The 473,803-nt window shown below is 42.2% G+C and overlaps 8 protein-coding genes, 1 long non-coding RNA gene and 7 other non-coding genes across 25 annotated transcripts; 5 read left to right on the top strand and 11 right to left on the bottom strand.

Moving 5' to 3' along the window:
* Window positions 1-7,826: 7,826 nt before the first annotated feature.
* Window positions 7,827-7,898, bottom strand: TRNAQ-CUG (transfer RNA glutamine (anticodon CUG)). Its single transcript has one exon. It is a non-coding gene; the product is annotated as a tRNA-Gln (tRNA).
* Window positions 7,899-8,132: 234 nt separating this feature from the next.
* RAB11A (RAB11A, member RAS oncogene family) lies at window positions 8,133-24,232 on the top strand. Its single transcript, XM_052672480.1, has 5 exons — window positions 8,133-8,275; window positions 15,007-15,202; window positions 16,121-16,314; window positions 17,268-17,348; window positions 22,519-24,232. The coding sequence occupies exons 1-5, from the start codon at window positions 8,236-8,238 to the stop codon at window positions 22,656-22,658; spliced, it is 651 nt and encodes a 216-aa protein (XP_052528440.1). The 5' UTR covers window positions 8,133-8,235; the 3' UTR covers window positions 22,659-24,232.
* A 1,585-nt stretch (window positions 24,233-25,817) lies between these two features.
* MEGF11 (multiple EGF like domains 11) lies at window positions 25,818-289,509 on the bottom strand. Of its 8 annotated transcripts, none has more exons than XM_052672468.1 (26): window positions 289,411-289,509; window positions 219,637-219,749; window positions 215,740-215,863; window positions 213,191-213,292; window positions 212,194-212,294; window positions 193,366-193,458; window positions 115,745-115,991; window positions 114,304-114,424; window positions 109,757-109,893; window positions 104,014-104,226; window positions 97,123-97,297; window positions 77,677-77,797; window positions 76,076-76,239; window positions 75,568-75,670; window positions 62,327-62,473; window positions 59,649-59,783; window positions 56,340-56,468; window positions 53,958-54,086; window positions 53,124-53,252; window positions 50,637-50,765; window positions 50,260-50,493; window positions 44,275-44,393; window positions 38,577-38,643; window positions 33,720-33,776; window positions 29,009-29,215; window positions 25,818-28,917 (listed from the first exon to the last, which is right to left on the bottom strand). In XM_052672468.1, exons 3-26 carry the CDS (start codon window positions 215,853-215,855, stop codon window positions 28,757-28,759), a joined length of 3,336 nt encoding a protein of 1,111 aa, XP_052528428.1. In that variant the 5' UTR covers window positions 215,856-215,863; window positions 219,637-219,749; window positions 289,411-289,509; the 3' UTR covers window positions 25,818-28,756. The 8 variants fall into 8 exon arrangements, 7 of the variants coding, with proteins under 7 accessions (XP_052528428.1, XP_052528427.1, XP_052528429.1 ...); XM_052672467.1 differs by lacking the exon at window positions 289,411-289,509 and adding an exon at window positions 280,532-280,660; XM_052672470.1 differs by lacking the exons at window positions 25,818-28,917; window positions 29,009-29,215; window positions 289,411-289,509 and adding exons at window positions 29,327-30,253; window positions 280,532-280,660.
* A 7,747-nt stretch (window positions 289,510-297,256) lies between these two features.
* Window positions 297,257-312,004, top strand: DIS3L (DIS3 like exosome 3'-5' exoribonuclease). Of its 3 annotated transcripts, XM_052671776.1 has the most exons (17): window positions 297,257-297,463; window positions 299,508-299,661; window positions 300,365-300,493; window positions 301,407-301,542; window positions 302,379-302,555; window positions 303,205-303,283; window positions 304,169-304,348; window positions 305,133-305,302; window positions 306,055-306,216; window positions 306,899-307,146; window positions 307,650-307,742; window positions 308,588-309,121; window positions 309,778-309,932; window positions 310,031-310,206; window positions 310,439-310,584; window positions 311,278-311,452; window positions 311,526-312,004. In XM_052671776.1, the coding sequence occupies exons 1-17, from the start codon at window positions 297,334-297,336 to the stop codon at window positions 311,844-311,846; spliced, it is 3,165 nt and encodes a 1,054-aa protein (XP_052527736.1). In that variant the 5' UTR covers window positions 297,257-297,333; the 3' UTR covers window positions 311,847-312,004. The 3 variants fall into 3 exon arrangements, with proteins under 3 accessions (XP_052527736.1, XP_052527738.1, XP_052527737.1); XM_052671778.1 differs by lacking the exon at window positions 299,508-299,661 and having other exon boundaries at window positions 297,348-297,463; XM_052671777.1 differs by lacking the exon at window positions 297,257-297,463 and having other exon boundaries at window positions 299,508-299,606.
* Window positions 312,005-312,619: 615 nt separating this feature from the next.
* Window positions 312,620-320,633, bottom strand: TIPIN (TIMELESS interacting protein). Its single transcript, XM_052671779.1, has 8 exons — window positions 320,477-320,633; window positions 319,345-319,497; window positions 318,429-318,522; window positions 317,070-317,145; window positions 316,536-316,658; window positions 315,983-316,046; window positions 313,603-313,800; window positions 312,620-313,263 (listed from the first exon to the last, which is right to left on the bottom strand). The coding sequence occupies exons 2-8, from the start codon at window positions 319,478-319,480 to the stop codon at window positions 313,106-313,108; spliced, it is 849 nt and encodes a 282-aa protein (XP_052527739.1). The 5' UTR covers window positions 319,481-319,497; window positions 320,477-320,633; the 3' UTR covers window positions 312,620-313,105.
* Window positions 315,141-315,276, bottom strand: LOC128075680 (small Cajal body-specific RNA 14). Its single transcript, XR_008203957.1, has one exon. It is a non-coding gene; the product is annotated as a small Cajal body-specific RNA 14 (non-coding RNA).
* Window positions 320,634-323,675: 3,042 nt separating the features above from the next.
* MAP2K1 (mitogen-activated protein kinase kinase 1) lies at window positions 323,676-355,106 on the top strand. Its single transcript, XM_052671833.1, has 11 exons — window positions 323,676-324,055; window positions 337,639-337,849; window positions 340,083-340,229; window positions 343,083-343,160; window positions 343,702-343,753; window positions 348,999-349,123; window positions 351,084-351,291; window positions 351,893-351,957; window positions 352,284-352,345; window positions 353,211-353,256; window positions 354,189-355,106. The coding sequence occupies exons 1-11, from the start codon at window positions 323,976-323,978 to the stop codon at window positions 354,300-354,302; spliced, it is 1,188 nt and encodes a 395-aa protein (XP_052527793.1). The 5' UTR covers window positions 323,676-323,975; the 3' UTR covers window positions 354,303-355,106.
* Window positions 355,107-355,750: 644 nt separating this feature from the next.
* SNAPC5 (small nuclear RNA activating complex polypeptide 5) lies at window positions 355,751-358,015 on the bottom strand. The gene is made up of 3 exons (XM_052671834.1): window positions 357,911-358,015; window positions 357,636-357,719; window positions 355,751-357,338 (listed from the first exon to the last, which is right to left on the bottom strand). The coding sequence occupies exons 1-3, from the start codon at window positions 357,998-358,000 to the stop codon at window positions 357,231-357,233; spliced, it is 282 nt and encodes a 93-aa protein (XP_052527794.1). The 5' UTR covers window positions 358,001-358,015; the 3' UTR covers window positions 355,751-357,230.
* A 625-nt stretch (window positions 358,016-358,640) lies between these two features.
* On the bottom strand, window positions 358,641-364,154 carry RPL4 (ribosomal protein L4). The gene is made up of 10 exons (XM_052671757.1): window positions 364,048-364,154; window positions 362,728-362,899; window positions 361,933-362,039; window positions 361,395-361,533; window positions 360,750-360,874; window positions 360,249-360,378; window positions 359,663-359,819; window positions 359,396-359,479; window positions 359,049-359,169; window positions 358,641-358,960 (listed from the first exon to the last, which is right to left on the bottom strand). Exons 1-10 carry the CDS (start codon window positions 364,048-364,050, stop codon window positions 358,721-358,723), a joined length of 1,278 nt encoding a protein of 425 aa, XP_052527717.1. The 5' UTR covers window positions 364,051-364,154; the 3' UTR covers window positions 358,641-358,720.
* Window positions 360,125-360,195, bottom strand: LOC128075681 (small nucleolar RNA SNORD18). The gene has a single exon (XR_008203958.1). It is a non-coding gene; the product is annotated as a small nucleolar RNA SNORD18 (small nucleolar RNA).
* Window positions 360,448-360,515, bottom strand: LOC128075683 (small nucleolar RNA SNORD18). Its single transcript, XR_008203960.1, has one exon. It is a non-coding gene; the product is annotated as a small nucleolar RNA SNORD18 (small nucleolar RNA).
* LOC128075684 (small nucleolar RNA SNORD16) lies at window positions 361,598-361,697 on the bottom strand. Its single transcript, XR_008203961.1, has one exon. It is a non-coding gene; the product is annotated as a small nucleolar RNA SNORD16 (small nucleolar RNA).
* Window positions 362,122-362,193, bottom strand: LOC128075682 (small nucleolar RNA SNORD18). Its single transcript, XR_008203959.1, has one exon. It is a non-coding gene; the product is annotated as a small nucleolar RNA SNORD18 (small nucleolar RNA).
* LOC128075678 (small nucleolar RNA SNORD16) lies at window positions 362,970-363,071 on the bottom strand. The gene has a single exon (XR_008203955.1). It is a non-coding gene; the product is annotated as a small nucleolar RNA SNORD16 (small nucleolar RNA).
* Window positions 364,155-364,527: 373 nt separating the features above from the next.
* On the top strand, window positions 364,528-374,415 carry ZWILCH (zwilch kinetochore protein). The gene is made up of 18 exons (XM_052671756.1): window positions 364,528-364,616; window positions 364,784-364,835; window positions 365,167-365,262; window positions 365,352-365,470; window positions 366,485-366,681; window positions 367,064-367,143; window positions 367,415-367,570; window positions 367,801-367,872; window positions 368,203-368,296; window positions 369,161-369,216; window positions 369,613-369,715; window positions 370,928-371,007; window positions 371,219-371,375; window positions 372,365-372,393; window positions 372,731-372,867; window positions 373,051-373,146; window positions 373,244-373,362; window positions 374,018-374,415. The coding sequence occupies exons 1-18, from the start codon at window positions 364,561-364,563 to the stop codon at window positions 374,107-374,109; spliced, it is 1,791 nt and encodes a 596-aa protein (XP_052527716.1). The 5' UTR covers window positions 364,528-364,560; the 3' UTR covers window positions 374,110-374,415.
* A 6,526-nt stretch (window positions 374,416-380,941) lies between these two features.
* LOC128075223 (uncharacterized) lies at window positions 380,942-425,724 on the top strand. The gene is made up of 5 exons (XR_008203699.1): window positions 380,942-381,149; window positions 384,325-384,417; window positions 423,269-423,417; window positions 424,528-424,657; window positions 425,464-425,724. It is a non-coding gene; the product is annotated as an uncharacterized LOC128075223 (long non-coding RNA).
* Window positions 425,725-473,803: the final 48,079 nt, after the last annotated feature.

The following is a 473,803-nucleotide window of genomic DNA, read 5'->3' as shown; positions in this document are numbered from 1 at the left end:
TGATGAAATCGCTTTCATCCGTATATGGCAGAAGCTTTGGGTCTGACACGAGGAAATGAGAATGAATAATGAGTAACAACCAGAAAGATGAAGACACTACTCCAGAGTTCCGTAAGTGTGACCAGGAGGAAAATTTTGCCCAGAAACTCTACGTTCTGTGCTTTGGATTTATATGCAGTTTTAACATGCTCTATTCTTAAACTGCAGATGGATGCTGCTTTGCCAGAAAATAAATGATGTACTGGGATGGCTTCAACCATTTTCAGGAACCATGCTGACACTCACAATAAAGAAACATCAAGTAACTTTCCTAGTGAGATCATAAAAGCTGTGACACTGATCAAAGCACCAGAATGCAAGGCAGTTACTTCATCCCCAGCACAAGATGCTGCCTCATATCTGGGACCAGGAGCTCACTTAGCAGAGATATTCAAACAGTCTGCAAGTAGAGCATATCACGTAGCGTATTTAAATAGTTAAACATGGAAAAATCCACAAAGAGAGTCAATTTAAACCCTTGAGGCTGGTAAATGACTGGGTTATTATTGCTTAACAGTAATAGTGGTAGCTTGTTTTATTACAGCCCTACCATAATCCTATCCACTCCACGCACAGAACAACAGATTGCTCTTCTTCTGAAAAGTGTACCCTCGAATTAATAGGAAAAAAACAAAATGAAAACTACACAATTACTTGGTACTAGTGGCAAATATCTTCATAACTGTGATTTTGGAGGGGTTGGTTGGTTGTATTAAAACAGCAACAAAAAACGTAGCTGGACATGGAATATAAAAAAGGAATGGCTATTCTATTTGCCTGATCATAATGCTACAGTTTTCTATATTTCACAGAGCACAGTTTTTTCAACTGTATTCCTATCAGAATAATTACATATCTGTCTTGAGCTGTGTGCACATTGCAGCTAACCAGCTTGGAAACATGCCAAACTGTGGAGTAATCTTTAGAAGAATTGCAGAATCAATACATCAATTCCCATTAATTCAGTGTCAGAGGAAACAAATGTGTACCTCTCTGAAGCGTGTGTGTTCCCCACAGAGGCTTTCTAAAATAGGCATCTTCTGTCTGCCTGCCTTCCCTGTGCCCTCCAAACATCAGAAAGCAGAGTCACAAGGGGGGGAAAATTGGTCTGGCTCCAAAATCCAATTAAGGCAGTTTTAGTAACCCTGTCTCCTGACCAAGTTGTGCACAAACTCTTGCCCAAATCCAAGTCATCCCAAACTACCCCTCCACTGCTCTGGGTTCCCTGTTGCACCCCACGGCTGAGAACATCTAGGCCAGCTGTGAAGGACTTCCTGTCAAAGCCATAAGGCATAATTTTGCACAGTGATGAGAATAGTCATATTAATGAATAATCATAATTGATAGTGCATTTTAAACCAGTTCCATAAAACTTGCTGTGCTCTGAACAATCATTTTGCACAGTTTGCTTTCTGCACAGCTGGCTAGTGAGAAAAATTTTGTCCCAGAAGGTTTGCAGAAGCACATGAAACACATTGTCAGGATCCCAAAGGTGCATGTACTCACAGAGCTGAGAGTGCAACTGTCTGACAGCAGCTCTCCAAAGAACAGAGCAGGAAAGAGGCAGTGGGTGATGAGATCAGCCCCTGCGGAAGGAGACTCCTGCTTGGAATATCAACACATCTTTTCAGTCTCTCTTATTTTGTCTATTTGTGCTTTTATCAAATTTTCAGTTTGCTTCTTAAGCTACGGGACCAGATGGCTTCCATGCATAATGCACTGAATCATGGCAAGGCTTGAGGTATTTGTTATGTATAACAGCAAACACACGCACTGGGCCAGGTTACTCTCTTTCACAGTCAGCATATGGTGCAGGCTGCCTATGGATGGCATTGCAGCAGGTAGCTATATATACAGGCAGTCAGAAGACTGGAGTATCTCTTCTTCTTGCAGGTTGTCAGGAAAATGACTGTCAGACCTTCAAAACAAATAGCAAGAAATAGAGGCGGTCATGCAGCACATGGCATAGGACAGATGCTCAGCACTTCCCGTGATGTGCAATGCCTGATGGCAAGGAATCCTGACGGGCCAAGGACACGAGGCTGTTCCTCCCCTCTGATTTCCCCTTGCAGCCTGTGATTAAGCTGCTGCTGACACTTGTCTGGTGCCTATTTGCAAAGCCAATCGCTGTGGGCAGTATTTCTGTAAAGAAGATTAAACTCATTGTTTGAGAACGTCTTTGTCTCTGGCATTTTTTGAATGGAAAACAAACCTGATTTTCTCTTCACATACCTCATGTAGATTTGAAGTAAATTGAAGATGTGGCACCACTCTGAACCTAGAGTGAATTAGAGGGGAATTTGCAAATATGGCAAGCAGTGGTTGGCAGACAGCAAGCCTATGGGGTTTACACAGCCAGTGTGTGATCTGTGCTTCAGTGACAAGTCAGAGAAAATCAGCTTGTAGTCATCCCTCACTGATAACATTGCAAATACCCATTTCTGAGGACTGAAAGTGCAATGAATGATGCTTTCTACATAGCTACAGAGATGACTGCTTCAGAGAAGTCGAGATTGCTGTGCTGAGGTGAGGTGCGAGCACCAGATCTCAAGGTGGCTGAGGGAAGTCCCAAACAGCACAACCTGGTACACTGCGTGTGCTGCAGGTTGCACAACAGAGAAACAGCTTTACAATGCGCTCCACCCCAAGTATTTTTGGGATGAGAAAACTATCCTTTGGCTGCCTTACAGCTTGCTTTTCTTGGTATATATCTGCCATGCCCTCTGTGTTGGAAGCGCCAGGACACCTCGTGAGCGGGTGCTGTGCTGGCCTTCACAGCCAGGCGCGAGCGCTGGCAGGCAGCAGGACTCATCAGGGACTGGAACGGTGACCAGGAATGTCAAAATTGCAGCCTGTGCAGAGCGGCTCTGATTAAGGACACATTTTGCCATCACCTTTAAGGTCAGAGTTGGGCTCACTTTAGCAATCCTATAAATAGCAGCCCAAGGTTGATCTAGGAGAAGCTCGGATAGATCTTGGTTAGCATTCCCAGGAGAGGAAGGTAGATTCTTTTCCTATTTCTTTGCAGCCTATAACCTTGAGCTGGTCTCTGTGGGAAACATCGGCAGCATTTGCCAGAAGTGCTACTGCTGCGTGCCAGATGCCCTGCTGTCACACGACCCATACGTGTGCATTGCTTCAACCTGGAAACCCAGACCTAATTTCACTAAAGACTCAAACTAATTTCTCGCTGGCAAAATCAGGACAAAAATAAATAAATAAATAGACAGATAGCTAGATAAATAAATAAATAGAAGTTGAGCCTAATTACTTGTAAGCAGTAGGACACCTAGTGGATCTGTAGGGAATATCTCTGGGATTCTGTGCAGCGCTTTGTCATTTTCTTGGCAAAATCAGTTATGAACATATTTATGGAGGAATCACTGAAATATTCAGACTTCTATTTAATAAATTAATCTATCTAGCTTTATGGTCTTCAGTTTGCTCGCAGAACTTATTGCACCCTATGAAAAAACAATGAGTGTTGTGTGAATGGCTTAAAAAAAAAATAATTATGGGGAACTGGATGGTTCCCAAGATAGGGGAGCAGGAGGACGGGTGTTTTGCCAGATCAAAGCCATCCCAGTTGTTCCATCTGACAGCTCTCTAATGATCTCAATGAGCAAAGTTTTAGAGCCGCAGCCTGGCTCCTTGGATAATTGCAGAGCTTCACAACAAACATTGCCATGCTGAGCACAGCCAGCCTGCTCTGCTGGTGCTTTCAGCAGTGAATGGACCAGTCACAGAAGTCAAGCTGCCTCCTTCCTTCTCTGGGGCTGACTGTTTGAATCAGAATTAGAAAATGATGAGCAATGTGATGATGACACTGTGTTTATCTGGTAGCGATGCGCCTGTTAAATATACCATCAGCAAGAAGATTTTGGCCTTTGATAAGGAATAAAATCCTGTGCAGGTCTAGTAAGAGTAAGATTTTGAGCATGTCTCAGAAATTATATCTTGGCTAGCAGTTATCCTGGGGCTGCCAGTACTATCTTGCTAATTTGTCTCTGGAGACAGACATAGACTAGGAGATGTGTGCTGAGTCCAAAATGAATGCAGGAAACTGATGACTTCATTTTCAAAGTCATCATAAGAAACACCAAGTCATCGAGTCTGTTGCGCCCAATTTCTCTTCCCAAAGGCTGCAGGAGATATTCTGCTCTGCTTATTGTAATATTGGCTTAACAAAAATGCTGCCAGAAGATAGTTAATTTTTCTAGAAGTGCTCCATTCCCACTCTTTTTTCAGTGCGATGCAGATCTCTGGAACCAGGATGAGGTTTGACTCTGGATATGTCCATGCTTAGCTCAAGATCCTTTGTTATTCCATCTCCAGGGCTAGGAAAAAAAAAAAAGACTGATACAGAGGTTTTCGATTGGGCCCATTTCTTCTTATTCAAGCCGTAGAACTACAAAAAAGAATAGAATATATGCTGGAATTCAAGTGAACAATCATCAGAAAAATCGACTCCATGCATTTTTGTTGTTACTTCATCTATCATGCAATTACCTGAGAAACTGAACTCCTTGCACACCATAAACTGCTTAATTTGGTTGAGGGTCTTAAAAAGAGGGGCATTTTTATTATTACTTCTGTTGATCTGTTTTATACTTGAAGCTTTTTCTTCTGACATGTCAAAGCTAAGGGCAGTGAGTGCTAAGAGTTTGCTTTCCTCTAATTCAGCAGCTGGATTGGAAAGCTTGAATTATCTTTGCATAATTGCAATGATTTGTGGCTTGTTAGAAAATGGCAAAGTATTGATTGGATTTTCCCCTCAGGAAATATTTCTCCTCTGATAGAACAGAGGAGGTTGTGGGGCTTCGCTTTTGTCCTTCCTGTGTTCTGCCCAGGGAAACTGGGGCTCCTTCCATCTGGAAAATGGGAATTTTGGTAAAAACAGCCCTTCAAGGACAAGCTTGAGATCTTTCACTGCACTCTACAAAGCGATGGACTTTGCAAACTGCACGTGGGAAAGAACGAGGCAGAAGAGCTGCGACCACATTACGTCCATCCCTTTTTCCTTCTCCTTTCACGTCAAATCCAACTGCAGAAAGACCTTGACTTTGTGGGAACGCTACAAACATTGAATATAGTGGTAAAATTTCTCTTGATTTTTTTCACCCAGGATTTCTCTTGGGGTCTGATGAACTGATGACAGGCAAGAAAAGGGAGGACGAAGGGAGGGTGTGAGGAAAGAATCAGATGCATGGTGCCTGGAGCTCAGCCACTGTGAGCTGAGAGCCCAACATACATTGGTACTGCCAAGGCAAGATCTGGGGCCTTTTTTGGCAGCTGCTCCATGAATTTCCAGAATAGAGCCATAAATACGCAGTTATGAGCATGACCTCTGCTTCTTTGCTATATTGAACATCCAAGGGCCAGCTGAGTATCATTCCTTGTCTCTGCTCCAGTTGCTTGGAACGTGCTGCCTCCACAAATGGTTGCATCCAAGCACAAACTGAAGAATTATGAAAGAGCATTAATTCAAGGTTAGCAATGAATTTAGTGTTCCCGCAAGGATGACACTAATGGCAATTAATGCAGCAGAAATGTGAGAAAAGTCATTCAGCACCGACATTAAAAGCTGTCAGGCCCAGAGCACACAGTCCACTGTTATTTCAGGCCTGACCTCTGCCTTTGGCCATGTTTCAGTGGTGCAGGAGGTATCCCAGGCCATCCCATAGCTGCAGCAGCATGTTCTGGGAGGGGGCACAAGGGAGAAGTAGAGCAGCCAAGACTGTCTTCACTGACAGTGACGTTTCCTGAGGGTTTGTAGAGTCTCATCCTCAGCTTGCCTAAACAGGAACAAAATTAACCCAGGACTGAAAAGAATATAAGACTTAAATCCTCATACATTGCTGTCAGCTGACTCCTGTTTAGATCCGTAGCTCTTTCTGCTGTTTCAGTTTTGCCTCTCAGCACCACGAAGAATGCATTTAATCAAAACAATCAAATGCATTTAAACTGGCTTAGCTGGAAACAACCCCTACTCATGCTCATATACATGTCAATCCGTGGGAATTTGTGTTACATGATGGGAAAAAATGCCTTTTGCTTCTTAATGTCTCCTTGAAGTCCAACAAGTAATAACAGTGCAGTGGTGTAAGGATGGTGATTTTTGGCCCAGCAGAAGGGGTGTTGTCCTCGCCTTCTGCCCCATTATCTTACACAGGGTGAGCTGGATCCAGCAGAGGAGCATCTGCAATTTGGGGCAAGAGGAAGTAACACACGTATGAAAAACATAAGTAAAGGCTGTTCCCAAGCTGCTAGCTGACAAACAAAACCCAAAACACAGAAACGAGAACAGCTCTTACAGAGGGATAACTAAAAATACTTAACCTGTGTTATTTTTAATTTTTTGAAGCCAGTAGCATTTCTGGGGTGTGAAACTAGGCCTGAGGAACATTGTGTCAAAATTAACATTTTTTTTAATGACAAGGTTCAAAGGACTGCAAATAGGATGTGAAATAGAAGCCTTAACAACGCAGCTATAAATACACCCAAGCCCCCACGTGTAGAGTATTCATTATTAATCTTAATGCACTACTCAGCACGGTAGATCAGCTTCTGAAAGGGGCAGAAGAGAGAGCAGCACTTACAGACTCCACATCTTGGGTGTTTTGAGTTCATCTGCAGACAAAAAGGGTCAGTCCAGAAGTGCATGCTGAGCCCAGACCCTGATGCTCCAGCCTACCTTGTCCACTGTGCTGGTGCGGATTCGGTTCCACCCCACGGCCCTTTGTTATTAGCATTTTGTTTTCTTCTCTTGGAAGCTCTGAGGCAGCAGGAAGCATTTGAAAGCGGAAAGGATCAGGTTATGGCTCATTTTCCTCCCAGCAGACAGTCACTGATGCTGTGGGTGCCCGGGGGTTTCTCTCCTCACACAGAAATCATCGCATGGCTGCCTGAGTACTGAGATGGCCAACATACTGAGAGCAGAGCGAGGCTTAAGGGCCTTGGATTGAGCATCTGGGCACCAGGGCTATTTTTATGCTTTTCAAGCTAGGTCTGCAGCCCTGGTGCAGGAGAAAGGAGAAGGCCTGGGGCCTGAGGGTGGCAGCAGGGCCGTGGTGGGTGAGGCCTGCGGAGCCCTGCTGTTGTCCTGTACAAACCCTGAGGGCACAAACCCTCCTGGGGCTGCACTCGTCTGCTTCACAGCTTTAAGTTCTCCTTTGGCAGGTCTCATTTCCCTCCAGATGACCTCATCTAAATGCAAATACGTACAGATGCATGTTTTTAGCTGCTTCTGCTTCCATACCCCTCATTCTGAGGGTAGCTTTGCTTTTTCCATACTCTCCTTTGACTCTACTGCAGACAAATACTCCAGTCTTTGTCCTTCCCCTCAGCTGTTACAGCTTTGCACCTGATGGTCCTAGAGGCCATTTTGCGCCTCATGAGCTCAAATATTTTGCTGCTATCTCCTGCAAGAGCAGTGCCATTCCACCATGCTGACCATTACAGAATCTCACAGAATCATAGGCTCGAATACTGCTCATGTCCTGGGTTGTGGGCAGATCTGTGGGACCTGGGTGGCGTTCTATAACCCACTCCAAACTGAGATCACCCTGTGGAAGCAATCCCTTGTTTTGCACCATTGTGAGAAGGATGCCCATGGGAAAAAATGCAGCCAAGAGAATACAAGAGGCATTACACTGTGTACGCGAGGGAACCTCAGAAGGGAAGGGAGACAGGAGTACTTTGAGCCACAGTTAGAATAACTATAAAGTATACAATTACGTATAGAAGGAAAAAAGAAAAAAAAAGCGGAAAGGAAAAACAAAAATCTTAGGTTCCACCGAGATTTGAACTCGGATCGCTGGATTCAGAGTCCAGAGTGCTAACCATTACACCATGGAACCGCGGTAGCAGAAGTTTTACCCGGCCGCCCCTAGTCCTTACTCCGCAGCACTTCGCGCTCCCCCCGCAGCTGGTCCTGGAGCTGTGACCACTCGGTGGGACCAGCGGTGCCCGGGACTACTCGGCTGTACCGGGCCGAGCTCGCAGCCCGTCCTACCGGCAGCACCGTCCCTTTAAGGCCGGGCGGGGCGGGAGGACGGAAGCAGCTCCGCGGCGCTGCCCCGGAAGGACCCGGCCGTGGGCGGGCAGAGTGCGGAAGCGTTGAGGCGGCTGTAGGGAGGGGTCCGGCACCCGCTCCCGTCCCCGGCCCCGTCCTCGGCCTCCGCCGCGCCTCGCACCATGGGCAACCGCGACGACGAGTACGATTATCTCTTCAAAGGTAATGCCCGCGTCCCCGCGCTGCTCGCGAGTCACCTTTGTGGCTCTGGACCTCACGGCCTCCGAACGGCGGGTGGGGAGCGCGGCGCGGGCTGACGGCCCCGGGCGGGCTGAGGGCCGCGGCCTTCTTCGGGATCCGAGCGGGCGGCGCCGCGCCCCACTGGGTGCTGTGGAGCCCGGAGCCGGGGGCTGAGCTGTCCGGCCGTCTCGCGTCGGGGGATGATGCAGCTAATTTAACGCGGGGCGCGGGTTGCCTCCCGCTGCGTTACAGCCCCGCGGTGCTGAAGCTGCGGGCAGCGGCCGGGCGCCGCGAGGCTGCGGTGCTGCTTTTGTGGTGAAGTTCAGGAATTGGGTCTTTGAGGCACAGTGGAGATAGTCGCTTATGGCAGGGAAGCGGGGTGTCGGGTTTGGAACGTCGCTCGCTATCTTATAATGGTGAGAGACTGTAAGCTTGCCGTGGTGAAGCTTGGGTGTCTTGAAGGAAAGCTGTATTCCAGTCTGTACCCTTAAGCTCCCGTAATAACTTCGAGGAATTACAGTTTCCGTTGTCTGTTTTGTCCAGATTTCATTAGAAGACCTTGACCTGTAAGTCAGTTGCTTGCACTGTTAAAGGTGAAGCCAGGAAGCATGAAGTAGTGCCTGTTTGCCCAGCTCACCGCCAGCGTCATCACGTCAGCAGTTTGTTTTGGAGCCTGAGGTGTACAGGTTATCGATTGCATTTTGTTACCTGTACTGGCAGAACTGTGTAAATAAACTTATAATTAATGCTTTGATTGTGATGGGAGTATCTGCGACACAGAGCTTCTTGGGAGAGGTGTTGCCTTTCCTTAAGCCTGCTTCTTGATAACTGTGAAATAATACAGTCGGGATTCATTTGCGTAGCGGGGGAAAAAAATCAAAGCTAAGTTAATTGATGGCCATTCCTAAAGCTTTTCCTGTTAGACTAACGTGTGGAAGCTGCTGCAGGGAATGCTAGGAAAACGGTCTTGTGGAGATGGGTGATTCAAGTCCTCCAAAAGTAAAGCAGATCACAAGAACTCCATGCAGAGTCGCATAGCTGGGATTAATGTGGCAGCTGAAACAACGTATCCAAAAATGTAGAATAACAAAAATTGTGGAAACAGTTCTGAGGACCCAGAGGAGGAGGTGTTGCCGAGCAGTTACTGCTCTGGAATGAGCTTGGAATTACTGAGCGGTTGTCGGAAATCGCTGTCTTGTTACCAGGCACTGCCCCAAAAGGCAAATAGTAAAAGTCCTTGGAAGAGGAAATGAGAACGTGGGTATCATTCCATCAGTGAGCATGAGACATGAGTCCTCTGGGGACTGCAGGCACGTGTGGGCAGCACAGGTGTACCGGTTTGGAAAGGAATATTGTAGAACTAAAAAAAATGCAGGACATCAAAACAATCAGTAGAGTGACCCAAACTGAAGTGATGCTTAACTTTATCAAAACTAAAAGCAAAGAGCGACGTTGGCAAATAGGGAAAGAATATCTATTGTTTGTCATAATGTCTGAATATTTTTACTGCTGCTTTTATTGAGCAGAGGCCTAAAATAAAAGGATATAAAGTCTCCCAGTCTGCCTGCGAACTTCAGAGTGGTTCGTTGCTGTAGGCAAAAAGCATGCATGGATTTGAAAGACTGCAAAAACTCCCAGAGGAAGAACATGTTGTGTACCTGGTGAGCTGCTTACACTGTTGTGTCTGGGGTCACTGCTGCTTGAAGATGGGGGCTTGCTACACAGAGGTTGGCCTGTTTGTTCTTTTACTCCCTGCTTCTCAGACATCTCTTCTTGCTGTCAGACTGGTCTATCAGGATGCTCAATCCAGGCAGGCAGTTCTTTGAGGTTCATAGGCGTGAAGGAATATTGTTGCTGGGACTAACTTCAGGTTTTGATGTGCTATGAAAGAATCCAGGCATATTCTCTAGTCTAGCTGTCTCTTACTGCTCTTGAATTAAACTGCTGCTAGTGTGTTTGTGTGAGGCCTGTTCTTGTGTTCTCTGTTCTTGTGCTGTCATCCACTGACAGCAGCTCCATGGCGAGATCCAGCTGCTGGTGGTGTTAATGGGAGCCCAAACCTGTGCAGCTGCAGTTTAATCCCAGTAGCTGTCATGCTGCCCCTTGCCTGGCTCCACTGCAGCAGCACTTCAGTGTGTGCCCAAACCTAGTAGGTCTGGCTTAAGTCAATTTTTGGTAACTTCTTTGTGTCCAGCTGTACACGTCTGTGTGTCTTTCTGTGCTAAACCAGTTGGTTTCATGGAGAGCTGTGTCTGCTAGCACCACGTTTTAGAAAACCCAGGTCTGTGAAGCTGACTCCATAAAATTCTTGCTCCGATTTTAACGGGAAGAAAAAATAGTGTTGACAGGAGGCTTAAATTATTGAGTAATATCCTTACTGAAGTGCTGCAACTTTTAACTCTTTTTGATTAATGTATTTACAGTTAATGAGTAGATACCAAAGCAACCCTCGCTCCTGGAATATGTCTTCTGTGTTTTTCACAGACAAAGCTCAGGAGGATTAGATTTGTACCCTGACCATCTGGAACTTTGGATTTGAGGTCAGCCTTCTTGTTTCCGAATGCAGACCTGGCTTGCAGTGGCATTCAGCTGATTGGTGGAAAAACTCCTGTTTCAGCTATCTGCTTCCTTGTTTGCGTCATGTTTATTACTCCAGCCTTTTCCTTTGCTGAAGGAAACTAAATCAGTATAGAGTTGTTGTTTTAGACTTCGGACAATGCGTTTTTTTTCTTGAGTGTTTTTGTCTGCAGGGAAGCGCAGTTGCATGGCAGATAGTGATTTTTCCAATGGTAGTGAACCCTGTACCTTCACTCTTAGATGTGGAGGCATTTTGGGGCTGAACAGACCTTGCGTTGCTGTTATGCTGTGCTTGTGTTTTGGGTGGTGTGTAGTATGTGGGTAATAGATGACCCCTACCCTAAGGTGCCCTTGAAGCATATGACATTTCTCTTTGAGACAGGAGCTGGATGAATACAGGTGAGGGGGAGACTGATGTAAGATACAGTCACATTAGCATTGTCACCAGCTGGCTAGAAGATGTAGAATCGGGTCATCTAATTCTCATTCCCTTTAAACCTCAATTTAAGCAGGCTGGAAGAGCTGTTCAGCAGGGTCTTGTGGGTGTCATAACATGTGTTCAGGCTCTTTGTTTATCTGCCTCTTAGTAGCAGAGCTTGGTGCAGACAGAAGTGTTTTCAGACATTGTAATCCCTGACGTCTTTGAAATGGTGTAATATGCCACTTGTGTAATAACCTTACTGCATCCAGAAGAAGCTAGCAGTGCTGGACTTTCTATTTTCAACCTGATTAGGTTGTCAATAGTGTATTTTATGAGCTAGTTGAAATTCTTAGAAAATAAGCTTCAATTAGAGGTTTAACAGAAATAAAAATTGAGAGTTGGAATGTTGGTGAAAAATTAATACTTCTCTAAATGGCTTTTCAAGCAAGGAAATTGAATTCTTATTTTGGTCTTCTACAGAAATAAAACTGGAATTACAGGATGAAATTCCTACATTTGCATGGACTACCTCATTCTTTTTGTCCACCAAATACTTTGTCTTAAACAGTTGCAGTGCTAAGTGCTGTAGGTAGTAAATGCATCATTTCCAAAAGCTCGTGGTTGCTCACAGTGAGCTGCCACATCACTAAAGCAGCAACAAGGAGCTGCCTGGCAGTAGTCAGCCGGGGTGGGGGATCCCTTCTGCTGCCTCTTGGGTTATTCCCAGGCTGTGCCAGTACTGGTGCAAAGCAGGTTGTGATGGAGTTTCTCAAGGCTGAACTTGTTTAAATGTTTCCCATAAACTTCAGTCCTTCCAGTGCCGAGGGAGTTGAGGAATTTGCAGACGGTGTGAAGGTGAGTGGTGCAGAAGATCTTCCAGTATTACTCTCTGACTTCCTGTGTGGTGATGAGGATGACAGCTCTCTGAATGAAGCAGGATTTGGAATGCCAGGCTTGGGGGCTTGCAGGAATTGACTGAAGTAAGAGCTGACAGACAGAAAGTTCGGGCATTCAGTCTGATGGGCAGAGCCACCGTGATGGTGTGGTCAGGAACAGACCATTTCAGCACAGGCCATTTCTAGTAGAGATGGCAGGATTAAAATCCCTGTGCACGTCACCGCTGAGGTCTCACCTGGAACGATGCATGTGGTTGCTCTCACTGCTTGGAAGAGCAATGAAGAACTTGTAGGGAAGATGTTTGGGGAAATGCACCATCTGTATATAAGGATATATTTGATAAGTCAGCTTATTTAGGTGGTAGAATGAAGCTGAGAAGATGCAGCTGCTTTTTGTAAATATGTGAAACAGCATAAACACCACTGGGAGAAGAAACTAATAAGCTAATGGGCAGTGCTGGCACACAAACACTGCTACCAGCTGACCGCTAATTTCTTCTGAAAATTAGAAGGCAATTTCTAACCATTAAGAGTGAATTTCTGGAAGAGAAGCCCAGTAAAAGTGTGTGTGCAGGAACAATTAGCTTTGATGTGGAATTAGATATCATCATTTCTTTCTCGAACTGTTCGCCTGTGATAGGCTCAGGCATTCAGGGTCATTCCTGCTGCATTTCTGTGCTGAGAATGTAATATATGGGAACGTTGAGGTGGTTTGATAAGGAAAGCAAAATAAAAATTAATGTAGTCTGAGTGATGGTTAACGCTGTTTCAGTTCATCGTTGCATTCAAAGAATGATAGCTCAGGCTGGTGGAAATGCAGAACGTGTGAGGAACCTTAGGTACCACTGACACTGCAAGCTGTTCCTGTGGCTGTGCTCAGTGCAAGCTGCAGTGGCCCAATTAAGTAGAGGAAATAGCTGGCTTCAAGGAGGAAAGTCAAATATTTCCCCTTTTAATTGAGACATGTTAATCTGGCACTGGAGAGCACTCAGGCATAAGCAGTGTGATACCTAGACAAGGTGAGGAAAAAACCTGGCAGGGGGAACTGCCCGAGCTGTCTTTGGAAATGTGCACTGACCAAGAGAAGCATTTGTGAGGGCAGGAGGTAACAGGGATGGGATACTTCTGCAACACAGTGATGTGTGTGGACTGCTTTCCTCATCTGGGGAAGTTTTCAGCCCAGTTGTCCCAGTGTACACAAACATGATGTCATTCAAAACTCTGGTCTAAACCTGCTGAAAGAGTATTGAAGATCTCATTTGCCAATGGAGAAGGAAACCTGTGGCAATTTGCCTGGTGGTGATGATGTAATTGGTGCCCTGACCTCTGCACTAACTTTATTACCCTTTGGCATCCTCTGTGCCGGGAAAGCTGCTCAGCTGTGTCAGGGCAGCTGACACTGAACCCTGCTGACCTGTCATGTGGGAAAACAGATCCTGTTTGCATTCAGTGTACGTGCATGCCACTTGCATGCACTGTGGGTCCTCCTAAGAGAAGTGTTAAAGCTGCTCTGTGCTTTCTGCAGCCTCAGAAGCATGGCAGGCTGCTCGCTGAGTCAGCTGCCAGAGGGGGCTGCAACGTAAGACTACTGGAAGCTGGTGTTTGCTGCAATGCTCACTCTATGGAGAGAACTTAGTAGCTGCTTCTCAGCTCATACAGTCAGGGAAAACCCCGTTTGTCAGAACTATGTGTTATGTAAATAGGGAACAGTGTCCAGAACTCTGCTGTGTGATGCAGCAAACGGTGGGAGGTTTTATGCTGCTAGACTGTCTCACTTCAGAGCTCAGTGGACTCATTTGTCTTTTGTACCACACAGCATATTTAACGCTGTGTTGCAACCTCTTAAAGCTGAAATGATGTCTATTACTGTGCAAACACTTGCCATGCTTTCTTTGTCACCCATGGCTCTTCTGCTTGTATAGGCTTTGAAGTGCAGCCTTTCTTCTCAAGGTTCTTATTCCTCTTCTTCCTCCTCCTTTTCCTTCTGTTATCTGTTCTTATGATCAGGGCAGAGGAGCATCCCAAGGGGCTGCTGTGTGACGTGACTCAGGTGGCCTTGCGTTACACCCAGCAACTGAACTTCCTGCACCTTTGCAGCCAGTTCTCTCTGCACTGGTGTGGCAGTGGGATGGGCTGGGAAGGGCAGATGGTGCCTGTAGTCCTGAGCCACAGCCATACCCCAGAGCAGCACTGTGGAGCAGCGTTGATCTGAGCCTCAGCAGCAATGAGCGACTGCTGAGGTGTGTGCTGTGCCCAGGCAGCCTTTCAAGCTGTCCATCATGGTGACAGTGGTCTTGTGACTTCTGTATGTTCTGATTTTTTTTTTTTTTTTTTTTTTTTTCTTTTTTTGTGCTAGTGGGGAACCTTCTTCCTGCAAGGGTGTGAGGGGTGTAGAGTGAAGGCAGCCTGCTGCCTGCCCTGTGTGCTGGAGTTATGCTTCAGCAAAACACTTGCGTGGTTTTTCATTTGTTTTAGTTGTAGCATTGTCGCAAGGATGTGAAATCCAAATTGTCTCTGACTTTTGTGCTTTGCCATGTGTGTTTTTTCCTGGGGGAGGAATGTGATTCAGTGCAAAGCAAAGGAGACTGAATTGTAACTGCTAAAAACCAAGTCTGAAGTCTGTTTGAAATGCTGGTGAGTGTGACAGCTCTGGTCCTCTGGAAATCTCAAGACTTGGAAATAGACCCCTGACATGAGGGGTGGTTTTGCTATTCTTTTTCTCTGGTTTTATTCCGGAAATCAAATATATTCATTGCAGGTGATTGTCAGTAGATAATCTATATCTGGGATGTGATTCCAATGTCATTTCTGTCTTCTAGTTGTCCTTATTGGAGACTCTGGAGTAGGCAAGAGTAACCTCCTGTCTCGATTCACTCGCAATGAGTTTAACTTGGAAAGCAAAAGCACCATTGGAGTAGAATTTGCAACAAGAAGCATTCAAGTTGATGGGAAGACAATAAAGGCTCAGATATGGGACACAGCAGGGCAGGAGCGATACCGAGCTATAACATCAGCGTAAGTGGCAGCTTATATGGCTGGAGAGAAGCTTTGGCTGAGGAGGGTGAGCTTGGGGCCCTTCTGATTCCTCAAACTGCAAACAGGATGGATTTTCTCTTATAATATCCACATACAGTATAGGGGAAGGAAGCTCAAATGTTATTCTGTCCTGAAGCTTGACACAGTATGAACAGATCTACTTCTCAGTGCTCTCATGATATGTAACTGGAGGCGTTTCTGAGCTGTGAGAGACTTATTTAAATGCAAGCCATTGATGAAATAACAACTGTACTGATGGAGGTTTTATCAGTGGTAACCTACGACCAGAATGCCTCCTGTATCAGTAGGGAGGCACTGCTCACTTTGTGTGTTTGTTTAATTGAAAAAGCAGCACAGCAAAAGCTAGATTTGAGTAAAACTGGAGGTAGTTGTGGGGTGGGAAAGCACAACTGAATATTTTTGTCTTTTTGAATATGTAACCGTGCCTCTCCCTGGTCTGACAGTAAACCAATTAGGGCATTTCACAAAGAGAACAGATCAAGTTAATTTTTTTAAAATGATCCAATGAGTCATTGCAAAGTCTTCCTGCTGCTCTGGGCTGTGCCCGTGCTGCACCCACAGTGGTGGGTGGGGAGTCTTTCAGGAGTGGGTCATAGGCTGAAGGTGACAGAAGCTTCCCATAGACTACAGTGCTTCATTTTTGAGGTGCAGGGTGACCCACCAGACCCTGGCTGCTGTTGTTGTCATGGATTAACCCTGGTCTGGATGCTGTATTTCAGCTGCTTCAAGTCCCATGTATCATGCTTTGTATTATTATTATTATTATTATTTTCAATATAACTGTCTTTGCAGTAGTGGGAAACAGCTATTACTCAGTATCTTGTCACTTTCAATTGTGTTTCTTGCTGGTTCTCTAACACATCTCTTCACCCACAGGTACTATCGAGGTGCTGTAGGGGCATTGCTGGTGTATGACATTGCTAAGCACCTTACTTATGAGAATGTAGAGAGATGGTTGAAAGAGCTGAGAGACCACGCAGACAGCAATATTGTAATCATGCTTGTGGGAAACAAGAGTGACTTGCGCCACCTGAGAGCAGTCCCTACAGATGAGGCCAGAGCTTTTGCAGGTTGGTGAACTCAAAATTAATTGCCTAATGCAAACTGTCCAGTCTTTGCCTACCTGATGTGAAATACATGAGTGTACAGGTAGGAGGGAAAAGACTTAGTGCCACGTACTGCTTTATGCCTTTCTTCATTCAGTTAAAAATGAAGTTCTGCAGAACCTGCATGCTGATAGACTCTCAAGAATCTGCCAGGGGCACTTGAAGACAGTTTTAAACCAGATTTAGTTCCATGCCTATGCATTGCTTTTCTTGTAGAAGCTGTGCTGGTGGGTTTAAGTTTCATGCATGGTGGCAGCCTTGTGTCTGTGTAATATCTGAACTATATCAGCTGAGCTGGAGCCCCATACAGATGTTGGTATCTGAACATAAGCCACCTTTTTGGCTCTTAATACATAATTAAGATACGTGAAAAGTAATTCTAGAGATTATTCTGTTTGTGTATATCTTGCCTTGTTTTAGGACAGCTTTCTTTAATTGTGGAGGGAAGCTGGGTTTTGTTCTTTAAGGCTTGCTGTAGCTGCTTGTGCAGAGTGAGGATACTTGCCTGCAAGTAAAGGACTGCTGTTCCCTCATAAGGCTTGCCCTGTTAGATAAGCTGCCATGACCTATTGGGAGGTGGAAAAACTTGACAAGGTTAAAAAAAAAAAAGTCCAGGAAGTTTCCTTGCACATTTTTTGAGAGTGCAAGAAATTCTCACTTTCAGTGATGCTCAGTGTAACACAGGTAACACAGCACTGTTCTGATCCCTGTGATAATAACTCTAAATTGCATTGCTGCTGTTAGCTGGCCTTGCTTTCAGATCATAAAGGGAAAAATCCTACAACTTCTAATGTGTTTTCTTAGCACTAATGCATCTATCTCATCAGCAGCACCACATACATTGTCTGGTACAAAAGTTCTTCTGGATGGGAGATAAGCTTTATACACCTCTAATTATGGTATTTCTGTCCATGCAGAGAAGAATGGTTTGTCATTTATCGAGACATCTGCTTTAGACTCTACAAATGTGGAAGCAGCTTTCCAGACTATTCTGACAGGTGAGTCACCTAATACTTGGTTTGGAGGAGGAAGGGCAGAATGCTGCTCTGATACACAGCGAATAGGCATTTATTTGCCTATAAAGTGTGTAAAAGTTAGCAGTTTAATCATTCCTCACAGCTGTAGTACTCAGACACTGCTTTTGAAGTGTCATAGTTGATAGACCAGCATAGGAGTCAGGAATGAGTCTTACTCGCTTTGCTCTACCCCGGGTTTCCAGTCTGCCTGGTTTATGTGCTTCACTTTCCCATTTGTGGAACTGGGAGTGCCTGTGAGAGAGAATTGTCCCATGCCCACCTCCAGACAAAATGGCTGTTGTCAGATGAGAAGGCAATCTAGCTTGTTTCCATCAGTAATGGTGAGCATAACACTGCCAAGAGAGAAGTGCCAAAAGAATGAAGCAGTGCTGGCAGTCTGAGAGACAGCGACTCCTGAGTGCAGGTTGGTTGCTGTCAGTGCATGTAATAGCCATGGCTGGACTTCTGGCCTTTGTAGCACGTGACAGCAGTGACTGCTGCAGTTTTTATGCTCAGTTGATGAGGAACTTCCTTTTTGTTTAACTCCTTTGTCTGATAGATGTAACTTCTCACTTGTGACACTGGCAACTAGTTAGATTTTTTTCTTTTTGGCAAGTAATGGATACTTTCTTTCACAAACACATAAAGGACACCTTAGCCATATTGAGGTGGAGGAGGTAGCTAGGAAACCATTACTGTAATAAATAAAACTTCTGGAGTGTTTTCTTCAGTTGTTTTGAAATGTGTTATGAATACCCTTGCAGTAGGGGGTGGGGAGAGAGATCTAACTGCCCTCAGCCCCTTCTTGGACCACTGTGTGCCTTAGCAGCAATGGCTGGTGTGCTGCATGCTGTGGGCTGCTGCCTTATTTCTGCAGGTCTGTGTCGTGCTCAGATACAAAAAAATGCTGTTGCCATGGGGAAGCAGTTTACCTGTTGGGCACACACTAGGCTGTTTCCTTCTCTCTCTGCTTGCATGCTTTCAACAGCACTTTTTATTCCAGAAGTTATCTTGGATTCTAATTAGTGGAGGTTTGATTTTTCTGGTTTTATTTCTCTGCTAAGGAGAGCAGTCTGTAATGGCAGAACAAGTGATTAAGATTAACCCTCAGTGGACTCTGACAGATTGTTGGGGCTGTTGCTTTCTCACAAACATCAGAGCACCCTGTGTTGCTGTGACAGTGTTTTGGGTAAAGAACTCTTGGGTGTGTGGACAGAATTCTTGCTGAGGAATGGCTGGTTCAGCTGAGCTAGAAGAAACACTTCTGATTAGTGGGCACATGGCTTTCTCCAGACGTAGACTCCTGTTTCAGGGAGATAAAGATGAAGTAAATAATGCATTAGCAGCAGGTTACCTCCATCTCTGCAGTAACTGGCATGCAAAGGATCAATGTTCTGCTGATAAACTTCTTGATAACACTTCACAGCTGGCTATTTGTGTTAATGATTTGCTTTTAAAGGAAGAGGTGAGCAGCCATTTGAGGAATGTGGTTTTCAGAGTGACCCTGCAGAATCATGGATAGTCTGTATGTGTGTGGCTAGGTTGCTTCCAAACGTAATACTAGAGGGAGTAATACTGGCTGTCATTTGAAGAAGAAGGTTGATAAAGCCAACAGGCTTTGCCACAGGCTGTGTGTGGAGGAGGCTGTCAGAAGGGGCAGGGCATGCTGCTGCACCAGCTCAGCTAGTATTTTCCACGCTGGGAGGAATCCTGCAAAGCCATCTCAGGCTGCTCTCAGTGGCTCTCAGCTGCTTAAATCTTTCCTGGACAGGGAACTGTCTTGACTGAGATCTGGAGCAAAACTCCTTTCTCAGCCTTTCTCAGTGCTGCTGAAGGTAATCTGGTTGGGACAGTGATGGAAACTCCGAAGAGTGCTTTCAGTTGGAGTTATACCAGGTTGATGTTAAGCTTATTCACACCTAGATTCTCAGATGAAGCCACCTTGAGCAGATGGCTTTGGGTGTAGGAAATATGAATCTGTTATAGTTAGCACAGTGTTAAGTGAGTGCCTGGTCTGCTGTTACAGGTGGTAGCAGAGAGAGAGAGCTTTCCTTTTGTCTTGCCATATTATAATTATCTCGAGAAGGGCAGTGGGAGGGAGGAATTAAATCTTAAATCTAATAGGCTTCCTCTCCTGTTGTCTGTACCAGGTAAGTTTTGGGGAGCTTTTCCTTCTGTGGCTTAGAATAATGCTCCTTATCCAAGCTCCTCAGTTGTAAGATGTCTAGACTTCAAGGGCTAATTCCTGTGCACACAAAGCTGCTTTGTATTATTTGGCAAATATGAGAGACTGGTGTTTTAATCCTATCCCCTGTGAGCATTCACAGCAGGATAAAGCATCCTTAAAGTAAACTGGAGTCAGCCTCCGCTCCCTGCCTCATTCAGTGCTGTCTCTGTTCCTGTTCTGCATTCTTCTGTGGTTTCATCTCTAAGGAATCCCATCTCCAAGGCAACAACATCACAGAGTACAGACATTAAGAACATTTCATGAGAAGAGGGATTTCCTCTTTTTGTTAGTTTTGTACACCTGGAAGTGAATGAAACACTAGCCCTGGTTGAGCAGACAAGGACTGGGCAAATAGACAGCAGTTGTTTTTTTTTTTTTCTTTTTTTTTTTTCCCCCAGCTCTTATAGCACAAGGCCAGTCTCACATGGTTACCAATTATGCAGAGAAGCATTGTGCTGAATGTGCTCTTAGTAAGGTCTCATTCAGTTACTGAGCAGAGCATGAAGTGTAGCATCTTCATTAAAAAGTACACATCTTCATTAGCTGGGCATTCCTCAGTACAGACCAGTTTCAGTGTAGGCTTTGCCTCTGGGCATTTTGCTGCAGGAAGAGCAGGTTTAAGCTGTTCCCACCTCCTCCATCACACCAACACAACTATGTGTGGTGAAGGAGTGCAGCTGTAGTGTAGGGCAAAGTAGTTTTTAACCATTTAGGCTTTGATCTAGAGCAGTATCCTGTGTCTGTACAAAGGTTTGCATAGCAGAGGAGGAAGAAGTGGCAATGAGCAGAAGTGGAGCTGCTACAAGTTGACTGAGCAGCACTGCTGCTAGATGTTCTAGCAGGGCAGGGAGTGAGGATCAGTTGGAAATGCACTCCCCACAGCCAGAAGAGAGAGACCCTTATCAGCAAAAAAAATCAGCAATGTTGTTTTTAAGACTGTTAAACAACCCTGAAGATCTTTGAGTGCTTTGAGATGAGGGTGTTATGCAGAGGACGCTGCATGTGGGGTAGGGGTGGAGGAATTGTGTGACAGCTCATGTTAGACAACGGTATGAACTTATTCAGGAGCTTCCATGGAAAACAATTGCTGCTTCTAAGTGTATGAGCAGGTATGTGGAGCAGAGAACTCGTCCTGAAGAATGCAGTGCAGATCTCTTCCAGCTGTGCTCCCTCCACCTCTGCACATGTGCCCTGTGCTGAGCATTGCTGCCCGGCCTGCCATGGGGCAAAGCTGGTCTTTATTTACAGATCTCCATGTGAGCCCTCAGGTAGCTTTAAAGGTCTGTTGTACATTTTCCTCAAACTTGTGGAATTGTTCATATGTCATGGAAAGAATAGGGAACTTCACAACTGGTGAAATCAGAAAATCCTGCTTTGTGTCTACAGTTTGTTTGGCTGCATCAGTGACCTGATCCTAACTGAATGCATATGTAAGGTCCAGCTTTCTGAGCAGTCTATCCCTATCTGAGTTTGAGCCCTCTCTTTAAGGCCCAAGAAATAGATTCTTTTACAGTGCAGCTTGCAAAGGGTGAAGTTCCTTCTACAGACAATAGATACAGCACAGTATCTGTGAGAAATTACCACTTGGTCAGCAGTTACATGGATGTGTGCAGCCCTGCTCTCACTCCTTCTGGGGAGCACTCAGGCATTTGTGTTGGCAGCTTAAATCAACCCAAGCTTGTTGCATCAAGGGCAAGATTTGCAGGCCTTGTTTATCAGGAACCCTTTTTAGCTCCTCAGTGCCATCAGTTCTCATCATAAAAGCAGGCACAGAGCTGTGTGACCAGCCCTTGGCAGCAAATAGGACTTCTCTACACGAGGTTACTCAGTTTCCAGTACTGAAATGATGTCAGGATGTGCACCCAGCAGCAACTCATTAAATTCTGAACAAAGGCTACTCAGTAACGATGAATCTCTGGTGGGAAAGATGCATCTTGTTCTGGGGTCAGACGAGGTGCTTGGACCATCGTTTTCCAGGGACTTTAGACCTACAAAAGACTTTGAACCTTTGTTGTGTTTCACCCAAGTGATTTGTGAGCAGCCTTCTGCTCTGCTCTGCTCTGCAGACACCCTCTTCTCGTGTGACCTGAGCTTATCTGGAGTGCCCCAGCAGGCCGTGCTGCAGCATGCAAATGGTGTGGGTAGTGCTGCGTGCTTGGTGCCAGCACACCATTCTGTTGTGTAAAGCAGATGTGATGTTGTCATTTCAGGGTAGGCTTTTTGCTGAAGCTGGAACGCTTTTAATTGTTTTGTTAATGAGGCTTAGCAGGTATTTATTATTATTTTCAGTGGTTTATAACTTGAATTTGCAAGTGAGTTCCCAGTGTTCTATTTTTGGTGCCCTTTATTTCCTTCCTGGGTGAAGTGCTGCACGTCACACTTCTGTGCGCATGCTGAAGGGAGTGGCTTTGTACCTGCTCTCAGTGTGTGCACAGCAGGTACTGTTGGCCACAAATCCCAGGAACCTGGCAGAGCTTTCAGTGCAGGTGTGCACCTGGCGGTGGTAGGAAAGGCAGAGCAGTTTATCCTGTGCTCTCTGATTTCTGCTGGGTTCTTTGTAATCAGTCTTCTCTGAAGTCCTGAAGCTGATCTGCACTAACACACTGTTCTGAGAGCCACGAGAACAATCAGAGGGGATTGATGGCATACATGGTAGATCCTGCATCTTTACTGAGAGTCAGGAACTATTTTTTTTTTTTATTGCTTTTGGTAAAGCAGTTGTGAAAGAAATGTGTTTTGTGAAGATGGTTCATATTTTAGTTTATAAATACAGAAGATCTCATTGAACTTCTTGTGAAAGCTGCTGTGCTTATCATTGCAGAAGTATGGGAAATCTTTGCTTTCTGCAGTTTTTGGCTTCCCCAGTGTTTGCTTTCTGATGATGCTGTGCATGCACGTAACGATGGGCTCTTTCTCATCTTCCAGAGATCTATCGTATTGTTTCCCAGAAGCAAATGTCCGACAGACGTGAGAATGATATGTCTCCAAGCAACAACGTGGTTCCCATTCATGTCCCTCCAACCACTGAAAACAAACCAAAGATGCAGTGCTGTCAGAATATATAAGAATTGTTCATTCTTTCCTAAAAGGCTGTGTATATTCCCCAGGTCCAAGATTTAAATATATTTGTAATTCTTGTGGTTACTTTCTTGTGTTCAGTTATTGCTTATTCCTTCTGAATTTCTCCATGTCTTAAACATCTTGATTTCTGTGTTTATAATCTATTGCTTCTCTGTGGCTGCAGTATTTTCCCAATGCTGACTTGTCAGTTTTGGTTCAGTAAATTGTTTGGAGCTGAACTGATCTCTTTGCAGCGTGATGCCCGCTAGTCAGAACACAGACACATTTAGTGAGCACTTGAAGATATAATTCTGCTCCTTGCAAAACAATTATTGTTGGGTTAACTAGGAGAATATCTCTGGGCAGGATAATCTGTCTTAAGGTGTTGTATACTGCATCTAAAGCTTGATAGAATGCCTGTTGCTCTGAAGTGCAATTTTAATGTAAAGTTAAATGTCTTTGGCTACATCTTCAGATTGCCAAGAGGAGATCTTGCTATAGAATATTCTGGGGGAGGTGGGGGTGAGAATTTCTCACAAACAAGCAGCAGGGTTCTTGCTACCGGTGAATGAGCTTCTGTGGTTTGGCACCTGCTGCAGGGGGCTGCGGTGCAGGCAGGGCTGCTGCAGGTGCTGGTGGGACTCGCGTGAGCTGCCTTTGTGAAGGAGGGAGAAGGAGAAGCAGCGTGTGTCACGGAGGGTCACTGGAACATGCAGTGTGTTTTTGTGCTGCCCGAGGCTCAGCCTCCACAGTGCCAGTGCTGTCAGGGCTTGAGGATGCCTTTTTTCTTTCATGATGCACAGACTTGAAGGATGTTGTCACACATTGCCTATCACATACCAATACATGCCACGCATGCTAAGATACTCAGATGCTCAAGTTGATCAGCAACTGCTACAACCTGGTCTTAGTCTTCAGTTCTATTTCATCCAGTATTTTTAAACGATTCCAGTGGTTTGGTACATGTTCTGTAACAAAAACATCTGGAGTAGTTACTGGATGTAATCATTCAGTAGTTGTCACTCAGCACAACTCATCAGTTCAATTAGTTAGTTCAGGGATACATGAACTGTGCCTTCTGTCGCTGTACTCTGAAACCACTGCATATCACACAGCATGTGCTATCCCCAGCCATGCCATTAATGTTGAGATGTGGGGGCTATCAGCACTGAATTTCTACTGGATTTAAAAGAACTGTTTGTATAAATGCCAGCGGTTATCTGTACAATTAGAGGAAGTAATTGTCTGTAGGGGACATTTCTCAAACTCTGATATGACCCACCTAGAACATCTGGATTTGGGTAGGCACTACCAGCTGCATTTCTTACCCAACCTTTCTGTCTTGCGGTGCTCATGATGTGTAAGGCACACGGAAGGCATTGCTGTAGTTGGTCACTTTTTTTTTTTTTCTTAAATCCATTTTCTCCTCCTAATATTAGTTCTGAAGATGCTATTTTGATCTGTTTGTAAATTACTTTGTATTTTATGCATGTACTGTAACTTGATTCATTATTTTTTTAGATTGATTTAAAATATATTCATCCATGATTCTAATAAAGAATTACAGGGGACAACTCAATATGGTGTTGGGTGCACTTTTTGGGAGAAGCGGGATTTGACTTTAATGTTTTTACTTGCTAGTAAATTCCTTGGAACTGAGAGGAGACACCAAAGTGGAAGTACTTCCAGAAGAGGAACTGAAAGGGCCACATACTGGGACCAGGTCTGCAGCTTGTAGGGGCTGATGCAGTTCGTGGCAATTTGTGCGCTTTGGAAAGCTTTTATGGTGTGAAAAATGAGGACTCTTTCTTGTCAAATCCCTGAATAGCTTTTACAAACCTCATTTTTTCCACATTACAACCAGTAAGAAGATCCTGTGGAATGACAGACTGCTGCCACCTACAGCAAATTACTTCAGCTGTTTGATCCCACCTTGTTGCCTTCTGCTGAAAGAGTGGTGCCGTAGGAGCCAGGCTGCTGAGCACTGTGAGTTCTGGAAGTCATGCCAAGAGCACGTGGCAGCACTGAATCCTTCTGTCTGAAGCAGCCTTTAAGGCCTTGGCATTGCCAGAGTCAGGAGAAGGTGTAAAATGGGGACCATCCTCTCTTTTCTGGTCTCAGAGCACTGTGGCCAGGCACCGGTGTATTTTACAATTGCATTCATTACTGTGGCAGCCAAGCCATAAATCTGCCAGCTGGAAATGCAGGGTGAGTTTCGCTTTGCTTCCTTTTCTGATTCACTTAGCCTGACTCAGCTGTCACGTCAAGCTTGGATTTCTTATGGCTTTATGCAAGAAGCTTCCTTCTGCAGTAAATCTGAATGCAGCAGAGTCTGCTGGAATGCAAGCCCCAGCTCTGCCCCATGCAAAGTCAGTGTGGGCACGCACTTCCTCCTCCACTGTGTAACTAGCAGCATTGCGTTGTGGTCCTGGGCAGCTGTGCAATGGCTGTGTGCTCTTAGGCAATGTAAAAACTCTTATTTTCATCAGGACTTTACAAGCAGTAATCACGAAACAGGCCTTAGACAGAAATGCCTTGCAAAAACTGATTTTGTAATTATGAACTGCTGCAATAGGGAATCCAGAATTTTCATGCAATAGTTTGTAATGGCTTTGCAAGCTATACTGCCTTCTACAGCAAAATCACATGGTATGTGTACAGGGCTGTAACTTCTTAGCCACTACAGCCTTTGCCTGCTGTCCTGTGCTTTGGTAAACTTTTTCCTAATGGCTGCAGGGCTGTGGCTGGTCCTGAGCTGTGAGACATGGCTGGGCTCAGGGGAAAGCTCACAGGGAACTTCTGGAGAGACAGCACAAGGCGTTGGTCTGGATGCTGACCTAATGGTATTGTTCTCACTCAGCTGCTGGTTAATCATCTCTGCTGTAATTGGTGTTCCTTCTGTGCTGAAGTGTCTCTTCTCTGCTAATAGGAGGTGACTGATCATAATAGATACAGCTTTTGAGCCCTGAGATGAGCTGTCTGAGTTGAGTTTATGGGATCTCCTGCATAATGCTGCAAAATTGGATTTTCTCACCAAGAGCTTTTGCTCTCATTTACATATCTGAAAGTCCTGACCTTAACAATTCTGAAGCTTGGTGAGAATCTGTGGTTCCTGTGTGATGGCAGTCGAAATTCTGACACGAGCAGAAAGTACGTGGCAGTGCTCTGATGTAAAGACATTTTTATTAAGCTGGAATTACTCATTCCATCAGTTCAAACCTGATGAGTTTCCAGACTTAAATAGCTTATTGAGTGTGGTTTGTCAAATAAGAGGATTACATGCTGGGCTTTAGTTAACAGGATCTTTAGAAGTATGAAGCACAAATATTGAAAAAGCTTCAATAAATATGTAGCTGTCTGCTGCATTGCCCCAGCGTCATCAATTCCAAAGGTGTTTCTGCTGCAAATTTGTGCTTGTGATTTATTGATTGGCTCCTCGGGAACAGTCGGATGCTGAGATGGCTGTGGTTTGCCTGGTCCTGGGGTCACTGCTGCCTTGTGTCCTCCTGTGCCCACCAAAAGCACTGCAACCTGCTGGCGTCACCGCGTGCCATTGGGACACGGCTGAGAGGCACTGCGTCAACAGCAGAGAGACGTGGAGCTGTCATCGCCTTGTTTCTGCCTCACTGAGGTCTTGCTCAGACCTGCAAAGGTTCAGCTGCTGCAGACAGGAGCTACGGAAAGAGTTGTACAAAAGATGCATACCGTGCCTGCTGCATTTGTTTTAAAGCTGGGCTTTACTCGAGCTCAAAATTTCAGTCTGAATTTTGTCATTACGTTTTTTGAGAAGTCCTGCAACAGAAAAACAGCTTCTGGCTTGCAAGGTGCCTGTGAGGTTTTCCAAGACATGGTGAGCCCCTCTGTAACCAGCAGTGTCGCATGGAGCGCTCAACCTGAGCGTGGGCTGGGAGTTTTGGTCTGCCAGTGAGTAAGTCTGAGAAAGACACACTGAGAGAAATTGGATTTATTTTGTACAAGGTGGAATACCTTTGCACAGTGAACAAATATATTACAAATCTGTCTTGCCTTAAAAAAGTATTGCCATTTTGATGCCTATTTCCTAAGCTAATGCTAATAATATACAGAAGGTACTTCCTTTGTTGTTTTTTTCTTTTTTTTCTTTTTTTTCCTGTTAAGCTCTATGCACATCGTTGCATTTGGATTGAAAATCCAGCTTTGAAAAAAAAAAAAAACAAAAACAAAATTCTGAGCCTCATCTCTGCTCTCTCATCTCAATGTTGACAGCAACACACAGACCCTGGTCAGGCTGGCAGCTGAGACTGCTTGTGCTAGATGGCAAGATAGGTCTCTAACCAGAGGATTCCTCATCAATCTGCATTTCTCTTGGTATTTTTGAGGTAAGTCTTTCCACTCGTGTATGCAAAATATACCCCTCCTGGCCCTACAAAATAAGTGCCTATTACATCTCATATAAGGCTTTCCTGGAAAATAAAACTACTATTGCTCATCAGTCATTGCCCCCATGCACACATGCAGCATTCATGTAAATACTTTGGAGTTATCCTGAAACATGAAAATCTGCTTTTCTGCAAGCCTGGGGGGGGGATCTCTGGGCTCAGCTCAGCTGTCTGGATCTCTTAAATTGCACGTAGGGGTTCAGAGCTGGCCCTGCCATCCTGGCTGCTGCTGGGGTGCTGTGGGGTACGGTGCTGCCCTACTCGAGGTGCTCCGATGCCTCTGTCACACGGAGCTGGCTCTGAGCTGCTGGCTCCATGGCAGCAGGGTCCTCATACCAATCCCCTAGGTCAGCAGTTTCCACTGGTGGTCAGATGTAGAGCAAACAGCTTGGTGTTGGCTTGGTTCTCTTCTGCTTCCATCAGACTGGTGAATGTGCAACAGAATTTTTTTAATCTTTAAAAGGCAACTTGCTACTTCCACGTTTGCCTAGTAAAATTACATACTTAGAATCAATACTACTTCATGCTCAAAATCTACAAGGAACTGCTTAACGGCAAGTATTCTACTTTCTAGGTCAATAAAGATTACAAAAAAAAAAATCATGGTGGCTCAGTCCAAAGCTTTACCATAGGTCAACCCCTTGATAACTGTTTTACAAACAGCTGCTGAAAAAAAGAAACCCATTTTCAGCTCAATGTAATGGCATGTCAGGTAAAATCATCAACAGATAAAGTTGCACTACATGGTAATGCACATCAAATTAAAGGGTGTCATGGAGGGCGTGCTGCCAGGTGCATCGTGGTGACGTGGTTTGCCAGTGATGAAGCCAATGCGTCCTACTGTTAGGAAACTGAACCAGGGCTGGTCTGTGCAAACCTGCAGTGTCCCAGGATGCAGGTGAAGGTGTGTCTGTTTCCACCACCCAAAAAAGCTGTGCATTTATCTAATGAAAAAGAAGGTGTACAAGGAAAATTAAAGCATAGCTGTACCGAAACATTTCGCGCTTGTTCCAAGTGCAGTAAGCTGGGTATGGGACTCATTGCTTAAACTTCAGTCGTTGACAAAGATCACTGGGCATTGGCCAAAGTGTTACATTTTAAAAATGCGTTGGTATTCCTGTACTCCAGGACCCTGGTACTGAATGAAAGGTGAACAGAGCATTAATTACCAAGCATGATCTTCACAGGATGGCGATGGCAATAAATGAGGTTTCCAGATAGTGAAACAAGCAGCTTTCCTACTCTCATTCAGAAAAATGTCCATTTCTATGACAGAGATATAAACTGTATTCCAGCGTTCCTAACGTTACAAGGTTTTCTGATGCAATTGGTAGAGATGTATGCATGTCTCTAGGTCCTCCTACTCAGTGTGTTGTGTTTTATTTTACAGCAAAGCCAGGGTTAGAATACACATGGCAGAGAGCTTTTGCCTGGAGCAAGTGGACACCTTCCAGGGGCGATGCACTCCAGTGACATCTGGAGAAGGTTCTCATTAGTTCTTGTGATCCATATAAAAAAAAGTCTTTTTAAATAACATCATGCAGCAGCAGCTGGCCCAAGCTGATGTTTAGCTACGTTAGGTCCTTGCAGCCTAAAGTCACGTCAGCATCCTGCAGTGCAGAAAAGGATTGTCTTCTCTTTGCTTTCTCAGAGTTTGTGTTTGCAGCACAGTGAAGTCCATCCCTTTAAGACTGCTTGTCCCAAGATGGCCCGTGCGTTGGGCTGTGCCTTACAGGGAGGAGGTCGTAGTGACTAGGAATGTGACTGTTCCTAGGCAGGTCGTATGGACTTTGGAGGTAACTGGCACTCCGGGCACGGACATCTTGGACCACGCTGATGGTGGGCTCTGGGAAAGCAAGGGAAAGTGGTTGCAGTACCCAGCAGCACTGAGGTAAACCCCAACTGTTAACAGATGAGAGGCGGCACTTCCCACTTACCAACTTCGTAGATGTTTTTGTTGGCTGTCGATGAAGTGGGCATTTCTGAGTATGGGGAGTCCCTGTGACCAGGTGATTTCATTTCCACGTAGCTGCTCTCGGAGTGTTTGCATGTTAAGATGGGGGGATCTTTAATGGTGGCATATGGGTTTTCACTGCTGTTCAGAGAACAAGTGCTGGAACTGCACACAGATTCCTTCATATAATCTGCAAAACAAGATTGGGGTGGGACTGTTAACTTCCTTGGGTGGGCTGCAGCTCGACCTCTGGAGGAGGGGCAGGGCGGGCAGAAGGGGGCATGGGGAAGGAAGATCCTCGAAGCATCCAGCACAGACACCCAATGCTTGTGCTCTGGGTGCGTCCAAACCATTGCATCCACAATTCCCTTAGCAGGAAAGAAAAACCTGCTCGAAACCAAAGTTTTTGCTGTGAAAGGTCCTAGTTGTCATTTACTGCAGTAGTTAATTTTTGGTGGCAATCTTTTCCTCCCTCTCCCATTCCTAAGGAGTCCTGCTGTAACCTGCAGCCCATGCATGCAGCTGTGGGTCGGATCCATCAGCATCTGTGTCCCAGGGGCTTTGAGTACGTCAAATGCCATCTGTTTGAAAGCAAGACATTTCCAGCAGGCGTAGAACTGCATCAGCGCAGCGTATGCACTGTGTCCCCTGAGAGCTCTGTTCCTGGGGCTTCCCAGCACTAGGAGAACCTGGTTTGTTTGTATTCTCTTCTGCCATTAAACTGGAAGGAGGCAGCTCCTGCTAGTGGGGAACACTTGGGTTTCCACAGGGGGATAAGCCTCCGTCTGAACCTCCCTTTTGCCTTTTTTTTCCCCACTGCTGTAGTAATCTACTGGTTCTCTCCCTGGGCTGGAAGAAGGAGATGGGGATGGAGGAGCAGGGAGAGCAAGGCCGGTGCACAGTGGCACCACTGGTGTCCCCCTGTTGGTGACCCTGGCTGGGTGTGCCAGCCTGCTGCAAGGTACAGTGCCAGTCTTGCTTCACATAATAAAAAGAAACAGAACAGAGAATAAATAGGTCTTAACATTGACATTTAAGAACGTGCCATTGCTGCTGTGTGCATCCTGCTGGGCAGTGCCATTAATTTAGAATTAGAGCGATGCAATGAAAGATGAGGCATTTTCTTGTGCTGGGTTACAGTACAAAGGCAGATCCTGGTATATATGAAATACTCCCGGTGAAATAGCGGGACTTGCAAAATAGCTGCAATCCCAGTTGCCCCCGCTGTCTAGTATGGGAGACAAAAAGAGAAATTCAGGTTAAGAAATAGACAGACAACAAGATATCGCTTCTCCTATAAAAACCTCATCTCTGTGCTTCTCCTCCCCATCCTGTTAACTCACTTGCCAGTTTGCATCACCAGTGTGACCTGGAGCTGTGTCTGTACGTGTCCCTCAGCCCCGTGGGGGCTGGTGCTGAGCAGGTTCCCTTAAGCCAGGGCTCAGGTCATGCCCTGCAGTGAGCCTCTGCATTTCTCTCCTCTGACTTCAGCAATACAAACCAATCTCTGGGCTCCTCAGCTCTCAGGGGCAGGGAAGCAGCTCGGTTGGACTCATATGTGAGGGCTGGCAGAGGCCCCGACACCAGTGCAATGTTTATGGAGTAATTAAAATTTAGAAGCTTGTTGTCTGACGTCAGCCTGGATGAGATCTAACAATGCCTTCACAGTAAAGCAAGCCTGGTGCATCCCAGCGACCAGCAGCCGCTGGCACAAGGCTTGGCCAGCAACATGATCCCAGTAAGGGCCGTTTGGTGAAAGCCTCACCTCTCCTTTTAGCAATGAAGCAACCCTGCAAGACCAAAGGCTTTTGTGCATGAATGATCTCAGGATTACTAGCTTTTGATACATATATGACTTAAATCAAGATGCCATGCAGTCTAGGACCCACTAGTGTTCAAAAGTGGGGAGACAGCAAAGACTAACAAATTCTATAATGAAATGAAAATCTTTAGGCTAAAAATACCTATACTATACACTATATGTTCTGGTCCCCACGAGCTCCTCGAGGCATTGGTGCAGGCACCACCAGGACTCAGCCTGGATATGTGATCTGGTTCCATCCAGCTAGCTACTTTTACCTTCCTGAGCCAGTACTGACACCACGGCTACATCCCACGCAGATGGGACCAGCAAAACAGCACATGGGCTTGCTGCAATCACTTGGGCAGTCCTGAAATCTGCCTTTTCCCATAGGCAGCGCTGCCACGAACCGATGCCCACTGACGTAAGTGGGAGTTTTGTGTCTGTCCAGGGATTAGGCCCTTTGCTCAGATATGGTATAATTTACAGAGCACCAGAGCACATTGGGTAACACGCTGTACACCAGGGAGCCATTAGCCTACAGGACATTATGCACAGGATCGCAAGGAATTTAACTCTGAAGGATATGGCAGCCTCTGACTTACTTTGTTATTGAGGTAATTTGGGGATAATTAAAAAGTCTGGCATCACTTGTCAGATTTCATTTCACAAATTAATGTAACTCGTCTCAAACGTACTGAGCCATCCCTAGTCCAGCCGCCCTGGGGCTGTGCGTGGGCGCTGGGCTCTGCTGTGCCCACACCATCCCCAGCTCAGCACCCTGCCTGCTGCAGGAGAAAGGGTTCCTTTGGTTTTGAGGTCCCATCTTTGGGTTGCCTGCACACCCATCACACACCTTTCAAGGAGATCTTATTCTGGTTATTCAGCATCTACATGTCCCTCCCATAGACCGGTTTACTCTGTTCTGCTCTGAATATCCTCTGGCATGCTAATGACAAGCCTCATACCTACTTTCATGTTCAAAGTGCTAAGGACATATGATGTACACAGGTAAAACATGCTCTCCTACTATTCAATCACATTTATGGCTGTTTCCATTTCCCTGGCTAACCTCACTGCTGCCAGGACAGCAACGCAGAGAGAGCTCCGCTCTGCTTCAGGCAAGCATGACACAGTTGTGTTCCCATACAACAAGCAAACAACCCGCACTAAGTGATGCCCCGAGCCTCTGCATGCATCAGTGATCCAAACTGCTGGGGTTTCACTGGGAATCGCGCAAAGGGAACTTACTTCCTTAAAATGCCAGTGCCTGAGGTCACATTATCCCACCAGTGCATCAGCATTCATGATAAAATAAATAAATAAATGATTGAAAAGGAGTCGGCTGTAAAGAACAGCTGGAAATGGCAGCACTGGGCACCACACACAGGGAAGAAACTGCTCTCAAAATGCAGCGACAGCTCAGCTGCTGTCACACCACAGCACCAGGCATGGGGTGGCACGGTGGCTCCCAGAGCCCTTCGCTACCCCGAGGGGTCCCTGCATCCCGCCGTGCCTGCCCTGCTGCCCTAGGAGCCCACCAGCCTTTCTGATGTGGCTTCTGGTCCTGAGTTCTGAATTCATGAAGGAGACAGACATGGAAAGAAAACTGCTCAGATCCTGGATAATAAACACAGTATGTCACAGTAGAAATTGCATTTCACAGCTCTCTCCTGCTGTACTTTCCTCTGTCACATGGATACATCCTCTGCATCATTATGCCCTAGGTGGGATGTCTGACTGTTCAAAGCAGCTTTATAACCTTCTAAATGCAGTAATGTAGTTTAAACTAATCTCGAAATTAATAGCTCCATGTAAAGAGAACAACTAACTAGGCAATAAAAATTTTCCTTTTTTCAGAAGTAGTGAAATGAATGGACTGAGCTGGATAGACATGTATAACCCTCTTAATATTTCAAATTCGGCTTTGTCAAGAAGGACCTGCCCATGGAGCACTGGTTGCCTTCAGTGTATTGTAAAGCTCCGTTCTACCAAATATTACATCGCCTTATTTTATAGAGAGCAGCCACAAGGCGCTCAGTGCTCCCAGGCCTGGCTGTCAGCATCCATCACTGCCCTTACCAGCTTTGTATTCAGCAGCATTGCTGTCAGTGCAGGTACAGGCTTCGCCCTGTGGCAGCTCAGCCCCTCGGAGCAGTGAGCTGGGCCTGGCTGAGCCCAACTGGCAGCACTGGAATCAGGCAGCCAGGCCAGGACCCAACCTGAGGCGCAGGGCAGGAGCAGAGGTGCTTGCAGCCCATGCTGTGCCAAGAGTTGTAGTTCATGCACAGCCGAATATTTTGAATGTCCAAGTCTGAAGGACAACCAAAATCTAAAGTCACTGGGCCTTTCTACATGACTCACACACGATCCCTTTTTAGAACAGCCCTAGAGTCAGAGCCCATTAATTGCTTCGTGCCAGTGTGACTGGTTAATGCACTGAGCGAGGTCTTTTCTCAGGCTCTGCTATAAATCTCTGCAAAGGCCGTATAGCAGGGTCAGCTGTTTCTCTAGGCAGCTGAGAGCCTTATGGAGCTGCAACCTACAGACCAACACACCAGTCCATCAGCAGCAACCGCCACCAGGAAGCCCTGTAGGATGGCTGCTTGGTCCTACAAGAGCTTCCCCTCCACTGGCACATCCTGTTCCCGCAGCAAACCCGCCTTGTTTCCTAAGATGCTTTGCCAGGGCAGGAGTCCCCAACCTGGGAAAGACTCACATCCATGACTCAGATCCCAGACAGCCACGTGGGTGCATGCTGTGGGTAATTGCTCTGTCCCTCTCTGCCTCTGCAGAGCCGTTCACCTGGGCGCCCAGGTCTCCTATCTCACCTCTTCTACGACACCCTTCTCAAACTCTTTGCCAGGGTGGCTGCAGGCACTGGATACCATACCTTTGAAGCTTTTTTCCATTATGTATGTGTTCTGACGTCTATCCATCCCACAAGCACCTGCATAAAAATGATATATAATGGAAAAGAAATAAATATTTATGTAAATTGGATTGCTTTGACTACTGAGCAGCATATAGTCTTTCTTCTAAATTGTACATCAAGGCCCTTGTCTAGGGAGGCTCTTAAGCACATCCTCGGCAGTAAGCACGCACTCAGCTTCAGTGGGGATTCTGTGCATGCCTAAAATTATGCATATGCTTAAGAGCTTCTCTGGAGACAGGGTACTGCTCATTACCAAGAACTGCTATCCATCAGGAGAACAGGAAAAAAACCCATATATTCATTACTGAAACACTAGGTTAGATGGATAAAGGGAGCCTAAAAGAAAGTCTTTCAAACCTGAGCCTGCAAGTCATGTTGCATTACTCTCTAATTTTTGGCTTACTTTTACTGGTACAATACATTATTTAATTCACAGTCTAAGACTCTAAGCTGTGTACCATCTTTCTAAATTATTCTATATGACTTTGTTATAAGTTTGCAAGGTTTAGCATCAGCTGTGACAACAGTTCCTAAGTGACAAGAGCAGCCTGAAAGTGCAGAACTGAGTAGAGAGCTGAAAGCAAAGACTTCTGCCTTACGTGATTCCACAAGAACTTGTTAGTGCTTGCAGAGGTAGAAAGGGTAGGAACCTTCTCTGTTTTTGCTACTGACATTTATCCTGAACATCCATCAGTTCAAAAGGAAAAGCTAACATAAGCCCTTTAATTCTTTTTAACTAGAGTCCAGTATTCCTCTCTGATTTGCAAAATCAACACAAATTTGGTTGCCTTTGTGGCTGACAGAATCCCAGTCAAGCAGTGCAGTTACGCTGGTAAAAGCGTGTCCCAGAGGTCTCCCAGCTGGCTGTCCTTGGGGGATTAATGGGAAGATTCCCATGGTTAGAGCAAGGACTGTGCAGGCTGTGACTTGTCCACTCCATGTATGAGAACCACCTGATCCAAGCATCCTTGTCAGATCTTTACAGACACTTTTCCTTTGTGATCATCAAGATGCTGATGGATGGAGCCTCGGGGCAGCGAGGAAGCAGCAGTACGGTGAGGACCTGAAGGCTCAGAGAGGAAGAACTCCACCGTTAGCACATATTTCACCAACTCTGATCCACTCTGAGTCGTGCTGGAAATGGCAGGCACTGGCTGGACATCTGCAGCAGCAGAGGTCACTGTGCTGCACACACAGATGTGAGACCCCATGAGAAGGAGGGCTGCTGCAGCAACACCGGGCTGATCTGAGCGCAGCTGGCTTCTGGTTCAGAGCTGGGGAACAGCAGTACTTGTCTGCAGCAAGCAGCACAATCCCACACTGCTACGCTTTTGCTCAGCTCTCATTTGCTCCAGTGAAGCAGTAGAAAATAAGCACACACTTGCTGGGAAAGGTGCACGCAGAATTGGTGCTGTGCTGCGTTGGCTGCAGGACCCTGCCAGCCCTTCTTGGCTTCTTCCCTTTACATCTGCCTGTAATCATTGCTTGTGCTTCTTGTAACCCATCTCTGTGTATTCACTGCATTCTCCCAGTGAACGATGGATATGTTATTTTGTAAACTGCAAAAGTAAGGAACGAGGAAAAGACCTAAATAAACAAGGAACCTGGAACGCAGGAAGGTTTAGAATTAAGTCTGAAGCTAAACTGTGTGCTGGGCTGAAATCAGAGTCCTGTCTGGAAATATTCTTCCACACCTCACAGCTTAGAGAAAACGCAGAGTCAGCTCTGAATCACATTGAGGCTTTGGTCCTTGGAATACATGCAGCTTGAGTCACTTCAGATGTGCAGCAAATCGCACATTCAGTGTCTGCACTGAGGGCTACTGTTAAAAACCACCACAAAAACCATTTCTGTCTGCAGCCCACTGCATCCAACACATGAGCTAATGGGCATAACAACCTTTCCTAAGCCCAGTAGATGTTTTAAGATTTTTGACTTGCTTAGAATAGGAGCTGGAAGCCTCAGTTGCTTAATGCAGACTGGACTCTGGCAAGAGGAGATTTAACCGTGGGGCAAATAATTCCAGTTCTGCAACAAGAGACAGCAAAGAGAAAATGCAGACAAGCCATTCCTTGAAACTAGTAGGACTGGACTGCATTAAACAGCAGCAACACAAAGCAGAGGTGACAGAGCTGCCTCTCCTTGGCACCACTGAGTCTCCCAGCACTGAGCTCTAAGCACACAGCCACGAGAGCTGCAGGCACACAGCGAGTTAGGTCAGAAATGTGCTCATCACAAGACTCTGGCTCCACTTAACCGATAAAATTATCTCACTGAAAAAGCCTGACAAGCTGATATTTGAAGCTCATTAGCAAATGTGCCAGCAGTAAAAATACAGACTTTGGTCTGCTCCTCACATCTCCTGGCTGTAAAGGATGCAAGCCTGGTGAATGAAGCTCTGCAGAACTGAGACAGAACTCTTGCAGACTGATAAGGTCCACTGATAGGGATGCAGAGAGGATATATCTGTGCATACATACACTTATATATAGCATATATGCATAGGCATACATGAGGCTCCTGTTTTCCTACACAATTTCTGCCTGTTGTGCTCCGTTGCTATCACAGGGAACACAGGATGACTTAGACAGGAGCAGCACTGGATCCTCAGTTGTTCCTTTGGCCCCAAGCCCACTCACTACTATCTCTCTTTTTCTCTGCAATTAAAATCTCAGGGAACGACCCCTGGCTCAGCAAAGGCCAATGATGCAAACTGAACAATCAGAAGGTGTTTTCCAAAGCTGTAAAACTACAGCCTATGAGAGGGAAGAGAGCAGAGAGGGGTTAATTAAAGCACCCCTGTCTCCTTTATCTGTCTGATCGCCCTTACACGGGCAAATGAACAGCACACAGCATTTCCAGAGGGCATTCCTTTGGTCTTCTTACACAGAGATATAGAAGCATTACTTGGAAATGAGGCATTACAGTGCACAGCATGCAGAAAAGAGCACAACAGCACCTCTCAGCTGGTCGGTAGCTGCCTGCTGCTGTTGCACCAAATGGGATCCTGGCTTCTCCTGAACAAGGTAGTGATTTCTCCTTGGGAGCAGCAATTCCTCCGGCTCTCCCTGAGCTGCAAGATCAAAGGGAAGCCCAAGCCCGGATCCAGCGTGGTATTGAGAAGCAAAGTTTTCCCCATCAGCACAGTTCCTGCATCCTTATGTGCAGCATGAGCACAGCCACGTCCTTTGGAAAGTGGTCGTACAAGGGTGCCCAAAATACAGGTGGTGTCATTCTGGGCAGGACGGGGCTGCACCCAGCCCTGAGCAGTGTTTGATCAGAAATGCATTTCAGAGGTAAAAAAAAAAAACAAAAAAACAAAAAACCAAACCACCTATTTTACCCAAATTTAGCAATGCACAATGCCTGCTATTCCAAATGGAATCTGGAGCATCTGTGCAGTACAAGCTGATGGTGGGATGAGTTTTTGGTACAACCGCACAAGATGTGGCTTAAAGCTGCCAAGATCTCCTATTTGACTTCATTAGGCTTCACTTACATTTGGAATTATAAACATAGAATATAAGTTTTTCCACTTTCATCTGAAAATTGCACACAAATGGAATCTGCCATTTCTACTGCACAGAAGCAACAGCACAAGATGAAAATGCATTATTTTACAGTTTCGTGCAAAAATGGTTTTGCTCTAAAGAAGAACTCAATGCTATGAAATGTAGCATAAGCAAACAAATTCTGATACTGAAAGGGAAAAAAATTCTCGTTTTTATCAGTTAATGGAAAACAGACACTTTTGTGAAAAAAAATGGAAGAAAGCATATCAAAATAACATATCTGGGTTGCAAAATGCTATGGAAAAAGTTGTGACTGTTGTTTGCTGTAGATCACTTCACTATTTATCACCTCTATGTTGTTCTTAGTGCAAGAGCATTTAGCATCACATCAGCTATTGAGAAAGCACAGGGATGGAGGACAAACGCAGCACTCCGAGTGCAGGATACAGCTAGATAAAGATAAATAAAGCCAGTGAGAAAAGCAGGAAGGTGGCAAAAGAAAAACCGACTGGAGGAACATGTGGAAGTCCTCACCACCCCCAGCTCTCCATGCTACAAACAGATAAGCATAGCAGCAGTTCTGCAGACTATTAGAAAGAAGAAAACAGAAACGAATGATAGCAATGGAAAAGGTTTTGCACTGAAGCTCGACAGCTTTGTGATTTTCCTGATGCAGGGAAAAGCTGCTCTTTGGGCAGGGCACGGCGCGTGGCCACGGCGCCCCGACACGATGTGATGAACTGATGTGAGTGCCTCTGCCTCGTGAGCTGAGATAGCTGGCCTTAAAAACCCCATGATACCACTTAACCCTGCGTTTTCCCCTCACACTGTGCATTCCCAGTAAGATATTAGCAATCAGTAAAGGAGAGGGCAAGTGCTTTTTGCCAAAGACAAACTAAAATTTCAAGGGCTCAGACAGGAAAACAAACAGCATCCAAAGCACTAATTTTACCTAGTTTTGGGGTAAGACCTGCTGAAATCCCTGTTTGAAAGGGAGGGTAGGGAAAGCAAACTCAGGGCAATTGAACTTCACTCCTTAAAAACACATTTACAGAGCAGACAGACAGCAATTCAACCTGGGAAGGGAGATGAGAGCGAATATCGACTCTGCTTTCCCAATCCATGGTTTGTGGTAAAGAAAACAATGTTCAAATCTCAATTTTTCAATACTGGCAATTCTGGTATTGAAATAAAGACAACACCAGTATTTTTCATTATTGTCAACGTCCTCACAAACGGCTGATTGGGTTTGGTGTTGCTCTGAAGCCAACTACAATGATTAAATTGTTTAAAAATTACTGACCTAGTTCATTCAGATAGCTGTAGGGTCTCCAGTCTGCAGTTTCTCTGTCAAGGATTTTGTTACTCAGCTGTTCAAAAAGTATGATAATGAGTTAATGCTGAAATCAATACACAGTTCCCACCCAAGACTTCAGTGCACTGATGTCACAAATCTAAAAGGGAGATGGACGTTGCCCTGGCCTCACCATTTCAGATCCTCATCTGTATGAAGTCTGGTAGTTGTTCACTAGCATTAGGGAAAATCACAAAGGAAAGTCACTTCACCAGGCAATGAACACAGCATGCTGGAAAACACGGGGCTTCCTTGGGGAGCCACAAATCACACAGGTACCCGTGCACATAGAGTGACATGTGGGCAGCCCCAGAACGACAGATGGAGATGGATGCACCAAACCACCAACACAGCATGCAGACAGGTGCTGGGACTGTAATACATCTGTGTACTCAGTTACAAGAGAAACAACAGCTAGCAGATTCCTCTCAATTCAAGGAAAATAACGGCGGCACAACGTGTGCCCAGCTGGCAGGATGGGCACGGCGAGGCGGCGCTGGCTGCAGGAGCTGCTGCAGGGCTCGGGATGTGCCAGCACGGCCTCGATTTTCCTGTAGGAAAATCCTCACTTGAGGTCATGCTTAAACACAACGCTGAGGGCACACAGTGCCTGCCTGAGGGATGGGGATTCTGCACAGCCATTAAGGCAGTCAGTGCTCCTGTGGGATCTCTGCAAGAGTACAGTGCTTCGGGTCAGCAAATCCCAGCAACGAGGGGCTGTGAATCCTTGCAGCTGAGGAAGCTGCTGCGTTCCACCTTGAAATCTTTCCCTTGAAAGCCACCCCTGTGAAACTACAGCTCAGGAAGTGTCAATTCAAGGGCAGATCCCAGCCCTCTTCTGAAGAGCTGAAGTCACAAAGCCCTCATTGCTCTCCACAGCATTTCATTTTTCCTGATCTCTCATTAATTTCTGCTTAGCTTTTATACTGAGCTTTAAGACCTGGGACAAAAAAAATACCGCTGATGTTTTGACATCTACTGCGAGACGAAATCCCAGCTGGCACCCAGCACCCACTGCCCCCAGAGCAAGCATCACCCACCTGCACAGCCCTGCTTGCAGCCACCCCAGTGCAGGGCAATGTGCTGCAATGCACGAGGAGAAACGGCTGCTGTCAGCCCTGGGATTCAGGCAGTGATGTGCTGAGGACCTCCCAGTGAGTTCCTCTATCAATGCTGAGGGGCACGAGGACCAGCAGGCCCTGCTCAGCCCAACATCCATCTGTGAGGTTCTGCTGAGGATGAGCCTGCAAAGCCCTGCAGCCTCTTTTATCACCAGGGAAAGCATCTGCAAATGCTGCGCTCCACGAGGAGTGCCCCATTTAGGACAGCAACACTTTTATGTGTGTTATATATATATATATATATATATATATATATATATATTACAAGCTGCATACTGACATTTTGCAGCTTTTATCCCATCTCAGAAACTGGATTTCATCAGCAGAAAGATTTGTAGCAATCAGAGGCGAAAGCCTGACCTCGCTGACTGAATTCTGGATGCAGAAAGCAGCCTGGTGCGTGTTCACACCACGTGTAATGCACAGCGAGTTGTGCAGGCATGGCAGAAACCACTGTACAGACACAGGAGGCAGCACAGACAGATGGTGTGAATGCACACACACACACACATACACACACACACAGTGTTGGGTCTCTCTACAAGCAACTGCACAGTGTGCTGGGAGCTACTCAGCTGAAACTTTTGCAAAACTCAGTTATATCATTTGGAAAGCACGTAGCTGTTATTTGGGAAGCACGTAGCTGTGTTCCAGGTGGGCTGCCCTGCAGCCAGGACAAAGGTTCAGGACACACAATGGGGTGAATACTCCAACCACACACACATGTATTTACACACACAAAGATGGATTCCTACCAGCCCATGGGGTCTGAACAGTGCAGTGCCACCCAAAGGCTCTGGCCGGCAGAGATACAGCTACTGAGCCCCTGGGTGCTGCGTGGGACTGGAGGCACACAGTCACAGCAGGACCCTCTGAGCCCACACTCAAACCCCACTACAGTAACCTGCAGCACTGCTGGTGCAATCACTGCCTGCGAGCAGCAGCAGCTCAACCTTGCTCCTGGTGCTCCCCAGCAAAGACAAGGGAACACAGACAGGAAGGCACAGACAGCAGCAGAGCACAGGGCAGGGAGCAGCACTGCCAGCCCCGTGTTTGTGTGGTGTGAAGCCCTCAGCCACAGAGCCCACGGCTGCTCCTCTTTGTTTTGTAACTTGCAGCAATCACATGAATGCCAACTTTCATTCCAGCTGCACCACTTAAATCACATTTATTAAAGTCTTCAAGTTTCTATTAAAAGCCTTGTTTGCACAGGGTTTATAAATCAGCTCGCAAACCCAGAATTTGGCATGAAGAGCTATGGGCTAGAATTGATTTTTTTTAATGAAATGATCTGGGGACACTTCTAAGTTTTTCAGAATGCGGTAATTATGAAGAAATGTGATTATAGCTGTCTCTTTGTGCTCCTATCAGTTCTTAGCACGCTATAATTTGCTAACATTTTTTCCCCAAGATGGAAGAGACTTCAATTTGTGAACCAAAATTACTTTCCTAGAGGAAAAAAAACATTTCATAGTAAATTTGCTCACTAAAAATCCAAGCATGTAACTTTAGCAACTTGGTTAAAACTACCTCATACCTTGCAAATCTTCCTTTAGATCAATGAGATACTTACAGGAATAAAGCAGGGCTGTTATCTGTGCCTCAGAGCTGGCTGGATAGATCACAGAAAGGAGCTGAGCACCGTTGGTCCACGCTCAGCTTTTCTAAGGAATCTACAGTAATCAAGCAACTAAATGTGGGTACCAACTCCACGGTATCCTCCCAAAAAACAGCTGGTAAGTGCTTTCCATCAGCTGCCAATGATTGGCTGCAGGTGTCTGTGTTTCTCAGCTTTAGAGGACCTTCCCCCGCACTGTGTTTGCAGTCTTCTTTCCCTGGATGGGCTTCAGTCAGAGCTACTTTACAATGTTTCTGGTGGTGGCTGAGTTTGTTACCAGTTGGGTGATAACCAGTAAGTCCATTTCCAGCGACCTCTGTTTTGCTATTTGTAAGTTTAGAACTTCCTTTAATAGAAGCGAATCTGCTGGCTTTAAAAATTTGCTCAGGACACCTAACAGCAATTGATTTTTATGATGTCTGCAGAAGCCAGCAACACGTGGGCTCTGGCTGCAATGTTCTTCTCATTGGGTAGGGTGGAATTAAGAGCTCTGTGAAACACTGAGGTGAGCACACCCCATCTGCTCTTGGCACAGCTGTGCAGCAGCTTCCCTGCCCCGTCTGCACTGGGATGCAGGAGCCTCTCCTCCTCCTCAAGCCATGACACAGCCCAGACCCTGACTATGTGTTAGGGAACAGCTTTGATCACTGGGCACCTGAGTCTGGCTGCCTTTCACTGGAGACATCCTGGCACATAATTACTTAGATAACACATCAAGCTCCGTTTTTAACAGGTTTCTTTGTCCCCTTAGCTTTACTGGGAAGCTGTTCCAAAATCTCACTGATCTGATGTTAGAAATCTCACTCCCAGCCTCGATGCATTCATGGCCAGTTGATCCTCATTTGTTCTTGTGCCAACTCTGCTATCTAACTTAAATAGCTCTTCTCCCTCCTACTGTTTACCCCGATGCATTTATAGATGGCAATCACACTCCCTCTCAGCATTCATTTTGCTAGATAAAAGAAGTCTCTCTTCATACACTCCCCCTTATCCTCCCACCTGCTTTTGCCTGCATGTGTTCCAGCACCAGCACTCCCCTGCACACACTCCAACACCTCTGCTCCTTCTTGTCTCAGCAGCTTTAAGTTTTACTGTAAGGACACGGGCAGCATCCCAAGCAGTGGCCAACTGCCTGGCAGAGGGGAAATGGAGGTGAGACCCTTCCAGCCTGGAGGGGTTGTGCAGGGTGCCCTGCTGAGCAGGGTTGGGCAGCAGGATGGAAAGCAGAAAGGTGGCCCTCCAAGCATAGGGAGGAGAGCACACCCAGGGCTCTGCCTCAGCACTTCAGAGGATTCCTCTGACATTTTTTTTCATTTTGCATCTGCACCGCTTCCCGTGTGACCCCAGCTGGCACAGGAAAGAAATGAATCCTCCAAGCACAACTTGTGCACATTTTCCTGCAGAAAGTGGAAATGGCACCAGACAAACTGATTAGGAAATGAAACTCGTTATTGCAGCCATTAGGGGCTTTATATGCTCTTTTGTCTTACTTGGCTGGAGAACAGCAAGACAGGAGCTGCATATTTTTGGCAATCCTCAGCTACTCAGCACTGCAAAGCTTTCTAATGAATAAGTTAGATGCTGAGGGATGTAAAGGAGTAGTCAGGGCATACATTTTGATAAGTGCCCTAAAAATACCAGATCCATTTTTTTCCTTCTTTTCCAATGCCAGGACAACCTGCTGATCAACTACGAGAGGCAGCAGTGCCGCAAGGCGGGCAGCTTTCACACTTGTCCAGATGTACCGCTGGGTTTCATAGCTCTTTGGCAGCTAAATATTTGAAATTGCTGTGTGATCTGATAGCGCTGCAGGCTGGGAAATCAAGAGAGGTGCTTGCTTTGACCTTTTCCAACTTCACTGAAATTAGTACAGTAGGATTAGTGGTCCAACTCCACACTCACGGTGTTCATCCTGAATCTGACATTATGAGCATTTGCACTTCCAACCTGGGGAGCAACGCTGCACGATGCAAGGGGACCATCCACCTCAGAAAACATGTTTACACATCTGTCTAAACTTTTCTCTGTGAAATCTCTAGAGCCAGCTTTGTTATTACAGTTTAATGAGATTGGTTTTTTTAGAACCAAGAAATGTCCAACAAGAGTACAAATGGAAATATTTTTGCATGCCCTGTTTCATTACATGGTGTCTTTTTGGCACCAGTTTTGTTCCCGTGGCTTCCCAGTGACCACAGCTACATTTGGATGAAGCTGATGCAGCCAGCAAGCACCATCATTTTTAAAGCTGCAGCCCTAAGGAAATCAACTGCATTTCTTTTTTCTTCTGCTCCCTATCCTTCGCCTCACCTTGGCTTATTAAGTGCCCAATGGAAGAGCTGCCTTACTATTAACCACATCTCAGTCTATTGCTGAAGCGGTGAATTCAGTGTAGTCCATGAGTGGCCCCAGGGAATCAATCGCACACTCAGGGATGTCCTCCTAGATGCCTGAGATTTCCAATCTGAAGAGCTCTGCTGAGAGCACGAAGGGACAGCACAACTCTGAGCACCCCGGGTGAAAACTGTGCTCACCCCCAGCACCTTCCTGCATCTCTCTTGGTGCCAACAGCAAATCTGTGTGTCTGCTGATTTGGGAAATGACGATTTAGCCAATTTAACTCCTGACTTAATGCTTCATTGATTTGCTTTCATTATATTAATGAAGAATCACAATTATCTGGTTCTTTATCTTTCCTGAGATGCAAACATAGCCTATAGTTGCTTAGGAAGCAAGGCTTATTGACCACGGGCTGCCATCAGAGTGCACAGAGATTACATAGACACAGACAGGGAAGGCAGACCCTGCTGTGTCCATCAGAGGCACCGTGCCAGCATCCAGCAGGCATTGCTTCGCTTTATTTCCTTGAACTGATAAGAACAGTGCTGCAGCGGGGTGGGATCATATCTACCTTACTGGAGCTGCTCCCATCCAGATTATGGGGAAAGAAGTGCGAAGTCACACCGCATGAGAGAGTGTGGTAGCTTGGGTTGGAAAAGCAGTGCACACTGCTGCTACCTTGAGATACATCTGGGAAGAAAACAATCATCACAAATACTTTGGAAGCTGTAACGATTCTTCAGAAACTGAAAACACATGAGAGACAGTGAAGTTGAGAAACCCGATGAGCGCTGTGTCAGCGCTGTGTGCTATGCGGCATCTCCAGGTGAAACGTATTCTGCACATCATGGGGTGAAGCGTTGCAGTATTAGCATCAAGTATCAGATAAAAAAGCAACATAATTATCTGGCACAGCGCTGTCCTTTTGAAGAACTTAAGAGAAAGAAATAAAAATTCCTGACAATCCACCTGTGCTGTGCAGAAGGGAAGAAATGCAAAGCTCAGCGAATGGATGTTTAGTTTACAGCAGCTTCTTCCCTGGTTTAAGCACATGCAGAGCCACTGGTGATAATAATCCCTTTAGCTATGAAGCAGAACTTTTTGTTCCAGGGTGTTATAAATCAATGTGCTACAGCTGTACCATGAAGTCAAAAGCACTTCCTATAGCTTGTTGTGCAAAGGCACAGAGAAAAAGCAGAGAAAAAGTCGGGCAGTTACACCGTTACACACAGACCTCCTCAGCTATTTCCTTTCTTCAACTCAGCAACACGTTTACCAAACGAAACAGTTTACCAGGAAACACATCATATCTCCACAGGTGGTTCTAAGGAAAGCATCACTGCCAGGCTGGCTTCAGCGTGACAACAGACAGACACATATTTCAAAGCTGCGCCAGAAGAAAGAGTGAAAAATCCAAACAACTCAAAACCACATCAATCACCACGCCCTGTAAGAAGTAAATACGTGGATTAGTTTTAATGAGCAGGGCTTCAATGGCAGAAGGGAGGTCAGCCCCAGAAAGGCATGCAGACGCAGAGGGCAGCTGCCCATAGAGCTGGTGGGGAAGGGCACTGCCTGCAGGAGCCGCCTCCTCTGCCCCTCTCATTCTATACCTGCATTCCTGTGGCCGTGCACTTCGCTTTGCTGACATCTGGTGGAGATCTCGATTTAGCTTAATTTACTGAGAAATATCCCATTATCCCAAACCAAATAAGAGATTTTAGCTGCAGGGTGTCTATTACGTAAGTGCTGGGGGAGGGACCTGCACGTGTGTGTGCAAATCTGACCCAGCATCTTTCTGCTGGAACATGCAGTGTGATTTTTGAGGTCACTGCAAAACCTTTTCGTCCTGGTTGTGTTCTGAGGATATTGCCAGCAAAGGCTCTCAGATCAGCACATGCTTCCAGGACTCAAGCATTTTCATGCAGCTTCTTTTGGCTTGCCACCAATAACTTTCTGCCCAGCGCAGCAGCTGGGGAGATGAGACAACCTGCCAGGGATCTGCCACCTCCTCCCCCTTAACTCCACGATACGTGCAATAGTTACATGCAAACAGCTGCTGCTGGGGGTCTGCAAATGAAGGTTGGGTCTTGGACCCAAAGACAGCTGCTCACACAGCTTTCAGCCTGCCCACGAAGTGCTGTCTGCTCACTGGGGAGCACAGCTCCAACCCATGTTTTTCTGCTCTGCAGGTGAGTGTTTGAGCCTGAGCTCTCACCGCTGCCTTCCCCTTTCCTTATCTGCTGTGCCCTCTCTCAGCTGCAAGGATCAGCCTGAAGAGAAGGAGGTCTGGCTCGCTGCTCTGCTGCCAGATAAGAGGTGCACACTGATGCTGCTGAGGCAGCTGACGCCTTACAAGTTCACACCCAGCTTATCTGGCCATAGCGCTTGTGCACCCGAAATGAGCTGAAGGAAAAGTCTCCCAGACTGCCCTGATATTTAGCACTGTGCTGAATTAATGAATCTGAGCTCGTACACAAGTCTGCATCGCCAGAAATCTTGTCTTCCTTCATTGCATGCAGCCCCATATACTCAGAATTACTCCTTCTACACAGTTCCATTTGGCTGATACTTAAGTACCCACACAGGTTGATTTACCTTGATAGCACAGTCCATTTTCTACACATTTATTCATGAAGCTCTTACAGCCACTGCCTGAAAATACATCAAATTCAAATCTAATGCTATCCCAGTACAAAAAAAAAAAAGAAAAAAAAAAAAAAAAGAAAAACCTCTTCCCAAAGATGAGAATTTCATTCTACCCTGAATAGTGCACTGACTTAAATGGCTAAAAAGACAAAAAAAAAAGAATTAAAAAAAAAAAGAACAATTTAAATTAAAACAAAATAAAAACAGCCCCAAAGGTTATGTCAATGTTAGCATGGAGAGATCCATGCTGTGCAGGGCCCCATGAAGGCACAGTCCCACTGTGAGCCCCGGCTGCGCAGTGCTGGAAGGCACAGAGATCTGGATGGGAGCCAGAATGCTCCATCCCTTGAAGGACTGTGAGCCACGGCTGTGCGGTGACACAGAGAGCAATGATCCACATCCTGCAGTGGGAGGACAGGGGGGCATGGAAACGGGGAGTGAGCACTGCAGTAAATAGAACAGAGAGCTCGAGCTGCAAACTGGCATTGCTTTCTTCTTCCTCTCAGTTGTTTTTTTTGTGCGGATCTTCTCCACTCACTGAGTGTCAGTGGGGCAGCTGAAGGCTCAGGATGCTGTACTCGCATTGAGCTTTGCTCAGTTTTTGGCTCTCAGCATAGGCATCGCCCCTATCATAAAGTCTGTTATGACTCTGAGAAGACCTCCATCATCACTTCAGCCCATAACCACACCTCTGTGCAAGTCCTGAGAAGAAATCTCTGCTGCTCTCCAGCACTACTGCATCATTTTCCCTTCTGTCCCTATGTCCTTGAGTTAACGATCCATGCTTTAAAATCCTCTATTGGATGCAATATATCATTCCCATGCTGGGAGCACTGTTCTGCTTTCAGGTTTATTGGGGACAGCCTGCTCTTAGATCCATGCGCAGTGGGTCAGCTTCCCAACATGGGTGGTTCTCCTTCCCACCTGTTAAGTGTGTTCTGCTGCCACATCCTTCATCCCCAGATACTGAATGGTCAGAGGGCTGCCCAGGAGCTTTCCTTTTCTATAATCTCCTTCACATATATGCATACATTATCAGCATCTGCAGAGCTAACGACACACAGACCCAAAACATCCTGCAGACACAGGTTATCGATTACAGCCTCCAGGAGCTACTGATCTGCATGTATACTCTATGACAGTGACACCACCACCCACACAACAGCAATGGTGGGTCAGGTTAACCACAGACCCATGTGGGGCTGGATTCTGCAATCACTGCTCAGGAGGAATTCCTGCCAAAGTCCATAGGTTTGCAAAAGATTGTATTCACTGCATGAGTGCATCTGCAGAGTATTCATTCTGTCCTTAATCCACATACGAGACTCCGGGCAAAAATCTCTGATGTATTCCTTTAATGCTGCTACTCTCCTTCAGTGTCCAGCAATGCACAAATGCACGTCCATGCCCACACGTGTTGTTCTTGCCATCCAGTCATGCTACATTCTCCATTTTTTATCTGTGATCTTTTCTCAGTTTTCATCCAGTTTTCTGATCAATGGAAGTGAAAGGCTGAAAACAGCACTGGCAAGGCCAAAGCTGGGAAGGTGCCCAATGGGTAGGAATTTTTGTAGAGCCACTGGAGCAGCGTCAGAATTTGGCAAGGAGTTTGTTATAATGAGATGAAGATGCAGCATGGCTTCTAACTTCTCAGACTTCCTCTGCAAGAAGCAGCAGTTTGTCATGGGGGAGGCAGGAATGGATGGCTGACTCCTCAGCTGCAGCTTCTTGAGAGACAAAGTTTCTATTGCATGTAGCAATAGATTGCAAAAGACAAACCGAAAGGCCCAGCCTCAGCACACCCATCATTGAATGAGATGAACATGATGGAAACAGGACCAGTAGAGAACCTGGCACTTTAGCACTTTTACAAACTGAGCTGATACAGAGCAGCAATGCCAGCAAGAATTAACTGCAGTGCCATGCCCAGAGCCCAGAAGAGGATCCCAGGTTCAGTGGAGCTGCAGGATGTGATCCCTCAGACATTTGTGATGTATCCAGGAACTCATCCGTCCCAAAGTGTTCTTTGCTTAAGTGTTGTGTGACAGCAGGAACACCTGAAAGGAATGTGAAGGGCATCATACAGGAGGTTCTGTGCCTACAGAGGCATAACCAGCAGGACTGTGCTGGGCTACCAGCATCTTCAAATGTAAAGACTTTGTAGCTGAGGAGGAAAGTCATCTGTCTATCTTCCATCTGAAGGGTGAGAATTTCCTTTCACAGCATTGCCTTTCTTCAGACTTCTTGCAGAGCGTGAGACTGGGATGCCATCAGATTGACTGGGAAATCTCCATTCATGGTAAAGCATGGAGAAAAAACAACACTGTCTGGAAGGAGAAGCTCAGTGACTGCAGTCAGGAACTCCCAGCCTCAGCAGTATGCCTTATTTGCAAATTTCTAAGTTGCGCCTCTTCAACACGCCGGGTTACACATCCATTGACTAGAAGAGCTCACAAATAAATTATGTGGAACAGGCTTTGTAAATAAAAGGATAAAGTGTCAATGTGAACGAAACGGATGGCTGAAAAGTTCAGAACAATTTCCCGCGCCAACAGCTGTGATTTGCTCTCTTGGAACTCGGAGCCCTGCTGTTGCTGAGATGTGCCACAGTTCTCTTTTGCAAGTTCATGGTCTGGCTCTTCAAATGATGTAGAAATGACAAATTTCAGGCCAAATCATGCTGGCAACCAGCTAAGGATCAGATGAGCCCTCTTTGGCACCGTTTTCATAAATTTCTTACCCAAATCAGCAGCTTAAGCAAGAGCCTGCAAAGCTAACATTCAAAAATAAGGCAATGAGAGGAGGTCCAAGGTTGATTTTTTTTTCTCCTCTCATACTGTAGCTGTGAGAAGAAGGAATGTTCCAGCACAAACCCGAGTGATCTAAAGATGAGTTTAGGCAGCAGTGTTTGGCAGACAGTAACATCTGCTTGGTGGGAGAGCCTCCTTCCAGGTGCACCCAGGGCAGAGAGGCGCAGAATGCAGCCATGCCACTCCAGGACAGCACAGAGAGCAAACCAGGGGCAAGAGGCTGGGCCTTGTGCATCCTGACTATAAAGCAGGAAGAAAAAGGCAATGCAGAGCTGAGAAAGCAGAGATGCTGGGTCAACTTCTGCCTGTTTCAGGAGCTGGTATTTACTAGGACTTAAAATTCCAGCCTTACAGCCATCCAAAGGGAAATGCAGCAAAGAGCAGACAGAGAACAGCAAGTGCTGAGCAGATCCTCACTGGAGACAGGTTGGAGGAAACAAGAAGGAAGCAAAACCACCTCCCACCTGGCTTCCTACCTGAGATCGGCCACTGAGGAATGAAGAATAACAGCAATGAAGTTTAGCCAATCTGTTAAGATAAACTGATCTCCAGACCAGAAACAGAAGTGAGAAATCAATCAGTGCAACTTTTTTTTTTTTTTTTTTTTTTAACTTAAATAACCTCCCCCTTCCTCGCTCCTGCTTTTATCAGCTCCTGGGAAGAAAATTGACACCAGCTGTCTCAACAGCAGGGGTTGGTCTGCACCCAGAAGGGACAACAGACAGCAGGGCTCAAATCAGAAACAGCAACACAGACAAAAGCAAAACCTTAATACTAATCCAGTCACCTCCATTCCTCACCAAAAGTCATCTTAAGGTTTCACAGAGGAAAAATAGGACTTTATATATTCCATGCAGCATATTTCACATCTAGGTCTATCCACTGTCTTGTAAGTAATGTTTCATACATGAAGCAGCTTCAGTCAATTTATGTTGTATTTGCTTTCCTGTCTCTGCTAAGTGATCATGGTATTCGGAGCAAGAATAGAAGCATCATTATTTTTGACACTCAGTAGCATGTTATACATCACAGGAGCTTGATTTCCTCAACATACAGGAATACGAGTCAGTATTCGATTAACATAAAAAGACCCTTACCAGAAAGTGAGTAATCTGTATTAGTCATCCTCATGGCTGGAGTGTAAGATACACTTGGCATGTCATGGCCCTTCTCCTTCTGTTTCCGTCGATACCACACAAACAGTGCCAGCAAGACCATAATAATTAGAAGGAGAATAATAATTCCAATGATTGCTCCCACTGAGTGCCTCTCTGATCCAAGAGCTGGACTAATTTTAGTATAGGGGTTTAATTCTTCCATCATAAGAGCCGCTGTTAAAAGTAATTCATAACACACTGTAAATTGAATCGCGCAATTCATTTCTGAGATTTTTAAGTACATCATTGTTAACAAAAACAAAACAAAGAGGGACAGAGGGAGAGAGAGAGATTTTACAGATAGAATTGCACTGTACCTTGATCACATCTGATTCCTTTGAAGCCCGGACTGCAGTAGCAAGTACCTGTGACATGGTCACATGTAGCATTATTCATGCACTCACAGAGTTGTTTGCAACCATAACCAAATGTTCCTGGTGAGCACTCTGGGAAGCCAAAGAAAAGATTGGAAAGAATCCTGACTTTCTGGAGGAAGAAGGTGAGATCCTCGCCATGGAAATTCAGCAGAAAATCACCCTTGTCTCACTAGGATAACTCCCCAAGGTTGCATTGCTACTTGAAGCAAGAGACAAATGTATGTGGTGTACAATTTGTGGTACAACATATTAAGCTGTAACTTTCCTTCAGGAAAAGCCACACAAGACTTCTCAAGGATGAAACCAACAGCACACGCACACTTGAAAAGCCTTGATATATATTACAGGTGTATGGAATTTAACAGGGCATGATCTCAGAAGCTATAGAAAATATCTTGAAAGAGCATAGCATATGCACATTCTTTTCCTGGGGGGACTGCAAATAGAAGTTTTAATGTACTTTCACATGAACACAGCAGACTTTTACCAAACAAATTCTGCATACTTTCATATTTATCCCCAATAGTGCTAGAAGACTAATATCGCATTGGAGATGGACTTACAGAACTGAGCATCTGAATGATTCGATTTGCTCCGTTTCTGCATTAGGATTCCTAACATGGAAGGAATTTCTATCCTGTTTCTGTCAGAGACAAAATGATTGAATGTCCAACTGAGAAATTTATTCATACAATTACTATGATGGGCTATTATGATAACTCTGTAGACAGCTTACTAAATTTCTCGAGGCAACATTCAATAACAAATTGAAAGAAGCAACTTCTGTCATATCCTTGTTATTTCTGGAGGGAGGGCATTAGGAATGCATGCACACTTGCTATGATCTGGGAGAACATGTGGCTTCTTGAGCACCACCACATTTTGCACAGGGTGACAATACCTTCCCAGTGCCAGTCTGTAAGCAAATTCCAGTTACCAAACGTTAATATGAAGTGATGAACATTAGCCTGTATCTTTTTAAGGAGTATAGCCTAAATTTTTGGACTGCACTGCAGAAACGATGTTTGCACTTTGGCATTTCATCTGTAGCGTGGTGCAACTGCCTATCCAGGGATTCTGAGAAGGAAGGAGTCTTAATACAGACATATTAGACCTAATACTTTTAAATAGTAGAAAAGCAAATAACTGAATGCATTAGTAGTTTGGAGAGAAAATAAAATCTCAAGCTTTGTAGAAAGGTCAAATTAGCAACGTTGTTTCTTGCATAAAACCTTGTGTTGTGATTCAGTTCTACTATGAAACTTCACACTTCCCTACTTATTCGTGGGTAAAGGTGCACACGAATTCACAGTAAGTTGGCTGCTCACAGAATTACAGCGGTGCCGTCCGCAATCCCCACGAGCATGCAGATTTGATCCTGAGACACACACTTGGATGAATGTTAAGTATGTGCAAATGGAAAAGATGTTCATGAATTGAGTTATATGTCCTAATGCACTCATAAAGATCTGTGCAGTAAGCTGCAGGGAAGCTCTGAGGTAGGCCTTTGACTTGCAAAGTTAGCAGGAATGTTTAATTGCATTACCTACTGCCAAAAAAAGAAGAAAAAAATATATCTGTGGAATTAATGCCCTGGTAAGGTGAGATAGATTTCATCCTGTATTTAGAATCCAAGTTAATGCGTGAAAATTTTCTTTTGATTTACTATACTGGACAAACAAGTAATTTTTCAACTGCAGCATATACAGTTTCCACAGCCCTAAATCTTTATCCTTAAAAGAAAGCATTTGGCACAGTGTGCTAAATACGCCAGCAAGACGCTGACAACAATTACTATAAGATATGCAAGCACTCTTGCAAGGTAATTGAAGTTCATTGTTAAACACTTGCTCACTACTCAAGTTAACTACAATCCTTCCAAAAATGACAAGCAGCTTTTGTTTCCTTGATCTGTTTTCAATGTACAGATGAATTTTTATTTGGTCCCCATCTACAGTGTAACAACTTTGTCAAGGAAACCTCAACATTCCTTGGAAGTCAGAGAGTGGAATGACTCTTTTTGAACTCTTCTGTCTTCCTTCATGCCTGGGGAAACCCAATGCTGTTGCGCTCAATAGTGTTAGTAAGGCATGATGCAGTTTGGGGTTCCTATCAATCAGGTACAAGTAAAGTGGTTTGGGAAGGCTGCCTCCACTCAGTGCTGGCTGTGAGACAGGCTTTGATCCCACCTAATTTCATGCTGTGAAAGGAAAGGCCCAATCTGCAGTGATTCACCGTACTTTACTGCCCTAAAACAGACCAGCTGGCTTTTCAGAGATCCTTCCTTTCCCTAAGGGATCCCTAGGAATGCAAGGTGCCTGATTGAGGCTGACAGACACGCACACCTCTGTCCACAGCCCATTTTTGCAAAGGATTCTGAACTCTTCCCCACAAGAAATGGCAAAATGAAGTCATGCTGCTACTTACTTTGCTCACACTGTTTGCCTGTGAATCCAGTCCTGCACGTGCACTGCCCAGTGACGTGGTCACAGTCTGCTCCGTTCTGACACTGACACACGTTGGCACAGTTTTTTCCATAGAAAGCAGCTGGGCAACCTTTCAGGAAGAAGAGTAAGGAAAGATGAAGAAATGAACTGAAACACAAACTCGAATGTGTTAACAGCATGAAATAAATGAGCCTATAAATCTATGGATTTTCAGCCTCTGTATATCTAACAACATGTATTTGATGATCTAAATGCAGAGCTACCACAGCAGCCGATGTTCTCGCAGTAGCGTTTCTCCTGTCTTACAGAACTGCCTTTTAAGCACTTAAGAAGAATAAAAACTTCACTCATCCACACAAACTACATTTTCAAGGAGTGACAGAAGACAGCTGGAAAGAAACTCTGTAAGAGGCCAGAGATCAGTTGGTTACTTGCAAGTGGAAGAGCCCTCTCAGAAGGCTCACTGGAACGTGATCTCCCCTTTTGTGCTGATAATTTTGCAATGGTGAGATGAGAAATCTCAAACATTTTCCTAAAGCTGACAAATGTTTTCCAGGGCTTTACAAAACACGGAAAAGGTACAGATTCTGACAATGAATCAATAACCTAAATGGTCAGACCCTCATTTTTTCGCATGCCAAGGGCATAAAAAACCTTGAGAAGCTTCAGGACACTTTCCTTGGAGTGACAAAAGTTATCCACTAGCATGAAGCAGGTGGTACAGCAGCAAGAGTGCAATACTTGAAAGAGACACGAGGTAGCAGCACACACTTTGACAGATTCCTTGACAAAATAGCACATCTGAAAGGCTTACGCTGTGTGCAGTAGAGCCCAGTCCAGCCATGAGTACATCTGCATTCTCCATCATAAGGGCTGCACATTGCTCCATTGTGGCAGTTGCATGAATGAAAGCAATCCATGCCCCAAAAACCTGGGGGGCAAGCTATGAAAATAAGAAACATTTATCAGCAGTGATATGGCTTTAGTGCTGTGGGGAACAACGGTAAGGAGAGCCTGCAGGACAGCAGCAAAGGCAGATCATCGTTATCGTGGTATTTGGCATCACTGCAGCTATTCCCTCATCACAACCAGTTCTCCCATGCCAACAACTGTTCTGCAAACCCAGAATGCAAGCCTACAACCTCACCCACGCTGCCAAACCTGCATTTCTTCTCCATGTAGGTCTGCTCTGTGAGCACAGAGTAACCCTGCAATGGGGCTGAGTGCTCCAGCAGTGCTCCCTGCCTCACTGGCACTATTTTTGAAGACAATTCAGACAGGGTTTATAAGATATGGAGGTAATTTAATTTTCTTTTTGATATTCAGAAATTCTTGCATAATAAAGCACAGCTATTCGTGGTTTACTTGTGCTATGCAATCAACTGCTAAAATTACCACATTCATTTGAAGCGCAGAGCACTGCTCAAATTATGTAAAAATGTAAAGAAAACTTCTTTCAGTATGAATTCCCATCCACAAAATCAGATTGCTTTTGTTGATGGGGCCAATATTAAATTAAAACCTCCAGGTCTGTTATATATTTCTGCAAGTACAATATTAATACATTTTCAAAGGTTATTGTAAGCCTCCCTCCAAAACCGAATGCAGTAAGTTACAGTCATTAGTGCCAGACTAAAAGATCCAAAATGATGATAACCCTTCAATATAACAACTATATTTTTGCTTTAAAAAGCACTTTCCATTGCTGCCTATTAAAGGCATGAATTAATAAGGCATGGTTCCCAGGAAACCTGAAAGTAGAGAAACGGTGCCTATTTCCACGCTTGCCACTGGCTGCAATTCTGACGATAAATGCAAGTTTCTGGCACAGGACACACACAGCCAAAGCCAGAATGAATAGCAAAAAACCTGCCGTGACGTAAATCAAACAAAAGGTCCCTGAACTCACACAATGTACAGCTGAGCAGGATTTGGCCTAAAGCGTTCGTGCTACAAGCAACCAGCAATACTTTTGAAAAGGCTTTGTAAGTTAGAGCCGCGGGTCTGCGCGCGTCTCCAGAACTGGCTCTGGAGCCAGAGCTAAAATTATCTCCTTTGTGGCTCCGTCTCTCGGTCATCCCAGGTTAGCTGCTGCGAGGGAGGATCACTGACAGCTCAGCGCCAGGCTCCGGAGCTGCAGGCCAGGACCCCAGGAGCCGGGTGTGAGGCCAGCTCTGCGCCAGGAGGTTTGCCCTTTCTTTGCAGGAAGGTAACTGAGAAAAGCACCAGGCTCCTGCTCTGCCAGCCCAGAACACCAAGCAGCCATCACCACATCCTCCTGACTCCAAACTGGCAGTTGTTGCTACTCAACTGACCTGCCTCCCTAAGGGAGAAATCTCATCCTTTCTCAAGGTTAACAGAAACTAACAGTCATTTCTCAATTACATGGCTAAACATAATGAGGAATCTGTGAAGCTTTCTGTCTTTTTTTCCTTTTTTTTTTTTTTTTTTTTTTCTTTTGAGTGACAGCAATATTCTGCTCGTGGAAGACACACAATAAAAGTAAAATTACAGCCGTCTGTTTTTATCCAAATCCCACTTTATCACTTGAAGTTTAATATATTTTACTCTGGAATGCTGTCTAATATGCTAGTTGTATCCTGAATATGAAGTAACATTTCTGAATGACATGATATTGCTTCCCTCTGTGATCTATCTTCAATTAAGGGATGCTCTCAGGAAATGACACTTTGGGATCAACAAATGCCAATCTTCCACCTGGGCAATTTTTGAGAATAAAACCCTCCATCCCACCAAGCCCACTTTGACTTTTACAATTAAATTACATTCCAGTTGCCTAACTTCTCCGTTCTGTGGGCTTGATACATGAAAACATTTACTGGTTAATAATTTCTAATCTAATAAGTGAAAGAAAGTGATTTCAAAAAATAAATAAAAGGGAATCCAGATAGAAATTAAAAGGGAGCGTGGAGCTTTCTTTTCTGATAAGAGCTTGTGACCTCTCTTTCCTGTAATAGAAGCCAGTGACTGCTTCTGCAAATTCCAAATGCATATAAACTAATTCAAGCCAAAGCTAACTTAGATTAATTAAAAGAAATAAGCTATAAAGAGAGTAAGGCAGTGGCTGCTGTAATACTTCAGGGATTTCCCTAGAAACTGCCTTTAACTTTCCGAAAACACTAAACAGGAAAACATGTTATTCAGAGCAGAGATGGAGAATTAACACTTTGCTCACTCTGGGAGCAGTCCTTCCCTATCCAGCCTGGAAAACACTGGCACGATCCATCGATGGGGTTGCATGTCCCGTTCTCGGTGCACTGGCAGAGCTCAGCACAGTTCTTCCCATATTTTCCACTGGGACACACTGGAAATACAGAAGAGTTTAATGAAGGCTTCATAGTGAGTATTAGGAAGTCACAGGATTCATCATTTAGCAATTAGAGAGAAAAGTAATTATGACATTTTTATTTGCTGCAGACAAGAGGGCAAATTTTTTATGGAAATAAGGAAAAGGCAGAAGAAAGCATTCACATCCACTGTGTTTGCTTATTTCCCAGGCATAAAAGCAGTGTGAAAAAGTCATCTTGAAATCCATTTGCCTGCCAGAAAATGAATCTAATACAGCCAGAAGATTATCATTATGGAAGGACGCTGAAAGGAGCAGGTACTGGGGAGGAAGAGGAGAAAAAAGCTGTCGGTCCCCACAGCTAATTGCTGAAGTTGGAAGAAAAGAAACTCTGCTTTTCTTCCAGAATCGTCATGTTGCAGCCCGTGCACAGTGACATAAAACTAACAGACAGGTATATCTTCAGCCTCCCACCGAATTATTGGAAATCTTTACCATTAAAGTTGATGGAAAGCTCTGCTCAGCAATGAATGAAATGTTTAATTTCACTGCTCTCATTGGCTGCGTTCCCTGACAAAAACAGATGTATTTTCAAAACAAGATAAAACACGCCGTCCATCTCTGCAAAGAGTGTAACAAATGGAACTGGACTTCCATCCTTACAAATAACAGTGATGTCAAAAAAGTGATTAAGACACTCCCTAAATTATGCAACCAGTTTACCACTTCAGCCTCTCTCTCTTGCTCATATGCAGTCTCTGCAGGTGACCTCAATCTACCCTGATTGCAAATCAGCTGCAGATTGAAATCCTGAGCTGTGACTCATTTGCCTTTTTACAATAGGCCACCTTCCACTCTTACTATGGCAGAACCCTAGGAGTGGTGCAAAAACAACAGTGCGTGGTCCAGCTGCAGACTTATCTGTAGGAATGGATAAAATTGGCTTTCGAATGATGTGCTAAACAGAACAGTTCTCTACCTGAAAAGAGATAAAACTAAATACAATATGAAGACACAATGAACAATACACAGACACAAAGAGAAGGAAGGAAAGAAAAGGCCTCATACCACAGAAAGAGCAGAAACTAAAAAGATCTGTCAGGTTTTCATATGTGCTATACAATTATTCACTTCCAGTGCTCTATACAGAGCAGTTCAATGCAATATTTTTATTGCATCTTTAAGATGGAGATAGATAACATCACTTATAGGAAGCCTGGATTTTTTATACATACAAAAAATAGTTCTCAAAAGACTTAAAATAGGAGCTGATTTACACTGCAGTGCAGAATGCTAATGAATCAGGAAAAGATTTGTGATCCAAACACTGACGCTGACAAAGCCAACAGGTCACACTTGATAAAGAAATGCTTCAGTCTGGCACAGCGAGAGCCAGCAGAGGGGTTCCTACCACGTGAGCACCCCTTGTCCTATGAAATAGCATGCAGCCCTCCAGGGTGGCAGCACAGAGGGATTACAAAGCCCATCCTGCCCCAGGGGCTGCTCTCATTAGGTGAAGCATCCCAGCCCTGGACTGACACAGGGACTCCCTTGTCAAGTTGTGAGACCCAAATACAAGCACTTCTCAAAATGCTTCAAACATTTCAAACTAAGCTGCAGAGTAAGGTCTAACACTGCCTTCCTCAGGACCAATCTGATTGTACGACACAGCCAGAGATGTTAATTAGCAATAAAAGCTCTGAAGTGGGACTGCAATTCCCCATAGGATGTCAGCTGTGCTCTAGCAGCGATAACATTGTTCTAGCAGCGATAACGTTTTTATCAATCCATCTTGCTACATGATTGGGAAATATATTCATAAAACAGCTGCTTAGTTGTGTGCTGCTTTGAATCTGTAGTACAACCATGTTACCCTGTGCAGTTTCAGAGGTTACAAAGCTCCGTGCACGCACGTGCTGCTGCTTCTGGAGTCGCATCCCTGCTGCCAGAAAAGGGACAGCAGGAGGGGATGGAAATTCAGAAGTGAAATCTTTGTTTCACGTTTTTCTAATGGAAAACATTAATTAGCATTTTTCTTTCGACAAAATAAAGTTACATGCTAATTCATTATGACAAACTGCAACACAAATTGATTTTAATTAGGACATGAATATTTTAAAATTAATTTGCCGGGTAGATCAACATTTCAAAGTAAAACCAGAAGTGCTGAACATCTGAACAAAAATAAAATAGAATTTTCTTAAGAGGATAATTAGCCCTGCTTACGCTTTGAAATCTGGTTAACTTTTCATATAAAATGGACAAATTCACTGAAATATGTTCATTTTAATAAATTAATTGGTATAATGTTTAGTTGACTATATGGCATTGGGAAAAGAAAACATGGCTACATTTAATCTGTTTAATGACTTTGCCTAAGTACTGTCTGCAACTTCTAACTTCCCCAAAAGCAGGTCATTAGAAAGTGTCAGTTCAATTTTTACAGGGATGGTGACTTCACAGGGGCAGCGGCCATTAGGAATTATCTCTTTTAAATCTGCAGGCAGAAAATACCCCCAGAGGTATGCAGCAACTCAGGCTCTGCAGAACACTGGAAAGATTTTAGGATAAGACTCAACACGGAGCTTTTGGGTAGAAGTGGACTGCCTTCTAGAGGCAAAGAGTGCAGTGATGGGCACAGGGAGAGCAGCGGTTACCCTTAACCTGTGAACATGAGATCTTTTCCACTGCCCTTTGATGTTTCTGTCTCCTTGCTCCTGTGTTTGGGTGTTGTGATTTCAGCTGTTCCCACAGTCACGCTCTAGGTGTTGTTAATATTGCTGAGGCATTAACCCAGTCCTTGGGTTGGTGTACCTGAGTTGGCCTCCACCTCAAGAAACAGAGCTCCTGCTGAAAGAGCATGTGAAAGTGTCATCAACATTTAGGCTGTGACGGGCTTAGCAGAAAGGAAAATGAAACCACTGGATGGCTGATGTATTTACAGCAGGTGTCTCATTCCATATTCATCGCAATACGGAGCGGCAGACCTGTTTTATTTATGAAAGCAGGATCACATCAGATTTACAAAAGGGTGACTAAGTACCTATTTGCATTTTGCCTCTGAAATAAAGAATTTCTTGTGATCCGAACTGCTGAAACAAGAGAAAAAAGGCAGACGCATTGTGATCAGTCTTGCTACAGAGTCACAGACACAGAGACTTAGGAAAGGTGGGGGTGTGGGGGTCCCAGGCTCCATACCTTGGTTGCAGAGCGCGCCGAAGAATCCTGGCAAGCAGTCGCAGTGCCCGGACACGTGGTGACAGGGACCACTGCTGTGCACGCACTGAGGGCACGGCTGGCTGCAGTGGTGTCCATAGAAGCCGGGGGGGCAAACTGAAGATAAAAACAAAACAGGCTGTCTCAGGTTTTCAGAAGGTTTCTCACTGCTGAGAGCTTTAGAATTCTCTCTGTCTTGATCTCAAGTGAATAACATTTCTTCATTTCTAAAAACACAGAGTTCCATGAACAGCATAAAATAGGAAGCCTGTTGGATTATCTCATGCTGAGTCTCCCTGGCCATCTCCAGCTAAGGATGTTCACAACACGTGGCAATGTAAGACATCTGATGCCCCATATCCCACTGATAGACATGGTTAATACCCAGAAACATCTTCCAAAGCTTTTAACATAGGCAGGAAGAGAAACATTCACACATACACAAAGCATAGGAATCCACCTTACCATTTCCTTAGGAAATTAAGCTAAGAAATCAAAGGAGTATTGGGAAAATCTCAATATTCTTTCTTCTAAGTAACTATGTGAAAAGCTGATTGCTCATTTCTAAACAGATTAGGTGCAAGACCTGTGCTTGTGTAGGACATTCAGTTTATACATGCCATTGCAGGAGCATCTGTCAGTGATGAACAGAATCTAAAATAGTAATTATGGGAACAGCATACAAGAGCACCTAATTTGCATCAGTAATCACACTGGTTAGCTGAGCAAACTTGTCATGAACTATGTGCTTAGAACTTGGATTGAAATTACTGTAGAAGCTGTCCATAAGACAGGGCCCCCAGCAAGACTGGGGCCCAACGTCTCTTACAAACACGCACTGTTCCATGTAAGCACATGCAGACTGAAAAAGCCCTCCATTGTCCAAATGTTCACTGCTACAGATAAGAACAAAAACCTCCATGGAGTTTCATTAGCAGTACAAGTGACTTCATGTGTTTTTCACTCCCACGATTCTCCATCACGGAGCTCTGTCGCAGTGGTTACTGTATCACGTCTGCTCTATTTTTTCACCAAATGAGAATTTCCCTCTCGGTCCGTATGCTCACAGCAGGTGTCAGGTTCTTACACCGCTGCACATTTCCAGCTGGAACTCAGCTGACAGGTTTGTTGACGATGCACTTGCTATAAAACAACCTGGATCATTCCTGGAGACATTTCTGCAGGCCTAAGACCGATAAAGCATCCCGGTGTCTCCTGCAATGCTGATTGCACAGACAGAACTACCCGGAGGGGTATTGTCTACAGTGCTGCCATGTACTAAATTCTGCTTCTAAATCACTTTCCAAGAGGGAAATGGGAATGATTCTGAAAGCAAACTTAGCTGAGATGCAGGTAGTCTTGAACTCGAATCCTGCAGAAAAGCAAGCTGTGCATCTACAGAGGGGCATTTCAGCAATACGAGCACAAGCATCCAGAGAAGCCCTCTGCTGTCACCCCCGAGGGATGGAGAATTTCTGCCCATTAGTTTTTCAGCAAATGTCTTCAGAGAGCAGCCTGATTATGGGAGTTTCAAGCTGGGGACATGGTTTGCCTCTTGTAGCCTGTGTGCCATGAGCTGATAAAACTAAGCAGGCTTTTTTTTCATCTCAGAAAGGCCAGAAACTATTAACTTCTGGACGTTTTGCACTCTTAGGGTTTCAAATTTGTAAAACAATTTCTTCCCCAATTCCCAGAAGCTCTGGGCACCACATTTCAGCCTTAGAGAGAGGTTTTACAGTTATATAGACGTGCTGAAGCACCTGGAAATTGGGGTTTATAATGGAAATGCTTATAGGCTATTAACTACAGCAGTGCTAGAGGTCATTGTTATAATGGCTTTAAATAAAAACTGTCAGCTACAAATTATTTTTAGAGATGAGTGTGCGCTAGTGTCAAGTGTAACCAGTGAAATCAGGAGGGATATATGAAGTGGGCATGGAGCATATCTTACGGGATGAACAAGGGCTGATGGAAAAAGGGAGAGAGACCCTTTTCTTGTTTACATAGGAAGAAGGTTGCATCAGTTTGGATCAGTGAACACGGGTCCCTCAGGGGCAAATACAGCTTTCCAGGTAAAGTAAATGAGAGGATTTTTATCTCCTTGACACATTTTAATATGTAGCAGCAGAGCATCAGACGAGAGATATTTCTGGCTGCCGTGTTTCTTTTTCTGGCATGCAAGAAAACGTCGCCTTGTTATTTTGATAGCCAACACTCATCTACTTGTCATTATGTGATGGGCTGTAGCTGACTCTGCTTAGCAGGTATCCTACAGCTTCTAGTGCATATCTAGAAGCTTGATTCTACCCACGTCTTGCCAAGTTTGTCATGCGAAATTGTCGCTCCTTTTTGAAGGACATGGCTTAGTGATGGTGGTGATGGGCTGGACTGGCTGATCTTACTGGTCTTTTCCAACCTCAGTGATTCTACAGTTCTACGGTTCTGTGATACTCTTAGGCCACGTGTCCTCTCGGTACTGTGGAAGGCCAGAAGAAACAGAAGGCAACACTCTACCCAGCAGAGCCTTGTCTTCTTGGCCAAAAAGCATTTTTGGGCTAAGCCATCAGCTCACGCCACTCAGAAACCCATGGCTTTATCTGGTACCATAGATAACATTCTATCTGCTTTGCTTCTGTCAGCACATCCAGGGGAAATCTTACTTCTTTGGCACAGGGGTCCTCTATAGCCAGGTGCACAGTCACAGGTACCATCCTCCGGAGAGCAGGATCCACCATTCTCACAGCTACAGGAGATGGAGCAGTTCGGTCCCCAGCGGCCCTGGGTGCACATATTGTCACAGTGGATGCCTGAAGAACACAACGGCACTCATTAGGTTTCACACAGCTTGCTCTGCTCAAGGAAACATTTGGGTGGATTGACACCTCGCAGTACATCACAGAGCAAACAAGCGAGTCTGGAAAAAGAAATCGCTATTCTTTTATCTGCTTCATAAAGTGAGAAGTAAGAAAATGCCAAAGAGGTGAGTTCTGTAGGTGTCAGTGAGCTCCTGTGCAATCCTTAGCATCGTTTAAGGAAGCTCTGCATGTCGTCTGAGAGATGAAGGTCAGGAACTGCTTTAAAGTCACAAAGAATCTCAAATAATTGGCCTGGAAATATGCAGTTGATTGAAATCTGATTACTTAACTGTTGTGAACTGGAAGACTGGGAAGAAAAATTCGAGGTTCTGAAAAAAAAAGAAAAAAGAAAAAAAAAAAGTCTAGTATTTGGTTTCTTGAACATGTGCAAATTCAGTTCTGTGCTGCACATTGCTCACTTCCTGGCTCACGGCACAGTGCTCAGGGTTATTATGCACTTACTCCACATCTACCCAGAGCTCTCTGAGTTCTGTGTTAATGAACCGAGCTCTGATCTAGCAAGCGGCCATATGTGCCATAGACTGATCATCTGCATGTTAAAAGGAGGCTGAGACCTGCCAATCTAGCTCCCAGTGACTCCCAGGGTTGTTGTTTGATATTTATCATTATGAAAAGCAAAGCTTGGAAACACTGAAGGAAGCAAACAGCCAGAAAGCTTAACATAAGGCTCTTGGCGTCGTTTCAGCTGGTTTTTGTTTAAACGGGTGACTTTTAAAAACAGCCCTACGCCGTGGCTTGTCACATGGATGTAAGCTCAGGATTTGATCCAGCGCACTGCCACTTGCTCAAGAGACTCTTACTCCTCTGGGATAAGGCATCACCAAACCTGCAATTAGCAGCGCTATCTGCATCATCAAGGGCTCCTTGGATAGAAAAAATTTTGGAGGATCGTGAGCTAAAAGAGACATTAAGCAGTGCAGCTGCAGGGAGTGGCGTTAGCAGCAGCACACTGAGTTACTGATAACGACAGAAAAAATGAATCACAGACTGGCTTGAAAATGTTCCTAACAACATTAGCACACCGGGTGCTTTACGACTGCTCCACCAAGATTTGATGGCATACACATGCCCTGGCTCGACTTGCAACATGAAGATGTTCTTTATCATCCATGCACATGTCCCTGCTGCATAATGGGATAAATGCAGGCAAGGACCCTGAGAGCCCCAGCCAGAGGCTGGATTAGTGCATGGCTAAGGAGAAACACAATCCCAAGTCATTTCCTACACCTCTGATAACTTCATCTGGATGCTACAGGTAATGGACTGCGTTTGTGAAGCTGCGATCTGTATGGTCACCAAACTTTGAGGATTATTAAATCAGCTAAAAGTCATTATAAACACACTTACAGTGCAGTTTCAAGTTGGTTTTATAAATCTCTGAAGTTAATACAGTAAGAAATACTGCAGAGCCAAAATTTCCCCTTTCTGAAGATTAATCACACAATTATAATGTTCCTTCCTAGAAAATCTAACCAAGTCTGGCAAAAATGCAATTGGAAATGGGGTTTCTAATAATACATGGTCATAGTTTTATTTATAAAGAAGCATGGTCTGTGTTATAAAGCTTAATAAAAACCACATTAAAAGACAATAAAAACATAATACAAGCTCAATCACTTAATATTTAAGAAAAGATAACTGAAAAAAAGGAGAGCAAAAAGAGAGGAAGAACATCTGTATTAGTAAAACCAAGAAAACCAGCAGCTTTAGCACAGCCCTCCCTACTCCCCAGGAAATCCCTGCATTATGTGAACAGTAAATGCTGTGTAATACGTAATACATCTGCAGTGCTCTGTAATTAAAAATTAATTGTAAATTGTAAGTAAATAAATGCATTTCATACTTGTGCATCTTTGTATGATCATTCATAGCTTCTAAAGGCTGATCGCAAGCTCCCAGAAACGAAATTCAGATGCAAAGTGGGAAAATGTGCCTCTTTTCCTCCTGACTGCAGTATTAAAAATGCAGCTCTCTTATTGTGAATGAGCTATTTATAAATGGAGACAATTAAGCAGCATTATTTCCTGTCTCTTTCAGCAAAGTTTGGGGAAGAATGACATTGACTCCTTTCTCTGGTAAGGTAGCTGCATTAGGATGCCGTGGCTGTCCCTTGCAGCAGCAAAGTCCTTCCTTTAGTAATGAATAATGAGGGATGTCTTCCCGCTCCTAACGAAGGCAATGAGTCATTGTGGAGCTGATTGTTGTAACAAAATGTAAAGGGAGGGGAAAGGAAACCTTCTAGAAGATGCTGATACCCATTACAGATTGTATTTGTTTAATAATTTTCAGAAGACAACCGAGAAGGGGCCGCAATCAATTTTATTACTTTATATTACTCCAAGTTAATTCTCGTGGAAGACTTCATTTTTGGAGGCTCCTACACGCATTGAATTGCAAATGTAAATGAGAAGTTAAAATTGCATCTGGACATGCGTGTCTTACGGAGCTGTGCTAAAAAAAAGCCCCTTAATTTTACAATTCCCAGACTTGGCAGCAGATGAAGGAGGAGCCTGTTCCTCCCTAACTACTGAACAATCGGAGGCAGCGAAGCAGCAAGCTTTCTGAACATAAAACTTTCACCTTTGCTTGGGAACTTGCTGATGAACATTTCTGATAAGCAATTAGTTTTCAATTTCCAGAAATATAAAAAATGCTGAAGTTGACACATCTCGTCTTTATCTCACGTCACATATGCAGATTCCTAACTTACGAACACATTCCTTGTTTCAAAAGCATGATGTAGAGATTAGAAAGACAACTAGCAGAAGAATAAGCCCCCAAAGCTGCAAGAAGCAGTTCTATACATAAACTCTATTGCCTAGATACCAAGAAATTCTCTCACCGCCTGAGGCTGTGGTTCACAATTGCAGACACTAGCATGAAATTATGCTTCCAAGACCTTCTTAAACAATGTTCTGGGAGTGAAATGTAAGTGAAAATCACTTAACTTACATAAAAATCATAGTTATTCACCCTACATGGGAGCAATGGGCACCATGCAGTAAGCCAGAGCCAAGGCAAGAGCTGGATCCGCTGAGGCTTTGAATCCAGCCTGGAAACAGCAGCCACGATCCCCCCACCCCAGGGTGGACTTGGGGTGCTGCAGACACTCTCAAGCAGGATTTCCAGGTCTATCCTTTCAACTGCTCTATTCACAGAATTTACTCCCACCTGCCCACACCTTCTAACTTTGCACACAATGGGCAAGAAAATTGTACTAAGTGCCTGAATTGCTCTTGTGTATGCTGTGAAAAACACAACCTTCACCCACCACAGCAATCACAACTGCACTCTGTTAAGGAATAACCACACGGGAGAGCAGTTCCACACTGTCTGTGCCTAAAGCTATTTCAGGATAATTTGTTACCAAATAAATTGGCCAGCAGTGGCCAAACCACTGCTGCCTCGGATTGGGAATATCTTTGGTGCAGGGACGGGCACCACAGGTGGCTTGTGCGGTGATCACAGAATCAATGAGGTTGGAGAAGAGATCCCCAAGTCCAACCCCAGCCCATCCCCACCATGCCCACCCACCATGTCCCTCAGTGTCACATCTCCATGGCCCTTGGACAACTCCAAGGGACAGTGACTCCACCACTTTCCCTGTTCCAATGCCACTCTTACCACAATTACCACTCTGAAAATAATTTTTTCCTAATATTCCACCTCAAGTGCAAAGAGGAAGATGGCATCCTGACTGGCTCTCTGTATTAAAACATACTTATGAAAGCATCAAAGCCAGCATCCACACAACCACCACGAAGAAAAGTGAGAACAAGAAAAAGGAAAAAAAAAAAGCCCACAGCCAAACCACTGGGATATACGGCATCTGCTGTAGAGAGGCTTAGTATACTGCTTCCATTAATAATCCTCAATGGCTTCAATGAAAGTTTGTCAAAGTAATGCAGATTTAGTACTGCCTGTAACTATATCACACTGAAGGACTTCAGAAGGTGAATTTTTGGAAAGGCAGACAGAGCAGAATTCCCTTTCTTCCCCCTCCAGCTTACGCGTGCAATTGCTCTCAGGCTTGGGGATTACCTCCCTGGCTCTTAATAAAGCCTGCTATTGTTTGTCTGCCTCGTCTCTGGATAGTTGGAAACTAATGCTCCAAACACAACAGAAGAACAAAATTGGAAGGAATAAATGAGAACCTGTGCCCCACGTTTGACCACAGCAATTCCCATGGCAGCAGTTCCTGCAGCAGGACTGCTGCACTGCCCAGCATCACAGAGTTTTTCAGGGATGGAGGAACGTGATAAATTACAGAATGTCGGTCCCATCCCCCCATGTACTTTCTATCTACCAGTGTACAACTGTAATTACTTCTCTGAATAAGATCTTCTGCTTTTTTTTTTCTTTCCTCTCCCCAGTAATCGCAATCTAAAGACAGATGCAGCATCAATTAGCATGACAGGAATGATCTCAGCAGACATTTGAATCCAACACAAACATTGTGCTCTCCTCCACCTGTCTTTCAACATGACATGAAGTCATAATAATCTCTTATCTCTGGCATTTGAATAGCTCTGGAAAGAGTGGATTTTATGCACAAACAGGCACTGGATTTTGGCAGTGCTGTGAGGCCTGAAGTTTGGTTTATCACACTGGCTTTGATTGGGAATGCTGAACTTACTGGTGGTCAACACAGCAATTAGGGGCACAACCTCAACTGCAGCAACACTGCTTCAATAACAGAAAATAGCTTGGCAATTAGAAAGGTGAAAATGATGGCAAGGCTATTTTAATGAGGCTGGAAGCAGGGCAGCAAGCACCCGATGGCACTGAAAGGGGTATGGAAATATATCCTGACTGGGATCTCCAGAATGGGCTGCTCCTTCATGCAGTCCCTCCTCTGTCCATCAGAAAGGTCTGTCCCTTCTGCAGACATCCTTTGGTGGCTGTGCCACACAGAGGTCCCCTGGATGTCTTGCTTTGGTCTCCTAATTTGTACATTTATTTCTGATAGTGATTTCTGTATTTGTATGTTCACCTTTTGTTTAACCTCATTCTCTTCTCCTTCCACAGTACTTACTGCTGTTACGTTTATGTTTCATCTATAAATTCTACTTAAATCAGCATTGTGTTTGAGATTGGATCAGCATGCTTTCCTAAGTGAATACTTTGCTGCTTCAGTCTATAAAAGGTAAAAGAAAATTCAATAAGAACATAAGAATAAAGCTGTCTTATTAGCTCTGGATCAGTTGTTAAGGAGGTGTTATGATAGCATCCGAACACGAGCTCGTAAAGAATCCTTGATGCTCTTCTATCATCTTTTGCATTATAATGTTTATTCCTACCTGAGGCAAACCTCGCAGCACAATTCTTGATAACTCAGCGTTTAAGGATGACGAAGAACTAGAAAATCGGTTTGGGGAGGGCAGCAGATAGAAGAAAACATAACGGGATCTCCCATAAAATTAAATGGAAACATTAAGAATTGATGGCTGCTCATCCAGTCAGCAAATAAGCTATTTTTGTTTTTTATAGCAAAACTATTCCAACAGCAGTAACAGCAGCCGCATTATCTACAAAGTTCTGTGCTGTTTCCAAAATACTCTTCTAACTGTAAAAGTTCTTCCAGGCCTGTGCTGCAGAAACCTTTCAGCCATACTAAGCATTGCTCACCAGTGGGCTTCAATGGGGCAGCTCCTATGTGAGACACCCATCAGTCTAAATGAAAGCTCCACAATCTGGCCCTAAATAATGAAGAATAAGCCCTTCCCTGCAGCCAGTGAAATATTCTGAATTGTCTCTTTTCTCATCATTGCATAGGCGATTTATGCACCCATTAATGTAAGTGTTTTTCTGAAAGTAATATACTTGCAGTCTAATGCACCTCTGTGGAGCACTAATCCTACCCCTGTTTTTAATTATCTAGAGAAAACTCCAGATATGAATCACCTAACTCAGGGAATTTATGCAATAAAAGCTTTTGAGGCAAGAACCTACCTCATAAGAAATGGAGTAAGTCAAAATGTTTGCTAAAATTAAGGATCATCCAGTTCCCTTTGCTACAAGATACTCTCCTGAGTGCACTGCTGCAGGAAGAAGAGCTGCCAGGAACAGAAAGGATACTGGAGGAAAAGCACTGACAGGAGGCAACCCCCACCCTGGCTGCCTTCACCTCTAGCACACGTCCTTCCTAATTCTTGCTTCTCAAACTCTGGCCATGATATCAGGCCAGGGAGGAGCAGGAACCTGGGGAAGATGCAAGCAGGCCAAGAGCAGGCGATCAGGAGGGAGCAATCTGGAAGTGGGAAGAAAATGTATTTCCTGCCTTGTAAAAGGTTCAATCCCCAGGCCAGGAGGTGGGAACACAGTTTAGCAAGAGCTGTTGTATAACTGGATGTGTGCAAGGCTTCTGTGCTGAACATCATTGCATGAAAGTCCACTTTTTCCCCCTTGTGTAGGAGAAGGAAGAGATTCACTTTTATCACTGCAAACACTTTTCACCGGGAGCATCTGTACACAGCATTTCAGCTTCTTGGCTGTTTATTGAATGATCTCTCCTTTTTCTTCCTTCGCAGACTGCATGCCAGCATCCACTATTTAGTCTGCTGAAATACTCGCAAATAATTTTTTCTCTGCTTCTCGCCCACATTTATTTATAGGTGAATGCATTGTACACACAGCCAAGCTTATATATAGAATGCCTCCATATTAGCATGGAAAACAGCCGAATATCTCCAGCATCAAACTTCATTTTTCAGAACCTGTTAAATTAGTTCAACCCCAGATGACACCCAAGCTCTATCTTCTCGTATAAATTTAAAAGCTGTCCTTTCAGAAGTGAAAATAAAACCAAAAATAAACACAAAGCTAAATGAACTTGCATCTCTTCTGTATTTCTAAGACTAATGCTGCTTATCATTTGCATGCATGCTTATGTTTAGCAGTAGGCCTGCTGCAGGTTCTAATTATAGCGTAAGGGTCTGATCCAACTCCCACTGAATGAGTGGCAAAAATCCAACTGATTTCATGGAAGGTGAAATATGTACTAAAACTGGCGCAGGACAAACACAACCAGACCCCCCTTAGATGAGAATCTGGAGCCTCCTAGATGCCTGCCAAGGAAGGCGCTGACATAATTTATGTCAGGGCATCCACGATGTCTTTGATAGAACTTCATAATTCATATTTTTGAAAATTAGCCCTCTATCAGCAGGAGCCATACTTAAAGGTTCCTGTCAAAGAGAGAATTTTTAAGCACAGCCTGACATTAAAATCTTATCAACTCACTTGAAATTAAGTCAATGAAAAATTAAAGCTAATTTCTAATAAGCTTATGTTACATTCATAGGCTAAAGGACACTTGTCGAACCCAGAGAGTAAGCATACCTTTTCATATGGAAAAGATTTTCACTTTTCAAAGCTGAGGCCAGAGAAGAGACTAAGCTGCCAGATGAGAGACTAAACTGCATCATTTTAGACTGACTCTTAACATTTCTAGCTTTTTCTGCCTGTTTAAAGCTAATGTAAGGATACAGAATAATCACAGAAATAAATTATTAATTTAAAAATCTGGGATAAGACTGCCAAAAGTGATAAGTGCAAAATATGGTTTAGATAATGGGATTAGACATCTAGAAAATGCATGTTTAATAGGAAATTACTATTGCTCCATTCTGGTATTTTAGGCTTGGTATTACAAACCAAGGGAGCGTGAGAGAGCACGACTGAAAAGCACGACAGAGCCAACCCCCAGCATTATGGATTGGAACACACTGCAGATCTGCTCTGCTGTGAACCCGTAGGTACATCAAAATCGGTCCTCAATTTTCTCTGGTTTTAAAGGCGTGCAGAAAACTCAGCTACCAATTATAGGAGTGTGTGCTTGGAGATCTATTAATGGCAACGGAATTATTTTGGCTTCAAACTAGTTCAGCTGGGGACAGGATCCGGCTTTAAAACTGTACACTAAATACTGCTGGAAAAGTCAAATCAATATAAACAAAATGTATTTTATGGGAAACTACATAGAAGGTTTTTTTTTTTTTTGGTCTTGAAAGATCACCTTCATGCAGAGAACTCAGAAAAAGTGAAGTTAAAAATACTTTAGAGCTCACCGTCAAAGTGGTCACTGTTCCTTTAAAATTCAAAAAGGCCTTCCCTTGAGTAAAGCCTTATCAGTTTTACTGAATTAATGTGTCCACAGGAGGGAAGAAACATGTTTCTGTGTTTGAGTGACAGCGCAGATGTCACTTGCAGCCTGCAAATGCAGAGGCTCATTCCTCAGAGCTCCCCTTATCTGTGACCAGCTGACGCTCCTGACCCCATAAGCCCCCACATACAATCGTAGGTGCAAATCCCTACAACCTGAGCTTACCACAGCCACTGTGCAGTGCTCCTGGACACGATAACAAACAATTAGGGTTTATGTTGTTGGCAAAGTATGGAAGTTATTGAAGATGTAAAGGACAGCGAAAGATATATTCCCCTTTTGTGTATGTTGCAGCTGCTCTTAGGAGACAAGAGCGAAGCCTGAAGGGGAAAATACCGACATGGTAACGCGATGGATCTTCCTCTGCCACCATATTTAATGTTCATACCATCCAGATCAATTAAGGGAAACCGATGAGGAGTTCCTTTATAATTTACAGTGGGATGCACACTCCTTTACCTTCCGTCCCACATCTACACCATCACCACATTTCCCCACGCATTCTGGGGATGCTGACCCCTCCTGAATAAACTTAGGTGTTGGGTGATCTGAAAAGCATCAGCTCAGCAGTTCAGTGGGATAACTGTGATAGCATCAGGATGACAGCTCTCCACAGAAAGCCAGACAGCGATACGAAACAGGAAAGACACAACCCAGGCTCAGATAAGACAGCATCACAGATTAAAGGAATTGAGATAAACAGGTTTTTAAGTGACCCCAACATTTACGGGAGCAGAACATATCCCCCCGCAGACTGCTTCCGACTTAATCCCACTCTAATATCTCAAAGGTTAACAAAACACACGCTGCCACAATTAACTTGAAGCACATCGACTTGTTTCAGGGAAGAAATGAGCTTGCTGTGAGCATTAGCCAGGCCTGAGGCTTTCCCTTCTGTAACGTGTGATGGATTGAGACGTGGGAGGTGGTACTGCGTGAACCAGCACAAAGCTACACAGTGTGAATTGGTTTTGGAATCCATCAGAATGCCATTTGTGGTAAGGATCAGATCAGATGTCATGGGAAAGTCTTCACTCAGAGGTGGTCAGATGCTGGCACCGCTGCCCAGAGCTGTGGGTGTCCCATCCCTGTGGTGCCTGAGGCCATGGATGGGCCCTGGGCAGCCTGAGCTGGGGGGTGAGGGGTCTCTTCCAACCCAATCATGCTGTGATCCTATGATCCTATGATCAATCCACTGCCAGCCACTAGCTGTTTAAGTAAGAGGAGCCTGGTTGAGATTTATGACCCTACTGCTGCTACTGAGCACTCTGGAAAGCAGTGAGACCAGACTCACGCCTGCCTCCCTGCTACCTGTTTGCTTCAAAGGACTCCCAGGAAATGCTCTGCCATGCAGCTTTTCTGCACTTCCACCCTCTCTGAGGATTCAGAGTGTGTGAGATCTCTAATTAACCAAATGCAATTAGCACTGAAGCACTCCGTTTTCAAGCATCTTCATTTTAACCTGAATGTACACAAAATAGCACCTCTCCTGCAAATGACTGGTAGCTTTAAGGTATGTGTGCACACATACACACAGCTGCAAGCACAAAAGGAGTATCTATCTAAAATGCATGGCAGATCTGGAGTGGAGAGACCCTTATTAATCTTTAGAAAGCAATCACTCCCATCAGTCAAGACTTGATCCTGCTGGGGGCTACACTTCTCCTCTTTAACCTAGTGATAGACACGTACAAATCTTCTTTTGATTTCAAGGGAAGTATTTATATTCACTATGTTAAGCATGTGAAAGCTGGAAATCTCCCTCACTGCAAGGCTACAGCATCTGACATCCTCTTCCTGGGCAGCAAAAGTCAGCTCTGCACTGTACCAGCAGCTGCAGATCTGAATTTGGCCAACTCTTGAACAAGTTTCACTTCACCTGCACCACACAAGAGCATCTTCCCATGAGTGTGGTTTCGGTGCTGTTAGTACAGGTGCTACACTTTCCATGCTGTCTACAAGGCTCTCTGTGATACAGTGTGCCTGTGTGCCTGGCTGGGGGTTTTCAGCAATACCGACACGGTGCAAGCAGCTTCAGGCCTGATCCATCTCAGAGTCTAACTTCTGCCTTCAGCTGTGCACGTGCAATTAATTCCCCACTGAATTTAATGGCCAATCTACATGCATGTGTAAGCAGCTTACTGCCAGTGTGCTTATTTTGGTGCTGAGCTGATCTGCACAGCTTTGTAACATCCTGGATGGGACATGGCAATCTCTTCATCATCTTCCACTCTGCCAGGTGTTCTCTGCTCCCAAAACTAGCTTTACTGGGCTGTTAAAACACAGAAGAGTAGGAGAGCAATGCCCTGAATAATAGACTCTGGATGAGTGGCAGTCATAACAGCAGACAAGGGTGGCAGACTGCTATTAATTTATATTGTATGTTACTCTTTTTATTCCTTTTTTTTTCTTCTTTTTCCAGACTTCCTCTATGCTCCAACCATCTATCAGTCTCCCAAGGTTTCTACCAGCAACATCTTGAAAACTACTTTAAAGAAAATGGGCTCAATCTTCTCCTTGATCTACACGCAGAACACCGACATCAAGGCAGGGAGTCCCACATGTGGGATGAACATACAGAATATGCTGTTTCAGATGAAGTTTTGTGGCCATTAGGATCAGAAAGCCATGTGAATTCTCTGTCTGTGTGAGTGGGTAGGAAAACCTTCAGATGTTCCATGATGCTGAACTTTTCTGATCTTTTTCAGGCCATGCCTAATTAGTACCAAACTCCGAAAGCACAAATTTAAGCCTGAATTATTTATCACATCATATTTATAAAATATACTGCAAAACACATCATGGGCCAGTTCACAACAACTAGAAATAAGATTAATCTTTTACCAATGCCACACTCCTTAATATGAAAATATAATTATCTAGCTGAAGAGTTTCTGAAATTACATACTTTCAAAGTAGCACGAGCAGAATTTATCCTTGTGTCTCGTGCTAAGCCAAGTGGAAAAAACATTGAATGCAGAATTGGCAAAACACATGTAGGCTCTGTCTGTCTATCAGCATTTCCAGTGCACACCTTACACGATTCTGTCAACATCTCAGCTCCAACCTGGTCTCAAATGCTAATGTAATATTTTCCTCACAGAAACGTGATGCTGAAGAAGGGAGCTCCAGAACTGCAGGGACACACTGAAGGTTAAAGTGTTTCATTTGCAGCAAGTGGCCAGCGAGTTAATACACAGTCACCTCACCCAGGACAGAAACCAAAAGAGGGGCCCGTCACAGAACTCATTCTTACCTTTAGTTGGAGTAATTAGTAACTGCACTTGAAGTACAATTACAGATATGCAAGTGCTGTGAGTGTGGAGTATATGTTCCAAATGCCTTGAGAAAAAGCCACAACTTCAGTCTGCAAAGTGTATCTGCACTTTCCTCTGAAATGCTACATACATAAAGATGTGCAATAAACCCATACACTAAATAAATAAATATATATTAATTCTCTGTACTTTTCAAAACCATTTTTGCCCCTCTAAGAAACTCACAGTGACTACAGGAAAACCTATCAACTGTTTTTCTGGTGGTTATAAATAAAGCACAGTACAGTTTTAAAGCCTGACAGATGGATGTGATGGCAAAGAGGCTCAAGGAATGATGAATGCAGTTCATGAGTGAAGAACACAAGCTGGGGTGGGCTGTAGTGAGCTTACAGAACGCATTTTGCAGTGGGCAGAAAGCCCTTTCCAGGGATGCATGCTCACCATCTTTGAAAAGTAACTCTGTCGTAAAAGAAATTCATATTTTTGCATTTAATTTAATTCTAAAAGGATGTTTTTCATTGTAAAGTAAAAGCTTAATTTCGTCCCTTTTGCCTCATGCTTCTAAGAGCTGGGCTGTACAGTGAGTGATGATCTGTCCATCAGAAATGGAGGACGTGAATTAGTCTAAGGCATAACTGAAGATGTGAGGTAACAGCATTCCTGCTGCTGGCTGCCTGAGCCTGCCTTGCTCCATACATTCTTCCAACTTGTGTTTGTTTGAAAAACAATTGAATTTTCCAAATGAATGCTGTTAATTCCAATGCATTTTTGACTAGCAGTGCTGCCGGTGGCTCTGCAGATATAGGCAAGAATATAAGCTTATTTCCCTCTAGGGACTCTCCAGAGAGCTAGGGGGAGATTAACTCGTATTTTAGGCAGCTAAGTGTGAAATATTGGTTGGATCAATAACTTGTCCCCCTCTGCTGTTTATGTCAGCTGTCAAAAGCTAGCAAAGATCAGGATGGAGTCAAGTGCAGGGCTGCTCGTACTGAGCTCTCCTACCTGGACTTTCAGACTTCACTCAAGATTTCTCTCTGCCTCTGTGTAATCAAGAGAACTCTTTATCAAACCAGCTTTAATCCGCTCTCCATCGCTACCATTCTGTGCAACAGGAAGCATGGGAAAAGGGCATAAAGACAACAGTTTGTGACAAACTGGTTTGTATGATGGAGCAGCTGTAGTGACTCTCAGCATCCAGACGGCACCTATCTGCATCTCGCGTACAACGGCCACAGGATTCATTATGGCACCGAAACCCCTGTGGAAAAGGTCATTCAAGGAGAAAAACACTGCAGGATTTCCATACAATCTGCATCCCTCCCGAGCATTCTCGTTACAGAAGGCTAACATCTGGCTCCAGGTTTGGAGCCATCTTCAACTAATTTGAATACAAATTTAATAAATGCCGATTTCTGTCACCATCACGAGTGATTTAAATACGGGTAAATTCAGCTGAGCTTGTCTCAGCCTATTACCTAAGAGTTTGCAGTCAGAAATTCAGCGCTATGACTGATGCATTAGCAATAAACAAAGAAACAAACAAACAGAAATATTCCCAAGTTTTATAGAGTTGCTCATTTTACCTGTCCAGCCAGCAAGGCAGCAGCAGTAACCGGTGACGGGATCGCATCCATCTGCGTGGTTACAGTCACAACGTTCACTGCAATTAAGACCATATGTTCCATCCTTCCAAAAATATAAATAAAAAAAAGTCTCTCAGTAATCAGGTTTTTTGCTGTAAAATGTGCAAAATCATCTATCATGTCCCTCTTAATGCTGAGTCGCATCTTTTAAATTAACATACAGAGAAAATAGAAACAACTCAGTGCCTAAAATTTCTACAGAGAACCAAATGAGGAATCACTTTAAAAAATGATGCTCCAGAAAATGCAGATAACGCTGCAATAGCTCTGATAAAATATAGTGCAAAAGGTAATACATCGACTCGATTGCTCAAACCACAATCTGTCATTTATACATGATTTCCTACAGATATCCACAGACAAAATGAGATACTGAGCCTGTGTGATTAGCAGAGCTATGTGGACTATGGTTTAAAAGGGGAAGTGAGACCATCCTGGTTACACTTACAGGGCATGGCTGGTCACAGTAGTCCCCCTGCCAGCCAGGGGAGCACAGACAGAAGCCATCAGCTGGCCTGCAGGCTGCTCCATTTGTGCAGTAACATGTCTGGTTACAGTTAAAACCCCAACTTCCACTTGAACATGGAATAGAGCAATCCACTCCTTGCCATCCTGCAGAAAGTTTGGAGAGAGAAAGATTTAGGCATGTTAGCACAGAAGAAGTAATATTTCTTTAAATTACAAGATTTAAAACTCCCTGCAAAGGTGTCATGCATGTTTTCCAGGGCAGATTTAGTGCCTTTTTCCTGCACAGTACAGAAAAAAGAGACAAGAAAGGCACCTTGTGAACTGCAGTTCTTTGATTCTAGGGCCGGTTTCCTCCTGATCTTAGGGTAAATTAAGACACCAACCACGGGGTCAAAGATTGGCCCTTTGGTTATGATCTCCCAGCTTCCTCTGCCAACATCCATAGGTGGAGAAGGGCAGTGCAGACATCTGTGTGTGGCTGTTTGCCAGGTGGCTGTGTCTGATATCTCTTCAGGAACTGCTCAGGCAGCAAGAGAGCACAGCAACGTCTGCGGGAAACTTGCTGAATGCAAGTCACTTGCCATTCAATGCTGTTTGTTTCTTTCTTACCTTGTATTTTTTTTGAGAAGGCTCTTTAATATAAAGAGGCTATTACACACACACACACACACACACACACACACAAAAAGACCAAGACCATCATTTCTAACCATTAAGACTCAAGTCTTAATGACCAACCCCACAATGGCTTTCATTACACTGCAGCTGCATGTAATGGAGTTGAGCAGTAACTCATGGTTTATACGCCCTCATTAAATGGGGCTCTACAGTGATTCATTAATTCATGTTTGAAATGCCAGATTTTACTGCTGTTTGCCTCACTTCTGTTTTAGGGCTTATGCGTGCTATACAGGATAGTTCATGTCGGTGTGCTGGGGGAAGACACCACTGCACATGGAACATCAGAGATACCACGTTCCGGAGCGTGCAAGATCTCCTAAGTGGAAATATGGGTCACTACCAAGCACGTATAGGAATTATGGACGTATACGTGGTACAAAAATTGGTGATTCTTGCAATCTCCAGAACAGACAAGACTTCATGTTTTCCCAGACAAAGGACAGCCATGTCCTCAGCCCCATGCTGGGCAGAGGTCACCTGCACATGGGTGAGCTGTCACCATGACCAGAAGATGGCAACCAGCCGGGTGCAGCCCACTGACAGTTCACCGGGCTGAAGGAAGGGCAGGCAGGAGGCTGTTCCTTCTCAAAAAAATCACACTGCAAAACCCCTGTTTGGTGATTGCTTCACATTTCCTTTAGAAAGAAGCTGTGTCCTTGCAGGCACACTTCATTGCGGGGTCTGCTCCTGCAGCACTGCAGTTAAGCCTGGCCCTCGTTCAGGGCAGAGACAAAACATACAGTCAGGCCCTTGTTGAGTTTTGTTCCTGGGGCAGGGCTCTGAATTACCAACAGGCACAAATAAATAGCGGAGTTACTGACTGCACAGCTGTGCCACGTTAGAAGGGGAGAAGCACTGATGCCAAATTGTAGGAGACTGTTAAATGTGAATTTTGTTTACCTTCTTTGCAAATGCACAGACCATCGACGGGGGAACAGGCACCATCATTTTTGCAATTACAAACTGATGAGCAATTGGTACCATAGGTTCCTGCCATGCAGGTAATGGTGCAGTCATCTCCCTGCAAACCAGAAAAAACAGAGTCAGCTAAAGAAATCTGAATTCAGGAAATTCCCATCTCTGCACAGGGAGGCTTTCTCTTCCGAAACAGTGAGCAGAGTGTTATGAGTTGATTGCTGAATCTTCAGCACTTTCAGCAGTCACTGCGGCTTCCCGTGATTATGATGCAATTAGTGCTTTGATTGACTTGGAGGAAAGGGACAAGTTTCTGGCGTTCATTCAGCAGGAGGTGTGTAAGTTACAAAAACAAACCTCCTAGAACAGATGTTGGATCATTAAGCAAAACATCACTTATGAAACACTAATCACAAAATATACAGTCTGAAACCATGCAAGGATTGTTCTGCATTTCCTGGAAAATATATTCTAAGAACATGGCTGTTTAAAAGCTAAAGGATCTGCTGCGTGCTCATCTTCCACAGCCTGGCAGAGAGGAAAACTTACATGGCATGTGGATGAGACCTTTGTGGTGCATAGCTGGTATGTACATCTGCTTTTGGCTAATTTGCATGCGATGGTGACACTGGGAAGAATGCTGAACAAGGTGTGATGCACATGTCAGAGAGAGGAAGCATGCAGAGCAAAAGATAAAATCAGTCTCTGTCCCATTTCTGCTCTAGGTGTGAGGCAAGGAAGGAAAAGGAGGATAAAAACTTACATGTTACAGAAATACAGAAAATGTCATCAGTAAATTACGGCTGTATGTACTGATTACCTCCTGCGGCTGAAAGCAGAAGTGCATCTTTACCAATGTCATTCATCTGATGGAACAAGGGAGTTAAAATGTGATACGACCCCTTCAGCCCTGAATATATATACAGACAATATACACTGAGTCCCATCGTCTGGCCAACAAATGTTAGCATATGTAAGGTATTTTTACTCCACTTTCTTCAGTTTGTAGTCTTGACTTCCACAGCACAAATGAGCTCCTATATTTATTTCTCCAGTGAGTTAAAGTGTAATAATTTAGTCTTATGTCAGAGAGAGCTACTCTGCTCCAAAGTTAAATAGTAACTACATTGCAGAGTGTGACCTATATCATAGCTCAAGGGAAAAAATACTGGTCAAAATGTATTTTTTGCAGGTGAGAGTCTTCGCTGTGTGATAGGAACATCCATTTTTCAGGAGATAAAAGCGCAAAATGTCAGCTTCCCTATGCCATGGCAAGTACCTCCAGCACCCGTACATCACAGCACCAGACACTGAGATGTTAACAGGAAATAGCAGCAGATTTCTGAGCATCACAAATCCATGTGCTTGTTGCAGCAGCTCTGTGTGGCACCAGTAGACTCTTCCTATTTTATACTAAAAACTTCGGTTTAGGGAGAAGTAAATGAAATGGTTAATATATGGACTGCTCAGAAGTAAATCCTGCGAGCCCCTGATTTTTGAGTGAAAGCAATGTTTGTAAAAGATGCTGTCTTTGACCTTGATGGAGTAAAACAAGTTCCCCTGGAAAGGACTGGCTCTAAAAGGTGCCGTCTTGACAGCCAGAAAATCTGAAGCACGCTGCCCCTCATTACCCTGCCAGCATGCCTACAGAATGAGCTACAGGAACCCAGCGCGAGCGGGATGGCAGAGGGGCATTCAGCCTCCACGCCTAATCAATCCTAAGCCTTTCTCCTATGTGTGACAATTAGACAGCCAATTAGTGCCACTTAGAAAGCTGTATCTTGTGCGAATGGAACTCCCAACTCATTTCATGTACAGCACAGGACTGCTGGCACTGCTGTAATTTCTATGACAACTGACCCTACCTGGATTTGAACTAGTGATCTAGGAGTAAAAGAAAATGTCTTTGAAAAGGAAAGCAGCTCAGAGTGGTGTGGAATGAACACATTCCCTTGGGAGCCAGATTGACTGAGACAGCAGATCCGAGCCATGGGAGGCACAGAACCAGGGCTTCCAGCTGGCCAGTGGGTTCTGTGGGTGTCCCAGCATGGTGCAGGCAGGAACATCCTGGCCATGGGCACGGCAGGTTCCCCTGTTTCTGTACGCTTACTCTGCACAGAGGACACGCAGACAGGTGAGACAAGTCATCCATGCAGAAGGAGCAGTTCCGTATACAGGATAAGCATCGAGATGTTTCTTCCCAACTCAAAACACATCTGAGTTTTGGCACCTACTTTAATGCACTGTACTTTATGAACTACCCGAGGCTGGTCATTCTGGCTGTCCACCCCATGCCCTCAGCTTGCAAACAAACCTTAACGGACAACATAACTGGCTTAATGACATTGCTGTCTCTGGGCTCGACAAGTGAGACCTTCAGAACTGTCTGAGTGACAACTGCCAAACATACTTAACTTCTTAATTACATAAGAGGAAAATGCACTTGAACTATAGCACTGGCTCTAAGATTTTATTAATTATAAATGCACACCCTGTTATTAACATTTTGAACTTGATTTGGGAGAATGACCTATGAAATTAAATGCATTCAGGTACCGTTAAAGATATGTAAATTCCACCTCCCTCTCACCACCTGCCCAAGTGAATAATGCTGCAGTATCTGTCTATCCAGCTGTTAATGAGTTATATATTCCATTAAAGTGATTTTAAACGTTGTGCACTGAATCTTCAATCTTGCAATATGGTACTTTATATTTCTATCCTATTTAGTAAAATTAATCAACAGCTGTGCTTCTTAAGTTGATTATTTGTTTTTTTCTATTAAGATTGGGAGGTTAATGAAATGTCTGGATGTGGTATACATGATAGCGAGGAGAAGCTAATTCAATCAAACATATACCCCTGAAAATGTTAAGGCTATATTAAGAAATCCAGCTATAAATAACTTGATATTTCACATCTCTATTTTCCAAGTCAGAATGATCCATATGGACATCACAGACTTTCAACAGTGCTTCATTTCTTTCAGCATTTTTCCTTCTCACGTCCAGTTTATCAAAATATATCCCTGATATATATGTATACATCTCCAGTATATTACCTCCTGATTTCAGTGGCCAAATAAGACTCAATTTGAGGAAAAATTCCCATTTACTGGGAGCTGCATCAGGGCCATTTCTAGGAAATGCCCCCCTCCTTGTGTAGAGCAGCATACTCCTGCCCTCTTCTTAGCATCCAAACCCATTGGATGGCATCTCAGCTCAACCAAAGACAAAGTATCCCTTACCAACACACAATTGCTCAGAAGTTAATAGGAGTGAGCCTTTCCCTGTTGGAAATCCATATCTGATGGGGGTACCCTAACCTGGCAAAGATACAAGTGGGGATCCATGGCCCCAGGGATCTTAAAAACACAGCTTTAAATCAAAATGAATGGCACCAATAATGTAACTAATGCCACCTCTGTGACCTTTCATAGCTTTAAGTACTTCAGAAATATTAACAAATTGATGCTGAAACTAAAAGACAAACTTTTGTGGTATCAGGAGAGGTTTGGGCATACAATTCTTGTTATTGTTAATTCTCCCCTATGCATTGAGGGTTAGGTCCAAGGAACCAAACTCCATTAATAACACAGTCTGCCAGCTCACATCCATCAGCATCAAATATTAATAGACTCATGAGGCCCAGAGCATACATCTTTCCAGATGGCAGTCAATAATATGTCTTGTTTCTGTTCAGGCAGAGGTGAAGATTTTCTTCCTCAGAAATTATTATTGTACAGTATTAGTGGAGCTTAAAGACACACTGCTGCCTTAGGTGTTGGCTGTGTTAACAAGCCCTGGCCACTTCAGAAAGTGTTTCCACTGGATTAATGTTGCCCTAACAACATTACCAGTAAGGATCAGATTGCTTGTTTCTGTTAGACACTCCTGCTGCAAACAATGGCCAATTATCTTTAGAATTCTTTTCTGTTCCTCAATAACAAGGCTTGTATGTACTCCTGTACATTTTGGATCGGGCCTTTAAAGCCTTGAAATGCATTATAACAGGAAAAGGATGGAATTTCAGACTGTAAGAGGAGTTAATAATCCAGCAGTGGTCAACAGCACCCAGCAAAGCCTGCAGCCATGCCTGGTCCCTCTGAAAGTCTGACTCTCTAAGGACATTAAATTAAGAATTTCAGAAGTACTGCAATCTACAGGAATAAATTTGCCTTGGAGGGCTAAAAGCTGGTTCCACTGAAGTCAGAGGCAAAACAGAAAATCAATTTTTCAAGGCCTCTGCAATGCAGAAGACTAACAGGACTGCTATTGAACTTGGCGTCAAGTTTGCATGATAAAGACCTCTGCGACAGGTTGGGCTGAGTGCTCTTAAAGTTTAATCTATGGAAGTGCTGCAAACTCTCGGCACCTCTGCAGAATATTAGAGGGGGCTGGCAACAGCAAAAGGCAACACTGGAACTTCTGGTAAACTGGAAAGGGACTCCACCTGGTCCGAGGTTTTAATGTGGTATCTGACCTGCTCTTCCCTTGCCTTGCTCTGTGCCAGGTGAATTAGCACTGCCACCTGCAGCAGGGCGAGCTCAGCGCTTGCAGCTTGCAGTGATGGAGTGGAATGGGGACGGGCACAGCTGTATGTATGTGCCCGTAAACAGATCAGAGAGAAAAACAAGGCAGGTGCTGTTTGTACCCGATGTCTGTGTGTCCTGATAAGCTGATCTGTATGGACTTAGTACCTGAAAGCACATATTTGTATGTACACATGGAACGTGGCACACCGGTGTGCTGGTACAGCGTCTGTGCACCGGTGTAGGTCACAGATACACTTCTGTATATTTACTTATTTAATAGTGACATTTACCATTAACCCAACATAACTCCACAAACATTCCCTCAAGGTAAACATATGGTATCCAGCAGCACAAACTGGCAGAACAAACTAATTTCCCTAATGGTGTTCCAGTGCAAATTAAACGTGTTCGTCATAAGTGTACCAGCAGCAGTAGGAAACTTTGTACTTTTACTGGTCTTCTCCTCTACCCTCAGCTCAAGCAATTTATTCGTGACCTTACTACAGAGCATCTTTGGTTTTCAGACATAATGATGTCCTCTGGCAGAATTCCTTTCCCCTGTGGGTGTCACTAATTACTCCCTGCAGATGCTATTATTGGTGGTAACGATATAATGCAGCAAAAAGTTTGGGGAGGGATCTTGTGCCCAGAACAAGTCAGGCTTTCAGTTTGCAGGTACTCAGTGTTACTAAGAACTGACAAATGTTCCTTTGCCCATTTCATAACATTATATGATGTAGCAGCTCTAGAATCTGATACACATCTAAAATGGCACAGTGAAACCACTGATGACCTTATTCAGTCTCCTTTTCCATTCTCCCCTTTCGTGGAAGAAGACAGAGTAAAGCAGAAAGGGATGGAGCTTTTCTTGTGTTTAAAAAGTGACATTTTAAGTCCCAAGCTCACGACTCACCCAAAGACCCTCTGCAGTCCCGAATGCTGAAGTCCTAAATTAAGTCATTAAATATTTCCAATAGTCAACAGCAAAACTTTTCCCAATCTGCACTTTGGTGGCATCTCAGCCCTCTCTGGATTCCACAGTACTTGGGACACATCAGGAGGGCGAAGCACAGCTACTTTTGGCTGTGCGAAGAACTTATGGGTTCTCTTCCCAAAATCTTCCAGTGATTTACAAACATTTCTACACATGGATGTCAGCATTTTATTTCACCTCGGAATTTGTGCTAATATAGTAATGAACACAGTAAATTTCACAGTAAATGCCAAGTTTAAAATCAGTCATACCGATAATAATTCTTAAATTTGGTGTTTGATCAGAAGTATCCAGTGAAACATGCACACGAGAAATGCTGGTCATATAGATTAGTGACTAAGAGTATTGTAAACGTTTTATTTGACAGTATTAAAAAGATAAATAAAATAAAATGCATTTTCAATCTTGCTAAAAAGTATACAAAGAGCTGACATGCACATGTGCACAAATCCAGCAGATCTGAATCTGAGGTGCCAACTTCATTTCACTGCTTGTGGCCAAAGCCTTTGTTATGCAGCAGGGGCTGTGGGGGAAGCACAGATTATCTCAAAGGCACTTGTGATTTGTTACTTTCCAATTTTTTTGTACAAAATACGGCTGAATTTGGTGGATTCCTATTTTGCAAACCCATGTGTGTGTGCCATGGGTTCGATTCTGCCACAGGCTGCTACTGGCATAATACATATTACTGCCTCAGTAAAAAAAACCTGAGCCAGATTCTCTTTTCCAGGCTCCTAAGCCTGGTGTTCCTCCATTGTGGTTCCTATGTTTTCCATTGCACAGCCCCAAAATTGAGCCAAGGTACAATAACAGTATACTTGGGTTATTTCTGCTTCAAAAATAAAGATTACCCAACCTAGTCTTCCCAGCTGTGTGGGTTTCTGTGCAACAGCTGCTATCCCACTGCCCAGAAGGAACCTCCCACCACACAGAACAGGACCTGGGAAGCCTTGGGACACAGCTTAGAAAAGGCTTTGAGTGGGATTTGGCCACCTGAGGAATAATTTGTACCTATCGAGACTGGAGAACTTGTGCAGCCTTTCAGCACGGGCACCATGTCTGCTTGTGCAGAACTGCAAAGCATCACGGAGTCACAGAATCACTCAGGTTGGAAAAGAACACTAAGAACACCAAGTCCAACCACTGACCATCCCCATCGCACCCTTCCAGGCGTAAGAGAGCTTTTTCCTGCATGATCCACATGCAGCAAACCCCCACGAAAAAACTATCAGGCTGTGTGTGGGCTGGGTCTCATCTTTTGAGGTGGAGGGTGTGCAGAACTCTACTGCCCACCTCCTCCAGCATCTCAGCTCCCCAAGCTTGTAAAGCTTGTATATCCAAAAGGAACCATGCCCTGCACAGCAAAACTGCTGTAACACAGCAGTACTCTGTAAGAACAAAGGCAGCAAATCCCACTTTCATGAGGGTTTGGGCTTTTTTTTTTTTTTTTTTTTTTGGTTCCATGAAATGAAGTAAAAACAAACAGAAATAAAGCTTTCATTAAAAAAAAAGGATTTTTTCATACTAAACAGCAAGCCTGAGCTGGATTTCTGTCAGTGAGCACTGTAATCCCCCTCAGCACAAGGGAACAGTTTTCTAGTTTGCATTAAATATATGCCCAATATCAGCCAGTTATCTGCAATTAAAATAATCCATTCCTGCTATTCAAGCCACCTAAACATGGGCATTAAAATAAGAAAAAGACTTCAATAAAGAAGCAGGAAGACCCCCACTCTGTAAATCAATGTAACACTTGCTGGCAAAAAGAAATGGAGACTAACTTTACAGCCCTTGAGTATCTGCCTGGTTCAGTACTTAGACCTTAACTGCAGAGCACTTCAGTGGCAGGGAGGCAATGAATGCAGCCTCATATAATTAAATGTATTCACAAGGAAAGTAGTGTGGAGAGTAAAAAAGATGATCATCAACCTCTGAACAAGATTTTTTAATACAGTCAGCACTTTTCACCTAATAAAATATCACAAAACACATTTATCCGTGAGGGACCTCTCCAAAAATAGAAGATTGGATTTAGACTGGGTGAAACAACTCCTACATCATTTCCTTGGGACATTTCGCCTGGTGAGGCGGTGATACACCTGAGAGGACAGCCTCCCCCAGGCAGTCAGTAATGGAGTACAAGCAATAGAGCCACGCAGAGGACAAAAAACACAGCAGAGGCTAAATCAGATGGGTGCACAGAGCTCGGGCAGCCCCAGCAGCTGGCTGCGTGAGGGCAAGGTGCTAAAACAACTCCTAATTCTGTTCACAGAAGAGCTGTGGAGATTGTTTATGGAAGAGATATTTCAGGGAGAAATGAAAACATCTATAATACATGGGTTTAGATTGAGTTAATAGGAAGATATATTATCAAGGCAGGTCAGTCATGTCTGTATCGGGAGGATTACTACTATACATTATGGGGCCAGCTGGATAACCAGGTCCTGCGATAGTTAAAGCAATTTAAATCTGGAATAGGTCCATTTTAGATTTATTCAGGTGAGGCAGGATATTTTAAACTCAGCTCTGGGGAAGTCATATGGAATCAAACATCTGCAGGGCTCATTGCTGCTACCATAATCAACTTTAATCAGCTGCATCATCTAAAATGCTCCAAAAAACATGGGCATATCATCAAATGTCCCAAAAGGTAAAATGACCCAGGAATAATGTGGATTATTTCAAGTTGGTGGAAAATATTTAAATGCATGAGAAACATATACTAGATGTGCTCTTCAAGATGTACTCCACAAACTACTTGTGTCCAAGCCGTGGGACAGAACCAGACCTTCAACACTACAGCTAAAGACAGAAAAAAAGCTGTTTTCTTCTGCTTTTTCAGATGGAGAAACTTGGAGTTAGCATTATGGAAAAGGAAAAGAGACAACCCTGACCTGATGCTGCCCCTGCTCGTGCCAGAACCACTCTGGGGGCACAGAGACCCTTGAGCTATGACCATCCTTCACCAGATGTGGCTGCATAGTTACAAATTATGTGGGAGTAAGAAAAAGGAAACTGCTCTGGCTGTTCCGTTTTCTGTCTCTCTACCTGTTTAGGACAGATCCTGCTAGAGAACGACAACAGCTCATTTGGCCCTGTTCAGCAAAGAAGCCACAACAAGGTAGCTCAGATCCCATCTTATCACCAGTTAAGGCCAACCATCTGTCAAGATTCTGACATGCTAAGTGCAGTTCCACCATTTTCTTTCCCACATGTGGGCAGAATAGATCAGTTTGGAGGCTGATCTGACCATACAGTGGGCAACTTAGCCATTTCAAAATACGGAGAAGCACTTCAGAGCAGTTCAGAACTGGCTAATTCTGCACCAGTTGTTTTCTGGGAGTACCCTTGTCTGGAAATCAGAGATGGTTCCTGATCTGCCTGAGCGGCATTGTCCAAGATCTGTCCTGTACAATGACTGTGGCCTCCTGGCATTTTTGCAATAGTCAGTTTGGCTCTGGCTGACAAGTCTGAACAACTCTGCAGAAAGGACATTAGCAAAAACAGGGAATAAAAGGTATCATTTATACTTTCAGCTTATATGACATCCTCTGGCAAGAAGATCCACAGTTTAATTATAAATACAAAGGAGAAAAATTATGTTTATTTGTTTGCTTCAAACCACTGCCTGGTTTTAATTGGGAAGTTTCTTATATTGTTATAAATGGCAAACAGGCATTCCTTCTTCCTCCTCCCTGTGATGTAAGGGACCTCTCACATAGCTACCCTTGGTGACCCCTTTTCTAAGCAAAATCATCCCACTCTCTTATTCTCATTTTATGGGAGCCATTTCACAATTTAATTACACATTCTGTGAAAAGCACTATCTTTGTCTTTAAACCTGCTGTGCAATCATTTAATTGCTTGCCCCTTGTTCCCGTGTTATTAGAAATAGTAAATAATCATTCCTTGTTCGTGTTCTATGCACCGTCACAGTTCCATAGATCTCTATCACATCGCTCCTCAGCCATCTGTTTTCTGAGCCCAGCTCTAGTTTATCGAGTCACTCTTTGTATAGAAGCTATTCCATATAAAAGATGATCTTTGTCACCATTTGCTCCTTCCATTATATCCTCCATAAGCAGCAATCAGACAAGCTGTAAGCAGTAATTTGACATTTAGATACATTATAGATTTATACAATAGCACAAAAATGTTTTTTTTCTCCTGTTTTGTTCTCTTCCCGGTCATTCTAACTGTTCTGTCTGGTGCTCTGGGTTGGTTGGTTTGTTGACTGGTGATGAGCACTCATTTGAGTTTTTCAGAAAACCATCCGCTGTGGTTACCTGATCTTTTTCCATGAGTGGTAGTAATTAAATTAGATTTTCACTTTTTGGGTACTTATTTAAAGTTATTTCCCCCTTGTCTATTACTTTGTCTTTTTGAACACCAACTTTCACCTAACCCAGTCGTTCAATAGCATGCATCTATTCTGCAAATCTGCCATTAGTGTTTGGCTATGCCAACAATTCAGCACTACATACAAACTTTCTTTTAGCATTCTTCTATAGCTGTACTATAATAATGTCCAAGCACAGTCTTACATCTAAACTCCCCTCCCATGCTGCCTGCACCGATCACTGTGGCCACTAGCTGAGACCTGCATCTTTCTGCAGCAGAAACTGCCAAAGTTCAGCACATCAGTGCATGCCCGAGCTCCTGTCCATGCAGACTGAATGGATCGAATCCAGGAGGTGTTAAATGTGCTGCGTGCAGCAGCTATCCTCAGCTGCTCTCTTGCTAAGGGCACTGAACTGACAGAAGCAGTGCTGTGGGTGGTGAACATGGGCTGATGATGCTGACACCCACAGCTGACATGGGCTCTGAGCTGCATCATCCACATGTGGAAGGACTAAAGCAAAAAAAGGAAACCATCTACATAGGTGGAAAAGATGCTTTATGGCATGAAATGAATAACGCTTCATGTCAGCTTTAAGCTAATTAGGTTTGTGATACAGCTTTTGAAAAGCTGGTAAATAACCTGGCAATCACAGACAAGCAGATGAACAGATGTCCTCTTCACATTTTCACACATTTCCTAAAAACAAAAACCAAAAGCAAGAGGCCAGTATCTGTTAGAAGTTCAGTTGCTCTTTGGCATAAAAAGCACACCCGGATTTCCCACTTAGACATGTCTGATCTTAAAGGATAAAACTTCACTCATTCTTTTGCAGTGTAGATAGACAGAAAATAAAATGCAAAGCAAACCAGTGACTTAAATCCTATACTTAGGTGGCTTTAATAAAGTTCGTTTGCAATTTGAACTACCAAGAGAATCAGCTACCAGCATTTCTATGCATAGATCCACAGATAGTGTGGATAAGGCTATACACATTTATAAGCTTAATAGATGGATAGAGACACTGCTATTGGCAGGCAGTTTATTCCTCTGCAAAATTCAGATCAAATGACTCAGTCTGAACAGGATACTGAGCTCCAGTGACAATGAATGAGGCTACAGAAACAGAAATGCAATTTGACACAGACACATTGCCAATTAAGGATAAAATACAGGAAATATGTCAGCTAATAACAAAGACAGAGACATTTCAAGTTTCTACGTGAAGCTGCTTCCTTTGGACCCACTTATGAAAACTTTGGAATTATTCAGGTAAATAAAACTGCAGAAGAGAGCAGAAGTAAAAGTAAATATAAGAAGAAAGTGGAAGAGACCTGGGACTTGTTTACAGTTCTTATCAAATTATACATACGGTGTGTAACTGAATCAGTTCTCATTAGCAGAGGCAGTCACTGAGACAAATTCCACTCTTGTATATCTGGGACAATCCTATTGGAACTAGCAGTGTTATTCAGGTAAACCTGGGCTGACAAAGGAGAATTTGAGCTTTCACAGACAATTTCTGGAGCTTACACACTGATAAGAGAGAGTAAGCAAAATGAAATAGAAGTAGTTCATAAAATGATCTCAAAAGAATCCACTGATTTCAAAGAAAGGGATGCAGTTTCCACAACTGAGGGAGACCCACTGTGCCTTGTGCACCCTGTGACCTTGCTAAATACACCAGTACAATAGGTCAGCACACAACAGATGCCCTGAAGTGCAAGAAGACCCCTCCCTATGGCTCATGCAGCCAGCTGCTCACATGAGTGCTGTTAGAGTTTAGGAAAACAGGCTCCTGAACGCTGTGGCTGCCACTGCTCCAGCAGAAATGTCTAATTGGTCAATAGGAGCTCCGGGGGGAGAGCGCCAACAAGCCTAATAGACAGCAAGCACCTGGTTCATTGATACAAAAATCAATAGGGGAGCGGCTTATTCTGAAAGCCTGGGAATACACAGGAGGTCTCCCCATAATGACCTTCCCTGTTGGGTTCTGAATGTAGGATATCTTCTCCTACAGCAGAGCCAGAAGAATCCATTTGTGAGCTGCTATTGAAATACTGGGTTTAGCCCACCAGTTCCATCGCACTGCGGTGCTGCTCATTGTTTCCTAGCCTACATGAAGCAGGGCCATCTTAGAGGCAGACTGACTTTCCAGAAAGGCACCTGCCATTGCACAAAGAAGCAGTACAATCTGGGTTGAATGCAGTGCTTATGAAGGGTGCCACTGTGAAATCTCAAAGTACCCGCATTTTGCCCCTTAGAAAAAGTCCTGTGGGGGATTTTGAAATGGATCACGCAGTCATGCCACCAAGCCTGACCTGAAGCAGTGGTTTGTGAAGGTAAAATGGTAAAATGGCTCAGAGTGCCAGCAAATTTGCCAGTCACTGCTGATAGAAATGGGGTTTGTGATGTACATACTTATCCACAGGGAGCTGGATTGAGACCAAAGTCATTTCATGCAAGCCGCTGCACAGCCAAGAGAAGATAATTTTCAATCTGTACTGACCTGGCCTGGATCAGACCTTGTACCCTAGGGATGCAAAACTCTATAGCCTGAATTTATTCCCTGTGATCTACAAAAATAAAAGTACAGCTGTTTTATGGACATAAATATATACTGCTGTATGCATAAACAGGTGGGACAGTTCAGTTGTCATCAGTGAAAAGGGGTACACAACAACTCACATAGGTGAGTGCAAGTGATCCCTGACCATCTCTATTTATGTGAGAATGAACCAAAACACAGGGCACGTGATGTTTTGATGTATGCTAATAAACTCAGAGCTTCCAGCTGCAGCACAGCTGATAGAGAAAAACCTTCCATTCAACTAGATCGTGAGAGTTCTTCCATTTCAAGAAAAAAATTTCCAGCTCACCCTTAATTAGGCTGAATGAAGCAGAAGTGTTTTTTTGCTGCCTGCTTTAGATCTGCTACTTGTTCCACATCCACTTGTGAAGTTTTTCGTAAGCTTAAAATTTATCACATGAGTTTTCAGACTTATCTTCATCTAGAAGCCACCAAGGAAATGCACTTTGCAAGGAGAATACATTCCAAAAGACCAGAACCAAGAAAGGGAGTTCCAGCACGCAGCCATAGTCAGTGCAGGGGATTTGACTGTTATTGTGACTTATATTTCCACAGTTAATAGCGTTTTTGTCTTTAGCCACTTTTCAAGCACCACATAAATATCATTTTTAACTCGATCCAACACAGTTTTCCAGAGCACAGTTACATCCTCCATTTTATAACAGAAATTGATGTTTTACCCTGCCTTAATATTCAGTCTTTGCTCAGGCAAATTCCATTCCTTCTTAGGGAATATGATGCATGGTACCTTTATGCAGGGAGGGGATTGTGTTGATTTGGTGTCCATGAGCTCACCTGAGCAGTCTTTGCTAGCTAATGTGTCATAGGGGACCTGACAGAGACAGGTTACTGCAGCGGGATAGGAAAAGCCAGAGGCCTAAGCACATACATCTATGGAAAATAAGGCTTTTTTTAGTTCTGCTTCATGTAGGAAAACTTGTGTTGTTTTCATTATTGATTACTAATTATCTCACTCCAAATTACCACCCACGCTCAAACCCACCTGCACAGTATGGATGCCTTCTCCTATACCCACTGCCACTACAACTAGCTATTCTCAATGGCATTGAAACATTGGATTATGAATAAAATAGGAAACCAGAAGAAGAAAATGCATCTTCCTTGTACGAATAGGTAATTCATGAAATGAGACTGGGCAAACTGTTTTTGTTGCCTGTGATACTCCAGCTAATTGGACAACTGCTGTGCCACAAAACCTTTTCCCCTCCTACAGCAAGTAAAATTTATACTGGTGATTGGTAACAAGAACATCTTGATAAAATGGCTGGATTTATTTTATACCTATAAATGAAAAGGGCTCTTAACAAAGGGGGGTAACTGATATGCTCAGTAAATCAAGGATAAAAGGATGCAGGCTCCATTGAAGATTTTTTCCCCTCGTCTTTTCTTTTGAAACCTTTTTGATGAGGTGCCCTGTTGCTCAGCAATGAGCTTCCACTGAAGCACATTTGGAATTATCTCAAAGAGAAACAGATCATTTAAATGAGTTAAAGCCCCCAAAACAGATTCGCTATCTCCAACCTTAGGTTCACTTCTTTATGTTAAGAATTTAGTGAAATTTATAAAATAACTTTATTATTGAACCAGTGACTTGCAAGAGAAAGAAGCCTCATTCATTTTTCCTGCTTCTTTCTGAAGTGGTGAAGGATGATACATTTAAAATAAAGATGAAAGCAAATATGTAGAAGAGAGGGAATATTCTGATAAAGTTGTTTTTATCACCTTGAGTGTTTAGAAAACAGCCACAGCCATTGATTCTTTAAATTCCTTCAGACCTACCTGAGATTTTGGTCCTTCAGGGAAAATTCAGCTGAAGATAAGATAAGGTGCTCCATTCTATGTATTCTTTATTCTTTTTTTTATTATTATTCTTTTAGGCAACAGAGAGAATTTTAAAGGTGTAGGACCAGAGAGCAGGTTAATTTTTTTTTTCTTAATATAGAAGGACAGACTGTTTCTTCTCTCCTGTATGCTTTTTTCAAGGAACAAGAGATGTCCCAGAAGGAAACCAGTCATGGCTGGAATACTCAACAGACTGTACCTTTAAGCTCCCTATGACCTCCATAGGTAAAACAAAATTATAATCTTCCTCATGTCTACAGCAAGGTAAATTGGTCAGTTTACTCACTGGGCAGGCATGGGGCAAAATTAGACTGCTCTGATACTGCATGTATTTGTACTGACGGAGAGATTACCTCTTAGAAAGTTGGCCATGCATTTGAATGGGTTTGTAGCAATACAATATACACTTATTTTTACTGAATATTTGAGCAATTGTTCATGATTAAGTTACAGAAGACAACTCAGTCCAATATGCAGGCGTGCACGTGGGAAGTAATTTGTACTCCTGTGGCAGAGAAAATATTACACTGAGGAACTCTGGCACATAGGCAAAGTTTGTATTTATAGACTCAAATTAAGCCTGTGTTTCAGTCTTTGAGTGTACAGATTCTCACTGAGCTCAGCGAGGATATATATACATTAGCACTTACATAAGGATACATTTGAAAGGCAATTTTGATGCAATGTCAACAAAAGATGCAAATGACAAGAGATGTACAGAGCTGGGATTCATCTTGGGAAGTTTTAAGAATCCAAGTGACATTCCAAAAGCTGAAAAATCTAGTAAGAGTTTCTCTCTCCTGCAGTTTCCACCCCTTCCTGCACTGTGAGATACAGGAATCAGCTTTCATGGGATCTACCAGTATAGTCAAGGAATAGAAAAATGTCAGAATGAATTCTTTCATTTTGGTGATGAAGTGCTAGTAGCTTTGCTTGCCAGCATGTGGGGTTCAATAAAGCAGACAGGTCTTCAAAAACTAGCAGCATAAATAGATGAACTGTTTAAAGTAATACAAGTTCTGTCACCTAGGTGTGAAATATAGACCTAAGTGCCCATCAAAGTAAAGCTGACCACACATTCCACAGATAAGTGTTAAAGTTTTCTTAGTATCCCAAGCTGAGAAATTTTTTTACTACATATCTTCTTGCTACAATAGACAGAATGAAAGCATCTGAAGTGAAACACATTTTTCAAAGGAAGAAAACAAAGCATCCATAAAGAAACAAAGGCATATCATGGAACGAGGTCTCTAGATAGCTCCTGTTCTCAAGAAAGCTGCAATTAGCTGTGCAATGGAGAGGGTGAATCCAGATGTATTTCAATAGCACCTATAATGATTTCAGAAGCTAGAAAGCTGATAGGTGCAGGGGGTTGGTTGTGCAGGGGGTTGGTTGTGAGACAGGAGGTCAGGATTCCTGTGGTCTCCTGTCATTCTTAATTCATACTCTCTGGCCTTCTTCAACACATTTATTGAATTACGGGAATAAAATTCAATGAATCAAAAACAAAAGAAGAGAGGACAGGCCAAATCCTGATTTCTTTTGCATTCTTACAGTACAACAGAACTCAGCGGACTTGTAAAAGAGCATCTGAGATCGGAATTTGGAAGGAGGGGGATGTGCAAGTTAGCGTTACTCCTCTCACCGCCCCCATAATTGCATCCCAGGAATTTATTGCAAGGAGTGACTGTTTGCATGTGGGAGAGAGGATCCAATTTCCACCTGTCCAGAATTTCCCTCTCTGCTTTTTAAGGGTAATCTTTGAGTTGTCCCTGTGCGTGCTTCATCAGATTCCTTTTTGCCACAACTGAGACGGCAGCAGAATGGCTTTTCAAAACCACTTTTCAGAAAAGCATTACTGGCAATTCATCACACGAGTACTAAGAGGAAATCCTCAAATGTTTAAAAAATACAAGTTTCAGGGAAGTGCTCTATTGGCCCTATTGGTATTCTTGGCATGATGATTCCCTGCAATCATATTAATTAAACAGACACAACCCCTTAACCTCCTGGTACAAGTGAGATGCAGTAAGCACAGTCTTTACAGCAGCATGGGCTCTTTTGCCAGGGCATAAGGGGAGTAGCTCCGGGTGTGCTCTAGGATTTTGGGAAAGATTTTGTTGCATCTCCTTTGTTCCTGTTATCTTAGTTTCATTGTCATGTAGGCTGCCTCCAAGAACTATGTTTTTTTGGCTGAAATAGTGGAAATCACTCTAATTTCTCAGTTTCTTCTTCAGACAAAACTACATGTGGTGTCTGAAGTTAAAATACTGCACTTCCCCAGTGTGATAGTACACCCAGTTCCACAGTTACAACAGTACGATTCCCTCATTTGAGCATAGTCTCATACAAATAACCTGTACAGACACCCAGTAACACCTTTACACCAGTGTAGTTTGTTTCTGGAGCTAGGTATGTACAAGTTTGGATGGCGAGTCTGACCCAACATATTCATTCTAAAAAAAAAAGAAGACATAAAAGGTTTTGAGATTCTATCCAAAACTGCAAGCTCACCAATACTTAGCTTTGGCATTTGAATTTTTGGAAATGTCAAAGCTAATAAATAATGTATTATTTTCTGAGCTACAATGTACTTTTTCATTTTAAAACTTGAATCTGCTTAGCTTCCAAAAAATTAGGTGCTCAGCACACGTACATTTCAACCTATGGGATGGCTGCCTTTTCACTTAATACATTTAATAAAGGTGACCAGATGCTTTGTGTTTTTCATGGCTTGTTCTGCATCCCAACAAAATGTCCCTGTTTTGGCTGTGATCGCAGATGATTCATTCTGAAACCCAGCCCAGCTGCCCTGACACAACGGAGGCAGGGCACTGTTAAAAGACAAGCCATCTGTGCAAGACAAGTGGGCTGGAGGAGTGCTTTGTCAGGAGGCGACTGTAATTTCTTGGTCACTGTCTTTTCTAGCCATCCAGTAACCCCGAAGTCCTATGGGTCCAATCCCTATGCCTTTGCAATTCTATTTTGCAGTTGCATCCTACATTCCATTATGCCCTCTTCTTTCTCTCTTAGTAAAAAACACATCACCCTGCTCGACTATATAAGCTCCCGTGTTTCTATGAAATGTAAGATGCTGATCTCACTATATGCTTTCCAAACATATGTCAAGATTTCTGACCCTGTAGCTGCATCGGCCAAGCTTCCTGCTTTAAAAAGCAAGAGGGACTCATTTAGGGCTTTTCTGAATAATTAGCTCGGCCCAGTTCTGCATTAGCATCACTCTATTGTCAGTGCTGCCAGAAGAGACATCCTGCATTCAAGAACAGACACTGCATTTGCTTGCAGGCTAGCTGAATTCAAGGGCAAAATTCTACCCGCAGGCAGAGCTCCCCACTGCCTCAGCAAGAGGCAGGGATACATACTTGAAGGCAAAGCCCAGTCTTGAGCATGGTACTTCAAGCTGGAGTGGGTGCTGACCCACGGCACCTTTCTCACCCTCCCTGTGCCAGTCAGCAGTGCTGATGCCTTTCCCTGCCCACGCAGCACAGCAGTGCAGCACAACATGGCCGTTGCAGGGCAGGAAGGAAAGGTTCCTGTCAACTCTTCTTTACAGCCTGTGTTCCCTAGCATTTGAAAGAACTATTGCAACTCAAGTCATCTGGCATGCATACAAATGACAAATATGCTTCAGAGGCAATAAATTAGCAATTTCAAGGCTTTACTTCCCCTCATGGACTAATTGCCAGAGATTATAGTATATTACGAGAGAGCAATGATACTAATGCCTAAATATGCTTCAGTGATTATAGAGCTATCCTCAATAACCAAGCTGTTTAAATGTCAATGCAAGAAAGCTCTTTATTATGAGATTAAATATTATTTTGAAGCAATGCAATAGGAATCTCCTTCCCAGGCTTCACAGCTGCAATAACACTGTCTTGGAACTATATATATTGGACAAACAGTGGGTTTTTTAACATGCATACAGTAAAGGGTCCCAAAATATTCTTGTGCTGCATACTTGAACAGCATTCCTGATAAGAAAGAGGATATTGGTACCATTTGATTTTACATTTGTTACTTACATGCTTCTGCCTTCATCCATTTCTCTATATTAATACCTGTGTGTACCACTGGTGTGCAGACAAGATAAATTCTTGTTTCTATCAGTATAAACAAGTGGGGAATTAAACCTCAAAGCTCTTTTATTCCTCTTTTTTTTTTTTTTTTTTTTTTTTTGTATTTAAACAGTACTGCTGTCTTGCACACTTTTTACAGTCCTAGCCCTCATGTCTAAATAAGTCTATTTATACCCAACCTGAGAGAACCCCTGGAAACTGGATGGAATCTCCAATATTCAGATTCAGATTTTGACATGGAGCAAAGAACAAAAGTGACTCTAAGCCATAACTCATATAAAAGTAAGGACATAAAATAGAGAAAGACAGCTTCTAGCAAAGCTGTGGCAGAATATCTCCTGAAAATAACTTTTTCCTTTTGGAAGCGTTGCTTCTTAAAGATAACCAGCAGATCTGCTCCATGGCCTGTTCCTGAAGTAAAGTGAAAGAAGTACTTTGCATGTGAACTTAGAGTTGAGTTTCCTTCTGTTGTTTCATCGTGGCTGATTTCTTCAGCCATTTTATATCTCATCTATAAAATATAATGGTTGTTTACCACAGAGTGTCTGAGGTTCGTTCTGATGCTCAGGTAAAAGACACCTGCCATATATATTCAGAAAAGACATAAATTGCTCTATCATTTGTAACATAAAAAAAATCTTCATCTATTAAAATCACAGTGTGACTGACAAGGAACATGCTGAAAGGCCAAGAGAATTCTTTTTCTGCTCTTCTAAGCAGACAATAATCTGACATCTTTTTTGTTACATCTTGACTTAGAATGTAAGATAGGAAATGATGTATTTATGCTTACAACAGTAACGAACTTACAATGCTGATGTTAAATAAATAACCAGCAGTAGAATGTTGACACTGCTCAAAGGAGAATTGTGTGGACTTACAACGGAAAGGGGAAAAGCAACCTGTGTTTTGCTGCTTTTTGAGAAAATATTATTTGAAATGAGATTAAAATCTTCTTTACTTTTCTGCGGCGCCTTACGCCATGCCCCATGACCCCCAGCTCCCACTCACCATGTATCCTGGTGCACACGTGCACTTCCCAGTGATGCTGTCGCAATCTGCACCATTCTCACATGAGCAGGCCAGCTGGCAGCCTTCGCCATGGTACCCAGGGGGACAGGTCTCATTGCAGTACAGTCCAGCCCAGCCAGCTTTGCAGCTACATTCTCCAGACAATGGGTGGCAACTAATGAAGACAAGCAGACATTAGTGAGATGTGAATGCGGAAGAAAAAAATAAAGTCTATGAACTGTAGGGACATCTCAGTAGAACATTTCAGGTGCAACGCCAGCAAGAGTTTCACCAAGAGCAGAACAAACCTGAGAACTGCTCAGGATGGTAAACACAAGCAGCCATACAAATCAGGCAATGCAGCCACGGAATATGGAGCCAAGTACCAGTCTGCTGGGTCACCTCCAAACACCTGGGACCTGTCCCTGCACCCATTACATTTATGTTTTTGTTCTCAGATCAGCGTGACTTGGGTTACTGACATGAACCACATCACAATTAAGCCCTGTGTATGCCATGCTATTTGCGTGAAATACGCTCAGTTAAAGATGTTCACAAAACTTTACAGGAGGGAGAAGTAGAAAGGAAAGTGCTTGGAAGGGAAACGTGTCCTTTGGAAAAATACTTTTGCAGGGAATATTCAGCTATAGTGAACTGAACTGATCACTAACTGAGCCTGAGCAAGAATTTATTCAGGGCAGGAGTCAACAGGAGCCCTGAGACTAAACTTCAGCTGTGCAGGGAAAAGAGTCAGGTTCCTTTGTACGGTGAATAATGAGCATTGCTGCCCACCATGAATCCTCTGGCTTTCATTTCTATTCAGACAATTCCACACTTGTGACAGCTCATAGAGAGAGAAGTAGAAACAAAATTCACGACCATAAGACCAAGCAATGCTTGGTCCCAGTGAAGACATCTTTGGAGGTGAAATCTTGGAATAATTATTCCTTCTGCTACGAAACACTACTCACAATTTTCTCTTCTGCAAACAAAAAGAGCATCTCCCAGGTTCACTTAGGGTACTAACTTTCCCCTGCAGCAGGAAGGGGAGGCTGGAGAAGTGCTGGTGTGGGGATGTGGCTGTGTCTGGGCTGTGGGAAGGGGGAGCAGGGGCTGGGGAGGTGAGGCAGTTGATGAGAAGGTGGGAAAAAAGAGGAGAGGATAGAGAGGGATCTGATCTTTGGCAAAGCAACACATATTGTGGGAGTGCAAGGCTTCACTGAGAGCTCAGAATGCCCCAGGGGTTGCTGCACTTCAAGACTGCACTTCAATAGTGCTGTCTGGCCCTCGGTGTGAGATGAGAAATAATACTGCCACAAGCCAGGTTTTTTTCTATCGTTCTAAGAACAAGAAAGGAGAGAGTTCTGCAAAGTGGTACCTCTCTATGGACCTACCTCCTGCTTTTCTGCTTCACAGAACCTGTTTATTTTCCTTTATGATTATTTATTGCTATAGTTTAGTATTGCGAACATGACTAAATAGGTTTCTTTACACCTATAAAATTAATATCCTTTATGTTAATTTTCAAGGCAGCCTCATCAAATGTAATTTTCAAGAATGTTTCTGGCTATTACTGGTACGAGAGGTTAGTCACATACTGTTGCAGCTAAGAATGATCAAATTTTGTGAGTGTCATGTGTTCCATCATAAATGGTGTTTGACTGAGTAATTAAAACAATTCATCAGCTTAACAAACTACTATCCATGAAATTCTTCTGACAAAGCAGTCCCTGAAATTATGGTTGTTCACACAGCACCTCTTAACATTTAGATGAAAATAATAAAAGCTCTTCTTTTCCCCTCTGTGTCTATTAATCATCACCTAGTAGGAGGAGAAGCTGAACATTAAAGAAATGTTTTAGGGTGAATTTTTTTTCTTTGTTTTCACTACTATTGCATGTATCATATGGTTCCACGAGAACTGCAGCTGTTTGCTAAATTAAATCTTTCAAATGTAATATATGACCGTGGCAGTTTGAATCAGTCTATAACAATTCAATTGAAAATGCTATGCTCAGTAAGAATTTCTACTCCCAGCCTGCTTTCTTCATCCAAATGGACAGCTTTTTTTGCATGGGATGCAGGCTATTTATTAAGAACTAACAATCATCCAAACATGCACTAGAATAATCAGCGTGAACCAAAGAGACTTTGCAGAAGAATCTGTGGGAAAAACGGGCATGGACTCCATAACAAGCTCCAGTAGAAGATCACGTTGTGCCCTTTCCATGCCACCTTCTATTTCCTCATTAGGTGATGAGCTAGGAAAACCCCACTGTGTTTGTGCGTTCCTGCACTCGTGTAATCTTCCCCTCAAAGAAAGGACGGTTTTACCATCTGACAATTAAAGTGCCCAGATGCAGTGCTAACTTGAAGATAGCTGCAATTTAGTTGCTTAACCAAAATTCAGAAGACAGCTGTTCTATTCCTGACTCTGCCAGTGAATCTTGGCCATGTAATTCTGTATTTCATCTTTTCCATCTGTAAAATGACGCCTTTCTTCCTTTGGAAATCCTTTTAAGATCTGCAGTTGAAGTCACTAGATAGTAAGTTTTTATTACTGTTTTTAATATTCTGGTACGTGTGAATTATTCCATTAGTTAAAGTTAGCAGAGTTATGCACCAAATATGATGCAAAATAGTGTATGAACATATATATGCATGAGTTAGGAATGTTTCTCTCCTACCATATGGGTATTCTGTAAACTTACATTCTGTGTTGTAACTACGTACCCAAACACATAACCATAGGTAGGAAATTGATCTGTTATCCATCCAAACATCTATACATCCAGCCTAGCCAGTGAACTAAAAGTTAGCTGCACTGAAATCAATGTTAATGGTAAAGTAGTGTAAGCAAAGAATAGGACATAGAATTAGAAATGTGATTTGTGTAATTCCTCCCTTCCTGTTCTGACCGTACCTCTCCAGGTCCACAAAACATTTTGTCAGGACAGAAGGTGGCATATGTAAGGTCCATGCCACCAATGAACTGACATTAAAATACACACCTCTTAATGGATGGGCTGGGGCTTTTGGAAGGACCCCAAAAAGCAAACATACTAACATCTGCTTTCCAACTGCTGTGAGCAGAAAAGAAACCTTAATCTTGAAAGAGCCTGGCAATATTACACATTAGTATTTTGCATTGAATCTTAACAATTTTTATTTCTTCAAATCTCTTGGATAACAGTAAGGAGTAGTGTAGAAAGCCTAGAATGAGTGCAAGCAGCCAAGTGTTTCTCTGGCAGTGGGCCAAGCAGAGGTGGAAACTGGAAGCTGTCCACAACACACAACATGAGAAGGAAGTTGTTCCATGGCTGTTGCTGCAGATCAGAAGCTAACCATACGTTCCCTGGCTTTTGAGTCGCATTTGCAGTAACAAAAGATTATTATTTTTTATATTCACTAGCTGAACTGAAAAGCAGAAAGTCATTTTTGACCTTTGAATTTTTTTAAACATCTAATTTTGAGGAAACCAGTTTCCTTTCACTCCAGGGAATTTAACTTTCTTAAGGCAAATTGGGAAAAGAAACACTTCAGACAGTACAGTCTGTTCCAAATCCTGCATTTGCTTTCCACACATCTCTCAGTCAAAACAACTTCTTCCCAGTGAATTTCTCAATTTTTAGTTTACACACTAGCAGAAGTAATTTCATCTAAATAAATAGCTGTAATAACCCTTACTTAAGAGCATTTTCTCTCTTTTGGTGTCTACACTGCATTCTGTCTCCCTTACAAACTCCCTCTTGCTTTTAAAGAAGCCAGAGTGAGTCTCTCAATTCAGCACATTTACAGAGCCAACCTCATTCCAGTGCGTTCTTACTTTGGGGGCAGAACTTGTTACTTCCAAATTTTCCAATATTTAGATAATAATCAGACTGGATGATCAGGTTGGTCTCTTCAGATATTAAAATAGATAGATCTGTGAAAATAGGAAAGCTGATAATGTCCTTCTTAACATTCCTCTCCAACCTGCTCCTCAAAGGCCCCAGAACTTACTGTTCCAGCTCTGCAATAACCACATCAGCTGAGTCAAAACCACTGACAGACAAAAAGCAAGTTTCCCTCACCTTTCAAAGGTTTATAAAATCATCCCACACTCTTAGGTATCTCAACAAGCAGCATTTAAACAACAGTTTAAATGGATAAATAGATGGCTGTCAGGAAATGAATCACTTTGGAACACAAAAATTCAGGGGAGGAGGAGGCTGGGAAGAAAAGTGTTCTGTATGGGACAGGTTAAGCAATCAGTAAAAGATGCGTTCAGAATATGAAGTGCCTTTAGAGAAGGTCATACTCCATCAACTCTGACACTCCTCAGCTCAGAAATTGACAGTGCTCTGAGGAGCTCACTGAAAAGTGGAAAGCTGAAGTACCACGAATGAATGAAAGAACATTTAGAGATCTACAGATTCCTGATATCTCTTTGTTCCATAACAGCAGTGATAAGATGCAGGAAAAAGGGAGATTTTATCAATGGAGAGACTAGACTCATTTATTAAGGGAATAGAGATAAAATCTTAGCAGAGGATGCTGCAAGTGAAGCTGATGAACACATGATGGGACAGAAAGCATAAAAAGTATCTAACAGACAGCAGCCAGGCACAGATCAGGCACGTGGCATGTAGGAATAATCATATATTGAGAAAAGAGCTGGGAAAGGACTCAATGTCCCACCTGCCTGAATCCTCTTATCCTTCTGATCTCACCTTCCTTCACAGCCAGATGGTGCCAGACTGCTCCTTCAAGGAGACCTTCTGGCAAACCCCCAGAGCAGCTCCCAGGCACTCCTCTGGTCAACCCAGGATGAACCTCAAACCCACAGCCTTCCCTGCTTAAGAGACTCTTAACGAATTGAGCAGTTAGCTGAGAAACAGACACCAAGGTCATCCTTGGCCATGGCCTGCAGTCCTTCACTCTGGGAAAAGAGGCACACACACAGGCTTCTGCAGGCTATGAGAGGAGGGGTGAAGACACACAGTGTCAGCTATCATCTGGAAGCATATTCTTACCCTACAGTACACAAGTAAAAGCTTTCAGTGAGGAGGGTTTGCAGTGTAATTACTGCAGGTCAATGTGGTGCACGCTGGCAGAGCAGTGTAACATACAGGAGTTTAGAACTTAGCTCTCTTTTCTGGAGTCATCTCCTACCCTCAGCACAACATAACACTAACCTTTTGTGTCTAATGCTCAGCTCGTGCCTCAGGGATATTATTTTTTGCAATGGTATCATGATGCACAGAATGCTCTGATGTGATAGAAGCCTGTTGTCTAGAGCTCCCTTTGAGGTGTCAAACACTTTGCATCCTTGCTGTCAAACCCAATAGAGCTGGCAGCTATCTTTCTGTAGAGGACTTGTATGATCAGAATCACAAGGCTTTTAAGCAATCCATTGTGAGCTCCAACATTCAGTGAAGCAAAGCCTCCCTGCTCACAGTCGAAGTTGAATTCACAAGAAAGATCACCTGTTTATTTCTAAGACAGAGTCAAACAGAGTCTATCTCAAGCACACAAACAGATTTACCTGAAGTGTTTGTGTGTGAGTGTGTGTGTGTGTGCACACAAATTAGGCAGTTTTTCTTGCATACATAATTGAGGAGGGTGTTTATACTTTAGTAAGCTACAAGATTGCAAAGTAGGTTTGTTATCATCAGCAAGTCAGTCAGGTCTCCAGCCAGCAGGTTTAAAATTGAAGAATGTCCATATCAAGGGCGTATTTGCTTGGGCATCACTTATCCCATCCTGCTCCAAAACCAACACAAGCCTGGATTGGCTGTGAATGCTTAACAGTACTGGAATGTAACAAGAGGAAATCAGGTGGGAGCTGAGGGGCCCAGCATCCTGCTGACATGGGAAGGACAGGTGGGCCCTCCAGGCCATCAGAAAAGCTCATGGCAGCTGCTGTTTGTGTCCAGGCTCCCTTTGCTGTACGTGAGAAACCTCCAAATGGCAATTCCAACAGTCAGTAAGCAAGGGGATACAAAAGGTAGCAAACAGGATAACAAAGAAAAGCCTTAAATTCTTCCTTTTTCAAGGTTCAGAAGTTATTGAAGCCTGCAAAGGGAACATAAATTCAATCTATCTCATGTTAGGTGCTCGAGTCTCTTTGTGGCTCTTAATAATGAGAACCTCAAGAATCACATCCTACAAAACAAACAAATAAAAAAACCAACAACTACAGAGGGAATAAAACACTGAGACTTGACCTTCTAAGTGAGGCTTACTCCATTTTAGGTACATTTCACTGATATTTTTCTTTCTGAACATTTCACACGTACACAAAGTGAATGAGGAACAAAACCAGGCACCCATGAGGAGAGAGGAGATGTCTATTTTGACAATCTCAGCTTCGTTACAGTTCCACAGACTGACTTGGTGATACTGATTTCAGTCTATTTATACATTGTCCTCAAGTGTTTTCAACAAGGTAATTTGCCACAAGACATGAAATGAAGCAAATCAGGCTTCATTTTGAAAGTCCTCTTGCTGTCTATAGATTTAACATGAAAAAAGAGATGGATTTGAGTGGATTTATGTATTTATATATTGATGGATTTGAGCATATTTATATATTTTGAACTTCAGGGGGACATTATCCATATTATTCTTCAATGCTCCAAAGACCGCAGCTACAGGATAAATCCACATTTCCCACTGTCTCAGATTTTGTAAAACCTTTTTAAATAGTTAATGCTCAATAGCTGGCTGGACTGAAGCTTATGGTTCCAAACCTGAGGTCATTTAAATCAGAAGTTGTAAAGCAGAGAAATTGTATATGTTCTTAATTAAATCTACAGAGAAAAGGCTGTGGGTATAGAGGGATGATTTTTTTCCCTAGTGCTTTTATTTGAGCAGTCTTTGTACCAGTATATAATATGATGTGCTTACCTGAGGGTGTTGGTAATATTGCAAGGGCATCTCTTGTTGCACTTGAGGCCATAAAACCCTTCTGGACACATTCTTTCTTGACAGTGAATCCCTTTAAATCCTGGGTCACACATACATGCTCCATTCACATGGTAACACTTTGCACCGTTTTGGCAGTCACATCTTTGTGTGCACTGAAAACCAAATGTCCCAATTGGACACTCTTCTTGACACCTGCAATGAAACACATGAGACAGGACGTAAACAAACGCTGAAGTCTACTCTGCTTACGACATTTACATGAGAATGTTTTTGTTAGTGAATTAAATATAAAACCACTGCTCTTTTATTTAAGTAATACACTGTAAACTGGAATCACTGGGTGGTATGATATCTTGAGCACGTAAAGAGCTATTAACAGAAAGTGGGTTCATCTCTGTCCAATTACATACTGCAAAATTTGCATTTGTTAATATTACCTGAGTTAACAAAGTGCATTCTTGTTTCTTGGACCTCAGTATTTTCCATGCCTAGACCATAACAAATTCATAGAATCATAGAATCATAGAATCACCAAGGTTGGAAAAGACCTAAAAGATCATCCAGTCCAACCGTTCACCTATTCCCAATAGCTCCCACTAAACCATGTCCCTCAACACAACATCCAGCCTTTCCTTGAACACCCCCAGGGTCGGTGACTCCACCACCTCCCTGGGCATCCATTCCAGTGCCTGACCACCCTTTCTGAAAAGTAATACTTCCTCATGTCCAGCCTGAATCTCCTCTGCCATAGCTTGAAATTCATATAGACTAAGACACTTTCTGAAAGAAAACATGACTTAATCCTTTCTGTTCACCAGAGAAGATTTTAAAATCTGTCATTCCTCCTAGAGTGGCAATGAAGTCCAAAAGGAAATGTGGTCTATTGAGCAATATTAACAAAATGTAGTCCAAGCAAAGGAGTGCTTTGCTTTCCTCTTCTGTGCTGCCATTGCACCTGCTTAACAGTAACCAGGAGAAAACATACTCCTTCGTCTTTTGTCTGTATACTGAGCAACTCCAAATTTGCTTTTCATCTCTTACTCCAGGGACACTCAGTATAAAATCTCCAGACAAATCACTTTCACACTCCTTAGCATCGCAGCTCCTCCAAAATTGCCATCATTTTAAAAATCTGATAGAGAAGAAATCTGCAAATACACAGATTGTTTTAAATTACACCTTCCATGTACTGTTTTCTGCTGTTTCCCAACTGGAGACATTGTGAATTCTGCAAGAAAATCTCTTTCATTGTTCTACAGTTTAAGCGATCATAATATTTCATCCTTTAAAAAGCTCAGCTGAAGTCCTAAAGGAAGCTACTGATTCTCTGCTTGACATAATTCAGAGGTTTCAGAAACTTGCAATGAGTCAGGACTACCGTTTACATGATCCACCGTGAAATACAGATACGCCTTTTCAGTTAATAAAAAAAGAAAAAGAAGTCCAGAAAAGCCCAATTCCCTTATCGCGTGGATGCCAGGTATTGGAAATTGCCTATCAGCATTAATTTAATCCTAAGCATTGATTAAAGTGTGTACAGCAAACTCAGTGGATAGAGGCAATTGTTAAATGCCTTTCTGCAGGTCATTTCACAGCTGGCAGGTGAGAGTTAATATAATGATCAGTAATAAAAGATTAATGCATGATGCAAGCCAGGCAAAACTGCAATAAACACAGTCAGTATATAAGGAGAGAATTACTACTGCAGCTTCAGATTACTACATTTTGCTAAAAATAAATGAACAAAGCCAAAGGCTGAGCTGGTGATTTAATTGCAGCAAGCATCAACACAGTTGCTGGTTACACAATCCAGGTTCAGGAGTTCATCTGAGACCCACAGAGAGGAGCCTGTGGCAAACAGGAAGGGAGAGAGCCCAGTGCTGGCTGCTGGCCCTGCTGCTCTCAGGGCAGTTCAGCTGCAAAGGAAACAACCAGCAAAGAATGGGTAACCTCAGGACTGGAACACTTACAGCAAGTGAAATGCAATGAAGAACGTATTAACATGCCTTATGCCTCCATTGCTGTGCACAGCTCTACCAGTTAGCAGGAGAGCACTGTACTCAACGGGATGAATACGTAGTCAATAGTGCACTATATCATTCTATATTTATAGCAGATGAAGCATTACCTAGCAGGGAGAAAAGCATCTGGAAATGAAATATTGACAACCTAATCCATTTACATAATTAGCCTTTTTCTACTAGCAATTTAACCAACTTATTTATTTGGAGATCAAGCAGCTACTGCTAATGAATTTTATACAAAGAATACTAATAACATCTCCTCTGGAACATAAGAATAATCACAGCAGGAATTAGCTTTCTACTTGAACATCCTTCCTTTGCAACATATCAATCTAATGTGTCCATAGCACCATTAACAACCAGATACATTGTTCAATTAAATTACAAAATGAGCTGCTAAGCTCTAGTTATGTTTCTTGTTTAATTTACGTTGGTTTCTGGCTATCTGGGGAGATTTGTATTATAATATCCACTGAACTTTAATACGTACTATAATTATTTGGGTTTGGATAGGATAATATGGCTGTCACCTGTAGAATTAATGGAAGCAATTTTACAAAATATTAAACATAAGACAGCTTGCTAACAGATGAACTTAGTATATGTACCTACATTTTTTTTAGATAATTCCTTTTTGCTGAATAATGCTGTTAAATTTTTAAGGTTCTGTTTGTTTTCATAACAGTGATCACATTTACGTAGCACAGACAAAGATTAAAAGCAATCCAAAAAACACTAGCCTGCAAACCACTGTTCTGTTTATAAAAGACACAGATACAAACACAACAACAAAAGAATAAGTTTGCTCATGCTGTTGTAACAAATGTGGCATTCATTCTGTTAAGACTCACTCTTTAAGCTCTATGGCAGTTCACAAAACAAAGCTAAAACAGTATGTTCACTTTTCCAGTCAGCCATTCAATTCCCCATCCCCAGCTTCTAACTGTGCTTTGCTATTATCCCTTTCCAGTTTGCAAAGCACACATTTGCATGACACGTTCTGTCATTTCAGCACAGAGCTGCCTGCAGTTATTAATAGTGATGGCAATTTATAAGATATTTAGTGTGTTGCCTCTTCCTGGAAAATAGGTGGGGAATAAAGTGTTGCAATTACACTTACACAGACCTTTATGACCATTGCATCGCCACAAATATTTATCCAACTACAAGTTATTATCTCCTGCACAAGACGAACCACGATTTTGTACAGTACTCACTGCCAATTAGAGAGGATAATAGTAGATAGAGTGTTTACCTTTTTATTGTGGTTATTCACAAAATCTGTTATTACTAAGAAATATTTTTCCAGGGCCACGCAGAATTTCAAAGAAAACATTATTTTGTTGTGCAGTGGCATTCTCCTGCTGCACTTGCAATTATGCTGTGACACTGCAATGGTTACATGAGACCCAGAAAATAAAAGAGACTGTAAACTCAAATGCTGCTGACTAATCCATCCCATTGTCCGTGCCGTGCAAGCACACAACTCAGGAAAGCAATCTAGATTTCTTTAAGACTGTGCCTGATCCTGCCTCTCTGAAATCAATGGGCAATCTCCCATCTGCAGGCTGCAGCTGCCAGCAAGGCATGTGCACACACACCTGCTCACAACAGCCCTTACAGGCAATGGGCTGTCACAACCCAAGTGATTGCAATGGGCCCAACGTTCACTTCCCTGAATAAAGGCTGAGACAAACATGCCTCAGGCTCCCAAGAACCCAATGGTGGTGATTTCTAGGTTAATGTCAGCTTCACCAGCTCTCAGGACTGTCTTTGCTTTACTTCCCTCTGCTCTCACTTGTTTTTCCATATGGAAAGATAGCAGCAGAAATGGAACCTGCATTTCTGCACTCTGACTTCTCCCTTCACTCCATCTTTTACTCTCCTGCTCCAGAAGAGGGCAGGTGAGCTACTTCTAAAGGTTTTGCTTGGGTACAGGTTCCCTGGGACAGCTTCTTGCCTTGGCTTCAGCTGGTCATGCTTTATTTTCTGCCTCCCTGCTTTGCTCTGTTTTACCAAGGCACACCTCTCCAGAGTCCTAACATCTACCACTATTCTCCAAGCCCAGATCTGAAGAGCCCACTCGCCCTTTGCTCAAAATGGTTCCTGGCAGTTCTGCCCTGTAGTGCCTCCTCTACCCCTTCGCTTCCTGAGACTCCTCCTCCAGGCCCTCTCTAAGAAAGATGTACTATAAGAACTTCTGCTTTTGGCAAGAGACAGAACTGTGTCTTCTGCTGTCTTTTTGCCATCTCTTTCCCCAGTGGTCCTTTGTCTGCTCTTTTTGCTGGAGTACATCTAAGTGTTGCAGAAAGTATGGCAATTCCATCACTGCTGTTTCCCCATGCCACACTCCTGTAACAGAGCCAGCTCTTCTGCTGCATGTCCTCCCTCGTGGCTGGAGGCTATATTGGCAGCTGAGCAAAGAAGCTGGCTCAGCTACAGGCTGCTGGCTGGAGGCTCCTGACAGCTCTAATGCTGTCGATTCACCTATGGCCAAAAATCAATCTAGGTCTGCAGCAACCAGATGAGGAGACCTCCAGCCAGAGAGCCAGAACTGAGGAACTGAGGATGGCTTGTGACTGAAGTGTGATCAGCAGTGGAAGTGTTCAGGCTGTACAGCTGCTTCTTCAAGTGGAATTATCTCCAAAAGTTGAGAAAGCTTTGGTTAGTCATACACAGTGCTCTCACAGTATATCCCAGGGATCTTGAAATCACTTCACTCTCCAGAGCCCCTTACCAATTCCCATTGTCAATAAAATGGATACAAGGAGCATCCACATTTGCTGGGACAGAATGTGGCCTTCTGAACCACAGAGCATATTGAAGGCTGGTCTGTTTGTTTGCTGTAAAGACCTGCTGATTATGCAGTGAGGCAAGAAATAAGAAATTCCTGTTCTTTGCTGCATAGAAGTATCATTTTAGCAAATATCAGCATAGCAGTACTAGCTCATTCTAGCTAGTAACAGAAAGGAAGATACAGGACAAAGGGCTTTAGCATAGGAAACATTAGTGGGCTGTGCCCAGGGTCTCTGTCACCCCAGTGACACAGTTCAATCCCAAGTGAAAGCTGCATGTGAAAGCTTGCTCAGCTACAATTTCCTCACTACCATTAGCCCTACTGGCAGGATTAGCTGGAGGGCTAAGCCAATGCATGTCAAGATCCCACCTTGACTTTGCTGTGTAGTCATTTTGCTAAACCTGTGACACCTCTGAAAAGCAACATTATCATCTTAGACTGATTTGTGGGTGAAGCCATTCGTTTTTAAATGTTGAGGATTTATCACCCTTTGTTGGTGCCTGAGATGGATCAGTGCTGCAGCAGCGTAGAGGGGCTGATGGAAACATTAAACTGCTGCATTGCTTACTCTTGAGGATATTAATTTGTATAAATATAGTTCATTTACATATCTTGTAAACATGTAAAGCTCTCTATTAAATTTATCACTGTAAATATCTAAATTAAATTTAATCCATTAAATTTTAAAAGTTACATTAAAAAAACAGTGAATGGAAAGCATTGCCAATAAAAGGTAATAACATTGCCACATTTATAATACTTGAATTGCTGCAGAAGGATGAACCTAATAGCAGCAACAGGAACATAACACTGTTTTTTCAAGAGTAAGATTGCTCTAGCAGAGATACAAATATTGCCAATTCTTGGTTAAAAGTAAAGGCTTTGAGGGTTTGATTCTTACCTGTCTCCAATATAGCCAGGTGTACAAATGCATTTTCCTGTCACGGGATCACAGTGTCCTCCGTTGTGGCAGGGACAGTCCTGGCTGCAATTAATTCCAAATGTCCCAGGAGGACATGGCTGTGCACACACCAACCCCTGGTAAGTTTGCAGAAAGAGCAGTATTTTTAGTCAACAGTCACAGTGTAATGAACTCCAATACAAAGGGTGGATATTTATTGTTCTTCTTGCTACATCTAAGTGCACTGAAGATATTTTTTTCTGTTTAAGACGGCCTAAGACAGTCTCAGCTGCTGAAATAACTGTCTGTCTGCCCTACTTCCAGAGGGATTCTCCTCCCCACTGTACAGTCACTGACAGTCCCCCTCCTTGGATTTCCACTGCACACTGTGCTTGGGGCATCAGGATATACCATGCCCTTTGAATAAAGACAGGGCTTCTTAGGAAAGGCCAAAGACAACCAGAGAAGGCTACAAAGCTGCATATGGGCTGGTGATTTTAGGTGAAATAGAGTCTGAGAAGATGCTGGACCTGCTCTGGGTGTCTCAAAGTGACTGTTTGGGAGGAGGGGGATTGCTGGAGAGGCTGCACCGAAAGTAAAGACAAGACAGTCAGTCACTCTTTGTGCACTCTGGCACTGCTCATCAGGAAAAGCAATCAGGGCAGGCCTTTCTCCAGCTGGTTGTTCCCAACACAAAGAATGCTTTCCATGGGTATTGCCTTTGTAGCCCTTGTCTGCCAAATTCAGCCGGTTTTCCCCCAGGTATCACACAACACCCCCTGCCAAGTGTCAAGGTCTCGCAAGGATTTCCTTATAGACTTTCTTAGAAGTTGAATGAATTTTTTTGTTTGTTTGTTTTTTTGCTTTTTTTTTTTTTTTTTTTGTACTTTAATGCAAGCAAACATAAAATCTGAGGCTGGCATCCAGCTAAGTAATTTCAGCCAAAACAATTCTGGCAGTGCAGGATCTGAGGACTGGGCCCTCTAATGGAAAACTTTTGGCCACTGTAGCAAATAGAGTTGCTGCCAGTGCTGTGCACAGTGCAAAGCATTGGACAGAAATGTTTTTTCTCCCCCTGTTATTCTGTTTTAATCTCCCAGAAGTCTTATTTCCCTAACCAAGCCTCAGGGGCTCTGAGTTTTGAAAAGAAACTCATATTAGACAAAACCCATACAAAATATAATACAGGAGCATTAATGGCTGCTGTCAGTCCTTGGGCTCTCCCTCAGCACAGTCTGGAAAGTTTAGCAATATCAACAGCCCCAAAGTGGATAGGCTACTCTTCAGTGCAGTCATTAAGTAGATGCTTCAAGCCTTTCTCAGCCAGTGATAGGTGGCTACTTGGCTGTAAAACAGACAGGTTGGCCTCAGTTCAAGAACACTCAGATTACAGTGTTAAAAACTTGGTGTCTCCGGGCTTAAGTAATACACACCACTATATATCTGAAAATGTAAGCATCCATTTATCTTGATAATAAATACTTTCCCTCTTCACATCTCAAACGGAACAGGATTTCTATCAACAAATGATGAGAAAGCAATACTCTTTGATGCATTCCCTTGGAGCCCAGAGAATCTTTAGGCATACTTTTTGCATTAATATGTACTAAGGGAATCCAAAGCATCCCTCTCTGGAGGATCAAATGTCAGACCAATATTTCCTGCTGCTTATACATCTAATCCACAAACTTCACCCCATCAGCAGCTTTTTTTAAGGCCCCGATCACATCAACTTTTGCTTTTGACATTGCATGCTGTATTATTACAATTTTTGCAGCACAGGTAAGAATTTTTCAGATCTCCTGTCTCTTCTTCACCCCTCTGCTCCATGTTAAAAATCCATGACAGAAAGAAAACAGGCATAGTCACTTCATTAAGTACAGTTGTGAATGGGAAAGAAGCAATTAGCAGAATATGTTATACATGGCAACACGATGCAGAGCTTTGAGAATGGGACCTGGGATCAAACAGGGTGTGTTGCTGGTGATAAATGTTTTGTCATGCAAGGAAAGATTGCTGCCTCCCTGAGCGTGGAAATCTAGTCCTTCAAAAGTGCTTCCAAGAAGCATTGTAAAAACCTGTATTTTATTTCCCTCCCCACTTCCTGAGAGTGCTTGCAGGATTTAATACTGCAAATGAGAAACACGTATAGAATTAAGGTTGTAAATAGTTGATGAGGCCCTAAAGCAGCCACTCACTAACTCCTAGCCCCCAAAATATGCATAAGTGGAAAAACTCCATCGTTGTAGTGTGCAAGAAGCCACATTTCGTTGACTCATTCACCACCACTCTCTTGGTAAGAAACCCATGAGACAACGAAATCTTGTGGGACACAGTTGGCATAACTTGCTATGCTTCTAGGAGAGTCTGCACTGGGTGGGAGAAATCAGGAGGAAAGGAATATTACCAGTAATGAAAGAACCAGGCTTTGAAGATGGCAGACCCGAGGAAGAACCTAAGAGCCCCAGAACTTCATCCTGTTCACTGCCTACCTTTCCATATCCCATAGCCAACCAAGTCCCTAAGGGAACTGAGCTGCTGTTAATAAATCTACCTGAGGAAAGGATAATAGCCACAGCTCTTCCAGCAGCAATAAAATCCAAGTGGATTTGCACTTCTATAAATCCAGAGAGAATTCTCTACTTCCAATATGATGGTATATTCAATACATACATGCATTCTCAAGCCTGAAAATCAGCAAGTAAAATTCCGGATGTCAAAGACTATCGATGGTGTGAAGTAAAGTGAATGTTCCCATCTCTCGCTCATTTACAGCCCACTTGTGTCTCACTTCACAAATCGTTCCAACCAACAAGAGTTAAAACTGTAGCATGAAAAAATATTTTTCTCTCTCTGCGTACTGAATTACCAACTTTTCATTAAAACCCTGGAGAGACACTTTATACTTAAAATCTCAACATTTACAAGCTGAGTGCTTTTACTTATAATTTCAGCTTCTTCCCCCAGAATACTTGATCTCTCTTTTCAATTTTCAGTTAGACTTGTTTCAGACATCAATTGTTAACTCTGGGGTTTCTCTGGGGACCGAGCAGCCAACAAAACAGTTTTCAGGAAAGTCTCTCTTGGACACTAAAAATGCAGAGGAGAAACTCCAAGCTGCAAGGAACGGGTAAAAACTGGCCCAGAATACACGACCACTTTTGTTGTACAGCCCCAGTGCTGTGGTTCTTCTTTAGGATCTATGTTGCATAGACATCTAAAAACTTCCTGCTCTATTCTGACATTCTCTAATCTCTTCAGTGATTTTGTAAATTTGCAAAAGTCTAAAAATAAAAAGAGAGAGATAATTCCTGATAAAATACAAGTGAGGAAGAGTACAGAAAAATAGCTCTGATCCTCAAAAATATTGGCATGCAGCTGACAAGGGAGGCAGAAAAATTTACCCTAAAATGACATTTTAATGTAAATCACTTTAGTAATTAGTCCTTAGACAAACAGCTAGAGTGGGCTGACTGGCCCCCAAAATATTTGGTTTGCTTACCTACTGCATTAGCTCCAATACCCTAGGAAAGAAACTCCACCAAATGCCAATTCAGGGCAAGGTGCCATTGTCTTTATTTAGTTTCTGAAAAGTTCTAACTATTTTGTTATTTGAAATGCTTCTTGAGAAGCTAAATGGAGGCACGTTTGCTGTACTAATCTAAAGGAACATAAACATCTCTCAGTCCACAGACATTTTAATGGGTATAAGGCCCATAACAGAAGCTACAGTTATATGATGACATCAGGATCTTCCTTGTATTAAAATAAAAAGCCACAGTACTTGCATGCATTAAAATCCAGCAAGATTGCCAAGAAACTAATTGTCCGGTATGGGAAAAATGCCAGGAGACTTAGCACAGCTAAATGGTATGTAGGCCTGTGAGACTTGGCAAACCCCGAGAGAGTTAATTATCACATTATTGATAAAGTTAAGGACTTTTAAAATGTTTGGCCTTGCTTTCTTGACATGGAGGATTAAAGGTTAGGGTAATTTGCTCTCTCCAGGGTAACCTCTGATGCAAGCAAATCTACTGCAATCAAAGGAAATTTTGCCTGAGTAAGGACTGGATGCTGAACTGGTCTTTGTCTCCCTGCGTACATTCCTTCTGCTTTAAAGACACCCTGAGCCACTGCATTCTCCTTGACTTCTCTCTCTCCCTTTCTCCTGAAAGGGAAACCATACGGTGCTTTTGACAATGCTGAGATGGGCTTTGAGCCTTCTGTTCCATGTGACCCATGTGAGGGCAGTGTCTAACAGTGCAGGGATAATTCAAAGAACTGCAGAGGCCATTTTTTCTCTCTTCTTCTCCCACGCAGAAGAATAGTTTTAATTTGGTTGTTTAACTCTTTTGAAGTAGCTACTAAACAAAGGCTGGTGGCCTAAATGCTGTGCACACAGAACAAAGGAGGCTCCAGTTTCAGAACTGTGGGATCCTCGTGGCAAGAAATAGAATATATATACCATAAGCACGAAGGGTGGGCATCTGCTGAGACAGGAAGCAATTTACTCCCCGTTCCAAGCTCTAAGTGAAGAACTGCCATACCGTCCATCCAGCAGGACAGGAGCACTCCCCAGTGATGTGGTGGCAGACCCCTCCGTTCTGGCATGGGCAGCGCAACTCACACTGAGCTCCGTGGCTCCCGGGGGGACAGCGCTCTTCACAGCTTTGTGAGAGAGGAGAAACAAGAACCAAAGGGGTGATGTGAGAACACACAGTTACATTTGGGAAGAAGAGGAAAATCCACAACACGGGTCATAATGAGAGTGAAACTTGAGTAAGCCTCAGCTAGCACTGCCAATTAGCCATTATTCCCATTATTTCTGCTGGGGTTGTTTATGTGCCATGGATCCAGTGCTGTAAGGCTGATGCATGTGTGCAATCTTTATGCATACACCAAATTCCACCTATTTCAAAAAGACAACTCTCATATCTCTGACAGTACTCTACGTTTTTCTAATATGTGGCTGTTCTCTGATGAGGATGTTCATGCAAGTACTTACTGCTGAGAACGGACATACTAATGTCAATGGGACCAGTCCTAATAGTACGTGTAACATTTAGCAGTGAGTGCTTCCAGGACTGAGGTCATAAGGCTATGATGAAATCAGGTACTAAATAAAATATTCAAAAAGTATATAACTTATTTATGAGGTTTAATATTGCCTTTATTTTTTACTTCCTTCACGCAGGCCAACAACTGTTATTAGACTGCAGAAATATTAAGTCACCTGTAATAGATCTCCAGTCAAATTCAGCGAGTAAATCATCTTTTCCCTTTAAATAATTTTGAAAAGCGTAATTACTTCTGAAACTACTCAAAGATCTCTAATGAGTACTGATGTTACACTGTGGGCAATTTTAAACAAGGAACTATTTCTTGCTGTCCTAAAATTAATATGCAGATTTTGTGAATCCTACTGGTAAACTTTGTGTGGTATTTGGGGATTTAGCTACATGATTCTCGTTAAAGTTAATAGGAATCACACCGCTAAATCCCTCCTCACTACACTAAAAATTTACCCCCTAGATAGTAAGCTCATATAGTTACCAGTAGTGCTTCCTCTGCTAGATAGAAAGCCAAATAAACTGGGGATGGTAAGTCCCATTTGATACTGCTCTGGATTGCTAACAAGTAGAAAAGCTCAAATGCTTAAAAAAACTGAACTGTAATTTGGGTTGTACTCACACACTGAAATTAGGAGCAACTACTGCTGTTGTACCTACAGTTGCTGGGAAATGTCATGGCGTTTTAAGTTCATTTTAGCAGTAAGTTTTATTTTGGTATGCAGACAGGTATAATTAGCAGCAAATAACACATATTTCCTTTATTTAGCCTCTCTGAAATTCTGTTATCTGACTTCTGCAAAGGAAAGTGCATAATATAAAGACCGTGCAAATTCTGCTATTTGCTCATTGCATTCATAGCAGCCAAAGCAAAGCCATTAAACAACGCAGGGTAAAGCAGACCCTTCACTGAACTTACAACACCCCCGTGTATCCAGGAGCGCAGTGACATTCTCCCGTCTCGTGGTCGCAGGTCGCTCCGTTGTGACACTGGCACTGGAACTGGCAGCCCTTGCCGTAGCTCCCGGGCTCGCAGAGCTCCTCGCAGCGCCAGCCCTGGTACCCATCTGCACAGACACAGGCACCTGTGATGGGGTTGCAGAGGGCCTCGTTCTGGCACTGGCACCGGTTGCTGCAGTGGGGTCCCCAGTGATCGCTATCGCAACCTGTAAAACATGGAGCAGGACGGTAGGTGTGTGGCACAACCACCCCGCTGCAGCCGAGCGCCCTTGGCAAGTGGGCAAAGAGACGTTAACAGAAAGCAACATCTTTCTAAAGAGCCCTCAAACCTTCTAAACCCAACCCCTGAACCAGCAATGCACTTCAGCATGCAAGGAGACAGCAGCATCAGTTATACACCTAGATTTGAGGACTTGTTTAACACCTTTATAGGATCAGAACTTAAATCTTTTAATATCCTGTTTCTTAGTGCCCTTAGATAGCTGGAAGGAATGAATTTATAGTGGAATTAGATGCAGAGGATCACATCCTGACTACAGTGCAGTCAACGGCAGGTAGAACTGCCAAGCAAAACCTGTAGATTTAATAATGTCATCAAATATTGTTTCTTTGCTCTGTTCCCTTGAGATAATAAATATCATCTAAAGAAGGATATCTCCTTTGATGGTGTTGGGTTTCGTTTTCTCCTGGAGTAAAGAGATAGCAGGGCAGAAAACAACACTGGAGTCAGAATTTCTTAACCCAGACTAAGGGATGAAGATATGGAGTGTGTACACCAGGTAATTCGGGTGCCATTAACAGCGTGTACCAGCACTACAGAAGGGCTCCCAAGGCTATAGCAATTGACATGGAGGGCAGATTCTCTACAGAGCGCATTAAGGCACAGTGAGAACCATTCACACAGCAATCCTGCCTGATCATATCCAAGATGAGAGGGAAATCAGAGTACAGAAGCAGCTTGATCTTGATTTGCTATAGAAACAGTAATCAGCACCTGCAAAAAACGTGTAATATTTATGCATATATAGCTCTAACCAAACAGCCAGGGGTTAAAGCTTCCTCCATAAGTGGTCAGGAAAAAAACAAGGTTTTCTTTTCGAGTCTTACAGTGGTGCCTGCTGCTCAGAATGCAGCTACTGGCAGAACTGCTTCTAAAGACTCAGTTACAGACCACGCTCCCAGTACAGCTGGGAACCAGAGCTGGCTTCAATTATATTGGCAGAAACTCTTCTGCCAGTGTAAAATCCTCTGCCATGCAGGAAATGAGTGTGTAATCCCATCGACATAGCTGTCTTCACAAACTCTTTTACTTGCAAACATGTAAACTAATCCCCAGGTGACACACTGCTTCTTGGAGCTGGATGGCCATTTCTGGACTTAGCAATGCAAATACAAACACCATACAGGCCAGAAGCTCATGTCTGAGAAATTTCAGAGCCCCTTTCTTCCACAGCATGTACTTATAAACCCACAGTGGACAACGGTATTTCTCAGTTAATTCTGGCAAGCTTTTTGTCCTTATTCTTCTTGAGAAGTCAGCCATTGGTCAGTCTGAAGATACTTAGCAGAAAAGGAATAGGAGATTCCACTCAACTAGCACTGCTGATCATCAATTCACAAGTTTGTGCTTCCTGAGCAACAACGTCAAAGACCAAAGTAAACCCACGAAGAGACAATCGCAGAGCTTCCAGGAGGACCCGCGGGGGTTTGTAGATGCATGTGGCTTTGTGTCCTGCTGAAAGCAGTGTGTGCAGCATGCTTCTGTACACAGCCCTGCGAGGCAGTTCACTCCTTTGCCTCATTTCTCCCACTGCCAGGGATGATAGTTTCTCCCTAACACCACTGGGAGCCAAGCAAACAAAATCTTACTCTTTAAAAGTCTTAAATTATTACCGTGAATCTGTGAAAGAGGCGATCTGTCTTTATTTCCCACAGACACTTGGTAAGACTCTGTAAGCCCTCTGGGGCAGGAAGCAAATCTGCTGGAGCTGATGGGGTTTCCCTGCAATTTCCACTCCAGAAATACAGATCTGTTTTCTGCAGAACTTGAAAATCAAGGGATGCAGCTCTGCACCTCCACAAAGGGCAAGCACCTGGGGCTTACAAGCGTGGGCAGCTTCCCTTAGACTGGGGAAGCGAAGTGCAGGAATCAAAGCTGACCCTTCCTGATCCAGGGACGTGATGCTCCCCTCACCTCAGCCAGCCATAGAGCCCTGACAGGCAGCTGCTCTGGGCTGACATAACTCCAAGGGCAATTAACTGGCATAACACAAACAATAACTCTCATTAGAAGACGTGTGCTATTTCTTTGTCTTCCATACTGCAGATAAATACTCCAACAATCAGACTTGTCTGCTTGGTTTGTGTTTTTCACTTTGAAAGGAAGTGAAATGGTTTGTAAGATGGGAAAAATATTTCCCAGCATCAGCTCAAGCATCTCATTTAGCTTTTACAGTGTCTGCCACAAACACAACTCCATTTTTAAGCCATTTCTTTGAACACTTATTTACTATTTATTTTGGTCACATGCTTGCTTTCTTCCTGCACCAAATTTCATTCCATGATCTAAGCAAGAGGAAGAACAAAATGTTCCAAGAAAGAGCAGAAGTTCCTCTAACTGGTTGTAAAATCTTAAAAAAAAATCAAAAACAAACTAACACACAAACAAACAAACAAAAAAACCAACAAATCTGGATAACAGAAGAAGCCTGCAATGACCAGAAAACTAGCTGACAAACAGCATTTCCAAAGGCTTCTAAGTACAAGGCATCAGTGAGCACACGTTGCACCATTCAGTATGTTTAGCCCAAAGTAGCTAGCCAAAATGTTTTAATTATCTGTGAAATAAAACAGCTTGGCATACCAGATAGCTTCTAAGAATGTGAATTTCATGGGGATTTATTAGTGAGAGAACATAAAATGAGGATTAAAGTACTTCTGAGTGCTCATGGAAGACACAGAAAAAAACAGAACTAAAAGAAGGGGCTTTTACTGTGTCACATTTACAATGCCTGATACTGCTAGACTCCTTTTTATGTTCCTAAAACTGCAAGCACACTTTGACTGCAGCTCTCTGAACAGTTAAAAACCCAAACCATAGCACTGGTGTACAACCAGGGCTAACATCCCATTTTCTCTCTAGTGATGGGATCATATCAACGCAGTGATGGGTTGCCCCTTCTAGATTTAAGTCTTTACCTCAGATGATAAAGATTTTCTGCTTTAGCTGTCAGTTCAAGCCCTGTGCAGGTCACAATGAGCAAGGCTATTTCATGCAGTATCACTTAATCTACTGCTGATTAATTGCAAAAGGAAATGAGTGAATTTCATTGGCACAGTACTAATGTAAAATTTGTGATAATGAAATATCACGTACACTTGACTTTACACTGCACTATCCTAACATGAAAATAAGATCTTTGTTGTTCAAAGTTTATTAATTCTTGTTTGTTTTTGCGCTTTTCCTTCCCTCAAGCCTCATTCTGCTGTGACAGAATGTGGGATTGCAAGTAAGTTTTTTACCTGTGGGATTTCACTGGGGCATTATGTGATATTTTTTCTGTGCTAACACATAGATCTGCACCGTGGTAAATAACCTTTGAACCATTCCAAAGATACAGACACAGAGCTGATCAGCTCAATCTGAGTACTTCTTCTTAGGAGTAGTTCCACTGAGCTCAAGAGGACCATGAGACTACTCAAGTGTGTAACTAGCCGTGGGACTGAGGTCTAGTGGTTCCATCTAGAAAATCTAAAAACAAAAGAAACCAAAGACTTCAGTACTTGGGACATATTTTTGCAATGTACATCAATATGGTAAATCCTAGCTGGAGTGGGATGATGATTCCAGCTCCTGAGATACTGGGCCAAGTATTCGCAGTGCCATGGCAGCCATCGTCAGCACCATCTCTCCTGTGCACGCATACAAGCCAAGCCCAGCACAGTGTAATCATACCCTTGTTGATAGCCTCTCTGTGCTACCATAATAGAGATAAATAATAATAGCAACAACATGAGAACAGAACACTGATTAAAGCTTACACAAGAGCTACGCTGTAAATGCATACGCCATTAAAAACGTCAAAATGATACAGAGACTTTAACTATACCATCAATAAGAAAAGCAACCTGAGAGTGGTGATGCCAGGAAGGTACAAATGCTCCCTTTAGACCCCATGTGTGTTTGTCAATACCAAGAGAGATGAATCTGGAATAGCCAGCGCTCTCCTGGGAAGCGCTGCATTAAAGGAAGCTGCCACATTTCAGGTCACGTGCTAACAGTGCCTGGCAAACGTGCCAACTTATTCACTTATTCTCCTCCAAAAATATGACTGGAGATTAATTGCCACCAATAAAAATGAAAATAACTCTGTAAAGGATGATGCTCGATGCCTAAGCGTAATTACTGCTGTCTGCATTAGGCAGTGTGACAGGTGAAAGATTCATCCCTCCAAGGAAAGGTTGCTCAATACAGCACAAAGTGTTTTCCTCCTCTCCACATCTCTGCCCCCACCCCAGAGCCTCAGTGTGTGCTGGAGCGAGGGCTCATTGCAGGAGGTGCTGCATGTGTGCTGCTGCAATTGTGCACGTCGTCCAGTCACCAGCTTGGTCCTGTAAAATACACAGGGAGGACACACTGGATGTGCTGCGCCCCTCCTAACTGACTGCACTCCCCTCCGGGAATGATTAGTGAATTAATTGCTGCACTCTGGGTCTGTCTGGTCTGTCTGCTGCATGACATTTAGGGCAGCAATGGAAGTTGGACATAGATGAAGCAAACACATGAGTTTGGAAACTTAGCAGATAAATAAAATGACTTCCAAGGAAGGCATACTGAGTATTAAGGGACTAAACCCAACAAGAGAATCAGATGTGCTCTTCCAACACTTTTCCATCACAGCATCTTGTTTCTCAGCAGCAGCACAGCCTGTGGTCTTACAGCCTACCTTATTTTGTTTTCACTGGCACAAACTTGTATGTGTACATTCAATAGCTAGTGACCAGAGCTGTACTCCTGGTGTGCACATACAGTGGGATGCTCATCAGAATTCACAGCTGAAAACTTTCAGCAGTTGTTTTTCTCAGTCTGGGAACTCAGGACCATATTGCCTGATGGCCATTTTTGGTGAATCCACTCTGTAAAAGGAACTTTTTGCACATCTGCAATGAATTAAGCGCATACTGTGGCTCATAGTCACCAATCAATGTTCTGGAATGTTTCCAAATTCAGTTTAATATGTTTAAATGCTACCCTTCAAAAAGGCAAACAATAAACAAAATAAACTTACTAAACCCAGGAAGATATACTTCAAAATGGATTCCGTTAGAATTTTTTTTGAAATTAGGGATAGAATTTCTGTTTGGTATAACTGTAATCCTGTACAACGACTCTGTGAGTACAAATTAAGGTGAAATACAACCCAAACTCTATTTTTTCACCTCTAACTCAGTTTTGGAATCCGACTGAGTTTAAAATGGTTGGCCTAGCAAATGAAAACCAGGAAAGGAAACAGCAAAAGCTAAAGCATACGCCTGGATGTACTGAATAAATAATTAAAATAATCAATTAGCTTTTTATTCTCCGTACTTAGCCCAATAGGAAAATCACAGCCCCTGTATCGAGCTGATATCTATTCATGGTACAACCATGATTCATTCTGGCACAGTTCAACACCTTTAGAAACGGAAGCCAAGGCTGCCATAGGTTTGAAACAAGGCTTGTGAGAAGGGAATCCTCTCGCAGTGACAGATCACGGGGTTTGGCTCTGAGCCACAATGCATCCCTTGTGCTGGCACTGCACATAATACCCACACACTGCGAAAGGAATCTGCCAGTATATTGTAAAGTTACTTGCTGATCTGCTTGATTCTAAACCAAAAAAATGTTTATCTTGTAAGACTGTTTATCCTCAGACTTTCAGCACATGTTTACGGACCGTGGCTGTCCTCAAAATAACCCAGATTTACAGAAATTCCATTCAGAAGTGTTTTTGCAAATACTTAAGAGACCAACATTCAAAGACTGGGATTTTGGAAGGAGAAAACATCCTCTATACAACAGACACACCAGTGACTGCAGATGGATTAGGCCACACTGCATATGCTGCAGCTGATTTTCTGTTTTGTAACGGCATGGAGATACCAATAACCCACCGTGCAGCAAGTTGCCTTCCTCAGGTCTTACAAACAAGACAGGTTCCATAACTGCCACAATAGTAAGTTGGATTCCAGTAAATAAATACTGTATTGAGTGACAATGAGGTTAGAAAAAGTTTTTAATACAGAACCTTGCTGCAAATACCATTTAGATTCTGCGTGTGGCTCCTGACAAATCCTGTTACGCAGAATTTACCATCTCCAGTTTTGGCTGAAGGGGAAAGGGATATGGGTTTAAATCAGTAAACTAAACTAGCAGGTTTTTTGCTGGCTACAATTCATTTTTTTTATCCTTTCACCAACAATTTGGGATCCTCTCCATACACAAAGCAACACCCTGGCACTCGGCAGAGCACTGTCCCACACTTAGGGAAGCGCTCATATGCCTCAGTAAGAATCCATCTGTATCTGATCCAGCAATAAAAAATGCAACTTGCAGACACTTGGTGCCATCTCCAGATAATTCTTTAGCTTTAATCCTCAAAGATTTGATCTATATTAAAAGCCATCCATAATTAAAGTCTTTGGGTACTGAGCTGGGCTTCCCTTATGATTGTTCCTAGCAGCAGCCATGGGCCACTGGCTGTTTAATCTCCGCAATAAGCAAGTAGTCCACAGAGAGGATGACAGACATCTCCTGTGAGCCCATTACCCACATGTCAGAGGTTTGTTCTGGTCCATGCTGATGAACCACGTGTCTAGCAGCCTCGTGACACTCTTGATGGAATTTTTTGCGTTTTCCATTTGCTTTCTAAGGGAAAGCAAACAAACTACGGAACACCATATATAAATAAAACATTTGACTTATGAAGTTGGTGTCATAAAAAAAAACAGAAAATGTCAGATTAAAGGTTGGAAGGGCAGCAGTAATTCAGTGTTTGTGTCTATGAATCACGATATTGTCTTTCCCAGTGTGAGCACAGGCTATTGTCTACAAGCCCTGGCATTTTCTGTTTTCTGAGCTCGTATCTTTGCAGCCCTAAGGTTCCTGCACATGGCTTTCTGTGTGATGGTGTATGCTCTGAACTCACTGGCATTTTTATCTCCAGTGCCAGACTTTCAGTCACAGCATACTCTCCTACAACAAAGGAAATACCGGTCTCGATGTTTACATCTCTCAGACCTCCCAGAGAATTTATTTTGCATGTGTAAATAGGCATTTGCAAAACTATCAGCCCAAGTAGAAAAACCCGGAGGTTAATCTGAGGCTGACAGAACTTGCAGACAACCCAGTTTTCCAAGTTTATATATCAGTCTTCATCAGAATGAAAGGAAAAGATGGGAAGGGAACATCAGCTGATTTTCCCCCAAATGGGTAGATTATTACCTTCAGGAGGAAATTAATCTGCTTTTTTTTCTTTCTTTCTTTTTCCCTTAGGGACAGGAGGACAGTTTCTCATCCTTCAAGAAAGACGGTACAGATTCTCTCTGAAGTTCATTGTCTGAATCAGATAAGAACCATGTGGCTGATTTAGGTCATGATTTAATCTCCGATGATGATCACATTAGTCAATGACTCTCCAACATGTGGTACCTAATTCAATCACACCGCTTTCGAGACCCCGCAGTTTATTCAGCATCCTCTCAGGGACCATTTTCTTGTGAAAGTGATCCTTCTTCTCAGAACACCCCCCCTGCACTCTGCAGAACAGTCAGCACCCTTACCGGGAGATGCATTTTCTTTCTGGACAAATGAAAACCAAATCACTCCAAGTCAAGGAAAAGTTGAATTATCTGGACATCTGCCTCATCAAATCCCATAATGAACTCAATGTATTTTAGAAGAAACAGCATCTTCTCCTGATAGATAGCAAAGTGTTGTTTTCATAACTTCCAGCATGAGCTATTTTGACAGAGGCTTCAAAAGAAGTGAAAATTGGAACAAAAAAAAAAAACAACCTCTGAGAAGATTTCCTGTTTTTTGCAGAAATTACTGCTCAGCTTAATGAGCCTTTAACTCCACTGACAGTCTCGATGTTACAAGGAATTTAGAATCATGAAACGCTTCATAAGGGAGCGACAACATTCTGTACAACACTGGCTGCTTTTCATTATAATTTTCTAGAGAGGATGCTGCATTCTTTAAAAAGTATTGGGTTTTTTTAGTGTCATATTAATGAGAGGCAAAGTCTGTTCTTTAATTAGAATTTTACTGTGGTGAATTAAAAAATACATGGGCAGAGTATCAGGAGCCCAATAAAACTAAATGAAGATAGTATCTTTCCTCCGTCTGAAACCCAGCAGTCTTTGCTCTGGCAAAACTTCCATCAATACTTATTATTGTCTAGGCTGGGCTCGTAATAATAGAATCTGCAAGGAGCTTATTTCCAAATTCTGCCTTCCAACCAGCTAAAACCTCCTCTCTCTCTTTTAATATCTACAATGGATTTGACATTTTCATTGACCATACCATGAAATTTCCCTGTAATGCCTCTGCACAGGAGTGCTATCAGTTTTGCCTGCATGAAGGGGTAGAAACACATCTGGAAATGCCTAAAGCACTGCAGAACAGGTGCAGGGAAAGAGCTCAGGCATCCTTTAGCAGCCAAGTGTTGCAGGGGCAATCAGAGAGGCTGCAAAGTATTGCTCTGAAGTGATTCAAAGCAAACAGCACAGAAATAGAGGGAGGAAATTAGGATCTGTGTCCGGTATGCAACAGTCAAAAGGTTATAAAATGCTCCATGCAAGTATTAAGATACTTGCCCTCTCTGTATGGTCTTTAGCTGAGTGCTTAGCAAAGCAGAGATGGGTTCAGAAACAAACCCATTCACTATCTCCATTTATTAGCACAGTTGGCTCTGCTAAAGCTTAGCACAGATCTATGGGGCCATGCCGGTGGCTGCTGTGCTGGATGCCCACCTGCATGGTGCAGGGGAACAGCGTTCAGCACACGAGGAGCCTGCACTGCTCTGACCACTGACATCCCCTTCCCAACTTCTGTGACTGCAGCATGGAGCTGCTCACATGCGACCAAGTGGGACCAACTCCATTTAGCAAAACTTTCAGGGAGAAGTGCTGAGGAGAAGCTCCTTCCCCCTCCCCCGCCCCCCCCCCGCCCTCCACAGTGCATAAACTGAACAGCAGAAGGTCACCCTGCTTATCTGCAGGGTATGCAATATACCTTTATTCACAGTTAAAGTAGTGCTTAAAGAAGAATATCTTTTTGCCACTAGATTAGCCAGAGTATGTTCCTTGTCATTCCCATCCCCACACAGGGATGCATGCGGCTCTTCGCCTTTGACTGTGCAGGTCAACATGCAAATTGACACGAGCAATAAGGCTTGGCCGATGGGTGGATAAAATGGTGCCATCAAGATAAGCATAAGGGAGAATTGCGACAGCAACCTACCCGGCTTCAAATCATACCATACAGATTCACCTTCAAGGGGACGCGTAAGCACATCTCTCATGCATAGCATAACGCAGCACTGCCTCACCAGCCATTCTTAAGGTGGTCAATAAGCATTTAACTTCATTGCATCGATACTGAAACCCAAAGTAAACACTGTGGATTGTGATACTTGCTTTTATTTCCAGCAGTGCAGCTGGAAAGGAAAAACTGCTTCTTTCCCTGTCCCACAGCCCCATCCCATCCGTACCGCCTGCACAATGCTTTCCAGACAAATAACATCAGCTTAAAGGCTGTTCTGCCCCAGTAAATGAACCTAGGTAAAATCTTGTCTTCCCTAGTGAGAATTCTGTTACCTAAGGACTTCAGGAAAGAATTAGAGCAGCAGAAGGCCTGGTGGCCTTTGAAATGTGGGTGTCTTTTATATCTGAAACAGTTCAAAGGCTCACAAAAAGCTATGCGCAGGTACCAACGCAAGCTGTTCTCTTTTCTTCTAGGCATACTTGAATCTTCACATGGCTCTTTAATGTTACCTAATGTCTTCAAGATATCTTAAATGCATGGCTGTCTTTCTTTTACAATAAACCATTAATAGTAATGTCCCTTTAAGGCACATGAAAAGCAGGAGTTTTTTTTAAAGAAGTGCTGCCCTATGTAACCCAGTAAAAACTAGAATGTTCACTCATCAGAATCACACTGTGAAGATTGGCACAGCCTCTAAAAAATCTATTTAATATATTTATCAACAGAAAATAACAAATCTTAAACTACTATGAGAAGGGACTGGTAACTGAAATACTGGAACGCAGCCTGTCTTTTCTGTCTTTACTGTCCTGCGGCACCACGATTTTGAACGTTCTGCTAAGAGGTACTCAGAAAGGCAGAAAAATACTGCATAGCTTCAATACCAGGAGTCAAAGCACAGACGGCTCCCAGTGGGCATGGATGGCAAACGACAAACACCAGAGGACCAAAGCAGCACTGGAGGAACGTGCAGTAAAATCCCAGTGTCCTACACAGCACTACAGGCTGCACCACTTGCTCAGGATGCTAATGCTGAGCACAGAGCAGCCACGGGTCTCATAACTAGAGCCAGCAGTCTGCACTCACCGCAGAGCTAGGATGCCCCAAAGTGCAGAGCAGAAAATAAAGACTCAGTGCTGACTGCCCTCCTGTAGCTTCCCCTACATACTGTCCTATGGCAATGCTTCAGTTTCTTACTGGAAAGCCAAGGAAGAAGATACAGACTTATCTCATAAATTATTGAGATCAGATATCTAAAGCTTGATATTTTGTCTTCTGAACATGTTCAAATGCTGTTCACAGAAGCATAAATTAATGCCAGTTTCCAAACCAGAACTTGCTCTAAACTGGGAAATGAAACTTTTTGTTATGATGTTAAACACAGACAATTCTTAAACTGTTTTACATTTTGAAAAACAGGATAATCAAAACTGTTCATCCTCACAATCAGCTCTGGGTTTGCTGAACTGAAATGTTTTGACAAAATCAAAACCATATGGAAGCCAGTGCTCCAGGAACAGTTTCACCATTGCGGATTAGTGCATTAAGCAATCAAATGTCAGGCAGTCAGAAAACAGTAAATCATCATGCTGCATGTGTTTACAAACAATGTGCTCGTGCCTGGAGCACAATCAGCGGGTCAGCTCCCAAGAAACCTGGAAAATCCTGCAGAGGCTCCAGTGCTGCCTCTGCTGTGCTGTGCTCAGGGCTTCAGTCTTGCTTTTAGCAGTCCGAGGAAGTGCCCACGTGAAACAGCTTTATCTCCGGATTAATTTAATCTCTTTCTTAGTGACAACTGTCACTGAAAAGTAAAAAGCAAAACAGACATACGTGCCTTCCTGGCTGGATGGCAGCAGGCAAGCAAACGGGATTTTGCTGGAGAAGAAGACAGCATCTGTGCATTAAGATTTTTAATTGCCAGATTTCCTACAATGTTCAGCTCTCTCCACTTTCCTACTGGCAGCAGAGCTATATTTTAAAAAGGAAAAAGAAGGATTTCAGATGAAGCAATCATCAAAATTACCCACTGACCATGCTGTACAATGCCCATCACAAGCATCACAGGCCCATCCAGTGCCCTCTGCAGTCAAGGAACTTCTTCCTGTTGCCTACAATGGTCTTTGATAGAGGTTGGCCGCAGCCAGTCAAGTTAGTGCCATCTGCAAAATCACATTGATGCCTAACCTTCCTATTTCTTTTGCTAAGCAAGGTTCTCTGCTCACCGGTGAATAACTGAGCAGAACAAACAGCTCACGCACACACCAAATATTAAATAATCAATGAGAAAGACATGACCCCAAAGCAGACCGTTTTGCTTGCTGATAAACAGGAATCACCCAGGGAAATGTCGAACGCTGCCTGGTGCTGTGTGCGTGGTGGTTGTGGGGTAGGTGGTGGTTTAGGAATGCTGCTGACATCCACACACAAATCTGATGACACAGGAAATTAGCATCCGTTCTTCTCCCCTTCGGAAGAATTTACTAAATATAGCTCACCCTTTTAATATTTAAGGATATCTGCAGAATGTTGTTGTGTTTGAAAGGGTTCTTTCCTGACTGGATTTTCATCATCAGGCTTAGTAATCAAGTTGTTTTATTCAGAAAGGATAATTATTAGTTGAATAATTAATTATTCTGAGTGCATTACTAGATAAAATTCAAAGTATGGTGGTGTATGAAAAAGAATATGCAACAATTTCAGTTTTAAGTTGTGCAATAAGATCAAAATGTGCAGGGTTTTTTGGACGTATAATAGAACTGCCTCTATTGACAAAGCCCCATGCAAACACTGCCTAAATCCTCATGGTGCACTTATGAGCTAGAAAATATATTTTATCACCTTCCTATAGATTGGTCTTTTATAGAGTCAGTCAAATTACACTAAACTATAGAGCTATCCAGAAAGTGGCAGCATAGAGATAGAATAGCTCCAATTTCTAAAGTCTAAACTTATGTCCAGTTTTGAAAGTCTAAATTTATGTTACACTTCATATTTTTTCTCTACATTCATAATTCTACACTGAATTAAAGATATGAAAAACTATTTTTTATGTATAGAGAGATTAATTTGTAAAGTATTTTTCTCTCTCTCATCAATAACACCAGTTAACAAGGTGAACACCGGTACAGGTAACATCGCTGTGTGCAGACTGAAGGTGATGCTGGTGCAGGACTCAGACCTCCTGAGGAAGGAGCACCTGCAGCCTGGCCAGCATCGTTTCAGCCAGCCCTAGGAGGTGACAGCAAGTGACATTCAGGAGACACCTACACAGCACTGTGACTGCGGCACACACGAGGAGATCCAGCTGGCTGGAGCCCAGCTCAGCACAAACAATGCCAGCCCCTTCTGCTGCCACCACCCTCTGATTGCAACGGTGGATACAACCCCAATGATTGCTTATTCAGTATAATTAGACTCTAATTAAAGGTGGCTAAAGCAGTAATCACTTGTTCACTTGCTCTAAGTGCCATTCCCCAAGCTTCCCGAGCGGAGACAAACTGAGGCAGGCGGCACAGAGCAAAGGGATGCTGCTGATCTGGGGGACAGCCCCAGCTTGCGCTAGAAAACCACACAACAGAAACTGAGGAAAACCTCAAAGTCCTTTATAAGTGCAGCTGATAAACAGTAATCCAGCAAAAACGTTCCAGTTTATACTATCCCCACTCCTGGCATTTCAGTTCCCAGTTCTACCACGCTCTTTATGGTACCATGGGACACTCAGACCACATCTTTTTTCTCTGTGCTTACTTCCATTGCCACAAACACTGCCATGGGGTTTTACAGACCTGTGCTGATTTCCTCACTCACCTGGGCTCCAGCAAAACAAAACCCAGCTAAGTGACAGAGTATTTGCTGCAAGACTTTCCGCAGGCTGCAATGGCACCTGATGTGTTTTGATGACTGCCATGATCTAGAAATTTCTGCAAATCAAGGGATTCAAAAGGCAGTAAAACCACACACAGAGATACTACTGGAGTTCCTGCAAACATTCACTAATGGAAATTGCTAAGTGTAAAATTAATTAAGTTCATAATGTACCAGAAGGACTCATCCTTACAGAGACTTGTAGCTAGAAAAGTTTGAATGCTTTATTGTTCTGTAACTCGCATATATGCAGACTCTTCTATTTGGCACATTCTTAATTTCTGTCAAACTAACAGAATTCTAACATTTTCTGTCAGGGAGCTGTAAATCTTGAAAAAAAAGCTTTAAAAAAAACTTCACTGTTGACTCATTTCTCTCATTCCTAGCAGATCAGAAATAAGGAAGACTTGAAAGCAACATCATGAGCCCAAGAATTATCCCTGCCTCTTGAAAGGCAGACAAAATTAAACTGGGGGATCTGTGCTAAGGTGGTGGAAATTACTAGGTCTGTGCACTTGAAAGATTAAGAAGGTGACTTCCCACTGAGACTTGAGAACACAGGTGCACATCATTTTTAAAAATATGCATTTTTAACCTTTTAAATTTGCTAGCAAAGCAAGGAAGTTCTTGAGGAACTGCAGTAAACACGGCAATTCAATCAGCTTCTTCCAGACTACATTTCACAACTTCCCAGTTCTTTAACCCAAGAGGTCAATCTACTGTGGAAGACACTTTGGCAGACAGCAGTACAGGAGCTAAAAGGAGTTGAAAGCAACACAGAAACTCTTTGTTAGGTAGTGCATAACCAAATCTCTTAATTCACTGCAGAGATGGCTCTGGGGCTAACGTTGATGGTCGTTGCTGAAAGCAGTGTCCTGTCCTCTGCTCTTCCTTTTAGGATTTGCAAGAGGGATGTGCATAAAAAATTATTTCATTTGAAGATGTTTGGATATCAAGAAAAGGTTCTGCACCAGAGGTTGTGCATGGAACCAGCTGCTGGGGCACTGATCACAGCCTAAAGCTGCCAGGGCTCAAAGAGCATCTGGACAATGCTCTCAGTACGGTCTGAGGTTTGGGTGGTCCTGTGTGGAGCCAGGAGTCTCACTCAATGATCCTTACGGGTCTCTTCCAACTCAGGACATTCTAAGACTCTGAGATTAAAATGCCTTGTATCATTTTTTCAGTCAAGGCTCTACAATCAACACACTAACAGGAGAGAATGTTATTTTTCAGAAGATTCTAAAACATGCCAACTGAATATAGATTTCAAGGGTTTTGTTTTTTATGCTTTCTCCACTCAAGCGACTTCAGCCTGCTAGACCTGCAGACTCTTAAAAGAGTTATAAGCTCATAATGCAAATACTCTGAATTTCACTGAAAATCCAAACACCATTTGACTGCCGAGCAATAACAAGCACGCCTCATGCATAAACCAACTAATTCTCTTTTCTAAGTCTCTGGAAAAATAGCAATTGTCTTTCATCTACACCTCAGAAATAAACTTACCGTTAATTTGTTCCTGCCCTCCAATTACAGGCAGACCCTTGTGCTGCCTGTTTGCATCTCACTTATGGAAAGAGGCCCCAGCTGAGGAGCAGGACAGACAAGCTGATGGTCATTCATTGCACAGGATAAATACTACAGCAAAGACTTCAAAAGAAGGGATGCTAATGAAAATCCTGATCCACAGCCCATGGAAATGAAAGCAAATACACCACTTGCTTTGCAAATGTAGCCCTATAACTTGTTTTGTTCTCAGATTTGTTCTGGCACCAGAACTTCTAGTTCCCACCCAAAATACTGCCAGGTTGAATCTTAGTGTAAAAGATTTGAAACTGTCAATCCAAGTTCTTGTTTTCACAACTCCCAGTTATTGTAACATTTTCAATGTGGGAGATCTTTGATCCACCCCACCCAGAGCACAGCTCTGCCCACGCAGCTGCCAGCATCCCCGCTTCTGCTCCAGTACCTCTGCCTGAGCTCACTACTTACACCACCTCTGTAAAATGCTTTATTGATGCCAAGCTTCTACAGCTAAGTTTTAAGGCACTCTACAGTGATGCTCGAACATATCCGAAAGATCCTCCGTGGTATCCATATGTTCTCAATTGTCAGTGAGGTCAAAGCTGACAGCTTGCTCAGCCCGCCGAGATAGAACTGTAAGTCTTTGGATTAGGACTTTTAACAACTCTGCTTTTCCTGATGCTTGTGCAAACCCCTCAATCTGTCTTGGCATTTAAACTAAAGACATTTTTATTTGCTGTTGCTTTTGACTGTTCTTAGAAATACACTTCAATAAAATTCTGTTATTGTAAAAAATCCCTTAAAAACCAGCTCAAGGTCTAGAAAAATGACACGAATTCAATCATAGTAACCTTTTTCACTAGCACATTTGGCAACCATACATTGCTAATTAGTCGTGATTTAAATATTATTGCTGTTAAATCCACAGGCCAGTTAATTTTAACTTCATGGCCCAGGAATGCTTAGCACTGTTTACCTATCAGCATTTCACCACCCTATTAAAGAAGAAAATACTTCCTCCTTGTTTTACTAAGGACTTAGCCAAATCTAATTTATAGCAATCATAATCAAATAGCTGAGGGCTTTTTCTCCTCCTAAATATTTTAAGTTAGATGTAGTGGAGCAGTTAAGATTTTTACTAGGTTTTGATCTTGTATTTTGTGAAGATTGGAGGAATTATTTCTTACTCTCATGAATTTCTCAGGTTATCCAGTACTTCCTGCACTCTGAAGCAGGGAAAGGTATTCTGGAGAAAAATAAAGCAATTAAAAATGCAATACCAAATGTGCCAGGGCCCATGGAACGATGTCCCAGTGCAGTTCACGGCAGGCTATTGAAAAGCCCCTCTGCAACATCTCCAAAGAGCCTGATGATAGAAGACAGTAGCAAAGTGTTTCTCACACAACCATCTCTTTTAGCAACTAGATCATACAAGTTTGATATTATCTGGAAGTTGGTTTACCAGTGGTTGGCAAAGGTCCATTACGTTCTCCAGCGCCACCATCATGAGCCACCCCTCACCTAAACCAGGTCATCCTTCTGCAATCAGATCTTTCACAAGTGTGAAAATGCAGTGAGGAAACATGGCAGCTGGTTGAGCAAAGCACAGGAATGCGTGGGCCTAAAGTATTTCTGCGCTTTGATTCTCCTGTTACGAATGTGTGCAAACAGAACAGGAGGAAGAAAGCAAAGGATGGAGAGTATTAGATGGAGAAAAGAAAACACAGCAGGAGGAAAGGAAGAGAAAATACATAGCAGGAAAAAACAAAGAGGGAAATACATTAAAAGGCACAGAAGAAAAATAATACACAAATTCCAGAAATAACAGAGACAAACAACTGAAAGAAGGCTTTACATTCCTGCTGTCCTTGCAAAGAGGATCACCAAGGACTCTCTGCATTAGTGCCCCACATAATATGCCCATGAAGATAATGAAGGTCACTGGTTCGTAGGGGGAAGTAGGCAGCAATGGGCAGCCCATTAAAACTACCACAGAAATGATCAATTTGTTCATCCTTGTTAACCGAAAGCAGAAAGGGGATGGGCCTGCTTGCGCTCCCCAAGGCCTCCATTCCCAGCCCGCTCTGCTCGTGGTGCCAAGCACAGGCTTCTTGCCTTTCACTCTTTGATAGGCAGGGAATAATGACTGCAGTAAAACAAATATCTGCTTCTTGCACACACACACACATCTAATGTCTGATTTCCTGGGAGCTGTATTAGCAGGGTTATACCAGTCAATTTTTAAAACTTAGGATAGCATTAAAAAACTGACAAATGCCACTCGGTCACGTCCACGTTGTCACTGTTATTGAAGCCTCTGGAGAGAGTGTCAAAGAAATAAAGCAAATTTCTTTTTTGCTTAATTTGTGTCAATTGATTTCCTATTTTTAATTAATAATTCTAATTATGATGCAGCAAAATTACCCAACAGACACAACTAGTTTAATCAGCATGTATTGATTGTAACAGTAGAATTATCCCAATGTTCCTGACACCATCGATTTTCTGTTGAGCGAGTATAAGAAAACACAGGCTGGACGGACTCTGCTGTCAGCTAACGGCACTGATGATCCCTGAGCTATGAATTGGTGCTCCTGACCTCACAAATAAAAACACAGACATTATCTACTGCTTCAGCACTTCAGAGAAGCAATCTGGTGATTAAGTTATGATACAAATAAGAGGGTTTTGGCCATAGCGACAGCAGCAAGAAAATCAAGCTAGCGCAGACTGACTTGAAGCAAAAAGTAAACGGTGAGGCAGCTGTCAGGAAAGAGTTTGTAAAACTTAGCTCTCTAACTCATTTGCTTTAAATTCCTAATTTATCTTCATTTTGGACAGCTCCAAAACACATATTTAACTGCAAACACATGCTTAGATGTGTGTGGTAAGCACTTCCCTGTTCTTTGCAAATAGCTCATCTGCTAAGATGCTCGCAGGGCCAGCAGGATGTACAGGCATTGACACCTTCCTGCATATAGCTAATGCTCACCCTAATGACACTGTTCCCATCAGCATCTCACAGTTGCTTCCTCCACAAGCATTGCTCTAGGGATGAGAAATAATAGAGAAATTACAGAGGAAGCATGCCATGATCCAAGCCATTATTCAGCCCTTTTTCTAAGTCACTGGGAATTCAGCAATTCTCTGTTCATTAAGTTCCAACTTCTGCAGAAACAATGGAAAAAGCCACCTGGAATGGCACAGAAAAAAATTAACCACTTTCAGTTTGAATGTTACAACTTTGAAAACACAGAAAAACTTTGCAGCAGATCTCTGTGGTGTGCTTTGCACAGCCCTCTGGGGACGGCTGCCTTACTGCAAAGGTACAGCACCTAAACCAGCTGCCATGAAATGGGGCCTTCCTACATGGGTGTGGAGCAACCAAGGGCTCTCCTCTGTGATTGCCTCAATAACAGTGAAGAAACCAAATCCCAAAGAAAACAGAACTTCTCATAGAAGCCTGGAGTATCTGTGTGCAATGACAGTGATTGTAACAGAGATGAGTTTGAACCAAGCCTCTGGAACCAAGCTGTTCCCAGCTTTGTAGGCACATGTGCAATGAGAGCTGAATGCTGGGCCAAATAGCATTACAGAGTGGACAGGAAAGAACAGTGCAGATGCTGCTGCATAAAGGCAATGGAAAGACGGAGATGTGTCACAGATTTGACAACAGGAAATATAGCTTACAGGATATTCTCTTACCTGAAGCGCAGGGAGGAACAGCTTGGGACTGGGACCAGTTTTTGGAAAGCAGGGTTTTTAAGCTGTTTGGCTCACTGCAGAGTGAAGTACTGTCTGTCAGAAGCTAATCTACCAAGTTTTCCCTTATTTGTTGTTTTTTTTTCCATGATAGTTGACAATGCAAGCAGATTTAGCAAAAAAGCAACTGTGTTAGAAGTGAATCACAGTAACACAAAAAGTACTATTATTCCTTTAGCCTGTAAATTAATCTTAAACATTTTCTGCTTACTCAAACTATAATGTGTCAGTAACAAACATGATTACACTAGTTAGCTTTTTGGCTAAAATATTTGGAGCAGTAAATTTGATAGATAATTACAGTAACAGTTGTTTGTTCTTTGCCAAACCTGCAGCAAGGCATGCCTGCCTGCAGACTTATGTCTTTTTAAGCACAAAAAGATAAGCAGTACACATCATACACTTTGAATAATGAGAAAGATTTCCTATGGCCAGCATTTCAGAAGTGGAAACAGACTGTGGTTTGATACAAACCATATCTATTTATGTAAAATGGTATTTTAATTGGAGTTACTTATCCCTGTGATATAAACGAGGCAATGAAAAATGATGGATGCACTCTGGTAATTATTGTTATACCACCTTGCAAGCTACAACAAAAAAAATCTTTCATGTACATAATGGTTGTTTAAATTTTAATAAGAGACAGAACTGCACTTCAGCAGGCAAAATATTAATGCTACATTTTGGGCAATATTTATATTTAAATATAAACAATATTTAACTGAACAATATGTGAAATGCTGGGTGGATTTATTTAAGTGATAAATCAATCTATTTTTGAAACACACAAAAGAAAGTGAAAAATGTATTAATGAGTTACTTGTCACAGCAGGAAAGTAAAGCATGACACAGCATAAACTCATTGCGTCCCCAAGTATAAAACGTAGTACTATGTATGATGGCATGGATGCAAATGCTCTTATAGCAGTCACTGCTTGTTGCTCCTTCATCTCTGCTGAACAGCAAAGGTTAAGAGTGCAAAAACAGTTTCTGTTCATTATCACACAGAATGAATAGCAATATAAATTCTTAATAATTGTTATACCTATGGGGGAAGCGAAGCAATTCTGCTCATTTAAATGAAATGAAAGCTGGGCACCAAAGTCATCCTTCACTTCTTCTCCAGCTACAGAACAATGCCCCCCAGAACGTAAAAAGGCCCCAGTGCTCTCCATCACAGCTATTACAGACTTTCCGGAAAACAGAACAGCCAATAAGGCTCAGAGAGACTATTAACAGAGCACAAGTCTTGGACAGTGCAGAGATATCAAATGCAGTAGTCCTATTACAGATAAATCTTCTAAAGATAGGAAAAAAAACGCAGAACAGTGACTGTCTGTACAATCAACCAATGCATCATTTGTCAGAAAATAAATGTCCAGCTTATCTTGAAAAGAAATGCCAAGAAGTTGCTTGTAAGAGAGGAGTGTATTGAATAAAAGACTAAAGCAATCAAGACTTTCTGTGGTTATAATCTCATTTGTGCATTGACAGTATTTCAGTCAATAGGCCGTCATACACTAGCTAGGAGTTGTATTGTAAAAAGGTTTGGACCATCATACCCAATTTCATAGCTGAGGCCATACAAGGTCAGAGAGTGGAATCATTATTCTTAATATGGTGATTGATCAAGCCATAAATCCAGCAAAATTACATTTTACTTTGGTGTCTCCCACAGAGATTTTTTTTTTCCCCATGCAATTCATATGTATTATTATTCCTAGCAACCAGATCACAGCATCAGGATAATCAGTGCATATAAAGCATGATCTTGGTTTTATTCAAATGAATTGCAAGTCCTCTCTCTGTTAGGGCAGCAGGGGAAAAGAAGGGGCAGCTGTGAGTTTTCTCGGGGGCTAGTTCATAATCCTCTGTGGTTCTGGATGCAGATCAGCACATCCCAAACATTACCACTAAATAAAGCAAAAGGAGAAGAGGGCCTCTTAGTGAACCTGAATCAAATGTAAGAAACCAAATGAAACCCTCAAATTATCTCATTTGCTTTCGATTTGTATTAGGAAACAACTGCACTGTGGAACAAAGAGAACAGTGCTGCTGACTGGGGAACAGTAGCAGTTGGCCCTAAGTCACAAGAGGAACTTGCTGCACTGCACAGTTCTGCATTGCATTGCAGGCTGCAGGATATAATTGAACTGTTTGGCTTTGGAGTCCCTCTCCATTGTGAATGCAATACTAACGTGCCATACTGAGCTTCCCCAAACAATAACAGGGGTAGGAATAAAAAAACCTGACTGTCCTAGTTCTGCACAAACCTCTCTAACCCAGCTTCATTTAGTCACCTGAAAAGAGGGAAAATACTGCAAGCAGAAGACATCAGCAAATTGTGCAACACAGATGAAGGGCATTTTTCTCAAATCCCTGATTTGATCAGCTCAAGATACGTCTCCCATATATCAGTAATCACCCAGATAGAGGGTTTAGCAACTAACTCTCATTATAGAGATGTTAAGCAGTGATTTTTTAAAAGTGAGAGTTAAGCTGAGAAGAGCTTTTTGACTAGGAGCCAGTGTGCTCAATCAATTAAATCATCATAAGAGAAGAAGAATCAGACCAAGGGGAAAATGTGTGTGCGAGGCTGATCATTAGTACAACTGAACTGTCACCTGAGTGTAGGCTGGACTGTGGCCCCAGAAGTAGATTGATGGATGACTTCTGCTCAGCAGAGAGCAGCCCACAGTGAATTCTGATAAGATCTCAAAATAAATCTTGCAGTATTACAACCTAAGGTGCAGCTGCAGCCTCTGCAGCCTCGCTGTAGCATATAAGCAATGAAGGTCCTCCTGTGCCTCGTTCCTGGGAGATGTTTGCAGAGTGCTGGTGAAAAGCTAGAAGTGAAACAAGCTTAAGAAGTCCAGAAAGATGATGTTCTGTGGCTCAGAGATGCCCATCCGCTTGTATTTCTAGATGACAACTTCATGCCCACAAGTTAGAGAAAGAAAGACTTCTAGAGAACTTTTGCAATCCAAAGCAAGAAGGCAGTGGTAGGATGTAACAAATGTAGGGATTAAGCTGTCGGCCAGCTGCTTTCTGGGTGCATAGAGACTGCTACCTATTGACCTGCAGAGTACCTGTAAGGAGGAGCTGATGTCAGACAACTTGCTGTGAACAGTTTCTGTAGCATGAGGAGCTCATTGCATCTTCAGTACTGCGTGCACTTTGGTTTAGGCTCCCTCAGTAGTAGAGAGACAAAGAAACAATTGATCCTCTTAGCAAACAGAGCCAAATCCTAAGCATTTAGTAGGAACACTCCTACTGAATTCAAGTGCCCACAAAGGCCTAAGGCAGTGGAGACCTCTGGCTCTCAAGCTACAGTGATGTGACTCTGGAATCAGACCTCAGTGTATAATTCATTAGAAGACATGTGAACTTCCACCATTCCTCATTTAGGAAGGAAGTTTGTGCTGTAAGACATGCTGGGTTCATTCCTGACTATTACAAAGCCAAGGGAATAGCCTTACAAATGAATCTAAAAATCATCGTTTAGCTCCTCTGGGATCTCAAAGACTCACAGATCTGCACTGTTCTGAAAAGGTTTGAGCTGTGAGAGTTTAAAGCTGCCTTTTTGTTACTTTACTGCAAACACAGACATTTATTGGAATAAAAAATTCAAACAGAGCCATTTTTCCTCCAAACTGTGCCCTAGATAAAATTTATACAAGAGTGATTTCTGTCCGGTGTGGACAAGAGCTCCCGTGCTCTCCTTAGTAGTACAGTGCACTCCAAGACCTTGGATAGTGAGTTGGCTTTTTATAGCATGTAAAATCCATAACCCCAAACCATTTATCCAGCTGCCTACTAAACCTCACACTCCTTTAAGATGGGGTGAGAACTAAAAACTTCCTCAAACCATTATAATATTTCTGTTCCAACTCTTAATATTGGTGATGGCTAATGTAAGAACAGAAAGAACAGATCTTATACAAGAAGCTTGTGCTAGTAGTAGTAGCAGAAGGAGAAGCATGAACTCTCAGAGCCCTGTGTCTCCCTTAAGGGCAACAGTGCACATACATCAGCATCCTTAGGCTGCAAGGAGAAAGAATGGTTTGTGCTATGGCAGTGTTCAGGGCAGCAAAGCCTCACGTGAATCTTATCGTGAACAGATAACAATTCAGAGAATTCATATGCACAAAACCAATAGGAATGAGGTTCCTGCTCTTTTCCTCAAAATCATTCTGGATGCTCTTCTGAGGTCTTAGAGCATTTGTGGCTCCCCTCATGCTGCAATCTCACTTCTGAGGGACATCAGCAGCAGACAAGGGATCATATTTGTTCTTCAACACTTCTTCCCTTAGATAGTCTCCCATGCTGCAGCAGATGAGAAAGTTGGCAGCAGGAAGGCAGCAGGTGTGCAGAATGCTGCTCTCATCATCCCTCATGCTGACTACTGCACCTCATTAGTTATAATAACATTGGTAAACCAGCCAGGGTGGGAGCCCAATACCAGCACATGGCTGCCCAGAACACTCCATTTCTGTCAGTGCTGTAAGAAACAGTGTTTCCACAAGCAATGCCTGGGTGCCACATAGTGACTAAACCGGGTGGAAGTCTGAGTGCAGCAGGTGCATTAGACTTAAGATCAGGTTGAAGTTTCTGGGACGTGACCGATGCTGTGCCATCTAACCTCAGGCTCACAGAACCGTTTGCCCTGACGATGTGCCAATACTTTCCCCAGCTCCTTCCATTCACCAGCCCTAGCTGTTTTCTCCTGCCTTACCCAGACCTTGCAGTTCTCGGAGCCCAGATTAGCCAAGTGCCTACAAACAGAAGCAGAACCCTCTGCAGTAACGACGGCGGTTTGTTCCATTCACTCCAGAAACGTTCAAACAATCTGTCAGGTGGCTCAGATCACTCTGTATGAACGCTGCATCCCTAACAATACTTGCCCTTGTGCCAGTTTTTCTGTTACTCACAAAATTTAACTGCCGTTATTTCATATTTACTTGTAGATCACACGTGTAAATATTGACAGGAGGGAGCCCAATACCAGAAGCCCACCAAAAATACATTTGATGATTGCTCCACACTGACAGCTGCTTTTTGAAATCTGTCATTTAGCTCAAGTTCAGTTTTCAATGCATGCTGTTGACAGTAGTATAGTGCTAATTTTTAACCAGACTATCTTCAGAACTGAATCAAACATGTTATACAAATGTATTACACCTGCACAGCTAGCTAAATTAAACCAGGAACAAAACCTGTGATCACATCAAAGAATTAAGTCTGCTTCGTGAAGAATAACCAATTTCTTGTGAAAACCTGAGCTTCACCTTAATTCTTATATTTTAATGTTTCATCAACTGAGTCCAATTAGTATCATAATTGTATTGTTTTTCCTCCAGGAGTCAGAAACATCTTTTACAATTGTAAAAAAAAATACAAGATTATTATCTTATTTATTTATTTATTATTATAAAGACATTTTAAAAAATTAGAGGATACTGTGGAAGGATAAAGATTGAGAACTTGCAACAGAGGCATCCAGAATAGCAGCTCAGTTGCTGGGCTGGCATATCAAGAGAGCCCAGGGGAAAGAAGGAACATCTGAGTCATCCTCACAACCTCCCCTTTCCCAGGTCTCAAGCACAAATCAAAGAGCTACAGGGAGTTGTTCACATGCTGCTTCCACACAGGCAGAGATTGATTTCAAGCTGCACAGTGTTACACTTGCAGCACGGCTGGTTGGGAGGGACAGGCAGACCTCTGCTCCGAGGGCAAGTCAGAGAATTAATAGCAATGGTTACCGATGCGTGCATTAGCAGCAAAGCAGTGACTGCTTTATTCCCCAGCTTACTTTCACTCCAACTTCTTTTTGCAAACGAAGAAGATTAAGATGTAAGCCATTTAGATTTATTTTTAATATTTCTTGATTAAAAGCAGAAGTTTAAATAGCACATAAACAGTGACTTTGATGGTAAGCACAGATAAAGGAGAATAAATAGTTTAATTTGCTTCCCATCTTTCTCGGCTTAGGATTTTGAAGCAGATGTTCATATGCAACCATACCAAAAAAGCCATCTTCAGTCCAAGTCTGAGCATACATCACAAGATTTGCAGAGAAGATGTACAGTGCCCACTACAGCAGCATGCTTCCTGCCTGCAGCATCACCAGCGTGGCACAATGACCAACACAAAGTGCCAGTAAAAAGGGAGAGAATACTTGAAATAACCTATATTCATAAAAACATGTAAAAATGGCATTTCACACATAGATCTAAAAAAATGAGAAAAATGAAGAAGTCTTCATTGTGCTATTGTAACAACAGTCTTCAGAGACAAGAAAGCAAGCAATGTTCTAGATGGGCTGATTTCTGGATCAAGTGAGGAGGCCAAGGAGTAGCACATGCAAAGCTGCTGATAACATATAAGTGGGGGAAACAGATTTCTCATGCTTCCCAAATTTTAAAGGGCTGAAAAGTAAGATTTGCAAGAGAGTTGTGATTCTTTTCAGTCTGCGTACATATTGAGGAAGGAGAAAGAGCTGAATTGTGGAAACCAAAGCCAGACACGAGGGAGATACCCCAGTAACAAGGAATCAAACAGGAGGAGGTGTGATATTTAAACATTCCCTTTAATGTACAACCTGAGAGAACTGATCCACTGCAGCCAGCACTACCAAGCCTTCAGCTCTCCCAGGAAGAGGCAACCACTGGCCAGCAGCACCTCCTGTACTCCCAGATGGAGCCCAGTGCTGGCAGGGAGCTCCGTGGTTAGGAAAGAGCAAAGCACCAGACTCACTGCTGCCCAGGAGCAGAGCTGGCAGGCATGCAGGCTGACGCAGAGGTGCTTTCAGAGAGTAATTCCTTCTCATCTCATCCACAGAGTCAACACAGGAGGACAGTATCACTGATCCTAACACTTCCTATGGGCTTATGATTTTAAAATGCTTTTTTATACATTTAATCTCACCTTCTTCTACAAGAACCTCAGGGAGACCGACCCCCCCCAAAAAAGCTTGCCTACTGTTTGTGATGAGGATGAAGGAGGAAGGGGAAGCAGACTGTGGATATTAACAAGTCAAAACATTCCAAGTTGGTATATGAGTCTGGTATGCTTGATGCCAAAGCAAGGCAAGTCCTGAGTTCCTGCCATTTAAACATCTGCTTGCCTAAGTATGACTTACATGCACACATACACATCCTAATGGATTCCATGAGGACACTGACTAACAGTTCTCTCTCTAACTAAAAGTGCTAACGAGTGCCAGAGGAACTTTTCTGTCTCACAGACCCCAAATACACTTCATGATTCCATGTCTTTAGACACAAAAGAGTCCTATTCACAGCAATAGCATTCATCATCATTGCACGTTATAGGCCAAATGCCTCTTCCATGCTTGCCTCTCAATACATTCAGGTTTAATATGACAAGTGACAATATTCTAAAACCTCCAAGCTTAGATTTGTATCAGTGGGTCAGCATTTGCCATGCAATAACTGAACATAAGCTGCATGCAAAATATGGTCCTTTGTGCAATAGGGTATTTTTCTCATAGGGCCCAAATCAGAACAAAAAAACAATTGCCTGAATTTAATCAGTTGGTGTTAGCTGTCAGTGCAAAAAGTCTTTATGCAGGTATTTATCCAAGCTACAACAAGGATATTGGAATTTATATCCAGGAGACAAGAGAGCACCTTGTCACTCAAGCACAGCTAACAAGGGAATCACTATTTGGTGCAGACATGTAAATGCCAAATCCTTACTCTGCTCATTATTATAAATTCCATTTTCACAACCTCTTATTTTTAGAATGGTATCTTAATTGATTTTTAATTATAAATCCAACAACACTTAGCTACATGTTCTTTATAAATATACCCTCATATATGATGCTGAAGGCATAAATACCGATAGTGGAGGTACTACTTTCACACGCTGGAGTTGAAAAGAAACTCTGGTGCTCTTATTACCTTGTTTGCATAAAGAAGCAAGACCAAATTCATTCTGGCTATAAGTCGGTGCTGTTCTACCATGGGTGGCTGATGCCAGCTGAATTCATCCTGAGAGTACTAACAGTGCACATCACCAACCCATCAATGCTGAGCTACGCCACTCCTTCCCAGCTGGCACTCAAATGCAGTGGGAAGGTTCAGCAAACACAACAGTCACTGGTCACCAGCCACAGGATGAGCCAAAACCAGCTGCTAACACATCTCAGCTCCAGGTTGCTAGGCTGGAACTCAATGCTGAAAATAACATACAGTAATTTCACTTATCACAGAATGGCCATGGTTGGAAGGGACCTCAAGGATCATGAATCTCCAACCCCCCTGCCACATGCAGGGCCACCAACCTCCATGTTTAATGCTAAACCAGGCTGCCCAGAGCCCCATCCAACCTGGCCTTGCACACCTCCAAGGACGGGACATCCACAACCTCTCTGGGCAGTCTGTTCCAGCACCTCACCACTCTCTGGGTAAAGAATTTCCTCCTGATGTCCGACCTAAATCTCCCCTCCCTCAACTTAAAACCATTTCCCCTCGTCCTACACATATCAACCCTTTCAGAGTTGATTCCCCTCCTGTTTGTAGGCTCCCTTTAGGTACTGCAGGCTACAACGAGGTCACCCTGCAGCCTTCTTTTCTCCAGGCTGAACAAGCCCAGCTCCCTCAGCCTGTCTTCATAGGGGAGCTGCTCCAGTCCCCTGATCATCCTAGTGGCCCTCCTCTAGACCCTCTCCAACAGCTCCCTGTCTTTTTTGTACTGCGGGCTCCACACTTGGATGCAGTACTCCAGATGGGGCCTCACAAGAGCAGAGTAGAGGGGGACAATCACCTCCCTGTCCCTGCTGGCCACCCCTCTTTTGATGGGCCCCAGGATACCATTTGCAACTTATACAGTGCTTATTATACACATAAGCACTTATACAGTGCTTATTATTTATTATAAAGGACAGAATACAGCACCAAAGTATTACTGAACCTAGCACAAAGAACACAGAGATCCTTTAACAAAGGAGATGTGACTAACATGCAGATCAACAGGGGGGTTCAAAGGATGATGGCTGCTCAGCAGAAACCAGGCACTGGAAAACCTGAGAGCAGCACCCTCAGATCCCACCCCAAGGCTCTCTGCAGCAGTTATCAGAGGTTTCAAAGCCACTCACTGTTTCAGTGCTCTCTCCAGCACCTCTGCCAGCACAGCACTGTGCTCCCACAGCCCTCCAAAAGCAGCCATTTCTGACACAGGTGAGGACAACAATGGAGGAGGCAAAAATGGAAGCAGGGAGAGGAGTGGGCATGGGGAACAAAGCACAGCAAAAGAAAGGGAAGAGCAGATCTGTACCTGAGCCTCTCCAACAGGTGTGTCATACATACATGGAGCACACCTGGCCGCCCTGCATTGCTCTCACCTGGCCAGGCCCTGAGCAGCCATCTCAGACCACAGCAGAAGGTGCTTCAGCAGCTTCTTATGCTGTCCTTTAACAGCATTTACAGGCACTTGGAAATATCAACAAACCTACTCTACAATAATTATTTCCCTCTTTCATTTTCAACTGAAGATGCCAGCCTTCACTAAAAGAAAAACCTGCAGCTTTTCAGTGGAAATTTTTATTTCTTTTTTTTAACAATGTCAATATTTTTCAGCCAAAACTGTTGTGGTTTTTTTTTGTTTTTTTTTTTTCCTGAAAATTCAATTTCCACATAAAAAGAACATTATGACAGAATTTGTAAATGACTGCTATGGATGTACACTACGGAAAACAAAAATTGTAACTTGAAAAATGCCACTTTCTGTGCATTTTTAAAAACACTGTATAGGCTTGTTGGAGCTATCAAGTGAACAACAGGTGAAGGCCTGCACATTTCTCACACAGACTTGTGTTTGCTTACAGAGCACACACAGCTTTAATACGGCCAGGATGTCATACTGTTATTAGCAAGACTGTAATTTCACTAATAGCTGCAGAAGCAGTGGAAAACATTGGAAAAAAAATAGTTTAGTATTCGTCCAATTTCCATCCTTAACAGCTATGGCAGAGGCACAGGGCTTCTGTTGTGGAAGGATCTGATTTCTTTATGTTGTGGAACTCATAAAAACTACAGGACTGGGGAATGACTGTATCGATCCGGGATAAGATTCACTTCCGTGCAGAAATCCAGCACAAGCCTGTATATCACATAAATTTTGTCTGAGCCTATACTGGGGAATAAAGTGACACCCAAATCACGCGTTATTGTTATAATAATCCTTTTTCTTAAATATTGCTACTAGTGAGTGCACTTCCTTAAGAGATTTGCAGAATAACACCCATTCTGTAAGCAAGGAGACCGAGACAACGAAGGAGATGTGATTTGCCCAAGGTCACCCAGCAGGGAAGCAGAAGAGCTGGGATGCATCCAGATGCCAGAGCAGAGATCTATCGCCTGTCCATTGCCCTTATACGCACTACAAACACACAGTCGATGACAGCTTCTGCCCCACAAAATATCTGATCTAAAATCTCTCTTGTACAAGCTGCTCCCACGATGGGAAATTTCATCCTAGCTGATGATAGAATGTATTCATTAAATCATGCCTTTTATTTTAATTTCAATGAAACCTGATTTAATTAAGTGCTGTATACGTTCTACACAGACGACTGGCACTCTTTTTATTATTTGCCTACGGTTACGTATTTTACATGCTCTTTTTTCTTTTGGCAGCAGTTTTTGCTCACCCCTACATGCTCCTGTGACAACTGAGGACAAACCTAATCCCACTCCTGCTCTGCAGAGACAGAACTGCTACTGATCGTATCAGGCCATCAGTTCCCATCGCTTAATGAAGCTGGGGTTCAAATTACTGTCATAATGTGAAGTCTGCTAACATATCTTTGCTGACGGTTTAAAACTTCCAGAACAAAGAAATTAAGCAAAACTGAATTGGAAATCTCAGAAGCAGATTTCAGCACACAGCAATGCACACTCAATTCATTGACTTACTAAGAAAAAAATGCAAGTGCTACATTTCATATGTGTCACAAATCCTTAAGTACAAAGTAAGAATTTCTGAGCAGTTTTCTGGGGAAGAATAGCTACATTGAGCTGCAGTATGTGCTGCACTTCTTTGTCTCAGCAAAAGCTGCCTGCAAAATAACATAAGTGGTGGATATGTTTCAGGGAACTACAAGTATGCTTTAAGATCAATCCATTCCTGAGCATGTACTGACGCTCAAAACAGTAATGGGAAAGCAATCCTGCTACGGCTTCTTGCAGCAAGGATAAAAATCCTTTATCATCAGCTAGCTCTCTTGTTTTCTGGGGAAATGAGTATATCACTGCACTGGGGACCCAACTTTCACAGCACAGTAAGTTGATCTTTGCCATGTTGTGACAGCCAGCTTAACTCGCTGCAGCAGCAGAAGGCTCCTGCTCCACTGCTTTTTAAAAAGCTTCTCAGCTGTTACTGAAGAAGAGAACTTGCAACCTAGCTTTGGAATATTGCTATGGCTCTCAGCAGTTATATTATGAGTGCAGAAGTTGCTAGGAATCTGGATTCTGCTCAATGCATACACTTCTCAGCATTGCATAACGTCTGTTCTTGGAGCATCTTTCTGTCACCGAAGAAAAGTGCTATAATGCTTTCTATGACAGGTGCTATGCAAATTTCATTTGATTGTAAATATATATAGAAATGCTCTGGTTTAGCACTCAGGCAGAAATCGGTGTGCTCAGCACAGCTGTGGACTGTTTTCTGCGTATGTCCAGTCCCAAGTCTTGTAAAGAATGCTGAGAGCAAACTTCTTAGTGATTCTGTAGGTATTAAAATTGCTTTTTTAAAGTGTAAGTGCTTTCCTCAACTCAGTTCAGTTGCCTCAGTACCCTTCTGGTGCCCTTTATTATGGATCTTCTCTAGGGGTCAGGCAAAGCCAGTTCTTTGGTCTTCATGACTAACAGTGATTAAGCTTCAAGGTTAAATCTGTACTTGCTTTGTCTCCTGGATTTTTAGGTCCCTTTTTTTAGCAGTTAGTAATACAACAAAACACAAACTCATAAACCAAGATGAATTTGAATGGATTCATTTCACTGCAGCTATGAAAAGGAGAACATATTTTAAAAAGAAAACAACAGACCTCCATCGTTTCTTTTTAAGTGAAGATAAGCTCACCTGTAGACCTGGCTGGTTATTTTTTTAATCCGGCCATAGAGTACTCAGGTGGCCATTTAACACATAATTACCCACTTAATTGCATAACCACGATAATTAATATACATGTTGTAATTACAAGTACACATCCATTTGCACATAGAATGCAATGTGCAGCTGATTTTTACCATTCTTAACTGTCAAAACAAAAAGGTTTGCAAATACACGTGAACTGTTGGACTTGATTTCACAGACTATCTGCTCAAAAGCTGAACACTAGTAAAGATCCTTGCCCAGGGAAAGGTGCAATTAGCTTGGTGCTGTGAACAGCTAATGCAAGCAAATCCAGGCCCAGAGTTGCTCTGCGTGTGTACAGAATCCTATTGGATCCCATTGTATTGTGTTCAAGACAGATGTAACTACAAAGCTTTGGAAGGATTTTGGAATTCAGGTTGACCTAACAGCAGGCAACAGTGAGAAATCCACTTCTCTCAGCTGGACGAAGTAACAGAAATGCAAGGTATACCAAAATGAACCTATTTGTTATGAAAAGTAAAAGAGATTTGAAGCTGATGTTTTATTTCCAATACCTAAACTGGCAAAGCATTTCAAAAGCTGACATTTATTGATCATGGAGCCTCACAACAATGCTGGTGAAGTTCCTAAAATTGTTTTTGATAGTAGAAAGATATAATCCATTTACAGACTTGGCTTGTGCAGTGTAACAGCAAGAAAGTGGGATTTTGCTACTACACGACTTTTTCTTACATGTCAGATCACCATATCGAGATGCAGAGTGAATGCTGTGCCTGTTAATGTCAGGCAATCCTTAATCAAGCAGAAATGCCCGCAGCTTTGCCCACATAAGAGTTACAGAATCAGTTAGAGGTCTTCTGGCGCAGATTTGACCCCTGCTTCCTCCCTGCTGCAGTAAAAATCTTGAGCCCTTTTGGCTCATTACTTCCACAACTTGCCAGAGGGCATGTGAGAGCAGCGTTATGGGGCTGCCTTCTTCTCCAGCCAAGAGCTGAGGCTTCATCCAATGGCTGTACTACCCAACATACAGCAAGAGAAATAATCTGCACCAGTTTCAGGCAAGGATTCCTAGTCCCAGAATGAATTGCTCCCTTTGCCCCCATGTGAAACACCAATTTGAAAGTCCTTGCTCAGCCGTTGTCATCATGATTTTTTTTTAATAACGAAAAATAGGTTTCCCTAATGGTGTAAATAGACTGTTTGGACTTTTTTTTCTAAACTCTAAAATATGTATTCAATTCTTAATTTGCTTACGCGTCTTTTAATCACATCAACATTGGTGTTCTGTCTTTGTAATGGTAATTGGAAGCACTGATACAAAATCAAGACAAATTAGAAAACATTCAGCAGCGCAGTGACTGGAGTTGTTTTTCACAGCATTTATCATCTCAGTGCTTGTTTTTCAGAATTAAATACCCAACACAATTCTCTTTTTAACGTACAGTATTAGGTGAAAATATTAAACATGTTCCCTGGCAGATGAGGTCTATTTATCAGAGACAACCATGATAAAAGCCACATCCCGCTAAGTTCTCTCCCTGCAATTCACTAAACTACATTATTCAGCATCAGAAGGGAAGGAACAGACATCTGGGGGATTCTCTGCCGGAAGAATCTCAAAAAACCTGGTCACCACCTAGATGTGAACAGACAGAAGACCAAAGCAAAGCAGAGCAGATCGTGCGGAGGAGGCACACAGCATGGCGGTGCTGTCCTCCAACCCGGCGGAGCAGCAGGCAGGGCCCAGCGAGCGAGGAGGGGAGGATGTAAACACTTCTGGTCTGAACGTGGATACAGTGAGCTATCCAGACAGACAGACGAGCTGAATTTGTTTCTCGAAATGAGATTATGTGTAGGCTGACACATACATAAATAAGATTATTTGTAGGTGGAAAAGGGAAGGAGACCAAGACTGGTTTTAAGGAGGAGACAGCCATCGCTGTCAAGCACAGGCAATGAGGAGGGTGGGGGCATTCTGGGGGGGTTTCACCAACGGAGAAGCACTGAGCCAGCCTGAAATTGTGCTGGAGAGACAGCGCATGTAATTCTGTGCCGTGACCAGAAGGCAGCTCTCACATTCATGTTTGTGAAGAGGCCCAAATGTTACCAGAAATCAGAAACCTTTTCTGGAGAGAAGGAAGAGGAGCAATCCAGCAAAAGCAGAAGAAGCCAGTGAATGGCAATATGGGCTTCCAATTTAGGAAATGCCTCAAAGGAAAAATGTGTAAATAAGACAAAAATCTCTAGCCATCTCTCTCTGCACATATTTTCATAACCATAGGTAAGTAAGGATGCACAACTGTGAGTACTGTCAACACAAATCTATATGCACATGGGCAAGTGCATGCGTATGCAAATACACACAAATATACACAATATAAAAAATTACATTACATATATGTATGTATTTAGAATTAGTAAAGTTGACAAATGAAGCATAAAATATATGTTCACCATATTAATATATGGCAAATGTATATGGTTTGGTCTGAACTGAAATGCAGTCAGACATGAGATATCTTCTGGATGAAATAAAAAACTTCCTGAAGCCAGTGCAAACATTCCTTCTATGTCAGTGGCTGTTGGATCAGATCCTCTGGGAAATTCAGCAAAGGAGTTCAAAGCACAGTTCCTCTTTTTGATCAGAATTAATAGCTTCCTTTGCATTAAGGGAACTTCAGCAGCAGTTAGGTCGAGTTAAACATGGGCACCTCTGAGTGGGATCTGCTTGTGTACAAAGGCCGTGGGTTAGGCTGAATTTAAAATTCCCGTGAAATCAACAACAGGTTTTCAGAAAAAGAGGAAGCAAATGTTTAATGTTACATCTAGAAACAGTCATTACCAGCTGATCTAAATGCAGCATCATCCCCTAGCCATTTGGCTTCGCCCTGAAGCAGTGACTGCTGAAATGTGCTCCTGGCCCCAGCCAGAGGCCTCTTCCCGGATGGGGCTTCAGCCTCCCAGCAGCACTGCATATCAAAGCCAACCCAAAAAAACTAAAATCATCCTTCACTGACATACATGTTAACATTTTTGTAATGACAAATGCCACACATTGCTGAGGTTTTTTGATTTCACGTACACTTCATGCTTTATTTATCACAATTTAACAGGCAATAACAATGGGATAATAAATGGGGAAAAATGTTTTTTGTTGTTGTTGTTCAAACTTCTCAGTGTGAGAGAGCAACATGTGTCTAATTTCTGGTATATCCTTGAACAGCCTGAAATGACAGATTGCCCATAATCTGTTATAAAATCTCAGTGCCAGCACATGACAATAGACAGCACCATGGTGTGTCTTGGTTATCTCAAAGGGAATCATTTAATGCTAACCAATAGCAAGAACGTGACCCAGTTCGGAGGGGCCTGGAGAGAGATACATTGCTGGTGGCTGCAGCCATGTGTGGCTTCATGCAGGCACAGTTAAAAGGCAGATTAATAGGCAGTCAGGTGTGAGGAAAAAAGCCAAGGAGCCCTACTGTGGAACACACGGCATTTATCCTATTTTGCAAAGCACTTTACGAATTAACCTAGACTGGTCTTTTTTAAATAGCAAGCTTCCAAAGATTCATACCAGTGTTTCTCCAACCTGATCTGTATTCCAAAACAGTGCTGCTCACATAAATCTCAGTGTTGTTTTTTACTAGAGAGTGAAAGGGAAAAAAGGAAAGCAGCCGTTAAATCAATAAGCTGCATTGCACAGTGCAGTATATGAAAGTAATAGTGCTGTGCTTATCATTTGTGCTGCCACCAACTAATTGCTGTAACTTGCCCTTCATTATCCTCTGTAATATGGTTACAGTAATGGAGAATGACAAATAAAAACAGGTATCCTTCAACTGGCCAGTACTGGCTAGCAGAGCCAGCTCTCATTCAAGCAAATATATCTGGATGAATAAGACTTAGCAGATTACACACTGATTTAAAACACTTCATACAAGCAGTGACAGAGAGCTGCCTTAGGAAATATTTTTACATTTGGGATCTAGCACAAAAAAGGCTTTATGCTGCTTTTGTACCCACCATGGCCTCCCTTAGCTCTCCCTGCATTTAAGTCATCAGTGCTGGCACACAGAAAACCTGATGCCTATGAAACACTTAACACGCCTTATGCCTTCCCTGAATCAGGTCTTCCATGCATTCACACAGCGGAGAGGTGGTCTGATTCTTTTTATGATAAATTAGGTACCCTAACCAATAAAACTGCCTGCACTGATTATCAAGTAGAAACAGGAAAAGAATATTGTGAGTAGGCAAAAAGACTTTGGGCTCTAGAAAGAAAGGATGAAAGTATCTGATCATTAATGTGTGCCCTATTAAAAAAAAGCCTCTTTTGTTACAGAAAAAAAAGAGGAGCTGTAGAAAATGAATCATCCAATAACCACATTATGGCCACTTGGTGTCTGCTGGTGTTGAGAAGGAGAAGAGGAGCCTCTGAGTCCTCATCTGGCGCTTCTAAATTCTCTGAAAGAGATCAGTTTCCTTCACTGGATATAAAGGATGTGCATAATATCAGAAGGAAGGAGAGCATGGGGAAACCATGATTACAAAGTCTCTGTGTATGCTGAAGATCCTGAAAAATGTCCATGTTCCTATGCTATGGCATATGGACTTTATGAAACGCTGCAATGAAATCTCAGATAACTGCACTTATAAATGAGACTTTCAGAATCACGTGGCAGCCTCACATAGAGACGTGTCAGAAGCCAGCACTGATCCCAGCATTCACAAACATCACTAATGTCTGCAACAAAAGACATGCTTGCATGGAGGCATATATATGCATATTCATAGACATCCACAGGTGAAGAAGCATATAAAAAGCATAAAAAAGAACCACTTGTTTTCCAAACTTTTCCAAAGCAAATTTGAGCTGTGCAATACAGACCAGCATGACAGCTGTTCTAAACTAATGGCTGTACGGTGGTTTCCATTCTTGCCCTATGCTGAGCCCTCCTTTAAAATTCTGTATTTCTTTTCTAGCTCCTTCTGCAGATTTTGTTTCTTCCTTTGCTTGTTTTAGGGATGCAGGATGCCCCTTTTATTTTCTGCTTGGGTACAAACAAAGAATCTTCCCATTTACTACAGAATAGTTAATCTACAGAAACTATTTCTAATAACTAAGGACCACAATAGTACATAAACCAAGGTAAATCTAGCAACAACCACAAATCAATGTCTCATTTGTATGAGTTCAAGTGCTCTGCTAGTTAGTGATGTTTTGAATTGTTTTATGATTATTATAACCTATCTGATAGCTAAATCAATCAAATAATTATTGCTGTAGTCCATCAAATATACATCTCTAGATAGATTGTACTTCTGTTGCACTCTACTAAGGAGAAACATTTACTCCATACAAGATTAGTTAGTCTTAATATTCTAGAAACATAGTCAAATGATGCCTTGGAGGCAATAGATAAATATTTTGCATATATTTGAAGAGTTCCTATTTTCCTTAGAAAGAAAGCAATATGAATGATCTGCACACAGTTACGCAGTCAATGGATGTATTGACTGCAGTGTAGTACTCCACGCTGCCTCATACCAGGCATTTACTTCTAGAAAGTCATCCAGAACTTCTTTTGTTTACAACTATGTTGTATCATGCTGAACTTGTTTCTACATTGTAATAAGCTTGTCTTTCAGCAGCTTCTCTGTGTCGATGTTTGTAATTGTCTAAATAGTCACACATTAGCACTGGATACCAGCTTTTCTGCAAGTAGTATTAAAAGTAACAACTTGCTTTAGTTTTGCATTAACATTATCAGAAGAGACTGCTTTAAAATACCACTTACAGCTGTAATATTAGCACAGTAGAATGATTTAAATTTGTCTGCTTTTGTCTCAGAAATTGTCCTGATGCTGAATTACGTCTAACAGTACATTAACAATAATTCCAGTAATTATCAGGAGCAACGATACGTATTTTCTTCTTCTAAATGAAGGGGTAACATCACAACTGCAGCTCCAAGGACAAAGGCTGTTCATTAAATTCATCACTCCTGGCTTTCAGGGAAGTTATGTGGATGACTTCTACCTATATATCAATTACAAGTTTATTGTACTAATGGCTTGTAGGATTAGAGAATCTGCAAGCTGCACTTTTACGCAGAGCTCACGACCAAGGCTTCCCTTGCAGTGATTCCCATTACTGCATAATAAAGATGAATGCAACCCAGTGTTGCTCAGAAAGACCGTTAACTAAATGAAGAAAGCAGTTCAGTGAATGTGGAATCTGTACAGGAGCCAAATCGAACTCCCTCTTGTAACTCAGAGATGCAACATTTGGGCAGCTGCCTAAGGAAGGAGAAAGAAGAAAAAGCTTCATTTTCCTGTATGTCATGGTTCCAACATCTAACTAAATTCTTTGTGTGCACTGTTCCAGACATTTTAGCCCAAGTACTCTTGATTATAGGTATGTAGCTGATAAGCAGGATCTGTTAAACTCATTGTGATTACTTCACAGTTAGGGATATAACACATTCCTACCAAATTCCAGTACGACACAGTGAAAACAAGATAAGAAGAATCCAGAAAAGAACTCATTGGGGTGTCATAACCCTCAGCATGTGTGCATTGAGAGGCACAGATCCAAATGACCTGTACAGACCTACCCAAAGTTTTTCAGGAAACTTAAATTAATTCCTGAAGCAATCAATCCATCAACACATGGGACTGCGTCTCCAGCTCTCCCACTCTTCACTTCTGCTTGCAAAAGATGACTTGCATAATAAGTAGAAACTGCACTTGCAATGAACTATTTTTTGAGCCTTTAGGATGAATGCAACTTGGCTACCTGGTGGTTATATTCAATAATGTATCAAAAACGTATGTGCTCTGACTCTGAGAAACGTGGATTGCTACTCTCTAAACATGAGTTTGTTACACAACTATCAAAAATATACAGGGCAAACGTAGCCTCTGCATTGTACAATCAAACAAAAAATCTGGCATTCATGGTTTGTTCCAAATTTGACCCATCTCTCTAGGGAGGGTTGCCAAAGGATGCTGGCATGGGGCAGATGAAATGTCAAATCTGAGAAGCTGTTACATTTGGTAACCAGAAGTGAAATGTGGGTCCATACACAGACTCCTGACCACACCACATGAGTGCTGCCATGTTCCCACCCCTGGGCCCTCAGTCCCTGAGGCCTGAGCTGTGCTAGAGATGCATCTGTCCCCAGGGCTCTGCCTGCTCATAAGCCCTCTTGTCCCCAAGCCATGGACAAACGTCCCAGACTGACCTCAGACACACCTTGTCATCATGGGTAGAAAGGTCTCCTCAAACAGACTCTCATGAGGAGGAAAGAAAGAAGTGTACAAGAAGATGACAGGCATTGTACATATATCCATAGGAGACTCAAACACTTTGACTGAGCATCTTTTGTATGTTCAGACATGAATGAGATGTAAATATTGCTCAGCACAGGAATAAAACAAGTTTTACATAACAGAGCTTAATAAAGTGTGGCATGGATAAATATCCCAATGTTTAATGCAAATCGATTTATTACAGAGAACTCTTCTATCAGTGGGGACAACACCACTCACTGGATTGGAACGAGGATAAGTAATTGCAGATTTGAGTGTATGTTTGCCTGACAGGAGAGAAGGCAGCAAATGTAAACTCATACAGGCCTAGCTGTGTTGTAAGCAGCAAATCAGAAAAGAAAATTGGAAAGAAAGCTGCCAAGCAGTTCTTCAGAACCGTATTATTATACTGGAGAAATATTTTATGTACCTTAGTTTTCCAGTATAATAATCCCATACTTTAATCAGTTGATAATACTTTTCACTTATAACAGGGCTAAACTTGCAACTTTATGAAATATATATATTTTTAAATCATAGGTCTTTAATTCATGATAATTAGTCTGTGACATCACTCATATTAACATCAAACACATGCTCTAATGCAATACTGCATTGCTTATTGCTACGCTGTGTAATGTAATTCAAGTGCAAAACAAACAAAAAGTCAAGTTGAAGCCTGTCCTTAGATACACTAATTCTCTCCAGTGCGATGGTTATCTCATTGCAGCTCTTACAGGCAAATCTTTTCTGCATCTCAACTGCTGCTTGGCAGTGCAGTTAAGAAAGATGTGGGTGCTCCATTCCTGTAGCTGAGATCACACCCTGCCTGCAAGTGCCTCACCAGATGGTCAGCATATTGCATTTTCCCCTTGGTAACATCCTTTTTTCTCTCTGCATCTGGAACACAAGTAGGAAAATACTTATGTTGTTTCCTATAGTGCTGAGAGGAGGGATGTATCCTCAGCTACTGCGCAGAGCAGCTTACTGTGTCTGTGTAGCATTGTGTCTGAAGCTGAGATATATACCTGAATTTCAGATCTGATGTCACCCTCTTGCAGTCTGTTGATTCACCAGTCAGGTAACTACTGTCCCTTTGATCAAGAATTGCTGCGAAACAATTGCTTATTTGATCTCAGGCTCTTGAAGTGTTGATTATTCTGTTCCAATGCTGCTTTGAAATGGGCTTTTAACATTCATGACTTCCACCTTAAGATGTTTCTATTAGTTGATCAAAAGGATATCACGACCCTGTTTAAAGCTTCTAGAGCTGTTCCTGCCTATTGTCCCTTAATTAGAGTCACGGTACCCCTGAAGTCCCAAGCAGACACTGCATTCCAGAGAGGCTCGTGTCAGAACAGAAACCCTGAGTCTTACGTAGCTTATTGACGGCTCTACAGCAACTCCTGTGAAGTACCAGCGCTCCACACGAGGTCACAAGTGTGAGCTGATGAGATTGAATTCACTTTATTGCTTCCTTGTTCTAAGAAGCAAAGAAAGTAATAGCTTTTAAAAAATCCTGCTTGCATTAACTGACAATATGTTCTGGATGGAATGGCTTTTTGATTGTAAAATTTTAGCAACAGCTTGAGAGCTTCAAAAAAGCATCATTTTGATATGCACCAAGGATGTGCTTCTTCTAAACACTTTTCAAAAATATTATAAATGGTCCTTGCAGTAATTTAGGAGATCTTTTGTAAGTGCTTTCTATTCCTTTAGAAAACATCATGGGATCACCTGACGTTCTGGAAAGTATGCTATGAGGAAAGCTTGGTGAGTAGCGACTTCAGATGTTACCAGTTTTTAAGCACGAGTGAAACAGAAGAGCCTCCCAACTCAGAGAAACAGAAATCTTGATGTGGAGAGGACTGTGCAACTGCTTCATCTCCGTGGCAAAAATAAGTTGCAGAAGAAAACCTTCTAGAGTTCTTAAAATGATATCAGGAACTTCAATCTTATTTTCAGAAGTGAAGCTAAGATTAAAAGCTGTACTATCGCTGGCTTTCAACACGTGAAATGTCTGTGCTGCAACTCACTGGATGTATCTGTGCTGGTGCAGCAGAGGCAGTGGTGGGACTGCATATGAGGCACCAGCAAACTCAGCATTGTCTGCCAGAGCAACCTGGCAGAATCAACCAATAACCACATTATGGCCTCTCCAGGAGCAACCTGCAGAAAGCTGTGTCCTGTTTCATCTATACCACTAACCATGGTATAGCTAAGGAGGTTAAATCTGCTTTGTTTATGTTGGTTCGTATGGTGACCACATGTAGAGATAGAGATTCGTAATGGAATTCAAGACTTTTCAGTTTCTTCCCTGTTTTCTTTTGTTCACGTCTCTAGATGAGGTCAGATTCCCCTTCCACTTTTACAAATTTGTAATACTCTCTTTTCTCTCCAGACCAATGTTATACTGTCTATAAGCCATTAGCTTCAAGGTGTTACTCCAGAGTAATACTGAAGTGTGATCAGAATACAAACCAGAGGGAACTGCCTGTGAGCACTGTTCTCATCTGTACCATTCTACCACTCCTTCCTTTCCCCTTTTTTCCTCTCTATCTCGTCTAGTTATCCCTCCCAGGCATCTTCCAAATCCCTTTACAGGGTTTAGTATTTAACAAAGAAGCAATGAACCCACAGAATTCTCCTTTCATTACTAGAGGAACTTAATAGCATTTTGCTCTACTCATAAATACGACTTTATCACAGCAACAAAATTGTTCCTGGGGAGGAGTAGAGTGTGTATATTTTATTTATAAGTAACAGAGAATCATTTGTAATGAATGTAACTTTAAGGATGTTAACACCAGCATCTCTATGTAACTAGCATGCACATATATTTTGAGAATGGAAAGGAATGCAACTCCATGCAATAAAATAAAAATTAAAATAGAAAAACAGCGATGGCCTGTTCACTGACCCACCTCCACAGTACTGCTCCAAACCTTGCAGTTTAGAAGTGCTGCCATACCTGAGGTCATCCCACAATGCTACCTTTGCCCTCCAAGCAGCCTGCAGACATTCCTGCCTTCATCTCTTCAAAACTGCACCTCCACATGTGTTGGGAGAATTGGCCTTTGACCAGCAATGTCATTTCCATGTGCACTGGGAATTAGAAATGTGAACTTCCTGCACTGTGGAAAGAGGAATTCTTGATTCTCAATGGCCTGAACAACACACGAGCTCAGAGAACAGTAAACTCTTGGCTAAAAGCCCTTACATTCACGATATTTTGCATATTCAAAGTACAACAACACCTGGAGAGCTTGATTTGCTTTGGGGTGTTTAAAACTCCTCTGATCTTTATTCAAAAGGACCCTCAGCACACTTAAATAAAATTTACATTTGCATTTGCCAGGATACGGAAAATTGTCTCAAGAACATGAATTTTAGCTCTGCAAAACTGAAGTAAAATAATTCTTTTCTGTAAATCTGTCTGAATGAGACAATTTGGTGGTACAAGGTGAAGGGTTTACGTGCACGCATTGCACACGACCTACTTAATTCATATCTGGCTTTTCTACACCATTCTTGCTTTCATCTCAGAACCACTTCACATAAAACCTTCAGATCACCTACTTTATCTCGTAGGGCAGCTAAAGCCTCTTAAGGAACAATGATAAAGGTGCCATATTCCACTATCGTGCTTCAAATGAATTCCTGCTGAAGTCAATGGGATCACACGCAAAAAGTCAGTGGTGGATGTGTCCCCAAGCAATAACTTCTCGTCAACCATAGGTTACATTTTGGGTGATGGACATGATTTCTCACTACTGTTGACAATTTTTACATATGTAATTAATTCCCTGAGCTCCCTATTAAAACTTCCTGTGGAGTCTGGCCACAGCCTAGAGGTGGCATTTTTGCTGGAAAAAATTCAACCTATTTGATATGCGTTCTTATCACTTTTTAATAAAATGGGAACTAATCTTGACATCTGAATCAACACACATTTCATCCAAGAAGGACAGAATTGACAGGTTTTGATGGAATGTACTGTTTTTCTATACAGTACATGGAGTGCTTGCATGCCAAGACAGTGTCAGTGTATAAAAGCAAAGCAAAACTCGCTTCGTGCTAATAAAGCAGGCAGGACTCCTGAAAGCTAAATGGACACGTAAGATACGGTGACAGAGTTCTCTGCTACTGATGATGGTTTAGGTTGTGGATAAAACCAGAGAGCCTACTGTCTATGTCACCAGGATCTGCTGCTCCCAAAAAGCAGTGCACAACTGAAAGGCTTCTCCAAAGTTGATCATAACGACTGCACTTATTCCAGGCAGACACTTACCCATATGCTTAGACTTAAACATGCTTAAGACTATTTCTATTCAGCAGAGCATACGATTAACTTTAATCACGTGTTTGCAAGCTTTCTTGAACTGGGTTTAAGCAATTAGACACAGTGAGCATGGAGAACGGACATAAAAGCAACCATGGAGTTTGAGCCAGCCAAAACTAAGAGTCAGGTCTTCAGGGCCAGGAGGAATGGAATGCCAGCCTAGTGCAGACACTAACAACACAGACTCAGTTTTCCACAAATGGCACAACGGTAATGAAATGTTACAATCTGTTAGTTTAATGCTCTGACTTAATATGACCAGCTGCTTCTCAGGCGGCAGCTCCGTACTATAAACAGCCTCTCACGGTCAGGTCCGAAGGAGTAATAAACATGTTTTAAAGAGGGTTCAATATGTAAGTCTTGCTGGTTGGTGTGAATCATTCCCTGGCCCCTGCCTGTCCCTCATCCCACCTCCACACGTCTGCTTGCTTATGAACAGCTAATCTCTGACTTCACAGAAGTATTTGTCAGCTGAAACACTAACTGAGGGTTTATGTGCTTTCTCCACATCCAAGGAAGACCCTTTTTAATGCATGCTCATGATAATCTTTGGCAACACATCTCCTGGGGAGTCCAGGTGACACAGGGCTGAGTGCTGCTGAACACTCCATGCTGAACGTGTTCAGTGAGTTGCTTTGTCAGCCTGGCCTAAGGATGGAGAGGGGCCAAACCCCCAGAAGTACCAGTACCAAAAGCTGCTGCAGGATGTGAGAGCCTCTGCTCTCTGCATTCCCAGGGAACAAAGAAGAAAGGCATAAAATTTGTCACTCCATTGCTGGAGTTTTCACTGTTGCAAAAATGAAATAGCTGGATATAAGCTGGAGTCATTTAGCAATTAACTGACATTTTAAAAAACAATTCTTTTGCAACATTCAGGCAATTCTTTTTATTATCTAGTTAATGGTAGCACTTACTGAAGCTAATTTTATGTGTAATAAAACTTCTTTACTATCCTCTCTTCTAAGAGAAGGGGTGCAGAGGACAATTAAAATAAGAAACAGTTTCTTACTCTTTATCATTCATTCATGTGTATATGACACATCACAGGTACCCAAATCATTCTGCTTTCTCTTTCTTGTTTTCTCTTTCTTCCTTTTCTGGCTGTACCTTGCTGTGCTCCCTCATGTCACAGGTTGCCTATCAAATTCTGCTCATTTTTTTCCCGATCACAAATCAATGACGAGGACAACACAGGGTAAGATCCTTGCAAAAAACAGCACTGATGTCGTGCTTGCTGATTCAAGCTCTGCCAGGTCTCCCTTAGGCAGAGCTTGAATGCAGCATGCTCCAAAGCAGCAGAGCTGGGGGCTTTGCTGACCCCTCACACTGAAGGTGAACTGTTGGCCCAAATCACCCTGCTCCTGCCCCTGGGTTCTTGCTGGCTTCTGCCAAGGAGTGGTTGGTTTTTAAGATGAAAGGAAAACGAAGGAGAAGAGGGAGCACTGTGACAGCTAAAGGTGACAAGATGACATGGCTTTAAACTTTTTCAATCAACTGAGTTTTTCAGCTAGGCCAATTCAATTCAAGTGGGTCTGGTTTTCTATCAGTCATTGTTATTAGCTTGGCAATTGTTACATTCAGAGAGAAATAAGCAGACAGATTGATATTTTATATGGCATAGATTTAAAAGCATAAAATTGAGATTTTATAAATCACAGATTTGCAGAGCACACACATTATTGTCTAACATAAATACTGAAGAGCACAACAAACCTGAGCTAGTGCTGTAAAATAACCTTTAAAGCAAGTACAAGGACTTCCCCAGTGGAAAAATTTCAGCCTGTATTAGAGCACTACACTTTTCAGGTGCTTCTCACGGCAGTTCTGCTAGTCTCACCTCCTAGTAAGCAATGCTGCATTCTACAGGAGAGGAGCTACAGGTGGAGAGCTACAGGTTTATGGTTTAAAAAGGCATCCATTGACATCCATTGAGGGTCTGTTTGTATCACTTCCCTGTGAGGCTCAAAAGTAGTTGGACTGAGTGGAAATGGCACTTAATAAAACAAACACTTCTATCACTACAAAAGATTATCTGTACAGTGATGGTGAAGAATACTTTGTTCTCTCCTTTTTGTATTTGTTCTAGCAGGACAAGCCAAACTCAGCTGTCACTTGCAATGCTGCAAATAAAACAAGCAGGTGTAAATTGACAAAACTCCACACGGGATTGAAAGTGCTAATTTACACCACTTAGGGATCTGAGCCACTGACTAATTTTACTGCTGTTGCTCAGCCACAATCCAAAGCAGGGTTTTTCTCTGTATCTTGCATTTCTGTTTAAATTGAAGCAATTTTATGAATATGTTTAACAATGAGCACCCCAGGGGCAGCTTGGTAAACCAAGTAAGAAAGAGAAGAAAGAATTTATAGATCTGTTTTTCAGACATTACAGTGTATGCTCAATACAGCGATCATGTCTTTATGCATACTATATCCTCACAGTGACAGGGGAACAGGCGCCTACATTACTACAGAAGTCAAAGGCTCTGAATGGAGCAGTCATTTAAAAAATCCTGAGAGTTGGGCCCAATTGTTTCCCACTCTTTGTAATTACTTTAACTTTCAACATCTGCTTTTCCTGTGAGTAATTCACTAAGCAAATCAATTTTCTCTTTTCCTAGGAGAGATTCTGTCCAACTTCAGAAAAAATATGAATGTGATGGGATATTTCAGATATGTGTTGCTCACCTCAAAACAATGTATTCATTATTTCAGCTGCGTGTACAGACTATATTTACTCCCACCTAATTTTGCATGGATATATATATCCACTTCACCATATATGTGGTGGTGATATCCTTGAAAACTACAGGATGGAACTGGAGAGTCCCAGCCTTTCATATGATACGCAGTACTTCCTCCTTTTCGTGCAAAGCCTTAAGATAGCAAATCTTACGTAGAAAACATTGGAAAGCAACTGCAAACTATTTCAGGCAGGAATTCATTACCATCTCAGAGATCCACTGGTGGATTCATGACAACACCAATATCCATCGCACTTCCAGTAACATTGGTACTGTGAGTCTTTGGGACATCTGTGGGAGACACAGCGTGGAATACAAAGCCACGGGGCAGATGGGAGCGTGGAGGCCTGCAGCTGGGGCAGCCAGAGGACTGCTGTTCATTCCAAGCTCACCCTGTTGAAGTCTTTTAGATCACGTCTGGACTGGATGTTCCCTCATGCTAATTCATGGCGGCCTTACAAAGCATTTGCTTCACTTTAATCACATGCATACGTGTATGTACACTTGGCCTAGGATGTGCTAAACACTCTTCTAAATATGGATGAACTTCTGAGTTGCAGCTTTATCATAGCCATATTCCCACCTTTGTGAAACGCAAGAAGCAGTGGGAGGTGGTTTTTGCTTTGCAGTATCATAAAAATACAATGTTCAATCTGGCTTTGTGCCTATTGTACAGGAAATGATCTGAGAGCCTAGCATTTAAAGAGAAGTGGCTGACCTGCTGTGAAAAGTGAATAATGCCCCACATTTTATGCCCTGGTCTGCCTATCAGAGGCCTGCTCTGCGATCTAAGTATTGTTTTTATATTTCTTCTGTATCTTCAGATGAAAGGTGCTAATGTGCCAAACATCATTACTAACTGAAATTCACTGCATAATTGGAATACCTAAGAGCCTGATGTTATCTGAGACACATTGAGAACTGTATTAGGTACACTTTACAAAGAACCTCAACATTTATGTAGCTGAAGGGATACTATAAAAAAATAATCTTTAATTTAAAATTAGAAATGTTAATCAAACTGTTTGACTGTTGCAGCTATATCAAACCTAAACGTGTGACTTGGCTCTTGGTGAGGATGTTCTTCCATTAGCTGAGCACAGTTTCAGGCTGAAAAACATCCTTACAATTACACATACTTTCTAGTAGTGCAAACTTAGGAAAACTAAAACTAAACTAAAACTAAACTAAAACTAAACTAAAACTAAAACAAAAACTCTTAGGAATGAGAGTTTAAAGTATATGCTTTCCATCAAGTGATGATTTTTTGTTTCCTTACTTAGTCCTGTGTGTTCTGGACATTTAGAATACTTCTTGTGAGTGTGTTTACCCTTTATTCATTACTCTTTGGGTTTTCTTACTCACGGAGGGGTCATTAAATGTTTTTTTTTTCTGTATATGATTTCGGTTTTACTTCCAACTGTGAAAATAGTAGAAGGTTGGAGGTCTTGTTCACCCTTGGCGATTCCATACAATTTCACATAGCTACAGACTATGCACTGGCTTATAAATTCAGGCCTTAAAACCTCACGGGAAACCTTGTTTGTGTAAGAGCAAACTCTTGCCATGCTAAGTATCTACAGGCATGAGCATATGCTTAGTTCTACAGCTCAGCTTTGTGGCAGGTGTAGCAAAATAAGGAGCAACATAAGCAGACCAATGTTGAACCTCGCTGGTTTTGATGCAATCCAGTGCTTTTGGAAGTTAACAGAAACCCTGCAATAAGTTGATATAAAAAGAGATATAGAAAAAAAAATCCATAATAAAGAATGAGCTTTTCTATCCCAAAAATGTGGTACACATGGCATTACCTGCCTAGCATATTTTCTATTGGCCAACCATTACATACTTTGTGACAGAGCGCAGAATTAACCCGTCCATGAGACACAGAGTCCCCTCAACACAAGACATGCAGAGGTTTCAATGTTCCCAGCACCAGACTGTATTCTTCATCCGCCTTTCTGCTTCTTCCTGACTAGTTCATTTTCTTTCTTCTTTCCACTGTGTGATCAAACATTTGCCAGCATGCACCAAAAAGAAATTATTGAGCTGCTACTCTAAAATGCCAGGGCTAAGGAGCATGTACTCTGTTCTACAATGTATCTTTTTAACTCACAGTGCTGCTCTGATGATTAGTTAGTTAATGCTATGAAGTGGAACATGAAGGCTTATAGTTATACAAATGCAAGTATCCACTGATTATTATACAATGTCAAGCAGAGGGGCAGCTAATAGCACCAAAGCTCCATTATGTACTCCCAAACATGGAGCAGATTCACCAAAGAAAAAACAGAATTCCTACTAAATATCTTCACTAAATCCAGTTAAAATTTATCTATGCTGGGAAACTGTAGAGGACAGTTTCACAACTGGATCACTCTTTAATAGTGTCTTCTAAACGTTGACTTTAAAAATGTCATTTTTCTTTGAGCAAAACTCAGCTGATCCAAATGTTTCAACATTTATGACTGATAGTAAAATTCATACTGTTAAAACACTGAAGATTTCAATGTTATGCTAATGGAGAGAAGGTGAGCCGGGAAGAGGCATCTGCTTCTTGATAATAATTATCACAGTAATTAAGTTTTGCCATAGCTGTTAAAATAAGAATCCAGTTTTGACATTTATAAGAGTGGCATTATGAAAAGCTGAACTCAGAGTTATCTCTTTATCACACAACTAAAACAATTACAGATGTTCTATTGATGTATGCTGTGGTCCTCTTCTCAACACAATAATTATCTTTTAATGAGCTCGCATTAATGTAAATTGGATTCATCAGGAAATAAATTTCACAATGAATATGAGGCACTCTACAGGTAACCTTTCACAAAAGCAATGCAAATACTAACCTCGATCACTTGTGGATTAGAGATAGCCTTTCAGGCTCAAGACAAGACAACTAAAGACAGACCACATTGTTTCTTCACCTTCTGGGCAACTCAAAGTTTCCATGGAAAACAACTGAATTGGTAAAGATTTGTCTTTGGTGAACAGTTTGTTAATAATGCTCATTTCATCTGGTTCTCAATTCCATTAGGCCCTTATTCATCTCACAGAGTCATTTGTGGTGGGATACAAAGACTCCTGTTCTTGAGATATTCCAAGGACGCTGTTTGGCCGTAGCTTTGCCCTGCTGCTTCTGCTCTGCTCCATACAATTCTGCCATGTTCTTAATGTTGAGTTCTCTAAAAATTAAGCTTCACTGGATAATAAATATCCTGCCTCACATCCGCATAAAAATGGAAAAGAAAGAATAAACTAAAATGTATTACCAATATATGAAAACATAAAGCTATGGATATATTATTGCAAATAATTCTGGTGCTTGAAGTCATTTGACAATCTCAAGCAAGCCAGGAGGAACAAATGTTGGTAAATCCAACTGCAGGTCTCTGCCTAATGATACTTTTCAATTTGGGAGCTTTCTGTTTCAGTTTCTGAAGAATTAAAAGATCATCGATTTGAAATACAGAGTTTCAAAGCATTCAAAACTCAGTTTCAAAAGATGTCCTGTTGCTCTGAGGACTGATATGGTTAATGCAAAAAAGCAGTTCTTATAAGCAAAAAAAAATGAAGGAAACGACTGTTGCCTGTTCTGGTCATCTTGAGTAGTACAACTTTCAATAGCAGTAGGATATTTAAATTGGCCCAATATGTACATGTTGGTCAAGAATCCTACACCTGACAAGGTCTACAATCCAGCAGCAATGTTGAATGCACCATTTATGTGTTCAAACAATTGTTTCACTATTAAAACAAGCTGCAGAACAAGGAATGCCCTCTGAAGGTATCTTCATAGTCTGTCTTCTGGTTCCACAGTTGTCTAATATTGACAACCAAATAAATAACAAGCTGGTTATGGAAGAGGCTGTATAGCTTTTGTGAAGTCTTCAGCCTAGGACCATAATGATTAGTGAAACACAAATGCAGACAAGAAGGTGTGTCTAACATGAGTCACTGGGATAGAACATGATTCTACCCAATTTTCTAAAACTCTTCCCTATTCTTTACACTAAAAACAAACAAACAAAAACAAACAATACCAAAATCAACCAAAAACAAAACCCCCTGAATTAAAAAGCTCAGTTAAAGGTAATGCGGAATTTGTAACAGAATATGGAAGGGAAGCAACTCCCTGCAGAGGTCAGGTAAGCCTTTGCTCAAATTGTAAAGTGATGAATGTCCTGATCGTTCCTACGGTCACTATTAAAGCAAAGGAAAATAAGATGTTGGGCAGCTTGCCAGAGGAAATTCATCCTATCATTATTTGTGTTCTCTTACGGCGTTGGGCTGAACATGATATGCAAAGAGCTAAAATCAGCCTCTGCCATAGAGAGAGGTCTGAGGAGCTGAGGCTGAGATGCAAAGGCGTGAAGGTGACCTGCCCTAATGTACATGAGTTGGTTTCCAAGCTCTGGATGTCAATAATGTTTAGCCAGAGCTCTATGTGGGTTCATGAAGCTTATCCTGAAACCTCTGCACATCAAGAAATGTAAGATGAGATACATGTATATGCACACTACATTCATGCCAACAGACTGCAAATTAGTTCAGGTCCGTTCTGAGGACTGACATGACTTCACTGGTATACAGCCTCACGGCCTTCAGCAAAGAATGATTTTCTCCTGCTACAGTACTTAGAAGAATATTCATTTAATCACGGTGACTGCATCAGCTCTGTTTCCCCCTGTTTAAAATGGCCCACTGAAATTTGTCAGGATATGTATAAATTGAAATGCATGCAAATGGTGTACATACATATACATTCTCACAGATATGGCACAAGTCTCCATTAAAAAACATTCATTTCCTTGCTGCGGAATTTGTCTGCAGATTCTAAATGTCAATATTATCCCCAGTGAGAAGAGAAAGGAGGTTGAAAGGTTGGCAGTTTTAGAAAGCTAATTGCCATCCGTAAATTGGAGTTATGAACACACATTTTTCTTGCAGCAGCGAGGCACAGGAACACTGCAATTTTAGGTCTGGCTGCACGACTCAGAACTTACAGAGCCATGCTTTGTATTACTATGATCATTACAGGAAATGAATTTCTGTTAATGAGGAGGTGCATCAGTAGATTAAAAGATATTCTTAACCGTTTATTAATAACAGACCTTTAGAAAGAGAATGAAGAAAAGTCTCTGTGTAAGACTGTTACAGATCATTCCCTTTTCATCAAGGATTTGACCAATAATAAATGAGTGCTCAGGACTAAAAGACAAGCTTTAAGAAAAGATGTCAGAAAGTGACAGTCTATTTGAAGCAGTAGTGATCACCAATTTGACTCCATATGGCATTTTTGTTGCACATCAAAAATGGATTCATGTTAGTCAGGAACTCCCTCCCCCATCTCCAATGCTAACCAAAACTGAATGCTGAAGTTTTTGGCACTAAGACAATGTAGTAGATAGAGCATTTTAAAGGTTATGTGTTAGATTTTCATTGATCATCAGCTGCGTGTCTGGGGACAAAACAAAGGCACAGAAATACACTAGTTTGTATCCAAAATGTATATGCCATTCCCTTCAAAAATAGCTCTCTATCAAGACAGTTTCTCAGGGATATTTACTTGGAATCCATCTCGGATCTTCAGTAATTTTTTATACGTTCTTCCAGCTTTTTAAATTTGGCTTTCTGAGAAGACTGTCAACAAATATGTGGTCTTTTCCACCAGCAGGTTACCTGTGGAAGACAGCTTTCTGTGAAAGAAGGGAGTAGGGATGTGTTGACAGTCACAGACACCAAGACCATATGCAGCCTAATCTTATCTCTAGCACGTACTGTGAACCTCATGAAGTCGATGTAATATTTAAATGCATCTAAGCTGTGCAGTTCTAGAGCCATCAGATCTCTAGCTCCACGTCTCTGCTCCATGCATATGTTCTCCTTGCTAGGTATTCTGTAATAGCAGATCCTGCAGCGTAAGCACTTCTTGCTAAGAAATTCCAAGAAATTCTACCTGGTGTTTGCAGAGCCATTGGGCATTCAGACAGGAACCTCAGCTGAAAAGATGCCAAACTATAAACACTATTAAGGCAAGATCACTGGCGTAAAGGATTTCTGTTTTCTTCTTGAAATAGGATCCATCTCGCATGCTCACTATGAACCCTTATTAACCCACTGACCAATTTCAACAGCCTTTGGCAGACTGGTAGAGTATCCAGAAATACTACAGTTTTAAGGTTTTAAGAATGACAGTGAGACAGAAAAAGATGATTTTACTGTTGTCCTGAGGAAAAGGATCTTCTTTTTAAGCATCAAAGGATTCCTATGGGGCTAATCAGTTCGAGGGAATGTTTCTATATTTGTCTCCAGATCATACAGTGCGTAGTGCAACCAAGTGCTGGTTCCTGACAGGGGCTGAAAAACTAAATATTAGTGTCAGCATCCCCTTGTTGTCTATCAGTTAGGAAGCGCAGAGGCGTGGTATCATCTAATAAAGCAGCCTTTCTATAATCATAGAGGGATCACTGCTACAAGTGCAGCCCAGGCACCAAATCTGTCGTTTGCCTCTGTGGAGATTAGAGGTGTGACAAGTGTGATTTGGAGAAACACACCATGATGTTACAATTTCATGCTCAGTTTGCCATGCTTACCATCAAGCAACAGGAAAAAAAAAAGCCCTCAGCTGGTAAACGGAGTAAATTTGCTATGGAAATCACTGAGAGAAGATAAATATAGAGTCCTACAATGTCATTTTTACAGTCAATTTTCTTTCTGTAACTGAAGTTTATATCAAAAGAAGGGAAATTACATAAATATTTCATCTGGACTGTAATAGTACTAAATTAGGTGCTCCAGAGATGATTTATGTCACGTAGATAGGCTGTCAGTGGCAAATATAAGAATTACAGTAACACTGAAACAGAATCCTCCCTAATTCATGTACAGTAGTGAGAGCTTGTGCAACGTTTAAGTAAACATTTTCTACAGATATTTAAAGCACTTTCAGCCAAGCAGTCTATTGATGTATTGATGAGTGTATCACAGTAACCATCCCCTCCTCATACACTTCATTTTTAATGAACTGGGGTGCTTTAACATTAAATCCTACGTGAAGTTCATTTAACGCCATCACTTAGGTGAGCACATGTAAGCACTGCATAGGAGACAAAATGTCTGTGGTCCTTCACCAGGTCACTGGCCCCACCTGGTGATGGGGTGGAGGGAGGCTTCTGCCAGTCAGGGTTGGATGATTTGCTCCAATCATCAGACTCATTCCCTCTCAAAGCAAGGCATTCTTTTAGGCACTGTCCACCAAGCACACAGCAGAGAAAAGATGAGCCATACAGTTCATCTGTCACCAAAGAAAAGCCATGTTTGCTTCCTTCTTGGTATTCTAGATTAGAAGCAGATGTAAAAGGTGGATTTTTCTGTTTGACTTTCCCCTAAGTTACACCTCTACTGACACAAAGGGAATAAAAAACTCTTCAAAGATCCTTACTACAAATGTTCTGTTTGGTGAAGCCACCAGCAGATGCAAATCTTTTAAAGCCAATGCCTCCAGCCCCTACAAACAGACATTTGTGGAGCAGGCTATGAAGGGATAGCAACCAAAGTCCACCTCCAAGTGACCCTAGTGGGAGTTAAACACTTGCTGAGCACTGTGAACCAGGGCTCTAGAGCTGCCCACCCACCCAAAGCCTCAGAGCGCTCTGGAAGTGGCCTTTTCCCAGGGATGCAGTGCCCCATGGGGCCATGCTAATGGGTGCTGTTCTGGATGCTCTTCCTTACAACTGTAAACTTCCCTAGAGAAAAAGAAATCAGCTGTGTGTTACCTCTTCAGTAGACAGGACTGCAGTGTGTTCAATCAATCATTATTCAGCAGGAAAAGATAACGTGTTCCGTTACCTGCAGCAAACACACAAATAGAAGCAGAAAAAAGCCCTTCCTAGTGCCCATGACTCAGTAAGGCTATTTTGTGTTCTTCTAAATTCTTAAGTAACGTCTAAAACATCTTTCCCCTATTAGCTGATATAGCAGTAGTGGCAGATGCACAATAAATAATACATTATACAACAGTACTTCAAAGGCCTGAATAGTGCAAGTGCAGTATCTTTCTTAGATTCGGTTTATTTAACACTTGCCATCAAAAGGGTGTGTGCTACTTATTTATTTATTTTTCAGCTGGGTGCTTTGACTGCACATGGTTCTCATTTTCATTCTATTGCTTGGTGACCTGGCTGCTCCAGTGAGTGCAAAGGCCATTTGAGAAGTAAAATGGATAGAAATACAGTTATTAATCAGCACAGCTTACTGAAAATGAGCATGCTGCACAGGGCCAAGCCCCAAGGAGAGGAAGAAAGTCATGACATTTCCAGGAATGCCACTGGGAGCTTTGTGGCAAACTCTGAATAATGAGATAAGAAGGAAAAATGAATGTGGCTTGAGTGGCCTGAGGGGTTAAAAAATTGCAGTGCCCTGTGTGGAAAACTTCCAGAGTAACTTAACTGGGTAACTTAACTGCACAGTCATGTCTTAAGAGAGCTCTCACAAAACTCCATTGGTTCTACTTGGTTTCGTCTTCTACTCAGATCTTTACCAGAGTAGCACTCCAGGACCATGGCAGAGGTGAGAAAGCAAAACCACAGAGCCTCACAAACAAGCTGCAGGAAGGAGGCACTGGCTAACAGTGAATTGAGAAAGAGGGACCTACCAGGGCTGTGAGGTCACTGTCTGCTGCTACCAGTGAGAGGCAGGCGAAGAATGATACTTCCCAGAGCAATGGATCTGATCAGATGGCTCAAATCCCTCTGCAGGGGATGCACTTTGTGCTATAAACAAGCCCGTGAAGCAAAGTCATCCAGTGACAGGACATTTGGCTCATAAGCACAGAACGTGGGCTGTGACCATGTGATGCATGACTCCAGTTTTAGAACCACAGCATGCCCTGAGTGAGACGTGCAATTGCTATTGCCATCAGGTGCACATCAGTGCAGTAATTGTTTCTTCAACATCAGTCCCAAGGTGCAATATGTAACCGATGTTGGAATGCAGCCCTTGCATTGCCTGCTGTGAGAGTACATTTCTAAACAACCGGCTGCAATTATACATGAATAACAATTTCGTATTAACAGCCAACTGACTTTACAAATCTCACCTCTACAAGACCATCACGTACTCAAAAGCTCTCAGAGGTTTAAATATATACATGCAAAAATTGATCCCAGTGCTTTAAAAGGATAATCTGTTCACAACTTCAGTGCACAGTAAATTTTTTTTTACTGTATCAGCCACACATTGCACTGCAGATTAAAATAAGAATGTTGTAGCATAGCTTACACCACAAGTTATAATAGATTTCTAAGTACTATATGGATATATTTGTCTTTTCTTTTATTTCCTCATAAGTGATGCCATTATGGCTGCCATAACTCATATTTACTCAACTTCTAGGCTGCTGGCAATAGCTCAAAAATGGATTTTGAGAATTTATATCATACACGCATCATGGGAAGGCAACAAAAGAGTACAGGTAAGATTTATTTACATTTAGAGGCGCCATTCATCACGTTCATTTTCATGCTAACCCTGTCTCCCCAAGCAGAAAAGTCAGTCACCTGCCTTGCAAACAAGCTGAGGACTTCACATTCCCATGAAGCCTAACAGGAACTTCTCTGTGACTGTCTGTATAATTTTGGACTTGGTTTTCACAAATAAATTCCCCCAGGAACACTGTTGTACTCCCAGCATATTCACTCCTGAAGCTGAAGGACTGGTTTCTAATTCAATATGCACTGCATGTGGCAGAAGATCTCCTTTCAGTTTCATATACTGGAAATTCATCTAGCAGCACCTAGAGAAACCAACACTGATCCTGCAAGGAGACCAGCGGAGACACCACTGAAGTCCTTGGAAGTGCATCAGTGGATCTGGACACCAGAGCTGAAACAGCAATACTTAAGTGACGTTTCACAGAAGTAGCATCACAAGACATCGGCATTCTACTTGTGAAAGTGTCTTGTAAGAGTACAATTGAATTGTTATCCTTTTTGGAGAGTGAGCTTTCAAAGGCAAGGCCTGTTCTCACACCTGGCAGTTGAAAAATGTGCTCACACAACAAGGTAGTGAATACTGCAGGTAAAATGTATGAGCAGTGAGTGCAGGCCCTACCAGCACAGAGGTCTGCAGAATTACAGTCAGCTGTACAAGTTACAGACAGGGTGCAAAACCTGAACCCTGCTTCTCCTTTTGTGTGCCACCTTTGTTTGTTAAATGACAAAGCAGAAAATATTCATTACCTTTGTGTTCCAAGGTGTTTGCTTTAAGACGACTTTCCTTCCACCTATTATAAATGTTCATATATCCAGAGTGAAATATTCAATAAAAAAAGGAAGATTTGCAGTTACAGAGAGAGCTCAAATAAAGTTCATGGCTTCTAAGTAATGCAGCTTTCAATTACCATACCCTTTTTAAACTGTGAAAGATGTAATGTTAATCAAACATGTAATTTGCAAGTGTTTTTCTTTAGTAAATGTCATGTACAAGTAGATATTTAGGATGTAATGCACAAAGTAATTGCAGATAACTTTCCATGGTAATATTTATTTACATTAGAGCAGACATGAATATTCCTGAAACAGAAAATGAATATTCTACACAAAATCCCAACCCCAGTGAAGTCAATTCCAAAGCTCCCATTGCCTTCCAGGACTAGGATTCCACTCTTTATCAAAGTCAGTTTGTTAAACACATCTCCTTATTAAATAAGAGTCGAAAACTGAATTAGCATAATGGAGTTCTATTCAAACTTTCTCCAAGGTACAAAAAAGTAACTGGAAATGGTGAAACCTGCCTGGAGACCAGCAGAATGGGGATGCCAGACACAAGCTCTGAAGACAGGTCCTGCTGGGTGACTATAACTGTATTGTGTTATATTTCAGGGTTTGGATGCACACATTCCCAGGATCAAGTTTTCATGGTAGCTCAATGCTCTTCTGTTTTGGCACCTAGATCAGGATTAAAGCTCCTAGAAATTTGTTGAGTCACCCCAGTCCAAATGGCTTACAAGTCAGTCTTCGTCTTGCTGGGGCATCCCTCTCAGTGTTACTGGGTTTAAGCAATGAGTTGCTTTATATGGCTAATTGCAGAATTCAGCTCTACAAAATACTGTATTTCTACTTTCAGTAGAAGAGTGCTCTTTACTTACAACAACTAGAAACTAACTGCTTTACCTAACATGCAGACATTAACAGGAGAATATTTTAAGCTGAAGTGCTGACTGACAGCAATGCAAGAGAACTGGGGAACTACCAAAAATATGGGGAACTGGATGCACCCAGTGCAAAAACAATCTTTACATTCATGGAAGAAGTTACAAAGTGTGACATCCTGCACTGTGAACTGCAGACTTCCAAACTGCCTGCAGAGGTCAACTCCTGGGCTGAGTTAATAGCTCAAAAGTGACTGTGAAGTTCTAAATAGGGGCTTTCATCAGAACAAATATTCTTTCAGAAATTTTTTGCCAATGGCACATTTAAAACTTCTGCAACATCCTCTTAGGAAGACTGAAGAGTCTGTTGTGCTTTCTGCAGTTACATACACATACTCCTCAGCATCCTCACCTTTGCCCTCCCCATCTATTTTCCTAGAAGGCACCTGCAGTTCATTAGCTGCAGAGCATTTATACACCACAACATCCAAAATGGACAACTGAACCCTGGAAGTGAGTGCTGTGAGTTGTTTGAGTGCCAGTCCCACACCGAGGATCACGGCTCCTCTTTTGGCATACAGTGCCCAATGCAGAATGATTGGAACACCATGTCTGACCTCAGACTTCAAGATGTATTCAGCAAGCAGGAGGCAACTCAGATACTGTGCACGTCATGTGGCTGAATTCCTAGTGCATCTTACATGGTTCACACTGATATTTTCAGCAAAATAAGCAGAACATCCTTTTTTTCTTACCACAAGCTACAGAATTCACAGCAAGGCAAGATTTACAGTGAGATTTCACAGAGGCTTTTCATTCTCTTATTTCTTTCAAAACATATTCTACGATGTTTATATTATTTAGAGTAGGAAAAGAGGCCTCTAGACATGTCCACTATTTTTCACCCTTTTAAGTGTAGCTGCTATGCTTGCTTTTCTTCCAATTGCCAGCGAATGAGCACCTACAGTGGAAGAGTGAGGAATGAGGTGAACGCCGTGTCCTTGGTGCTGAGGGAAGACCAAGTGACCACAGGAATCACAAAGGAGGCTGAACCCCTCCCAGCAAAATTCATGCTGGTACTGTGATTCAAGTATATTGAGCAATTGTTACATCCTGCTAGGTGTAATTAATGCACCAAAATACGACACTCCCTTAAATTAAAATGCCATGTGATGTGAAATAACTTCAAGTAAGTAAACTCCATAGCAGGCATTCAGTCCTACACGTGTGGAATTTCTGCAAGAACCTGATCAATGTATTCTGGACTCTGACAAGTACCCCTTTCACCTTGGCAAGATTTATTAACAAATCGTCACTATCAGGCTGAATTTCATATACTTATGTCTTAGGACACTGCTGGCAGATTATCTGATTTCTCTTACTTGAGCATACTAATGTCTTCACATTTTGCTCAAGTCTCAGTTGTGGTTATTTCTATTACTCAACCACGCTTCGACCCCACATTTATCATTCTCACAGAAAACTGGAAAAATGATCTGTCTGGTTTTGGTGACATCGGTGTCTTACTCCATTTCCACCAAAGCATGACTCGCCCATCTTCATCTCCATCTTACTACACAGCCAAAGAATCTTTTGCTATTTGTTTCAATAGTCTCTGCCAGACGTAACTCAGCTTGACTTTTGGAAAATCTCACTTTATCCCTAACATATCCTGACTTTTAAGCCAGTTTTGTCTGTTGAGGTTCCTTTTTGTATTCCTTACAGATCTCTTCTTATTTCTACTATCTTTTCCTTTGATAACTAATATGAACTTGGTTCTGAACTTTCTAGCTATGGATTTCTGGCCCTGCTGATCCCTGACAATTTTTGTAGAACCTGGGCTTTGGGGCATCTATCACATTACATTTCTTCAGGGTTCCAGGCCAACGTAATTTCCAAATGCATTTCCTCAGTTTTGAAGGTTAGTTTTATAGATAAATGATCTTTTGCTTTTTATCTGCCTTAACTTTAAATTAACCAAATGGTTATTATTTAGTCCGAAGTTATTTGCTATGACTCGAGCATTTATTCTATCTTCATTATCTATCAATGCTACATCTGAAATAGTATTTTCCTGGCTCAGTAATCTGATGGCAGCAATATTTACTGTTTCAGTAACATGTGTTACCCAAAATATATAAGAGAAATTAAAGCTTGGAAACGCCACAAGTCCTAGAAATATTTCTCTCCGTAGTAACATTTGACAGGCCTCTACATACAGCCAAGTCAAGCTCTTAACCTGCAAAGCAGACTCCTAGCACAGTACCACTAGAAACTCTTAGCAGCCTTTCTCACAGTGATTTTGACCTAACCAGATGCTGATGGATCTTTATTATCTTTTATTTCTCTTCAGTTGGTCATAACCCTAGAGCATAATGCTACCCTGTCAGTCTTTTATATATAAACTGCAGCAGAGTGGCTCTATGTATTTTATCATATAATTACAGAATTTTGCACAAGAGCTTATGCTGTCAGACAGTGCTTCTTTGCACTCAGCATGTGATGAAACCCTTAAAATCATCAAGCAAGTCAGAACTGAAGTAGCCTTGCCTTCCAGAAAGTGACTGGGACCTCAAACTATGTCTCTGTGGAGAATCACAACCAGAGCAAATCGGTCAGGTCCTCAGGTGCAGCTGAACCACCTTGACTTTTCAGGCTGGGAAATTCAACTTCAGTTTTCCCACTGCAGCCCCACACATATGGGGAGGGGCCCTCTGATTTGCCCCCCATGCAGGCACGTATCCATGCCCTGCCCTGCAGAGGAGCAGCTGGCTGCAGATCGCACCAAGCCAGAGCTCTCACCTTGCACTGACTGAGCACAGCACAACCCAAAAGTTTTAACTTTGATCCCCCAAGGACAAGATGCACAAGTACACGTTTATCAAATTGTATAATATCTTTACGACTGCATAGTGCAACAGTTTACAAACACAGCAGGAAGGAATATTCAGTTTTTGTGAATGTAAGTAAAGCATTTCCACTTGATTCTGGGAGAGCTGTGTGCACGTGAAATACAAGATCAATCTACCAGAGAGTTTTGACATACAAGGACTTTATGTTTACACTTTGGCTGATGTTTAGCATGCTGCAGTGCAGCAAACAGAAAAGTGTAGTTGAGCTGTCATGTAAGATAATTGATTTTGACAAGACTACAAGTTAATTCATCACTATTTCGCGACTTATTTGGAAATTCTTTGCATCAGTGTCCCAGAGGACAGCATGTAATCGCTTGTAAGCTGAAATTAGGTCCAGAGTTAAATATCATTAAATCTCAGGTACAGCCAGAGCTCAGCATGTGACTACTAATGCGTTACCTTCCCTATTACATCAAGGACACAACTGTAGCAAAGGTTATGAAGATTATTGCTCAAGTTGCAAATTGCTTACAACTAGAGAATTAAGTTGAGACACATTTCCAGACAACCTACAAATGGGTATAAGAGAAATTCCACTGAATGGATACCTTAAAATCATTAACATCCTCATGTACTCACATTTTATTGCATTTCTCTTGCATGTACTCATAAAAAAAAAAAAGAAAAAAAAAAAAAACCTCCAACCTCTATGTGAAATAAAATAAGGGAAATTATTAAACCCAATCTTTGTACTAATATAATCAAATTAAACCACCATTCATGTTAGCCACTCTAACATTTCATTATAATAGAGTATGAAGGATTGGTAGATATTTTAATACTGCACTGCAAAGAACATATTGTTTGACAGTTTTATTTCAGACCATTAAATATTAATTGCTGAACAAAAGGATGCATAAAAAATTACACTGTACACAAATAATTCAAATCCCTGCAACTAGAAAGAATATTTGCATACTCACCTTCTTTCAAGTCACAGCTAATAAGAGCATTTTGGCTAGGTTTTGTGTATCTAGCTACTCATTTCTACCAGAATGGACGCACAAGGGCAGCTAGCATTTGATTTACATACTAAAGTGAAGGTAATGGGCGCAGTCCAAATATCACAGACAGCTCTGAAATGGCAATTTAAGAAGTGGCCCTCAGCAATTCTAAAAATTTCAGCCTGAGACCACTGTCTATTTAGGGTCTTTTGGAATGGCATTAAAGGTAATGCATCAATAGATGATGCGGCTCTGATGCAGGCTGCATCTCAGGGCTCCCCACCTACATAAAGAAATACAAGCTGCTCTCTTTCTTGGTGTGATGAAAGCCCTCCCTCAGCTGAAGACAAGGTCAGAGCTGTTTGAGAACTGTTGTGAGTTATATGTCCTGAAATGGCAGTGGGGAGCAGGCCCTCTACACCCCCAAGCTTTACTTAAAGCAGGCTGCAGAAGCTCCAAGCCCTTTTTTTCCACGGCACGAACACACTGTTCGCAAGGCCGTCGAATGACTTGTCCATGTATATTTTGATCTCTGACACACAAAGTAAACCGCTTTACCAGGAGCTAAATTGAAACTTTTCACCAAAATCCATCTTAGTTTTTTTGCTAGAACACTACAGTAAGAAGACCTAATATCACTAATTAGTTTCTAATGATCACAAGCAAACAAAAGACACTACTAGGGAGGTGCCATGCTCCAGGAGCCCCAGCGCAGTAAGTGGTCGGTCAGCAACTTCATCATCCTCACCTGTTCTCAAAACCTGCCAACACTGGAAATTGGTTTGAACTCAATTTCTAAAGAAATGGAGACCCTGTTCATTTTAATTAGGCTTTTGGAGCTACTGAAAAGCTACTGGAAAGCAGGCTCAGATGGTGACTATGATGCTTCCAAACAACAATCACAGATTTTGCAGGAACAGACCTCTGGCCATTAATAGAATTAAAGTGAATACAACTCCTCTCATGTTTCATAGGCTCTTACCACATTTTAGTAAATGCCTTATGAGTCACAACACGTCTCTCTCTCTCTCTTCTCCTTCCCCCCCTCTGCTAAAGTTCAAACATAGAAATACATTACTCAAGTCTCCCGGGGTGCCAACTCAGTATCCTTTGCAAACATCGAATTCTCATAAGACAAATGGCATTAAGCAAGTGCTTCTGACTGCCCATCTCTGTTTTCCTCCATATGATATGCAGATCCACAATTACATGGAGGGGCACCACAATGTGACACCAGTGGCACGCTTTTGGCAGTTTCTACTTCAACAGTGACTCAGCTAAGAAAGTAAAGCATGCTGAATACTTGGTATGTATGTGCACATCCTGAAAAAGCAGGATATCGTTTTGAAATGCATTATATTAATCCTTCTGTGATATCAACACCGCTGTAGGCACTGGGCCAGGCTACCTAAGCAGCACCAGAGCACTCTAGAGAACACGAGGCATTAAAACCCTGAACTGCTCTGCTTGAGAAACATTTAGTTGCTTTTCTGCAACATCTTACTGTGGGTAAAACAGTAGGCAGCTCCTTGAAACCCACTCCACCTCCTGCCCAGTGGATAATGCAATCAGGAAGGCAGCTCGCCATGTGGAGCTGGGCGCTCAGGAGGCCTCTCAGCCTCTGGTTTCTCGTGTGGAAGACTTGGAGCATGAGCAAGGGTATCTCTCTCTCTGCTCCACCCAAGAGTTAGGTGGCATTAAGGGCAATATTTCAGGGAAGTAAAGAAAAAGAATGGATAAAATCAGAAAATGAGAGAAAAATGGGATGCAAGGGAGAAGATAGAAAGACAAAAAGAACCAGGGGGACAAAAGGCATTGGAGCCTGGGTCTGGCACAGAACCTCAGCCTGCTGTAGCAGTGGCATGCCCTGACTGGGGCAATTTAGAAACTGGTGATAACCACCATGCCTGACTCTAAAACCCAATTTCCTTTCCAGTGAGTTACTCTGGAAAAATCTTAGCCTGTTCTCTGGTCTGCATTTATTTGAGAGATTAAAAAGTTTTAGAAGTATGACATTGTTCATTGTGACTTAGTTTCTTTAATGAGATACAGGGCTGCACTCAACAGCTAAAACAAAGGGACTGATTCATGTTTAATGTGTCCAGAGAATCATCGTGTTGAAAGACTGACATAAAAGGGTGGATGAGTCAGGAGAAACCAGAAAGCCTCATTTAACGTGCCGTTCTGTACTCATGTTAGCTATCAGATGTCCCTTTGTTAACAACAGGGGGCTGCATAGAAAGTATTCTGGTAAGAGATTTTGAGACTTGAAAAGTCTGGAGGCACCATCACCCAGGTGCTACACAAGTTGCCCCGTGTATAACATGAACCAATCCCAAATTGGTTCATCACATCACATCAGATTTTGGGATTGTATGGGTGATGCCAGCAGGAACCCTGCAAGCAGACAAAGGACATGGAGTTAAAGAGCCCTTTACCTCATTAATTAAACTGGAATCCCGTTACCAGGTCAGACCAGTGCTTGACACCATGTAATCAAGCAGTTATGCACTGATGTTTACATCTCTAGACAAAAGTGAAACAACTAAGTCCAATATATCTGTTTTTTTCCCTTAAAAAGAAAAAAAAAAAATTAACCCCAGTGTAACTTTCTCTGGACAATTCATTTCTTTCTGGAGTTTAATAGCTTTTACACGTTTACAGAATTCTCATAGCCTTACAATGCTGACCTGGTGGCCAAGTTTTTGTTCTTTAAATCTTACCAAAACAGTCAATATCTGCAATTCATTTCAGAAGAACAGTGCTTTGCATTAGGAAGTTAATGTACTGATTAATTTACCTAATTACAGTAAACCAAACAATCCTGCAACTGAGGCCAGTCTGTTCACTTACTTAAAAAGTAATTACACACAGCCCCGGAACAGAATCAGCTGCTACATATCTGAGGGCTGGGTCGTGATAAAACTTTAAACATTTCTTCTGGTCATGTTTCTGTTTTTCAAGTCTGTCTCTTCTGAAAAACCAGAGACTAGTTTGACATTTAATTTCCATTTCTGTATTGAACCCAGGAAAATACATGGCTCTAGAGGAAGATACTGAGAGCAAGGTAAACATGAGCTAATCAGTCATGGAGTTGCTGGATGGAAATGAGAACACTTTCTATGTGCAGAATACAGAGCAAATAAAGTTCAGTCTGCGCAGAGAGCTCACACCACATCAATTAACAGCTGAAATCTCACCCAGGAGCTGGAGCTGGGTCCTATTTTGAGATCTTCAATGAAAAGTAAGTACTACAGGGACAGGGCCCTCATAATTCTCCTCACAGCAGCCTGGGCGTCACTGGAGGTGTTCAGTGTACAAACTTACATTAACAAAGTACTTTTGTCACAAAGGTGCTGCCTCCCAGACAGGGCTGGGAATGCGTCCCACGACACTCAGAATGTGTCCCTCCCAAATCTCCTTTTAATGGATGTGTAGAAAGAAATCCTCAATGAAGAAAAATAGAATTTTGAACCTAATTCACTGTAATCCTATGTTGACTTTTCTGAATGTTATGAAACTCTCAATCTCCTATCAAGCTGCATGACTCGTACAGCTGTGCTGACCACTGCTTATTTTATTAAAGAAATAGTTCAGTTTCAGGATAGAAATGTGGAAATTCTGTGCTGTGCAGCAAACGCAGGGAACATCTTGATCAAGACTGGTACCCAGCTCTAACACAGAGCTTTATAATTTATATTTAACATTTTATTCTGCTATCCCTATTATTGGATGTGTGAAAGAGTTGCAGAAAAGATAGAATTTGGAATTCTATCTTTATCAAAGCATTGAGTGGCAAGATTTATCTGCAAACTATGAGTGAAGCCATCCTGTAGTTTAATTTGAAGAACTGTCTGGTTAAATGACAACTGGAAGGAGTGCCTAGTCAAAAACCAGTCTTGTTGGGTTAGAAATAATTCATTTTTATGGCTTCTTAAAGAAACAATAACCAGCAGGAAACATCAGAAATTTGTCTTCTCTAATCTTCAGCTTGAGAGAAACATTTGAAGGTAAGAAACATTTTGGTTCGTTCAAAATTCTCATTTCCACTCAGAGCCCTGCTTACTCTTGAATTAAAATGGCACAAGTTTGATATGAATAGAAGCATTCAGGATAACAAATCACTGATAGTTCTGCCTTAACATCAGGCTGGTTTGTGACCAAGTGAGAATCAATTATCTTTGTATCACTGCTAACTAACATAATAAAACAATTATAGAATTTTCTTCTGACAAATTCAGAAAGGATGAAAAACGATTCCAAGCACCAATATCAAGAGAAGACATTAACTTTCCATATTGATCTTTTTTTTTTTTCCCTTCCCAACTTAAAATAATTTCAGTTCAGAAACCGTACTTCAAAGGCTGAAAGACTTGTGCAGGGAATCTAGCAGGGCACAGAACGACTTAGAACAGATTTTTTAGTTCCTATTGAAAACACAGATGGAACTAAAATGTTATTTCAAGAATCAATTAAATCAAAGAAAGAATTAGTACTTAATTCTGAAAGTTGCCCTCAGAAATTACAAAGACAAAGGCAAAAATGATACAACAACGGAATAACAGCCACATATCTAAAGCCCACGTGGAAAAGTAGGCACATTTAAATACTAATGAACCAAGTATTTATTGAAATTATCAGAGGAAGGAAATTATAGCATTTTTAAAAGTGTAAATCTCTATAATTTGACCTGATGATTCTCATCTTGACTCCTCCTGCTTATTTCCTCTGAACTGAGCAAAAAGTAAAACCACACAGATCCATTACTGGGGTTTAAACTGACAAAAGCTGAATTTCTATTCTCATCTGTAGGCAAATGACATGCAAGTCCAGAATAATTCCAGTTGCGTAGTTCTGCTTTCATAAAATAGTGAGCTAAATGTGATCCAGAGCTCCCAAGAAGCAAAATGTCTTTTACAACAACAGAGAAAATGAAGCAAAAGGGAATGAAAAGTGAAAAAAAAAAACAACTATTGATCATGCAGATACAAAATGAAGTTGGGACAAATACTGGTGTTGATTATTTCCTTTCCATTATCCACAATGTGTTTTTCCTCACAACAAAGAAGAAGTGGTTTAATATCACCTATCACTCATATAATGGATGAAGCGTGAAAGATGCCTTCAAGCAAGTTAGCAGCTTGGCTAATTTGTCATAGTCGTACACAAAGAAAAAATGCACCTCTTAATACATTTGAACATATTGCATCCTGGAAGAACAACCCAACATCTGGACATCTATAATACAGTCTGCAACAACATGACTGTATGTCAAAGTAATTAATTAACATCATTTCTTTCTGCCAGTTAGAAAACATGCATTCACTATAGAACACACAAAACATTTGATCTTATTAATTTAATGAGAACATCTATTTCTTCTTTAGAAGTTTTCGTGTAGAAACCTCAAAACACCACACAAAGGTCAGGATCACCGTTTTGTAAAATAGTGAAAGAAATGCAAAGAGAGAAAGGGGTGCAAATGGACTGTCTCAGAAACAAAGCTGGGAACAGAACCTCCTTTCTTGAACACAAGAAACTTGTATTGAATTCAGCGGGACCCAAAATGCATCCCCTCCAAAGAATTTCCACGTCATTCCAGGATTTCAGAATGAGATTAACCACATAACTCTTTGGATAGAGTCACCATTAATAAAGTTCAACTCCCACATATAAGAGGATTCCCATTGGCCTTTGGGATACTTTGACCTGCTGCTTATGTATTCTGTTTTCTATCACAACTAGCAACTCAATAAATCCTCTGCTCTAATTCAGAGATCGCTACAGTTATGGGAATAAAATAATTCATGGAATCATAGAACTGTAGAATAGCTGAGGAGGAAAGGACCCCTGGAGATCACCCAGTCCAAACCCTCTGCTCAAAGCAGGGTAAGCCGGAGCAGTTTGCCAGACTGTCTCCAGCTGAATTTTGAGCATCTCCAAGGACAGACTCTGTAATCTCCCCAAGCAACCTGTTCCAGCATTTGATCACGCTTACAGCAAAAGATGGCTTTTTAATGCTTAAATGGAACTTCAGTGATCTCAGTAATCTGTGAATCCATGCACTCTGAAGAGAGCTGGGACCCAGCTGCTGAGGACAAAAGCTAATAAGACTGTCTTACTGATCTGACAGAATGGCGGTCCCTAAGAAACCCAGAACTGGGTTGCTGCAATCAGATGCTATGAATAGCCTAAATGCTAGGAACTTTTTCCCAATACACTCCTGAGTTAGTTGTGACTAAAGCAATTCTTCACCTGAGGATGAAACCAAATCCAAGCCCCGTCTTGAGACTCATAATCCAAATGTAATATAATCCCACCAGTTTTGGAAGGAAGAGATACCACCTTCCCCCAGTATCCCTGAAGCAGAGTGTGGGTGCCATCTTTCAGTGGCTGGAATTTGTCCTAGAGGGCAGATCATAGAAGATTCATAGAAGTGCATGCATTTTTTTTTACAGCTGTTCCAATTAAACTAGTGATCTAAGTGATTATGGAGCACTCGCAGGTTAAGGTAGATGATGATGCAAAATCATATCTCCATAACTGCAAACCTTGCAATCCCTACGGAAGAATGGACTTTCCATGTACATCTGTATGTTTTTCTGCAAATCTGCCTCCTTCTGCAGTCTGGGCTTCCAAGCCTTGATTTTTATTTAGGAAATTATCACTGCAACCTAAGTAAGACACGATACCAGATTTTGGTCCTAGGCTAAAAACTGCAGTGCAATCAATTTTCTAATACTGTTGCATAGTTAGATCACTGCAGCTTGATACAAAGCGTTCATAAAGGTGAGGTTTAAGCAGACAGTAGCGAAGGTAAGAAATCCTATTCCTATTCCAAATGTCCATTGCTTCATGTTTTAGCTGATTCTGTTAAAATTTGCATTTTGCAGGGTAATTTCAAGCAATCTATCCTGCATTTGACATACATATTTTTAAGCATTCTGGACAGAGTTATATCCCTGCTCGTCTCTGGCTTTTACATAAATAGGCTTTTTATGATAGGCAGGAAAGCTTCTGAAAATGATGAACTGCAGAGACTTTTCTGTTGACTGACCACCCTCCAGGATCAAAGAAGAGTGTTTTATCTCTGCTCTTTCTGGATGATGTCCACAAAGATCTTTCTGATATAAAATAGTCTGAGTAATAATACACACATCATTCCTACCTGACATTTACTGTTGTTTCAAACGGGCCCTAAATCTATCTTGCGTAACACACACAAGATAGGAAAATGACTTCTTTTTACAAAGTAGATATGGATAGGATCTTGTCCCATACATTTTCCTTTTTTTGCCTTTCTTCAGTCCCTTTGAGCATGTCTCTGTGTAGCTGTTGGTCTCGTTTTATTTTACTCCACAGCCCAGAAACTCAGCGTGTATTGCTATCACCTGATTTTACTCATCTTTTAGTTCACTGCTCATATTTCTAGAGTTCTTGTCATTACAAAGAAAACGACACCCAGATCTGTGACACTTGGGTCTCTTCCCAGCTTTCCTGACAAATGGCATTCATTGTGTTTTCTTGAACAAGATTCAGGTATTTTGAACTCTTATTTTCAATCCAAAACTTTTAGATATTCTGCTGGGTTAACACCAGCATGTTTTATAAACAAAATCCTGCAGCTTTTCTGGACTAAAGCAAGTCTTTTGGAGCTGTAAAGAAAGGACTGAGGGATGTGCTTATTACAGAGTGCACATTCAAGATGTTTAAATGGTATAAAAAAGAGTTAAAACTGGAGATGTAAAATGTTTCTTTGAGTGCAGCAGTACAAGTAACTTTTGACTGTAGAAATTTTCCTTAATGTGCAAAATTTCTGATATTACCCTAACATTTTTGTCAGTAAAAACAGAAAAACTGGTGGTTAAAAACTGCACTTTTCTTGCTTGCACTACTTTTCCAGTCCAAGAAAAGGCAGTTTTGGCAGTTGAAAGCTCCATAAGTTCCAGCATCCCACTGCAATATATCTTGTTTAAACATTAAACACTGTTTATTGAAGCTATAGTGCCGATGACTACCATAGAATAGATGTTTACATCCCTGCATAAACACTTTAATGGGTTTCTTTGCCGGTACCAAAAAGACAAATGCCACTTTAGACAGAACACTTCATCTCTAAATCTTTCTTCTGCCTGATTATTGCTGCTAGTTTGCAAGCATCACATTCTTTCTCACTTCACTAATTTTTTTTGCATGATAAAAAGCATTCCTTCAACACCTCAGTTTTTCCTGTTTGAGGCAATACCTGGCACATCAGGGTTTGCCTCCCCTTGATCTTTGCCATTTCTTTTGTTCTCTCAAATTAACAGCAATTTTCACCATTATTGGCCTGGCTGTAGCATCTTCTCTTCCACCACCATTCTATTCTCTCCTCCTTCTACTTTAATTTGAACCAAATTTGTACATTCTTCTCTGTAGAATGAGGCATTCACTGCTCACAGGTCTGAAATGGTTAGTGCCTCGCATGAACACTGAAGTGTTCATTTTCCACAGCTACTGCATTTCACCATTCATTTTCTAAGTTCCATTTATCTGCGCTCTTCCTGTCCCCAGCTGCTTCTGCCTGTTGTCTCACTGTTACTAGGTTTTCCTCTATTCCCCCCACGTTCTTCCTCTGTCATACTTCAATCTTTATTTTGTTCTGTGTCAATTCCATGCTTCCATGTGTATCATGTTCCCCTTGTTCTACCTGGGTTTGGTCTCAGTTCATAACAGTGTGTTTGTAAGTGGTGGCTGTGCTACAGCAATCCCCTCAGAGAGGCAGGTATGGTGCTAGCACACCATCTGCTCAATTTTTTGCTTTGGCCATAACATATTTCCTTATTTTGTATTCTTTTCTGCACAGATAACTAAGGGCTCTCTGCATTCCTTGCCAAAGCTAGATTAGCAGCAAGAGTAAAATGCTCACCTGTGAGCAGTGGTATGAAGCCCCGCTCCCATCCTTGCATTCACAGTCAGATAGGCTGTAGTTCAGCCCTCTGCTATTTCATTATTTCTCTTCACATCACTGAAGCAAACCAGCAGTTTCAACAAACATTCATTTCACTGAGGACACAAGATATCTTCTCCCGTGGCAAACTCTTTTTCCAAGTTTTATAAGGATTCCAGACAAGTATCAGGGTATCTATTTGAGGGTCTTTTCAGAAGTGTAATTTAACAGAACAAGATTAGTCAGAGAAACATTTTATGAAAACATTTCACTTCAGAAATATGTTATCATACCATACAATAACACAAATGGTGGACGAGAGAAAGAAGGAAAATCCCTTCTGACTTTGATGCTTAATCACTGCCTTTAAAATAGCACTGTAAGTAGGAAGAAGAGCATCTCTGTGGAAACATCCCAAGAACACAAACAGGTGAAGGGGCAGCAGGGTCTTTCCCACTTGTATCACACATCTCTGGAGACAGCTACTCAGAACCCAGCAGAAGTCAGAGCCAGCCTCAGGCTCCTCTGCTGCAGCCACCTGAACCAGCTCACAGGGGTTTGCTGATACCTTAGGGCCAGCAGTGAGCAGAGCTCTGCCCTCTCCAAGCGTTCTTTGAAATGCATCACTCTAGCAAGCACTGAAATAATCAGCTTAGAATCTTTACACTTGTTTTTCTGTTAGCAAGCAAAAACCCTGGGAATACTTTTCAATGGGTGTGTAAGCCTGAGACTTCTGCCTGCACTATGACAGAAGGAATTCTGCTCTTTTCTCCAAGTGACAGCACTTTAGCATCCAGGCCATGAAATGATAGCAGTGGTACTTTTAAATTGATCTAAAGTCTGTTCATTTGTGTAGTGCACATTTAAAGCCACATTACTGCAAGATGCTTCAGCAATGAAATTTAACATTAGAAATTCAGTTCATTAAAAAAGATATTTTAGTAGATTCCTTCTTTTATAGCTATTACCCTGTCCAAAGTGAAGAAAACCTCAGTCAAATTAATAAAACTAACAACTCATAACGCATATACTGCTTTAATATAAAGTCTCCTTAGTTCTCAACAATTAGGCAGACAAAAAAAAGTGTATGTCAGCCAAATTCCCCCTTGTATAACCTCAGGAAGACCTGCACCAGAATGCATTAAGCCCATTCAGCACTAGCAACCACATTTCCTTTACTGGAAATTACCCTTGAAGTGTAAACCTGTACTCCCAATTAGAGACAACTCATCAACACAATTGCCTTGGTCACGAACAAAACTTCAACACAGAACCCTGCTTGCTCCCAGCATTCCTATACACATGCTCCCTTCTCTTCTATGAAATCTGAGCGTCTCTGCATGCCCCCCCCTCCAAAGCCTTCAGTCCCTAATGATGGGCTACAAGTAAGGTTTTACGCCAAAAAATTTGCACATAACCTCTCTTGTCTTTGGATTCCAGCATGAATTCAGAGTTGGATTCAGAGAGTCAGCAGATTGACTTTCTAGAAGTACAAGGCATGATCCAATTGTCTGACAGCTCAGTTACACAGAATGCAGAATTTCCATCCTGGTCACATACAGCTCATGAGAGGCATGAGAACAAGAAGACGTGAGGTGCTATGCTCAGATGGCCACCAGCTCTGGCCTCCTACTTCCCGTTTGCCCACCAAATGCCTTATATCAATGTATATGTATACCAGAATTACAAATATAGACCTAACTACAAATGAGAAGCCAGGTTTTAACAGATCATCTGAGTTCTACATGAATATTCGCTCTAGCATATAACTCATTATGGCTCATCTCTTCAACTAAAGCAGACAAACATAGAAAGAACTGGATGATTTAACAGAGGAGATGATTGTAGTAATACTGCAATAATTACATAATTGTGCAGAATTATTCTGATAACATTATACATTAAAATAATATTTTGTACCTGGAGGCTTATCACACTACATACCTGTATTATTTTCCCATCACTTCTCTGCCCTCTGGCACTCACCTATGTGGTAGGTCAAAGCATCACCTCTGTCTAGAACTGGCAGACGTGTTCAGATCAGTGCCCTGCAGATTGTCCTCCTCTGTGGGACACCCAGCATTGAGCTTGGGGCTCTCTTTTTTTTTTTTTTGGTGAAGCTGGGTTTGGCTTTAACACATTGAAAGAAGGAACTGTCATTGATAAACCTGGATGATACTTCGTAACTCTCTTGGTCCCTAAATGAGATCCTCATCAACCTGATTTCCCCCCTCATCACTTATGGTCCCATTCAGATAATGACTTATGCATTTATCTTACATAAAAAACATCAGTTGTTCGTTAATGACTTTAAAAGTACTACTCATACACATGAAGTACATTGCTAGATCACATCTGAAGAGCAACACTGTGATCAAGGCAGAACTCCAGGGACCGAAGCAGAGTGAGGACAGCTCAATGAAATCTTCAAAATCATTCAAAGGAGGCAGCCTCAAAGGAGAGCTGGAACTGATGGGAGAGAATGATCTGTCACTACGTGGGCCTCAGACAAGAGCAGCTGATTCAAGGAAGTCCTTTCCCACCCCGTGACAGTGAAGATGAAGATAAAAAGGAAAAGGACACAGGGTGCTGAATTTCTATTTTTTATCCTCTTTAGTACAACTTTTAGGACAACTGGCAACTGATCTACTCATCATCAATGAATCACACAGCAGAGGTGCAAAAAGCAATTTGTCTCCAAAGTAAATCTTGAATCTATATTTCCCTTTCCAGGATCCACTGTTGGCTTTTACTTGGTCCAGTTCTCTGGGGAAAAGACAAGGCAAATTAAGCTCAGAGCATCTCCAAAGCAGTTAACTCCTAGAAGCTAAGAGTGTACTACCACATCTGCTACAGAGAGAGAAGAAAATACCACAACCACGTGAGTAGCAATATTAACAGCTTCAGTGAGAGAAAAACTATTCCCACAGAATGGAAAATGACGGATTAGTCCAGTTTAATGCAGCCAAATTATCTGTGTAAAAATATATAGGCGGGACATGCTGCTGTGCTAACTGTGCTGAACAGCAGCTTGTGTTTATGCTCAGCTCCCTGGTTACAGGCTGTCCTGTGTAGGCTGTCCCAGGAAGTGCAGCTGCTACAGAGATGGCCTCGCACAGACAACCTGACGTGTGAGCCCGAGCATGCGTGGGCTCCACAGCCTGCAGAGGCAGAAATGAGACAGCAGCTGCTTACCTGAGCACACTAGCTCAGAGGCTGAAGGGATTGGGATGTTTAAGGAAGAACAATCTGAAAGAAAGAGATCCATTCTGCTTTGTAATTGATACAAAAGATCCTTGTGTGCACCCTCACTGGAGCTTGCCTTTATAGCTGTACATCCCTTTGCATGATGCAGCTGTCACTGAATCTGCAAATCATATCAGCATTAAGCTGAAGTTTGAGCTTAGCTTAAGTGAAATGTGTATTAAAAGACCACAGTCTGCTTTTAAACAGATTTTTAGAAATTTTACCTAAACTTAGATTTTGCACTGATTGTATGAAATACTGGAAATAGAAACATCTCTCGAATTCTGTCACATTGATGAAGCAGTCCTTGTGATACAAACTTGTTGCAGAGACAAACTCCTACACAGGAAACATGGACAGGCCCTGAACCAAAGTAGCACTCCACTCAAGGACTGGAACTGTTGAGGATCCACACCTCTGCACACCTCTTCCCAGGGTGCCATCCCAGTCAGCCCTCCTGTCTTCAGAAGCCAAAGGACAAAAACTTAGCTAATGATTCCATCAGATACATCCCTGATCTTAAGTTGAATTTCATTTAATGCTTTGTACACAAGTCACACGCGTCCCAGCATTCCTTTGAGCTTTATGTCTTTTTGAGACATAGTTCAAAGCATTCTGAGAGTATGGAAGCCAAAAGCAAACCTGCAGAACGCCATGGAGCCATTTAAAATACTCCCTTTTTTCTCCTGAGATTTCTACCATTTCTTTCATAACTTGTCAAGCAACACCCCTTTCAGATTTAGCACAGTGTCTGCAGTTCTCATTCATCACAAGTTTCAGAACTGAAGCACTCCAGCTGCTCTAGGGCTATATCCTTAAATGTGATCTTGCTGTTAGGTTATACTTGCCTGTTGTTATGACCTTGGCTATTTTTGACAAAATGAAATACTTTCTTACTCTTGATGATCATTTCTACGGAACATTCTTTCCAAAGAAATCTTGTTATACATATGTGTACAGTACTGAGCTGCCCATGCCAGGCAGCAATAGCATAGCCCCCCTCCTCAGGTGGTTGAAGCATGAAGGATGGTTTGGCATATATTTTCTGCTGCAACTACTAGGAAAGCAAACATGTTGAAAACCACTTTAGTTTGTCATTACAACTTCTCTGTTTCTTTACTTTGAAATTTCTGAAACTGGCACACGCAGTTTTGGAAGGTTCTTGCTTATAATTCAGGGTGCTTGCTCTGAACTTTCCTTTTTCTAGCTGTTGTCCACTGCTTGGTGAACCCCGTTTTGCAGGAAGATATTGGTGATCTTCCTCACAGTGAAAAATACTTGTTAGAGTAAAAATAAGTCTTTAGTAATGCAGCCTGATGAGCTTTGGCATTGTGGAAGAGAGAAACCTTCTTCTTTATTGGCCTGATGAATTCAATGAGGGTCTTAGACTTCACTGAGATATTTTTACTTGTTTCTTCAAAATTGACTCAGCAACATCCTCAGACACCTGCTTCATTTAAAGTAGATGAAAAGTTCTGCTCATGTGTCAACTTAAGGACATGCTTAAGTGCTTTCCTGGAATGGGGCCTAAATACTTACAAATACAGATGGTTATTTTCAAGACCCAGAAAAGGCCAGGTAACCACCAACAGTCAATTATATTCCTACCAGAACTTCACACCAGTATATCATACTGTTTGAAGTTAATTGCTTTGAAATAATTGGACAGGTGAGCAGGTAAGTTCACACAGAGCATTTGCCATTTTCCTTTGTATCAAAAAAACCAACAAAACAGTGCAGATTGCATGGACATAATGGGCATGATTTTAAACAAATCAAAACCAAGTTGAAAGAGAAGGGAAAAGGTATGTGCTTTTTAAAGACTTTTAATTTTTAACATCATTAAAACCTTGAAAAACTTCTTATTCAAGAGCTTCTTTAGTTAATACCTCATTACTTCTCTTTTTATTGTTATGGTAATCAAGCCTTAATATATTGCAGCTTTATAGCATGAAATCAAGGCTAGGCCTGCAGGCATCAACAGATGTACAACAGCATGCAGTAAAACACAGGTATAGAGGCATGCAGAGCTGAATATGGCACCTTTTTTTTTTTTATATAATTGTTTAGCAATTCATCTGAACTTATTTTAACCTTGACAACAGATGAACTCTAACACACCACCATCAGTACCACAATCAGTCACTGGAAGCTGCACAAAACAGTGAGATTTCTGACCGCTGTCTTACAGGCTGAGTTTTATGAAAGCATGAAATGAAGTTTGAAAAGGATTTTAAATTGTTTGGATGACTACAGGCTGTTGCTGTAACTATTCAAACCATTTAACTGTATATATTCCAGTCAAGGGAGAACAATAACGCAAAGAAGCTGGATTTAACATCAAAACAGTGCCTCTCTAGGAAATCTATGCTCAGAGTCAGAATCCACATGCTTTCCTAGCACAGGCACTCTTTGCAGCACACCAAAAGAAGAAAAAAACCCAAACATTTGGACCTGACTTTTGGTTTTGAAGTGACACTTGGACCTTGTGCTGGAGCTCTGGTTACGTTTGAATGTCAGTCACCAAATCAAATGTGGATATACATAAATTTTAGAAAGCTACACTAGTCTGGCTTGCAGTGTTGAGATACCTCAGGCTGGGTGAGCATCCACAGGCCTTTTCCAGGTACACAACAATGACACCCAGTGTCAATCAGGCTCCCTTTCTTAATGTCACTTTCAGGAAACAATTACTTCTCCTGTGTGATTCTTTTAATCTAAAGAGAGCGTTTTGCCAAGCAATTGCTTTCCCAGTAAAACAGTTCCAAATTGCCAACAGTAAAAGCAATATGCCTATGACTTTATGAAATCACTCATACTGAGGTTCACATAGCAAAGCTTGAGGGCCACACACAGAAACTGTGGCTGGGATATAACCAACAGCTTCAGTTTATCTGCAGCACAGCTTTACCAGCCATTCAGAAACACCTAACAAATCACATTTATTTGTCACTGCAGACATGTATCCTTCATACACCTATTCAACATTAATGAAGTAAGAAGAAGTAGACACAGGTAATAGATTAGTCCAGTAAAAGTGAATATAGTTTTCCAAATTACTGATGGATAAAGGTAAGTCCCAACATGTGAATCACCATTGTATCTGAATTGTATCAGCATCAGCCAGGAAAAGGCTCTCAGCTTCTCTTGTGGAAACGCTCAGAGCAATGACTGTAAAGAATCCAGCTGATAACTGTTCTATACCTTTTAATTCAAACAAGGTTTCCGAACAGTAAGGAGGTCAGTCATCCAAACTTTTAGTATCAGGCATAAAAGTGAGTAACTCTCATGGCTGCAGTAAAAGCTAACTTCAGTGAGGCCATTCACACTTACAAGCATTACACTTGACAGTGGTGCTTGTCAGATCAGACCTTAGGACAAGAATGCATGTTGCCCAGCATATAACAGGTGGAATGAAAGACAATGGGCACAATAGTCCAGTGAACACACTAATTATATTAATAAAATGTAAGCTTAAATTCTGAAGCTAATCCTGGGCTATCATTTATAAAAGTTAACAGGGCATATTTAATTTAGGAATTGGCTACTGCTTCTCTTTCCACTGCTGAAATCTCATAAATGAAATATACTGGATTGCTGCCCAGTGCGGAAATAAAAGTTATGAATAATGTTTCTATCTCAATCTTTGTCAGTGCTTTAATATTCCTAATTACTTTAAAAAGCTAAATATTCAATATAGGAAAAACCTTCTTTTTCTTTTTATCTTCACTTGCAAGATTAGTGTAATTTAATATGAGTCACTGGCTAGTTTTAGTTCCCAAGGCCCATTCGTGCTTTGGAATGCTTGTTACTCCTAGTGTGCATGCATGTGTGTGCAATTGAACATGTGATGTATGCCCATGTTATCACAAGGTTTTTATTATTTTCTCACTCTTGAAATGCTCTAAGTACCTATGCAGGGTATAAAAACCCACTGCCTGTTAGGTTGATCGTTATCTATCACCAAAAATAACCAAAGGATAAAATAATTATCTGAGACACTACATTATTTTACAATTAAAAGAACTATTTTTCTCAAGATAGCAGTATTGTTCCAGATAGATATGTAGTAAATTATGCCTTCCAAGTTTTTCCCTTGTCTACATGTCAGGTCATCCCAAATGGTTACATGGCTTTTCTTTCTGCTCCCCTTCCTATCATAGTTGCCTTTCCTGCTGTAAGTGGAGAGAGAGCAGCAAAGCTGCAGACAGAAGACAGGCAACCAGAGAACATTTTGTCCCATTGACTTTAGCCTCTGTAGGTGTTCCCCCAGTCAAATTGAACTCTTGTTCACTTCTGATGCCGACCTTTACCTATTTTGCCTGGTAATGATGTCTCTTTCTTAAGATCACAATCAATTTGCAAGGAAGGGAGAGACTAACAGCGAAATAAAATGTTTGTTCATTAACTGACTATAAAGATCTTTGTATATGAGCTTTACTTACTTGCCTAATACATAGAGTTCAATTAACAAGCTTATTTCTGTTTTGTCAGTAATTGATTGGACCAATTTTACATCCATCTCTGATGCTTTTACCAGAAAGAATGCTCGCTGTCTCACTCTAACATGAACTAGTCACGTAGACTTAAACTTACCTTTATCAATTAAGAAACTTCGATATGAAAATCTTCTCCAACTGAAAGAACTGAAAGCCTAAAGTGTGAACTGATTTTCTAGTAAACAGTATAGAACTCCCATCTGTCCCATTTTCCCACCTTGCGCAGTACAGATAATTCAGGGTGTGGATTCAAGTCAGAAGGAAGAATCTGAGCTGCATGAAGACTCAATGGTAAAACTCCCACTGGCTTCCATTGGACAAGTATTCTGTCTAGAAAATACCCCAACTACTACACAAAATTCTTAATGAAGAATTTGAAGTAGAAAGACTGAAGAAAAAAAAACGATAATAGAGGTATAATATCTACATTGGTATTCCAATAACAGGATAGAAAGCATTAAGAGCATCCTTCACTGCATTTAACATTTCTTCATAAGAACAAGAGAAAAATCGAAAGTCACTGCTGTAGGAAAGGGTAATATCACACATTAATCACTGCAAAACAACCAACTGACAAGCTTCAATTTCCATTTAAAGCATCCAATTTCTAAGGCCACTGCTTTGTTTCCTACAATTTTTAATAGCAGTATATATCTTTATTACATTTTTGTAATCTTTACTCACCGCTAGAGCAATCAGTGCCTCCCCATCCTGGTTCACAATGACAAGTGTCAGGAGAAACACATCTTCCATGCACACACTCCTCTGTGCAGAGTGCTGTTAAGAAGAAATAATACACAGTTTCGTAAATATATTAAGCTGTTGGTAAACAGCCACTAAACTATGCCTTAGAGAGCAGTATTTTGTTTAAAAATATTCAACAAAGAAAACAAACAAAAAATAATTACTTGTAAGATTTAATTAATACTAAGTGACCAAAATAAAATATAGTTCTCTAGACAGCAGTAAACTCATTTGTCAGTTCAGCTCTTTGTAATGAAAAACTCTAACACCAGAAATTACTTTGGTTAGCAGTTTTGCTTCATAATAAAATTTTTAACAAACTGACACTTAGGATTATTATAATTACAGAATACTAGTTTCCTTTATTGCATTGAAGTTGTTCCAGTTCATGAAAGAAAATGGAACTCCAAAGACCCAAAAACAAATCTGTGCAAAATAGCTTGAGGAAAAGGAATAATTTTACTACACAAAGTGCGTAAGTGCAGGCTGTGTTCTCGAGGTCATCAAGTTTTCCATAACTGAAGTATTCTCTACCATATTTGTCCACTTTTGGGTTACTGAAAGATCAAGATCCTCAAACTATGAAAAAGCAGCTGGTGTCTCACTTGCCAGTTAACCTAGGGACACACACAGGAGAATTTCTTTTTCTTCTTCCCTTGTAGGAATAGTTCACGGTTTTAAGACATTTTTTCTCCTGTGCTGCTGGGGTGTATAATTTACTTTCCAGTGTATGCCTGTCACAAATAAACAAACCTACTTTAAAAGCAGATCCTATTTCTATTTCACCACTCAGGACATTGCCAGAAGCTTTGTGTGAAAGTGATTTTAACCTGATGGTAAATTTGAAACATAATTTTCATCTAAACTAACATGTATAAGCTCTTAATGAACATGATGCAGCAGCAATTTGATCACTACATTGAAAGAGCTTTACTGTTTGCACATCCTGTGTTTTTATACCAGATGGGAAATGTGGGTATTGTACTTACTTAACCAAGAACATCCAGGTACCAGCTACCCCACTGAAAACACATTTTCCACCAATGTCTTGAAAATTTAAGCAGTTTCTGCTGTGCTTGACATCCTATTTGGACTATCAGATTGGAGCACATCTTGGAGCACTCAGCCTGGCATCAAAGCCAACAGAAACATTTTGCTGCCTATTCTATGTTCGGGTCCTTGGAGACCAAACCCAACAACATATTCACAATATATTTAAGTCCAACTTCAAATGATGTGTGATCTTTCAATAATCCCACTGGACAGATCTTCCTGCTCTTTATCCATCAAGTCACATGTGACCACTGATGAGGATACTGCCCTGTTACAACTGCAAGAGCTTAGTCATTTCTTTTTTAGGTTCACTAGATGTCAGAACTGAAATTTATTCTTATTTCATATCTTGTGTTTAGACAGTATTGCAGAGTGCATGAAATATTGATAGCTAATTCTCTAGTCACTAATTGTCCTAATCTTTTGTGCATTTATTTCACTTGAGTTCGAGTTTCAGAAGACAGTGAGGCATCCTAGCCTACAGATGTAAGATGAAATTCAAGACAGCATATTAGAAAAACAGCATTTTTCCATAAAGAAATCCCAGCCTTCATGCAGTCACTGAAAAGTGACTGGTTACCTACGACAAGGAGCAGTTCACACAAATGACAGCCACAAATGTATGTGTTGCTACTAAAAGCACATTGTGCAGAAAGGTACCCGACATGCTAGGATATGGCTACTTAGAAAGCTGTGCTTCACGTAGCTTCACCTAAGAACACATTTTGCACTGATGTAACTCTTAACACATAAGTTTTACTAGAGTTAAGGAAATCAAAACTGAGATTTTTTCTGTTCCCTTTATAGGCATTTACATTAATCAATCGTCCTTCCATGTAAAACGTGCAACAGGTCAGCTCTCAACAGCATGAAAGCTGATGGTGGACTATTACTTTTCCAAATGACAAAACACCTGCTAATTACTGGTATAAATTTAGTTGATTTAGCCACAAAGACATATTACACCTTAAATTGTTAAAATAAATATGAAATACTAATAGCTAATTGAGATAATAAACCCCACTTAATTACTTGTGTATAGACAGAAGTGCTGACTTCTCTAATAACACTCCAGTCTCTTGGGAAGTGTGCTATGTGACACTTGTAAGCAGGACTCAAGATGCTGCTCCTCCTCTAAAGCAGCCCATGTGAAACACACAATTTTTGCATCTTTGTTTTTTAGGCATTTTGAAGTCCATTGTACTTGAAGATGATGTTTAGAGAGCAATTAGAGAGTTAAGAAAGGTAAAGACAATCCTTGGAATTCTGCGTGATCTCACCTCTGCTTTGTAACTTGCTAAGCAAGCAACCATGAACTTACTAGAATGCATTCATTTAAAGCTGTGAAATTACACAGGACTAATCCTATAAATGGGGTCACAGAAATCCCCCTTATTAAAAAAAAGTGAAGCTTTTATATGTCACTTTGCGTGAGGAGACAAATAATCAGACTCACGCATTGCCTGCCTCAAATCAGGCCTATAAAGGTCCACATAAAGGTCACATTTGGGTATCGCTCTATATTTTATCACGGCAAATAAAATTTGAAATTTCCCTTATAGAAGGGAAGTCTTGTCTTGCTCTAATCTTTGGAGTTTAAATTAATTTTTCATTCTATTAACATTCAGCATAATAGGATACGATGGTCCCCAAGGCATTCTTCATAATATACTTTATACAGTGGTTTGCAAATGATCTTACTAGTTAATGGAACTATAAAAATTACTTGCACATAAAGGTCAAGAAAAATAAGGATAAGTATATATACTTTTTGGTACTGCCCTGTTCAACATACAGCTAAAAGCCCCTGGAGTAAAGAAAACTTACACTAATGCAAGGAATATAATTCCTCCCAGTATGAAAGCCCAAGCAGCTCATCTTTTGGAATTCCAGACTTTTTATGTCTGCATTTTCCCTCGACCAATTCTCTTGAACAATCCAGCACCTCATTGATCAATTTATTATTAGCATTCTTGGCATGAGTTTAAGATCAGTTTGTAGTTTGATTCAGCCTGGTAATAAAATGACCTACATCAAAGCCCTGCCAAAATGCCATCTTTGCAGCAATGCGTTTAGCATGAGTTATTTGACCATATTCAAGGTCACACAGCAACTGCTCCTTATCATGGAAAAAAGTCAACAAAAGGCTTCTGTAACAATTCATTTGATGCTTATCACCTCCTTTATAATTATAAACAGTGGGATTTTTTTAATACATAAGGTCAATACTCAGAGAAATAGACCTAAAGTTTAAATTCCTTTCAAACTTGAAATGACCACATAGATTTCTCTAACAATAGCACTTATTTTTTAATTGTTTTCCTGAATTTGGACTCGGTATATTAAACGTCCATGTCCCCAAGCAGCATCCCCAGCAGGATGCTGTTACTGAGTAGTACACTGCTAAGTGGGGCAGCCTCTTCTGCCTAGAGAAAGGAGCATTTCTTTTCATTGCAGAGCTACTTGAAGCGGCACCACAGTGAGTTTCTCCCAGACAAAAGCAGCCATAACCCAGGGATCCTGAGCTATTCTGTCTTCCTTGGTGCTGCATTCTTTTGTGTGGACCCAACCGAGGTTTAATTCTGGGGTTTAATTCTGCTGCTTAACCTTGTCTTACACACCCTGTTACACCCTGCTCATCACTACTTTATCAACACGTTGACTTCTTGTACTCACGGCTAACACCTGCTACAATTGCCTTCTTAGGCTCTTGTCAGGAGTGGAAGTACACTTAGAGAAGAGTTTCATTCCAGTGGATGAAGTATTGAGTTTTAATTCTGGGAAAGTTTTTTTTTTTAGCTCGTCCAAAAATATAACTTCTGTATTTTTTGCACAAAACAATGAGTAAGAAAATGGATCTTGTGCTTGTGATGGAAGTGCTACATTTGCAGTGGTCATTAGAACCTGGAGAAATTCACAACCACTGCCCCAACAAAGACCCATCCCTCCTCCGCATTTGACAGACAACCAAAATATCTTCAAAACAAAGTCTACAGGAACATATGCTAGAAAGCAGAAAACAGGCTATGTGACCTGCACTCATAGCAGCATGTGTTGCTAAAGAAGCCTGCTGGAGCATTCTGTACAAGCTTGAGTATCTGAAGCTCTGCAGGCTTTCTGCCCAGGGATTGTAGTCTAGTCAGGAGGCGACAGAAAGTAGAAATAACTGTTGCTACCTTATAATAATGGAAAACACTGCAAAAATGAAGATACAGATGCTACAGTGTGAGAGCAAAGCCAGAGAGAAACTCAAGATGCTCTCCCAGAACTACGCAGAATGAACTGCTCTGTTGTGATCATGCACGTGCCCAGAGGACTCTGTGCAGTGACTGCAAGTTCTTCAAAACATTTTCCTTTTCTCTGCCCTGCTTCAGGCAGACTGCCAGATTTTCTTCACTACAAACCGATCTTATCCAAACTCTGACCATTTTGCTTTGTTGGGAACCAAAGGAAAGCCTGCATATTTTTTCTATGCTGCTGGTACGTAACTTCAGGTCACCTAACCAGTTTGACAGTAGTTGGACTCCACAAAGCAGACATTTAATGGAAGAAGTGATGTTTTCCTTCGCAATTTAATATGTGTCCCTGGATCAGTTTGGGCCATCGCAGCGCATTCTTCTAGTCTCCAGTGCCACTTTTAGGGGAAAGAACAATTTTGTCAGTGAAATAGCAGTTATCTCATGGCCAGCAGTTTCAGATAATACAGAGAGGTCAAAGAAGATGAAAAAGGATGTTTGCCCCTTTATCCTTTATGAATCTGTTCACTCAGGGCCACTCTGGTGCTTCCATTTTAATGTACTGGCCTGAATCCAGGTTGTGCGGAGTCTAAGATATCAGCTCCAGTAGATAAGCCTGTAGTCAGCTTTTGGCTAGGTTCTCTTAGGATGTGCTTAGAAAAGTGAGGTTTGATAGCAGAAGAAGGATGACTACAGCTAATGCTAGGAAGGTTTCCCATATTTTTAGATTACTGCTTATTTGTGGAACAGAAGATTCTCCCATTAAATCACTGGCTTTCTATCAGGAATCATGCTGATTAGATTGCTTCCTGGATAATTTTTTCCACAAAGTGGGATAATTGTTCTCAGTATTGCTTAATGTTTATTTCTGTGGTTATCACTCAGGATTCATTTTTTGATTTATCACCTTGGATAGCAATTTAATGCAGGATTAGCAACCTCAATAGATGAAGACATGAAAAGATGTCAAAGACTGCCTAGCTTTGAGGAATTTATTGTTTCAGTGTATACTAACCCTTATTTTTCATTTCCTTCTTGGTACCTAACGACAGCGCCAATAAAAAAAATACAAAAACAAGGAGATCAATGTAAGCAAAGGAAAGATGAAATTGACGTAGATCATATAACAGCAATGGGTCACAAGATCAACTCCTTTTCCGGTAGCTGTAATACTATTACATTTTTTGGCAGATTTGGAGTTAGAGACTACATATTTATGCAATCCAAACAGAATCTATGGTCTTTCTTGCTCAGGAGATGGGCAGGCTCTGACCATTGCCTTAGTGAGATATTGATCTGTTCAGGAGAACAGCTACGTTGTGTTATCCTCAGTCTTGTCACTCTGCCAAAGCTTATGGAGCACGCTGTGCCAGAGATGACTTGTGAATGGCTAAACTAAAAGAATTGAGGACATTCATTTTGAGGATTTTGTCTTCTCTGAGGAGCAGAATCTGACATACGTCACTGTCATCGTTGACAAAATATCAGTAAATCCCTACATGAATCTGCTAGGAGGTGAAGATTTGTTAATAAGCACAAACTTACATCAGTTTCAGCCCATTTTCCATTACTAGACAAATGGCAACCTGTGGCTCTAATGAGAAGGTTAAAGCAGGGACTCTGATACTCTTGTCATGGCTGAGTGTTTCAGGCAGATGACACAAGTTTATAGATCCTGATATAACTTCAGCCAGACTGCACATTTCAGACTCTCTGGTACTCCACAGAAGGACTACTTACAATTTACTGATTACTGGAGGATCTGGCACTGATGAGAATTCAGTTTAGTCCTTGTTGCAACTATTGCCTGCAGTAGGCCTTTCTCTAGCCAGTGGCTAGGGAAGCACACTGTGCTGGGGGAAGGTCAGAGTAGAAAAAAGACTGCCTGTACTTCCAAGTGCCCTGAGAAAACCAGTGGAGCACTTTTAGAATTGCAGTATGGGCCCAAAAAACAGTGGAGCTGGAGCAGAACACCCGTGAGAAAGGAACAGCATAACGTCAGTGTTCATGAAATAGTGCCAGTGACAGTAATAGAGAAAGTTAGTCCTGCAAAGGGAGAGGTCAATGGGAGCCACACATTTAACAGACTCTGTGTCATTTGGATGCCCCACAGATTTCACTTGCTCTGGTAGAGAAAGGGAATGGGAGATGGTACTTAGCATTTTACAATGTCTGAATGAGAACTGAAAAGTAGCCTCTAACAGCAGCAAATGTCAGAAGAGCAGAACTGGGGTCAGTATGCTGAACTACTTTGTATCTTTGGCTGTGGGAATAACAGAAGAGCTCTGCAATACTCGCAAGCATGAAAAGGGAGTTGTGGGAAGGCACTGCAGGACTCTGATCTTTGAAGTGCACCTGCACTGCAAAAGGGACAGCTTGCAAGGCTGGGTAAAAGCAACACAAATCCATAGATGTGCAGACAAAATAACAAATGAAGCTCTGGCAAGAAGGATGTGGGCAAAGACACTAAGAAGTGAAGTTTAAGAAACTAACTAAATTCTGCAATGAAGGCAAAACATCTTTATACTGTGTGATCTCTACAGGTCCCTTCATGCACCCACGGTTCTGTAATTCTGCTGCCTCATTTCAACAGATATATGACTAGTGTCTAATACAAAGGCAAGACCCCAAAATCAGAGATGACAGTCCATGCAGGGGATACAAGCAACAAGGCTGGAATGGTGGGCTGAAGAGAGAAATCCTACCTTCAAGTTAACTCTCGACTGCTTTGAGGTAAGTCATGCACCCAACCTACCGACCATGTCTAGGGCTCGGTCTTTCTCACTGCCACAACAGAAAGTGGATCTCAGCACATAAAGAACTCCTAGGAGATCAATTAGCTATTGGTAATTGTTGATCATTTCAGGCCCGAGACTGATTTTTTGCATTTTCTGCCACTGCTTCAACTAGAAACAATCATTGCTTTCTACCATGTTGAGGGGAAAGACTTATGCTGAGATCAATTCTTCTAATCAACATTTTAATACAATATTATTCTGTGGGATAATTTTCAGCATTTAACTTCTTCTAGTAAATGATTTCCCATTGCCTCACTGCAGGGTTTAAAACAATCATTACCACTGGTTCAAACTGTTAATGAGGTTAAGAGAGATCCTGAATCAGCAGAGCAGAATCTATGACCCAGGAAAGCTTTTCCCTTCTTGCGTCCTCTGTCTACTCCTTCCATTTTTTAGGTAAATTGACCAACTCTCTCCAGCAATTTGTAGGAAGCACATTTGCACTAGTTAATTTTCTGCTGAAACTTGATTCATCCAACCAGCAAACTTCATGCAAATCTGTGCTTTACATTGCTCAAACTGTGCTTTATATTGCACCCTCAGTAACATAACAGCACTACTGTCTTCCTCCAAGTAACACAGAAATATTAACATCCACTCCTAGGCATCGTCTTTTTCTCTCTATATGATCTGGTAGACCTCACTTCACCAAAACCAAATGCGATCACAAGTATTTGCCAGAGGAGACCCCAGCTCTGTCATTCTGTTCACAACCTCAGGTAAATTTCTTCTTTTTCTGTAGTCTGAGGAAGTGAAATTCTTGATGGGTTGGAGAAAAGGGAAAAACTTGTACCTAACTGAAATCCCTTGTCTTTTCAGCTTTTGCACTAACAGATGGAAAAACAGCCAAACCTACTTGCAGAGAGTAACCTGATCTGTCAACCTGGGCATGAAGAGCCCGCTCAATAACCGAGCTGTCTTGCCTTGTTCTCGGGAAACCACCTCAGAATTACAGCACTTGCATCCCTTGCTACAGATTAATCACTCAAGGCAGTAAGAGAATTTATTTGTGTTGCAACTTCCACCATATTCCAGTTTCAGTTTATTTTTGAATCTCGTAGCATCGCTGCTTGTCCATCGTTGTCTGATAACTGACTCGCCCTGAAATGTGGGCCTTATGCCAAGAAAATTTTATTTTCTGTCAGTAAATGACACAGCTCCACTGCTGATTGATTTTCATAGGCTGAGGATATGTGCTGCGTGTAAGATTGAGCATGGCTGCATCAAAAATGTTTTTCTAACGGATCAAAACTAGATCAAGATGTCTGGACCGCACGGTACTTCGTGCAACCTTTGCTGAGCAATACAACATCGAGTAAAAGAAAATCGCACCAATTCCCCTAGATGAATTTTAGTCTATAGCACATTGAATAAACCATTGATTTTTCCACACAAATTCTTTCTTCATTCTTACTCCAAATTTCATCAAGCCAATCCAACAAAAATCCTTTTCTTTGTTTCTCACAAAAATAGGTTGAATATGGAGAAATTTCTGAAGGCAAACCTGTCACTGAGACCGGGCGATTTTTTGGCATGGGCCCTAGAGGGCCAATGCATTTCAGATTTCATTTCATATCAAGCTGCACTCTGAAAATGAAGGTCACCCTGATGAAATCAAGAATAGAAGTATATTCTGTTTGAAGATCATGTTAATGTATGAGCAACGCTAGCATTACTGGGGATGGAATATTTAAATGCAAACACTTTTCACTTTTCTCACATTTCAAAAGGAACCACAGTAATGTGTTTCATAGCAACTTATTGAAAGAATTGCAAAAAAAGACCCCAGGAACAAATTATTGTATAACTGTGGGGACTTTCTTATCTGAAGCCACCAATTCAAACTTTTTGTAACCAACTCTGGGTTGCAGGAAGCCAACTGATTAAGACTAAAGTCCAACTTCTTAGTAATGCCTAATTGTATAGAGAAATTTTCTATTAATGGGATACGGCAAAACACACTCTCCTGTTCTTGTGATTCATGCTTCTACCTGAGAATAGAAGATAGGCATAGAAAGTAAAAACTTTTACCTACACAGTCAGAAGCTGTTTCAAGCTGCCCACTCTTTACTATAAGGTAAAAACTGCATGGAATTTTTATGGCATTTACGTTTATAGAAAACTACTCCACAATATTTGGGGAAGGATAATCATTATGAAAAATTTCAATGACGTTTTTAAAAGGAATTCTGTTTAAAATGTGTATTTCCAGAAGAGTGACACGTGAATGTAAGTGGGGAGATATCAAATCCTGAGGTACAAATCCATGACTTATACTTCAGTAGAGCTTGCATATGCACAACATCGCTGTAACTGAAAGCGTACTTATGTTACTTGTTATACTGAATATCTAGTTTAATTTCTTTAAAAGTATGCTTATAATGTGCTTCATACACACCTTCTTATTTCTTAACCAGAAACAGTCTCTATATTTGATTAATTTACACACTTAAGTTGTAAGCTTTTTCAAGGAAGACTATCTTTTCATGGTTTTGCACACATTTCTAAGCATTACAGCAATACAAGTAAATCACAGTATTCAGAAAAGAAAAATTTTGATAAAAAGAAGGAAGGTTTTGGGATTAAATAGATTGAAAAAGTCTCTTGACTTATTGCACCAGAGAGCAAGTTTTGCAGAAGCAAATACTTGTGTTACAAATACTGAAGATAAATTATTTAAAAATGCTCCACAATCATATCTGCAACGGTCTGGAGTTTCACGAAAAAATTCCGTGAGGAGCCCTAAACACATTTATTGAAGTGAAAAGCAAGTGCAACAATACACAAATATAAAGTGGGATGCTATAATCCTGTAACAGAAAGAAAAATAGATGTCTACGAAAACAGTCAAAGAGTATCTGGTTCCAGAGGAAGTAGCTGTGGGTGGATCTTTCTTAGAAGAGTTCTCTCTGATTAGCCTTTTTGATGTTTGATTAATAATCTTACCCTGTACTGGATTATGAAGTGTTATCTGATGCTTTCGAAATTATCACCCAACCTAATCATCTTACTGTGGTGAGAACCAGAACCAAACTGACTTGCCAACTGACTCTCTTGCAAACTGAAAACTACCACCAATGTGTACTTGGAGCACCCTGAGTTCACCACCAGCCCTTTCACTTTAACACACTTTTTTATTTCCCCATGCAGAACTCTTGCTGTTTTGCTTTATTATTCATCCACTTTACTAAAATTCCTCATGCAAATGTCTCAGGAAGTTGCTTTGCTGTACAAAGTTAAAGAAAGAATTAGCACATCCATGTGCATCCATACAAAAGCACAACTCAGTCTGCAGATAAGCTGTTAATTCAACAGTGACAGCTGACATTTATTGTTGTTGAGGTGTTAACACTGCTCAGAAATGGTGTATGCCCACTCTTCTCAGCTCTAAGTTGATGGAAGCTGTATCATTCATCACCGCTGAAACGCAGGGTCCTCATGCAAAAATTCTGTTTCAATAGGAAGAAGTGAGCTCTAAAGTCACACACGTGCATCATTTGGCATCTTCATATTTTTTACATTAGCTCTAGATTATACACGTTGCAGAGTTGAAAGCTTTTTTTTTTTTTTTTTTTCTTAATTATCCATATGTGATTACTTTCTACAACTTGTGAAGACTTGCTTGATAACAGTACCATCAACTTGCATTAAGCTACGAGTTGCTGGCCTATTTTTATAGGCTATCATATATTCATCAGAAATGGATGCAGCTGCAAAAGTGCTGGGAAGTCCATGGAATATTGCATGACTATCCTACCATGAGACACAGAACACATGCCACACAAGACAAAGCTGACTGGGAATGAGAAGAACTACAACTGCCTGATCACCCATCCAGTAAAGCCATTCCCAGCATTTAAGAAATCAGTATTAATAAACTCAACTAACTTGGTACGGTTTCAAATGGCAGCTCATGTGGTATTCCTAAAGTGAATGTCACTTGTATTTTTAGAAGGGACTGCTAAGAAGAAACAGTAGCTACAGATACATTCCAAAAGTTCACAAGAGGGATGTACATGTTATGCGCAGGAAGATGCTGAAAGCAGAACACCTACGCCTGAGGTGCATTTCTTGGTCCAAATTTCATCAGTGAAGTGCTTCCTGCCTCATTCCTGTTGCAGAGGAGATGGAGAATAGCTGAACTATAGTAACTGCACCCAGCTAGCCAAACACTTCCCCCTGCCTGCACAGGCTGACATATTTAGGGCATCCCTGGCTGCTATAAATGGTTGAGAGAACAGAGGGTGGCAGGAGCAAGGCCGCAAACCCTCTGCCAGCCCAGACAACTGCCAGCACTGGCTCAGCCTCTCCAAGGTTCTGAAATGAAAAGAATTTGAAAAGAGTGGATCACACCAGCTTTGAATGTATTCTCCTGTCACTATTAAAATCAAGAGGTAGAAAGACCAAAAAAACCCATAAGGCAATTTCATGAGGATCATATTGATGAGTGTGTTTCATTAACTACAGCATGTCTGTACACTGTTATCCATTGTATGTATCTCAGGCATTCCTGTAGTGATACTGGTACCTTCTCATTTAGAGTTTCAGTCTTACAAGATGCCTACCTAACTTTTCCCCTAGAAATGAGGAAAAGGGGTGACTGTAACTGGACCTGGCCTATGGCATGGTGGCCGTTTTCTTCAGTCAACAGGGAGCTTGTCCTAGAGCTCTCCCAGCACTCAACCAGCAGCTTCCCATGTGACTAGAACTGTTGTTTTATAGGCTCTGGGATGGGCCTATAAAACCCTCTGGGAAGGGAGGGTTGCAGCCAGAGGAAACTACAGTGCTGCTATCACAGGTTTTGTAAGTAGAGACACAGAAACTCTCTCTGAAGGCCATCTTGATTTAGACAACATTATTTCCTCTCCATCTTTCTCCCTCTCCTACCTTACTAGGCTTTCAAACTTCTTCAGAGCACGAGGAAATCAACCTAGTAAATAGGAGAAGAATGTAGAGGAGTGGTTAAGAAAACAACTTCAGTTTTAAACTTTATTTTCATTTCACACACCTGTCATCTTTCTGACTCTGAGTTTCAGTAAGTTAACTCATCTCACCATTTGTCTGGATTCCTAATGAGCTTCTAACTCTTTTGGAGGGAAAAATCTTCTGGAGTTCTGTAGCAAATGTCGTGTAGGTAAATGTGCTGAACAACAGCTCACTCATGTTTGGGATGGGCAGGATTTTGTTTTTGCAAGCCTATACAAGAGAATGGACAACCACCAAAGGAAGGTCTGAGCTGGTGTGGATTAGAACCAGCGCCCTGTCTAGATGAGTGCAAACTAACATTAACAACACTGAAGTGCATTAAAGCAGGAGGAGGAGGAAGGGATTTTAAAAGGGAATAGAGACATTGAAGTGACTGAGGATGTTCACTTCCACACAGTGGATCTGTGCTGAATTTAAAGCAGCAGGGGCCCAAACTGTCTTTGCTAAAAGTGGGCAAATGAAGGTACAAAACTTTATCCTGCATAGTTTTTTCTTTGAATTCAACAATGAATTCATATCTGTGATTCTTATGTCTTTTTTTCCAACCCTGTTGAAGCTTCCAGGCATCTAGGCTATTAACATGAATACTATTGAGTACCCCAGATCCAGAGCCTCCTTCTGTATATTCCCTGCATCCTTTCATCCAATCAAACTGAGATTGCCCATAGCAGCCAGAAAACCTTTTCTACTGCTACTCTAGCAACAGTCTGGATCTTTTTCTAAGTATAATGCCTGCATAATTTTTCCTCTCATATTTATTAAGCCCCCTGAGACATTATATAGCTTCAGCACAGTTTCCTTTCTGCCTTTATGCTGTTCTCATTTCCCTGCATGAACATTTTGTTTCTCCTGCTTCTACTGCATTTGTTCCAGAAGTCCTGCCCTTATTTCATTACTACGCTCCACCAGCATCTTTGCAAATCCATCAGCATCCAGAAGCTGACTGCAAATACAAAATGATGGATGGGAGATGAGAATTGATTTTTTCACCTTCCCATCAAAGAGGTCTTCCTCTTTTCTTTAGGCTGAATAGTAACCCTGGTGTCTCTACGCCACAAGATGAACAGATCTACTAATATGGCGAGTCTCCCTCTTCCTCCTCACACACACCAGTCTCCCAGGATGTTCAGAATGAATAAGCAAAGGCCTCTAGTGTTTGCAGAGCCATGTTCTGTAAAAATGGTATATTGAGCCATGCTATATAGCCCCTGGGTCTGCAGTATGGCAGCACATGCTGAGTGCAGACAGTTCTATTGCATGCTCCTTCTGTTGCTTTCTAATCAACCCACCTGCTCCTTCAATAGAAAACAGGGATTCCTCCCAGCCACCACACGGTGGTAAGGCTGCTGATCCTGCTGCTACTACCATGACCTGAAGCTGAATCTTGTGCAAATTTCCCCTCTGACAAGAACACAAGATCCAAATTATTTTCCCCATATTCTTATCTGGCAAAAACCATATGGAATCATCTCAAATGCACAGAAAAGGAGGAATTTCAGAGCATCTCCTACTGTCATTTCAATTTTATAATTAATAACACTATGCAGAATGGCCTTCCACACCATTTTCCCGCATTCATACATCTCAAATCAGAAAGAAAAAGGGAGAATGTCCCCTGATACAAAGTATCTATGTACTGCTATATCATTTGCCCTTAATTTACGTTGCATTATTGATGTACAGAATGCTGTACTTGAATAATGTAACAGTAAGGCTTTTGCAGAAAGCACAAGCACCAGCTTTAATGTGTGTCTGTAAAGATAAGAAAAATATATTTCCTAAGTCCAGCAGATTTCAAATAATAAATTTTCACGTTACAGGAATGCTGGCCAAAAGGAATTTAAAGGAGAGGTGAGAAGGAGAGGAGCGGGGGTGGACATTTCTTCCAAAATGTTAATGAGCTACTGCCTCATAAAGTGATAATAACCAACAAATCTGAGATATGCACAAACATTATGAATATTCAGGAAGTTTAAGATGCTGATTCAACATTTGCTACGAGTGTACAACTTTTGCACTGCTCACATAAGCTATTATTTGTCTTTTCATCATAAGTACACTTGACTGCAGTGTCGGTGTGTTGCTGCAGCATATGCATTGAATTGCAAGTATTGTAATTCATCCAGATGGCAGGAAGCTTTGGAATTGTTACTTCTATGGTACAGATGTTTAACAGTGCAGCCATATGGCTCCAACAAGGCAGCCTTTTCAGAGATCACAAAAACTACACTAGGCATGCAACCTTGTAAATATGATTTGAGTCCTGAGCGAATGCAAACGTTGGCATTGCTGTGATATAAAGCACACACTGTACCTGCAGACAGAACTTATGAAATGTTATTTCAAAGGAATCAGGTCTGATATTTGCATAATTCCACCAATCAGATAATTAAAACAAACTCTTCATTTGTTTTTGACATTTATGAAAAGCGTCAGGTACAAGTTAGCTGGAAAGATGGACAAACAACCACATGCAAACCTGACAGCGTCCTCAAACTTCTGGTCTGGGTGAACTACCACAGTAGGTGAGAAATTAAGATTCAACCATTGAGACCAAGCATTTCTCTACACAAAGATTTGTCAAAGTCAAAAAGCCCTTAATGATGGCTGTGGCAATTGTAACGTGGAAACCTGAGTGTTGAGAAACAATCTGAGATCAATAAGACCTTGGTCAAGAAAGGAAAGAACCATGAAATGGTCAATTTATAACTCTACTGAATACTGTCAGCTTTGAATGACGGGTAAATGACAGCAAATAAGATTGTTAAATCACTAATCTCGTCTTTATTAAATCCTGTCACATCGTGTAGATTTATACACTACAGGGAAAGAGTAAGGCCTGAAAACGACAAATAAAACTCTTAAAGATGAAAATGTATCAATCTATATAAAAAAGGTAAATTCTCAACTTTCAACTTGGTAGTTGCTTTTTTTTTTTCCTGTCAAAAAAATCACAGAAAAGCAGATGCTTTTCTTCCTTCTTCCCGATTCTCGGGTCTCTGACCCTTTGTTACCTAGCATAAACTTCTCTTTTATATAATCTGCAGAGCAAGAATAAGATTAAACTGGATAGGCTGAAAAAAGCACTGGTCTCTCAGACAAAAAGACATCCATTTAGTACAGAGGGGATCTTTCCACATGACATATTCTTAAAGGGAAGTAGTCGGTTATGATCTACTCAGAGAGCAAAATCATGAAAGAGCCATGTGATGTTCCTGCAGTGCTTTCTTGTGGCTTTTGTTTTCATTCTTTGAGCAGGAAAGTATTTGGAGATGTTATATCACAGATACTAATTGAGACAATATAATCTTAAAATGTCTGTGCAAAAACCTTGAAGGGTAGTTGAACTCCGAGGTTGTTTTAAAAAAGATTTTCTGCAGCTTATGCATTTGCTCTGCCAAAAGCTTACCTTAGCAAACAAAGTATAGTAAATCAAGGTTACTCTGATTTATTGCCCAGCGTGTGCTGTTTGTTTTCAGGGACAGTTCAGTGAGAAGCTGCGTCACATACAAGCACGTTCACAGATATGGAATTGTTCTGCAAAACTATCAGAATGGCGGCAAGCATTCCTAAGATATCGATGGAAAAATGCAGATGGGTGTTTTTAGTATTCTTCAGGTGATATTTTTTGAATACCATTACAATACAAAATTATTCCAAGCCTTTTGTAGGCACAAAGAAGACAATTTCATACAGCAAAATTTTGTAGACTGAGTAGTTCAGGCTAGATGTATAGCATATCCCTCAAAAATTTTAATGATTTCATCTTTTGCCCAAATTCCACATTTTTGGAAGTGGTAGCATATGAAGATACAAAAAAAGGGAAAGCCCAAGGAAAGAATGGTAAAGCAAGAAGTAAGGAGGGCAGAATCAATTAATCTGAACGGGCTGGGTTGGAAGAAGCCTTTAGGGATCAGCTAGTCCAGCCCTCTTGCAAAGGGCAGGCACACCTCTCACTACATCAAGGCCACATCCAACCTGGTCCTGAACACTTCCAGGGATGAAGCATTCACGGCTTCTCTAGGCAGCCTGCACCGCTGCCTCACTACTTCTCAAAGTGGATAATTTCTTCTTTGTATCTGATCTAACTTATATTAGACCTAATCCATTAAGAAAGTCCCAACTGGAGGACACAAAAAAAAAAAAAACAAACACCGTATCACTGACATTCCTTTAAAAAATAGTAAATGAGAAAGGAAAAGATCAAAACTGTAGCTACAAGCCTGCTTTAAAACCCAAGGAGGAGACAGTAATAGAGATTTAAACCCAGCCTTCAATAGTCTAAACATGTCATTGTTAATTACAAAGCTATTTAACTTCTGCAAGAAATAAGGGCTGATATTAATGAAAGAAGAACCAATTAGCCTCTAATCTACACACTGTTTTTTAATCAAAACTTTCTTTTGATCATCAGACTCACTGCGGGATGTACTCTCTTCCTCATGTTGTAGTGGCTTCCACGATTGCTAATGGAATAGATTTTAAAGGGCTGACTGAGCAAGGAGAACTTTCTCTGCAGGGCTGAAGGTTCCTTTTGCTTGTGTCAGTGGGGCTTACTGGAAGTACTTTCATCTCCAAACCACGTTGCCCCATAACTGGACAGCCAACTGGGAAGATTCTGATAACGTCTCCTGACCTCTCTCCTGCACAGCTACCATCAAAAGAGCAAGCACTGACCGTGTCTAGAGTAACGTGGGACAAGGGTAATAGATTTCCTTATCAAGAAAGCACAAAAAAATACCAGTTTAAAGAAAGAAAAGGGAAAGGGAAATCAAGGAAAGAGGCAAAAGCAGAGAGGTGCCACAAGGAATGAAAATGAAATTAACTGTTGACTGCAAAGAATGAGGAATGGGAGAATTTCCTTGTTGGGGCAGGAACACATCATGAAAAAAGATACAAAACTAATGGGACGAGCATATGAAGTGCCTGAAACAAAGGGACGAGATGGGAAAAGGGAAGATCACTTCAGCTAAACACTGTTGTGCCTTCAAACCTCTGGCTGTAGGGCCAGAGTGTCTTCAGGGCTTTTTTTTTGTGTTACTGTGGCTTCTTGTAGTATTAAAACAACAACACCAAGTATCTACTAGCAATCAGGATGGAGAACTTCTTTCATTTCCTTCTCAGCTGCACACACCGATCAGATCTTTCAGGAAGGAGAATAAATAGAGAATGTCCCTGACACGAACTCTGTCTGTATAAACATGAAGATAATGAAATTTAAGAACCCGACTCCTGCACATGTGATAACAGAGAGAATGCAGGCGTCGTCTGCACTCAAACACAAAATTCCTGGTCTGATCAGAAAACTACTCTCTGTTCTGCATTAGCAAACCTTTGGTGTACACCGTATGCCAGGCAACAGCAGTAAGAGAACTCTCTCAGTACTATTTCTGAGGAAAAAGAACATTTTAAAATAATTTTTAATATCCTGCGAGCCTTCTCAGAAAGTCTATAGAGTTTTACCCTTGCTGCAGACAGTATGGCAATTAGAAAAAAATAAATCAATAGATTGCAGAGAGAAAAGTAAAAATAAATATGATCTGTGCCAGATAGGATATTGAGACTCAAGGTTAAAGTTGGCAATAATAGTACGTGCAATAGCTGCTGAAATGATACAGACACCTGGGAAATTTAAAGGTAAGTGCATATTTAGCAGAGGGGGGATTTTAGCAAAGGCCTTGGGCTCCTTTCAGTGTTTTATAGGAGTTGAGTCACAGTGCTCTGCATTTCGAAAGATCGAATTATTCCTCTGTCTGCGAAATAACAGTAATTCCGTTGCCTTATGAATTACCAAGAACTGGTAATTTTGCGAATTCAAAGCCCCTTTTCATTAATTGATTGCCATAATGGTAATTCCAAATGACATTAGGGCCTGTTCATGTTTTTGAGGTGCTTAAATACTGCAAGTGCAATATAGGTACCTGCTGTAGTTTCCATGGAAATAAATAGGAGGCATTACTTTCATGGCAATCTGCTTAAATCTGTCTACAGAACTTGCATTCTGACACTTCACAAAAACTTGCATTTTTCTTGCACCATCATAATCCCGTTTTAACAAGATGGAGACAAGAGATCCCCTCCAAATACACCCTTAATGGACACAACATTTTTAATTAACAAAGATCCATTTCCCTTTTGTCACTCTCATACTGACCTAACAGACTCCAAGGTTTTTGTTTACTTCTGCAGTGTAATCAGAACAATGTTTTTCTGATTTTTATGAAATTTTCTACAGAGTAGAATCATTCTCAGCAACCATATGAAGCACCGTGAGTTTTAACTGCTCTTAGCTAAAGTAAGAACTTTGAAAGTTAAGAAGTGCTAACTTTATGCCTCTTAAACTATGCAGCAGTTCATTCCTGGGAGTGCTCTCAGTTCCACTAATCCTTTAACATTAGTGCATACTTAGATAAATGACTCCCCAAAGTAAGGTCTGAATCAGGAAAGCACTCAGGAACTTGATTAACTCTATCCCCAGTGATTTCAGCCAAAAACATTACTAAGGTGCTTGAAACGCACACAGTGGAAATGTTCTCTACCTGCAGTTCTGACTGAAACCAGTGAGACCTGAAAGTTCTGAGCAGCTCTGAGAGTCAGTCCCCAATATAGCTACTGCAATACATCTTTAAGTTGTCCACGTTCCCTCCAGAACACTCCTTCTAACTGACACATCTGGATCAAATCCATGTACATACGGATGCAGTAGTCTCCACTTTCATAATATCCAGGACAGCACTGAGATCTGCGCCGGTACATCGTTCTGAGTCCTCTTCGATACGCCGTTTTATAACTTATTCTAAATTGCGAGACAGAAAGCCATTGGACAATATTGAAAATCAATGCTCACTGTTGGAATTATATTTGTGTTAAATTATACTAAGGATAGCATTCAATAATTATTTTAAAATGCATGAGAGCTTTCAATATTAAAAGCCACAATAAAAAAAAAAAAAGATCAATACTTGTTTTGAAACTTGAAATACAAGTTGTGTTATAAACACAGTACTCACGACAGTCAATCACTGCAGCCTTTCCTAGGACTGCTATCTTAAAACACCGTGCCTGTGCCAAATGATGGGCAAGGAGTTTCTTTAGCAATAAACAATTCATTTCTGTGTATGAGCAAGGTCAGCTATCATCACGGAATCACAGAACTGCCCAGGTTGGAGTAAACAGAATTTTCTATGGAGACCACCAAGTCAGCATGCTACATAAGAAATAACCACAACAAAAACTGCTCTTGATTATACAAAACATGAATTTAACCCCAAAATGATGATTTTTATTTTTTTTTAACTTTCTAACCCTTCCAAGGCCTTAGTGCCCTGAAAAAAGACACTGTAATCTCAATTCAGTACTGAAAGCACGCTTTCCCTAACAGAATCTGCAATGAACAGACACTGAAAGGAGTGAAGCTTTCTGTAGCTTTTCTAGAGTTACTCACAGCATTAGCAATGAAACCTGAGAACAACACATACCATTATTGTGCTCATGGACCACACTGTGTGATCAGACATGCAAAAATCTTTCTACCTCAAACAATGCTGTGGAATGCCAAAAAGCCTGGTTAATGCACCAAAATACATTTCTCAGCACATATCTCTACTAGAATGCAATCACAGCTTGAGAAAACAAGAAGCTACATGAAAAGATGAAAAGCCAAAATTAAAATATCTGGGGATCAGCTCTTACCTGTGTCTAGTGCACTTGAACCAGTTCAGTATGTCAGTACATCTTGTATAATAGATCTGATCAAAAGGATGAGCATAGGATTCCTGTACTGTCACAGCATAGCTAGAAGCAAAGAAAGAAAGTGAAAGACTGTTCACTGCAACATGAAAAGCTTCAGCTCCCTGAATATGCTGCTCATCTAATTCCAGTATGAGAAATAATTAAATCAACGGTCTTATAAATTTCAGGCCTTATCCAGAACTGGAAGAGGGTTTCCTTAAACCACAGCTCTTACTTAAAGCTTTGGAAACACTCCTAACTTGGGTTCTGTAACTGAACAAGGCATAGAGATTTCAGCCTGAGTCATAAACCTCTCCCTTCTGGAAAAGAAGCAAATGTTATTAAACTTCACATTTGTTTTAAAAGATGAAAAGGGCATTTGGTTAACTAGGCAGTACATACTCTAAAAGAGAAAAGCATCGTGCTTTTAAAATGTCTCAGTTGCATACCAGTCTAGGATTGTTAATTTTTGCTTGTATTAAACAATGGTAATAAGAGCTCATATTAACAAAACACTGCTGTGTTTTACCAGCATGATGGGACCCTTTCACTTCTTTTTTTTATGGAGACTCATTACTTCAAATGCTGGTTGCACCAGTCAAATTGGATGATTTGTAAGAGGCTCAAGGGCCTTTGAAATGCATAAATTTAATCTTTTTAATCTGTAACAGAAGTTCAGAACTAACTGAAGACTGTGTGATCATGAGTTAACTGGTATCCAGATTTAGAACTCTTTGAGATATGTGATTATGCATGATTGTACAAATGAAAAGACATTAGCAAAAACTGAGCAAAGTGATAAGGAATCCCAGAGCTCCAACAATACGAAGAATTCAGCAATCTCCTTCCCCAAACATAGCAGATTTATGCACCAGGTACTGCATTAATTACTATGAATACAGTTAAAGTTTCTGGGACAGACATATGACTTGGGAACGCAGATCTAACCAACACAAAATATTGTATTGCTCTACAGTAAATGTGTACACTGCTGAAGAGATGCAGAATCTCAGGTTCCTATCTGAAAACAAGCTCTGCTTTATCTTAGAGAATCACACTAGAATCTTTCTAGGCAGGGTCGAGACCCAAGAATCAGACCCTCCAAGTCATTCATTGTATCGACTGCCTTAATCATCCAAGCAATTTCCTTCCCATCGATGGGACTGCTGGTGTGATTCAGCCCATGAGACTGCACCCTAAAGGGAACACCGGAGTACTTGCTTGTTGGGTCTCACTGACTTGAAATCAACGACTGGGCTCTTAATGTCCTGCTTGTCAGTCCCTTTCTAGGCAAGCCAAGATTGAACTAGATGTTGCTTCTGTCCTTTGTCACAATTTGTTGGTTTTGACAGCAGGGCTCTTTACAAACACTAACGCCAAAATGTAAAATATTTATATTGTTTGTTATTAATGTAAGACATTCTTGATCATTACTTTATGATCCTTTCTTTGTTATCCCACTATTGCTCTAACAATCTTTTCCCTTTGATTTATTAACATCTAAGTAACAAAGTCATCTTGGTCAGTACAACCAATCAATTTTGGTATTTAATTTTTGTTTCTCCTTGATTGGGTCTCCAGGTTGCTGACTTTCTTCAGACAAAATCAATATTTTATTCCTGTGCTCTGAATGCACTTCACCTCACAATACAGACTGCACAATCCTATTCCTCAACATGCATAGCCTTTGCTTTGCAGCTCCATTACCTACAAACAGTTAATTCTCTAGTGAAAGCTTCTAAAATCGAAACATAGAGCTATGAAAGTATGCTTCCATTTTTGCTCGTTAAGGGGTTTATTTTGCCAAAATGTACAGTAATTCACATCTACGTGGAACTAAACCACAGAACAGAATAGAAAATAAAGCAAATTGAACTTAAGAGCACAGCAACTTCAGCCTCTTCAAACAGACCCTGCATGAACGTGAACCCTATCAAAGCCAGAGGGTTTCTGAGTACTTGTAAGAACTGTCCTGCACAGATCCACTTTTAGGACAAGGACACTAACAATAGAACAGAATTACCAGAGCCTTTAATTCTTGGTGCTTTCATGAAGGTGCTCTTTGATACTGGCATGAATTCGGCAGATAAAGTCACAAAGTTCAGGACATACTGTATAAACCTGCATGTTGCAACAGGAAGGGCTTAAAACTTAGACAAAGTCTGTAATAGCTTTGCTCAGCAACAACCAGAAAAGAGGCAAGACAGAACAAGGTCACCATTTCACTGGGTCTCTTCAAGATACATGAAAAAGTTAGTGCAGTCCTGCAGCTGAAGCTATGGAGGAGGAAAGCACAGCCAAGCAGATAGGCAATACAAGGATTTACCCTAGGTATGGAACCTGTTCCTTCAGGATGGTGGAAATCCACAAAGGAACTCAGCATTGCTGTTTCTGTCACACAGACCCACATTCTTCCATGAGGCAGAGAAGTATTTAGCTCTTATTTTGACTTTTAAATGTACATATCTGAAATGCCTAGTCAAACAAAACACTGCCATGTTTTAGATTACCTTTCCCAATGACTACAAACATTCGGATCATCTGGGTTTAGGGACAGAGCAGTTTTGAGCAGAAAAGACAGAAAAAGCCCTTTTAGAATCCACCAGAAAAGCAATTGAGCCATCATTGTTGTACCTAGATAAAGAAAAGAAAGTATGGTCATTAGAGAGAATATTGAGAAAACATCTTTCTAGGCGATTTCGTTCTTGCTTTTGTGCAAATCCAGATACTATGTGACTTCATGATTGAGCTACCCAAAGAATGATAGCACTCTCAGCTCTTCTGAAGAATCTCTCTGATACTGATGTTCTTTATGGCTGTCTATCTGTACTGACAAAATAAATATCTGAGGTGTTAAAACAATCTGTTCTCACATCAGCTTATAGGCAAATGGAAGAATATCCAAATGCTCCTTTGATTTATTTAAATGTGGTTTAACATGAGCCAATGCAGTAAGCTAGATCTGAGACACGTGCTTATTACGTGACTGAAGGAAAAATCAATTCGTTTTTCAACTTTCAGATGGAAGATTATTTAGAATGACAGAGGTCAAAGTACTGGGTCACATTATACAAAACATTACACATGAAATAACAATAGTTGTGTTGAAGCTGGAAATAGATTGCATAAACTTCATCAAGTGTCATCTGTTCATCATGTTTCAGTTCAAGTATTAAAAGCAGACAAATAAATCTTATTTTCATTTGGGCCTTTGAATCCAAAGTGGTGGTGTATGCCTAGAGGTTCCCAATGACATCAGTCAAAAACAAAATAGATAGGAAATAAGAAGCTGCTTCTAATTGTAACTGCACTTAGCAGATTAACTGGTGCTAATCTGTTAAATCAGTAACAAATATTTTTGAATTTCCATTACAGACATTTACATCATCACATAACCCACCATTCAAATCAAAAGTCCCATAAATTAGTGTTATTCCTGGCAACAAGATTGACCTAAAAATAGATTGAATCTGCATACGATCGTCTGAAAAACGCATGGCTCATTGCTTCATGGTCCAGAACAGCAAAAGGGATGTTAAGGGGTTTGCTCTGCATGCACTGATATACAGCCCAGCATAAAGGAGTCGTCACAAAGCAGAATGAACAGCAGAGGAATTGCCAGGAAATCTTATATGAAATCACCTTGTGATTCAAAGCCTTCTTAGCTAGTTCAAGGACACCCACTGCCTTTAGTGATTTGAAGTCAAGTTCCCAATGGGAGTAATAGCTCATCTTTTAAATTATTCCTAGAGCTGTGTTAAACCCAAATATAGTCTTAAGCCATGTAAGTCATATTAATGTTAATTAACATGATTTAACGTTAAAGTTCCTCACGAATTAAATTTAAGCCCGTGCATGACCATTCTCTACCTGCAAGCTGTTTCAAAGCCTCACAACATCAATGCAAAAGCTTACTCTGGAAATTATGGGGGCTGACAAGAAAAGGACATGATATATATTTCTGTCCATCACAGAGACATTTGCTACACTTGTCCTAGACTCCAATTCCCCATGGAGAAGTGTCTTGAACAGCTTACCTGCAGGTGCCCGTGGGACAAAAGACTAATAAGTTCTATGTTTAAAACCTGACAGTTTAGAACTTGTTTGAAAGTATGATTGAACTCTCTTTTAATTTACATGTACTAATATATGTGAACTATCAAGTATCAGGCTCAGGAAAATGACAGTGCTTTAATAAAATTATCTTAAAAAGACACCTCTGAACATATTACATTAGCTACCGTTTGAATACTACCAAATTACAGAGGACAAGCTCTACTGGGCACTGTATTTATAGGTTGCAATTTACCTCCTTTGTTCATTCTTTACACTTTTGATACACGGCAACGCTGAACAAATAAGACTAATAGAAAGAATGCTTCCAATCAGCAGCAGTGGTCAAAGGAAGAGCCAGGCTAACCTGCGTAAGGAAATGCAGTCCTTAAGAGAGGTTTTTTCTCAATCAAAAGCAAGTTTTGTGCTCATTTGGTAACTGCTTAAGAACATCCAGGGTTCATCCCTAACCTAAAGGCAGATGGCCAGCCTGCCTTCTACCAAAGAAGACTGAGCTTTTTCTCATTTAACTAAAGCAGCCTTGTATTTGAATTTTATAATTGTCAGAGATCTTAATTTGCTTTCAAGTAAATAATGTATCAGTTCAGTTTTTCAATCAAACGTCCTAAGAGTTATGACTAACACTCAGAGTATGTGTTTAGAATGCATCTGACTTTCAAAACTGTTTTCCAAACTTTTAATGATAATGCTATTTTATTATCTGTTTGTAGATTAACTGCTTTATGCAATTTATCTCCTAACCCTGTAAGTCAGATCATACATCAGAAACACCCAGCTCTCCAAATACAGCAGAACCTCATTTATCTCAAGTGTCTCTTTTTCTAACTCAAATGAAATATTTCACTTTGATCACTTTTAATAGAAAAGACCTTATACCAAAATGGAATGGTTGCTATTACAGGTTTCCAAATAACACTCTAAAAATAGGAACACACATTTTAAAAACTAACATCAAAAAAGAATCCAGTTATGACATGTAATCTGATTTTGTTTCAGCTTTTATTGCTCGGTGCAATATACACTACATTCCTGCACTGCATTTAAAGTTTGGAGTGTATTCCCCAAGGAGGCAGCATCAGCATTCCAGAGGGACAATGCCTGTAACTTCATTAAAGTTATAGCCAAATTAGATGAACATTTCCAGGCTCTGCTGCTGCCACTCTCTTGAGGACAGGCAGCCTCCTGAGGTGAACAGGAAAATAAATGACATGTAGGTCCTCTGTGCAATCTTTAAACAGACTCCAACTTTTTGTCTCTCCAGGTCTGCTTATTGTTTTCAGCAGTGAAATAAGTCAATGAGATACAATTTGGCAAGAAAAGATGTCTTTATATCCAAAATATAATCTGGGCATTTTTTATGAGTGTCTCAGTCTCTGTTAATGATAACTGATTAGATCAGGTATCTGTTACTCATTAAACCATTTTCACATGCCTTGCTTCTTTCTGAATGGATTTCAGTACTTCAGACAAAATATTGATACAAGTCACTGCTTCCCTCACCAAAGACAGGAAACTCATTCTCCCTTTAACCCACTAATCCTAGCTGTAGAATAAAACAGGAGGTTGCAAGCCTGTGATTTATTTGTCTCCAGATTTGTTTTACAGAGACCTGTGCTGGAGTTTGCAAAGAGACTGGAAGATGTGGCTGTCCATTTAATTTGTACTAAGAACAGGAGAATATGGACAAAAACAGGTTGTTACAGTCTTTCACTGCTTATGTAACACAGCAGAGGATGACGGCACCTCTCAGGATTGAGAGCTAAATGCAAAGAAAATAAGACCAGAAGGAATCTTTGCTGGGTGAAACAAACATCCTTTAAAATTCTATCTAGATGATGAGGTCCTGGCTTTGGTAATGCTCTTGAGAAAGGGAACTAATTTATTTTAAATGGCTGAGTGGAAAAATAAACAAACAAATTAAAAAAAATACAGATTAAATTTCTCCTTTGCTTTCCTGGCTGAGATGAGAAAATTTAACTAAAAATGACAATTAGACTATTTCCTGTTCAGGGGAAATAGTAATGAAACGTCATTTTGGCATTTCTGTCATAGAACTTGAAATTCAAACAGAATTTCCATACCATGATTAAGTTCTAAACTTAGTGTTTTTGTCTCAGTTTGGGTCAAAAGAAGTTCTGAACAAGGTAAAAAAAATAATTTGGTATCCAGCTGTAATTAAAGAAAACATTTACAGAAGTGTCTTTCAATAGTAAACAATATTCCTGGATCTGTTTATATTTGTGAAGATCATACTCTATGTGTCTAGATGTTTATACAGGCAGCAACACAATAATACAGTGCATTTTACAAAGAGCCATGTGAAGAAGTCTTACCTCAAAGTGCTAAAAATTCCTAATGGCTCCTATTTTTGCAGACTAATAGTGCATGAAGACACATCATATTAACAGGACAGCAGAGGAAAGCTCTTCAGAAGTTGCTTGGCGCTCTGAGGAATCAATAAGAATAAAAAAGAAATCAGAGTCAAAGAAAGCGTGTTTGGAGGATTGAAAACAAATTATGACAAAATGAGACAAAGCACTGTAAATATTTCCATATCATAAAATAACTGTGCTGCATCACACATTGCTTTCAGCCAATAGCAAGTGTTCAGGAAGGAGTAAAGAAAATGGAAAACAGAAAGAAATACTTCCCTCCTACACTCTTCTCGTCTCGCAATTTGCAGCTTTGTTGGCTTCCTCAGCCACAAGTGGTATCTTTATGTTTAATAACCTCTGATGGATTCTCATCCAATCATTTGTCTAATGATTTCAATCTGCTAAAATGAAAGTTTCAGTACACTTATTTTACGTGTCAGTGTCAACGACATCCTGTGACATCTCTGGTATCAGCTGTGTTCTATATGAAATGTGTCCTTGCTTTTCTGCCTGCCGCCTCAATTTCATTTGACAGCTTCTTCTCTGTTAGTAATGTTTGACTTCCAGACTTGGATTCCAATCATTTCCAATCATAATAACAACATTTTATTTACAAATAGACTTTTTCTTTTCCATATACCAACAGAGAAGTTGAAAAATTTTGATGACAAACCTTCCAAAGCCTTCTGGAAATCTGTCTGGATGTTCCTGACGCACATTTATTTATTTCAAGCAGCTTTAACAATTTAAGAAGCCACATAACGGCATGTTGACTGTTTGTATTTATCAAGAGCTTCCCTAATTCAGTTCTCAATTACAATTTCTACCAAATAGAAAAGCCTAGGTGTATCAAAATTGAAATGTATGCTAGTATTTTTATATGAGCTATTAAAGAAAATGCAAGAGAACAGTTAAGGCAACAACAACAAGTTGGATTTCACTGAAGAAGCATTAAAGTGACTGAGAGTTTGCTGATTACACTATTTTTGTCTCTAACTAGTAGCAAGCTTCCAACAAGCTGCCCTCTGCGGCATTCCTCCTTCTCATCCCATCTGAAATTTTCATGATAGTTTAGGCAAGGGATCATTTAAACACACACTTCATTTGGCTCTACATCAAATTTTGTTAGAAACAAGCTGTTATGAAAGCTAAATGGGGCCATGAGTTTCAATAGTGATCAGGAATTTTTGGATGTCTCCACTTGTGATTAATAAGTTCAGATATCACATAGGGGATGAATAATATGAAGTGCTCTGCATGTATGCTAGGAAACAGGCTGTTACAACACACAGTCAAGAACTAAGCCACTCAAACCCACTAGAAGTCATTGCCATGACCAAAAGAAATATTGTTGAAGACAGGTCGATGTCTTGTCCTGTTTCTAATTACAAATTAACATTGTTTTAAGAAGATAAACGCTTCCAGGAAGGGTCAGGTTCTCAATATGAGAGCACCAACAATGTGATTCTTCTCATCATTCAAGCACAGTGGGATTCAAGTGGTTGAGCTGGCAGAAACAACAGCCTATACACTGGTTTGCTGGGTTCCCTTTGGTGACATCTTACACGATGAATGCAGAAAGACAGCAGATAAGAATCTGCCGGGGTTAACAACAGATGCCTCTTCATTTGGCAGATCTTCCTAGTACCTTCTAGGGTAGGTACAGAAGTTGCTATCATACACAAACAGCTTCGATACCATTTACAGACACAAGTCTCCTGTCACCTGGAAGTGACACTGACATGGGAAGAAACACAACTGACAAGGACAGCACGGCTACACGGTATAAGCTGGAAACAGAGGAGAGGTAAAAAAACAGGATCTTTCTTACCTTACCCTTGAGATCATACAATGAATGCAGGCTTGTCACATGTAGTGACAATAAATGTAAGTAGGAACCCTAACATTTCAGCATAGAACTCCCTGTGAAGGTTATCCTGCTACTGAACAAAAATGGGATGGAAACAAACTGAACAACTAAATGGCATTTTTCTTAAATTAGTATGAATAAAAGCAAATTTAGAGGTTTCAGCTCTTCATAGTAAAGTTACCAAGGGAAAGTTAGAAAAGCTGTAACCAGAGGCCTGTCTGCTCAGCCTCAGTAACACCCACACCACCACTCTGCGCAGTGAAGGAGGGGCTGTTCAGTACAAACAAGGGAACCACTTCAATTTCCAAAGACGGGCTTTTAAGGATTGGATAAACACACCAGGCTCCTTAATTGATAGAGTGCCCTGATGACTCTCCCTTCTATGCTTTGAATCACAGCATCTCAGTTTTCCAAAACTGGGTAGGGGGTTGATTTTAACAGCAACTGAGTACACAGGTTTCTTAAGTTGCTTTAGATTTCTGAACTTTAAGGTATATCAGCATGAGTTTTAAGTGCTACAGTAAACATTACTACAGTTACATCCACATCTTACAAAATCTGAAAGGCTGCTTCGGTGCTAAGCTCTCATAAGCTGACCTCCACCAGAGTCACTGGGAGCTTGGCTAGAGAACAAAACAGGAATAAATAAGGAAGTAAGCTCTTCTTGATCTACCAAACTTTATTTTTGGAAGCTCAGGATTGCTCCTTCAGTGCTCCCAGAGGAAAAGTGGGTCAAAGTACCAAAGCTGTGCCGCTAGGCTAGCAGCACAGGTTTAGTTTAGTTATAGCTGATGAAATATGTTTACAAAGGAAAGGCTGGAGCATGCATTTAGGATATGAAGTCGGGTAGGACGGGGTGGCTCAAATTTCTGCAATCAGCATGCAGTGCTTTCAGCATCCAGTAGGCTCCGAGCCTTCAAAGGCACTTAAACTCTGAACAAAATACTCAGAAATCTGTGGTGAAACGTAGGGCATATGAGTTCTCAACACAGACAGAAGAGAACTGACCAACCCGCCGGGTGCTTGAAAAAAAGCATTCTGCAAACTGAAAATTGATTACGCACGGGAGCGGTGAGGTACGTGCACAGCTGACATTACCTGTCTGCTGGTGACATCAAATACAGACATTCTGCTCTATCAGTACCTACACAAATATGCACGCACACTTGTGCAAAGTCCAGGCACCAAAAGCTATTACTCATTAAAATACTAAATTTCTTTCTCTTATGTAACTGATAATCAATAATCCATCAGAAATACAATGAAAACATTGTGTTAACAACACCTAAAAACACTGCTGAAATAGTGCACATCCAGATAATTGCTGGCTCCCTTTCAGGAAGGTCAGCTAGGAAAAATATTGCCTGTGATTTTCTGCCCATAATTCTGTACTTGTACTCAACCACCAGTGTAAAATTGGAAGCCAGCCCTTTGAACATTTGTCCCTTTTAGTTGTTATGCCAGACTCAAGACCACTGAAATGTCAGTGTCCCTTCTAGAGCTTAAGCCCTGTCCAAGCACTGCCAGTCAGACAGGACTGGGAGATGGCAGATACTCTACCCGCATTTTCTGCCAAAAGGAAACTGGCAGGCTTCAGAAGCAAATTTCAGGTATCCTGCAGTATCTGATCACGAAAATTCCTCCAGCAAGCCAGGAAATTCTGGGGCAGTCATCTCTGGGCCTCCTCAGTTAAATCATGGTAAACAATGGTAGGCAGAAAAAGCCACTTCACATCTTTGTCTTCTTAACCCCCCTGCCCCGATCTCACCGTGAGGCTGTTTCCTAAGGACAGGGGAAGCCTCTCCATGCTGCAGTGTCCCCCATGCAGATTCTCATCTTTTTGCACAGTGGAATTTTTAAAGCTGCTGACACTGTATGGGGAGTGACATTCCCCAGTGACTTAACAGTGTATTTATATTCACCATGACATGCATATTTTGGGTATTCCTTAACATACATTACTTCTGAAGAGAAAGAGGAAAGTAAGCTGACACATCTACCAGCTGCTCTCCAGAGAACTCAGGTTGGCTTGCTTACATTTAGCCACCCACCTCATCCCTGTTCAGCATGCCAAATACTGCAACATATGCTTCCTTAGACAATTAGAGCAACAAAGGCCTCGTGCCCCAAGAACACTCAGGATAAATGAAGCAATCTGTTATCTGCACGCCCAGGTGAGGAATAATACTTTAATAGTATTACACTAAAAAAGCATTTCTTCCAACAGAATTTTCTTATACCATTTAAAGAAGGCACGTGAGGTTGATAAGAGTAACAAAAAATGAAACATAAGGATGTCCAACATATACATGGTGAAATAAATTAAGTATGATTCTGGGAAAGTGCTGCGAAAGTCAAAATAAAAAGTGGTTTGAAAACGTAGAATATCCTCTGTGGTTATATTTTAAAGAATTATTTCTATTTGTCAAGAGCAATCGGTCGCTTCTTTTTGTCTTCATTTATCTCTGAGGAAAATAAAATGAAACAAACAGTAAAAAAGTCCCAAGTACAGCGAACAGCTGAGCCAGGGATGAATTAAGTAACGCTGATTGATGGCTGGTGATGTACAGCACTGCTATTACATCCCAACGCTGCATCTCGTATTTCATTTAAAGGCCCATCTCTTCTTTTCCAGAAACAGTGCAGTATTTATGAGAGAAGGTTGATTTGCAAGCCTTGGAGCTGCACCGAGAATCCAGATTCAGTTTTTCCAATCTGGCTTTAAAGTTGGCGAATACCTTGAACTTTGAAGGTAGCAATCCAAATAAAATGAAACCGAACACCGGAATAAAATGAACACTGAAACTAAACATGTATTTTCAAGAAATGCTGCAGGCAGGGCAGAGCTTTTTATCTTCAGTTTCTTCATAAGACAGTAAGGAAGTAATGCTTGTCTCCTCTTCATTTATACCTTTACTAACCCCACTGGTCCAACAGCATATATCTTCGTCTGCTCTCCTCTGGGTTTTCCCAGTACTTTATTCTCTGTGGCATTTTCTGTTACAGCGACACTCAGATGCTCTCTTCCTTCATTCAATTTTCCTCTGAGCCTCTTGAAATCTTAATCTAAAGTTTTTTAGCTTCATAGCTATTAAAAATATTGACTGGCCCACAGAGAATATAACTTTTTCTATCAAAGTCCACTAAATATAAGATGAACATTAAATCAATTTCTAGATTTCTAATGGCTTAAAAATGAGAGAGCCTACTTAAAACTTGCTGGTTTTTCTAGAAATAGCAGAGGTTTGCTCAGAAGCTGCAATAGTCTTTTGTACTTCGCTGTGCTTCTTACCGGGCTCATCTGGAACCACTATCAATACTGAAGGAATGGTATTTGGTTCAATCACGTTGAAGCTTCAAGTTAGGAGCCCACATAATTTCTCTAATTTACAGAGCATGCACACACCTGCTTATCTGAGAACCAGCTGATTACTTACGTGCTTAGAAATAGCTGTAAGTGCTTAGTTTTAGGCACCCAACAGGCTGAACAGATCTGCCCTTCTATAGGGCACAGTGCTGATGTAGTGGAAGAGGTCACAGTTTGTGAACAAGGGCCTTGCAGTTACTGCTGGTCTTTGCTACAAGGAGGCATGCCACAATTATTTGCTTCATAACCACCCTCCAGCTGGTCACATGTTAGCAAGGCACCAAGCGCTGGTATCCCAGTATGCCTGGAAAGTAAGCCCAAGATGCATATTAAAATGTAACATCAGGTTTATGGCCTAGCAAAGTCCTGACTCCATGCCAGACATACACCAAGCCTCTTTCCATGCCATCGAAGGTCTCACATCAGGCACTTCAAGAAGCAAAGCGTCTCTGCAGTCTGGACTTGGACGTGCAACTGTTGACCACCCACCAATGGCTGCTGACCTCCAAGACAGTCAATGTCAGCTTCATTCAGCTACACAGCAGCTCCTAGCAGCACCTTCACCAAGACAAGTCTCATAGGTTGAGACAGGCAATAGCAGCGTCTGCAAATGTTCTCTTCCACAATATCCAAGTCTTTGTCTTGGCCTGTTTTAGACCAAACTCCCACAGCAGATGCAGACATTCCCCAAAATATCCCTACCTTTCCAGGAACCATCACAGAATTTTTAAGAGATGCTCAAATGCTCTGACCGCTAGAGTAATAACTGGAGAGATAAATGAGAACGTGACCTCAGTCTTACTTAATTTTACATCACTGTGCAAAGCTCTTGACTCTGCTGCCTCCATGACCTACTTTATCTATTGTTTATTCCTTTCTTTTTTCCAGGAAATTGTTCATTAAGGATAAGAGCACCTGGCTTACAGTAACAAGGGCACTGTGCAAAATATCTGTCATAAAACTGAAAGAGGAACATTCATTAATCCACCGGGCAGAGCAAAGCCACATAGAACCGAGGGGCTGCAGGACTATCTTAGGCAAAGTGAATATAAGTACAGAAGTCTGTACTGGTGTACATGGCTGAAATTCACTGAGTTCACTGTGCCAGGATGTACCTGGAGAGAATTTGGACCTACCAGCACAGTCATCAAACGCAGACAGTACTGCAGTTACCAGGTTAGAGATTTTCCTTCTGGCAGAAAAAAAATAGCTAGAAACATCACTGTGAACCAAAACAGATCTGAATAACTGCTGCATGGAACCAGCTCTGCTGCCTCTTTCCCCTCTGCATAAATTTGGCACTGAAAACTTATTTAACTACTTTGAGGAAAAAAAGTTTGAAGAAAAATTATAAACAAGTGAAAATTTAGGGCTTATTTTAGGGCTTAACTTCTATCATTTTACAGCCACACTAATTAAGTTTTTTTTCATGAGTTAAGACAAGTACAGCTTTCTCTCTGTACTCTTTCCTCATCAACATCATACATGTACCATCTGCTACGTCCTCTTACTGAGCCCCTTCTATGGCTTGCTCTCAGATGCACAGCACTCATTTGGTTAAGGAGAACACTTTTCTACAAGTGCTATATTAAACCCTGTGCAACTGCACAAAAATGGGATCTTAAGAACTGCTAATACAATGTAATGCAAGCTGAAGGGAGCCTACAACCTGTGTAGAGATTACGTGAATCAGTATCACTTACGTGAATCCGCTACACAAAACAAACAGAAGTTCTCCTCTCTTAAAAACAGGCACGCAACCTAAGAGTGGGCAGGAAACTGAAGTGAGTTCCCCATGTCCTCTCTTTTTTTTTTTCTTCATAAAAATGTTTAAGCTTTAGTGGAAACAACACTGGCGATTGAACCTTCTTGCCACTCGTTAGAATGTCATCCAGCTGCCCATTACCCTTCCATTCTAACCACCTTTTCCTCTCCCTTCAGTCTTTCATACACAGTACTGTTTCCATTCCATGGTATTGCTGATTTGGCATTATTCCTCCTTTCAAATATGGAGAAATTAAACCACAGCTTAACTTTTCCTCAACTAAAGCTTCACATGATTTAATATTGCTATATCTGCAACACACAAAGCGTGTACATAATTCCCTGGGACATAATAATCATTGTCCAATTAAACAACAGCCAGCCACAAGATGAATAAAGCACCAAAATATCTCAATAAATCATTAATTGCTGTTCTACACCCTGGACCATTCAAATAAATCATGAGTTGCTCCTTTTGATTCCTCAGGGCTGTGTTGATAATACACCTTGCAATATCCTTTCAATTTTCTTCCACACCCATTAATGGATAGGAAGATAGACTTCTATTGCACATCAAGATGGAATGCACAGAGCTTGAATTTCCCCAAAACACTTGTGCTTACAGGCTTGTTCTTGCTGCCTGGTTCTGAACCCTTCTAGGAGAGTGGGCTGCAAGACAAAAAAGCATGTCAAAAAACAGAAGGACTTTTGGCCTTCTGTTCTCTACCCTGAAATTTATTTACCTTGTTCTACCTTACAGCATTCTTACTTCAGTACATGTTTCAAAAAGAATCTCTTTGAAGTGAAGCAAAAGGAGAAATCTAGTCTTGCAACCCAAGCATGAGAGCAAGAATCAAGAGATTAGCTCTCAGATATTAGAGGGACAAAAGAAAGCAGCAGAACAGAACAAGGCAGCAGTGTGTACCGAGTGCACTTGTTAACTGCAGGCCATGCATACCTTTCAACCTGTCCTTGCCTCTTTTCTCCAACCCCCTCCTCCTTCCCCCCATAACCCTCTCATTACTAACTGGCATTCAGAAAAGATTACACACATGCAAAATGTAATGATGAACTGAATTTTTGTTATTTTCAGTGACTTGAGCAGACCAGTCCAACCTACTGAGGAATAAAAACCCCTCCTCCTATACCAGCCTAGTTAACAAATGCCAGTGAGACACGGGCATGTGGTAGGTTTTGCTTAGTTGTTTGTTTGTCTCAACTTGGATCCCACCCACCAGGCCAATTATTCATTTTTCAGACTGTTTCTTTTGATTTGCAAGCCGACAAGTCGAACATCGGGTGGGAGTAGGAATGAGTAGGAGGAAACCAGAGCAGGAGGAATTCTTCTAATGATATTAAAGTTGAAAATTGGACGTTGGTTTGAAAATTGGATGTTGATTTAAAAAATGATAGTAAACAATTCTTTTTTTTTTTTTTTTCCCCTCAGACATTTAAAAAATCCAAAACCTGGCAGGGTTTTATATCTGTCTGTGAGCTCCTCGTCAGGATTTGGTCACAATATCCTCTTAATTGCGTTCCAGTGAAAATAAGAACAAAAAGGCCAGCTGGAAATACAGAGATCACTTTAGTTCTAAAGGATGTTCACACTTTACAATTCACACAAAATATTTACTGGTAACATATCACCTGATTAGCATGAATTAAGAGTGCATGGAAATTTCATGCAACTGAATGGGCTAATTACATACACAGACACATACTTTAAAAACCAGGCTTTTCACGTTCTTAAGTACAAGCAATTAGGAGTAACATTTCAAAATTATGTTACTGATCTAAATTCCTTTTCACTCTGCTTACATCTGAGGTTGTTCCTGTTTCTCTAACCAGCAGTTGTTATAACCAAATATTCACCTGGTGACTAAAAAATTAAAAAACTGCCCTTGTAAGAAATTAAAGCTTTGAAGGCCTGACTATGATTAACTTTCAAGAAGGTCAGAAAAACTCATAAACAAGCAAACAAAAAAAGTTATTGAGATCCGTGGGAAATTCTGCATTAGGTCTCCTAATTAAAATCAACTATGCCATATTATTTCCACTTTTCAAATGTATCCACCTACAGATCTAAAATCTATTGAGAATGATTAAAATCAGAAGTAAAAAAGTCCCCAGTCTCTTTTCCTTTTCATGTGTGCATTTTCTCAAAGTCCATTAAAATATCACCTTTGGAAACAGATGCACAATCAGGCCCAAAAATGATCTTTGCAAGCAAGATGCTCAGAACTGCCAAGAACTCTTCGTGTTCGAAGTCCCCCCGCAGGCTCTGCTCCGTCCGCTCCGTATCACACGTAATTAGGATTTTTCAGACCATAAAATCAATAATATAATTAGTAAATGGCATGTTATTTCACAGAATCTTGCTACAACTTATCTGTCTTTGATCAAGCAGAGCTGACTGCTAATGACATTTAATGTTAATTAAGGAGAAGACGTGATAAAAAGTTCTTTGGAGAATTATCTAATTACGTACCATAAAAAATGAGGTATGCAATATCTGTAATACATGTTTACATCACTGATTATTGTTCAGGAAGCTCTAAGAAGACATCAGGATTACAAGTCAGCTTTGACAACACTTTGCCCTGCATCCTGCAGAAATAATTCCTTAGCTGGGATGTGCACAACAGCTGGCCCAGTTTATTAATGAGTTGTGTCCCATTTCTAATTTGTACTAAAGCACAGGTAAATTCTTCCTCAGCTGTAGGACAGCACCAACAGAATATTTTATGAAATTCACTTTTCTTCTGACACTGAATGATGGACAGCCAACCATCACAACTGAAGCTACTGACAAAGTAAATAATGGAACCTGCAGAGATTAAGCAGGGATTTCAAAGGAATTACTACAACCCTTAGAGAAAAACAGTTACAGAAGGCAAAAATATTTTCTAATCTCATAGGAGTGAGACTTTTTGCTACCAATCACTTCGACTGCCTGAACCCCAAGTATTGAGGAACATTTATATTTAAAAATATTACAATTTGATGTAAGACGTCCAAGTAATTTTTCATGATTGTCAGGCACATGGAGAAGCATGAAAGGTAATTTTTCACTATTGAGAGATACTGTGGAATTCACAAACATTGTTTGATATGTCTTTTCCTAAAGTAGAAAGGAAGGGTAGAATAAACACATTAGTATTAACAGCATAGGCCAGCTACTATAGTTAATGTCACGTCAGTTAGCTCTCATTTCCCAGTACGTTCTGGATTTGATAGTAATGCTCTTGCTTAATATTAGCTATGTATAGTAAATGAACTCCCTAAGTCCTGTGAGACTATTCTAATGCCTGAAGTTACAGAGAGAAAGAGAATAAATGTTTCCAGAATCTGAGTATACATCTCAACTGCAACAACTTTGTCATTTTTGACAGATGTGTAAAAAATAAACACTCCTCACATTGTTTTACTTTTCTCTCTAAGAAGCATACCAAATAGCATAATAATATCCTGAATTTTAAATGTTCTTAGACAGCTCCATCAGTTGCACCTCGAACATGCCCTGCTGTCATGGCATACTCTTATCAGCTCAAGCAGGGAGCACTGCACGTGCAGGCACTGAGGGCCTCACCCACCCCAATCCCTGCGCTGAACTGAGAGACACAGAAAGAAAAACCTTGCTGAATCTCTCACAGTTGAGTTTAAACATGAAGGGTAAAAGTGCTGAGGGCAGGATGCTGGCAAAATAGGTGCCACTTGTACTTACCCCAGATGTGATGGAGCTGGCATGCTGTTCAATACAAAGTGATTAATGATTGCTTGCAATCAGCCCTAGAAATCAATTGGCATTGAGTGACATAATGATTCTATGACATCACGTAGCTTCCCATCTGATGCTTGTTCTTGGACACATTTCTCCTCATGTTGCCATTTTTGGCACTGTGAGTGGGCTCATAAAGATGATGGGGTTTCTGATGTTCATGAATAAACAACTTTTCACATGAGAGAGGTTTCTATTTTTTTCTGCCAGATTTATTTTTTCAGTTCACTTGTGACCCCTCCAGCACCACTCTGAGGCACATCAAATTCAACTACAGGAGCACTGCGCAGGAGAAGTCATGTATATAAGACTGGCTCTTTATTTCAGCTATTAATTATGATAATTACAGAAAAATCACATAAATGAGGAAGAGGAAAGGAAGTTCTACAGCAGCACTGGAAAATGATATATTTACCACACATCTTTTGAGCCACATAAATATCTTTCTCTTAATTTCAGCTGTTCCATTGTTGCATGACCAGACCATTACTTCATCATTATTTTTGGTATTAGCAATAACAAGTTTTTCTAGGGAGATTACTGTAAAATTATTAATGTTTCAAAATGACCCACAATGCCATTTTCAAGTGCATTTAAGCTCCTATCAAAAATAATAATAATAATAATAATAATAATAATAATAAAAGAGTGGCCACAGGAATCAAGGAATGAAGGGCAGATTCCTTGATCTCTGTTTGCATGTGATAGGTTTTTCCTTCCTTAATTACCTTAGTGGTCTTCCTTGCATTTATTCAAGCTTAATTTAATTTTATTTGAATAAAGGTGACAGCAACAATATATAACATCCTAAATGAATTCTCAGCACCACTTTGTACAATGGCATGGGCATCCGTATATCTGTACTGAAGAAGTCCTAGAACAATATTGCACTTCATATTGGCAGCTCACAGAATCCAGCAACCAATAAATGTAACCAGATCCCTCTTTCCTCTGTCAAGTCCAAATAATAAAGCTCTAGCTTATAACAGAAGCTCACATTGTTAGTCCCTGTGTATGCCTTTGCATTGCTTTATGACAGTTCATGCTACTGCTCCAGTCCACACGATCATCCAGATTTTCTGGTATTACAGTCCCATTCATCTTGGTACTGAGGAGCTCATTAGCCTCCTAGATTGCAATAAGAGGTAGCACAAAGAAAGAACGGCCAAGAACGTTGATGCCTCATAGCTTTCCTAGATGTAGATTACAGAACAAGCAAGCCAAGCCTCACTGCAGTTTTTGGGAGTCCAATAAAGTCATCCAGTGGATAACATCAAACAGATCAAATCTGAAACGTGGATTCCAGATTCAAGTGTTCAAATCACCAGATTATTCTTAATCACAGTAATTAGCCTTTTATCACCAAATCTTTATAACTAGAAAACAGAATCTCTGGATTCCACATTCGTAATTATTACAGGCAAAAGAGTGTTTCTTCACAAGTAGTTAGTTAGATGCTCATAATTGAGCGAGTAGCGAAAGCAGGACTGATAAATCTGCTCCCTATTATTATCTGCTTCCAATTCAGTGAAATCTTATTTGCAGTTTGCTTTGGTAGAAGGTGCATGAGTAAAAACAACAGAAAATAATTTGTGCATGAGAAACAGGTTGTGTAAATATTCACGGTTCTTTGGCTGTGTTTATAATATGTGGTTTTAGTATGTGTATGCACAGCACAGAATGTGAGTGACCACAGCACAGGCATCACCCTATGGGCTAGCATACAAGGCACCAGTTGACTCTTTTGAAGAAAGCAGTAGCTTAAGTCTTACTACAAGACAGAGCAACATCAAAACTGTCAGAGCAATTTTCCACATCAGTAGTTTAACACCTGAACTATTGCTTATTTTTGCAACTGAGCTATTTCCGATTCCTGTCTGTTCTATTCTGAATCAACACCAGTTCTGAGATATGTCATAAACAACGTTTGTCTAAAAGAGCCAAACATACCATCAAGGCAGAGACTTAATGAGGAAACAGCAGTTTCTTCAAAAGAAAAGAAAAAAAAAAAAAAGCTAGTTCATTTTCTGTAAACATCTGGGTTGTAAATAACTGTAGGCTTCACAGACAGTATGACATTAGACTGCTTCTGACTTAATGTCATTAAAAAGTTATTAATTTTAATTTGCTGCTACCATGATTTCCAGCTTTGCATATGTATAGAACCTTTAAAATCTGATACCAGCCATCTCAGGAAGGTAGCAGAGATGTCAACATTCTTATCTTCTACTTTCTACAGGAACAACTGGGTAAGCACCCCCACTGCGCATGCGTCCCCTGAAGGGAGGCTGTAGGTGGGGGTCGGCCTCTTCTCCTGTTTAACTGGCAATAGGACGAGAGGGAATGGCCTCAAGTTGCACCAGGAGAGGTTCAGGTTGGATAGTAAGAAAAATTTCTTCTCCAGAAGAGTGGTCAGGTGCTGCAGCAGGCTGCCCAGGGAGGTGGTGCAGATGTTCAAGGAACATTTAGATGCTGCACTGAGGGACATGGCTTAGTGAGGAAATGCTGGTGGCAGTGGGGTGGTTGGACTGGGTGCTCTTGGAGGTCTTCTCCAGCCTAGGTGTTTCTATAATTCTGTAACTGTGGTTCTAAGAAGAATCTTCCAGAACCTAAGTGAACTGCTGTTGTAGGGAAGACAAAGCTGGATTATAATTTTCTGGAAAATACTCTTGAAACACTTCCTAATTCTTAGTCACACTTTTCTACTTTAGGTTTTTCTTGAGGCTATTTTGGTTCTTAACTGCATTTTCATGAAACTTTCTTTAAAGAACCAAGCAAAATCATCTTTACTGTTACCAACTCTTCAGGGCCCAGTTACAGGCAGACAAGAAGGGAGAAAAGCAGGCAGTGAGCTGCTGACATCTCACTACAAAGCCACCGTATGCAGAGGAGACAGCTTTCCACCTCCTGTAAGGATGAAGATAGCTCTCCACAGCCCATAAGTGGTGCACACAAAAGAATGAAACCCCAGCTCCAGCAAAAATACTTGAATACTTGCAACCACAAAGCTACTTTCATTAAGGCAAAGAAAGCATCAACTGCCAATCCAGTGTCTAATAAAACGTACTCTTACAGAGAGCCAAAGCCTTCTCATTACTGATATGGAAAACACACGCCGTAACCTTGCAGCAAGTGGGTTCAGACAATGAATCCTGAGGATGCTGCGTGTCGCAATTTGTTTGCAAAATATTATGCACGAAGTACAGCTACAATAGTGACAATATGACTGTTTTCTTTTATCTTACTAATAAGGAATCCCATAGAGCACCGAAGATGGCAAGCCCACATATATGAACTGCTTCTCTTTCAGATGTGGGTGGGAAGCCAAAAAGTTATTAGGCAGTAGGCCAGCAGGAGGAAACAGGGAAAGATAATGAATGAGAGTGGAGGTAATTGTAGCACTTATTTGGATTAGATGCAGATCACCAATGAACTGTTTTGCCACTTGTTTTCTCCTAAGGGAAATCTGACTTTCCCAGCTTTAATTTAATCATGGGAAAAATATGTCAAGTATTGATTATAACTAGAAACTAAAGTCTTCTACAAGCATGTACACATTAACACTATCACTCAGACATGACCTGGAAGAAAACCTCTATTTGCCTTTCTTCAGCCTGATTCCCACTTCTTCCAACAGACTGTCTTAATACAGAACAACATGTTCAAAACTTGTAAACATCAGATTTGGTGATGAAAATGTCCACAAGGGAATTTGTTAAAACCGTTAAATTTATGTTGCTTGTGACACTGAGCATAACTAAAAGCCATGTCTCCCAACGATGGAAGCAGAACACAATAACATCTCTGAAGTACTGTACATCAGCACTGATTTCCATTTATTGCAGTTTGAAATAATATTCCAGTCGAGACTAGAAGTGGAATTTGGCAGATGCACTTATGAAATCCCTGAAATGGCGCTGTTTGTTCGTGGCCTTTGAGAAGTAAAAGGAAAGAATCAAGTGTTACATCTAGAATATATCAGATTGCAAAGGATGAAAATTAAATTAATGGATGGAAAAATTCTAAAAACGTCCTTCTGGCATTTTCTCCATTCCTGCTTTGCTGAGGCCATACTCTGCCTTTGGTCTGTTCCAGATCGTATCAACGTCACATTTTGAAACTCATCAGTACTGTGGAAAGGCAAGGCATAGTTTCAATTCTCTGAGACAATTCTTCCTCAAGATTTCAAAAATTTTCCATTCTCTACTGAAACAAATCACTCCTTTTTAGGGGAGAAATAATAGCAGATGTTTTGTTACGCCCCTGTTTTATAGTATTATGTACTGTATAATAGTCCCTATACTAAGGAAAGAAGATCAAAAGCCCGATCTAAATCAAGAAAAGAAACCTGAAGAAGCAGAATTCAATCTACGTAAGTTGCCCCGTAGCTCTCTAACAAAACAGCTGATCTGTTGTCTTTTGGTTTCGTCCTCCATGCTTCTCAGTGCCATGTCCTTGCACTGTATAACCCTCCTATACGTTCTGGGTTCTTTCTTACAAAACCATTATTTCTACGATGATCATTTTTAAATGCAGAGACATTGCCATTTTCGTAATGCTGTTGTGTTTTGCAGATCACATCCTATGTGGATTTCTTCGCTGCCATTTTTTATTTTTTTATTTTTTTTTACTTTATCTACATCCCTATGTAGATGTATGTCATGAAAGATTCCAGTAGCAAATTTAAAGGGAACCATTCCAACTCCAGAATTGCATTCAACAGAATAGAATGCAAACATGGGAGATCTCTTTGCTTCACTGCAGATATTCCACATCTTACCAATTCTAGTCAGACTCGGTCCATTTTCTGCAACAGGTTCTCCCTAATCTATTTGAATGGGGAAAAAACAGAGATTAACAGCATTATGCCTAAATCTGAGGTTGTGATCTGTGATTCTGTGATCTCTATATTCACTAGCAGATGCTTTCCAAGCCTTAGCAACAGCTAAAAGGCAGAAGAGAATTTCAGCTAATACTGAAAATATAAACCCAAATATAAACAGCCTGAAGAGTTTATGAACTCACAGACTGCAACCACAGGCATTCTCCCTGCTGATTTCAGTTCCTACAAGGTGCACAATCTGCAGACTCCCATTCTGACCATGCTGCAATCAACAGACAGTGCTAGCACTGCCCAGAACTTACTGTCAAAAAAAGCAGACTAGAATTTCTCCAACTGTTACTACAGATTCCTCAATTTCTTTAGTGAGACTGAAATTCAGACACTGCACCTAGATTGGTGGCCTGCACTGGCACAGATTTTATTATGCAGTTCATAAATCTAAGAAGTCTTTGTATCCTTCTGTCTTCTGGACAAGAAACACCACTGCCATCAGCCTGCTGCATTTCCTCCTCTGCTGCACGGAATTTACCTTTCTGCTTGATCTTGGAAGGCCCAGCAATATTGGCTCTTCCCAAAGCTATTCTGAGCTTCTCACTTCACACTCTATCCTTTCTTTGAATCTAAATGTAATCTACATAGTTCCTAAGAGCCTCTTTATTACCCAAGGTTGTTCTATTTCTTATCAAGCACACTGGTTATCAAGAACAGTCCCAAAATGCTGCCCCAAGGAGACAGAATGACAAACAGCCAGAGTCGTATATTCTGATGCTCTCAGGCACACAACTTGCTGAAGCCTCCTGGAATAACAAACATCTTTTTTTTTTCCCCTTGACCACCACTCCAGTCACTTACACAAGGAAAAACTACCGAAAGTTCCTGAATATTCTGCTCATGTTTTCAGGGTAAGTTACTAAGTAATGACATTGTTAGAGCATTTAATGCTACTGCTTCGCTGCTCCTCTAGCACCTGTCCAGCTAATGCCTGACAGGAGAAGATAAATACATTTATAATACACAGCAAAGTGAATAACAAAGAGTTTATATAGTTGTCTCTGACATAGCTGACAAGTCATAGCTGGCAGCTTTAATCAGCTCCCAGCTGAGCCTGGGAAATTGGAGGGAACAGAGCACTGACCTTTCTGATGAATTTCTGAAGGGAAGGTTAAAGTTCTGTTTACTTTTTTAATACGAAGACGTATCAAGTTCAAAGACCTTCGGGTAAAAGCAGGATTCTTGTTGCAAGAGGACTGCGCATCCTATTTAGCAAAGTAATTATTGGTTTATCTAAAACCGATTCTTCAAATAAAGAGATACGATGTAAAGTTACGTAGGTGAAAATGCATGTAAGATGGAACACACAAATCACTGCCAGATGCTGAAAATGCACTAGATAGGATTTTCATGTCTCCAATGTGAAAAATGCAAAAAAGTATAAGTTAATTTTACAGGTCAGTTGTTCTTAATACTCCTTTTTTTTTTTTTCCTTATTGCAACAGATATTCAACACTCGTTTTGCATTAGAGCAGTTTGATTTTCACGTTTGTTTGTTCAACTGGTACCAGAAAAACAAATGCAACTAATGACCAATACTAATGACTAATGATAGGAACAGACATTTCAATATAAATGATGTATAAAATATCACCTTTTGTCATTTTAGAAACTACTGAACATCTTCCACCCTCTTAAAATGATTCTAGAGAGATCCAGAAGCACTTTTTCATATCCTTCACCATATGAACTACGTGCCCTGCAGCCACCACCCAAACCAATGCCACAGGGAGCTCTGGTCTTCTAAAAAGCCAAAGCTGTTTTCTGGTGAACGGCATCGCATCGCAGCAATATTCTGCTCATACTGCTAGGTCAAATGTCATTCCATATGAACGGCTGATACAGACCTTGCAAGAAGCTAGGAAGATTGGTGGCTTTTAAATAAAGATCAAGGCAAGTTTTGCAGTAAACAAACTGCAAACCTTCTGCTTTTTATAACCCGATTTACCCATCGCTCTCTGCCCACTAACTTCTAAAAAATGAACCCATAGCTTTAAATCACCACCACACATCTACTCACACAGCTCCAGAATTGTTTGCTGAGCTAGTTGCTATACAAGTCACGGTGCAAATTTTCAAACAGCACTGAATGAACTTTAGTATTGATTTTTGCCAGAAGACCATAGGATACACCTGAATGCCCATCAAAAACACCTGCACAAGTGAACTCATTCCATATTCTAGTGTTTTACATACCTGCTATTTAACAACTTCTACTCGATTCCAGTGGCAGATATTTGATTACTGTCTGTCCTGTTTACACTCATTGTTCATGTAGTGTTGTATGAACATTAGATACACCTGTACATGAGCAATGCATATAGCTAAACATAAGTATGATGTAACAGGCTCCTTCCAGTTTACACCGGTGGAATTGTTCAATTGGGCCATTTGTTCAAGGGGAAGATGACAAATAAACTCACTGACATGGGATTGTTTCCTCAAAATGGAAAGGTACTTGCCAGTGTGACTGCATCTTTTCTGTTCTGTGACCTATTCAGTTGAGAAATGTTTCAAAGACATGCATTAATGTAAGGAAACAAATTGTTCATGCTTCCCTTGGAGATAAGTGCTGTAAACTTACACTGAGCAGACAAGAGGACAAGGAGGTAAAAGCACGTGCTAACTAAAGTAAAATTCCTGCTGCTCTCAGAGAAAGACACGATTTCCTTGGCAGAAAACAGCAAGAGTGAAATATGTCCTTATTGCAGGCATGAGACAACCAGCAGATAACTAAAAAGTTTTTATAAATTGAGATGGATGATAATTCTGTAGGTGCTTCCTTCCACTCCTGCACACCAGCACAAGAAATTAAACGTGAATATAAAAGCTGCATTAGCCAAAACATAGACATTTCCTCTCATGCTAAATTACTGTGTTGCCATTTCACATCTATATCCTCATTTAGATGGAGTTACATTCATGAAAATGTACAAACAATATTATTAATTTTATTGTGGAATATCAATCAAAGTCATTTCCACCACTTAAAGCATAATAAAAATCAACAGGTTGATTTTGCACCAATAAATGGTGTAGCTGCTTTGGACACAATATTTCAGAATTTTCCTTGAAAAATCAATTTATGTTTTAAATAAATGTTGTTGAAAATCCATTCAGAACTATGCAGTGTTAATTGGACGTGCAAGCTGTTAGATGCTCTCCTAACTCAGAACATCACATAATATCCTCCTTGCTTGTCTAAGAGTGTGAGGAGATTTCTTGGATTGTTTTAAAGCTTTGGCATAATAACATGGATTCAGTGAATCCAAGGGACTACACTGTGAGAAACGCACTTGAAAATCCTCTGCTGCTGCACTTGCAGAACGGTCTCATGGTCTCATGGTCTAATACATTATTTTCACCAAATTCATGCTGGAATAACCGCACTGACTGGAAGAGAGCTTTTTTTTTTTTTTTTTTAAGTGAAATCAGAATCAGTCTCCTGAATCTGAATGTGTGATGTATAGGTCACCTCATTTTTTGCATGGAGAGTGTATTATATATATCACTCTAGTGGCAGACTCAGGGAACAAAAGCAGTAAAATATTTCCTCGGGGTAACATATAGCTCCCAGGAGTCATAAAGCCTGAAGCAAAAGGTTATTTTACCCAAGACATACATTGTGTATTTTATTATTCTTGGGAGGAACGCAGCATTGTTGTTCTAATATGCTGATATTCCAGTACCCAGGACTTCATGCCACCTGCCCTTGCAGACCTTGGATGCAAAACGTCCTTAATGACACCAATAGGAAGAAAGGGAAGTGAAACAGAAAAGTCAGGATGCCAGTGCAGAACCATTTCATGTCTAGCGAAGCAAAGTAAGGAATGATGGATATAGATAATTACCTGCAATTTGTATCTGAGGCAATCTTTCAGACAAAACACTGCATAATGTTTCATAAAGTCCAAGGTGAGATTCCAGGTGGTGGTAATTAATAGCAGGCAAAGCAGTTACTAGCCTTGCCCTTTGGGGAATGGAACTGACAAGTGCTGGTCAGCATTTCGGGGATATCTGTGTCACCATAAAGGTGGATGACCTGTCTGGTAGTATGGCTTTCAGCCTTCCTCAAGGCAGCAACCCAAGGCCTCTTTCTGCTTGAAGAGCACAAATAGCAAGGAAGAAAAAGGATAACACGCTAACTGAGAAGAAATTTAAGGAAAGATTAGGAGAATAACAACATAGAATATTAGTGGGCTTACCTTGACAAGAAAATCTAAGTGGATGGCTGTTGTCTATAAGAACACAGCACTGTTATTGAGACTAAACACTGGGAAACTCAGCAGAAAGGAGGCACACGCTGTCCATGTGACTTCCAGTAAGATAATGATTTCCTATTTGTATATACTTCTAAATCTGTATTTAGAAGTACAGTAAGAATCCCAACTGTGCTAATTATCTGCTGCACCAGGAACTGTATAGGTATGCACAAAGAGGCTAATAGCTACTAATTTTCCCATTAAAAAAATCAGTTGGAATATTGACACATTCTCTTGCAACGCCTAAACATAACAAATTCTGACATTTGCATCTGCTTCCATTCTTTGGATGCTGTGCATAGGAAACAACAGTAAGTGTTTTCAAAGGGAAGCCTGAGGACTGGAGCTGAGCAGCTTGGTGAACCTCACTCATTACAGCATGGGGACCCAATCAGGAGCACACGATTTATGGCACTGCTGACAGGGTGCATTCTAATATTCCCAGTGATTCCAAACTTGAGGAGGCTAAGAGGAAAACATTTACAAGCACGATTCAGTGCTCGTGCTCATATACTCACCATGTGCTATAGCTTAACAGATCTCAAGGGATGTCATGATGCTTTTGTCTCATCAAAAGTAAAGAGGAAGAATCCAAGTGCTGTAACAACTTTTTCCCATCTGGGGAATTTTTACACAAAAATCTTTCAGGCCAGAGGAAAAAATAAAGGCTTGGATACTTCAGCCTTGAAAGTGTCCCATTAACGTATTTCCAGCCTCTCCTTGTACTGAATGACTCGCATACAAATCTAACAACACTGGATTTTGCTGCTTCTGGACGCGTATGCAGACTTTCTCCCTCTCTTTCTCAATAAAAGTAATGGAAGAACTAAATCTTTGGCTCTCTTTGGTTTTGAAGTTTTCTCACTGCAGCCTGAAGAGCTTTTGACAGAGGCTCGATGGTACAGCAAACACAGAAACTACAGTTAAGTTAGACACAGCAAAACAAGAAATCGAGACGGGAAATCATACAGGGCCACAGAAGCTGAATGGCAGAAGAATTTGATACAACACAAAGAAAGGGAGCTGACTTAGGGCATAATCCAGCAGCGTAGGCTTATCCAGAATGACTTGTTCATATATTCTCATCTGACACAGCAACATTGCTCATTTTTGGGGCGCTGGATACGACAGCAGACACCCCTAATTATTATTTGTATGATGTAGTGCACAACGCTACAGCAGGGATGGACAACTCTTGCCTTGTGCAGTACCACAAAATTCACCCAGCGAAAATTCCCGTGTCAGATCAACATGCCTTACTTGAAATGGCTAATTCTGTTTACACCTACGTAACAGAGATAAAAGGCTATCTGCACTGGTGATTTTAATAGGATCGCACGGTTCTCCTTTGCCCAAACCCAAGGAATGCAATTTTCAATCAGGGGGTAAAATAATTTAAAATTAAAAAAGAAAGGCAAGATGCTTCCTCAACTTGTTGCATCTGCTTTCAATAGCCAAGAGCAACTGAGGGCAGCTCAGTGCTGCAGAAACAAGAACATTGATCTCTTCTGTGTGTTATTGTGAATACGAAGCACTGAAAGCAAGGACATCTTCAGCTCTCAGTGAGAGCACTTTTTTTGTTGAAATATCATTCCTCACTGTTTGGAATGAAACCCATTATTACCAATTAACCTGCTGTGAACCCATATCACTGGCTGAATTGAGCATAATTATTCATCCATAGTAATAGCTAAAGTAAATTCTGGCAATCTCGGCTAACATTGACTTCTCCTTTGGGAGAATTTTCAAAGATGCCATGTCCTTGGTTATGTTTTTAAAACCATTCTTTTTCTGTTAAGCTGCAAGTGAAAATGTATCATTATGACTCATTTCTCCTTGTTTTGTATGTTGCTTTCTATTTCCTTGCACAAACATCTATTGCTAATTCTATTACCAACTGAAAACTTATCTCTGCATGTTCAGGAACCTGATTTTTGCCAAAGAAAATTTTTGCATTGGTAGCCCATGTAGGTTGTCTAAAAATAAATTTTTTAATTAGTTATTACTTTTCATAGCTTTTTAACCACACAGACTGATGAACCACAGCCCTGTGAGCAAACGCAGGCATAAATCTTGGTTTGAATTTATTTCAGGTTGTCGAATGTAATTTACTAAGAGAACTTCTGCCAAAAAAGAATCCAGAGGCAAACCTAAGTTGTCATCTTAAATTAAGTGTGGTTCCTTTTTGTTAATCTTTCCACATAAAAGGTTGTAAAGTAGTGCATTAAAGATGCAGCAGTCCTCCTTCCTATTAAAAAGGTGGAGAAGCAGAATAAAGACAGAATGTTTCTCTAGGTGAAGGAGCATGTGCTCTAGACAATTAAGTAAGTGTCCCCATCTCTCTCAGAACTAGTTTTCTGATTCTTCTTAGGCCACATACAATGTGGGAAACGTACAACCTGAATGTAGAAGATGAAGAATAGTAAAGTGTCTGCATTACCTTAATGTTGTTTTTTTTTCCTGCAAAAGAGAGTTACTTAGAGGGATAAGTAATACCTACTGCGATAGGCCAAATGGCTGCCGAATACATCACACCTTCTCCAGACCGAACTGGAACTGTAAAACTCATTTCTTTAAGGACAGACTGGATTTTGGCTCTTAGTCAATAATTGTTTTACTTTCATAGTCAAGAAAGTGAAGCATTACACCACCTGAAAAACTTTTGGTTCTTTGTATTGGTACCATTCTTCTCACCACAGTAAGTCTGCTCTTGTCTTTGAGTCCCGAGACTTTTTCCCCTGTGGGTTGTTATGTTCTCCACATCAGCTATGCCCGCCTCATCTGCTGTCACCTCTTCATGTTTTCAGTAGAACATCCCTCTGTATAAAAATGCCAGAACCAACCCACAAAGCTAATAATACATTTCAAATCTTTCAGACCTGTTTACAAATTTAAGACCAAGGCAACATGTAATAGCAAGGAAAATCTCCTGGCATACACTCAGAGCAGGAAGTACCACAGCAACTGCACACAAACAAGCCAACCCATATTTGAAGTGTGAGAAACAAGCAGTGTGTGCACGGAAATGCGAGCATTGCAGTCACAGGTTTATTTGCCACTGTATGGCAGAGCTGAAGCATTCCTAAGAGGTGGATTTTTAAAACAGCAACACCACGACTTCCACCAGCTGATCTGCTCATGTGGCCAAAGCCTGGACGAGTTTGTGAAGTAAGGCAGTGCTTAGGAACAGACTGCTCACACAAACATACCTTAGAACTTCAGGTGAGATAAATATCACTCTGTTTCATTTTCTGTCTTCCAACACCCAGCCTTCTCTTGCATTTTCACAATAGTGAGCATTCAACGTGGCAGTATCCACAGACATATTAATACATACAAACCGAAAAGCCACAAATCAGTTTGACAGTCTCTGGGTAATACATTACCATGCCCCACTGCATTCAGATGATGCAAACTTAAAGAGAAATAATTACATTCTAAAGTAAGTGACTGAATATGATTTAATGCAATTTTCCTCTAATAACACCACTTTCACAGAGATGAGGATATATGACTTTTTATTAGCCCAGCAATTAAATATATTGCTTCTCACAAAATAACTGGAAGAGAACAAGGCTTACTGGTTTCACATGGATCATATTTCCCGCTAGGCCTTTATGCTGCACCTTAGCACACTTGATTATTTTCTGTGAAAGTGAGATTTTCATTTAAGCACAACCCAGAACCACTACAGCTTCTCCCAAAAGCCTCCCTGCCCCCTAAACTAACTCAGAGAGCCCATTTTCAAGTGTAGAATTTAGGGACTGTGAGCCAAAAGGGAGCATGGATAGCCTGCAGCAATGCTGCAATTTGCCATTCAAATTGGGTATGTGCATATTGTACATGACTAGATAAAACCTAATTAATCTGCAAGCTTGTGCACCTCACTTGTGCATACCACTGAGGTGAATTTGAGCACAGTTGGGCTGGATGCTCCCTTATCCCTTACAGAGCCTTTCTCTGTGCTCAGTTCTCAGGTTTGGAACTGGTCTCAGAATTCCTGAGGGCTGAAGGCACTTCTGACAGCCTGTGAAAGGTAATTAAGAAGCACCACATTGCCCATCATTTGGCTTATATTCACTTACATACATATCTAAACTTGAAAAAGTCCAAAAGTAACAAACCAAGCTCGTTATGCTATTTGTAAAGGCTTCTACCTACACAGCCCAACTTTCAGCTGAAATTCATGAAATATGCTTCTTAAGGTCCACAAGTCTGTTTTTGTTTTGTTTTGTATTTAGAATGGCTGCAATGTCTCCTTTTCTGTTCAGGAACCTTTGATCTCTGTGTAGGAGCCAGGGTTTCTGTTCATAAATACAGGATCTATTTACATCTTCTCTGTGGGCACAGTTTTCACTGACATCACCAATGTGTGTGGAAAGTGAAGGCAAGACTCTTCTCTCTCCAGCAGCCTAAAGGCTGGAGCAAAACAAGATAGAGACACGGGCACTCTGGTTTTAGTCAGATTTATAAGCACCTCTCCTATACCCTTGGCACTTTGCATAGATTAAAAGACAATATTCTATACAACCAATTAAGATCTTATCATATTAATTGAACTGCCATTATAACATTACCACAAGCCATCTAAGTAATCACTATATGATAACTCTTTATAACCCAGTTCATTGACCTACCAAATGCCCGCAGAAAAGGCAGGTTTGGCACTATGCCCTGAGAGCTCAGACTCTGACAGATAATTCCTGAAACAAGAGACTTTTTCCACCTAAATTAGGTACCTCCTGTTTATCTGTATTTACTTATATTAGGAGGAGTCAGATAGGCTTTCTGTTTTTGATGACATTTTGTTTAAGTAATATCTAGAAAATGAAATGAATTACAAGAAATAAGAAAGAGCAAAAAAGGGAAAGATAGGGCTGCTGCATTGGTAGGTATGTAATTATCCGTCATCTGAGATGAAGAAGATGACTGTGTTCAAGCCTAGAATCCAGGCTTCCATTTAGGAAAGGAAAAAGCCAAGTACAGGACACTGATCTGAACCAGGGCCTCGACTTTTGATCCTTCCCACTCAAGCCAAGCCCTTCAGTCATTGGGTTTGTCTTTGATATTTTTTTCTCATGTTAAATCTTGTATTCTAAGAATCACTGTTTTCCCCTTTCACCACTCAATTCCCAAGCAGCTCTAACAAGCTGAACACTTTCCTACGTGATGTTAAACCTTTCCTCTCTTTTTCCTTTCACTTCCTTCAGCTGCAATGTATCTTTGGACAAAAGCATGTAGCTGTCCCAGCTACTTCTGTCACAGCTTAGCCTTAGACATCTTGAACAAAATGACCCTCAAAAGTCGCTTCATATGCTTTGAAAAATGATAGCTGACATAATGAAACTAAAAGATATCAAATATCTGGATACTGATATCAGAAATCTATCAGGTGAAGTATTTTAAATCACTGATTAGTGTACATTCTTTTGATTTTTTGGTGTCACTAAGTAACATCTAAAAAAAAAAAAAGGAGGCTTTCAAACAAACTTCAGCTGATGGCTTGAAGATTGCTAGAAATTACTTACAGTTGTCTTGCAAGGTTCCTGGGAAAATCCCTGGAGCTGAGACAGTCTGACTCAACCTGTAAATGTTCTGTCAGAATTCACTGCTGCAAATATTTCAGTACCTTCCTTCAGCGTTGCCCCAGCCTCACATACCAAACGCACAGCTTTTAGATCTTCTTAGCATGCTGAACCAATGATGTCACTATTTGTAATAAACACCACGAACGTCCAACTAAAAAATTTCAGGACATCTGTGTGGGACCACAACCAAGCATGAACACATTTTGAATGCCACTGAAAAATGACCGCTGCATTTGTCTCTGTTGGTGCCTCACTTTTACAGTATACATAAAATGACCATTGGCTGAATTCTTATTTATGCAGTACAGAATCTTAGGTGCTAGTCAAAGGTTGTTTCATTTACAACCTTAAGTCTGATCCATTGATTTCAGGTCAAGTGCTCTTGCTGAATAAGCTGCTCTTTTACAAAAGTGACACGCAGGAGACTTCACCAAAAACTACGATCTATAAAGTCACTGTAATAATGCTACACTGTGATGTAAATATCTGGTTTTCCCTAATATAACAAAGATCAAACTGCTCGGATAATCGGCTTCTTCCTACCCACTCTTAACTGTAACAGCTTCTCCAGCCTGTCTCCATTTTTTCTGTTATTGCCTGTTTCCCTTTTCCTACATCCAGCACTACTGCTCTGCTCTCTGCCTTGCACAGTCAGCCTGTTCAACTCATTAACCTCACAGAAAACTGGACACTTTTCTGTTTCCCTGGAACACACTATTTTCTCCATGCTCTGTCATACGTATCACCTACACCTATTTCACACTGCAAGAAAAGCACAGATTTCACCAGCCTGGTTGAATTTTTCTTGAATAGGGAAACTATTTTTTTCCAGCAAAGCTCTCTCTAAAAGGCAGAACAGTGCCTGCAATTCCTACAGTATACGTTACAGACAGTGGTTGAATTCCAGTGAAGTTTGTATTTCATTTTGTGCAGATTCCCCTTCTACGTACTGATGCTCTCAGCAAGCACCGTTTAATATGCACAGCAATTCTTCTGTGTCATTTGCTCAATAATTTGTTCCTGTCTACCAAAAACACTTGAATGTGAAGTCCTAATCTTATTCTGGGTAGTGGAGGAAGGTGGGAAGTCAAGTGAATGTGTTCTCTACTGAAGAAACCAGGCAATAAGAGCGTCCACAGAGAGAGCTGCCTTGAAGGACCCTAGCAGTCCACAGCAGGTGCCAGCAGGAAGGCACTTGCAAGGCAATGAGCCACACTGAGAGCTGGTAGTCCCTGTCATCGAACTTCTGATGCATTATGAACGCTTAAAATTCTGCAAGATGGATGGTCGTGCTTTTCTTTATCTTCTCAATATCTCAACGCAATACCTGCTTTTGGAAAGGCAGGAACTGATGCAGGAGATTTTTACTTATTTGTAGCTACAAAGGTGTTATCAATACTGCCCGACTGCAAACACAAGATGCAATTCAATCCGTTACTAAATGCATAGCATACGAGCTCTTTTAGAACCAGTGAATCAGCTTTGCTATGCATGTAGCATAAGCTCAGTCCAGTCCAAGAGCAGAAATGCTATGTAAGTTCTGGAGGTTGTGGCCAATTCTCTGATACAGTGCATTTACTGCTTTGCTTTCACAGCTGATATTCTGGCTTATTTTTCTTAAAATAAAAGTTACGGTGCTGCAGATGTAAAGGGGAATTTTACTTCAAAAGCCAAAATGCCACTCAATAGAATGTGGATTTTTCAGTTTGAATAATCTCTCCTTCAGGAGGAAAAGATCTGACATAAAAATACCATCCAGCTCTTCCATCTGAACATAGCAGATATTAGTAAACATTATTGCATCAGTAAGCTAATACTTGTGAAGATAATGCATAAAATGTTTCAAAGCTTTACCTCAAGACTGTAGGAAGCAGGAGATAACTGCAGCACAGAAAAAGCAGCCTACTGAGCTTGATACTTTTCCTAGTAAGAAAAGCCGCAATGGAATTTTACTCTTCCCCTTCTGAATTTTTTTTACTCTCATAAATCAAAAGTCTTACATTAAAAAATTTGGCAAGTAATCAGTCAGAGCAGACTAATTGCTTTTGCTATTTAAAAAGAACCCGATTTTAAATGGCTAAAGTGTTGTGGTTTAAAGTAGCTATTGTACATGTGCATTAATTAATTTCCTAAGGATTTTTATTACATCTCCATGACACAGTCTAATTATCTGATAATGCTTTTTGCCATGTATATAAGAATGACATTGCTACAGCATGTACTTTGATAGTCCTCAAAGAGCCTGCAAAGAGTGAAACTAAAGGCTTCAAAAATCTGTCTGCTCTGCTGCACATTATATGGGAAGCCCAACCACAAAAATCTTTTCATTCCAAAGAGATACAACAGTTAATCTGTCAAACATCACTGTCCAATTGCATTTTTCATGCAGGAAAAGTGACCCTAAGTAGGCAGTAGAAATTTCCTCTCTGCTGTTTTTTCACAGTGAAATAAGACACTGGCTGGAAATAGCACTGTGAGGACCCACACTGGGGTGCAGCGGGTCTCTCCTTCCTTACAGCACACTTAGATGAGTCTGCTCTCCGTACTACATCAGAGATAGTCTCAATGCTGAACAAGCAGAAAAGCACGCCGATATTCACCACCCCCAATTTGATTTTGTGAACATGGAAGGAGAAGTCAACATCTTATCAATATAAAAAAAATATAAATGTCAGATTGGAAATAAGGAATAGGTGAAAGCCAGGAATCTCTCATTGAATTAGTCACTACAGCTGGCAGGTGAAAGAGCTTGGATCTCAATTACAGCAAAGGCAACAGGGAAAGCAGCAAAATGAGTGATAAATATAGACCTCAGGAAAAAAGAGCTTCTGTATGTTTTTCTTAATTTTCATTCTGTTTAGGAAAAACTCTAGTGAATTCAAATCTTGGCAATGACTTAGATAGCTTCAAATTAATTTAGACTAAATATACTAGATAGACATAGTAGAAGGCTTCCCTGCTAAAGTAACAGTAATTGCTATAGCAATAAGTACGCATCTAGGTTTCAGTGGACAGTAGCTATCAATTAATAGCATCCAGTCTCAGCTCAAATTTCATTTAGTTTGCCTCCTATTAAATCATCAGCATCCTGTGTATACGGTGAGAGGCACAACACTGAAAGTACAATCTGCTTGCTTTAGAGCAGAAAGCCACAAATGAACAAACCACTGTTGGCCTAAGCATTACAGAGACTGCTTCACTGAGCTTGTGGAGGTCCAAATCAAACAATACTGTACAGCATATGGAGTATAACCTGAGGGAGGGAAAGCTGGAGAGACAGTAATCTAATTTGTGAAGACTAATCTGTGTTTGATGCATGCAAGTAACTCCCATTAATGTGAAATTGAGTAATAAAAGTGGCTGGCTGCTGCCCGCTACATCCCACTCCTCTGCAGTAGCACAACCTTCTGCTGCTACTTCTGCTGAATTTCCCTAGTCAAGTTTATGCCAAAGACTGGCTTCAGGGTGCACTTGGCAACATTACTAGGTGAGAAATACACACAACGATATAGGAGCTTCTTGGTCCTATTTTTTCAGCTTAGAGAAGCTCTGAATCCAGCAGAACAGTGAACAAATCTTGTTCCAAGCCGAGCAATAAAAGGCCATTTCTCCATCCTTCTGCTCTGTGCCTGCCTTCTCCCAGCAGCCATGCAGGGAGGTGTCTGACACCGCCTTGCTCTCTGTGACTGGAAGCATGCAGCAATGAGGCTGCAGTCATACATGGCATGTGTTGGATGGTTGTATAGCCCCTTGGGAAAACGTGTACATGTCAGTACACGCATTCAAACCCACTTCTCTCATTCAGTAATATTGGTTAAACAATACTTGCAAAGTTATATACAAACCTTTCAGATACTGAGCACCCTTAGAAATTCTTACTGGAGGGATGAAGAACTTCAGAACTTCACCAGAGCAGGATGCAAAATATAGAAAAAGAAAGAAAAAGGAATGTGAACTGACCATCACCTGTGTATATCATCTTTCTGTTTCCTTGTGCTAGGAGTGCTTGGCATGGACTTGTACCCTTTTTGGCAGGGAAAAGGCTATAGACTGAAAATGTGAGAGCAATAAGACATTGCAGCACTTTAGGAGAAACTGCAAGCAATTTCCATTCTATTGATCTTCTCTGGACATCAATGACACACTGAGTTTATTTGAAAACGAAATTCTAGAGCATGTTCAATGAAGATACTCTAAGCTTGTTTGACTAAGTTATAATTAGATTTATTATTGCACTCTAAAACGCAGGACAAAAATACACGTTCAGCACTAAATAAGCATTTAAATTGCAACATAGAAGCACATAGATCAAAACTTTCTCAGAAAAACCTTCTGCATTCTTTTTCATTGGTTTACAACATTAAAAAATTGTTACAAATTATTAATAAAACTACAGTATTACGAAATTAATTTTTAGCTAAGTTAGAATTCCCCTAAATAGAGAAGACACAGAACTTGAGCACTTAGCTCATGCAGTACCTTCAAACAGTATGCAAATTCTTTTAAAATTCCCCCAAAGAAACAAATAGCAAAATGCCTATTAAAAAATAATAATAATAATTAAGTGGAAATAGATTTTTAAGCTACTGGCAGTAGCAGAATTCTGATGTTGCTTCTTTTCATAGTGCACATTGCTGCTTAAGTAATTTTCGCTGTAAACAAAGGTGCCAAGGAACTTGCATGCGAGTTATTGTGAATGAAGACAATACTCATCTAGTTCCTCCACTTGCTTATAAATAAGGCAACATTGGCAGACATACTGGGTGCATCAGCAATATTTGACAGAATTGCCTGGACTCCCTTGAGTGGAGAAATGTCGTTATAGGACAGGAGAGAATCATTATCTGATCCATAAATGATTATCCAGCGGTGGGATTTTGTCACTCTGCTCATCACCGTTAGCAAAATCTGTTTTAAAATATTCCTGGCAAAAACCATCCTGACCTTCAAAGGATGAACCAGGAACCCGAATCAACCTTTCTTCCACATGCACACCTTTGTTCCATACCTTCCAAGTGTCAAGATTTACACTGCATCAAGTATTACAACACAGACCCCTCACTCATACAAAACTTGTTATCCAAAACACTGTGCCAACTGTCAGTAAGCACAGACTCATTAACTTTCGTTGTAACGCTTTGTTCCTACCCTGCTGTAAATAGATGGCTATCTGGCAGTCTAGTTTTCAATCATACATTTTTAATAGTTTCTTAAGAGAACTTCCCTCTTCTGAAACCTCACTATTTCCTCTTGCACAAATGCACATGCATACCAGTTCTTCTGCTACTATCATCATGCTCTTCAGACAGCACATCTGCCAGCAGGCACGCAAGTGGGCGATGAGTCCAAGATTACCTACAGACCTTGATTAGGAAGCACCTGGAATTTGAATTTTCCATATCCCAATCTGCCCAAGTATGGTAGAGTTTAGTTAAGAATGTATTAATGATGATATATGAACTACGGTTCAAATCTTTCAATAAGCACTGTTCAAGATGAGTGATCTGTTTAAACAGATTTCTTTTTAGAAGAGGAGGCTGAAGACTGTTTTATCTTAAATCTGTACTTCTGCAGCAGAGACACTGTAATTTAATGATAATGTTGTTTAGCTTCTATGAGGTGCAACCTTGCCTCTTTTCAAGTCTATGTGGACAGATGTCTTTTATACCTCAAGTCTTTTACACCTCAAGTAACGTGCCATGTAATTCAGAGAAGTATTATACTGTATGAAGAAAAAAAAAAGACGAAGCAGCAAACTGTGAAGGATGTGTGTTTTACTAAGAGAATCAAAATAAATGGCCAGGAGGTACTTCTCAAGACAAGCAACAGATGCTTACTTCAAACAAGTGGTGTGATTTTTATATTAATACTATTTGAACATTAACTTGGTTGGCAAAACGAAGCCTTACTGATTAGGAGCTGTATTATAAAAGGGTGATTGGATGATTCTTATTATTGATGAAGAACTAGCAGATGTTTTAAACTAACCATCCAATAACACTGAAATGCCTAACACAGCTACACATCCACATGGTAACTGAACTTACAGGACAGTTAACTTGTCCAACCATCAGCATGGTGTAGAAAGGCTCCTCAGTGTTTCCACAGTGGGAACAGCACATTCTGGAAGAACAAATTCACACTGAAAATCTGAAGAGGCAGAATTACACTTAGAACTTCTGCACTTAGAAATTCTTCAACTGCCTATCCTGGAATCACTGGAATACAGGTAGACAAATGGAATTAGTGTTTCTATCTGCTTGACTACAAAAGTAAACCCACCTAAAGCCACTGGCTAAACTTTAATTTAGAATTCATACTAACTAAAAATTATTAAACCATTTCATTCCACCCAATGAAAACAGTGCCCTACCATTAAGGGAAGTAATGCAGTCGACTACTTTAACTAGACATCCAAAAAAAGTCTCTCCAAGGCCTGAAAGAAGACGAAAACGTTAGTCAGCTGATAAAAGCTGCACTGAGAACCTTGTTCTTAAACAGGTCATCCGACCTGAGCCTCAACAAATGCCAGATTCTGCTGTATTATGGACAGTGCATCAAGACCTGCGTATGGGGAAGACTGAGAGTCACTCACAGTGAGTTTCACGTACGACATGAAAAAATCTTAATATCCTGGTGTATCACACACGTCCAATTGCAACTGAGGGAAAGAGAACAACACTGGTCATTAACTCTTTACTAAGAGACATTCAGCAAGGAGGAGGATGGCATTTTTCTTTATTGGTGAAGTCTTTCTGTCCCTTCAGTGCTTCAAAGCATTCATCTAGCTTTTAAAAGAGGGGAAATGACAACTTCAGCAACATAAATCTGGGGCTGAAATGAACTTGGCATTAAATGTGTATTCTAACTTCCTCTAGTAAGATAAAATCAATGATTTAAAGCCTCAGGACCAACACAAAGAACATGATTTTTTTTCCCCCATGAAAAAATAAATTTTATTTCCCACTAAAACATCACAGTCTGAAATTAATCCTCCCCTACTTTCCTCCATTCTCTCATCTGAGGTCTCTATCAAGGCATCAGCATGCTTGAATGGCCCACACAGCATGAGCTCCACTGACAGTTTATTAGTAGAATTAGGTCTCTGCTTGTACACTACTCAATAATCCAGAGCATGGGAAGCATGTGCCTTTGTTCAGGAAATGTATTCTTTCCATTGCGCTGTCTGCTTGCTTTTTATTGCCTTTACTAATCAGCAAAATGAGCTTTTCACATTTTAAACCTAATAATTCAAAACCTAGCTGCATCAGAACTTCTTAATCTTTTAACTGAAAATACTAAATAGATACCCAAGGAAAGAGCACTGAGTGGACTTCCATTTGGAATTTGTGATGAATTCTTATCGTAATGTCAGATTTCACTATTTTCATCTTACTACTATTTCATTCATTTTTTCCCTCAGTTTCTTTTATGACTTCTTTCACTTCTTTTAGGGAAAAGTCCAGCCAGCAACTCAGCCAACACAGGACCTGCAGTACTACGTTTAGCTCAATATAGTAGGTTAAAACAACAACAGCCTCCAACCCAAAGCCTAGCATTTCACAGGTTTTCAGACTGCCTACTTGTGTCAGCAGAATTCACTGCCAACTAACTCAGAACCTGTAACTTTCTTAGCAAGTGTGGCTAACTGCCATGAGACATGGTCGCACATACATAGGAACTAACAGTAAAAGACAAAGAAGACAGGTCAGGATTAATGATTGAAAAGACATTAGCCTAATAATGCCCATTTCAAAATTTAATCAAAGCATGAATTGTTTCTTAATGCACCGTTGGTCCCCTCCACAACAAAACCATACATTTCCAATACTTACAAATAGAGAAAAAAAGACAACACAGAACCCTCTGTAATGGAGAGGGATGTGGGTTTCTATTAAAATAGAGAAAAGTGCCACATTGATAAGAAACTTAGTACCAAGCTTTTTGTTAGGATTAATGTAGATACCCATTTTTGCTTGCAATTATTTCTTGTTTTCCAAGACCTGTTCTGACAGATCAGAAAACTTCCCCACACCACAGACACGCACAGAGTGCTCATTACTTGTGAATGTGACATCCTGCTTGGGATGTAGCTATCGTTCAAGAGGCTCGAAATACCCTGGGGTGGTGATTTATTATTATGAAAGTGAACTGTGTGACTACCTGTACGTGAGGGCTGATCCTCTTAAGACGCAGAGTGCATGTGCATGTCTGACTGCCTGCCTGAGACGTACCAGATGGAAATAAGGAAGCTGTTCTCACCATGGTCAATGCTGAAACAGATTTCACATTCCCTCCATGTACAGGAGAAGGTCAAAGAATCACAGAGGAAATAAGGCCCACTGATTGATTCATTTTGCAGGACAAGATGCAGACAGCAGCTGCAGTAAATCTGCATTTCAGCCACTGCAGAGATGTGCTTCAGGTAATTCTTCATGCAGTCAGAGCCCAATGTTAGGTCACAAATTTGCAGTCTCTGTTCCATGTGTTCTGTGCAACAACTTCCATGCTAATTCTTTTACAAGCTTAAAACCAAAGCACCTACAGAACAAAGATTTGCTCCAGACTCTACGCCTGGCAATTTAGTTTGTCATGCTGTGCTCTTAGACACAGGTACTGCTTCTGTTGGTGCCAAAACTTTTTCTTGGTCCTGTCACAGTGTGCATGTGTTGCTAATAGAATACCAGACACGCTACTCCAAACAAGATTATGGTAGTATTAGAAGAGTTTCAAGAAGCAAAGAGGGTGATTTTTTTCTTAAGGAGGAAGAGAAAGAAGTTTGTGCCTTTTACACCTGGGCAATGCTCTCTGCTGTTACATCCACTATGGAGAGTGGCTTATTTGGAACGCAAAGCAAACTGAAGAAAGCTTCCCCCATGCAGAAATAAATCACAGAGATAATCTATTTTAAGATGCTGGCATCTAAAGAAAAACAAAAAACTTGTGAAAACAAAAGCTGTATGGGATTCATTGTTCTGTCTGGTGAGTAATGAACACCAGCATGATAATTACATCAAAACTGATTGCTTTAAAAATATCTCCTTTAACTTATTATAATCCTTACAGAACAGTTTCAGACAAGCTCTAATGCACCAAGGATTAAATCTCATCACTGAGGAAGCCTGGAGAATGGACACAGCCATTCACAAAGAAACTGCCTTGGCTATTCAGTATGGATAAGTTGGTGAGGGAATCTTCCCTTCAGGCACTGATGTAGTTTCACATGCCATGTGTGCTCAGCTGCTGAGCCTGGGAAGACAAGACTGAAGATTTTATCAACATGTATAAATACCTGGGAAGGGGAGATGTAAGGAAGACTGAGACAGACCGCTCTGTGACTCACTAGTGAAAGGACAAGAAGCAATAGACATCATCTGAAATATGAGAAATTTCATTTAAAACTAAAAAAAAAACCCACCTAAAAACACTGTTATCGTAAGGATGACTGAAAGCACATTGTCCAGAGAGACTGTGGTGTGTCTGTCCTTGGGTGTATTCAACACCTGATCAGACAAGGTCCTGAGGAAGCTGCTGTGAATGACCCCAATTTGTGCACCGGGTCTGGAAAAGGTGACCTCATGAGGGCCCCTCCAAATTCAACTGCTAAAAAATATTGTAACATCTATCAGAAACAGTTTATTTACATCCAGCTAAGCATGCTGTGGGCAGAAAGACTGATGAGGTGACCTTCTGATGTCCTTTTCCACCCTACCAGCTACAGCATTGTCTGTATACAAAGCAGCATCCACAAAGAATACCATGACTTTTTTTTCCCTTCCATTCCTTTTTGCCTGGATGAGAACCTAAGGTATGCTCTAGCTGTCACACAGTTAAGGGAAACAATCCTAGCTGCTACCCTAGACATACAGTTAACGTTGCCCTAAAATAACCACTTTCTAATCTCTTCATAGATGTCCTTCAGTTGTATCTTTTCATTAACCTCTGTTAGCAAGGCTGATTTGTGGAATTACACGGGTAGAGCATCTCCCAGGTTTATGTCACCTTATTTCCAGGCCTGTGCAAAGTTCTCTCCAATCCTGTGGGCACGAATTAGAACCAGATAGCTATTATAGCAGATCATGGCCTTCACTTAAATACTGCTGATGTTTGTGTTTTTCAAATCACTCCAGAATGGAATTTTAAGTGCAATTTGCTGGGTGAGGATACTTGAAGTGAGAAATAACTTACAGTTAGATGTTTAACATTTAGAGAGTGCTAAGCACTTGAAAATTACAGCAATTTTTCAGTGCAAGCTACATTGAAGAGTAAGTTCCAAGCCAAAGATCCTGGGAATCCTTAGAACTCTCATGACTTAGGCCAGGTAGAAACAGGAGGTTCTAAAAGCAAAACTGTCCTCCTTTACCGACTAGAGAGGTGTCACAGATCACACTTGCAAGGAGGAATGCTCAAAAATGGAGTCTGTACTCACCTCCCTCATGCGAGCCAGGGCTAAAAAGTAAACCTGTGCTAAAAAGTATCATAGGCATTCAGAAGATATTAATGCTGGCATCTTGATTTAAAGCCTCATACTTCACAGGCTTCTAGGTACTCAAGAGTCATACTTTGCAACAAACCATGAAGCCAAAAGGAGAAGGTTTTTTTAAGAACAGTTTCAATGTCTTCTTGAAAGAAAAATAAGATTATTTGCAAATTTTTCTGTTTCAAAGATCTATATATTAAAATCAATCAGACTGGTAGCATGAAAAGTCGGAGTGCAAGAACATAAAATGGCTGAACTCTTACTTCCAAATCTGTATTTTCTTCAATCTTAGTATTATATGGAAGTATTTTACATTTAATTTTCTCCTTTGTTAATTAATTTATTTATTTATTTTAATAAAGAAGAGGGGCAAAGATAAAAGATGTCTCAAATCTCAGCTCATACCCTTCTTTTTTATTCTGCTGATGAGAAAATCTGGCTGGGGATTTTACCACTTATCCAGATTGTGGGAATGACAGCTCTTCTCCTAAGAGGTGGGAGTTGAGACACATGCATTAGCTAGAGAGATAGAAAGACAGCAAATAATCAAAGCGTGTTGATTTCTTCATTTTCAGATTACTTTGCCAAATAATTTAGGCCAGAATAATAAATTGTATTTCTCACATTCGAATGTACGTACTCCAGCTGTGACTTGATCACACTGAGTTCAGTTCTTTATAAACAAATACTTAATTTTAGATTGAGTCATCTGGCCACCCATCTCAATGGCTAATATGGTAAGGTTTCATTAACAGAGGAGAAATGTGCATTCTACCCAAATATCTTGGCTGAAAAATATCAACCAAGTGCTTTAACTATAGAAACTATATACACATACACACATATATATAAATAAAAATTGTAAGAATATTTGATAATTTTTCAGATTCTTAAAATAATGTTTGGTAACTGTTTGAAAAGCTTAACAGCACAATCCAGTGCGAGGGCATGAGGGGTTTTGTGTTCGTTTTTTTTTAAGACAGTCAGGTTACTTTTTATCAACTGAATACAAGTTTTATTTCTCGTTTTATTTAAAACCAGGAAAGCATAACACCACAAAGACCAGAAGGCCTCTGTTGGTATATAAAAAATGCTGTGCAACTGAATAAGAGCTTGGCTTGAGCGGGAGCCCATTAATAGCTATTTCTACGAGAAAGGCACTCATGTATTTTTGTTTGTTTCTGTTCTGCAGTTCCTACCCTACTAAAGAGAGCCAAAGGCTAAATAGTGCTGCTTCTAGTAAAGATTAAGTAGCAAGCAATTCAACTTCCGGCACTATGCTTTCATGCACAAAAGGGGTTATGTCATGCAAAAAGAAAAGGGTTTTCTTTGGAATTGCACATTCCTCCTTTCTTTATGGCATGAGATGAAAGGGAAGGGTTGCATTCTATACCTCTTCAATGTTATCGAAACTTAGCTATAGCCACATTATTTCAAAGATGCCCACTGCACCACCAAAGCTATGCGGACACTTAACATGACAGTGAAAAAATAAGCATTAACTGTTCATGTTATCCAGTATATTACAACCCAGCGTAAGAACCAAGCGCTCTGATCTGCCCCATTATTTTCTGCTATTGGGAAAGAAGTCACCTTCACTCACTGGTTGTTTACTACATTGAGTTACTCAATGAATAGTAAGAAGAATCTGAGGCACAGCAGCATGGCAAATCAGCAAGTGAAATGCAATGGGCAGGTATTTTATTTCAGTCCTTTGTGGTAGATCTTAATAAGTCTAACGAAGTTAACTGTGCTGCTCCAGACTGATCCTCTGTTAAGCAGGGCGGAAGAACCATGGCAGTAATTAAGCAAACTAAAAAGATACATGAAGATGTTTTCACAGATACGGTGATCCACAACTTAAGTCTTTCACTAATAGTTTCTGGGCTAGTTATTTAATCAGCATTATGATAAAGCCAAGCAAGCTGCATGCAGCGCAACAATCTGAACTGACACTGCAGACTGAACAGTTACATCTTCGACAGCTACGTGACTGCCTGCAATTTTAATAGCTACCATCTAGTAATTAAAATTCTCTCATTAATCACTACTAATTAACTTTATTGATCCTTGACACTGGAATTTCCACATTAAAGCACAAGCATCATGTTTTTTATAATACAATTTCAGAGGAAATGGAATAAGAGAAGCTTTGTGTCAGGGAAGAGAAATATCTTCCCTGATTTAGGCCAGGATGTTAAGTGACATCTGCTCTTGGTGTTGTTGTGCTCTTTAAAGTCTACATTTGAGAGAAAGAAAGCAGGAACTACAACATGAGTATGACAAAACCGAAGTTGAACAAAAGCACTGCAGAGTTGCTATTCCAATGCACTGTTCTTTCACTTCGCACATGCAGCCTGAAAGCCCCACGTAACCTGCCCTCATTATTACTGCTAACTATTACCATTGGAAATCACAGTGGGCAAGGCTCAGTGCATCACTGTGTGAGACACAATAACAACGAGCAACACTACAGCCATTGCTCTGACTGCCATGGCGCTGCTGCACAGCAACAAAGTGTTGACTGCTAATTCCATGAAACTACTCCTGCACAGTTGGCTGCCAGCCTAAGTGGTGCCATGCAGCAGTTTGTTGGAAGGACTACAGTAGAGGGAAAAAAGGCTTTTAAGTAAGGATTTAAAAAACGTTAAGATTCCAGATCCATCAAATCTTCATGGGATAGTGAGAGGGAAAGAAAGATTTGGTGCAGTTTCTCTAACAGCCATCTGAAATTTAAATCATAAAATGCTTATGAGAAGATAACGAAAGAATTATAGTACTAATCAGGCACAAAGATTAATTCTTGGAAGATAATATAGCCAGTCAAAAAAGTGCAAACAACCGAAAGGGATTAAACTTGTACTGCGCTATTTAACTACGCTGTGTAGTTTGATCAATATTGCACTGACAACACATTTCTGTGCCTGGAATGCATGATAAAAACACACGCTTGCATTGTAGCCCAATGATCTCAATAAAATATGAGACCACAGCACAAAGAGCTGAAGGAAAAAAACTAAACCAAAAATACTTACATCACGCTTACTTTTGGAAACAATATTTTAATAAACTAGTGATGTTAACTGATACCAGGGGAGACAAGCAGCCCCACTCATCACTTGATGCTGCGTGAACTCGAGCAAATCAGACTCCTGTACAAAGCTCAGCTTTCCCTCCACTTGTAAATCTGAAACCTATTCTTAGAGACTAATTTTGTTCTTTGAAGACTTTCAGAAAGGAGCACTGTATTCCAGGATGTGATAACGTTTTACAGCATAATAAATCATCAATTAATGCAAAAATAAATTAGATGAGAAAAAAAGGTGGGTTTTTTTGCACATGCCAGTTTTGAATAGTTTGAAGGTGACACCATAAAGCAAATAAAAGGAGAAAGTAGTTTCTCCTCAACTTCAGCTTAAACCGCTAACTGAAAAAGCAGCAAACTGAGTGTGCATACGTGTCACTGAGCCTCGTCAGAATCTGCCAGGAAGACTCTGCTTAGCTTTCCAAATGGGGAACATTTCAAGAGGATGTACAGCACAGGGACAACTCAGTGATGGCGTGTCAGCCTGAAATGTCCAGGAAGAATGACATGAAAGCAAACATACAAAGATTTTCAAGATCAAAAGCTGATCATTTGAGAAGTAAATGCTTAGTACTGTCTCCCAACTTCCTGCCGTGTGTCTTTGGATGACACAATCAACAAGGCTTCCTTTGTATTTTAAGTTCTGCTTGACTGTACATTAATGCACTAGATGGTACTGAATCATCTGTTCTTGTCTGCAAGCAGTGCTGAGGATTTATAGCTATACAGCAGGAAGTTACAACTGCCATGTATATGCAAAGTTAAGAAGAAAGACAAGGTCAGCCCCAAACAGCTGTCCCAAAAAAGCAAAGTAGTAATATTTTAAAATGACTCAATTATGGGTAAGATATCAATAAACATCTAACAGATGTTTCCATTATATTTTGATCATTAAAACTGTTTTCAGCCATGGAACAGGACTGATATCACTTAGTTCTTGGACACTGAAGAAATGAAGGGTGAAATTACACACTGAACACTGAGCTATCTCAGCTATAACTTGCCTCCTTCCTCAGCAGAGGCTCCAGTGTTTACTACTCAAAAAGCCTGGGAGCTTGTAGCTTGTGGCCAGGCATGTGGAGCAGTGTCGTGGATTTCTCCAGGTCCCTTCCAGTGAACAGTACACAAAAACATGGGAAATGTTACAATCAGAGGAACAGAGAGATTCTGCAGAAAGGTGTTCTGTCTCATACCACGCTCACGCAAACCAATGGCAGGTCAAATTCTAAGTACCTTTTGTTTTTTCAAATGTTGTGTGTGATGCAAAAGATAAACCAATCCTGGCTAGCAGGGTGGTGATGCAGTTGCCATCATTCCATGAAAAAATTCAGTGAAAAATTCAGATACTGTGATTTTTAAGCCACATCTTCTACAAATATTTCTTCTCTGTGGTGTTGGGACTGCTATATATGCATTTCAGATGGCTCGACTTGTAAATAACTATGTAAAATTAGATACTGTATGTATCACGGTTCAGTTCAGGAGTCCACATGCTTCCCATCAAAACTAATTGTGCTAATGGGTCTAATTAGAAATAAACACATATTTAAGTGCTTTGCTGTAGACCCACAAATTACAAAGAATTACCAAAAATCCATCCCAGGAGAGTCCCCTTGTTTAGAACTGACACTCCTGCTTCAGCGACAGAGCAGAGCCCTGCAGAACCCAGACTAATCTTGGAGTGACTTCAGAACATTGCACTCCTACAGCTGAGAACATCTGCTGAAGAACACAACAAAAATCCCCAGCTTACATTCTCAGTACTGTTCTTACTCTTCCCAGTGTCAGTTTTCCCACAGTGCAATCGAGGACCCACTAAACCCAATTCCTCTATCCTTGCTTCAGAAACTGAAAAAAGCCTCATGGAACGTGCGATATGAAGTCTTCACCCAGTCTCAGAGATTCACGTAGCAGGGTTATTTCCTCCTAATACTACACCCACATTGCTTTGGCTATTCTTTTGTTTTCATCAAAGGCATTTGTAGGTGGTGTCCTGCATAAAAAGAAATAGAACAATGATATATCTTTGACAGACTGGAAACCAGCAGAGGGTAGCAAGAGAGGTGACTAAACAGGAGATTTTGCCAGCTCTACAGAACGCAATACATTCACCCAAGGAAAAAAAGATGCTTAAGAACAACACAGTGCAATCTCTGTTGTGCAATGAACTGAATAAAGATCTGATATTGAATGGCATTCCATCAAGAGCAGGAGAGGTAAAGGACTGACTCAGCCAGGTCATGTCCACCTGGCCTTCTTAGTATGTACCAAATGTATTACAACGATTACTGTCAGAGGAGTCATCTTTAATGCAAAATAATATAAGGCCATCAGTTGAAAATAACAGGATAGGGTTATTCTGACCTAAGTCCATGCAACAATTGGTGTTATATTCTTCATAGACCTTTACCTGTAAATGTTAGATAGCACTTTTAGGCCCTCTGCAAAAACCTTTATCGAGTGTGCTGTTCACACACAGGGATAAAGGCACTGACATAGGATGCTATAAATATTAACCTAATGCAATTAGCAACTTCAAAGTAGCAGCTTTCAGTAACGGAGCGAAATCAACAGTTTCAAGATCACAGCACAGCTCTGTGATATGCATTTGAGAAATACTCACACTTTGATCTATTTAACAAGGTCATCGTGGACAAATTCACACTTGTAACAGCATTCTGCTGCTTAAGAAAAGCATGCATTAAAGGTCATCAGTTCCTAACTACAAACGGGACAAAGATGTTAAAAACGTGTCCAAAACCTAGCATGCTCCTGCTGCACCCCAGCAGCAAATTACTTGTTTTGCACCTGATTTGACAGGATTCATGATCCAAGTCTGTATTTGATGTGTATTTGCTGTTAATTTATTGTGTGCACAAACCATGAACTAAAATACTTATTATTTCCATTTACAAAAAAAAAAAAAAAGCTAGAAACAAAAACATCAACGGCAACCATCAAAACTTTTGCTGAAGCTTTGTCTCCTTCAATTTGCTTAGTCTTTTAACTACCTTTCAAAGGAAGGAACTTCATATACATCAGCCAAAGTTTGCAACAAGAATTAGAACGCAATCATAGAATCACAGGATGGTTGGGGTTGCAAGGTACCTTGAAGATCATCTAGCCCCAACCGCCTGCTACAGGCAGGAACAGCTCCCTCCAAACCAGGCTGCTCAAAGTCCCATGTCCCACCCAGCCTGGCCTTGAATGCTTCACCACCCTCACAATAAAGAATATCCTCATGCTACCCAGTTCTAAATCGACCTTCTTCCAGCTCAGGAGTCCCCACCTGGAGTACTGCATCCAGTTATGGAGTACAAGACAAGAATGATACGAAGCTGTTGGAGCAGGTCTAGAGGAGGGCCACAAAGACGATGTGAGCGCTGGAGCAGCTCCCTAATAGGGACAGACCGGGAGAGCTGAGGCTCTTCAGCCTGGAGAGCAGAAGGCTCCGAGGTGACCTTATAGCAACCTTCTAGGACCTGAAGGGACTTACAGGAAAGCAGAGAGGGACATTTTAAAAGGGCACATAGTGACATTTAACTCTAACTTGTCATCGAGCAGACAATAATAGCAGACAATAATACCTACCACAACTTGGGTTTGTAATTCAATGTAAATTGAATCAATCATAGCACCTCAAATCGGCGCAGCCATTCTTTTCTGCTGGCAGAAATGAGTTTTACTAAGGCAAACGGTTATGAAACATCCCTAGTAAACACAGAAATTCCCAGCATTATAACAAAAAAAGATGTTCAATACATCGCAAAGCAATCAGTTGTATTATTATTGTTAAAAGTTTCATTGCAAAAACATGAGAATTTAAGTACAGATTTGTACAGAACTGAATGGACCGACTCTAAAAAAATCCACTTGATGTATTGTATTAGAAAAAGAAATCTCCCTTATAAGAAGTGAACTTCCATTCATTATTTCTATTTGTTCACCTCAAAAGTTGAATGATATTAAGAACGCTTAGATAATGCCTAACAATAGATACACACAAGGTTCATTCTTCATCAAATGAATTTGCCTTACACCAATGCTACAACACAGGAAGAGCAGGGGAAAACTATGAGAGAGGTACACAAAGTCTGAGATCTCATGCCACTTTTAAATCTGTTCTGATTCCTGTCAAAAGTTTGTTTTAATTACATAACTTGTCAGTGAAAGATTCATAACAAAAGTTCACACTAGTAATATAATGTTAATTATATGTATACAACTGTGGTTATAGCTGACTCTTTATGGTAATCATATTAAAAATATTATTTTAACTTCAATTTGTGAAATTAAAGAGGTTTTTAAAACAAACACGTACATCTGCTACAATAATGAGTATTTTATTTTATTTAATATTCAAGATTGGGTTTGAGAGTTCCAAGGGGTGTATTTCCTTCTCGATGTACTGATGCATTAGAAGGGATTATGCATGAAACTTGGCCACAGTAAGAAGAGACCTTCTGTCTTACGTAGGATGAATATGATCATTCAGATCGTTTGTGAAAAAATGGAAGTGTTGTGGAAAAAAAGCTAAAGAGCAAGATTTTCAGTAATGAAATGTTTCCACCTGAAATCTTATGCCAAAAGCAATTTGAATGGTCAATAAACTGTGGCTCCAGCTAGTTCATAAATAGAGCAGATGTATTAATGCCTGCCTTTGTTTCTTTCACCCTAGCAGCAGCTTACAGGCATTTCACTCACTCAAATGAAAGAGCAAGGGTACTAGCACTGGGGGGGCTCTGATTCATCTGATCACTTAAGCTGCTGCATAGTAAAAGGACACATTCATATGTTACAGAACAAATTAAAATATTGGTCCTGCAAAACTACTGAAATGCTATTGAGCGCATTCAAACAGCAAGAAGAAATTTGGGAAGAAAGATATGCAGGCTGAGTAAGGAACCGAGAAGGAACAGCACAAAAAGATGACAGAAGTAAGAACAGTACACATGTAATTACATGTACTACTGCACAGTTACAAGACCAGCTGTCAGAAATGCAGAGCAGGCCTTGCTATAGCTGGAAATATATTATTAGAAAGTGACAGGAAGTAAGCTTCTGGCTTCTCAAAATGGTAAAACACATTTATCATGTCTTAATTTTGCTGAAGCCTTCCTTACCTTTTGCCCTGAGCGCTCTCTTCCAGCACATCACTGAGTAAGCCAGTGAAGCAGTGAAGTCACCAGAGCAGATCAGGACAGCATCTCCTTTGCAAAGAACCCTGCAATATCTGGGGGGTGCACGCATGGGGCACGAGCTGCCACAGCCCTGCCAGGGAGTATGTGGAGGCAGAAGCAGTGCAGGAATATACACACAACTCTTTGGAAAAATTTCCAATCACAGGCTGGGAATTCATATAAAGCACAGACTGCAATACAAGCCAAGAAATAGAAGGACTCAGGACACTTTTCAAGCTTCTGTGTGGAAGTGAATTAAGAAAGGTTCCCTCTGAGCCTCAGATGAAAATCAGTGCATGTTCTGATACAAAGTCATAGTACATTATTTTAGCAGTGGCACAAAACTCAGCCGTTGTATGAAGCAGAAAATTTCCTCCAGGTGCAGTGCATTTGAAGGAGGCTATTTCTGGCTATTTTTAAGTTAGAAATTATTCAGTTGAACAAAGATTTTGCATTTAACTTGAACTTGATTGGAAAATGTTATTGAGTTATCTCCAACCCAGATTGAGAATACAGCAGCAAAATCAAATAATGGGATGACTTTCATGCTCTCTTACCGTAGCAGTTTAAATTTGTTAATGTATTTCTGTTGAATTACATCAGCTTTCTAGCTGTAAAAGAAGATACAAGTATTAACTAAAATATTATCAGTGTATTATCAGCAGTCTGCTTTTCAGTGCCTGCAAGACCAGAAAGGAAGATTGTTGTTTTGGACAGTCCAGCATACACCAAGCAGACTGATGCAACCTCAAGAAGCAGCCGCTCAAAGTAATCAGAGGACCTGGAATCCCACTAGATTCCTTGATGCTCCTGGATGCAGAAACAAAACAGTCACCAGGAACAACTCCTCTGATTGATGCTGAGCTAAAAGGTCTCTGTAAAGCACCTTGTATCTGCCCATTGATAACGGAGTGGATTGAGAGCAACAAATACCTTGGTACACCACCAACTGCCAGTTATTTTTGGTTGAAATTCCAAACGCCAGCTTCTGCATTACAAGCCCTAAAGAGTCCAAACTGCATCCCTCCAAAACTGTCTGAGTTGGTCAGTGCCAAAAACCACAGAGAATTAACGACTGGGAATAAGAAAATCTCTGCATTTGGAATTTTAATTTCTGGAAATATGCTGAGGTTCCAGTCAGTTGTAAGCTGAGCAGCCTTTGCATCTGTACTTTCCATTACAGAAACTTTCCCTGCTACGTAATCCCGATAACTGCCTTCAAATGATTCCACGTGGAATCAAGTAGGCTGCTTCAGGGATTCGACACGTATAGAGGTCTGTTCCCCAGTCCTGACCCAACGTTCATCTTGCCAAAAATTAAATGCCTCTGGCAAAGCAATTCTATAAAAAGTACATTTGGAAGGAATAACAAATAACTTTGGCCAGAGTACAAACCAGTTTGATTATACAAAACCACCTTCCCAGCTTATTGGTAACCCAATTCATAAAGTTGGGCAGAGAAGTTCTTTGCTGTCTTTCATTCTTCCTTGAAAACTGTACAGGTTTTAGCTGATTTAAATACACACGCATAGACAGAGAAGTGAGCTAAAGAAAAGCCAACTTTCCATCATTTTGTTGCAGGCCATAGCTGAGCAACACGAGAATCAATTGCCTTAAACCTTTCAGGGAGGAGACAAATGCCATTTCTCTTTGCTTAAACTTCACAATACGAAAGGTTAGAGGAATGAGATGACTAAAAGGAGAAAGCCTAATTCCGAACCTCCAGGCATCTGGTGGTAGTTGCAAGTATTTGAAAAGCATGTGAGCAAAAGAGGAACTGGAGATTGGGCTTCATGCAACTAAGATAAAAACAGACTGTTCTACTGCCTGCATCAGCAGGGACGCCGTTATAAAGATGATTTAAACATGAAGCATGACTTCATTCATTTACAGTTTGGCCTTCACCAGCTTTCCTGCAGTCCCACTGATCTCTAAACTCCAAAGTGCTGCAGCACTCCAACCTGACCATCCGAACATCAAATGCCACTGAATTCCATCAAGCAGCCACTGTACCCAATCTAAAGATTCCCTGAGGTATCACTGTATGACCCCCACAGACAGAGATTCCTTTTCTCATCTACCGGTTCTCTGACAATACATCAACTTCCAGGCAAGTATCTGCTAACCAACAAAGAACCACAGAAGAGAACACCTTGCAGCCCCTGACCTATCTGCACTCATCTGATCCTAAAACAATCTAGGGTCATCTGATCGGTAAAACCAATGAATTTACTCAAACTTTGCTGCATAGAATTTGGCCCAACAATTTTCTTTTCTACTGTGCATGTTTTGTTAGAACCAGTCACAACAGATCAGCACAGTATGATGCAAACTAGCTGCTCTTAATCAGAATTGTACTAAATACCCATTTGACATCTGCATACATTGTTAGGTTCCTGCCTGCTTTGCATGCACAATTTAATTAGATGAGTAATAAATGTGTCAAATTCATGTAAAACCTTTGACTGTAGTGAATTTACATCCTCGATTTGTATTGTTCGCAGATGGCTTATTATGGCTAACAGCGTTTACTTATTTATCCTAAATAATAATAATAATAATAATCTTCTTTCATTTACATTGATTTGTCCAATTTTCCAGAGAGGAAACACAATTAACCAAAAATAAGAGGAAAAAAATCAAAGTTGACTGATGAGATGCTGCTTTAAGACACTCGGTTCAATTACTCTAAAAGCATTCTCTCTTTATTGCAGCAGTCGTCCCAAAATAAAGCCCGAATTGCAACAGAAGTAATTTGAAAAACTAAACCAAAAGTCTCAAAAAGGATTTCCACATATCTTCTTCTGTTGGGTAGTTATAAGTATTATATATAGCCAGCAGAAATTATTTGTTAGAATATAATAGGTACAATAATGGAAAATATTAATAAACAGTTACTGAGTGCATTTACTTAAAAGTGCTATTATTGTTATTATTTATAAAGTGAAAAAACTAAGATCTTGGATATTGAAATGATTGTAAGTCATGCTAGGAAAAAAAAAGAAAAAAAAAAAGCAGTTTTTGCTTAAGTTCCAGTTTGCTGGCATGCAGGATGCCTTGCAACACCAACACCAAAGCAGCTTTCTGTTCTGACCAGCCACTGGAGCAGCCTTTCTGCCCCTCTGTGAACTGCAGGAAGAGACCAGGAAAACAAAGGAGGCTAAACAGAGAAATGCTGCTATATGGTTGCAACCATGTGCTACAGCTGAAAGCCAAATATTGGACTAGAAAAAAACTGATCTAACACAACAAAGCCGTTGTTATGTTGTTTCATTTTTGTATAACGCTCCTTAGTGGGAGATAGTCTCTGTGAATTACTTCTTCCCCATCTCCCCCGGTATCGAGTTATACACTAATATGTTTGAAAATCTGTGCTTAGGCCCTAAAACATTAATCCAACATGCACTAACTGAACAATTCTTTTGAATTGAATTGGTTTGGAATCAGGCCCAATAAACTGCTCTACTCTCAAAATCATAATAGGGAAGAGAATTAACTAGTACCAAAGTTTATTACACAGCCAATGGACACAAATGCATTCAGTATAATCAAGTTGCTACTTCTCATATTTTAATTATAGGAGAAGCATTGTAAAAGTCAGAATTCCATTAAAAACATGCAGTTTAACAAGACCTAATAATAAAATTTTTATCAATAGGAATATTCAGAATTAACTTTCTGTGTACAAATTAGATTTTAAATGGCAGGTTCATTTCTCTGGTGATCTAATTTAGGTTTTGGTATAAAACAAATGTTTCAAACACATAAAAAACTTCACATGGTAAATTTTTACCCCTAACGTTTTCCAGCTGGTCTCTAATAACTATTCCTAATTGTACTTGTTCAAAAGTGGATTTATGAATCTCAATTATACTTGTTTTACTTATCCTACAGCAATTTTCAGTACCAACCAGATCCATTTCAAGTTAGAAAAAAATTTTATGTAGGTGACAGAATAATTATGAAAATAAAGAAGAAAATGCCTTTTACACAACTTAATTTTGCAATTTCACTTCAATAATCCAAAACAGAAAATACAGCACGTAATAACCATTCTGGGAACTTTGCTCATTCCACAAGTTACAAGGTACTTTTATTACTGGAATACTCAACTTCGCTTGCGTGTCCTATTGTAAACATTAAGATTTACATCATTCGCAGTGAATCTATTTTAATTTTCTTTTCAAACTTGATACCCTGATTCAGCAAAGGACTGAAAACAAGCTTAATTCTAAGCACACACTGAAAACCAAAATCAACAGAAATTTTCCTGCATTCACGCAGGGCACTTCAGAGAGGTTGCTATGTGCATGCCTATCTATCTTCAGTGTCACCGAGCCCTCAGCACGCACCACACTAGCCATTTAGCTCACTATTTTGTTAGCCAAGGTCCTGTGTTGGAAAAGAGGTGTTAAAATACATCCTTGCAAAACACTGCGCTCCCTCCATGACTCATACGTGGTCCAAGGACCAATTCTCACTTGATCTCATTATAAACAAACGTAGGCCACTCAAAACTTTGCCACATCACAGAGGAGTGTATTCTTAAATGGACCCTTCCCACCTCTTCATTTGCAGCACCCATGGGAGGGCTTTGCAGTTAGGATACAGATATTGAACAGCATCAGCCACACCTCTGCACAGATCTCACCACAATCCACACAGACTTTTTGAAGAATGGGTAACCATGACTATGGGTCTGCTATGCCATACTGATGAAAAATAAAAGTTTAATAGAAGAAACAAAACTACAGATGAAAAACTATTTTAGACTGCAGTATACATATTCCCATATACACGAAGAAACTTCTACAAACACCTCTTTTCCCATGACAGAGCTTTCCCAACGGTCAGGCAGCAGCTGTTCCTGGGGGGTCATCACAAGCTCTATGGTCAGCAAGTCGTGTCTCTGACTAACATTCAGATCTCTGACAAACATCTGTAAAACCAGAGCTGGAGGCAAAACCCTTCCACATCAAGGCAGGATCAAAGGTTCTTCTCTTGCAAATTGTAAAAGTCACAGTCATTGTATCCCACAGAATCACTACGAACATTCTCCTTGCACACCACTTCTAGCCAAAACAGTGAACCAGGCTGACTTATTTCTGCAAGTTTCTGTTCACTGCTAGGCAGCATACAGACAAAAATGCTATTTTTAAAACATTACGTTACAACATTGTCTTCTTGTTCCAGTCAAACATTTTGGCTTGACAAATTGGCTTTGGATATGCGTTAAGTAATGCACAATAAATTCTTATCCAAAAGAAAAAAAGTTTAATTGCATGCAGACCTCTGCTCTGGATCCAAAATAGTGAACACACACCTGCTGTCCACTCGACATTTTCCTTAAAAGCTGCTGTGAAAAAAAAAACAACCCTCAAACCTCTCCCCAGAAGTATTTATGATTGAAAGTAGCAACTTGAAAACAGCAATGTTTTTATGGGCTCCTGTGAAGAGGATTCTCCAGCGCTCAGTAGGGTGAACCCAACCTTCTGAAGAATACTGATCCCATTATTCAGTTTTGGTAATTAAAATGTTTTCTAAATGATCGTTTCTCAGCAGGAAGAGATTGATTAACATTAATGCATTATTGTATTTTAGCATGGAACAACTGTTTCTTTTTTTCCCCTCCTCTTGTTCCTACCATTTCCAGATGAATTATTTAGACTTGAAGATTTGTCTGCTGCATTGGACATGATGTTTTAGGGATCGAGTAGGAATGCCCAAAGAGTGCCACATCATTTGCAAGTTCAATTTCTTTGTATGTGTATATTGATTAGCTGGGCATATATCTTGAAGTAGTAGGTTGGCTCAGGGAACACAGATCTAACAAATATGATTTTAACAGAACTTATTTAGAAATGCATATAGGGCTCTCATTACCTTTCCTCCTAAAAAAAAAAAAAGAAAAAGAAAAAAAAAAAGAAAAAAGTGGTTTTTTTAATGAGGCCAGAAAATCTGATTTAAGTATCTTAGAATCTAACACTATGAGCAGCATTTACAAATCTAGTGCCTCTTCAAAAACACAGACCCTAATTTAGGCTCAGTTTCTAAGTCCCTTAAATCACACCCATTGCCTTAGCTGACTTTGAGCTATTTAGCTATTAGCTGCTCATACAAGTACTCTAAACACTGAAGCTGCAGACATCAGATAGCGAACTTCAAACACTAGTTATGAAAACTAGATCCTGTCCATCTTTTTGAAGAAAGAGTTGAAGTACCTTACAATTCTATCACAGCAATCTTTTAAATAATGAAAAGCATTTTGTGCTTGCATTCATCTTCCACAGTGATTCTGGTTTGTGCAGAGTCAATGCTGATACAGACGACCTAACATTAGTTTCTTCAAGTGGTGTTTACACTGCTTCCAATGGCTTCCAACATATATTTCCCCCCCCCCCCCTTTTCTTTTTTTTTTTAAAGGAGGTCTTCTGCTTGATTGCAGTTTAAAAGAAGGAAGGTACAAGGTGATTTTAACAAACAATAAAAGTTTTCTTATCCAATTGTTTTCAAGCAGACTTCAGATAGGTGAGAAAACTGATAGCCAGACCTTCTCAAAAGAAGCTATTACCATCCAACTGCACAAAATATAGCAACACACTGGAACAGAACTAATTGGCTTTGGACTTACTAGAAACCAACAGCAGTCACCTCTGCAACATTAGAAGAGAAACACAATGCTGACTTATATGGAACACAAGACTAATTCATCTAGGGATGCATACAGTATTAGTAAGGACGTTGCATGTTACGTAGGACTTTGTATGTTACGATACACCACTGAAAAACACAGGTGCTGCACTACACTTTTGGCAAATTTCATACAGATTTAAGTTTCATGTACAATTAAAAATAATAGCATTACTGAATGAACACAATGGTATGAAGACCACCTTACCCTATTTCCAAATATTCTAGTATCTGATACTGTTGAATAATTACTTTCAGCTACATGAGTAGAACCCTTCATCCATGATGAAATCCTACATAATGAGTAACAAGCTATAATACTGACAACAAGAAAATACTTCTGCTAAAAGAACGCCTTGCTTTTGTTGTTATCACAGCGTTGGTCCTTGGAAGTAGTGAAACAGCTTCTGCTAAGTTCTTTGCAATACCAAGCCAAGTGTCATTAGGAATATCAACAACCATACATAGAAAAATAAATCAACTCCCCAGACCAGCGATGGGGGCTGTGGTTACAGAACGCTCCTTCTCAGGAGGTGGCCTTAGAAGGGCACACCCAGAGTCTACCTGCTCCAGTCAGGTGGGAAGCACAGATGAATTGCTTACACCTGTGCCTCCTGGGCCAGCCACCCCCTTCACCGGGTGCTCAGTCATCAGCTCAGGCCCTGACATGCACTGAATGCATTTACTTACCACTTACAGAGATATCCAAGAACTGAGCTGGTGAGAAAGGTCTGACCAGCAGCTGGGGTTCTAGTAGGGAATGCATATGTGCAAACACTGCTTCCTCTGTGAGTTTATCAAAGTCTAAACTGGGATCAGACCTGACTATAAGATATTTCTCACTGTGCCCTAAGAATTTACCCAAAGTGACATAACATTATAAGACTGCATTGTTCACACAGTTAACCAGAACACATCACAACAGCAAATGCACCAACTCTCATGCAAAGTCAGCTTGTAATGAACACTGTAGTCTCCTCATTGACTTTTTTTTTTTTTTTGCATACTAACTTACATAACTTCTTCCCCAAAACATGCAAGGATTAAAAAGTTTATATTAGTTTTTCTTTTTCCCACACAATGCAATAAACAAGTGGTATTCAAGCACCCCAGAATATGCAAAAAGAGACCTTTTCAAATGTAAAAATTAACCTTTTTGTAAGAAGAGTCAATGTTCCTAAATGAGTTCACCAAAGTAAATCCAGTGCTAACAAATCTATAATGCTGTTTCTTGGTAATAGAAAACTGAAATAAAACAGAAGTGATAACAAGAACTTCTGCAATGCCTTCCAGGGAATTCAGTGTCCATCAAAGAATACTGGCAGGTGCGTTCACTTTTCGGTGACAGCAGCTAAGTACTTCAGTCACTGCAGTTAGTTTTGAAACATTACATCCTTATAAGCGCTTACATTTCAGAAAGCTAAGGTTCATGTGCATACCCAAATATTGTCCTTGTAGAAGATTTTTGTCCTCCTTTTGTACTACTTCCTTCTCCTGGATGAAGTGAAATTCCTTTGTCTTCCTAGCTCTAATTTTCACCTTTGACTTCCATGATTCTCAATGTAAACAGCTGGAAATCTGCCCTGCACAGGCACTGCAGGGCCAAATGCTGCAAACTTGGTATACCAGCTTGGTGGCAACCATTCAGAGTAGAGGGGGAGCACACAGCACACAGCTAGCAGAGTTTGTTAAGCTTACAGGAATGGCCAGACTGAAGCCACATCTTGTAAGGAATAAGAAAAGTAGCCCTGAGTCTCCAATCCTTCCCCTTTCTGGGTGCTGCTTCAAGCACAGTTCAGCAGGACAGAACACTTGGGTCCAAACAACTTGTTTGCATTCCTTCAAGTAAATACAGGGTGCTACATTACTACAGTTTACACTACAGCAGCACTTTTCCAAGCTCAGAATACATATTTGCCTTCTCCTCAAGTATATTCTGCATATTAGTAGGCTGTGTATGAAAGTCAGAGTCTATTTCATCCTAGACTACCTGTGCAAACACATCTTTTGCAACAGTCAACAGAACTACAAGTCTATATTCTGCTTCCAGTGCATATTATTTAAAGAGAGCCAAGAATCAGCCAAACAAGATGCAGAATATGTTCAGAAAGCGAGAGCCTGAAGAAAATAGACTAACATTCTTTCCTTCCTTCTCTCCTTGCTACATTCCACAGTCCACGCATTTTTAGCTGCAAAAATCATTCAGAATCATTTTTCTGGACTGCAGGTCTTCTGTTTTTTGAATACATGCATACGGAACAATGTAAACTTAGTTCTCTACTAAACAGAGAACTCATACCATCCTCTGCTAAGCATTACATCAAGCTGCCCTTCCAGTGGAGAGTTTTATCCTTAAACAAGGCCTAAAAGAATGCTAGGGAGGATAACAGAAAAGAAAGACCAGCAGAGAAATAAAAGAGCAGAGAAAAAAAACAGCTGATTTAAAAAAAAAATTAAGAGGATGCCTGGATTATCTAGAAACCATCAGCTTTAAATGCTGGACATTAATCAGTGCCGAAGCATCCTGCTAACCATTTCTACTTCCCTCTCGCTTTCTGCCAAGCACAAGAATCGTGCACACCATGCACAGAACTGATTCCTCACTTCCCCATTCTCATTTAATTCATATTTTTCTGAGTGAGTCTTTTATTATTAAATTCTGTTTAGCTGTCTCGTTCCCCCCTCTTGTTTATTTTCCTAATTAGGGTTCTTTTTCTTGTTCCTTTCTATATATAAAGGTGGCTTTCTGTATCATTTCTACCCACGCAACTCTGCCTGCCAAGCTATTTTCTTTTGCCTTTCTTTAACATTGTTTGCCCCTTATTCAGAATTCTCACATATTTTTTATTTTACAGATCAGAGCAAATGGAAAAGCTCTGTTTCCAGGCTGCACTCAATTCATCCACAAACAGTCCCATGAAACGTATTTGACAAATGAATTTCTTGTACAAGTTTATCATCCAAAATGACAAAATATAATTGAGAAAGAGAGGCAAAGAAAAAGATGCCTGTGGATTGGAGTGGACATAACACACGCCTCAACTTTTAAAAGCACCCACTGCATTCATCCCAAGGATACTTTGCTACCTTCTGACCACAGACAGCAGGTGGCATTTTGTGGTTTGACAGATCCCCATTTACATCAGTCACAATTCTTGCCCTAGAGAGATGGTAACCCAGTGGGAGGTACCAAGTGGCAATAGATACCACCATGAAAACGAGTCTCCTTTCACCGGTAGTTCACACATCTTTCCATACATTTTACTACCATTATTACAAATAAATATTTAGTAAATATAATTCAGCGTTGTTATAATTTCTGTGACTTATTCCCAATAGCCTTCACTGCAGAAACTGCACCTAATCAATCCTCAATTGCTATGCAAGTATACCCTATAGGCTACTGATGTCTTTCCTTTCGAACACTTAATACATAATTAATGACAGCTATAATGGCACCAAAGACTCTGAAAGAAAAGAACTTCTTTCTATAATTTATACTTGCCACCAATAAAAAACACTGATTTGTTGGAGCACTTATTCAGGATTTTTGCAGTCTTCTGGAAAAGTGATTATTAATTCTAGTCAGTGTCTGCGATGACTGTACTTTTGTTCACAAAACAAAACTCTAAGCATAATGGTTATTTCATGTCCTAACATTGCCTGGAAATACCTCGGATTAAGCCCGAAAGTCCTCATTCTGGAAAAGCTCTCAGAAACTTGAAGTTCCTAGGAAAACTGTCACTCTGTGCTGTACACGAGATACGTATGTGAATGCCAAGTTTTGTCCTAAAACTGTCAAAACTATGATACCTAGACTAAAGCTTGGAATTACAAATGGCCATCTTCAAAATTGTTCATTCATTCATTTCCAACAACTCTTTTAGTCTTTCTACCTTTTTATACAAAGAAAATGAAAGAAAGGCTTTATCGTGAAAGTGCTGAGTCAAACTCACTGGATTTGACTAATTGAAAAGTTAGATAAGCTAGCCCAGTCTGGTCTGCTAGTCCACTTTGAAGGAAGAGTGGCGCAGACTTCAAATCCAGAAGGCAATTCATCCCAAAGATACCCACTAAATGCAAAAATAAGTCTCCAAATGTCTACTAAACACTTTGCAAAGAAATATTGGTATGAAACTCATCTTTCTCTAGATTTTAGTGCATGATTACTCACATGACCTTTTGTACAATGTAACGCATAATAACCACGAGAAGTAAATTTTCTGATACTTGAATTGAATCTATAAAATAACTGATTGGACCTGTTTGGTTGATAAAATGCCTACCTGAAATATGCAGAAAAAAGAAAATTAGAAGAGGAAAAGAGATGAAGAGCACTGCTGCACTGGACATTTTTACTAAGCTTGAGAAATGGTAGGTGTTGTAACTTTAATGGTTTTGATTTGCCTTATCCATTTCAGCACACACAAGTTAATACAACTTCAAATTAATCAGCCAGCAATCCTTTAAAGTGATATTTACAGCTTTTACATTTAAATGAAGGCAAACAGAAGTATAACTTATGCTATAATAATGCCATATACAGTATCATTGTTTTAATTCGTTAATGGAATTAAGCTAGCTGTGGCAAGTAGATAAAAACCCTTTGAACACTGAAACATTGCCACAGTTTCTCTTGTCAAGGCTTCTGCTTCCAAGAATATTTATGATTTTACTGTTCCTTGAGAACTATAAATGACACAGCATGTCAACGAGACAGCTTCAATCTTAGTTCTGGATGTAAATAGCCATTCTGGAGCATAATTCAATCTCCATCCCCAGATAACCCCAGCAAACAGTGTTTAGTAGTGAACTTCCTCCCAAGGAACAAACTTTTTACCCTGTACAAACCCCCACGAGTCCACCAAGATTGCAAGGAATGAAAATGAACGCAGCATTTCATTGTGAATTAAGCAAGCACAGATCAGACCCCAATGTACAAAGTGCAGTGGCAGTTTTCTGGAGTGTCTGCCTGCCAAGCAGGTACTAGACTAGGACACACAAGTCATTTACAAAGAGTGTCAGTGAAGTCACCTGCCAACGTCCTATACTGCTACCAAAAGTGTGTTGGCTGCTAAATGACTTTACATTCTTTTCTCTTTTTTCTACTAAGCTTATTTTAGAAAGGTTGTATATCAATCTGGAAAGTGCTGTGAACATGATGTTATCATAATGGTACCATATGCCAGTCGACTACTTACAAATCATCCATGCTTCTCTCGCTTTGTAGATGGTAAAAGAATGATAAAGAGCTTGATTCTCCACATGCTTACAATGACTTTATATCAGTGTACTTCCATACATTATGCTTGTTTAAAAAATAAAAAACTGTACCAAAGCCTCTGCTTTCCAAGGCTCTTAAAATGCATGCCTCTGACAGATGACTGCTTCTGCTATTTCAATAATTGTCTCCAAAACAGATGTGGGTATTAAAGATTCAAACTATGGAAAAGTAGAAAATTCTCCACAGCTACCTTACCTAGCAGTACTATCTGCAGAGAAGTTGCATCTTCTAAGCACTGGAGCTTTTGATTTGCTTTCTTGTTCTGACAACTTAAGGAGGCATGTCTGAATTCCGATATTTCAGTTTCTCAGGAGTTTGTTGGCAGATTTCACACGTGACTAACTTTTAAGCAATCATATTCTGGCAGTTCTCTGGTTCCCTTTTAACTCTTCAAATTACTTTTCAGAGTGACTATTATTGCTCATAAAATGTGTTGAGTTGAAAACCCTAGAAAATGAAGTATATGAAGCCACAGCACAGAACTATTTTTACTTAGTAGCTGTCTCTAGCAGCAAATCTGACTTCAGCCTCTTGCCCATTCATTCATTATCCTCCACAAAGTCAGGCTGTTATTAGGAGGAACTCAGTGTCAATTTCTAATGCAAAGGAAAAAGTTAGGCTTACCAGCACGGATCTTATTTGCAATCTAGTTCAAGTTGGATGCGCTCTTCTTTCCTGCTGCGTTTCTGCAAGCTGGCTAAGTGGTGACCTTCATCCTGCATCTCTCTCCTTCTCTCAGAAAGAAGCTTTCATACAAATTTCAGCACTTTCCCTTCAGAGCAGCAGCCAGACAGGAGAGACTGCCTGGAGGGCTTAGCACTACCATTCATACACAAGTGTTTGTAAACACACTCATATCTTAGAGAATTCTGGCTTAGTCTTTGAGCATCCTGACTAAATACCTCCGATTCTATGGGCTGCAGTCCACCTTCCTGCAGCATAGATTATTGTCTCCTCATGAATCTGGTAAATAATAATTAATTCCTAAAATAAGGATCCAGTTTCATAAACTCTTGAACAAAATTTCTCCTCTCTATACACATGCCCCATGTCACTCACAGGAATCACATAGAATATCATGTCAGGATTCCTCTGGCAGTCCTTAAAACTGCTTCTATTTGGGATTTGTCTCCTAGTAGCTCTTTCAATTTTCTACAAGCTCTTTCATCTCTCTCACCTTAACACACAGAACTTCCTCACAATGTTTTCAGTCAGTTTTACGCAAAGAAAATTACCAGTCATTACTGCAGTACAGCCAACCAGCACAATACAGAACCACGAGGCAGAGGGTTTTTTTGCCTTTCCCATTAACATCTAAACAACTCATTTATTCACAATGATAACTGTATCTATTTTCTCAGTCGAAAATTTCCCATATGTGGGTCCAGTAATATCTGAGAAAACCAGGGAAGGATTCAGTTGCCCAAAGATGGATGCCAACTGCTTTTTTTTTTTTAAGATGCCCTAGGAAAACCAAGATAGCTGCATAGTGCACCAGATATGACAGATGCCTCATAGGACAACTGAACGCTGATGAAGAAAAGGCAAGATGGCAGAAGCCTGAATCCTACCAGGAACTACAGCGTGGTCCAGTGTTCATCACCATCAGTGGAGAAACTCCCAGTGACTTTGGCTTTGCATCGGAGCTAGTCTCTGACTTTTGCACTATCCACACGATATGAAAGGGAAGGAGGGGCTGCGTAAGTAACCCTACATCTCCCAGCACTCCAAGAAACAACTGGAACTGATATATCTGCATTAAATGGCAATAATAAAGAATTGTGTAAATAGGTAATTCAAAACCAAGGTGGTGAAGATGGACCACACATACTCTCTGCACCTGAAAGTACACAAAAGCCAACAGCCAGCACACACGTTGTAGCTCTTACTGTGAAAAAACTAGTGCACTGGAATTCCATGGTCCCCCAAGTCTCCAGCCTCCATACTTGTTTGCGTTTTTGATTTTTGTCTGTGTTTAAAAAAAGCTTTTGGCTTTTACATAAAGTACCTGCGAAGTGTATAAAGCCCTATTTAAATTCTTGCCCCAGAAATCTGCACAGCTGTGTCACCAAAAGTAGTAATTATATGGAAGCTCTTTAGTGTGCAGTGGTATGCAGCACTTCTGTCTTTAAACTGAGCAGCCATAGTAGCATTATAAATATTATATTTAAATAGTAGCTCAAACCACATGGCTTTGAAAACAACAATCAAGTACACACTTGGTCAGGGCATAGAATTAGAAATGCCTTCACAGACAAAGATAAAAGGGTGTCAAGAATTGTGACCACACTGTAGAGAAATAGTTTACACGGGCTTCACTTGAAGGTCCGTTCCCAGTTCCAGCACAATTAACTGTTTTCAGAGGTTTGCAGTTTTGCTGCATGCATTTGCTTAAATATTAAGTCTGCTAACATTTACAGGATGATTCCAAGTAAAGATGGCCACATGCCCCATTCATAGTAATACATTCACAGCCATGCAATTTTTTAGAGGAGACCTCTGTCTTCTATTTGATACCCTGACTATTAACATAGTTAATTGTAAAAACAAGACATCAGATTAGTCCTTTTCCAACAATTAAACAATAGGGACAGCACAGTTTATCCTGACGTTTTGTATTTTACCTCAGACATCTTTTTGTATGTTTTCTGGGCTTTTTACACTAAAATCACAAAATTTTATCAAGTGCATGGCTGGTTGATTAGAAAGACAACGCTGACCATTTTCAACACTTCATTTGTTGAAACACTTTCACCATACACCATAGAAGTTCCACAGTTCCATAAGAGATTTACTTGGCTATTAACAAGAGCAAAAATAAAACTAAGTTCAACAGATTGAACAGTAAAGGAGTCTCCAGGGTTGTTGCTGACACATAAGAACTCACACACTTGCACTTAAATTGATTTTGCAAACACTTATTACTATCCTTAAGCACAGCTGCTTATGAGTACTTACTATCCTAATGCAAAACCAATTCAGGTGCCTCACACTAACTTAAACAGACTCCACACCAATTCCAGTGAACATAAACTTACTCTTAAGCTTTTGCAAGACCAGATTCTCAGTCTGTAAATCATCAGATAAAGTCAAATCCTATGATAAAACTGATTAGGTTATTTATTTGCTTTTAGTTAGACCTGCTACTGGCAAAATAAGAATCCATCCATCAGATTTTACTCTGAGAAGGAAAACATGTGGAACTTAATAACAAAGTGGACATGTAAAGAAGGTCCAAACAGATAGGGGCAGAAGAGCTTTGGATGCACTCTAAGGGAACTCAAACAGAACAGGAAAGATTCAGACTCACACTTGGATATACCAGAAGAAACCTCCATGGAATTAATCAGCTTGGTGATGTGAAATTTAAAAACGTAACACCTATGCACGTGACTGAGATTTCTATTACTAAAATACAAGACAGTCACAGGAGGGATCTCTCCCATTTGACGTGATATAGAAGGTGGATAGGCTGCTACATTCTAGTTAATTCATAATTAACGTTAGGTATTCATATTCTAAACCAAAAAATCATAAAGACATAAACTGTAGGCTTCCTTGTAGTTTGGACTTCCCTCTTGCTAGGGGGTGAACCACAGCCTTCACAGTATTTAGTGGTCACAGGGTTTATTAAAATCTTCAACCCCTGTGTTACCATGAGAGATTGGCTGCCCTGCTTTCACATTATTTTGACCCTCTGCCCACCTCTCAGGGCCATGCAGATGCCCAGTGCTTCTAGATGAGTATTAATAAACATAAGAACTCCATGCTGTCACCTGAGGATCTCAGCTAAACACTGAAGGATGCTGATGTCCTCACACTCCCCAACTTCTCCCTCTATGTTCGCAACCATCTGGCAGAGTGGCAGAAGTCCCTCCTATGCAAAAGAAGGGAATGTTTGGCAGCGCTGAGTAGCACCAGTGAGAGTACGATTACACCAGCTCCCATCCTCAAGAAACTGAAGCTGTCACTCACACGCTGCGTCCTACAACTTCTCCTTCGTGCCTTTCCCCTACTCCAAAGACTCCCTTTATCTTGAGCCCTGTTAAGTACATGCACGGGAAGCAACGCGACGGCGAGCAGCGAGGCGTCCTCCCGAGTCCTGCCGCCAGCGCAGAGCAGCAACCCGGGGACGGGGGACACGCGGGGACAAGTGTGCCTCGGGCAACCAGAAGAAAGTTGGTGCTTTCACGACACCCCAGTAAACCATACCGTGCGTGCATGTGTGGTGCGGGGAAGCTTCCGAGAGAAGCGCTGATGGAGGGAGTCCTAATAAATCCGTAAGGTCTCCCTTAGGCACGTATCTCTTAGATCAGCACTTCCAAAACCATCAGGAACCCAGAGAAGGCTCGGGGAAAGGGACGGAAGCCGATGACTGGAGAGAGATCGCCCCCTACCCTGCCCCTAACTTGTCCGGGGTGCCCGGGAAGCTCCTTGAGGAGCAGGGAAAGGGACTTCTTCCCCTGCAGACAGACGGTGCAAAGGGAGCTTCCTGCCCCACAGCAGCACCGCCGGGAACGAACGGGGCGTGGGGGGCCGGAGCTGCGGGCAGGGGGCCCCTGCACCGCTTTTTTCCCGCAGCGTCCCGCACCTGTCCCGCCCCGCACCTACCTCGGCGGGACCCGGGGCCGGATCGCCGCCGTCGGGGCCGGATCCGCGGGGCTGCGGCGGCGGCTGCGCGGCGTTGCGAGAGGCGGCGGCGGGAGGCGGCGAGCGGCAGCCCGGGCTGCGACGGCCGAGCCGGGGCCGTTCGCACGGGGGCACCGCGCTGCTGCCGCTGCCCAGGACGGGGAGGCGATGCTACCGCGGGGGACTCCGAGCGCCTCTTTGGCTCTGTTAGGAAAGTTACCGCTGCCACACGACCCACCTTAAACCCGCCTCCCCGCAGGACCTGGGGGAGGGAAAAGGAGGAGGAAAGAGGGAGGAGACAGGGGTGGGGGCTCGCAGCCGATCAGTCCCCAGCGCAACACCAAGTCACAACAGCATCTCTCGGGCTGTCGCTGCGGTGCTCGGCTCCAGCGTGGCTCTGCTCCCCTTGGATTCTCACATGTACACGCGGCACACGGGGCCAGCTTCAGAGCGCCGAAACTTTCCCCTTTCCGGTAGCGCTGATACCAATTTTTGGCTCGTTCATTTGCTTGTGGTTGTACTCCGGTTATTTGTTTAACCAATTACTGCTTGAGGGTAGTTATTTAGTGTCTAACGCTTGAGTTTTATGTATGTTTTTTTACTGCTCGATTCAATTAAAATACCGTAAATAGACTCAAAGGACAAAGAATCAGATTGGCACCCTGACATCTCAAGGTTGCAACCCCAGCGTAGGTGGGAGCAAGGAAGGCAGCCTCTACAGCTGAGGCAGAATCGCTCAGCAGAGGGAAGATTGGAAAGAAAAAAAAATAGCCCTGCCTCTTGCAGCTGAAAGAATAGGATCTCGAGAGCAGACTTCTATCAAACTCCATGGATGTGCTCAGCAGGAGATCACGCAAACTTCTAGAACCACTTCAAGGTGCCTCAGTTTGTAACCGCACGTGTGCATGCAGTTGCAGGGGCATGCAGACATAGGCAAACACACGCAGTTCTCTGAGTGCCTAAAGCAGCCTTTGGATAGAGAGGCTGGCTGGTGCTGATGCCAGGCAAGACTGAACAGATGCTAACAGATAGAGGAAAGCACGATGGAAAATTTACTTCTTCTCTAGCATCCTCTACTGTTCAGATTATCTGCCCTTGTACTGCCAGATCAGCAACACCACTGCTGCTTTTTAGGGCAGCTCAATGAAACTGGACGATGCCCAGAGATATCAGGCAGGGAATGAATCATATCCCATGGTTGTAATTTCCTTCCAGGAGTTAAAAACATACTTCCAGCAGATAAAAATCTTTAGATTAAAATGCTTATGAAAGGTGATTTTAACAGCTGCACTAACTTAGCTTCTAGTCAACAATTGTATGATCTTACATGAAATTAAGATGAAATGCTCTTTGTGTTGTGCAGCATTACTGATTATTTTCTAATTAGAATAACATTTGCCAAGATAAGGCCTTTTAACACCTCAAAATGTAAGGTGTGTCAGATCAAGTCCCTGTTTGATAATACAGCAAAAAGGCTAATGAACATTCGGTCACTGCAGCCATGTGATGACTCCCACCTCATACTGCATCTCACTGTACAGGTGAGACTGCCAGAATCCTGCACTGTGCATTTCATGGTAACATGCCAGTGCAAGACTGCAGGTAGATGGCAGACTTCCAGAATGGATAGTGTGGGTCAGCGTTGGTGTCCTGCTTCCATCAGGGGCTCACAGCAATCTCCCAGTCTCCTCAAAAACCTCTCCGCTCCCACCAGTGCTTTTGTACCTCCAGGTCCCTGACATTCCCTTTGTGTCAGTCTGCAGTGCTCCCAGCTCCTTGCACCGGCCACCTAAACTAGGAGAAGGTTGCAGTGGAGAACACCTGGCACTGACTGCTGGCTTACCCACTTTTTTTGCAAACCCAGCCAGCAAGAAAGAGTGGAGCTATTTTTCTTCATTAGCTATGGTTAGGGAAACCTGACCAGGATCTGCAGCGCTTCAAGTGCACGAGATAAATTTATCCCTATTTTTCCCTTCCTGTTTTTAATTATTTTTTACAAACATGCTAATAATGAATATCAATAATAAATTAGCAATCACGTTTATTTATTAAGTTATTTTCAATATTTAATAAAATGGAATAGATCAAATTTGAACTGGACTTATTGAATAAAGGTAATTAGTTTTATTGTTTGTATAGGAATATTGAAAACACCAGTTGCTCTATACTGATGGCACTGTTTATGACTCAGCACTGTCACCAGGTTCCAGCTGGGGAATTATTCAGCCTCCCTGATTTGTCTTTTTAAATAAGAAATGCTGTCTGAAATGCACAGAGAACCAGACTACTCGTAACTAAGCAGGCCAGCTAGCTGCTCTGAGCTCTTTAGACCTTTTCTTTCTGTCTTCTAGAGCTCTCTTTAAAACTTCCCAGAGAAGCCTCCAGTCTGATGATGACTGCCCCGAACATCAGAATGTTTACAGATGTTCAACACAAAGCATTCATTCCTGCCGCTCCTTTTCATGTAAATTCCCACCCGGCTCAATTGTTTCATTTGGAAACAAAAGTATAGCTTGGTATTCTCTGAAATACAGTGATCTATTTGAAGAGTGGCAGTCCTTAGAAGTGTCAAATCGTGTGGCAATGAATGTGTTTTACACCTGAGGTTGCCTAATAATAAATGGGTATTGTAGCATTCTGCAGCTCTAAACACACAGGCAGTAAAAATAAACACCATTAGATTGCATCACAGGGATTCCAGTTCAGTCATTTTGCTTTAAAAAATACACAGCTTACGAATAAGACAGTTTTGCCTTTTTCCTCCTATTAACTCAGTGATTCTAGCATAGAATTATAACTGCAAAGACAAGCTGAATCTTCAAACTTAGCAAGATTCTTTCATAAATCAGAAAAGCTCGTTGAAATTCTGAAGGACAAAACCATGACAGCCGTTATTGGTGCACAACCTCAGTTTGGTGAAATAATATCTTTGGTTATTCCCATCAAACTAAGAAAAAAATGGAAAAAAAATAACCTAACACAGAAGAAACCACCAAGAGCGCACTACAGGAGTGACTCTGCAACAGAAAACTGCTTAATAATTCTGCTGATAAAGTGTGAACCAGAAAAGAATTCATTTTTCTCTCCCAGAGCTCAGTTGGGATGAGAAGACTTTAAAGTGCAGCTCTTTCACACAGGGAAGCAGGTTTGTCCTTCAGCACAGACAGGCAATGGACTTTAGAAAACCACAAACTCACTGGCAGTTTCGCCATTGGCTTTTTGGGGAGGCAGGATTTTACCCTAGGAGATGTGCTGAGCAAGGAACTGCTACTTGTGCTCCATTTCTCCTCAAAGTCAAATCACTCTCAAGAACACTTTTCAGTGCTTTTACTTGCTTGTCTGCAAGTCCAGTTCAAAACCAGCTCCTACCCACTCACATTTTCCATAAGTTCTTCTTACCCAAAGAGGGAAATTGGACCTCAGAAAATAATACTACAAGGAATTAAGTGATGGTTTGTAAAAGCCAGTTTTCCACACTCTAAAATGATTGCACATTTAATATTAAAGCTCAGGAAATTAAATATGCATAAATTGTGTCTGAAAGTACAATTTACTACTGAAAACAATGCTTGAAAAAGAAAAACAAAGTTTTTCAGACGTAAGGTGAATCTTAAATTGTTTTTTATAAAGCCATTCAGGTTTTAGTTTATGAATCATCCTGTTCCCTGCAATAATATGCTGTCTGTGCAATCAGTGATGATAAATGGTACATAATTGTAAACTTGATATTGGTTTTCAATATTGAATTCATCATTCTGTCCTCTTAACACATATTAAATACCTTAAAGAATTTATATATTTGTTTGATTTATCTGTGATTTTTTCCAATATGTAAAATTTATTAGTTTGCTAGTTTTTGAGAATCTAAAGGTAGACAACATCATTAATAATACTGAATAATACTGTTGGCCTTATTTATGCATGGCTCCCTTCTACCAATACAAAGTGTCCAGATCAGATACAAACATATTAGTTGTAGGCAGTACAGAAAATACAGCCTTAAGTGGAACCAATTCTGCTCATGTTTTGTTTGACTTCCCTGATCTACCCAAATAATAATTGCAAGAATTTATTCTCATTTAGGAAGGTAATTCTGCATTCCTACAGCTCGCATTTCACTTAATGCAGTGACAGAATGGTTGAGCAAGCTACCAAATTTAGAGAAATACAACAAATACTTCAGTCTGAAGAGTAAAAAAAACTTAGAGATCCCTCACAGCTTCAGTTCTTCCAAAGACCTCTGTAATACCACGGGCCCATTCCCTTAAATGTGAAGGTGCATTTAAATTGTCCCAGCAAACGTGGTGAAAAAAATACAGAAAGCAGGAATCCTGGGTAATACTAGCAAAAGTATGCAGATCAGTTCCAGCAATTATTCATTTAATTCAAATAGATATTTAGCATGTGTCTGCAGGACGTTCCTCCTTACTGCTGGGTGAGGTGGAACCAAGGGGACGGGAAGAATCTCATCTGCACACTGCCAAGCAGTCACCAAACATGTAGTAGAACTGGGTTAGAAGCTGAAAAGGCCAATCCCTTCAGTTTGTCTGATAATTCAAAGAGTTAAACTGAACTTAAGGACTCAAAGGACTATGCAACTGCATTTCCTTAAACTGAGGCTGGACCAAAGAGGAAACCTTCTGGCACTGATGTTAATAATGCAAGAGGTGCTCGGTGAAGGGAGAGTGCTATGAAGCAGCGGCCTTTCTGCAAAGGCTGGAAGAGCCACAAGCAAGCATGGAGAGAAAAAAAAAAAAATGAAAAAAGGAGCAACTGAAGAACTGATTCAATTTGTGCACCCACATTAACAGCGAGTTCCCCAAAATCCTACTTCACACAGAAATCCCTGCAGACTGCTCTCACTTACAAAACTCCCCTCTGAAGAAGGCTGACTAGAGTTCCAAGTGCTAGCAAGAGTAAAACAAGTAATAAAGAGAAACTAAGGGCTGAAATAGATAGAAATTCATGTGACTGGCATACTGAAATAAATGTTATATTAATTTATACCTTATTTAAATGTACTTCAACGTATGCTGGGGGAAATTTGTTTCAGAACTCAGCCAGTTTTCTTCAAACAGCTGTCTCCAAATAGTGACAGTATTAAAGACAGAACTTAAAACTGCATGAAATGCACTTTTATGCCAACTGGCATTTTTTGAACATCCAGAGGAAGGCACATTACTCTGCTATATTTCTTTCAAAAGAAATTGCAAGTTCACTGGTCTCATATTCAGTGAGAAAAACGTTTTATTACAGAAAGAAGAAACAAGTGGAAAGAAGTTGTGAATTTATCTTCATGATAGATTTCTATGTAGATTTTTACCCTGAAGTTTTAGGAAATAGTTGAATGTGAACACCAAGTAGAAGCAGTCTCTTAACTGTACCCCTCCTTTTCTATGTGTGTATTTATTTTTATGACTATCATTTACTTGAAGAAAGGTAACACTCAGAATTTGTAATCAAGACAAGAGCTTCATATGATTCTTGTATATTAAAAGTAAAACACAAGCTAAAAAAATTAAAAAAAAAAAATAATAATAATAATAACAACGTAAGCAACAATGAAGGCTAAATAGAAGAAATTTAACTGCCTACAACTGCAATGACCAGTAAGAATCCTGGGAGTCCTGATTCCTATTCCCAAACCCTGCTGACTGCAATTGCACATCTCAGTGCTGTGCTGCACTGTCTTCATCTCGAGAGGCTCAACCTGGGCCCTTCGTAAAGGAAGCACCTGATTTTTGATCTGCTCTGCCATTTTTGGTTAGTGTCTTTATGCAGAGGTGAGAAGCCCACAGAGCAGATCCATCCTGCATAGAGCCTTACAGTACAGGGAGAAGGCCGCCTTGAGACTGACTGCAGTGACTATTTTATGTTTTGTTTTCCTATCCTCAAATATGGAAATAGCATTCTATGTGCTGATTAACATTAATACGAAAATTACACTGGACATTTTCAGAGTTTGGAATTTATTCACAAAACAACAGCATGCCCCAATGCACCTATTCCTCTGTTTTGCCATTTTTTGGGGGAAAAAAATGTATTTCTAAGATATTTTTTGTAAGATATGACTAAGTAACAAAATTAAAACTAGGAAATTAATAACCACGTGGCATTTCCATCCCATCAACTCTAATCAAAATAAATACACTCTAGTTAAAACCTGCAAATCCTAAGGATGCCACACAGTCACATTGTGTGCAAATGGAGAATACAGAAATCTCTGAAAGAAATGAAAATGAAGCAGTACTAAAATAACTCCTATATTAAAAAAAACAAACAAACAACTAAATGTCCTCCCAGCACTCTCCAACTGCCCAAAACAAATAAATTTTGCCCTTCAAAATTTAAAAAGCACTTAAAAAGATAAAAGAAGGATCTGAAGGAAACGTGCAACTTTACAGACTGAAAGAGGTTACTAAGTTTATCATGATCATCAAATCAGAAATAGTACAGTGATGTAAAGCATGTTCTGATCGTCATGATGAATAACACACATCAATTAAAATGAGAATAATGGAAATGAAGTAATTGCACCAGAGCCTTTGTTTCAAAGTCAGAACATCTTAAATCTTGTCTCAGTCTTTAGGACTTGATCAAAAGTTCTTTCCTAGGTGAGTGGTGAGGTGCTGGAACAGGCTGCCCAGAGAGGCTGTGGATGCCCTGTCCTCAGAGGGGACAAAAATCTTTGCACTGAGTGCCTTGAGCCTTGCCTGTGCCCTTTCTGTGGAAGCAGGAAGTTACCATCAGCTAACAATCCCTGCACACCTTAATTCAGGAAGCTCCCCATCTCTTCTGTACTCTGTTTAATCGTGCTGTTACTATTGGCATCAGCCTATAAGTATATAACTTTGGATGTAAAACTCGCTGGTTCTGATAAACTTCTAATGCTATAGTTGAATCAATAGTGCCCTTCTACTGCTGGGTGGTCAGGTAAGGAGAGGGATCAGAGGGTACATATCTAAAGTACACATCTATCTTATTGGTACACATCTAGAGTAGTTAACACTGACACTTTGGGATTGAAGGAAGAATCATCTTAATCCAGCTCTAAATTAGCTTGTTAAAAAAGGGCCTCTTTTGTCTATTGGTGGTTTTTATCCACAAACAGCAGATTAAACAAAGGTATTTGCTTGGCAGGCAGTGGTTGTTACCCTGCCAATTAGCTCAACAGGAATCAAACAACCTGCTGACCCTCCTGGGCAAGCAGACTCACTGAGACAAGCAAATGAGACTGTAGTAAGGGCCGTAGTTCAGACAATTGTTACTACCATATATTGTCACAGATTTATTCTACATTTGCCCTGGAATTATGTCAACAGTACAGAATCACTGAAGTATAAGGTTGAAGAGAAACAAAGACATCACTGTGCTATAATCAGCAAAATCATGGAAAAGTTGTCCTTTCCTTACTATGCTTTCGTCACCAATGCTAAGGAGGCCTAGTGGGCTATAGGAAAATCCGAAGAGATGATAATGGCCTGCTAGTCTTGTAAGCCTGTCCATCACTGATCAAATTACTCCAGCAACGAGCAAGTTACATCTGAACCACTCACAAGCAGCCAGTAGCTTGTTTTTTCAAACTTCCAGTGCACGAGGTTTCACAATCTCTATGCAGAATTCAGTACAGTGTTATCATTTAAGAATATTTAATGTTAGTTGTAGTTTCATTTTCAAAACCCCAAATTGTGCCTTTTTTCCTTTCAATTAAGTTGAAATTCAGAAACAGAAAGAAAAATGGAACATTGCATACTGAGGTGTTTGGACAACATCGTATTTTGAAAAGCAAGAAAATAAAAATGATCATTCTCTCTGTCCTTGCCTACTGTGATGTTTACTGATGACTGTTTAGCAAAATAACTGCTCCGTGTTTTCAGCTCACAACAATAGTTACAGTTAGCCTTTGCTGTTAGGTGGCATTCTCTGGAAGCAGGGTCTGGAGCAGCAAGAGAACTTTGGTGAATAATGAGAAAGGCAGTTTTAATAAGATTCCTCAGCTATGAGCATACACATTCCTCCGACAAAACTTTCATCTGAGCCTCCCCTCCATGTCTTCACATTGGATCAAATAAACAGAGAAGCAGAAAAGTAGACTGAGATAAAAATGTGATGGGACACAGAAAGATGCTCTGATAGATAAAAAGCTACAGTCGCTTTCAGAAAAGATTTTTCCACTTTGTACTCCTATTGTCTGAAATCAAGCCTGAACAGAAGAATCTAGCTTGATAAAATATGGGGAAAATATCATAAAAGAAAATAATGAAAATGCTGTTACAGACTTTTGTGAGTATAAATAGTTTCAGAAATGAAACTGTCAAGCCCAGCATCAGAAATGCTGTAGAAATATAGTCGTTTTAATGGTCAGCCTGCTGCAATCACACAAACATTCTCCAGTTCCTTTCACAGCCTTGCATCTCTAGTTGGTTGGGTTTTTTGTTTGTTTGTTTTTAAATTTGACATACGGGGAGACATTAGTTGGAGCTTTAAGGGGACAGAATCTAACAGAGAAACAGAAATAGATCAAGAGAAGATAAGGAACAGAAGTCACTGAGGGGAGATATTGAGATATTAAATTCCAAAAAGGAACTGAAAAGACAGGACAGGAAGAAAAAATATTAAAAAAAAAAAAGAGATGAGCTAGAAAATAGCATGCTGAACTCAATTCTAAGCAAAAATAATAGATCAAAATAATCCAGCACTGTCCATCCATCCATCTTACATGCTTCCAAAGGTGTAAGTTGTTGCACCTATAAGAGCATTCATGTTACCTGCTTCTAAACACAGAACTGGAACCATTCTGTCACAGAATTGGGTTTGCTCCTTTGCCTTCCATTTACCTCATCAGAGAAATTTTCTCTTACCTGTAGCTGCACTTGTGAGTCCAACAGTGGGGACATCTCTTCACAGCCATGCTCTGCATCTCCTCAACAGCACACATTACATTCATGTGGAATCAGGACTAGAAAAAAGAGGAAAAAATATTATGGGACATAATGCTACCTGCCTAAAATCTCCATAAACCAGAAAAAAGTCCACTATTTACAGCCAAAGGTGATGAAGCAAGAGAATGAATCTTTGGCTCAAATCCTAGCTGAGCTACTCAGTTGGCATTTGTCCCCTGGAAATCACGTGAACTTCTCTGCCTCAGTTCAAGCAGTTATAAACTTGGCTAAGCAGCAAGACTTTTCTGAAAAGCACCAGCCTTTGACCTTAAGTTGCATGACTAAATGCATCTCAAAAACCTTGAGCTGAATGATGCTGTAAATTATTTTTCGGTTATCTACCTCTAGAAACTATGCAGTTGCTCACACAACAGTCCAGCATGAAATAATGGAATGATGACACAGCTAAAACACATATCATAGTCCTGTAAGAGACTGCAAAGAAGTAGGTGCCACTTAGCAGGCAGGAGCTCAGTGAAAGTAGAACATAATCAACATATCCAGAAAATAATCGCACTCTCACAGTTGATGATCCAGACTCTTCCCACCACCAGCTAAGCATTATGTATTTCCACAGCAGTAGTTACAAGGATAACCACAGTGTTGGAGGATATGAGGAAAGACACTGGAAGGAACCTCTCAGCTTTTAGCAAAGGATGATGATGTGAATTTCTTCAACTCCTTTACACCACATTGAAACTCAGTAGCCAGTATCACAACAAATGTGCCTTTTTAATGAATTTGAAAAACACAGCAAACATTCTCACGTAGCATCACTCTAAAAGAACCATTTTAGCAATTTCAAGAATGAATTTTGCATAACTGCAGTATGAAGTCATAACAGAACTATCTAACATTCGTGATGAAAGCCTTGAGGACAATGACAAAGGCATCTGCTAATAAGACATTCACAAGCAGTGTATACCCAGTAGAGTTGGGCAAATACTGCAGTCCATTTCCCTTGGATATTCATTTGAATTTTTAAATGGATTTCTTTTGACTATTCACATCCCTTTTGTGCTCACTTTCCATGAATAGCAAATGAGCTTTAATAAGGTAATAATCATGAAAAACACATTGTAAGCTTGAACATTTGCCAAATGAAAACCTCAATTGGTAAGCAAGATGCATGTCACTTTATGAATTTTACACTAAATTCAAGATACTCGTTGCTGGTCAGTTTTCACACTCATACAGTTAGGAAACAGAATAACATTACATACAAAACTAGGCAGCATCATTTAAAGCACTGCTATACACTACAAGATATACTTTAATTCTTTTCTGGCTAAGAATTAGATCTTGATACTAATTACGACAAAGCCATGCATTTTGGAATTCTGCTTTTTTTTTTTCCTTCTCTGAAAAGAATTATATATTCTTTCAAAGTTTAGACTGTTCTCTGCCCAGGCCTGATGGGCACTGTGGCATTCCAACACATCGAGTCGTTGTGGCTATTAAAAAAAGCAAAACCCTTATGCTTTTGGTGAGTAAAACATCAAGCACCTTACATGCACAGCTGAACACCAAAAATGCACTATGATGCATTTTCCTTTAATTCCAACATATGTCTCCGAGATCTCAAGGAAAAGCTTTTATATCCCATTTGTACAGCAAATTTTAACAGCAGACTTCCCCACAGGTCAAATGAAAGCCTGTTCAATTTCTCACAATAGGAATCTATGAGGAAATTAATCACCCAGAAATTTCCTTGATTTTGAAAGCTAGGGGGGAAAAAAAAAAAAAAAAAAAAAAAAAAAAAAGTCACCCTTACAACTCTGTTTTCTACAGCACAGTAAATGAACCTCAGAGCATTATGTCCTGCAGCACTGACCCCAAGCTTGAGCTAGGAGGGAAAGATTCCAGTTTGATAGTGGGTGGACAAAGGCGACCTGCCAGGCCTTTCCATCCCTACCTGAGACCATCCTTTGACCTGCACGTAGAGTAGCTGCAGAGGCTGGGACACCTCAGGCACCACTTCACCGTGAAGCTTCCAACCAACTCAAATGCATTTTGATGCCAAGACTGATCTGGCGAACTCCTTCTTTGATCTAACTTATCTCAGCAACTCGTAACACAACAAATACAAACATATTTTATGAAAACAGAAAGATTAGAATCCACCAAGTGTTGATCATAATCTACAAATAAATGAAAGCTCTTTAATCAGCTACAGTTCAACATTCAATCGGTGCTAGTACAAAGGCTTTTTGCCTTTAATATTTAAAATCTTGCATCAGCAAATATGTGGAATGAACAAATTAAAGTACAGAAAGTGAAATGAAACAACATACAGCTTTGCAATGCAGTGATGTAATAAGTTTTTGAACTGCATCCAAAGAAGAAAAGGGTGGTGGGAGGAAAATCAAAAGTACACCATAGTAAGAGTGAGGAATTCTGACAAATCGTTTTTATGCTTCTGGTAGTTGTAAACACCAAGTTCCATCCTCCTGCCACAACTGCAGAGATCCGCAGGACAAGTTGGCTGCTGGTGGTTTTTCATTGCTGTTGCTTTTTAATTTATTTCAGAACAGCCTCAGTTTCCAGTTTATTTTGGAGAAGAAATCTGTCTAGTTACGTTACAAGCAACTCAAAGCAGTTTGTTCACAGTACAGAAAGGCTGATTTTAGCCCATCAGACGCAGTAATGGAAGTGAGTTGCATTTCAACTGCAAATCAGTTTAATAGTGTCTCCCAGTGGTGATAAGCGGTATTGAAAACTTAAATGTAAGGTGGACCATAAAGAAATCCACTGAGAAAATCTGAATCCTAACAATTGATGCACGAGAAAAGCAAATCACAAGAGAGGAGAAAGAGAAAGAGAGGGGAAGAAAATTAGCGTCTTATGTTCTTTGCGATGACATGTAAAATAATTGTAGAGGATAAATGAAATAATCCAGGTAATTATAAGCTTGTCAGTCAAAGAGAAATCCTAGGCAACATAAAATAAAGTCCAATTTATAAGAGATTCAGCAAAAATAATTAAAGGAGGGTGATACAATTAATGCTAGTTGGCTCGGGATTACAGAAAATAGACCTTGTTTAACTGTCTTGATATCTTTCTTCAACGAGAGTACGGGATTTGGGGATAAAAGCAATATTGCCACTATAACAAGAATTCTGCCAAGAATTTCCTGAAAACCAGCAATTTGTCAGCACTGCTTTTTTGAAAGTTGCAAAGCAGCACGGGATGTATTAAATTGAGCAAGAAAGTTTAACTAATAGATCTTAGAATTAAATACTAATTTCAGATTTCCTACCAGAGTAACGGTGGGAATTCCTTCTGCAGATTTTTGTTGTTCACATGGCACCTCAGGCACAGGGCAGACCACTGGCCTGGCTCATTTCACAGGCTGAGTCCCGGCAAGCCAGATATTTAGATACACACAAAGTTATATTTTAAGCTTCCAGCTGCAAAAGATGTGAAGCATGCTTACACAGCAGGAGCCCTGACTAGGAAATACTGGCTCTTCAAAAGATACGTTAGGGTAAGGATAGACAAGCAGTTTAACCAGTTCCCTCAGGACAGCGCTAACACAAGTGAGTTCGTCTAATTCTAAGATGTACTGGAGAACAAGTAACTTGACTGTTACATAGTATTTGATTCGGGCCACGATGCCAAACCCAATTCCAGTATACAGAACACAGTGGGGATTTTCAGCAACAGCAATAAATCTCAACAGAAATAAAATAATAAAAGACTAAAGAGCTGTAAAACACAAAAAAACAAAGAGTTTGACTTTCATAACTTATCAAAGAGAAAGCAAAAGAGGTCATCAGGTGACAGCATCACACCGTTAGAGGTAGAGAAACTTGACAGGAGAAAACTTTCCAGTTTTACAAATACCTAATGAAGAAAATCAGTAAATTCAGACTACAGGCAAAGTCATTTTTTTCCAATAACAAACACAATCAGACTCAGTACAGCTCCTTTAAGCAGAAAGACATTTCCAATGCTGGACATTGCTGACCCAGAATACGTGCTACATCCATTAAGCCGAGATTCAGCGTCAACTGACTGAATGCAGTAACATTCTTGGGCCTTCACCTATGACATTTATGCACACTATATCACTTCTGCTAACAAATGGAAGGAGGTTTTATATGTTTTCTAACAAATGAAGGCACAGAATTTTTCCTCAGAAGTACAACCACATACATAAGAGCCATGGATACTGATCTTTGCTTTACGTGGTCTTTCATTCAAAAAAGGATTGTCAGCTTCTCTTATCGGCACTTCTCTGCAGCCGAGCAGGAAGGAGACTAACCTTTAACAAGGCAATCAGAGCTGATATCCAGCACACAGCTGGGTGAGGACTGTATTTCACACTTTACAAGGGCAAGGATCAGCATGTTAATCCCAGACCTTTCCAGATTTGGGTACTATTTTTACATTATTTGGCTTTTCCTGAACCAGCCATCTAGGAGAAGGAATCTCTAAGAGAAAAGACAGTCATTTATTCAGCTTCGTATGAATTAGAAGCAGATACTGAACTGCCCATTGCTTCAAAATTGCTTTAAGAATAGGAGAAGCAGCTTCAAAGATATGCTGTAAGACAATCAAACCTTTCACCTTCGATCACTCCAGTGATGGAGCTCGTGGAGAAGAAAACATATCAAAATATCCTTTCCTTAAGAAAATATTACAGAGTTCTGTTGATTCCAGCATTGCATGAATCCTGGACTCCAATACTCTGATCTCAGTTTTGTTGCTTTACCGTTTCTTTAGGCTGTCTACTCATAGAACAGAGTAGGTGACCACAGGATAATTTGCTATACACATTTTTACACACTGTTCTGTCACCAACTTAAATGTAAATACAGACTTGGCTGATGTGGCCCAACTTGCCTGGCAGCCCAGCTCATAACACAGAAAAACAGGGGAAGCTGCATCACATCACAACAGGTTTTAGGCACCTGAGGAATGAATCCTTTTGTAAGAAAACCCAGCAATTGCTTTGTCAGGACAAAAGTAAGGTATATCAAAGGTTTATCTGTGTGACCCCAACTGACAAATACTGGTAAGCAGCCAAAATGGCATTACATTACACTGTCAACACATCACGCCTGTATTTGAATACTTGTCCTTGCCTAGTGCGCGCTCCATTTCCACATAGAGATGAATAATAACCTATATAATGCACTGCTTTACTTTTGTGTTCAAAATTAGTTCTGAGGTCATATTGTTGTCAGCTATTTGTCAGATGAGTCATACTTCAATCTTGGGAAACCTGAGCCAAAATCCGGTATTTTCCACTGATCTGAAATGCTGCTTCACTGAAAACGGAGCAACTTCTATCTAAAGGTACTGCATTGAAATTCTGCACTGCATCTCCTGACATGTTTTTCCAAGCAGAGGGAAACCTCCTCAGAGGCTCACCCTTCCCAACATAGGTAAGAACAAACATGTAATTGAACTTTGAAGAGACTTCTCTCACTCACAAAGCAAAAGCTTTCCCAAGACTTACTGGCGTTCTCCAAAGGAGCACTGTATGAAGTAAGGTATACTGTATGAAAAGAAAGAAATATTTATACTGGTTTCTTTCAGTCGGGTCTGCCGTGTCATGTTTCTCAACCACTGAAAGGAAAATCATATGAAGAGAGCTATGTTTCAAAGGCATGCAGTTGTGCTGCATTCCACCTTCATTCTTTACAGTTTGTTGAGATCTTCTAATTCAGATACCTAGATCACATCAGCAACTTCTACTTTAAAACAATTAATGATGTTCCTGTTATACTGCTGGTTTTCCTTCTCTGCACAAACTTTCTGTCATGTATAAAGGCAATTACTAGACGAGCAAAAAGTTTGTCTCTGATCTTACTAGGACAAACTCAATTGTTAGATGGAGCGCAACCAGTCCTACACCTTCCATGAGTCAACCTTACACAGACTTTGATGCCTAAGAGGTTGCACACCAAGGCAGGAAGGGCAACTGAGAATTTGAAAGATCGTCTAACTAGGATATTAGAAATCAGCATGCAGCTCCTCAGCACTACCAGCAGCACATGAACTTACTCCAAAGGTCTTGCATTTTTTTTTCTGTAAAACAGTGAACAAATTAGAGCAGCGATCTCAGTCACTTCCGATTAATTAACTTTCCTTTTATTGCAGTCACAGAATGACACAATACAGGCATGCTGATCTGGGCTCTTCACTGTTCCACAGCAGGGAGCAGCCGCTGAGTTTCAAACTGAATTCTATATATTTTTTTCCCAAATGTTCTTTCTCATCCCCTTCGTGTCACCACAGGTTATTCTATATTTGTTCCTACTGAACAAGAGCTCCATCATTTTGGTCTCCATTTCTCCTTTCCTCTCACATCTTGCTTACATAATACATCTAAAATAATCTAGACTACCAACCAAGACCACACTTCAGTCGTCTCTCACCAAGTTTTAACACTTCCTCCTCCTCACTTGCTGAGAACTTGGCTTCTACAAACCAGTTCCTTGCAGATGGTACTTACATTTACTGGCACCAACTGGTTACTTAGAAATATTAGTTACTGGAGATACGCATTTTACAAGATATGCGAAATAGAAGCAAGTGGAATAAACAGGGACATACAGCGACATGCCGCCTTAGCTTTTTCCCAGTCTTTTTTCCTCATAAGGACAACTACTGCAGAGTCTGCACCACGTTCAAGCGAGGTTACAATGAAGGCATTTCTAAGAATGTATTGATGAATTTTTATTGCTAAAATCATCCCCCGGTATCATACCAGCAGCATTACAGTCTTATTTACGGCACACCGACTGGGGACCACAAACACTGCGTTGGGTGCCACAACCTTCCTCCGCTTTCCTATTTGATCTCGAGAAAAACTGATCTCTCATTGCGTTCGCCTCCCCTCTACGAACAGAGCTCCGCCTCACCGCCCAGCGAGCGCCGGCAGGGGGCGCCATAAAAGCGGACGCAGCGAGGAGCGGAGCTGAGGCGGCTCGCGGCGGGACCCAGCAGGGAACGGGGAACGGCCGTGCAGACGGGCGCGTGCCGCTATGCAAGGCTGCGAGGCAGGCGCAACAATGCAGCCGCCGCTTCTGCGGGCCTTGTCCAGCCTTCCAGAGCCTCCGATACAAAACACATTTCTGCCCTTTGTAATTGCCTACAAACAAATGATAGAACACCAAATCTATCTTCGCTACGACCGCCTCTCCCCACGCACTGCGTTCTTAGAGAGCAGACCCTTCTCTCTCACCTTCCACGGGCATTCCAGACACTTCTCCAGCATTTTCTCCACTGCCCCTCCTAAATCTCTCCGTTTTCCACCATTGAAAGGGAATCCATCCCCCGTCACCGAGCAGCACAACCCGGGGCTCTGCTTCGGCTCGGCGCAGGGCTGTGGAAACCCTTCTCCTGAGCTCTCACTCGGCACCAGCCCCTCACGGCTTGCCCTCGGCTTCAGCCCTGCTTCTTACACTCTCTCCCAACTTCTCTTCAGCTCCTTCCCCCTTAGTTCGCTCCTGCGTCTCTCAGAGCCTCCTCTCAGCTGCAGCCAGCCTCGCTCCCTCAGTCCGCTCCCGCCTTTCCCTCAGAGCTGCTCTCAGCCCGTTCCCGCCTTCTCCTCAGCTCGCGCTTTATCCCTCAGCGCCGCTCTCTGCTCGCGCCTGCCTTGCTCTCTGCTCGCGCTTTTCCCTCAGCTCGCGCCTTTCCCCCAGCGCTGCTCTCCGCCCGCTTCCGCCCATCGCTCAGCGCTGCCTGCACCGCTCCCGCCCGCCCCCCGCCATCCTCCCCACCCCTCGGCTCAGGCCCCGCCCCGTCCTGTTGCACCGCCCCTCGCGCAGCGGCCCGGGATCTCCGGTCTGACCGTTTTGCGGCTCGCCGCTCGTTGCCGCCGTCCGAATGCTCCGCACGGAGAAAGTGCTGCAGCTGCGGAGCCAGCAGGGCCGCTCGGTGCGCGTGGTTCGGGAGCATTACCTCCGGAGCGACGTGCCGTGCCGCAGCGCGCTGTGCCGGGCCGGCTGTCCGCGCGGTGAGCGGGCTGAGGGGCCGGGCCGGGCCGGGCCGGGCGACGCGGGCTGCTGTGTGAGGGAGCAACTGGGGCGGTGCGCTCCGTGTTGGGCCAGAGTCGGGTGCGATCCTTGGGCTGAGAGGATCCGGGCGGGCGGCGAGGCCTGAGAGAACCGGCGGGAGCGGAGCGGGGGATGGGCGCTGCGGAGCGGAGGCAATGCGCGGCGATGGGAGATGACGGGCGGCACCCAGTACAGCGATGGTTCCGATTCGGGGTGTTGAGGAAAATAAAAAGGGAACCGAAAGGAGGTGTTGGTCGATAAAGGATTTAGCTGTAACAGCTCGGGGCGGTGCTGAAAGGCCGGAGCACAGCGGGAAAGGTGACTTTCTCACCTTATTTCCTCAGCAGGTTGTCTAAAAGTGTGTTAATTTCTGCGTGGTGGTGATTATAGCGTGTAATAAACCCGGGCCGTGCTGTGTGCTTACAGCAGGGCCCAGCCAGCATCGTGTGGCAGCTGTAGTTGTGCATCAGCAGGTATTTCTGTTCATAACGGAGCGCAGTGCTCCTGTTCTGCCTCCCATCCCAGCATAGGATGACCTTCTGAGGCACCTGAGGTTGTTATGTACTGAGGTGCTGTTTAGCACATTGTAGATCAGCTTAAAATAAAAGGTTCAGAATTTCAGTTCTTTCTGAGCTGCAGCTGACACCGGTGTTGTCACTTCAGTTCTCTGTGCCTGTTGCACATAAGGGCAGAGGACAGCACAGCATTTTACTGCCAGCTAGGATGTCAGGGGGAGTTAATCACTGCTCCCCTGTGGATCTGGGTGCCACAGAGATATGCACTGCTTTGGGCTATAAGTTACAGACCAAACTCTCACCCCTCTGCCCATGACCAACTTCTCTTTGAATGTAAATTGTGCTGCAGATCAGTGCCAGAATACATCCCTGTGTACTTATTTCAGGTAACCCAGAGGTAAGGTGAACATTTGTTTTCATTCCTGACTGCACACCGTGCTCAAACTTTCCTCCTCTGCATAATTCACACCTTGAGATGCCTCTAATGGCACCCTGTGCCTACCCAGAAGTTATTGTGCTCTAAACATATGGGTTAGGCAAGGATAGCTTGGTGTGAGCAGATTATATAAGACTTTGAGTGACATTTTACTTATAATGCTTTTCTGAATTAATTAATATTAGCTTTTTTTATGTGCAAACTGCCATCATCCATTCTATACCTTCAGTGTAAGGTGTAGCCTTGGCACTGTGCACAGGACTGTGCCTGCTGGATTCACACTTGGTCCTGTGACAGTTCCGAGGAGACACATGAAAATAACCTGACACATCAAGGTCTATATCATCTTATCAAATACAATTTCCCTGCCCTATACTAACTACAGAAGTACCATTTTTATAATACTAAAATGGATAAATCAGCAAATACAGCAGAGTTAATGCCAACCCATCAAATCTTTAGTAATTAATTTGTGGTGACATTTTAATCAGTGGTGGGTTGGTATGATGGCATACTCATAAGGAATGGAGTTTCTTTAGAGAATATTGTTGATGATAATAGTCTAGATCTCAACCTTTCCTCTTTGAGAACATCTCCTTTTATCGGTATTCTTATGCGTAAAGATGTAGGAGAAGAGCCTACTCTAAATGGATAGTGTTGAATAGAGAGATCTGTGGAAACACCACACCTATTGAATGGTTCCATGAAAAGATTTTCTGTGGTCTCTTTCCTCGTGAAAGTGGAGAGAAGAAAAAAGCAATGTTACCTGCGCTTTAAGTGGCATCGTTTTCACAATGAAGTTGGATGTTCTTCACTCCTTTGGATTGAATTCACACTACATTTTGGCATTAGTGGATAACAAAAGGGTATTGTCACAAACTGTAGAGATTGCAACAGAGAATTGTACCACACTAGTCACTGTAGCTTTGTTCATCTGAGAAATACACGTGCATGCCTTTGAAAAGAGGCAACTCTAATTTCCTGGCACTTATTTTCAAGAAAGCAGTATTGCATCTGGAAGTTTAGATTTTTAACCTCTGCATTGTATTTTAGATGGCAAATTGTTATCGGACGATGTGACTCATTATGTTGTCCCAGACTGGAAGGTCGTTCAGGACTACCTTGAGATTCTTGAGTTTCCAGAGCTGAAAGGTATCATTTTCATGCAGACAGCATGTCAAGCTGTGCAACATCAAAAAGGTCGCAGGTACTTGTCCTATAACAACTTTTTTTTACTATAGATTGAAGTAACTTACTGACTTTGTACAATATATATTTAAACAGTCACCCTAAATCAGAAAAAATGCTGTGCTTAAGTTGTTCTTAGGTCTTTCAAAAGACCTAATTTAATTTTACAGAAGGAAAAGAAAGGTGATCCTTGGTGATCCATAGGCATCAATGCCTATAATAGTTTCTGCTTGATAGTGGAATCATTAAACCTGTAATATTACTAATTAATCAGATGGCTTGTGACAGCAATAAAGGACTTTGCAGAAACAGTGCTGTATGCCACAACTAGATTTTGTGCACCTTTTTGTTTCTGCTGTACTACAGATGGAGCGCTCATCTTGGAGGACCAGTCAGTGCTATTACATGGCACTTAGCAGGCATTAACCTGTGTATTGCCAAAGCATCTTGTTTCTGAAAAGACAAGTTCCCACACACTTATAATGTTTGAGGGGGGCTTATCAGGAAACAAATATGTTTAAGAATCTGAATATTTGTAACACAATTAGAAAAGCTTGCTTATAGATTTTTTAAGCTTTATCATCAATAGTGGAATTTAATAAATGCATTTCTTTGTGTGTGACCATAGTTCTCCTTGAGTTTTTCAGCTGTATTTACAGATGAAAATAAGTTGCATTATCAAAAAAAAGCACAAGATAATATTCATCTTTTCTGTTTTCCAGACAGTACAACAAGTTGCGAAATCTAGTAAAGGACACTCGCCACGATTGTACAGTGTTTGCTAATGAGTTCCACCAGAACTCTTACCAGCCAAGAGAGAAGGGAGAAAGCATGGAGAAGTGGCAGACCAGGTGTGCTTTAACTTATATAGCACTGCACTGGATAACATAATCATGTTGTATTTAGAGATTTGGTTTTGTTTTGCTCTGCATAGGCCTGGAACAGTTTACAATAATTGTGAAAGTCTAGATTGCATTTTTGTGATTAAGAAAGGTTAACATTGGTCCAATAAGAAAATAAACAGAAATGTAATAATGCTGAGAACAAACACACACTGTCAGATCATTTTCAAGTTGGACGCTGTAACGATCAGAAAGATCAAGGCAGTGAAATAGCAGTAAAAGAGGTGTAATAACAAAGGAGCTAGCACCAATGGAAAGGTGTTACAAAGAAAAGGCACTCACCTGTTTCTACAGATTGAGGCTCACAGGGAAAACTCCCCAAAAGAGGGATCTCCAACCAGAGATTCTTCCCTAGTGGCAGTCAGTCCTTAAATGAGGTCTAAGAGAGGTGCAGCCAGCTCCACCCCTTCCTGTCCCACTGCCTTCACTGTGCTCCCAGGGCTGACCTGTCCTTTCCCCACATGTTCAATCAGGCCGTGACTCAACAGTTCCCGTGCAGACAGCCATTTGAAAGTTTTCCTTAGCATAATAAATAGATTGAGCATACTTCAAATCCTCTTAGATGTCATGTCTCATAGCCTGTTTAGCCCACAGAACTTCTGGCAGTTCTAACTAAATTTTTACAAGCTTTCACTCAGGAGTAATACGTTATGTTGCAGCTTGGACACATGCTGAGAAATAAGCACTTCTTCTGTGTCTTCTGAGTGCTCATACGTGGCACACCATTTCTTTTTCAGATATAAAGATGATGTAACTTGGTGTGTGAAAACCAAAGTCTCATTTATACAAAGTCTGCAAATGTCTTGCAGGTAGCAAATGAGATATTCCAGAAATCTTACTTCAAGCTTTGTTTTTTTTCTAGGAGTATTTACAGTGCAGCAGTTTGGTATTATAATCATTGCTTGGGTCAGATGCCGGTTGTTATGGTAACAGAAGATGAAGATGCTATCAGGCAGTACGGAAATGAAACAGAAGGAGTGTTTGTGATTTCCTTTAAGGTAACATGCCTTTGAAGGTTGCCTTTGTTGTTCATCAGAATGACCAAACAAGTACTTCAAAGCTCAATGTGTCGTGCAAACCATTTCAGAGTTTATGTGTACTGCAGTGCTGCCTCATGATTATGTTTATGTTTATGAAAGAAAGCAAAGATGTCATGGGAATGTCATTGAAAATAGTGAGTGAGAAAAATGGAGAAATGAGAAGAAGAACAGCAGCCCTTTCTATTGTTTTATTATTTTTTTTTGTAAGAATTTGGCACTGAGAGCCTGTAATTGGTTATCCCAACCAGCTGTCTGAATCTGCAGTGCAAACAGTCCTTAAACAGACGTAACCTAAATGTCCATCAGCATTGTTCAGACAGTGTCTGATAGCCAATAGAGGCAAATTTAGGATATCCTGATGTTTGAGAAGGTAATTTATTCTTCGTTTAGTTACTGCTTGTATTCAGCAGGCCACGTGAATGGCAGGTTTATGTTTAGCTGTGATAGGATGTTGAGTAAAACCAACAAGGTTTACCTCAAAGTTATATAGAAAGGATTACATGTGTGTTTGATTTCTATGAGGTAATGGAAATTAGTTCTAATGTGGGATAGAGAGTCATACAAAAAGTGTAAATATAATAGGTTGCCTGTTGGATGGTTTTGCTGTGGCATCCTAGAATCAGGATGAATCTGGAACGATTGGTGGTGCCTAGAGCAGACAGTTACCACTTGGAAATGTTGTTTGAGTATAGCACGAGGCTGCCCTCGTCCATTATATGCATATCAAATGAAGCATTATTAAAAGAGCAGTGACCTCTAAATGCTTTCATTTTTGTCCATATGTGTGCACACAGAACTACTTGGATAACTTTTGGCCTGATTTAAAGGCTGCCCATGAACTCTATGACTCGATTCTTCAAGCTCGGCGCGAACGGGAGATTGAAAGTCAAGAAAACAATGGAAAAGAATATCCTGAGCATTTACCCATGGAAGTATTGGAGGCTGGGATCAAATCTGGAAGGTACATCCAGGTAAACTGCGACTTAGAGATCGTACACAGAACAGTGCAGTCCTGTGCTTTGCTCTTTTAGTTGCCTGAATTAGACTGATTAGATGGAGAAACATGGATTGGTGGGAAGAGGGAAATAAAATTACTCTGGGAAGGCAAGAGTAAGAGGATGGGAGGGATTTGGATTCTCAACGTATTTCCTGTACTTCATCTTGTGAACAGATGGAGAAAGAAAAAGGAAAATTTGTTATTGGGGATCTTCCTCTAGGTTGACTTTTGATTCTGAAGAATCAGAGGTAGTAATTTGTTCTTTGGTTGACAGGTTTCTGAGCAAGGTGTAAATAGCATATGAAAAAATAGAGCTTTCTTTCTTAATATTTAATCTCCGCTATTAGAGCAGGCAGTAAAAGTAATCTTACACTGCCTGTGCTTTGAATAAAAGGTTCTTCACCAGCTTAAAAATGAGCTTTTTAAAGAATTTGTGCTTCTTTCCTAGAAGTGAGCACTTAAAGTCTGTTCTTTCTCTGTAGAGAAAACAGTTATGAGAAAGTTATGTCCAAAATGACCTAAATAGCAACCAAAAGTACAAGTAAGCACATCTTTGCTTTATTTCAAGTTGGCTACTTAGAGGTGTGACTCTTTCATTCTTTTTATTGATTTATTACTTTTAGGGTGCACTGAATGTCAATAAGCACAGAGCACAACTGGAAGCTTTTGTTCGACTTCAGGGATTTGGCAGCAAAGAAACAGGTGAAAAGACAACGAAAGCATTCAGTGACTCCTCGGCACTGCCTGCACTTTGCACATGAATCCATGTAGCCACAGATACATACATAGCTGTTCAGATATTACACAAGATGAAAGCTAAGATACTGTCATGTTTGTGTTTTCTTTTCACAAGCCAGAGAGGAGGATGGACATTAATCCAGAGGCCGAGCCTTCCAAGAAAACAACGTGCTGCATATCCCCTATTCTTAGTACCTTTTGCCATGTTTTGGACTCTTGTCCTGCTAGCAGATTTCTCTAGAGCTTTTCTGAAGTTGAATACTGATGCAAATCATTATCTTTGTGCTTTGCTCAAACTTCAGATGGCACCCATTTGTTGAGATAAGCGTTTGCAGGATGAGGGAGCTGGTCACTGTGATCGTACAGGAAAAATGCCTTTCAGATCAGATCACCAGTATTGTCCCTCTGCTATGAGTTAGTAATAAATGCCTTCTAAAGAGCAGCACGCTGTTCTCGCACAGCACTCGCACTGTCCCAGTTTTCACTAATAAGTACTTTCAAATGTTCCTGCAAGTCCCTACACTATTCTGTATAGAAACCCTTTAGTAAAAACTTGTTTAATCCTGCCCAGAATTCTGGAGCAGTTGAATCAACAGTTTAACTGTTCTGTGTGCTGCCTAATAACAGCGAATTCATCTTAGCCTCTGCTGTGTTACACTGAGAATTAATATCTCTTCTAAGAAACGGGACAGATTTTAATTTTCTTGCAGTGTTAATTACTTGCCAGTACTGCCTTTGGAGAGAGGTCGTACTGCAAATATACTTTTCTGTAAACTGTTCTTTCAGCAGAATGCTGCCAAGGGAGGTGGAGGAATCAGTAGTTCACTTTATTTTTTATTTTCGATGTAGAGCTTCAAAGTGACATCCTTATTTATGGGGCCAGAGCTCGAAACCGTGCGATCCATGGTGATGTGGTAGCAGTGGAGTTACTCCCTTCCCATGAATGGAAAGGAAGGACTGTTGCCCTGTGTGAGAATGAGACTGAGGACAAAACACCTGCAGACACCACTGGGGATCCCATGCCCACAGGTAAAGTAGATCAAATTATGCAATGGTTTATTAAGATTACCTCACTTCCTTGGTCTGATGTGTGTTGCAGTCTTCATTATGAGTCCTTTTGCTTGGATTTCTTTCACTGTCACATTTACCATACCATACTAAGTTCCAAGTGCTTATGCCAGATGAAAGCATTCTAACATAGCCCTGAAATAAAGCCACTGTATTTTTTACTATATGTGAAATTCCATTCTTTAGTTTATTTTCAGAAATAGTTCATTTATTCTAAACAAATTCCTAAAGTACTGAATTTTACATTCATTGAGTTTAAGCATTTAATTTGAGGAGATTACAATTGACTGAAAACAGGAATATTACAATGCAAAGATGTTTGCAAAGGCTGACAGTAGATGGTAACGTCAGCCTGAACTGCAGCATTGCTATAGAAGGCATTTGGGGTTCAGATCTCTTGAATGAGGAGACTGACTCTAGTTGAGAAAGCTGCCAGCTAAGATGATCTTGGCCTACAGGATTAGATCTCAAATACTTTGCTACCTGCATACACACTATCATTCTTTACAGCTCTACAAGAGACTAACTTAGATTAGGATGCAGAGCAATTTACAAGGTGTGCATTTGTGTCCTGTGCTCTCGCTGTTGATTATGTATAAGACAACAACATCCTTTTGATTCCTTGATTTTAAAGAACAATTAATGATAAAGATTTTTAATAAGTAAGTGGAGAAGTGTCCAGCTCCTATTACAGTCTAACATTCTGTACTATGGAAACTTATTTGAAAATGTTCCTTATTAAAAGGTAAAGTTGTTGGAATCATTCAAAAGAACTGGAGGGATTATGTGGTCACTTTCCCCTCTAGAGAAGAGAGCCAGTCCCAAGGCAGAAATGCTCAGAAAATCCTTGTAACACCTTGGGACTACAGAATTCCCAAAATCCGGATCAGTACCCAGCAAGCAGAAGCACTGCAGGTAATCTGAAAGAAGTATTTCTCTGTTCTGTGTTTGTAAGGTGGGAGTCATATGCTCTGATGATGTTTTCCAAGGCAAAAAGACAGGTAAAGAATTATTAGTAAAGTTAAGTTTGTAAGAGCAGTTCAAGTTCAACATAAGGAAGTGTTCAGTTCCTGACAGAATTGTCTCACCTTCAGGTAATAAACTGTATTTGAGTTCTGAATTTGTGCCATAGTCCAGGTACTCTGGGTTGTTGAGTTTTGTGCTTTGTTTTCTGATAAACTGAGGTCATACTAGTAACCCCTATGCCTTTATTGGATCACTGACTGTAACTCTGGTGAAAGTGCAGACAAAGGCTTTTCAGTAAGCTGGTAACAAATTGCAATGATTGACCTGCCATTGCTGGAGAAAGAAGAGAGATCTTTGTTTTTTGTTCATTCCAGCTGTCTTTAGTTTGCAATGCTAAGTATTTCACAGGCAAAGGCTAACAAGTAAATTCTGATTGTGAAGAATATTTATTTATGTCTTGGTTCTGCCTTTGTTTTTTAATATACCTGGAGGTAGAGATTCTCTGTACATTGACAGTCAGGAAAGAAATGTAGTTCTAAGTAGCTACATGCTTCTCATTGTGGGTTTATTTTTCTTTTCTATTAAGATGCTTAGAGCTGTCAGATCTCTTTGGATTACACTGTTTGCCTCTGAAAAGTGTTTATGTTGATTGCTTGTCAGGAGCAGATGGCTGTTTTAACAGAACAATTGTGTTGTTGCAGGAGTACAGAGTTGTTGTGCGCATTGATTCTTGGGAATCAACTTCTGTATATCCAAATGGACACTTTGTGAGAGTTTTAGGAAGAATTGGAGATCTCGAAGGGGAAATAGCAGCTATTCTGGTGGAGAACAGCATTTCTGTTGCTCCCTTCTCAGAAATTCAGGTCAGTCTTTACGGTGAGGAACGTTTTCTGTTCACCTGCAGGCTCTCGTTGCTCCAAGAGGGGGCCCTCTGGAGCTGAGTGCATTAATTGCCTCCAGATTTTTGAAAAACAGAAACTATTTATGGAGTCTTTTTCTGGAATTGCATTTGGATGGCATTGGTTTTAGGGACACTATAAATTCTCACATCAAGAGGGACTTTAAGACAACCTGTTCATGAACAGGAGAAAATTACAAAATTTTAATTCTAATTTGATATAAAATTTTAAGATATCGTTGTCTTTAAATGTGTTCATACAACTGATTGCAACGGCCAAGACGTGTTGAAATCACTGTCTTACACCTTTGTTTCTGACCAGGGCAGCAGCCAGCTGTCACAGAAGTGTTTCGATTGCACCTACAGTTAACTGAAGAAAGAACTAAAAGCATGTAAGAAACAGCACACAGTGCTCGTTTGCCACAGCTGCAATATCCCTACAACAGTAGCAGCTGTAGCACACTTTCAGATTTTGTTTCCCAGTCTGACTTGGAAATGTAAGGAAAGAGGAATTTGTCAGGATGAAAAAGCTTACCAACACAAAACTATTACCAGATTAGAGAAGGAAAAGGAAATTCAGTCTCATCTGTTGGCTTCTTTTTTTAGGAAAGATATAACTGTATGTCCACCAATAATGTTTTGTACAGATGAATGAAATGCCTGCGAGTTCTCCAAAGAATCCATGGAAAGTGAATCCAGAGGAGGAAAAAAAACGTCTCAACTTGAGAGATACGCACTTAATATTCAGCATTGACCCAAAAGGTTGTGAAGATGTGGATGATGCACTGTCCGTTAGAACTCTGCCTAATGGGAATCTAGAGCTAGGTGTCCACATTGCAGATGTAACCTATTTTGTGGCAGCAAATTCTTACACCGATGTTGAGGCAAGAGCAAGGTAATGTATTTTCTGAAAGTACAAACTGCCTGGAGCTTGGAAGTGAGGCCACCCTATGGAAACACCAAGAAGTTCTGTTAATTCCTTCGAAAAAGTTCCTACTTTCAATATTTTACCATGTGTTAATATGCCAGATACTCTTTCTTTCTGTTATCGCTACTGTTTGGAGCTCAAACTTCTGAATCACATTATGAAATGTATTGTTCATTGTAGGCACAATGAAACTTAAACTTAATATCCAAGGGAATGTTTGCTATCATGTTAAATGGGTGCATTTTGTACAGCCTGAGCTCTTTCATTAATGGAAGTCGGAGATTCAGAGCAAAGCAAACTTAGACTTGAGTAATATTTAAATAATTTGATTTCAATACTGCACCTGTATGTTGTGTGCAAACACCCTTAGTAACAAACCATGCTACGTGCCTTGTGTTGCTGGCACTGTGGGTGCACTGTGAACTGCTGGGGGACAAACAGAAGAACAGGACCTGTGTTTTATTCTTCAGGGCCACAACTTACTATTTGGCAGACCGTCGTTACGACATGCTGCCCTCAGTCCTGAGTGCTGACATATGCTCTCTTCTCAGTGGAGTTGATAGGTAAGATTTGCCAGCATGTCTGAGGATAGAAATTCTTGCAATTTAGTTATTGCTACCATTATCTGTTTACTAATTATATGCATGCTTTGCATTACAAATCTTCAACTGAAAGAATAATGCATGCTTAAAAATAGCTTCTAATGCTGCGTTGTTTAGATGAGGTGCACGCTTCGTAATCCTTTAGCTTGCCAAAATGTCATTTGTTTGACTGTGGCAATGCAGCTGATTTTTTTGATGAAATGAACTACCAACAGAATAAATCTGATACAAAAACAAGGTTTCCTGCCTGCTAGCCCTGTTGAGATCTTCAGACAGCAGAGTTATGGTGAGTGCTTATTCATGGCGATGACTTTCTCAGTGAGAGTCAACAGGAAATGTGAAGTATCCAGCTGTCATTCCTTGTTCAGTTTTATAGGGCTTAACTCAGCACTGCTGCTGGGAACAAAGGGGATGCTTATTCTTCTGCAGCTCTGCCCCCACTCTTTGATTGTCAGTGCTGCTTTTGAGCTGCCCCTACCAGTTCTGTCACCATACAATTAATTGATTTCTCTAAAAAAAAGTTACGAATTTTGTTCCACAGTTGGACTGTGCATGCTTTGTGGATGCACAGAACTAAAAAATGTTTCATCACTTGTTACAGAGTAATTGTGTATGCATGGGCTCGGAATTACTTGTTACTATTTGTCATCCAAGTAGTGGAGAGTCATAGAAAGCTGAAATTAACTACTGCAGCGTAATGGTGCTTTAAAACGGGTGGGCAAAGAAAATCAGCACAGGATGAAATCTGTATGTTAAATGTTAAGTCAACCAGAACTGTTTAAAGAACTGTGATTTTTGTTTTTAAGGTATGCTGTAAGCGTCCTGTGGGAACTAGAAAGAGAGTCATTCGAGATACTGAGAGTCTGCTACAACAGAAGCATCATTCGATCTGCATACAAGCTGGCCTATGAAGTAGCACAGGGGTTGTTAGATGGGGACATGAGTGTTGCTGATGATATCCTGGAACTCAAGGACTTGGATGAAAGAACAAGAGAGAAGAAATTGTCTGAGCTGGTTTGGGCAATATCCAAACTCACTGATATAGCACGGCACATGAGAGCTAAGCGGGACAGCTGCGGTGCTCTGGAACTAGAAGGGGTAGAAATCCGAGTGCAACTGGATGATAAACAAAACATTCATGATCTCATCCCCAAGCAGCCACTGGAAGTGCATGAGACTGTCGCAGAATGTATGATCCTTGCAAACCACTGGGTGGCAAAAAAGATTTCAGAAAGCTTTCCTCATCAAGCTTTGTTACGCCAACATCCTCCACCACGACAGGAATTTTTTACTGACCTTCAAGAATGTGCCAGTGCCAAAGGTTTCTCAATAGACACACGGTACTTTTACTGCTTAAGCACTTTAATCAATTGAGCAATTAACTGCTTGACTATGTTATTACTACAAACCATTACTGTTCTGAATATCAATGTTAATAGAGACTACACTAGCAATTCTTAATTTATTTCTTTAACCAAAACCTTTATGTAAAATGACACTCTAAAGAGGCGATGGCTGTGTTTCTACTGGCTGGACTGAAAATGGCAGTAGTTGAATCATTTTTAGACACATCTAAGGAGAATTTGGTCAGTCCCTGAGTAGCAGTTAAGGTCTGTAATAGCATTGTTTGCACTGTATTTCCTGTAATAGTAGCATAAAAGTCTGGGTTTAAACCAAGCTAATTCTGTGCAATGTAATTTTAAAAGACACAGAATAATTTATAATGACTCTGTTCTATGAGAAGACTGTAGGCCTCATGGTACAGAGATATCAGTACACGAGGTGTGTCAGCAGAGCCTTTTGTTTGGAAGCCACCTTTCCAGCATTTGTGCTCTCCTGTACAGAACACACTTATACCCAGCTCAGCATCCGCCCTGTACCAGACAAAGGAAGGGTTTTACACTAGATTCTGGTTCTCCAAGATGCAGTTTAGCTGTAGCCTATTACTATGATCAGAGAAACATAATTTTATTCAGAATTAACACTTTTTTAACAGGTCTAACAAAGCATTGGCTGAGTCCCTGGATAAAGCAGATGATCCACTGGATCCAATTGTAAATAGGCTGTTGCGATCTATGGCCACTCAAGCAATGTCAAATGCACTGTACTTCTCAACCGGCTCTTGTTCTGAGGAAGAGTTTCATCATTATGGTATCCTGTCACTCGTTATGAAATTCCTGTTATGCCTGAACTGCCAGGAGGAGTTGATTGCTTTGACTGCTTATTATTGCTTCCTTTTTTATTTGTAGGCCTTGCTTTAGATAAGTACACTCACTTTACTTCTCCTATTAGAAGATACGCTGATATAGTTGTCCACAGACTCTTGATGGCAGCAACTCTGAAGGAAACTAAGGATGTGAAGGATAAATTGTTCAGTAACAAGGATCTTGAGGAATTGTGCAAACACATTAATAACAGGAACAGGGTAAGGTGGTCACTGTGTGTGTCTGTGTTTGCACGCTACCCAGGGAGAAAGGATACCACTCTACTGAGACTTCTGGGTACGACGACATTGCAGCGCTCCTCTTACATATGATTTTTTTTTCAGGGGGTTGGGGAAAAAGTAATGGAAAAATATATAAAGATCACAGCCATACAGGCTTCTCAGAATATTTACCTGTCCTTTTGTCTTCTCTTTTTGTGGGGGGCACCTGCAGGCAGCCCAGCATGCTCAGAAGCAGTCTACTGAACTCTTCCAATGCATGTACTTCAAAGACAAAAGCCCAGAAACAGATGAGCGCTGCATAGCAGATGGAGTTATCTACTCAATTCGAACAAACGGGGTGCTTGTTTTTGTGCCAAGGTAAGCTGAGTGGGCTGGGACTAAAATCAGTTGCTTCTGGAATGCTGTGAGGATACCTCTGGTCCTTGAGAAAGGAAGCATTGACTGATGACTGTATTTTAGATTTTCTGTAGATTATAACAAGTGATTTTTCTGTTTTAATTCTGAAAAGGAGCTGCTATGGAGAAAGGATAAGGCTATCCCACATAGTCTGTTTATTTCAGAACATTAAAAGGCTTTTGGTTGCAGAGACAGAACAATGACTGGAGAAAACGCAGTTTAGTTTCAAATTTTCAAGTAAAAAGGACCATGCATTCATCAGCACTCCTTCCTTTCACTCCAGGATGTGATGTAGCAGGCTGAGAACCTCTTTTGAACATTGGTGCAACACTGCCCTTCTTCCATTAGCTGGGCATTCCGGGCTCCATCCAACACATCAGATAATGGGTTACTGACCTTCATTTCTGCTTTGCTGCTTTTGAAAAAGCTCAGTTGCTGTCTCATCCTGTTCTTACATACTGTGAGGTTGTTTATGAGCGCTGTCAGAAACATCACTGAAGCAGGATTATCAGGCTGCAGTGTTTGCCCTTTTAATTTTGCTTTCATATAACCCTAGCTGGGCTTCCTTTGGCTCTCAAACTAGCAAGGTAACTGAGAAGGTTTTTGAAGAATTTCTACCCTCATGCCTGCACTTCTGCTTTTTGTTTTTTGTAGATATGGAATCAAAGGTGCTGCTTACATGAAAAACAAGGAAGGCTTAGTCCTGTCCTGTCAAGGTGAGAGAAGCTGTGAGTGGAAGCCTGGATCACTCCAACGGTTTCAGAATAGAATTACTTCCACTACAACCAATGGAGAATCGGTTACGTTAAGCCTCTTCGATCACATTACAGTGAGTACTTATTTCTGACCATGCTATTTCCTTTTGCTTTCTTCAAATTAAGTGATTTTTAATTGCTTTTAAGGTGAAAATACTTGTGCAGACCTCCCGCTGCCACGCGGACACAATCAAACTTGAAATAATCAAGAACACCCCATGCCAGAGTTCAGCCACAGATGTTTCCAAGAAGAATTCTGGTGTGGTGAAATCTGACTTAGTCAGAGCAGTCAGTCAGTCTGCAGAAGCACTGCGTGCCCAGGAAAAAGCAAGAAGTGCAGGAATTGAGGAACAGTGCCTGGAGTACCAAGAGTACTGCCAGACAAAGGGAGCAAGCTTATACCAGCTGCTGGAGGAGATCAGGGACTGGGCTCTGTTGGATGTCTCAGCTGATGCGTGTAGTTGTTGATGCTCTGCTTACAGTTACTTTGTACAGTTTTTTAAAGTATATTTTAAAAATGAAGTCATTTTAATGAGATAAATTGTGTATTTTAAATAAGAATTCTTTGTATCTGAGTACATGCAACAAAGACTTTACATATGATAAATGTTACCTTCCAGACTAAAGCCTGTGTAGTGAATCCTTTCGGTTGTCATTCAATGAAAAAAAAGCTTGCTTACCCCGTCCTCCATACATTAGTTTCTTAAACCTGAAGTATTACTTTACCATCCTACGTACTGCAACTGGTGGTTCTTTTCCACTATACTGAGTTTTAACTCATACCTACATTCATTTAAATTTAAGTTAAACTAAACTAATTAAACTAAATTAATTCAGTCACACTAATCCAGACCCTCCCTTAAGCACAATTTCCCAGCTGCACAGCAGGCACTGTGTAACACATGCTGACATCGACTCGTGTCCCCTGCTTTATGTGCTGCATTGGGCCTCAGCGTGGGTTGAGTGAGTCTGCTCTGTGCTACTGATCAGGCATCCTCATGGCTCCAGCACAGCTGTCATCCTCAACACCAGATTCATTCCACAGAGCAGAAGATCGCACTGAATTGCTGCAGCTATTGCAGAAGAGGGGAAGAAAACAGTTCTGTAACAGTACAGAGCTTCAAGCCAGAAACCAGGATCAGATAAAGTGAGACTTTATCTCGGTCAAAGCCCAAACATGATGTACTTGGCAGTGACTTGCACAAATTGGGAAGTTGAGTTTAAACAGCCTCATACAAAAATTTGTTTGACTGCTGAAATTTAATTACTTCCATTTCGTAAGAAACAAATACAGGTACTTGATAAGTTAAAAAATATCCCAGATTCCTGTTCAAGTATAGCACTAGTCTCTATTATATATCTTCCACTAAAGACGTGCACACGCCAGTTAACATCTCAGTTAAATTGTTTGACATCAACTGAAAGATGTCAGCATTGGCCAGAAAACCCATTTCCTAAACAACGTCAGTAAAGGGACAAAAAAAGTCTCGTATGCAGATGAAGAACAGGGTTCTGCTTTCCAATGCAGGGAACAATTCACTGCAGTTTCAAGAAAGCAGTTTTGACCAGCTATACAGATGTAATAGTTAAGGCTTTCCTGAAACTCCTGGAGTCAGACTAGAAAGAGCCAGCAATGTTTCAATACCAACAGTAATAGCTGGAGTCCTATTAAAGACCCCCCTAGAGTTGGGGTCCTATTAACAAAGTCATTCAAAGCATGAGGAATGTCATTGCTTTTCTCTGGCACACTGCAATTCTCTCTCTCCATCTTCAGTTCCTGTAACAGCAACACTGGCCGCAGTAACTTGCGTGTCTTCTAAAGCACCAGTCAGATCCTGAGCAACTGGGATGTTAAGTTCCTCTTCTGGGTAACTAGGAGAGAGCTCTGATAAAGGAAAAACAAAATGCTTTCAGTGAGAAAATGCTGTTGCTGCGTGCCTGATGACTGCAGTGTCTGTTGCCTGAATCACAGTCTTCAAAGAAAGCCAACTCCAGAACGACCAGCAAGTTGGTCTCATTTCACCAGAGACGGGCTGTGACCACTTGGCACAGCTGGGGAGAGCAGCTCTGACTTCTTACAGGGATCTGCCTACGGGAATGCAGTTTAAGTTCAGGAGTTACAGCCTTCTACTCTCTAGAGAAGTACTAAGGACCTTTTGCTCAGCAGCTCAGCTGTCAGAACCTCTCGGGCCACTGAGCTTACACACACACTACAGCTGCTTACCATCATGCTGGGACTGGCTGTTACACTGCATCTTTGCTTGCCTACGCTCCAAGGCTAGCTGCCTGTTCCTCTTGATTCGCTGCTGTTGCTCTTCAGTGAGAGTTGTACCCAGGAGAGAATCCAGTTCTCCTGCGCTCCCAGAGAAGGAATGTACATCTTCAGGGGCTGCATCCAGCCCATTGCTTCCACCTCCAGCACCTGGATAAAAAAAGAATTGAGGGAGAGGGTCAGGAAGAGCAGGAAGCATCACACTGAACGCAGACCTTCCACTAAATAACTATCAGAGAAGCATATTAAGTAATTCCCGATTACGTTCTACATTTTGAAGTTGTATTGTTGAGAGCCAAAGATCATTGTGCAATTTTGTTTTAACTTGCAGTCTTCTCTCTAGGTGCATATATTTGATATTCAAAGCATAAAACAAATCAGAAGAAGCCAAATGCACAAAGTTCACACTTGCGAGCTGTGCCTGAAGCTTGAACAGACTGTAAAGTCAGGCAATTCTTACTGGAAGGCCACTTTTCTTACCACTGCTTCGGGAAGCAGAAGGACTAGTTACAGGAATCACAGATTGAACACAGACATGGTTTTAAATTCACTGTGCATTATTACAGAGATTTACTCATTTGCTAGAATTCATGCACGCAAAAATAAAGGCAGCCTAATTCCATTAGACAAACTTCACCCACCAACAAAAGCAGCATGGCACTCCTGGAGGAGCACCTAAGGCCCATTACGTTTGTGCCTCTGCAGTACTTTAAGCCTGCGAACAGAGAAGTTAGCTGACAAAAGGTTTGGGTCTTTATTAGAATACTCTGAGCTTTTATTTCTAAGCTGTAGGACAGCCACTCACATTTTCCAGCTGGTGACTTACACGGAATGGCCAGGGTTGGAAGGGACCTCAAGGATCATGAATCTCCAACCCTCCTGCCACAGGCAGGGCCACCAACCTCCACATTTCATACCAGCCCAGGCTGCCCAGCATCCCATCCAGCCTGGCCTTGAACACCTCCAGGGATGGACGGGGCATCCACAGCCTCTCTGGGCAGCTGTTCCAGCACCTCACCACTCTCTCTGTAAAGAATTTCCCTGATATCCAACCTAAATCTTCCCTCCCTCAACTTCAAACCATTTCCCCTTGTCCTGCTGTCATCTCCCCTTTCAAAGAGTTGACTCTGCTCCTGTTTGTAGGCTCCCTTTAGGTACTACAGGCTGCAATGAGGTCACCCCGCAGCTTCTCTTCTCCAGGCTGAACAAGCCCAGCTCCCTCAGCCTGTCTTTGTAGAGAGGTGCTGCAGCCCCCTGACCATCCCTGTGGCTCCTCTGGACCCTCTCCAACAGCTCTGTCTTTCTTGTACCAGGGGCTCCAGACCTGGACACAGTACTGCAGACAGAGCCTCACAAGAGCAGAGTAGAGGGGGACAATCACCTCCCTGTCCCTGCTGGCCACCCCTCTGCTGATGGAGCCCAGGGTACCATTTTCTTATCAGCCATACAGTTGCTAACGTGGCTCAAGAATATACCAGCACTGCAACACAGGTGTATGGAACCATCGCACAGAAGATCTGATCGCTCTACAGACACTGTCGGCAGGAACCATTCACTTCACTGTCTGTGGCTGCTCACAGCTGCATTCCATTTCTAGCAAATGCAGCCAACAGCAAAGTCAGCCACATGTCATCAGCCACCCAAAAGCACTGCCCACAGGGGAATAGGGAAAGTATAAACACCTGCCATGGACGTTAGGAAAGACTACAGAAATTCTTATTTCTGCTACAAGTTCCTTCCAAGCTACTGCATGAACTTTGCTCCTTTCCCTCTCTCATTTTCATTGGAATAAAAAGCTTGTTTATTTCTGAAAAATAGGAAAGAAGAACAAAAACCAACAGCAGGCATACAGCAACACCAGTCCATACACAGCAGTACCCGTAGGCATTACTGAGTCCTTTCGTAAGGGACTCAACACTCCAACCTCCCTAACTATACTCACTAACCAGAGTATAAACTCTATGCTCAACTCTTCATTTCTGCAATACTAAGATCCAAGACTCTTCAGACTGCACACTCAAAGTACAAATTGTGAGTACATTCACTTGGTAACTGCAGGAATGGTGGATTTCAGGATTTTCTCCGGAAGAACATTGCTAACAATGCCACTAGTAAACACTTCCATAACACCCACTTTCCACTTCCTCTGTGCAGGTAGCATTTTATTCTGAGTTTGGTTTTACAGCAGTAAGTTCTACATAAGCCTGGTTTCAAAGGAGGACCACTCAGCAACATCTTCTACAACAGGAAAATGTACCACGATCATTAAGTTCTGGTTAGCAAGAAGGGAAACAAAGTTTTAAGCAGTGAACTGACAGCACAACAAACATACCTTCACTAGCTGTGAAGTCTTCATGTAAAATAGGAAGATCAAGTCTAATTCGTTTTAGGCAGGTCTGCAAGTGAGGAAGAATTACAACAGTGGTGCATCATCGATAAAGAAAAATCTTGTCTTACACTGATGTGTTTTTAACAGTGCTCCCAATTTTATGCTGTATTATTCTGAAATAATATTTCTTTCATTCATCTGTTTGACCCAAAACTTAAGTACCAAGATTGTTTTCTGTCATCTAAGCACACAAAGCAACATTCTCATGAGCCTCCTACTCCAAGTTTAATCCTAAGTTCCTGCACTTCTATTCCGATTGCTTCTGTGTAAAGATGCTCTGTTAAAGGAGATCCTATAAAGCAGTAATTTTTAAATGTACTCTTAAATACTTGAAATAGCTTTTTAGAATGAGATGATGAAATTACTTTACTGGAATACATTACACACCTTAGCAGTACGTATAACTTGAATCCTCTGCTGTGCACTTGCTCTCCTAAGCCAACTCCTCACACTGCTGAGCACTGCACGAAGGCAAACCAACAGGAACAATACATACCTGAACTTCCTTTTTGTTTCCCAAAGACTCTACTCTGTCAATAAAATCATCAAATTGCAATTTTGGAAATAATCTATGAGCCCAGTGTTCCATATGTCGTAGAAGTGTCTTCAGATCCTCTGCCTTGAACACGAAACAAGATATCCAGCCGTTAGAAGCTGATGAAATCAGCCGACTCCAGAGGGAAATATTACAGTAATGTTTCTGGAAACACTAAGCACCCACAGCTTGAAAATCTCTTGAAAATCTCTCTTGAAAATCTAAGTAATATGAACACTTGGGTAATCTTCCACCCTACAGTCAAGTATGTAAGTGCAATTTAAAGCTATGAGAAAACGAGCAGTAAGAGCTCAGGAAAAGCACATGCATATTTTTTAAGCTTGCAACTACAAACCACAGCAGCATATGCCCAAATACTGTTAGAAAGCTGCTGTCTTGTCAGAGTTTGATATCAATCCTCCCCACACCACAGGCAGCAATCTGTGCATTTAAGCTAATCTTCCAGTAAACACCCCAGAATTCACCATGTCTTACCTCGTGCCCTTTACCCTTGAACTTCACGTTGTCAAACACGTGTCTTAAGGCAGGAAGTCCTCTTTCTGAAACCAACCTGTCAACATGCAATGGCAGAATTACCTGAAATCCAGCTTTCTCCTAATGAAAACAAAGGAGTAAACACACATTCCCTCTTATCACCCAGAGCTACAGAAATCTATTCAGGACAGACAGAGAATCAGAAAACACAGAAAGTAAGGCTGCTGTAAGACTCGAGAGTTTCTGAAAACACACAATAGATACATCCAGAGCCCAGGCAGCTTTTGGATTTTGATGAAATGGAAAGAAAATGGAACAATCGCTTTCAGTACCTATAATGGCCACGTAAAACTTGACAGGTAACAACTCAAGACTCCAACAGTATTTTTAAAAGATAACATACCTGAAGCTTAGATATTTTCTAATCTCATGAGGAACTGTCATGGTTCTATGTTTTTTTTTTTTTGTTTTTGTTTTTGGATTTCAGTATTCCACATCAAAACATCATGTAGTGTAAGGGGCATTAAAGTGTCACTGCCCCAATTCCAAGTTCCTATCCCTGTACATTACAGCAGTCACGGGATCTGACCCTTCCGGGTGGGGCGGGCGCTCTCTTGCTGCCTTGCAGTGGGTGCTGGAGGTGCTTTCCTAGCCATTCATTTTTCCTAGCCAAAAGCTTTTCAGGTTTGACTCGGCCCCAGGAACTCTCTCTCATCATGTCTGATTTATTCATCTCAATTTCAATTAAATTGTATATATTTTGTTATCTTGTATTCCAATATTACAGTAAAATAAGTTTTCCTCCATAGATTGTTGCCGCTGCTCTTTTCCTCCCTTCCTTCCTTCCCATTTTTGTGAGACTGGGCTGGGGGGGGAGGGCAGAGGCCTGTTGCCCCTGTCACGGACATAGATTGATCTGGTCAACTCTGTGACAGGAACTTAAGCCAGTTTTGGTGATAAGAGAAAGGAAAATATGTAAGTCCTTTACAAACAGTTTATCTACTTCGGATGCAAGTCAGGTGTGAGCATTAATTACACAGCACACCCTGCAGACATCAGTGTACTGAGGATTTATTTTGAAGTGCACTTGAAATAAAGAAATCCACAATACGAGGCACAAAACAAAATAAAGACGATACAGCTGGGTGAGTCCTATGCAGGAATAAAATCTGTTAACCAAGTTGTGAGCCAGGTACCAAGCAAAACTTGACAAAGTCAGGACTAATAACAGCATCATATAGGCAGGTGAGTTAAAAAAAAAAGAAGAGGTTGAGGTAGAGCATGCAACAGGCACTAGCTATGAGCAAGCAGAGATCACAGCCATGCACCAGCTCTATCAAACGTTCAGTTCAAGAGTACCTGTGAGCATCCAGTTTGGGTACTGATCTTTTAACTGCTTTCCGCACAGCTGCAGAAGAATCCTTTGTTTCCGACTGCTGGTTCCCATCTGGATCTAACAAAGAACATGACATACTGTAAGCACGCAGCACAAATGGCACCAGCTAGAATTCCACCACACAACCTAGGATCCTACCCTACCAAAAGGATAACTGTCACAAGCACTCTGCTGCAATACTACTCCAAACAAATGCCTGCATATTTCATCTAACTTCTCCCAAGTGACTGACAGGGAGTCGATCAAGTCTCTGAAGTATACTAAAGAATGAACTTCTCTAACAGAGGGAAAATTTCTACTGCAAGGAATGTAGTCTTAGAACTTTTATGTTGCATTCCTGATGAAAATATATCGAGTAGACACTGCCAGTTTTAAGAGTTGAAAAAAAACAACAGTCATAGGTTGCTACATTTCCTAAAGTTCCCACTGAAATCTGGGAGAAACAGAATTCCAGCATCCCCTCCAATAACAGAGAAAGAGGTTATGTATGAACACAATCAGTGAGCCTTCTAGCAATCAGCTTCCATTCACCTTTAGACTCAGGCTAATACACGTGCTTCTGACTGCAGCAGATAAGGCACCATCATCCCTCCACCTCAGAACCAGCAATTACTTACTATCACACTGGTTTCTTGTTTAAGACTTTGCAACGCTAAACATCAGACATCCAGTCAGAGTTAGATCTCTCTTTTTCTTACATCAAGCAATTACATGCCTTCTGCTCACCTGTTCCACACAGGACTGCAGCAAGAACTTTACAAATACAATTAACATAAAGTAACTTGGGTTCACAATGCAGTGAACTAGAACTCCAACAAAACTGATCTCACAGCACTTCATTCTCTACTGAAAAATCTCCAGGGTTCACAGGGTTCTCACCTCCATTAGCTTGAGCCCATTCAACATCGTTTCCTGGAGACGCAGGAGGTGGAAGAGGTGGAAATGTTTCATCTTCTGTATTCTCATAATCAGGGAGATCAAACAAGTTGTTCTCCAGAGGATCAATCATGGCCATGGATTAACTTCCTTCTCCTGTAGGAAACAAAGAGGGGCTGAGAGAACCTGGATAGGTCAGTCTGGGAGGAGAGGGGACTCGGAGATCTCATCACTCTCTTCACTTCCTACCAGGAGGTTGTGGTAAAGTGGGAGTTGGATTCTGCTCCCCAGTAACAGCAATAGGATGGGAGGCGATGACCTTAAGCTGCACCAGGGAAGGGTCAGATTGGATAATGGGGAATGTTTCTTTCACAAAAGAGTGGTGAGGCAGTGGCACTGACTGCTCAGGGAGCGGAGGGGTCACTGTGCCTGGAGGCATTCCAGAATTCCACAACAGTGGAGGGCCACAATGGGGGTGGGTTGGACTGGATTTGGGGGTCTTGGAAGCCTCTTCCAGTCTTAACAAGTCTATGAAATATCAGAAGTGTTTGAAAAGGAGATAACAACAACAACAACAAAACTGCCACAGAAACAGACAAACATTAGCTATGTGAGACCTAGCTCTTCCAAAGGAAGGTCTGGCAACCAGAAGGCAGGTTATATAAATTAAGTAGCAGATACTATGCAAGAGGATGATATAATCCAGCACTGCTGAGACAAGTAAGGTACAGGCTTCTCACACTTCGCTACCTGGGAGTGGCGGCTGTGGGTCATTGCCAGAACACACACACCAAAAGCATTTCAGCTTTTAACACAGCTGCTTTCCACTCGCACTTCAGCGACCGAAGTCAGCCGAGGTGCGGGTCCCTGACTTACAGCTCGTCCCTTCAACTTGCAGGCCGGAGGTCTCCTCTCAGGTTCAGGACGTCCCGGGCTCCTCGTAGCCTGAGCACAAAGTAGTTTTAAGGACAAGCTCTCCTCAGACGGATTCACACACAGGACACCCGGGCGGCTCCGCCCGCACAGACAACCCACGGGATCCCGGCACGGCCAGACCGCGCGGCGCGACCCCCGCACCACCACTGAGGCCCCGCTCCCCTCACACCTCCGACCCTGACGACTCTCCCCTTCCTACCGGATTAAGGGACGCCCAAATCGGAGGGCGGAGAGCCCCGCGCACAGCCCGATGAAGTCACTTAGCACCACACGGGGCCGCGCCGCCGCTCCCGCCTCCGGCCCCACCGGGCGGCCACGGCGGAGAGCGCAGCTCTCGCGAGATCTCGCACAGCCGAGCTGAGACGGGCTGCCGGCCGGGTGAGATCAGGGCGCATGCGCGGTAGCTGCGCTGGGTTGCTTTTGGCGCCAAATCCACAGGGCGGGGCTGCGTTGTGTGGTGACTCCGCTCCTGGGGACGGAGCTTTGGTTTTCTCTTATACCTTGAGTTCATCGCAGGTAACGATTCGGGTGATTGAATTATTCCCTCTAATAGGACCAAATCAATTTCAAGTACTTAATAAATGCATTCCCCTTCAGTCGGAGTGATTTTTACTGGGTTGAAAGTGTGCATTCCCAAATACATGAGCACCTCTTGTATTCATGAACCCATTGGGCTGATCTGAGAAGTTTCCTCAGATGGTTGGAGCATACAGAAATAATAAACATGTAAACACTGCTGTGCATCAGGTGCTGCTAACTTCCAACTCCATAAAAATGTATGTCATACAATTAAGGGAAACCCGGCGCTGCTTGGAGGGTGTTGTGCTGAACGCAACGATCACTTTATATTAAAACATATTTAACAACGAGGTGTCTGTGATACATCCGAGCCTGACGTGAATAAAATGCGCACGACGTGTGCGTATGTATATCTGCAAAGCATAAAAAATGACACATGGATTAAAGCAGAGGATGATTTAAAATCTGTGGAGGAGAACAGCGTTACATAACCCCCCATATTTACTGAATGGGTTAATCAATAAGTTTAATTAGCAGCTGCACTGGGTGGCCAAGGTGGTGCTTTCCACTCCTGTGCTTCCAGTCAGGTGAGGAACGGTTCCAGCAGGCAGTGCTGGCTGTTTCTTTTTCCCCAGGAAGTGAATAAGTGGCCACACGCTGATGGAATAATAAGTCAGAGAAAATAGAATAACTTGCTTCGGTTCTAGAAAACACTTCTGTTTTCTGGTTTAGGTGCTGATGTTCAGGTTTAGGTGCTTTATGTTAGATGTTCATTTCCGTGTGCACTGCAGTGGAAAAACTGCAGGAAACTTGCTCCTTATTTTATATTTTTGTCTCTTTGTTTTATGCTACACTTGATGTATGGGAGAGAAAATCTGCAAAATGAGAGATTGGATATTTCTGCATCTGAAGAGTTTTCCTGTTTGCACAGTAGAAGTGTTCCCTGTCCAATAAATCATTGGCAAAATGTTGGTGCCGGTGTGTGGTGGGAAATCAGATTTTGCTATGTTATCTGAATTAAGGCGTTGGTGATTTATACCTTGTTAACCTCATATAAGTTGTAAAGTATTTGATCACCTTAAATATTATCCTTTCCTTTTTATGCAAGAAGCAGGACACAAGGCAGGGGCTTGTAGACCAGTTGTCAAAGAAAAGCAGTAAAGAGAAGAAGCTTTTTTTGACCTGTTTATGTTTACAGGGACGCATTTCAGTTCTGTTTTTCCCAGTGGTGATCGATCAATAAATCAGGAAGTCTCGCTGTTCAGAAGTCGTGCACAGAGATTACACCACCTTACATTTGTTGCCTTTTCCTGTGTGATCCACCTTCAGAAACACCTGTTCCTTTCACCAAGAGCATCTGAACTCCCCAAACCCATTTTGTGCTGTGCTGGAAAACAGGCTTATTTTTCCATTGCAATTACACCAGTTGAACCTATTGGTCCTACAGAAATTCAAACAGGCTTACAAATATTTCATCCATACAAAGCTATCGTGTAATCAGAACAACCACATGCCTATCTATATCAGCACGATGGACACCATTAAAAACGAGCAACAGCAAAACCCAAAGAAGGCAATGCTTTGAGCTAAGCCTGAGCACTGCCTGTTGTTGGTCTCCGTGTGGATCAGAGGTGTAACGGTGCTGAGGAATGCAGCAATGGCAGAGCAGATACATGGGAACGGGCCCTGCAGTGCCATCAGCTCACCCGTCAGTTTGTGTCTGTATTCAGTCAGTGTAACATCACTTTGTTTCTGGGCTGTAGATCTTTAAAACACAAGTTCAGTGTATTGTCAAAGGCAGCATGGGACCGCATTAGCGGTGTGAGGAGAGAGCTGTCCCTTCCTGGACATGGTGGGGGATCCACGTCCATGGGCTGCAGCACTGCAGAAACAAGGATTATATCTTTTCTACTTAAAAAGTGGGCAAAAAAAAAAAAAAAAAGGAAAAAAGTATCATTTTTCTGTAACAGACAAAGAACCTCGCTGGTAAGGTGAGCTCGTTCTGTTGAAGCAAGGCAGCATTCTGCTTCTATCCTACAGCAGAAGGGCCCTTATTGCCCTTTATTGTGGTACTTGAACCTCTCGTTTCTGTGGATGTTTCTCTCTTTAAGCTCAGCACCATCACAGAGCTCCATAGAGCCCTCATGGGAAGCCATGCACAGCACAGGGACACCTGAAGTCAGCATCACATCGAGGCATGGAACACTCCTGTGGCCAAATCCGATCGTCCCTAACAGCAGCAGCTGTAAGCACGCAGACCACAGAAGTAAAAAAAAAAAATCATTGGGTATTTCATATGGTCCAGTAATGGATGGGGAGGTTGGTGGCCTTGTCCGTGGCAGTGGGGTTGAAGATTCATGATCCTCGAGGCCCCTTCCAACCCGTGCCACTCTGTGATTCTGTGATTCATTTCCACACTCGTTTGGCTACTTATTTATTTTTTAACTATAATCTCCCTTTTTCTGTTTTTTTGCTTCAAAGATTTACTTCGGAGAAAAACAAGCAGCCATTCCACAAGACTGAAGTGGAGGCTGTAATTCTAAGTACAGCAACACGGGTACATTAACGACTGTGAGAGAAATAAGGGACGTGCTTGGTAACGTGTCGTTTAACACCGCGCTTTTCTCCGCGGAGGACACGACACCGCTGGCAGAATTCTCACCGACAGCCCGAACTTTCACCACGTTTCGGGACGTGTGAATCAGGGCACGTCCCCGCCGTGCCGCTCCATGTAAAAGCTCAGCACCCAGAGCGGGTGGTGCGGAGCTTCACAGCGCAGGGCAGCGCGGTGCGGGCACAGCATCGGCTCGGCTTCACCGCCCTCAGTGCACACGCGCCCGCTGGCCGCGCCTGCGCGCCGTTCCGTCCAGGCGGTGTGCGCAGCCGCAGTGCCGGGGAAGGGCGCATTTTGAGCCCGGGCAGTTTTTCTCCGTCGGGAGCTGTCGGTACGGGGCTCGGTGCCGTTCCGCCGGGCAGATCGGCGCTGACGGGTCGACGGCCGCGCTGCGCCGGAGCGGCGGCGTCGTGTTTTCGGCTCCTTGTCGGGAGGCGGCCCCGTGCTGCTCCGGCGCTGAGGGGCGGCTCCGAAGTTTGCTTCGCCTCGGGAAGTCCCTCGGACCTGGCCGAAGTGGGGCCGCGGCCGTTCCGTCTGTCACGATCTGCGCCGGCCGGGGGGGAACATGCCCAAGAAGAAGCCGGGGCCGATCCAGCTCAACCCCGCTCCGGATGGCTCCGCCGTCAACGGGACCAGCTCTGCCGAGTGAGTGGAGCCCGGGGCTGGCGGGGCGCTTGCTGGGGGGACGGGCGCGGCCGCCCCTCTCGGGACTCGAACCGGGGGTGCTGAGGGGCTGTGGCGCCGCTCCTTCCCTGCGGCTCCCCCGCCCGAGGTGGCCCGGCTTCAGCAGCGTGCCGTGCCGTGCCATGCCGTGCCGAGCCCCTCGGGCTGAGCTGCCGCGGGGCTCCTCGGCGGGCAGCGGGCGGCGTCGGGGCGGAGAGCAGTGCTGGGCGGGTGCGTGAGGTGAGCGGGAGGGCAGAACTCTGTGTCGGTGATGGGGTCTGTTACGTTCTGAGGTTATGTAATTACACAACGAGGGCCAAATCCTACACTTCTAACAGTGTATTTTTCATAGGTGTGTGCATCAGGAGTCACAGATCTTAGGGAAAGTGTGAGTTTCTTTTTCCTTCCTTGGTTTTAAGCTAAACCAGCACTAATCTGAGTAAATCTTCCAGTAATTAGTGTGTAATGCTGGGTATGTCAGGGGGTGTGTTGGGAGAAAATGCCTTTGAGCTTGCTTGGATGTAACATAGTTAAGAAAAGATGTGGGGTCTGAGCAAGCCACCAGTGTGCCTTGAGCAGAGAATGAGGACAGAGAGTGCAGAACTGTTCCATTTGCTTGCAGGGTTACTGTGGGACTTCAGTTTTGCAGCCGGTGTCAGCACTGCACGGTATTTGTTACAAAAGAGTTTCCGTGAGGTTGGCAGATCTGTGTTCACCGCTTAGATTTTAAGCAGAGGTGATGGGCTTCCTGGTAACAGAGGTGTGAGCTGTGTGTGTGTGTAAGGACGGATTCCTTCCCCTGTATGGTTAGCTCCTTGGATACCCAAGCTGCGCTCTAATGTGCTTATGTTCTGCTGTCAGGGAACACAGTGCAGAACTGCAGCAAGATGTGCACGTCTCAGGCTGAAAGTGTTCCACGTGTGCTGCTGTTGTTGCCACATTTTCAGGCAGGCTCAGATCTTACTTAACCACCTGAGCATCACAGAGCGCACTCAGTATCTTGCAGCTCCAGCTGTGGCACTTCTAGCAAAGTCTTTTGATGGTGAGCTGAAGGATGAGCTCTTCAAAAAGTCTCCCGTGGCAGGAATTTGCAACTGTATCCAAGAAATAAATCTGAAATATTATGCAGGTTTTCTTCTGCATCAAGAGGCAAAAAGGTCTTATTTTCATATTCAGCTGTATAGTACCTTCTAGGTGACTTTCTTCAAGGCACTTGTGGATAAGTCGATTTCATTTTCAGGGATACCTTTTGCACGTTGTTTTTTGATGCAGTAAATGTGATGCATCTATCACTTTCTTGTTTTGCTACCAAAAGTGAATCAGAAGGCTTACTGTATTAAATGCTGTGGTTCTTAAATATTTCTTCATACAGTGAATGTTATCATATTAATTATTTTTACTATCTGATAATGTTGGAAACTTGGGGAGGCTCATGGGAGTACTGGGCTGTGTTTGCACTGATGGGCTGTCTTGCTGCACTTAGTTTTGTGCATTAATTCATTTGGTATATGCATCTCCTGAGCTTCTGCTCTTTGTTATGCATTAGACCTGTATCTGGCTTTTGCCAAGTTTAAAGTTGTATCAGGTATCTTTAAAAAACAGCTCAGTGAAGAAGCAGCTCCAGTAGCCTGTTGTGCATACATAGCCAGAATTAGTTTATCTCATCCTGCAGATATTACATCCTCATTGTGAAAGACTTTAAATTAAGAATAATTGCTTCAGAATTTGGAAATGACTTTGGAATAAAGCTGGAAAAGTTTTGGTTTTCTACTTTTTCTGCAAGGTGATTGATTATCTGCTCGGTAATTTTTCCTCTTGCTCAGCAGTTGAAATAAACAGTAGAGGTGTTTGAGTACCACGCGAATGCTTTGTAAAGCTTTGTTCCTGACTTAATGGAATTTTGGCCATGAGTCTCCAGCCGAGTGATCTTGGCTGCTTCTCTGTTCTTCTCCAGAGCACAGAACCTCTTGAGAAGGGATGAAAAAAAATCTCAAATTATTTAGTGAAGTAAAATGAAGACTGAGAGGTGAGATGGCTGTTCTCTGCAGATGAGTGAAGGAAGTTTTTTTGGGCCTGAAGACAATGTTGGTACAAAACCAAATGGATGTAGGTTGGTAATCAGCAATCTTATGTTAAACATCAGCAACTTGCTGGCTGTCAGTCTGAAGGTTCTGCAGCATATTCTGAAGAGATTATGGGGGGCCGTGTACCCTTGTTGGCTTTAAAATACCGAAGCTTGATATTTCTAGGATTGCGTGCATATGCTTTCTGCTTCCTGGCAGAAAGGAAGTGGAAAAGGCAGGAATAAGAGGAGATGACTCAGGTGAATCAGGGTGCCCTGCTTCCTGCACCTCCTGCCCGTGTCCTCATCCTTGTTTGGCACTGGGAGTTCATTGACTGGAGTGAGAAAAAGCTTGCGGTGTGAGGTGTGTTTGAAATATGTGCTGGGGCTTGATTCTAACTCACATGAATATGTTTTAAACCCTGATGAAGTCTTATAAAGGAGAATGGAGGTGCCTGTGATGTAAATATGCAGATACTGGATATTTTCCTCAATTTCATAATGTATTTCTCTGACAGCAGGTTGTGTATTTGTAGCATGTTATGCGTAGTTATTACTTTAATAATTTGTACAGTGTATTTTGCTTCTCTCTGGTGCCTTCCAAATCCCCTGGCTGCCCTCCTGGTGCAGCAGAGAGAACTGGCTGAGATCCTTCTGTGCTGGGAGCTTCGCTCCTACTTTGATGCTTCCTGCTGTGGAGCAGTTATTGCAGGGCTGGCCCTGTACTGCTGTCCTGGTGCCTTGTTGCTTGAGATCATCAGGATGAAGCCAAGTGCCACTTGCCAGCTGCTGGCTTCTTCATTTATTTTCTGGTACTTTTGGAGCTGTGCAGGCATGCATGTGTGAAGATTTCCCAGAGAAAATGGGAGAAAGATTAAAATTGAATGTAATGAGAGGGATACTTCTGCTCTTTTGGCCGATGTTTTTGGGATGGTTCACTCTTTAGCAGCTAAAAAACTACTTTCTCTTCCTCTAAAACTTCTTTTCCTTGTCCCTTGGAATATCTGACAGCTGTTACCAATTGCTAGAAATTCCTCAATTTATTTAAAAGTCAGTGTTTTTTATTGACTGCAAGGTATAACTTACCAGTTGGACTGCATAATGGGTTTGTCTTCCATTGGTCTCAGGATTTTGCATTAAAATTCCCATGTCTAGAGCTGTTTATATATTTATGTAAAACCTGATTAAATCCATATCTTGAGACAGAAGTTGTGTTTAATGATAGATCAGGTATATAGGATGTTTAGGCATATATCAGAGGCTATTATCAAATGTTCATTTGAAGAAGTGAGAGACAGTCCATATATTTTTGTCATTGAACAGAAAAATCCAACAAGCCTCAAAATGTGATGAAACCTTATAATTTTTTGTGTTCCTTTGTCTGTTGTGGAAGTGATTAATGCTGCAGTTAAGCTGTGTGTTAGTGTTTGTCACTGCTTACAGTCTTTAATTTCAGAAGAGACACTTTGTGATTGCTTTGCCTGCCCGTCGCTTACATTTAGCTCTGTCTGCCTATTGCCATAGCTACTCCGAAGCCGAGCTGTTTCCCTTTGCTGAGTAAATAAAGATGACTACTGTCTCTGGTAATATAATTGGAACTTTCCAGAAATGCCTGGAACTTGGATTTAGTGTCACTGCCTTTCTATTGTGTAAGCATTTATATTGAGAAGGCAATTGCAGTTAAGTACTGTTTTTTCCCCCCCCAGTCTGTTTAAAGAATTCCAAATACACAACTTGTGTATCCTCCTGTCAACTGATTTCTCCCCAGAGCAGGCTAAGCTCTGATTCCTGCTCTAGAGGAATAGTGTGGTGCTCATCTCAGGTGTGACACGGTGAGTTATCTTATGAGGTAGAATAGCAGAGTAAAATATTCTTGTCGAGCTGCATTAAAAACAGTATGAAAGAACACTTCTATTTAACTAGAAGAAAATGTGAAAGGAAAGGTGGAGTTAACATCTTCCTTTAAGGTGCTGTAAGGAGGCAGCTCTTTGAGAGGAATGCAAGCAAACACTGCCTCAGGTTTGTATCACCTTAGGAACTGTGTGTATATATATATATATATATATATATATATTTTTTTTTTTTTTCACGGGATGTGACTTGAGAGAAAGTCCAAAGATGTTGTGGAGTAACTTCCTGTTACCAGCAAAATCCAGTTGTAAGGGAGCACTCAGATTCTTAACATATGTTAGCTTTTTCTTGTTGCTTGCTAGCTGTTCTCTTTCAGTTCATGAAGGAAGGCTCTGACTTAGCTGCCATGATCTAGGAGTACAGCTGCTTCTATTTGATTGTCAAAGAATAATTTGGGAATTATCCAAAAGTGGTTTGAACTCCAATTTGTATTGAAATGTTCTGAAGTTGTTTACTGTGTGTCTCGCAACATGTGTGTTTGTCAGTATCCTTCTGAAGGCAACTTCAGTTTGGGCTTTGAATAGTTGGCTGGAGTGGGAGGCTGGTTTTTATTTCTGTGGTCTTCAGGCTTGCACTGAAACCTGGAGGGATGTGAGGGGAGCAGCAGTCAGAGGCTGTGGGGAGCAGGCCTTGCTCTGAGTTTCTCCTGCACAGAGCAAAGTTTCTTGCTCACTTTTCCTGGCTATCAGTTTAAATGAAGTGAAAAGAAGATCTTTGCCAGTTTGTTCATTGTAATGCTTGCTGTGTCACTTCTGCTTGTTGGCTTTGCATTTACTTCTGTATAGATGATTATTATTTTAAAAACACAGTCTGCTGAGAGGCAGCCCCTGTGTGGAACTCCTTGGACTTCAGGGTGTTTTCACATGTGTGCAGTGTGCTGGGAGGTGGGATCTGAATGAGCTGGCAGGATTGCAGTTTTGTTAAATGTGTACACAGAATTACTGCAGAGCTGGAAACACCTAAGGGGGAAAAAATCTTCCTTTCTTCCCACTGCCTGCTAATGAAGAATTAGCCGGTGCGTGTGGTATGAGAACACGTTTTAGGCATCATGTCATAAATGCTGGATGCTTTTAAGAGAAGCGTTTTGTTGTTTGCTAAGTTCTCCAAATTTAGGTTAAAACATATGTAGTGAATTACTTAATCTGCTTCAGTCTGACGCTGTCCTTCATTGAATTCCAAGTAACATTTTAATAATAAGCTAATAGAGCCCATGATATGTCAAAACAAAATAGTAAAAGCTTGTTTAAGTCTTACCTCTTTACACTGTTTGTGGATGCACGTGCTGGGAAAATACTTCAGTAAGCACACACAGCTGATACACAAGTAATAACTACTGCAAGTGGCAAGTTGACCTGTGCTGTTCTTAATTGCAGACTGGAGGCTGTCTGCCAGGTGTGGATGTAGGAAAGATTTGTAGGACAGTTAGCACTGATGTAAGAGTGTGGAGTCATGTTGTGCTTGGGTGTTATTGCCCTCATGGAAACTTACTGCCATTCCTCACGACTTTGTCATTGTTCGGAAAGCCTCAATCAGTTTAGGAGCACCAAATGAACTAGTGTTGCTGTATTCTGCTGGGATCTGAGGTAAGCCATGTGCCAGCTGCTAGTTTGGATCCTGACTTTTTTTTTCTGCCATCTGCAGATAGAATTACAAAGGTGGGATTTCACAATGGGACACATGCGAGATCCTGCTGCTCCAGAGCCTCTGTTCTCTTGCTCTGCCTGTGTGTTCCTGGTGCTTTCCTTGTCCCATCTCTTCCAGTGAACCATTGATCTGTGTTGAACTAAGAGCTTTCCTCTCTGAAGAATCTCAGATAGGTTTGGCAGGTGATGTTTTGCAGTTGTTTAAATGCCTGTGTTCTGGGTGGCTCAGGAATGAATGGCTGGAGCAGAATGGGGCAGAGCAGTGCCTTGTGGCAAGAGCCCTGGTTGTTGTAGGGTTAAATGGCAGTGCCTGCAAGGGACACGGAGATGCACTGAAATCCAGCAGTTACAACAACTTCTGATCAGTACATCTTTGAATTGAATAGCCCTAGATTTTCCTTTGGAGAGGACCAGATTACTTCTGAGACCTTTCAGTGTTACTTAGCAGCTGAAAATCTGAAAATGACCCTTTTTTTTTTTTTTTTAATTAAAAAAAAAAAAGTTGGAAAGGAACTAGGCAAATCTCCTATGCACTCAAATTATTTGTTTGGCATGTCAGTAGTGCTACTGTTGTTAATGTGGGCAAAGGATGTTTGCTGCAGCATTGTCTGGAGGAACTAAAAAGCCTTGAGAATTGTAGGGAATTTTCTTGCGGCAGGAAGTTCATCAGGCAGCTGTTGGAGTGGGTATCAAGTGAGTTTTGGAACGTGCATGGGAGGGATGTTCTGAAATGAACGGAGGAAGGAATTGTCTGTTGGATGGTCTTCACATTCCAAACATTCTCATACAAAAGCTCCCCCCCATGCTCTTTCCCACGTTTCCCTCCGTACAGCTCCTGGCAGCTGCATTTGTTCTCCATCATTGCCCTGTGGGTGGGCTGTGGTTGGAAGATTTCTGGATCCCACTGCCAGAGCACCAGCATGGCTGTCCTAGGGAGCAGTTTAGATGGCAGCATCAGTTTGTAGCTGGCTGAATTTTGGGGGAGGCTGTTCTTTCTCCCTAAGAGCAATGCAGCTTTTGTTCTGTAGGCTTACTGATACATTGTTAGAAATGAGCAATCAGATGATTTCTGGTTGATACATGTTCTGTATTAGTTACTCGAGCAGTCTCTATTATGCTTAAGAAAGCTGCCTGCCAGTCAGCGCTGCAGGAAGTGAGCAACTGGGGAAGACAGACTCACTGCTAGAAATCCCTTTGCAAACATCTGGTGAGAAGCTGTCCTTAACTTGACTCAGTCCGAGCAACAGGAGAGTCAATTGCAGCAGGGCTTTTCCTGCTGACAGCAGGAGGAAGTGCAGGGGGCATCTGTTGCTGTGATACACCTGAGAGCAGAGCAGGCTGCACCACGCTGCTCCCCGTGTGCGACTCCTGCACAGACGAGCACCTTCCTAAATACCTACCTGAAGGCTTTCAAAACAAAGCTTCCTGGAAGCTTGTTTCTTTTTCTTTGTGTTGTTTTTATGACTCTTTGCTCTTCTAGAGCTTTTTCCTGTGTGGTGGGAAGATGAGTCAGTGGCTCCAATGCAAGAATCTGATATAAAGGATGAATATTCTACAAGGAAATTAACACTTTCTTTTTGTATAGAGATATTCTGCCTTTATATATGGGTGTATGTATATGGATATTTCTGTACATATAAAATCCAAATGATTATTTCCTTTAGTAAATGGTAATATTAGTAGTACTCTGTCTTAAATCTCCTTCAAATTTGGGGAAAGATCTAAATGTTCTGTTTAGTTTTCTCTGAGTCCCAGCTATAGCTTTTGTTATGTTTTTATCTGCATATTCAGGCACTTCTTTCCCCATCCCTGATGCTCAGTTGCAGCTCTTGGCAGCATTCCTGCTCCTCTGCTCTGCTCTGCCCCTGAGGCTCGGAGTTGTGTTCTTGGCGCTGGGGCATTGCAAGCAGATACTGTAACTCCTAGCCCTAGCCCTTGCTTTTATTAAATTCTACTCAAGGGTTTGGAGACTTACTTAAAATATTTGAAAATCAGGACATGGCAATGCACACGTGTGGGCTGGTGATTAGAACTTGATAAGATCTGTTTATCCTCTGTGTTGTTTTGAATCTCCATCAACCTTGTGTCCATAAGGAAGCGTGGATAGCCCTGTGGCTGGGAATAGCAGCAATGGGTGCACAGCTGTGTGTGGCAGGAAGGTGCAGAACTTGGTGATGCAGTTCTTGGGAGTCTTTTAAAATAGAGATTGCAGAGTTAATTTGCTACAAACTTGTCTTTCAACACTACAGCAGGTCCAGAGAAAGCAATTGACTGAGCAGGATGCTGGTTGTAAAGCTTAGCCACAGCATCAAATGTGGGAAGTGGGCTGGAGCCCTGCTGGCAGCTGCTGCTGCTGCCGCCCAGGTTGGAGGTCTGTAACCAAATGGTGCCTGCGAGCAGCTGCCGAAGGCTCCAGGAGCAAAAGGTGAGCTCAGCCTTCAGATCAGATGTGTAATCTGACAGTTCTGCTTGTTTAGGGAAAAAAAAAACAGCACAACAGTCTGAGAAGTTCTGTGGTGCACTGGTTGGGCTTGAGCAAAACACAAATGCCTACCTCGTGGCTCAGCCATGGGGACTCTCAGCTTGTGCCAGTTGTTAGAGACTTAACATTGCTTTGCATTTTCTTTAGAACACACACGTTTTGGTTTTAGATAAATGAGAAATATATTTTAAGTAGAATTGGCCTGGCAGGAAGCTTTTCAGACAGGAAAATTTGGGTGAGTTTCACATACCTTTTACTGAGAAATAGTTGTGATTTGGAATGATCTGCTTTTTCTCCAAATGTGCCATGCCATCTCTGCATCCTGAAAACAGAATGATGTGTTGAGGTGTTAATTTTAATGCTAGTCAAGAGCACTTATATTGGGCAATCCTGTGTCCCATAGGTCCTTCATAAATAATCATTACCTCTAATATGCAATACTGAAAACGAATGGGAGTTGGAAAACTGTATTTTTCCCACGTTGATCGCACAGAGTGAGGTCAGATCTCTGTGGTGTTTTATTTGCACGCTCTCTGAGGCTGCCCTGGAGTCAGCCCAGAAGCAGAGGCACCTGTCCTGTGAGCTGTGGACTGCTCAGATCACATTTTCCATCCTATTCTCTGACCTGTACTTTGCTAAAGACAAAGTTAAATTATTATTATTATTATTTTTCCCCCAAAAGCCTTATTGCCCAGGTTTGGCACTGTCAAACAAAACAGCCGTTTGTCTTCTCAGTACTGCAGAATGCCTTCATGTTCTTCCTATTTTGTTTCAACTCCCTGGTTGAGGTGGTTTGTGGAAATAATGTAGTGAACTGCCTACTTTCTCCTTTAGATTGACAGCTGAGTAGGCTTGGGGAAAGTATTACTGTCACTGTTCTAGAAAACAGCCCCTCAGCTTGTGTCCTCATCTGACAGCAGAGCTGCAAGTGAATGTACTTCTTTATGCTTTCTCTTTTGCTAATTGTTCCGCTTGCAAAACCGATAGTGATAGCTTTGAACAGCTATGTGACAAATCGCTGTTAAAGATGGCATTGGGTTTCTGCTTTCTCTTCCAGTTTCATTCTTTTCTCAAGTAGACTTTGGGCTTGAGTGTAGCGTTAATGCAGACTTCAGCATTAATTTAGGTTTTGTTAAAGTGAGCTTAAAGAAAATCTCAAGGATGTAGAGTACTGTAAGTGTGAACTAAGAGCAAGAAGCTCTCTTCTCTTACTGCATTACGTAGCAGAAGACTATGGCAGTATTTCTCTTCCCTTTCTCAGCTCAGAGAGCGGCAGTGCTCTCAGGTGCCTAATGCATCTCCTTCAGAAATGCTTTCTTCAGTGCTGAGGTGGCTGCCCCTAAAAGTGTGAACTGAAGGCTCCTCTTGCCTTCCGCCCGTGTACAGAGGGAGCACTCTTTGCAGAATCGGTTGCTCCTCTTCACCCAACGTAAGTGTGAAAATCAGAGCAAGGAAAGAGAGTTGCTCAGCAGTATCCCCTCGCTCACTGGTATGAGGCATCCTGTAAGCAGGTGCAGAGGGGGAACTTCTCCCTGAACGTCAGAGGATGGGAGGTTGCTGCTGGACTCGAGAGTGTTTTCTGTGTGGTTGGCTGGGAAGTGCTCTGTAGTCGAGTTCTGTTGTGCACTGTGATACTTCAGAGGTTACAGAAGTACTGCGTGACTGTTACTGTTTTAGAATGTGAAAAGAGAGAAGCAGAGTCAACTTAATGGGGAGGATGTGACCTGATGGAGTGCAGGCAGGGGTGATTCCACCTCCAGAACACCTGTGAGTTACTGCTGCCTTTGTAAGAGGAAAACAACCCCAAACTTCTATTGAATGTGAAGTTGAAATTTTGGTTGCTTTTGACTTATTTTCTTCATCGAGATGAGAAATCTTGTAATAATTGCCGCTGAAGTTCAGGAGTTAAGACAGTGCTTTATAACGTGGTGTTGTCAGCTAGCTGTACAGCATCTTCACCCATTCCTTCCCACTGATGAAGGAGGCAATTATTGAACACGTCCTGTGGGATTACACTGTGTCTTTAACAAATGGGGAGAACAGCACTGACCTCCCTGCTGCTTCATTCAGTGGTCACGTTACAAAGGCTGGATTCTTTCCCTGGTGCACTGTGTTAGTGTGTGCTTGGCTTTGGAACTGATAGCAGTAAATTGGATGATAACCTGGTGCTTCGGTCCTGCTTTGATGGAACCCTGGCAAAGACATAGCTTTGTGACAGTGAAAAAACAGCTCCAAGACTGCAGGAGGTAATGGTGATGAATTTTAATAGGAATCTGTCTTTTTGAGTAAGTTCTGTGCAAGATTGAGTACCTCCTAGTGCTGCTTCTGGAGGCGGCTGTTGGCACGCCTGCGTTCTGCTGCTTTTAGAACTTCCATGGCATCTCTGGGGGTCCTTCTGTAGCACTGTACTGTTTATTCCATCTTCTGTATTTGCTTTTTATGGTTTGATTTGTAAAACTTGGAGTGCAGTGATGTACCTGTTACCTACACGTCTGTTCCTGTGTGTTCTTTGCTCTTCAGTGTTGTTCTGCCTTCGTGCTGTGATGGTCCAGATAATGGTCCCAGTTACTGGTTGGGAGCAGGATTGCTGCAGAAGCCAGAATCCAAGTCTGCAGCTTCCTAACTCTCACTTCCCTTGAATACTGGAGCTAGAATAGTACCAGCTATTTTAATGCTTCAAATACCCTTATTTAATCAATTTCAAATGCCCCAACCAAGTGACCAGAATGAGAGAGGGTTTAAAAAAAAAAAGTAACAAAGGGCAAGACAGAAGGTAACTGTAACCAACCACCTCCGGTTACTTTTATAATCTGGGCAGTAATTTGGACAGTGACTTTCTTGGGGTGAATTTCTTTGAAAGTTTTCAGATTCACTAATTTTACAGTTAAATAATTGGTTCTGAAAAATGGAAGTGAGACCTGAGAACTGAACTGCAGTTACTGCACATCACTGCAGGTAAGGGAGGCCCTGCCGTTAAGCTTGGAGCACGCTGCTGGTTCCGGTCCTGGTTTGCTGTGTGAAACTGACAGGCGTTCTGAGGCTTTGTTTTTCCCCTCTGGAGAAGTGAGTCTGGCCTCAGATGGGAGCAGAGATCTGTTTTGCCTTCATATTTTTTTGCTACCATGGCCATATTCTTGATAAGTGGAGAAACCTGACGTGTTTGTTTGAACAAGAGCACCAGCTGTGACTTATGCAGTCAGGCAAGGAAATGCCTCTCTCTAAGTGCAGAGTTTGAGATTGAAACAAGCAATTTTTTTTTTATTTAATCAAATGTAATGCATACCTGTATAAAACTAACACAGATGAAATGAATGCTGTCTTAGCAAGTTGTTGTCTGTCATTCCAAAGCATCAGCCTGACTGAGTGTTTGTTCCCTCACACTGACACGTTGTCTGCTCCAGGCCATGTGCACAGGCATCCTGGTGTTGTCTCCAGGCGCAGAAAGGCTCTTCTGCTTCAGAGCAAAAACTCAATAGCTGTTTTCTCCCAAGCAGAGTGAGGAAAGCGATGTCGGGTTCTGTTCCTGTGGCTCTGGTTCCTCTATTGTTCTAAGTGAGCAGCCCTGCCTTAAGCAGTCTGTGAAATGACAGCGAGTTCAGCATTCCTGCTCAGAATTTGTGCAAGAATGCAGGGATGGCTTCTTGCCAGGGCAGATTGGAAGGGTTGTTTTTGTTGGCTTTTTTTTCCCAAAGGAAATTGAAGTTCCCTGATAAGGTCTCAGTGGGTGACCTGGAAATAAAGCATCTGGTGATATATCTGCTTCATTTTAATGTTAGTAATCAGGGTTCAAAAATGTTTCTTTGTGGGTTGTCTTGCGAGTCAGTCTGATGTACAGACTTGTGATGTTCTTACGAGCTGTGCTTGTTATCTGCAGAGGGAAGCTCCTTGGGATGCTCTAGGATGTTTGGCTGCCTTCCAGTTTGATGCTGCTGGTATGAAGCACTTGATGAGGCCAGAAATGAGGTGGCATTTCCTTTTTGTAGGATAGCTCAGAAATGGAGCACATGCACCATAAGGTTACTTTTATTTCTGTGGTATAATTTCAGTAGAAAAAGTTTCTCAGTTTACTATGTAAGACTGTTCTGGCTTTGAGCAGCATTTCCTCAAGTGCATTCACCCAGGGCAAATATTTCTATGGAACTTGTTCTTTATTTTCTCTTTTTAGCATGCAAATAGACATTACTTTCTCATCGTTTGCTAATCCTATGCCTGGACTGATTAAATACAAAAACAAGTGACTGAACACAGCTCACCTTTCTATCAGAGGTCTCATTCTGTCACCTTTGTTTATCTCCTCGAAGTGTTATCACTTCCTACGTTAGCTTTGATTGCATCCTGTCTAACATGCTTAAACTGATAAACCAAATAAGAGTGTGTCATTGCTTAAACTTTGAGTGATCATTTGACAGGGAAGAGCTGTGAATGCTTGTGGGCTTTATATTATTTACGTTGCCTGTATCTTGGGCTGCACTCAAATCTAAATTGTTATCGTGTCTGGAGGTGCAGGCTTCCTAATTAAGAAGTTGAGGGTCTCACCCTGGGACTCTGTCCCATGGAGTCTGAGTGTTTTTTGTCCTTGTGTCCTGGGGGATTGGCCTCGTCCTCACAGCACCATCCTGGCTGCTCAGGGAACGTGCCTCTCTGCTGTATGTTTTATCAAGTGATGAATAGAAATGGTTCTTTTGCTTACTGCTGAATCTTAATTGTATTTTTTTTATTATTATTATTCTTAATGGAGAGTGGTATAGAGTGTAGAAGCAGATTCTCTTCCAGTCTTTCATTCTGCATTCCCAAGTGAACATTGCCTTAAATTTGGCTGAACAAATCAGATATTTGCTGTTATTGTTTATTCCTGTGGAAACCTACAGTTTCAATTGGAAACAGAATTGTAAGTCAGCATTTAAGTTTTCAAATAACTGGGATGGAGTGTTTTCTCAGGATCTGAAGTCTAATTATTTAAAGAATTAACTATTGATACCTAGTTGAATTAATTATATAGTTGTGTGAAAAATCAATGGATTAAACACACAGACTCTGTTGGAAATGACGATCCTTGGTAATCCTTGGTAATGGTAACCCTTGAAAACGTGGGACTAAAAACAGCTTGGGGAGATGTGCAGTGATTCATGAGATCTGTGATCAGGAATGCTGCTGAGTCATTAAGCCCACTCCTGTTGATACCAGAGCTTCACATGTGTGCATTCAGACAGCACCTCAACGATGCAGGAAACAGGGTATTGCCTGCTTGTGTTTGTCACTGCTTTATCTGGAATAAAATGCTGCTTTATTAAAACAGAGATCCAATAATATCTACCTCGTGAGTCTGTGCCTTCTAGGTAACAAATGTACAGGTACAAAATGTAATGTATTCAGTCTGTGAGCTCAATGGTCTATTGCTCTTCCTCTTTCAGCGCTGTTAAGTAAGCTCGAGCTGCCTGACAGCCAGCTTGTTCTTTTTGGTGTGCAGGACAAACTTGGAAGCGCTTCAGAAGAAGCTGGAGGAGCTGGAGTTGGATGAACAGCAGCGGAAGCGCCTTGAAGCTTTCCTTACCCAGAAACAGAAAGTTGGGGAGCTGAAGGATGACGACTTTGAGAAGATCAGTGAGCTGGGAGCAGGGAATGGTGGGGTGGTGTTCAAAGTGTCTCATAAGCCTTCTGGCCTCATCATGGCAAGAAAGGTGAGTGCCTCGAAACCAAGGCGTTTAGAGCAATCTTTATTAAGCAGGCTCTCTGAAATGTAATTCAGGGAAATAAGTGATGCTGACACAAAGGACTGCTTAGTGCCAGCTTACTGGAAAGTAGGAGAAGTTAGTCTTGCTTATCCTGTGCTTCTGATTTCTCAGAATTAGCATTCGGTGTTAGTGATGAGAGGTTAAGTATTGCTTCCCCTCTTTCATCTTCTCCTTTCCCTTCATTTTGACATATGGGATCTTTCCAGCTGTGTTTGTCTTTCAGAGAAAATGCAGTCGCCTCTCTTATAAGTAGGAGGCCAAAAGCTGCAAGTTAGGGAAAGCAGTGATACCTTGTACTCTGGGTCAAAAGTTTAGAGGAGTGGAAAAAACATACACTCTGCAATAGCTTCCTTTACAGCTGCAGACCAGGAAAGGGCCTCTAGAGGATACTGAAAAAAAATGAAAGCTTAGAAAACTTAAGATGAGGGAATGTGCTGGAATACAGTGATGTTTCCTGTTTTACAGTTTCCTTTTGGGTGGAGGTGGATTCTGTGCAAAAAGGCACTCAACCTTCTGGGGATAGTGCATATCAGTGATTCAGCTTTATGCTGCAGAACCAATAGCACTTGTGACCTACCTTATAAGAGAAGTGAGAGTTTGTTCCTTAAATAGCTTGATATTTTAAATCTCATATATAAGAGGAGCTTTCACTTTCTCTCAAAATCCCTGGGAACCAAATACAGTTCTGGAGATGCAGCTGTGACTCCATAGGACTATTTCTGTTCTGGTACCTCATGCCTCTTCCTGAATGATGTTCCCTGCACAGTGGCACTTCTTAAGGATCAGTTTGTCTGGACATGCATCAATGTACCACAGTGGGTCAGGAAGCCGGCAGGGTAACCTGCTTCATGGGAAACAGTGCAGCCTTCCAGCATGGTAAAACATAGGGCATGCTCAAATGGCAGATGCTGTTATTGCACTGCACTGAAAATTTCCATTTTTCAATCAGGAATTTAAAGAAATTGCTGTAAGCCTTTGAAGAAGAGAGCAGTTACCTTCAGAAAAATAAAGGAAGATGTGCACAGACTGACTTTAATAATAACCATGTTATTATTAATGCTCTGTATAGAGACAGTTGAGAGAAGTGTTGAAAAATGCCTGCTCTAAGGGGGTGGGAATTAAGACAGTGGAAGTCACTGAGGCTTTCTTGAACTAAATAAATTTACCTGATTATTTTTTTACATACTGTAAGTTTAACAGGAAATTTTACCCCAATTCATCAACGTTGGCTGCAACTGAGATGTTTGAACTGCAGTTCTCTTCAATATATTAACTTCTAGTTCCATAATCAGAACTTGAGATTTTGATTGCTTATTTTTTTACTTTCTATCCATATTGGGGGAACTACAAATTCTTCTCTGTTTTATGTGATAGATATTCATTCAAAGTTTGTTTTTGGTAGAACTTTGAGTAGAGGGGAAAATATACCAAAGACTTAGTGGGGATGCAGGTACTACTCCTGCAGCTTGTGGACAGAAACATCTACCTCCTCAAAAATTTACATATGAAAACAGCATCCTGTTGATAAACTTGTCTTACCCTCAGGTCTTGCATGTGACATTCTGTAGTCCTACCAGATGCTGTTACTGATTTATCAGACCCTAACTTTTTTCAGTGTAGCAGTATTACCTGTCAGTAATGGCGTAGTGTCAGTAGTTTTAATAGACTTTCCTGTAATAGCTTTTACTCCTTAAAACTTTTAACCAAAATAGGATTTTTTTGGCCGCTTTTTAATGAGAAATTCCTGAAAGATTTGGAGGTTCTCGCTCAGAGATGGCATGGAGACAGAATACATGGAGAACATCTGTTGGATTATATAATGCAGTCTATTTTAGGGATAACTTCTTCATGTTTTTTGCTCTTAATCTAGTATTTCTCACGAACAATAATGCTTCAACTTCTTCATGCTGTATTGTAGTGTTTTGTCTTTCCCTTTGTTGCTATGAAAATAAGAATTACTTTAGAGTTGAGCCACAGGGAGCTGTGATGGGAAAGGGCCTTGGGAGGCTGCGAGGGCTGACCTGCTCGAAGCAGACACTTATATGGTCAGAGTGGGCTGGGTTACCCTTCTGGGCTTTGGAAACTTCTGGGGCATAGAGCCTCACACCCTCTGAACAAACTATTCTTTCTGGAAGATCCCTTGCCACTAAGAAAATAATAAGGATGGATTATTTTGCAGTTGATTCATCTAGAGATCAAGCCAGCTATTCGAAACCAGATCATCCGTGAGCTGCAGGTTCTACATGAGTGCAATTCACCATACATAGTGGGCTTTTATGGAGCTTTTTACAGCGATGGGGAAATCAGCATTTGCATGGAACACATGGTAAGTGCATACTAATCAGTTGTAACCTGAAGTTTTTAACAGGCTGTACATTCAAAATGTGTCAGGAGTTCACAAAGTGGACTTTCTTGTGTGAGTAAAGAACCTGAAACCGTTTCTGATTCCCAATTTCTTCTCCTATATCCATGGTACTTTATATGCAATATTTCAGAATTCATTCTGATCTTGCTCTTCAGATGCTTGTTCTGGTTTACTTTTGATTTTCTACAGTATTAAGAGCGTGCAGATGACACTGGCTGCTATGACACCTGCAGGGTCCTTAGTAGCTCTCATAACGAGACAGAACTTCTTGTGCTTCAGATGAATCCATGTTTTGTCTCTTCCAAATTTTTACAGGAAATGCAGACAAAAATTGCTTCCCAAGAGGTGAACAGGCCCACAGGGAATTCAGACAATGTTTTAAAGACCAAAAATATTTTAGTGAGTTTCATTTTAATAGAAAAGTACTCATTATTCTGGGCACTCTGTGGCTCCCTGTGGTTATAGAAAGGCAAATGTGAAGTCAATTTTCTGTAATTAAAGGTTAATGAATGTTTTTCTTGCTTATGTGAGGAATTTTGTAACAACATGCCATACAGTAAGTCTGAAGACTTCTTTCCCTGACAAAACTGTTTCTTTGGAGAGAAATCTTACTTTCTCTGGAAAGTACATGTGATTGTTTTAGTGCTTCTCTGGTCTTCTCCTACTGAAATTTTTAGAAGAAATTGATGGTTGCTTAGGAACAAGTAATCACGATCCATTTTTTTTTTTTTAAAGCATGTTCTAGCTGACTAGAAAGTGTGCACACTCCTAAAATACAAGTGACTATTGGGAATTACAAAGAACTTAGCATCTCAGAATTAATGGTAATGGAAAGCAAGAAAAATGTTAACATAACTGGGCATTGCTTACATAGATGATTAAATGCCACGGATGTTCACATCTGCAAGGAATAAAATAACAGCAGCAACTGGGATTTGGAAGTTCCTTAGCAGGGAATGGTATCTCTGGTGGTGGATATCTTTTCAATGGAAGAGAAGGCAGTGTGAAATCCATTGTTTCAGTGCTGAATTGAATGGACTAGAGCCAGGATTTTATGAAAAGAACAGCTGATTAAGGAGGTATGGAACAACGAAGGTGGATTACTTGTCTTAATTAAGTGATTAAGTTGTTGACGTAATGCAGATCACTAGGTGGGAAGTGCATTCTTTTTGGGAAAGAGATTAGATGAATCTCCTTTCATTTAATTAACATCAGTCAAAGTCCATACTTTAGCAAAACGTGTTCAAACAAATTACAGGTGGAAAAGACCTGGAAACTGGCGACTTCAGGGTTTGGTATTTTAGGTGGATAAACTCCAGATGAATGCTTAGTCTTGCTTAGCAGCAGGTATTTGACATGCAAAAAGGTTGGAGTCTGTTCCTGAAAGATGCTGATGTTTGCAGCCAGCATTTCCAGGCAGCTGAGTTGTATTGAGCCTCTTCCAGAATTGCAGCTATTCCTCAGGGGGTAAGAAGAGGTTCTTTCTCTTCTGTAAGAAACTTGCTGATATAACTGTCCTGGCAGAGATAGCTGTCAAGAGGTGCAGTCTGCCTATATAATACTTCATCTATTTGGGTTTATGTGTATTTGTACACTTGTGTATATATTTATACATATCTACTGGTGCATTTTTTAATCAAGTGGAGAACTTTATTACCATTTCTTACTCATAAGACTTTTAGGTGTTAGTCTTCAAATTCTAAAGCTTTTTATTCTAGCTTTTCTCCTTTCTTCACCATCTAGATATGCAAACTGCCAAAGGGTGGGTTAAGGCAGGAGGAAATGACTTGGTCGTGCTGGATTTCTGCCTCCATTACTGGCAGATATGATCTGTTTTTTTGTTTCTTCCTTTTAAGCTTGAGAAATGACATTCTGGTGTCTCGGTGTGTTCTGTATTTGAGTGAATCTAAAATTTATGCACAAGCCTTTTGTTGCTTCATACGCTCAAAATACTAAACCAGTTTTGCTTCTTAGAAGCCCTTAGCAACAGTGCAGCGTATTTTACATTGCTTGGGGTGTCTGTGCGTGCATTTGGTTTATTTAACTTCTTAAGATTAGTGAGGCTGTTATTTATGGTGGAACTTCAAGAAACATTTTGTCATGATTTTATGGTTTCTCATCGATATTCCGCATCATTAACTTTCTAACTCCCAGTGCACTGGGTGGTGTAATGTGAATACCAATGGAAAGAGCACAAAACCATGACACACTTATCTACGTTTTGGTGCTTTCTTCCCTTGGAAGCTGACAATCACTCCAGATGCACAGAGCTAATAGAAGTCAGTTTCCTCTCTGTAGGATTTACTCTGGGGACGAGGGGGACAGATGTAATCGTAGAGCTATTAACACCTATCTATTTAAAAAGCAGCTCTATATTTTCCAGCATTTGCACCCTGGTGATCAATAACAAAATATTCAGTACTGCAGTCCTCCTTATTCCATCTTTGGAGGGGAAGAGTATTGTATGATGGTGCATCAAACTGCAACCTGCAGACGCTTGTAGAACTCGAGATGTTTGGTCAACAGCTGTTTGTGGGCAGCCCCTCTAAACAAGTGTCAGGCCATGGAAGCACTCGTATCAAAGATGACTGTGTGAAGTGTTTGAGTAGATGTTGTTCCTGGCCGGAAAGTAAGCATAAAATGGAGTAATTCCCATTAAGGAATGACTTTTTTTCAGATATGAATCATAACAATGCTAAAGTGTGAGAAATAACATTTCTCCCTAAATGCAATCTTCAGACAATAGTATTATATTTAAAAAAATATTTTAGAGAAGTTTGATTAAAGCTTGACTACTGAAATATTTATTCCCAGGACGGTGGCTCGTTGGATCAAGTGCTGAAAAAGGCTGGAAGAATTCCAGAGCAGATACTGGGCAAAGTCAGCATTGCAGTAAGTGTGCTTGTTGCTCCCAAAGGCTGTGGGTGGCTGGGTGTGCATCTCAGCTCAGTAACACAGGAAGCAGCCATTCCAGGACTGAAAGATGTGGCAGAGAGAAGTGTTCCTGGGTTTTAAAGTGTTTGCTTTGAAAAGAAGGCGATCTCTGTATGTGTCACTATTTGGTAGCCCAGAACAAGTCACACACTTCACTGCATTTGCTTTCATTTTCCTCTGTATCAGTGGGTGCTTCTGGGTAAGAACAGAAGTAACAATTCATTAATTGTTGGTTTTTGTTTTGTTTTTTTTTTAATATAATCTTTCTGGTATTTACTGTTCAACAAGCTGTGTGTGCAAAGCATACACTGAGGATCCTCTTGAGTCTGTTTTTCAGTATGAGCTGGAGGGGTAAATTTAAACAAAATATTCACTTGCACTGTTACTGTAACAGAAGCCCCAAAAAGTAATTAGTATTCAGTTAGAATCCTTGTAGAAGAAAAGCACACAATTATCTTTTGTTTCATAAATGTAAAATTTTTATTTTACTTGTTTTCAGGTAATAAAAGGACTCACGTATCTGAGAGAAAAGCATAAAATAATGCACAGAGGTGAGATAAAATTGTATATTGCAAGTCTCCTTCAATGTAATTTTTATTCAAGTTAAAAATACTTCCATGATAAATGCCTTGTGGTTCACTAGGATTTTGATTCAGGGGGCTTTGGGGGTTGTTTTTTTTTTAGCAGTGTAAAGCAAACTGAACATTTCTTACTACAGCTGTCATCTGTCTTCAGCTTCTACTATCCTTACTTTATCTGAGCTCATGCATGCTTCTATTATAACACACACAGAATTTGTCTCTGGTTGAAACTGCTTGCTGCCAGGGTTGCTTGTGTAGTCGGGAGTTGTCTTAGAGCTGGGAATCCAGCTTGAGACAGGGATACTCACTTTGCAAGCAAGATAGGGATACATTAAAGGACCTGAGTTGTTCAACCATATTTTATGTACTGACTTGTAAAAGTTGGTGTTTCTTCCAGCTGTCCTGCATACAACTTACAAACATTTGTCTTGCAGGATAGTAACTTCTATATTTACAGACTTTTAAAAACATTTTTTTTTCTGTAGTTACATCAAATTGTCATTTCTGTACTGCTGGGGTTACTTGATTGTAAAATAAATGCCCTACCTGATTTTCAGCTTAAATTGCCCTTTTAGAAACCTAGCTCTTCCATTAATCTGTGACATGTTCCATGAAAGAAAAATGACACTTGATATGATGAGATAATAAGTTCCCTTGTTCCTGACATGTGTATACTGAAGAGTTAGAAGTGGAGCATTTCGTATCTTGGTTTGAATGGCAGCACTCATGCAGTGATTGTGCACTATGTGTACAGCATGCCAGCTGTTTGCTGAGTCTCGTACCATATGAGACCAATCTTGAGACTGTAAAAATATCTTCATCAGACATTGATGTGTCTGAGTATGTTTGCTAATTGCTGGCCAAGTCTGATTTATGCAATCTGTTGTACGATCACCTTCTACGTGAAGTAGACTGTGTTTATTATACATCACTGTTAATTTTTTAAAGCAATCAAATGCAGCTCTCTGCTGGAGAAAGGAGACTGGAGGCTCCTAGAGACTTCTGATGGTAGTTGCAAAGCCACGTGTCTCTTACAAGTTCTTACATCTCCATTTTACGTTCTTAGCTTTTCAATGACGTTATTCTTTAAGAACTCTTGAAATCACCCAGCCTTGGGTTAAGGGGGCTATCTTGCAAAGCCATACTGAGGCCAGGTCTGCAGCATGGCAACAGCTATGATTTTCCAGACTGCTTCATTCTTGAATCCCAGCTGAAATAAACAGTACTACTAAAAGCACACTTCTTCTGGTGTAACTGAGTCAGCATTATTTTGGAGGCATAGCTGTAATCATTGGAGACTTGTTCTACTTCTCTGCCTTCTGTAGTGTGCACTCTGATGATTGGTCCTGCGCTGACATGATGTGACCAACACTTGACGTGTGTGCCTTGTTCCAGGGTTGGGCCTGGTTTAACAAGGATTTTGGTTTTATGTTGTGATGAGAGCAAGAGGCTTATAAATAGATAATCTCACTAAACACTAGTGTGTGAAAGAAGAGCATAGAAAACCCATTCTGAAATCTCAAGAGAGCAAGGTCTGTGGTAACTCGTTTCCAGGGGGCAATTCAGTCCATCAGTGCATTTGGCATCATAGTATCAGCAACGGTTTGGAATGACCAGGTGGATGAGTGTACTGGGAGGAGCAGAGGTAGATGATGCTGTGAAGTGTCTCTTAGTGGTAAGATGTAAAATGTAAGCGTACAAAAAAGCTGGTGTGGAGGAGAGCTGTTCTAAACCAAAACAGCTGTTACATAGCCAGCAGATCAGTGTGCAGTTCTCAGTGACTGGTTTTGATAGCGTGCGAGACTGGAAAATAAGGTCTGGGGGAGTCTTTGTGCATCCCTGGAACCTTGTAGGCATCCTGCTTTTTTTCTGGTTCTTCGACTGGTTTCACCCATGAACGTAGGACTGCTATGATATCATCATGGACAGGGGTGCACTTCATGATAAGGCTCTTATGGCAAGATGTTAACAGCTTCTCTGTAAACCCCTGCAGGAAATAGTGCCTTGCATTCTGATTGCAAGAGATTGCTGTTAGACAAATAATGCTGAGCTGAAAAGAAGGAATAAAATTAAAAAATCTGCAGAACTTGTCAATGATGCATTTTCTTGGATTGATCAAGTAGTTGTGACAATCATAAAAGACCCCCCAAAAATGAGATGTGGTTGCTGCTCATCATGAGGCTCAGTTTAGTGTGCCTGAACTAGCTGTGACTTCTGAGGCAAAGCACTCACGTGTCATTACAGACAGCTCAAGGAAGAAGTCATTAGGGGTTATTAAGGAGGGAATGGAAAATAGTCTTTTTATAGACTGCTGGCTCATCTGGACTACTGGGCTTTGTTTGGGTTCTCTGAAAAGACCAGGTAGAAATTGCCAAGCTCTCAAAAGACAAATGGTGGGACATGAACCAGGCCCAGAAAAGGAAGGGGCAAGGAGTGTGACCGTGGTAGGTGTCCTCTCACAGCAGCTCCTATTCTGTTGAATAAAGATACTTGTAACAGTGACTTGTATAGATGTGCTACTTCTGTGCTCTGGTTTACTTTTGTGGTTAACACCGGAAGGCAGCAAATGAGAAGGAAATGAATGTCCTATCTCTAATTGCCAAGTGTTTTGACAAGTTTTTAATACACGCAAACTTTCTGTTGTTTTTTGTTTCTGAATAAATAGAAATACTATAAATTAATCGAAGTTCAACAAAGTACAGTCTGAGTTATAATAATGTCTGGAAAGTCTCCTCTTGCACAGAAGTGCTCTGTGAGGTTTCTGAGCTCTGGTTGCAACCTACAGCTCCAGGGCAGGAGGTACAACACAGAGGGATTGCTGTTAACAGTCTGTTTAGCGTGCTGTTTCCTAGGTCATTCTCACAAGACCCTGCCCTGAGAAATTACTTAAAACAAGAATCATCATGTGGGAAAGCTCTCAGAATGCTCCTGGTTATATATGTGTGATAGATATTGAGAAGGGATCAAGCAGCTAAGGTCATTTTCAATTGTGATGTGTATGATGCCCCTCCTGTCTTGGAGGTCTGGCCTGTGCTTCTCTGAGTGTTCAGAGGATAGTTGTACAGCTGAGAACCTGTGGCAACAGATATGTACTTTCTTTTAAATGTTTGGGTGACTGTAAGATGCCCATAATGTGCTCCAAGACGTTCTCGAGTCCCTGGCTGCTCGCCTTCCCTACAAAAAGAATTGTTGCAGTAACGTCCAGTGCCTTCACTCTTTCATCCTGAACCAGCTTCTGCTCCTGTGAAGCTGAGCAGGGCTCAGGCAGGGGAGGCACAGCTTGTTGATGTTCCATGACAGCCTATAAATCCCAGAAATTCTCTTTTGAAGAGGGAGCTAGTTAATGCTGAGTGTCCCACAGCCACCTGTCTGGACTGACTTAAGAGCATCTCCAGCACTGCACAGCCCTGCTGCTAAACAGACCACGGAGCTGCGTGAGAGGTCCTTTCATTTTCTTTTAAAGCAATTTACTTTGCTTCTGTAGCAAAGCTGCTCTTCCTTTCTAGATTTTTCCTTTTCTTGCATGATAGAGCACACATTTTTGAAGCATACCTTGGCATTCCTGTTTCGTTTGGCATTACAAATCTTTTTGGTTTCCAGAGAAACTGCTTAAGTGCTCAGATGTTCTGGAGTTAAAATAGCACTGCAGGCTGCATTTAGAGGACTGGAAGGACAGCAGCATTCTTAACATCACATTCTGATCGCACTGGAGGCCTTGAGACAAATGAAAATGCCTGGGGTAGGGCAGATTTTGTATACAATGCCAGTGAGCAGTCATGAGGTGCTGTGCTATTGTAAGGAAGCTGTGGTGTGTAATTAAATATAAGCTAGCAAAATGCTACAGGTAAAGGTTAAGTCTTCATAAGACCAGATGGTTTCTAGAATGTGATTTTTATTTATTTATTTATTTTTTAATGAGGAGAATGTCATCTAGTTCATTGGCAGTGGAATGCTAATGTTATTTTTTGCCCTTTAATTACGAACATGAAATATTCATGAGCTGTAGAGGTAATTGGGGATTTGTCTGTACTGAACTGGAGTAATAGAAGTGCATGGATGTGTTGGCCCACAACAGATATGGCCTCTAGAATTTGTCCAGGCTCTGCAGTGCTTCTGGTTTATTTTGCAGACACCATTTTCTATTTAGCTTTTACACAGAACATCAGCTGAAGACTCCCATGTAGCTGGGAAAAGCAAAAGCAGCTGGGATTTTCTTTCCTTACAGGAGAAGGAAGCTGTGCACAGATGTGATTTCCTTTGTGTTAAGACTGAGGAGTAGTTTATCAGTGATATCACTGTGGGGATTTTCTATGGGCTGATGGTCGTTCCAAATGAAGTGGGCAAGCTGGAGGAGAACTTGTGTATGCAGTGTGCTGGACAGCATCAGTTTCCTGGTTTTAGAAAGGTGATTTCAGGAACCAAGAATTGCAGTCTCTAAAAGCAAGTAAATGTAGCCATGTGTTGAAGTTCTGGGTTTCCTCAGGGAGAAACAACTAAAATACAGTTTAGTCTTTGTTTTCAATCTCGAGGGATTTTGTTCAGTGAGGGATCTCCTTCTGCATGGGGATCATCTTCCGGTGATGAGGAGTCACATTAGTGTTAATCTTTCCTGTGATACCTCATTGACATCAAACTAAGGTCAGTACTGCAGTCACCAAAATAAGTGACATGATATTTGTGTTCTAAAAGTTTAAAAATAAAAATAAAAAATAAAAAAAAAATAGGCTATAACTATGGACTGCTATTCCAAAGCATATCCAGAAATCAAAGAAGTGAGTGTGGCTGCCAAAGTTCACTTTGTGAAATTAATGTGTAGGGCTGCTTATTTGTGGACTGAAGAACACAACTGAAGAGTGGTTAAGCTGGCATGGCAGCATACCTCAAATGTCTGCCGTTGCAAGGAGGCTGTGGATGCACAAACTTAATATTTGAAAGCCATGAAAGTGGGAGAAATCCAAATCTAAAACTAACAGTGTTTTTGCACATGCGTTTCAAGAAGTTTATTTTCAATTATGTGTATCTAAGGAGAGCTCATGAGTTGGGCCTGGGTAGGGGAGCCTGCTCTCTTCTCTGGGAATACTGAAGAAGGAGCAGGAATTATGGTGTAGTTAGATGTGTTGTAATTCTCACCTCCTGTGTGGCTTTCATTGTCAAATTCCACATTTTTGTCTATTGTAAATATAAAATCATCCATCCTTTTTTATTTTTTCCCCAGATGTTAAACCATCTAACATTTTGGTAAACTCTAGAGGTGAGATCAAGCTGTGTGATTTTGGTGTCAGTGGACAACTGATCGATTCTATGGCAAACTCATTTGTTGGCACGCGCTCCTACATGTCTGTAAGTACAGGCTTGATAGCTTTGAGCTCACTGTGCATTACGGTAGAGTTATCACAACTGATCAAACACAATCCCAGCTGTTGTGGCTATTTCTATTGCTTTCATAGTTTGTTTCACTTCCTGCATTCCAGCAGTATTCCGGTATGATATCACACTGGAGGTGGGGGAGAGAACTGTGGCAACAGAAGCCAAACGTGGCATATTTTCATAACACTACAGAAGACTGCAATTGCATCTACATTGCAGAATCCAGTTGGTAAATGCATTTGCAGTTACAGTTTATAAAAGACAGTATTTATGTCTTGTTCTCCTTATTTAATTCCCATGCTTTCCACTCCACTTTCTACCACAGTCACTTAGGGAGGCACGCTGCTCCCTCATTAGTGGGTCTGTTGTGTCTGCTCCTGAGAACTCAGTGTGGCTCTGGTAGCAAGGAAAAGCATGGGAGTGGCTGTTGTGGGCAAGGCCACGGCAGCTGCTTTGTGACTTATTGCAGTGTGCTCTTTATTCCTGTTCACAAGGAGTACTTTGAAACTTGCTCTTCAAGGGAACTCTGTGTTATGTGAAGGTCATTGCTAATGGAAATAAAAGGTCTCCTTTTCTAATATACTTACCTGTTCAGCATGCAACCAATTACCTCATAAAATCAGAGCACTCAGAATTCCTGCTGTAGAATTGAAACTCTGTGGGCTTGAACTTAAAGGACAAAAAGCATAATAATGCTGCTTCTGCTCAGCATGGGACCTGCATTTTTACATCAAAGCCAGTCTTCTCTTTTTTTGTCATTTAGTATGGGTAACATACTTGAAATAACTGTGGCTTATGTTCCCACACACACTTTTAGGGGCTGTTGCTAACAGCATTTAAAAAAAAAAAAAAGAATCTCTTTGAGGCTTTTGGCATGCTGCTGGCTTTCCTTTTTTCTTCTGGTAGAAAGAACAAGAGCAGAGTGCTGCCTACCTTCAGGTTTTTTTTCAGTTTCTTGTTTCTAAGAGACTGAGATTCAGCTTTGCTTTGTGTCTCAGTCCAAGCCGTGGCTGTGATTTTTATTCTTTTAATATTGTCTGAAGTACCTTCTCCTGCAGTACCTCCCTTAGCATGCTACTTAACATGACAGCTGGAGAGTTGTTACATGCAAGATAACATCATCTTCTCTTACATGAAGGTGTGTGCAATCAACAGTGCCTAACTTGAATACATTTTCTAGATTTTGAATACATTTATTGTGCAGGCTTCTTTACACTTACATTCAATGAACGTTTGTATATTTTCCTTTTGGGGCATCTTTAACCACAGCTCAGAAATGATGTGGTTTATTGAAACGGCTTCAAGCGAGCTGATGTGGGAGTGAAGTGTAACAGAAACATCAATAGATTACAAAGCTCAACAGTTTGTTTAGAAACTGTTTGAATTTGGATCTAGAACTGAAGCATGCCTGTACATGTAGGAGCTCTTGCATAAATACATTTCTTCTCCAGGGACCTATGTGAATGCTGTCAGCTGACAGGAATGACAGACCACAGGGTTACTGCTAGAGCACCACGCCACTTTTGCACCCATACATAAATGTACCTTCCCTCTCTTTTCCAAAACATAAAACCTGGTTCAGAGAAGCCAGGGGAATGCTTAGTTGCCACTACTAGTTTTGTTTCCGTGTTCTTTAATTATCCCATCACTGTTAATAGTTGCAGCATTTAGATATCTTGTTAAAGATGTAAAGCAGCAATGTGGTGGCACCACTTGTAAGAGTCTCATGTATTTGTAGGATAACAAAAAGTCTGTAGAAATTCTGGAACTGTGGATGAGATTTCTGGAATAGAAGTTATGTCGCTCATTGGAATCTGTCACACTATGTATGGGGATTTCATCGCCTGCTTCGTTCAGGCTATTATAGAATGCAACTTTAAATGTCTTTGTTACAGTACTTTACTGTGTCTACATTTTCTTTTCTTCCTGGTAGCCCGAAAGGCTGCAGGGAACTCATTACTCAGTGCAGTCGGATATATGGAGCATGGGGCTGTCTCTGGTGGAAATGGCCATTGGCAGATACCCCATTCCTCCTCCTGACTCCAAGGAGCTCGAGTTGATGTTTGGCTGCCCGGTAGAGGGAGATTCTCCAGTCACAGAGACCTCACCCAGGCAAAGAACCCCTGGTCGACCAATGAGCTGTAAGTTCCAAAGTGAGAGGCAAATAAAGCAGTTAACAGTGGAACAAGCCATACCAAACAGACTGCTAGTGTCCAAAAGACGTACAAAACTAATGTTAAGATTTAAAATCAGATTCTTTTCTGATATGCTTTGCTGTAAGCTTAGGTTCTCGCTTATTGAGTGTTGATCTGCATGATGTAGCTTTATACTTTAAGTAAATAGAAATGGAACAGACAAGGTTGATAGGGCATCTGCTTCAGTCTCACTATGAGAAGGTATTGGAGCTTGGAAATCAAGGACCAGATGTCCTTATGCTAGTAATCATTTCTGAATGCCATTAAGATGAATTCCGTTGGTATGGTTCATCTCCAAAGATGCAACGACATCCAAGTACAACAGGAAGATTCTCAGTGAAGTTAATGATTTGGGTCAGACTTGACAGTAATGATCTGTCCTGGAATGAAAGTATTACTGTTACTATTCCACTTTCTCCCTGTGAATTTACTGGGTGCCCAGAAACTCTGCCATGCAGGAATCAGGCATGTGCCTGTTAGCTTCTGAAAACAGCCCTGCCTCTTGAGAGTGATGCTGTGTTTTCCCACCTACCTTATTTCTTCTTAGCCTATGGACCAGACAGCAGACCCCCAATGGCGATCTTTGAACTTCTGGATTACATTGTCAATGAGGTAATCAACTACCTGCACTAATTTAATTGTAAACTTTTAAAATGCAAAAGTTGGTGGAATATAGGGGTAATGTTATGGTAAGTCAGATTCTGATCTTTATCACTGCAGTATGAGACATGTCCTTGTTTGGGCTGTCAGCCTGAAAACTGAAGTCTGCACGTCTGCCTCGTACTTGTTTGAGAGCTCAGCTCTGGGGAAAAAGGCATAGGTAGCATCAGGGCAGCTTTACTCAGATGTTGGACTTAGCTGGCAGACTCTGGGTAGGCTGTACAGCATCCTTCGTTCTGCTTTAATTGATGGGACTCTTTTGTTTAATTTGTTTTCAGCCACCTCCAAAACTGCCCAATGGTGTTTTTGGTTCTGAATTTCAAGATTTTGTTAACAAATGGTAAGTATTTTCTCTGCTAATGTGCCTAAAGCTCATTTTATAGGCACCAGCTTGACAACATATGCATTCAAAGAGAACACCAAAGCTAGGAGGTGTTCCACTCTTTAAGATATCATCTCTGCTTCTGTGGCAACTCAAAATTAGTACTTCCTCAGCATTGAAAACACCACAGTACTTAAAGACTGATCATGCAAAACTCTTCTGTAAGAGGATCCATACTTTTATGAGTAGCATTCTGCAGTGAGCATTCCATGTGATGCAGAACTCTTGCATGCTCCAAATTTCCCTCCCTAATGGTTCACTGAATCATTATCACAGTATTAATTTTCTCACTTGTTTACTTTTCCAAGTACTGGATGGGTATGATCAGCTTTAAGGAAAGTGGTTTATTCAAGATGAGTGAGTTTTTTTCTTTTAAAAAAAAAAAAAAAAGAAAAAAAAAAAAGAAAGAAAAAAAAAAAAAAAGCTAATAGCTAACAACAGAAAAGCTAGTTCTGTTATTAGCTATTAGCTATTTCTACCAGAAGGAACAGTGACACAAAGGAACAACTAGTAGATACTGAGCTGGAAAAGACTTGGGTAAGAGAGACCTGAAGGATAGCGTGTGATACTGTTGAATGTAAATGCAAATTTGATCCCTACAGCCTGACTCTGTACTTTCACTTCTGCCCCCACTGAACAATGTTGTCTGACTCAGGATTTCATACCTAAAATTATACTTGTGAAATCTACAGAGGCAGTTGCTTACAGAAATCCTCATGCTTTTACCTAGAGTGGTGTCTTCCCAGGACAAAAACAGTATACCAACACAATCTAACTTGATCTTGCTTTTGAGTGTAACCTGTGTAATGCTTTGTTTTCGTAGTTTAATTAAAAATCCTGCTGAGAGAGCTGATTTGAAGCAGCTGATGGTAAGTGAAAGTTCTTAACTTGAAATGGAACATTATTCCATACAGGCTGGGTTCCTCAATTGAGTTGAGCTGAGGGTCAGAGCGGACAGCCTAGAATGTCATTTGTGCCTCCTGACGCAGCTCAAACAGTTCTGGGGGGAGGGAGTGCTTCTCTTATCCAGAGATCTAGAGGCCTCAGAGTTTGCACACCCTGAAAACAGGAGCCCTGTCGAGGTTTTGCAGTCTGCCATTTGGTTGATTAGCAAAGTAGCTTTTGCTTTGGTTTATTAGCCAGTCGTAAAGTGTGTAAGAGGACGGCTGAACTGAATTCCTCTAACCTTATGGACTACTTGAATGAAGTTTTAGCTTCTGGGAAAGAAGCTTGCTTCTCTTCTTTCATCAGCTCGGTGATGCAAAATCTGTAGAACTACTAGATACAAACAAATCTTGCATTTTTTTCTACATGAAATGACTTCACTTTCCCTGGATCTTCTCATGGCCTCAAGTTTAATGCTAGGGCTTAAGTTGTACTGCAGAAAATAAACTTTGCTGTGCCCTGATACTGCTGTATAGTAAGGAAGGCTGCAAAATACAATCAAATTCTTTCTGTTGCAAAAATCTCTTGTGTATGAAAGCAGACATTTTCCAGAGTGTGTTATCTCAAGTGGCAGAGTCACATTCTTATCGTGTACGGTGGTGTAAGTACCCACAGTGTAAGCACTGTGTAAGCAGTATTCCTCTGGAATACTTGCAGTATGGACCCTTCATATGCTGATTATTTCAGTAATCCTGCAGAAGAGCTCTACTGGTCGCCTTAGGCTTGCTACAAAATTTGGCAAGCCACATGAATACAGAAAGTAAATCAGACTTATTGTAGCTGATTCAAAATGATTCTTTGCCTCATGGTGTTGCCTTGCAGAGTGTTTGAGTAACTTTGATTTTCCTCTGTTAAGATTCATGCTTTCATTAAGAGATCCGAAGCAGAGGAGGTGGATTTTGCAGGATGGCTTTGCTCGACCATAGGCCTTAACCAACCAAGTACACCCACGCATGCTGCTGGAGTCTGAACGTGGAAGAGCAAATCCTGCCCCGTACATCTGTTAACAGCGCTCCTTTGGTCCTATTTCCTAAGCTTGTACCTGTTCAAACATGTATTTCACCTCTTAAGGAAGAATGTCTTTAGAGCATGTGCCAAATTGTTTTAAATTTTGTCATCAACTAATTGGTATTGTATTGGGTTACGTTTGTTTGCTGACCAAAATGTAAGATGTTTAAGTTACAGTGCTTGCTGATTTTAAGTGATTATGGATATTCTTTCTTAATGAAAATATCACAGGGGGAATTTACCCCTGGATTGTTTGAACTTTATCAAGGCTCTTGGTAAACCGTTGGTACTTCAGTCATGCTAACCTAATCTCCCATGCAAAAAAAGGGTTAGGGATGCTCCAAAACTGTATCTGTTGAGCATGCTTTTGCTGCTGCCAAACTGTATCTTGGAAGTTAGGCCTAATGGTTCCAATTTTGCTGTTGTTTAGAGATCACTCTTTCCAGGTAAAGAAGGCAAGAGCTCTGCATTCCTTGGAGTGGACAGAGCAATATTCTACTTGTAGACTTGTTCATATTTCTATATTTATTTTTAAAATGTGTCATCATACTTGGATTTAGTGATGTATGTCTTTCCGGTTGATTTTTAAAGGGTAGCTCTCAAGTGTCCTACAGAATCATGACAAAGATCTGGGCAATTTGCTTTCTTTTAACCTTAAGATTCATGACAGCTGTGTTTGGTGTCTAAAGTGTATGAAGATCCTCTATTGTTTTATTCTCTCAGATGTTTAGCAGTGGATTCTCTTAATAAATATATTATCAAGTAACTTGAAGCTGTTCTTTTAAACTCAAAGGAGAACTTCACCAAGACCTTCATCTTATTCAGTGCCATATTATGTGCACTCCATTATCTTTTTCATGTGTGTGAAATAGACAAACTGTCACACGGAAGAACTACAGCAGTACTTTGTACTAGTTGTTAGAGGAAATATGCAGACTGTGGACAACAATTTTTTAGATAGGAAAGCTGATTTTACTATTTTGTGCTACATGCAGCAGTGATTTGAACACTGCAAGTACAGTTACATGTAGTTGGACAGCAGCAACAGTACTTTATTGCAACATGGAGAAGAGTGGGCTGGACTTAATTTCAAAAGGCCTGGTTCAGAAAAGACAGCAGGGAAAAAGAAGATGCAGCACAGACACGAAAACAATTTGGCAATCTCCTGGGGCCACATAACTTATTTTTAAAGGTCAAAATTTGTCTCTAGAGGTGAAACCCCAGACCAACAGTTCCAGAGGGGCTCTGCAGAGGTGCAGCAGGAAGCAGATGTCCCTGGGCTGAGATGGGGCTGGAAGTGCCACAGACATGCTGGGAACTGCAATGTGCAAGAGGAGACGTTGGCTACTGCGGTGCTTACAAACTCTCCATATGCCTCCAAAGAACCATTTGACACTCCAAGCCATAACATTTCTTGCTCAGACATTTTATTTTCTCCTGCAAGCCTCAGGAAGGCTTTGCCAAGTGTTTTGAATTCACATTATAAGCTCTTTCATTAAGACATCCAGGCTTGTCAGAAAAACAATTAGTCTTTAGTACAGGATGAAACTGGAATTACGTTCCTATAGCTACAAGCCAAATAAGAGCCAAATAATTTCTCTTCAAACAGTGGCAGGAAGGTGGTGGAGGTTGAATCAAGTGCTCTGATGACACCCAGGATACTGGATGCTTTCCTAAGTTCTTTTCCTGCTCTTAAAAGCAAACTCCAGATAATGGTTGATTTTATCTTCTCTGAGCTGTTAATGCCAGAGACAGCAATAGCACCTTTAGCTGGCTGTGCAGTGAACAACCTGGATTGCTGTGGCTATTTTCTTTATCAAACTAAGTGGTAAGGATATTATTTTTACTCATCTGCTTTTCATCAGCTTAACAGAGTTTGATTTTGTATCCCTCAAAGCAAGTCTTTAAGAATTGATCAATAACCAGCTGCTCCACTTGGTGTCCACATTGCACGAGGAGGAAGAACACACTGTGTACCTACAGGAGCAGTATAAGCTTGTCACCATACCATTAAATACGCTGTGGAAGGGACTTTGCATCACTTTCCAAGTAAATTTTAATTTCTCATACTCCTTAAAGCGGAAGGCAGACTGGCATTGAACTACAAATTCACTGTAAGGGAAAAAGATAAAAACTGAAAATATTAGTTCCTTATTACAACTAATATGGACTAATTCTTACCATACAGTTTGTGGAAGAATAAAAGGCCAATGGGCTGCTATGCTGAATGAGCAAGTAAGAAAAACGTGGCTGTTACATCAGCCTGACAGTACTTAAAAACAGCACCTGGAGGGACAAGAGAGCTCCCTTGCTACTGCACTCAGCATCAGGGCAGCAATGCAATGTCTGCTGCTCCTCTGAGAGAACAATACAGCTCCTCTGGGTCACACTTACAGGACACGGATGTTGAGTTGTCTGTGTAACTGAGAGCACTGCAGCAGAAAGCCTGGAGACAAGGCTGGACACATCTTTTCTCACTGCCTCCCTTTAAACTTCCAGTTTAAGCAACTGAGGTTATGATATAATCATTGGTTCACAACCAGCCTCTGCGGCCTGGTTTTGTTTTTCAGCAACAGCAAATACGAACAGACAAATTATTGCTTTCACTGTGTTAAATTAGTCTGAATTAATGATTTTTACCTTGTATAAAGATGTAGTAAGCTACACACTAGGTTTGCAAAATGGATTATGCTACATACTGGTGCAGCAAGTTCTCATTCTTTTAACATCTAATTCAAGATCTGCCAAGCCTGGGACATTTGTGTCCTCACAGGTAACCTGCAATTCTGGGAGTCTGGCATGTCACACAGCACAACACAAACATCTGCCGGCAAGAACAAAGAAGGAATTCCTGAGTCTGTATTAAAAACCATTTTGACTCTTGTCTCTCTCAAGAATCCGATTCCTCCTCCTCTTCCATCTCCTCTTCATAATCTCGAATACTCAGCTGTAATTCCGTTTGATTGATAGCAGCCTCGTCGTCCATCTGCCCGAGGATCTGTCACGATAAGAGAGTGCAACTGAGGGCTGTCAGCGCCAGGAGCAGCGCCGAGCTCACAGCCGAGCGCCCCGTTCAGACGGCACTGCAGCTGCCCGCCCCAGCAGCCCAGGGAAGCGATGAGCATCGCCGAACAATCTCAGGAGCTCAGCTGAAGGCTCAGACCGTACCCACATCCCAACCGCCTCTCGGCTAAAACGCTGCCTTACACTTAGGAGCATCGGACGCAAGCAGCCATTCCCAAACCCGCAGGGACGGGGAAGCCGAAGGGCCGCTCCCGTTCGCGCTGTGCCTCACCTGCTGCGGGTCCTCCGCGCCCGGGGCGGCGGCCAGGTCCTCCTCCCGGGACCGGATCATGGACTGCAGCGCGAGCTCCTCCACCTGCGCACGAAGGGACGCCAAGGACTCGCGGTCACCGCGGGGCGGCCACGCAGAAACGAAGCGCTTCCGGCGCCCGGCGTTCTCTCGCCACGCCGCGGCAGAAGCGCAGCCGTCGGCCGGCCGCAGCGCAGCGCGGCAGAGGAACGGCCCGCCCCGCTCCCGGAGCGCAGCGCCCGCCCGGTGCCACCGACCTTGAGCCGGGTGAGCTGCTCGTGCAGCGCCGCCTTCACCCGCAGCAGCGTCTCCTCCTCCTTCCGCAGCTCCTGCAGGCGGCTCAGCATCCTGCCCGCCGCCCCTCCTCCCCGCTCCCGAGAAGCGCGGCGGCCGCGCCCACGTGACCCCGAGGGCGGGAAGCGCGGAGCGGCAGCGCCCCCCTGAGGGCGGGAGGACGCGTAGCGGCCCGAGAGCGCCGCGTGACGTCACGGCTCCGCCATTTGCAGCGCTGTGGCCGCCCCCGCGCGGCGGAAGGAGAGCGCGGAGCTGCGAGCGCGGCTTCCCGCTGCGAACGCGCCGCAGAGCTTAAGGGAAAACCGCCCTCCCCCAGCGGCACGCAGCACCTCCGCGCAGGCGGACTGGCAGCCGTAGGGCCGCTAGAGCTACGCGTAAAGGGCGCTGCTGAGAGCTCCGCCCCACCCCATCTCCTAGGACAGCATTTTGAACGGGCTCCGCAGGAAGGCACAAGTGAACAAGGTGAATAAAGCTCCCTCCAAATACGGGACATTAAAACAGCAGCCTGTGACTTCCCACGAAGGCTCACGACTGCTGCTGGATTCCACCTCCTCGGGCAGCGCCATGAACACACTGCTCTCACCCACGTGTGCTTACAGTGCCCTCAAAGCCCCACCAGCCTCCCACCGCTCACTTGAGCCACGCGCCTCACCCCCAACACGCACCGCTGTGCCAGACGACTACAAAAGCACCTCGCTCTTCCAATAGAATTTATTCGCTGTAGTTCCATGGTACAATTTTCTGAGCTCAGGTGTTCCAAGTGCTGCTCCTGCTCATGCTTCAGCCTTGCCCTTTGCTGGGGCCTTCGCTGGGGCCTTTGCTGGGGATTTTGCCGGGGCCTTCGCTGGGGATTTTGCTGGAGCTTTGGCTGGGCCTTTGGCTGGACCCTTTGCTGCGGCCTTTCCTGCAGTCTTGCTTGCAGGCTTGGCCTTGGTCTGCGCCTTAGCTGACAGCTTGGCCTTGGACGTGACATTGGCCTTGGCTTTGGCTTTCTTCTCCTCCTTGAGTTTGTGCTACAACAGATAGAAAAAAAAACACAACCATTAGCATCTATGGAATCGGCTCCAATGCCTCAGACTGCACGACAGGCTTTGTCCTCACGTTCTGGGCATGGCGCAGAATGGTGTTGCGTCGCATTGTTTTGGCGTATGGGTTCAGCTTTATCATGACTCTCAGATTCTTCAGTGGGTTCTTCTTCAGGACTCTGCGGTGAATCTTCTTCCTGGAAAGAAGAAAGATGTATCATGATTCCCTTCCACAGCCCATAGGCTGTACAACCTTCCTAAAATCTCACTTAAGGGAACCATAATTCCTAGTATTTACAGCCAGGATCTAAAGAAATCCCAGCAGTATCTGACACAGGGATTTCTGTTCTCAGTGTGAAGTGTTGCACTTGGCAATAATTAACTACCAAGCACAATCTCCCCTTAATAGTTAAAAATTATTACTTTGGAGCACGCAGCGCCTTCTGGATCTCCTGGCTTCTCAGGATTCTTCCAAGGTCAGTGTTGGTCATCTTGTGCATCGGCAGGCTGGGAAGCAAACATTCAGAGTTTAAGATGGAAAATAAAAAATATAAAACTAACTCAATAAAAATAAGCATTTAGTACAAACTACTGTCAGTATCCACTTTCCACACCCAAATGCACAACCTGTGGCTCTGCTGGGTTATCCTGCTGCCCCCCACCAGCTGGGTCAGGTGTTACTGCACTTACTTGTAGTCACTCTTCAGAGTGGCAGGCTTGCGCCAGGTGCCATACAGATCATCCAGCTTGCGGAAAGCGCTTTCAGTCCAAATGCAGAAACGCCCAACGTGGCCACCAGGAGCAAGTCTCAGCAGGTTCAGCTTGTTCACATCAAGAAGAGTAATTCCTGCCGAAAAATAGACACGCCTCTTCAGTTATAATGAAAAGCAAGCAGCACAGGACCAAGAAACAGACCATAAAGTACACAGAAACTGCTACGGTCTTATTAGCTTTTACACCACAAAGTTACATAAACCTGTGTATAAGGTGTTCAACAGATAAGTTAAAAAAAAAAAAAAAGTCAGCCTTCTCTAGTAACAAACTTAAAAGCTTCATTTTTACAGTCTGAAAGGCAGTTGATGGATGGTAACAGACACACAAACATCCCTCAACATCACATTCCTGGAAATAAAGTTACAGCTACTTCAGCTAGAAGTCAGAACTTCCACAAAATCATGTGTTTCAGAAACACGGACCAATGAAGTGGAATCTCATCATTCCAGGCTGCCTTCCGAAAGAGAAAAAAAAAGAGTAAATAAAATCAAATTAAAATCACCTGGGATATTCCGGAAAGCTCTAATGATGCCATTGTCCTCGTTGTAGATGATGCAAGGCCCCCTGCGCTGGATGCGACGGCGATTCCTCATCTTACCCTTCCCAGCCCTCATGCGCTGAGAGGCATAAACCTATCAGAAGGAAAAGAAAGCTGTGAATATTTGAAGAAGTCCAACTTACAGCAGTAAGACAAAGGCACTTCAGTCAGAACTTCACAATCATCACTGATAATCTGAAACACGGACCAGTGAGAAGTTCATCATTCTTAAGACTCAGAAGAGACAGAGCTGTTAAGTGTTGTTACTCAGCACTGAAATGAAGGGAACCGAGCACAAAGAGTAAAGCAACACAGGAAGAAACTGACTTCAACTTTTTTTTCCTACAACTATTACCAAAGGATTTTTCATGGCATCAAAGCAATACAGAGCAATCTGCAATTCTTCATTTAACCACGGCAGAACCTAATGATGAGGGTCCTCAGGAACATACCTGTAGAACTCACCTTTTTTATGTCATTCCAAGCTTTAAGCTTCTTAAGAAGGAGAACAGCTTCCTTTGTTTTCTTGTAACTCTCAACTTTGTCCTCAACAACCAGAGGAAGCTCCGGGATCTCCTCGATGCGGTGACCTAACGGGGGTTTTACATGACATTAAGTTTCCCAATGACCCTGGTTATATGCATGCATTTCAAGGTATTGCCTTGTGCATTCCGAAACAATGCAGAACAAAAAAAGGAAATCTAACATGGAGGTGTCCTAATAACAGCACAGAGGTTCCAGTGCAGTCTTACTGGTCTGCCTCAAACAATACTCAAGTAAATTAAGCATGACCTGTGGCTTCTACAGAACAGAACAGAAATCAAACCAAACTGCCATTTAATTCAAAATTCAACCTCATTTTCCACAATCTGCCAGGACAAGATTGATGTCAGCAACACACACATAGGTAGCTCAGCATTGCCTAACTTCCATCACAGTGAAACCCCCAAATTACCACACCCAGTTGTACATAAAAATATTCAACCTTCTGAAGGAGGGACTGCATCCTTAATTTGAAAGGGAACTTATTATCCATGAGAAACATTTCAAGTAATTTTAGAGTAACCACTACTGCTCGGGCCACGCACAGATTGCCAGCAGAATTCCCACCTTTAGACATGACCAGTGCTGGAAGAGCTGATGCTGCCAAGGCAGAACAGATGGCATAACGTTTCTGAGTTACGTTCACTCTGCGGTGCCAGCGGCGCCAAGTTTTGGTTGGGGCAAACATGCGGCCTCCACGGCACATCTAAGTATCCACAGTTAAGAACAACCTTTCAGAACTGCGTTTTTCAATGTGCCTCCTGAACACTTGCTCAGCATTAACTGCTCGTCAACCATCTGTACCAGTTCACTGACAGCAGGCAACCGTCACTGAGCACAGAGTAAGACGCAAATTACGACATCATGGCAAGATGTGAGACTCAACACTTCTGCAGTGAAAAAAGACAGCAGAAATCGTCCTGTTCAATAAAGCAAGTCTGAATTTGCACAGAGAGGGTTCTAATCACAGTCTTCACAGTGATCTGAGGTTTGAGGACAGCCATTACCTCAAGAAGTAGGATTCAATTTCATATTGAGATAAAATAATTTTGCCCTGCATGATTTGAGATTTACGCTGATGTGAGCAGCAGCTAGGAAAGGATACATTTCCAAAGGCACCCTGGCCAGAGCGGTGAGTTCCACCACCTCGTACTCGAGGAATACGAGCAACAGCTCTCCCAGTACCCCAAGACTCAGCACTGGTCTGATGACCTGCAACAGAAAAAGAGTTCAGTGCAGAGAATGTCAACACCGTTGCTTTCCCAAAGCCACAGATTTGTTGAGCCTGGGACCAAGCATCAGAACTTCCACTGTTATCATATGGTTCAGAAACACGGACCATTGAAGTGGAATCTCATCATTCCAGCAGAACAAATCCTGATCAGGTAAAACAGCTCTTACAGAATCCGCTTAGGTCAGAATCAAGTATGGTAACAATTTCTAAACTTGATCTTTAACATGAAGGTCTGCACTGGCACTGCTGCTTCTGGCAGATTAAGATGTTTATGAACTGCCATCAGAAATAAATTTGAAAGCACTTGCACAAATTCCTTTGGAAGCAGCAGATATTTGCATCTACTAGCTTCTGAGGCAACTCCAGCTAACAGCCATTTGCGCAGGTTTAAGTAAATGCCACAGATGAAAGTCTCATGTACTCAACATGGAGCAGGGGGTTAAAAAACACAGCATTTCATTGAAGTTTTTTGCCTGATAAGGCAAAGTTCCATACAATTTAAAATCAGGATTTTAACGACCAGAACAGTTCTCCCGCATTCTCTTCAAAATCTAACTGAACAGTGCTTCTGTTATTTCAACTGTGAATTTCTTTCCCTTTCAGCCCAGCTGCATCAAAACCAACAGCTCCCACAGCATTCCCACCCATTCTGGGGACAAACCATACCTGCGAGCTCGCTGACAGCATAGGGCTGCCTGTTGTTCTTGCGCAGGTTGGTGTGAACGAAGTTCACGACGTCAGGGCGAATGGGAGCCTTGAACACCGCCGGCAGGGTGACATTCTTGCCGGATGCTTCCCCCTTTTCAGAGTAGACAGATATCAATGGTCGAGCGCAAGCCTGAAAAAGAAAAGGAATAGCTCTTAAGCACAAGTAAATTAGGTTGCTGTCATTCAAATCCCTCAGCTATTGCTCAGAATTAAACGTGTCTGCAGCTCAACAGTGCCAGCACGATAACAGCAGGCAACTGTCACTGAACACTGGATAAGACGCAAATTACATCATCACAGCAATATCCATACTGATAGCAGAGCTCCCTGCACGTCCCTTGTTCTGAAGGCTACAGCTGAGGTTTGAGGTGGCAGACAAAGGGACAAGGTGATCCAAGGGCTGCATTTTGTGTTGAGGGACATGGTTCAGTGACAACTATTGGGGGTGACAGGTCGATGGGTGGACTGGATGATCTTGAAGGTCTTTTCCAAGCTTGGTCATTCTGTGAGCCTACAGCTACAGCTCTGCACCTTCTAACAGCTTTCCATTCGCTGTGAAGAACAACTGCACCTACAGAACCCACCTGTATTTATCAGTTTTTCAAAGCCTTGAAATTTGGGTTACAAATAAAATCTGTGCTGCCTAAACCAAGGGCTCTAATACCTGCAATGACTACAGCCAGGTTAACTCCATATCAGAGCAAAGTGAGCGTGCCAACCGAGCAGCTCTGTGTGCTCACAGCTCGGCAGTGACCCTGCTCAGAGGGCTGGGAAAGTTCTGCTCACGCAGTCTGAAGCCCAAGACAAAAGCACACCGCATATAAACGGAGGAAAGGCCTGGACCACGATCTGAAGTGCATCAGACCGAACTCTTTAGTACTTTATTTCAAGAAGAAAAAAAAAAAAAAGTGCATTAAAAAAACCAAAACAACAATCAAACTCCCACAGCTACCGGGAACATCTGCTAAAGAAATCTTTCTTTCAACTCGGTGCGGCTGCTGTCGCTCGGCCTAGGAGATGTACTGAGAGCACCGTGAGAACGGACCCCAGTGCCGGGACCCAACGCCCCTCTCCACCCCGGCTCGGCTCCGCGGCTCCACGCGGCCCCAAGATGGCGGCCGCCCCCCCCCCCGCCTGCTGTCTGCCCGCTGCCCTCGCGTTGCACGCGGCGCTGCCCCGTCTAGCCGGGCCCGGCTCCCCCGGCCTCCGCTCTCCCCACGCTCTGCTCTGAGTCCGCACCTCCCAGAGCCCCCCGCGCCCCTCCGGACCGCTCCTCACCATGACGGCAGCGCAGACCCCGCGTGCTCCCGCCTGCCTCCGCCGCTGCCCAACCGGAAAAGGAAATTCGCGTACCGCCAACGCCGCTACCAGCGCTGCAGTATCACTCCGCGCTGCGCTACGCCCCGCCCTCCCTCCCCCCCGGGGTTCCGCTGCCCTCACGCGTCGCCTCAGCGACCCCACCCCGCGCTGTGCAGCTCCGCTCCGCTCCTCTCCTCTGCTCCCTTCCGCTCCCCCCTCTCGCCCCGTGGCGCCGCCGCCATCCCCCGCCCTGAGGGACTCTTTTCTGGCGGAGGGATTCGGCGTGACGTGCCGTCACCAAAATCAAGTTTTTAAGAGAGCTTTTTTTATTTTATTTTATTATTATTTTTTTTTTTACGGGAGAGGGTGCGGAGAGAATAAAACCTAATAAAACCCACCGCTGGGCGCTGGAAAAAAAAAATTAAAAATTAGAAATAAAAATGACGGCCCAGGGGGTGGATGTAGTTCCGGCGGCGGTTGAGGCGCGCGGCGATGAGAGCGGATCGGCGGCGCGCGGCAGCGGTGGAGCTGCATCTGGCGCTGCGGCGGTGCGAGACGGGGCGGCGGGAGCGGGGTGCGGCCGTGTGGGCACGGCGCTGAGGGCGTGCGTTTGGAGCGGTGCTTTGGGGGATACGCAGATAAACGGAGCGTTCGGCGAGGGAAAAAGCGCCAGCCAAACGCAGCTGCTGCGCCTTAATGCTCGTTGTTCTTGCAGGATATATGAAGAGGGGAAGAAAAGCGTCCCCGAACGCCCGTGTCTCTTTGAGGTAAAGCTGTGGGCGGGAATAACGCCTCAGGTTCCCGCTCTGAGGGGGCGGCGGGAACGGCGCGCGGGCGGGAAAAAGCGCCCCTTCAAACGCCCCTCAGGAGGGCGGCGGGAGGCGGCCGGGCAAATCGAGATTCCTTCACTCAGCCGCGGCTGTGAGTTGTGCGGTGTCTGCAAACGCAGCTCTCGAGAGAAAGTCGAAGGTGAAGTGACTGAAAGATGTTTTTAGCGGATGCTCTGTCTCGGGTCGCGTGGTGGCTGCAGCCGCGCGCCTCAGAGCAGCTGAGCTTTATGTGCGTAGCGTATTTGTATTATTATCTTTTTTTCCCCAGGATGATGTAGAGATCTGTTTCATTGATGATAGCTGCAAAAATCCAGTTGGAAGATTTTGGAATGGAAGCAGCACGCTGTACGTCCTGCAGCAAGCAGTAAGCGTGCCTCTTAGTGTCAGACTTGTGAACGTCATCTGTTTTTCTTGCCGTCCAATAGTCTCACGCGTCGTGCGTTCCTCTTGCAGGGCCGCAGTGAGGGCAGCGACCCAACAGGAGAACCAGGAGCAGAGGATGCCCTGCACACCTCTCAGCTCACACCCACGGTGGACACCGGCCCGGCTGCGCTGCCTGTCCAGAGAGCAAAGTGGGTGCTCGCACGGCTGCCTCCCTCTGCTCATTTCTCGGCGCTTTTCGTTTTTTTCCTTTTGCCTCTCTTGCTCATATTCAGCACCTGCTTTATTTTTGATCCCCCAAAGTTAAATACTTACCAATTTAATGGTGACCCGAGCATTGTTATTTCTGCAGAATGGCACCCTTGCAAAGTGTAGCTGAAGTCCTGGTGCTGGAAAAGCACTTGTGAGCTGTCCCACCTTGCTAAGGGGACTGCCTCACTGCAGGTGTGCACAGAAAGCTTGGGAGGACTGAAGTGCCTGCCTTCTGAGAGCTTCAGTTTGAGAAATCTGATCAGGATTTGATCTTTCGACTGTTACTAAAATACAAGAATACAATATATTAAGAATAATAATATATTAAGAATAATTCTAATAAGAATAATTAGAATAAAATACAAAAATACAAATACAATAACAGGGTAGTGAATCGTGGTGACTTGCTTGCTTAACTCACTTATCCCTTTAGCATCCTTTAATTTTAAAATTCAGTTATATGTTTAGGACTTTTTCATGTGTACTATATTGTATGAAATATTTTTCCAATTATCATAGAATGGCCTGGGTTGAAAAAGACTACAATGATCCTCTAGTTCCAACCCCCTGCTGTGTGCAGGGTTGCCAACCACCAGACCAGACTGCTCAGAGCCACATCCAGCCTGGCCTTGAATTATGATATATTTCTTTTCCTTCATAGATTACCCATAGGAAGATGTTTACAAAACTGCATCCTTTCTGTAAAATGGTGTTGTGTCTGTTGATGAGGCAGGGCAGACAGGAGTTGTTACTGTGGTATTACTGTGGTACTGTGGTGCTGAGGGACATGATTTAGTGGGAGCTATTGGTAATAGGTGAACGGTTGGACTGGATGATCTTTTAGGTCTTTGCCAACCTTGGTGATTCTATGATTCTATTATTCAGTGTTTTACATAACAGATACATTTTGTTATACTTGCTGATATCTGGTTCTTTCCTATTCACATCCCCAGGCAGCTTATTTCCTTGTACACAATGACACAGAATCCAAACATGACCCATCTGAACATCAGTGAACAGGTTGTGCTTCCGCCCCTCTGGATACGGTGTGATGGCTCCGACCCTGAGCACACTTACTGGCTTGGAGCTGAGCCTCTCAAAGCTGGAAACAAAATCACAGGGATCAGTTTGCATGTGGTTACATGTGATGGTGAGGTTATAACGCTACGTACAAAATTGAATGAGGAAGGTTTAAAAATGAGGAAAAACTTAACTTGTGGATGCTGCCTTTGTGTGATGTTGGCTTGTACTGCTTGCTTCTCATCCTTGCTTGTTTTTTTGAAAAGAGAAAGATGTCTGTGTGTAGCGAGGAAGTAACTTTTAAATTTCTTGTATGCATCAGTGCCTGAAGGCCTACCTTTGCTCAGGTGCAATGACTTAATAGATATTTAAATGTGATCCATACTGAAAATAAAGGCTTAAATGCAAGAAACAGTACTCCTTGCTGGAGGACAACGTGAAGCTGAATGCAATACTGAAGAACTAATTCTACATGCCAAATATAACTTGCATTTTTTTATTCTTTTTTGCAGGTCCCACCACTGATAAAACCTGTTTTGTGAACCTAGAAGAACTCAAAACGGCGCACAAAGTCAAACACCATTCATCTGTTGTAGGTCTTTTTCATCTGGCATTGCTTATAGTTTGTTTTCTATCTACGATTCTGATTTAGGGAAGCTTTGTAGATACTATTTAGAGAATCAGCACAACGCTACAGTATCATAATCTCTTTAGAAGTAACATTTGGGCTTTCTGACTTGTCTCTGTTTCTCCTTACTTAGCCAATATTTCCTTTGTGTGAAATGCTTCCAAAAAATATTTTGCGCAAGTACAGAACAGTGCTGTGTTGTGTTTTAAAGATTTGCAAAATCTGTTCATTCTAGGTGACAACCAAAGGATTTGCTCAGTATGAACTTATCAGTGCTGCTGCAATGGATGACACAACTCTGGGATCTGAAAGCAGTATTTCTGTGGATGTCACCTGGCACTCTGTGGATAAGATTCTGCAGGCGCCGCCGCTTTGTTCGGCTGCCACGCTGGTCAGTAAGGAGCCCAGGCTCTTTTCTCTGCTGATGTCATTAGTAGTGCAGGGGGTAGAAAATACATTTGGCTCTTGCCATTTGTGGTTGTTTATGTAAGGAATATTCTACGTAAGCAGTATAGCATATTTGTAAGAAAAGCTGTTAATTCATCTGTATTTCCTCAGTGAAAATCTTAAGATACCTGATTTCTAAAGTTTGAATCTGACATAATCTTCTGGAACTTTCAGAACATTATGTTGGAGTCTGGGGACCCCAGGAGTCCTGTGTATCCCCTCTATAGAGAGCTGCAGTTTCTCCTTGTAAGTAAAAATGAGAAATTCCAGTTTCAGATATGCATGGAATGGTGATTTTTGTGTGTGTGTTAATAATTTACTCTGTTTAAGACTCCATATGGTTTCTCAAAAATATTTGAAAGTGTTCAGAATAAATTTTGAATTTGGTTTCACGAATCTTCAATGCTCCAAGGACAAACCAGGAATGCCAAAGCCAGGAAGCGTGAGAGGCTTCAAAATCCATGGCTCTACAGAGCTGTGTTTCCTGGGGAAGTTACCTACATTTTGAAGAGTGATGTATGCAGAACCTCAAATAGTAACTGCTGGGTGTTGTTTTGCTTTTGATGCTGCTTTTAGGCTTTGGCTGAAGGCTTGAAGACTGGTGTGACGGAGTGGCCTGAGCCCTTAGAGACCCAACCGGCTTTTGAACTGGTCCAGGGATTTCTGCTGGGTAATTGTTGCTTGTTATGTGGGAAGGGAGGGATGTCGCCTTTCACAGAAGCAAAAGAAAATCAACATAAAACTTCTGAAGTGTTAGAATAAGAGATTGTAATTTCTGTGCTGTAATAACTCGCATAAAGCATTAGTAATTAGTCCCAAAATCTCGTATGAAGGGAAATAAAGGTAATAATTGTTTCTTACGATAGTCATGTTTGGAAGGTAGTTGAATGAATTCTGTGTGCGTCTTTCAAGTTAGTTGGCGTGCACATGAACATCTGAAGGTGCAAAGTGTCCAGGGAGCAGAGGCTGACAGCAGTTGTTTGACAGCTTAAAGTGAAGCACTCCCAGCTGCTGGTAGCTGCTGAAAGCAGCTCAAACTGAGCCATAGCAGTCTAACCAGAAGCTGAAGGTTTTACTAAATGAACCTAGAAAGAACATCAGGTGAATACACCAAAAGGTTTGCAGATGCAACTGTATGTTTTTCACAAATGAATACGGAGGTAGAACTTGGAGACAAAAATTACCTTTGACAAATAAATTTGGGAGAAAACCAGAGGCACTAATAGGCCTGTTGGTCACCCCTCATTGCTTCAGCCCTGGAACATGGGGAGTTAATGCTTAGCTAAAGGACACTGAAGGTGGAGAGCAAAATGTGTATGTCACAGTAAAGCCTACTGAGAAAGCAATACATGTGTATTTCAAACCAAATGCTTGCCCAGCAGAAACAACTTAGAAATGGATACATTTCAGTTTAATTTTTATTTTACATTTCAGTGTCAGTTCTGGTGCATGCCCAGCAGTTTATAACCAGCCCCAAGGGTGGTTGGTTTTGCTGTTCTTTCATGATGGTGACGTTTATTTTCTCCTTTCCTAGATTTGAAGAAGAAACTGGATGGGTGTTGTGTATCAGGAAATAAGAATGAAACAGAGGTACATGCAATTTCCTATCTGTTTCTTTGTTATCTCATTCCTCTGGCAGGTAGTTATTTCAGATTTTGATTGTGTCTTGTACATTGCTTATGCAGACATGTAGCTTTCTGCTTTTGCAGTTTAGAAATAATAGAAATTGCTCAAAAGGCAAAATTAGAATAGAAGTTCCATGGCTGTTCTCTGATGGAAAGTCCACTGTAGTTTTTCCTGTCAAGAAAATCTCCTTTTCTGGGCACGTCCATTGTGTCCATTATGCATAATTTTCATATAGTTTTGCATTCAGTTGGTAATCTTGGAGATACTTGGACTATTTTGGTATGCTTCTTCCCCTTCCTTTTTAACTTTAGTTGAAGGTCTTTAAATCTTAAGCATCATTTTTCATTTGAACTCTTTCAGAGTATCAAAAGTGACACTGCTGCAGTGGACAGTTCAATAAAGTCAATCTTCAGTGAACGAGGAGACCTGGATTTTGCTGAACAATTATGGTGCAAAATGAGAAGTAAGTGTAGTGTTTTGTTGTGGTGGCTTTTAGTTGTTGTGGTTGGTTTATTTTTTGACCCATTCACTGTCCTTTAATTCTTCTCTGTACTTACAACACTGTATTACTTCCTTGAGAAAATGAAAGTAAACTTCTCTGAGTTTTATGTACTGTTCAGCTCTTCAGAAAATTGTTACTTTTTTTCTAAAGGAACTAATTTTAGGTATGTAAGACCATGCACTTTCTTACAACATAGGGAGGCATTTCAAGATCTAGCAGGAGACACTGTATTTCTTTAGGATTATTACAGTACTAAAAAGTCAGGAGTGTGTGCCTTCTCTGTGGCTAAAAACTAGTGATCTGTCAGAGTGACTTTCTAGATCTGAAAGACTTAAAGTTGATAAAGCTACATACTTGGTCATTCTTGATGTAGGACTTAGATTCTTCACAAAAAAGTATTGAAATCTGCCACAGAATCCTTAGACTGAAAGGGACATTTAAAGGGCATCCACTCCAACTCCCCTGCAACGAACAGGGACGTTTTGGCTGTTTTTTTTAACTGAGCAGTTAAGTTTTTGCAAGTACTGTTGGGCTGCTGTTACTGAGCAGCTGAAGGTGATGCGTGGAATCAAACTCTGTGACCAAGTAAGATTCCAAAGCAGGCAGGGTTTGTCCAGTGCAGCGGGTGCAAGGGGGACAGATCTGCCTGACCTGCACCTGCCTGGAGGACTGGTGCTACAGACACAGGCTGAACTGATACACAGCCAGTAGCTGTCCTGGAGTTCCATACAGACTCCTCACACCCGGAGAGTTCATTAGACACAGACCCTCCCCTGTTGCGCGTGGGATGAAGGTTTATTGTCTCCCTCGCCAAGGCTCCTGACCTTTCTGGCTGTGAACTCCCAGCCTTTCGGAGGTTCTCCCCCCAAACTGGTTTCTCCTTGCCCTGTGGACATTGGCTCACCTCCCTGCCAAACGTCCTCGGGCTGTTCTCAAACCATGTCTTTATGGCCTTCATCCCCCTCGCTGCCCCAGACACACTGTCTGCCATCCCTTATTTTCTAACGAGTTCCACATTCCTTCTTCTGTAAACTATAACTATTCCCCTTCACCCCCCCTTATTCTCAGTCACTGTGAAGTTTTCTTGCCTTTTTACTTGCACTTGTTTCACATCTCACCTTTCAAAGGGAAAGCCTGAATAGATAAATAAAACATGTCATCATTTTTCTGAAGGTGTCTGTTCCTATCAGGAGTTGGTAGAGTGTCTCACGCTGGTCGTAAAATTCCTGGAGCACGGTGAAATACAGCCATGGGTATGTAGTCTATTTCACAATAATTTTATCCTTTCCAGTTACTCGAAGCAGAGTCTGGCTCTTATTATTTAGTTGCCCTTATTTCCATGTTGTTTTGTTGAGGTTTTTTTTGCTTGTCACACTTTGCATGTTTCCATGGTGTTGCATTTCTAAATAATACCATGCTGTTTTGTACACAGTTGTCCCACAGAAAAACTTGTTTAACTTTCAGATTCATCAAGGGAGTAGCAGTTTGCTCAGTAAACTGGTCCAGCAGTCTTACCATGGCAAAGTGGAGGCCGTGTCCCTCAGTGGCATCACTCCGATTCAGATGCTCTTGGAGATTGGTTTGGATAAGATGAAGAAGGATTATGTCAGCTTTTTCATAGGTGAGCCAGGAATCTGTTGTCATGGTTAGAGATGTGTGGGAAAAGGCTGCTCTGCACAGGAAATAAAGGCAGGTTCCAGTCGCTTCGATTTCACTTCTGCCTGCCAGCTGCTGCAGTGCTGTTCCCAGCCTCCTTGGTGTTCGTGCTCTCATGCTCTGTGTGTGTCTTCCCAAAATAAAAAAATGAACTTGTTTCCAAATAACTGCACTTAGTATAACCCTGCATTTCTTTTTCTAACTGAAAAAAATCTCATGGTTAAACTTACTGTAACACAGTGTCAGATGTGTGTAACAGGGCTGTTTTGTTTTCTTACCTGTCTGCTGTAGGTGATAAATTAAGACCTTCTTGCTCTTTCTGCCCTTTCTTCTATGGTCTACGTGGGTTAAAGGAAATCAGGCAAGGGTGTTTATATGTAATAGCTGTGTCTGTACAGTCCGTACTATGTAGATTTTTAATTTTTCTATATTTATTTTTAGTGCACATTGCATAACCCGAACAAAAGCTGGGCTGGAACAATTTTTGTAATGTACCTTTTCTTGACAGCACCATGGCTTTGTTTTTAGTATTACAGCTCTATTTTTTTTTCTGAATCCAGAAGGGATGTTATGTTTGCCGCTGTACTTATCCATTTCCTTCAACTCTTTCTTTCTTTATTTCTTGCTTTGTCACACTTGATCTTTCATTTTCATATTTGTTATATCTAAACCTGGGTGTCCCAGGGAGGGTGGTTGTCTCAAAGCATGGCATGGCTTTCTGCGTGGTGCTTCCATGGAGCCTTGGCAGCATGTAAGATACTGCCCCTACCCTGCCACTTCAGTGGCTGTGCTCCTTGTTCTGCATTAGTAACCATACTGATAAATAACATCATCTTCCATCTTAGTGGCTGCACTTGTTTTCCTTAAGTAGAATTTGCTGGTAGGTTACCTGGCTGTTCATGTATTTCACCTGATGATATCTGATAATGGTTTCTTTTCCTGTTCACTTTCCAGGTCAGGAACTCACAACATTAACTTATTTGGTGAGATTCTTTATTTTTAACTCTTAATGTACAGCACCCTCAGTTGGTGGGGGGGGTAACTTCCCCATAAGCTGAGCAACTGAATTGCAAATAATGAGAATGGGACAGCATAGGGCAGAAATGTCATTATGTTGTTTTCTTATTCATATATTTCCCATTTGTCTGGTATTAGTCATTGGCAGGCACCAGAGTTCTGACTTTGTTCTGACTCTGCTGGGCCATTCTTTATATATTTACTTCTTCAAAGAACAACAGAACGATTTTAGTAAGCAGAGAGCAGGCTGTGTGTGTAGAAATTGAGGGTCTGGTTAAGAGCAGAGGCTGTTTGCTTTTCCAGGATTACTTCGTTTCCACATCAGTAGATCTACAAGAGCAAGTTCATCGTGTTCAAAAGCTTCATCATATGTTGGAAATAATGGTCAGCTGTACAGTCTTACTCCAGTTTAAACATGAGAACCTCTTCCCTTTGACACAGTAATTATTTCATTTCTACTTTATAAATAGCATTAACAGACAGACTCTCTTTGATAGTAGTAAGTAAACTTCAAAAAAAAGCAAATAGCAATCTGAGGATTTAATTACTTTTGCCTGAGGTTTATGCAGTGTTGCACCAGCATTCATCCAAGGAATGTAACTTGTTGATTCATATTACTCTAGAACTTGCCTGAAATATTATAAAGAAAACCCTCTGAATGAGAAGCAAGTGTTTCAGCTGCCGATCAGACCAGCCCTTGTCAAGAAGTTCTATCAGAAGTAAGATCACCTTCCATGTTTGTAGCGTTCAGTTCAGGTTGTGGATTCAGATCTGAGCACCTGACTGAATGTGGACATCTTTTGATTATTCTATCAGTGATCATCCAGAAATGTGGAAGGTGGACATCACCAGTGGGCATGGCCAGAAGGAGGTTAAAACAACGTGGCAAGTTAGTGCTAGTGCTCCTGTTGAACATATGGCATCCAAGAACACAGGTAAGGAATATTTATGGTGAAATGAAATAATGGAAGTACACATTTTAAAAAGCTTTTGTGCTGGCTTTACTGAGTATTTATATTTTCTTAGTTATGTATATTCAGCAAAACTGAAGCAAAGCAGTCTTTCATGAAGAATACGAGGTGGTATTCACAGAACATAAAAGACTTTCAGAAGGTCTGACCTTCTGCCTTCTTAATTTGGCTGAATTAGGTTTTTAGTGTTAAAATGGCAGAAGATTTCTGAGGATGACTTGACTATTTAGTATCTTCCACAGCATCTTAGAGCTTTTAAAATCTTTGCCCATGTATCTGAGAGTGGGTCTGAAGAGAAGCTTACCTGTTGCCGGATACTTACATCTAGCCTGGGAAGCAAACAGGCTGTAATGAGAGGAGACGTACCTTGCTTCATAAAGTCAAGTGCAGAATAAGTGAAAATGCACGAGGACAGGGAAGGATTAAGGATACAGACTGCAATAAAAGTGTCTGGGGTGGGAGTGAAGGGGAGGTTTGTCCCAGGGCAATGCTTTGTAAAGCTTTCCCACCTTCCTCAGTTTTTGTCATGAAGTGCCTCTGTCACTGAAACTTTATTCCTGCATTATCTACATTTGCTCCTTCTAAAAACACTGGCTAATCAAATCTTTTGTCTGTGCAGGTCTCTTTTGTGATACCACAGTTAATGGAAGCAGTGAAGAAAGGATGTATTTTGTTGCAGTGGCTGAGTGCAGTCAGGTGCATTTCACATAAACGCACATCACTGTGCAGGCAGGCCTTGCAAGGTACAATAAGGGGGGAAGTGCAGCATTATCTATCAGCAGCGTGTTGGGAAGATTCTGGCATTTGGAGAACACTAGAACACTTCATCTCACTGAGTTCTTTGCTTTAGTATGCTCACACAGTGTGACACGCAGCCCTAATTCATCTGTACCAATCCAGTTTGTATATAAATGTGCAGTTGTGAATGTACAGAGTAATTGTTTTGGTAAGATAGTAGATATTTTGGTACATACATTTCCAAACATTCAATAAAGTTCTGCACTTCGGGGTTTAAAATTTTATTTTTACTCATTAAGAATGCACACAGACACTGTTAAAAGTTATTAAGTACTTTAAGCCAACAAAACAAGCAATGTGGGTATTTTTTGTATCAAGAGATATTTCATCCTTCAGGTATATTTGGAAAGCCATTCATCCAGGGCATTATGAACCTCTGCAGTTTGGTTTTCTTCATATCTGAATTTACACTCTGGAGTCTTGCTGGCTGTGCTGTGGAGAGAAACATCCTGTAGTGTAAATCTGAATGGTAGTTGTCATCTTCGAGAAGTCACTTCAACTCTATTCCACACTTAAATAGCAAAGCATCATCCTAACTTGCAGCCATGAAATAACTTAGTGTTTAAGTGGTGCTCTTGGAATATTTGAATCACTTCCCATTTTAAAACAGTGCTTATCTCTTCAAACAGCAGCTTGTGGTAATGAAAAGTGAAATGATGAAAAGATTGAAAACAGAATTTGCAAATAGATTTTAATCACTTGAAATGAGGCAAGGTTAGAATCACTTTAATCGTATCTAGCTATTCCATATCATCCTTACCAAAATAACAAGAAACAAAATTTGCTGCATAAAACTTAAAATAATGCAGAAAGAAAATATATTTCGGGTTTTATTAAAATTTCTAAATTAAATTTTGAGAACTGAGTAAAAAAAAAAAATAGAAACAGGTCTGGACAGAGCAAATAACATTTCTTCACCTTTACAATGGTGCAAAAGGAGGCACTTGTGGTAAGTGTTCTACAATGCAGCTGGCTTACTGTGTTGTTTTTGTTACACAACAAGAAGTTGTGCCATTTTAGCTGTGATTTTGGAGGAAGAGCAGGAGTAGGACAATACATGATGAGTATATCTCAGCAGCATCCATGTCTGCCTGGCTGTGTGGATCAACAGGTTCCCCCAGCCACTCATTAGGGAAATTCCAACTGTACCTTAAAAACAAAGTGATAATTCTGCAGTTTATGTACAATTGCTCAGCCCTTGATGGAAGTAGAAGCATAATTACAGAATGAATACTTGTTACCATGCTGCTCAGTGTGCCAGGTGTTTTAAGAGTGCCATATGTTTGTGTGAGTCTGTAAGAATACATAAGAGCACGTGCACACTGCAACTGTTAGACTGTAGGCAATGCAGGAGGATAGTGGAGAGGAGCTTTTGGATTAAGGTGTATCTGAAAATATTGCATCATTTCTTCTAAGTATATCATGGAAGCTTCCATTTCTTATAAAAACCACAAACATTTATGCAATATGCCTCCCTTAAATTCCTTGAAGTGCTTGTAGAGGTTACACACAGCATTCAGCATAGTGTCCTGTCCAGCATCTCTTGTCTTTGATGTCTTTGCTTGAGGTGGGTGAGTGTTTATGAGTCACTGAAATCACTCTGAAAAACTGAGTTCATTTCACTACACCAGGATTCTACTCCTTGTTTCTAGACTAACATTTTCTGGACATTTTCTTACCCAAGCAGTTACACAGTATTTTTCAAGGGAGTATTTAAATTACAAGGAGTATTAAGTTGTCACAACAGAGGGTTATGTCAAGCATCTCTCATTGCATGCGATCCCTGAATATGCACTAGTGGTCTGAAATCAGTTTGCCTCAGCTACTGAATAAATTTGATGTGCCAGTTGGAACTGGCATGGTTACAAAGCTGTGTTTCTGTTTAAAGAGCAGGATGAAAAGTTTAATCAGTCTGCTAAAAATTCTCATTTCACATAATTTAAAATTCAATTTAAATTTTACTTTAGTTACATGGTGTGCTGCATTCTATGCTCTACTTCCACCAAGCTTCAGTCCTGGTGCATGTTCTCCTGTTTTGTAACCTTTTTCAGGAACTGTGCAGATGTACACAGAATTAGTTATTTGAAAAGCAGAGCTAACAAGTTTGCTAATATCCTAAATCCTAATATGGATTGAGTCCATGCAGGAGTCGTCTCTTAATCTCTCTGTCCTCTCCAGGCCCCTTTTTCTTTCTCCTCCCCTTGGCTTCTGGCTGCTCTCATGCTGCTTGGCTGCAGCTTGTTGGAAGCAGCGTGTTGCTGACCGGCCATAGCAAACTCACCTGCTGGTGCTGTTCCACCATGTAATGTCCTCCTTGCATTTTGACTGCCTTTCTGGCTTTTGTGCCTATCTTTCCTCCAGCTGATGGTTTTTCAGAACTTCACTGGAATTTCATGTGTCCTGAAATAGTGTCTTGGCTGGAACTGGCTACTGAGATTTTGGGGCACAGTCATTGACTGCAGAGAACTGTATCTATCTATCTATTCACCTTTAATTCCACCTGCAATTCTCAATGTACTTTCCTGTGGTGTCCCTTCTGTAGAGTTTTGTGAGCAGAACCATGCAACTGCAGTAAGGAGAGCATTGATAACATACCCACAGGTTACTAAAAGTAATCCCATGTTTCACACAGTCTCAAACTTCTCAAAGCATAGATTGGCATAATCATTAAAAATAATTGATCATTCTTGTATTTTGCCAGCCATCATACTTTTCTTGGAGAACCTTCAAAAATAAGAATATAAAGAATCAATAGTGTTATCTGAAGTTCGTTTTCTTACTAACAAAGACTTTTTATCTCTGGAGCTGCTGAAATGTAAGTAATACAGCAATGTATTTTAAAAGCAAATGAATAGAAAATGATTATAAGCACACATTAAAAGCATGCAGGCGTCTTTAAACATTTTTGTAATGCGATGTAGTCCTTAGATGTGGGAACACGTCCTATCAGAAACATTTACTTGAGACATTTGTCCAGTTTTTCTGGCCTGTGGCAGATGGCAGTGGTAGAGGCTCACAGTGGGGATAATACTGCTCTCCAGAAGGCTGTTCATGGTGTCATTTCTGTATTCCTTTCGCATTCCATTGTTCTGCCGATTAAACACACAGAGAAGGAATTACCTGGGCTGTTTTCCAAATAACTGAAAACAGAAATATAAAAATTTTATCTGGAGAACTACACTGCAGTAATGGGTACATTAATGGGTACATGTAATGCATGTGTAGTTGTTGGACTCCATTCTGCAGGCAGAGAAGCAAATCTGTATGACAGTAATGCTAAACAGACGTGGCTTTCTCTGAGGTGAACTGTCTGTTAACCAGTAAGAATACGGCGAAGTTGTGCTTGCTTCTGATGCCAGTGGGCATAATCCAAGCCCATGGGACAGAGAGCAGATAATGATTAACTTTAAGCTTCTTCAGTAACGGAATGTCATCCTATGAAATCAGTGTATCTCATATCCAGGCAGAATAACTCTTCAGTTATTCGTCTGTCTTAAATAGCTCTGAATGTAGGAAATCTGAAGAAGAAAAAATAATAATAGCACAAATATCCATATCTTCAATAGTAAAGTAGGAGTAGATGACACATGAAATAGCTCTAGAACGTTTCTAAAGGGACAGTTCCCCCTTGGTGATACCTTCACTTTGTGGTAGCATCACATGCTGTCTTCTGTTTCATCTCTGAACACTTTCCCTTTCACATGAGTAAAAGCATCCCAGATCCTTGGTCCTTTCCCATCTTTGTCCCAGGACCCTTCAGTCTGGTATGCAGAACTTCCAGCTCTCCATAAAAACCCTGGAGGTAAAAAGACTTGAGTTACAACTTAAACGTTTGGCTGCCCACCAGTCTTTCATACTAACTTCACATATGAAAAAGTAATTGATGCACCTCTGCTTTTGCTAGAACGCAGCTCTGCCAGTCAGTTCTGTTTGTGGTTTTAGTCCAGCAGTGATTACGCAGTGCTCCTCCATGATTGTCCTCTGTTGCTATGTGTCAGCGAGTAAATCAGGCTTCTGTGCCTCCTTTTCCTTACTTAGCCACCTGGGAAATGCTTTCATACCTAGAAAGCAGCATTAACACGGGATGTGTGAGCCTTTACCCATCCACCCTAAGGAAATGGGTTCTGTAAGAAAAGTGATGTGTAGAGGAAGCCGCTCTCAGGAGTTGGGTGATTTTTGCCTGCTGCACCCATGCAGCTGCCCGACCCTGGGGCTTTCTGTGCGTGGGTGACTCATGACCCGGAACCTTCCCGAGGCCTTTGAAGCCATACAGGCTGAGCGAATTCCGCTTCATTCACTTTGCTTTGCGCTTTTTAAGCAGTACTGGCGCCCTCTGGTGGTCAGTTTCACGAATGAGAATCAGCTTTGAAAGCATTTTCTGGTAGCCTGGAATAAATAATACGTACCATTGTAGATGTTACACTGCCTCCGATGGCAGAAGTGAAAAGCACATTTGAACCGCAGGGGGCATTTTGTCAGGAGCCCCTTGTTCATCCGTGCAGGTCACTTGATGCACTTGTTCCTGGTTAGGATGGACCGTGCTCAAGGTGTTGCTTGAAAACCAGCCAGCTAACGTGCTCTGGGAGTGACAATGCTCATGAGGAGCAGCACTGTGTGTATAAGTCAGCCTGCTGCAGGAGGGCTTGGTGCTTTAGGCACCTTCAGTACTTGCCATGTATTTGGCAGGCGTTCTCCCCTGCAGAAGGTGGGCAGGGCAGTGTGTACAAGTCATTGCAGCATTGCGTGATGCTGGAGTTAGGCTTATTAACGCTGTGCATTATTCATTTCTCATTATATCACATTTACACATAAAGCCATGCCAAAAATTAAGACTCTGGCGTGCCAGGAGACAGATAGTTACAGTTCTGAGATCTGACAGAGACAGATCACCCTTCTTAACAGGTGAGGAGGCCCTGAGGGAGATTGGGCAGAAATCACCCAGGGAGCATCTATCAGAGCTAGGAGAGCTAGCAGAGCTGAGCCCAGTCTGCTGCCTCCCTGCACAGAGCAGTGCATACAAGTCAGTTTGCTTCTTTAGGGTGTGCTCACGTGTCACTGAAGTCACTTGGCAAATTGTAACCACCTTCAGTGGTCAGAAGAGCAAGCTTTTAATGTGCATGAAACTATGATTCTTTCAAACTACATTTAGTAGTGGCTGCTACGAACAGAGCCCTATTCCACTTTGTGAGCTGGGCTTACATGAGTTTTCTCTTACCACAATCTTATTCTGTGATGCTCTCTCCCAGCTTCCTGAATTAAAGCCCAACTTTACAAAAAAAAAGAAAAGAAAAAAAAAAGTCATGAGATATTTATATTGCTACAGCTTGGTCATTTTTTCCTTGTTTCATCTTGGAAAACTTTTATTAGCAGCAGTTTTAAAATGTGCCAGAAACACATCAAGGCTATAAAATGTTTTATTTTGTTTTATTGGTGAGTAAAAAGAATGTTAAAAAAATGTACTCATGGAGGCTGTCCAAAATTGCCCTATGACTGCAGTAAAATAACCTGGAAAGCAGGTTATGCAATTGGCTTACCACAGGGTGTTGTGAAGCCACCAGAAAGTCATGGCTGACGCTCAGCTCAGGCTTATCTGCAGTTTATTGCCTGCAGCCTGGAGCAAGGTCTCACCTTTTAATGATGCAGGTAATTATGTATTATCTGGTTGCAGACCTACTGTGTAACCAGATCACACCAAGCTTTGCAAAAACCCCTCTATCTGAACCCAGTTGATCCTTACTCTCATAGTTGATTTTCTTCTGTGCTACACTTCACGTTGCAAAACTTCTCAGCAGCCCAGAGACACCTGAACCAGTGGGTACCACTGAACTGCTCTTTGATTTTGCTGTTAGCCCTAAGGTCTTGTGCATCCAGATGATAAAGTAGAAGCTGTTCATAATTCCCTGACAGCTGTTCAGACAACCAGACCAAATTATCCTCATACAACTGTAACTGTAACCCTCACTCCTGATATTTCATTCTTGCAATTGCACTCCCTCTCCAACCTTGAAAAGGCCTATTCTGTCTCTCAGAGAAAAATGCTTTTTATTACAGAGTGACCAGAAAAACATGTCATTTTCCAGTGTGTGGTCTACTCAGCTACTCTGGAATACTGGAGATTTTTCAAAATCAAAACAAAACCCACTTACAATGGTTCTTGGAACAGGAATGCTTGTATAACTGTACTCATATTTTTTCTGTGTTACAAAATGACTTTCGTTACATTATATTAGCTGGTTTTGGAAAGTTTTTGTCCATCACTCAACTGTACCAGTGGCCTGGACTTGGTTTTCAGAGAAAAATAGAAAATTGGAAGTAATTTAAATGAGGATGTCTTACTTTACAATCAATCACGTAGCTTTGATTTGAAGCAGTTGGAGAAACAGTTGTTAGATGAGATGTTCAGAACCGTTTCTTAGGATTGAATGCATTCAAAGGACAGAAAGGAGTGCTTGGAAATGTGGGAGATGCATTTTATTGCCTGTGTGAAATGATCAAGAGCTGATGACCAGGCTTTTTTGCTAAATGCCTGGTTTTGAACTCAGCTACGTACATACAGATAGACACACATGCACGCCAGGCTTCCTCATTAACTTCAGAATAAAGATTGCCAACTTTTCCACATCTAGAACAATTTTTATTTCTATGTAAAAGCTTTTAGCCAGAATGACATGCTCATATTTGCTCTGCCCTTTACCTGGTTAAGCTTGGTGTACCTCACATTGCTATGTGCTTTTTCTCCAGCTTCTCGTTCTGCCTGCTGACCTGAACTGGTGGCAAGCCTGCATCCCGACGGAGTGCCAGGAGGCTCAGCACCACTCCACCACTTCCAGGACATCTGGGATGCAGTGTGGTGGTAGCACTGCCTGGAACCATCACAGTCTGCAGAGAGGCACCATCTTTTTTTTGGAAGATCTTGGGTTTGAAATGCGATCCCTGAAATGAGACCAGGATAGGTAACTCTTAAACTTACACCATATTTATTTAGCAGTTCCTACACTAGCATGAAAACTAACACTGTTGTATTTTGTGCCCGTTGGTGACTGAATAACTGTTACGACTAAGCACTGGTTTTACTGGGATCATTTCTGAAAAACTTAATATATGTGAGAATCTACCATCTCTGTTTTGTGAAGGACTGTAAGGATTGGGCAGGAAGATGTAAATCTGCAGAATCTGCTGCAGTTGTACAGAACCCTCAAATTTTAAAGGCCTGTTTCCAGTTTAAAACCATTTCTCCTTGTCCTGTTGCTACATACCCTTAGAAAAAGTCCCACCCCAGCTTTCCTGTAAGTCCCCTTCAGGCACTGGAGGGCCACTATAAGGTCCCCCCAGAGCCCCAGCTCTTTCAGCCTGTCAAAAGCCCCAAAATATTATATTCTTAATAATATTGCTTGATGAACATGGAGAGGTGCACGAACTTCTCCCTTTTATGGAATGCTGTTCTCTCCCATGGGAAGAACTCATTCAATTTTGCACTGGTGTATTCAAAGTTGCATATCGGATTTTGAATGCTCAAATTCAGTGGATGGTTGAAAATCCCAGCCTTGGTAGGAAATCAGTGACAGATGTTACAGATTTTCCTGGGTGCAATGAAGGTTAGTGAATTTGCTTCTAAAAATCAATTTTAATTTATCTTTTCCTGCTGACAGCTTCATACTAAGAGTTGGCCTCTTTCTGATGTGAACACTGAGATGCTGCTGCAGGCCACTACTGATTGGAATTTACTTGCTGTAGTTTAATTGCATGTTCTACCCTCATCTGTTTGCAATCACAAAGAGGAAGCTTCTGAAGCTTGGGAATGAGAGAAAATAAAGTGTCTTGACAACTACAAAACACTGAGAATGCTTTTGGAGTTTTTCCCATCACTGTGATTATGAACAAAAAGTCACAGCTAATTTTTTTTTTTTAAGTTTATCTTTACCCTGCACATATAACATAAATAGAGAAAACAAGTAGGAATAGTGGTGATTAATGAAGGTCTCCAAACACTGAATAACTGATCATTAATAAGAGTTCATGAATTGTTTTGTAAGAAGTTGAATTAGTTCATCACCCAATTAGCTGAGTTAGCTCATTAGCAAAACCATGCAATTGTTCTCTATGGATATTCAGCTTGGCTTATGAAACATGCAGGTTCTGTGCTTCTGGCTGCCCAGCTACCAGCAGCTTTTACTTTCAGTGATACTCTGGAGATTATGACATTAGTCCTTTTCACATGCAGCAGGCAGACAGAAATTGCAAGGAAATGGCACCTTAATAGCTAAAGACAGCCTAGTTCTGCTTCTGTTCAGGTTTGGAGAGAACAGCTGACAGCCTTGCTGAGCCTTTAGCTGAGCTCCACCGAGAGGCAGCATTGCACAGCACGGATGGGGCCGGGCGGGCCGGGCAGTGCCAGGCACCGATCCCTGCACACCCTGCAGAGCTCTGCAAGGCTGGGAGAACGTACTGAATTCCTCCCTCCTTGATGGATTAATGAGAGATGGCGATGGAGCTTTAATACATGCTTAAAGTGGAATATCTGCCCCAGGGCTTTGCTGTACCACAGCCTCCCTTGTTTTGGGGGCAGATCCAAAGCTAAGTCAGTGGAGAGTCTCCAGTGAATTACAGCATCACTTGGATGAGGTTCTGAGAGCCTACGTCACTTTGTCATGTAAAGGGTTAAAACTCAGTGAGCTTTTAATTTTAGTTTTTCTTTCTTTTAGGCAATGGAAGGGGTAATAATGGAAATGATTAATTGAAACATTGCTATGAATCAGAAAATGTACTCATTGAAGTTAAAAAAAAAAAAAAGCTGAGATTAATAAAGCTCAGAAAAGCATAAGGAGATGTAATTACAAACTTTACAAGATTCCGGTTTTAAACTTGACCAGATGTTAGCAGTAAGATGATTATACTCTGCAATTTGTGCATTGTATAGTAGCCATGGCAAATGTTACATCACGTGAGGCATAAGGATGAAATGACCTTGACTTCTGTTTCCCAGTGTATTAGCAAGTGTCTGTGCATTCCTCTGGGTGAGCAAATCATTGGGCTCAGCTGAGAGCATCAGGTGGCTGGTGGTAGAAATGATTTCCAGGCTCTCAGTCAGTCTGAGGAAATGGGTGCTTCTAAACTAGAACTAGATGCTGGCATCAGACCTATGGTTCTCTGTGGTACTGTTAGTTTTAGTAATAATGTCTGCAAAAATGGAACCTCAGCAAGCTTTCAGTTTAGTGTGTGTCCACTTTCAGAGAGAAAGTAAACTTGTGTTGTGCTGCTATACTCAGCCATCCATAAAATAAAGCTGAAAATACAGCCTTCCTTCCAGAGAGACCTAACTGTGAAATGCCTTGTGATCCTCCTGCTGGAACAGCGAAATAGTTCCATCAATCTCTTTGAGGATGTGGTAATTTAAATCTCCTGGCTGTGTTTATACAGCATTTAGCAAGGCCTGTGTCTGCAGTGGGAGCTCCCTGATGCTGTTACAACATCGGAGGTGTAGAACTGACACTGCTGAAGAGTAGTTGTGGGTGGGAGGATGCACTGGCAATTGAGAGCGTAGCATCAACTTCTGTCTTTACAAATCAGAGGCCTTGCATTGAACTGGGGGAATGTCACAGGCAGACAACTTACATATTGAATTAAGCACGTTCTTCTTAAAAAAGCAACAGGACGCTAAGAGCTCTGGTTTGAGATCATCATTATTATTTTTTTTTTAAACTTTTTTGACTTTAAAATAGTTTTTCATTAAAGGAAACTATAACTAACAAGTCTGTCTTGACCAAGCTTGGGTTGTAGGAGGGCCAGTTTTTCAGGTTGCTGCGTTCTAAGATAATAAAGGTGATGTTTTGAAAGTTGTAGCTAAGTGATATCTAAAGTCATGTTTGTTAGCTTTCTTTTTGCTACATCAAATCAAAAAAGGATGTTATTTGTGGTCATTGCTGAAATACTTGAATTTGAAGTAATCCAAGCTAACTTAACACATTAAAAACAAAAAAAAGCTACATTCTCTACAACGAATCTTCTGCTTATGCCAAAAATACAAATTCCAGAATGTATTTGTAATAATAATAATGCTAAAGCCTCCAGACATGCCAAATTTCCAGTCTTGTGGGTATAAACTGTAAGCTTTGTGCATTTTTCTTTCAGCTGTCAGATCCTCTTCTCTGAAGAGAGTTTCACTGAGGAACAGCTTGAGATAAGCAGTGTGAACCAAAAGAGATCCTGATGGCTGTCAGATCAGTAAGTCATTTTTTTTTTCTTAAATATTTCTAACATCTGCTCTTTTCTTTAAGAGTGTGATGTAAAACAAGCAGTATGACACAGGGAATCATGAACTGATTTATCTGAAAGAGGTTGTGCAGGTGGGATTACAGGCTTGCATGAACTTGAAATTCGTATTTCTTGGAAGGTTTTCATACTGATGGAACTTGAAGTAACTTTTTTTTTTTTTTTCTGTAGAGGTGACTTCTAAATAAGAGTTACTTGATTTGTAGCTTAGATCCAGATCAAAAGGTTGGGTGTGAGTTGTCTTGTCTGCAAGAAGAGTGATTATATAGCCTCCAAATTATTTATTTAAAACTTTCCTGATGCATGATTAACTGCTGGAAAAACAAAACAAAGCAACTCAAAGCATGAGTATTGTTTTGTTCAGCCAGTCCTACAGAGTTGTTCCAGTATTTTTGGTTGCAGACATGATTGCTTTTTGGTTTTAGGTGTATATACATAATCAACCTACAATTACACTTCTAAATGAGAGAGTATGTAAATAAAAGCAGGGATTGATTTTATTTTTCTTTAAATTATAAATTTAAAAGTGAATTTCCAAATTCATGTAAGCTATGAACAATTATATTCTAGCCCTGCAGTTTTCATTGCTTAGCCCCAGACTAGGCCCTGCTTGTCTTTTGATGAGAGATCTTAGAAGGAAATGCTGTAAACCACAGAAAATGAGGTTTGGAAATGCTGTGGATGACCCTGAAAGGAAACACATGGTTTCTCAAACACAGAACTCGTGGCAGTGGAAGTTTTGGAGCTCTCTCTCAGAAAATGGGGTTTGCTAAAAACAAGAATATATTATTCACTATATTGCATTCAGATGATCTCATACTAATCGAAACAGTCTTGTGGGTCCTCTGATTCTGATTAAGCTCTTCTGCTGAAGGGACCCATCCTGCCTCGTTGGCAGGGGTTTTGTCATGAGATGTTTGTTTTTGCAGCGAGGACTTCTTGATAAGCGTTGTATTAAAACCCACCAGGAAATGAATAATCCTGTATTCAGTGCAGAGTTTAAACTGCACGCTATAAATAAAACCAAGGCCACACATTGATTCCAAAAGGTAAAAAAAAGAAATCCTGAATAGCTCTGTTCATCCTGCCCACTGAAGGGGTGAGGCCATGGGGGAAATATGTTTTAATTGTATCACGCAGGAGAAATGAATTAGGACTGCACAAGGCAACCTTAATTCTGGAGTTTCCAGCCTGCAGATACTTGACTTTTCAACCTTAACGTAGGTGGGCGGGGAAGTTATTATTATTTTTGTCTTATTTGTCATTCTACAGCTAATTTGCATTTGAAAGTACGTGGTGTTTTAAAATTTATTCTGCTGGTACATTCCATCTACTCAGTCCCAACTGCTAGTTCTTAAACTGAGCTAGGAATGAGGAATTCTCCCTTAAAAGGATTATTTCTCTCATTGTGAACTGAAGCTCTTAGCTGCCATCTTCATTTCTTTCTGGTCATAAAACTTCAGCCATCAGACAAAGATCAGTGAGTCTCTAAAAATGAATAGGCGCCCCAAGGAAAACTGAACAGCCTCCAAAGCAATTGTATCGAAGTGACATCAGCGCTCAGATATTTTCTTCTTGGCTATTCCAACAACTTTCAGTCAATAACAGGCAGTAGAGCCAGTACACGCTGACTGTCTTTATTGCTCCCCCACTGGGAACATGTCTCTTTGTGAGAGATCTGCTGAAAGTGGTAGATCCAAAAGCTAAACAACTTTGTCCCATATTGAGGGACTTGCCTTCAAAGTCCGTGGAATGTTGTGTTGTTCTTCTGCCAGGGCTTGCTTAGCAATGCCATGCTGAAATGCAGCCTTGTAATCCAGCAAGCTGCTGCTGCTTGTTAAAAGCTGACTACTGGTTATCAGCTGTCATCTTTGATGGGTCTGGAAGCTTAAGGTAACTTCTAAGGGTTGTGGCCAACCTGAGAATCACTTCTGATTTTGCTACTGACACGTTTGGTGAATCTGCAAAAGTTATTACATCTGCTGTGTTCAGTTATCGTGATCTCCACTTTATAGTGTTGTAAGACTTTGAGATGAAAAATGACCTTTAGAGTTTAAGTATTTTAGCACTAAGTATTACTGGTAACTCTCTGAACTCATTCATTCCTTTGGCACCAGCTAAAGGAATTCTGGCACTGTAATCCCTGCTTTACAAATAGGGAGTGGATGCACTGGGCAGGGTAAGAGCTCAATGCGTTCTTAATGTATAAGAGTGGGATAGGAACTGAGAAACACAGAGGTGATGTTGGGCTGGGATGTTTTAGCTGTGCTTTTGCTCTCCTGAATTGTGCCTTCTGGGGAGAAAGTAGTTTTCCCCAGCCCTCCCCCATCTCTTACTAATGTCTTTCCATGTAGAAATAATATTTGGAACCTGACATCGTGCCTTCTGAAGTGGTTTCCATCTTGCTGTCCTTCTAAAAGAACTTTAACCTTGTTTGAATGGTCATGTTCAGCAACATAAAATCTCAAATCCATAAAAAAACAAGTCCCCTTGTATTTATATACACCACAGCAAAATGTACCATTAAGGAGAAAACATTGCTTCACTGTGACTCTCGGAATTTATTGGCTATTAGAAGTCTTATAGTATGTGGCTCGCAGTTTAGAACTCTGATTTCAAGCTTAATGTGGTCAGGAAATATAAAAATACATTTATTTATGTCATCTACTAAAAATCTCAACCTATGTTACTGCTAGTCTAACCAGATCTATGTTTATGTTGGAGATGAATGATCGGTTTGTAGCTGCCTGTGTTTGTAGCCAGGCTGAATGGAATGATTCTGCAGCAGAACTGTGATTTTTATTTTTTTTCAAATTTATTTTCCTTTTCTTTTTTTCTTTGCATTTGATTTACTGCATGTACCAGCTACTTCCTTCCTCCCAGAGCCCACTGCCTGATTTCCAAGGACATTACTGCTGTCTGACTCCTGTCAAGGTGTATATGTAGGATGATGTGATTTAATGAGTTGTTCAAGGACATCAAAATTCAGGCAGATGTTTCTATCCTACCGATACCTGTTTGCTGTTGTAAGCTTGGATTTGATCCGCTCTTCCACGTCTTCACATCAGCAGCTACCGTGGCTGATGTTTGCATAAGCTTGGTTTGTTACTAATACTTTAAAAAATAGCTTTGAGTAGAATTTCTGCTCAGACATTTGACAACCACAAGTTCACACAGGACTTAAGATCCCATTCTATCCCTCCTGCAATAGCTGGCAAGGGAGAAGCTGCCAGAATAGCTGCCAGAGGAGAAAGATGATCAGGGGTGAGACATCTTCCTGGAAGACACAGGCTTTTTGGTGTGTGACGTGCTGTTGTCCTGAACTGCCTCAAAACGTCAGTGAAACAATGCACCATAAGGTGCTTTCCACTTTGAAATCTAATCTCAGTCTTTAATCAGACGTATTATCTAATATTAGATAAAATGTTATAGGAAGAAACCTTGTACAAACTTCGTCTTGTAAGAAAACACCTAAATAAGTGCTTTGTGGTCTTTTTCAAACTGTAAGTGCCTATGGTTTGCCACTGAAGCAGGTTATGGCTCTGCAGCAAACGGCTTGCTTCTGACACTAAGCCTTTTCTGCCTCTCGTTACAATGACCCCAAATCCAGCAGGTTCTGTGACCCCCAGGCTGGACAGAGCTGTCCTGCACCGTGAGCACCACGTGCCTTCCTGCACCACCACAAAGAACTCTTGTATCGCTTTTCCAGTCCCCCGGTAAACAATTTGCTGGAGGACATTTCCCTGCTGACCTGAAGTGACAGACTCGAGTAAGCCGTATCAGGCAGCCTGCAGCAACTTCCCTTCTGCTACCTTCTTTCATTGAGCTTTATTTTTGGTTTTGGTGCACTTGGACTCTTCTTGAGATGAAATAATGCACACAGTGATCTCAGTTGACCTTTATGTACCATAAGAAACAGGTCTGACTCCCCTGAGCCGCGCGTGCAGGGGTTTTTGATGTAATTTCCTGGAACAGGTACAGCTGAGATGCTTTCATTGCTGTGACTGACTGAGCAACGGGCAAACCTTCTTGGCACCGACACACTTAACCTTTTTGTTCAGTAAACTTCCCATCCTGTGTAGGTGGACAATGAATACTAATATGATGCAAATTATTTCCTTTTTAAATGTGAAGGCTCCCTGATTAAAAACACACTGATCAGGAACTGGGTTTGTTCTATTCCCACTGAACAGAAAGCCCTTGTTGCCTTTGACTTAAGTGACTGCAGGATCAAAATCTTCGTTTCAAATAGGCTGCAATTAATAATTTTTTTCTGTATGAAACTGTAGTTGAATTACCAACTTAGTTTAGGAAGTGTAAATAATACAGACAAAGAAAAAACAAAACAATACAGGAGGATCTGGGAGAAAGCACAGAGAATGGAAAAATAGTGTTAAATGCATTGCTTGAGAGAGTCCAGAAGTATGCTGGAAAATTGGCCACTGAGGTAAGCAGAAGGTGTCACGGGACTTCTTTTGATATATGCAGGAGTAGCACTGGTGAAAAGCTGAAATATTGTGCCTAGGAGAGTGCTGGAACTTCCATTGCTTCTTGGTTTGATATACTCTAAAATGCGTTGTGGACCATGCAGCTACTTTCCTTGTCACTGGGGAACTGCATCCACTGGGGATTCTTCATCCACTGAGGACAAAATGCTTTAGGTGTTTCTTTGCATTTTCTGTATGTACTGATCTTCCCTTCTTATACAGAGACTCTTCAAACAGCACTGATCTGTGTTACACAGTGGAAAATAATGAGTGGTCAGAGTTGGGCAGTTATTTTGTCACTGATTTTTAATTCAGGTTAGAACAGGGTTAGATGAAAAAGCATCATAGTGATCACATGTTTCAGATATTAGAGCACTCACTACTGAAATTTGGGTATACTCTTCTCCTCATTTGTATTTATTAAAAGGTATTCTAAAATTATGGGAGAACACTGGTTATTCTAATAAATATATTTAATAAATACTTTCTAATCAAGATATTTTTGTAAGTGCCATTACCCAGCAATCATGTTAGAGGAGTGGGGCCATACACGTGTACAAAGCTCCTACCAATGCAATCCTGATGGCAAATTTGGAGACTGGGTGGCTTAAAGGAACTGTTTTGTCTGCTGCAGGAATGCAGCCATCTTTGGGGTGGAACTTGCAGTTGTTTTAACAGTTTGCATCAGGGTTAGTGGTCCATTCATGTATATTCTCAGCTCCTCAGGCCATCCTCTGAATGCGTATTGTGTATTAAAAAAAAAACCAACCTCAAACCAACTGACTTAAAATCAATAATTTGAATAGGATGAGGCCTTGTTTGTGAGTGTGCATGAAAGCAAACAAGCCAGTAGTAATGCCCACCAAGCAGTTCCATTTAGAAAACCGTGGGAGTGCTGTAATACAAGGCTGTGATACCAGCAGAAGCAGAGGGTGTGTTGTTCTGAATGTGCTTTCTCTGGAGCGTCCACTTTATGAAAGTTCTTTGAGTTCTCTATCGGCTGCTGTGTAGGTTAGCTGTAGAGCAGTTGAGGTCTCCTGGGCTCCCTTGCCTTGTCCTGCCACAGAAATCTCATCTGAGTAGCACTGGTTTGGAAAAGGAGCCGTAAAAGAAAAAAAGAACAGGCTCCTTTTGTAGCTAATAACTTCCTTTAATTGGTAATTAAGCTGCCTGCTACTTATAAATGTCAATAAAGGTCAAAATATTTAGAAGCAGAATCATTTTAGTGGCTTCCCATTTCTCATTGCATAAGCTGCCTGCTCAGACCACACACACGCACATTTGAAGATGGTTAAGGTTTCAGAGCCCTCGTCTTCCCACCAACTTCTTATATAAAGCAGCCCAGAAGGGGACAGAGCAGCTTTAGTCAATAGGAGGGAGGATGTGAATCGAGTCTACGGGGTGAGCATTCCTCACATTTTGGAATACCACCGCAGGCGCTGGGGCTGCATCAGACGAGGAGTGGCCAGATGGTGCTCTCATTTACTTTTTAATTCAGGGAAAGGGGGTTGCCTCTGATCCATGTGCAAAATGATTTCAGAAAAAGCTGCCTGGTAACAGATTAAATACCAATTGTAGCTTGAAGATGAGAACTGGTGTAAATCCCAGTGGTTCAATCAAACAGAGGAAAATAGAAGGATCTTGGTTTTGCTCTGCCCTAAGTTAACGTGTACGGTTGCTTATTTTCACTGCATGATTTTGCTGATTGTGTGAGCTGATTCATCCCACTGAAGTTAATCAGTTTGCAAGGGGCAAGAGAGGGGACATAGGCTTTGAAGAGTGCTGAGAATGCACCCCAGAAGGATCTTTGATCTTTTAATGGTATTTTGTTTTCTAAAGTGTGTGTGTCTTTCAGGGATCAGAGGATCTTTCAGGGCAACAGAGCCTAGACTTCTATGTTATACTTCTAGGATATCACCTCCTTTTAATGCTTTCCTGAAGTATTTTCAATCTCTTCAGAGTCTAATTTAACATTTCCATGAACTTGCTGTGTAGGTAACTGTGCATTTCTGTGTTTGCAATTACACACATATGTATATACGAAAAGAAGCCTTCTGACGTCAAGGCACACCTAATTCGTGCATCTCACTGCATTGCATCTAGCACCATATATCAGTGCATCCCCAGCTCTCCATGACTCCATGTTCTTCAGCAGCTGCCAAGTTTTGTTGTCTCATTCACAGCAGGTATCTCAAAATGGCCCCCTGCCCTCTCCTGCGATGCTGTGTGTTCCGAGATAGGACTGTCCCCAGAGGGAAAGGAGCAGCACGAGCAGCTTGGTGACAGTTCTGTTCTTTAGGAAGACACCATCTGATTACAGATCTCTGATCCTTAGAAGAAAGTAGGAAATCTGAAGTCTTCCATATTTGAATCCTTCATGACCAAGGGCTCTGTCAGGATTTTCCCCATTGAATCTCTCTGGCTGCTGGGGGCCATGCACTGCTGCTTTGTTCAGTCTGCAGGCAGAGACCAACTGACCACTCTGCACATCAGCAGAGTTAGGAGAGAGCAGATCCTCTGCTCTTTCCTTCCTTACAGATGAATTAATGATATTGATTAGGGTACAGACTGCATGCACTCATCTCAGTTCATTTCTGGGAGCATCAGGCTGCATAGCTGGGGAAGTGACCTGAACATTGTCTGAGTGTTGGCACATTCATCCTGCCTGGGAAGTTCCCATCTGACCCACCCGCCTCAGCCAGGCACAGCTATGTTTAGAAGCAAAGATTCCATGCAGTCTTGTGTGTAAATAATGATGCCAGCCAGACCCAATCTCCCTCCATTATGTATTTTCTTGGGATAGATCTATTTACTAGCTGCAGTGTGATGTGTTATTGGTTATCTAATAAAGCATTGCTGGCTTTACGTATAAATGTGCTTATGCCATAAAACCTACAGAACAGGGAAGCACGAGGCAGTCATGCTGTATGTGAGTCTTGCTTGCTTGTTTGCTCTCTGTCACACGTTTTCTGCAAAGATTTTAAGGAAATAATTGTGGAGAGTCACATTACGTATGCAGCTGCTAGCTTTCAAAAAGCAAAAATGCCGTCCAAGTCATGAGATTGTCTTAAAGGCCATAACCTTAAAATAGAGCAGTACACTTTCAAAACTTGTTTGCTTTGCACACTGAGCCACTGGACCATTCTTACCTAATTCCTTTCAAACATTTCTCCTGCAATTGTGACAGTGATTACCCCATGGCCCTGCAGGTTGTTGTATTGGCACAAAGGCACTGAGCTTCAGCAGTGGGTGAGCGGTGCTTCCCTCACCACAGAATGCCTTCAGTAAGGTGCTGAGGGCCGCAGAGCACTCAGCCGACTGTTCTTCAGTTTGTATTGCTTCCTCCATCATAAATTCTCCCCATCGGCTGGAGTTGGTATTGTGTGTGTGTGCATCTTGTTAACAGCCAAATATATACAAATGAAGATAAACACTGAAGTAATTTAAACTTTCATTTTCATCTTACAATTTCTGTAATGCAATTAGGGTTTGTACTGATGATACTGATAAAGCTCCTCCCCAGGAAGATGCAGCTCTGTACCAAGCAGCCAGCAAGTGCCAGGCTACCAGACGCTACTGGGCAGTCTGTCTGTCTGCGCCTCTCCGTCTGCCCCCATCCATCCCAGTGTCCCACATCATTTCAGCTAATAGAATTTGCAGATGCTTGGAGAAGAAATAGAGGAATGGAAAGGGCGAGTTATTTCTTACACCGTGATCTTGTGTTTATCTTCAGTGGGACTGGAGGAAGAAGCAAAAAGAGGAAAAGAAGGAGAAAGCAGGGGAGATTAAAATACAGAGCAAAGGAAAAAATATAAGGAAAAAAAAGAAGTTCTGAAGTTTAATCTGAGTACAGTTACAATTACTCAAAAATTCTGTATATTTCCATGTAAGAAGCAGTGAGTGCAAAAGAATATATATGTACAAAGCTTCCATACTACCACATCTATTTCTTCTTTGGCTGGGATTTCCAGGTGGAGGTGTTCCATTGGCACAGAACATGCAGCCCCTCTCCCAGCTGGTCAGATCTGATCTGCAGCAGACGTTCTGCACTGATCTGTGCGTGTCAGTGGGGCATCGTGCAGTGCAGCTGCAGGAACCGTGCTGCTGGGTGCTTGCAGCTCTCATGTTCCATCCAGACAAACCCTGTGCTCACAAAGGAGGAGGCAGCCACGCTTTGTAGGATGTGTGTAAGCCACACACCTGCCAAAGACAAGTTGAATTGCTGCCCAGTGACCCGCGGGATGCAGCAGGTGTTGTAGTGTCCATAAATGTGCATTCAGAGAGTTCCTGTTTCTGCCCAGTTCATGTGCTCAGTGCCTGAGAATCTTTGACTTGCACCAGGCAATGAAGGACAACAAAAAGAAGTTAGAAGGCACAAAGGAGCTCTGGTGTTAAGGGCTTAGAGGTACACTGCTGAGGGCTGGGATGCAGCAGGCTGCCTGCCTGCCTGCCTGCCTGGGAACCCCTGCGCGGACCGAGCGCGTTCCCTGCTTTGTCTGCCCAAAGCCATCTCCCGGCCGTGCCGTAAGGTTCTGTTTAGCCCTGGCTGTGGCAGGCCTTGTGGAAACACTTGTGATCACTCATTAGGAATTCTTTCCACAGTTTCTTTCTCTTCTAATTCACATAAATAGTAAATCACCGCTGTCAATTATGTAACCCCGCGCATCGGCAGCGTGCTCAGCTCTCGCATAACACTGAGCAGTGACAGCTACAGTCAACCAAGAAATGGTGCTGCGCATTTTCCTATACGGTTTCCCAGCACTGAGTGTATGATTTAGATTCCTTTGCCTCTGAAGTACTCCTCTGGGTGTCCTTGAGTATTGCATTATATTACTCACGATGCATAGCCGATTCCATTGCTTCCATTTTCTTTAGCAATGATAAATGTCAGAAACTGTATGAGAAGTTTATAAATTTAAAGTGCTTTGTAGGCAACTGTTACCCAGAAAATTTGCAAACTGTTACTGCTGAAGTTTAAGGTTGTGGAAAAAAATCACTTCCAGAAGCCTGGTTAGTAAGTTTCAGAATTGGGTAAAATGTGTGAATGCTTTATGAATAAGGAGGATATTGCTGTCAGGATTTTCCCTTCTGCAGTAAGCAATTACGCACAGTTAGTATTTAAAACCAGTTTCAAGAATTTAGCAAGACAAGAAACTCAAACTGAAAAACTTCCAACTCAGCTTTTTTCAGTGCAATGCTCTCATGATGAAGTGTAAAGTTCCCCAAAGCTGTTCAGCAGCAGGAGCTAGCAGTGCTGCAGCAGGGGGCTTTGAGCATCCTGGCACAGATGATGTGTGTTTATCAAAATGAACTATTTAGACAGTTGGACTGTAGCCATGCTTTGGTCAGGCTGGTGTTAATGCACGGCTGCATCACTCCTTCCTTATTTTCCTAGTGTGGCAGTACAGAGTGAGCTGCAGGCTGTGCTGCGCTGTGGTCTGGCAGAACTTCCTTCACCAGAAGTGATTTGGGCAGTCTACTCTCTCCCACTCCCTCTGGTTGTTCATTGGCTGTGGATGAGCCACACTGTAGGATGGAAAGAGGTCTGCCGGCCTGCTGACTCCACTGCTGCAAGTGGTAAACAACAGTAGGGAAGTGGGAGGACAAAGGAAAGTGGGCAAGTAAAGAAAGCTGCGCAGAACGATCCTGCTCTCCCCATTTCCCACAAGCAGTGAGGTAAAGTGTTCAGTGAGGGGAATATGAGACTTTGGCTTCACTACACAGAAATATCCATCCCCATCTGGGGAATGGAACACACTCTGCCCAGGGGTGTGCATTCCTATTTCATTGTTGCTGAGGAAGGCTGACTCCCGTCCTACCGTCCTCCCAGAGCACGCAGTGTGTGAAATCAGTGCTGAGGCAGCAGGGCTTGCCTGGGCAGCTGGGTTCAACATCAGCACTCCTGTGTCAATCGGACGCCTGCGTTCAGCTTTCACAGTGGATATTCTTTGCCTTTGACAAAACTGCTGGTGTGGGGTTAACACCTCACTACTTGTTCTGAAGTGCCAGGCTAACGATTCCAGCTTCTCTGGAAGTGACAGACAGCCCTGCATCCCTGCACAGGTGGCTTCAGCTGGCTGTGCTCCTCCTGAAGTGGGCTCCTCCTGGCCTGAATGGCAGTGGTTGTCCAGCAAAGTACTGCTGCACAGCACAGGCACAGGGCATTAGTGACCAATGAGTACTGCAAGCATTTCTCCTGGCCTGCCCCCTCCAGCTCTGATGAGCCACTTGCTTTAAGGTAATGGCACCGCTGTAAAGGAACCCCCAATGCCTAGGAACACGCAGCATGTATGTGTGGTGGCACCACACGTGGCTGCACCCATGCAAAAACAGCTTTAGCCCTGGGGTCTGCCGCAAGCACATTATTTTTATGAGGCTTTGACATTTTGCTTGCCTCCACTTGGTGGTGGGGAGAGGTGGGAGCTCCAGCATTGAAATGCAGGCAAACAGAACAATGTGCAGAGGCTCACTGACAGCGAGATGCATTCAGACCAATTGCGAGCTGGTAGGTGTCCATGCAAGTGCCTCAAAAGTGAATCCACGATGAGATGACAGGCTGCAATTGTGCAGCCCTCAAAGCTGTGTTTTGAAAGCATGTGAATGATAGGCAGTGTGAAGACCTTTGAAAATCTGTATCAAAAAATCAAGCATAGCTGCTCCTATCAGATCCATATGGCAACTGGGAGAGCTGTGCAAAAATATTCATCCAAACTTTCTGTTCCTCACAAATTATGCTTAGATTATATACATTGTCCCTATTGTGCACTGTAGGGGATGGTTTCTTTCATGTGCCAGCATCTTATGGCTTTCATTTGTTCACAGACCTCCCACTAAGTGACTGCTGATTGAAAACTTTTTTACTTTCTTGCCAGGTTTAGCAAAAAGGGCTTGGTGTTCTCAGTGCCTTTGATCTATCTAGGATGAACATTTTCATTGAAAGAGGTGGATGAGTCATTCTATATTTGTCATGGAGCTATCCTGGAATACCTCCGAGTTTGCTTTTTCAAGCTCTTTATATTTTTCTGCATGTGGCTATAAATATTTTGCTCTGCGAGAAGCACGAAGCATTTCTTTTTTAGAAATGAAAGAGCCCTATTCCAAATAGGAAAAACACACTTAGCTAAGGTTTGTGCAGCACATATTTAGTGGTGGAAGGTGCTGTGTTGGCCCTGCCTTACTTTTCAATACAATATCCTGCAGTGTGAAATGAATGGCCATATTTAGAGGTATCTGGAAGTGATGACTGATGTTTGGAGAAGTTACAAGGCTTTTCCTTTTCCACATGAACTCTCCAACCTGGCATTTCCACAGCAGTGAAATGCTTCTGGGGCTGAGATCATCTGATTATTATTTCCTGTGTCATGTGCTGAATTTATTATTTTGTTGAATATTACAAATGTATTCGTAAGTTGCCTGAGTTTTGGATTCTTCAGCAAAGTTCACTGGCATAATAAGGATATTGGACTGGCAAAAATAACTGTGTTTTTTTTTCTTTTTTCTCTTTTCCCCTTGGGGATTATTGAGTTGTGATTAGTGAATGAAAGCCCCAAAGAGGGGGGAGGAGGAGGAGAAGTGGGAGGAAGATTCATCGAAAATGTTTCTCTGATATTCTGCCAACATATAGAATGAGTTCAGGAAAAAAAATGAAATTTGTAGTTTTGTGATAAAGGCCAGGAACCCGGACACTTCATTTGCTTCAGTGTCCAATTTTTTGTTTCTCTCTTCTTTGGAAAAAATGAACACACTTGTGCTAATTGAGGATTACTTCTGGTCACAGCAGCATAGCAGTGTTGTTGCTGGGAACTGCAATAAGCCAATGTAGGGTTCATTGCCACAGAAATATTTTCATACAGAGCTTTTATCTTTTTATACCTCTCAAAACCAAAGCAAAACAGGTACTAAAATGTAGTAGAAGCTCCTCATGCGTGCATGTTTGTCCCTGTTGACACCAAAGTGTATGTACGCCTCCTGCAAGATCACTATGAAAGAAGAACATTGGGAATGGGCAGGTGTGAAGCCATGGCGTGTCAGAGGTGCTTTCCTTCTGCTCTCCTGAAAGAAAGAAACAAACTTAACTACAGACCCAAACATGTCCCCGTGAGTTGTCCATACATCTGTTACCTGGTATCAGGATGCCACAGGTCTGCCCCTGCGTAGTTTTAAAAACTATTATTGTTTTTATTCAGAAAAATAGCAACAGCCACTTAAATGTGGCAGTTAACTTCCAGTGACCACTGTCAAGACTGTCATTTGTGAGAGCACTGGGCAGTCAAGCAGTGCAGCTGTAGGTGTGTTAGCATCTCCTGCTTGTTCAGCCACGACAAGCCAGGCACCAGTACAGCTTGTGATCTGGAATTCCAACACTGGAAGTGCAGAGGGTCTGAGGGCTTTTTGGGATCAGCAAAGAATGGACTTTGACATGTGACTGTGTGAGAGAACGGTGTTGGGGTCAGGGCACTGAGCTGTATATCGAGGGATCCAGATTCACTTTCTGATTTGTGGACAAAAGATTGCTTCTTTCTGACAGTTATTTCTCCATCCACGAGACTGCATTTTGTCACTGAGCACAGAGAGGTTTCATAAAAACGAGGAAATCTTTTGCTTTTCCCCATGCAGACTATTGAGGGCAGTGTATCTTAATCTTCAGCTTTCTGAAGCTCCCATTTTCTTAAATGAGTAGTCCTGAATTTGAAGTTTCCTGGGTATTGACAAAAACATTGTGCTCAGTTTCTTCTCTCAAGTAGAAAGAAATCAGCATGAAAAAAGGCTCAGGCCCTGCTTGGGAGGGTAGCTTGGAGATGTTATCTATCAGCTCTCTTTAAGCTCAATTGCTGGGATTTTTATAGCATTGTTTTTCCTTTCTTCTCACTTGTGTTTTACATACAAGTCCTGGTATTTTGGTTTAGCCCGCTAAATGAGGCTGCTTTGACTGCCTAAATTTTTCCTGCCTGCTGCAAACCAGTCTTTTCCCCAGCATCAATTATCCTGCAGGGAACTGCGTATGTAAAACCACACCAAAAAAGTTTGAAGCCCATGGAAATGCATTTTCTTTTCCTATAAAAGACTGCATTCTTCTGTGAGTGTTGTGTGTTGGGGTCACCTTGTTTTTCACAGTCGCTGGTGACTAAGTGGGGCAGAGGGACTCTCCGTTGTATCATATTCTGCCTCGTGGTAGTCACACTGGCAGCAGTAGGAGCTTTAGTGGTTGCTGCTGAGAAGAGCTGCCTAGAGCTTGCATGGAGCTTCTTGTTTTTATTCATGGCATGGAAACCCAATCTGGAGTTAGAGCTATGACAAATTAAGCGTGCAGTCCTCTCTTCCAATAAACACTGCACTAACAGATTCTAGAGAGCAAATTTCTCCAAGAACACACTTCTAGCACTCTAAAGTAAGCCTGCCTGATGTTTCTGAGCAGGTTCAGCTGGCTTGGTGGAGGGCTCAGCAGCTTCTGCTGCCAGCAGTGAGTACAGCTGAGGAAGGCACAGCTCCCCCTTCCCTTCTCCTTACAGCCACTGCTGGTGGCTGCAGTGTTGGAGTGGGATGGGCTCAGCCTGCCCTGCCCACAGCTCAGTACCTCAGGCGATGACATGTGCCAGTCAGCACTGTGAAGGACAGGCTTTCCTGTGCTCGCCGAAGCTCCCTTCGAATGAGGCACCGTGGCAGAACACGGCAGCATCGGTCTCAGGGCCCCCAGCTGCTCATATATTGGAGGTGTTAAGTTCTCTCTCTGATGCACCCTTGTAATTGCATCCGTCTTTCTCTTATTCTTTGTCTTTTATTAAGCTGCTGATAGGAAGCTTTGTAAGCAGGAAGCAGGGAAAATGCAGTCAGGAGGAAGTTCAGTCCGCACATACTCTGATGTTTGCATTTTTCCCCTCTAAGTGTTCGCTACTGGGAGTCACTGGAGACAGGATGCTGTTCTTTGTGGACTGCTGATCTGATGCAGGCTGACTGTTCTGGTTTTAAATACCATAGTCCTGGGTTTGGGCCAGATCTCCTAGGGGCTATATGAAGATAACAAATCATAATGTCTTCCCCAAGGACCAAACAATTTAAGCACAAGACAAGGAAGCGAGGAGAACAGAGACAGACTGGGGATTATTAAGAACAAGTTTAGAATGTCCAGCTATTAATGAGGAAGGGCTTTCATTTTTCATCCAGCTCTGGGGAGGACATCTGAAGAGCTTGGATTTCAGTTTCGTGGCCTGGGAAGCCATGCTGGCAGGGTTATTGTTTATCTCTCCTGAGAAACAGCATGTTTCAAGTTGATTCTCTATCGAATAAAGGTTTTAAAAAAATATTTTGTTTTCTGCTTTCTCAGCTGTGCACAGCGTTTGTCTTCGTTCTTTGCTGGTATAACACTATAATAGTTTCATGTAAGTGCCGAGCCTTTACTGCTGACAGCTGCTGAGAAATGATGCTGTCATGAATCATGCTTGCAAACACAGTTCTGTGATGTGACCAGTTCTCAGCCCCCATAATTAACAGCCAATTACTTCCTCTCAGAGAAGCCAAAACTCAAACAGATGAAAGAAATAGTGTTGTGGCAGCAGTGGGAGCAGATGTGTTGTATTGGTTCCTGTGTTCTTTGCAAACATACACAATGCTGTGGACCAAAGCAAGCGCTCATTTACATCAATGTGCAGCTCAGAAGAGTGGAAGTTCCTATTACCACGCCTGGGTTTGGCCATCTGTGCTCTAAGTGCATGAGGAATGTGAAAGGGAAGGAGGGGGAAGGGAAGGCTCACTTTAGTTTCAACACGATATGGTTACAATCATAGCAGGTCACTGCTTTGGAGCCTTTTGGCTATTCCCTCAAGGTAGCAGTCTGTATTTATTAGTGGGGGTGTGTGCACATGCAGGAGCACACGTATGAGAAAGCTATGTACTACAGATGCCAAAAAACCAAACCAGAATGTTTACAGTCTCTGGCTGCAGCCCTGCCTGCTCTTTTGTTTAACCAGGAGACCCAAAGTGGAGCCTTTTTCATCTGGAGTTTGGGTGGCAGAAACCAGTGTGGTTTAGAAGACAGAGCTGGGGAGCGACAGCCAGTTCCTCGACAGACCTTGCAGACTCATTACTTTTTCTCCCCTTAATAGTTTTTTTTTTTTTTTAAACTGAACTTCATTTATGCTGGTTCACTCATACAGTGTCAGGAATCGCTTGCTGCGAAGAGATCACAGTCAATAGGATGTGCTCACATTTTTTGTTTCCCGTTTCTTTTGTCATTTGTTATTTGCAGTACTTGATGGGGCAAATGAGCTGCACCGTGTTCATCCTGCCTTCTGAATGGCCGACTGGCACTTTGCGGGTGGGAAAGAGTTAAATGTGGCTTTGTTGCAGAAGGACTCTTTGGATGTTTTGGGATCGGTCTGCCACACTGTTCCCGGTGCTGTCAGCTTAAATCAATTCAGTAATACCATGAGATGCACACAGAAATAACGGGCATCTAAAAATAACGGAAGGGCTCTCTTTATTAGGTGCTGGTGCTGGTCTCTTTTCCAAAAATATATTGTAGGAGTTTAAGTATGAGAAATAAATAAATCCCCAAACCATAAGAAACCATAAGAATAAAAGTAGAGGTTTGATTCTGCTGTAAAAACATGCACATCTCGTGAAACATGCAATATATGCTAAAGTTGTCAGCAGAGATGCGAAACCATCAGTGCCTGAGACTTCTGCTCCTCTCTGACTGAAATCCTGACTTGGATGGAAAGCTGCTGACACAGTTCACAAAGGATGGTGGATGCTGTTGGGTACATCTGTGTGTGCCATGAAATAAGTGTTCTTAAGCTTCTGCAATATTGTTGAGCTCTGGATCTTTTCAAATCTGCTACTGACTGTCTGGCTTTGGAGCAAGCTCCTTTTCTGCCTCTGCTTATTCTATAAAATGTGTTCAGGACATTTACGGAGAGGCTGCAGGAGTTAGTATTGCTGCAAATCTCCAAACATTGGAAAATGTAAAATATTTGCAGATGTAGTGCCACATGTAACTGCACAGTGATTTTTTTTTTCTCCTATACTGAATTTCTGAATGTTAACTCTCTAAGCTGCCTGTTTCTCAGCTGTGAGGCATTTAAAAGTCTGTTTTGGGGAATGAGTCATAGTGGCTGTGTGCCCCAGTCCCAGTTTTACCCCCTCCCTCCTTGCTTTGTTGTTGTTTTCAGATCAATAGCACTGCAAAAGGAAAGTCTTCTCCAGTCCTTGTGCCAGCAAGCACCCTGTGTGCAGCTGGTTCTGTGGTTCGCGCTCTGGGATCAGCAGCAGTTCAAAATGGATCACAGAACAGGATCTCTTGCTTTTCATTCCTTTGTAATTTTGTGCTGATGTTTTCCTTTGCAGTTATTCAATATCCATCTGTATCTGAAAGCGTTGTCCACCTGCCCACCCTGTCAGTCTGACCAAAACTGAATTATAGCAATACTTTGTATTATTTTCCCCACTATATTCCAAAGCCTCATTCCTTCCCTCCTCCGTTTCCTACCACCCCTCCCCCACAGCATTCAGAAAGTTTTATGGAGTTTCACATGGCCTCTCACCCTTTGTAGTTGCACAATGCTAATGAAATAACTAACAGCTCATCAAAATTATCAAAGTGCGTGTAAGGAGCATATGGCATTCGAACTCAGTCTTTCTGGTTAGTGCAGAGCCCCCCTCGTCTGATGCAGAAATAGTTTTTTTCTAAGAGAAAAATGCTCTGGGTGAATGCAAGAATTTGAGGAAAAGCTGAAAAATTCACTTCTCCCAGTTAATGGTCCTGCAAGGAGATAAATGCTGTAATGTCCGTTCTCTGAAGGGCTCTAGAGAAACCTGCCATCAGGCATGTGCTGCTGGGACACGTTCAAATGGCATCCCAAAGCACATCCTCCCTGTTAATATTTTCCTACTGTGCTTCCTTCCCATTTATCTTCATCTTTCCTACCACTGGCAATCCAGAATAACTTCTTAGCATGTAACTGCACATGAAATTCACTAATTTACTGTCAACCTTTTATTTCTGTTATGTGTTGTGCTGGTGGGCAGAGGAAGAGCGAGCCTGCATAGGCACCTCTTGGGATGAAGCACACTCTGACTGACTTGCTGTGCCTGTCAGGCTCTGCAGCACCTCGAGGACGTGGGAGCTCACAGCACCAAGAGCATCCAGCAGGTGCCATTAGTGGCAGTGCCTGGGGCCTGGGCACTGCGTTTCTCTGCTCCACTCCAGCTGAGGTGTCATGAAATTTGGCCATTTCTTGCTAAATGCCCATCCCAGGGAACAAGAAAGGTTATCAGCCTTGGTGTTAGTGTAAATATCTCACCCTGTGAGGCTGCCTGCATACCTTCTTCTCTCACAAGAGGACTAGCCTGGAAGGGCACTTTTGATTTTGAAGATGGCTTTGGCTTTGTATTGGTCCTTACCTTGGACAAGCTGCTTTGTCAGTCTTGAGTGAAAACCAGCTCTTTGAAGCCTGTTTGTGGGAAGCTTGTACCTGTAAAGTCCCTGTGATAGCCCTAGGGCTCCTCTCACAGCATGTCCATGAAGCAGAATTGCTGCTTGAAACCTATGGCCCTGATGTGATTATTGCAATCAGTCTATTTTAGGACAAGCTCTCCAATGACATCCTGGTCATTGAAAAAAAAAATCAACAGGAAATTCTGAAAGTGAGTCATGCCCTTGTCTTCGTGTTTTTCAAGGATTTTTGGAATTTATTAAAAAAAAAAGCAAAAGCACAAATCCTTGATGTTGACAGAAACCATCACAGAAAGTCCATGTATTGAGAAGTCACTCAACAAAAAAAGCTTCTGAGCTCCACATATTTACTCCACATATTTACTCCACATAAAGTCTTTCTAATGACCCCACAACAAACCCAAAAACTCAGAAGGGAAACTGAGAGACAGGGAGCAAGTGGCCCTGCTACTTCTCCTTTCCCCGAGAGAGCTGAGTTTTATTGTCTGCTGGTGGAAGAGTTCCGTCCTGCAGAAATCCCAAATGTTCTGAGTATCAGCTGCCTTAGGAACCACGTACACAGATTAATCCTGTGCTCTCTTCTGGAGTTTGCAGACTCTTGATGAATGCATTAACAGTAGCTGCCAGCTAGCTGCGTTCCAAGGGCAGAAATAATCTGCTGTAGAGTAATATGGAAAACCAGAAGCACAGTGAGGGAAACTGGGACTCCACAAGCACTGCAGCACTCAATGAAATCCCCATCATATGAGTTCACAAGGTTTTCAGCTTTAAACTGAGCATCAAAGTGTGAAACCTTCATGGTAACTGCTCAGCAACTGTTCATTTGTGATCACGTTTTTATCTTAATGACTTAGGCCAGGGAATCATTCTGAGGCACACAAGAAGAACATACGGCCTTTAACAAAAACATTGTATCAAAATCACATTTAAAATATTTTAGTAAATTTCATCCTTTTCATGTCCTCCCCATGACTGTCATCACAAAGCCACAGAAAGTGTGTGCTGGGATGGAGATACCTCCACCCAGCTTGTAAGCTGCTGGTTCTTTAAAGGAAAAATAACCTTGGATTTCTTGTATCAGAGTCTTGCATCCTAGCCACATTTGTAAATTTTTTCTTCATAACTTGGAAAAGCAGAATGGGATTTTTTTTTGTTTTTTCTGCTGAGGTTCTCACAAAACTGAAGACAATCTGTGGTGCAAGAAGGCTTGCAGCATGTGAGTGCAGGAGCAGTACAAAAGTGTGGTGCCTGTTATTGGACATACTGTGCAAGTAATTCCCCTCCAGCCTAAATGCTGAGCCAGGAATCCTTCTAATTGTGAGCTGAATGCACGTTCTGGCCAGAGATGAGGAAAGGGTTAACTCCTGCTGGCTCTCCCTCCCTTTGCCTGGGTGCCTGAAGCAGACTGAGATGAAGAAAGGAAATAGTTTGTGATTGCAGAGGTAAAACTGTGCAGTGTTACAGGCACTTGTGTTATTGGGCTGATGTGGGGGCATGTGTGTGTGCAGTCTGCAGGCTGCTGGGGCTGCGGGGATGGGGGAGGTGCCGGGAGCCCCTTGTAGGGCTGGGATGTGCTTGTATGGCACAGCAGAGTAAAGGGGCTGAGCTGGGGTGATCTGCATCCACAGAGCAGTGTGTGCTGGGCAGCCTCCCCTGAGCTCTGGGAGCTGTGAGCAGGATTATCGCAGTGACCAGGGAGGGATGGCCGAGGTGGGACTGCTACCACGTTGTGAACCAAAGCACAAAGAATGGGGACAACTGGTGGATTCACTTCACAAAATCACTTTTCATTACAATGATACAGGTATACCCAGAGGTGTCTTACATACAGGTGTTACCCCTGGATAAAGGACAGTTTCATCAGCAGAGGAGGGTCGGATGGTTATTAGGAAAAGTTCCTTCTCCAAAGGAGCAGTGCTGCGCCAGCACAGGGCTGCCTGGGGAGTGGTGGGATCCCTGGGGCTGGCGGGGATGTGGCACAGGGGATAAGGTCAGTGGGCACGGGGGGGTGGGGAGGGGTTGCGGATCCCAGAGACCTTTTCCAGCCGGAATGATTCTGTGATTGTCCGAAGCAGGGCAGCAGCTGGGGGAGCAGGTCCCCGTGTGCTGAGGCGGAGGGGGCCGGGTCTGTGGCCGTGGTGCCAGCAGATGGTGCTCAAGAACACGGAATGTTGTCCAAGACCGGAGGGCAGCCGAGCTCTGCTCTCCGAGGCCCCGCGATGCAGCGCCGTCACCCCCGGCCGGGGAGGGAAGGTGCACGACTTGGGCGCTCTCCGAGCATTCTCCATCAATTTGCACGAGGATTTAGGAACGATCGTGTGGGTCAGCAGAGATCCAAGGGAGATGGGCAGCAATCTACAAATGGTGCACAGACAGGAGAATGCGAGATACAGACAGGGATCATTTATTCTGATTGCCACCGTAAGTGGCCACACACACAGAGCAGGGGGGATGAATGCAGCAGGGCGTTGTTTTGTGCTACCGACACACTTCTACCAAAACATGCAGACTGCAATTGCTTTTGTGCTGCTGCCGTGGCCTCATGTATGGTACAAATCACTGTGGTGTGGGACGAGGGAGCCTGTTCAAGGTAACTGTGGGAAAATAGGTTGGATTGGGTCTTGTTGCTTCACAAACGGGCGTGTTTTTCCTTTAAACCCTTACCATAGTGTTGAAAAAGGAACCCTATGCCCCAAGTCAAGTGAATTAATGTTTTGTAAAGGGAGGGTGTAATCATTTATTAACATTGTGCTGGACAAAGTTCTTTGTCTTTGCAGATTTGGCCAAGTGCCCAGACTCAGGCAGCCTCTGACTTTTGCTTTAGTCTCTGAGATAAACGCTCAATGAAACGAGGCTGGAGTTGCACCAGCTGACATGGATCCAGGGAGCAAACCCTGTCAGGAGGAACAGCCTGGAGCTGTGCCAAGCCCGTAGGAGTGGCAACACTTTTTATAGATGTTTGGGTATTTATGGGACCAGGGGAAGAAGGGCTCTGCTTGCGACACAAATCCAGGTTCTGCTCTTTTACTTAACTGGAGTTGATTTGCTCATCTCTAGGAGCAGATCTTATTAAAAGAAAGGTCACTTTCTCTCATCTGTCATTTTTTTTTCCTGTGGAGTATTGAATTTACTACTGCCTACATTTCAAAACATCCCTGGCTGGCTTTCAGCATTTGGTTCCGTATTCTGTTTCCTATGGACATGTACTCTATGACCGACTTAAGCTTTGTTTGAAAAACGTCTCTAACTTCAAGGGTAAACCCTTTCCAGCATGAACGCAGTTAATTTAGTATGAATGTCACTTTGAGCGTTTTCCCAATGTAATCTCCTTAAAGGTTAATCATAAAGTGAAAGAATGTGCTCTGGATTTTGACACAATGCCTGACAAATATTTTCAGCAAGCTACTGTTAAAGAAACCCAGGTGTGGTCTTACTCTTAATGTCTCTGAAATAGCGTTGTATCTTTGGAGAAACAAAGATGAATTGAGAGATTAACCCATTGGCTTCTTGGCATTTTAAAAAAAATTATTTAGCTTCCACTTGTTCTGTTTTTGCTCATCCATAATTCCCTGGGGGAGATCATATTTCAGAGAGATGAAACACTCTGCACGTCTTTGTGAAAAATGCAAACAATGTGTTACCTTTAATGATGCTTCAGACTTTCAGTTCTGTTGAATGCAGCACGATGCTCAGAAGCCCAGCATTCTTGTAAGCTTGAAAATGTTTTGGGCTTGAAAACGAATAATGTCTGGAGTTTGAATGTTACTGAGATATGTTAATAATTTCTAGGATGGTTTTGTTTAGACAAATCTACAGTTCAGTGCTTTTGCTCAAAAGTTAGCTGAATCAAAAGGAGTGGTTCTAAACCTGTTTTCTTTTTGCTGCAGCACCTGTGTATCTGCTCCTAGAGATTGGTGGCATCTTGTTTTCCTCTTTTTGAAAGTGTCCCCCTATTTTTCCTAATATAACTTGCCATTTCCTTCTTCAGACTTAGGACTTACAATTAATAGATTTTGTTTTGTTTTGTTTGTTTCCTGAGATAGGATTGTATAGAGGGAAATGGGATGTTTTAAGGAAACATAGGAAATCTGTCCAGCTCCTGTCCTGATTGTGAACACAGCTTCTACCAAATTATGTAATGTTAGTGCCTGCTTCAGGAATCCCTGTTTCATTCTGAGTAAGGGCATTTCAGAAGTTGCTGTTCTCATGTGCAGAGCCTGACAGCACAAGAGCTCTGGTAGCTGTGATGCTGCTTCTTACACGAGTCATTGCAGAGATGAAAGAGCTTGTGGTTGTCAGTGCAAGGTGTAAGTAGGCCATTCAGACAGCAGCTGGTTTATTTGTGCAAACACTTTTTGGCTTATCTTTTTAATGATTACTTCAGGATTTGTCACCCCAGGTATGCTCCTACCCTTTCTCTGACCCCTCTGGTCGGGAGAGGAATGGGGACAGAAGGGAACCAGGACTGCTTCTCCCTTCCTCTCCCCAGCACTGTGCCTCCTCTGAAGAGCTGAATGCTGATCGGGCTGTGTGCGTGCTGTGAGGGAGAAGGTCTGATGGGAGGTTAAGTGATAACTCTTTGTTTCTCTTTTTTCCTCCAAAGAAGGTATTGGTTGTCTTTATTAAGCAGATTTCTAGTTACAAGGGCTCAGCATTTTGAAATTTGGTCTGTCTGCTGCAGTTGTGAAAGAAGGTATGTTAAACAAGGCTGTCTGCAGGAGGCTAGGGTCTTTGGTCAGCCTTTTTTCCATTAGAAGCCTAATTTTCTGAAGGCTTTCATCTTTATGCTTTCCACGGCCCTGTGAGGTGATCCCGGTGCCAGGTCACAGGTATGAAAGCAAGCCACAAAAAATGGAGACTGCACTGTTCCTCATACAAAGTCCATAGCAGAGCAAGGATTTCATCATGCTGAAATCTTGGGCTGCACCATGGCCCTGCAGCCCTCCTGTATCCCAGTTGCATTGGGAGATCTCTGGCTAACCAAACGTGCACGCAAAACCCACACAGGAATGCAGGTTTAATGCAGTTGTTTAGTCCATTGACTTTCACTGAGGAATTCCTTCCGTGAGACACGCAGTCTAGGCCTGACATGAAAAACTGGTTAAAGTATCTGAAAATATGGAACTGTGCTTTCCAGTTTCTTCAAATATCATTTCAATTTTCTGGTATTTAAAATCTGGTCAACCTAGAATTGAGCCTTTTGGAAGTCTGACAGAGAAAAAAAAATCCCCCTACTGATAGATATTCATTCAAGTTGTGCTGTAAACTGGCCATTATGATATTTCATTTGTCAGCATGTACTACAATCACTTGTTCAGGATCCCTTGGGCAGACTGCCTTTCAAATCAATATTAATTATGTACCACTAGACAGTAGCTAATCTGAAAGAAAGAGCAGGTTTCATTTAACAGATGACTGATGGTTGCTGGCCTCCCTGTGAGTGTGGGTTTTGGTTTTTGTTCTGCTTTCTGTGTTTCTTGAGGCATCTCCAGTCACTGTATTGGAGGGCTGGTTGTGTTACTTTGTTTTGCATAAATCTGAGATTGAATTCAGAACTGTTGGCATCCACATGGTTAAGGTTCCATAGGATCCATCAGCACTGACCTTCAGCTCCAGCGCCCAGTGCCTTAGAGAGCTCACCCTGGGTAACATCTTTATTCTTTTTGGCAACCGTCCAGGGCACAACAGAGGAACCTGCCAGAAGCAGCTTTGAAATGTGTGTTTATTGCATTGTCGTCGTGCCAGCAGTAGCCGTTCATCTGAAATCTGTCAGAAATGCTCCTCGTAATCATCTGAGCTTCTGAAGAGTGGTCTGCAATAACCACGGGCGAGGGGCTCTGCTGGGATGGATGTCTGAGGATGACAGGTGTGTGCTGTCTGCTGACACTGGGAGTGCAAACTGAAAGATACCTGCTCTGCTGCTGATGTAGCATCAAGGCAATTGGTGAAAATCATGGACTCATAGAATGGGTTTGGTTGGAAGGGACCTTAATGATCACCTAGGAGGGTGTTGGATATGTCTTGGTTGTAGAATGGCCTAGACACATAGGAGAAGGAAGCAAAGCAATGCAGAAATTTTCAAAAGTGAGTTGTTCCAGGACTTGCAAAGAACAAAGTGTAACTAGATCTGGGGCGAGTGCCACTGGTGTGCGCGTTGCTGGATCTCCTGCTTTCCCCAGCGGCTGGAAGGGATGAGAATTTTGGCTCTCCTTTTTGTAGATTGCAATATCTATTTATCAACATTCTTGGTCTTCCTTCATCACTGTAACTCACTTGAGCCCTTTAGCTAGAAGAAAACCCTGTCAGCTCTCTGTGTAAACTGAGACTTCGCTGCCGTGAATAGCGCTGGAATTTTATTTATTAAGTAAAGACTCTTGGATTTCTAGCTTTTGCTTTGGAGTGGCAGCCACGAAATACTACCTCCCCTGCCTGTCCCCAGAGAAAGGAAGCCTGTAGCACAGCAGGCCATGTGGGGCCAGGGGTCAATCTCATGACAGAGGTGGCCTGACCACAGCTGCATCTCGGGGGCATGCTTGGAAGGAAGGAGTATCTGCACGGGGCTTAGCACGCCATCGCCGTGCAGTGTACCCTTATCTTTATTCCACAGTTCTACCTCTGCATGTACTGCACTTGAATCATAAAAAAATTCTTAAACTAGTATCAGTAGTAGCTGAAGGTATGGCACAAAATCACTTTGATTTTTAGGATGTAAATAATATTTGGAAGCAAATAATGCTTGTGACTGTAACCGGACCAAGTTTTGGAGCACTGAGCTGAGGTCCTTTTCCCATGCTTGTTTTGCTGTCCGTGTCGGTGGGAACAAGGCTCACTGGAGGAGTGGCAGCTTTATTGCTGTATATATTTCTCTGAAAATCGGGGGAAGAGAAAACAATGCAGCAAACAGCGTGTGCACCGTCACAGAACGCTCCTCTTGTAGTTCTCAGTGTGCTATGAAATACCCTGGGGAGGCTGCAGGAGGGAGGCTTTAAAGTCTCCAGGCTGTTAGGTTAGGGAATTTGAGAATTTAGGGAAGCCTGAAAATTAAAGGAAAAAATAAATAATCATCTGTTTCTTGTAAGTAGGCATATCAAAACATGGCTGCAAATTACTCATTCATGTATATCAAAAAAAGCACTTTTAAATTAATCTTTGTTATCATTTTGTGGTCTGCTTTCTCATATCTTACAGACCTCTGTTGAAAAACGCACACAATTAGGAGCACAATTGACTTCCTTCTTTGAAAGGGCTGTTGTAAAAATAAAGAAGTTCTGTTTTTCCACTCATACAAGCACAGAAATAAATACAATTCAAAAACACAGGCAATCAACAAACAGTCACAGTTTGGGCTTTTTTTTTTTTTTTTTTTTGGATTAGAAAAAGTTTAAAACAAACCAGGCAATATTCCAGGAAATGATTCCTAATGTTTTAAATATATTGTTTTAAATTTAGGTGATCCTTCAGTTTATTAAGAAGGCAGGGAACGAGGAAACGTTGCAGGTTACCTGTTTATAAATGCTGCCCACTGTTGTTCCAGAAATAACTGAGCTGCACCATTCACACAAGCACTATCAGAATAGAGATCGTCTAAATCAAAGCTTAAACCTGAAATTCTTGTTTACCATTGTAACTTAACCCCATTTACTGTGTTTCTATTCAGATGATGTAAATAAGAAAAAAGAAATTGTTGTGGGCCCTTTTCCAATACAGTGCTTCGTGTCCCGGCTCTGACCCTCGCTGGCGCCAATGGCTGCCTGCCCTCGTGTGCACCATCACTGAACCTCCCTCAGCATTTCGTGCCCAGTTCTTCCCAGTGCCTGAACACCTCACTGTGTCTGAAGGCGAAGCACATGGGCAGCTGATGGTACAGGGTGATGATGGAACCCGTGGCTTTGAGGCCTGCTGAGTTGTGGATCTGGTTGGCTTGGTTAATGTGGGTGGGATGCCAGCACTGCCTGTCCTCCTGAGCTGGATGTGTTTCCTTGTGTACTGCCTGTTCATATCCACCTCTTCTCTGTTCTAAGGGCAGGCTTCAGGGCCAAAGGGTCATTTTGTACAGGATGTTCACAGCATCTTGTTTTTGACCAGAGTTGCTACGTATCATAGTAATGAATCCCAGCCCTCCCAGATGTAAATAGGTTTGAGGCCTCATGAGAGCTCAAACAGTGGGATGTTATAATCACTGCATTGGTTATTAACACCAAAGTACAAATGGAGTTTGGATTTCTGCACACCCAATGGTTTGATCTGTGCGCCTACACACAGGCCATACATCTGCAGACTTTGCAGAATATTTGCATTTTCTACATGTTAAAACTCTGGGTTTTTCTTTGAATTCTTCCACTAGAGAAACATTCCACGTTCCTCTGACATCTGCAGTCACACATATAAACCTGGATTTATATTTTTCAACGTCTTTCAGAGCAGTTATGGGAGAAGATACACTTGTCATGACAGCCTATGATACGGTACGACTGTGATCTATCTAGCAATGTTTTCAAGAGAGTAGATGTCTCTGCAGAAGAAAGCCTTTCTCCTAACCTTGTTGTAACTAATTAGAAAACAAATGCTGTGTCTTAGAGAGAAGGGCTGCTCTTTCTGTCACCGTGCAAAAATGGAAAGAATTGTAGGTACCACATTCTGATGTACCTTTGGGGGAAATATGGTTTATAGCAGAGCACAGTAGTTCAGAATGTGTCTGATGGTAGGAAAATCACATAAATTCCAAAGGAAAGACTCCAGGAAGGACTCCTGAGAGGGAATGTGAGCAGAATAGTTATGCAACTACCACAAAAGTGAAGAGAAATGAACCAAGCAGTGACTGAGGCCTGGTGGGAAGATGGATAATATTTTCCTAAACTAATGCTTTGCACTGTTACAGTGCTTCCTGACTCTCCCAGTACTGACTCTGTAATTTGATAGATTGAGGATCTACTTTAAAATGCTTCAGAAATCCCACTGACTTCACTGGAATTCCTTCAGGTGTTTCTTCAAATATATGCTTGAATTTTCAGCCTTTGATTGTCAGCTAGTTTAGGTTGTAATTGCTAATTTAGTTTTCTTTTAGAAATAACTATTTTTTTATTATTATTATTTTGATCGTAGCAAAAGATTTTAACTGAATGGATAAAATGTCCCCTTCAGTCCCAACATGAATCTTCAGAGTTCTTGTAAGAATGTATTTTAGGTGAAGAATGAAAAATACTTTTGTGAGCAGTGGGACAAATTGGCTTCAGCTTCTTGGAAAGGCCACTGCTTCACCTACAGGTTTATTATCTTGTCGTGGAATGATATGTTGCCCGTGTGACAGATCTTAATTGTAAGTTCTTTGCTGCACAAAGCAGCATCCTACCAATAAGACTTATGTGCCAGTTTCTTAAACACTTAATTTAACACAGCTAAGAACCCAAGCTCTGAAAGAAGCATGCAGATGATGTGTCTAATATCAAATGAGAGCTTAGTGAAGTAACTCTTCCCAGACACTGTGAGCTGTTTTTTTTCATACACATATGCTGCTGGAAACCTTTAACTCACTCCAGAAAATGCAAATTAAACGAAATTCTTTATCAGTCACTGAATGCTGCTGGAGTTTTGGTTTTACAAATTAGTTCCTAACAGTTCCAAACTGCCATACTGAGCCTACAGGATTGAGATAGGTGATGCAGCCTGCTGTGAAAGAGGAATCAACTTGTTCATTTCCAGTCCACCTTCAGGTAGCTTTTCCTTTATGGGTCACCACCATCCAAGCATGCGAGTTAAAAATAGGTGCTGTAGAGCCTGTTCCAGCCAAGAAAGCCTTCTGCTGTGAGTATATAGTATCTGACTGGCATGGGAACCTGAAAGACATTGATGTATGGTTTTCCTAAAGGCTGCCCAGTGGAGCTGAAAAGCTTGGTACAGGGCCCTTTGGCAGCTGTTTAGGTGGGAGCATGATTTACCCCCTTGCAGAGATACTAAAGCTGTAACCTATATCTACAAACTAAAGTCAAGGATTTATGAACCTTGGAATATTTTACCCGTGCCTCTAAACTGCCAAGTGTAACTATTCTGGGCTGTAACCCAGAACATAGTTTACTGAAATTCCACTGCTTTAATGATGACTTTTTTTTTCCTATAGAAAACAATATGAAACATTCTGCCATCCAAACAAAATTGCTTTCTGCATATGGAATTTGTTGATGTTTCCTTTTGCTGCTCGTATACATTTAATTCAATGAAATGGTTAGCAAATGCCATTGTATCCTCAGTTTTGGTTATTGTTGGTTGTTACATCTTCTGCATTACAAAATAGAACTGTTTGACAGTGAATTCCAGCAGTCATAGTGGAGAAGAGCGTCCTGTCCTTTCTCTTAAGAAGATTGGAAGAAGTAGGTCACTCAAGGTGAACTATGTCTTGGGAAGAAAGATGAAACCATCCAGGTGACATTGCTCCGGATAGCATGCATCTTGTGTGCGCAGGCAGTGAGCTTCCTTCTGCTCCCAGCCAATAGGGGTGCCAGAATCAGAATGGGAAAGGCACTTAGGTCTGCATTTAATAGACAAAAGAGCAATCTCTCACAAAGCAATTGGTGCTGCTGTGGATACTGGGACAGCGGAGAGGGGAGGAAGATGCTACTGCCCCTTGTTTGCCTCTGCCTTCCCTGTTCCTCTGTATGTAAATTGCCTTTGTCTCAAGGCTCACAAAGAGCTCGTTCTGCGTGAGAATTAGTGTTCCATCGATGGAGGTGAGCTGCTGCTTGTTCTTTGTTTCCAGAGTTAAACATATGGTACTGCGTATCACAAGTTCTTTCATCCCCGGATGATCTATGGCAACTGGGGAGGGTTAAAAGAAGGCATGGCTGTCAGGGACAGAGGCACCAAAGCCTTCAACACGTCAGGAGATGTGTTGTGAAAAGCTCTCACGAGGCAAAGGCAGGCTTTCAGGTAACCACAAAATGAGCTCTGAAGCCAGGCTTTAGATGAGGGCAGAGGTAATCCATGATTGTGGCCCTGGTGGAGTACACAGACAATCTGATTTACTCTGGTTCCTCCTACGGTGGGCAGAGCAAGTGGATGTTTTCCAGATGTTCGGAGAGATATATTTCTGAAACCATGTTGTAGGAAAACAAACTACCACATGAAAGGACATGAGTGCCAGGAAAGTGAGGGAGAATGGCATGCATTAACAGTGTTTAATACTTTCCTTTTTGTGTTCTTGTACTTGATCAAGAAATGCTCTATACTAAGCATTCAGTGACTCCTAAATCGCCATGCCTTCATGTGTCGTATTCTGGAATTTAAGAAGATTGTACACTGCACTCTTAAATCATCCTCTCCACTGCTGAGGATGCCACAGAAACACAAATGAATTGGGAATCTGTCTATTTTGTTTTTGTTGCTGTTGATGTTGGCCTCATCCCCAAAGCAGGACCAGAAGAGGTCTCCCATGATGGAGATAGTACTGAAGGAGTGCAGGAAGTGAAAGATCATCAGACGGCCCCAATTCCAACAGTCTCATAGCTGAATCTTTGAGCAACTGTTGTGTGTTTAAACACGAGGGGAGAAAAAGGGGCAAAAGTGATTTAATGCAATTCCTCGGAAGAGCCCTTTTCATTGCTTGCATGAATTTTGGTAGATCTAAGCTTGCTCCAGCTGTAAAGGACTGCAAAGTCCACAAAGCTACAGTGGAAATCCTGGTCTTTCTGTTGGATTGTGTGTGGATACTGTGTGAAATGCATTGCTCTGGAATGCATTAAACCAATGTGGTCATCAGTTGAAAATGAGTAGCTCTGTGAGAGTCAGGAAAAGGATGGCTGCTTCCTGCCTTTTGCCTTTGCAGTTCGCTGGGTTTTAGAGTTTCTGTGAATGTGTCTTTCAGCATTTTACAATGAAGATCCCTTTCAATCAGGGCTTTTCTGAAAGTAATTTGGCAAAGTTTAGCTACGTGCTTCTTGCCTGAGAGCTCAGGTTCTGAATGTGCGTGCTTAGCTGTGTCTGTCAGCAGCAACCACTTTAACCTGGGATGAGGACGCAGGCTCTGAAATCCCCCCAGGTTATATTTGTTGAAGCAAGATGGTGAAAGGTGAGGAAGGCAGATTACAATGTGTGGAATGAAACCCGAAGGAATACGTGCGCCTTAAATTTCCGCTGTGTTTTTACGAAACCTGGAGAGTCAACCTCATCATTACCTGCTCAGCGAGGTGTGCTGATCTGCTGGCCTTTACATCCACTGAGTGGAAGTTTAACCAGAGCTACCTGTCCAGGAGCAACCTCTTTAAGAAATCACAATAGGTCGTGTAGAAACAATTGCAGAAATACAGCCTATTGTGGTAGTGCAGCATATGTTAGCTGTTACTGCTCTGCTCTACCAGTAAACTGCTCCTGACTTGGCTTCCTTTTACTGGGTGAGGTTTATCACACCTTTTCTCTCTCAGCTGCCGTGCTTTGCTGGATGGCCACACGCCACTGATGCCTGGCGTCGGGGCATCTGTAGTCCCAGCCCAGCTCAGTTCAGAGGAAACTGCTGAGCTTGGGGCACCTCTTACCCTGCATCACTGTGTCTGGCAACAAGGGCATCATCACATGTATAGCTCTGCTTGTAAGCCTGGCTGGTAACATCTGGAATGTGGGCAAAGAACTTGATGATCAGCTCATTAGGCACAGGAACACGCTCACCAGCATCAGCAATGACCTCAATAAGTGACCAGTACAACTGTCGTGCAATCATATCTTGCTTTCTAAGAAAACTGCACCATTTTTTGCGCTACTTTTGCAGCTCAAATGAATTCTGTTTGGAAGGGAAGGGTGCTTAAGGGACCAGGAAGCATAGTTCAGCGAGAGAGCTGAGAAAGTCCAGGCCCTGCTATCACAGGTCACTACGTCCTCTCGTCTGCTCTGTGAATTTATAAACATCCATTTTAAAACACAGTAACATTTTTGTGAGGTTTGCGTTTCTCCCTTCCTGCTGGAGGGCTGTGCCAGAATCTTTCTGCACCCTTTTCTAATTTCTAGGAGAAATTTATTAATACTTGGCTTATATCCACTGCTTGTTGTGCAAATGTTTCTCTTCAGATTAAATGTCTCTTCTTTCTGCTCTTTGCCCTTCTGATTTATTTGTAGAGAGCCTCGTGCAGCGCCTCTCACCCTCACTCTGCAGCATCTTAAGGTGCATGGTTGAAGTACCTGTGGGAGCAGAATGGAGACCTCTGAGCTCCTGGTTGCAGGAGATACGGAGCTTTGTCTGAGCAGCTGCCTACACTGCTGTGCTTTGTAGCTTGGGTTCAGCACTGTGCACCCAGAGAACTGCAGGCGAATTCCCACCCACCTCAGACAGCAGGAGAGAATGGGAGATGGAAATGTTGAGGCTGTGTCCTAAATCTCCTCCCCTCACATGGCCTGTCTGATGTGGCCATTTTATCTCTGTGCTCGGAAGCAAATGGTTCCCTACCCCCTGCTCACTTCCCTGGCTGCAGGCTGCTGGGTGACGTGGAGCAATCGCATGCTGTCATACTGAGATTGTTCATGGAGCTCACAGACTTTAACAAACCAGCAACTGCTTGGTGTGATGTAAAACATGGAAGTTATTAAAAGGAAAGATCATATCTTCGCGTTCTAAAATTTACTAATTGTATGGGACAGCTCATACAGATCAATGTAGTGTTTGCCAGTAAGGTTGTTTCAGAAGTTGGTAGATAGTACAGCAGTCACCCTGTCCTGTTTCACGTGGAAGGCTCTTCCTTGTGTTCTTTACAAGTGCTTGACACTGAGAACAGTGTGCTCACAGCAACGATTACATGTTAATATAGGTTAATAGAAGTTCATGCGGCTGAGTCTTGGAATTCTTAGCTCTCCTCTCAGTGCTGCCTGACAGCTTTATTACCGCGCAGATGGGGGGAGCACGCTCAATATGCTAAGCACTATCAAAAGATTTTTCTTTATGGTCTTAAGAGGGCTTATCTGTAATTCCTGGCTGCACAATCTTTGAAAACTATACTGTTACAGACTGATTTTTTTCACACATGGTTTATTTTTAAATAAAAGCATTCTGAGGCAGAGTGGGGTCACGTTAACTATTTTTTCCCCCTGAACTCTTTTGGTGCAGACTTACAGTTGCTCTGTTTTGTCAATCTACAGTGATTTCATTGCATCATTCAGCTGGAAAAATCCAAATATTTCATTGTGAAATTTCCAAACCAAAGCTGCAGGTCACAGTGGCAATTTTTGCACTTTTGGATCATTTTGAAAACCAAATGAAATGCTTCAGAGCGCTCCAATACAAATACAGTATAACAAAGACCATTTTTTTTTCTTCAAGTTCTATTTTGCCATTATTTGAAAATGATTATTTTATCTGGAGCTGTAGATATAACAACTCACATGTGTGCAAGCTTTTTAACAGATGAGGTGTATCTTCCCTCACTGCTGTAGAGGGGAAATTCATTCCCGTTTTGCTCCCGCAGCTCTATCCACATTGCAATATAAATATTTTGTATATGTTACCAATTATCTGCAGCACCGTTCTGCTCTTGAGCTGCATCATGAATCTCAGCACCACTTTTTTATACTTTTACAGCCCGACTCAGATTTCATCCTTAGAAGAAGAACAAAGAGCATATGTTCTGTACGGCCACAAAAACATCCGAGTAGAACAGGAAGGCCATTAACTGAATACTGAGGCTGTATGAAGAAGCTACAGCTATAAATGTGTTTCTGGGTGACCAGGTTTCTAACAAACCCTGGAAATTTTTGGAGATTGCAGTGGGCAGCTTGGTTCTGGAGAAGGTGGCTGCAAAGTTCTCACCTCCAGAAAACTTGGGGATTCTTTTGGGCCTGGAAATGGAGCATTTGAAATCAAGCAGTCTCTGTAATACTGTAGGGTTTGGTTTTACAGGGTGACTGCCATGATCTAAGCAAGAGCCGCTTCTCAAGGGCATGGGATAAACAGGAGGAACGTAGGGCTGGAGAACGGCTGGTACATTTTTATACTAATCCACTTTGAAGAAACATTTCAGATTATTATACTGTCGGTGAAAAATGCATTTCTGCTTCACACAAAGCGCATGAGGAGTCCAGCTCATGGGCAGAGGAGGAGGAATGACGCGAGCCAGGAACACACAGGAACTTGTTCTGAACATCTGCTTGATGGAGTCAAGAGGTTCGGCGAGGCAGTGGGAGCTCCGCACCACGGGGAGGGGGACTGGGAGGAAGGCGAGGAGAACAGGCTGCTCTGCTTGCTCTTTGTTTCTGTAGACCAAAGGAGTGCAACATGACCCAAAGCGTATGGACTGGGCAGTTCCTGCATCTTTTGCCAATTACAGAACTGAAAGTATCGAATCCTTTGTGTGTTCCTCTCTTTTTAGACCTGATGAACTGAGGAGCTCTTTACAGAGAGGAGCTGAGCGTGTCATGTCCTTCCAAGTGCGGGGTCTGCTTGGGTCTCAGCTCTGTTCCAAATTCATTATGACTTTGGAATACATTGAAATCTTTTAAAAATAGGCCTCTGGACTTCTTGTTTTCCTCCTCTCCCAACAGAACAGGCATCAGTTCTTGGTGAGGTCCGTGCTGTAGCCAAGTAAATAGAGTCTTTCTACATGAGCATGAGCATGAGCAAGCCGTGCTTTTGAGATACAGAGCTCCCAGAAATGGTAGAAGTGTTTGCAGAACTCAAAATCTCAAGTTCTTTTCTTTATATTTATACTCCCATGTTAACAAATGCCTTGTTTGATTACTTTTAAATGTTGTGTTTCTGGAATGAAAATAGAATGCTGGCTTTTGACTCTGGCTTCTAATTCAGTTTGCCTTATTATTTGAGTTTGCAAGAAAGCTGATTTTTTATTTTTTCTTTTACAAAGGATGGTTTGTTTTCAAACCATTGTAAAGCTGAATGTTTAAATACTGACCATTTTAACTTCCAGTACTCCTCAGTAATTGGTAGAACCTTTCAGTCTTTGGCTGTGACTTCTTAGCAGAGCATAGTTGATAGAGAAGTTTTCTATCACAGATTGGCCAACTGTCAGAACGTTGCACAGTGATGCAGTTTCTACTCCTGGTGGAAATATCTTGCATTTGGGGATTTCTCTGATAGGCAGTATTGCTTCTTAGACAGACTGGCTTTTCCAATGATGAAAGGCAAAAGAAAGCTATAGTTTACTTACCACGAAGTTATGCAGAAGTAGGAATTAGGATTTGGGTCTCTTTTGCTTAGTACCTGCTTTGTCTCACTAATGCAGTCAACATGGGGAATAGATATCAAGCATTTGTGGGAAGTGGTCTGAAAAGTGCCTTGGATTTGGGTGTTTCTGTGACTTCTTGGGAAAATTCATGTCTGTCATTTCCTGTAAATACAGTTGGTTCTGCCCACACTTTCCATCCAAGGAACTGCAATGTGTTTGGTTAACCTGAGTGGATCCCAGTCTGGCACCTGAATTGCTCAGAGCTCTTCTGGAGCCATCTGGACCGTGGGACAAGGGCAGCTCTGGCAGCTCTGAGATTTGCCTTCTCTGAACTGTCCTAAAGAGTAAATGGAGGTTTTTCAATAAAACGAAGTCTAGGTGTTAGTGTGTCCTATTGCACAATCAGTTATGAGAAAAACAAATGCTTTTGTGAGTATTTTTATAGCTGTTTGAAAAGCTCAAAACAAGAACAGAATGACAAGTACATGCCAGAGGGGATAATGCTTCATTTTTCCTGTGTGCCAAAAAGAATTGTCCAAAGTTTTTAATTGGTGACTAAAATGTTTATCACAAATTCACTGATAATTAATATCTAAGTGTGTCAGTGCACACTGCAGAGCTGCTGCTTCTTAGATCTGAAGCGCATTCTGTTTTCTGTCCAGTTGGTTTCCTGCAAAGTGCTAAATTATTCTAGCTTTTGTGGGTCATTGTTAACCGTGGCAGGAAGGGTCATTGTTAAAAATGTTTTCAGAACTTTGATAACCAGTTTATCAACTGATTCACATGTTTAATCAGTTAATAGGTTTTCCTTTTCAGTTCATGGGAATTTCTTTGTTTATCTTAGCTGAGTAACTGTTTCTACAGTGGAAAGAACTGTAGTTGACTGATAATCTTTTCAAATATGTGGAGTTTGCTCTTGTGATGCAAATTGTGTGGCCAGACCCTGCACTCTGGAACCATCCACCAGAATACAGGGCAAGTTTTGCATGTGAGTGAAACCTCAAAACATCTTGGGAATACTGAGCCTGGAGCTGCAGGGTTTGGTAGCTTATAATAAGGCTCTTAAGGGCACTTTGGTATTTAATAAAAGGCAGAGAGCAGCTTTGAGAACTTTGCTGGATTGTTATGTGCCAAATGTCTGTGGTTCCTTCAATACCTGGTCAAAAATTGCTCAGCAGGATAATTTCTCACCAAAAATGCTGCTCTGTCTCAAGATGCATGTGTAGCATGAAACATCCCCGAGATCGGAGATCCGCTGCTCTGTGACCTATCCTGGGACTGCACCACCCTTCTGAAAAGGACTTCCCTAATACCTGATCTGAACTTGCTGAGATGCGTTTTGTGATATTGCCGTCGTTCTGGCAGCCATCTCAAACAAGCAGTCGGGCAGTGTGGTCACTAAACTTCCCATTCAAGCTGGGGGATTTGCTGTAGGCTTTTGACAGCCTATTGCTAGATCCCCATCTCTTCCTCAGGGCCCCGCTCCTCCCAATGAAGGCCATTGTGCCCCTTGCCTTATTTGCTGAGAGTGCACTGTTGGCTCCTATTCAGCTTGCAGACAGTTTTGTGGGTTTTTTTTTGCTCTTCCCATTGTATTAAGGCCCGTCAGCTCCTGTGTTTATAAACAAACTATAGGCCAAGTAGAGCTATAAACGTTATTTTGCTTTTTGGAAATAAATTTGGTGATGGTATTTGCTTTCTATGTAAAGAGCAACTTGGCATGAAATAACATACAATAATAAAGTTGCAAAATTTATGTTTACATAACATTTATCTCTCTTGAAATTGCAGATACTTAGAGAGCCCCGCTAGTCTCACTTGGGCTCATAACAGAACTGTGCTCACTCAATCACAGCAGCTTCTGGGAATTGGCATCGTATTTGAACATGTGAGAAAGAGTTAGCAGCTAGTTTTATGTGATCTGGTTTCTTTCTAGATACGTTCATTCCAGTTGCTATATAAAGGAAATGTGTTTAGATGAATACAAGTCCAAAGCACAAACCCCTGCAAAGCTGGACGCATTGGATTGAGGAAGACAGAAACGGACCAGCAGAAACTCAGTGCTCTTTGACAGGTTCTGGCTTCACATACTGTGGCTCAGATCTAAACCATAAAGATGTTTCTCAGTTCCTTTTCTGAGTGGCATGAGGATTGAAGGATGTGTTCTGTTCTGTTGAGAGACCACTGGGTACTGCTGATGGAGAGGGTTGGCTGGAAAGTACAGCTGAGTGTGGTTTTGTACCATGAAAATGTGTGTCTGGAGCCAGGAGTTTGGGGATTGTGTTGAAGCAGTGCAGCACTGCGGTACCATCAGAAAAGATCCAGTGTTTTTTTCAGATGATGTGATGGAGAATGGATGGGGAGGAGGCGAGGATTTATTCTTTCTTGTGGCCAGCAAAAAGCAGGAGGTGATAGGAGGGAAGCAATGGGGTCTCGTGGGTGTGGGGGAGAAGAAAGCAGAAGATTGGGCTAAGCCAGTAAAACTGCATTGAGCCAGCCTCTGATTAACGTCGCGTTGATTCAGGTTTTGTTTGATAAAGCAAAACTTCCCGAGAGTAGAGCAGTTACAAGCCTTTAAGCACTGCTCCGTATCTGCTCCTGAAACCTGGACTGAGCGTGTTCCTTCATTTCTCCCTCCTGAGATAACATACAGCCATAAAACCTGCAAAGTGTTTCCTTCACCTCCAGAAGATGCCCCTGTCCCCTTGTAGCTGGGTGCCCTGCGATACCAGAGGTGGAAAACAACTTTCGTAGCTGTCTGTGATGAAAAGCAATGGCTATTGGAGTATTCTACTGTTCAACAAATTATTCATTAAAACCCAAAGATCCTCAATTTAGAAATCCTGTTGTGCAATGCAGTGAGGATAAATATAGTGTGGTGTCTGAAGGCTTTTTGTTGTCGCTGTTGTCAGCTTTCTGTTCCATCTTACTAAAACATTCCTCTTTGTTGGGAGTCAGAAGCAAATAAGATCTTGCTGAAGCTTTTTGAAATCTAAAACCAATTCATTAGGTACAATGCAAGTGTGGAGCACAGGCAATTATGAGGATTTCAACAGCAAATATTGCAGCCCATGAAACATTAGAATGATTTCCTTCTTGTTTAAAACGCTGCAACGCGTTTCTCCCCGGCTGAATGTGCTCTTGAGCTTTTGTGTCAAAGTGAATCATGATCTAATGCTCACCAGATTACATCTAAATGCTGCAGTATTTCCCTTCTAATTCTGGCTCTTCCTCCTATGATAATATTATTTGTCTAGTCAGTTATGTGCAAGTGTGAAGGAGGAGATGTGATTTCTCCATGTATGCAGATGCATGTGGGAGCATTGCCTGAGGCCATTGCGCTGGGGTTGTGCGCAGCAGTGCTCGTGTTTTAAAAAAAAACTGAGTTGGTAATTAGGCAAAGAGCATAATAAGATCCATGTCTAGAAGGCCAGCGTGGCTCAGAAGGCTTTTATTTGTGTGAATTTCTGTACAAACGTGAAATACCCTGGTACTTAATTGGTCACTGCCCGCACGCTGTGTATGTTGGGGTGAATGGCCGCGGGTCTGAGCCGTTCCCCCGGGGAGGCACGGAGCCACGGGGCAGTGAGAGCACTCTGTGTTGGAGCACACAGGCCCAACGAGCAGCACGGGAGCCTCTCTGCAGCCAGCCATCACTAACACTCCCGATAAAACCTGACATCTTTTCCATCCCCTCGTCTCCTCCGTGGAACTCTAATTAATTTAAATGGTTTTACCGAGGGACCGTGGCACTGCTGAAAAGGCAGAGGGCTTTGCTTGGGTAATCAGCTTAAATACCCGTCCGCTTCCTGCCCTCGCTGCTCCGAACTTCCCATTTGGGAGACATAAATACTGCTTTTATTTTTAAATCTCTTTTTCTTTCTCTCCAATTTCCTTCAGTTTTCCTAACGCGCCTCATACAAGATTCCATTTCAAAGGGCAGGATGGTGGAGCCTGTAAACTGGGTGCAGACGGGAACTTTTTGGTTCAGTGTTGATTGCATTTATTGGAGGAAGGGATAATGAGGGGTTTGGTGTGGAAAAGGTACATCTCTGGCAGGCAGGAGCTGGTGATAATTAGGAAGAAATCCACAGTTTCATTCATTTTTATGCTTCTTAAACGCTACTGCTCAAATGAGCATTTTGCAACTCCTGCTGTACCAGCATGGCAGTTATTTCTGAGGTTAAAAAAAGAACAGTTTGCTGAATACATTTCTATAAGTATGTTCATCTGAAGGCACGCCAGGGTCTCTGTCAGCTGTAAGATAAGCTTTGAAATGCCGCTACTAGAAGGCCATGTATGGACAGACACTATTACAGAAGCCTCTGTGAATGAAACAGGAATACATAGCACAGCTTCTGCCACAATTGAATTCTTTTCTGTCATTACTCAAGAGAATTGCCATCAAGTGGAAGAGCGCTTCACAAGGTCAGGGCTTTAGGAGGTGAAAAGCTTGAGTGTGTTTAATTTGAGGAGTGAGAATAATCTGTGGAAACATTCCTCCCCTTCAAATTATGCACCCACATATTTTTTTTCGTATATTCATGGACAATTTCTTGTCTATCATATCCCCTTCTCTATATTCTGACAAAATTCTGTTTTCTAGAAAGAGAGCTTCGTATCGAAGAGGTGTCTTGCTTTTACCAGCAGGTTTTTGTTTTATTTATTTATTTCATGGCCAGTATTTGTCTGACTTAACCTTCTCACTTTTTCTTAAGGAGTGGCAGTTGGCCAAGAAGACAAATTGCCTTCCGGCTGCAGGCACTTGCCATAGCTGTTGTGGTGTGCCTTGGAACGTGATGCCCTCCACAGGTGGCAGCCTGCAGCAAAAAATTGGTTGGACCTGCAGAGATAGAGCCCAGTGACAGTGAGTTTATCACCCTCTTTCCAGCTGACAATTTCTCAGAATTTCCCTCCCAGCCATTTTAGGAATCTGTCTGAAACTGTTGTGTGTTCTTATATACCAGGGCTGTAAGTGACACCATGCAGGATACAGAAAATTGTTCTTGGACACTGTGCAGGTCTCTATAGGCAGGTATCTCTCACGTGCTAGGAGAAGTTCAGCCTCACTTTAGAGCCAAAGTCAGGAACTATATGGGATTTGCATGCCTACATGTGGAGTTTGTGTGTGTTTGGCAATCTGTGCTCAGCATGCAACAGAATCTCCTAACCAGTGTTCAGAAGCTACGCAGATGGTAAGGACAAGTTGCTCTGTAGGAGGACCAAACTTTTTAGCTCACCATTATAAAAGGCCAATCTTCGTTTCAAAAAGAAGGGGCTATTAATCATGTTAGTCGATTGGGAACAGGATTGAGATCCAAATGCAAGGTTTTTTGAGGTGTTTTGAAATGACAGAGTCGGGACTCAGCTCAGCTCCTACGAAGGCATCAAAATAAGCTGGCAGACACCTGCAAGAATATTCCAAAACTAAGCTCAGATCGTTAAATGGCAATCAAATGCTCTTAAACATCAATTGGTGATGGTAATTGTTAAAACGTCATTTTCTCTGAGGAAAAGATATTATGTTCTTTACCTCATGGCAGCAGTAAAAACCAGTACTCCTTTCCATCCATCCCACCTGGGAATGGATAATACCTTTCCCTAACTGGGTGTAGCAGGAAAGACATGCTCTGTTGGTGGGTGTTTGGTAGTTTACAATTACTTCTTCATTCTATATTCATGCCAGTTTGCAAATTTGAAAAAAAAAAAGCTAGCAAATGTCATCCTACTGTGCTGCTGTTTCTCCAGTGCTGTTTTTCTAGTGCTGTTTAATGATGAATCATGAATGTTAACTTCATATATATGTAATGCTTTCTATATATACACACATATTTATATAAAATTCTGGGTGGTGGCAGGGGGAGAGTTATTCTGTCTGCCTCATCTTTTGTTTTGATCTAGTTGCTATAGAAATACTAAGATCAATTTTGACAGGATAAAATACTACAAATTACATTGTTGGATTACCTCATTACAGAGGGCTGGCACTTTGGATTGCAACATGACCGAAACGAAAAGCGTGAACACTACAAGAATTTCTGCTCTATGGAAAAATGTTATTTTTGGATTCTTCAGGAAGGCGTGCATATAAAACCACCGGCTCCCTGGTGAGTGAGTCCTTGAGACCAGCAGAACTTTCGTCTTAATTTTTGGTTGTGGTAGGTGATGTCATAGTTGGACGTGCATTGACATTAAGCTGCAACTGGCATCTTTGTGGCATGTTTTTCTGTTAAACACTTACGGTAACTGATTTCTTACAGCAGGACTGGTGGAATTAGTCTTTTTGCCCCTTTTTCATGCGTCATCTGCTACCCGTGTGTCCTTGCATCAGTATTACAGTGTTTCAGTAATTTGCCCTGCCTGATTGACCATGCCTTACAGTCTCAAAAGTGGCAAATGTTAGAAAGGACTTTCGTTCGTTAGCATTGAAGGGGATACCTTTAGAGCAAGCAGATTTGGGATGTAATCTTGCTTCCAGTGGGAGGTGTCAGTATCTTGTCTGTGCTGTGTGGAGATTCCCGCGAAATCTCAAGTTTCTGTGGTTTTCCTTTTCATGCTGATGGAACTTGCACACGTTTGTGAGCGATAAGGGACTTGTTTGAAGATGTCTTTCAGTTTGAATCAGGAAAATGTCTTGTCCTCCAACTGCTGGTAGACTGTATTGCTGTGTTAGTAAAAACACTTGGTTCATCGCTTGGTTTTATTTAGGAAAACATTTATCCATCAATGTTACTTGTATACAGGGAGGCGATCTGTGTGATTTGGCAAATGGCTTAACACTCTGTTTTTCTTCTAGTCAAGAATATTACTCTTGCTATATCTAATCTAGAGTTGTAAATTGCAGTAGAGGTACAAATCCAAAACAAACATTTTGAAGAATTTGAATGGAGTAGAGCCCCAATTTCCATTTCAGCACTCTCTCTGTTGTCCGATTTGTTAAACTCAAGTGGTCCCATGTGCGAGTAGCATGACTGCCAGAAGTGCTCTGCAGCCATCTGCTTTTTTGGTAAGTCTTTGATTATTTCTTTGTCTATATTTCTGTCCGAAATTAGAACTGGCAATTCAATTGGTTGGTTAATATTGGGTTTTTTATAATTTAACATTTCCAACTTATGGCTAGGAAATAGCAGCAAGGTAATAAAAAGCACAAGAAATAAACTTTCCTACTGAAGTCCTGGTGGAGCTTTTGTACTATATTGTTTCAGCAACTGAACAGAGAAAGTTTTACTCTTTGTGGGTAATATGTGCAGATGTAGCTGGCTGCGCTGCTTTGATGAACTGTCCAAAAACGTGGAGAAGAACTCCCAGGCTCTGATAGAGGCACTTGCAATAGAGGTGAAGTTGGAAGTCAACACTGCATTTAGATCAGAACCAAAGCACACCGTGGAGGAGGAAGGTTAAAAGCAGGGGGACCTCTTCTGAAGCTAGAGGTCTCATATGATAGCTAGAAACTTGTTGCCCATGTAGGTCTGCTATGGAGGCTGCATGCTTGCTGGCCATATAGTTTCAAAGCCTGGGAGATGCTCTGACTGATATTCTTCAGCTGGGTGGTGTGTACTGCTTGGTTGTCTCAATGGAAGCTTCACAAGAGGTCCTGGTTTTCTTCACTGAGGACTTCAGGTCGTGTATCTCCTGTATCTGGAGAGAGGAATGGAAGTCAGGGCTGGGGCAGACACTGTGATCACTGGCTCTGTCCTTCCACGTAGAATCCAGAGAGGATATCAACAGACATGCCCCATATTGCTGACTTTGTGGGAGAGCACATGATACAGAGTCATTAATGACTGAGTGCTTCATTTGCTTGTTTTTCTTTTTCCTTTCTTTTTAAATGACATGCATTAGAACTTCAGTCCAGTCAGCAGCGTGTTCTGAAAGTGCAACAGCTCTGCAGGGTACTGATGGAAACTTATGTGCCACATGCAGAGACTTGGTGTTTCCAGCAGCCACTCTGGCCCGCACTGCTGGTAGGAATGAGAAGGAAGGTGGCTTTCCTTAGAGCGGGATCACATTGTAAAATGTGCCATGCTCTGAGCATGCTGTTGGTCTCCTACCACAGCCTCTCCATCCACGGCCCATATTCATCATTTCTCTTACTGTGGCAAGGGGAAAATATTTCTTTCCGATCACAAAGGGCTCTGAAAAATGAATTCCTTTTGCTCTCTGGGAATTCCCCCTGATTCTGTGGGAGATGGGGGATTTCATGGCAGTGTTATACAGAGAAACAGAAGTTCCCAGGGCTGTGGTGGCGTGGGCGATGCCGCCGAGGTGGGCTGCTGTGCCTCTCTTGATTTGCAGGCTGCTAAGGGCCAGCGGTGCTCAGAGCTGTCAGATGGAGAAAAGGCAGGCCCTGTTTCCAAATATACAAATGCTCAGAACATAAAAAATATTTTTGTTTTAAATTTTAATAAAGCAGAGGGAGGGAGAGGAAAGGGAAATAAAATAGCAAGTAGGGATGTGGTGGGAGCCAGCCAGGCTGGGGCTTGCTAATATCTGAACTGGGCTGTTGAAAAATGTTTTAAGTCTGCCGGAAGGTCCCGAAAGCACAGCTCTGCCCAGATTGAGTCGGTGGTGACAGGATTGGGCCCTCTGTTACTTTTTTATTTGGTGTTATAAATTACTTTCCCACATTTCCAAAGACATTAACGAATCTTTTCAAGGCATGCTGTGAAAATCATTGCATGTGTTGCTTAAACTACTTATCCATATGTAGGTTTGTACACTATAGGAGCTTTTCCTTTTTGTTTTGCTCTTCCAGAACACTGGCAAACTACAAATCTTTCCTCCTTTCCCCACTTTGATTTTTTCCAGGTAAAATGATGGCAGATGTACTCAGCTCAGTTTCATATAACATATTGCTTACTGGAAGAACAAATTTAGCTCCCTGCCCTTTTACTGTAAACTTGGTTTTGTTTTTTATGTATTTGTAATTTCCTTCAGACCATTTATAAACAGGTTAGAAATACCATTTTGAGTTGTCTGACTCTATTAATAATCAGAGTTCTTTGTATGGGTTCTTTAGGATCTGTGAAGTAGGAACAAACTGTATGGTAAACAAACATCTCCAAACTCTTCCTGCTGCAAAAATATTCGCTGCATTGTTTTGCTGTTCCTTGGAGTATTCTGCCTTTACTTAGAGGGTTATAGTCAGGGATTTAGCTGCTAATTGTGTTTTCCAGGAAGAGCGTTTCATTTTATTCCTTAAGGGTACAAAAAGGAATAATTTTTGCAACAACATTCGTATTCCATTAAAAAAAATTAAAACTGTCATTGGAAAACTGTGAGAATTGAGTTTCTGATGACAGAGCCAGAAGGCTGCTGGCTGCTTTCCCTGCTTGCCTCAATGCTATGGCTGAGCCAAGGCAGTGATTCACTCTCACTGGACTGGGTGACCTCCAGAGGTCCCTTTACACCTCAGTTATTCTGTGGCACCATGAAACTGGAGGGTTCCCTTTCCTCCCTGTGTCTGGTTGCACAGCCTTCCACTTCCCTTGTGCTGTTCTGGTGAGCAGGTCCAAGGCACTGCACCTGCACAAAGCCAAGGTGGGGGGGGGAAATGGAGAGTGGGTTTTCTTGCAGTGAGGAGCTGGAGTGTGTTGAGCAATGGGCTGGGTGGGTGCTGGCACCAGCAGAACAGAGGGGGCAGGCTGTGCGATGGGGAGTGGGGCTGGAGAGGGCTGTGGGGCAGAGCTTTGGGCTGCTAAGCACCACACCTCCAAATGGGTTATAGCTGGAACAGTTCACATCTCCTGGTGTTCCAGTGCAAGGATATACGTGGACAGTCTTTTTGCAGGTTGTGTTCTCCATCTTGATTTCATTTATGATTTTACCCTGATGTGAATGTACCCATATGTCATCTCGCTATCGTGACAACAGAATGTGTGGCTTCAGCTGGCACAAGGAGGCAGGCAGCTGTGCAGGGTGAGTTCTGCAATCTCAGAGGTGAAGATGGATTAAGAGTTCTGTGACCGTTCATTTCCATCCAGAGGAACGCTGCAATTTGCTGCTCCCTCAGTCTGCAGCTTGTCCCCTCCCTCTCTTCACTGCTGGTGCTCATATTACCCTGGGAGCTGATTAGCTCCTTCTCCCTTGTTAGTGTTCAACCAATTTAGTGAGCTGAATCAGTTCACTGCAGGGTCAGACAAGCACTGGGGCCCTCAGTGCTGGAGTGAAGGATGGGACCAGGGCTAGGGCACACCTGGCTGCAGTTCAGGTGTTCTGCTGCCATCCCTTGTGAGACTGTGGGGTACATCACTGCTATCCCTGCTGAAAGTTACCCCATCTCCTTGGGTTTTAAAGTGGGGTTGTTTCATGGATCTTGTTCTTATGGTATGAATGATAAATCACAGCAGTTCCCAGCAGAGGGCTGGGAAGTTCTGAAAGCAGTGTGGTTTAGGACTGCATGAGCTGTGCTGCCTCTGCATTTGCTGGAGACAGTACTGCTTCTTTTCAGACTTCAAGAGTACAAGATAGGACTTTTCTAAAGGATTGTCTGCCTGCTTGGCCATCCTGCTGAGGGTAAAAATGAAAAATCGCTCGTGGCGTCAGCAAGATGGGAATTTGGTCAGTGTTGGTCATGGCCTTCAGTCTTTCCAGAGATGGTGGGGCATTAACCTGGCGAGATGCATAGGTGATGAGAAAGAGCAAGCAGAGAAATAATGAGAAATGTGGATTTTCTGTGTGCAGTGGCAGACCCTGGGAGGATTTCTGCATACAGGCTATAGACCTTTAGCCCATGTTGTGAATTACTTTTCCTTTTGTAGAGCAGTTGCTCAGGAATGCTATCGGTAATTCCAGCAAGAAATCATTAATAAACTTATTTCTGTGAACTAACAAACTTTGTCATTCAGTTCACAAGATAAATACACTGGGTTAAAGGTTTCAGATGTGCAGTTAATAGCTGACTGAGAGCAGTGGAAGATGGTGGTATTTGAGACCTTAACATTATTATTATCTGTTTGCTGTGTATCCCAAAGCAATGGGTAACTTAAACATTTGACACAGGCTGTAGTGTGGGCTGGTGTCACCAAAGCGCTGAGCTCCTCTGAGTGCAGGGGGCAGAAGCATGGTGATGAACTTGCTTTCAGTGCTCTCTAAACGTAAATTTGGGCACCTACTTTTCTACTCATTGGTGATAACCTTTCCGTGAACTGTCTGGGGCCCTATGCTTTCACCTGTTAAAATAAATGACATTTATTAAAAAAAAAACAAAACAATAATACCAAACCCACATTGTTTTAGGGCATAAATCTACCACTTCAATTGCATGAGCCTGTCAGTGAATTTCTGACACCAAGTTATGTTAATTAATGAGTGCTATTAGGTAGTTCTGTCACTTAATAGGATTGAGGGTTGGAAATGCCATGTAATATCACTTCACTGGAGAAAAAATCAACAAACAGCCCTCACTAAAAACCTCGCGTCGCCTTTGATGTCGGTGGGACCTGCTGTCACTTCAAGGGGAGCCCGCCGTGCTGTTTGCACAGGGCTCCAGCTGCCATTTTTGGAGGAGAGGCCGCCGTTATTCTTGGCAATCTGACATGAGGGGCACCCAACAAAACAATTCTCCCACCATCTGAGCGAGAGTGAAGAAACACTGAATAGCTATGGCAAAAGTTACGTCCATCAAACATCCCCTCGTTCAAGGAAGAACTGTGGGCTGTACATTGCCACATGTTTTCACTTATACTGGGTTAACGCCTGAAATCCCTGCTTAGGTTCAGGGCTGTCCTATGTGGTGAGATTCAGATTCTGTGCTGAAGGGTTTCTGCAGGCTGTGCAATCCTCTGGGTCCCCAGGTGAGCCTCTGCTTGTCCTCTGTGATGAGTGAACTCCCAGATCATTCAGAGTAAGGGCAGTAGTAACACTGTATTCCAACCAGTAGTACTGATTTGATTCTGCTGCATCTACTAGAGTTGAGGGAAAAACATAAAAGCCACTGGGTAAGTGGTGGAAAATGTATAATCAAATCCCTGTTAAAGACAACAAAACCTTTACAAACATTGCTGTTGCCAGCTTGGTTGGTAGTATGTGTGTGAGCATGTTGTAGGTGCTGTGCGTGTCTATTAAAGAAAAGGTAAATTCCAGACATGAAATCCATCTCCCCTGAAGTCCCTGACAGAAGTCTCTCTCATTTCAGAGCAGTCAGGACTTCATTGCAAATCCTGCTGAGCCCATTTCAGGCTGGATAAGCTGTATCTGAATAAGTCATGTGCAGTGTACTCCATTTTTATAGAGGGATCTGGAAGCTTGGTAGTGGGTGTTCTTCAATCCTAAGGCATACCTTTGAGGTTAAGATACACACAGTGTTTTCCTGTAACAAATCAGATTTGTCATTACTTGAATAACTGCTGATAAAGTCCTGGGAAGAAGGTAAATCCTACGCATAACTTCATGAAATAATAGCAATGAAAATGCTTTAAAAGTGAATTAGACTGCAATATCCTCAATTCTTCAGTTGTGACAAATGATTTCCAAAGCCTGTGGCAGATCTTGGAAATAAAACTGGATCTGAGGATTAAGGGTCCTTCCAAAACTGGACTTCATGCATTTCATCTTAGATGCGTCAGATTTGCAGAACTTCAGGTGTGTTTTTTATTGAAATCCTTGTCTGGCTGTTAATTAGTGTGCAACTCACAGTGCTTCCAAGTGGGATTTGTGACTTGAAAAGAAAGTGGGTTATGCAAAAAATGGCTTTGGCTTTGTCAGGGTAGTGAAAAGCCGGTGCTCCGTTGCAGCTGAAGACATTCAAGCTGCGTAACAAATGTCCTTTGGGTCAAAATGATATATGCACTTAGAGAAGCTAAGGGAAGTCCCAGGGTTTGAGTCCTTGGTGAAAGAAAGGTTTATTAAGTGCAGATCTTTTTATGGACCTTGACAGCAGGATCAGAACAGGATGTGCCCCCCTAAGCTTTATGAAGCCCTGCTGGGATAGGTCATTTTGGGACTAAATCAAACATGATGTGAGCCAACTTATTCTATTTGGAACGCTGTACAGGACCCTGGTTTGAAACAGGCCACTTCATCCAGCCCTACCCCTGACAGAGGCAGCTCCCACCCAGCGCAGGCTGCCCAGGGCCCACGCACAGCCTCGGGCACCACAGCGAAGGGGCACCCACAGCTCTGGGCAGCAATGCCAGCAACTTCATCTCTGAGTGAAGAATTTCCTCCTGCAATTCCAGGATATGTTTCTCAGGTGCGGTGCCACTAGGAGAGCTTCACTAGCAGTGGAGTAGATGCAGATTGTGGTGGTGTGTTGGCAAGGAATTTGCAAAAGCACGTGATGAAGTTGTGATACAATCTCTTCATCCTGGAGTTAGTGTCTGCCCTCAGCAAAGGGAAAATCCAGTCCTGCATGCTTCTTGCTCCAGTGTTATTCTTCTTCATGGCAATGACCTGGATCAGAAAACATATTCAGCTAAGAACTAGCCAGGCTAAAATGAAAGAAAAAAAAAAGAGAGAAAAATCACAAACTTGGAGCAAGGCCAGGCTGAAGGTGTTCTGCAGCTCAAAGCTTATAGGAGTAAAAGGCAGCATAGGGCAGTCACAATTTGCTCATGAAGACCTAGGAGGGAATCAAGTGAACAAATGGATCTTGGGAACTTCAAAAGCCAACTTCTCTCCGCAAAGGAATCAGCTCCCTGCACCAGTGACTTTGTGGGAGCTTCCCCGCTTCAGTGCATTAGCATTATTTTCCATGGGCATAGGCTGGGAGAGACAGGTTTCCTCACTTTCTGCTCTATCTGCATGAGAACAGCCTTCAGGAGGAACGCTGAGACACCACAGACTTCACATGTAACAGCTTTGGTGTGGGAACTGCGATCACCGCTCCGTAAGGCTTTGGCTGCCTTCCCAGCTCGCGGGTGTTGAAGTTCTCGGGATGTCCTTGCACAGGAGTTGGAGGCGATTTATAGCTCGTGTGTTGGGAAACAGCGTCCGTGCAAATCATTTTTCTTAGATAAGTGGGAAATCTGGAGTCTTTTGGGACTTTGGGGTAGAAAGGCTTTAGCTTTTATTTTCTTTAGAAGAAACAACGCAGTGCTCCCACTCCTCGTATTCAAAGTAGAAGTGTTTATGTTATGAAGACCTTTATCTCTGACAAACCGAACAAGAGAAACAAAAGAATTAGCCTGAGCTGCCGCCTCCTCCCAGGCACCCCGACCAGGCCTATTAATGGATGATTTTTGCTTTTAAAGGATATACAACCTATCTTTTTAGTTGCAAGATCGAGGCCTTGGCTCCCCAAAGTGCAGCGATGCTTCCAGCGACTGATGCACAGCACCGACGGGCGGCAGGGAGAGACCTGCGAGGAGAATTTCCGTCAGGCTGCGGCCATCAGTGTGAGGCTGCTGGGCCAGGTCCAGCCAGCCTGCGTGATATTTCCTCTGGAGCTTCAGTCGGATTAGATATTCATCTTCTCTTCCTGTTCCAAACCGTTGTTTAGTGTTGATGTGTCCTCTCGTGCGGTTGCCAAGTTCCACGCAGTGGTGGTGAAGCCAGTCCTACGTCTATGCTGAGATTTTTAAACTCTTGGGGGAGTTTAACCCTTTCTCTCCATTGAAGTTAGTGGGACTTACGCACTTAGACCTCTTCAATTGCTTTGCAGATTCTGGTACCAGAGCAGCCTGAAGCCCAGGCTTCAGCAGCAGCAGATCTAGAACTGCTCCCCAGGCTGGGGATGCTCACCAGAATGGCTTCCCTTCTGGTAAGGGGGCCCGCCATGCCTGGGCTGCCTGCAACTTGCTTTCCTGCAGAGGAACATCAGCCTGCCTGCAGCACCTTGCATGAGGTCCCTGTATGTGGAGCTTTGCCTTCCAGACTGCACTGTGTCCTTCAGTACTGTGGAGCTGTTGGCTGGCCTCTACACCAGGATAGCTGTTACAGCTCTTCTTGTGCTTTGAACAGGATCGTGGCAAAATGACTGTCTCGTCAGTGACCTAATGAAGGCTGCTGCAGGGAAATCTTAATGCCATGGTATTTGAACAGTTTTATTCAATGATGCTTATGGGTCCCTTCCAACTCTGATTATTCTATGATTCGTGATCAAGTGAGCAGAACAAATGCAAATGGCTGTCCTGGGTCTGAGCAGGCCGAGGTCTGGCCAGCCCTGCAGACTGTGTCCAAGGAGAACTAAAGACACCTGCAGATTTCTTGCTTTTGCATTATACTTACATTCTTGGTTTTCAGAGGTTTCTAGATCTATGGCAAATATTCTGAACATTCAGCAAATTGTGGATATACAAATCAGTACCTTGATTTAAAGTCTGTACACACATTTCCCCAAGCTTCCCAGTGATTCTTGAGAAGGTTCATTTCACACAAGACCATTCCTCCACAAGCCAGATGTTCTACATACAGCTAGGGAGAGACTAGGGGTGTGACACAGCGCTGGTCATTCTTTGTGAACTGTACTGAGGACTGCCACAGTGAATTCCAGAGATGTTGACCCATGGCTGAATGGGCTAGGGAGAAGTTTAGAAGGTGCTAAGGGAGGCAAAAGCTAAATTAATGTTAAATATTCTTATGCATAATCAATAAGCCTTCACACTTTTGATAGGCTGCATGAGTAGGTACAAAATGACTGTGTAAAAACCTATCTCATCTGGGGTAGATGTTAATATTCCCCTGGAAATGCAAGTAGCCAAATGTTTCCTAAATGGCTGTGGTTTTCTACAGGAAGCAGGTTTCTTTTGGTGTTTCGAGTTTGGATTTGCTGTTGTTTTGTTGTCTTTTTTTTTCTCTTTCAAATCCTTGGCGATACAATACCTGCAAACAAATACGTACATACAGAAGATTCTTACATGGCACATCTGCCATAGAACAGGGGACAGCAGCCACAGAATGAGGAGCCTAATCCATTTCTGAAATCCAGTCACAGGACTGGTGGCTCAATGACTTAGAAAGACTTTTAAGACTCATTGTCTGGGAGTACAAGGATGAATAATTGTAATGAGCTTTGAAATGTATTTCCTTGAGAACAATGTGTTCTATTCCTTTAAGTTGAGGCCTTTGATTCATTGAAAGGGCTCTGCTGAGTGCTAAGGAGGGGAGATAGGAGTCAGGCTGGGATTAAAGCTTTGACCTTGGTAGAGGACTTGTATCTACAAAAACTTGTTGCAATCAAAACCTCAAGCAATCCCACAAAGCCCCTCCTCCAATTCTGCAACCCTGTGCACAGAGAAGATGCCAGCTTTTGCTGTGGTTGTTACTATGGCATTTTAATTCCAGATGGGACTGCAGATTCCTGTTTCTATTGGTTAGGAAGCAATAGTATGGATAAGTTCTGTAGGAAAAATACAAAATTCAGGACAAAAAATCTGTGCCAGTGCACCTCCATTGTCAGTGTGTAAAGTGCCAGCATAAATAATGCTGTTTTGCTCCCTTATTTTTTCAGCCTCAGAAAGACTGGGCTCTTCTGCTTCTGTCTGCATGACTCTGTGAAGAAATGATCATGGAGAAATGTTTCTGGGTGATGAATTTCACACAGAACTCAGGTCCAAGGTCGTCTTCTTCTCTGGCAGGTCTGTGATTTGGGGCCAGCCTTGAAGAAATTCTGTCCTCTGCACGTGAGCATAAGTCAAACGGGGAAGCAGTTCAGCAGGAGTCAAGAGCACTTCCACTGCAGTAAATTAAAGTGTAAATTAAAGCAGCTTCAAGGAGCAGCCGTGGCCTTAGCAGCACCTCTGAAAGGCTCAGTGTTTGCAGACTCATAGAAAAAAATGGGTTTGGAAAGTTCTGCAAGCATCCAGCTGAACCATCTGCTCAGAGCTAACTTCCTAGCTAGGTGGGATCCGTGCAGGGTATATTACCAGCTTTGGGAGTCTTCTGTCTCAGGAACGTTGTCACTTGCAGATGAGCTGTGCCTAGCTTGGGGATCTCTTGTTAATTCAGCTCCTGCCTCAGAAGCCTTCAATCACTCAGGCAAATCACTCAGAAGCCATGTAATAGAGATTGGTCATTCCCTCTCTTCTCCGTTGAGCCTGTGCTAATCGCTTACATAATAATTCTTATCTCTAACCATCCTTTTTTGATTCTCTTCAAAGCATCCTTTGGGAAATGTACCCCTAAGTCAGAGCAGAGAATCTGGCAGCAAATAAACCAAGTTCCAGTTCCATCCCTTTTTCCAGGAATCTCCAGGGAGATGGGAGTACCTGAGCAATGTGGGGGCTCAGAGCCCCTTCCCCTGATTGAGGCTCCGGTGCAGTGAGGAAGATCTGGGTGTAGCATAGAGCACGCTCTGTTCTGCAGCCTAGCCTGCTGCTCGCTGCTGAATTTAAAGAGAAGAAAGCTGCTGCATGCCAAAATTACATAAATTCTGTTGGTTTCCTATAGCCTAAGCCTCAGATTCACTAGGTATGATTACCTCATGCTCACCTCTGCACCTGGGGAGTACACAAGGCCAACAAACAAGCCGAGCCAGAAAAAAAGCTTCCTGGTTCCTGACATCACTTTGCTTATTCAGTGAAACGTGGTGTGTGAGGTCAGGGTGGGGGCACGCGGGGCTGCTGGGCGCAGTGCTTGTTTGTTGGGCTCAACCCGGCCCTGGTGGGCTCTGCCAGGTGAGCTGTGCTTGCAGGAGGGCAGTGAGGGCAGTGTCACTCTGGAGGAGCACAAACTGTTCCCTGCTCACATGGGGAATGCTGCTCTGGAGGGTGAGACGTGAGCTTTTCTTCGCTGGAGGGCAGCAGGTGATGGTCATGAACAATGACAAGGCAGGAAAAACTCCTCATATAAAGAAGTGCCTTTTCTTCTCCACTTCAGCGCTATGAAATAAGAGGTTTCATGGACAGTTTTTGTTTTAGAATTTGTGTTTGCCCATGAAAACTTCACAGATTTTCCTTTTCAAATCAAATTATCGTTTCAAGGAAAGCAAGACTTCATTTACCTTCCTCTGTATAAAGCTTGCTGTCTTCCTCAGCTGTCACATGAGCTTGTAGACAGAAGTTACCACACAGTATGTGGAACAGAAAGATGATCTATAATAAGGAGCACTGTGTTTTCATTTGTGTGCGCTCCATTCTTACGTGGTGTTTTGAGCTAAGTGACGCTGGAGGCAGCAGGCAGGTAGGTGAGGCCCAAAGCTTGCTGTCTTTAACTGCAGGTTTCACAATATAAAAGAGCCACACCAACGAGAGAGGCACCAATGATGCCTGCGTGCTCTCACTTTGCCAGACACCCAGAACCTGTGTGCAAGTGAGGCACTGCAGTGTCTCAACCACAGGCTGTGTCATAAAGCAAAATCCATCCGCGTTTCCTCAGTTCCAGCCTTTGGGAACTGCTGGCTTTCCTTTCACCCGTCTGTCTGCCTTCCTGGTTATTGCTCCGAAGCACTGCCGCGCCCTCCTGCTCTGTGCCCTCGTCGAGGTCATTAATTAAATCCCTCAGTGGGAGCATCAAGATAGTCACGGGACGGAACGAGTGATCCCATTGCTGCCACCGTTGTCCTCCTGCTCCCTCCCCACCCACCTCTTCCATTTCGCTCCTGTTGTATCATGTCTCTGTGGAACATTACCATTTCAAGGCAGAGACTGTGCCATTGTTTTCTGAGAACCACCCAGGATAGTGAAGGGAGCTCAGTAATAATAACTGTTATTAACACTGTGGTAGACGGCGGAATTTGGCTGCCGTATCCTTTTTGTGTGCAGGGCTTTATGCTGAGATACACTGCTCTGCTCCAGCGTGTGCGTGCCCGTGGAAAAAATAGAGCATGTGGACTTTTCTTCAGTTCCTAACGTTCCTGAAGATGCTTTTAAGTCACTGTAGCTTGAAAATGTTCTTTGCAGCGAGTTCCTCCCGTCCCTGTGCTGCACTTGTCCCCGGCTCATTTCTGTGTTTATCAGTGGTTCTTCTGACAGGATCATTTCAGTGATGGCCCCTCATCTCAGTATTTATTTCAAAGATCAGTTTCAATCTACTAATAACCATTTACATCTTTCTGATTGTTTTGGTAAAGGAAGCAGAAGGGCAGAACCCTTTAGAAGCAGCAAGCACATCTGAATACACCCATTATTGCATTACCTCTGATCAGGTTCTTGGAGTTTTGGTCACTGTTTTTTGTTTTAAATTTTTTTTTTTTCCCCGAGTTACTGAGGTCTGGAATACAAAATATTCTTTGATTCTCGGTACTGTTTTTCAATCCCCAAACTATTTGATGCTCCCTATAGCAAAGCGACATCTTGCAGTTCAATCATCTCTCCATTACAAAGTGAGGTCTGCAGGATCCTCTGAAGTAAAATGAAATTTGCACTTAGGGGAGGACTTCCTATCGACTGGGACTAGAAATCAGTCTTTGGACCTCTTTTCTTTGCCATATTTTAAGTCACTGTCTGACTTTTGTCATTTAATTAACTTTGTAGCACTTGATGGCAAAACAAGGATGATTTTATGTTCACTCAGGAGTTTTAGGAAGCTTAATTAGGCTGTTCCTTAAAAGTAGTTCTCTTAATTCACTGCAGAACATCGGTGTATTCATGTATACCACATGCACTGCATTTAAATAGGTTTATACTAAGAGCATTAGTTGAATGTGTGCTTTGGAAAAACCTTGTGTGCGTCTCTGCTCATGGCAGTATTTTACTTCAACTCACTTCTTTGAGTCAGAAATGCCAGTGTGGTAATCAATACCTCTGTGAGCCTGGAAGGCAAAGCTCCACAATTAGCAATAATGTGCGGATGATAATTAATATCTGAGTTCTGGAGGCTGATAACACAGACAATCTGAGCTGTCTGGTCATAGCTGATTTTTAGGGACGGGCAGTAAAGCAGCTAAGATATTTTTTAAAAAGATGATTTGGTCATGCAGGAATGCAGTCATCTGAAAAGTACCTATGATAGATGGGGAAAAAATGCTTCATTCTTCCCTAACTAGGTCTCTCCATTACTTCCCTGTGATCAACATAACACATGTCAGAAACTGAGTTTACGTGGACCATGACTTGGCAGGTTGTACCAGCGAGGCATTGGCTCCTGGTGATGTGAGGTGCTGGCAAGGTGCTCGGGCCAGCGAACAGCCCACACTAGGTGATAATTTATGGCTACCTGTAATCTCCTCTAAATAGAAACCATTCATATTCTTGCTAGGGAAGCGAGAACTGACCAGACAATGAGAGTTCAGCCAAACCAAACCTTCCTATAACTCTGCAAAAGGCAAACGCTCTCTGGTACTGACATTAACAATGGTATGGGCTCTTAGAAACCGTACAATTTCGGTTTTATTTATTTTAATACTGTTTGCTTGTGTAATTTCAGAAGCTGGCAGTTTACAACAGCAGAAGCTGTGTTTTTTACTCTTGGATATTGATTCAGTTTCTTTAAAGCACAAGAAAGACTGAGCACCAGCCCAATGCTGCGCAGCATTTGTGCCCTCCCAATGGGTGCTGTGTGGACAACCCAAAGGCACGAAACAGCAGCCATTACTCAGTGATGCTGTTGAGCACTGCAGCAGTGGAGCAGATGCTCTCCTCGCTCCACCCTGTGGTTTGGCATCACGCTGCCCTCCCTGCAAACTCCCATCCACGTGCTGGGAGGTCAGGAGGGGTCTGGGGATCAGCAGGGGCGCATGCACCAGGCTGTGGCCAGTGGGAGCTGTGCTGGAGGCAGTGGGTTTGGGGAAGGTGTTGGACTTTGAAAAATAACTGGTAGCCTGAAGGGCAGCAGGGGCTGCTTTCAGTCCTCCCGGTACTTGGACTGTGCTGCCATGCTTGGGTGAAGGCTTCCAAGAATGGGCCTGAGGCCTCCTGTGGGATCACATCGCATCAGGTCTTTAGGGGACGCGCTTTGGTAAAACAGAAGTGAGCTCTCCACTCTCAGGCCCTCTTCTCTCTCAAAGATTCAGTGTGTCCGTGGTTGGCATCCAAATGCTGTGGGGTCAGTGTAGGCATGCACTGAACTAACAGATCCAGCTTGAGAATCTCAGTTTGGATCTACCTGTTCCTTGAACCTGATTTATTTATAAGCTGAGATCAAGGATTGCACATGAAATTTCCCTAATCCCGTGGGTGCTATTCTGCTATAGTAGGCAGAAATGCCTTTTTCTGGTATGAGCTATTCTCTGCCCTGGCTGTCTGTATGTGCTGTTTATCTTTGCACATGTGCCTGGCTTCATGTTGTTATTTATGAATGTTCCTCATCACCCTCCCAAGGAGATCCCAACACTGCAAAGAGGCAGGGACTCTTTGTTTCTTATATGCAGTAAGTTGATAAAGCCTTTAGGGATCACTGAAACTCAAAGCATTCATTCCATTGAGTTTAACCAGTAAGAAGCACATCACCTGTCTCACACTTCTTGGAGTTTTATTGATTTCCCTTTTGTGGAGCAACAACCTCACCACAATTCTTCCCTTCCCTCTCCTTTAAAGTTTTATTTTTCTTTTTTTGTAACTGTTAAGCAATTCCACCTGGAGATGTGAGAACTTCACAGGCTGTAAAGCTTACATCCTGCAAATCTCCTTGTCCAGTATTAAAAACATCTAAAGGAGTGGGAGAACTGCTGAAATATATTGTGTTATGCTTGGGAATGGACATAGGGATGAGATTTTCTCAACAAAATAATCTTTATGGTTTTAGGGATGGCAGAGCGAATTGATACGAATCCAATGGAATTATAGAAATCACCTTATACAGAAACAATTTCTCTAAAACAGTAAAGTTAAAGTCATGAAAAATATCTTAAAAGCACTTACTGTGGAAGTCCTTCTCTCCCCACACAGTGACGTTTGCAAAGGGGAGACATCTGTTTCTCCTGTAAATTAATACTTACACTTAAGATACACAATATAAATATTTATAAAAAATAGGATAATGGCAAAGACTGAAAGGATTCGTTTATGCACCCATAGTGGAGGCAAGACAACACTAGCAAATTGTGTGGGAGCACGTTGATCTTAAGTTGAAATACACTGTATAAGAAGCATGGGATTGTTTGTGTGTCTGTGTATGCATTTGTGTCTATGTATTCAGTGATTGCTTCTAATAGGTTGTAGTTTTGGAAATGCTAGCCTGTGCAATATTAGTCCCATCCTCATCTTTACGTAGAACATTTGCCATTTTTCATTGGCTTCAGTTCTCCTGAACTTATGGAAAAACATTCTAGCTACACTTCCATGCACCGTTGTACCCAGCCATAGAGTGCGGTGCTCCTGAGCTTCTGTTTGAGACAAAGGTGGAATGCAAAGCCAAGGAACTGCATGAAGCAAATCTGCAGAGTATCCCAGTCCATATCACAGGCTTGTATCTCCACCTGATGAGTACTGAAAACCAAAGTCTGATGTCATGTGTGCGTTCTCAAAGGAACGAAGAGGAGCATGTGAGTGTGTAGCTGTGCTATTGAAACACCACCACGTCTGTGCTGAACTGGAGGCAGCAGCATACAGAGCTTTGTGGTTCTTCATGCCTTAAAGGAAAACCTTGTAACATGTTTTCCTTCATGTTGCCATAACATTTTGTATCTTAGCAATAAATACTGGGTAGATTTAGTGTTATCGCAAGAAATTTGTGCTCCGGAGATTTACTGTTCCACTCCCACAGCACCTTTAAACCCCACATCAGTGGTAGGACAGCAATTCCTGGCTGCCGTTAGGACCAATTTACCTCATTTCCTCTGTTCCAGCAAAGTGAGATCGAAGAGGTTAGAAAAATAACAAACATAAAAACAGGAGGAAAGCTATTGCTAACCTCTGCGTGTAACGGAGTCACACTTCAGAACAAGCCCAAAGGGTTCTGCTTGGCGGAGGCGAGGGGAAATCTTTGTAGTGCTGGGCTCACATTGCTGCTTGTCGCTGTTGTCATGTCTCATCTGGGTGTCTTTAACATGAAATAAAATATTACCGTGCTGAGGACCAAAAAAGTGAGAAATGCACTCGTCTGTGTCCCTGACTCGTGCCAAAGAATTTTTCATTCCTACCTCAGCTCTAATGTGAAATGTGTTAAATGAAAATCTCCAGGAGAGTATCCAGAATAGATAGGCATGTTTAGGTCAGCATACCATTTGGCATTGCCATGGACCTCGTCTCTAATTACTAGAGAAATAGCGAGTTAGTGAGTTAAAGTCCACAGTGACTGTGACCTAAATCATTTCCATTCTGGATGGAGGCCTGAAATAAAGAGGGCTTTTCATTAGTGTGGCACAGATTTAGTGTCGTGGGACATGGAGTTTGTGCTTCAGAGGAAGTGCGGTCAATGGGCCATTAAGTTTTGAAACAAGAGGCAGACATCTTCTAATCTCAGTGCTGTTGACAATAAATATTGGGGACTAGCTTAATATCGATTCATGACAGCCATGCCAGAGCCATTCAAGTAAGCTCAGGCTTGTAGCACTATGAATGTGCACGCACTGCATTCGCATAATGGAGGGATCGCTTGTAGGTCCCAAAGGAAGTCTTTCCTTTCAGCCCTGGAAGATGAGAAACCGACTGGGAAATCTAACCCAGCGTATGGGTGGAGTAGCAATTACTTGTATTGTGGGGATTTGCTTTCCCACTGTTGAAAATAAATTGTTAAAATTAGAAAACAGTTCCTGAATTTTGGCAGTTTCCCATTCAAAAACAAGTAAACAAACAAACCTCCGAAGCAAGATTTACACCTTCCAAAGCCCTTCGGGATACGTGTGCAAGGGGAAGCTGAGGCGATGTACACCCAGCTCACTGCAGCAGGGCTGGTGCTACTGGGGACGGAGGGGTGCAGTGGGGTCTGTCATTATGGGCGTGCTGAAGGGTTGCCTCTCATTGCATTGGACCGTTGTTTTCAGTGAGTCAGCCTGAAACAGCCAGCCTTTGCATGTTTTGAACTTGTGGCATTAGGCACTTCAATACAGAGTTTACCTCTATGGCTTGTGCTAGATCAGCCATCTGTTTGAGGCTAAGGCCAGCCTCCGTCTTCATGAAACACCCTGCTTTGTTCTCTGAGCATTTCACCACTTCTGCAACAGAAAGGTTCTCTGGACAAGGATTTGCCTCACTGCCCCCTGGAGTCACACCATCCTAGGAGCAGGTCCTGTGAAAAAATAGCACGCAATCCTGTAATTAGACCGTGTCATAATGTACACACTCAAAGAGGTCAAACAGAGGTTGAGCGGGCAACCTTATTTGTGTCATTTCTTTGCTTTTCACCCCGCAGCCTTAATAAATACTCTTTTCACAGTTTCTATGCACCTGTGTCAGTCAGGCTCCCCATTTTCTGTGCTGCCCAAGCACGAGCTGTGGTGCCAGCAAGGATGCAGTGTGCCCTGCTCAGCTCAGTGATCTCTGCCTGAGGCATGCCTGGCACGGAGGAGCCGCACATGTGTGCCACTGTGTGGGAGCTGCTGGGAAACAACACGGTTTGGGAGAAAGGCTGTGGAGATTTTAATCTATTAAAATGCCACTGTCTTGCACTGTAGATACAGGCATTTTGCTGACTACATTTGGGCAGACTTATTTAAGGTTGGGGAAAAGTGTGCCCCTGCCACGAAAACGTGCCTGTCTCATCCCCAGGCAAATTTCAGTTTTCTATCATGAAGCACAGGGATCCTAAAGCTTCTCAAACAAAGGAAGTGCTGTGACTATTTTGATACAAAGTCAAAAAAACCTTTTCCCTCTACTCCTTTTCACAGATAATTTAGGCTTAATTACTGTAAACAATTCAACCAGAAGCAGATACTTGCTTGGAAATGCTTGCAACCCAAATGCTGAAAGTAACTAAGTAATAATTAGCTGGAAATAGTACCTTGCAAATCAAGCAACACCAGCATAGGCTCCAGGGATAGCTGTGTCTGTAGCTACTCTGAACTGAAAATCACTGAAAGAATTACCATGGTTTTAAAGTGTGTCTCTGTACTTCGGAACAATGTGGTCTAATAGTTGCATTAAAATGCCGAATGGAAGTGAAATGGGCTCTTGTCCTTTGTTGATTGAGAGCTTTGTGACAGCACAGTATTTGCCAAGAGAACAGGTAAGGACAATAAACAGGAACACTTGTGGGTAACGCTTGGAAGTCAGTGCTAAAATTTCTCGAAAAAGGAACTCAAGATGCAGTACTATTGGGCTCTCCATCCAACCTCTACCTTGCAGGAAGCACAGCATGCCTAAGGGACAGGATCCTCATGGGATGCCCCATGCACGTCCTGCTTTTTGCTGCTCCTGCAGCTCTGATGACGTGTAAGAGCAGCAGGAAGCTTTATATACACATACATACACACAAATGAATGTATATGGAGATAAATATGGGTATCAAAGGAAAAAGAAAGCTGCAGCTTGATCAATTTATGATTATTTCTACTGGTTATTTAACTCTCAGAGAATGCAAAACTGCTACTCTGTTAAATGACTCTAAAGTCTGGTTTTCTTCAGGGCTGGTTTTGCCTGGCAGCCTTCCCTCACAGAGGTAGGCCCCGTGGGAGGATTGTGCTCACTGTGCGTTGGAGAAGCAGCCAGTCCCACTGCTTGAGTGTGGAGACTTTTTTTGTTTCTTTTATTCTAGAATCTCTTCAGCGGGCAAGATTTTTTGATAAAACAAAGGAAGAGAGTGGCACATGGAGGTTGAGCTTACCTGTGGCCCAGGTCACTGAGCATAGCTCAGATAGGAGCCTGGGGTACAGCTATGTGGGTCAGTGAGCATGAGTGCATCCCTCCAGCTGCACTTCGCTCAGGAGCCTGGACGCCATGAGTTCATCCATCCAGCAACTCAAGCCTAAATGCAGTGAGTTCATCCAGCCAGCCACTGGAGCCTAGAAGTGGTGAGTTCCTTCATCCAGCCACTCAAGAAACTTCTGGCTGACTGCATGGTAACAAACAAAGGCAGCAAATAGCTTTTATCTGGACCTGATTCATGCGATGTGCTCGGAAATGTCATGTCCTGGGATGGCACCTGATGTGGAGGTGTTTACTGCTTTGGCCCATTCCCGGCACACTTGTGGCTGCTCTGGGATGTGTGTGATGGGGTTGCTCTCTGCTGCCAGCTCAGTGCAATGAGTTGAGGACACAATGTTTCCCAGGTGCTGGATGAACAAAAGTTACCAAAAAAAGAAGTTCTGTGATGTTGGAGGAGTGATTTTATTGGGATTGGAGAAATACCATGGCTAACTCCACAAGAGTTTTCACTTGTAGGCACCAAGTAAACCTGATGGCAGAGGAAAGAGTGCCCGTGGTGTGAGCAGAGTACCCTTCTGGGAGCAGCACCACTGTCAGGTTCCTGAATGAAGAGCGGGCTCCAAACTGTTGAGGTGTGTGCCCAGGCAGCATGACAGGAGAGCAGCTGGGTAATGGCCTGCTTCTTGCGGTGCCCTGTCCTTGCTGTCATGGTGACAATCAGCCTGGCTTCAGTAGCAATCATAGTTTCTTTGCTGTGCGCCCTAGCTGCAGTCTTTATGCTGCAAAATATGTCAAGGTTATTTTTATGCATGTGAAAGGTCTCAGTTTGTGCCACACTGTTGCAAAGAATTTTGAAAACAGAGCTGTAAGGCATCAGCTGAGCAGCTGCTTTAACAAAGTTTCCTGGACTTTGCCCATTTCACAAATTTTTTTGCTCAGGAAAACACTGATACTAATGGGAATTAAAAAGCTGAAGTCAGGAGAGTTTGTCTAAGTGAGGGCTCAGTTGGCAAGAAAAGCCATAATTTGCAAGCAAAAATTTTGCTTGGCCACAAGAGCATGGAATGATAACACATGGGGATGTGGCACCTGGAGTCCTGTCCTTGGAGAAGGGCGCAGCAGCGGCGGTCCCAGCCAGGCCTGCAGGATGACTCTCATGCTGGAATGGCAACACACAGCACATGGAGCGTGTGAGAGCGGCCGGTTCCAGCCCTGGGCTTTGGAAGTAGATTCACCATGGAAATGTTTCCGTGCTCAGGAGAGTTGGTCACAGGATTTTGGTTTGGTACGGATGAAAAGATGAGGTAAATGTTTTTGAGATGCATCTCCGGCCTTCCAGGCTGTCCTGAACTGTGACCCAGGGAAGGAGAAACCCTGGGAGTACTCTCTGCAGAGCTGCCCAGGGAAGAAACCTGGAGTGCCCAGCTGGGAGCTTTTGGGGCTGCCTGATGCTCATTTGTGTCATGGAACGACAAATTCACCTTCAGCGTCTGAAACAGAGAGTGTGCTTAGACCCAGAGTGTTCCAACGTTCCTGTGGAAAATACTTTTGTGTGCACTGTATTGATATGTTAGGGGCTCTGTGCAAAGAGTTAAGTTATTGTATATTTTAGTTTTTTAATTGACTCCATATCTGCTGGCAGCAGAATAGACATTGATCTGTTTTTTTCCTTTGCTTTATTTAGGAAAATACAGCACATAGTGTTTACTCTGCCTCCATACAGCATTACTTTGTAGGGTGAAAGTGAGGGCGAGACCACAGTGAAGAATTCCCTCATTGTCAATTTTAAAGGCTTCATAATAAATGGTAGGCTTTTTTGGATGGGAATCAGAAATGTTTTTGTGACAGTGTTTTGCTTAACTTTCTGTATTCATTTGGGATTTTATAAACTCTTAAATTTGCTGTTTTGATCATTTACATCTCCTTCTGGGCACCAACTACTGGCGCACCACTGAACCTGATGTCTTTTAGGAAAGAATTTGAAAGATCAAGTTGGTGCATGCAAACTAAGATGTGTCTTTAGTGGTAAGAGGCATCATTCTGCCCCACCCTAGCACCAGATTCCATCCCAGGAGGTGAAGATGTGGGACTGGAACCATAGTTCTGCATGGCGAGAGGCAGAACTCTGCTCCCTGGAGGTTTGACTACAGCATTAAGTCCAACCTCAGGAGAAGATGAAATTGCATGATACCCAGGACCGGCCTATTCTATGTACACCAGCAGAGGTGTCTACTGAAGGTGATTTGCATTGGGTCAGGCCCAAACCCTCCATGCGTGGCACTCAGTTCCTCTTGAATCCCATCTCTGTGACACTGAAGCTGGGTTCCTCCAGGGTCCTTCCAAGAGTGTACTGCTTTCAGCAAAGGAGGAAAGTTTTGTGTTGCATGTGCTGCTAGCGCAACGGTGCCATGTTGATTAATTAGTTCCCATATTCCCTTTGGTCTGAGACAACGTTGGTTTCCCAGTCTCCTCACACCTCCACGTTTGGCAGCGCACATGCAATCCCATTAAGGGTTACTCTCATCTTCCTCTGAAAACTGTCCAGACCCTCTGTTTGTTTTTCCTCTTGCTGTTTTTCTTTTTCTTTGTTCTTGGAGGTCTCCTCTTGCAGCCTTCCCTGGGAAAAAGCCTCCTTGTGTGCTGTATTCCAGCAGCTCCTGCAGCACCGCCTGGCAGCGCGCATTGGTGCGCGTCTGTCCACTCCACGCAGTACCAGCACCTGGGAGCTGCCTGCTGAGGAACGTCCTGTGCAGGGAAAGCCTGGAGCAGAGGAGCCCCTTTGGAAGGCATTTGTATTTTCCTTGACTGTAGCAGCACAAAGCGAGAGGGTTTGATCTCTGTGATTGATGAGCAGCTGAGGTATTGATGCCTTTTTCCGTGAAGTCAGTCCCGAGTTCACGCATCTCCTAGAATGACCACTTGTTCTAATGCATATTTCTTTCACTTCTTTTCAAATGGCAAAACTTCCTTTGAAAAAGAAACCTTGTTACCCTTAATGCTATGCAAACCACCCACAGAGCCTCGTGGTACAATCTGAGCGTCGCCGAGGCCGTGTGTTTATTTTCACCAGGATCACTAACAGTTGCGGCACTATTTTGCTTGCGCTGCTGAAAGATGTCCTGGAGATCTGTTTTATCATCCCAGCACCATAAACTGCTTTCATTCTTTCAGAACATCACGAGTGACAGGACGTGCCCTGCACAGGGGAATTTTTATTAGGCAGAACTTCACCCGGGAGGTTTATTGTGCTCCCAGTGTTACTGAACAAGGAATACTGTCACGCTCCTAATTCTCTGGCAGATTGAGCTCGTCTCCCATTTATTGCATTTAATTATTAGCCTGGGTTATGTTTGTGAAGATCGTTGTTGTAGTTTCTCTCTGTGTGCCTGGAAAGTTGGAGGTTCTGCTTCACTGTTGGCGTTTTCAGTTCCAGCTGGGTGGACTGGGGGGCAGATGCCTGGTTGTCACACAGCTCACCATGGTTGGGGTTTTCTTTCCTTAGGAAGTGTTAGGGAAGAGGATGACCAGTAGCAAGGCTGGTCCATGGTTTTTACACCATGGTTTTTAGTGTTTTTACTGTTTAGCTGTTTGTGCCACTAGATAGGATTCTTTGTTTTGTTTCTTTTGACTTTTCCTCATCCCACGAGCAATGTTTTTCTCTTCTCACTGAATGGCTGTTTTCCTCTCCCTGGCATAGAAATAATATACTCAAACATACTTCAGTACAGGAAATCCTATATCCAGTGCAGGGAGGAAAGGCCTTAATCAGTAAAAATTCCATTGTGTTTATATCAATCCTGACCCTCGGTGTAGCTCGGACAAAGCTTTTCAGCCTGGGCCCCAGGCACTGGTTGGTGCTGTCGGTTCATAGCGGTGTCACTGCAAGTCCACAAGACCCATATATGCCAAATTTCTGCTCTGTTAGTTTTCCTTTATGGAGACTGACTGGCCTTCCTATGGGAGGGGCTGAGATAAGGGGCAAGTATGCAGCCAGCTCCTCTTAATTGCAGGCTTTTCCCTGCTTTGCAGAATAGGTTAATCCCCCAGTATTTCCTGAGTATGAAGGGCTCTCAGAACAGAAAAGAGGAGAATTTAGGGGAATTTGTGATTTATTTCACAATCCTTATCCCTGTCTTGTAGCCCATGCTGCAGGCTGGACGCATCTTAATCCCCCAGCCCGCTCCACACGTGATGACCTGGTCTTCTTACCTCATTCTTGTTTGTGTATAAGATACTGTGTCAGTACATTCCCAACGCGATGCAGATCTTAGCTGTGTGACAGATATTTAAAATAACAAGCTGGTTTTTTAATAGTCAGGAGTATCTGCTGTAATTCTTGGACTGGGAAATGGGCTGGTCGGAATCTTTTAGATGCTGATGGCAGTAGTTCAGGTACTAGTATTATTGCTATTTTTTGCCAAATAACCAAATTAACATTGAGTAGTTTGGCTTGATGTTGAAAAATTCACTTTTGGAAGTGAATTAGGTATGGGTGTTTTTTTTCCCAAGTCCTGGCACTACTTGCAAGGGCCTCAATGCTGGAAGAAATAGATTTGGAAGATCTTCAAAGAACACTGCTGTGGTTCTGCCGTTTTTAACTTTTTACCTTGCTGTTCTTTCTCCCCACCTCTTCCCTGGGGAACTGAAGGTAAATGATTGATACTCCATCTCTCCTGCTCACTTTCTTTTTTTAAATCTTTTTTGGCTAGACTTCTCCAACGTAGAAATGTTTACCAAAAGGAAAATCGCAAGGGTGGGGGATTGGGGAGAAAAAGGGAACTGAGAAATAAAACATAAACATTCGACAATCCAGGATGGTGACTTTGTTGGGGAAAGAGGCGGAATTGTTTGTAGAACCTAATGAGATTTAGGATTAGATTTCCTGTATCAGTGGGCAGCTGCTGAGGAAAAGTAAATTCACTGCACTTAATGTACTTGGCGAGAGAGGCATTTATCTTGTGTTGTTTGCATATGGCTATACCTAAAGGGTCCCAACCTTGGTAGGTGCCTGCCCCCAAAGAAATTCCAATCTGAAAGGCAGAGAAAAAGGACTGGTGAAGGCAACTGAAGTGGGGAAAAATGCTGCCCGTGAGGCAGTGGGACACGGAGCAGCTGTGTGAGTGCTCAGCACGCGACTTCTGCACGGAAGGCAAAGGATCTGAGGACCAGGCTCCTGAGACAGCATGGTGTCAGGGCAGCTAAATGCCTCTGCTGGAAAACCCTCACGGTTGGGGCGAAATTTCTATTTTGTGCTATCTTTTCCATCAGTCCAAGGGCCAAATATTTAGTCTGGCTTATAGTTGCATGGGTCCAGTGTTATATGCCAAAAGACTGATAGCAGAGTTTCAGTGCCTGGAAGACACCATGAAACTTTGCATGGCTTGGTACTTGCCATTGGTCAGCCCAGACAAAGTATCCAGATTCCCGCAGCTTTTTTGAAAGGACCAAAGCATTCAGGTCCAGGTGGCAGGAAATCTCACCTAGTTCAGTTTTCACTTGAACTTGTCTTGTACCACAGCCTGACTCCAGGTAGACTCAGTGCCCAAGAAATATTTTTTTCCCATCCAAACATCTTCAATGTTTGTGTTTTGTGTGAGCTTCAGGTGAAAATTTTAGGTGTTGTTTCCCATCTTTGTGATTCGTATCAATTGTCAGGTCAGATAATCTTTCAGAAAGTAATTTATAGGCTTTTAGCTGGGTCTGCCACAGGAGAACATGTATCCCATGCTGTGGGTATGGCACTGTTAATCCTTCAGAGGCTCTGGAGGCTTGTGACCCCAAGTGTAGCCTTGTCTCCCTCTGAAGTGCATCCAATATGCCTCTGCCTGATGCCACCATTGGGATCCTTCCTTGAAATTTTATTTCTTCAAAACTATGTGGATGTTTTTTCTATCCAGGCTGTTGGATTTCAAAGCTTACTTGAGGCAGCCTGAGCACCTCTGTGCAAACCAGGTAGCTCTGAATTCCAGTTCTCTTGCTGGCTGCTTGAATGATTGTAGCTAATCACCTGAGTCATTCTGCCTTGTTTCTTCATACTTACACAAATACATGCATTTTTTCCCCTTCCTCCTTCTAAGCCACATATCACACTCCTGCTTCTTGGCGTCAGGGAAGGTTCTGTTTTTCACATCAGCATATGAAAAAATTCTTGCAGATCAACTCTGGCAGCTGTCAGCAGCTGAAGGTGTAGGAAATTCTTCCTTTCAGGAGACCTGGCTCGATGAAATGTCGTCTCTGACATTAAGGTAGGTATTGAGAAGATCTGATATAAAGAGTGGAACCTGCAAGACTGTACTCATTCTGCACTGCCAGCTGAGGGTATGACCTCTTGTTCAGTGCATAGTCGGAGGGTTCAGACCTCTGGCGAAGGAGGGAGGGCAGGGAGGAAGCAGCAGCTCAGAGGCCAGGGAGCGCATTGAAGGCACAGCTTCTGGGCTAACGGAGCAGCACCCCACGCTTAACCCTGGCTAAGGGCATGCACGCATTTTGATCCTCAGCTAAGTTCCAAGCCATTGTCATTCCATTGTACTAAAAATGTCCTCTGTGTCGTTGGTTTCTTTTTGAAGCTAACCTCTGTTTCCCTTTGTGATACTTATCCCTTTTCAAACAATCCTCCCCTCCCACCAAAATAAAATTCTCTCTCAGACTTAATAACATTTTTTAATACATACGCATGAAACATGTTTCCTTCCCCAACCATTTGTGTGGTTTTTCAGATCATTAAGGGAGTTTCCTCATTCTGTGATGTCAAGAGTCACCCAGATCAAAGTCTTTACTGATATTACAATTAAGCACTCTGTGCCATTAAATTCACTTTCCACACTGTAATTTTTATAATAGGTTGGGAAGGAGCTTCATGGTTTGATTTCATTCCAGTCGTGGCGCCAGATTCTGATTTCTCATTAGCTCTTACACCATGGTTTGTGAAATACTCCAGTTAACAAGGAGTCTGCATTAATGCTGGACTGGCACCTGTCCAGCTGAACTGCGTTCAGTGGACGTGCATGCATATGAGATGACAGTGAAATGATATGTTATGGTCAGAAGTAACTGCCTTGAGATAAGAACGAGGTAATCCTTCCTGCTTCCCCCAAAAATGCATTCCTGGGTGAACTGAGCTGATGCTCACCACGTTCAGGCAGTTCTCAGTCTTTGTAGTTAAGCGGAGGAACTCAAGAGAAAGGCAAAACAAAAATGGATCTTGCAGCAAAAGGAGGGAAAGGTGGACTGTAGTGATTAGGTAGTGATTTGCATGGGATCCTTTCCCACTGCCTTCCTTGCAGATGTCTGGAGGGAGAGCCGAGCACTCTCAAAATGCCACTGAGGAGCGTCAGAGAATAGGAAAGTTGTAGGTGCTTGCTTTCATTTGTGGAGAGGAGTGAAAGGGAAAAAGCGCACGCGTATGCTCACATGTGCTTACCTGTGCTGTTAACGGGAGCTGCATGAGGCAAGCATCTGGATTGTGTGTTCACTGCGCTGTGGAGCACAAGGAGTGGAGCACAACTGTGCTGACAGTTGGTACCAGCCTGGCTGGGAGTTGGCGAGGGCAGAGCGTATTGCTGGAGAGCCCGTCAGCTGGAATGCTCGCCTGCATGACTTTCTCTGCATAGCACAATAACTAACGCTGGGTGGGTGTTTCTTGAAAACTATTCAAGCAAATGTCAGAAAAGCTGATCCAAAGAGAGTGTTTTCAGGCAAATATTTGGAGATACATAAGCTACACTTCTGCCTCGAGCCATAGAGACGGAGCGCTGCCGCCTGCCAGCGCTGAGGCACTCGGGTGGGAGTCGTGCTGTGTAATTTGTAACAGATGACGTTTATTACCTGAGTTTCTGTGGGGAGTCAGGTTTGGGAGGGGAGGGGGAAATATTTGACCAAGTTGAGAGTCGGTGATAAATTTATCCAAACTCACCCTAAACCTGCAGCACATGCCATCACCTAACCCAGTGCATTCTGCTGAGCAAGGGCAAGGACTTATTTCTGTACCAACAAGATTTACTGCCTGTCCATTCTGGGCTGTAGCTGCAAGCTTTGCACAGAGCTATGAATCCTAAATGCATTTAAAAAATTTTTTTTTAAATTTGTTTAATGTGTTTTTCCTAGAAAATCCCTCCAAGAGCATCCCCATCCAGATACAAGCACAGGCTGCTACTGAGCGCAGTCGTTGCAGAGCCTGAGTGACAGCTGGGGCTGTGTTACTCTACCTGTCACCACTCTCCCCACCCTGCTGCCCAAGTCTGAACACATCTGCACATCCATCTCCACCAGATTGAAACACATCTATTTCAGCATGGGAAATCTTGTCCCTGCTTTGGAGGTGTTTGAAGCTGCCTCTGTTGCTGGAGCTTCAGGGGCTCCATGATACTGCAAATAAAGTCAGGTTTTTTATCCCTCCTGAGTTCATAAACCAGCAAAGGAGACCCAACCACGCACGCTTCAAATGAGTTCCCTTTGGCAAACATAATTTTCCCTCAAGAGTCTGAATTTCTGCTTAGCCGGAGGCCCCAGCCCAAGATGTGTTATTGCTAGCGTTGCTCTTCAATGGCAGCAAACTTTTCTCAATCACTACTGAAAATTTTCAGCAGGTTCCCTGTAAGACAGTCTTCCTGGGGCAGTGCTTCCTTCACAAGCAGCTTTTGCTGGAATACATCTGTGTCAGACTTCTCTGCTGCCTTATCCTTTTTCTCAGGGATCAGCTGGCACCTGGCTCGAGTTAGAGGAGTCTCAGTTGTGTGGCTTAGCAGAACCAGCACAGCCCAGCAATGCAGGTGATGTGAGCAGGAGCATGTATGTCCCCATTCCCCTTGCTTAGCTTCCAGCTCAGGGCTGAAGTTTGGGATGGGGGTGTTGAGCCTCAGCAAAGGGCACGAGGAGCTGAAAGGTGGTTCAGGCTGTTGCACTTACACGGCCTATCTTCAGTGACTGCTCTGCACTGCAGGCTGAATAGCAACACACTAACGCTTTCAAACAAAAAAGCCTTTTTTTTTCCTATCCTTTAACAGAAGTCCCCTAGAAACTGCAGAACAGCCTTCTATCTTTTCTTTCCCCCTGCACATTCCTGCAAAAAGTAGGATGAAACTCCCTCTGTTTTAGGCAAAATATTTTGCAATTTTCCAATGACCTTGCCAATAAGAAAATTATTACCCGTATATCATGGGAAATGCCTGCTTTCTCACAAGGCTGTAATGTTAAACTATCACCAGTAAAAGGCTGTGCTGGCTGCAAGTTTGGCAGGAACACGGAGATCTTCTGGTATGGTACATTACATGAACTATTGACTTGAGAATGCCAAAAACTTCACCCCATTTTAAATGAGCTCCATTTTTTAAAATAAATCAGCATATGAATTGGATGTGTTTATTCCAGCAAATAAGAGTATCAGCCTCTGTACCGAGTTTACATCATTGCCATTTTTATAAGGAGATCCAGTCTCGAGTTAACGGTTGAATTACTTCATCATCTCACAAAACAGTCCTGTTGATTTCTAAGGTCCGAAGGAGGGTACGGTGACCATTCTGCAGCGAAGTGTTAAAACTGTCTTGACTAAAAGTGTCCCTTTCCCTGGCTGGTTAATGGCGTGTGCGTGCCAGGAGCTATTCATTATGGATGAAGAATGGGTTTGTGGTTAAAGCACTGGAGTGTGTTGTGGGAGATCTGAGTTCAGTCCCAGATTCTTCTTCAGTTTCCCTGTGTGACTATGAGCAAGTCATTTAATCTTTCAGTGCCTCAATTCGCTTTTGCTAAAGTGGGAATAATCCCATTTCCCTTCTTCCACCCATTGCTTTCACAGTGTTTGTTTTCACTGTTGCCTGTTCGCTGCTTCCACAGGATGCAGAAAACAGGCCAGCCACGGGAGCGTGAAAATGCAATAAAAACGGGAATAATAATTGCGTTCCACTGAATTCTTCATGTTCCTATTCAAAATTGAGGAAAATAGCAAAAGCTGGATGGCGGTGCTGTCTGTTTACGTGCAGTGACCCGGTCGGCCCAGCAAGCAGTACGGCCAAGAAATTGAAACAAGATCTTCCGAAGTGCCATTGCAAATAAATCTGCTCGACTTCCCTTCTGTCAAGGCATCCCATGCTAGGGAAGGCCACTGGGAGCCATTAATTGTATAATGGATGTACTTGATTCTTTCAAAGGGCCGGTTTCCCAAAGATTAAAGCAATGACGAGCAAAGTGTTTTAAAAAGAAAAAAAAAAAAATTAAAAGAAGAAACAACTCTAAACCAAGCAGCCATAACTGGAAATGGTTTAAGGAAACTTCAGCAGATGCTGTAAAATAGCAGTTCTGCAACTGTGGAAGAGCACTTTGTGAGTGTAACCCAACCCCCCTCCTCCAGCCCAGCGTGAAAGGGAAACAAAAGCTTCCGTGAAAATATACATAGGAAAATATTCACTTGCACGTATGCAAATGAAACTTAAAAGTAAAATATCGAACGGATAGTGGGGCTAGAAATTATGCAATGATGGTTGCTGCTGGAGGAAGTTTGCTAAAAGCTGATGGAGATGATAGAACTGCCACAGCAACGTGGAAAAGAGGAGAAATCCCCTGTTAGCTCTTCTGGTATTAAAAAGGAATGTGCGCGATATTTTTAGAAGTTGCAGAAGCACTGAAAGGATTTATGTTCCTACACCCAAGATGCTGAGCAGCAGCTGCTTCAGCTCCAGCACGGCCAGAGGGCTTTGCTGCAGGGGTGCTGGGCCAGCACTCCCAGTGGGAAACTGCCAGTGCCCGGCGGTGCCAGCGCCCCGGGAGGCAGCGCTGTGGGTCAGGGGAGTAGGAGAAGAGCTGCAGCACTGACCTCGTTAGTTGGATGGCACCTCAATACAAAGTAAGCGTGACTTTTCAACTCAGATGAGTTAACTAATGTAGGTTACGTGGAGTGGGCCTTCGTTTAGGTAGAAACATCCTAGTGGGTAGCCGACTTAGTCAATAATTGCCACCTCTGACAAGGCTGAGGCTGTTTTATTTCTCAAAGAGATTGTGTAAGTGGAACCTGATTTGGATGTCAGTCACACTGCTTGCCAGGAAGGAGGTCTAGAAACTGGAAACTGCAGTCTGAGCTGCAGTGCTTGTGCTTTTTTGTTTTTCTTAATCAGTGAAGGCAATCACTACTGTAATGTCTTACATAGGTGGGTGGTTGATTCTCTGCTGTTGACATGCTGACTGCTCAAAGTTCAACTTCTTGCATGACAGAACTTCTCATGCAGTTACAGAGCTGGAAGTTAAGTCAGCAATTGCTTAAGGAAGCTCTCATTTTTGCATCTGTGGGAGGTCAGAATGAATCTCACAATAATTCCTTTTACCTTAAAATCTACCAGTCCGTATGTGCTGTGTCAAGGGGCTTTGTAAGCATTTGTAAACATCAAATGCTGTGCAAGAAGAACCACAAATATCCCCTGTGGACTTCCTTTGTGAACACTGGTCCCAGTTCCTCCATGAGCTCAACCCTGGAGTTCCCTTAGTGAGAGTTCCCATGCAGCTTGGTTCGGGTGCTGTGGCCAAAGCAAGAGGGCATTGTGCTGAGCACTCATTTTCTTGACTGCACCAGAATTAGGAGGTGACAGCATTACCACCAGTGGCTGGTTGTCCAGCACAGCACGCTGCCCTGTCCTGTCCTGGCAGCTCAGTCTGACTGCTACACAGGTGTATTAAGTGGCATTACTTTGCGACGACTCTCCCAAGCAAGGGGTGACAGAGGATAAGCGACTTTCAAGACATGCATTTCAGGACAGATGCCACACTTTAGACAGTATTCCTTGTCCAGCCCAGACCCCAGAAATACCAGAGTGAGGAAACTGCAGCTAGAGAGCTTGGGTGGGCTTCTTGCAAGGGCACCTGGAGCTTCGACGGGTCTGCAGACACCTGGTAGATGCTATTAACCAATCTGAAACTGCAACTTGACAAACAGCACTAATAGTAAGAGCTGAACTTCATACTGAGGCAGATCTAATGCTGGAAAATGAATTTAAATCAAAATAACATTGTTGTCTCATTTCAGTGATAAAACAATTGGCTGGGAGGAGCAGTAACAGTATCTGTTACTGTGTTTTCACAGTTCTGTGTTTTCTTGTGCTCACCCAGACATCAATTCAATTCAATTGCTTGTTTGCAAAAACATTTTCTTAATGTTCATTCTTCCAACTTTATTTATTGCAGGATGTGACTTTGGAATCCCATACCTGCGAGTGGCAGGGCCTGGGCTCCTGCCTTCCATCACCACCCTACACAAGTGGGTGCTCTCCAAGAAGTACAACTGCTTGAAATGCATTTTCTTGAAAGCAGATCCAGTCCCCTGGTACTCTAGAGCTATAACTGCTTCTTACCCTGAAGAACCTGTGTCCTGCACATGATTGTGTTCTTTGAAAGACAGCAGAGAAGCTGTAATTAGGCTTTTTAAAAATGTTTGAAAAGAGAAGTCTTTCATCTCATCTGAGTGCCTTCAGAAGCAGAGGAGTGTAACTGCTCATGTGGTGGACCTGCAAAGCAAACCCTAGTGTACATTTATAAAGGAACTCATTACAGCAGCTTTGAGTGATTTAACAACTCTTAAATTGTATTTATATGGTTACTTTAATCTGGCATACGCCTGCTGTATTGCTGAAAAGAGTGGTTCTGTCCTCCCAGCCCCTGCTATTCAGTCCTGTTCTCCTCTCTCGTGCTGACATTACCATTTGATCGGTTCAGTTCTCTTTCAGCTGGATCAGTTCCCTGATCTGGAGCACAGCTCGGCCGCAGCACCGCAGTGCTGGCACAGGGCAGAGAGCAGAGCAAGTTGGGGAGGAGGACACGGTGCCAGCAGAGATTTATGCCAGATTTAATGACCCTATAATTGTTTTGCTACAGCTTTTCCCCACCCCTTTGTCGAAGTTGAATGTGGGATGCAAGACAGAAGTTAGAGAGCAGAAAGGTTCTCTGCAGAATTTAATGTGGGTCCTGTATTTAAAACACCAAGTGATAAATAATGTTTGGTGCATAGAGATAAGTGTTACACTATGGCCAGATTAAGGTTCCAGCAGTCCAACTCATTCAAGACTTTTGCTCTTTTTTATACTTCTGTACTGTTGAATTCGTAAAAGCAAGAGTTGAGATGAATTTTTTATCTCGAAATGTCTCTCCCCCCTTCCAACTGCTGCCCTCTTCAGAGGTGGCAGCTGCTGTGCCTGGCTCCTGGGCTCCTTTGCCATCCGAGGACAGTGATACTTCACTCCTTTATGCAGAAACCATCAAAAAAGGAAAGTAGTATCAGCTGATATCTGGCTTCTTCCTCATATCTTGCTTCAACATGCAAAGAGTCCGTGTCTCAAAGAGCTCTGTGTTTGTATGTCTGAAATTCAGTGGATTTCATTTAGTTTTACATCAGTTACAGCTGGTTCTGAATGTGTGCCAGCCAGTGCCTGTGCTTGTGTTTTGTCACATGCAAACATGATCTACCTCAACAGGAAGTGTTTTTCCCCAAAGTCAAGTGCTGGGATGCTCAGACCCAGTTACCCCCAGCTGACCCCTAAGCATTGTGTTCTCTGCCTTCGGTGACAGGCTGATAGATTTTTTAGTCTTTTTTTTTCCCAACCCTTTTCCTGAAGGTGCTGAACCTTTTGGTTGGGAAAAAAACAAAAAAAACAACCAACAAACCCACACAGTACAAATAGAAGGCTTCAAATAGAAGTGGTCGAATCTGTCAGGGTTATGGGCAGGTAGGAAGGGATTCTTATGAGGGAACTCGGGTAATCTTGATGAAAAGAAGGGCTGCGACCTGTGTGACTGCTAACAGCTCCCACACAATTGTTCATACCCAAATAAAAGCTCGTTTGAGAGCACTGTTTATTCAGCAGATAGGATACATTTGATTAACCGAAGAAATAATTTGGCAGTGCTGTGATTTATGTAAGAAGTTATTGAAAGTAGAAGTAGATTTAAATTAAAAAGAACACATCATCACCACGTCTAATATTTTTCTGTAGCCCAGTTTTGAAAACCATTAGTAGTAATAAACTTTCCTCCCATAGAAGTTCTGCCGTTTTAATTTCCAATTAGAACTTGCAAAAGATATATACGTGGCAGTAAAAGTAAAGAAATTAAGTCTCCGGCCGTGCTGCAGCCTGACACAGTGATGCCCTGATGCTCATAAATCAGTTTCTGTTTGTTGGGAACCTCTTAAATCCACACTGGTAAGAGGTGTAGAGGTATTTGTCTCCCGTGAAAACATTCTCCCACACCCTTTGTAATTAAAAGTAATCTTAAATTTCATCTAGTTCCATGAGAAAGAGCTTTCATACAGTAATTTGAGTTGGACTCCAGAACGAAGGAATGCGAGTTGAAAGCTTAATGAATTTACTCTATAAATCTTTTTCTCTGTTTTTCTTGTCAGTTGTATCAGGGCATTACACATACTTTTCCTTACATTGCTGGCTGGGGAATTTTTTTAAGAGAACCTCAGTGCATGTTTTTCTGTGGAACCTTGTCTGCTGAAGTCCGTTTTATTAATCCTGCAGCATGATTGCTGCTCTTTGGGATCAGAGTTGAATGCCGTTCTTCTAATGAAAAAAGACTGGGAAAGCTCCTCTTGGTTAAGTGATTTCATGAGTGTTGTTTCAGTTTATTGGCTCAGCAGCACGATAGCACAGCTGAGCCTCAGGTCTGCTTCAGCAGTAGCATTTATGCAGTGGGATTTACTGAACGCAGGCCTCGAGCTTTGCTCCTCCAGCTTCTAGCCTAAGAACAGCAACCTGCTAAGAAGGAGCTGCTGTGTATGCTTTTTTTTTGGTGCCACTGCTTCAGGAAGCTGTGATCTGTTGTGCTAACAGCTGAGAAGAGCCTTCTGTTCGGGACAAAACGCACACCGAGCTGCAGGCAGTGCTCCCTCATTGCTCAGCCTTGCCACGTGCTCTGCTGTCAGGTCTTCGGTGTTGCTCTTTCATGTTCCAATCACACTGAAATGAATAGGAAAATAAAAGGAGCAGCAGGAATGATTGCAGGACGGGATGCAGAAGGGGAGCAGAGGGGTGAGGTGAGGGGAAGGTGGGAATGCTTGCCGAGGAGTTGGGCAATTAGGGCTGTGGGGTGACCTCACCGTTCTCCCACGCAAGAACAGTTTTCTGAAACTAAACAGATTTATAAGGATTATGGGAAAGTTTATTTTGTGCTACCTACTGCATCTTGTTACGTGCATATAGATATATATATACAAACAGCTCTGAGGTTTCTTCAAGCTTTTTTACAAAACTTGGTTCGGTGGTGTCCAGAAAGATGAAAAACAGTGCAGCAGAAGTTGTGTGAATAGGGAGATGTTGCCAGAAGGGCAGCTGAGCAACTAAAGCTGAGGTAGGACTTGGAGGAGGGAGCCCTCCTCCCTTTCCCTCAGCAGTGTTACAGCACATAGATGTGAGATCAGATCCTGATGTTAAGCTGAAGAGAGAAGCTGGGATTGAGCTCTCCATGACCTTGGATGCTTCTTGCTTTTCTTAGGATCAAAACACGGCACATTAACTAATAATACATTAAAATCCTACAGGCTGCTGGCTGAAGCTCTTTGCTTCTTTTATGTTGACAGCTTACAGGGCTAACTATGAGCTTTGCCCTTTTTAATAATAAAAAATGACTGTAAATGTTCAAAAAGAAACATGCAATCACACGACCATAAAGGGCAATCCAGACAGACAGCCTCGCTCCTCTGCCTTGGCCTCCTGTGCCAGTTCTCTCATTCCTTCTGCTTCATTTCTCATCTCAAGGAGTCGCAATGGTGATTGCACCATCACTGCTTCTCCCAGCAGAGGTGACTGCCGCAAACACTCCGTTGCTTCTCCCAAGCATTTTGCCCTGTTGAGATAACTTCTCATCTGTTTTCCTCAGAGCAGGGCGGCAAACCACACTGAGTTACTGAGATTGGCTGCTCCTCTTGACACACTGCAGTGACGTCCGCTCCGATGGCAGCGGTTTGGTCTGTGGGGCTGTTCATAAGAAACTTCAGCAGTGCTGAGCCCAAACTCAGAACTGGGGTTTCTTTGCGGGGAAAAAAAGCAAATTGTGATGATTAATGCAGACATCACGTGGAGAGCAATGGGTATAAAGGCCTCTTCATTTTTGACAGGTGCATTGTGCATTCTGGGCTCTCGGCCAAAGCACATTGTCATCAAATGTTAATAAAATCTGCAAATAATATACAAAGTATTAAATTGTGCTTATTCTTCGAGTAATTTGAGACGCAAATTTATCAAGCCGTGCTATATGTTAAGGTTCTTTAAAAGGGGGAAAATTGGAACGATGGAGCAGATAAAAGATAGGGGCTGGGGACCACAGAGGGCATTCAGTGAGCCACTGCCCTCCTGTAGGACAATGAAACGTTTAAACAGTGTTTTCCTTCAGAATTGTTTAATGTAAACAATTAAATCCATGAGCAGAGAGGAGCAGGCAGGGATAAGAACTAAGAAATTTCCCCTCCACCGCACAGTTAAGAAAATGGTAGTTCTGGTGCAGTGCTCTGCTATCAGCCTTAGATCCATGGTGTTGTGAATATCCCTGAACATGAAAGCCACTGAATCTTTGGACTTCTGGTATGTTTTCACAAGTATTAATTATTCTTTCAATTAAATGTCTTTAAAAAGTGTTAAGTGCGCTTAGGAAGTATGCAAAATTAAATATAATATAAAAATGCAGTAATGAGTATTAAGATGCAGTACAGTTCTTTGTCAAAGCCCACCCAGGAATGATCTTCCATGAAATACTTCTCTGGAATATGCTTCTTTCCTGTTCATGCCAGCAGAATGGATGGATGGGTGTGTGGAGGGGTAGATGGACGGACGGATGGACGGATGGATGGATGGATGGATGGATGGGTGGATGGATGGATGGATGGATAGAGAGGTGGATGGATGGATGGATGAAGAGGTGGATGGATGGATACTGCAGCATAACTGTATGTAAATGTAGTTGAGAACAAAACTCTCACCCTGAAGTGCTGCATGAAGCTAGCAGCTCTCTAAACAGCAGAGCTGTAATTCTGATTTTACCATGTAGGGAAAAGAAGAGGGGCAGAGAGCTGCACCAACTGCCTCTGCTGGGCTGCAGCCCATGCCCACCCCTGCACCTTTCCTGCCCTGCCAGCACCCACTGCCACGTGAAGCACAGGACATCTCTCTCCCAGCCTGGCCTGTGTTTCTTAAAAAATGTAATTGCTTTACTCTCTATCCCCCTAGCAAAACAGAACTGCAGCCACCAAAACTTTTCCTCCTCAAGAATGTGCCTTGCCAATGGCCTTTGTCAGGGCCAGGTTGTTATCAGTATAATGCCTGATGTTTACGTTTCAGTGCCAGTAAATAAATCTCAGTCCTGCTTGACCCTTCGCTCTTCAGCCTCCCCCAAGTTGAAAAGAAAAATGCTGTTCTGGATACAATCAACCAGTTTGGTTCAAGTCCTGCTTTTCAGGATCTGAGTCTGAAACTGGTGGTCTCTGAGTCTCTTAATGCCATTAAAGCTCAGATTTCAAAGATGTGTGCCTTGGAGCTTTTGGGTTTGATTTAAAGATAAGCCACTCAAGCTATGTTGATCAAGGGAGTGTCTTTATGTGAATTTTCCTTTTCAAATAAATCCAGGCCAAGATTTATCGGATCCTTCTAAAGGCATGTGTTACTGGAAGACATTCCTGCCTGCTTCCAGCTCTTCTTTTTTCTGCCTGTAAGGAAGGATCCTGAGGAGGCCCTTTCCCTTCCCACAGTATCAGAAGCTCTAAACAAGACTGCAGTCAGTTTGTAAAATGATGGTATGCCCGTATGAGCTGGGGGCTTTGTGTGATTTGTGAAGTCTCCATCACTTTTCTACTTCTTTTTTCTTCATTAAAATTTATGAGAGTCTTTCTCCTTCCAGTAAAGCAATGAAAATAGCTGGGAAAGTGAGCAGTGGTGGTGGCAATTAAGCACTTCTCACCTACTGCCCATAATGGGAATCTGTGGGGCTGGCACAGTAAAATGCCACCAGCGTCGCTCCTTCTCTGCTGCAGCTCAGATAATTCTGAGCACCTCCAAACCATCTCAGTTTTGCAGGAATGATCTGTGTTAGAGGTTTCAGACATCCACGTTCAGCTTTTTCTTGGTGATATGCACCATGCTGATCTATCAGTTATTTTGACTCGTCTTCACAAATTCCTACACAATCAAATTCAGGCATAGCAGAACAGGAGCAGGCTCTGTTATTTTGATAGAAATGGTTCATGAATGGCAATGTTTTGGAGACTGTCTTTCTATGTTTGCAAAAGAAACCGCAGGTATAGATATTAACAAGGGGAGGTGGAAGGAGCTCAGCAGTGATGCTGTGCTGCTATGGACAGGGCTGAATCTATCATGCCAGCGCAGCTCTATTTCCTTTTCTCATCATTCACCCTACACTTCTTTTCTTCTTTTTCCTTGTTGTTTTGTTGGGGCTTTTTTTGTTCTTGGTTGGTTTTATGCTGCTGTTGTGTATTCTTTCATATTGAAAACACTTCATAAATCCATGTAAGGGCAATTTCCTTCCCGGAGAAGTTCAAGTGTTTTATATATCTTCTATATGTTTAGTAGTTACAAATTGGAAAAACAAAGCAACACCCTGTACATTCCCCCTGACTTTGCATACTGCTGCAAGGAGCAGTCTGAGCCCACCAGGGTTAGCTCTGACCTTACACAAGTCTTGCCTCCAGGGATCCTTCTCAAAGTTATCCATTTGCTTGGCTGTAGCTGGTAAAACAAAATGAACAAAACAAAACACAGCGCAACAAAACAAATCTGAGTTAACATGTTAAAGATGAGAAAGATGTGTGGAGTCCTAAAGGCAGCTGGAGGTACGGGGAGGGAGAAGCAAGGGGCCAGGAGCAGGGCAGTGTGTACATGTAAGTGTGGGCAGCCAGGAGCTGTGAAACCCAACCCTGCTGATGATGCGGTGTAATGGGGCAGTTCTTATCTGCAGCCAGGGCCACGAGTCCTGCACATGGCACAGCATGTTCTGCCATGGAGAGCAGGTTCTCTGCTCTGTAATAGGACAGCTGAGGGTCCTACGGGTCTTTCAAGATAAGCAGTTTTACCTCCTCTTTCCTGGCACAAGTATAGGTACATGGATGAATTAGGGTGCTGGTGCATCAGGACCATTGCTGCGCGATACAGACACCTGCGATGCATTCTGCTCTGCCTCCAGCAGGCTCTTTGGGATCAGATATTTAATGCCAGCCTGCACAGCACCTGTCTCCATGTCTGACATTTGCATACAGGGAAGATAGAGTAAGGTGAATGCTTTGCAGTGCCATGGTCTGTCGTTGCTGATGCCTCCAGAAAGCACCTGGGGAGGAGCTCTGTGGCTGCTTTAACATGGCACAGCTCTTCTCACCATGCACTGGAACCCACATACTATTTACCAATGAGTGCTTCTGCCCCCCAAGAAGTCAATGAAGGGGTGTTTGTCTTCTCCAAGCATTGCTGCTGGCTCTTAGCCAGCACACTGGGACATTGCCAACCCTAAAGCCCATATAATCACCCAGCTCCATCTTGTCCCCTTCGATCTACCTCCAGCCCCTGTACCTTCACCCAGACCCTGAATTAGAAACTGGATTTTACAAAGCTATCTGATTTCAGCATAGATTTCTGAGCAACATGCCTCATGAGAAATTGTTCCAGTATGTCATTACCCTCACAGCTAGAAGATTACATCTTAATTTAAGGTCGAATATGTCTAAGTTGCAAGTTCCAGTCATTAGATCTTATTAAGCAAGGTTGAAAAGTCCCCCACTATCAGATCCCTTTTTGAAGTTCGTCTATGTAGTAATAAAATTCTCTCTTAATTTTTGGGAGACGGTCTTTGGAAAGAGGCCTAAACATAGCAATGAGGATAACAAAACAAGGTTTAAATTGGCAGAGAAACAAAAAGAAAAACACACACACACACACACAAAAAAACCCAACCCCAAAGCCCATCCCTTCCCTTCCCCCCCAAGAACTTTAAGGAACTGAATTGAAAATGAAAGCTGGGAAATTTCAGGTTTGTGGTTGCATCCACCCACCTCCGTCTGCTCTGCAGCTGCAGGAGATAGCAGTGTTCGCCCAAGAGGTTTTGAAATAAAAACTGCACTGTTCTTATCTCACACGTAGACTTACAGTGGGGAGAGCAGCTTTGGAGCTTTTCCTTGGTTTTGTGGGTTTCAGCTAGATCGCTAACGTTAATTTAAAATAGATCTTTGTGGTTGAATAGCTCTCCATTTGCGGTGTGGTTATCTGAAAAACACACCGTGTTTCTTTAGGAAGATGGAGAATGGGAAAATGAAGCTGAACGGGATGCTGCCTCTCCTCAGGTTGAGACCCGATGCAGCTCGGGACACCCTGTGCTTCTGTGGTGCATTGGGTGCAGCACTCCTGCAGGGCTCTGAGCCCCGACCCAGGTTGGACGCAGCTCAATTACTCCCCGCTGCCCACTGAAGTTTCTTCCTGCAGTTTCAACTGAATGTTATTTTTTGCTTCCGCCTTTGAAAAGAAACCTATAGTTAGCATAATTGGCACAGAGGTGGTAGGGAAAGCGATCTGTGTAGCTACCAGAAGGTGTTATTTAATGTAATTAAGTGGAGCGTGGACCTGCTGCGTCCCTCCGTGGGTCCGGCTGCCAGCTCAGATCCAGGCTCCGTGCTGCTCTTTCCAAAGCTGGTTCTGCAGGTGCTGTGGCAGTTGGAGACAGCACAGGTCTGGTCCTGCAATCTGCTGAGCAGCCTCAACTCCCATTGAGCGGAATGATGTGCTGGGATGGGTCAGCATCTCCAAGAAGCAGGGATTTGAATGTGAAAGGAAATGAGGATATGGCTTTGGGATCAGCATTTCTTTTGTGTCTCTGGGGTTAAGGGCTTAAGATAATTCTGCTCTGAACAGACTTAGAGTTTAAGCTATCTTAGAGCTAAATACCTGAAGCCATGCCTTACAGCAGGAGTGCCAGCCATCTCCAGCTGCTGAGGGCATAGCCAGAGTGGAAGTTCTCTAAAATAACCATGACAGCAATTCAAGCCTGATGTAGGGAACCTGCTTTGGTAGGGGGTCTGGACTCTCTGGAGGTCCCTTCCAACCCCTAGGATTCTGTGATTCTGTGAAGCCCAGTCCTGCCAGCACAGGCAGTGACCCCAGGACTGGTCGCACAAGGTCCCACGTGGACAGTCAGCCCATTTATTTCTCATTTCTCTTTCCCTAGTATTCTTGTGGCTGTCATTCACCCATAGTTAGCATCGGTGACCTGAGCCTTGCTGGGACCTATACACAAGGTGTCCTTGGCATTAAATCTTCAGAAAATCTGAGTTTCCATCATTTTCTCTAAATAAGTTTGACTGTCTAAATCAATTAAATTGGTAGATCAGTGGGTGTTTCTAAATCGATTTGTCTGTCTGGAGCAAAATCCCAGTGTAACGTTAGTGCTAATGCAGAGCAGTGCTCCTCCTAACGACCACGCTCACGAGAGCAATGCGAGCGATGGTGTTCATACTGTGACCTGAGCAGCAAACTGAAGGCACGCAGGCTGGTGCTGATGCCGTTCCAAGCAGGGGAGCGATCCTCGGGAGATGCCACCCACAGATCTGTACAGGGCACGCAGACCCGGAGGGCGAGGAGGTGCTGTTGTGATATCCATCCAAGGGCTGCTCCAGAAACAAAGCTAATAACAGTCTGCTGGGGATGGGCTTTTACTTGTGATGTCTTTGGTTCTGCCTGGCATTTCACGCAGAACCAGGAAATGGAGAGAGCTGCACCAAACATCAAACAGCTTTCAACTGGGCGTTTTTGCCTAATATCCTAAGGAAATGAGTCTTGTATGATCACACCGCCTCTGGGGGTATATGTGTGTGTCTAATAGCTTTTGAATTCACTGGCCAATTTCAACCAAATTTAGCAAAAGAGTGAAGATCTCAAATAGGGATGTGTTCCTACAAGTTTGGGGAAAACAGGTGGCAGGGGAATGGATGGGAGAGCCCCTGCTAGTACTGTGCCGAAGGAGGAGGCTCGCCTTTATTTGAACATCAGAGATTCACATGGCGAAAAGGGGGTGGAGAAGATTGAGTCAGATGAGTGGAAAATGAGGCTTTGTTAGTTCTGCCTGTTGAAGATGTCTTTGCCATAATGCCAGAACCATTGAGTTGTGAACCATGAACCATCTCATGTGTTGTAGCGTGCACTTCTCATGTGATGGGAGCTGTGTGCAGCTGGGCCACCAAATGTCCTTTGTGCCAGCACCTCCATGAGGTGCTGAGGGAAGAGGTTTGCTGCAGGCTTCCTGGCTGTAGGATGTGCCATCACCAATGTCAACATCCCAACCTGAAAACCTTCTTTTGCTTGCTGTGTGCTGCTGAAGAACTGCTGCTCACCTGGTGATGTGACAACTGGTTGGTGGTGATGTCTGGTCCCTTAGAGCTTTGTAGCATAGTGGTGAGAATTCAGTAACTGTTGAACATGCACTACTCCATCAACCTGTACTATTACTGTTATTGGTCAAAACAGTCTCTGTCATCTTCATGCTATGCAAGAATTAATTTCATATCAGATTCCCCAAATAGTCATCTGGGACAGAAAAGTCAGTTAGCAAAAGATTTAAGTATAAGATCAATGTTTAGTTCTTACTATGCTGCCTCTAGGGAAATGCAGCCCTGTAATGGTAGGATGGCATCTGGAATTTTAGAGGGCTCAAAGGCTTTCAGAATGATTTTTATAGAGACTGAATTCTTTGAACACAAATATTTGATTCTAATGATCTGTCTGGCCGTATTGCTAATAAAGCTTTATGCTCAGAATTTAGCGGGGACACTTAAGCTAACACTTTTCCTGCAGGGAAAATCCAGTGGAGCATTTATGGACCCTGACAAGTTTGGTTAGTCTAGATTGTTTTGCAGTGCAGAGGCTGCAGGGACAGCTGCAGCACCCCATGCTTCCACTGAATCATTAAGATTGGAAAAGATCTCTGAGATCCCCAAGTCCAACCCCAACCCATCCCACCATGCCCACCCACCATGTCCCTCAGTACCACATCTCCATGGTTCTTGGACACCTCCAGGGACAGTGACTCCACTGGGCAGCTGTGCCACTGCCTTTACACCTTCCATGGCAGAGAATGAGAATGGGAGTTCTGGGAAGAGCCATGCTGAGCAGAGAGGTTGGCCAGGCCAGCTCAGCAATGGCACCACGCAGCGGAGCACCCAGTGGGCCACCTGGGCTGGCTGGGGGAATGTATTTGAAGTGATGAGGGATGGAGAGGAAATCCTCCTTTTAGCCATACCTATTCTTGGAAGTGCTCAGGTATTTCCTGGTTGGCTCTGCATGCTCTCAGAGTCTTTCAAACAGGCTGAGCATGAAATAAAATCATGTAATTATAGTATATATCTGGTCCCAGTCTACTTTGGAAGAGCAGTTTCAGTCAATGGAGTAGCAGCGCAATGCTTTGTTGGAAAGGCTTTGGCCACCACAGCGTAAATCCCTTGGTAATAATATCATACTTTTGGCAAAGTGACTGGCATTTACTTACTTACAGTTTGCATTTACTGGCTTGACTAATCCTGAGAATTGCTTTAATGAGCTTCCGTGACACTGCTGCAATGGGCAGGCTTCAGAACCTGCCGTTTCCCCAGAGGGAAAATATTTGTTGCAGAATGTGAGGCTGGCCCATTTTTGCTACGTCCTGTCCTGGACTGTGCTGGAATCACGCTTCAGCTGTGGAGCTGCTTTGTGGAGATTCTTTGGGTATGTGGGACACGCTGGTCTCCGTTCAGTTCTATGGCTCCTACTCCTTTTTTTTTTAATTGAGAAGATGAATACTGAAAATGATGATTGTGACATAGTGGGTGGGATTTCCTCACTGCAAGCATAGTAAGCAGGTGGGATTTCTCCTCAGAGTCCCAGCAGATATGGCATTCACACTTGGTAGTGTTTGAAGATGAGGAATGAATGTGAATAGGACTGAAGAACGCCGTGCTGTTGGGCACATGCAAAGAGGGGATTTGGGTGGTTCAGAGCCTGCAGTTCTGAGCCTTCCAGCTGCAGAGCAGTTTGGCCTTGATATGCAAAGCACTTACGTTCATAATTAATGCTAACTATCCTGTACAGTCACATTTATACCAATGGAACTGCTTAAAGTATATACTGAAATACTTAAGCTAGATGGCCCTGCAATGTGCACGACCCTGCCCTGGGGACTGCCTTCAGCAGCTCGTGCTGCCACACTGGGCACGTTCTGCAATCCCTGAGCCGGGGCAATGGCAATTCACACAGGTGGGGTGAAGCTCTTGATCCACTCAGGTCCAAAGCCAGGATTTTACTTTGCCCTAAAACAAAGTAACCAGGGAAATAGGAGTTGACAGGGTACGCATTTCTCATTTCAAACCCGAAGTGATCTGAGAAATAAAATAGCAAGCCTCGAAGGAGAAAAAATGCAAAGCTGTCTCTGTACTACTTTCCACATTTCTAAAAAGTTTTCACATCTGTTTTCTGCTGGAAGTTGTGAACAATTATGGAGAGGACCTGTGAGCACTTTCCGTCTATTGATCTCTCCTTTCTGTTTTCAACAATCAAATAATTGCAATAAGGAGACTGCTGGGAAAAAAAAAACAAAGCAACCCAACAACACAAAGAAAAAGTAGAAAAATAGACACAGGAAGTGGTGAAGTTGGCGGTTAAATACAATAGAAACAATGTCACTTATTTTTATTAAGTGCCTTTTCAAGGGGAAAACTCTTTTGGGGGAGTGCTTGAGCTGTTTGCAATGGGCCATAGAAATCCCTCACCATACAGAGTCATGTGAAAAAAATCCCCACCTCTGTTTTAAACAGTTTATTCCCTCTCATCCAGGAAACAAGGGTGGAGTATAAAGAAAAAGAACGTCTATAAATCACGTCTTTGATGCCAGATTAATGAGATTTGAGCTGTGAATCATGGAGTACGATGAGAAGGCTCTGACTTTCATTATCACAGCTGACCAATATCTTTGTTTTCATTAACAATTCTCATTCCATGAACACATTTTAAATTTAAAAAAGAAAGCGGTACATCTGAAAGTACCAGGCTCTGAGCTTTCCTTGAAGTACCTGTTCCAACAGGCATCGGGGGAACGGAAAGGCTGAGCTGTGTGCAGCTTTGCATGAAGGGGGTGATGTTAGGAGCCTGCTGGGGTCCCAGGCAACTCTTGGTGGAGAACAGAGTGGCTGAGGGAAAGGTAAAGTAAGTAAATATTTCATCTCTTTCATTTTTCATACAGGCATGCTTGGAATCCTTCCTCATCAATAGAGGTTTTGCTGGATGTTGGCAGAGTCCCTCAGGCAATGCACAAGATTAATACTACTCCCTATCTAATTACAGGTTTACTGACGGATATTACTAAGGCCCCAGCAATGTGAGTTCCTTACATTGCACTTTTCCCCCTGTCTAGAGCTTACAGAAAGAAAAGGGGGGGAAGGAAGCGTAGTGAGGTATGAAGGTAAGGCTCAAATTCAATTTCTGCAGTGACACATAGGAGCTGATATTTTGCTCCTAAAGCAGGACAAGCTCAGAGGTGGCTTTTTAAAAAATGAACTGTCTGGGATTGTGTGAGAGAGCCCTGCTTTGTAGTCTGGAGGTAACATCAGCACGTAACAAATGGAGTTTTCTTTGGCAGTTTGTGCTCGGTGGCAAATGGCTTTGATCAGATAATGTCTGGTCAGCAATGCTCACAGGCAGTGTTTTAGCCCATGCTCTACCTGAAGCTTTTCTTATTCTGCTTCAGAGCCAGGTAAAGGGTTCAGGAGAGAAACCTGGCCATCAAATAAAACCAGATACCAAAACGAAGGGTAGAAAACCACTGTAACTTAAACCTTCATTTGTGTTGACATTTGTATTCATGGCAGAACTTAAAGCATCAGGTTTAATGCAGTTGTGAGACCACCTGAATGGAAGGGGTGTCGGTCCACAATGAATAATGATGGGAAAAATGATGGGAAGGTGTACTACAATTTCATTTTTTCATCCTCACCCATGATGATCACAGTGCCTTTCTGATGCACTGGCTGTTACCCGTGTCTGTGCAGCGTGGTGCACAGCAGCATTAACACTGTGTCATGGTGGCAGCTGCGGAGCGTTTCCCTTCCTGATGCTGTTGGTTGGACACCTATGTTCTGTTACTTGGATAGCAGTCTCTTTAGGTGCTTTTCTTTCTAGGAAACAGCTTTTTCTGACAACGTGACTCGAAACAGTGACTCAAAATCCCTTTCCACATTAAAAAGGTCCTAAAGGAATTTCTAATTGTTGCGGAAATGCTGATTTAAGGTTCCAGGATGATTTCCATGGACATGTTTCATGGAATTAATTTTCATTTTACATATTTCCTTACATAATTAATTAGACTGCTGTCAGGCCTCTTATTCTGTGAGCATCAGGCTGCTTTCCATCCCCATCCTCCTCGTGCCCCGTGGGGCAGGCAGGGCTGCAGCAGGGCCCCTGCTCCCTCACTGGCTCTGCAGAAGGCTGTGGATGCTTCACCGCACCGGACTTCTCACTTCTTTTTCTTCCCCTTTATGCGTGTTGTCTTCTAATAATACCTTCTCTATGAATTCATCGCCTACAGCACAGACATTAGATAAATAAAGCGAGCGTGGGCCCAGAGCCAACCTGGATTGCATAAATATACTAAAATCTTGAGTAGTTAGGCTTTGCTTGCTGGGACAGTGTCAGTAGTGCTTGATCCTGATGCAAGGCTTCCGGACAACTGGAGCAGGAGGGCGGTGAGGATCATATCGCCTATATGAATGGTGCATGTTGCTCAGGTGCTCCTGCCCAACTCCCTGTTGGGTTTTCAGCAGCTGAGTGCTGCGTTTCTTTCTCCTGTGTTATATTTGTGCTTTGCTGTGATGCCTGTGAAGTGACAGCCAGATTTTGGCTTCCAAAAGAGCAAAGAGGGCAGTAATCTGCAGGCAGAAAGCTGTGCATTCTCTTTTCCATACCATGGCTTCTAGAGGTGTGTCAACTGAAAGGCAGCTCTAGGATTTAAAGCAGCAGACTGAGATGAGAGAGCAAAGCAGAGAATCACAGCCTGCCACAGCAGCCCATAGCTGTCTCATCTGAAGATGCAGAAACCTGTTTGTCTGGCTTCAGCTTTGTGTGGAAAAGGAGAGGAGAGTCAGTCCTTTCTGTCAGCAGAGCCTGAGCATCACAAGTGTCCAAACATCACAGGTACCCAAACATCAGAGGTACCCAAACACTGCAGGTACCCAAATATCACAGGTACCCAAGCATCACATCTGTGACACCACTGTTTTCATCTGTTCCAGGTCATACTGCTGCTGCATTTGAATCAACAAGCTTATTAAATTAAACATTTGTTGGCTTTAGAGCGGGCAAACACATAGATCTAGAGGAGGTGTGCCAGAAAGTGCCTCGTGGTGTGGGATTTTGTGTGCAGCATCGGAGACCATCCATGGTAGGATGGTGGCTCTGAGCTTCGTACATCAGCAGGCTTTGTTAGCAGCCCTGCTAATTGCTTTGGTTTGTAAAGTAAAGCTCAGTAAAGCAGTTAGCAGGAAAAGAAATGCAGATGAAAAACAGACCTTGATGAAGTGTCTCATTAACTAAAAAGGCAGAGATTTCTGGCATTAACCCACCCCACACACATATAGAAGGCTGGTTATAATGTCTTGGCAAACATGCAATAAGCAGAGGATCAGAATGCACCTTGGAATGGGTTCAGGTTTGTGCTACTCGTGCTTTATAGGGGTGTGATTCCCCTGACACCAAGCTGGGGCAGGGCAGCACGGGGCTCTGCCTCATCCCTCCCACTTCTCTGCACGTTGGGCCTTTTTCTTCCCATGTACTGAGCTTACAGGGAAGCAAACAGAATTAGGATTATCTTGAGCCAGTGTGAAAAAGTAGCCCTTTCCAAGCTCAGGGTGGGAGGATCGATCATCATGCAGGCACGGAGCGTGACCGCATAAATCTTTGCTTCCAACCTAACTCCAGTCGTTTGGTAGAACACATTCAGCCTGATTAACCGACATGATTCAGATTCCCAGTGGTGAGGGTGGCTGGAGCTGACACCTAATGAAGGCCACTGAGATCCTCTTTGTTTTTGCTAACAGAAGGGAAAACAGAACAGCTACGTATCATCCGTCTGAAAAGGACTGTAATTACCTCTCCCCAAAATTATTTCTTATTTAATGAAATGTCTCTTTAGGCTGAACAAAGGAATTTTCAGAGTGGAGAGCACTGGAGGGCGGGATGGGGAACGCAGGCAAGAGCACTGTTCAATTACAGGGAGAAAAATCCTCTCGATGTTATGACGCAGTTTGTGGGAGATTTCATTAGAAACTTTGCCAGGCCAGAGCAACGTGTACTTTTTTATACAGAGATTCTGTATCTATTTATACTGACCCTACCCACTGTGAACCACTATCTATAGTTCTCCAAGAGGCACAAAGGACATGCAGCTCATTCCTGCCTGTAAGTTTTGAAAGAGAGCTGCTTCCTTTTCTACCAGCAAATGCCAGATGAATTCTTGCAGTGAGGATGCTGCCAAGTCTGGGAACACCCTACTGCATCAGAAAGGAAAATGCAAGTGGATGGGTTGATCTGGCCCTAGGGAGCAGTCGGTCCTCTGGCATTCCATTAGGATAGGGATGCTGCTAGCCCAAAGGAGCTAGCCCCAGGGGCGGGGGGAGGCTCTCCTCTCCTTGTCTCCTTCTCACCTTGTCTTCTCTTTTTCCCTTCCCTTCCCTTCCCTCCCCTCCCCTCCCCTCCCCTCCCCTCCCCTCCCCTCCCCTCCCCTCCCCTCCCCTCCCCTCCCCTCCCCTCCCCTCCCCTCCCCTCCCCTCCCCTCCCCTCCCCTCCCCTCCCTTCCCCTCCCCTCCCTTCCCCTCCCCTCCCCTCCCCTCCCCTCCCCTCCCCTTCCCTTCCCTTCCCTTCCCTTCCCTTCCCTTCCCTTCCCTTCCCTTCCCTTCCCTTCCCTTCCCTTCCCTTCCCTTCCCTTCCCTTCCCTTCCCTTCCCTTCCCTTCCCTTCCCTTCCCTTCCCTTCCCTTCTATTTTGCTTTCCTTTCTTTTCTTTAGAACAGTGTTGCTGGTATATCTTTTTATTGCTGAGATTAAATAAATATTATGCAGTGTAACGTAAAGTCAGGCCATGTCGGAAATAACAGTGGATTTAACCTCTAGCACTGCTATAAAAGCAGCCTTAGTGAAATCTGGGGTAAATAGTACAGCTGTGGAAATTACCTTTCTCCAGTTTATGCTGGTAGAAAAAAAAACTTCTACTGTAATTAAGTAAGACCTTTTGTCTCTGGTGTTAAGTTTCATGGGCACTCTCAGGGATGGGACGTGGGATTTCTCTAAACACTTAATGAAAGGGGCTTGAAATCAAAACAGGCAACAAAACCAAGAAAACATAATTTTGGGGTGTTCTTGTGATAGAGAGCATCAGAGCAGGTCATAACCAGCCAGTGACGGAGCAAGTGTGGCAGCAAGTATTACCACTGCAAAGTGCAGAGACCAGACCTGGTGACAGCACAACAGTCCTGGCACTGAGCAGCTCTACCAGCTTGATGGCACACTCCTGGCAGCCAAACAGGACAGGGACTTCCAATCCCCCTGCAAAGCAGACTCAGGGCAAACCCTTTCCTTTCTCACTGCTCCTTACATGGATGTGATAAGATGAATTCCCTGAAAGACAGAAACCTTTAATTGTAGCACTGAGCTTGGATTTATGGA

Source organism: Tympanuchus pallidicinctus, unplaced genomic scaffold, assembly GCF_026119805.1.
Source record: "Tympanuchus pallidicinctus isolate F22 unplaced genomic scaffold, pur_lepc_1.0 scaffold12, whole genome shotgun sequence".
Taxonomy (NCBI): domain Eukaryota; kingdom Metazoa; phylum Chordata; class Aves; order Galliformes; family Phasianidae; genus Tympanuchus; species Tympanuchus pallidicinctus.
This window is presented reverse-complemented; position numbering and strand designations above follow the sequence as displayed.

Bases quoted from the DNA above. Each gene is read 5' to 3' on its own strand.
- RAB11A (XM_052672480.1), top strand. From the start codon at position 8,236: ATGGGCAACCGCGACGACGAGTACGATTATCTCTTCAAAG. The intron at 8,276-15,006 runs GTAATGCCCGCG...TCTGTCTTCTAG, and splicing joins GTACGATTATCTCTTCAAAG to TTGTCCTTATTGGAGACTCT. The intron at 15,203-16,120 runs GTAAGTGGCAGC...CTTCACCCACAG, and splicing joins TACCGAGCTATAACATCAGC to GTACTATCGAGGTGCTGTAG.
- MEGF11 (XM_052672468.1), bottom strand. From the start codon at position 215,855: ATGATGGCTCAATTGCTTTTCTGGTGGATTCTAAAAGGGCTTTTTCTG. The intron at 193,459-212,193 runs GTATGTACATGG...TCTTCTTAACAG, and splicing joins AAGTGGAGACTACTGCATCC to CACTCTGCACAGAGGAGTGT. The intron at 56,469-59,648 runs GTATGGAGCCTG...CTGTATTTCCAG, and splicing joins CGGCGCGCTCTGCAACCAAG to TGTGTCCCAGTGGAAAATAT.
- DIS3L (XM_052671776.1), top strand. From the start codon at position 297,334: ATGCTCCGCACGGAGAAAGTGCTGCAGCTGCGGAGCCAGCAGGGCCGC. The intron at 299,662-300,364 runs GTACTTGTCCTA...TCTGTTTTCCAG, and splicing joins CAACATCAAAAAGGTCGCAG to ACAGTACAACAAGTTGCGAA. The intron at 310,207-310,438 runs GTAAGGTGGTCA...GGGCACCTGCAG, and splicing joins ACATTAATAACAGGAACAGG to GCAGCCCAGCATGCTCAGAA.
- TIPIN (XM_052671779.1), bottom strand. From the start codon at position 319,480: ATGGCCATGATTGATCCTCTGGAGAACAACTTGTTTGATCTCCCTGAT. The intron at 318,523-319,344 runs GTGAGAACCCTG...GTTCTTTGTTAG, and splicing joins ATGGGCTCAAGCTAATGGAG to ATCCAGATGGGAACCAGCAG. The intron at 313,264-313,602 runs GTAAGCAGCTGT...TTCCTTTATCAG, and splicing joins CAGCCAGTCCCAGCATGATG to AGCTCTCTCCTAGTTACCCA.
- MAP2K1 (XM_052671833.1), top strand. From the start codon at position 323,976: ATGCCCAAGAAGAAGCCGGGGCCGATCCAGCTCAACCCCGCTCCGGAT. The intron at 352,346-353,210 runs GTAAGTATTTTC...TTGTTTTCGTAG, and splicing joins CAAGATTTTGTTAACAAATG to TTTAATTAAAAATCCTGCTG. The intron at 353,257-354,188 runs GTAAGTGAAAGT...TCCTCTGTTAAG, and splicing joins CTGATTTGAAGCAGCTGATG to ATTCATGCTTTCATTAAGAG.
- SNAPC5 (XM_052671834.1), bottom strand. From the start codon at position 358,000: ATGCTGAGCCGCCTGCAGGAGCTGCGGAAGGAGGAGGAGACGCTGCTG. The intron at 357,720-357,910 runs GTCGGTGGCACC...CTTCGTGCGCAG, and splicing joins AGCAGCTCACCCGGCTCAAG to GTGGAGGAGCTCGCGCTGCA. The intron at 357,339-357,635 runs GTGAGGCACAGC...TTATCGTGACAG, and splicing joins GCGCGGAGGACCCGCAGCAG to ATCCTCGGGCAGATGGACGA.
- RPL4 (XM_052671757.1), bottom strand. The intron at 362,040-362,727 runs GTATGGTTTGTC...TTTCTGTTGCAG, and splicing joins TGCTGTCAGCGAGCTCGCAG to GTCATCAGACCAGTGCTGAG. The intron at 360,875-361,394 runs GTGGGAATTCTG...AACCCCCGTTAG, and splicing joins AGCACTGGTCATGTCTAAAG to GTCACCGCATCGAGGAGATC.
- ZWILCH (XM_052671756.1), top strand. From the start codon at position 364,561: ATGAGAGCGGATCGGCGGCGCGCGGCAGCGGTGGAGCTGCATCTGGCG. The intron at 364,617-364,783 runs GTGCGAGACGGG...TTGTTCTTGCAG, and splicing joins CTGCATCTGGCGCTGCGGCG to GATATATGAAGAGGGGAAGA. The intron at 372,868-373,050 runs GTAATTATTTCA...ATATTACTCTAG, and splicing joins AACCTCTTCCCTTTGACACA to AACTTGCCTGAAATATTATA.